Source organism: Heptranchias perlo, chromosome 23, assembly GCF_035084215.1.
Source record: "Heptranchias perlo isolate sHepPer1 chromosome 23, sHepPer1.hap1, whole genome shotgun sequence".
Classification (NCBI taxonomy): Eukaryota; Metazoa; Chordata; class Chondrichthyes; order Hexanchiformes; family Hexanchidae; genus Heptranchias; species Heptranchias perlo.
In genome coordinates, this window is record NC_090347.1 from 26,406,034 (window position 1) to 26,981,341 (window position 575,308).

Consider the following 575,308-nt stretch of genomic DNA (forward strand, 5'->3'; position numbering starts at 1 on the left):
AGTTGGAGAAAGAAGTCCTTCAGTGATGTAAGAATGGTACTTGGGAGATTCTTCAGATACTTCTCATCCCTAGAACAACTTCTTATAGATTATACTATTTTATTTTAACATTCTTCATACATATATATAGTTTAGAGAGGGGGAAGTTCTCTAGGTTGAATCGAATTGATGTTTAACCTTGAAAGTATGAAGTGAAATGTGCATGTCGAAAATATTTTTACATTTGCAATCTCTGTTGATAAATTGCAGTTCTGTAACTGGTGCTTTTCATACATCTGTTCTTGCGCACAGGAAGCACTTAACTATTGAGAACCTACAAGGCTACCTCTGGTGTTCAGATGTTAAGTCCACAGTTTGTTTGATGCATCTCTATGCTGGATAGCTCAGTTATTGGAAGTTTTGGTTATACTGCTGGTTTCACTTCTTTAAAACAAGCTTCTTACTTAACAGTCCTGTGGGTTCCTGTAGTGGACCTTTTCTATAATCTGCTGATTGTAAAGATGCATTTCTGAAGTTTAACAATTACCCTACGAGTAATAGTCTGCTGACTCAATTGAATGTAGTCTCATAACTCTATCAAACTCTTCGAAATGGTGCATATTCCAAATGGACTACGACTTTACACGCTAAAGTAATGAACACATTTAGTTATAATTAAATGGTACACAATGTGTAATGGGTCAATTAACCTTCATTTGAGTGAATATAGAAATTTCTGTTGTATAATGAAGGAAATTTTGTCTTTGTAAAGGCTTCATTACAGCCTTGGTCCAAACATGGACAAAAGAGCTGCATTCCAGAGGTGAGGTGAGAGTGACTGCCCTTGACGTCAAGGCAGCATTTGACTGAGTGTGGCACTAAGGAGCCCTCGTAAAATTGAAGTCAATGGGAATCAGGGCAAACTCTCCAGTGGCTGGAATCATAGCTAGCACAAAGGAAGATGGTAGTGGTTGTTGGAGGCCAATCATCTCAGCCCCAGGACATTGCTGCAGGAGTTCCTCAGGGCAGTGTCCTTGGCCCAACCATCTTAAGGTCAGAAATGGGGATGTTCGCTGTTTGCACGGTGTTCAGTTCCATTCACACCCCCTCAGATAATGAAGCAGTCTGTGCCCGCATGCAGCAAGACCTGGACAACATCCAGGCTTGGGCTCATAAGTGGCAAGTAACATTTGTGCCAGGTAATGACCACCACCAACAAGAGAGAATCTAACCACCTCCCCTTGACATTCAATGGCATTACCATCACTGAATCGCCCACCAACAACATCCTGGGGGTCACCATTGACCAGAAACTTAACTTGCCCAGCCATATAAATACTGTGGCTACAAGAGCAGGTCAGAGGCTGGGTATTGTGCAGCGAGTGAGTCACCTCCTGACTCCCCAAAGCCTTTCCACCATCTACAAGGCACAAGTCAGGAGTGTGATGGAATACTCTCCACTTGCCTGGATGAGTGCAGCTCCAACAACACTCAAGAAGCTCCACCCCATCCACCACCCTAAACATTCACTCCCTTCACCACTAGCGCACAGGATGTACTGTAGCAACTCGCCAAGGCTTCTTCGACAGCACCTCCCAAACCCGCAACCTCTACCACCTAGAAGGACAAGAGCAGCAGGCATATGGGAACAACACCACCTGCACGTTCCCCTCCACGTCACACACCATCCCAACTTGGAAATATATCACCGTTCCTTCATTGTCGCTGGGTCAAAATCCTGGAACTCCCTTCCTAACAGCACTGTGGGAGAACCTTCACCACACAGACTGCAGCAGTTCAAGAAGGCGGCTCACCACCACCTTCTCAAGGGCAATTAGGGATGGGCAATAAATGCTGGCCTCGCCAGCGACGCCCACATCCCATGAACGAATTTTTAAAAATGTTTGGTCTGTTTTCATCTTTTCCAACTCAAACAGGGCCTTTTTGAAAGACCTTTTATGTCTCATAGCTGGTGCTCTTTCATGGTAGTTGTTGGGAACATTATTTCAGTGAGTTCTTTGATGTCCTCTTTACCACTTCCTATCAACAGATAAAATATAACTTTCCAATCAACATAAAATATTACCATGACAATCAAATAATAATTTATACGTAAGCAAAATTGGCAGATGAGAAATAGATGGATGGAATGAATATACATATACTAGAAGAAGAAATGGACAACTTTGCAATCATTAAACTTCAACAAATCATTTCTTTCACATCACAGTACACTGCTGCTAATTAAAGCAAAGAACATACCTATTTGATCTTCATCAACAGTATAATCTTTAATTATAAGTGAAATAACTAATTTAACACTGGATTAAAAATAAGGAATGTATCAGTCCCGTCCGCCCCGCCAAAAAATCAATCTACTTTATTCCATATACCACTCTAATGAGTAATCATTCTATAATATTTTGTTGACCCTATGTAATAACCCTTTCCATCGTTTAAATTGATCATCAAAGGTTTGAAAGTTATATCTGTACTAATGTTAAGAAATTGAAACAGACACTTAAACATATCAGGCATTTCTTTGAAAATAGATGATACTGTCTGTTCTTGTTGGAGCTGTAATCATATGTACTCCTTGTCAAATGTTTTTGTGAACACCGTAAAGTTCTGTAAACTCAACGGAAGTTTGTGCATGTGTTGCTATAACATCGATAATAAATCAAATTTGTTTTTTTATGTATTTGTAATTGCCTAATGAAATTCAGTAGTAGCATTATTTTGATGCACTTGATACAAGTAAGCTAATGTGATACAGCACAACCTAATGAAAAAATAAATGGGCATTCCTGCCTTCTTTATCATGTAGGCTATGATGCCCATTTATCTTTTCATCTTGGAGGACTATTTGCTCCTCCACAGAAGTATATATGTAAGGTATGAAATGCCTCTGGTGACGGTGACTTCAGTGTCCTTCCTCCAACACACACTGATGTTTTCTTTAGGTTGACTTTCAAGAACATCATGTAATAAGATGGGGTGGTGTAGTAGATGAGATGCAAGCTTTTCTACATTCGGTTCAAACCCAACCCAGATTAGCTTTTCTGGCGGCTGCCTGGAAGGTTCTTCAGTTCTGAATGGTGATGGGTTCACAGCACAAAACTGCCCTTATTTGACACCACTTTGGCAATTTTACTCGAGACGCCACAGATTGGCTGGTCTGCATGATGGCAAAATGTCACACTGGTATTTTAAGTGGTTTTCTAAGATTAGGGCTTGGGTACATAATTGGGCAGAATAAAGAAAGCTTTATTCCACAACATACTATGCCACATCTGACCCAGGACTAATTACTGCTGCCAGTGGATGCCTGGAATGGGCTGTTCTACTTTCCTTAGTGTTAATATCACAGGACATGTGAGTATGTGTACTCATACTCAGCTGCAAAGATGTGAATTTAGCATAGGTAGGACATCTTAAAATGTACATGCCACCTTAATGTCAGAGATGATTGAGTGCCAGGCTTACTTGTCACTAACTACTTAAGCCATTATCCTAATATCTGACACATCACTTTGCCAAAGCTCTGTACATGAGGCTGACTCACCTAAGTACACAGACAACAAAGGATGACAAAAGGGAATACAAAAAGGTTAGGAAAGAAGTTTTTAAAAAAAACAATTAAGGCGGCAATACGAAACTAAGAAATTAAATTATTAAGGAATATAAAGAAATAAAGTATTCTATAGAATACTTTACTATTTATAAATAACAAAAGAAAAATCAGGATAGGGATTGGGCCATTAAGGGATACAGATGATAATCTCACAGGTAATGACAGTGAATTGGCAGAAATATTAAATAATTACTTTGCCTCAGCATTTACCAGCGACACTAACCTGGTGGGCATGATATTAGAAGAAGAGATCAAAAAAGATACAAGGACATTTAAGATAGAAAAGGGGGAGATAATTGATAAACTAACCAAAGTTAGGATAAAACCTCTGGTCCAGATAGATTGCATCCATGCATATTAAAGGAAGTTAGGGAAGAGATAGCAGAGGTACTTTTACATAGATATTAAACATTCATTAGAAATGGGAATAGTGTTAGAGAACTGGCAGACAGTTAATGTGATACATATAGTTAAAAAGGGAGCTGGAGCCAGGCCAGGGAACTATAGAACAATTAGTTTAACATCAGTGGTAGGAAAGATAATGGAATCCTTACTCAAAGATGTAATAGAAAAACATCCAGAGAATGAAAATATAATAAATAGCATGGATTTCAAAAGGGAAGGTCATGCTTGACCAACCTTATTGAATTATTTGAAGAAGTAACAAAGGTTAGACAAGGGAAATGCAGTAGATGTAATATATTTGGATTTTCAAAAGGCCTTCAATAAAGGTATGGCATTATAGACACATGACTAAGGTCAAAGCATGTGGAGTCGGGAACAAGTAGCAGAATGGAAAGCAGGTTGCCTACAAAACAGAAAACAGAGTGTAGGGGTTAAAGGTTGTTACTCAGACTGGCTAAAGGTTCTGTGCTGGGTCCACAAGGATCTGTGCTGGGTCCACTGTTGTTCACCATTTACATAAACGATTTGGACTCAGGAATCGGAAGTGCAATTACAAAATTTGTGGACAACACCAAATTGGGGGGTATAGTTAATATCAAGGAGGACTGCGACAAATTACAGGAAGATATTAATAAACTTGCAGAAAGGGTGTGTAATTGGCAAATGAATTTCAATATAGAAGTGTGAGGTATATTTTGGTAGGAAGAATAAGGGGTCCACGTACTGCTTGGATAATAAGAGTCTAAATGGGGTAGAGGAGCAGAGGGATCTGGGGGCGCAGATACACAAATCACTAAAAGTAGTGACACAGGTTAATAAGGCCATAAAAAAGCAAACAAAGCTTTGGGGTACATTTCTAGAGGGATAGAATTGAAAAATAGACAAGTCATGATGAACTTGTATAGAGCCTTGGAGTAGTTAAGGCGACTAGCATAGATACATTTAAAGGGTAGCTAGATAAACATGAAGGAGAAAGGAATAGAAGGATATGCTGATAGGATTAGATGAAGTTGGGAGGAAGCATAAACATCAGCATGGACCTGTTGGGCCGAATGGCCTGTTTCTGTGCAGTACATTCTATGTAACCTTCCAGGGCTGAGATTGTTTTTTGATTCAAGTAGGAACAATATAAATCACCAGTAACCATGTGATAATGGTAATATCATTATGATTGACTTGCAACTGTCTGTTAAAATAATTAACAAAAGGACATGGAATATTAATATTTTACAGTAAAGTGTACAAGTAGATTCATACACCACAAAAGGAAGCCATTCTAACCACCTCCTCTTGACAGTCAACAGCATTACCATCACCGGATTTCCCACCGTCAACATCCTGGGGGTCACCATTGACCAGAAACTGAACTGGACCAGCCACATAAATACTGTGGCTACAAGAGCAGGACAGAGGCTTGGTATTCTGTGGCGAGTGACTCACCTCCTGACTCCCCAAAGCCTTTCCACCATCTACAAGGCACAAGTCAGGAGTGTGATGGAATACTTTCCGCTTGCTTGGATGAGTGCAGCTCCAACAACACTCAAGAAGCTCGACTCCATCCAGGACAAAGCAGCCCGCTTGATTAGTACCCGATCCACCACCCTAAACATTCACTCCCTTCACCACTGACGCACAGTGGCTGCAGTGTGTACCATCTACAGGATGCACTGCAGCAACTCGCCAAGGCTTCTTCGACAGCACCTCCCAAACCCGCGACTTCTACCACCTAGAAGGACAAGGGCAGCAGGCATATGGGAACAATACCACCTGCACGTTCCCCTCCAAGTCACACACCATCCCGACTTGGAAATATATCACCATTCCTTCATTGTCACTGGGTCAAAATCCTGGAACTCCCTACCTAATAGCACTGTGGGAGAACCTTCACCACACGGACTGCAGAGGTTCAAGAAGGCGGCTTCTCAAGGGAAATTAGGGATGGGCAATAAATTATGGCCTTGCCAGCGACGCCCACATCACATGAACGAATAAAAAAAATTCACCCCATCGTGCCTGTGCCGGCTCTTGGTAAGAGCTATCCAATTAGTCCTACTCCCCAGCTCTTTCCCCATAGCCCTGCAAATTTTTCCTTTTGAAGTATACATCCAATTCTCTTCTGAAAGTTACCGTTGAATCTGCTTTCACTACCTTTTCAGGTAATGCATTCCAGATCACAACAACTTGCTGCATTAAAAAATTCTCATCTACCATAATGGTTTTGTTTTACCATGCACCCTTTTAACCTTACATGGTGATATACATTGCATCATTCTGTTTGAGAATGGTTTTAAATAGAACCCATTTGTCCTCAGTATCATTTTGTCCCTGGTCTCCACTCTTTGCAAACTCCAGCTCATTCAGAGCTCTCTGGTCCAAGTTTTCTTTTGCACAAATACCTCACTCCGATCACCCCATCCTCACCAAGTTGCCAAAAGCTTCATCTGAACAAATCTTAAACAAGAGCCTTGTCTTCCAAGGAGGGCTAAATGGCCAACAATGAGATGCACCCAAATCATTAATCAGGTTTTAGATTTGAGCAGTAGATGGGGATAAATTATTTTATAGGCCATAAAACATTAGTAATTATCCAACTACAGTGGGTTGGGGGGGTCCTTTTAGCACTCATTAATAATATTTAATTAAGTTTATAAGGTGTCAAAATATGGAACATATATGCTGGGTCAGACTGGCCACATGAGTAATTGGTAGATTTGCCAAGTGCCCCGATGAATGGTTCCATAGTGCTGTATTATCAGCACACTCTCCCCGCCTCCCCCCCCCCCCCCCCCACAAATTTCCATAAGAATCCCAAAGAATCCTGTGCCCTTCTAGGGAGCCAGTCCCTGCTTTTATAAATTGGTATTAATTATACAATGGTATTCATCATGCTGAAGTCACTTATCTTTGCAGCTGGTGAATGCTTCTGATGGCAGAATATGTAAATCTTTTATGAGAGCTGAATCTATGGTTCAAACGAATTGAATTATAAAACATTGGAAGCAACCGCACAGAACCAAATACACTGTGAGACCGCTGAACATATTTTAAAGGGCTCAAGGGTGAGTGAGATAGAATATGTAAAAAGGAAGGCATAAAGATGAGAAACAAGACTTTATTGAATGCAATAAAGGAAAATAATTATTCCGACTTTCCACCACCCCACTCCCCTCCCCTCTCCTTTGAATGGGCGCAGCTCCAGAGTGGTTATTAACACACAGGAGGCAGGTCCTCTGGCGAGAAGTTGTGCCAGTATGGTGGTGGTGAACAAGTAAAAGGGGTGACGGGCTGGTTGACCATTTAGTAAAAATAATTTCTCGCCTTTAAGGTTTGCTTTTATATGACATGGCCTGACAAGGGCTGTGCTCTGAGTGCTCGCACAGGCCGCTCTTCAAGTTTTGACCTGATGCTCCTTCTGCCAGCTTCTGAATGCTGGATGTCAAGGCTTAACTGGCACCTCTGTGTCCAGCGTTCAAACACTGCAAATGGCAGAAAACACAGCAGAAACCACATTTCTTTAGCACGCGCCCACTCGTGGATAGGCAAACAATCCCAACTAGTTTCGTCACCAGGAAGCAGTGGGGAGCAGGGATGCAGCAGAATGCATCCCCAAGTTGCTTTCCACCTCTAGATGCATAGGAACAGGAATAGGCCATTCAGGCCTTTGAGCCTTTGCTGCCATTCAGTTAGATCATGGCTGATCTGTATCTTAACTCCATCTACCTGCCTTGGTTCTGTAACCCTTAATACCCTTGCCTAACAAAAATCTATCAATCCCAGTTTTGATTTTTTCAATTGACCTAGTCTCAACAGCTTTTTGGGGAGAGAGTTCCAGATTTCCATTACTCTTTGTGTGAAGAAATGATTCCTGAATGGCCTAGCTCTAATTTTAAGGTTATGCCCTCTTGTTCTAGACTCCACCAGAGGAAATAGTTTCTCTCTACCCCATCAACTCCTTTAATCATCCTAAACACCCCAATTAGATCACCCTTGATCTTCTATACAGGAGGGAATACAAGCCTAGTCTATGCAACGTGTCCTCATAATTTAATCCTTTTAGCGCAGGTATCATTCACCTCTACACATCCAGATCCGCTAAAAAAAAAATCAGTGGGTGGAGGTGGGAAGCCTAGACTATTGATGTGGAGAAATGTTAATAGGAATTAACTATAACATACTCACCGGGAATTTCTTTGGGGATTTGCTCAGTCGCCGTAACTTCAGCAGTCAACGGAAACCCCGTTTATGTGGTTTATCCAGAGTTTCTGCAGATCTTCAGGCGAAGTTACGGTGGTCAGTCAGGAGACCATCTGAGGAAATTTCCGACGACAATGTTTAATCTTCATTAGGCTCCATAAATGAAAAGTGGGTATCCTCACTGTGCCTGCAGTTATATGCTGCCACCTAAATATGCGCATTCGCTTGCCTCAAAACAATAAAAGAGATTAAACGACATCCCTGGGCTGAGTGGGAAAAATGGGTACTTGTCACTGAAGAGTTGTGGAGTGGTGTGGAAAAGAAGAGGCCAGCAGTGGGGGACTAATAAAATTCACTTTTGTTAAACCTGACTGATGGCATTTACCCCTAAAGCTAACACATAAAGCACAATGATGAATTGAGGTGTAACAGTTGTATCATGATGTTGATTATGCTGATCTATCATTTGTAATCCCATTGCTTTCTCTTTCTTTCTTTGCACTCATAGCATTATACTTTTACCTTACTTTGCAATGTAGCCTATGTGTATTGTCAAAATTAATCAAAAGTGAATAAAGCCTTATGGTTATTGTATGATTCTATAAACGGTTCCAGTAGAGGATGGTTCCAATCCATCAACCTCTGGGCTGTATATTTATGCTTATACTGCTGCACAGTGCTCCAGTCTGAATAATTAGTTTCCCTTTACTGCATTCAACAAAGTCCTGTATCTCATCTTCATACCTTCCTTTTTAAATATTCCATTTCACTCACCCTTGAGTCCTTTAAAATCTGTTCAGCGGTCTCACAGTGCACTTGGTTTTGTGCGGTTGCTTCCAATGTTTTACAATTCAATTCGTTTGAACCATAGATCCAGCTCTCATAAAAGAATTGCATATTCTGCCTTCAATTAACACTATTCGCCGATAAAATAACAATGCACGCCGTTTTTTTAAAAAAGAAAGTGGGAACTGCATGAACAGTGGAGAAACAGAACAAGGTTCCACCGAGATTTGAACTCGGATCGCTGGATTCAGAGTCCAGAGTGCTAACCATTACACCATGGAACCTCCACTGTTTGAAATATACATGCACTGCTTCTTCCTTAGATCACTAATACATTTATCACGTCCCCAATGTAAGTTTATAAGGTAGTAATTTTTATTCATGTGGTTTTATTCATTAAGTGTAGAACGTTGTGCAAACGTTTTCTACTACAATACAACCGCACAGGTTCCATTCAGATTTGAATGTAGACTTTTGAAGGTAAAGTGCTAACTGGAACAGCAGAAAAAGAGACCCGCTTAAATGTTTGTCTCGAAGATTAAATAAATTATTTTGAAATGAAATTATCTGATATAGTTTTTGGTTCTAAGTGTGTTTATTCTTATAGGAATTCCTGAGAATATTTCCTGGTTTGACCTTTCAGCGTTTTAGAAACACTTCCATAATACTCGTAGGTTTTTGAATGGCTTTCTGCAACTTAATTTTCTTTGATGATTATCCCAATTGAGGCCAACACAGTAAAACATTCAATTCATACCCATGGCCGGTAAAAGCAACTTTAATTGCGGAATCACGGATACGCACTGTAATGTAAATATGCTTCCGGCTGCAGCACTTATTTGTGAGACAACTCATTGTTTTGTTTTATTTACGCATGCACAAGTATTGGAATGTAGCCTTCAGGTTGCTCTGCCCGCATCAAGTATTATGCTTAAAAGTTAGAAAAAACAGGTTTTGCTTATTTATCGAATGCTTTAGTTGGAATTAAACTTTTGCGACATGAGCTTCAATGTAACTGGTGCTGGTACTGGGATTTCCTGCTTGATCCTCTCACAGATCATCCAACAATGCGCAGGTCACCAGCTGAATTCGCGCCCGTCAGTGCGCATGTCATTGTCGGAGTTCCCTCCCCGCCAGCGCGCATGTGCGCGGTCTCTTAGCAACTGCTCGTACACAAACAGCGGGCGACCGGTTGGCGCTGAGGGGCTCGCGCTCGAGTTCACGCGACTCTCCTCCAACCGACAGCCATGGCCGAGCACACCGGGGACATCTCTCAACTCCAGCTCGAATCCATCATTGGATTCAACGGTAAGAGGCACGAACTGCTGGCTGGAGCAGGAAGCCGGACAGGGTTGTGTGGCGGCCGCGGAATGCGCTCCGGTCGCCATGGTTACACCGTGGAGTGAATGTGCCCTGCTTCCGACAACCGCAGCGGCGAGAAAAGTCTCCCCCCCCGCCGGCAAAACCCACTGCACAGCATTCGCCTCCCCCATCACACGCTGCACAACTGGTCCGGGGAAACCACAAACTGCCGAGGGCAGCCGGCAACCCCTGCGTTATCCCGTGGGCTGCAATACTCAGATGGGGAACGTGCTTTCTCCTGCACAGCTCGGCTCCCCACCCCAAAAATTGTTAGTTTTTTGAAACTCTGGTTGCGTCTCAAAACATTTTTATAAACCCCTCTGCAGCCAGTAAGTTTATAAAGGGACCCAGTAGGACCAGCAGTCTGCCCGAGCACTTTTAAAAACTTAATTGTACACTAAACTATGCAACCTGTCATCATCATAATTTAACCCTTTTAGCCCCAATATCATTCTGCTGCACCCCTTCCAAGGCCAATATATCCTTCCTGAGGTGCGGTGCCCAGAACTGAACGTAGTACTCCATATGGGGTCTAACCAGAGCTTTGTATAACTGGAACATAACTTCCACCTTTTGCATTCCAGCCCCCTTGAGAGAAAAGCCAACATTCTATTAACTTTTAAAATTATATTTTTATACCTTTTTTTGTGATTTCTGCACTTGGACCCCCAAATCTCTCTGCTCCTCCACAGTTCCTAGCTTCTCACCATTTAGAAAATACTCTGATCTATCTTTCTTGGGTCCAAAGTGGATGACCTCACACTCGCCCACATTGAACTCCATCTGCCACAGTTTTGCCCACTCACTTAATCTATCAATGTCACTTTGCAACTTTCTGCTTCCATCTGCACTATTTGCTGTGTCACCTAGCTTGATGTCATCAGCCAACTTGGATAGATAGATAGAGATAGAAATAGATATATAAGTTGTTTATAAATATAATGAAAAGCTGAGGCCCAGTACAGATCCTTGGGGGTTACCGCTGGTCAAGCTCTTTCTGTGAGCGCCGGGAGCACCTGACCACAGAATTAACCCTTATGCCTGACCTGTATTTCAGATCAGTCCAGGATGTTGAAAGACATTTCAGGTTCTGTTTCCAGAACAACAACAAAATCTGGCAATGGTTAAAATCTTTCCATTACATTTAAATATATTATTATGAGAACGAAATTGTGCAATAGTATTTCTCCAGTAAGATTTATAGCATTGTCAATTTTATTGCCAATTAAGATGTGCACTTATTGTGCCTGTTTTAAAAAAAGATCTAATTCAATCTCCATTGGCTTTAAAGTTATTGTACAACAAACAGAGAGCAAAGTTACAACACCATACAACAAAATAGACTTGTTAACAAAATTAAAGCCCATAGGATTAAAGAGATAGTGGCATCGTGGATAAAAAATTGGCTTGGGTACAGAAAGCAGAGGGTAGTGGTGAATGGTTGTTTTTCAGACTGGAGGGAAGTATACAGCAATGTTCCCCAGGGGTCAGTATTAGGACCACTGCTCTTTTTGATATATATATTACTGACCTGGACTTGGGTATAATTTCAAAGTTTGCAGATGATATGAAACTCAGAAATGTAGTAAACAATGTGGAGGATAGTAACAGACTTCAGGAGGACATAGACAGACTGGTGAAATGGGCTACTCCTGTTCCTAAGGATCAGTAACCAGAGGACACAGATTTAAGGTGATCCGCAAAAGAGCCAGAGGCAACATTATTTTTATGATGTGGGGATGCCGGTGATGGACTGGGGTGGACAAATGTAAGGAATCTTACAACACCAGGTTATAGTCCTGGTGTTGTAAGATTCCTAACATTTTTTTATGCAGCGAGTTGTAATGATCTGGAATGCACTGCTTGAAAGGGTGGTGGAAGTCAGTTCAGCAGTAACTTTTAAAAGGGAATTGGATAAATACTTGAAGGGAAAACGATTCACAGGGCTATGGGGAAAGAGCAGGAGAATGGGACTAAATGGATAGCGCTTTCAAAGAGCTGGCATAGGCACGATGGGCCGAATGGCCACCTCCCGTGCTGTACCTACTATGATACAAAGTGCAATTTATCCTGTCAGTTTCAAATGTTAAACAACTGTGTAATATCCCGTGATCCACCGCCCCCCCCCCACAACAACAGTAGAGAGAATAAGATAATCGAACAGAAAATGCTGGAAATACTTAGCAAGTCAGGCAGCATCTGTGGAGAAAGAAACAGAGTTAACGTTTCAGGTCGATGACCTTTCATCAGAACTGGACGAAGTTGAAGATTTAACAATTTTTAAGCAAGTACAGAGCCAGATAAAGAGGGGGAGGAAGGTGAGGGGGAAAGGACAAAAGGGAAGGTCTGATCGGATGGAGGGCAAGAGTGATTAAACGAGAAAAGGGATGATGGTGCAATGCAAGGAGGATGGTATTGGGACAGGTAAAGAAACAAAAGATGGGTCTGGAGAAGCTGCAAATGACAACAGCAGAACCATTGCCAGCACGTGCTGTCCGAAGAAATGGGTGCGGTGATTATGATCTGAAGTTATCGAAATCAAGGTTTTAAAGTGCCTAATCGAACAATGAGATGCTGTTCCATTGAGCTTCATTGGAACAGTGTGAGAGGCAGAGAACAGAGAGGTCAGAGTGGGAGTGGGAGGGAGAATTAAAGTGGAAAGCTACCGAAAGGTCAGGGTCACACTTGCCGACTGAATGGAGGTGTTCAGCAAAGCAATCACCCAATCTGTGTTTGGTCTCCTCAATGTAGAGGTGACTGCATCGTGAGCAGCGAATACCGTATGCTAAATTGAAAGAAGTACAAGTAAATTGCTGTTTCACCAGGAAGGAGTGTTTGGGGCTCTGGACAGTGGGAAGGGAGGAGGTGAAAGGGCTGGTGTTGCATTTCCTCCACTTGCACAGGAAGGTGAGCGGGAGTTGGGGTGATGGAAGAGTGAATCGGGGTCTCACAGTTGGAACAGTCCCTTCAGAATGCTGAAAGGGATGGGGAAGATACGTTTGGAATTGGCATCATACTGGAGGTGGCGGAAATGGCGGAGGATGATCCGTTGAATGTGGAGGCTGGTGGAGTGAAAAGTGAGGACAAGTGGGACCCCATCATGGTTCTGGGAGGGAGGGAAGGAGTGAGGGCAGGTGCTGGAAATGGGATGGACATAGTCGAGGGCCCTGTCAACTACAGTGGAGGGGAATCCTCGGTTGAGGAAAAAGGAAGACATATCGGAAGGTGGCATCGTTGGAACAAATGCGACGGAGAAGGAGAAACTAGGGGAATGGAATAGAGTCCTTACAGGAAGCAGGGTGGAAGAAAGTGTAATCAAGGTAGCTGTGGGAGTTGGTGGGCTTATAGGAGATATTGATTGACAGCCTATTCCCAGAAATGGAGATAGAAAAGTTGAGGAAGGGAAGGAAAAAGTCTGAGATGGACCATATGAAGGCAAGGGAAGGGTGGAAATTGGAAGCAAAGTTAATTAAATTTTCCAGTTCAGGGCGAGAGCAGGAAACGACACCGATATAGAAATTAATGTACTGGACAAAGAGGTGAGGGAGGAGACCGAAGTCGGTTTGGAACAAAGAATGTTCCACGAATCCTACAAAAAGGTAGGCATCGCTTGGACCCATATGGGTTCTGCTGACTGGTCACTTGGGCAAGGTAACACAGGGAGTCAGGCATCCGTTGAACCATATCCCAGCAAAGGGTCAACATCTTCAGGATAGAGGGACAAGGGGATAAATCTGTCTGAAAAAAGATGAACAGGTATAATATTAGACATTAACAAATTTAAAATGCTTTCCTCTGCCTGGCCAACTGGAATTGGTGACTCACCTTGTGATGAATCATGGATGTAATACTGTATCTACTGCTTTTTAGAATCATAGAATGATACAGCACAGGAGGAGGTAATTCAGCCCATCATGCCTGTGGCAGCTCTTTAAAAGAACTATCCAATTAGTTCCTTTCCCCATAGCCCTGCAGTTGTTCCCCTTCAAGTATTTATCCAATTACCTTTTGAAAGTTATTATTGCTTCCATCACCCTCTCAGGCAGTGCATTCCAGATCATAACAACTCGCTGCAAAAAATAAATTCTCCTCATCTCGCCTCTGGTTCTTTTGCTCATTACTTCAAATCAGTGTCCTCCAGTTACCAACCCTCCTGCCACTGGAAACAGTTTCTGCTTATTTACTCTTATCAAAACCCTTCATGATTTTTAACACCTGTTAAATCTCCCCTAACCTTCTCTACTCTGAGGAGAACAACCCCAGCTTCTCTGGTCTCTGCATGTAACTGAACTCCTGCATCCCTGGTACCATTCTAGCAAATCTCCTCTGCACCCTTATTTCTTTTCTTGCAGTCATCTTTTATTAACATGCTGTAAAAAATTAAATATTTAGTTTTTCTTTCATTTTTGCTTACCGTCATGCCACTTCAGGTCTTTTATTGGGTGTTGATGTTTCTATAAAGCTGATAATTTATAATAGTACAGATTTATTGAGAAATATTTAGACCCAGCATATATTAGCATTCTGTATTCTGCATACAGTGTTCTGTAGTGGAACTATACAAGATCAGTGACAATCCAACTGTCTGTATAATCACGTGGATAAGTCATTGCACAATGGTTGAAGTATTCAACGTTTTGAGAGCAAAATACAACATTTCGTTAAATACCGGGATTCTTAAATTCTGGTGCAGATTGTTCTCTGAAACTGTATTTCTGTGTTTACAGGCAAAGTGCCTTTTGGCTTCACCGTGCATCCTGATTGTGAAAATAGCATTTACCCTCTGGGATGTACAACTGTCATACAAAATCTGAACAGTAGCAAACAGGCCTTCCTGGAAAGCCATACTAACAATATCTCCTTTATTGCGGTCAGTAAGAGTGGGAAATACGTTGCTACGGGGCAGGTCACTTATATGGGTTTCAAGGTAAGAAAATTGTATCCTTTTGCAGACTTTTACCCTAAGAAAATGCAGTACAGTGGTGCATGGAGAATTCAGAATATTAAGAACTTGAAATAAATGTTTTTCTCTTTACTAGACACCATTGTATAAATGAACTAGTATTTAAACTATGTGCAGGGCAGTAATGTAAAGGGGATTTGTGTGTAGAGGTTACCAAGTCTGTCAAGGCCCAGAATAAAAAGTAAACTATCCTTCCCCCCTACACACAATGATTTCTGTGGTCATCAAACAATAAAAGTTAACATCTATCATTGGAGATATTCAGGAAGGGAGAAGAAAGGACAGCAATCTCAAAACTACAGAATATTTCTTAGTCTTCAGTAATTTCAGCACAATCAAAAATATTATCTCGTACTTTTGGTTTTGCCACACAAAGGCTAAAATAGGGAGCAAGAATGATTAAATGTATTGCACTAGAAATGTCCCTCTGCGGTGGTGGAAAAGTGTTAACATTGAGATTTTTGTATTCACTGACTCCAACTCTTGGATAAATGTCATTGGCAGAGATCTGCACTCTGTTGATTGGGGAAAGGTGCATTGTATGGGGGGACTGAAAGAAAGTACATCAAATAAAGCTAATTGTAAAGTCCAAACATGATCAGTTAATGTATGATCATTATTGCTTAATCAGCTTTACTATTTTTATTTAGAAACAAAAAACTGCTCTTGTCAAAGGCTACACATAGTGTACACAGTTTAATCCACAAGTGCAAATTGCCTCAAAACTTGTGAAGTAAAGTAATCAAGAGGAGTTTGTGAAAGCCTTATTCATTCGGGAGTTAACTCTATATTCAGTGTTCCACATAGTGTGTTCGATTTACACCACAGGCAATATTGTTGATTATTAAACAAAGACTATCCCACCATTTTTAATTATTCGGTGTAAAGGATAAATAGCACCTAACTGATGTGTCCATTCATGCTTACATTTTGGCTGCTGCTCCGGACACAAGCCCATTACTTCTATCTCCCTTTTTTTCTATCTCTTGGCCCTTCTTGGACCTTTCTCTCCTCCCCTTCCTGTCACCCAACATGCCACCACGTTTTCTCCCCTCTTGGAAACTTTGTCCCCCAATCCCTACACTAATCTATTACTACTCCTCTACCTTCTTACTCTCCTGCCAGGCTTGAATCCCCCTTGGATAAGACCACAGCAATGCTTTGTGTTTCTCTTGTCATTCTCTGAAGGGCTCTTCGAGGCCCCCATTATTTCCTCCTTATGAGCAGCAACCCCAACTGTTCCATACTTCTCTCTCACCAATTGCTGCACCCAGTGTGCCTATGAGGGGAAAAACTTGCCAACCACCTTCCCGTCCCACTTACCCCAATCATCACTGTGCCCTTGGACTCTGTTAATGGATCAACAATCGCTGCCCCCTCTGCATTTCCCTCCAGAATGCCCGTTCACTCGTGAACAAGGCCCTTGACATCCATGACCTTATTGCGAATGATTACATTGACATCCCAGCTTTGACTAAAACTTGACTCATGGGTGGCAATACCTTGCCCCTGAGTGAAGCCACTCTGTCTAGTTATATTTTCCACCACCTGTCCCGCCCAAACTACGATAGTTTGATAGTTACGATATCACCAAATCACACCTTGGTCTCTCTCCTCCTACTCCACTGGTACTTTCCCCTTCTTTGAGCATCTCATTTTGATCCACCCCACCCCTTTAAAATTCTCATTGTCTACCACTCCCCAAGCCTCACCCCAAGTTTCTCACTGAGATATCCTCCCTCCTTTGCTCTATCAGCCTCTGCACTGAGCGACGACTCATCCTCAGTGATTTAAATCTTCATCTCAGCTCTCCTTGTCCTCTCTCCTCTGAATTCACTAACCTCCTGTCCTCTCTAAACTTGTCCCTGCATATAAACTCTTCGGCTACCCCCTCAACCTTGCCATCTAGCGTGGCCTCTCTACACCCAATGTCTCCATCACAGACAAGGTCATCTCCGACGGTTTCCTTGTATCTCTCATAACCCACATCCCCCCACTCCCTTCCAACCCATCATCCTTCTGTATCTGTTCTTAGAAAAAAAAACTCTTTCCCTCCGCGCCCCCTCCTCAAATCACTGACAACTACACTTTTTAAAACCCAACTGCCTCGCCTTTGGTCCCTCATTCACCACAATGCTTATGCAGCCATTGATCTGATTAACCATTCCCTTATGTCCACCAATGATGCCTTTGTCCCCAGAAAAACCTTTACTCTCTCCCATCCCGGTCAATCCCCCTGGTTTAACCCCCATCTTTGCCCATCATGTCCAAGCGACACAGACTTCAGCATATCTGGCACACAACTGATTTAGCATTCCATCACCAGATATGACTGGATCATATAAAGTGCTATTGGGCCACACTCTCCTCTGCAAAAACCAGATGCTACTCCAGGATCCATACCGGGAGCGAAGATAACCCTGTCTTTTTTTCACGATCAGCTGAACCCTTAAACCCCTCTTCCCTGCCCCCTCTACTATCACCCTCATCTCCAACAAGGTGCGAGGAGCTCATGGACTTCTTCTGTCACTAAGATTGAGAGCATCTGTTCAGCTGCGTCTGCTGCTTCCCCACCTTCCCTTGCCCACCACGCCAAACTCCCAATCCCCCCTGCCCTAACCCTGAAGCCGTGTCTTTCTCTAGTTTCTTTCATATCTCTCATGCCCTTTCCGAGCTCATTTTGTCAATGAGACCCTGCTCCCTTGACCCAATTTCCACCGAACTGCTGACCGTCCTTCTTGGTCCCCTGCTAGCTGATGTTAAAAATGAGAAGGATAGGTCATGTCCCTCTTGCTTTCAAACTGCCTTCATCACCCCCATCTTCAAAAAACCCACCCTTGCAAACTAAGCTTGTCTTTAAATTAACACTGGAATAACCTCTAATGGTTGCAGAATTTTTTTTAATTCCCAATAGGAATGATTACTTTTGATTTTCAGTCCTCTCAAGTATGGATTTTGTGACCATCTGAAGTAATCATAAAAGAGAAAATGTGGAAGATCCACCATACAAAGGTATATTGTAATTGGTAGGATTCCGTGTGATCTGGACTGAAAGCTAGGCATTGTGTGTCTTTTCAGGCTGATATCCTCATCTATGACTATATTGAGAAAGCAATTCATGCACGGATGATTCTTCACCAAGCCAAAGTTGAAGCACTGGCATTTTCCCCAAATGATCTCTATTTGGTATCCATTGGAGGTCAGGATGACGGCAGGTAACATGCTAAGAATAAAATGAAACATAGCTTTAGAAATTGCCAAAATATGCCCTTTAATATACAGTGCTTTAGAAAAGGTGCAAATGTAACAAAACAAATGTTAATTTGTTTCATCTTAAAGTTGGTTGAATAAATTGAAAGAGAGCCTTGATTTGTTATTGATTAACATAGTAAAATCTTAGAAATCAATGTGGGAATTTGCCAAATACCAAAATAATTTGTTCTTAAAATGATTAATTTAACACTAGTAATGGTTTATTTAATTACCTTTGCATTCAGCTTTTTGACAAATTACATGATGTGGAGATATGCGATTTGAGAACCTTTCACTCATTCACCTGACGAAGGGGATAATCTCCGAAAGCTTGTGATTCTAAAATAAAATTGTTGGACTATAACCTGGTGTTGTAAGATTCCTTACATTTGACAAATTACAGGTAGAGAAAGTACATTACAATAATACTATTTCAAAATGCATGCATCCACTTCTATTTTTAAATCTAAAAAAACTACCTAAGAAAAGCAAACAACTATCAGAAACCAATACAAAACACCTTTGCTGATGGTTCAGCTCATTACAGCAGTGAGCAGCTGACCATACAGACTGGGACAGTTGGTTTCCAGCCTGTGCTGAGTCAGGTGATCTCAGCTGTAGCAGCAGCCACACTATAATGGTCCTCATTGTCCACTGGTTGGGAAGAGGAAAAATTGCTCAGAGTTCCTGCTTCTGATTGCTGCTGTTGGAGAAATACCCTAAGAATTGCTTTAAATGTTTCTTCAAAATGGAGTCAGTGTTCAAATTGAATGCTAGGAAACATAAAGGCTAATCCTAATTATATAAAGTCAAAACATTCCTTACCAGGGACAGAAGACAAGACAAGTAATCAGGACCACAAGCCTGGAAATGGCTAGTTAAAGGGGACGGAAAGATCCCCTGCATTAACTGGACCTGTGTGAGACCCCTTATGAGTAAAGACCCGAGAAGCTATGGAGTAAATGTGCAACCTGGCACTCCAGGTGCTTATGCTTCTTTGATTTGGAGGTCGTCAGAGGTACCAACAGGGCTATATAAGGCAATTGACACCAAAAGGTCTGAACTCTTCTAACACATGTTACTAAGATAGATCAATAGAATTAAGGACCTTTATTTTTTTATTCCTTCATGGGATGTGGCCGTCGTTTTATTTGGAAATTAAGGATAGTTAAGATTATTAAGGATATTTAAGATGGTGTTTTTGACACTAAAGTCTTCAGACCCCAGTTCTTAGTTTAGTTCAAGTTCTTTTAGTAGTTCTTGTATTAGTTTTGTAGTAGAAGGAATTCTTTGTCTAGTATATGTAGAAAGGTATCTCTGTAAAATCAGTGCATCACCAACAGAAGAAGAGAAAGATTACAAAAGTTAGGATTGCACAGCTATGCCATCTAGGTACAGGCAGATATAAATGTGTTATTAAATGATCAAGGCAGGTTTGATTTAAGCCAGCTAGTCCAGATATATCTACCAACACAGAAGATGAATTTACCCAAAATCAGCCGATCCAGGAGCAATAGCAGCTCAACATATGGAGGTTCATCACTGTTGTGTCAAAAAGCTAACACCATCCACCCAAGAAAGGCAAGGCATCCACGCCAGCTCATAAGGACAAGGTCATATAAATCTTGGAAATATTGCTAACTACAAGCATATAGACTACAAGCATATAGACCTCCTCAGGAGACTAACACGGGACGCAACCAACAGAGAACCCTTTGTCGTCCAGTACTTCCCCGGAGCGGAGAAACTACGCCATGTTCTCCGCAGCCTTCAACATGTCATCAATGAGGACAAACACCTCGCCATGGCCATCCCCACACCTCCACTACTCGCCTTTAAACAGCCACCCAACCTCAAACAGACCATCGTTCGCAGCAAATTACCTAGCTTTCAAGAGAACAGCGTCCACGACACCACACAACCCTGCCACGGTAACCTCTGCAAGACATGCCAGATCATCGACACAGATACCACCATCACACGAGAGGACACCACCCACCAGGTGCATGGTTCATACTCCTGTGACTCGGCCAACGTTGTCTACCTCATACGTTGCAGGAAAGGATGCCCCAGAGCATGGTACATTGGCGAGACCATGCAGACGCTGCGACAACGGATGAACGGACACCGCGCAACAATCGCCAAACAGGAGGGTTCCCTCCCAGTCGGGGAACACTTCAGCAGTCATGGACATTCATCCACCGACCTTCGGGTAAGCGTACTCCAAGGCAGCCTTCGAGACACACGACAACGCAAAATCGTCGAGCAGAAATTGATAGCCAAGTTCCGCACCCATGAGGACGGCCTCAACCGGGATCTTGGGTTCATGTCACGCTACACGTTACCCCACCAGCGAACAAATGTTATCTGTTTTTAATATAACGGGTCAGTTGCTGTCTTTTCTATGTTTCTACCTCTCTATCTCTGTTTTTTTTTTGTTTGTTGTTTTTTTTGGTGATTTGTATATTCTGAGACCTGGCAGGTAACACCTGTCTGTCTGCACACTGATTGCCTTGGCAACGGGCAGTTGAAAAAACTGTCTGTAATCACCAAGCATTGTTCTGTGAATTATAAATGCGATTTCATTTCGAGGATTTCATTTCCACAACATTCACCTGAGGAAGGAGGTAGCCTCCGAAAGCTTGTGAATTTAAAATAAAATTGCTGGACTATAACTTGGTGTTGTAAAATTGTTTACAATTGTCAACCCCAGTCCATCACTGGCATCTCCACATCATGTTAATTTATCAGCTATCTAAGAAGTTTAATCCTTAATTAATCTCACCAAATTATATCAATCTCGGGCACTGATCCCAGTGGTAAATTTATAATCAGTCAGCAGTTAATACTTAATTGCTGTGACATAATTGACGTGGTCTTGTAACCTCTTAATTACTAATTATTTGCTTACTCAACGTTTAAGTTTAAGTGCTGCTCACTATGATTCTAAGATTGAGAAACAATTGTTAGTTCATGAATTTTTTATCTGATTTCTTCTTTGGTAATTGGCAAGAAAGGGTTAATGAATTCACTCAGTAGTTTGTGCAGATCCTCATGGGAGGTTGGTAGTGTAAATACTAATACAATCCAAATCGGCTGATGTAAAATAGTTTGATGAACCATAATTGGGCATCATTAACTCCTAGGCATAAACTAGGCAATAAACCCTGATGGTTTCTTTGACGAAAAGTTGAAGTGAAGGGGTTAACGATGCGTCTGGTGCCCTTGATTAATATTCTTGTCAGGGTATCAGTCCCAGTGTTCTTGTACTGCCCAGCAATCTCTGTTGAAGAGTATGTGTGTTGATGTTGGATGAGTGTTCAAAACAAGTTTCCAGAAGTGAAAGAACAATCACTATGTCACCCAGTCCCCCATTCTTTCTATTTTAAACTGTTCAAAAGGCTGGATTTTTATTATGTTTTTATCTCTGTCAGACTTCGCGATGATTATGAAACTATGAAACACATTAATCTTTTGCTTTGTCATTTTTACAGTGTTGTCATTTGGAATATTGCAACAAAGGCATCCATCTGTGGCAGTCCTGCTACAGTTCCTACTGCAGGAAATGCACTAACTGTAAAATTCGCGAACCACATGGATGATACCTTCATTACGGGAGGAACGTAAGTTAGAAAAGGAGATTGAGATTTCCTTGATCCAGCTTATACTGAAATGACTTGGAAATTTATGCCAGTTTCTACATCAATTTTGCTGATGGTAGCTCAGACTGAGCTTTATTGAGAATCTTCTTAGCATAGTCCAGAATGTAAAAAGCAGCTTAAAACAACTGAAATCAGTGTAGACAATTGAGGAATCCACATAACATACGCCATCTTCCTTCTTTAAGACCCTCTTTGACTTACTGATGAAATGAAAATTAAGGTTTAAAGCCACAAAACCATCATTTATGCACGTTAAGCGCAGCATATTTAAGAAAATACAATTGAGGAAGCTTTTCTGCTGTCCTAAAAAAAACTTTCAAAAATATAGAAAATACAGTGCAGATCATAGTAAGGAGAAATAAAAACAAATCGCTAAAAAACACCAGAAATCGTGACATCGGGTCCAGGTATCCTAAAACTTTGGGTTTAAATTTGGGCGTAAATGCAGGAAACTTGCATGCTTTAGTCATTTGCAGGGGGTGGAACTATTATAATCAGCTGAGTAGGGTTTCAGCAGACATAACTTGGGAAGAAATGATTGAGGAAATTCACGTGTAGCGATATTTTAGTGTAAGTCACTTCAGCATGTATTTCCTCAGGTAAAAAACAATGCACCTCCACTCTTGTGCTGTAATTAAGCTGAAACCTTCCAGGAAATTCTGGGCCAGTATATTGGTGAGAGGGTTTGCAGCTGAAACATCAAGAAAAGCATGAAAAGGAGGAAATTGTATGAGCTGATATTCTTCTAGTGTAATTTGTTTCCTTTCTGTAGTGGCACACTACGTCTCTGGCTCCTGGATTTACCCAACCGAAAGATTCGTCCTACTGAATGTCAAACTGGACAATTGAAAAGAATAATCAACTGTCTTGAAGTGAGTTGCACTTTTTAGTGCTCAGTTCCTCCCAAGTACAGCTAAAGTACAAGGATAACATCTTGATGGAGTACTATTTCACATTTGTATTTGCGGCACTTGAAGACTACAAGAATAGTTTGGAACAGGAAACGCCATTAGGCCCAATAAGCCCATCCCTTTTTGATAGATCAACACATACCCTCTTCTCAACAATGGGGAAAATTTGCACAGCCAACTTGCAGAACTGACCTGTTCCCATATTGCCTGTGAGTTATTAGGCTGGGCTCTCAAAGTATCTTGCATTTCACGCTGAAATGTTCTGCATCTCCTACACACACACACAATGGAGTATAATTGCTTAAACTAGCAGTGTCTATTGTTAGATGTCCACCAACATCTAAATACATGTTCCTGTGACCTTAAGAGATGAGGTTGAGATTTTGTCCCATTGCAAGTTTTTGGACTACGTAGCAGATGGGTTTGTATATCATAGGCTTTTCCCCTTTCATTTACTGGGAGACACAATAGCAGTTTTAGTAGAGTGATTCAGGTAAGACAAAGAGAATTCAAATTGGACCCAAGACAAGTGCCACAAAATATTCTTCACTGGACAATTGGTTCCAGTCGGATGAATTGAATGAAAAAACAGCAAGTTGAATCAGCTTTAATTTTTTAGTTCCTTAGCTGTTCAGTCAGAGTTTAAGATACTGGTTCAGCCATTGGCTGTTCAAAATGGACTTGAGGTACAGATCAGCCATGAACTAATAGAATGGAGGAGCAGGCTCGAGGGGCTGAATGGCCTACTTCTGTACCTATGTTCCTAAAACTTCCAAAAATCATTGCTGCAGCTCAAATATAGCCAGCATAGGGAATGTTCCAGTATCCAAGGCCTTTTGGCGAAGAGGCCATTGAACCTTATTTTATGTTAGAGGATGTTTTGTCTTAATCAGGTTTCAAGTTTTAAAGTACAGACCTGTAAAATGTTATGATTAAATTATGAATGAAGTATTTCCAAATGTCAGACTTTACTTTGAAAATACAGTTCTTGTTATAGTTTTAATTTAGTTGATTGTCTAAAATGTTGTCTACTTTTACCATAAATGTGCCATTTGCAAACAGCAGCTGATCTCATGGTTTATTCACTTCCCCACTGATAGGTAACAAAGGATGATAACTTCTTCTACTGTGGAACAACTACTGGCGATATTTTGATGATCAGCATGAAAACTGGACTTCTTAACAATTACGGGCCCATGAAGGAAAAATTCAGTTTGGTAAGTTGGGAGATTGATCGCTGATGTGTAGTACAGTTTATAGGGTACCAAGATGTCCATAGTGGCATCTCCAAGTAGTATTTTTTTTTACTCATTCATGGGATGTGGGCGTCGCTGGCAAGACCAGCATTTAATGCCCATCCCTAATTGCCCTTGAGAAGGTGGTGCTGAGCCGCCGCCTTGAAACGCTGCAGTCCGTGTGGTGAAGGTTCTCCCACGGTGCTGTTAGGTAGGGAGTTCCAGGATTTTGACCCAGCGACCAAGTCGGGATGGTGGTGTTGTTCCCATGTGCCTGCTGCCCTTGTCCTTCTAGTTGGTAGAGGTCGCAGGTTTGGGAGGTGCTGTCGAAGAAGCCTTGGCGAGTTGCTGCAGTGCATCCTGTAGATGGTACACACTGCAGCCACAGTGCGCTGGTGGTGAAGGGAGTAAATGTTTAGGGTGGTTGATGGGGTGCCAATCAAGTGGGCTGATTTGTCCTGGATGTTGTTGAGCTTCTTGAGTGTTGTTGGAGCTGCACTCATCCAAGCAAGTGGAGAGTATTCCATCACACTCCTGACATGTGCCTTGTAGATGGTGGAAAGGGTTTGGGGAGTCAGGAGGTGAGTCACTCGCCGCAGAATACCCAGCCTCTGACCTGCTCTTGTAGCCACAGTATTTATGTGGCTGGTCCAGTTAAGTTTCTGGTCAATGGTGACCCCCAGGATGTTGATGGTGGGGGATTTGGCAATGGTAATGCCGTTGAATGTCAAGGAGAGGTGGTTAGACTCTCTCTTGTTGGAGATGGTCATTGCCTGGCACTTGCCAGGCGTGAATGTTACTTGCCACTTATCGGCCCAAGCCTGGATGTTGTCCAGGTCTTGCTGCATGCGGGCAAGGACTGCTTCATTATCTGAGGGGTTGTGAATGGAACTGAACACTGTGCAATCATTGGCGAATATCCCCGTTTCTGACCTTCCGATGAAGCAGCTGAAGATGGTTGGGCCTAGGACACTTCCCTGAGGAACTCCTGCAACAATGTCCTGGGGCTGAGATGATTGGCCTCCAACAACCACTACCATCTTCCTTTGTGCTAAGTATGATTCCAGCCACTGGAGAGTTTCCCCCCGATTCCCATTGATTTCAATTTTACTAGGGCTCCTTGGTGCCACACTTGATCAAATGCTACCTTGATGTCAAGGGCAGTCACTCTTACCTCGCCTCTGGAATTCAGCTCTTTTGTCCATGTTTGGACCAAGGTTGTAATGAGATCTGGAGCTGAGCGGTCCTGGCGGAACCCAAACTGAGCATCGGTGAGCAGGTTATTGTTGAATAAGTGCTGCTTGATAACATTGTCGACGACACCTTTCGTCACTTTGTTGATGATTGAGAGTAGACTGATGGGGCGATAATAGGCCGGAATTGATTTGTCCTGCTATTTGGACAGGACATACCTGGGCAATTTTCCACATTGTCGGGTAGATGCCAGTGTTGTAGCTGTACTGGAACAGTATTGCATTAAGTGAAGCAATATGGATAAGAGGCATGTAGATAATAGAAATGTGAATTGGTAATGTCTGTGTACTGATAGAACAACTGTCTTATCACTAATTAGTGTTCAAAAGAGTCCTATCTTAGCTGAATGTTTACTTATCAGTCTAATTAATGGTTGCCACAACAGGCCTCCGTATTTTATGAAGTACTTTTTACTGGGATAACTTATTAAGGGGATGATATATATAATAAAGACGAGTCAATCTCCTGTGACATTGTACATGGAGAGTCAAGATGAAGTCTTGTCTTTCTTGACCAGCACGTTTCCAATCCAACGAGGAAGGAGGCATTGCTGGACTTGGTTCTGGAGAATGAGGCGGGCCAAGTGGAGCAAGTGTCAGTGGGGAACATATAGGGAACAGCGATCATAGTATCATAATGTTTAGAATAGCTATAGAAAAGTACATGGACCACTCTAAAGTAAAAATACTCAATTGGAGGAGGATCAATTTCAGTGGGATGAGGACAGATCTGGCCCAGGTAAATTGGAATCAAAGATTGGCAGGCAAAACTGGAATTGAACAGTGGGCGGCCTTTAAGGAGATGTTTAGGTACATGCTAGTACATTCCCACGAGGGAGAAAGGTAGGGCAATTAAAGCCAGAGCTCCCTGGATGACAAAATAGGTAAGAGAGTAAGATGAAGCATAAAAAAGGGGCATATGACAGATGTCAGGTTGATAAGACAAGTGAGAACCAGGCTGAATATAGAAAGTTCAGAGGGGAAGTGAAAAAGGAAATAAGAGGGGCAAAGAGAGAGCCTGAGAATAGACTGTGGCAAACATAAAAGGAAATCCCAAAGTCTTTTTCGGCATGTAGATAGTAAACTGGTTGTTAGAGGAGCGGTGGGTTGATCAGGGACCAAAAAGGAGATCTACTCATGGAGGCAGTAGGCATGGCCGAGGTACTAAATGAGTACCTTGCATCTATCTTTACCAAGGAACAAGTTGCTGCCAGAGTCTCAGCAAAGGAAGATGTAGTTGAGATACTGGATGGGCTAAAAATTGATTAAGAGGAGGTACTAGAAAGGCTGGCTGTACTTAAAGTAGATAAGTCACCCGGTCCGGATGGGTTGCATCCTTGGTAGCTGAGGGAAGTGAGGGTGGAAATTGCGGAGGTACTGGCCATAATCTTTTAATCATCCTTAGATCCCGGGGGTGGTGGCAGAGGACTGGAGAATTGCAAATGTTACACCCTTGTTCAAAAAAGGGTGTAAGGATAAACCCAGAAACTGTAGGCCAGTCAGTTTAACATCAGTGGTTACACTTTTAAAAATGATAATCCGGGACAGAATTAGCAGTCACTTGAACAAGTGTGGATTGATTCGGGAAAGCCGGCATGGATTTGTTAAAGGAAAATCATGTTTAACTAACTTGATAGAGTTCTTTGATGAGGTAACAGAGGGTCGATGAGGGCAATGCGGTTGATGTGGTGTGTATGTACTTCGAAAAGGCGTTTGATAAGGTGCTGCATAATAGGCTTGTCATCAAGATTGCAGCCCATGGAATAAAGGGGGCAGTAGCAGCATGAATACAAAATTGGCTAAGCAACAGGAAACAGAGAGTCATGGTGACCGGTTGTTTTTCAGATTGGAGGGTAGTGTACAGTGGTGTTCCCTAGCGGTCAGTATGAGGACCACTGCTTTTCTTGATATATATTAATGACTTGGAGTTGGGAAAATAGGGCACAATTTCCAAATTTGCAGATGACACAAAACTTGGAAGTGTAGTGAACAGTGAGGAGGATAAGTGAGGCGGCAAGAGGATATAGACAAGCTGGTGGAATGGGCGGATACGTGGCAGATGAAATTTAACACAAAAATATGCGAAGTGATACATTTTGGTAGGAAGAACGAGGAGAGGCAATATAAACTAGAGGGGAACAGGAACAGTGAGATCTGGGGGTATAGGTGCACAAATCATTGAAAGTGGCAGGGCAGGTTGACAAAGCGATTTTTAAAAAGCATACAGGATCCTGGGCTTTATAAATTGAGGCATAGAGTACAAAAGCAAGGAAGTCATGATGAACCTTTATAAAACACTGGTTCGACCACAACTGGAGTATTGCATCCAGTTCTGTGCACCGCACTTTAGGAAAGATGTGAAGGCCTTAGAGTGCGGAAAAGATTTACTTGAATGACTCCAAGGATGAGGGACTTTAGTTATGTGGATAGACTGGAGAAGCTGGGGTTGTTCTTCTTGGAACAGAGAAGTTTGAGAGGAGATTTGATACCGGTATTTAAAATCATTTCGGGTCTAGACAGAATAGATAGAGAGAAACTGTTCCCATTGGCGGAAGGGTCAAGAACCAGCGAATGTAGATTTAAGGTGATTGGCAAAAGAACCAAAGATGACATGAGGAAAAACTTTTTTATACAGCGAATGGTTCGGATCTGGAATGCATTGCCTGAGGGGGTGGTGGAGGCAGATTCAATCGTGGCTTTCAAAAGGGAACTGGCTAAGTACTTGAAAGGAAAAAATTTGCAGGGCTACATGGATAGGGTGGGGGAGTGGGACTAGCTGGATTGCTCTTGCATAGAGCCGACACCAGCTCGATGGGCCGAACGGCCTCCTTACGTGCTGTAACCTTTCAATGATTCTATGATTCCATTCAGGTGAACAGGGGTTAGTGGGTGAGAGATAATTGAACCAGAGCATGGAGACATAATTCAATCCCAATTTTAAAATCACCAGTTCTGTCCTTATTTTAATGTATTTCCATTATGAATTACTCTGTCCACATTATAATGGAAACTACCTATGTAAACTTGCCACGTTGTAATTACTCCCTCCTGCCAATGGCAGTGCTGCACTGCCTCCATTGGTGGGAGGGTGTAATTATAATTTTACACAGACAGTATCCATTCTAAATGTGGGCATAGGAATTTATAATGGAAACATTGACAGGAAATGTGCACAGGTCTAGATTTTCCTCAAAATGAGCTGCATCACTGTTGCTCCTTTTTAAAAAAAATAAAATAAAAATGGAGCCTACTGGTAGCTTGCAGAGGGAGTAACAGTTGGGTTTCCTGGGTCTGCTCACTTGCATTCCCACTGGTGCAGTCATTGGTGTAAAACAGATGTAAGCATCTGAATTACCTGGAAACCTCTGTACATCCTTTAAAAAGACAGTTCAGCCTGCACTCTTCAGCAGCAGACTGCGGGATAAGCAGGTAAGAGAGGAACAGTGCTTGACTTGCTCATTTCACTCTCCGGTGACTTCACTGCATGTCTTAGCAATATCTTCATTATACTTGTACAAGATTATGACTATGAAGACATCATCTGGACTTGGAGGGCAGCAGGGCATGGCACCAAGCCAGAGAAGAACGCAGAACTTCACTGATTCAGACCTCCAAGCCTTCTGAGAGGAAATTAGAGGCAGGAGGCACAGGCTGCGGGGTGTGAGTGCCACCAAGCCACTCAAAAATATAACTTGTGTTGCCTGGAGGGAGATGGCACTGACATGTCTACCAATTCCCTCATCCCCAAGACTGCTGAACTGTGCTGCAAAAAGTTCATTGAGCTCACCAGGGCTGGCAAGGGAACACACTGAGCACTTTTTCCTTTTTTTCATTGGCCTGGGCACGAGCCCACTTTTTACTATCTTAAAGCAACACTTGCACAACTAACCCTTCACACTCCTCTCTGATTAAGGGTGGCTCTAACTCGGCATCTTGCACTATGGCTACCCAGCTTCCCTTACAGTAATTACTTACATGCACAACCCGAAAACCCTTTCCTCCACTTTAGCAGCCTCATACCCGACATCACTTATTTCACTTCTCCCACGCCACTTGCAACACATTGCTTAACTGCAAGCCTTACCCTCAGTTATTCTATCTTCTTGCAAGACAAATTGGTACACAATGCCCACCAAAGGTGACAATTGACTTGAGTCTACAGCTGTTCTTTGTGGCAACATTATGGAAACATTCTCTTCCTTGCAGGAATTCCAATGGACCAAGTGGGAGCTTCATTGGAATCTGCAGCAGATCCCCAGCTGAGAAGTGGCTCAGGATCTCTCAGAAGCACAGATTGCAGATCCAGAGGCAGTGGGGGACAGAAAAGAGCACATCATGATTCACAACTCATAGACTGTGGTGGCCGCTGTGGCTTTCAGGATCTGATATCTGTCATTAGACCAGCTATTCCGCTGACCAGTAGGATCCAAGGCCCAATGGAATGACCATTGCCTGACACTGTCGTCTCTCAGGAAAGCAGTACGTGTCAGATCTCTGGTCTTCCCCGCCCCACCCCCCCCAACCTTAGCATACCATGCCAGTGAAACAAGACTAGGTGGCCAAGAAGCAAACTCCAGAGATGCAACCAGTGACGCTTCCCTGCCAGGATCAAGCTGCCATGAGATGAGGACCGCCTCAGTCCCTAAGCTTTTTGTAGAGCATAAGCAGGCAATCACCACCTGCAATCCTGACCCTCAGGTGGTACCTGGTAGAAGCACGAGAATAGGTTTTTTAAAAAAAACAACCAGTGTAGGTACCCAGGAGAAGCACAGTGTTAAGAAAGAATACGTTGATTATGTGCACTTCAGAATTCACTATAGTAAAATAGAACGAGTACCGACATTATTGATGGAGGTAAGAGTCATATAGGAAAGGGTACACTCTTGTGGTGCTGATGTCTTCACTCGTGATAATAGAAGAAAGAAAGAACTTGCATTTATCTACCCCCTTTCAGGACATCTCAAAGCACTTTACAGACAATTAAGTACTTTTGAAATGTAGTCACTGTTATAATGTAGGAAATGGGGCAGCCAATTTGTGCACAGCAAGGTCCGACAAATAGCATTGAATCTGTTTTTTGGTGTTGGTTGAAAGATACATGTTGGCTAAGAAACTGTGAGAACTCCCCTGTTCTTATTCAACTAGAGCCATGTGTAGTCTTCAAGTGAAGAAGAGTTAGAGGCTGAAGGTTCTTTGGACTAAGAATTGCAAGCATAATTCAGTTCCATACACTCTGTCCTTTTTAAAATATATTTTTATTATAAATTCCTATGTCCACATTTATAATGGAAATTGCCTATATAAACTTGCCACACTGTAATCATAACTTCTCACCAGGAAGTCCATGCATATGTAAGATTTTTAATATATTATAGATATACAGCAGCCATTATTTTAGCTGTATAAGCTGGGTTGTTAAAATGATTATTAAATTATAATCTCATTAGATGGGTTTGATTGGTAGATATACAGTGACTGAAGAAGAGACTTGGCAGCCACAAAATAGAATCTCTTAAAGTTCTTCTCGTGTGATTTTTAAAAAAAATCCAAGCGAGCAATGCATCACAAATAGTTAAAGCAAACCAAGCATGCTATTTATATTAGATCAAATAGCCAAGTCTATTTGTGGAGTTTATAGGCACAAAATGAGAACAAACTGCACCAGGATTCCTTCTTCTGATGTCAAACAACCAAATTCTTTTCAGAACGTTTGCTTCACATAATTTAGATTTATTTTTGTGAGCACGCTATAAAATGCATTACCGCTGCTAGGCTGATTCAGAGTGGCAATAACTATGGTTTGGTATGAGATCCATTCAGTGGCCACAAAAATATTATGATTTAGTTGGTGGAGGTTCTAATGCCACATTAATGGATATTTTTCTGTTTCATTGCACAAAATTTCAACAATGCCATGAAATTGGGAGAGATTGAAATACGGCACATGGTTACAGAAGTACAAATCTCTTCAGCTCTGTAAATTGTGACATTAAGAATTTTTTAAAAAAGAAATTCATAGAAAAAAATTTGATTTATATTTTTTAAAAATTGGAAGATAATTTGAATCATCATCTGGGGCCCAAAATTCCTTGTTAATTATATACTCGTGAACTTGCTGTTTTCACTAATCATGAATCACTAATAAAAACTCAGGACCACACGAATTTGAACATACAATTCCAGTGAAAAGGTATTAGTTAGAAGTAATAAACAAATAAAAACCAGTCACAACACTTCTCAATTAGTCAATAAGCCACTTAATCTCTAGAAATCTCATGACTTCATTAACATGTTGTGGAGTGTTCAATTGCAGGAGAGCATGTCTGACTGCTAGCTGACATGGTAATTAGTTACCTCTCATCAGGTACTGTCCACCTCGCTTTCAAAACTGCTGTCATCACCCCCCTCCTCAAAAAAAAAACAGCTTCCACTACTCTTCTTGCAAACTTCAGCCCCATCTCCATCCTCCCTTGTCTCCAAGTCCGTGAACATGTTGTCAACTTCCAAACCCCTGTCCACGTTTCATACAACTCCATGTTTGAATCTCTCCGATCAGGTTTCCAACCCTTCAAAGAAGAGTTACAAATAAGCAGAAAATGAGGCATTTGTGAGATTACATCACCCAGGTCGTGAAAACATTTTGCACGATTAAAAAGTGAGAAGAAGTGAAGAAATAATTGTTGGACTTAAGGAAAAGTACCATGGCAAGGACTAAACGCTAATGTGAATTAACAGTACAGAAAAATGAGCAGTTAATGGGCAAATTTACTTTTAAGAAATATTTACCCAACGGGCTGTACTGATGGAGAGAAATGTTAACAAAAAATTAGCAAGCTGTTCCAAGTTAAAATGGCAGAGTTATGCAAATTAAATTAGACATAGGAACATAGGAATATCGGAACAGGAGTAGGCCATTCAGCCCCTTGTGCCTGCTCCGCCATTTGATAAGATCATGGCTGATCTAAGATCTAACTCCATATACCTGCCTTTGGCCCATATCCCTTAATACCTTTGATTGCCAAAAAGCTATCTATCTCAGATTTAAATTTAGCAATTGAGCTAGTATCAATTGCCGTTTGCGGAAGAGAGTTCCAAACTTCTACCACCCTTTGTGTGTAGAAATGTTTTCTAATCTCACTCCTGAAAGGTCTGGCTCGAAATTTTAGACTGTGCCCTCTACTCCTAGAATCCCCAACCAGCAGAAATAGTTTCTCTCTATCCACCCTACGCTGCACTCCCTCCAAGGCCAATATGTCCTTCCGAAGGTACGGTGCCCAGAACTGCTCACAGTACTCCAGGTGCGGTCTAACCAGGGTTTTGTATAGCTGCAGCATAACTTCTGCCCCCTTGTACACTAGTCCTCAAGATATAAAGGCCAGCATTCCATTAGCCTTATTGATTATTTTCTGCACCTGTTCATGACACTTCAATGATCTATGTACCTGAACCCTTTGTTCAGGATGTCCCTTTGGACATCCACTGTTTTTAAATTTTTACCATTTAGAAAGTACCCTGTTCTATCCTTTTTTGATCCCAAGTGGATGACCTCACATTTGCCGACACTGAATTCTATTTGCCACAGTTTTGCCCATTCACCTAATCTATCAATATCCCTTTGTAATTTTATGTTTTCATCTACACTGCTTACAATGCCACCAATCTTTGTGTCATTGGCAAACTTAGATATGAGACTTTCTACGCCTTCATCTAAGTCGTTAATAAATATTGTGAATAATTGAGGCCCCAAGACAGATCCCTGCGGGACTCCACTAGTCACATCCTGCCAATGTGAGTACCTACCCATTATCCCTACTCTCTGTCGCCTTTCACTCAGCCAACTTCCTAACCAAATCCATACTTTTCCCTCCATCCCACGGGCTTCTATCTTAGCTAACAGCCTCTTATGTGGGACTTTATCAAATGCCTTCTGGAAGTCCATATAAATAACATCCATTGACATTCCTCTGTCCACTACTTTCGTCATCTCTTCAAAAAATTCAATCAGGTTTGTCAGGCACGACCTACCTTTCACAAATCCATGCTGGCTCTCTCTGATTAACTGAAAATTCTCGAGGTGTTCAGTCACCCTATCCTTAATTACAGACTCCAGCATTTTCCCCACAACAGATGTTAGGCTAACTAGTCAATAATTCCCTGGTTTCCCTCGCTCTCCTTTCTTAAAAAGTGGAGTGACATGTGCAATTTTCCAATCTAGAAGGACAGTTCCTGAATCTAGAGAACTTTGAAAGATTATAGTTAGGGCATCTGCAATGTGCTCACCTACTTCCTTTAAAACCCTGGGATGGAAACCATCAGGTCCTGAGGATCTGTCACTTTTTGGTGCTATTATTTTCTTCATTACTGTTGTTTTACTTATGTTAATTTTGTTGAGTCCCTGTCCCCGATTCAATATTAGTTTTCTTGGGATTTCCGGCATGCCATAATGGGTGAGACAATCTTCTATGATATACTCCTGTTTCAATCCCTACTGTTTTTATATTTAAAGCATATTGGAGGGTATAAAGGTGGTGGGCCTCCACAGCAAAAACCTCAAGCACTATCTAAGGGGGATATAATTAAATTATTCAGCAGAGAGAGTTTGGAAGGCATGGAGTCTTCGGTGATTGATGTAGAGGGTACTATAATTATTTAGATGCTCTATGATTTGCTCTGTATGTTACATAAATATTGCACGTGTGTAATGCAGCATGTAGTGACAGTGCAGCACCCATATGAGATGTGCATTTTACTCATAATAAACCATCCATTTTCTTCATACAGCAAGATCACCATCATCTTTCAGCAGAACTAGAGCAGTCACAATCACCATGCCACCAACCAGCCACACCCACACTTGTACCAAGCAACACAGATGCACACATTACATAAGATGAATCACATGATGCTGGGATGGATTCTGTGGAGTAAGATTTTTTTCTACCCATTCACAGTCAATGGGTGAAAATTTAGCCCACCAGGGTGAAACACAGAGCACCAATGAAGATAGAATATCAGTGGAAATAGATCAGAAAGGGCCAACTGATGCGGGGCAGAGGTTCCCATCCTGAATACCTCTCCTGAGTTGCATGAAAATAAAGACTTTTGTGGGCATCCTTTAAAATGGAGGCTAGTATATCAGCAGGAGTGTATTGAGTTGTCACATAGCTTCTTGTATATGACAGTGGGAGCTGGTCTAAATCGAGTGGAAGTGTCCAACACCCAGAGGCACATGCACATAGAATGATGTGATAGACTGCAGTCCACACAACCTATCATTAGGTAGGTAGTAACACCAATAGTTTCAGCCAGTATGCACATCATCGGCACAGGAGGATCATCTTTCTGGAATGCTTTCAGTGCTGCTATTCTGCTCAGACTCTATTGACATGGACAAATATTAGGCAAAATTTTGATTCTTGATGTAAGTATTTTATAATTTTGTTGTCACTCAGTTTTGAAACGCAGGCTCCTTTTATCTGTCCACAGAGGTATTGGTACAGGGTTGGGACCTATTTGCTTCAGATAAGGGACAGTGTGTGTATGGAGGAATTTAGAAAAAGGAGGGGAATAGCCAAAAGTGAGAGTCTTGAAAAAAATAGATAGCAAGGTAAGAAGAACGAAAGGACTTGTATTTATATAGTGCCTTTAACAATCTCAGGACGTCCCAAAGTGCTTTGCAGCCAATGAAGTACTCTTGAAGTGTAGTCACTGTTGTGATGTAGGAAACAGAATGATTGTAGATGTTGTATGAGCATTAATCTTGTAATTTTCCACACTGCAATGTTAGTATTTGCTGTACCAGTATCATTACTGAAGTGAAATGGGAATTTGAATGTTTCATCTCACATGTCATCTACAGGGAGTGACTGCAATAGTAGAACTGAAATCAGGGGACCTCCTTGTTGGATCAGGAGATGGTGTTGTAGCTCTGTGCAAAGTACAAAACTTCAAGACAATCAAGTACGTTTGAATATATATGTGTCTCTTTCTTAACCTTGTGTATTAACAACTTACTACTTGTAATGACTTAAACAATGTTTCGTAAAGGAATTGCAAAATTGTTAAAAATAGCATTCAGTACAGCAGCATTTTACAGTGAAAATAGCACTACTTCCATTTTTAAAAACAGTAACCAACAATTTATTGTTCAGTTTGAAATAGCTTGATAATGCATTGTTGAGCTGAATTACATTTCTCTTTCTAATGTACCTTGGACACTAGTAATTATTCACTCTTTTTTGGAAACAGAATACAGAGCTGAGAGGAAAGGCTGAATAGGCTGGGGCTCTTTTCTCTAGAAAAAAGAAGGCTGAGGGGGGTGACCTGATAGAGGTCTTCAAGATAATGAAAGGGTTTGATAGGGTAGACGTAAAGAAAATGTTTCCACTTGTTGGGGGGAGTCCAAAACTAGAGGTCATAAATATAAAATAGTTGCTAATAAATCCAATAGGGAATTCAGGAAAACTTCTATACCCAAAGACTGGTAAGAATGTGGAATGCGCCACCACAGGGAGTAGTTGAGGCAAATAGCAGAGATGCATTTAAGGGGAAGCTAGATAATCACATGAGGGAGAAAGGAATAGAAGGGCATCCTGATAGAGTGAGATGAAGTTGGGAGGGAGGAGGCTCGTGTGGAATCTCAACACAGTCACAGACCAGTTGGGCCAAATGGCCTGTTTCTGTGCTGTAGTTTTGATGTAACTCGATGTAATCCTAAATGTAGGTTTCCTTTCCCACAACCCACCACCAACACTATCACCAATTGCATTATAGGCAAGGGAGAGGCAACCTGCCCCTAGGTTTTTGACAGCACCACTCTATAATTAGTTTTTGGAGTTACGTAAGAATGGCCCAGGTGACTCGCCTTCTATTCTTTGTGGTCCATGAGATGTGGATTGGGCACCTCTGAGCTAACCCACATGGTTTTTGTGGTCGGGGTTCAGATTAGCTTTTCATCTCCTTAATGTATTCCTCCTTTATTTCCTACGGAGTCGGGAGCATCTTTGTTTTTAAGAATGTGTATAATCAGACATTATTAGGAAAAGGCTAAAACAAGTATTTCAATGAAACTGGGCTGTTGTACTCAAGCAGCATGCACTCCTTAGAGCTGAGCAGGTTAAGAGGAGATTTGGTAGAAGTGTTGAAAATCATGAGTGGTTTTGATAGAGTAAATAAGGATAAATTGTTTCCAGTGGCAGAAGGGTCAGTAACCAGAGGACACAGTTTTAAGGCGATTGGCAAAAGAACCAGAGGCGACATGAGGAAAAAAGTTTTTACGCAGCGAGTTGTTGTGATTTGAAATGCACTGCCTGAAAGGGTGGTGGAAGCGGATTCAGTAGTAACTTTCAAAAGGGAATTGGATAAATACTTGAAGGGGAAAAATTTAATCCGCTGTGGGGAAAGAACAGGGGAATGGGGCTAATTGGATAGCCCTAAATAAGAGCTGGCACAGACAGGATGGGCCAAATGGCCTCCTTCTTGTATTATTCTTCTGCTGTATCATTCTATGATGTACACAGTTAATTGCTGAGCCCAGATTATTGCAATGAACTCCAGTGTGTATTGAATGTAAAATCTTGCAGCCATCCTGATAATTTTACAGCTCTGATTTTACCAGGCTCCGTTGGCAGTGCCAGCATTGGTTGCCAAATTGGGTGCATGGCCCTGTGTGTCTGATGTGCTGTGTGCCACATTTTAAGGCAAAGAAATGGCCCACTTCAAACCTACAAATATTATCATTAAAAAATCTTACATCAAATTTCATGTTGTTCGTGCCAGTTCCTCCCATAGAGCAGCTGCGCCATTTAAAACAAGCACATCGTTGTTTGGCTGGCCTGTTGCAGTAAGCTTTATAAATTTTGAATGCTGATTACAAAGTTTAATTTTTTACTACTTAAAACTTAGTTCATTCTGCCTTTTAGTCACTTCACTAATTCCTGTTGTTATGTAGGGCAGATTTTTTTTCCCATTGTATGACTTTCAGTAACCTTTTTTTCCCCTATAGTAGCCTTTCTCGCAGGTGCAATTTCATTTTTTGAGAGGAGGTTTCAATAGTGCTACATGATTTATGTAAGGAAGATTACTTCACAAGGTTACAAGAAAGACAGGTGTGATTACAGCTCGAGCATTATGTACGCACCTATACTTACCCATGACCAAGTTGCAGACTCAGGTAATCCTACCTGGACGTTTCAGAAGAGATAATGACTTTACTAGAGACACTGTGCAAGGGAGGCCACCATCGAGCTATGTATCTCTCCCAGGATCAGAGATGGCTCTTTCCGTGGCTTTTAAGATCGCCACTGGGTTAAGCTTTATGCATGCTATCTTGGGGATATGTTCCAAATCTGACAGTCCGTTGTCCATGGGTAGATCAAGCAAGTTACTGACGACAAGTTCGCAAGAAGCAAAACATGTTTATCACTTATCCTATGGAAGAGAGGCATTGGCTCAACAGTGTACAGAAGTTTTATTAGGTAGCAGGATTCCGAAGAATGCAGGGCACCATGGATGGCACCCATTTAGCCACCTGTACTCCTTACATCTATTATGTAAATGAACAGAAATACTTTCCATTCCATTAATGTCCACATGTTGGACCACAGCATATTTATTAGTTAACTAAATATCCAATATCCTTTAAGTGCCAATCTCCTGGTAGCATCCGTGATGCTATCATTAGGTGGCTGTCCACCTTGCACAGATTATTTGAAGGTCCAGATTGATGGGACAGATGGCTGCTAGAATATCAGTGCTACTGTCTTCAGCAGTGTTTGTTGACTTCTCTGGTATAGACAGAACAGCAGTTGAGTTGAAATACAACAAGGCACATACCTTAACCAGAATTACTACTATGCGCACTTTGCTATGGACAAGCACAGGTTGTGGTTTTTGGATCATTCAGATTGGGTCCTGCTGTAGACCCCACCAAATAGCTCCAAAATCATTATCATCTCTTGCATGTTGCATAACTACTTTACAACGTAGTCATGCAGCAGGACAAGAGGCTGCCATTGCCAGAAGAGGATGAGGCAGAGAATGAAGAAATGGAGTTGGCATATTTTCATCCAGGAAGGTTGCCAGCAGCCTTTCCTCAAACCTGGTCAGCTGCTTGAGATTGGGAGGTTTCCCTCCAGTGTGGTTTCTTTCCAGTGTGCTTGTTCCCCGCAATGATTATCTTTGCTTTCCCCAAAAGTGCACACAATGTATCAGATGTTAGAATTTGAAAAGGCAATTGGACAGTCTCTGGCCATCCTACATTCTTCTTGTGTTAGTCCATTATTACGCGGCACGCATAGTTTCTGGTGGCACTATTGGTTTGTGTGACAGTGGAAACGACTTCAGTGCCACACAAAACGTACACCTTGCAGCTATATTGCCATGAACACATATATGAAAAAGGCATAAAGTTATCATCACCTTTCACATGCTGTCTCCTGAGGGTGTACAGACTGTCATGCAAGCTATTCACCAATAGAATGGTCTGTCAATATTTGGGTGCATTTATCTTAGCACTCTTGCTGACAACTGAAAATTTCTTGCACATTTACAAGAGAATCCATAACTCGCTCAGTTGCCATCATCCAGGCAGCTTGTACCTCTGCTTTAATAGGACATATTATTCAGATCCAATGATGGCCACCTTCATCTGCTACACCTTCTGCAGCAGAACCATCAACATATTTTCATTAAAAGGGGGGGTTCTCCTCTCATTTCTGCTCCCAGAAATTCTTTGCAGCTCAGGGTGGCGCCTGCAGGGGACACATCTTGGGAAATCATGAGTGCACAGCCTATGATTTTCCATCCATTAATTTAAAGATGTTCTTAACATTTGATTAACATTTTAGGGACTGTATTGTTACTTTTATTCCTGTTCTATAGAGTTGTTTTTAAAACACGTCTCACTTTAGTTACAAATGTCTCCATTATATTACAATTTTAAACCTTTTTTGAATGGATGCAAAGTTTTTAAGTTACGTCGCAAATTAAGTTTCTTTTTCACCTCTCATTGAAATATTTCTAATATGCTTCTATTTCAACAGAATTGCCATATTTGGCTATCACCGATGGAGTAACCTCAATTTATATTAGATACTAACGAAACTGGATGAAGCTATTTGTAGTACCTTCTACAGCATATTTCATTTTGTTTAACAATGTCTAATCAGCTCAGTACATAATTGTAATTTGTGCATTTAACCAACTATTAAGATCACAGTGGGAGAATCTTTGTTTTCATTCCAGAAAAGTGCAGGTGGATGGTGGTGTTACTTCAATCAGTCTTCGCGGTCAAGGACACCAGTTCTTTATTGGCACCAATACTTCCCAGATGTATCGATTTAACTACACTGAGTTCAAAGAGGAGCTGATCACTACATGTCACTGTGACTCCATCCTTGATATAGCATTTCCCTGGTAAGTTTGTGGAATTTATAGCATTCACGGACTATTATACACTCTATTATCCATCTACGTTGCTGAACAAAAAAGGTTTTTAAAACATTTTATTTTCAAAAATCTTCTAATGGCAAACAAGATTTGAATACATCAAGGGTTCATCAATTGCTTATTCAACATTGCTGAATTTTAAAGATCTTTAAATAAAAATTTTGATGGAGGGAGACATGCAGTGGCAGAGACCCAGACCTCAGAGGAAACTCTAAAACTCCGTGATAACTTGAGAATTGACAGGAGTACAGATCGGGGGATGATTTTCCTCTGCAGGTGCAAGTCATGTTTAAAAGGTTATCAATGGACTCTAATCCTGACTGAATGATATTGTGCTAATAGCAGTCAAATTTTCTGGGTCAGCTCATTTGTATCATATTCACAGATCCAAGTGCAGATCAGAGCAAGTGTAAAGAACACACTGGATGTGGGAGAGGATAATTGCATGCAAGTGAAATTTAAAGGGATTGGAACAATAAAGGGGCATGTCACAATGACAAAATTCTGAAAGCCTTCAGAAAGAAAGAATAGGCATTTCAACCCATCAGCTGACTTTTCCAAAGCTGAAGGGGCAGAGGATTAAGAAGTGACAGACAAAACTGAAGAGATAGGAAGCCCCACATGCAGGCTTAATACTGCAGCTGACTTGTTCTGTCGCTGTGTCAGCCCTATGGTCCTACATTTGCAGCGGATGACCTTGCAGCATATGGCACAGCTCTGCATCAGGTTCTCTGCTGACTCGGACTTTGTAAAGCTACTTCCCCACAGTCATTGCCAGGTCGGTGCAACAATGCCTGAAAATGTGGTTAGTGGCAACTTGATGGTGTGGCTAATCAGGCTTTGTTGGCTGAGGATTGAATTAGCATGTCTTCTTTCATGCAGTACCATGTAAAGCATGACAGGTTGTGATTGGAGGTGTTCTGAAGAATCACAGTCACAACATTTCATTGGTACCGCATCCAGAATAATGGTTCGTCAAGATTACTGCCACAACTTTGCTGCAGGAGTTCCTCAGGGCAGTGTCCTAGTCCCAACTATCTTCAGCTGCTTCATCAATGACCTTCCCTCCATCATAAGGTCAGAAATGGGGATGTTCGTGATGATTGCTCAGTGTTCAGTTCCATTCACAACCCCTCAAATAATGAAGCAGTCCGTGCCCACATGCAGCAAGACCTGGACAACATCCAGTTTTGGGCTCATAAGTGGCAAGTAACATTCGCGCCAGACAAGTGCCAGGCAATGACCATCTCCAACAAGAGAGAGTCTAACCACCTCTCCTTGACATTCAACGGCATTACCATTGCCGAATCCCCCATCAACATCCTGGGGGTCACCACTGACCAGAAACTTAACTGGACCAGCCATGTAAATACTGTGGCTACAAGAGCAGGTCAGAGGCTGGGTATTCTGCGGCGAGTGACTCACCTCCTGACTCCCCAAAGCCTTTCCACCATCAACAAGGCACAAGTCAGGAGTGTGATGGAATACTCTCCACTTGCCTGGATGAGTGCAGCTCCAACAACACTCAAGAAGCTCGACACCATCCAGGACAAAGCAGCCCGCTTGATTGGCACCCCATCCATCACCCTAAACATTCACTCCCTTCACCACCGGCGCACCGTGGCTGCAGTGTGTACCATCTACAGGATGCACTGCAGCAACTCGCCAAGGCTTCTTCGACAGCACCTCCCAAACCCGCGACCTCTACCACCTAGAAGGACAAGTGCAGCAGGTACATGGGAACAACACCACCTGCACGTTCCCCTCCAAGTCACATACCATCCCGACTTGGAAGTATATCGCCGTTCCTTCATCGTTGCTGGGTCTAAATCCTGGAACTCCTTTCTTAACACAATTGTGGGAGAACCTTCACCACACGGACTGCAGCGTTTCAAGAAGGCAGCTCACCACCACCTTCTCAAGGGCAATTAGGGATGGGCAATAAATGCCAGCCTCACCAGCGACGCCCACATCCCATGAACGAATAAAAAAAAACTTACCTTGAAAGTTAGAACCACAGCATGCACTAACCCTCTGCCAAAGAAGACAGGTCATCACTGTCTGCCAGTGCGGGGCTGCAAGTAGCAGTAGGTGGGCACAGAGCACCTCTCGTGCTTCTCAACCTGCCTGGCATTTCTTCTCTCCAGAAGTTCACATCGGGAATTCTCATGGGGAAAGGCATTGTTTTCAGTAATGGATCTGGGGACAAAAAAATATTAAAGCAATTGACTCAATGGCTCAAGTCAACCATTTGCCAGGAGAAAAGGCACACAAAAAAAAGGAAATGTTGACCAGAAATAACCTCCAAACTGCAAAAGAATTATAGGTGCTGCTCGGCAGCTAACAACCCTGGACGCCCACTTAAATTGGGCGTTGTTGAGCTGAATTACATTTCTCTTTCTAATGTACCTTGGACACTAGTAATTATTCACTCTTTTTTGGAAACAGAATCCAGAACTGAGAGGAAAGGCTGAAAAGGCTGGGGCTCTTTCCTCTAGAAAAGAAAAGGCTGAGGGGTGACCTGATAGAAGTCTTTAAGATAATGATAGGGTTTGATAGGGTAGACATAGAGAAAAGGTTTCCACTTGTGGGGGGAGTCCAAAGCTAGAGGTCATAAATAGTCGCTAACAAATCCAATGGGGAATTCAGGAGAAACTTTGTTACCCAAAGAATGGTAAGAATGTGGAACGCGCTACCACAAGGAGTAGTTGAGGCAAATAACATAGATGTATTTGAGGGGAAGCTGGAGAAGCACATGAAGGAGAAAAGAATAGAAGAGTATCCTGATAGGGTTAGATGAAGTAGGGAGGGAGGAGGCTCTTGTGGAGCATAAATACCAGCATAGACCAGTTGGGCTGAATGGCCTGTTTCTGTGCTGTAGTTTCGATGTAACTCGATGTAACCATGATTCTTTGCAACTGAGTTTGAAGAGAAGTCTTGAAGAAAGACTTCTTTAATTATTATCTTTTTGTTCCAAATATAGTGGAACCTCAGACCTGTTTGGTACGTGCTCTAAGGGTGAAATAAGAATCTGGCATACCCCAACCAATAAAGAGCTTCTGCGAATCTCTGTGCCAAACATGACCTGCAATGCCATTGAATTTATGCATGATGGGAAGAGCATTATCAGTGGTAGGCAATGGAATTTATTCTAATTGTTAAAATCACTAGAATTTCAACCTCCTAGATTTGATGCATTTTCCGTTCACTTTCTGAGTTTTTTCCAATATGAAATTTCTATAGCTTGGAATGATGGGAAGATTCGTGCTTTTACACCAGAGACTGGCAAGTTAATGTATACAATCAATAATGCTCATCATGATGGTGTCACAGCAATTGGTGCCACTAGTGACTGCAAGAAAATAATCAGTGGAGGTGGTGAAGGACAGGTATGTACAAAACAATAGTCTAATATATGCCTGGAAAAAAGCCTTTACTATTGGGTGGTATGGCATGTGTTGCTGAATAGCACAATAGAGATATGCTGTCATAATCATAAGATATTGAGTTCCAATCATAGTGGTACTATATGGTGACATTGAATTGCTGCTATTAGGTGGTATTGGTGGACTTCTGAAAGCTATCTGCCCTCTACATTTGGGTATATGTGTGGTACAGAATAAATAAGCATGAAACTTAGAATCATAGAATCTTACAGTACAGAAGGAGGCCATTCGGCCCATAGTGCCTGTGTTGGCTCTTTGAAAGAACTATCCAATTGGTCCCACTCCCCTGCTCTTTCCCGTAGCCCTGCAATTTTTTCATTTTCGAGAATATACCCATTTCTTTTTTGAAAGTTACTATTGGATCTGCTTCCCTATCCCTTTCAGGCAGTGAATTCTTCCAGATCATAACAACTCGCTGCGTTAAAAAAAATTTATTCTCCTCATCTCCCCTCTTGTTCTTTGGCCAGTTATCTTAAATCTGTGTCATCTGGTTACCGACCCTCCTGCCAGTCGAAACAATTTCTCCTTACTTACTCAATCAAAACCCATCATAATTTTGAATACCTCTATTAAATCTCCCCTTAACCTATTCTGTTCTAAAGAGAACAATCCCAGTTTCTCGAGTCTCTTCTTATAGACTGAAGTCCCTCATCACTGATACCATTCTAGTAAATCTCCTCTGGACCCTCTCCAAGGCCTTGACATTCTTCCTGAGGTGTGGTGCCTTTAGGACTCCAATGCTCCAGCTCAGGCCCTTCCAGTGATGTAAAGCAGCTGCTTAGTATTTGTTGAACAACCGCTGGGTGAGACTCCAAATTGGAGAAGGGAAGTTGTGCACTGCAGCAGTGTAAATTCCGAGCAAAACTGTCAGAAATAGCAGTTGCAGAGCCTGCGCCCCCACAGTGCAGCTCTGTTGTACCAAAATGTACTTAGCGCAGTTTGGAGGAAGTTGCAAGCTGCCCTGCAACATCTACTTCCATTTTGCGTGGGTGTTATTCTTTCCATGCAGTCACCCAGCAGAATTCCTGGAGGGCAGCATTATGATGTCGCACCCACACATTTGCGTGCCGTTTAAATGGACCTGCCTGTTTCAGATGGGAGCTGCCTGCCTCTGCCCAATAGATGCACATCAAGCAGAAATGGGGTGGAAACTCCATTCCTATTTCCTTGCCCTCACACTCCAAAATCTAGTGCCCATGGAAAGTTGGGCAGAAAAAAAAACTGGCCTCTACATGTCTTTATATGTTAATGGAACTAAATAATTACAGCTCCAAAACTCACTCTTGACAGTTTTGGTATTTGGGGCTGAGATTTTTCATGAATATTCCGAAGCCCCCACCCTCTCCTATTAAGGCGTTTATGATGACAGCCAGTTACACTAGGAAGAAAAAAAACAAAACATCATTGACATTATCAAGAGGTGACTATCCACTTGTAATAATAATATAGAATTAAAACTGGAGGGAGAAAATAACATTAATTGTTTGAAACAAAATCATTATTCTTATACTTACTGTACAAACAGAATGCATTTTGGGAATCAGTAGTGTAATATTTTTCAATTGGTGAGAAAAATGCTTACAACTTTCCTGTGACTTGATTTATTGGAATGCTGCTGTTATACTACAAATTTTGCACTGAATTTACTCTTGTGTTGGTGTAGATCCGACACTATATTGGTAAAATAGCTGAACCAATTCCTCTAGAATCATTATCTGTTGCATACCTGTTAGACCTTCCATAAACAGGAGTCTGACTCTGCACTAATGTTGTAGTAGCTCTAATATAAAAGTTGATCAATTAAGTTACTTGTGTGATTCCAACATTCCTTAAGTTGGTAGATTTGTGCTGGTAACTGTGTTGAACATGTGTGCCTCTGGTTGAAGCAGGTGGCTATGAATAAGGTATTGTTGTTTACGTTATTTCTCTTGCCGTCGCTGGCACTATGACTGTCAGAACATCAGTTATTAACAGCAATAGCAGCTGTTGTCATGGTGGTACCCCAGTACTCCCAAGTTGCAGCCTTTTATTTCTTTACATGTAGTGTTCTGCAGGCCCCAAGATCTGCACTCTGTATTCCTCTGCATTTCAAAGATGTAATATCTATTTCCGCTGCATCCCTCTGGTGTAGATTCTGTCTCCCCATCTCCATGGTAGACCTTGTATTCTGCTGCCCTCAAGGTTTGTATTCCATTGTCTGCCCCATCACCTAAAGTTTAACCACTGTATTCCATCATCCTCCTGTATCTTCGTATTCTGCTGCCACCAAGATGCAGCCTCTGTGTTCTATTGTCTACATCCCCAAAGTTGTTGCCATTTTATTCTATTGTTTACAGCCCCAAAGGTGTTGCCTCTGTATTCCATTCTTAAAATCATCCCACAAGAAGCAGCCTCTGTTCCATTATCTACAACCCTCAAGGTGCAGCTTCTCTCTTATATTGTACCTCTTCCTAAATATGTAGGGATCGATTTTAGGATGGCCGAGCAGGTGCGCTCGTGACGGTGGCAGGGGGGGCTCCTAAAATTCAGGATTCCTGGGGCGGGTCCAGAGCCCGGTTCCAACCTGCCCAATGACGCACTTACGGACACAATTAAAGCCGGCGGGATCCCACTTAAAGCAATTAATTTGATAGTTCAGGTTGTTTGCAGACCTGGTTGGGGGGATATTTTAGGAGGGGTGGGATTTTCATCTAAACTGAGCGTGTTTCTCGTTCTGGGGGAAACACTCCCAGTTGAAACAGACGTGTTGCAGCCACCAGCCTGTGGGATCTGCAAAGGTCTATTTGACAGGTTGGAGGGGAGACCTTCACTCATTGCAGGAGGCCACTCTGTCACTTTGGACAAAGTTTGACCTGCACCACCCTCCTCCTAACACTAAAATTCACAAACATGGAACCTCAACGCCAGTGTGCAGACACATATACCTCCCTTACGGACCCCCTCAAACGTACATCTTCCGGATGGGGGCCACCATAGCTGCAGTCATGACCTCCTCGGAGGACGAACAGCATCACCCAGCCTCGCCGTCCACCTCAGACATGTGGAACTCCACAACAGAGTGCTGTGACACATCCACCTGCACAGCAGGAGGGAGGGCGACCACAGAGAGAGATGCGTCACAGAAGGCACTGCCCTCGCCACAGGGTCTACAGACCGAGGCTCAGCTTCCTGGACCTCTCTGAGGAGCAGTGCATACGGAGGCTCAGAGTCAGTCGCCAGGTAGTCGCGGACATCTGCAGCCTCCTTAACGACGAGCTGCTCCCGGATGGACCGAGCAGCATCTTCTCACCTGTCGCTGTCAGTCACCACTGCCCTCAACTTCTTTGCCTCCAGATCTTTCCAGGGTGCCACCGGGGACATCACCGGTGTCTTTGTCATCTGCACACAAGTGCATAAGGCAGATCACCGACGGCTTATTCTGCAGGGCCTCGCATTATATCAACTCCCCCGTGGATGACCTCAGCCAGACGGAGAGGGCAGTGGGATTCCACACTGTGGCTGGCTTCCCATGGGTGCAGGGTGTAATCGATTGCACCCATATAGCAATACGAGCACCTCCACATGAGCCAGGACTGTTAATCAACAGGAAGAGCTATCACTCCATGAACACTCAGCTCATCTGTGACCACCGCAAGAGATTCCTTCATGTGTGCGCCAGATACCCTAGCAGCTGCCATGATTCCTTCATCCTCAGGGAGTCCAACATCCCTCTCCTCTTCCACACACCCAACACCTGCAAGGGCTGGCTCCTCGGGGACAAGGGATATCCCCTGCACACATGGCTTATGACACCTCTGAGGAACCCTACCACTGAGCCACAGCGTCGATATAACGACAGTCACATCGCTACCAGGTTTACAATTGAGAAGGCTATCGGGCATTATAGTCGTCTGTTGTGCCCTGCACAACATAGCACGACAGAGAGGGGTTCTGCTGGAGGAGGCCCCATCCACATCTGCCACCCATATTGAGGAGGAGGAGGAGGAGGAGGAGGAGCAGGAGCAACCCATGGGCAGAACAGCGGCTCACCTGGCTGCTTGTGAGGCCAGGGAGTCACTGATATGTGAATGGTTCTCCTAATATCAGACTGTGTGAAGAATCCAGTCCTCATCACCTGGACAGAGGAGTGGCCACACCAGCCCCCTCCCCCGCCTCCTGCACAAAACAGTGGTGCAACTACACCTACACTCACTGTAGAATGACCCAATGGATGGCATCAAGTGTGCATGCTCATGGTGAACCTCATGAAAGGGACTTATTGCACAAGCCAGTCAAGAATGGGCAAGACGTGGCAGTAGTGGTGATAATAAGATTTATTGTGAATGTGAAAGAAAACAAATATAAATAAAAAACATGACAAATCATCAAACACCCTTGTGCTCACAAAACCTTTGGCTTCCTACTACTGCTACGTGGTCCTTCGCCTGTGGCTGGAGCAGAGGTAGTGGCAGGTTGCTCTTGTTCATGCCCTGACCGATTAGATGCTTTACGCGGACGCCGTCAGGGGTGAGGACCCCTCCAAAGACTGCTCCACCTGCACCTGTGCAGGGGCAGACTCGACCACCTGGAGAGGAGGCAGCATTGCGGGTACTGTTTGAGAGGGGGGCAACGGGTGAGACGTGCAAGCGCTTTGAGTGGCGTCCCCACTTCCATGTCCCCTTTTGACATCATCCCTCTCCTGGGCCAGAAGTCATCTCTTCTCCTATCAAGGCAAAACACAGAGAGGCGTGATTGAGTGCTGGTTGCATAGTGACCCGCAGCATGCATTGGTGTGGGTGGGGGTGACCGTGAGGGAGATGCATGGGAGGGTGCGTATGAGACATAGCCATGAGATTGTATGAGGATTGGGTTGAGTGATAGTGTTTGAATGGGAACTGGGGCGGTGAGTAAGTGCAGGCAAGGTGAGGATGATGGTTGAGTGGATGTGAGGAGCGATGCGAGAGCGTTGTGGTGGCAGTGCAGAAGGAGTTGTGTGGTGGTGGAGGTGATGTGGAAGACGGAGTGTGGGAGAATGCGTAAGTATACTCATTTTGGCTGACCTGGTTAGGTCATTAAAGCGGTTCCTGCACTGGACCCAGGTTCGGGAGATGTTACTGCTGCTGACCTCCTCTGCCACCTCGAGCCAGATCTTCTTGGTGGCAGAGGCAGGCCACTTCCTCCCGTCCGCTGGGAAAAACATTTCCCTCCTCGTCCTGACCCCATCGAGCAGCACCTGGAGTGAGGAGTCTGAGAACCTTGGAGCAGTCTTGCTTCTGGGCTGCTCCATGCTGCCAATTTGGTTGTTTGCTGCAGGAGGAGCATTGGAAGACTGCCCCCTTAAATAGGGCTGTTCCTGCTGACAGCCTGTGATGCGGGTGCGCAGTGCGCCCACTGTGCAGGTCTGGAACGGGAAACCCGGAAGCACGTGTAAGTACCTTCAATTAGGCTGCGATCGCATGTGGAGCACCCCGATTTCACTGGGCGCGTTACCCATGAGCCCAGTCGACCACCCCCCCCCCCCCCCCCCCCCCGCTGCTAACCCGCCTCCCTCCTAATATCGGGCCCATAGTCACTGCTTTCCATGGTGTAAATGCATTTGATCATACTTGTGTTTATTAGTGTTGTTTGCTACTAGCAGTTTCAAACCTATGACACCCTATTTAATCGATCATATATTTCCCTTGTACTGTACTGATTAACTTATTCTGATTAACCATTTTAATTACCCATTTCAAAACAATCTTTACATTCCAGGTGCGGGTATGGGAGATTGGTTCAAAAAGCCATAGGTTGGTGGAAGCTCTGAAGGAGCATTCATCAACTGTGTCATGCATTAAAGTTAAGAAAAATGACCAAGAATGCGTTTCAGCAAGTTTTGATGGTACTTGTATCATTTGGGATATTATGTAAGTAATTATGCTTGGAAATCTACTTTCATTATGAAATGTATGTGACTCTCTACAATGCTATTAGTCGTTCCCAATGTACACATAACTGTGACACATGTTCTAACCCAAATGTAAATTGCCACTGCAATGTCCACATTCAATCTAGTGCAATATTTACAATTTCTGGTCCTGGTCTCATCTGGTCAATAGGCCACAACTTGACATGGTAGTTTCCTCTTTAAGTCATTGTTGTGTACAGCAACAGTAATTTCAAGGCTGTAAAGAATCAAATAATTAGTTCCACTTTTTTGGGCTTTGTTTCTTGCATGTTATTAGGTACGGGCCTTAAAAAAATAGAAACGCTATCACATTTTCAATTTGAATAATTATATGATTGTGACCGTTGTGTGTTCCTACCCTTCTAAAATGTGTCTCCAATTTCTAATACAACATTTCATAAAGTGACAGCTCAGTGTCATACACTGCACCCAACTGAGAGTCTTGCATTCATCGAATGCTGTTGTCTAGATATTATGATTTTGAAAGGCTCTCGATTGACTCCAAATTAAAGGCTCTGACTTCTCTTGGGATATGATTTCATGAGTTCCAGCAATCGTGCCATTTTTTATGTTTGAGCCTTGATTGTTGGGAGATTATTTTCTCATGAAGGGTGTCATAAGTGGAGCCAATTATGTTTTCCAATCACATCCACACATGCACCTGCCAGCAATTCTCATGAGATCGTAATAAGGTGTGGGAATTCTGGGTAATATATCCCCTTTCGAGCCAGAAACACTTGCAGCACCTCAACTGCTACCTTGGCTCAAATCAGCTAATTTGGCACAGACCAGAAATTGAGGCTGGGATCTTCTGGTTTATATGGCTTACTACCACACCAGGCAAAGCTTTTACTTACTAGGCTAGGTGTGTCCAAAGGATGGCCCATGAACCTTGAAGCCCAGGCAGCTCAGTCCTCTTTGCACGTACAATTTTACCTGTCTGAATTTCATTGACCTAGAAGATTAGAAAAGGTTGTTGTCTTATTGGTGGATAAATCCTAAATCAGAATACCAGATCCGGTAGAATCAGAGATTTGAGAGATGTGTAAATTAACTGAAGCGTTAATTTGAGTTTTATATGTGGTTAGGCGCCATGGCACGCACATCAATGGCCCATGAGGATACTTGCAGTAGGCCATCAGAGCAGCTTCTTCATTTGTATCTTCAATAATAAAATAGGAACGAAGGCCTCGATATTAGCAGGAGGGTGGGAAAGGTGTGAGGGAGCCCGGTAGTGGGTGACTGGGCAAGGCTGGGGAATCGGCAGGGCCTCATTTTAATAACTCTTTGCTGACTCCTGCCCAATACCGGGCCTGGCCGGCGGGCAGAAGTAGAAATGAAGCGGCAGGACGTTGCAGCCGGGGACCGTGGGATCTCTTACATGCACCTGAGAGAGCAAACAGGCCTTGGTTTAATGTCTCATCTGAAAGACAACTTCCAATATTGCACCACTCCGTCAGTGCAGTACTAAAATGTCAACTAAGATTTTATGCTGAAATCCCTGGACTGGAACTTGACCCCTCACCCTTCTAACTCAAAGGCGAGTGTGCTAGCATTGAGCCAAGCTGACACAATTCCCTTTGTTCCATGTGAAAAATAAAAGTAACTCTTGCAATTTCTCTGGATCCTTCTTTCCACCCCTCTTCTACCCTGATGGTAAAGAAAAGGGAAAACAGATCTTTTTGTGTCACTTTTCTCCCCTGAATCTAACCTTCACTATCTTGTCAAAGGACCTCCCATTATTAGTGAATCATTTTTTTGTGGTTCCGTAAATAATTTTATTGCCCCTTTGGAATTATCATTTTTAATTTATGTGGCAAATGCACTTGGGAATTTATGTTCACATTCGTTTACCAGCAGATGGTGGTGTTGGCTTTATAATGTGAATTGCGAATAGTTTGGTGTTTTGTAGTTTTGTACTAGTAGGAGTATAATGCCCTCTTGTAAATTTGAATTCTTCAAAAATTTCTTTGGTTCTCATCATGATTTCATTGGTAAACTCATGTCCCAGCATGGAACTGAATTATGCACATGAGTAACATTGCCAAATTCAATCCTTAGTCTGTGCTTCATTTCTAGATTTCAGCTGGAGCAGCAGCAGGAGTACTGTAATTGGCCTCCCTTATAGCTCCCTGGGCTATAGCGGCAAAGGTATATAGCCAAGATTCCTACTAATTATCATAATTCAGGGACTCCATATTGGAAAGCTTGTGCGGAGATCATGCAAGGACAAGATAATGTTCAAAGTGTGCTTCTCATGGCCAAACAGCCTGCTGACACTCAATGCCTAGGCTCAGTGTGGTTAGTGGCCATGAGCTGTACCCCAGTAGTAGTAAGCATCTTCAGGAAAAGAACAAAGAAATTGAGGGTTGGGGGGGCAGAGAGTTTTTTTGTTCATTCCTGACTGAATTTTAAACCCAGCCTTGGCACTGGAATACTACTGAATTTACTACTAACCTTTAAACTACATGTTTCTTATTTCTTAGACGCTATGCAAGAAATCAAATGATTTTGGCAAACACCCTTTTTAAGTGTGTCTGTTACCATCCTGATGAATACCAAATAATCACCAGTGGAAAAGACAGGAAGGTAAGAAGAATTGTACATGGGGACCTGTTTATTGCTTTTAGTGGAAACATTTATTGTTTTGCCAATAATCAAATTGACCATTTCAATGAAGACTAAGGACATTTTTATACACATGCAACACAATCCAGTTGTATTAAACAAACAACCTATTTTTGAAACAGTAATTTTTTCAGTGGATTTCACTAAAGAAATCCTCCAGTTCATCGGTATAAACAACAAGGTATTTAACCATTGAGCTATTGAAATGTCAGCATCTCTGGGCTAGGTAGGCTTGTACATTTTCAGCATATGCTGGAATAAACATTAATATTACAGCAATAACATTATTCAAATGTCTGGGGTAGCTTTATTATATCAAATTTAAGCCACAAAACTTCAATACCTAATTGTATTTTTTCTCACCAATTTTCTTCCTTCCCTCCCTCTGCTGAAGATAATGATTTCTTGCTCAGAAATGGTTCCATGAGAGCCATTTGCCTCCAACACCTCAACAGGCTTGACAATGAGCGTCAGCAGCCTATTCAACTAAGAGGGTATTGCAGACATATCTTACCTTGCCCTTACCTAGCAACCACACACAGGAACTTTCAGCAGTGGTAATAAGGAGCAAGAACTAAGAGTTGCTACTACTGCCCTAGCTGAGATCAAATAACTCTGTAGAAACTAGTGATCAAGGCTAAAACCTTCCTGGTCAGTATGGCCCAGCTATTTACTGGATAAATCTGCTGACTTAAACCATTTTTTAAAAATTAGGACTCATATTTTTAATTTTTTTGCGTGTTCCATCCCTTTATATTTTGGTTGACGTTATGATGTGTTCATTCATAACTTTGTTTGATATAAGGTACTGTACATGACGATTGCAAAATTTTGAGGTACTGTACATGACAATTACAAAATGCTGTTAATATGCTGGCAACTCACTGGTACATCATCCAACAGCCACTTTGAGGGAGATAATTTGGGCAAGGTTGTGTAGTATACCTTGCAAAGTATACTTTACCCTAATCACAAAATTAAACACACAGCCCTGAAATTTCCTAGAACATTTCAGCATAACTATGGTATTAGAGCAGAGTTGCGCCGTTTATTCCCGCAAAAAATCACGCATAACTTATTAATGTCAGTTTTAGCTGATATTCTGCTAAACTGAATTTCCTCGATCATTTGCGGTGCTTCTGAAATACATCCACCAAAATTCTCAGCCGCTCATTAACATAGCTCCGCCCCAATACCAAAGACCAGCTCACACGAGCTTCCTGCATTTACGCAAATAATATTTTTTTAATAGATTTACATCCAAAAACTGTGGTATATAGGTTCCTGATATTGGTGTAGTTCAGCAATTGGACTATTTTGGGGAGGACTAGTAGAGTGACCCTGGGCTAATCCAGTGCCACCGGGAAAAAAAAATCGCTAGACATGCACCTCTAGGAGTTACCGCTAATATGCAAATACATAAATGGTCCACCCAAATTATGCTATCTTTTATGCTGATTTTTACATTCTGGCATAGTCACATGAGCTTCTTAGGAGATGTTGGCTAGATTGGCGTGAATTTTGGCGTAATTTCAGCGTACATGCGATCCAGGAAATTGTAGCCCTGTGACTTTGCAGACCATTTGGCATTACCAGTCAGTACTATTATCTGAAATTTAACACACAGCCTAGAAATCAACAGAAATACAAATAAACAAATGAGTTTTAGCTAGTTGTGGTCTCTGTAATTGTGTGATCTTCAAAAAGATGATTACTTTACTGCTTTTATTCTTAACATATTTTGATCTTAATGTGATTGATGGCTGTGACTAAATACTATTGAACTGTTGTCTCTATTTATACATTTATTACTGGTAGCCTGGAGTTGTGTTTAATAAGAATTCAGACTGAGAATTGTGCTGCGATGTTTTGTGGAATAATAATCATTGAAACAAATTAATTGAGTGCATCGAATCACTTTGAACTGAATTGACTTAGAGGAAAGTATAAAATCCTATCACAACCTCATACCATCTAAATGCATTTTGTTATTTAGACTGCAAACAACAGAATGTGAAATCTATGAGGAAAAACTGTTCAATTCGAAACATTTCACGCAAATTTTAATTAAATATATATAAAAATCAGTGTTTGGGAGTGAGTCATAAGATTAATATAATAGGATTCAGATGATATCTTAAAATAGGTCAGCAAAGCTTGAGAGACTTACTAATACAATCTGAACCCTGAGAACCTTAATATTCGTTCTCTACCACCTGCTTTTTTAATGAAGTATATTATGTTCTTACATCGAGTTACATTGAAACCACAGCACAGAAACAGGCCATTCGGCCCAACAGGTTTGTGCCGACGTTTATGCTCCATACAAGCCATCTCCCTCCCTACTTCATCCAACCCTATCAGCATACCCTTCCATTCATTTCTCCCTCATGTGCTTATCTAGCTTCCCTTTAAATGTGTCTAGGCTGTTTGCTTCAACTACTCCTTATGGTAGCATGCTCCACATTCTTACCACTCTTTTTGGGTAAAGGAGTTTCTCCTGAACTCCCTATTGGATTTATTAGTGACTATTTTATATGTATGATCTCTAGTTTTGGACTCTCCCACAAGTGGAAACATTTTCTCTATGTCTACCCTATCAAATCCTTTCATTATCTTATTGACCTCTGTCACGTCAACCCTCAGCCTTCTCTTTTCTAAAAAAAGAGAGCCCCAGCCTGTACAGCCTTTCCTGATAAGTATATCCTCTCAGTTCTGGTATCATCCTTGTGAATCTTTTTTGCACCCTCTCCAATGTCTCTATATCCTTTCTATAGTATGGAGACCAGAACTATGCACAGTACTCCAAGTGTGGTCTAACCAAGGTTCTATACAAGTTTAATATAATGTCTCGGCTTTTCAATTTTATCTCTTTAGAAATGAACCCCAATGCTTGGTTTGCCTTTTTTATGGCCTTATTAACCTGCATTGCTACTTTTAATGATTTGTGCATCTGTACCCCTAGATCCCTTTGCTCCTATATCCCATTCAGACTTTTATTATTCAAGCAGTATGTGGCCTCCTTATTTTTCATACCAAAATGCACCACCTCACATTTATCTGCACTGAAATTCATTTGCCAATTACACGCCCATTCTGCAAATTTATTAACGTCCTCTTACACTTCCTCCTTTGTATTAACTACACCCCCAATTTGGTGTCATCCACAAATTTTGAAATTGTACATCCGATTCCCAAATCCTAATCATTAATGTAAATTGTGCACAACAGTGGTCCCAGCACCGATCCCTGTGGAACACCACTTCCCACCTTTTGCCAGTCTGAGTAGCTACCTTCAACCCATATTCTCCGTTTTCTGTCTTGTAGCCAACTTGCTATCCATTCTGCTACATGTCCCCTGACTCCACGTGCTCTCATCTCAGACATGAGTCTACAATGCGGTCCCTTATTGAAGGTCTTTTAAAAATCCAAATATATTACATCTACTGCATTACCCTTGTCTACTCTTTCTGTTACTTCTTCAAAGAATTCAGTGAAGTTGGTCAGGCATGACTTTATCCTTTGACATCCGTGTTGACTATCCTTTATTATATTTTCGCTCTCGAGATGTTTTTCTTTTGCAACTTTGAGTAAAGATTCCATTATCTTTCCTAACACTGAAGTTAAGCTAATTGGTTTATAGATCCCTGGACTTGTTCGATCTCCCTTTTTAAATATGGGAATAACATTCGCTGTCCACAGACCTCTAGCGCTATTCCCTTTCCAAATGGATTTTTATATATATGTAATAGTGCCTCTACTATCTCCTCCCTAACTTCTTTTAATATTCACAGATACAATCCATCTGGACCGGGACTTTATCCTCTCTAAGTTTGATCAATTTATCAATCATCTTCCCCCTTTCTATCATAAATGCTTTTATATCTTTTTTGATCTCTTCTGATGTCCTGCGCACCAGGTTAGTCTCCCAGGTAAATAATGAAGCAAAGTAACTATTCAATATTACTGCCATTTCACTGTCATTACCTGTGCATCCCTTGGTGGCCTAATCCTTATCCTGATTTTTATTTTGTTATTAATGTGTCTGCAGAATACTTTACTATTTCATTTATAGTCCTTGATAATTTAATTTCGTAGTTCCTCTTTGCATTCCTAGTTGTTTTTTACATCTTTCCTGACCTCTTCGTATACCCTTTTGTCATCCTCTCCTTTATTGTCTATGTACTTAGAGTATGATTTTTTTCTTTAGTTTCAATTTTACCCTTATCGCTTATTCATCCACGGTGTTTCATAGTTGGCTGGTTTGTTCTTGCTTTTTAGAGGAATATAGTACTCCTGAACTCTATTGATCACCGTTTTAAATATTTCCCACTGCTGTTCTATCTTTGTCATTTTTGTTTTGCGTTTACCTTCCCTAGTTCCACTCTCATCCCTTCAAAATGAGCTTTTTTCCAATCTATTACTTTGGTCTTTGACAAAGACATAAGTAAGATAATCATTATTTAAACCTTATTATGTTATGATCGCTATTGCCTAGGTGTTCTCCAACGCTTACTTCTCTTATCTGCTCTGGATCATTTCCAATTACTAGATTAAGTGTTTCTTACTATAATGAAACATTGGGCCGGAAATTGTTCTGAGTGACGAACACACATTGCCCGCCACTGGTAAGTAACTAACTCACCCACAAACCTTTTGTCGGCTTCTGGGCGCCAACTTGCTTTAATTGAGAGCTGCAAAAAGTGCAACATCCTTTCCCGGTCTTCTCTGAGCTGTGAGAGGAGGAAAGGATCTCCACGTTCCCTCCACCAATCAGCTTGAAGCAAGCCACGCTGTGAAAACCAGAAAGTGAATCTCATTTACAAACCGTGCAGGGTAAGAACCAGGAAATGTTAGATAAGATTAGTAAATATACTACAAAATCAGATAGACAGGGAAATAAAGAGAGGGTGAGATTAAAAGACATAAAAGGGACAGAAAGAAAAAATAAAAAAAATAAAAAATTTTAATTTTTAATTTAAATTTCCAAAAACTAGATCAAAATCGGGAGAAGTGAGACTCGACACTTTTAAAATTTAATTTTCAACGCCAGAGAGATTGCTTGGCAGTCATTAATACTTACCATGCCGTTAAAAATTAGTTTAGACCTGATGTAATTCAGTGTACCTTTTTTCTGGCGAGATTAGATTGTTTCCAGCTGGGCAGAGCAAGTTCACGCTGGTGCATTGATTCCTGCCTGCAATATCACTATAGCCTGAAGCTATCAGATCAGCGGGGAATCAGGAAGAGCAAATTCCAGATTTCTGCATTTGACTGCGCATGTGTAGTCACTACAACTTGCTCTTCCATTTGCCCATTAATAACGGTGAGCACTGATAGGCTTACCGCTATTTTATGAGCAATTTCTGCCCAGTGTTAGTGATAGTTAAAAATAGTGTTGAAATTATTTTCACTAAAGTTTGAGAAGCTATTGGAATGTTATGAATGTAAAATGATATGGATCCATAATTTACAATGGAGTATCTGTCAATCTAAAAGAAAGACTTGCATTTATATAGTGCTTTTCACGACCTTCAAGAAGTCCCAAAGCACTTTACAGCCAATGAAGTATTTTTGAAGTGCAGTCACTGTTGTAATGTAGGAAACGCGGTAGCCAATTTGTGCACAGCAAGCTTCCACAAACAGCAATGTGATAATGACCAGATAATCTGTTTTTAGTGATGTTGGTTGAGGGATAAATATTGGCCAGGACACCGGGGATAACTCCCCTGCTCTTCTTCGAAATAGTGCCATGGGACCGTCTACATCCGCCTGATAGGGCAGATGGGGCCTTGGTTAAAGTCTCATCCGAAAGGCGGCACCTCCAACAATGCAGTACTTCCTTTGTACTGCATTGGAGTGATCTATCGATCTTATGGTGCCCTAGGCACTCATCTCCATTCTTTTGGCTAGCTGCTGCACCACCTCCAGTTTCTCAGATGAGTTTTGGCAGTCTCAACCCAGTTTCTGTTGGATGTGGGCCCACAGGACAGAGAGGCAAAAATACACAGTTTCTTACGAATTTTGACATTGCACTGCACGGGTGGACATTCTTAATTTTGTTGGAGTAAAATCCTGAAGTTTTGGAGCAAAATGATTATATATCGGCCTGGAATTTGCTGCCATTCAGCCTTTTTTTTTTCCCCAAATGAACGTAAACATTTGTCTAATTTCACTGAAAGATCTACAGGGAATGTGAAGTTTATGTAACAATTTGAGATTAACTGAGAGAGTACTGGACCATCTATTGAAATCCAATTTGGCATTGAGCAGTAAGGGGAGAAGTTTAAGTACAATAGTTCCTTCAAACTGCTAATACCCTCCTTATGAGTGCAACTTTAATAGAAAGTCATGGTAAAAAACATGAAAACAGGTCCAAAGCAGGAAAAGTGTCTCATACTTTCCCTAATTTATATTCTATTTCAAAAGAAGGCCAATCGTGGCTGCTAGTTGTAGCAGAGAGGAAATTGGTGGCAATAATTCACTCTCCTGTAACACATTCTCTTCTGCTGACTAAACTCACTGCTTCTCCCACTTGGCATTGGCTTAATTTTATCTTTATCTGCTGCCCCTAATCACATTTACCTATTTACCTTAGTGGGCACATTTACCTCACAAAACACACTTTCCCATGTCCACATTTGCTTCTTCTCTCCTGGTTGGATTGCATGCTGTTAACAATGCTGCTCAAACCCATATCAATTACTGCCCCACAAAGTTGACTGCTCCTTGCTTGTTGTTGGACTGGTTTTACCTGTTTAAATTCTGTGGTTCTTGAGGCTTGGAGGTTGTTTTCTGTGTTGCTATTGGTGGATTTAGGATTTATTCTCCAAAAACAGCTCAACCCTCTAGCCTCAAGAACCAAGGAATTTTTTTTTATTCGTTCATGGGATGTGGGTGTCGCTGGCGAGGCCAGCATTTATTGCCCATCCCTAATTGCCCTTGAGAAGGTGGTGGTGAGCCGCCTTCTTGAACCGCTGCAGTCTGTGTGGTGAAGGTTCTCCCACAGTGCTGTTCGGTAGGGAGTTCCAGGATTTTGACCCAGCGACAATGAAGGAACAGCGATATATTTCCAAGTCGGGATGGTGTGTGACTTGGAGGGGAACGTGCAGGTGGTGGTGTTCCCATGTGCTTGCTGCCCTTGTCCTTCTAGGTGTTAGAGGTCGCGGGTTTGGGAGGTGCTGTCGAAGAAGCCTTGGCGAGTTGCTGCAGTGCATTCTGTGAATGGTACACACTGCAGCCACAGTGCGCCAGTGGTGAAGGGAGTGAATGTTTAGGGTGGTGGATGGGGTACCAATCAAGCGGGCTGCATGTTCCTGGATGGTGTCGAACTTCTTGAGTGTTGTTGGAGCTGCACTCATCCAGGCAAGTGGAGAGTATTCCATCACACTCCTGACTTGTGCCTTGTAGATGGTGGAAAGCCTTTGGGGAGTCAGGAGGTGAGTCACTCGCTGCAGAATACCCAGCCTGCTCTTGTAGCCACATTATTTATATGGCTGGTCCAGTTAAGTTTCTGGTCAATGGTGACCCCCAGGATGTTGATTGTGGAAGATTCGGCAATGGTAATGCCGTTGAATGTCAAGGGGAGGTTGTTAGACCCTCTCTTGTTGGAGATGGTCATTGTCTGGCACTTGAATTCAAGCAAATAAAACCAGATCAGCAACAAGTAAGCAGCAGCCGCCAACATTATGGGGGGGGGGGGAAATGCATATTTGCGACAGGATCCCCACCCCTGAATTGACAGTCTTGCCTAGAAAGATGGCTGGTGTGGGAAATGACAATGTTGCACTAATGAAGTGGGTACCATTCTACTTTTGGGGCAAATTTCTGGTCACCGAGATACAAGAGAAACAGTCAAGTCCTGGAGGTAACCTGAAGAACAGCCATAAAACTGATTCATATTGTCAGATGGAATTATGAGAAAAGACTGTCAAAACTTGAAAGAAAGCAACAGAGTGGAATATTGTAGAGATATGTAAGATGGTAAATGGTATAAAAGAGATAATTTTGGAACACTACTTCAAACTAAACCATGATAGTAGGACAAGGGGGCAAGGTTCAAGCTAGGAAAAGGGAAATTGGGGACTGATAGCAGGAAGTTCTTTTCACAAAGAGTGACCAACTCCCAGGTAGGATTAGGTGACAAAAACCCTGGAATAACTTAAGAACCAGCTAAGTGCTCTAATGGAGGCATTATAGGTTCTTCCCGGAAGAATGACTTCGCATGAACCAAATGGGATAGAAATTGGTATGCATTGCACCCGTTTTTGGATGTAAATCGGCTGCAAAGCATACCAATTTAGCAGTGGGGCAGCCTGCACCTAATCTGCGTAGGCGTTGTCCCGTTGCCGAACTCGTGGGGTCCATGATTAGACGTCTTGGGCGAACGCGTAGGCACCTTGAATATGTAAATTAGGGACCTTACACCTGTAAAGAATTCCTTTCACAAATTGGTCATCTCAAGAGCATACACACAAGCCAGAGTATGTTACAAGTGATTGACACAATGAACAGTTTAGGCGATGTCATTACCAGAACAATAAAACAGTTTATCCATTTTATCTAATGTGTTACGAACACAAGATGGGGAAACAAGGAAAGGCCATTTGATCTATTGAGCCCACTCCTTTGAATAGATAACATCTGGTTTACATTTCCCAACTTATTTCATCTCTCAAATAAAGCTTCCAAAAATGTAACATTCTGTAAGATTTCTCCCTGATCTTTGAAGAAAACTGGGTAAAAATTCCAGGATATTAGTCTGACATTATAGTCCACACTATTCAACCCTCAATTGTTGTATTCCATAGATGATAGCTCCAAGCGTCTCAGCAACATAGAGACCATAGTGTCCCACGAGTAATTGATCATCTATTTCTTTAATTTTCCTTATAGCTTTCAATCCTGTTTTTAAATAAATTGATCAGTGTGGCATTAACTAATTTCGACAGGAGTCTGTTACACTTATCTGCTACTCTATGGAGGGAAAAAACTCGTTCTTTAGTTCTGTGCTCAGTTTAGAAGAAGAAAGAACTTGAATTTACATAGCTCCCTATTATTTTTACCTTTTCTTAGCTTTGCCTTTGAAGTTTTATCACATTGCATCTTCCATTACTATCATTCCAGCTAGCAGGTTTTATCGTGTGGCTTTCATTCATTAGATAGCAAGAGGTGGTACCTGCACTTTGTGATATTGGACAAGGATGATTATAGGGGAAACTGACAGGAAGGCAGGTTTTTAGTGAAAAATAATATGTTTTGTGGAAAAATACCATTCCTGTATATATGTGAGGAATTATTTCCAGTTTAAAGCAAAATTATGTTGAATTAATGGCTAGTCTATATTTTTTTTTTAAGTGTGTTTTTATTTCAATAGTATAAGTATTACATCATTGCCACTTATTTCAGATTGGGTATTGGGAAGTGTATGATGGATTAGCTATCAGAGACCTGGATGGCTCCTTGTCTGGTTCTGTTAATGGAATGGACATCACGCCAAATGGTGACTTCTTTGTTACTGGTAAGAAAAATCCTAAACTAAGGCTTGGCTGGAAATCTTCTTCAATGAAATAATTATCTACAGTTATTGTGAGCATGGCATAATCCAATAAAGGGGTTCAGAAGGTTTCATAAATTCCTAGATTACTGCCTTCAAATTTCTCTGGGGTATCTACTTTTAAAATAATGTGCATGCTGGTAATTTGAGGAGTTAGTTTTGCTCTGTTCTGGGTCTGCTTTTTACTGGCTGCAGTGATTGCCAAAGCATACCATGCCATTGATATATTTTGACTTTCAGACTGAAATGTTAATAATTGTGAAATAAATTTTCAGTGATCGCATCCAAATTATTTCTTGATAAACTAGCAGTAATAACATCAAAATGCAATCCTACAACACGCTCATCTTTATACATCAGTGACAGGGAATGCAATGACCTTTGTACTGCATGCACAAAAACAAATTCAAAACTCAATAAATACCTCTATAAAATTAAAACTTCACATTATTGAGAAAAAAAACCCTACCGATACCAGGATGTATTTCAAGACATTGATCTAATCTCAGTGTTGAGGGTATAAATTGTTAATGCTTCATGGCCATAGACATCCTCTCTGTTGATTCACTTTATTGCTTTGGATTTGCTTCAACATATCCATTCTTCTCTATATCTTTTGTTTATTTTACTCAAAAGCTACTTAACTTCTTTACTAATCTTTTTTGTTATATTGAACAAATTGCATTTTGGACTGCAATAGAGCTGTTTATCAACCTGTGTGGCATATATGTGATATCAGTAGCAACAGCAGAAACTCAGATAAGGGATGTGGCTGATTATCTTCCCTAAAGGACATTAGTAAACCAGCTGGGTTTTTACAACAATTCAACAGCTTTTGTCATCAAAATAAGGTACATATTCTCCTTTCCCCCCTTTTTAAAAAAATACTTCCCATAAAAAATACTTATATTCTCATGTTGGAATGCAAGCTCTGTGTAGAACATCATTGCCTGCTTGCAAACTTCTGCCATTATATGCCAGCCTGAATTGGCTTAACTACCAGTTTTTATTTTTATCTTACTTTCATGCTCATCTTCCTCTGGGGAAAGTATTTTGCCTCTCCCATTGCTTTCACGTAACACCAGCTGAGATTAGGAACTGCTGTGTGGGGAATCACAGCTGTGCACTTAGGCTCCCTGGTGCACTGCAGCGCACTGTTCCACCAAACTGTCTTTGTAATCTTTTAAAATATGAATAGTTTTTTTTATACAGGGTTAGCTAAAATATTAATATTTATATGCTTAATTTTGGAAGTATTATAAGCTAATTAAAATGTATTTTTAAGTTCACTGTACAGACCAGACAACATAACTCATTTTATAGCTTTATGTCTAAAGTACTGTATATTAGACCAAATAATGTAATTGTTATGCTATGTATTCAGTTAGTAAATTAATTTTGCTATGGGTTCTGCATTTGAATATTTTTGGAGCAAACTGAGGAATCCTCTCTATTGATGGTGGTTGCATCTGGGCAGTTTCCGTAAACTGCAATGCAATAGGGGCCTCTCTCACTATCTCATTCCCCTTCCCCTATTGCTCTCAATGTTGGTTTAAATGCATCTGCATGACTTGGTTCCTTGGTTAGCAATAACCCTAGTCTCTTTTATTGGTTAGCAATATTGAAAATCCATACATTCAAAAATAAAGAATCAGGACTGCATCCAAAAAAGAAATCACTAAATAACACAATCTTACTGAAATCTAATCCAGTAATTCTATATCGATATCTACAAAATTAGGACAACTTCTAACTTTTTGTTCAAATTATATTGTGTTATAAAAAAACTAATCTGCACAAATAGACACTTGATATTCTTTCTTTTTAAAGTATCCATTTGCTCACCCTTCTTTCATTCTCTGTGTAGAACATCATTGCCTGGTTGAAAGAATAGACATGACCTGTACCCAGGTCTGTACCTACATGCTTTGCCACCTGTTTTGATGGGTGCAAAAGAGCAGCCAAGATGACTCACCATTTTCCATTTTTAGCTTCCTCCTTGTTTGAAGGCAGTTAATCTTTGCTCTGCAAGCTCCCTGATGGCATGGATGAAACTTGAAACTCACCATCTGGGGAATTCCAAACATCAGCCCACAGCTTGTTACTCAGTGACACAGCAATTTGGGGCTTCTTTTTAATTATTTCCTGATCTAATTATTGCATTAATGGCCTTCTGTTGAAAGAGTATCACACTAAACAGACCACAAAGGCCGACAATAGGAAAACTTAGGTGCTGCAGGATAAATAAACAATTATATTTATTGATGCTCCAGCGTATTCCTCTAAGTTGTACTAGTCTGAATCTGCTGATATTCTGTGTGCTTTGTAAATCGTTACCACAGTATACTGTATGTATGTAATTTTTCTACATAATATTTTACATCTCGTACTGATTATATGCTTAAATCTCATTGTGTTTTAAATCAGGAGGTGAGGATAAATTGATTAAATTGTGGGGATACAATGAAGGTGAGGTTACTCATATTGGAATAGGTCACAGTGGAACCATCAACCGTATTAAGATCTCTCCCACTATGGAACACATAATCAGTGTTAGTTCAGATGGAGCCATTCTGCGATGGAAATATCCTTATACAAACTAATGCACAGCACAGTTTGACATCGGACATTATTGCTTCAGAATGCCATCTTTGACTTTTTTTCAAGTTTCAGACATTCAGTGATACATTTTCATGAAATGTCTGCTTTGGATTTCAGGGAAATGCACCTTTCATAATGTCCTTCCTGTTGGTACTTTTCTCAAATACTCCCTTTAGAAATTAATGAAAACCCTGTGCCTTTATTACTTAAAATTCAACTTAAGTAATTTTGGGAAAAATCCTCTCCCCCAAAGATGTAATTTGTAAATGACTTGAAGGTTAAATACATTAAACAATTTTTCTGGACAAACAGGAGAATAATTAACATACCCACTTTAACTTTTGATTGTATACTACTGTAAAAACTGTATTCCGTGCAGTTATGCTTATCTTTTTAGTAGCATCTTTTGCAGCTGTCTATTTCATTGTGCTTATGATATTGAATGATCCATGATTTTTTAATTACATTGTAACTTATAGAAGAAATAAAATATAATTTGACATCATTGCATCTGGTATCTTTAAAGAATAAAGTTTTTTTTTAAATGAATTATAAACTTGTGGGAAAGGTTTCCTCTGTGCAATAAAATCCTAAACCAGTTTTACAAAATGGGTTTATGATTTTCTTACACATAGTGCACAAAGTAAATGTATCCTTACAGTTATTGCTTTCTTGCAGTCTTATAGAGCAAAGATTGGAAGAAAATAGTTAATAAACTAATTTTTTTAATGGAGCATTAGACTGTATTGATCTGTGACCAAAAGATCTCAATTACCGTTGGCTAAAGTGATTTTGTTCATTATATCGCAATAATTGAGCTATCTTCTCAAATTGAATGGGAAAGCTACATGATTCAGGATGGACGAGTTGCTCAACACCCAAAAAACAGAATGGCAAAATGAAAAAATGGAATAAACCTGCAAATCATCAGCTCTAGGAAATGCAACCCACATATGGCCTGAACTTGGGAACTTTTAGTAAAACTGTCACTTTGCCAATAACTGCCATGGTAAATTTTGGCATGCATTTGATCAATACAGGACCCCTATACCAGGTCCCAACATCAATTACTGAATGTCCTCAAAAGGTACCTTAACTTTTACTTCCTTCACGAAGCAAGTTGTATTTTATTTTTTCAACGTGCTCACGGTTGATTTAGCATATGGGGGAAACTTTAGAGTTCTCATGTCTGTTTCATCTCTGCCAAGTACTGCCTGAAGATTTAAGTAAGTATTGCCAGAAGTTGTCTGACTTTCTAGAGTTTTGCCACTGAAAGAAACTTCCTTAAAGAACCTCGGAAATTTTAGGCTCATTTGCCTTTTATTATTTTCATGGTGAGGTACGTAAATGATTTTAAAACTCATGTATTTACTTGATTTTATATGTTTCAGTATGTACTGATATAGGAACGATTCAATCAAGGAAACGTCTCTTAGCTGTATTAAAAGTACATCTTTAACTTTTTGATTAAGAGATTTTGATCTGTCAAATTCAAGGTCAATTCACTTTTGATGTGCATGCCCATAAAGTGTTTCAATTCCTTTGCACACTTTGAGAAAGGTTTATTTCTTTAATGTCTGGTAAGGTATAAGTGAGGCATGATATCCATCCTTGGCTAACTTCAATGAGTATCCCAAAGCTTTGTAATAATTCACAGGATGTGTGTCACTACACAAGAAACAGTAGAAGCCTATTGTCTGCATCACATTTTTATTCACTGAATTCAATTTAGCTGTCCAAAGGTAATGCAGAAGAGTGATATTTAATAACACATACGACCATGAAAAAAATTGTATTAAAAGAACTACAGAATATAGTGGGATACCTAAATTTTGATTGTCAGATGCGTAGACTCTGCTGGGCTTTTTTTGTACAGGAGGCATATCCTTGTTATAAGCAAGATTGCTGTTGGACATGTTGCAGAGTTAAGGGTTAATGATCAAACTAATCTGTATAACTACAACTGGTCATGAACAAAACAGGCTTTCTAAGATAAACAGTAAGCCAAAATGGAACAGGGAGAAGAAAGGATGGATTATATGGCCTACTTTGTAGGTCTGATAAAGATCTACAAGGAATGCTTGTGCAAAGGGATAGTGACTGGGACGACATCAGCCATGGGTGATTAATGTATAGCTTTATGGACTAGTGTAATAAACGTAAGTAGAGGGATCAATTAAACATGGTGTAGAGTGGATGTTTAGCTAAATAAGCTGTCAATAAACTGTTCTTGAAAGAATCCAAGAACAGATAACTAATGAAGTCTTATCTGTAAAATATACCTTTTGAAGTCGGCAAACTGAGGTGTATAAGAGGAGGCTTTTCCAGAGTTAGTTGGGAGAGCTTGAAAGAGAGAGGAATCCAAAGCTACTCCTGCATACAGTATAGATTGATCACCTGTACTGTATATGAATGAAGTCTGTTCCGTATATTCCACTGTCGAGTGTCTCGTGTATACTCTAAGAATGTTGTGGTGAACCTTAGAAGGAAGGAGGTCAATCGTTACCACTCTACTTCAATTATTGCTGAGAAGGGATTTAATTTAGCAATGTGGCTAATATTCATGCAATACTTTAATGGGGTATCAGTGTAGCTTACAATTCAATGACTAGATGCATCATTTCACAAATGTAACAAGGAACTGTGGTTCCAGAGCTTCCTTATGCAAAAGGTGGAAAGACGATATATCCATATCGTGGTCAGGAATATTCTGGACATTTGCTTAGTGAACAAATATATACAATCCGATCTGTGGCTGAAATCATTAATTAACAAGCCTGGTAGGACACACACATTGGGATTCTAATGAGGAAAGCTTGTTCCTGGCATGGAAAGTCAATTACTGTTGTAGTCTGTTTCCAGTGGGAACGTTTCAATTCTTTGGTTCGAACAGCTGATACCTAACCTCAAGTAGTTTGGGAATGCTGTAAGAGCTAACATGTTCCTTTATGTAGTTTATATACACATATATATTTTATAAAAAGCTCTGGCATTTGATTCGAGAGCAATTCCAAGGAAAATACAAGCAGTAGGCTGCCTGCATTGTGCAATTCAGGATAGATAATTGGCTTTGTTTTTCTGATTCAATATTTAACTAAGTTTTGAGTTACAGTATAGCAATCAGATTGCAAGCCATTCCATTGCCTGGTGAGCTGCTTACAGAGCAAGTGTCAGCCCTTCACAAAAAGAAACTAAGCTATTGTAGCTTGATTTTGCACGTAGCAGATAATGAATATCATGCCTGCAAAGTTAAAATCTTAACAAAAACTGATGGGCACTGATATTTACGGGGAGGGAGCAGGGCGCGTGTCTGCGGCCAGGAAACTGGGAAGGCGGAGGTCCAGCTGACTTTAATGGCAAGACCTCATTAGCATTTCTTTTTTACTCCATTTCCCGCCTGGCAGCCAGCTAGATTGAAGGCTGGCCGGCTGCCGGGCGGGAAAGCCTGCTGTAGAAGGCCATAGCTGGGGACCGCAAGGGACGAGCCCCGGCAATCAGAGAAGATCAGGGGTTGGTGGGGCGGCTCGGAGCGCGGCAATAAGGAGGGAGAGATTGCAGGGAAGGAGAAATCGTGGCAGAAGGTTTGCTTGAGGGGCCGGGGGGAAGCACTTCTGCTCAGTCCACAAGCAATGCTGGAAAAGCACTTAGCTGCTAGATTTGGCAGTTCCCACCTCCCTTCAGGTGCTGGGATTCCTGACCCCTGGGAAAGCCGGTCCACAGCCATTAAATTCAAATGGCTCCCAAAATCTGAGGAACAGAGCCTCATTTAAATATTATAATCTAATAAATATTAAATGTTATAAACCCGCTTCTCCAGTGCGAGTTTCTCGGATGTCCCCAAACCTGCCGCTGTTAAAATATTAGGGGCATTCGAGGCGGGTTGGTGTTGGATTTCACATAATTACCAATTTAACCCCCCCATACCCCGACCCTCTCCGCCTGTCATGGAAGAGGGGGTTAAAATTCCCCACGTGGTATACTGATGTTGAGGTTTGGAGACCAAATGCCTGGAATGATATCCAATATTTTGTGTTCAAACAAGCAGGACGTAGTTTATACAAGGTTAGTAAAGTACACCCTTATCTGGTCAGACCTCTACGTAGTCAATGGTCATGTGTAACAAATTGTCGAGTAAATTTTGTGAGGTGAGGTTCACAGCACAGAGTCTCACTCAATGGGAATGCCCATTAAACATACTAAAGTTAACATAAGCAGGTAAACAGTATTGGAAAAAATAATGGCACTAAAGACTGACATCCCCAGGTTTCCACCCCAGGATTTTAAAGGAAGTAAGTGAGGAAATTGCAGAAGCTTTAGCCATAATTTTCCAAAGTACTCTCAATTCAGGAATTGTCCCTTTAGATTGGAAAATTGCAAATGTAACTCCATTATTTAAAAAAGAGGAGAGAGAGAAACCAGGAAATCGTAGACCTGTTGGTCTAATACCTGTTGTGGGGAAGTTATTGGAGTCTATAATTAAGGATAGAGTGACTGAGCACTTTGAGAGATTTGAGCTAATTGGAGACAGCCAACATGGATTTGTGAAGGGTAGGTCATGTCTAATGAACGTAATTGATTTTTTTGAGGAAGTAACTAAAGTAGTAGACAGGGGAATGTTTATGGATATAGTTTATATGGACTTCCAGAAAGCATTCGATAAGGTTCCACATAAGAGACTCTTAGTTAAAACTAAAGCAAATGGAATTGAAGGCAAATTAATGACCTGGTTAGGAGATTGGTTAGGTGGTAAAAGACAGTGTGTTGGGACAAAGGGTACGTACTTAAATTGGAAGGAAGTGACTAGTGGTGTCCCAGAAGGATCTGCGCTGGGGCCTCAACTATCCACTATATTTAATAACGACTTGGAATCACAATAGAGAACCCTGTATCCAAATTTGACAATGACACAGATAGTGGCATAGTAAATAGTGTAGATGGTAGCATAAAGTTACAAAGACATTGATGGATTAAGTGAGTCGGCAAATCTGTGGCAGATGGATTTCAACATAGGTAAGTGTAAGGTCATTCTTTTTGGACCAAATAAGAATAGATCGGAGTATTTTTTAAATGGTGAAAAGCTAGGAACAGTGGAGGTCCAAAGAGATTTCGGGGTCCGTGTGCACAGATCACTAAAATATAGTGGTCAGGTACAAAAAATAATCAAAATGGCTAATGGAATGTTAGACTTTATATCGAAAGGGCTAGAATACGAAGGGGAGAAAGTTTTGCTGCATCTATACAAAGCCCTGGTTAGCCCACATTTGGAGTATTGTGTACAGTTCTTGGCACCACACCTTAGAATATATTGACCTAGGAGGGAGTGTAGCACAGATTCACCAGAATGTTACCAGGGCTCCAAGGGTTAGATTATGAGGTGAGATAACATAAACTAGGCTTGCATTCCCTGGAATATAGAAGGTTAAGGAGTGATTTGATTGAGGTTTTTAGGATTTTGAAAGGAATTGATAGGATAGATGGAGACAAACTTTTTCCAATGGTGGGGGAATTTAGGACAAGGGGACATAACCTTAAAATCAGAGCCAGGCGATTCAGAAGAGAAGTCAGGAAACACTTCATCATGCAAAGCGTGGTAGAAGTGTGAGACTCTCCCACAAAAAGCAGTAGATGCTAGCTCAATTCATAATTTTAAATCTGAGATTGATAGATTTTTGCTAGTCACGGGTATTAAGTGATGTGGAGCCAAGGCGGGTGGATAGAATTAGGATTCAGATGAGCCATGATCTCATTGAATGGTCTACTCCTGTTCCTATGTTCCTAGATCAGCATACCCAATTCATGGTGCTCCCTATTTCTGGTGATTAATTTTAATTCACGGACCCCTTGCAAAGCCATAAATCTTCTGACAATACCAGGACATCAATCCAAGGATATCAAAATCTGTCTTGGTCATGAGAGGCAGAGTTATAAACCATTTAGCTCTCTTTGCCGCTTATCTATATTTATTCAGAAATCACAGTGGATATGTAATTGGATATCAGTGTGACAAAAATGAAGCATTTTAGTCTCAGATTTAGCATGGAATTGGCTTCTTTAATTCTGTCATGGTACATAAGTGGTTGAAAACCAGCTTCACTCAGAGAAAAATAATTGTAGCATTGCGTTCATTATATCTTTTTATAAAATAATCAAAATAAATCAGGATTTTGGGGTTGTTTTCTTTGGAACAGAAGAGGCTGAGGGGAGATTTAATTGAGGTGCATAAAATTACGAAGGGCCTATTTCCCTCAGCAGAGAGGTCAATAACCAGGGGGCATAGATTTAAAGTAATTGGTAGAAGGATTAGAGGGGAATTGAGGAGAATTTTTTTCACCCAGACGGTGGTGGGGGTCTGGAACTCACTGCCTGAAAGGGTAGTAGAGGCAGAAACCCTCATCGCATTTAAAAAGTACTTGGATATGCACTTGAAATGCCGTAAATTTCTATGATTCTATGATTTTTTTTCCCTTGCAGAAAAAACTGCCCAGTCTGATCTCACCGACTGTTCTCCTGTGCATGTTTTAATTGCATAGTTAAAGCTGGCTGGAAATTGCTTTCAAAGTAATGGTAAGCCCAACTGCGCTCACTATTATTAGTGGTGAAATCGAAGAGCAAGTTCCGGCGACCACACACGCGCAGTCAAATGCATAAATCCAGAACTTGCGCTTCCTGGTTTTCCAGCGATCTGACAGCTTTGCCTTAAAGGGATATCGCTGGCTGCAATCAATAGAATCAATGGACCAGAGCCAACTTGCTCTCCTGTTCAGCTGGAAACTAACTAATATCGCCACAAAACACGTATGCTCAGTTTTTTTTAACTCTAAATTAAGTTTTAACAGCATGGTAAGTCTTAATGACTGCCAAACAACTCTCTTGCATAAAATTTAACTTTCAAAAATGTGGAGTCTCATCATCTGATTTTAATAGTTTTTGGACTTTTTTTACTTTTTCCTTCTGTCTCTTTTATCTCAGTTATGTAATCTTATCCTCTCTTTATTTTGCTTCCTCTATGTCATTTTATAATACCATATCGGGCACATTCGGGTTTTTAGTCTGTGCTGTTTGTAAATGAACTGCACTTCCTGATTCTCACAGCGTGACTTGTTTCAAGATGTTCGGTTGAGGGGCCTTAGTGATCCTTTCATCGCTCACACAGCCCAGGAAAGAACGCTGATGTTATTTGAACTCGCAGTTCAAGGAAGTTGCCGTCAAAAAGAACGCAGTAACTTTGTGGGTGAATTGAAATCTAATAAGCGGGGACCACTGCGGTTCGCTGCTCGGAGCAATTTACAGGCCATTAAATTTTTGTAATTTTGAAAAACATTTTTAGAAATGAATGCATCTTTTTTTCAGAAAAGACATTATGGCAAAAATTGCTGGAAAAATATGTTTACATATACTTGTGTTGAGTGAGTTTACATTTGGTCTTTTCCTGTGACTGTTTGATCCTGCCTACCTGCAGAGGGCAATAGATACAGTGAATAGAAAGGAGACTATCCAAGTTATAAACTTTAAATCCAATTGATTTAATCTGTAACAAAAGATTTGGTCTTGGGTCTCCTTAGTCAGCAGCCTCCTTAGCCTCGTCAGGACAGGACCAGTCCTGACCCTTAGAACTGTGCACTTGCATCGTATGATACATCAACTCCCTCGTCGACATGCAGAAAAGAGGAATCCCTCCCAAATTAGAATCTGAGTAGGATGATGGAGAATAGGAAGAAAGCATTAATGACACCAGTTCTGTATCTGACCCCTAAAAAATTTCACCTAATGAGCTAAATGACTAAGTGGTCTCTCATTTGAACATATGCACTCAAATCCCTTGCGAATCAGGATAAGGCCTATGATGAGACTTCAGAAAGGAAAAATGGGGAGAAAAATGAAATAACAAATAAAAATAGAGAACACTATCAATGATTAACACATATGCCTGATTAAGGAAACTGTGCCCAAAAGGGGACTGTATGACGCAGTGGGTTACTATGCCAACTTTTTACCTCTGAGATAAGGAGTTGGAGTCCAGCCCTAACTGATGGAATGAAAGTTTCCTCTGTGTGCTGGCTGTAAAAGTGTTATATAAAATTAAGTTTTCACAGTATCAACCCAGTTTCTAGCCCGCAACACAATGTACAATACCACTCAGATCACGAGTAGGAAAGGCTGTTGTGTACCTGGGACAGAGTAGAGGGAGTGTCACTCTGCATTTACTCTATCATACACTCGACCTAAGAATGTTTGATGCTGACACTAGACACTTAAAATGGGAGTGTTCTATTTTCCATTGTCAACATCCATCTCCCTGATGAGCATAAGAGTAAATAAACTGTCCTGAGACTCTGTTTTTTCATATTTTCAAAATCTAAGATCCCTTTGAAAAAAATTCAAGGACACTTCCTGTGAGGTACTCCCTTGGGGCAGTTACCTATTATACTTAGAGTATATCTAATTAATGATAAAAAATGTAATTATGCCTTTTTATGTGCTCTAGTTATTATCTTTGAAATGAAGGATGCATTCCACAAACTTTGTTTTTCACTCACCTGTTTGTAGGTCAGTCTAAAGGATTTGCTGTGTGACTGTTGAAAGGTTTACACCTTCAGTGTCATAACCTGTCTTTTCTACTGACAGATGTTGACTGGCCTGCTGTACATATGCAGCATTTTCTATTTTTATTTCTCACTGCTGATAGTTATGCAGTGACCTCTGCTGGAAGTGGGCATATGTGGATGCTGGGTGAGGACATGATCAAGCTCAGAGGCGATGTCCTCCACAGTCAGGTCGCCAGCTGACACTCACTGATGAGGTTCACTCATGAATAATGGGCCCTTGGCCAAGGTTCAGAGAGCAAGTGGCACAATGCCTGCACAAGAGGAGAGGAGGACAGAAAATAATAGAAAAAAGAAATATAACTGGTACAGATTTATATCCAATTTACTTTACACTAAGGTGTTCAGTGACCAACATGATTCCTGCTTTGAATTTCTTAAAGACACACATGCTGTGTGGTTATCCCAGTTGCATTTCTTACCTTACTCTTCACATTAAGTTTAACCTTCATTTGAAGGATGATGACTACAGCATCTAAAATTGAATAATCCAATTCTTTCTACTAAAGTACATGCGATCACAATCGGAGGTGACGCTAGCAGCAATAATAAAGGAGGGTGCTTTTCTTCTGTGGCAAATATGTTCAATCTTATATTATATATAATGTATGTTGTCAAGTACATTCCCCAGTTTTAACTAGTAGTTTTCTTGTGTCTCCAAATGACGAGAATAATGACAAACATGTTTTTTGCTAATTATGTACGAGTTATGTGGAATAATCTGTGGCATGCCTTTCTTCAAATTGAATAGGTTTTCATTACTACTCAAGTCCTAAAAATGATTAGTTAATGAGTGCAAAACTGAATTATCAGCAGATACAGTCATTACCCAAAGGTGCTTTAATGATCTTGTCATCTGAATTGTGTATGTTAATTCAACTTCCTCATACTGTCAGACTCAGGAACTTCTCTGTGAGTTTCTTTGATAGGACTATAACTCACCATTTAAATAAAAGCATTTGGGAAAAAAGGGGAAATAAAAGATACATTTGAACAAAAAACAACCATATATTTTGTCATGAAACAATATTAAAGATAAGACTACCTCTCTTTAGCTGATGTATAGTCATAAACTTTCAAAACCATAGAAGATTCTTCTGATTGTGCAGTACAAAAATTAATCATATGATTTTCATCCCTAAATGTGTTATAAATTTCGCAAAAATATACAAAATATATTGCTTGACTTTAAGGCAAAACTATATCACAAGCCTGTGTACAATTATTTGAAACTCATTCAGTGGGGTGAGTTTTCCCACTTGTAGTATTTAAGATGGAAATGGACATTGACAAAGAGCTTCTGTAATTCAGTGCAGCATAATAATCACTGGATCAGAGGGTGTGAGTTTCTGTGCTCAAAGGAGAGCTTACATTCCAAAGACTTGATGTAGAGATGCCAGTGATGGACTGGGGTGGACAAATGTCAGGAGTCGTACAACACCAGGTTATAGTCCAACAGCTTTATTTGAAATCACAAGCTTTCGGAGCTTTGCTCCTTCGTCAGGTGAGTGAAGGGTTCCATAAAGGCACAGCATATATAGTCAGAGAACAATGCCTGGTGATTACAGATAATCTTTCTAACTGCCCTTTATCACACCTCGGCAGAGAGATAATCACAGCAATCAAAGGAGTGGATGGTGTTCAGACAGGTTAGTCAGGAAAACATTACATCCAAGAATACTGAATACACAAGGGGTCAAATCACAAAGACAGAGAGAGAGAGAGAGAGAGAATGACCAGCTGTATTAAAAACACATAACTTTTTTTCGCTGGTGGGGTTACATGTAGGGTGACATGAACCCAAGATCCCGGTTGAGGCCGTCCTCATGGGTGCGGAACTTGGCTATCAATTTCTGCTCGATGATTTTGCGTTGTCGTGTGTCTCGAAGGCCGCCTTGGAGAACGCTTACCCGAAGATCAGAGGCTGAATGTCCTTGACTGCTGAACTGTTCCCCGACTGGGAGGGAACCCTCCTGTCTGGCGATTGTTGTGCGGTGTCTGCATGGTCTCGCCGATGTACCATGCTCCAGGGCATCCTTTCCTGCAACGTATGAGGTAGACAACGTTGGCCGAGTCACAGGAGTATGAACCATGTACCTGGTGGGTGGTGTCCTCTCGTGTGATGGTGGTATCTGTGTCGATGATCTGGCATGTCTTGCAGAGGTTGCCGTGGCAGGGTTGTGTGGTGTCGTGGACGCTGTTCTCCTGAAAGCTGGGTAATTTGCTGCGAACGATGGTCTGTTTGAGGTTAGGTGGCTGTTTGAAGGCCCTAGCGAGGTGTTCGTCGTCATTCATGACGTGTTGAAGGCTGCGGAGAACATGGCGTAGTTTCTCCGCTCCCGCTCCGGGGAAGTACTGGACGACGAAGGGTACTCTGTTGGTTGTGTCCCGTGTTTGTCTTCTGAGGAGGTCTATGCGATTTCTCGCTGTGGCCTGTTGGAACTGTCGATCGACGAGTCGAGCGTCATATCCCGTTCTTACGAGGGCGTCTTTCAGCGTCTGTAGGTGTCCATCGCGTTCCTCCTCGTCTGAGCAGATCCTGTGTATTCGCAGGGCCTGTCCATAGGGGATGGCCTCTTTGACGTGGTTAGGGTGGAAGCTGGAGAAGTGGAGCATCGTGAGGTTGTCCGTGGGCTTGCGGTAGAGTGAGGTGCTGAGGTCTTTGATGGAGATTCGTATGTCCAAGAGTGAAACCGATTCTGAGGAGTAGACCATGGTGAGTTTGATGGTGGGATGGAACTTGTTGATGTTATCGTGTAGTCTCTTCAGTGATTCTTCGCCGTGGGTCCATAGGAAGAAAATGTCGTCGATGTATCTGGTGTATAGCGTTGGTTGGAGGTCCTGTGCAGTGAAGAAGTCGTGCTCGAACTTGTGCATGAAAATGTTGGCGTATTGGGGTGTGAATTTGGTCCCCATGGCTGTTCCGTGTGTTTGGGTAAAGAACTGGTTGTCGAAGGTACCCACCAGGTACATGGTTCATACTCCTGTGACTCGGCCAACGTTGTCTACCTCATACGTTGCAGGAAAGGATGCCCCGGAGCATCGGCGAGACCATGCAGACACTGCGACAACGGATGAACGGACACCGCACAACAATCGCCAGACAGGAGGGTTCCCTCCCAGTCGGGGAACACTTCAGCAGTCAAGGACATTCAGCCTCCGATCTTCGGGTAAGCGTTCTCCAAGGCGGCCTTCGAGACACATGACAACGCAAAATCGTCGAGCAGAAATTGATAGCCAAGTTCCGCACCCATGAGGACGGCCTCAACCGGGATCTTGGGTTCATGTCACGCTACATGTAACCCCACCAGCGAAAAAAAGTTATCTGTTTTTAATACAGCTGGTCATTCTCTCTCTCTCTCTCTGTCTTTCTGGTTTCTCTCTCTCTCTGTCTTTGTGATTTGACCCCTTGTCTATTCAGTATTCTTGGATGTAATGTTTCCCTGACTAACTTGTCTGAACACCATCCACTCCTTTGATTGCTGTGATTATCTCTCTGCCGAGGTGTGATAAAGGGCAGTTAGAAAGATTATCTGTAATCACCAGGCATTGTTCTCTGACTATATATCCTGTGCCTTTATGGAACCCTTCACTCACCTGACGAAGGAGCAAAGCTCCGAAAGCTTGTGATTTCAAATAAAGCTGTTGGACTATAACCTGGTGTTGTACGACTCCTTACATATTCCAAAGACTGACTGCAATGATGGTAATACATACCTTTCACTGGAAAGGCATGGCGAGAGACCCCTTTATCCAAATCATTTCCATATCGGCTAGTTCAAGCTAATGATTTGTCAATTCCAAGAACTACCTTCTTATAACCACTAGTATATGCAGCAAAAAAAGAAAAGTTCAGTGGCACAATTTTATAAACTGCTGTGACAAACATTTCATTCTGCATTAAATACACTTTACTGTTTTTAGTAAATGGCATAGTTCAACAGTCACATTATTTCACTATTTACATTTCACCCATTCTAACCTTTTCTATCATCATCTCTTCTATGTCCCTTCTAATTTTCTGTGTGTTTATCATTCCATTTATCTTCTTTCATCATTTAATTGTGGTATTACCCATGCCATTTAGCTATGGGAAAGCCACTATCTATACCTTAAAATTTATAAAGCACTCGGCCATCTTCTGTGGCATTGCACACGGAGTCAAATTTAAGTGCAACATTTAGGTCAAGCAAGGTTGGGGGGTAGGGAGATAATTGGACACCAAGGGAGGGCATGGGGGTAGAGGAGGGGAGATGGAGAGAAGACAATGGGAAGAGAAGGAGAGTGACCTCAACTGGATTTTCCTCTCAACTGAAGGGTTAGGATCATAGGATGTAGGAACATAGGAACAGGAGTAGGCTATTTAGCCCCTCGAACCTGCTTTGCCATTTAGTGAGATCATGGCTGATCTGTGACCTAACTCCATATCCCTTAATACCTTTGGTCAACAAAAATTTATCAATCTCAGATTTTAAATTAACAAATGAGCTAGCATCAGCTGCCATCTGTAGAAGAGAGTTCCAAACTTCTACCGCCCTTTGTGTGTAGAAGTGTTTCCTAACTTCAATCCTGAAAGTCCTAATTTTTAGGCTAAGTCTCCTAGTCTTAGACTCCCCAACCAGCGGAAATAGTTTCTCTCTATCCACCCTATCAGTTCCCCTTAATATCTTGAAAACTTTGATCAAATCAACCCTTAATTTTCTTAATTCCAGGGAATACAACCCTAGTTTGTGTAATCTCTCCTTGTAATTTAACCCTTGGAGTCCAGGTATCATTCTAGTAAAGCTACGTTGCACTACCTCCAAGGTAAATATATCTTTCCTAAGGTGCGCTGCCCAGAACCAAACACAGTACTCCAGGTGTGATCTCACCAGGGCTTTGTATAGCTGTAGCATAACTTCTACCCCCTTGTATTCTGGTCCTCTAGATGTAAAGGCCAGCATTCCATTAGCCTTTTTGATTATTTTCTGTACCTGTCCATGATATTTTAATGATCTATGTTCATGGACCCGTAAGCCCCTTTGGACCACAACCGTTTTGAGCTTTTCACTATTTAGGAAGTACTCTGATCTATCCTTTTTAGTCCAAAGTGGATGACCTTACACTTGCCTACATTGAAATCCATTTGCCACAGTTTTGCCCATTCACTTAATCTATTAATATCTCTCTGTAATTTTATGCTTCCATCTACACTGCTTACAATGCTGCCTATCTTTGCGTCAGCTGCAAACTTGGATATGTGGCTCTCTATCCCGTCATGTATGTTGTTAATAAATATAATGAATAGTTGTGGCCCCGACACAGATCCCTGTGAGACACCACTCGTCACATCCTGCCAATTTGAGTACCTGCCCATTATTCCTACTCTCTGCCTTCTGCCACTCAGCCTATTTCCTAACCAGGTCAATAATTTGCCCTCAATTCCATGAGCTTCAACTTTAGTTAACAGTCTCTTATGGGGACTTTATTGAATGCCTTCTGGAAGTCCATATAAACTGCATCCATAGACACTCCCTTATCCACTACTTTAGTCACCTCTTCAAAAAAAAATTCATTCATGTTCATCACGCATGACCTACCCTTTACAAATCCATGCTGGCTCTCTCTGATCAGCTGAAAATTTTCAATCACTCTATCCTTAATTATAGACTGTTGTAATTTCCTGACAAGAGATGTTAGGCTAACTGGTCTATAATTCCATGGTTTCCCTCTCTCACCTTTCTTAAATAGTGGAGTGATATGTGCAATTTTCCAATCTAACGGAATGGTTCATGAATCGAGAGAACTCTGGAAGATTATAGTTTGGGCATTGGCAACGTTCTCACCTAGTTCCTTTAAAGCACTGGGATGGAAACCATCTGGCCCTGGGGATTTGTCATTCTTTAGTGCCATTATTTTCTTCATCACTGTTAATTTGCTTACCTTAATTATGGTGAGTCCCCATCCCTGATTCAAAATTAGTTCCCTTGGGGTGTTCGGCATGCTCATCCTCTACTATGGTTAACTGGTTAACTTTCCTGCATGGCTACAGTTTTTGGTCAGTTAGTGGGGGTGGGGAGGGGGGGAGGGTATTATGCATTGCTTTTTTTTGCTTCTGGGGAGCACAGTGGGAAGAACATCCAGGCTATTTTTCTTGGATTTGCTGGGGTGGGTGGAGGGGAGTTTAGTTGTCCAAGGTCTCACTTGGCTTGTAGTGGCGGAGGCGGGGGGAGGAAACAAAATCAAAGGGAGAGATTTGTTGATCATTGATGGTGCGGAGTGAAAGGGGGTTTTAATAAGGACAGGTCTGATTTTGCTGGTAAGGGAGGGATACTATGAATGGGAAAAAGGCTGAGGTGTGATTGATCAACAGTAACTACTATACCAACGGTGAGGAGATTCAGTATAATGCAATACAGCCAAGGACATTCTCATTGGGCTTACTGGCAACACAAACAATTGCTAGCCATGAGTTCAATATATGTACATCTTCAGTGGGCACAAACACACTAAGAGGAAGTGTTCTTAAGAATTAAGACCAGGAGATTAATAATGATCATGTGATACAAGCAGTAACCTACTTTAGGAACTGGTGAATATCGGTACACATGGGATCAGCAACAGGGCAATTTTAAGTCTAGAGACGGTGCATTGCGGCTTTACAATGCACTGGTCAGACCACACTTAGTATATTGCATTTGGTTTTGGTTATCATGCTACACTAAGACGTACTTACATTGGGAAAGGCATAGAAAATGGCAACAAAACCAATCCTAAGTCTAAAGCAGATGAGCAGTGAAGAAAGATCATAGAAGCTTAAGATTTACGGTCTGGAAGGACTTCTAACATTTATTTCTGGCCATTAATTCTGCTTGGGTTATCTCTGCTTAGGGAAGGAATCTTACTCATATCTTCCCTTGTGAATACTTGGAGGAAGTAATCATTCAGAACATTAACCTCTGTTTCAGCTCCCTTTGCATCTTTTATGGTCTCTTGTCTGTCACTGTTCCCACTGTTGATGCTGAAAGAATTTCTTTCTTTATGCTTTGCATCCTCCAGATACTTTTTCCAGATCTCTCTCTTCCCCCTATGATCACACTTTTAACATGTTTCTGTGTATTCCTTTATTCATCCCAATGGACCCCTTCCCCTTTTTTTCCCGAAGGGTTTATAGAGTTTGTTTTTCCTCCTTATTTCCTTCTGATTCAATTGTTAATCCATTTAGGATCACGCTTGTTTATTGTTAGTTTTATCTTTGTTATATCAAAGACTTCTAACCAGATAGTAGTTCATTCTGTAACTTTATACCTCCAGCAGGATCAACTTCCTTTACCACCCAGGTGTACCTGATATATAGGGAAACACCATTTCATATTCTGTCCACTGTATATTTTCTGTATACTCTATATGTTGTATTTGTTTCCATTCTCTGAAAACAGCCAGATTTCTGATATTCCTCCCACACCTCTACTGCCTCAAAAGCCTTTTCTTTCTAGCTCCTCTATTTCTAATGTTCATGGCTCTCCACGTTATTGTCGACTTGCTTTCTTTCTTGTCCTTCACTGTCTGCTTGTTACTGATCTTTGGGTCATGTATGTTTCTGTCAGTTTCTGTGTCCATACCCACCTGTTAACTACCTTCCACTCTACAATCATCTGGGCTTCAAGTTCCTCCCTGCCCTCTTTCCCCAACTTAAATGATTTAAATAAGTTTAAATGATTCTTGATAGCTGCATCAATGTTTGTCACAAATCTCATTGTTCCTACTTTGTTTAAGTGCAGTTCTTTTTTGTTCTGAAAATATCCCCAGATTTTTCTGTCAAAATTACGGTGAGGCTAATGGCACTCACTGTTACTTAAGTGCAAATGGTATAGCAACTTCAGGCGAGGGGCAGGTGCATGATCAAATGCCAATATCTAAAAGTTGCTGTTTCAAGTTGCACCGCTCTACTGTTTGCTTCCCGAAAACGGCATCTTGCTATCCACCTCACCATTGGAATACATTGAATGTCGTGACGCTGCTGTATTTATGCACGAGATACGAACTAAACCTGCGACAGAAAGTTACTAAGTCTTGTCATTACAAATGCAAATACCCTTTTAAAGATGTGATAACTGTTAATTACTGCCAATCAACCTCTCTGGCACTGAAAATTAACTATTAAAAGTGTGGAGTCTCATTCCTTTCGGTATTGATTGTTGGAGAGTTTAGAAATGTCAAATTTAAAAAATGTTAATTTTTTTTACTTTCCCTTTCTGTCTTTTTTTCCCTCTCTCTCCTAATCCAATCTTTCTTTCCTTCTCTTTTATTTCTGTTTCTGTACCTGATTTGACATTGAATTCACCCACTCTAATTTATACTTCCTTCTCTGTCATTCCTTTGTTTATTTCACAATCCTTCAATTTGATTTGTTAAAGAGATACACAGTTGCTTGCCCTGTTCACTCAGGTCCCAGATACCCAGTTTCCCTTGCTGCATTATCAGCTTGCAGTATCTGCAACTTGCCACGCGAAAAATTTAAAAACCTAAACGTGCAAGGGCAAGTCTAACTAATGGCATACGCCGTTAGATGTCCTGCTGCAGCAAAATCTGAGCCACTAAAGGAGTAGTCCCATTTTCACATCAGAATGTCAGCCATTCATTTATTCCCAATTTTCTTACTGAACTCTCCTCCTTTGCCAAATGCCAAAAGTATATTCGAGAATATTATGTTTCATCTCCTATTTTTGAGTTTTGACGCTATCCTCACTTATGTGACTTTTAAGGCCTTTATCCTACATGGACTGCTATCATTGACTCACTTCCTAATCCACCCCTAATTTTTAATAGGAACAACTAATTTACTCAAAGAATTGTAAATATTTGAAATGATGTGCCACAGGGTAGTAGAGGCAATAACTACGTGGTTATTCAAGATACAGTTGAATGCTGTGATGTGAGAGTAGTATATGAGAGGGCTGAGCTTTGGCAGGCTGAATGAACTTTTCTCATCCCTGACTTTTCTTATATTCTGCTTCCAATTTGACACTTTAAGAGGCATTTAATAGACTGCCCTCATTTTCTTCACAACTAGATTTACTATCCACACGTTCATTGACAACATAAATAAATAAAGAGAAACTCTGCCTACTAGGATCTGTGAGTTCTGCATATGACAATGTTCTCATGTGAAAATAATCACAATCTAGACATAAAGCTGTGTTTAGCATTCCTACCTTATTTCTTCAGGTAGTAGGCATATATGTTTTTCTCTGACAAATTCCAAATTCTCAAAGAAGCACTGCATTTATTTCCAATGGCCCATGATACAATAATATTTCAATCCCTATTGCACTTAGAAGCAACTCAAATCACAGAGAACGATTAAAGCTATATAACCGTCTCTCCATGTGGAACAGTTGTGTTCTTGGTTCACAAAATAACTATAAATTGAAATTATATTTATTTCAAATGATGGTTTTATTATTTTCTACAACGATAGCTGGACAGATTCAATCAGACATCATAGTAAAATAAGCAAAGGGTCAGTACATAGACATAACAGCAATTGACTGTGATACCAGACCAAAGATAAGCAAATAACAAAAGGGTATTTATTCCATTTAAAATATGGCAATAGATCCCCTATGGTACATCAGTGAATACAGTATAATATTGTATTGTAAAAATTACGTTGATAGAGAGTTGCCAATCTTCTGATGGCTCTGTAGATAAATGCAACACATGGTGTGATGCTGAAGCTACACATATCGTGAAGGTTCCAGGCATAATCCTTGGTCTATACTGAGTTAGTTGAGCTCAGCTGGGAAAGTGACGTGGCTGTTACAATTGGTCTCTGTATCCCCAGACTATGCAGCAGATATATTCCCACTGTATCACCTATGCTGAAAAGTGCATGTATGGATATCAGGTAAAGATTGAATTAAGCTTCCGTGTGATTACTTACTATGTTAAGATAACATGCTGGCACTCACGATCTAGGCTCGTGTGTGAAGAATGGTCACTTGGGTGAGGTACTGCAGAGCTTCCTCCACCTGTACCCCAGTAAGAGAGGGTAATAAAAAAGGGGTCAGTGTTGGTTCCTTAAATTGTTATGCTAGAAAATTGAATGCGCTGGTAATTATCTGGAACATATGTTGATGTTAGTGGTGATGCAATTTCAATATATCATCAATCACATGTTACCTAGTAAATATTCAAAATTCTTCCCAATGAATACAATTAATTACAAGTACTTCACTTGTGTTGCAGCACAAAAACTAAAATTGGAATGCATGTTCTCCCCTTAGCAGCCAAGAGGCAAAGTTAAGCCATTAGCATCTGTTCTGGCCACACTTTCCTACCTGTAAAATTCCCCAAACAGACAACAATGCACCTTTTAAAGAGAAATTATATTTCAGAATTTATAGTCTTTATTGTTGATGTTTTGTTATGTGGATCCCAGAAAATTGGGGAGAAAGAAGGGAAGAATTCCCTTGTAAGCCATGGTAATCATATATTCCTATTGAAGAATAATGAATCTTCAAGATGTGTCAAATTTAAGAAAGTCAATCATATGGGGTTGTAACTCTCCCCACAGGTTCAGGTTCACATCAATCCTGGTTATTGAAGCACAGAGCCAAGAAGTCCCCAAACCATTCAGCACCAACTTGTTTATTTTATTCGATATTCAGCGCAAGTTGAAGATTAAACATTTATCCACAGGAAGAGATTGCTACTGTTCAAATGGCAGAATTTACATGGGTGGACATTTCTTTTTCTCACTTTTGAAGCCACAAAGATGAAAGAAAGAGAATTTGCACACAACCTAAAAATATCACCAAAGTGGATAACAATTTCCTTCATTTTTACTTGTTAATCTTTGCTCTGGGAAGAAGTATTCGCACACATTTAAGAAAAATGTGTGGTTGTGTAACTTTACCTCTGAATATAACCCGTAAAGGATATGTCACTTGTTGAATATGAGCAAACATTTCGGGCTTGAGACATAGAAACAATCCTTGATGTATTGAGAATCCAACTTACTCCCAAGTTGAAACATCTGCCACAGATGAAAGTCTGAACATAGTTCAACAAATTTTGCCAAAGCTGGCTTTGCATATTAGTGGCAGGTCCTAGTAGGGCCCAACACACTGCAGCATCAGTAACCCATGTTCAGGATGCTCACTCTTAAATAAAGCCAATTTATTGTGTGAGGAATTGTACATATGAACCCATGTCATGCCACTCTGAGATGGTGCTTTAATAGATCAAGATGCTGCACTTCCCAAACAGTCTAAATATAGTCTTTTTAATAAAAGTATTTATTAGAAAGAAAAACTGTATATTTAATTTAAAAGTCTACATTGGATTTGGAAAAAAATTATGCAAGATTTTATGAAGGCTGCATTTTATACATTACAATTATTGCATGTGTGATATGCAATTTAAAATAGGAAATTAGGATCTCTAAATATTAGTGTATGAATGATTAATGAGTTCACATGAAATTCCTTTGTCAGCTATATTAATGGAGGCATTAATGGCAGGAGGATGGGAACTTGAGAGGAGATTCAGAAGGGAGATTAACAAAGCTGGAAGTGGAAGGCAGAAAAGTAGTAAGTGAAATTGGAAGGCAGCGGAAACAAAGGCCAGCAGCAAATAAGGTCAAAATAGGAAAAAAATGTTAAAAATGTAATATTAAAGGCACTTTATCTGAATGCACGCAGCATTCACAACAAGGTAAATTGATGGCACAAATAGAAGTAAATGGGTATGATCTAATTGTCATTACGAAGACGTGGCAGCAGGGTGACCAAGGCTGGGAACTGAATATTCAAGGATATTTGACATTTAAGAAGGACAGGCAAAAAGGAAAAGGAGGTGGGGTAGCGCTGTTAATAAAGGATGAGATCAGTTCAACAGTGAGGAAGGATCTTGGCTCAGAAGATCAGGATGTAGAATCAGTTTGGGTGGAGCTAAGAAACAGCAAGGGGCAGAAAACATTGGTGGTAGTTGTTTATAGGCCACCAAATAGTGGTAATGTAGGGCATGATATAAAGCAGGAAATTAGAAGTGCATGTAACAAGGGTCATACAGTAATCATGGGGGACTTTAATCTACATATAGATTGGGCAAACCAAATTAGCATTAATACTGTGCAGGATGAACTCTTGGAATGTATACGGGATGGTTTTCTAGATCAGTATGTTGAGGAACCAACTAGGGAACAGGCTATTTTAGATCTAGTATTGTACAATGAGAAAGGGTTAATTAATAATCTTGTTGTAAAGAAGCCCTTAGGGAAGAGTGACCATAATATCATAGAATTCTTCGTTAAGTTTGAAAGTGATGTAGTTCTATCCGAAACTAGGGTCTTAAATCTAAACAAAGGAAACTACGAAGGTATGAGGCGCAAGTTGGCTGTGGTTGATTGGAGAACTACATTAAAAGGTACAATGGTAGACAGGCAATGGCTAGCATTTAAAGAATCAATACATAATTTGCAACAAATATATATTCCTTTAAGGCACAAAAACCCAACAGGAAAAGTGGTTCAACCGTGGCTAACAAGAGAAATTAAAGATAGTATTAAATCAAAGAAAGAGGCATATAAAGTTGCCAGAAAAAAACAGTAAGCCTGAGGATTGGGTGCATTTTAGAATTCAGCAAGGAAGGACAAAGAAATTGATGAAGAAAGGGAAAATAGAATATGAGAGTAAACTAGCGAGAAACATAAAAACGGACTGTAAAAGCTTCGATAGGTATGTAAAAAGGAAAAGACTGTCGAAAGCAAATGTGGGTCCTTTACAGACAGAAACGGGAGCATTTATAATGGGGAATAAGGAAATTGCAGAGAAATTAAACAAATACTTTGGGCCCGATATTAGGAGGGAGGCGGGTTGGCAGCGGGGGGTCGACTGGGCGCGTGCTTCCGGGTTTCCTGTTGCAGACCTGCGCAGCGGGCGCACTGCGCACCTGCATCACAGGCTGTCAGCAGGGGGAGCCCGATTTAAAGGGGCAGTCCTCCAATGCTTCTCCTGCAGCAAAGAGCCAATTTTGGAGCATGGAGCAGGCCAGAGGCAAGGCTGCTCCAAGGTTCTCTGACTCCTCACTCCAGATGCTGCTCGATGGGGTGAAGAGGAGGAGGGAAATTCTGTTCCCATCTGATGGAAGGAGGCGGCCTCCTTCTGCCACCAAGAAGGCCTGGCTCGAGGTGGCAGAGTAGGTCAGCAGCAGCAGCAATGTCGCCCGAACCTGGGTCCAGTGCAGGAAGCGCTTTAATGAGCTAACCAGGTCAGCCAAAGTGAGTATACTTACGCATTCTCCCACACTCCATCTTCCACATCACCTCCACCACCACACAACTCCTTCTGCACTGCCACCACAACGCTCCTCACATCCACTCAACCATCATCCTCACCTTGCCTGCACATACTCACCGCCCCAGTTCCCATTCGAACACTACCACGCAACCCAATCCTCATACAATCTCATGGCTATGTCTCACACGCACCCTCCCATGCATCTTCCTCATGGTCATCCCCACCCACACCAATGCATGCAGCGGTTTACTATGCAACCATCACTCAATCATGCCTCTCTGTGTTTTGCCTTGATAGGAGAAGAGATGCCAGAATGCCCGGGAGAGGGCAAGGACCGGAGGGGGCCCGCCACACCAGGTGGTCCTAACGCACACGAAGCAGCAGGCAATGGAAATAAGCTGCACGCTGGAGTGCCTGTCTGTGGCGGACGCCGAGACTGGGAGCACACAAGTGGCTGGTGACAGAAATCTATCACTCAGCACTTATGATAGCAAATGATCTTAACATCACTTGGCATCTGCAGCACCTCAACATCTGTCCACGTGCTTAATATTGCTTTCTGTTCTCTTGCAGGGCCATTTGCGACCGCTGTGACGGCGGAGGGCGATCCCTCAGAGGACCTGCCGGCCTCTGAGGGAGCATCGTCACATTTGAGCCAGCCGTCCACCAGCGCAGATACACACACCTCGGTGGGTTCCTGTCCTCAGTTAGTTGGGCTTGCACATGGTGAGTTACCACGCACGTGTGAGCACGAGCAGACCCTGGTGGCAGGGGCAACCGTGGAGAGTCCGCGTCGGTGGGAGCACTCTTCTCCAGGCTCTGCTCAGCTGGACCCAGATGCTGAATCCTGGGGGCCAGCCGTGAAAAGGAGAGTCATTGAGGGCCAGCAGCACATTGCCGAGGTACTGGAACAGTTGCCACGCGCACAATCCGCAATCGCGCAGAGGATGGAGGAGTCCAACTCCTGCATGAGTGGAATACTGTCACAGGGACGTGAAGGCATCTCTGAGATAGTGTCACGGGTAGGTGCGGGAATGTCTGCGATGGAGGAAAGGCTAGTCTCCATCGAGCTTCAAGCACGGCTCAACAATGAGTCCATTCAGGCCCTGATAACGGCCGTTCGGATTCAGGGTGAGCAACATTCTGCCACCTTAAACAGGCTGACAGATACATTACAACTGGCCTTCAAAGGCTTCACACAACTCCTCCAAACTGTCATCCAGCAGGGTGGAAAGAGTGATGTGGGCCTGGCCCAGGAGAGGGTTGATGGCGAAAGGGGACATGGAAGTGGGGATGCCACTCAACGCGCTCCCACGTCTCACCCGTTGCTCCCCTCTCAACCAGTACCCGCAATGCTGCCTCCTCTCCAGGTGGCCGAGTCTGCCCGTGTATAGGTGCAGGTGGAGCAGTCTTTGGAGGGGCCCTCATGGGCACCGAAACCCAGAGGGCGATCGTGCAAAGCATCTCATCGGTCAGGGCATGGACAAGAGCAACCTGCCAATACCTCTGCTGAAGCCACAGGGGTAGCACCACGTCAGGGTTCCCGTAAATGTAAGGTGAAGATTTTGGGAGAACAAAGGGGGATGTACAGGGGTGTATGACAGAATGTCATGTTTTTCATTTAGTTTTGTTTGTTTTGCCAAGCATGTTAAAATTTGTTATCACCACTACTGCCACGTCTTTGCAAATCTTGTCTGGTTTGTGCAATAATGCCCTTTCCTGAGGATCACATGAAGACCCACAACTGATGCCACCCATTGTGTCACTGCAGAGTGGGTGTAGGTGTATTTGCAGGGCTCTTTTGTGCTGACGACTGAGAGATGCCGGCGATGTCCCTGGTGGCACCCTGGAACGATCCGGAGGAGAAGTTGTTGAGGGCAGTGGTGACTTTGACAGCGACAGGTAAGAAGATGGTGCTCGGGCCGGCCGGGAGCAGCTTGGCATGACAGAGGCTGCAGATGTCCACGACTACATGTCGAGCGACTCTGAGCCTCCATGTGCACTGCTCCTCAGAGAGGTCCAGGAAGCTGAGCCTCGATCTGTAGACCCTGTGGCAAGGGTAGTGCCTTCTGCGACGCATCTCACTCTGCAGTTGCCCTCCCTCCTGCTGTCCAGGTGGATGTGTCACAGCACTGTGTTGTGGAGCTCCACGTGTCAGTGGTGGACGGCGAGGCTGGTGATGCTGTTCGTCCTCCGATGAGGTCATGACTGCAGCTATGGCGGCCCCCATCCGTAAGATGTACGTTTGAGGGGGTCCGCAAGGTAGGTTAATGTGTCTGCACACCGAGGTTGAGGTTCCAAGTTTGTGAATTTTTGTGTTAGGAGGAGGGTGGTGCAGGCCAAACTTTGTCCAAAGTGACAGAATGGCCTCCTGCAATGAGTGAGGCTCTCCCCCCTCCACCTGTCAAATGGACCTTTGCAGTTCCCACAGGCTGGTGGCTGCAACACGTCTGCTTCAACTGGGAGTGTTTCCCCCAGTACGGGAAACACACTCAGTTGAGATGAATTGGGATTTAATTGGGATCCCGCCGGCTTTAATTGCCGGTGGGAGTCCCGCATGTGGGGGCTGCGTGCGCATCTAAGCGTGTCATTGGGGAACCCGGAAGTGGGCGGGTTGGAGCCGGGCTCCGGACCCGCCCCGGGATTACCCAATTTTAGCAGCCTCCGCCCCCCCCCCCCCCCGCCACAAACACACTCGCTCAGCCATCTGAAAATCGACCCCTTTGTGTCTGTCTTCATGGAAGAAGACACAAAAAACCTCCCAGAAATAGGAGAGAACCAAAGGTCTAGCGAGAATGAGGAACTGAAAGAAATTAGTATTAGTAAAAAAAAAAATAGTACTAGAGAAATTAATGGGACGAAAAGTCGATAAATCCCAAGGACCTGATGATCTACATCCCATGGTTTTGAAAGAGGTGGCTGTCGAGATAGTGGATGCATTGGTTGTCATCTTCCAAAATTCTATAGATTCTGGAACGGTTCCTGCAGATTGGAGGGTAACAAATGTAACCCCACTATTTAAGAAAGGAGGGACAGAGAAAACAGGGAACTACAAACCTGTAGCCTGACATAAGTACTCAGGAAATACTAGAATCTATTATAAAGGATGTGAAAACAGGACACTTCGAAAATAATAATAGGATTTGGCAGAGTCAACATGGATTTATGAAAGGGAAATCATGTTTGATAAACCTATTTGAGTTCTTTGAGGATGTAACTAGTAGAATAGATAAGGGGGAACCAGTGGATGTGGTGTATTTGGATTTTCAGAAGGCTTTCGATAAGGTCCCACACAGGAGGTTGGTGAACAAAGTTAGAGCAATGTAATTGGGGGTAATATACTGGTTGAGAATTGGTTAACAGACAGAAAACAGAGAGTCGGAATAAATGGGTCTTTTTCAGACTGGCAGACTGTGACTATTGGGGTACCACAGGGATTGGTGCTTGGGCCCCAGCTAGTCACAATCCATATCAATGATTTAGATGAGGGGACCAAAGATATTATTTCCAAGTTTGCTGATGACACAAAACTAGATGGGAATGTGAGTTGTGAGGAGGATGCAAAGAGGCTTCAAGGAGATATAGACAGGCTAAGTGAGTGGGCAAGAACATGGCAGATGGAATATAATGTGGAAAAATGTGAAGTTATCCACTTTGGTAGGAAAAACAAATGCAGAGTATTTTTTAAATGGTGAGAGATTGGGAAATGTTGATGTTGAAAGGGACCTGGGTGTCCTTTTACATGAGTCACTGAAAGCTAACATGCAGTGCAGCAAGCAATTAGGAAGGCAAATGGCATGTTGGCTTTTATTTCAAGAGGATTCGAGTACAGGAGTAAAGATGTCTTACTGCAATTATATAGGGCCTTGGTGAGACCGCACCTGGAGTATTCTGTACAATTTTGGTCTCCTTACCTAAGAAAGGATATATTTACCTTTGAGGGAGTGCAACGAAGGTTCACCAGACTGATTCCTGGGATGGCGGGATTGTCCTCTGAGGAGGGATTGAGTAGACTAGGCCTGTATTCTCTACAGTTTAGAAGAATGAGAGGTGATCTCATTGAAACATACAAAATTCTTACAGAGCTCGACAGGGTAGATGCAAGGAGGATGTTTCCCCTGGCTGGGGAGTCTAGAACCAGGGGTCACAGTCTCAGAATAAGGGGTAGGACTGAGATGAGGAGAAATTTCTTCACTCAGAGGGTGGTGAATCTTTGGAATTCTCTACCCCACAGGGCTGTGGAGGCTCAGTCATTGAGTACATTCAAAACAGAGATCGATAGATTTCTAGATATTAAAGGCATCAAGGGATATGGGGATGGTGCAGGAAAATGGCACTGAGGTAGACGATCAGCCATGATCTTGTTGAATGGCGGAGCAGGCTCGAGGGACCGGATGGCCTACTCCTGCTCCAGTTTCTTATGTTCTTACGTTCTTATGCATTAACCCATTTATTTTAAATGGGTTAGTGTCTCTGTTAAAATGGCGGAGAAAGGAATTTCGTAAGAACTCGTCAACAACTATAACAACTTACATTAATTTCACACCTTTAATGTAGCAAAACGCCCCTATGTACTTCACAAGAAGAGGGGATCGGATACTGAGCAGGAATTGAGGGAAGTGTTGGAGGAGGTGACTCAATGCAAGGTCAAAGAAGTCGGTTTTGAGGAAGATTTAAGTGTTTGCATGCTAATATTTGAAGAGCCTAGCTTAAGGCATTTGAGTGATATTATTAATACTTACTACCAGTAGTATTACCATATATTTTTCCTCCTTTTCATATATGTAAAAGGTGTCGATATATTTGGCAGCAACAGCAGCTGGGGCTATTCATGTGCTATTTGTCTGAATAATTGAAAACTTGCACACAAAGTAACAATAAAAACACAACACACCACATCCTTCAAATGATGCCAGCAGCAAAACTGTGATTAATATACATGCACATTGTCTTCTGGGATGTTTGTGTGAAATAGGAAATGGATGGCAGGTGTTCTGATGCATTTCCCACCTGGTATAACCGACTGGTTTGCCTTGTGTTTCCAAACAGTTCCAGCGTTATTAACGTAGATGACATGCCATTTACTTCATCAAGTAAATCAAACCTTGGGCATGTCCGGAGCAAGAGTGTACAGAAAGCAATTACAAGAATGGAAAAACTCCTGAAAGCTGTTTGTTTCCAGAGAGAGAGAGAGAAAGAGAAATTCTTAGGAGATTTCTTCTGCGTACGAACAACAGATTTACGCTTTTGGTACACATAGCATTGAAGGAAATATTCTCTCCTTTGTCTTTGTAGTTCTCGCTTTCACTAAGGTGAGTGATGGGATGAAAGAGGGTTTTATACCTGAGCAAGATGACAAGTAACTTGCTTGTTTTCAATTTCTAAGACTTTTAGTATCTCCACAAAGAACTACAGCTTTGTGATATTTCTTGTGCTTAGCTCCCTGACTAGCTTAGGGCAGTGCCTACAAACTAGCCCAATTATCATTGCAGTGATCACCACAAGTGTGCGTGCAGACTGCAGCACAATCCTGAACTCAATTCTTTGCTCACTAACTTTGTTGCACTCTTGTTATGATAACGTCCATGGGAGGTGGCAGCAGGAGCTGCCAAACCTTCCTAATCTCAGAATTCACCACATTTGTTTTATTATAAAATATGTTCCAATTGTTCCTTGGGGCCTCCTCAGTCCCAGTGGAACTGAATGTTTTGCTTTTGATATCTTTTCAGTTTCTCCCAGCAAACTCTTTGAAACAGAAGCTACTTCTTACCGACTTTGTAACCAGCTTTTGGGATGAGGTTTTCAAGAGAAAATGTTGTTAATCACTTCAACAAAGTGACCCTCTTCTCCTATTGTTTTGTTGATAGATCCTGATCAGAGAAGCTTCTTGAAAGAGTTTGGGTAAGCTAGAGTTCATTTTGTCTTCCCCAAATATCTATTGAAATAGAGTTTATTCAAAAAGGGAATTACTGTACACAAATGCTCACCACAGCCATAATTAAAAGAAAATGCCAGCACCACTGGCAGCCACCTTACACTCTATTTGACCAAGGCCAAAGTTGTAACGGTGGCATAAACTGTGGTAATGATCAACTGCTTTGTTTCAAATTATTGCAGTCACAAGAAAAATAAAGTGTCACTGATTAATTAAGCTCTTATCTGTTTCTTAGTAACTGCTCTTAGTAACAATGGCATTGAAAGACCTGCTTTATTTCGTTAATTTGGAATGAGACTTACTTATTTAAAAATGTAACCTATTTTGATATATCTCACTCTGAAAAATAGCCTAGCTCTGTTTGTTCAAATGGGTCTGCAATCTGTCTCACTCTTTTTGATCATAAATCTTACTCCTAATGTTCCACAATGTTGACAGCTCTGCTGTGAGTCCATAAGCAACAAAAAGGTGCATGCCTGTGCTTGACTTTTAATTAAAAGTAATCTGATTCATGACTCACTCTGATAAAAGATTATAGATGTGGGATTTTCAAACTAAATGCCATTCAAACTGAAATGATTTGTTTCTGAATGTTTTGCATTGCTGCACATAATTTGTATGAATTCTAAAAGAAGTGATGCAGATGTTGCCTTGTTTTAGCTTATTTTGGAGAGGAGAAGGTGAATCGAATGGTACCACCACCTGACAAATAACATTTGAAGAGCAGCACACAAACCAGACAGCTTAAAAAGTACATCAAGCCTACTGGAGATACTGCAAAAGAAAAGCCAAACTTCCATTCAATGCAGAAAGAGACAGACCTGAGGAAAAATATCAGGTCTTGGGATGTAGGGGTAGACCAAAATAACAAGGGAGGCGAAGTGCATAGTAAAGAGTTGGCCCCAGAGATGGCAAAATCCAAAATGTTTGAAGGTGGTCTGCCTTGCTATCATACCATTGGATGAGAGGTAACTGCTGGATATTTTATTTTAAAAAGAATATGTATTCAAATGAATTATCATAAAGGGAGATACCTGTACACTTAACTGGTATCTCTTATCCTTTGCTACTGCTTTAAGACAGATAGTTGGAGACAGCCTGCAAGCAGACATTTAATGTAGAACACACACACATGAATAATAATAGTGCACTGTGAGCAGCAGTGATGAGGTATAATATTCTGCCCCCAGTGACAACAGGAATGAGGAATGTTGCACATAGTCCACACTTCCAATTTAATTAGGTAAACAACATGTCTACTTCTACCTAGTCTCTAATCACCATTTCTAAAACAGGATAACAAGGGATAACTGAGAAATGCTGGCAAATGTTCCGCTATCTCCTATTACAATATTTAAGATTCTTGGACTTTGCAGTTGTACTTCTTCCTTCAAATACAAATTCTCTGGGTCAGTCATTTCATGTCAGATTTAAAGCGCTTTCATGATAGGATATTAAGAGCTTAAAGCACATGTGTCTTATGCATAGTGTGAGACTTGGAAGAAATAAACTCCAAGGAAAGATACTGGAAGTAATATGAGAGGAATCATAATTATTCAGATGGATGTTGGTGTAATGATGACTAACTGTGGTACTGATACATTAAATCTCAATTGAAATGATCTATTTTTTGATGAGCTCATTTATCACTGAAGAACCCAATGAGGTAAGTATCAGCTGCCCTGGAGGTGAGTAAGTGGTTTGTTGTTAAGTGGCTACAGGAAGTAATGTTGTATGCAAGTTAAAGAGACTTTTACTGCCTCTGCACTTCAATTCAAGTCAAGTAGGCTTTTCATTGAAAAAATATTTTAACTCCATTTATGTTGGAGTAGCATACCCCAATCACAAAAACATGCCTATTAGAACAGGATGCACTTGAACATAAGTGTATGGGGGTTAAATTTGATAACCCCTGAATCCAGGCGTAGGGGTCATGGTGCGTGATTAACCCGCGCCCAGTCTTGCGATGCAAGCATCATGTGAGATTCGTGCTGCCTGGCCATTTACCTGATATCTGCAAGCTGCCAGGCTTAGCTGTGCTGTTGAGGGCTGCCCACCAGCAGAGGGCCTCCGATATCGCGAGTGGCTAGCACTCTTATTTGCCTCTTATTTGCAAGATATATCATATGGGTCTGCATGGAGTCTGAATGGAGATCAGACATCACACATGTAAAACACAGATGCAGGTCCTGTCCTTATTTTTATAAACTGTTGAGTTACGTTAAAACATTGAATAAAGGTTGCGTATTACTAAATCCCACATCCTCCAATCTGCTTGCCAGACCTCACCAATCTGCCGATCAGAGTTTGTACCAATCTGAGAGAGCATGCACCAAGGTTCTCTGCTGATGCACTAGAGGCCTTGGTGCAAGAGATGGACAGAAGGAGGGGCATCCTTTCTCTGCAGGGGGCATGAGGCCCTCCAGCCAATTGCTCAAGAGGCAGTGGGGAGGCAGTAGAGGACGAGGTCAATGCCAGGCGCATAGCGCCACGAACATGGATGCAGTGCAGGGAGAAGTGCGATGCTTTGACAGGAGTGGTCAAGGTGAGTGTGGTCAACTGTCAAGTGGCATCTCCTATCAAATGCATCACTAGCCGCATCCACTGCTCCACGCACTACACCCCCCCATCACCCACATACCAACAAACTCATTCAATCAGTACTAGATGCTTCCTGTTGCCCTCACACATTATCACTGTTGCAAGCCGCACACCCACAACTCACAGGTCACACACACTAGTAGCTATTCAACCATGATAGGCACATCACCCAAACATCCTGCAGGACACTCACCGACACACATCCTGCTTTCTTGCAGGAGAAGGTGGCACGTAACAGGAGGCAGAAAGTGGCAGTGGCTCCATGGAACTTGAACCTGCTGTCCTCTCTCAGGATGACAGCATTCCAGTCCAACCACTGCCACTCCTCCAGTACCCTTGCTGTTGCCTGTCAGCTAGCCAGCCCAATCCCTGTAGAGTATTGAAACTTTATTATCGGAAGATAGGAACAGGAGTGGTCCATTTAGCCCCTCGAGCCTGTTCTGCCATTCAATGAGATCATGGTTGATCTGTGACCAAACTCCATATGCCTGCCTTAGCCCCATATCCCTTAATACCTTTCGTTAACAAAAATCTATCAATTTCAGATTTAAAATTAACAATTGAGCTAGCATCAACTGCAGAAGAGCGTTCCAAACTTCTACCACCCTTTGCTTGTAGAAGCGTTTCCTAACTTCACTCCTGTAAGTCCTGGCTGTAATTTTTAGGCTACGTCCCCTAGCCCAGTATTCAAGTATAGGTGACCTCCTAAAACAGGCACAAATGCATCAGCAGCCAGAAGCAATAATCCAGCAACTAACCTGTAAATCCTGCATGATCCCTTTAAATAGCGCTGGTGGGGGGTCCTCCATGCTGTTTACGACCTGTTCAGCTGTGCGAGGTTAAGACAGTGCGTTAGCTGGAGGGTTGATCTAACGCATATTCTCCTTACTTACGGCGTTCATTATCTGCAAGTGCGCAAACGCCTTTACCAAGATAGCGCCTATAAAACGGGCGGTAGGTGGCCCAATTTATAGCCCAGAGTAGCTAAAAATGAAATATTTCCACAAAAGCAACCCTAGTAAATTGCAAACACCTGGCACAAACCAATGGCCTTGAAATAATGCTGTTCAATACTCGTGGAGAAATTCTTATTTCTCCATCTATACACATCTGTCTAAATTTCTCTTTCTGCTACTTTAGCAGAGACGTTAACCCATTTAAGATAATAGGTAAACGCCTCTGCTAAAATAGCAGAGAGAGGAATTTCAAATTAATGCACTAAGCATTTGTCTACTAGTATTCCATGTATAATTTCAGGATCAATGTGCATACATTGTTGGATCCAATAAAGTAAGACACGGATATTTTGGCAGTCTAGTGTTAAATTAAAATGTATATTATTAAAACACCTTTGTGGAACAACAGCTACTGTAAATATGTTTTAGCTCAAATCAATTGTCCTGATTATAATGAAAGCTACATTGTATACGACAATATTAATAGTGTTGCTGTGGATGTATATTGCAATATGAAGGAAAACGATTATTTTAGAATTATTAATGGTTACCAGCACCTACATTTATGATTCTTGCCTATTGTTTTGCAAATTCCAATGAATGTTACTGGGCTCCACAACACTGCTCAGGATTTGATACTGGTGACCTATTGTTGTGGCATCATTTTAGGGGATGGTTAAGTTAGGTTTTATAGTGTGAGCCTTTTTGTCGTTTCCCCGCTGACTTACGCATCATGTCATATGAGGTCTGTTAAGAAGTTATGACTGATGAATGTTGGTGTGATTCAAGGGCTGTGGTACCAATCGCTAAGTTAAAAGTCAGTGTGAACCTTAGCTTATCTAAGCTCTGAGTTGACACTGATTTACTTCACACATATTTTAACTGGCGACTTTGCATCAGTCATCACTCCAGTGGACAATGCTCAGTTGCCATCAATGCAATGTACAGTTGACACTAAAGTTATAAATGTCAAGTTATAGTCCAGCAATTTTATTTTAAATTCACAAGCTTTCGGAGGCTACCTCCTTCCTCAGGTGAACGATGGGAGGTAGCCTCCGAAAGCTTGTGAATTTAAAATAAAATTGCTGGACTATAACTTGGTGTTGTAAAATTGTTTACAATTGTCAACCCCAGTCCATCACCGGCATCTCCACATTATAAATGTCAACATGGATACAATTGTAATCCTGGAAAGAATAAGGGGTTCCAAATCAGATTAGGCTGCTGGTCCAGACAGCATTCACTTAAGGATGCTCAAAGAAATGGGAGCTGTGCTAAATGAAACCCCATGCTTATATATTTAACAGCTCTCTAGAATCAGGTTTGTTCCAAAGGACTGGGCGAAGGCTAATGTACTACTATTTGAAAGGAGCATCACATCAGAACCAGAAAACACCTGCTGAGCGTTTTCCAGCATTTTCTGTTTTTATTTCAGGAAATTATCGGCCCATTAGCTTGACTTCAGTTATAGTCGAGTTGCTCAAAGGGATCATTAGAGGTATTCTGAATGACCACCTGAACAGAGAAAGGGTTACTAGTCTGGCTTCTGGAAAAGAAGTTCATGTCTCACCAGCCTGGTTGAATTTTTTGAGGTGTTTACTAGGTTGGTGGATGAAGCTAGCCCGGATAACAGTATTCTTGGATTTTCAAAAAGCTTCAAAAAATCTTTTGACAAGATGCCATATAATAAGCTAATTTATGGGACAGATTCCTGTAGGATTGGAGGGTGAATCTTAGGATGGATAAGGCAAAAGGTAGTGGTTCTGCTTGCAAGTTGATTTCTAGTAGAGACCCACAGGGAGCAACATTAAGACAGTAGGTCTTCATTATCAATATTAGTTATCTGGATTAAAGCATTGGGAGAACTGCCTGCAAGTTTACAGATGACATAAAGATTTCTGTTGGTGTTAGAACCTTGGATGATAAAAAAGGATGAGGTGACTGAAGAGTGCAAATTGAGGAAGGGTTTAGCTGCAACAGTGGGATAAAAGTATATTGTGGAATTGTTCTTGAAGTTTGAAGATTGTTTCTTTTGTAAGTGCTTCACAAGGACTGTGCAGGTGGGCATCTTCAAAAAAGGCTGTTGAGGTCAGACAGTTTTTGTTAAATCAATCTTTCTCATTTATATCACTCCAATTAACTTACTTTCTAAATAGGCAAATGGTGACGCCTTTAATTGTATTTTTTTCTAGGAGAAGCAAAGGTTAGTGATTTTAATTCACATATTTAGGTGATCCTGAATTTTATTCTTCATTAGAATGGTAATTTAGGATAAAGGTTGTATTTACTTTTTAGGGATGTAAACTGGTAGTTTGAGTATGGTTCGTTATTCTCCTTCTTCTGCCCGGAGGGAATATAGCGGTCGGGCTCCAGAGAAGCCAAAGAAATAATTTGTAAGTCAGTCTTTTATTGTCCAATAGAACATGTAGAAATCATCCTCATAAACATCTTACCTCACATGCATGTAGAATAAATTTCATGTAACATAAAATCTGGTACATAACTTATACCTCGATATCAAACCTGAAAGTGAGACATGTGATGTTTTTCTGGCCAGCTATCCAACATAAAACTGGATGTGATACTTACAGTGTGATCAATATGCCAGATTTTATGGTATATAATCTATCAAAAATAGATTGATTGGTTCCTACTTCCTGTATTAGCAGTTGACAGTTTGTCATATAGCTGTAAGTAGGGGCACATTAATTGCTGCATAATTGCATATCTTATTTTATCTAAATTAATAAACATCAAATTATTTCTAATTTACTGATGCTATATCATAAATACACTGCTTTTAAATCATGATTTTTTTGAGGTTGGAGGGAATCATACAGCCTGAAATTTAAGTTTGAGTTTCAGATACAATTAAAAATGCGCTTTGTTCCCTGTGGGAAATTCAATTTATGTTATTTACCTCTCTGCCCTCAATTAATCACCTCTATCTATTTTTAAAGGTTGGTGAAGAAATACCCTCTGAGGTTAAACTATATAACATATAGTTTCCTTCCTCGAAGGCTTGCCATTTTTACCTGTTCCTGCATTAAATTTCTGGATACTGATACTGAATCAGTGTTCGATTAAATCTACTGATCTTGAGTTTAAAGTCACAGCTCTCCAGTCAAAGAAAAATCATTTTCATTTTTGTCTCCTCTCTCTCTCAGCCTGTTCTGTTGATATTAAGTATCTGTAATGACAATTTAGGATAAATTTATACATCTAGTTCTGTGGCACAGTCCAACATGGAACTGTGCTAGAGATCACACAAATGCGAAACAGAAGTACAACCTGAACCTGTAATGAAGAGCATCATTTAAAGGTCAGTTAATTATTCCTGTTATATCAACTAAAGTACCACTATTACCAAACTCATAAGTTTTCTCAAACTGGGAAAAATTATAGGGCTCAAACTAGAGATGTACAAACTGAGAGATACACTATTCTAATTGTTATTAGAACAAACCTATTCTTTATTTGTGTTCTGAAGTTCAGGATAAGTATACTGAATTTGCATTACATCCGAAAGGACTGGAGCCTTGAGCTGCAGTCCTTAAAGTAAGAACGTCTGCAAATTAGTCCTTTTTATGTTCAGAACAGGTCTGATTTATCAGTTGCTTTTTTGGAAAAGGTGGTGATATAAAAAAAAGGTTCAAAAAGATAAGTTTCCATGGAGAAAATGAAGCTGTAGAAGAGGATGGTGGGAAGAAATTGCAGATCTTTTAATATTGTCTTGGAAACAGTGAACAGAAAAGTGTGTGGTACTCTCGACATTGGATGGAAACCTGTAAAGACCATCTGATGTTCAGATCTCACACTGATTGGTTGACAATCTGCATTCCAGAATGGTTGTGTGACCCAAATATTTAGAAATTGTTCTACGCTGGATACATATTTGTCTCATTAGAACTCTTGTGATCTCTGACTGAGGTGTGTAGATCCTTGAATCAATCTGTGAATGTCAAGTATTCCTGCATTCCATATGCTGTTTTCGGTGGGATTTTTGGTTCTTATAATTGAATTTAGATCCAGTTATTAAAACCCATTTGAATTTAAATTGATAAATTTATTGGTATTCTGACTTGGAAAATTTCCACACTAAAAATAGTAGGTCTGTTTTTCAGATGTATATAATAATAATTATTCATTGAAACGTATAAAATTCTGACAGGGGGAGACAGACTGGATGCAAGGAGGATGTTTCCCCTGGCTGGGGGGTCTAGAATGAGGGGGTCACAGTCTCAGGATACGGGGGAGGACATTTAGGACTGAGATGAGCAGAAATTTCTTCACTCAGAGGGTGGTGAACCTGTGGAATTCTCTACCGCAGAAGGCCGTGGAGGCCAAGTCACTGAATATATTTAAGGAGATAGATAGATTTCTAGACACAGAAGGCATCAAGGGGTATGGGGAGAGAGTGGGAATATGGTATTGAGATAGCGGATCAGCCATGATCATATTGAATGGCGGAGCAGGATCGAAGGGCCGAATGGCCTACTCCTGCTCCTATTTTCTATGTTTCTATGTCTCTTCGCCTTATAGCAATAAAGAAGTGGAAAATACATAGATATTATCAAATATATTATGATTTGTGATCCCTCCCATTGCTATGCTGTTTATCATGGGGTTTAACAGTGATCTTGTATGCAGTCTAAAATTGGACGAGATTCAAATTTTACAGCATTAATTGCTGCAGCAATGTTTTTCCCACTGAACATGTTATGTGAAGTTGAAGCATCAGTTAATCAGCAGATCAAACAGATGCCAAAGCCTGGGTTCAAGGATAGAGTTGAAGAAAATTCCTCAGCAGTTTGACCTGTTCTCACCCTTCCATCCACTTGACTATTATACCCCTGTGTCTACTGATTAACTCTTGCAGAGGACGTTTTTTTTCGCTTGTACAATCTCTTGTACAATATCTTGTACTGTGGAATAACAATAAAATTCAAACTCAGCTTCCTCACTTTACAGTCAAGTTTGTTAAATTTGTTTATAATTGTGTTAATATCAAATGGTTTTGAATGTACATGGTTTGTGAAACTATGCAAGATAAGATCCTGTTTTACGTCTCGTTTGTCCTAAGATATTTGACATAATGTCAGCTGATCAGTTGAACTTACACAGCCAGACCTAGAGGACCAACTCCATTAATACTTCTCAGTATCCTTGTGGTAGTATTTTTTTGAACATGCATGAACACTGATGCACATTGCCTGTATGTGTACTCATGGCCAATTTAAACAGTTTTGATAATGGCGTCCAGGAAAGTTTTTAGCCAGTACAGAAGACGTGATATATGGCGCAATTGTGACAAGGGAACCTGTTAGATAGCAAGGGGTGAATTCTTGTTGCATGTATACCGCATGCAACATAATGTTTCTGAATTGGGGCACCAATTTGATTCCTGCCGCTGAGTTGGGTTAAATTTGAAGTAAAGCTGAATTTAAAAGGTGGAATTTGGGTGATTCATCACGCCAAATGGACATCTGGATTTCAGGATGCAGTTGAGTTCTTTGCAACACTGCAAATGGGACTTTGATTAACACAAATGGAAATTTACAAGTTTTATTTCAGAAATACCAAAAATAAAGATCGGGGATCATGTAAAGTATTTTTCCAACAGTTCTCATTTTGTCAATCCTCTGCAGAGCAGCGCAGTGTAATTCGAGTATTCGTGTTAAAAACGGGAGGGTTAAACATATTTGAAAAATAATCTGAAAAATTGAGCAGTGCACTAAGACACTCGTATTCCGTGCTATCCGAGTTTACAACTAAACCTGTTCAGCGACCATGCTGAGAGAGGCGGGGAATGCCAGAGCACGTCGCTGAGTGACAGCCGAGGCGCGGCTTGTCTCCCTCTCCTTAGACCACCAGCAGCAGCAGCATTTCCCGTGTTAAAAAAAAGGGCTCTTGTGCCGAACTGAAGTGGATATTGCAGGGCGAGGGGGGCGGAGCGACACAAGCACCTCCACCAAACAGCTCCACTCATTCAAATGATCGTTAGCGACAACATGGAGTCAGGTAACAACACACCTAGTCTGCACTCAAAATAAAGGGACTCGGACTTCAGCAATCAATTGCAACTCCCTTTTGGAACAAAACAAAACCCACCCTGATTTATTTTCCAGGATATATATAGATAGATTATATATATATACACACACACACATACATACATATGGAATCGGGCGAGTGTCTGAAAGCTCCCGAACCACTTCCTGGACCTGGATGTTAGCAGGAGATCCAGTGGGGTCTGTTCAGGTGATGGAGCCGCAGTAAAAGCCGCGGACAAGAGATGGACGGCGCGGCGGAAGAGAAGCTCGGCAAACCCACCTTAAAGACTAAGATGCCCAAGGGGAAGCAGAGGAAATCCTTCTCCGGCAAACTGTTCAGGAGGAGGTCGCTGAGGTCGGTCGGCAGTTTCGTGAGGGGGGTCTTCAAAACTTTGTTTACTTTGGCTCCTTTTGGAGACGCGGTGAACGCCGAGGAAGAGGAGAAGGAGGAAGAGGAGGAGGAGGACGATGGGGGCTTTCGGGACGGACCCGTTACCCTCGCCACTTCGGTCGAAGGGGGGATCGAGGGTCAAGAGGAGCCCGGCGGCAGCAAGAACCTGCCCCGGCCGCAGTCCCAGCCCGGCTTGGTGCGGGACAGGGTCTCCTGGTGCTACGGGGAGAAAACCCCCGGCGTCCTGGGCTTGAAAAACCACGGCAACACCTGCTTCATGAACGCCGTGGTGCAGTGCCTGAGCAACACCGAGCTGTTCGCCGAGTACCTGGGCTTGGAGCAGTACCGCTCCGAGCTGAAGCAGGTGAGAGCCAACGGTACGCTCCGCAGCAAAGAGCCGCCGTCCCAGTCCAGGGCAGAAGTTACCGAACAGTTGGCGTCGCTGGTCCGGGCGCTGTGGACACTTGAGTACACGCCTGTGCTGTCAGTGCAGTTCAAGGTATGAGCTCTCGCCAGGCAACCTGGCCACTTGGAAAGTGTTTGAGAACAACGTTGTTAAACTCACAGGGTGCTTGGAGCACTAACGTTGAACGGGGTGCCCCGATTTTAAACACAATCGACCCAGCGAAGTGCCCTAAATCACTTTTTTTTTGCAATGACAAAAGTGCTAAACTGAACATTTTGTTTTAATTTAAATCCAAATATTATTAAGCATAAGTCTACCAGTTTAAAAACAACGGGTGAAGTTGCAAAGAGATTCGGTTTTGATGGAAACATGTCAAATAATCGCCAAAAAGTTAAAAATCTGACAGTGCAGAAACAGCAGAAATATTTGTACCTAACGTGTCATCCAAACAGCTATTGAAACCGATAGTTGCTTGCTGTTGGCCGATCATGGAAGGTTTGGCTCTTGAGCAGAGATTTTAATCTGTTTCGATAATCTCCAACCAACACTTGGCTAACTTTCAGGGCACTGCTTTAATATCTGTTATTACTCAGTGGCTAATAATCATGCTTGAATTTTTAAAACTATACTGCAAACTTCCTTTTATTCTCCAAAATTGTCACCAGCACAATGACTGCATCCTCATTTTTTAAATTGTTTTTTCACCTCCCTACAAGTTCAAATTTGCACAATTTGCAGGTTATTTTTGCAGCTCGCTTCATTGAAGGCAATGCTGCAAGTTTGAAAAGTTACATTGATTTCGCCTCTGGTGGAGTTACGAATTGAAAGTGCAACTATTCCTGTTTTGACATAAGTAATTTGCAAAGTGGATGTGGGAAATTCAAAAGGAGTGGTTTTGAGGAAAACGTTACCATACAGTCACTGATAATGAGAATGAATAGAGATCAGAGGTTTGCTTTAAATGGGGTTGTTGATTGCTTCCTGTAGGTAATTGTGTCAATTAAACATCTTTTGAGATATTCACACTCTATGCAGACCTCCATGCAATTGTTAATGCTGCAGTTACCAGTCTCGGAGCAGTCCCTGCAATGGTTCTGCATCTGAATTTTCAGTTACAAGAGCTCTGCTCACCAGCTTCTGGTTTAACTTTAATATTAGGAGAGTGCCAACGCCTCCTAACATAAAAAATGAAATACAATGGACTTCCTCGTAACTTTCAAACTTGGTTTTTGCACTGGGCTGCAGTTATATTGCCGTGGGTGTGAAACTGCATTGTGGAAGTAGTCTAGCACCTCTTGGCCAATGTGAATTGCATGCACATGTACCTTGTGAAATTTAACTGACCTGTTAATTTCTATTGCATATTTACTGAGGTTTTTGTTTTCTGCTCTATTTCATGAATCTGGTAGCAAGTTTCTCCAGCAAGAAAACACATTAATGAATTTCCAGACCTCCTTAGTTATTTTACAAAAAAAAATAAAGACTGGTGTATGGCTCAGTCATCTAAAGATGAGTAGTGTTTAAGAGCAACAACAAGTTTGTTTTTAGATTTGCTTCAGTTTTCTCATTGAAATGTACAATTGTTAAATTTAAATGTGAGATAGATAGCTTTTTGGCAACCAAAGGCAGGTGTATATGGAGTTAGATCACAGATCAGCCATGATCTTATCAAATGGCAGAGCAGGCTCAAAGGGCTGAATGGCCTACTCCTGTTCCTATATTCCTATGTACCCACTCTTCAGATATTGCATGCTTAAGGCTTTGGGAAAAGTTAAAAGCAATAACAGTGATGAAGTTTGATGGACTTCAGGAGGCTATCAGTTATAGAATCATAGGTTACAGCATGAAAGGAGGCCATTCAGCCCATCGAGACTATGCTGGTTCTGTGCAAGAGCAATCCAGCTAGTCCCACTCTCCTGCCCTATCCCTGTAGCCTTGCAATTTTTTTCCTTTCAAGTGCTTAGCAGTTCCCTTTTGAAGGCCATGATGGAATCTGTCTCCACCACCCCCTCAGGCAGTGCATTATAGATTCTAACCACTCGCTGTATAAAAAAAAAATCCTAGTCACCTTTGGTTCTTCTGCGAATCACCTTAAATCTGTGTCCTCTGGTTCTTGACCCTTCTGACAAAGGGAACAGTTTCTCTCTCTCTACTCTGTCCAGACCCTTCATAATTTTGAATACGTCTGTCAAATCTCCTCTCAACCTTCTCTGTTCCAAGGAGAACAACCCCAGCTTCTCCACTCGATCCACGTAACTGAAGTTCCTCATTCCTGGAATTATTCGAGTAAATCTTTCCTGCACCCTCTCGAAGGCCTTCACATCTTTCCTGAAATGCGGTGCCCAGAACTGAACACAATACTGCAGCTGTGGCCGAACCAATGTTTTATAAAGGTTCATCATGACTTCCTTGCTTTTGTACTCTATGCCTCTATCTATAAAGCCCAGGATTCCAGTATGCTTTTTTAACTGCTTTCTCAAACTGTCATGCCACTTTCATCAATTTGTGTACATATACCCCCAGATCTCTCTGTTCCTGTACCCCTTTTAGAATTGTGCCCTCTAGTTTATATTGCCTCTCCTTATTCTTCCTACCAAAATGTATCAGCTTGCATTTTTCTGCATTAAATTTCATCTATCACGTGTCCGCCCATGCCACCAGCCTGCCTATATCCTCTTGAAGTCTATCGCTATCCTCCTCACTGTAAGGAATCTTACAACACCAGGTTATAGTCCAACAGTTTTATTTGAAAATCATAAGCTTTCGGAGGCTTTCTCCTTCGTCAGGTGAGTGTGGATCGAAGGAGAAAGCCTCCGAAAGCTTGTGATTTTCAAATAAAACTGTTGGACTATAACCTGGTGTTGTAAGATTCCTTCCATTTGTCCACCCCAGTCCATCACCGGCATCTCCACATCATATGCTCCTCACTGTTCACTATCCTTCCAAGTTTTGTGTCATCTGCAGATTTTGAAATTGTGCCCTGTACACCCAAGTCCAAGTCATTAATATATATCAAGAAAAGCAGTTGTCCTAGTACCGACCCCTGGGGAACACCACTGTACACCTCCCTCCAGTTTGAAAAACAACTGTTTACCACGACTGTCTGCCTCCTGTTACTTAGCCAATTCTGTATCCATGCTGCTACTGCCCCTTTTATTCCATGTGCTTTAATCTTGATGGCAAGCCTATAATGCAGCACTTTATCAAATGCCTTTTGAAAGTCCATATTGCCCTCATCTACCCTCGCTGTTACCTCATCAAAAAACTCTATCCAATTAGTTAAACACAATTTGCCTTTAACAAATCTGTGCTGGATTTGTTCGCAATGAAATTTTTGAGAAGACGATTCCGTCATTTTATTTTTTTATATCTTGGTTTAAAAAAACCTGTATTTATATAAGGCCTTTCACATTAAAACATCTTGAAACAAATTCACAAATGAATCAGTATTTTGTAAGTGTAGTGTTTGTTATGGAGACAAATATGGTAATGATTCTATGCCAGCAACACCCATAAACAGCGCGTCTTTTGTTTCGAGACTTGCCTCATTATCACCTCCTTTTGCCTTGTACCATCATCACTTTTGTCATTTAATCACTCCTGCCCTTCTCCCTTTTGTTTTTATCCTTACCCCTTTTCCCTGGCTCTCTATACTAGGAACATAGGAACAGGAGTGGGCCATTTAGCCCCTTGAGCCTGTTCCACCATTCAATGAGATTATGGCTGATCTGTGATCTAACTCCATATACCTGCTTTAGCCCCATATCCCTAAATTTTTGGTTAACAAAAATCTATCAATCTCAGATTTAAAATTAACAATTGAGTTAGCATCAACTGCTGTTTGCAGAACAGAGTTCCAAACTTCTAACACGCTTTGTGTATAGAAGTGTTTCCTAACTTCACTCCTGAAAGTCCTGGCTCTAATTTTTAGGTTATGTCTCCTCGTCTTAGATTCCCCAACCAGCGGAAATAGTGTATCTCTTTCTAGCTTATCAGTTCCCCTTAATATCTTGAAAACCTCGATCAACTCAACACTTAATCTTCTAAATTCCAGGGAATAAACCCTAGTTTGTGTAATCTATCCTTGTAATTTAACCCTTGGAGTCCAGGTATCATTCTAGTAAATCTACGCTGCACTCCCTCCAAGGCCAATATATCCTTCCTAAGGTGCGGTGCCCAGAACTGAACACAGTACTCCAGGTGTGATCTAACCAGGGCTTTGTATAGCTGTAGCATAACTTCTACCCCCTTGTATTCTGGTCCCCTAGATATAAAGGCCATATTCCATTAGCCTTTTTGATTATTTTCCGTACCTGTCCATGATATTTTAATTGATGTACATGGACTCCTAAGATTCTTTGGGCCTCTACTGTTTCGAGCTTGTCACCATTTAGAAAGCATTCTAATCTATCCTTTTTAGGTCCAAAATGGATGACCTAACACTTGCCTTCATTGAAACCCATTTGCCACAGTTTTGCCTATTCACTTAATCTCTGTAATTTCATACTTCCGTCTACACTGCTTACAACACTGCCTAGCTTTGCAGACTATCTGCAAACTTGGATATGTGGTTCTCTATCCCCTCATGTAAGTTGATAATAAATACAGTGAATAGTTGAGCCCCAACACAGATCCCTGTGGGACACCACCAGTCACATCCTGCTAATTTGAGTACTTGCCCATTATCCCTACTCTTTGTCTTCTGCTGCTCAGCCAGTTTCCTAACCAGGTCAATAATTTGCCCTCAATTCCATGAGCTTCAACTTTAGCTAACAGTCTCTTATGAGGGACTTTATCGATTGCTTAAAAGCTGTTCATCTCGAACATTTTCCTGTTCTAATGAGAGGTCATCAGCTCTGTTTCTCTCTCCACCGATACTGCCTGACCTGTTGAGTGTTTCCCACATTTTCTCTTTTTATTTCAGATTTCCAGCATCCTCAATATTTTGCTTTTACTTTTTGCTGATGTTGGTTGAAGGAGGAATGTTGGCTCGGACACCCTATTCTTCTTTGGCCAGTGTCATGGAATCTTTTACAAATATTTGAACCATCAGAACATGCAAACTGGTACCTTGGTTTAATATCTCATCTGAAGGACAGATATGTCCTAAATAGAACTGTGCCCTTGATTCTACTGCCAGCGTATATTATAGCAAAAGAAATTCCACATAGATAAGCAGAATCTATTACGTTCTTGTTGGTCACCAACTTGCTTTTCAGTAGTAATGCAACTCAATTATGCAGACAAACACATGTCAGTGGAACTTCGCCCATCGAAAAGCATCTGCGCACAGCAGCTGCCAAAGAATTCGTTTTCTGTCACCGCAGATATTGGATGCAGTGAATTTAAAGAAGTATTTATTTATTTATATCTACTTGAATGTCTTCAATGCCTTTGTTATTATGGTCATAATGCAGTTACTACTGGTGTTGCTTCATGTTCAGTGTCGAGTGCAGTACAGACAACTAGTTGTCCATTCCTTGCACTGCTTGGGAGGTATGGATCTTAGCAAGGTGCATGTGTCCTAACATCCCCTCTGTAAAAAAGCAGGCCCACTAAAACCTCTACCCTAACTGAACACATAAGGAACATTCAGGTTGTTGGACCTTCTCCCTCTACCTGTTAGCTCCTTAACAGCTTTATGTGTGGTAAACCTACAGCCTAAACCCCTTTCCCACCAAGCCAAACCTGCTCCTTACCATAGCCCTGAACCTGTGTCCTTCTCTAATTTCTCTCCTATCTCCTCTCATGCTCTATCCAAGCTCATCTTGTCCATGTGACCAACATCCTGCTTCCATGACCCCATTCCCACTAAACTGGTGACCACCATCTTGCCTTCCTGGCCCCCATGCTTGCTGACATTGTAAATGGTTCCCACTCCACAGGTTCTGCCCCTCTCCCTTTCACAACAGTCATCATCACCTCCTCAATCAGGTTTCCAATCCTGCCACAGCTACAAAATGGCCCTAACCAAAGTCACAAATGATATCCTCTGTGAATATGACCTATTATCTGTCCTTGTCCTCCTTGACCTCTCTGCTGCCTTTGATACAGTTGATCATACCTTCCTACCTGACTTGAATATGTTCTGTTAAAAGGCTTTTCCTGGGATCATCAAATATCTGTTGCACTCCTTGTCCTCTTGTTCAGTGCAAGTTTGGCCTTCAAGCATGAAAGCAGTATGAACGAACAATGGAGGCTGATGTGCAGTCTAATATTACATTCATCATTTGTCTGTGGGAAGATTGCATTATTTGAGATCTTCAACAAAGGTCACTGAAAATGAACACTCATAAGTGTCCTTCATATTACCTTTGGTTTTTGCTCTTACCTTACCCTTTGTGTCCTTTTCAAGTCATAGAACTTCTAGTTTTCCTACCAGATGCTCCTCATGGCCAATCTTCAGGTTGATTTGGTTGGCAATCTGCTGCTGTGCTCTTTGAATTTGGTGCAAGCTTGTGGCCCCTCAGCCCAAGAGGTTCAACGCATCTTCCCAGAACACTCTTGATCAGGATCTCAATGTCCTGGTCATGAAGCAGTCTTTCTAACTTTTGTTTTCATAGAGCTGAATCAATTTGCCATTTATGCTGGTAAAGAGATAATGTAGATAAGAAAAGTGTGGCCATGTATCATGAGAAGCCATTTTCCTTTCATTTCTGGAATCAAATTTGGATTGCAGGGAAATTTCAGGAGCAAAATGGCATGTACCCACCACCATGATTTGGGTTCACTGTTTTCCATAAAATTAAAGGCGCTTGGCATTTTATTCAGGCAAAGCAAAATGTACTCCTTTGTTATTATACTGAAAAAATGGCAATTAGGTAATACTGTTGTAAAACAACTTATTATAAATTTAGTAATATGACATGTATGAGAGTTCATAATGCCGATTGTGTTTTAGAACTGTTTTCAATGAAAAGTTGCAAATTTTTTTTGTTAAAATGCAGTTTATTACATTTTTTTTAACTAAACAAATTAATTATGCTGGTTAGTTACTGGGAAACAGAAAATGTTGGAAACACATGGCAAATCCAGCCGCGTCCAAAAGAAAAGAGATAGTCAACGTTTCTCACAAGTTCCTTCATCAACATTCTTTGGATGCTGGCAGAACTGTGCATTTCCAAAGCTTCCTGTTATTATTTCAGATATCCAGCATTCACTATTTTGCTTTTCATCTCCACTGGGAGACAGGGTTACTAGGGTAGTTCATCTAATGTATATTATTTCTGCTGCACAAGTGATTTCTGGACTGTCGGCTGACTAACTCCAAGGGCTTCAATGACTCTGACTTTTCACCTTTTGAAACACTGTGGACCTGTCTTGTTTTAATAAAGAATGTTTGTTTTATTTCAGAACATAGTAGCAAAATATGGGTCCCAATTTCGTGGGAATTCTCAGCACGACGCACTTGAGTTCCTTCTGTGGTTACTGAACAGAGTTCATGAAGACCTCAATTGTTCACCCAACAAAAAGTCGAAGCCTTCCATTAAGGTGAGTTAACACAGCCTGCTTGGTTCTTTTATTACCCATGTCTCCTCTTACAAGCTACACAGTGTCTTATTGAGAAGGACACAATGGACAATTGCAAATGCAGAAATGAGAAGTAGTCTGGTTGAACTGTTAAAAATATTCCCCAAAAACAGTTGATCAAATGTTCTGGACACATGTTCTTCCTGTAACATTTATATCTTACATATTAATTTAGTAGAGAAATTTTAAACAACATGAGGCTTTAAATATTTTACTATTTGCTAAGTAAGGATAATTCCAGGAATATAACTAACCTATTCAAAACTTTATGGGTGTAATTAACTTTACACAATAGTCAGGTAAAACAGTGTATTATAATTATTGTTGCAGAAAAAATATATATTAGCTATGAATGATAGTTCTTTTGGTGTGAAGCTGTGCATAGTCATTATGTTGTATGAGCTTATGGCTTCTGCTAGACTTAAAGAACTGTATTGTAACTGTTTTGATGGCTTTTGCAAGTATTTTGTAGAGTATGGTTATAAACATTGTCATAGGTTATAAATGTTAATAGCAAAGAAGGTTTCGTTTGTAATCCCTCATTAATAAAAACCCATTCTGTTATTGCATCTAAATTTTCTTTTGGACATTATGTAAAAATTCTGTATTTTTCTTCCAATATCCAATCTTGAAATAATGCCAATTTGAAATCTCTTACTTGTGGCATAAAGTAGTCACCAATTGAGCATTTTATTCCTAATTTTTCATAACTACCATATTCAGTGAGCTGTGAAATCATAGCAGACTTAATGAATAACTGCAATATTGAGCACAGTGTGGTGGCACAGTTTGTTTACACACCAATACGTGGTGCCATGGAGGGTGCAACATGGGCTTACTCACAGTTCTCCTGCACATCTACCTCAGACACCCTTACTTACAAATTACACTTTGTGACTAGCTAACTCATTTGCATGAAATTCCTTTGTTTGCTGTTTTAACAGAGGTGTGGGTTGATCCATTTATTGAAATATTCACACAGCATAACTGCAAGGTCCCTGTGCGGATGAAGCAAAGTAATTAAGCCAGGAGAAGATGCTCTTTAGTATCTCTGCTTCTCAAAGTGAAGGCTTTTGGGGGGATAAAATCATGGTGGGGATCTAAAGATTTCCTCAAGTGTCTATAGAGTGTTTGTTTATTATTTACCGGAAGATGTCTGTGGGTAAGTGCCTGTCAGTGATGGTACTTAGTTTCCCCATAAATACTAGAAGAAAACTATTGAATATCTGCTGATTACTCTAACCAGTCCGAATGTCTCAAAAGTCAGGAACCAAGAGAGCATGATTGTTGTGCTTTATGATATAGGAAAATGGTAGGAAATGACCGTTTTATAGTTTGCACATGAGAAGTATTCCATAATCTCCATCTTTCATTAGTTCGACCTTGCATTCTTTCACACATGTATTTGAATCCTGTAAGGACATTTAACAATTATTGATGAGGACTTATTCTCCTTGTGGGACAGAGCATCAAGTTTAGATTTAACATTTTATTTGTCCTTTATTAAGAATGTTGATTTATGAGAAGAAAACTAACATTTCTGATATGCTAGTATATTTCAAAATGCTCTTATTGTATTAGGCAATTCTTTTTCTGTTCACATTTTAGTTTGTTAGACGATTTCATAGTTTGTATCCAGCTAGATTTTACATTTATTATCTGCTCATCCTTGTGTTTTGGCTGAGTAATCTAATTGGAGACTATGATTGATATTTCTTGGCAAATTACAGATTGTTCGCCAGTGTTTTAAAAAAAAATTATGAAGCAAATCACAAGGCGTAGCATCTACTTATGTCAAATATGTGGCGTGTGCAGTATCTGTACACATGCTCTGTACCTAAGAATTGTTTACCAATTTCAGCTGAAAGTGTACCTTCTGCGGTAGGTTTCAGTCCATCCACCTGTTGGGACACTCGATTTCTGCATTCATCAGCGTTTATTTTGTGCTTAAGAATTCATTTTTAAAGTTTTTTTTTGAATGCCCCTTGTTAGCACAATTGTGAAGATGAATATCGCACCTTCCAAACATCTATTCCCTGATGAATTGCTTTTCTGGCAATCCTTGCACTAATTATACTGCAACGCTTTCAAATTGTTGTGGTCGGGTAAAACTTCCACAATCGTACATGCAATTTTGTTTAATTTGAGAATAGGGTTCATCAAATCACATTTAACTCGTGTGGATAAAGAACCCACTTTATATCAAAAAACACTTTTGTGTGATTTGGTAGCAAAATTTGTCTTTCAACCAGTTTTAGAAACTTGTTTTTTTTAAAAAGAGAAATAAGGCAATTGTAACCTTGTTGTCTACAATATTAGATCACCATTTCTGTCACCCATTGTGAGAGTGGAGAGACTTGAGTCATGGAATAGAAGATTAAATTTAATAGACACATGCAAATAGTGCACATTGGAGGTGAAAATGGGCAGCAGATGTACTCAATGAATGGTGCTGAAATAACTAAGGATGGCATTGAAAAAGACCTAGAAGTTTTAGTAGACTTGGCGCTCAAGATATCCAACCAATGCAAAGCAGCAAGCATCAAAACCATTAGAATGTTGAACCGTAGCCAAATCAGAAGAATACTAGTCAGAGAAAATTGTGATCAAGCTGTACAGGACTGTGTTCAGCCCACACCTTGAGCACTGTGTCCAATTCTGGTCACCAAGGCACAAGGCACATTCAAGCATTGGAGGCAATGTTAAGAAAAGCCACAAGGCTGATCCCTATTCTTAAGGTCTGACTTATGAGGAAAGACTGGTGAAACTCATATAGAAATTGTAAATTGTATAGAAAAGGTAAAAATGGAAAATTACTTCAAATTAAATTGAGAGCAGGACAAGGGGGTAGAGGTTCAAACTAGTAAAAGGTAAATTTAAGATTGATATCAGGAAGTTGCTCTTCACACAGTGGGGTAGATTTTGACCTCGTGCAACCGTATAAAATTGGTGATAGCGAATCAGTCGCCGGTTTTACATCTCTCCAGACTAAATCAGGAGAGATATAAAAGGGGCTGCCAATTCACCATCATCCGTTGTACACAATTGTACAAAGTCAGAACCTACCACAATGAGTGAGAACATGTGGATTCCCAGATAGAATAGTGGAGACGAAAGCCCTGGAATCATTGAAGAATCAACTGGATGTTGGAATGAGCATGAGTTTAGGGTCATTTTGGATGGATGAACTGAGAAGGGCTGATTGGCCTTCCTCATCCATAATTACCTTGTGATCTTGTGACTTCATTGCAAATGACATGGTGCTGCACCATGACTGGCCAACAGGAGATTAATTTTGCAAGCTGGCTAGTCTTCATATATTCCTTTTGTTTTCCCTTCCTGTTCTGCCCCCAGCTTCTGGGAGCCAAGATGAAATGTTCCATCCAAAGTGGCATGGTTGAGGCCTGGTGAACGAGGGTGAATCCAAGCTGCATTAACAGTCTGGACTGCAATTTAAAAGACCTCCCTTTTTCCTTTCTGAATTAAATGCAATGCTCTGCAATAAGAACTACCAGACAATCTTGAAAGTTTAAGGACAAACTGCTATATTGGAATCGCTGATATGAATGGTTGAACACGGTACAAATATTTGGAAATGTTTTTGTAGCTACAGTATCATACATATTTTGATATTCTGGAGTGTTTAATTGAAGCACAGCTTTATAAAATAATGTTACAATTTTTTTAAAAACTGCTGCTTTAAAAGACATTTATTAAATGGGATTTTTTTTTGGTTACTTGGGGGTCAACATTTAACTGAGCCACACAGACCAGAGGGTCCGAGGTTTGATTTCCAATCTGCATGGAGTTAGCTGATCTCTGCTTAGATGGCAGTAACAGTGCTACAATGGCTGCAATGTAGTGCTAGTGGGTGGGGGAAATCACCCAGGATTCCTACTCCTGATTAATAAACAGTGATGTTGCTTGTAAGTGTACATATGTTGATTTCTGGTGAGGATAGGATCTGGCTTGGATGTGCTGTTCCCCACAGTCGAATAGCTTGCCAGCACTCCCTATCTAGCCCCACTTGTGCAGGCCGGCTACTTGGAAATGGTGTGAGTACCTGCAGTTCACACTTTCTAGGGAGAAAGGAGCAAAAATGGCAAAGGAAATTTAATTTTGCCTAAGTTCGACTGAAATGATGCAACACTGTCTCCCCTTTTATTTCCTGTTTTCTTGAAGACACTGACTTTTACTGGGAGAGGACTCCAGTACCTCACCCACCTGGCCATTTTTCAGTGAGTGCTGGCAGGCTGTTTGACGACTGTCAAAGTAGCTTCATGACTTGGCCATCGAGATTCTTGAGATCAGTACACATACTTGTTAATACTGATTGCTTAAAAGTAATGGCTTGATAAAGGAAACCTAGGCGGTGTTCATGTCACAAGGTTTCATGTACATATGAAGTGGATGTTTTTCTTTAAAACTTTCTCAATGAAGGAACCATAATAATATGCGCTATATCATAAGTCATTGCATTGCAAAGAAAATTTTAAAGGGGATTGACTGTGTGATGTGACTTTTTTTATTCATTTACAGGGTGTGAGTGTCGCTGGCAAGGCCAGCATTTATTGCCCATCCCTAATTGCGCTTGAGAAGGTGGTGGTGAGCCACCTTCTTGAACTGCTGCAGTCCGTGTGGTGAAGGTTCTTCCACAGTGCTGTTAGGTAGGGAGTTCCAGGATTTTGACCCAGCGACGATGAAGAGAGGGTGTGTGACTTGGAGGGGAACGTGCAGGTGGTGTTGTTTCCATGTGTCTGCTGCCCTTGTCCTTCTAGGTGGTAGTGATCGTGGGTTTGGGAGGTGCTGTTGAAGAAGCCTTGGCAAGTCGCTGCAGTGCATCCTGTGGATGGTACACACTGTAGCCACAGTGCGCAGGTGGTGAAGGGAGTGAATGTTTAGGGTGGTGGATGGGGTACCAATCAAGCGGGCTGCTTTGTCCTGGATGGTGTCGAGCTTCTTGAGTGTTGTTGGAGCTGCACTCATCCAGGCAAGTGGAGAGTATTCCATCACACTCCTGACTTATGCCTTGTAGATGGTGGAAAGGCTTTGGGGAGTAGGAGGTGAGTCACTTGGCGCAGAATACCCAGCCTCTGACCTGCTCTTGTAGCCACAGTATTTATGTGGCTGGTCTGGTTAAGTTTCTGGTCAATGGTGACCCCCAGGATTTTGATGGTGGGGGATTTGGCGATGGTAATGCTGTTGAACATCAAGGGGAGGTGGTTAGACTCTCTGTTGTTGGAGATGGTCATTGCCTGGCACTTGTCTGGCGTGAATGTTACTTGCCACTTATCAGCCGAAGCCTGGATGTTGTCCAAGTCTTACTGCATGTGGGCACGGACTGCTTCATTATCAGAGGGGTTGTGAATGGAACTGAACACTGTGCAATCATCAGCGAACAACCCTATTTCTGACCTTATGATGGAGGGAAGGTCATCGATGAAGCAGCTGAAGATGTTTGGTCCTAGGACAGTGCCTTGAGAAACTCCTCCAGCAATGTTGGAGGCCAATCATCTCAGCCCCAGGACAACGACTACCATCTTCCTTTGTGCTAGGTATGACTTCAGCCACTGGAGAGTTTTCCCCCTGATTCCCATTGACTTCAATTTTACTAGGGCCACACTCGGTCAAATGCTGCCTTGATGTCAAGGGCAGTCACTCTCAACTCACCTCTGGAATTCAGCTCTTTTGTCCACGTTTGGACCAAGGCTGTAATGAGGTCTGAAGCCGAGTGGCCCTGGCGGAACCCAAACTGAGCTTCGATGAGCAGGTTATTGGTGAGTAAGTGCTGCTTGATACCACTGTCGACGACACCTTCCATCACTTTGCTGATGATTGAGAGGAGACTGATGGGGCGGTAATTGTCCGGATTGGATTTGTCCTGTTTTTTGTGGACAGGACCTACCTGGGCAATGTTCCACATTGTCGGGTAGATGCCAGTGTTGTAGCTGTACTGGAGCAGCTTGGCTAGAGGCGCGGCTATTTTTGGAGCACTGCAGTTGGGATGTTGTCGAGGTCCATAGCCTTTGCTGTATCCAGTGCACTCAGCCATTTCTTGAAATCACGTGGAGCGATTCGAATTGGCTGAAGACTGGCTTCTGTGATGGTGGGGATATCGGGAGGAAGCCGATAATGTTAATGCAGAAAGAAAAAGTAGCAACGTAAAGATTTATTATCCCAGTAAATCCAAGCTGGTGTTTTGGCAGGTTATGTGCTCTCGCAGATTCAAAACTAATGTCTTCCCCATTCACAGCTTTGGTCTCTGGAGATGGAGATCAAGAAGGCGGCTCACCACCACCTTCTCAAGGGCAATGAGGGATGGGCAATAAATGCTGGCCTTACCAGCGACGCCCACATCCCATGAAAGAATAATAAAAGAAAACATGCTTCCTCTAAGGGTTATTGAGAATTGAATGGGTTATTCACACTCCATTTCCTGTATTTATTTAATGCCTAACACCTGGTTATAGAGCAGCATTGGCAGAGCCTTGGGAACAGGTTTCCCATCTTCCACTTTAGTCATCATATAGTATGTACCACATTGAAGAGTCTCCAAACTAAATTACTAAGAAATCCACATAATCAGTTTGCTTGATAGATAATGTGCACTAGTAAGAGTGAAGGCTTAACAACCCCAAGTGTGTGCAGGACCAGTGCTGGAGATTCTGGAATTGTTGAGTGGCTTTGCTGCATGTTAATGGTTGGAACACATGTGTTGGAAGTTCATTCTTTTTGCTTCCGTAAGCAGGTGTTACTGATGCTTGTGATCTTTGATTACATAAGTACTGAGTACATGAGAAAATGGGCTTCCTGAAGGACTGGTAGCTTGGATGTTGGACAGGCCAGGTTACAACTCTTGTCAACAACGTCCAGTTGTTAACGATGACCTACTGAAAGAAAAAAAGAGCTCTGTGTGGTTAGTATAACAAATGCTGTGAATCTCCCTATATTACTGATCTTATAAGATATAATAAATAGAGGCATGGCAGGGCACCTCAGACCCATCGAATGCACATCCTGTGCCATGTGGGAACTCCAGGACACTTCCCGTGTTCTGGACAACCACAGACGCAGGAAGTGTCGTCAGCTGGAGAAGCTCAAGCTCCAGGTTTTGGAGCTTGAGAAGCAGCTGGCGTCACTGCAGTGCATTCGCGAGGCTGCGAGCTATGTGGATAGCACGTTTCAGGAGGTGGTCACCCCGCAGTTTAAGCAAGTGTGGGCAGAGAGGGACTGGGTGACCGCCAGACAGACAAGGAGGACCAGGCAGGTAGTGCAGGAGTCCTCTGAGGGCATCTCACTCTCAAACCAGAATACTGGTGAGGGAGAGGGTTCCCCTGGGGAGTGCAGCCAGTCCCAAGACCAGTGCACCTTGGATGGCTCAGCTGTACAGGAGACGAGGATAAAGGTCAGGAGAGCGATAGTGATAGGGGATTCTGTAGTTAGGGGAACAGACCGGCGTTTCTGCGGCCAAAGATGTGATTCCAGGATGGTGTGTTGCCTCCCCGGTGCCAGGGTCAAGGATGTCAGTAAGTGGCTGTAGAACATTTTGAAGGGGGAGGGTGAACAGCCAGAGGTCGTGGTCCATATCAGTACCAATGACATAGGTAGAAAGAGGGATGAGGTCCTGCAGGCAGATTTTAAGGAGATAGGAAAGAGATTAATAAGTAGGACCTCAAAGGATTGCTCCCGGTGCCATGCGCTTGTGAGTATAGAAATAGAAGGACAGAGCAGATGACTGTGTGGCTGAAGAGATGGTGCAGAAGGGAGGGCTTTGGATTCCTGGGATATTAGGACCAGTTCTGGGGAAGTGGGACCTGTACAGGCCGGATGGTTTGCATCTCAACGGAGCTGGGACCAATGACCTCGCAGGGAGGTTTGCTAGTACTGTCAGGGTGGGGGGGTGGGGTGCTGAAATTTAAACTAATTTGGCAGGGGAATGGGCACCAGGATGTAGCATTGGAAAGGGAAAACAAGGTGCACAAGGGATTGGGAGAGAAAGATAGCACTAGAATAAGCAATAGTACGGTATTAGGTGGGGTCAGACCAAGAGAGAATACAAGAAAGTCTAAGATCGGTTTACAGTGCATGTGTGTAAACGCACAAAGTGTGGTAAATAATGTTGGAGAGCTGCAGGAGCAATTAGGCACATGGGAATATGATGTCGCGGCGATAATGGAAACCTGGCTCAAAGAAGGTCAGGATTGGGGGTACTAAATATTCCTGGATACAAGGTGTTCAGGAAAGATAAAGAAGGAAAGAAAGGAGGAGGGTGGCAATATTGATTAAGGAGAATATTGCAGTGCTGGAGAGAAAGGATGTCCTCGAGGGGTCAAGGACAGAATCTATTTGGTTAGAGTTAAGAAACAAAAGAGGCGCCATTACACTACTGGGTGTATTCAATAGGTCACCAACTAATGGGAAGGATGTCGAGGAGTAAATTTGCAGGGAAATTAGAGAGGTGCAAAAGCCATAGAGTAGTGATAATGGGGGACTTCAACTCTCCTAACATAGACTGGGATAGTAATAATATAAGGGGCAAAGAAGGGGAGGAATTTTTGAAGTGTATTCAGGAGAACTTTCTTGACCAGTACATTTCTAGCCCAATGAGGAAGGAGGCATTGCTGGACTTGGTTCTGGGGAATGAGGCGGGCCAAGTGGAGCAAGTGTCAGTGGGGGAACATTTAGGGAGCAGTGATCATAGTATCGTAAGGATTAGAATAGTTAAGGAAAAGGACATGGACCACTCTAAAGTAAAAATACTCAATTGGAGGAGGGCCAATTTCAGTGAGATGAGAACAGATCTGGCCGGGGTAAATTGGAATCAAAGACTGGCAGGCAAAACTGTAATTGAACAATGGGCGTCCTTTAAGCAGGAGATGGTTTGGGTACAGTCGAGGTATATTTCCATGACGGAGAAAGGTAGGACAACTAAAGCCAGAGCTCCCTGGATGATAAAAGCGATAGAGAATAAGATGAAGCAGAAAAAAAATATCAGATTGATAACACAAGTGAGAACCAGGCTGAATATAGAAAGTTCATAGGGGAAGCGAAAAAGGAAATAAGAGGGGCGAAGAGACAGTATGAGAATAGACTGGCAGCCAACAGAAAAGGGAATCCAAAAGTCGTCTTTAGGCATATAAATGGGTAGTAAGGGGAGGGGTCTGGACTGGAGAATTACAAATGTTACACTCTTGCTCAAAAAGGGGTGTAAGGATAAACTAGCAACTACAGTTTAACCTCAATGGTGGGGAAACTTTCAGAAACGATAATCTGGGACAGAATTAGCAGTCACTTGGACAAGTGTGGATTGATTAGGGAAAGCCAGCATGGATTTGTTAAAGGAAAATCGTGTTTAACTAACTTGATCGAATTTTTTGATGAAGAACAGAGAGGGCCGATGAGGGCAATGCAGTTAATGTGTATGTAGACTTTCAAAAAGTTTTTGATGAAGTTGGCATAATAGGCTTGTTATCAAGATTGAAGCCCATGTTGTAAAGGGACAGAAGCAGCATGGATACAGAATTGGCTAAGTAACAGGAAACAGCGAGCCGTGGTAAACGGCTATTTTTCGGACTGGAGGGAGGTGTGCAGTGGTATTCCCCAGGAGTCGGTATTAGGACCACTGCTTTTCTTAATATATATTAATGACTTTAGACTTGGGTGTACAAGGCACAATTTCCAAATTTGCAGATGACACAAAACTTGAAAGTGTAGTGAACAGTGAGGAGGATAGCGATAGACTTCAAGAGGATATAGACAGACTGGTGACATGGGCGAACACATGGCAGATGAAATTTACGCAGAAAAATGCGAAGTGATACACTTCGGTAGGAAGAATGAGGGAACAATTCTAAAAGGGGTACAGGAACAGAGCGATGTGGGGTTATATGTGCACAAATCATTGAAGGTGGTAGGGCAGATTGAGAAAGCAGTTAAAAAAGCATACTGCGATCTTGGGCTTTATAAATAGAGGCATAGAGTACAAAAGCAAGGAAGTCATAATGAACCTTGATTAAACACTGGTTCGGCAACAACTGCAGTATTGTGTCCCATTCTGGGCACCGCACCATAGGAAAGATGTAATGACCTTAGAGAGGGTGCAGAAAAGATTTACTAGAATAATTTCAGGGATGAGGGACTTTAGTTACATGGATAGACTGGAGAAGCTGGAGTTGTTCTCCTTGGAACAGAAAAGGTTGAGAGGAGATTTGATAGAGGTATTCAAAATCATGAAGGGCCTAGACAGAGTAGATAGAGAGAAACTGTTCCCATTGGCGGAAGGGTCAAGAACCAGAGGACGTAGATTTAAGGTGATTGGCAAAAGAACCAAAGGTGACATAAGAAAAAACATTTTTGCACAGTGAGTAGTAGGATCTGGAATGCACCACCAGAGTAGGTGGAGAATGCAGATTCAATCATGGCTTTCAAAAGGGAACTGGCTAAGTACTTGAAGGGAAAAATTTTGCAAGGCTATGGCGACAGCGGGGGGAGTGGAGTCTGCAATGACTCTATGGGCCGAATGGCCTCCTTCCGTGCTGTAACCTTTCTATGATCCTATATTTGAAGGGGCTATCTGAGAAGAATTATGTTCCAATAGCAAGAAAATGTTCCAAAGGAGGGAACAGCTGACAAATAAATAGAGGACAGATTTATGGGGCTCGAATTTAGCAGGCCTGCGGGTTCCCAGCGGGTGGTCCTCCGGGAGCGTGGTCAACACGCTCGGCGAAATTAGTGGGTTGCCCACGCGATCGTAGCAGGCAACCCACTAATAGGAATCAATTACCTGCTCCTCCGGGGTCCACGGTGCTGGCCTGCGCGTCGGTCGGGCTGCGCATGCGCAGTACGATCTGTCAGCTGGAGGCTCTCTAGTTAACGGGGCAGTCCTCCACTGACAGATGCTGCAACCAATGGGACAAATTGCAGCATGCAGCAGGGGGAAGGCTGCTCCCAGTTTAATGATGCCTCACCCCAGCTATCATCAGATGGGGTGAGGAGGAGGGGGAGGACACAGATCTTGCCCCCGGCGGGCGGGAGTAAGCAGTCTGCCTCTGCCACCAAGAAGGCCTGGCTCGAGGTGGCAGAGGGGGTCACCTGCGCCACCAACATATCGCCCACCTGCATACAGTGCAGGAGGTGCTGCAATGACCGCAGTAGGTCAGCCGCAGTGAGAACACGAAGTCTTTCCCCTACACTCCGTCTGCCACAACACTGCCCCCACCCCACATCTCCTTCGGCACCGCCAACACTATTCTGTCACATCACCCTTCATACCCACTCACACCCCATCCTCATCTTACCTCCACCTACTCACCTCGCCAGTACTCACCCTGCCACTAACACGCAACCCAATCCTCATACAATCTCATGGCTCCATCCCATACTCACCCTCTCGTGCATCTCCCTCACGGCCAGCCTCACTCAACCTGTCACCACCTGTGCTGCAGCCACAGGGCATGCATCACATATGTGCAGTAGGCAGCGTAAGGCAAACGTGTCGTGAGCATGAAGGGGGTGCACAAGGGTGTCTGAGGGTTTGTCATGGGTGTTACCCATATTGAATTTCAGAGCAACAAACAGCACACATTATATTGACACCACCACTGCCATGTCTCCGCGAATCCTGTCCGTTGTGTCCAATAATGCCCGCTCCTGGGTATCACTATGAGGACCCACCACTGATGCCACCCATCGTGTTACTGCAGAGTAGGTGCAGGTGTATTTGCAGGGCTCGTCCGCGCAGACGACTGAGAGACATCGGCGGTGTAGCCGGCTGCACCCTGGAAGGATGCGGAGGAGAAGGTGTGGAGGGCAGTGGTGACTTTGCCAGCGACAGGTAAGCAGTTGGTGCTGGGGCCAGCCAGGAGCAGCTCGGCATGAAAGAGGCTGCAGATCTCCACGACTACATGTCGAGCGAATCTGCGCCTCCCTCTGCACTGCTGCTCGGAGAGGTCCGGGGAGCTGCGCCTCGGTCTGTGGACCCTGTGGCGAGGGTAGTGCCCTCTGCGACGCGTCTCTCTCTGCGGTAGCCCTCCCTCCTGCTGTGCAGGTGGGCGTGCAACAACACCGTGTTGGGGGGATCCACGTCTTTGCGGCGGACGGCGTGGACTGCGAGGCTGCTGGTGCTGGTCATGCTCTTCGTCCTCCGAGGGTCTCCACACACCACCCAACTGGCAGGTGTTGGTCTGAGGGGTTGTGCAGGGTAGCTGTGTGGTTCCTCGGACTGGGGCTGCGGTTTCGTGTCGGTCTGTCCTCTGGCTTGGCGGGGGGTGGTGGAGGGCAGGGGTTGCCCTATGTGACGCGGTGGCCTCCTGCGTGGGTGAGGGCTCTCCCCCGTGGAGCGCACCTTGGCACCTGCCACAGGCTGCTGGCTGCAACACGCCTGGTTGGAGGGAGACTGTTTTCCCCCAGTGTGGGAAACTCACTGCCTTGAACCGAAAATCCCACACTTCCTCTTTTGACAGCTGCTTCAGCTCATTAACTGACCACAACGAGCAAGGTAAGTACACTCAAGTGGAACCCCGCTGGCTTTAATTGCCTGCGGGATTCCCACCAGCGGGGCTTGCGCGCGCAGCCCCGCACGTCAGCGCGGTACCCGGAAGTGGCCGGGATTTCGTCGCGATCCGGTCACGTGACCGGATATCGGGATTTTCGGGGCCACCCCGCTGGGAACCCGCCGGAAACACGATCCTAAAATCGAGCCCATGATTTTTTTTTCTCTTCCTCACCCTTCCCATCTTATTTCTGGAACTCTTATTTCCTTTGTCTTCCCCCCCCTCCCCCCAAACCCCCCTCCCGAAAACAAAATAAACTCAGCAGAGAAGCTTCTGTTTAAAACTAGTTTCTGTTTAAAACTAACTTTTCATATTTTAATCAAGGGAAAAAAAAACTTTGATCTCCCTTTAAATCGTCTTAGCCTCACAATATCTGTCTGTTAAAATGAAAACCGAGACTTGATTTGTATACTTCTGACAGAAAGGGATAATCTTAGCCAGCTGAGTTCATTCTTGCAACATCTAGTATTTAATGCTTGGCAACCGACTTCAATAGTTGACTGATGTATTGGATTCATCCTTTTGCTGGAGCATGCTTTGATACACCTAGCTCGTTGCACTTATCACTGTCGCAAAATGCTTTGCTAATTACTCTATAACAGCTGGTCACTGAATCTGCTGAGAAGTATTGAAACCTACGTAGGATGAATCCTCACACTTATTTTATTCTTATCAAGTACCCAGGATAGATAAGGTGTTGCACTCCTTAAAGTGTATACCAAAGACTCTGGTGGGTTACATAATGTTTCCCACTGCACAATGTTTTACTATTTATTACATTACTTATTTCTCGGTCAGTTTGGTTCACCTTGCCTCCCTTCAGACAAAGCCCTGATGGGAAACACTTACTTTTCAAGTTGCTACATAACTGTAGTTAGTGGTGCCCAGAGAAAACCTAAGTCCGAGTCTGATTCTGGGATAGGATCTTGGGCTGAGCTGAGGCTGGAGCTCGAGCCCCCGTGGCATTAGTGCTGATTTGAGTAAAACTTTGGGAGTGCAAAACTGAGGCAGTGTGGATTTTCTTCGTTGTACTTGCTTTATACCAAATGTTCTGCCTGCTTCTCCACACCTGCAAAATGATTTGTCTGCCTCTTTCTGTGTCTGCTTGCTGGGGCTCAGTCCCTAGTTTTCTCAGCCACCTTCCCTAGGCTGTGGCTTCCTCTGCCGTACTGTTCAAGCTCCAGCATGAGAGAGGTCTATCCCACGGGCCTTTGTTTTGCTTGGGGTAGACATGTTGTTGGTACTTGTTGTCCAGTGACTCATTTACAGCCAGTAAAATGAGCCAATTCAAATTTCCCATGCTCTAGTGAGCCACCCAATCACTTACTATAGCTCCCTGAGGATGGAAAATTTGATTGAACTGGCCACAAAGGACAAATGGGGGACTGGCTAGCAAATTTTGGCAAGAGTTTGCACCAACCCAAGTTAGTGTGTATGGGCTGTGGTGTTGGTAATAGGAGATCCTAGGCCTGTAGCTGTTGCTGGCAGTGCTGAGCCAAGTGTTAGGATATAAAGGGCTGGGCAGGCCCACTTGGAACCCAGTCTGAGGTGAGCTGAGGATGCAAGTAACGGGGAGATCTGAGGTATGTGAATATATAGCTGGCTCAGGTCTTGAGACAGACAGTGAAAGGCACCATTTATTCTTATTTATTCCATTTGTGGCATGTGTGTATGCCCCAGCACTTCTCAAGGAATAGCTAAAGAGATGGAATGGGTATATTGCCTGCTGCATCTTATGTTTTTCCGATTATTTTATCAGTGACCAGGAATTTGCCATCTACTTGCAAACTTTGCATAGGAAGATTTTCTTTCTGGCAATATTGATAAAGAATATTTAGCTTCCTAATTACAATTTCTACAACCATCTATCTGATCCCTACTCTCTGAATTATTTTTATGTCTCTCTATGAGGGCAATGTCAAGGCTATAATTCCCCAATAGCTTGTCCTGCCACCATCCCAATGTCCTGTAATTGGAACCTGATGAATTAACTTGGTTTGCATGATGATGCACTTGACATCTGACCCCAAATCATACAGGATTCAAGTGTGATTTATTGTAATAACTATTTTATACAAATATTGAAAAATAGTATAAAGCCCTCTAGGTTCAAAAGTTAAGTTTCTCAATTAAAATTTGAGCAATGCACAGCACTCACAAAAATTCTCTTTCCCTTTCTCCACTGCACCTGACAATGATAATAGAATGATCTGAAAAGGGAAAAGATAAAAAGGGATAAATTGAAAATAGGCACATGGAGACATCACTGTGAATGCAAATGTTCAGGAGTTAATGAGTTACTTTGAATAGACTATCAAACATTGGAATGGACAAAAATCCACTAAATGCAATTCACTAATAGTTTGAAAAGTAAAACTAGATCACATGAACTACAAAAAAATCATAAATAATGCAGGGCACTGGTGCCTCGTCATCTAAATTATGTTCACAAATGTATCTGTTTGCATTGAACTAAATGTGTTTGTCAAATAATTTAAATTAATTGACTTATATTTAGGTGAGACTTATTGACATTTTAAGGTCGTGAAAGATTTGGTCCAATCCACACTGAAGCATAACGAGTGTTTATAATAGACCCATAAGGCTGAATTTTAGGAAATGGTCCTTGCCAAGAAGGAGGGGGCCTTTAGATTTGGTTGTATGTCTAACTACACTGTCAAATGTAAGCAAAAATTTTGCGTATAAATCTTACACTTTCACTGACCTATGTCGAGTGCAACGTATTTGATACTTTGCAGCATCTGGAGTTGTACTGTATATCAGAAATACAAAGCTCACCACTGAAAACTCCATAAAAATTCTATTTAACAAAAAATGCTGGAGCAAATAAAATCTGTCAGCAATGCATTTTTAGTTTTGTTTGTTTCTGCTGCAATGCAGTGCATGAATATATAGTTTTACATGCCAATATTCAGAATGTATCCAGTGCTTCAATAAAGCATTTTCAGTCATTGAACTAGCAAACGCATAGATGCCATCATTTATGCAGGAAGTTTTTGATGAAGTTTACCATTTGAAATCTAAAATGAGCAAGTTATCAGGGCTACCAGTTTTATGTTTGTAGATAGGCGGAGCATTTCTTAATTTAAATTAATTTTCTCTTGTGCCCTCAATTTCAATACAAGTCAAAGATCCAGCAGCAGGAAAATACTTCTGAAATAATTGCAAATCAAAACGACTGTTTGAAATGCATGCAGCCATTTTGCAATACATGTTAAGGACACTTCACACGTTTGCAAAAAAACACTTTTAAATGACATTGCCAGTTTTAAATAGGGTTTTATGATAATCCACATTATCGTAGCTTCACTCGCCCATGAAAAACACCTATTTTTAAAAGTATATTAAAAACAGAATCACAACTAATGTACCTTCAAACTGCTACAACTTTACTATTGAGTTCAGAACAAAATGTTAATGTACTCACCATAGAAACAGAGAGCTATCAATCCTTGTCTGGAAAACCTTCCGCAGGCCCCTCCCTGCAAGTCGAAAAGATTGCTTTTTATTCAGTCACAATGACTGTGTCCATGTATTTATCAGTAAATATTTTTTCCAAAATGTGTGTGTTTGTGTAGATATATATTTTAAAAAATCTTTGTGTAGTTATGCAGAATTATTTATTCTAATGGCAGTTTTGTTACTTAATGTGTAAAATGTGATCTGTAGGCAAGTTGGTTTTGAGCACAGGGATAATTCAGGGCCAAGACAGGTTTGTAACTGATGCTTGACTAATTGCTGTTTGAGTTTGTAATGGATAGGTCTGTAATGGTGACTTTACAGGTGAGGAAGCTGTTGATAAGAGTAGGTGGGAGACGTTATCGGCACAACTCCAAGGGGAAACATGGATGGATAAAGTGGAATGACTTGGAGATTCCACTTACCCAACCCCTGTTTCTTATTGTGACTAGTCTGAAGCATGGGTGAGCAGAAAACTCCTAAGGTCTGGGCGTGACATACATAATGCCGTGACATTGCACAAGGCAAGAATAGGGCACTAATTGTACCTTGATTTCTACACACCCTTCCTGGTATACATAGAGTTTCACTTTCACAAAATGCGGTCTATTAATTCAAAGTTGTTTTTGCTTGGAAAAAATTCAACTGTAGGCATTAAGCAATTTTAATAAGACTGTACAGGAGGCCTTTTTTTAAACACAATTTCAATTCAAATGAACAGGTAATGCGAATTAAGCAACTTCAAATTAAGGGGAGTAGACTGTTTCTGGGTATCAAGAATTGTACTAAATATATATTCAGAAAGAAATGCACGATAGTATACAAGTGTGGTGTCTGCACTTGCAACTGTAGCAGGCCAAAAGGGAAAAGTTTAGAACCTCTGTTTTGGTCACAAAGTTGCCTTTGAATGGGATTCATCAGGAAGTTAAGAAAGAAAGAACTTGCATTTAAAGAACATTTTTCACGACCTCTGGACATACCAAAATGCTTAACAGTCAATTAAGTATTTTGAAGTGTAATCACTGATGCAATGCAGGGAAAGATGGCAGATAATTTGCACGCAGCAAGGTTCCGCAAACAGTAATGAGATCATGAAATAATCCTGCTTTTAGTGGTTTTAGTTGAGAGATAAATGTTGGTCAAGATGCCGGGAGAACTGTCCTGCTGTTCAACGACTGTCATGAGATCCTTTACATCCAACTGAGAGGGCAGACAGGACCTCAGTTTAACATCTCATCCGAAAGATGGCACCTTTGACAGTGCAGCAATCATTCAGTCCTGTACTGAAATGTCAGTGCCCAAGTCTCTGAAGTGGGACTTGAACCCATGACTTTGAGGCAAGAGTGCTATAACTGAGTCAAAGCTAACACCTAATAGGAGAGAAGTCATCCCAAGAAGCACATCTGAAGATGGATTCGTGAAATCAATCACTGGGAATTTCCTTGGAGGTTCTCTCGATCGGCCGCTGTAACTTTGGTGGAAACCCTGGATAAACTGCATAAACGGGGTTTCTATTGATTGACCCCTAAAATTACAGTGGATCGGAAGAACTCCCAAGGAAGTTCCCGGCGAATGGTTTGACACTTTTTTTTACATTAACAACTGGAGACTATACATTAGGGATTGGTGGTTTATGGAAAATAGACGCCATGTATTGTCAGCAACACAACTGGGCACTTGTGACAGGTTTATTTTCTATAAGCTACCAGCTCCTGATGTTTCTATATACAATAGGGACAATTGATCTATGTAGTAATGTTTCACATGTATGGATATAATTTTTACGTCTCTGTTCATAGATGGTGAGGTCACCTTCCATTTCATTCGTGATGTGAATGGTGTGTTTTTTTTTAAAACATGTACCATTTCATTTTGTAAAATGTTGCTTGTTAAGGAGAGGGGCATCAACACTAGGAAATGGAACACTTTTTCCCACTACCAGGTCATGGACAACAAGCTGAAATCCAAGCTAAAACTCCATTTGCTTTCTACAATATTATGCCTTAAATTTAACCTCAAAAGAGCACCCTGTACTCCTTCAAAATTATTTTTTTTCTCCATTTCCCACACCAGCCTCATGCCTGTCTGATGTCTGTTGCCCCATTTGTATTGGTTCCTAGAGTTGGTATGGGATTATTTGGATTTTTGTCCTTGATCGAACCTAAGCAATTCTGCAGTCCAGAAGTTATTGCAGGGCTGGGAGAATCTGCAGTCTGCATTATTTATACTGTCAGTTGTAAACCAGAGCACACTAGAAATTGGAAACATTCCAGTTTACAAATAAACAGGGCTTGAGAGAGTGCCTGTTAGTCTTGCACTGAGTGCAGAGCCACACCCATTAGGAACTGGATTGAGACTGCCCAACCTTACTTTACATTACAGCTGGCAATGAAAAGAGACTTTCATCCATTGAATTTGAGGTGGTTTCAAACCTAGCCCCAGAAGTGAAGAGACAGTGTAATAACCCACCAGCTGCTCTCACCCATGTCAATTTTGGACTTTAAGCAACTTTTAAAATTTTTAAAAAATCTTGATCAGAATTTGTCATAGTCTGTCTTCTCATTACGTAAGTGTTTAATACTTGTATTTCAGTATTATTAGTTAATCTTGCATTTTAAAACACTTAAATCTTCTTTAACCAAACAAAGCTACGATGCCTTGTTTCTTTCATTAGTCCAGTACATTGCGAATCACATAATGGCATTTAAGGCATTCACTATTCATGTTTGTTAATGCACAGTACACCAGTGTTCCTTCAGAATATACTGTTTCTTCGCATATATTAGTCTTGCACCTAGTATACCTCTGTCACACTTCAAAGTGTCACATTCGGAAGTTTGGTTCCCATATCATTCATAAAAAAAATAACAGGCTCTCTATCTGTTCAGTTGTAGCTTATCAATTAATAAGTAGCTCTAAAAAAAATAGAAAGTAAGCCATTAATTTCCAGTTGTCTTCTTCTGACCTATAGCCAGGAATCCATAAGTGGCTGCCCATCTACAAACTTCTTCAGAAACAGCAATTGGCCTTTAATGTAGGATATTCCTGTTTACAGTAATTGGACTTTGTGGCCTTAAAGGGACACATTACACCTTAGCAGCAGAATAATACCGTGTACATGGTAGAACATTCCTGTCATTCTCAAACAGCACATCATCTTAATTAACTGATTAATGCGATGGGAGACCCGCATGTGTGTGCATGTCACTGCATTTTAAAAGAATCAAAATTTAACTTTAAAAAAGCAATAGAACTACTGGGGTTATCTGTCATGTGATCAGATGCTTTGAGTCTGATGCTTGGTAAAGGCTGTGTTGGAGATGTAATCGTAGATATTTAAAATCTCTGAATATGCAGAGTCGAAGTTGGTCTGGCTTACTTTAGGACGAATTGTATAATTAATACTTTCAATATGTACTTCCATTTTCTCTTTTTTTAAAATGGAATTTTAAAAAAAAATTAGAAATCAATGTTAAGAACCAAAGCCTCATGGTAATCAAGATGGTTGATTTTATCTTTCTGTCAATTCTCTAAGATCCAGGTGGCTTGTTTCTGGAGCTCTGGAATTTCAAACGATGTTTAAATGTTTTTTTGAACTCCAGTTCTGTTGGCCCTGGTGTTGGCTTCAAATTTAAAATTCATTTTTTATTTATCCTACTTTTTGGGCTTGTTTGGTTTTCTACTGGTGACTCTGCCAAATGGAAAGTGAAGCGGATCAAATGGCTCATGTTGAATTTTCCATAAATAAGTGGTCTTGACCTGAATGTTTGAGTATCGGAGGTTTTATTGCAATGAAATGCCTCAACAATTATGTGCAAATTCCAGACTGCTTTCAAAAGCAAATTTACAAATGCTATAAAAACTATGTTGTAGAATAATAGCAATAGGGTCTGTTTGAAGGAAATGCTTGAACACCTAAATGGGTAAGGTGTGTTCTTTTATGAAATCTTAACAAATATTTTGCTGACCAGAATTTGATTTTTTTTCCCCCTAAATTTAATTTTAATTTCAAGTACTGGAAAAAATTGCTTTACAGAAAACTAAGCTGAATACATTTGAAAATTGATTGTAGAATCAGCTTCCATGAAGTAGCTGGTCGAAAGATTTTTCCCTTGGAGTGATCTGCCCATGAACTGATTTGTCACTAAATTGCTTGAGTAACTGGAAAATGCATTGATAGTTTTAATCTTGAGCTGCATTGCCCCACTGCGTTGTTTTGACACATAAGTGGGAGGTAAAGACGCATACTTTGCTTTTTTATAGTATCGTAGATTGGTACCATGTTATGTATGCAATGGCTGGGCTGATCTAAGCTCTTCATCCTAACTGCAGTCATAGCTGGTCTTTGCTCCCTTGATGATCTTATCCTTTTCTTTACCCCAATTCATTGCCGGCCCTTCTGATGAGCCAGTGGCAGACTTTCTATTTCATGGTTACTAAATAAGTGAAAATCTCTTTCTATTTAATAGCATTCTAAATGTTCTTTCTTGGTGTATTCAGGATCACAATCTTCAATTCAGTCTGTTTATAATTGGGAACACTGATTTATGGTGACTGCAGGAGTAAGTTAACTTCTTACTACTTGGCATTTTCCAGGATTTTTACAGTTGTATTCTGTGATTCTATCCATTTTTCCATGAAAACCACAAATCAGTGACCTTGAGCATAGAAGACACACAGGGTTTGATGTTGGCACTTTGGCTGTTTTAAATTTTGTTTGATTGCATTTCCTGATTTAAACCATAGAAGAGAAAAGATAAATCTCTGGGGAGAAAGGAAATATATTTTATTCGGTTAGCTTGCAGAGGAAAAAAGTGGGACCTTCACTCCTTTCACCTGGAGCATTGCGCACTTACTGTTCCAACACAAACCCTATCCTGTGTAATTTTTCTTTTTTTTCCACTCCTGCTGCATAACGAACCAAGCAGCCCACAGAACATTGTACCCCCACAGAAGATTGAAATTTTACATGATGCATACTCAAGGGCAGAGAAATGCAGTGTAATTACAAGGCCTCAGCCACCATGATGCTTGTGCTAACACCATGAATGGCTAATGTCTGGCCCAGTGTTGGGCTTCCAGCAGAGTGTATTGAAGTACAGCTGTAAAATATTGTGTGCAACTTAAAGGCACTAAATAAAAATGCACAGAAGTTGATTGTTAGGAGCTGAATTAGAGCACAAGAAGTCTGGTTTCAATTGGAGTATGGCACACTAAAGTCGAAGTAAATGCTTGATTCCATGCTTGTCTCCCAGACAAGGAAGGATTCGATTGGGACATCACAAGAATCTTAATCTCTCTCTCGGTCAAATCTTCTCCGTTTATCTCTGGCTGCAGGGCCCCATCAGTGCTACAATATCAGCAGAGGCCAAATTATCATGGAGACACACTGAGAATTGCAATACCAAAAGCAAAACAACCAAAAACACCACTGAGAAGTTGTGACGTTTGTGGCCTAACAATTTTCATTAATAACTCAAAGATAACTCCTACCATGAGAAATTTGGACAATATAATTGTTGCACTATTGAGAGAAAAATATTCCTTCAGATACCTCAAAAACCACGAGCTCGGTATTTATGAAGCTTGGAGCTGTAATGGATAACTATTGTGACTTTGATCAAATATGCATATGTAAATTAGCTCCAGTGTAAAAATCGACTTTCCCAAGAGCAACTTGGACAGTATATGTACAAGGCTGTGACTGAGTTTTAGGACTATCTTGTAATATATTGACAAAACATACCTTCAATCTCAAAATATCCTAGCTTATTAAAACAATGAGTTTAAAGCTCATTCCATTCTAAGTAAAGTACGGCAGTATCATTATATTTGTATTGGTAGCTTGTTAATGATCAGTCATTCATGAGTTCACTTGAGGAGAGTCTGAGAGCAGAGCTATTTTTTTTATACATTTCAGCAACCAGCTCAAGAGCAGTGCTGACAGAGGCCTCTGATCAAATTATCTGGTTAAGGTAGCCTGGCAAGACCTAAAAATGAAGTGGAAAAAACAGGTAGCCAACCAGGCAGTAAGCTTTAGAAGCATAGTGATACAGCCAGTAGTTTGAAAGTGAAAATTGCATACAGTGTTTTTGTCAACACTTTTGAATAAGAAGTACAAAGCAAATCCCACAAATCGGCAGCCCATTCTGCGCTACTGGCATTGACCAATTTATCCCCTTCGTGCTTATTCTGGGAAGGAGTTTGTGACCAATACCATAGTAGCATAAAAACCTAATATGGCTCCAATTAAAATGTATCGTTAACCACTAGAAGTCAGGTTGGGGGAAAATAAAACTATTTTAGCCTTGGTCTTGAAATTCTTCTTTCACAGGTTCAATAGGGATGCACAATTAAATTTTGATGGTGTCAACAAGGTTGAAGGAGAGTCCATCTCAGTCATGTTCCACATTATAACAATGTTGCTGAGTCATCATTCAGCAAAGTAGCAAACCGCACTAGAATGATAGAACTTGCATTTATATTGCAGCTTTCATGTCCTCAGGATCTCTCAAAGCACATTTTTAAAAAATCGTTCATGAGATGTGGGCGTCGCTGGCGAGGCCAGCATTTATTGCCCATCCCTAATTGCCCTTGAGAAGCAAGGAAACACTTTTAATGTGTAGTTATTGTTGTAATGTAGGTAGACATGGCAGCCAATTTGCGCACAGCAAGGTCGTACAAATAGCAGAGAGATAAATGACCAGATAATCAGTTTTAATGGTATTTTTGAGGGAAAAATGTTGGCGAGGAAATCTACTCTTCTTTAAATGGTGCCATGGGATCTTTTACATTCACCTGCACAGGCAGATGGGGCCTTGGTTTAATGTCTCACTTGAAAAGCAGGACCTCTGACAGTGCAGTATTTCCTCAGACACAGTGGGCTCGATTTTAGGGTCGGGTTACCTGCGGGTTTCCAGCGGGGGGGCCCCGAAAATCCCGATCTCCGATCACGTGACCGGATTCGGACGAAATCCCGGCCACTTCCGGGTACCGCGCTGACGTGCGGGGCTGCGCGCGCAAGCCCCGCTGGTGGGAATCCCGCAGGCAATTAAAGCCAGCGGGGTTCCACTTGAGTGTACTTAACTTGCTCGTTGTGGTCAGTTAATGAGCTGAAGCAGCTGTCAAAAGAGGAAGTGTGGGATTTTACGTTCAAAGCAGTCAGTTTCCCACACTGGGGGAAACAGGACCCTTCAAACCAGGCGTGTTGCAGCCAGCAGCCTGTGGCAGGTGCCAAGGTGCGCTCCACGGCGGAGAGCCCTCACCCACGCAGGAGGCCACCGCGTCACATAGGGCAACCCCTGACCTCCACCAACCCCCGCCAAGCCAGAGGACAGACCGACACGAAACCGCAGCCCCAGTCCGAGGACCCACCCACCCACCCTGCACAACCCCTCACACCAACACCTGCCAGATGGGTGGTGCATTGACATCGTCGGAGGACGAACAGGATGACCAGCCCCAGCAGCCTCGCAGTCCACGCCGTCCGCCTCGGAGAGGTGGGGCCCCCCAACACGGTGCTGCGGCACACCCACCTGCACAGCAGGAGGGAGGGCAACCGCAGAGAGAGATGCGTCGCAGGAGGCACTACCCTCCGCACAGGGTGTACAGAGCGAGGCTCAGCTTCATGGACCTCTCCGAGGAGCAGTGCATACGGAGGCTCAGAGTCAATCGCCAGGTAGTCGCCGACATCTGCAGCCTCCTTAACGACGAGCTGCTCCCTGATGGACCAAGCAGCATCTTCTTACCTGTCGCCGTCAAAGTCACCACTGCCCTCAACTTCTTCGCATCCGGTTCCTTCCAGGGTGCCACCGGGGACATCACCGGGGTCTGTCAGTCCTCTGCACACAAGTGCATAAGGCAGGTCACCGATGGGTTGTTCCGCAGGGCCTCCCACTACATCAACTTCGCCATGGACGAGCGCAGCCAGATGGAGAGGGCGGTTGGATTCCATGCCATGGCTGGCTTCCCACGGGTGCAGGGTGTAATCGACTGCACCCACATCGCAATACGGGCACCTCCGCATGAGCCAGGGCTGTTCATCAACAGGAAGGGGTATCACTCCATGAACGCCCAGCTCATCTGTGACCACTGCCAGAGATTCCTACACGTGTGCGCCAGATACCCCGGCAGCTGCCACGATGCCTTCGTCCTCAGGGAGTCCGCTGTCCCGCCCATCCTGCAGGCACCCAACGCCGGCAACGGCTGGCTCCTCGGCGACAAGGGGTATCCCCTCCACACGTGGCTCATGACACCTCTGAGGAACCCCATCACCGAGCCGGAGCGTCGGTACAATGACAGCCACACTGCTACCAGGTCTACAATTGAGCAGACCATAGGGCTTCTCAAGATGCGCTTCAGGTGCCTTGATCGTTCTGGGGGAGCGCTCCAATACACACCATTCAGAGTGGGATGAATCATAGTTGTCTGCTGTGCCCTGCACAACATGGCCCAACAGAGAGGGGTGCCGCTGGAGGAGGCCCCATCCAACCCGCCACCCACATTGAGGAAGGCGCGGAGGAGGAGGTGGCGGAGGAGGAGGTGGCGGAGGAGGTGGCGGAGGAGGAGGAGGTGGCGGAGGAGGAGGAGGTGGCGGAGGAGGAGGAGGTGGCGGAGGAGGAGGAGGTGGCGGAGGAGGAGGAGGTGGCGGAGGAGGAGGAGGTGGCGGAGGAGGAGGAGGTGGCGGAGGAGGAGGAGGTGGCGGAGGAGGAGGAGGTGGCGGAGGAGGAGGAGGCGGCGGAGGAGGAGGAGGAGGCGGCGGAGGAGGAGGAGGAGGCGGCGGAGGAGGAGGAGGAGGCGGCGGAGGAGGAGGCGGCGGAGGAGGAGGAGGCGGAGGAGGAGGACGCGCCCGAGGATGTTGGACGACCCATGCGCCGAGCCGCGACTCACCGGGATGGTCGCCGGGCCAGGGACGCACTCATACGTCAACGGTTCTCCTAGAGTCAGACACTGCGATGCACTCGTATCTCCTCACCTGCACATGCGAGCGGCCATACCAGCCCCCTCCACTGAAGAGTGCTGCCAGTAATCCTGCACCCACAGCAGTGTGCCCAATGGGTGGCAGGAGGTGTTCGCCGTCATGATGGCCTCCACGGAACGCAACTATTGCACAAGCCGTGGAAGAATGGACGAGAGGTGGCAGGAGTGGTGAGAATAGACTATTTAATATCTGGAATGTGACATCATTTAAGAAACAAAGTACAAAATAATAAACACCCTGGTGTATTCCCTTTGTGATTATAAGGCCTTTGGAATTCTTCTCCGGGAACCCCTACGTGGTGCTACCCCTGTGGCTCCAGCAGAGGTAGTGGCAGGTTGCTCGTCTTCTTGACCGGGTAGATGCTTTTGGCGGACGGCCCCTGGGTTTCGGTGCCCGTGAGGGCACCTCCACAGACTGCTCCTCCTGCACCGGGGCAGGGGCAGACTCGGCCACCTGGAGAGGAGGCACCATTGCGGGTACTGGTTGAGAGGTGGGCGACGGGTGGGACGTGGGGACGCCTTGAGAGGAGTCCCCGCTTCCATGTCCCCGGTCACCATCATCCCTCTCTTGGCCTCGGCCCACATCACCCCTTCCACCCTGCTGGACGGCAGTTTGGATGGCATGTGTGAGGCCTTGCAAGGCCACCCCTAGTGTATCCCTCAGCCTGTTGGTGGCGTCGGAATGTTGCTCACCCTGAATCCGTACAGACGTTGTGAGGGCCTGCAAGGACTCGAAGTGGAGCTGTGCGTGACGCTCGAGGGAGGCCAGCCTGTCCTCCACCGCAGACAGTCCCTCACCTACCCGCGACACTGTGTCGCCGGTACCCTCCTGTGCCTGCGCCACCAATGCCCACATGCAGGAGGTGGACTCCTCCATCGCCTGCGCTATTGTGGACAATGCGCGCGGCACCTCTGCCAGCACCTCAGCAATTAGCTGGTGGCCCTCGACGACTCTCCTTTTCTCTGGTGGCCCCCTGGGTTCAGCATCTGGGTCCGGCTGAGCAGAGCCTGGAGATGAGTGCTCCCTCCGTCGCGGACCCTCCGCGGCTGCCCCTGCCACCAGGGTCTGCTCATGCTCACTCGTGCGCAGTGACTCACCAAGTGCTACCCCAACTAGTTGGCGAGGGGGACCCACCGAGGTGCGTGTCTCTGCGCTGGTGGATGGTTGGCTCTGATGTGACGATGCACCCTCAGAGACCGCCATGTCCTCTGAGGAATCGCCCTCCACGCTCGCTTGACGCAAAGACGGACCTGCAAGAGAACAGAGGGCACTTTGAGGCATGTGGACCAACTTGACAGTGCGCCTGATGGCAGATGATGATACGGTCACTCGCGATCATGGGTGTTGAGTGTCAGCTTTCCCTTACCGGCCATTTCGGCAGCGACACACTCGCCATCGGCCACCGACAGGCAATGTCGCGTGCGGGCGAGGTCGAGCGCCTCCACCTCTGCGTCGGTGAGCTCCACCACTTGCGGCGGGCCACCTCCGGTGCGTGCCCTTTCGCGGTTGTTCTTGCTCCTCTTCTTCTGTGAAGGCAAAACACAGATGTGTGAGTGGGTGCGTCTTGCATCGTGAGACGCATCGAGCATCGGTGTGGTTGGGTTGAGCGTGGCGCGGAACGGATGGGAGGAAGCGTGGGCCACGTGCCCATCCCATTGCATGGGGATTGGGGTGTGTGGTAGTGTTCGGGTGGGGTCAGGGACGGTGGGTACTTGCGTGCACGGCGAGGATGGTGAATGAGTGGCTGTGAGGATTGCTGATGGAGCGCAGTGGTGGCTGTGCAGGAGGGGGTTGTGATCTGCTTGGCGTGATGGTGGGGACGGGATGTGGGAGGGTGCGTTGGTGTACTCACCTTGCCAGACCTAGTCAGGTCATTGAAGCGCTTGCGGCACTGCTCCCAAGTCCTTGGGGTGTTGCCCCTGCTGCTCACCTCCGCCGCCACCTCTGCCCATGCCTTCCTGGTAGCGGCGGCAGGGAACTTGCGCCCATCCTCAGGGAAGAGTGTTTCCCTCCTCCTCCTCACGCCCTCCAGCATCAGCTGCAGTGCCAGATCTGAAAAACGGGGCGCAGCCTTTCCCCTTTGTTGAGCCATTCTCCCAGACCTCTTGCTTGCAGCAGGAGGGGCTTTGGGAGACTGCCCCTTTAACTGGAGCTCCTACATCGCGTCGACGGTACTGCGCATGCGCAGCCGGCCGGCACGCAGCTGGGGAGCGCAGAACCCGGAAGCAGGGCTTAATGGGTCCAATTATCCCGCGATCGCGTGGGGGACGCACACAATTACCCGTCCGCGTTTTCCACGCTCCCGGAGGACCACCCGCTGGGAACCCGCAGGCCTGCTAAATTCGAGCCCAGTAAGTCACTTCTGCTAGAAAATTATGGCCATCAATTGAAATTTATGAGACCCAGGGGCTTTGACTATGAGATGTGTTTCAATGATACTTCTAACTGCTTTTGGAAGTATGGCTGTACTTGGATTTCCAATCATGGCTTCACAACAGCAATAACTTAGTTTGGTATTAATTTGAACTGGGGAGTCTTGCCAATGAAGGGTTAACACTATTAGAACTTACAGAAACTTTAGGTTTACCAAATTAACCTGATGGTACAGAATAAGTACAATGGGACTGTCATGTAATGTTAATTGAGCCTGTACTTAATAAGTCACATAACATGATCCTTACAGTGCCACCGATGGAATATTGTGGCACTCACTATTTTAATACACATTATGTATTAGATTTAATTGTAAATTGGACATAAGGAATGAGCATCTATTTTGAGGAGGGAGAGGCATTGTGGGTAGCCAATGTTAAGCAATGTCTTATTCATTCACCTAGCTTTGAAAACACTGGAATGAACATCAGCCTCCCCACCATGGTGGGGTTCAAAACAGTTCGTATACAGGACCAAGGAAATCCCTAATCTCCCCCTCACCAGCAACCTACTGCTTATTGAAACCTAGCTTGGCATCCCTAATCATCATTTTTTGGTTTATTTGGTCTTTCCTTCGTATTCTTTTCAGTGACCTGCAGTGTGGGCCTTGGAAGGAAAGTGACTGCTGTAAATTGAAAACCTGCAAATGATTTTTCTATTTCTGTGCACTTAAGAGAATATTTCTTATCAACTATTCACTTGAGTAGAGTCAACTGTACCATCTTTCAAAGACTGTTGGTATCCAGCCATGAACCTAGCAAATTATTAGCAAGACTACATCCAGTTTGGCTCCTCTGTGAGCATCGGCCAGCTGGTTCCGTTGCTATTTACTGCAGTAATTAGAGTGGTAAGGGTACAGGGTTAAGCCCACTGATAGTTTTCCTGAGGTTCCTCTGCCTTGAATAGAATGTTGATGTTCCAATTACATTCCAACTAAAATCAGCCTTTTATTTGGTATGTAGTGGGCTTACTTGAATGTCATATTTATGAAAAGAGATAAAAGGGAGTGGGAATGGTTCGAATAGATGTGTGTCACAAACATTGCTGATGCATTCTCATAGTGTGTGCTAATATTTCTTCTTAAAAGACGTGGTTAGAAGTGATTCAGATATGTGGAGTCCTGGAAATAAATGATGTGATTCTGTAGTTAAATGCAAAGCAAGTAACAGTGATAAAATGTGAATCATATTAAGCATAAAATGTTGAGGAAAGCTGTGAAGTAGTACACCAATAAATACTGAATGCTGTATTTCCTGATGTAGTTGGATCATTTCCTGGAATGATAGCCAAGATGATAGGAATTCAGCAGGCTTCTCTCCGAGTCATTGCTGTACTTTCATGAAGTGATGGTGTGGGGAAAGTTTGCCCTTGGCTCTGGATTTTTTTTGCAGTTTGAACTCCCACTCCCTAGTTTTCACCAAGAAATGTTACTCTCATTGCAGAAATTTGTTTGGGATTGAGTGCAGTGAATACAATGAATGCACCACTTTGTATTTTTTAACTTGTCTGCAACTTATTCAAAGGGCAATGTAGGATTTCAGATTTATGGACCAAATCAAGACAGCGAGAGAGGCGGGAACAAATTGTTTAAACAGTGTTGGTTTTTGAGGTGGTGTGCTGGTCCCCCCAATGCACTCGATGGTTGAGGGGTGGGCACTGGGCCATTGGAGAGAAATGCTAGATATAAAGCTTATGCTTTTCCAGGTAGAATTCAGTGAGCCAAGCTCTTCCTATTGTCCTGGGGATGACTTTTGTGGGAACATAGGTCTGAGAGCAAACTGCCTGGTTTTTCTATTCACAAAGTATTAATGGTTCCAATTACAGTTCATTTACAGTCCTGTCTGCATCAACTTTGCACCGTTTGCTTCAGGCAATCTAAGGCCTAATTGTTGGTAGCTGCTGTTGACCTAAGGAGTCCAGCATGTAGAATAGGGGAAGGAAACTATAGTGACGTATCACAGTTACACTTTTGACAGCTGTCGCCTGGAAATGTATAGCACGCACACAAGGCAAATTTCAGTGTCACACCTGGGGTGAAGTTTATGCTGTATATTGATTACCTATTTATACAATACGCATAGCTGGAGGGGCAACTTGCCATGCATTTTTAAAATTCTCTATTCTCTCTATTTTAAGCTTTTATTTGCAATGACAAAAGAAGCAGAGGCCCAGGTAACTGCTAGGCAAATCACCACAGGAGATTATGAACAGTCACGGCAGTGTGGATCATGTTTTGTGACTTTACCAGCCCCAATGCCTCCGTTCCCCACCCCCCACCCCCCACCCCCCCCCCCCCCCCCCTTTGCCTGCATTCCTGCTTTTTAGCTTTTTTCTCTTACTAATGTGTTCTCCTCCTTTCCCCTATGCTCCTTCACTAACTGCTCACTCTGTGCTGGGATCCAGTTCCATAGGCACTGGTTGCCCTCCTCCCTTGAAAGCACAATATATAAATACTTGCATTTATACAGCACCTTATCTCCAGAAGTACTTCATGTCATGAATTATAATCAACAATGAATAGTCGGCAAATTTCTCATGCTTCTGAATTCTCCTTGGTCTTGGGTCATCCTCCCCTTTGGATTTATGTGATCTGAAGACACTTTGGAAGTTCTTCATTCAGGTTGTTTATAGTCATGAGCAGGAGTTGAACTTTTGTCAGATTCAGCTCCTGTTGCTGCTGTTACTTGAGTTATAGGTTGTGCTGCCTTTTTTTCAACTTCTGAGAAATGTACTTATTTAGTTTGTTTCATTTATTTCATTTATATGAAGTATATACAATGCATATTTGGTAATGGAAAAGCTTTTCATAATATATTAGTTGATCTCCTGTGATGTTGCACACAGGGAATCAAGACCAAGTATGGTATTCAGGTCAAGCAGGGTTAGACGTGGGAGGGGAGGGGGGGGAAGAGGATGGGAAAGACAAGTGGGAAGATGACATGGAGAGGGGCTAGGAGAGGGGGACAGGGATGGGGGAAGAATGGAGAGGAATCGAGTGGAAAACTGCCCCCTGGGGGAAGTGCTGGGTAGGATTGATTGAGATGTGCCTTGGGTTGGGGATTTATGTCTCAAAGGGAATGTGGTTCAAGGGGATGGTAATTACCTCAGTGGGGAGGGGTTGCGGCCTGAAAGAGGTGTCAGTGAGGGGGTAAGACAGTATGAATAGTGAGCATGGGAGATTGATGGAGCCACAGAACGGGGCACCATCATGTAAATTGACGAATATGTGGCAAGGTGAGTAAAACTGCAGCTGCTGAGACAAGTGACAGCAAGAAACACTAGCACAATTGGAAGATTTAAAGAGTAATTCAGCAGCCAATATGTGTCTTTTCTCAATGGGTTAGTGGAGGCTGTCTACCATGTGTCAATATTTTGAGTGGTTGTGAAGAAGTCAGTGCGGACAGCATTCCCCTCTCACAAACAGCTCTTTGAAGAATGCAATCAGTGTATTTGCATTTCCAGTGTGAGGATGAATATTTGAATCATTGAGCATGCTATGGGAATGAATGCTTTCCAGAAATTACTGTCAACCACAGCGCACAAAGATGAGGAGGAATGCACAGGGGCCATTATTTAATGAGCTATTGAGGGTGCAAAATTTTCCAGGTCAGTACAGTGAGGTTGTCACAAAACATTTTTCAAGCCGCACTGTACTTAATTGGTCACATAAGATACCCTCACAGTGCCATCTAAAGGTGTAGAACCATTAGATTGTTGTAACCACTCACCATTTTAATTGTATGCAGATATTGAGATGAATATCATTATACTTGTAAAATAGTACGAGTGTCAGGTTGGCTGAGTTGGTAGCACTCTTGCCTCTGAGTTGGAAAGTTGTGGTTTCAAGCCCCATTCCAGGACTTGAGTTCACAATCTAGGCTGGCATTGCAGTGAGTGAGTATTCGACTGTTACAGGTGTTGTCTTTCAGCTAAAGCTAGCCCCTATCTAAGTGATCCAGGTGGTTCAAGTGACTGTTAACTATCACACCTCTCATTCTTGATCACTTTTTTCTCTTCCATTTTTTTTCTGTTGCATTCCTAGGACTCTACCAACACAGTTACTATTGAGGAAGAGCAGGATGTTCTGCTGTTGCTGTGGTCAAATTTCCTCCCTCAAAAAGCACATCCAAAAGCAGATTATCTGGTCATCCCATTGCTGTTTGCTTAGTGCAAAATGCCATGATTGCCAATATAACAGCCGCTGAGCTAGTAATCCATTTGTGATATTTCTAAGGCACATCATTTTTCAACTCGAGTTTCGTTTCTCTCCCACCTCCTTTTTTGATCATTTTTTTTTCTTCCTCCTTGCTTTTGTTGTTGGGTTCCCAGCTGGGAGAGGGTACACAACCTGCTCCCAGCACTCTGGCGAAACAGTTACTCAGCCAATGGAAATTGTACAAGAGTCATTCATAACTCAACAATTCTATCCCATTAAATTACATTTATTTAATTGCGTTTGAGACTTGCCGTCACCTGGTGCCTTTCTTCTCTCCACTCTGCCAGTGCGACAGCTGGGATTGAACTTGCTGTTGTACAAACCCCATGTTCTGTTATACTCTAGTGGAGCTCTTTGTCCACTACCTTCAACTAAGTACATTTAATGGGGGGGGTGGGGGGGGCTTCCTTATTCTGTATTACGCTTCTAAAATAACTTGTGTGAGGCAGCCCATGAACAGACAATTTGTGTCAAATTGAATGCTGCTTCAGTTACATCATGCAGTTCAGTTCTAGTAGCCTCATGAATGGGGAGTGCTGGCCACCACCCTCTGCCCCTATGAATGAGATTACTGGAGGGGAAATTCACGATGTTCATGAAAGGTGCCCAGTAGAAGGCGGTGGGAAACAAAATTCTACACAAAATGTCTGTTCCGAGGCTCGCTCTGTCTTAAAGCAGAAATTACAGATGAAAGGAGGACGAAAGAAGCCAGCGAGTATAAATGCAACAGAATATTTATTATTCTGCATCAATTCCGATAGCTGCAGCTCCCATTGAGAAGTATAGTCCAGACTCCAACACAGTGCACACAAACTAGAACTTGGAGTTGCATTTCAACCCTGATTCATATTTAGCATTTCATGCGTGTCATGTTCTAAGTATATATTTTCTGCATCACTGGGACTATTTTATCACCAGATTGCATCAAAGCAGGACTTGCTGTCACATTGACACTTGTTGAAACACATGGAAATTCATACCTATTTACTTTTCATTTTTTTGTCCATTTTGCAAATAATTGTTTTACTATGCAAAAAAATGGTAATTTTCATCCAATTAAATCAACAAGCCCCAGACTATGATCATTAGGTAATAAATTTGCATGATGTTCACTTAAGGAATTAATGGCAGCTATTTGTTTAAAAGGGGGCGGGGGATATTTCTCTGTGAATATTAATTTTCCTGATAAATGAAGAGGCGCTGGAAACTAAGTATTGCAAATATTTTGTGTAGTAAATGGAAGTTAGTTGGAAGCTGGACTTTACTTTTTAACAAGTACTTGAAATTTTGCCCACTTTCAATTGATCAAACCACATCTCACAAGCTGTCTAATAAGTAGAAATGCCTTTAGCAGAATGCAACACTTGCTTTGAATGGACAATAAATATAGATCCGACATCACAATTTCCGAGACACATCCGAAAAGATCTGTCGTGGTGGACTTTGCTTTTACTGAATTGAATAGCCTTGAATTCTTTAGGAGCATGTCTGACTCTGTATTTAGGAAGTTAGCCAGGCGTCTGACTGCTTACCTTTTTGTAAGGCTGCTCTCGAGCTTACATTAAGGCCATAGCTTTTTGTTTTAACATTTCTGGTTTCCCTCAAGGTTTTATTGCTAGTTTTAGTGGCCATTCAGACGAAGGAGCAGAGGCTAAATTCATCAACTAGTAGGGTGGGTATGTGAATAGGTCTTAAAAAAAAAAAGTTTGCTTTTGGGGAGAAAAACAAAATTATTTCTTTTCATTTGGGGAGAGATATTTTACTCCTCTACCACGCACCACCCAGGATGCCTGCTCCCAAACATGTGACCATTCTCATCCTCCCTCCCCCGCCCCCTTGTGGCATTCCTCCTCCCCCTATCTCCCGGCCCATTTGCGGGAGGCACTCTCTCTATTCTCTCCTCCAAGTTCTCCTGGTTTCACTTCTTATCTGTTCGGCTGTGCAATGTGGGACTGATGGTTAGGATTTCCATTTTTCTCTTGATCTTGCATCTCTTATTTTACTTTATTTTTAATAATTCAAAAATGAATGCACCAAATTCACTACAAACAAACTACTGCTAAAAATAAATGCCTAATCCAAAGAAAATGAAAAGAATGATAAACATTGGACCTCAGAAATCAGATAGCTGAATTGGACTCACTCCCAGGATATTTATTGCGGTGTGTTTTTGTTTTGTTTGAGTTTTATTTGGGATGTAGGGTATTCAGTTTTGTTCATGTTGGTGGTGACCATGGTGATGGAAGTGGTCATCATTCTCCTTGTTTTATATATGATGGCACTGTGTGAAGATGAACGATTGTGAAGTATTTACTGCAAAGACATCCAGAAATAATTAGCAGATTTTGTCTTAACTGAAAAACCATTATGTGCTGCCAATTCAGATGTTGTGGAATATTGATGACAACACGAGCTTGCATTTATATAGCGCCTTTAACATCGTAAAACGTATTCATTTTATTTTTCTGCATGTTAAACTTGTACAAGATAAAGGAGTGGCTTTAATGGGATCTTGTTAATCGTTGTCTGTAGACCATAATTATTATGTTAAGATTCTCTCAATGTGTAAATGATGACAATTCAGTACAATTCATCACAGCCTTTATGGATTGTTTTCAATATCAGGCAATCCATCTTTAACAACAAGGTTTTTGGATTTGTCCATCCAGCTTTGTCTATACTCGTGGGTTTCTTGACCGGAGGTGGGGGGGGGGGGAGGGGGAGTGAAATTTGGAGGCCACATAAGGAGCAAACCAATCGAGAGTTACTGAATGGTGCGTTTTCAGCAAGTTTTTTTTGTAAACAGTTAAGAAAAAAAAATCAAATGTATTCGAGTCAATGGTTATGTATTTCTTTGGGTGGGAAGGGAGGAAGTGACGATAATATTGTTGAGCTGCAATCTTCTGAACAAAGCCCTTCTATATTTGATGCTTCTGTAGTTTGGGTCACAGAAGAATCATGTCTGTATGCCAACTCCCTGTGTTTGTTATTAAATCGCCTCATTTTCAAGGGTCTATAATTCTGTCATCAGGATACGCGAGCCAGTTTTAGCAGTGTAAATACAAAGGACCAGTACATGGTTATTACTCTTCTGTGACCCAAACTATATCAATGCCTGAACTACACATTGACTGAGTTGAAAATGAGTGGTAAAGTTGATTGTGGGAAAAATGAACAGGAAGGAAAATGTAGAGAACAAATGAAGAATGCAACTAAATGAAAAAGAATACTGCTGATTTTTCCCCTCTTACAAGAAGCAGTGTTTTTTTCCCCTTCTAAACCTACATTCAATAACATCAATTAGTGCGATTGACAACTGAACAAAAATAAATGAGTCAGCTCATTTGGAACATTTAATTACTCTTCATTATTGCTGATCATTTTCTTTTTACAGCTGCACATTATATTCTGCTTTGAATAGTTTGAATTTTATTGTTGCATCTCCATTACTCAATTGCAATGGAATGCCTGAAGTTTTTAGAATAAACGTTCACATTTATTTTTTAAAAATGTTTTAACCCTTTATAAGCAGAGGTGCCTGATTTCACTCTCCTTGGTATCTGTGCAAAGCTAACGCTGTAAATCTTCTGCACTTGCATTGATTGGATGTGTTTGGTCTGTATCGTGTTACTTTTGGTCTGCTATACAAGATTCCTAATGGGCAACCTGAAACTACCCCATTGTGTCTATGTATTAATTCTAGAGCCCTCAGTTATCTGTTATCTGGAATTCTCTACTGAAGTTCTCTGCCTTGTTGGAACTCCAAGTCTCCTTAAAACCATACACCTATCTCCTCAGCCAAGCCTTCAATCACCTTTGCTCACTCATTTTCAGTGTTTGTGCCCTTCTCCTTTTGTGAAGCAACTGGAGATAATGAAGCTACATTAAAGGTGCAGTATAAATGCAAGTTGTTCTTGTCATTGTCATCATCCACCAGTTCAGATACCACAGAATGAGAGTCCATTTCCATATGGTCTGCAGCATCCTGACTTACTTTGTGTGGTCTACTTCTTCTCCAAAGTCTCTTCAGTTCTTCATACTGTGGTTCAATACTGACATACCATACATAGTCTTAATTTTGTATGGGTACTTAGTTATGTTTTCATTTCTTACGTTGGAATCAATTAAGAGCTAGTTTTATGCTTTATTTGGAATCTGTAATCCTACTCCAACTTCAACAAAATTAATTACGCATCTGAATTTCTCACCCAACTCGAGACTCATTCTCTGTTAAAGAGTGGGAAAACCTGATCTGTTTTAGGCTTCTTGTCATCGTGCCTGTTCAACTGACTGCTTGAATCTGCATGAGATGCTCTACGTTGATCATCCCATTCTATCTCCAGTTTTATTCCTTCTTCCCTGGTGATAAGTGTCCAACCTGTGTTTTGGTTCTTTCCCCCGAAAAGCTCATATAAAATCAAGAATCGCTGTGCAGGGAATAATGGACCCGAGCCCACCTGTATGCTCTCATCTGATACATTGGAGCAATGCCTTTTTCACCATTTGGTCAAGCAGCTACAGCCGCAATTGGGATGAGAGCATCAAATTAAATCAGTTAACACCGTCGCAATCCTGATAAAGTATGTGGTTCGGAATTACTAGGCCAGAGTAATGTCTCCAACCTCAGGACCATACAGAAGAACAGACTTTGCTAATTAACCTCCACATTGGCGTAGGCAGACTGATTAGGTCAATCAGTGACACAGTGGAGCTTATGAAAAGATGCCTTCAGGAGGGAAGGGGTTAAACTTGAGTCAGGTGCAGCTCTTGACAAACTGCAGAAAGCACGTAAGGTCTGTGTAAATCTGAGCTAGGGATTACTGTAGGCAAATAGAGGATAATCCATGTTTAAGAAATGTTCATGTGAACCTTAGAGGCAGAAATGCCAAAATATTAGCAAGAACTATTTGTAACTGAGACTGGGCCAGAATAGTGACAACTTTTACTAATTACTGAGGAGGAAAAAAACAACACATGTATTATGTAAGGAAAATAGAAAGTGTAGCTGGGTTCATAAATATGTAGACATAGGTTTGTAAACATTTATGATGCATGAAATGCTCCCGGGTATTAATGTTATTGGCATGCTTCAACATTGCTTTTGAAATATTGTATTTTATAGGGGATTAAGAGATCAAAGCTTGCAATACTTCAAAAAACTGTAGAGATCTCCAAATCCAATGACAAGTAACATCAACTGAAAATGATTTCATTTTTATTTATGAAGGGGTCTGTATTACAAAAACAGATTGGATACGGACTGGATGATGATGGGCCGCGCTGCCTGGTGTCAGGTGATGATGGGCCGCGCTGCCTGGTGTCAGGTGATGATGGGCCGCGCTGCCTGGTGTCAGGTGATGATGGGCCGCGCTGCCTGGTGTCAGGTGATGATGGGCCGCGCTGCCTGGTGTCAGGTGATGATGGGCCGCGCTGCCTGGTGTCAGGTGATGATGGGCCGTGCTGCCTGGTGTCAGGTGATGATGGGCCGTGCTGCCTGGTGTCAGGTGATGATGGGCCGCGCTGCCTGGTGTAAGGCGATGATGGGCCGCGCTGCCTGGTGTCAGGCGATGATGGGCCGCGCTGCCTGGTGTAAGGCGATGATGGGCCGCGCTGCCTGGTGTCAGGCGATGATGGGCCGCGCTGCCTGGTGTCAGGCGATGATGGGCCGCGCTGCCTGGTGTCAGGTGATGATGGGCCGCGCTGCCTGGTGTCAGGTGATGATGGGCCGCGCTGCCTGGTGTCAGGTGATGATGGGCTGTGCTGCCTGGTGTCAGGTGATGATGGGCCGTGCTGCCTGGTGCCGTGCGAAGGTGGGGGCTGCACTGCTTGGTGCCACTTCCACCACCTCTTCGTGCCTTGCTGTGAGGCTCCGACAGCGCCGCCTTCTTTTCCTGCTCTTTTCATTGCCTTTGGCAACTGAATCTTACCGCCACTGGGACCACATGGGTCACATGTTGCAGGCGCAACCAGAGTTTGGTAACTGAACCCCCAATTCCAGTGACTGCCTGCTGTGCATTGCAATGAACGCAATCAGCAGACAGCGCTGTATTGATTTGTGGTGAGCTGTGTTCACGGGGCCCTGACAGGGTCCCAGTGTGTTTGTGTGATTAGTATACACGTCACAGATACTGCTGCAGGCAGTTTTATTCTTAATTAAAATTATTTTAGTGATTAATCTGAGCTACTTTTAACATCGGTTACATCTAGAAAAGCAGAAATATCTGCAAAATATTATAGGTAGAAAATGTTAAGACTGTAAATTAAAAGTAAAATATGAATTGAAGAATTCTAACCGAAATCTGCCAGGATTATTATGAAAGTGATCTAGTTTCACTTTTTTCCCAATGCCATCCCCCCTGCTGTGATTCTTTCTAGTGTGTGTGTGTGTGTACAAATGTCACTTTAAATTTTACAGTGTAAGCTTTTCTAGTGAGGAAGTAAAATACAACTCTTTACACTAGTTGGAAAAGCACAGGGCCAAAGGAAATTTCAGTATCTGTCCAAAATGGAATATGGGATATCAATTCAAAGTTAATCATTGCCAGGTAAGTAAAGGTGTGTCTCCTTAGATAGAGTTACTAATCTGGAAAATAAAGATTGGTTTGGGTGCTTGGGGCAAGAGGACAGGTGGAGATTGGGCTTGAGTCTTTGTTTAGAAGTAGAAGTTAAATGTCTGGCTGAGTACACAGCTTGTGTGTTTGTTTTCCAAATGCCACATCCCTGATTGATTCGCGGCTAGTTTGGAAATTCCCTCACTGCCTTTGCACTCAATTTTTGATTTCCTGTGCAGGCATTTGCAGCATATGCGTCACACTGAGAACAGCTGCACTATGGCCAGCCTGTCTGTTCTGTCTCATTTCTAACTTCTGCATTTATCCTTTGTACAACCATGGAATGTGCCTTTACAGTGTTAGTGAATAAAAGCAAATTTTGTATATTCTAGAAATTATACTTCACTTTGTGATACAGCAATTACACTAGTTTAATACAGGTGTGCATATTGGAAAAACTTTATTCACTTTGAGACTGATGTCGCATTTCTGTGATAGTCTTTTTAAACTTTCACTGGGCGGATTAACACTTGACTAATCAGATTTTTTAAAGTTATCTCCTGACTGACCTAAAGGAAGGGGATCAATGTGTCTTTTACCACAATATACCAGTAGTTTAAAAATCTTTCTGTATAGGCGTCAACTTGCAATACTGACACACTCCTAAGAATATTCTGCAAATTTTGATACAATCTTCCTGGGGACCACCTGTCCTATGCAAATGCTGGAAATCTAAAACACAAATGCTGAAAATACACAGCAGGTCCATCAGTACCTAATAAAGAATAAGGCAGGTTAAGGTTTTAGGTGTAACCACTTGTCAGAACAGTTTGAAGGGCTGGAACATTAACCTGTCTTCTCTTTTACAAATGCTGAGAGACCTGCTGTGTATTTCCACCATTTCTGTTTTTGTTCCAAAAGATGCTGTCAGCTGCACAAAGGAAAACTGCTATCATTGTAGAAGATATTTTTTTATTTGTGGATGGGGGTGTTGTTGTTACCTTCACCGTCTGTGCGATAATCTGGCTGAGTGGATCACTCGCCTATTGTAGAACCCACCCTATTTTCATCCCATTAAAATCAGTGGAATGAAAATAGAGTGCATTCTACAGCAGGCAAGTCGTTTGCCAGATTCCTACGCAGGCGACGAAGGTGAAAATCATCCCCAAGTGTCACCCATAGCTCAGTGGTAGCACTTTCGCCTGTGAGTCAGAAGATTGTAGATTCAAGCCCCACTTCGGAGACTTGAGCACATAATCTAGGCCGGCACTTCAGTGCAATACTGAGAGGGTGATGCAATGTCTGATGTGCCACCTTTTCAATAAGATATTAAACTGAGGCCCCTGCCTGCTTTCTCATGTGAACACAAAAGATGGCATGGCACTACTCTGAGAAAAGCAAGGGAGTTCTCTTGGTGTCCTGGCCAACATTATCTCATTGCTATTTGTAGGATCTTGCTGCGTCCAAATTGGCTGCCATGTTTACCTACACTTCAAAACTATGTCATTGACTGTGAAGCATTTTGGGACGTCCTGAGAATGTGAAAGAAGCATGAGAAATGCAAGTTCTTTTCCTTTTCTTTTTTCCTTTTCTTTCCTTTCTTTCTTCCTTCCTTTCCTCTTTCCTTCTCAATGTGCAAGTAAACCAATAAACATGGAAATGTAATCATAGAATGGTTTCAGGAGGCCATTCGGCTTGTCGAGTCCGTGCTGGCTCTCTGCAAGAGCAATCCAGCTAGTCCCACTCCCCCGCCCTATCTCCATAGCCCTGCAATTTTTTTCCCTTCAAGTACTTATCCAATTCCCTTTTGAAGGCCACAATTAAATCTGCCTCCACCACCCCCTCGGGCAGTGCATTCCAGATCCTAACCACTCGCTGTAATCAAAAAAAAAAAGTTTTTCCTCATGTCACTTTATGTTCTTTTGCCAGTCACCTTAAATCCATGTCCTCTGGTTCTTGCCCCTTCCACCAATGGGAACAGTGCCTCTCTATCGATTCTGTCTCGATGTTTCATGATTTTGAATACCTCTATCAAATCTCCTCTCAACCTTCTCTATTCCGAGGAGAACAACTCCAGCTTCTCCAGTCTATCCACGTAACTAAAATCCCTCATCCCTCATCCCTGGAACCATTCTAGTAAATCTCTTCTGCACCCTCTCTAGGGCCTTCACATCCTTCCCAAAGTGCGATGCCCAGAGCTGGACACAATATTCCAGTTGTGGCCAAAGCAGTGATTTATAAATGATAGACAGAAATCGGATGAACCGGCAGATCCCCTCTTGGACCTCCAAGAAATCCTTTTGCAGTATTGTATACAATAAACTGATGCGAACTCCAAAAAAAAAGTATTGCCTGTCAGAGGTCTGTTCCAAAACAAAAAAAGTAGTGACTGCAGTCATGAAAAATGGAGCTGCACACAATGTGAGTTGTGTACCTTTCATATAAACAGAAAAGTAATTGTGCCGACATTAGTCGTTGTTTATCTTTTATGTGATTCCTTTGTCATCACCTGACAAATTTACAATTTGCTATATTGAGTGCACAATTCCACAACAAATGCCTGGTAACAAGGGAGACTTAATTGTTCTTACTAACTTTAAAAACCGTTTTTGTTCTTGGTATTTGAATGCCACCCAATCAGTTCATATATTCTGATAGCCCTGCAGTTAGAGCTGTTGGCTTTACTTGGCTGACACTGCAGCATGCTCATCAGTGACGAGCCCATTTGTTCAGCCCGTAGGAGCCGATTACTGCATCAGTGCACTAGCTCCAGTAGATACTGCAATATTATCAGCTGTTAATATTCAAATTGATCATTTTGAAGATTAAAAAAAATATAAATTTGAAACACTACTTTAAACTAAACCGTGAGAGTAGTACAAAGGAATATAGGTTCAAACTAGTGAAAGGCAAATTTAGGACACTTTTCACAAAGTGTTTCTTCACACATAGTCATCAACCCATGTTATGGGAAGTGGAAGCAGAACCTCTTGAATCATTTCAGAAATGTTTGAGCATAGTGATGGGGAAGGAAGAATTGTACGGCCTTTTTGGATGGATGACTTAAATAGGCTAAATGGCTTTCCTCACCTGTACTGATCATATGATCATGTACCAGAAAATTCAGTGGTTATGTTCATTTAAATTAGTTGAAGTATGAAAATAATAATGTTAGACCTTTATCAAATAGAAACATTTCACATAATGAACTACATTTGGAGTGCATTTGACTTTTTTGTATAGGCAAACATAGCAGCTTTCTGATGATCGTTGAGCTCGTACACCAATCTGCACAGTTTCTGTAGACTGCTCCCTTAACAGAACTGTTTTTAAAAAGTTAACCCAGTGCAAAATAGTTCTTAAAATTTTTGCTAAACAGAATCACAGATGTCTTGCTCTCGGAACTGACTGGCAGGAGTTTCTGAGCCTGATGATATGAGGGAGTTGAAATAACATCACTGGAGAGTCAATAATTTACAGCGGGTCAGGAATTTGTTATTTTAAAGCCAGTTTATATTGAGAGCCACACAGAGGTTTGTCCCTCCTGTTCGTGGAATTGTCCCATTTTATACCGTGGGGTAATTTCACTAACTAGAGGGAGAAAATGTGGCTGTGGAGTGGCTCCCAAACTGTCTGCATCCTCGTTTCTGTCCCCTCCAGCCCCTTCCTTCAGGTAATCTCAACCATAGCAACTTTGTAAAGTGCCACCGCTCATTGTTCAAACAAGAAATAAAGCACTTCCTTCCCCCTCACATTAAAAAAAACATATTTCTGCAGATAGATTTACACTGTATGCTGATGCTTTTGTGCTTTTTTATTAAAAAATAGCTACTTTGTCATGATTGTGTTGGAGAAGAATTGTCATGCTTATTGAGGTCATGGTAGAATACAGAATAACTTGAGTATGAGTGGGTTACACACTACATGAAGATACAGACGTTGAAGGTCCCATACCGTTCTACAGTTCTTCATGTTTAGGCACTTTTTTCAGGACCACTGTCTTATTAGGAGGCTGAAATCACACTAGTGAGGAGAGGAGAGGAAAGGAAGGGAAGAAGAGGTGAGCGGTCTCAATCGGCACCCAGCATCTAGCCTGGGGGAGATGAGGAGTTTCCTTCGTGGCATTCAGAGGTCAACCTAGTTTCTTTTTTTTTCCCCATGCACTTCTATTGCTCATTATTTAAACCATAGAACCATAGAAAAGATACAGCACAGAAGGGGGCCATTAGGCCCATTGTGTCCGTGCCGGCTCGAAGGACAACCAAGTGCCCATTCTAATCCCACCTTCCAGCACCCGGTCCGTAGCCCTGCAGCTTACAGCACTTTAGGTACAGGTCCAGGTACTTTTTAAAAGAGTTGAGGGTCCCTGCCTCTACAACCCATTCGGACAGCGAGTTCCATATACCCACCACCCTCTGGGTAAAAATGTCTTTCCTCATGTCCCCTCTAATCCTTCCGCCAATCAGCTTAAATGTATGTCCTCTAGTTCTTGAACTCTCCGCTAGGGGAAACAGGTATTTCCTGTTTCCTGTATCTGGGCCCCTCATAATTTTGTACACCTCAATCAAGTCTCCCCTCAGCCTCCTCTGCTCCAAGGAAAAGAACCCCAGCCTATCCAATCTCTCCTCGTAGCTGCAATTTTCAAGCCCTGGCAACATTCTTGTAAATCTTCTCTGCATTCTCTCCAGAGCAATTATGTCCTTCCTGTAATGTGTTGACCAGAACTGCACACAATACTCCAGCTGTGGCCTCAGCAGCATTTTATACAGTTCCGTCATTACATCCCTGCTTTTGTATTCTATACCTCGGCTAATAATGGAGAGCATTCTGCATGCCTTCTTCACAACCTTATCTACCTGTACAGCCACCTTCAGGGACCTGTGCACATGCACTCCAAGATCTCTCACTTCCTCTACCCCTCTCAATATATTCCCGTTTACTGCCTATTCCCTTTTACTGTTTGCCCTCCCTAAGTGCATTACCTCACACTTCTCCGGGTTGAACTCCATTTGCCACTTTTCCGCCCACTCCACCAACCCATTGATATCTTCTTGGAGTCGACAGCTAAACAAGATTTAAACCTTTTATACTGGTGCTTGTTTAGGCCACATTCCAGTGTATCAGTATCTGTGAGCTGGTTCCCAGCATTTACACGACTAAATCCAACATTCATCCCAGTAGAGAAATATAATCCCAGTTTTTTGTGATTCTACAATTCTGCCACAGGGATAAGAAAGCCAGATTTAGTAGTGTAAATGTCAAAAAGTGGTGTACAAATGTTAGTGTCTGAGTCTGACCTATAAAAATGGATTGAGAAGAATGATGCACAAGATAGCACCTGATGGAACTGCTTAAACAGCGGCTAGCACTGGCTAGGATTTGTTTCTTTTAAATTCTCTACATTGAGATGCTGGCACTAACATGTGAATGAGTCATGAGTGTTTGTATATGTGTGCGTGCACGTGCATCGATTTGCTTGCTTTTAGTTGAGGGTGCAGCTCCCATTGGCCATCAGCTTGCTTGCACTGCCTGACTTCTACAAACCCATGTGTCAGGCACCAGGGTCTATTGTGTTTTATATTATACAGTTTGGATACATACACTTTTAAATGAAATCTTAACTAGGCCAGTGCCCTGGAGTTTTTATTATCGGCTTCAGCTGGTGATTTTTTTAAGTAGAAGCTATTGATTTTGCAGCTTGGAAACAGAGTTGGGCTGTCTGGCTTCACAACCCAGTAGCCGCTTTGAATTCTGCTAATCAAGTTATGGTTCCTTTCAAAACAGTGGATGTTTTATTTTGGGAATTCCTGTAAGGTGTCAAAGGCATTCAAGCTGGTAGATGTGAGCTAATTGTTGATGATTGTTGTCCCACTAGTGGCTGATGCCATTGAAGCCGAACGTTTTTTTAATAAAAGTTCATCTGGTGCCCTTTGAGTCTTTTGAAATCTCATTTGATTGACAGCTGTAGACTCTGAGGCCTCCTAACAGAGATAAATAATGCAGTCTCTGCTCAGTTTGGCAGTTGATGTGTTTCAACCATTTAGCTCCATGTTGTAGGCATAAGTTAGATCTCCACGAGGATTAGAGCTCACCTACAGCTTATAACCTCTGTTAAAGAAGTCCGATGAAAGGACACTAATCCCCAAGTGATTTGTCCTGGTGAACTCAGGAAGCAGATTAAGGTACATTTGAAAGTAAAATAATGTTTGGTATTTATTCTTGCTTCTGTATAATTTTATGTCTTACAATGAATTCAAATTAGTAGTTTAGCCTAAGCTACATAAATTGCCAAACCTGTGTTCATCCACTACTTCAAAGAGATCATCAGTGTATGGTGGTATCACATACTATTTGGTGTACCTGGCTCAGTGGTAAAAGAGTCCATTCATCTTGTGGCCTTCTATCCCAGATATTTTGTGCATAAGGTCAAGTTTAATTCATAGGAAGAGTCATAGGTTCATTTATGGAAACTGATTTTTACGAATTTAAAAAGTAGTCTGAATTGTGACAGATAATTCGTCTATTGTGCTATCAGCAACTACCGCTTGAACAAAAATCTAAAAAGAATAGTTAGAGGAAAAACAAATGAATAAAAAAACAAAAAAAGTTAGTTAATTATTTTTAACTAACTTGATTTATTAAGCATTTCATCTTTTAAAAAGTATGTTCTGTAGCATTTCAATTCAGAAGATGTATAACGTAAAACTACATTTTTATGTTTCCACTTTATGGTGAGTCCTTTGTTATAGGACAACATTTAGCTGGGATTATATCACCAGGCAGCAGCACCAAGGTGTTCAGATGTTGTGATCTGGAAGAGTAACGTACAAGTGGTTAATCAGTATCGTCCAAACCTCGAGAGATGTGTTGTCTTTAAACGCATTTTAAGGGATTTGCTAATGTTAAAATATATGCCATTTTTTATGAAGGTCAAAGGCGAGAGGTTCTCTGGTGTTTTTTTTTAATTGTTAGAAAATGCTCATGAGTGTGTCATACCGATGGGACATAGTACAATGTTATACCTTGGCCATACATTAGCAAATAAACCATATGTTTTGTGATTCATTTTATTTGCTCACCAGATAATTACAATCTTAGCAATATGTATAATATTTATTAAGTACAGTTTTACTCACTAACAATTTTAAGGTTTGCTTTGACAACTCACCAGTTCAAGTGCAAATATTGACACTATGTAGCAAAAATAATTGTGATCAGAATATTATGGCACAGGGTCTTGGGTCACAGTATTGTTATATTCAATAGGTTGGCTGCTGAATTTCAATCTTGTCTCATGCACTGTCTGCCTCAATTTATAACCAGTAATAGAAAATGAAAACACAGCTCTGTTGCTGAATTGTAAATGACTCTATCTGCCATTTACAGTGTCTACATTTCAGAGTGAAATATAGAACTGATTTTCAATTAATATTTATATATTAAAGTGTTCTTTAGTCATGGTGCAAACATTTTTTCCTCAGTAACTTCATTTTATAGTTGTTTGGGGCTGTAAATTATTTTGCCCAACTCATTGCTTGCAGAATTTTCAAAATGACAGTCCAAGAGTTTGTCTTATCCTTAGAAGAACTCTCATTTGAAAAGACTTTTCTTCCATGATGTAAGAGCGGTACAATATACTTTTTTGGCTCATATATTACACATAAAGTTCTTTCCCTCTCTTGGCAGGAGGAACAAGTATTTTCACAATCCTTCTATACACAGTCATCGATTTTACTTAATGAAGTGACACGTCACCTGTGTTAATAATTTTGGAACTGCTTATAATCGCAAGGCAAACAAGTAGATCAAAGCTGCTGGGAATTGCTTAAAAATGAATTCCATTTCCCATTTTACACACTTCCCAGATCACTAGGTGTATATTAATCACAGTTTTACTTCTGGGACCATCCGAAAGATATGGGGCTCGATTTTCGCACCCCCGAGCGGGTGCGTTCGTGGCGGGGTGAGGGGGGGCTGCGAAAATCGGGGATTCCCGGGGCAGGTCCGGAGCATGGCGGGGTGCCACTTGAAGTAATTAACCAGGTAATTCAGGTCGGTTACAAACCTGATTGACCTGATATTTTACGGGGTTGGGGGGGTGGTGGGATTTTCAGATCAACTGGGACTGTTTCCCGTACTGGGAGAAACATTCCCAGTTGAAATGGACGTGTTGCAGCCATCAGCCTGTGGCAGCTGCAAAGGTCCATTTGACAGGTTTGGGTGGGGGAGACCCTCACTCATTGCAGGAAGCCACTCTGTCACTTTGGACAAAGTTTGGCCTCCACCACCCTGCTCCTAACAATAAAATTCACAAACTTGCACACTTACCCCGGTGTCCAGACACATGTACCTACCTTGTGGACCCCCACAAATGTATATCTTCTGGATGGGGGCCGCCGTAGCTGCAGTCATGACCTCCTCAGAAGACGAACAGCCTCACTGGCCACGCCGTCCACCTCAGACACGTGGAGCTCCACAGCACAGTGCTGTGACACATCCACCTGCACAGCAGGAGGGAGGGCAACCGCAGAGAGAGATGCGTCGCAGAGGGCACTACCCTCGCCACAGGGTCCACAGACCGAGGCTCAGCTTCCTGGACCTCTCTGAGCAGCAGTGCACACTGAGCCTCTGCAGCCTCCTTCATGCCGAGTTGCTCCCGGCTGGCCCGAGCACCATCTTCTTACCTGTCGCTGTCAAAGTCACCACTGCCCTCAACAACTTCTCCTCCGCATCCCTCCAGGGTGCCACCGGGGACATCGCCGATGTCTCTCAGTCGTCTGCACAAAAGAGCCTTGCAAATACACCTACACCCACTCTGCAGTGACACAATGGGTGGCATCAGTTGTGTGTCTTCATGGTGATCCTCAGGAAAGGGCATTATTGCACAAACCAGACAAGATTCGCAAAGACGTGGCAGTAGTGGTGCCATTATAATATGTAATGTGAGTTGGTCAGAAATTAAATATAAGTAAAAACCATGACAAACCCTCAAACACCCTTGTGCATCCCCTTCATGCTCACGACACATTTGCCTTACGCTTCCTACTGCACATATGTGATGCATGCCCTGTGGCTGCAGCACAGGTAGTGGCAGGTTGAGTGAGGCTGACCATGAAAGAGATGCATGAGAGGGTGAGTATGAGATAGAGCCATGAGATTGTATGAGGATTGGGTTGAGTGGTAGTGGTGGGATGAGGATAAGCTTTGAGTGGAGATGAGGAGTGATGTGATAGAGTAGTGTTGGCAGTGCAGAAGGAGATGTGATGTGGCAGATGGAGTATAGGGGAATGAGTAAGTGTACTCATTTCGGCTGATCTACTTAGGTCATTGCAGCGCCTCCTGCACTGTATGCAGGTGCGCGATATGTTGGTGGTGCAGGTGACCTCCTCTGCCACCTCGAGCCGGGCCTTCTTGGTGGCAGAGGCAGGCCACTTCCTCCCGCCCGCTGGGGGGGGGGGGGGGGGGGGGGGAAGATTTCTGTCCTGCCCCTCCTCCTCACCCCATCCAATAAGACCTGGAGTGAGGCATCATTAAACCTGAGAGCAGCCTTCCCCCTGGGCTGCGGCATGCTGTAATTTTTCCTATTTTCTGCAGCATCAGTCAGTGGAGGACTGCCCCTTTAAATAGGGCTCCTCCAGCTGACAACCTATGCTGCGCATGCGCAGTCCGCCCGCTGCGCAGCTTTCCAGCGCGAAACCCGGAAGCAAAGGTAAGTACCTTCAATCAAGCTGCAATTGGGTGCGGAGCACCTCGATTTCACTGGGCGCGTTACCCACGCGCCTAGTCGACCCCCTGCTGCCAACCCGCTGCGCTCCCAATATCGGGCCCGTGGTTCGTATGTATTGCCTTATATAAGAATTGTACTCAACCATGGACCTCCTCTACTGCAAGTTTTGAATTTTTTGTTTCCTTTGCAAAGTTGAAGTGATTTGCAGCATGTCCTTCAGTAAGATTGAGGATTAATACATTGGTGTTCTTCTAAATAAGCTGTGGCTTATGGGTGTTTTATGGGTGGGCAGAGCAGTCTGGAACACCTGCACTGTAGAACCACAGTGAAAGCACTCAGGTGAAGGTTGGCTTTAGTTTGCTGTAGTTTGAACTTTCTCCCGACTGGTTTTTATCACTGTTTTAAAATATGAAATCCAAATCCAGCATGCCTTATCAACACAATGATGTCGTGTACATTGCAGGCGAGACATCCCTGAAGACAATTGGTTCTTTTAAGACTGTCTGTTTTGACACTAAATTCCCATTGATAGTTATTTATGCTCAGGGCCACTGTGGATGATACCTTAATAAATCAAATTCTGTTTTTAATACATGGAATTCTGGAATTTTTTCCTGGTGTCTCGGGATTGGATCCTGCAAATTCATCAGTTTATAATTAGTCCCACTGGTTTATAGTGAATGAATAGGTCAAATTCTATATTTGCTGTGAGTTTACCGGAACTTTGCAGAATTTTAAACAGTATTTGGAGGATAGCTGTTATTTTTTCATAAAGTACAGATCCACGGACTTGTCTGTCGTATTCATATACAGTTGTAGCAGCCTTTCATCACTTTTTAAAAAAAATATGCAATGGGGGAACATGAGTTTGTTCCTTTCTCCAGAGGTGGAATGGTTCGATGTGTTGAGGCATTGTAACTAGAAGTCTGACCAAGTGCTGACAGAATTCATTATAAGTGAAGTGGGCACATCGTGTTGACTGGGTGTACTGGGAAGAAACCTGTGACCCCTCCATCCTGATGTGAACGCTCTTCTACGCTGCTGGGTCGTTTATCTATTTTAAAACCATTTTATTCTTGACATTTTTGGCCCAGTTATTCCTTTTCTCATTTGTACCAGTTTGCTTCAATGTCTTAACCTTTTGGAAAAGCAGTTTGTGGGGCGGGGGGTCCTCAATAGTTCTGTTGCCAGCAAGCAGTCCAAGTCTGTAGAGAAGGGTGGAGGTAGTGAATCACTCCAATCATCTGAAAACTGATGACATAACTGATGAGCACAATTAGTCACTCCTGTGTAATGAGAAACTTCTCTCCTCCTTCCATCTTCCCCACACACACACACACACACACACACACACACACACACACACACGTGCTGACTTGTGGTGGGGCATTATTCCTTGGATGCTGGCTACTTTTCAGTACCTCACCCAAGCGGCTATTCTTCATATTTGTGCCCAGACTATTCGACTACAGGAGCCTACTGTACAATCAAGCCTGATCTTGGTCTTGGTTGATGCCCACATGTGCACTTTCAGCAGGTATCACTGGATAGTGATCAACGGTGGGAATGCAGTCTGTGTTTGTTTTCATTTCGTCTCCCTCTGAGGCTGTTGAGGCACGGAGGTTGACCTGTTTGAGCAACGTGGGACCTTGCTGATCTCTACTGTTGAGTTCCATGCTGGGGTGAACGAAAAGCCTAATTCTTTGGGATTTTTCACCAATTTTCTCTTCTCTTCTGATGACGTGGACTACTTGCTGGTGTATGCTACTAAGTACGTGGTCCTTGCCCAAGCAGCCGCCATTCATGCGTGAGCCTTGGCCATGTGCGTCAGTGTCATATTCCAACATGGGGCATCACTAGATGAGCTCTATTGCATCCTTGTCCAACATCCAAACACGTGCACTTCCAGTTACGGTCAGATTCAGCCTGTTTATGTTTTTTGACCAATGCTGAATAAATGCTAGCCATTTCTCAGTGGGTGGAGGAGAAAGAAACAAGAAGCCTCAGGCTGTTCATGCAAGCACTAATTCCATTGCACCAGACCATCAGATGGGGGGGGAAGCCAAAGGAGGGAAATAATTTTCTTGTAAGTGCCGTGAGATGTTTTACGATATGGCTGTTGCAAGTTGTTTTAAAAAGGTTCTTCACTGTCCAAATGCAGGCTGGTAGTGCATCTGCGTAATGGTGTTTCATAAAAATAATTTTCAGTAACAATAGCAGTAGGTTGTGCACCAAACTCCAAACCCCCAAAATTCAGCAATGAGGCCTGTAAAGTCCAGGCAGCTCAATTCTATCTGTACTTTTATCCATTTGTAATTCGCTGGGTTGTCCTTTTTTGTTGGAATGGAGGTTTTGAAAGGGCTGCTCTTGGTGTTGGTGAATAAATCCTAAATAGGAACACCAAGATCTGTTTAGTATCAACAGCTTGAGGTTCTTTCAAATGAATGGGGACAGAGACTTAAACTTTAGAAATGGCCCCTGAGGTGCGTGGTATGCACTATGGGGTCGAAAATGCTTGGACACTCCTGCCTTACTTAGCAAGTTATCTCAGCAACAATTGTTTCCAGTGGCAATCTCTGTTAATTTAATGTCGTGCATCACTGGTTAGCAAGATCTCACCTGTGAAACTATATTATCTCCATTATACTTCAATAATTCTGTACTTCCGCAGTTTGTTAAAAGCTGAAGTTGTGTCTGAGAGGAGATGCAATTCAATACACAAATAATTTGACAAGCAAGTTCCTGGTAGTGTTAACTGATGGTTCACTTAAATTTTGGACTGAGTGACTCCAGGAATCTCCTATACCCCTTTTAATTTTAAAATTCATTAATGTCTTTGCACTAAGGGGAAAAAAAATCATTAAATGCCATTTAAGAATTATTTTGGTGTAATTTATAGTTACTGTATGTAAGAAATTCTATTGAAAAAAAGTTGATAGTGAATGTGATTGTTTGGCTGCATCAGGGTCAATTATCCAGCCAGTTACTGGAGTGTGATAGATGCACACTGACCTCGACACTGCCTATAGGCTCTGAAAAAAAATAAAGCTTTGTTTTTGATTAGTCTCTTTGAAAATCATTAAACTTGAAGAGTGTTCCAAGAACAGGTTCAGAAATTCTTTTTCTTTGTTTAGTTCCTTTACAGAATTTTAAGATGTGACCCAGCATTCTAGCTGAATGTCAAAGCAGTTCTACAGCTCTTATGTGTGCACATAAGCCACTTATTCAAGATGCAGGCTGCACAGTTATTCAGAATTTATTTCAAATGAGGGGTGCCCGAAGTGGCTTTAATGCACAAAAACCTTGTGTGTTCCAGTGGCGTAGGCAGGATTTTTTTTTCTATGTGGGGGGTTGAATAAGAGCTTGTCAGACCAAACTAAATGACTTCAAAATGTCTATTTTTCAAATCGGAATTTCACCACAAGGTTCAAATAGAATCATTATTACTTCCATTAATCTAATAATTTAAATAAAGCAAATGAAAAGAAGAAACAGTCTTGTAGGAGAAACTTCAATAACTACAAAGTCCAAGCATTGGTTATATGTCGCTAGTTTATCAATAACTTTGCTACTATTCGCTGCGGTACAGCGCAAGCCTATCTGATCAGATTTCACTGCTCAAATTGCTGAACTGACTCGCTCTGGTAGAACATCCATTTTTTCTGTGTAAGTGATCGAAGGCATATTCTTTCGAAAGAAGGAGTGGTCTGATTTTTAAAAATTCTAGAATTTGGGGTTGTGTTTGAACCCCCCCTGAAACCAGCCCCCTCTCCCTCCCACCCCCTGCCCTGGGCAGGCCAAGTGTTGAGCTTGTAGAAACCCAGGCAGTATTGATGCGCATTGAGGATTGAGAAGAAATGCATGATAATGAATGCAACTGGAAACCCATCATTAGGTCCCAAAGGGTTTGGATTTTAATTCCTTTCAACCATCTTACAGTGACCTCAGCCATTCCACTAACATTCAACTGTAACGGACACCAAAGATGAGAAATCAGAGTGAATGTGACAAAGGGACATTTCCTTGGCATAGAAATGGTTTTCATTTTATTTTATTCATAAAACAAAGTGTAACTGTGACTCGGCCCACCTCTCCTCACCATTATAATGATTTCGAAGACTGGATGGCACAAATTCATCTTCGGCGACAGAGCAAACTGGGCGAGAGTCCGATTTTCTTTCCATCAATAGAAACATAAATTGGGCAGAGTGTAAAACAGGCTGCTGATTAACTATTGCCCATTTTGCGCTATCACCAAGATGAATTTCTACCCCAATGTGTCAAAGACTGATATTTCATCTGCAGGCTCAACTCTTGGCCAGGCTGATGAGACTAAATTAACTTCTGTAAGGGTCCTACATGAAATAGGCAAGGAAAAAGTGTTTGATTTTCATGTTAGCAAAGCAGTTATCACGTTCAGTAAGAGATGGGTCTGATGGCTTCTTCACATTGTTATTGCTGCAAAATAAGCCAAAAGTAGCACATTCTTTTCTGTGGCTTGATATGATTTTGTTGACCTAGGGATACTGTATACCCATGCTTGCAATACTGTAGGAAGAGACCTGAGCATGGAGTATTGAAAGATTATTGCGGAATTTTTTCGGAGCTGCTCCTCGAGTTTCTGCCACACTTCCTGCAAAGTTATGGCAGCTCTGATGAAAGCCTGGGCCCTGGTGTTGCAGCACATTGGCCTTCTTGTACATTAGGTCCATGGTTTACACATGTGAATTTTTTTCTCCTTTTGCTCCCCTGATTTTGTCCCAGTAGAGCTGGGAGGGATAAAAATAGAAAGCTGTCCTCCCATCTCTGAGGGGGAAGATTTCCACCGTTTACAGTGAAGCTAGAATACTGTTTGTAACCAACATACTTTTCTAAATAATGAACGGCGAAAATCTCCCCACCACCCCCGCCGATGTTAGTGGCCAGTTACAGAATAGGAAGGCAGAGATGTGGAACAAGTAATGTTCCTGCCCTTGTGAATGGGAAATGGGGCATGACATGGAGGAGGGAGGGACCTAAAAGAGTGGAAAAACATTGTAATACAATGAAATATTAGTTGGATTTTCAGCTGAATGCTTTGAAGTTTAAAAACACAGTCTATTCATAGTTCAAATTAAGCAACTTTGAATTATCTGTTCACTGGAATTTTTTCAAGCAAATAAATGGCTTTTGTGGTGTTTTGATTAAGTTGCTTAATTCAAATTACTGGATATTTTTGAATTTTTTTTCCAGCAAAAAAGTACTTCAAATTAATAGCATATGGATTATGTCAGTGAATTTAGTGATCTGTTTTATAAGTTTTGATCTGAACAGTTGATGAATCTTTTTACTTTGAAATTAATGGTCTCTCTATTGTATTGATTGAGTTGATGTTTATTCGGCAGAGTGCATGTGATTGTATGTTTAACAATTCTCATTTGTGTCTAATTGTGATTTGATTATCATCTCCTTCAACACCTGATTCTAATGCAAACAATATCACAATGAATCCAATAGTGGCAAACAAACGAAGATATAAAAGGAACCTTATTGGGTAAATAATTGCCTTTCAAAAGGATAAATGACATCAAATATCTTTGTAGCTATTATTTTGGTATTTTTGTTTTAAAGCTCAGCGTCATTGAAAACACTAAAATGTTGTCCCAAAGTTAAAAACAGAATCGTTAATGCACTTTTTAAAGAAACCATTTTTTATTAATTTTCTATTCAAAACTTTTTTTTAAAGAACGACAAAACAAAAAATTGTTTTGACAGTGATTTTTTCGTGTGATCAGCTCATAACTGCCTAACTCCACATGCCGGAGTTTTTTTTTTGAACTTGGCTTTACTTGCATACATGACCGTAAACAATGCAGAAAGATGGATTGGTAAAAATACATAGTTCCTATAGTCACTGTGCTCACTGCTTTTTGATCATGACTTTTTAATTTGGGGAAAAACAAGTTAATTGGTCAACACGACAGAGACACTCCGTGTTATCTGACTGACTATTTTCTAATTCATCACAGCAGTATCAGCCTTGGAATAGTTTTAATGGGTCTATTGATAATCCGAGTTGGCTGTTGAAGTGATGCTATTCAGATTACAGCCAGTACTGTTGGTGGGAAGTTGGACCACTCCCCTTGTTCCAAATTACTGTGGAAATTAATTTTATTTCTCCTTGCACCACATGCCCTCCCCTGGCTGAAAGAATGAGCTGAAGAATTGCTCCGAATGCTTTGCCAGTCATATAATCATAGACTCACACAGCACAGAAGGAGGCCATTTGGCCCAACGTGCATGCACCTCTCTTTGGAAGAGCTATCCAATTAGTCCTACTTCCCTGCTCTTTCCCCATAGCCCTGCAAATTTTTCCTTTTCAAGTATATATCCAATTCCCTCAAAGTTACTATCTGCTTTTTCAGTTAGTGCATTCCAGATCATAACTCGCTGCGTTTAAAAAAAAAAATTCTCCTCATCTCCCCACTGGTTCTTTTTTGCCAATTATCTTAAATATCTGTCAGTGGAAACAGTTTCCCCTTATTTCCTCATCTCAAAACCCCTCCTAATTTTGAACACCTCTATTAAATCGCCCTTTAACCTTCTCTGCTCAAAGCAGATTAATCCCAGCTTCTCCAGTCTGGCCACATAAATTAAGTCCCTCGTTCCTGGTATCATTCTGGTAAATCTCCTCTGCACCCTCTCCAAGACTCCATACACAGCAGCCCAGATTAAATGGCACTGTTTCAACATTACTCATACTTATGATTTCTGTAACAATTTATTGATTGTTTTGCACTTATTTTATATGTATAATTCAAAGGATAGAAATGAGAAAATGCGTCTTTTTCTTTCTCTCTATCTTTTCATTCTCTCTATCTTGGTTTGCTCTCTATTTTTTCATGCTCTCTATCTTTTCTCATTCTCTTTTTCTCTTTGTCTCCTTTTTCCATCTCTCTTCGTCTCTTCTATCCCCACGAATGATGACATTAAATAACATTGGAAAATAAATATAATGAAATTGTGAGTGTTGGCAATGCAGCTGGTTTTATTTTCTCCCTCCCCATTCGGAAACACCTCGGACTCGATATTAGGAGGGAGGCGGGTTGGCAGCGGGGGGTCAACTGGGCGCGTGGATGATGATCGCAGCCTAATTGAAGGCACTTACCTTTGCTTCCGGGTTTTGCGCTGGAAAGCTGCGCAGCGGGCGGACTGCGCACCCGCATCATAGGCTGTCAGCTGGAGGAGCCCTATTTAAAGGGGCAGTCCTCCACTGACTGATGCTGCAGAAAAGAGCCAAAATTACAGCATGGAGCAGCCCAGGGGGAAGGCTGCTCCCATGTTTAATGATGCCTCACTCCAGGTCCTACTGGATGGGGTGAGGAGGAGGGGGGAGGACAGAGATCTTCCAGAGATCTTCCCCCCGCCAGACGGGAGGAAGTGGCCTGCCTCTGCCACCACGAAGGCCTGGCTCGAGGTGGCAGAGGAGGTCACCAGCACCGCCAAAATATCACTCACCTGCACACAGTGCAGGAGGTGCTTCAATGACCAAAGTAGGTCAGCCGAAGTGAGTACACTTACTCATTCTCCTACACTCCGTCTGCCACATCACTGCCCCCACCCCACATCTCCTTCTGCACTGCCAACACTACACTATCACATCACTCCTCACACCCACTCAAAGCTCATCCTCATTTTACCTGCACTTACTCACCTCGCCAGTACTCATCCCACCACTACCACTCAACCCAATCCTCATACAATCTCATGGCTCTATCTCATACTCCCCCTCTGTTGCATCTCTTTCACGGTCAGCCTCACCCAACCTGCCACTACCTGTGCTGCAGCCACAGGGCATGCATCACATATGTGCAGTAGGAAGCATAAGGCAATCATGTCGTGAGTATGATGGGGATGCGCAAGGGTGTTTGAGGGTTTGTCATGCTTTTTACTTATATTTAATTTCTGATCAACTCACATTACATATTATATTGTCACCACTCCTGCCACGTCTTTACAAATCCTGTCTGGTTTGTGCAATAATGCCCTTTCCTAAGGATCACCATGAAGACCCACACCTGATGCCACCCATTGTGTCACTGCAGAGTGGGTGTAGGTGTATTTGTAGGGCTCTTTTGTGCAGACGACTGAGAGACGCCGGCGATGTCCCCGGTGGCACCCTGGAAGGATGCGGAGGAGAAGTTGTTGAGGGCAGTGATGACTTTGACAGCGACAGGTAAGAAGATGGTGCTCGGGTCAGCCGGGAGCAGCTTGGCATGAAGGAGGCTGCGGATGTCCACGACTACATGTCGAGTGACTCTGAGCCTCCGTGTGCACTGCTGCTCAGAGAGGTCCAGGAAGCTGCGCCTCGGTCTGTGGACCCTGTGGCGAGGGTAGTGCCTTCTGCGACGCATCTCTCTCTGTGGTTGCCCTCCCTCCTGCTGTGCAGGTGGATGTGTCACAGCACTGTGTTGTGGCGCTCTATGTGTCAGAGGTGGACGGCCTGGTCGGCGAGGCTGGTGATGCTGTTCGTCCTCCGAGGAGGTCATGACTGCAGCTATGGTGGTCCCCATCTGGAAGATGTACATTTGAGGGGGTCCGCAAGGTAGGTAAATGTGTCTGCACACCAGGGTAAGTGTGCAAGTTTGTGAATTTTAGTGTTAGGAGGAGGGTGGTGCAGGTCAAACTTTGTCCAAAGTGACAGAGTGGCCTCCTGCAATGAGTGAGGGTCTCCACCCCCCCCCCCCCCTCCCCTCCCCATTTGTCAAATGGACCTTTGCAGCTGTCACAGGCTGGTGGCTGCAACACGTCCATTTCAACTGGGAGTGTTTCCCCCAATACAGGAAACACTCTCAGTTTAGATGAAAATCCCACCCCTCCTACAAATCAGGTCTGCTAACGACCTGAAGTATCCAATTAATTGATTGAAGTGGGATCCTGCCGACTTTAATTGCCGACGGGAGTCCTACATGCGGGGGCCGCGCGCGCATCTAAGCGCATCATTGGGGAACCCGGAAGTGGGCGGGTTGGAGCCGGGCTCCGGACCTGCCCCGCGAATCCCCAATTTTCGGAGCCCCCCCTCCAGCAACGCACCCGCTCGGACGTCCGAAAATCGAGCCCCTGATCTCTCTCCTTGATGCAGTTCCACAACGAAATGAGAATGTTTGTGTGGAGAATCATGGACATGCTACAGCCATGTCCATTTCCCACTGTGCTCATCTCTTTGACTTGTTGGTGAACTATTCATCTCAGATTTTCATTTTATTCAAAAATGTAACCTGTGCAATGAGAGTGTTCTCCCAACCTCGCGTCCTTCTGTAACCTCAAAATCAGGAAGGATTTGACTTTTTAATATATAAACTAAATTATTTACCACTCTATGCAACTGATCAGAGGTGTTCAGGCTGTAATGAGGCATTGACATTGTAACCATATGAACAGGTTTAAAAATCTATCTCTGGAGCAGAGTGTTTTCTTACAATAAATGACCTTGTTGCCGGGCCCTTTATAAAATGTTAGCAATTGTTGTTTACCTTATGTTGGGAGTGGTGGTGTACAAGGTCCAAGCCTTAAAGTGATCTTCTCTGTTTGATGTAATGTTAAAAGACTTATGCTGCACGGTATATCATCAGAGAGGCCTCTTTAATCCTCATCTAATCTTGTACCAGCATGTGAAGAAGATCAGCACACAAGAAAAAAATAGACCATTATGCTCAATTAGATGTCTGGTAATGATTATTCTGTGTTCTAGAATCCTTGAACTTCTGATAAATTGTATTGATTTTGCTTAATGGCCTCTCTTTAGCGCCACAGTAACAGTGTAAAACATGAATATGCCGAACACAATAGGGGGAAGTTTCTGCTAGTTTTGCACACAGATTCCAGCGTAATCTGGGGGGAATTGGGCTAACCAGCTCTGGAATTCCCTCCTTAAAGCTCTCTGCCTCTCTATCTCTCTCTCTCTCTCTCTCTTTTAAGATGTCCTTAAAACCTATCTTTTTGATTGAGCTTTTGGTAACCTGTCCTAATATCGCCTTATGTGGCTCGGTTTCAAATTTTGTTTGATAACACTCCTGTGTAGCCCCTTGGGACATTTCATGATGTTAAAGGCATTCTATGAATGCAAGTTGTTATTACATATTAAATGTGCACAAAAACAATTTCACCTCTCTGGAGTTCTTGTGATGTCTATTTCAGCAAAAATATCTGTTTCCTTTAGGGGTGAGGCTTGATGCTCAGAAACATTTGCTGAATAAATCTATTGTTGTACCTGAAATAAAATTTCCATTACCTCTTTCTCTGAAAGTGTTTTTTTTCGACCAGTCTGCTACAAAACTCTTGTAAAAACTAGATGGATATTCATTTCAAAAGAATAGTTGTCATAACAGCAGTTGTATAATATAAGTAGGAACAGGTCTGATGTGTAATTGGAAGTGACTGTTAACATGTTTTCTGGTGCTGTTTGCTGCTAACCCAATAGTCCAGTGTATTCATGATTTTCCTGAAGCACCTTACACAGTTGGATTGCAGTAAGTTTATGAACTAATGGGGCATGATCTTTTCCCCTTTTCCTCCCCAAAAGATGTCATAAGCAGGACTCCTGTTTGACAATGACTGAATAAGTCAAATGCTATTTTTAATGATAAGGAATTCCAATTATATTGCCACCATTTTGGGATTACATTAGTATTTTTTTCAAGAGAATGGAATTCAAAACCTTTCTTATATTATACAATGGGACTGCTATTTCTCTTAATTGGAACCACTGGTTTACAGTGACTGATTTGGCCCATTTTTGTTCTTGTTACATGGCATGCCACAAATCTTGTAGGAATTTTGGGAATCACATTTTGCAATTCTGTCCATGTTTCCGTTAAAACTGAAAACTAATGGCCTTGGTGCACGCTCCTTGTGCCACACAGTTATTTTACAAGGAAGACTCTCACACTTGGCACGCTATTATGAAACTACAATTTGAAAGTGGCAGCAGAAGAATTTAAGTTTGAAATGGGGATTTTTTTTCACAATGTGAGCTGAATGGGGAAAAGGGTTAGAGAAAATGTAAGGATAAAAGGAAGATTAAAAATTATGCTTAACATTGCTGATTTAGGGGCCATGTAAAATGATTGTGTTAAACCTGAAAGGATATTGTAATGATAGCTATTATGTTCTGTCTCTTGAGAAAAGGAAGTATTAGGCATTAAAAATGTTTGAACCTCTTTGAACCACATCAGCTGCCAGCTTGTAGAGTCGATGTAAGAAAATCAGGCTGAAGGTGCTGACAGCTTGAAGCCCACTTCATAGGCCTCCTGGGTATTTCTATCTTTTGTCACTGTCGTGTAGTGAAAAATTGACTCCTTTTTCATTTACTGGAAGCAATAACACTGAATGATGAAACCAATTCAAATATCTGCTGGAGATCTGGGAAGACAAAGATTTGTAAGATTAGGGGGGAAAAAAATGCTCGAATATGTCAGAAAATTATCTGAATGTTTTATTTAACTTAATTTATGGGATTAGATCCAAGACATATTTGTAAATTTCAAATTGAATGAATGAAGGTTTTGGAAATTTACACACTGATATAACAATTAGAAAATCACTGGTTCATTTTTTTTTGTGACATAACTTCCCTCTTTCTTCCCCTCCTCTCCCCTCAAAAGTCTTGGTGCTGCCAGGACAGCTGCAACTCGGTTGGTTCTGATTTCCCTTTTCCTCTGGGAAAGGGCTGAGTGGGGTGGGAGGGAGGGGTTGGGAGGAGAGTAGGCATTGACCACAGTGATGTGACTGAGGTTACAAACTCAGTGAAGCAGACGAGGGAAATAATGAAGAATGTGAAAATGTTTCACCCCATCAAGTCCACTTTTTCCGCAGACAATACACACTCAACATAGTTCCATGCCACCTATTTAACTTGCTGAGTGGAAGTTCTGCATAAACATTTGCTAATCCCGAAAGCTGGTTACGCAGAACTGCAGAATGTTAATTAACACTCGCATTTCCATTCCAATCTCTTCCCAATTTGAAGCTGTTTAATTCAAATAATGCAACAATTCAAAACTTTGTTTAGTGTTAAATTCCTACTTTTGCCCTGGTGTTTAATTTAAATTATTGGATAATTCAATTGTTTTAACAAACAAAGAAGCAACATTGAAATATCAGAAGTGGTGGACTGTGTTCAATCCTAGTCCACTGTGTCCACAGACAACAGTCCCCCAGCACAGGACCCTGTGGAGTATTTATACTTGGTCTGTACCTTTCAGGGCAACACAGTGACGGATACAAATGTGACGGGGGGTAAGCACTTACCATGAGCAGTGCCAATGGACATCTTCGAGAAGTATATTTAAAGTCTTGCATAGACACACACTTTGTGTAACTGTCACGCTTTCTGTGACACTTTTGCTGTCATACTTGTCAGCCTTTATTGGTAACACCCCAAAGTTTATAAAAAAGCATATCTTCTGACTTAATATGAGCAACACCACAGGAGATCTGCTTGCAGTGAAGAATTTCCCTTGAAATCAGTTCCCTTCTTCATACTGAAAACTTCAATTAGATCATCTCTAAGTCTCCTCTTTGTCAAAGAAAACAAACCCAATTTCTGTAACATTTTATCTTGACAGCTGGAATCATCTTTGTTGCATGCCTCCGTGCACTCATCAGTTCCTATGATTAGGTGACCAGAAAGGCAAATAGTTACAAATGCAGAATGAAGATTTTTATTGAAACAGTAACAATATCAGGAGATGCGATACCACTCAGTTGTGACTAGTAAACTGGATTTGAAGGTTTGTGATTTGTTAATGTTGTAGAATGATGCTTTGAAGCTCAGTGACTCCTTCAGGGTTGACTTGCATTTTATGATCTATTTTGACCTTTTTGTTTAATTTCCCTTCCCATCTGGAATTAGAGCTGCCTCACACACAACATTAAAACATCCCCAATGTAGAAATAATTGAGACAAGAATGTAATTATAATAATTTTATTAATTTTGGCATGGGATTCAAGTCAAAGTGGCCATTTTCAAAGAATTTGCCTTTGAAGACTGCAGAACTACTTCAGCATCAGAATCACAAATAGAAAGAAGGGTCAGATTTTCCTCTTTTTTTATTTCTCCAAAAATGATAGAAATAGCCATTTTGATTGTATTTTTCAAACTGCAAATGAAATTATTGGAACTTGAAATATTAAAATATGCAGTTCCTGAGAGTGCAGTTGCATTGCTTGTTTTTTGTTACAATTGTGATAACAGGCCGGAATTTACTGTAGCCTATGAACAAATGGCACTCGCTGTTCGTTAGACTTGCCCTTGCCCATTTAATTCCCATAAGCTTTTGCACAGTAAGTTGCTGTAAGTGGGAGATGGAATCGGCGTGGCACTCTGTACAGGGCGTCTAGGATCTGTGTGAACAGGGCAAGCAACTGTGTATCTCCTTAACCGATTGAGGATTGAACAGCGCAGGGTCTGAACCCGGAACTGTAAGTTACAATAGTGAATTCAAGGTCAAATCAGGCACAGAAAGTGAAATAAAGAGAGGGAAAGAAAGATTGGATTAAGCGAGAGAGAAAAAAGAAACAAAGAAAAAGTAAAAAGAAATTAATTAAAACTTTTTTTCTAAATCTCCAACAATAATTAAAAGCTGAAGGAATGAGACTCCACACTTGTGAAAGTTAATTTTTAGTGCCAGAGAAGTTGTTTAGCAGTAATTTAGACTTATCATGCCATTAAAAAGGGTACTCCGATTGAAATGGACAAACCCTAACTTTCTGTGGTGAGTTTAATTCATATCTACTATGCAAGTACAGGAACTTCACACCGTTTATGTATTTGAATAGTGAGTCAGACAACGAGATTCCGTTTTCGTGAAGCTAATGGCAGAGCGGCGCTTCTCTGACAGCAACTTCCGGATTTTCGCGTTTAACCTTGCATCTGCTCTTCACCTGAAGTTGCTGTGCGATTTGCACATAAATAATGGTGAGCGTCATTAGCCTCACCGTTATTTTGACTGTAAATTCTGGTCCAGTGATCTTTAACACTTCTCAAGTTGCTAACAAGCTATTTAATCATTACAAATGTCAAAATGTTTTAATCTACTTGTGGAACTCACAACATTTGTGGAGAACGGCTCAATAACAATTGCGGAAAGCCTGATTTAATGAACAGGGCTGGAGATACCAGTAAACTCAATACTGAAGAAATGTAAGCAGATTTTTGGTGAGAGGAAGATAGCTTAAAACATAGCTGTATATTAAAAGAGTGAATGTAACTGTCAACTGCTTGGAGGACTTGGCTGGAGGTCTGTAAGAATTTGCGCAACTGGAAGAGTGCAAAGATAAGGCATGACTATTACTGTAAAATAGCAGCATAAGTTATATATTGACATGAAGGAAATCATTTTATTCATGTTTAGTTCACAACCATCATGTTTGATGTTGCACTTCAATTGAATAACTTTTTTTCAAGAAGTAATTGGGGAGAAAAGGGAACGAAATCTAGTCTCTTCCTGCATAGATAAAATATCAAGGAAGAAGCACAGGGGAGAGGCACCAAGCACTGATGAGGGTTCATGACAGCCAGCTGGTTTGGGGCAGAAGTCCAGCATACAGTGCTGAAGGATATAGGCTTTACTGGGGATGCTCTACACCACAAGTTGTTACTGTAAAGGAGTCACATTGAACAGCCACTTGTTTCCTTATTAACGGTATCAAAAGGTGGTTTGGTTAGGGTGATCCAATTGCTGTTGCATTGTGTTCTCCCATTCAATACATGACAACATTAGTGAAAATATTAATTAAATACAAGCCATAAGCACTACTTAAGCATTCCACAAATGTTCACATTGTTGCATAGATGAACTCATGATTGACTTCAACTCATTTGAATGGGTAGAGTAACCACAAGGGAGTCATTCTGGGACCTCATAGATGTCCACTATTTTAAGTGCACACAGATCAGTGGGCATTGTGAGCAGGTGCTGTCTAGCATGGACTATGCATGGAGTAGCACAGGAACAACTGGTTGGCATTGATGTCAGCCGCAAGTCTATGCCAAGGCATAGCCCTGCACAAATACTATGAACCCACAGTAAATCTTTTAATGAGATCCCTGGCAGTGATTCAGGTGCATGAGGGTTTGTCACCACTCTGTTGCAGTTGACTAGTTCAGTGTGCAGCTATTAGTGTGTTGCTACTTCAAATAGAGGGGCACTTAGTTGGACACATGGACAATCAACATGGAGTAGTACTTGCTGTGAGAGACTTTTAGAGCGATTCTTTATCCGTGTTGTAAAAAGAAAATGCTTAAACACCATCTAGATACAAGTATTTTTCTGTGGGAGGCTTCCTGGACTAGCCAGTTACCCGAAGAGAAGCCATTATATATACTCACAAATTAATTGCCTCAAAAATTCCTTCCTGTCTTTGAAAGAGTAAAACTTATATAGACTCCTATCAAACACTCTAAAATTGCTTTCAGGACAAAGCTATCAAAAGCAGTTAATCCACCAGAATGACAGGCAGGCAGACAGACAGTACCTTTTCTCATCGTAATTTGAGAATTCTGAAAAAAGAAGTTGACTGTTGAAAGCAAACAAAGCCTCTTTGTTGGAAATGAAGAGGAAGGGAGGAGGAAGGAATGTTATGGAATAGGTGGTCTCTGGCCACTTACCACAAGCCCTTGGGGATGTGAGTGGAGATTGGAGTCGTGGATGGAGGGTTGAGTGAGTGACAGGGTCAGGGGAGAGGAGGAAATACGGGTTGAGCAGATAGTTTAGAAGTGTGGATGAGAGTGAGGGGGTGGTCAGAGAGATTAAAGGAAAGCAAAGGGAGCAGAGGATGGGAAGGGAGCTGCTGAGATTTGGAGGCACATTTTTCCACAATCCTTAACAGAAAATGCAGCCTACAGCTCCCTGTGGCTCCTTTCCCTGCCTCAGTGCCTTGCACCATGCCACTCACTACCTCCTACCTGAAAGGAAAAATAAAAAAACAGTGAGTCAAAAGGAAGAGTTAGGGAAATGGAAGCTGAACGAGAGAGAAGCAACAACATAAAGACAATAGGGACAGGTAAACGAGGGACTTTATTCCACAACGTACTGTGCGCATGATAGAACCATTAATATCAAATATAAATATTTAAAACAACCTGGAATTTCTAAAATTTTGCTTGCTCTGTCGTTGACATCTTCCTCTACACTTTATTGCACTCTTTGTCTTGGACGCTACTGAAGCATTTTTTTTTACAATAAACTGTTTTGCGGTAAAGCTGCAAACAAAGCCTTTGTCCTGGATGCCACTTACCCCATCCACCTACAATAAAGCTTCTAGTTTGAATATTCTGAATGAATGAAGTGTTTCACTACTGTTCATGAATGGCAGTAAATTCCAATCATTTTGTCAAAGAGTGCATTTTAGGCATCAATTTACCAGGTTTAAATTCAGAAATCTGCTGCTCATTCAAATGAGGTTAGTTTTCCATGTATGGCTAAAGGAAGGGTAGAAATGAAGAGCGTTTGGGGTTTAATGTTAATGCAGTGTGACATAAGTAGCCTGGGTTAAATTGTGTTCATTCTTCTGCTTCAGAAACTTTGGAAGTAAGCTTGTCACTACTTTCAAAGGACTGATTTGAAGATTTTGCCCCTTTCTGTTCACGTTGCTTGCTAAGCCTGGTAAGTCAAGGGGTACTGACCCAGAACCTGGTGTAGGAGTATAGCATTCCCTTTGAAGCAGAGACTGATACCAGCAGAGCATCAGAGACACTGGATTCTTTGTGTTCAGCTTATTAAGAACTTTGGTGAAGAATGAAGTGCATGGTGAAGCATTTACTGAGCAAAACTGTAATCATGGTGATGCAAATTTTAATTGGAAACTTTTTAATTCAGTAAATTACAGGTTCAATCATTCAAACGGTGATCAGGTAATGATGACTCCTATGTAGTTAGTTTTTCATTTACCTTAATTATGATTTGCAACAGGAAGTAAAAAAAACACATTTCAGAACTGTTTAAAGCTACAGAAACAGCAGGAAAAAGCCAGCTAACTGTTGTGTTTACAAGAATGGAGAAAAACCATTTGGCTCCGAAAGTCTGCAGTTTCTCCACATATCCTTCCCGCTATTATGTTTTTTTTACAGTCACATCCTGTTGATGGAATTGTTCTCAATGGCAAATGGGAACAGGAGAGCTTGAGCACCTACTCTCGGGTTTCAATAATGGATGTTGATCTGCCTTATTACACTTTGCTCCACTCCCTCACAATAAGTCTACAACAGCTGGCTTTGAGGAGAAGGTAGAAAAACATCCTGATTTTAAACTCTACCAGCTTGAAGCAGCGAGCACTGTTTCAGATATTTGCAAGACTGCTAGACTACAAGACAATAGCCAAAAACCCACAGATACATCTTAGATTTTTGCAGTTCCTCAAGTAGGAGACAACACACAAAGACAGCAGCACACATGAAGGCCAGCTCAAAATAATATTTGGATTGTGCCACACCTCACGCTTGGTCAACAAATTCTACTCCACCTTGTGGAACTAATGTTGGAGGGGGCTGCAGCCATGGGGGTACGTTGCTGCACACATTCTGATGCTGCCCCCTCATTCAGCCATTCTGAACAATAATCTGGAAAGCCACAGAGTATATGACAGGCCTTCATAAGCTTTACAGAACCAAGTTTATGCTTGCAGGACTTACCTACAACATGCCTGCCGTTTTCCACACTCTGGCAGTGGGAGGGTTTCCATGGAGCTGATGTGCTCACCTTGTGTTCATTTGAAGAATGTCACTTCTAGTTGCAAGATGATGCGTCTCCCACTATAATCGATCACTACGCTCCTCACAACAAACATGGGTAAATGACCTGGGGAACACATGCTAGTCTGAAAAGGCAAAATATGGACCCTGCCTGGAACTCCGGAAATACCAGGCAGTCTGGTACCTGTTTCTGGAAGTCCACAGCAACTCGGGCACCTTCCACACAAACCTAAAAGCTAGAAGGAAACTACAAACAGGAACCTCCCCCCCCCCCCCCACCACCCCCAACGCCCATACTCCACAAAGGACAATGCCCTCAGCCCACAAAGCCAATCGTTATATTTGTAATGCCTTTTATCACCTTCTGACTTAGCCAAACCCAAGTGCCCTGTCCCCCAAACAGATTAAGAAGAAAATCCTGACTTTTGTCAGAAAGTGGGTTTGTCTGTTGTTGCACAACAATTTTACAGAACAGAAATGTGGATCAGAGGGATTTCATGGCATTAGGCTGTGGCTTCCCTTGTGGAATTTCACAACTCAGTCTTCGAAAGATACATGGAGGAACAGGTGACCAGTCTTCCTTCCAGAAATCAATAATTCTTGATTTAAATGAGTACAAAGTTTCTTGACAGTGAAGTAAATACAATATAGTTAACAAAAAGCCTGTTGATGTTGCTGTGTTTGATGAAGAAAATTCAGCATTGCAAAGGCAGTGCTTCAATCATGGATTTCAGTCAACTTATTTTTCTGCTTTGGTGATTTACACCTTTGTTTATGTTTCCTCCCTGTATCTTTGTGAGTCTTCATTTTAACACAACAATCTATAAGCTTTTGCAATCGAAGCTTAGTGTCACCTAATCTTGTACCCTACATAGTGGACCATTCAGTGATGTAGTATTTAGCAGATAGATATTTTGTTCCTATAATAGTATCGTTTGTCATCCGCAGAGCCACTGGAAAATTGTGGCACCAGTTGTGGGGGTTTTCCCTCAATTTTTGCAGAGAAGTTACTGGCTTTGGAGGATATATATTGGTGTTGCCTCACTAAATCTAATAAATTGTTTCAAAGTTGTTTCATTGAATATTAAATTGTTTTAAAGTTATCTATTAATGCCTCGCTTCCCAGTTCATGGAGTCATTGGAGGTGAAATTTGTCCTGGGCAGTAGCACAAAAACAGGCAGTAGAGAATTGTCAGCCTGTTTTATATTACATCCAATTAATCAGGCAGAGTGTAAAATGGGCTGCTGTTTCGCTTTGCCCGTTTCATTATCGCCCAGGACAAATTTCACCCCTATTTTTCCCCTTTGCCGCAGTTCATGATGGCACTTTTCTCGTTCCTTCCCTTCTCTGCAGTTCATGCTGGCTTTGTTCTCCTTCCATCCCTTTCCCCCTCTCCCACAGCTCACAGTGATCACGTTCAACTCTGCTTTCCCCTTCCCCCAGTTCATTGGTACTTGTCTTCCCTGATTTACCCTTCACCGTTGCCCGGGTCCTACCTAATGCTGCTGCTGCTGTTCAGGAGAATCAAACTTGGCTGTGAGCTGGGATTGTTGATCTCACAAAACTACCACAAGATCAGGATTTCTAGCTCACACCTTACATGAGAATTTGATTACCCAGAGGATGAGCAGCAGGGAGCAGAGTAGGATAATTTATATTGGGGGGGTGGGGGGTGATGATTTATACTGGGCTGTAGCTTCTTGGTAGTGCATGTGTATGTGCTGAGAAATGCTGGGAAAAATACTTGATTAAGCACAAGACACACCTGCAGCTTATCACTACAGTATTAAAACAAATTTTAAGAACATTGACAGTTATATTTTTGCTTTTATTTTGTTGGATTTTGACACATTCAAGTTAGTCAGCACTCTTTTTTTTTTAAAAAAAAGATATTTTGGCTGTATACATTTTCTTCCATCCTTGTAAAAAATGTGGATGGACTCTTTGGCTTCATATCTTCCTACACAATTCATAATGTCCAAAAGATTAAATCAATTTAAGATGAAAATGGTGGTGATTGTGAAAACTGACTCTTAACATCACACATATATTGGATAGCACGATATGGCAATCTTGCGTGTATTAACTGTCAAAGATCATTGCATTACCATTGTGGTTTTTGATTCAGTTTCTGTGTTACAGTGGGCCTTTGAATACATCTTGTTATGCTATTACTGTCAACAATTTAATAGATCTTAAATTAGGTTAGGGAACTAAGAGATCATATAAGTGTAATAAATACCCATTGCATGGTCCCCCAACTGCTGTAATGTGCTGGGTGAAATTCACATTTCCAGCTCCATTTATTTGTTGAGAACTGAAAACTAAACATCAAAAAGTGGAATAGAAGGTTTCCCAGTCTTCGTGCTGGATTCCTTACTAAATGAAAAAAAATTAAGAACAATCCTTCAAACTGGAGTGACCAGTGGAAGTGTTCCAAAATGCTTTCCTCCTCAAAATATGTTTTTAGGCTTTTGTGAATTCGTGAACCAGCTGAATTCAGTCTGAAGCAGTTCAGTGCCTCAGAAATACTTGCCAATTACTTCTCTGGTGCCCTCTACTAAATAGCCCTGGTAACCAAATAAGGTGGTTCTTCTGTTCCTCCTGCTATTTTTTTTGTTGCCGTGACTAACTATAGAAAATAAAAAGAGGGCGACAGAAATTCGCTCAGTATCCACCAATTCCAGCCTTGAATCTGCGTGATCATTCGCGACATTCCTTAATAGACAGTCGGTAATGAACCATTTTTATACTTATTTCAGGCAAACCTTCTGTTCATTTGGTAAAAGGTGTTCAGTTCTCAACAAGTCAGTGGTGCTAGAACTGTGATTGTAGTATGAAACATTCTGAGAACGAAAGTTAAACTTAAAAGATTGAAAAAAGAATTTGTATTTATATAGTGGGGATGTCGTAAAGCACCTCACAATCAAATTACTTTTGCAGTCCATTCATTGCTATTATGTAGGTAATTGCGACAACCATAGTCACTGGAGGCTTTACTGAGATGCTCCCATTAGAAGTCAGGGCCCCTCACAATACCGCACAGTTTGAGGCTGGGATGTCTTCAGCATTACAGCCAACCACAACCTCGCCTGCCCTGGTCTCATTTCCTACTGCAAATTGCAGAGATGCCCTTTGTGGAGACTTCTACACATGCTTTTTTTGATTGCAAGAGAGACAATTATATTTGGTTTGGTTCCAAAGGTTACCTTCTTGTTTCTTTACCTTTCTTCAAAAAGAAATTATCTTTGCTCCCAGTGGCCTTGTCTTAGTGTGCATTGTGGGGTATTCCTGTATGCACATAATTGAGAACACAGTAGGAAGGGTATGGAAACCATTTAATTGACTCTAAACTTTTCGCAATGTGTATATAGATCTGGTTATACAGGGAAACCCAAGGGAAACCTGTAAGGTTCAGGAAACATTTGGCCATGATAGGAGTACTGATGTTGCTGTATGTCAACTTGGGATGGGAAGAGTTCAGGAATTTTCTGAATGATGAGCCAGAATATTTGAAGCTGTTGACTTCTTGACCAGAATATGCTGAAAATGTAGCTCTGTTTCAAAAAAGAACTCTTTGATTTGAATGTTTTTTTTTAAAAAAGTACTCCGACCTGCCAATTTACTTGTGGGAGGGTGAGGGCAATAATTTGTGGCGGTCTAGAATGAAATTGGGGAGGTAGGAGAAAAAGAATATTTCTCTGTGATCTTTCATCGTTTGTACATTATGGATTTGGTATTTATATGCAAGGGAAGGGGCAGAGAATGGTGTTTTGATGAGTATGCATCGAAACTTTGTTGAGAGGCAAATACGTTTCTATTTCTGGAGAAGTTGAGCTCTGTGGATATTTCTACACCTCTATTACCAGGACTGGGACTTGATCTCGCAAATGCCCGTGTTTGAGGGGCAGTCAAAAATTAAGTGTTCACTTAGTAATCTCTGCCAAGTGATTTTCAGTAAATTGGTAGTACCAGTGTATTTGAATATTAATGTAAAACAAATCCTTAGCTTTGGAACTCTCCTTGAGATTTAATGCAATGTTTTTACAATAGGGAGAAATGGAAAAAAATTCTTTTATTTAGGACTTGATGATCTAAATATAGCTTTGTGTATGCTGGGTTTCATTATCGGAAGCTGTCACGGAAATAGTTGTAGAAAAGATAACCTTTAAAATGTGAAGAGCTGGAAAATGCACTGTTTTCCATAACAATAACAGAAAATCCAAGTAGTCAGCTAGTGACATTTATCATACAGTCTACTCCATTCACTGTAAGTCACAATAGACCACTGGGGTGCTGATGACATTCGAATTGTTTCTTTAAAGGCATGAATATTTGCTTGCCAGACAATAACTGCTTTCATGAGCTCTTGTGTGGTTTTGTAAATACAAACTGGTAAACCTGTCCCAGCATAGTGCAACTCCAGGAAACTCACTTTTTTTGGCCCAGTGATTTAAAATTTTAAAATTCTCATCCTTGTTTTCAAATCCTTCCATGGCCTTGCCCCTCTGTTCTCTGTAACCTCCTCCAGTCCTACAACCCTCCGAGATCTCTGCGCTCCTCCAGTTCTTGCCTCTTGCGCATCCCCGAGGCAGCCATGCCTTCAGCTGCCTCGGTCCTAAGTTCTGGAATTACCTCCTTAAACCTCTCTACTTCTCTACCTCTCTCTTCTCCTCTAAGATGCTCCTTAAACCTAACTCTTTGACCAAGCTTTTGGTCACCTGTCTTAATATCTCCTTATGTGGCTCAGTGTCAAATTCTGTTTGATAACACTACTGCAAAGTGCCTTGGGACGTTTTACTATGTAAAAGCGCTATATAAATACTTTTTGTTGTTGATGCAGAAAACTGTGTGTTGACGTGAGGCAATTGTGAGGTTTACTCCCTTAATACTCCTATGTAGGGCCCATTTTACACTGGTAGTTCGGTTGCGGGAGAGCAACGCCTAACAGGAGAGGAATATGAGACCTGGGAACAGATGTAAATCCAGCCAAGTGCAGCACGTGTCGCCTCCTGTGTCATTGTAATTTTATGTCGTAGGACAAGATGGGTTGAGCTTGCTTAATGCTCCACTACCATGGTACTGTGGAGGCTATTATGCTTATATTTACCAGTGCCAATGGCAGTGCAAGATTCAGGCATTAAGAATTAGTGGTTCTGGATAATGTAAAAGTGTTTTTTAACTGTTAACGAGGCTGATTAAGTCTTCGCTGGGATCGTTCCCAAGGGGATGTATTGGATCATCATTCTGGCAATTCCAAAAACCTGTTGGACACGTACTTTCTTCACCTTCTGTATTATCTGAAAAACCACACAATGGCCACATCCATATTGTGCTGGTGCTTCTGGCTCCAGATCTGATGCTACCGGCAGCAACACTGAAGATAAGCGTGGTGGATTTGTTCAGTCTGGTGACCGGGAAGAGCCAATAAAAAGGATGTCTCACTGACTGATGACCTCTGTGAATCTGGCAAGTTTGGTATTGCTGCTAGCTCCTTGAGACCAGCAGGTTCAAAACTGACTGCACTTGTGCAATATAAAAGCACAAATAAATTTTCTTGATTTTAGACAAAACAGTATAGAGCCGTAGTTCTTGTCTCAGTTGTGCTGTGCACTCCTGATAGCTTGATCAAGATGAGTGACGTGTATTTGAACCAATTTTTTCAAAATTAAAATATGGTCAATCGCAGAAGCATAACTAGCAACACGCTGTCTCTGAATTTTTAAACATATCTGAGCTCTAACAAATTGATCCTTGACGATTTTGATGATTTACAAGGTGTCCAAGTTAATCTTGTGTGCGTTATATGGTATCATTTTTGCTACTATTGTTTCGTAGCCATCATAAGGAATAACATGAACAATTGTTCATATTGTCATCTGAATATAGAGTCTCCTGTCAAGGCACTACTCATTCTGAATAAACTAATCTAGGACAACATCATTACTAACAATTTAAAAATTAAATTGCATCACCAGGCAAATACTGCAATTTTCCTTTTTCTGAGTCAATGTGTGTATAACCTGATGATTTAATACTTTAAAACTCACAAATACAATTTTAATGAGGAGCCAAAGATAATGGAAATTCAGCAGTTACTTGAAATAACTCACCTGATGTTTTTCTAAGAGAATCTTTTGAGGGGATATGGGTAGGATTTGTATTCCATAATGGTAGAGAATAAAAAGAGTGCCAAGAGCCACATTGCTGTGCCTGTACCATTTTTGCATCAAGTACGGTTTTCTGGCAGGCATTTACTTCCGGCCTAAAATAGTCTTGTCAGGAATGAAATATAGCTTCATTTATATATTTATATAATGCATTGAAAAGAAACCTAGTCTGGTTAGTTCTGTCTGGTTAGGCCAAGATTGAGCTCACTGCTCCCATCACCCATTTGAAGTGGACCTAAGGGAAGCTGCATGAATGATGAGACTCTTGAAGGGACCCAGGCTCTTCAGCATTTGTTAATTGTTCTGTTTTCCAGTGCATTTTTAGTATAGTTTCTTTCTCTCATAACAGTAATTGCACTTCCAAAAATTGATTCATTGAACGTAAAGTGCTACGGGACATCTTGAGGATGTGATGAGGTGTTACATAAATGCAAGTTCATTCTTTCTTACAGGCTTCTGTTAATTTATGATTGGCATTTTTTGAAGAATTTTTTTCTTCCTCAACTGTATGTTTATGTGGAAACAAATGTAGCTGAATATTGTCTGTTAATTCACTGGAAAACTGACTGCATTTGAAATACTTGTAAGATTGCAGAACAGGAAGAAGTGAAAATTGAAGAACATGAAAGAGTTCTTACAATACAAACTTTCATGAGATACTCCGTGAGATACAAGGCATTGAAATGAAGACTCTCTGATGATCAGCAAGTCAAGCTCAAATTAGAAATGAAGTTTGGTTTTGAAGTATCCCAACTGCAGTATTTCATGGTTGAAGTGGTACAAGGTGAAAAAAGATACCCACTGGAACTAGACTGCCTAAATCTGCCATTTATGCTGTCAGCCCTGGCATTCCTACCTGGCAATGACTGAGGACAGCTGCCTCCACAGGCTGCATGCCAGCAGGGCACCAGTTGCAGATTTGTGCCACCTGCTCCAAAGACACTTGCAACCAATTTGCACCATTGGGCCAGTGACATATTTTTCTTGCTAGGTATGTAGCACCGCTGTCCTCTGGCGAGGCTTGCGAGGGGAGGATGCTTGGAGTGCCAAACCAGGCAACCCTGCTCATACCCACCGAATGCAGCAGCACTTGCACTTCACCAGCAATCAAACTGGGGATTTGGGTGCTGCACCGTTCCGTCTCTTGCAGACAAACTCCGTTTCCTGCCTCAACATTTATTTTTCCAACTGCTGGCATTTATTAGGCTTTCTTGTGTTCCAGATAACCTTTGAAAAGGCAATTTACCTTTTTAAATGGCCACACTCCTTTAATGTTGCATGTATTTTTCTGTCCTGCACTTTTGGGAGCTTCTAGATCCAAGCCAATATTAGTGTGGAGCTCATCATGAATATTCAATTAGGACCAATCTGGGAGATCTGCCCATAGATACCAGTGAGCCTGGCCCTCGCTGTGTAGTTGCTTTGCTGCTTTCTCTGAGAATTTGCTTTCTGTTCTCCTCACTTTCCCTATTTCCTCTTCCTTGGGCCTCCAGTCCTGGTATTTTTGCTTTTCTCCTTAATTATACCGAGAACCATGATCAGGGCTTTGTATGATAGGGCATCTCCAATCAGTCCAAAACCTCCAGGAAACCTGGGTCTATGAGGATCTCGTATTTGCAAGAAAATATTTGAAGTATCTGTTGATCAAACACAATGACAGATGGACTAATTGATTCCAGGGGGAATGCATTCCATGGAAGTATGTGGGATCACAGTTAGAGGTGTTTCCAGATACTATCTAAATACAGCCATACCAGTTTGTCGATGTAAGGCGAAGATCAATATGAGATATTTTGCTAAGGACTCCAATCCATGAATGATCTTCAATGTAAATATATTTTTAACAATTGTCTTTAACAATGTTTTTCGTTCTTTCAGCCTTGTATTGGTGGTGAAAATTCTGCAGGGAGTCACCAAAGCCCACAGCAGGTTGGAATTCAGAGTTTTGTCCAAGAACTTTTTCAAGCACAGTACAGGTAACTGCGATGAGCAACATTTTAAGTGCAGCACTAATTTAATCTTCGACTCCACAGGGAGATGTAAAAAGAATAATTTGAAGATTTAGTTTTTTGTACTTCCACTAAACATAATGGGCTCAATTTTCAATGTAAAAAATGGGTGGGTTGGGGGCGGGGCATTGAAAATTGCCACTATTTCAGACCCGCCTCCAACCCGCCCATTCCCGGTTTTCACCGGGGCGGGACGAGGGGCAGGAGACCAACCTGCTCCCAGGAGTCGGGTCGAGCCTTAAAACCTTTCAAGGAGGCTTCAGGCCTCCTTTTATCTCCAATTCCCGATTTCAATCATGGGGGGGCCGGGATTCCCGGGCCTTCTGTTTGACACCTCGTGTAAGAAGGTGAGAAGGCCCGAGACTAACAGGTAGGTGCCTAGAGGCACAGCTTGTGGGCCTGGAAGAGCAGGAGTGCTTCCCCCAGGCCTGACCAGTCTACCTGCACTGACCACCCCCCCTCCCCCAAAGCGATCGCAGGCACCAGACCCCCGATCGTGGACCCTCCCCCCCCCCAACACCGATCGGCGACCACAGATCGCGACTCCCCTCCCACGGATCACGGATGCGGACACCCCCAACCCCTCAACGATCGCTGATTCCCGATCCCACCCCCCATGACTCGCAACCCCCATGCCCACCCATCCATTCAATCAAAGGCTTACCTGCAGACTTTCCTGAAAACGTCCTCTCCCTAGCTGATCTCACATCTGACTGAGACCAGCCTGTCAATAAGGCGGGTCAGTCGGACGTGAAACTGACAAAAAAGATAAGATGTCCTCTCGTCAAAATCGTAAGGATGTCCAGGACACCCGTACTAATGGGTTTCCCGACCTCAATTTGACCCCCTGCCCCCTTCCTGGCTCCATTTTAAAATTGAGCCCAATGAGTAGCTTATCATTAGCTTTTTTTTGTTGTTGGAAATAGGCATGCTGGAATCCATACACAGTGCGATGGGTACTGACCTATCTCAGTAACTTGAATGGAAAGGAACATTTCCCGTTTCTATAACAATTATAGTTTTCTTTCCTGCATGGACACCAAGTAGGTTTTCATCCCTGCTAAGCCACTCCATTGATGTATCTGATGGGAGTCTGATGCCTCTTGCATTCTGAAGCAGTTTGATAATAAATAGATGCTACAATTTCAGATGAGCTTGAACTCAAATTTGGAGCCACAGGGCCTGGGGAATGCTTGTCGAGTGGGGGCACCCCCAGCCAGTTAGAGAAGTTTCCCAGGATCTTGTATCTCAGGAGCCGTTCTTGGCTTGGTTTGAAGTCACAGCCCTTGCTGTTTCCTATGGAGCCGCTCTGCTGTGCTCTCCATTCATGATGTTACCGGTGTGGGTAATTAGGGTTGTTTCCAGACATGTCTTAGCGTGACTGTGATTTTACTCAATAGAATGGGTTAATACTTTGAACATTCCTTCCCTTTTAGTGCCGCTTCAGATTATCAACCACTTGCTGAGGGACAATGCTTAAGTAGATTGGGTTCCTTTTAAATAGAGGTGTGGGGAACTGCGTGCTTCAGTGAATATCCGCTTAATTGTTAGTGCACGTATTAAAGAATACCCTCATAATCAGCAAAGTAAAACGATGTTCTGAACAATATTTCATGTTTATTGAGTACATGGAGAAAGGATTTCCTCTCTTCATTATTTAATGCAATCAGAAATACACAATAAACAGAGGAAATCTCCCCTTCTGCCCCCCGCCCTCCAGGAGATCACGATGTATTGGTCACAATATCCTCTTAGTGCTCTTACCGCAGAAGATTACAGCTGTGGTTTAACATGAATTTGGAAATGCGGCTCAGTGACTTCTAAATCATTTTATTTTAATTTTTGCAGGCAATAAAATATTTTACCCACAGTTAATCCTGTTAATCTTGTAGCCAAATCAGAGACACAATGGAAACTCGTAGGTCAACATTCTTTTTGGGACTAGTTTTTAAGAGGGAGGAAGAGAGGCAACAATGTGTTGCTTGTTTGTAGTTGTGCTGGAAGCCTCCTTTTGTTTTGGTTGCCTGACACACTCCAAGCATCCCTCTAAGTAAAGCCTGGGTAATTAAGCCTTCCAACAAAACAGGAAGGTTTACTGTATTAGGAAATAGTGTATTTGCTTTAGGGAAAACTTTAAGTCTACCTCATGCTTAACAGGTCTATTGGAACATAAATATCTGTTGAAAATGAAGACCTGTATTATATTGGTAATCATATCAGATTACATTCCTGTGAAGCACTTTGAGATGTTTTACTACATTAAAGGCGCTATATAAATGCAAGTTGTTGTTGTTATATCAACATCTGCCCCAGAAAGTAATGGACAAAGTAGTACTTCAGCACAGTGGTTGAAATCAATAATTAAATACTTGCGTTCTAGAGAAAATCCAACTCTTTAATCTGTTTGTCTTGTATGTCTTGAGAGCTTAGTTCTTGAAAATGCTTCAAATATAATTGAACTTAAGGTTTGTGTATGTATTGATTTTTGCACCATTTTACCATTGAGAGCAACATTTAAATATAGTGCCATTTTCTTCCTCCCTGTGTTCCTCTTTGCTCTCCCTCCCCCCTCACCCTCTGCCATCTATTCCCAACAAATCCCTGAGGTAGGTCTGCCTAAATGCTAGGCTTGTGCCAGTAGAACTGCACAGTTCAGCAGCAAGATGTACTTGAGATGTGGCCTGACTTACCCTTCATAATTTTCTAATCCCTCTCACCAGGGAACTGTTGCATTTTCATTTCTTGCCTTCCGTCCATGTCGGTCCTGCCAAGATCAGGAATTTGTCTTGTGGGAAACCATTAACATCACCTTGTGTCATACAGGAGTGAGAAGTAATGTTATTGTTCGAGTTGTGTTAACTACATCGGGATAGGTAGGATTGGAACCTGGAGAGGACAGCCTCAATAAGATGAACCGTGGAGGAGGATGGAATGATTGACCTAATCAAACACCACAGAGAAGTGGCTTCACTCCTCACACCTGCACGATTACCTCTAGAGTAAATCAAGGTACCATCCTAGGCGTCCAGTGTTTCCTTTTTGTACAATATCCCTTAGATACACCATCCATAGGTCAGTTTCTACACGTGTGCTGATAGCACTTAGCTCTGCCTCTCCTCCACCACACTCCACCACACTCCACTCTCAACCATCTCTGTGCTGTCAAATTGCTTGTCTAATATCATTGAGGCCAATGAGGGATAATATGCTCCAGTTGTAGCTCATTGAAAAATTGAGGAATATATCCTCCCTGGAAGGAGACCTTGTTAGTAATCTCCTCCAGCATTTCTGGAGGGCGGGGTGGGCTACTAAAGCTCAAATAACTCAGTTGGCCCAATACAAATTGTTCCCATTCGGTTTATCTTTTTAAAAAGAAATGAACCGAGAAATGAAAACAAACAAAATTATACTGAGAACACACCCCTTTTAAAACAAAAATGCGTAAGATAGCAGTTTAAACAAATCAGTAGTTTCAACCTATTGGCTTAAGTTGAAGCAATTTCCTTCTTTATCACACAGTTCTTGATATAAAAATATGGTTTAGAATTAGAAGACATGTACCAATTATTTTTACATTGCACATAAGATCATTTTTTATTGCTGTTTCCATATGAAATACAAAAACCCTCAGTCTGTGAACGAAACCAAAGCAAAAACACTCTAACTAGTGATCTGTTTACCTACCAGATGAAGTAGAACCAAATATAATTTTGTTAAATCACATTCTCAAATGAGTCAAGCTCTGCTTTACAAAAAAAATCCTGCAGTCCTCCAAAACGAATATTCCTATCTTTTAAAGATAAAATGTTGACTGGCAACACACAGTGAATAAACTTTAATCTGAAATGAATGGAATTTTGTTCTGCAGTTGAATGATAATTACGGCTCTTGATTTTCCCCCTCCCCTCATTTCACAATAGTAATTAAAAACTTAAGCATATCAGACCATTTATCTGGAACAATAATTCTGAAGATTTTTTTTTAGGAACTGAATCCTAATCATAAGCCAAAGGTTTAGAAGAATTATTTAGAAGAAGGAAGACTCCATTCCTAAACAGCCTGATTGAGAAGCCTATTTTTCTGGACGTAGTAGCAGCAATAATCTGCTGTTGTGCAACAATTACACAAGAGGACATGAATTATTCTAACATCTATTTATAATATTCCGTGTCTTATACTTGGCATATGGATGACTCTCTTGAAGTGAAGAGAATCCATTTTTTTAAAAGAAAGAAAAGAGCATGGTTGATCCCCAGTAAATGCAAACATTCTTAGTGAATGTAACGGGCACACAACTGGTGACTGGAATCTTAATCCCAGTCTACAGCACTTTTCTTCCAGACCTCCAGAGGGATTAATAAAGTCTGATTATATGTACAAGACTGCTGGATCTGATAAGCCTAATTTCACATTCTCCATTTAATTATTTTGCCCTTCTGTTTCAGTTTACACAGCCTAAAATTTTAGTGTGCCAGTTAATTGTTAAATAAATTAAAGAAGATAAAATTTAAGGGGGAAGGGGTGCAGGAAAAGGTCATTTGTCCCAAAGGCACCTGTCTTTTTTGCAGATCAGCTCCACCTTCTCCCTATATTCCTCAATCCCGTCTCGCTGCAGAAACGCATCCGTTTCTCTCATTTATAATATTTGCTTCGGTGGCTCTTCCCAGTAAGTTATTCCACAACTCCAGCACCCTTTGGATGAAAACATTCCACTTGATTTCCTCCTTACTCCTAACTCCCTAAAGTTTAAAAAGCCTTTTTATGTATTATAACAAGCAGCATGACATTGTCCAGTGCAGTGGTTTTCAAACCTTTCTGTGCGTGGGACCCTCTGTAAACACTGAAACACTCTCCTAACCTAACTTCTAAAAGACTGTCAGGAGCCCCAAGGAAAACATCGAAGAAAACATTTATTAGCAGCCAACAAATGACAACAGAACAATTCAGCGATATGATGATGGATAAACAGAGATCTGATGGCTCAGAGGAACCCCTGGAATCCCCTTCTGGGCCTCTGGCAGCCCCTTGTAGATCCCAGTTTGAAAAATTATGATCTAGCAGTAGACAGTAGCCTTCAAGATTTTAAAACTCAGGCATGGTGTTGCTTAATGACTAATTGCTGATTTATCGCCTCGTCTGGTTTTTTTTCCAACCACGATGGTGTCCTGCACAATGGGCCTTGGCCTTTCACCTAGGTTCACACTGGGGGAAAAAATACTGCTGACAATCTCTGCAAAGCATTAAGTGGTTGCTCTCAATGTATGGAAACCATTCTCATTGAAGCTTGTTTAACCCATGTAATCAGAGATAAAAAGGAATTGGGAATAGGTACTGAGAGGTAGATAGTGGAGTGTCATGTTTCCTTTTTGCAGGCTGGTAACACTAACCTAATGAAATGCAGGCTTATTTGTTTAAGATAACCTCCTTTAGGGCTTGATCCTTTCTATCGGGTCAATTTATCAATATTGAAGGTTAAGATTTTGTTTAAAGATTCAGTTTGCTGCACCCATGAAGATAACCAACATGCTGTGGCTGACTACTCTGACGCTGTTATGTATTTAGGGTTTGGTGGAGTGTCAGTGAAAAATAGGTCTTCCCTGTAGTCAGTCTTAGTGAATCTGCTGGTTTTACTCTGGGGTTATTGCTACTACCACATTAAACCAATTGGAAAAATAGTTTCAAGCTAAAAATGCAGAGAAGTAATTATTACCTGACCAAGCTCTTTACCCCCCAGCCCCCCATTGCCTCTTGTGAAATGCCGTGTGACATTTCGTTATCGTAAAGACCTATGCAATTGTGAGGCCTTTTTTGTTATTTGTCCATGGGATGTGGGCGTCACTGGCAAGGCCGGCATTTATTGCCCACCCCTAATTGCCCTTGAGAAGGTGGTGGTGAGTCGCCGCCTTGAACCGCTGCAGTCCGTGTGGTCACGGTTCTCCCACAGTGCTGTTAGGTAGGGAGTTCCAGGATTTTGACCCAGTGACGATGAAGGAACGGCGATATATTTGCAAGTTGGGATGGTGTGTGACTTGGAGGGGAACGTGCAGGTGGTGTTATTCCCATGTGCCTGATGTCCTTGTCCTTCTAGGTGGTAGAGGTCGCGGGTTTAGGAGGTGCTGTCGAAGAAGCCTTGGCGAGTTGCTGTAGTGCGTCCTGTGGATGGTACACACTGCAGCCACTGTGCGCCTGTGGTGGAGGGAGTGAATGATTAGGGTGGTGGATGGGGTGCCAATCAAATAGGCTGCTTTGTCCTGGATGGTATCGAGCTTCTTGAGTGTTGTTGGAGCTGCACTTATCCAGGCAAGTGGAGAGTTTTCCATCACACTCCTGACTTGTGCCTTGTAGATGGTGGAAAGGCTTTGGGGGGTCAGGAGGTGAGTCACTCGCCGCAGAATACCCAGCCTCTGACCTGCTCTTGCAGCCACAGTATTTATGTGGCTGGTCCAGTTAAGTTTCTGGTCAATGGTGACCCCCAGGATGTTGATGGTAGGGGATTCGGCGATGGTAATGCCGTTGAATGTCAAGGGGAGGTGGTTAGATTCTCTCTGGTTGGAGATGGTCATTGCCTGGCACTTGTCGATGTACATTGTGTATCCAGTTTTGTAAAAGTAAATACTTTTTTTCCTTTGGGTTTTATCCTCTTCCTTTTCTTCCCCGTTTTGTCTTCTCCCCTCCTCTTCTGAAGATGCGTACTGCTTGCACTCCTGCTCCTTCTGGCCCCACAAAAAATAAAAGTAAAATATAAAATTCAGCCGTTTTCTGAGTGGCCTCCAGTGGTCCCTTTTTTATGTTCGAAGGACTGCTGGGTAGGCTACTCAACTTTGTACAAATGGATGGTGTGTGTCCATTCGGACCTATATACGTCATAGGACCTCGATTTTGTATATTACAAGCCCATGCTCCGGTCACTCATCTCTGGATCCTATCCAAGATCACGGCACTCAGACAGCCAGCGAAAACTGGGCGGTAACTAACCCAATGCCATTTTCAGGCCACTGCCACCCCATTTATGCCAGGCAGTGGCATTTAAAATCAACTGTTTTGTAACTTCAGATGCTTTTACATTTGGTGCTTCTGTAATTTGGATTGTGAAAGTGCAGCTTCGTGATCTGGCTCCCTGTGTTCGCCTTGCTGAAAGCGCCTCTCTTATCCTGATGGCAGAGTCATCATTTCCACACAGCTTGAACTATAGAAGTGCCAAATGTGAAAGTGTCTTTAGCTGTGAGTTGCAGTGTCCATAGTCGTTAGATTTTTGCCAAATAACTGAATTAAAAGCCATCTTTTCCAAGTGCCTTCATCAATGAAATACCATGGCCATGTCTGAATAGTCTCATATGGCACTTCAGGTAGTATTGCATTTTATTGGTTCTCACTCCAGCTACAATGTTACAGATCCACACTAATGTCCTGCATTATATTGTGGATTGCCTTTGTGTACCTTTTATTCCATTTTATACTGACAGATGTCAAATCCAGCCTCTGACTGATTGTGTGAACTCTGAATGTATCCAGGATAAAGTAGATCTATCTCTGGGGTATGTTTCATCCTAATTCTGAAGTAACAGATTGATCACCACCTCTCCAGCTCTTCCCAAAGCTGAGCTGCAGCTTCCTGTCTGTTCTATTTACTGTAGAAGAAGAAAAGTTGAATTTGCTCGCAACATTTCACAAGGGCTGTGCAGACCATGCACTCAAAATCCATGTCCTTATATCTGTGGTGCTATGCTAGCTGAGTTTGTTTCTTTCTCTGGACTAGCAGTCCAGTTGCCTGGTGTAGCATCCGAATCGCTGACCCAGCTAAGATTGGCTATCTTGGCGCAGACCAGATCTCCCTGGTCCGTGTGACTCAGTCGCACACTAGAATTAAGCCATCAATGGGAACTGACGCTCATTTTTTTTTTAACTCTGTCAATTTTTGTCTTGATTACGCTTCTGTGAAATGCCTGGGGATGTTTTTCTATGTTTGAGGTGCTATATAAATGAAAGTTATTGTATACTGCCGAAAGCTGCATTATAAATAGGGCAGCTCTACTGCATCTGTGATACGTGCCAGTCAGAGGCAAGTTGCGGTTCCAGCCTGTGAGGATTGCTTCACTCACTGCAAGAATGCCTCTGCTTCAAAAGTGTGAAGCTCAGGCATGTAGAACAGGAAGGACTGTGATTCGATCCCTGACTTGTGCTGAATTATTTGATCTCAGTTGGAGTAGCAGTTGGGACACTACAACTGGCATCATTGTACCTGGGCTAGAGGGCGGGAAAATCATCCAGGGTCGCCCTTCCTGATTTTTTATTTTTTTAAATATATATATATATATATATATATATATATTTTAAAAATAATGCTGGCCCCAATTGCCTAGTTTTACGCATGAAGAATGACCGTTTGGGCCAAGAACTGGGAGTACCAGTCGCCTGAGGAACCATATCTCAACATGAATCTTTTGGGGAAGTTAGAAAAGAATTACTCTCTACAGTTACATTCCCCTCTAAGATGCTTGCTTAAATTGGGGAGTCTTGTTCCCTAACAAGTTCCACAAACTCCGTTCCCTAGCCACCGACTCCATCCATCTACCTGGCCACTGTCTGAGGCTGATCCTATTTGACGGTGAGATGAGCTTCCGACCACATATCCACTCCATCGCTAAGACTGCCTACTTTCGCCCTTCTATGCCCCCGCCTCAGCTCATCTGCTGCTGAAACCCTCAACCATGCCTTTGTTGCCTCTAGACTTGACTATTCCAATGCTCTCCTGGCTGGCCTCCCATCTTCCACCCTCTAAACTTGAGCTCATCCAAAGCTCTGCTGCCCGTGTCCTAACTTGCACAGAGTCCCGTTTACCATCACCCCTGTGCTCGCTGACCTACATTGGCTCCTGGTCCGGGAACGCCTCAATTTTAAAATTGTCATTCTTGTTTTCAAATCACTCAATGGCTTAGCCTCTCCCTATGTCTGTAACCTCCTCCAACCCTCCAAGATCTCTGCGTTCCTTCAATTCTTGCCTCTTGTGCATCCCCGACTTTAATCGCTCCACCATTAGTGGCTGTGCCTTCAGCTGCCTGGGCCATAAGCTCAAGAATTCCCTCCCTAAACCTCTCCACTCTCTACCTCTCTCTCTTCCTTCAAGATGCCCCTTAACCTACCTCTTTGACTAAGCTTTTGGTCACCTGTTCTAATATTTCCTTATGTGGCTCGGTGTCATATTTCGTTTGATAACGCTCCTGTGAAGTGCCTTGGGACATTTTACTACATTAAAGATGCTATATAAATGCAAGTTGTTGTTGTCACCTGTTGACTTGGAAATTGAAATGGTGCCTAATATTCTGATCTTCCTTTGTTTCTGTCCGTTTCTATCTTTTAAAATTATGTTCTGATGGTTTCATTGAAGGGCAATGAGGAAATCATTATTAAACTTGATGGTGTGGAACTGAATTAACATCAGCGATACAGTTATTGACATGAATGCTTCAGTGGTCCTGTCGTTTCAAGTTTGTATGCTAATTCAGATCACTTGTAATCATGGCCTCTGGAATTCCTCAAAGAAATTGGTTTCCCTTGGTAATGGCATCACCGCTCATTCACATTGAAGTGTACAAAAGAAGAAAAAAAAATGTCGATGCCAATAATATTACTCGTATTTGGTGTTTTTTTTAATCTTGGGGGATTCTGATAAATACCCTCTTAAAAAAAAATCCCTGCCACCATTTTGATGGGGGCAGGCTGGCTGCCGTGGCCCATGGGACCGGAGTGGAACAGGCAATCAGTGATCAAGAAATCAGGTAGAGCTTGCTCTCACCAGATCTCTGCCCATTCCACGCCACTCCTGATCTTCTGGTTAGCCTTTATGGCAGCCCTTAATTGCTCCTGCAGAAAAGATCTGATTTTCTGAAGTTATCCCTGGGAATATGCACTCAGTTTGCTTATATGAAATAGGCGATGAGGAGATCAGGCACATTCTGGGCTGATAGGAAGTCTGTGTTTAAAGGGGGATGAACTACATTTTTATTTCAAACATGGAGTTTGTGACAGCTGAATTTACAGTGTCTATTTTTTTGATTTTGTGGCTCGTGTCCTTGAATTTTGGCAGCAAGAAATTTTGTTGCTACATTTAAAATCTGAATATGGGAATTCCAAAGGGTATTTCTCTCTTTGGTGTCATTTGAAGGAGGAAGAAAATAATGGAAGGGAGCATGCATTACACCAGACTTTTAACTGCCCTTTTGTGCTTTATGCATGCTGCCATGTCTAAAGGCCCAGACTTACCTGAGAATACCTGAGAAAATTGTCTTTGCAGGGTCCACTTCACCAGGGAGGCTGGTGACAGAGTTGTCCTACTCTTTGAATCTGACATGCAGATAACCTCCAGCACAGGGACAGCATTATTGATGGCAGTCAAGATCACCACAGCCCCAAACTTTTATACTGCGTGCTCAATTCAAGCTGCCATTGGGGACACCAGCAATGTCAGTCAATCTGCAGCAGGTCACCTGATGCATTATTCACCAAGTCAAACAACTTCCGTCATTTTCCCCCTGTATACCAAGCAGCAAAACGAGAGGACTTTGTGATATTTTTTGCATTATAGGTTCCCCAGAATCCAAGACTTTATTGATAGCATCTGTGTGGCAGTCCAGCCCACTACTCAATTCCTACTACTTTCGTGAACATAACTACTCCATTCATGTATAGAAATACAAGGGTAATGTCAGTGCATATCCCTTTGCCAGGCAGCCCATCTGCTGACAAGAGCAAAGCAGGACACTAACTATCAGCCACAATATATCTATGCTGAAACACTTTTGAAGGCAACAACAGCAATCACAGATTAAACTTTCAGCTAGGTGCCATTACTGCCCAGTGCATTAACAAGCAGAGTGAAGAGCTCCCCTATGGGGAGGGTGCCCTGGGGCCATCCTTTGCCTGACTTCTGACAGAAGCACCTCCAAAGTAGCATCTGAAAATGGAAGTGTTCTGCATCATTGGCTAGCCAGTCGAGCTTTCTGCCCTGCAACAATCAAGCAGCCCTTTCAAATAGCAGCTGTATCTTATGTCCTGACCCCCGCTTTAAATGAGCTTCTGCTGGCAGGCAGAAACTTATTGTGAATATATAATGAGGCTGACCTCAGGATCCTTCGAACGGTGAGCACTAAGCTGTCTGCTGTCCGATCTTGCCACTTCAATGCCACGATTAGATAATTTGCCATGATAACTTTCAGGATCAAAAAAGGACCTATGGCCGAACAAGCCTGTCCCTTTGTGACAGATCAGGATTACCTTTCCTCCTTTCCTGCTTTATCACCATATTCCTCAAACTCTTTTCTCTCCAGAAACTCATCCAGTCATGTCCTGAACTCACTTACACTGTCCATTTCAATGTTCTTCCTGGTAATGTATTCCACAACACTGATTTTAGGATCCTGGTAAAATAGGGTCTTTCAAACCCAGTTGCATTTGCATTCGTAGTGTAGAGGGTGGGCTCGGTGAAATCTTGCAATATACGCCCTAGCCCCCATTTTGAACAGACTCCAGGTAGGGGAGAAGTTTGCCCACAGAGGATGGTGGGCTCTATTTTGGTGCTGAAGGCTACCCTTCAATAAAAGTACATGTGCAAGCTGCATGGAGGGAGGTTACCAACCAAGTCATTGCAGTCACCCAGCACCCTCATACATGGCAGCAACCGAAGAATAAGTGTGTCATTATCAGAAACCAGGTGAAGGTGAGCGTGTTCCTCACTTTTGCACACGTTTCTTATGGAGCCCTTCAAGGTTGGTGCAAACCTAATTTGGGAACTGCAGTACCCTGTGGGAGGTACCATTTCAAGCATTTGTGCACAGCCATTGTCCTTTTGCACATGCTTTTCATTGTGCCTAAGCTACATGACACTTTTTTTGATACTGGAGATGGCAGCTGAGGAACAGTTAGCAGCTTTACAGGCGACTTGAGTCAAGTGCTTCTCTGCTGTACAGGGGTTTCTCAGTAGAGTCAACTCAGCAGCTATGGATGCAAAGATATCCATGTTCTCCCAAAAGACGTCCACCCAGTGTTTTTTTTTCTCCTTCATATGGTGTCGGCACTGCAGACTGACAAACAGTGAAGTTATCCTGGCTGCTTCTTGGATAGTGACGAGCTAAAACCCCAACACCTGCAATTTTTGGCCTTTCACAAACTTCGCTTCCTTATCTCAATTATGTTTTTTTTTATTCGTTCACGGGATGTGGGCGTCGCTAGCGAAGCCAGCATTTATTGCCCATCCCTAATTGCCCTCGAGAAGGTGGTGGTGAGCCGCCTTCTTGAACCGCTGCAGTCCGTGTGGTAACGGTTCTCCCACAGTGCTGTTAGGAAGGGAGTTCCAGGATTTTGACCCAGCGACAATGAAGGAACGGCGATATATTTCCAAGTCGGGATGGTGTGTGACTTGGAGGGGAACGTGCAGGTGGTGTTGTTCCCATGTGCCTGCTGCTCTTGTCCTTCTCGGTGGTAGAGGTCGCGGGTTTGGGAGGTGCTGTCGACGAAGCCTTGGCGAGTTGCTGCAGTGCATCCTGTGGATGGTACACACTGCAGCCACAGTGCGCCGGTGGTGAAGGGAGTGAATGTTTAGGGTGGTGGATGGGGTGCCAATCAAGCGGGCTGCTTTATCTTGGATGGTGTCGAGCTTCTTGAGTGTTGTTGAAGCTGCACTCATCCAAGCAAGTGGAGAGTATTCCATCACACTCCTGACTTGTGCCTTGTAGATGGTGGAAAGGCTTTGTGGAGTCAGGAGGTGAGTCACTCGCCGCAGAATACCCAGCCTCTGACCTGATCTCGTAGCCACAGTATTTATATGGCTGGTCCATTTAAGTTTCTGGTCAATGGTGACCCCCAGGATGTTGATGGTGGGGGATTCGGCGATGGTAATGCCGTTGAATGTCAAGGGGAGGTGGTTAGACTCTCTCTTGTTGGAGATGGTCATTGCCTGGCACTTATCTGGCGTGAATGTTACTTGCCACTAATGAGCCCAAGCCTGGATGTTGTCCAGGTCTTGCTGCATGCGGGCTCGGACTGCTTCATTTTTTGAGGGGTTGCGAATGGAACTGAACGCTGTGCAGTCATCAGCGAACATCCCCATTTCTGACCTTATGATGGAGGGAAGGTCATTGATGAAGCAGCTGAAGATGGTTGGGCCTACGACACTAGTACGTTCAGAACCACCAAAGGAATACACATCCTCACCTCTTTGTAAGGTTAAATGTAAGGAGTCGCACAACACCAGGTTATAGTCCAACAGCTTTATTTGAAATCACAAGCTTTCGGAGCTTTGCTCCTTCGTCAGGTGAAGTGAAGAGTTGCATAAAGGCTCAGCATATATAGTCAGAGAACAATGCCTGGTGTAATGTCAAAGCCAGAGGTAACAGAATAATGGTGGGGAACGGAAACCCAAAATGCAAAAATAGCTGACTACTCAGCAAAATCAATTAGTACATAGAGCAAATTGCAGCCAAGGGTACAAAAATAATCCTATAAAAATTTGAAAACTTACTGTCACACTTTGGGATTCTTCAGTCACTTTTTTTGGAACAGACTTGGGCATGAACTATATTAAATGTAATTTTTTTTTGCGAAAGCTTTCTTGGAATGGGTTATCTTCCCGGGACAGCCACATGCTGAGCTATGGATCGGTCGGCAGACAAATAGCATTTATTATGCGAGACAGGAAGTTCTCTTAGAGACCCAAACAATGGACAATCCATTAGCCATGTCCAATTATTCAAAAAGACACTTTGCACCTTGGTGTAGGAAACCTTTTGGGGCTCTGAGAAATTGGCTGTGAAAGGAATGAACTGCTGCCCCAGGCAGTAGGACAAGATACAGAAAGATTGTGCTTTGGTTGTTGGGTTAGAGGACCCACCGGAGTGGGCTAACACTCGTGTTTTTTTTTGTTGTGTGATCGTACGTGAACAAAAGTTATACTGATTGTACCAAGTATCTCTCATCATATTAATGTTCCTTACATTTTGCTTACTGTGAAATGAAGTAGCTGACAAATCAAACTCTTGCTTAGTGTTAGCTCGGCCTGCCTTTGGAGAGATTGAAAGAATATACGTGTAAGGCACTGTGATCTGGTCCAGTACAGAAAGGAATTTCATTGTTACACTCCCAGGTCCCATTACCACACTAGTAGATATACGGCAGTGGGAGCCAACTTTTCAAAGAAGCAGGCAACCAAACTGCTTAAGAGAAAGGTGACCCCACTGAATTTGTGGAAGTCACAAATTCCTAATATTTACCTTCATGTTTTTTAAGGTCGTTGCTTCAGTCGGTGAGCTCCCCAGGACTGAGTGCCTGGTTGTTATGAGTGAGGTGTGCACTGTGGGTGGAGCCTTGCCCAACGTGTAAAGTTTGCTGGTCCAGAATTTCAGATTGCATTGATATACTCTCATGACGCACATGCCAGAAGTGTGACCTCTTTAGTTCAACCAAAATCGTACTTATAAAAATTAGGTACCTTGAGAGTTAGGCACGCAACTTTTTGAACTTCACCTGCTTCATGTGGAAAAGGTTTTTCTTGACGACCCTTCTTATCTCTAACTTCCTAAAATTTTACTTGAATAAACTAACGAATAGATGAAAAATAGCCAGTGAGTGGTGGCAGGTCAAGTGATTGATGAGAACATTGTGAAGTTCAGTGGAATGCTGGACATGTGACATTGACACATTATGATGTCGACAGCCTGCTGCCAATTATCCCATCTTACTGGGATGAGTTTGGTTGTTTTTGGTGGTGGGGATGATGCGGAAGAGAGGGTGGTTGGTCTAAACACTAAGTGATAAAGGGGATGGAAAATCCTCTGATAACAAAAAAAATCCAGGAGAATACCCGAGCTCCTCTGTAATTAACAACCCATTAACAAAATTGCATTCTCAGAAATTGCATGTCTTGAAGCTGCATGTTCTTGTGATGTCATTATCAGACCATTAATTACAAAGAAAAACAGACATTCTCTCCTTGTTAAGAGAATTTCACCCCGAAGTGCTTTCCCGTGCTGCTGATGGTGCAGTTATGCTACACAGCAGAGTTTATGAAGTACAGTTGGTGACAAACTAGAAAATATGTCCGAGCTCAAAATGTGCTCTTTATTGCTCAGCCATCTTAACTACTTGAAGCTGTCAATCATAAAAACACTTTCTGTTTGAAGGAAACAGTTGGAGAACCTCCTGTATTTGGTTATGGACACAAAATTACATCTGTACATCTCAAAATGTTGAGCAAAACTCCAAAATATTTGCAGTCCTTGCAGTGTTTATATTGAAAGGAATTTTGGAGGTATTGATGAGGAATGATGTGTACTTGCCCAACATCAGTCCTCTGCATTTCTGTGTGTTTTTTACAAGACTGCATGGGCCTGTGTCCAAAGCCATTCATACCGTTGGAATTCATGAAGATTGGACAAAGGGAGAGTGATGGCAAAGAGACCTCTCTTGTGCTAATACCTAACCTTGTTTGGTCTGTGAATAGGTTTGCCAGAGACTGGTTCAGAAACTAGCCTGGGCTCATTGAGTCATGATACAGTATGATGCCATGATGCCATTGTACATAGATGGTGAACTAGGAGATTTGACGCCGAGCCACTCCTTTGTGTCAGCAGCCTTGTTTCATTATGCTATTTATGTTCAGTGCGTTTATCAGGTCAAGATGAGAGGTCATGACTGGTATTGTGAGGTATAATTGTGGCTCGGTATTGTGAGGTATTAATGGAGTTAGGGGCTGGGTACTGTGAGGTAGAATTGGGGTTTGCAGCTGGGAGCTGTGAGTGTAATTGGAGTTCACGATTGGGTACTGTGAGTGTAATTGGAGTTAGGGGCTGGCTGCTGTGAGATGTAATTGGGGTCACTGGCTGGGTGCCTTGATTTTAAAATTCTCATCCTTGTTTTCAAATCCCTCCATTGCCTCGCCCCTCCCTATCTCTCCAACCTCCTCCAGCCCCGCAACCCTCCAAGATCTCTTTGTTCCTCCAATTCTGGCCTCTTGCATATCCCTGATTTTCTTGGCTCCACCGTTGGCGGCCGTGCCTTCAGCTGCCTAGGCCCGAAGTCCTGGAATTCCCTCGGTAAGCCTCTTCATCTCTCGACTTCTCCCTCCTCCTTTAGGACACTGTTTAAACCTATCTTGTTGACCGAACTGTCCTAACATCTTATCAAATCTGTGTCAAATTTTGTTTGATAATCGCTCCTGTGAAGTGCCTTGGGACGTTTTACTACGTTAAAGGCGTTACATAAATGCATGTTATTGTTGTCAGAGGTGCTGCCTTTTGGATGAGATGTTAAACTGAAGCCCCTTCTGCCATCTTGGGTGGTTGTGAAAATTCTCATTACACTTTTCAAAGAAGAGCAGGTGAGTTCTTTTGGTGTCCTGGTCAACATTTATCCCTTAGCCAACATCAGTAAAGTGGATTGCCAGGCCAATTATCTCATTGCTGTTTGTGGGATCTTGCTGTGTGATAACTGGCCATTGTGTTTCCTTAAATTACAACAGCGACTAACTACACTTCAAAAGTACTTCATTTACTGTGAAGCACTTTGAGAGGTCTTGAGTTCGTAAAGGCACTACATAAATATTTCTTTCTTTACTGTTTACTGATGGATTGTATTGAACAAATTGGTCTGTATGCATGAATTATTACATCCCTTCCCCACCAAGGTATATTTTTATATTACCTTAAAGCACTTGTATATATTGCATAAGTAGTTTACTGGTAGATATTAAGGGTATAATATTCATACCTGAAGTAATTGGAGTTGATTTATTTGGGTTGAGGTAATTTTGTAACTCATTATAAGGGCGGTACTGTAGTAGGCAAGTTTACTTTAAAGGAACACAGTATTAGTGTATTCTTTTGATGGGTGTAACAATGATTGTATTGTTTAGCTGGCTTGAGAACACATGAGCATGTGCAGTTGCTCTAGGAACCAGTGCAATTTTGAATCATCACAGTTCAATTTAACTTCATGCAAATGGAAATACCTTCCACAATCTAAATACACTTCATTTGATCAATTTTCCAAGTGGCATATATGAGACCGAAGCCAGTTAAATACTTAGCTCCTGCTTTTCATGAACATACTTGCATTCTTTCTGCAGTACAGGAATAGAGTTAGAATCAGGGCTACAGTTTTAGTGACTGAATAGTCAAATTCTGTTGTTGTTACATGGTATACCGGCATTCTGAAGTTTTTGCAGAAGTTTGGAAGTCACATTCTGCAATTTTGTCCATTTCCCTTGAAAACTGCTTATCAGTTACAATTATTGACAATTTTAAATTCAGTTATTTTACCATAGATTACAATTTTTTTCCTTGCTCTCTCAACCGATCTAAGGATGCTGTACCTTGTTGCACATTCAAAAAGAGAATGAGGTAACCTGTTTCCTCAACCATGCCAACAGGGAGGTGAATTAAATTACTCGGGCTTCAACTTCTTCCTCCTTTTACCTGGTTTGTTGACTGGCTGAGATTAAAATCTCACCATGGGAACAAACATTCATCCTGCCACTCGGTGATGCAGCATGTTGGCGCAATAAGGAGCTGCAGCAGCAGGTTGCCTATGTTCAGGGAAATAATTTTGTGTAATTAGTTCAAAATGAAGTGCAGAAACTCTGGAAAAACTAAGATCTGAGCAAAATGAATACAGCACTACTGAAGATAATTGATGGGAGCTGAGCCACTTCCTGGAGTTGAGCAATGCTGCTTTGGTATATTTAAATGGATACCTTTCATTAGCATGAAGTCAGCTTTATTGCTATAAGATTCAGTGCAGGAATTACACTTTTATGCAGGTTTCAATGATCTAAAAGCGGGTGGGGCGGAACAGTTTTTTTATTCATTCGCGGGATTTTTTTTATTCGTTCATGGGATGTGGGCGTCGCTGGCAAGGCCAGCATTTATTGCCCATCCCTAATTGCCCTTGAGAAGGTGGTGGTGAGCCGCCTTCTTGAACCGCTGCAGTCTGTGTGGTGAAGGTTCTCCCACAGTGCTATTAGGTAGGGCGTTCCAGGATTTTGACACAGCAACGATGAAGGAATGGCGATATATTTCCAAGTCGGGATGGTGTGTGACTTGAAGGGGAACGTGCAGGTGGTATTGTTCCCATGTGCCTGCTGCCCTTGTCCTTCTAGGTGGTAGAGGTCGCGGGTTTGGGAGGTGCTGTCGAAGAAGCCTTGGCGAGTTGCTGTAGTGTGTCCTGTGGATGGTACACACTGCAGCCACTGTGCGCCTGTGGTGAAGGGAGTGAATGTTTAGGGTGGTGGATGGGGTGCCAGTCAAGTGGGCTGCATTGTCCTGGATAATGTTGAGCTTCTTGAGTGTTTTTGGAGCTGCACTCATCCAGGCAAGTTGAGAGTATTCCATCACACTCCTGACTTGTGCCTTGTAGATGGTGGAAAGGCTTTGGGGAGTCAGGAGGTGAGTCACTCACCGCAGAATACCCAGCCTCTGACCTGCTCTTGTAGCCACAGTATTTATGTGGCTGGTCCAGTTAAGTTTCTGGTCAATGGTGACCCCCAGGATGTTGATGGTGGGGGATTCGGCAATGGTAATGTCGTTGAATGTCAACGGGAGGTGGTTAGACTCTCTCTTGTTGGAGATGGTCATTGCCTGGCACTTGTTTGGCGTGAATGTTACTTGCCACTTATCAGCCTAAGCCTGGATGTTGCCTGGGTCATGCTACATGCGGACACGGACTGCTTCATTATGTGAGGAGTTGCAAATGGAACTGTACACTGTGCAGTCATCAGCGAACATCCCCACTTCTGACCTTAGGATGGAGGGATGGTCATTGATGAAGCAGCTGAAGATGGTTGGGCCTAGGACGCTGCCCTGACGAACTCCTGCAGCGAGGTCCTGGTGTTGAGATGATTGGCCTCCAACAACCACTACCATCTTCCTTTGTGCTAGGTATGACTCCAGTCACTGGAAAGTTTTCCCCCTGATTCCCATTGACTTCAATTTTACTAGGGCTCCTTGATGCCACACTCGGTCAAATGCTGCCTTGATGTCAAGGGCAGTCACTCTCACTCTTAACAATGTGAACAATGATACGTCAGTCAGCTATCTGGTATTAAAGTGATTGGGGCGACTATTAACTGGCGAGATCTGGGAAGAAGTGTTTCCCGTATTTCAGACATTGGGTCAAGACTTAAAAAATAAATAAAACCTTTTTAAAAAAAAAATAAAAGATTGGGTTTCTCTGATTATTATGACAAACAAAAATTCTATAGCTGATTAAACACCTTTTGTAAATTACTGTGCAAGAACGCAAAATTAGATGGCCTGTGATTCTCCTGTTATATGTAGAGAATATTCAATGCTTGTACAGCTGCTGTAACCTTTAACAGATAGAAAATGGGCTTCACTAGTGCATGTTTTGGGAGACAGTCAAACTAGTAGAATTTTAAGACAAGTATCAAACTCGTAGAATTTTAAAACAAGTAATTCAAGTTGGTGTCATGAGAGTAAAGATGTACAGTGGGTGTGAAACCATATTTACTGGAAAGTTTTCTGAAATGGAACAGCAGTAACAACTTGTATTTACTTTGCACCATTAATGTAAAAAAAAAGTTCCTTAGTACTTCAGATGCAAATTAGAAAAATGGATGCTGAGCCAAAGAAGTAGATATTCGGACAGGTTACCAAGAGATAGGTTTTAAGGAGGGTCTTAAATGAGGAGAGAGAGGTGGAGAGGCAGAGAGGTTTAGGATGGCAATTCTCGAGTGTGGGGCCTAGGCAAGTGAAGGCATGTCTACCAATAGTAAGGCAAATGGAGTGGGGCAATGCAGAAGAGGAAAGAGTCAGAGTAATGGAGAGTTTAAAGGAGGTGGGTTGTAGGACTGTAGGAGGTAACAGAGATGGGGATGGGTAAGGCCATGAACGGATTTAAACCCAAGGATGAAAATTCTATATTTGAGGCATTGGGTGACCAGGAGCAAGGACAGGAGTGATGAGTGAATAGAACTTGGTGCAGTATAGCTTATGGGCAACTGATATTGGATGAGCTAAAGTTTATGGAGGGCCAGCCAAGAGTTGTGGATAAGGGTTTCAGCAGCAGGTAGGCTGAGTTAGGGGCAGAGGTGGGCATTGTTACGGAGGTGGAAGCAAGCAGATTTTGTCATGTTGACAGCTGTTATTTGGGAAATGTAGACGGCTGACTTCCATTGTTTGGCAATTTCAGAGCCCATAGCTTGACAGGATACATTTGATTTGAATATCCCCTCACAACAGAGAACACAGAAATCATACAATCCTTTTTAAACCAGAACCTGTTAATATTGGTGCTGAGGCCAATTACCTGCACTACATTCTTGAAAGGTTCTGAGACTCAAAGCTGAAGCTCTCCATCACCCAGAATAAGCAGCAGACCTATAAATGTAACAATTGTGATAAATTATCCGACTGGAATGATAGGCCCCAGATATTCCTCTATATTTTACTGTGTGTCAATCATTTTTTTTACATTGTAGGCTGCAAGAGGGGAAAGTAATCTTTTTCCTCACTTCTTGCAGGCACTGACTCATCCTGGGGTTTGATTCCTTGACATCCACAGGTCTCTGGCACTCCCCCTAGTAACCATTCTTTGTGTGTGTCTAGACAGTGTCAGTGGATTGTTTGACAGAATTCGGTTGAAGCCAACATCCACACCCATGCACTTCCCAGCTGCAGTCATTGGATAGTGAGAGTGATCAGGAGCAGCTTCCAAAACCATTTTTTGTTCTTTTTACCTCTCTCTATTTGAATGTAGCACCCAGGAGTGTGCAACTGAGCTATAGAGGTCAGAAAGGCCATAAGTCTCTGCTGTGTTTGCTTACCTCAATGGATGAGAGTTTGAGAGTGATTGCAAGGGAAAAAGTACCTTTTGTGTTTGATCATCGACTGCATATAAGGTGATGTCGTTATGGTGGAGAAGATTGAGCAATGGCCAGTTATGGAATGAGTTAGACATACTGGTGCCTCGATATTAAAATTCTCTTCCTTATTTTCAAATCCCTCCATGGCCCAGCCCCTCAATCTCTGTAACTTCCTCCAGCCCTACAACCCTCAGATCTCTACGCTCCTCCAATACTGGCTTTTTGCGCACCCTGATTTTCATTGCTCCGCCGTTGGCGGCCGTGTCTTCAGCTGCCTAGGCCTTAAGCTCTGGAATTCCCTCCCTAAACCTCTCCACCTCTCTACCTCTCCTCCTTTAAAACGCTTTTTAAAACCTACCTCTTTGACCAAGCTTTTGGTCACCTATCCTAATATCTCCTTATGTGGCTCAGTCTCAAATTGTGTTTGAAATGCTCCTGTGAAGTGCCTTGGGATGTTTTACTACATTAAAGGCACCGTATAAATGCAAGTTGTTGCTGTGGTCTTGTGCTTGGTGCATTGTTTAAATTTGCAGAGCAACAACACTGTTACAATACAAACCTTACTAAGCAAAGGTGTCGCTCTGCATTTCAGTCAAGTCACCACTGTAAAACCATAACTGGATATAGCACTTTATAAATATGTATAGATCATGCAGTGTACCAGTACCTAATAAAAAAATAATAAAAATTGGAATTGCTGTGCTGTTCCTTTCCTATAAATTTCACACATTGTAACTCTTCTTAAGGTGAAGGCATTTCACATCAGTTCTTTTTTTACTTTTGCAAATTATTGTTGTACCGTGGATACTGATGCATTCTGTGTGCAAAATGAAACCTGCTGATAGGAATGTGCATTATAAAACTTCAGGTTTCCAAATTCCACAGTGGGCCCCACTTAATAACTAGAGATCTTGTGCATGTGACCTAATGAGACATGTATTGCAGTTTGCCCTCACAAAGTGAGTTGGATCAACATAAAAGTTTGCCAACTAGTCTCTTATGAAAATGGTTCCTCTTTATTTGGGGGTCAATTTTGGGGGGCAATTGCGGGTGCGTTGGGGGCGGGAAGGCTCCGAAAATTGCGGAAATCCCATTCGGGTTCGGAAGCCGGCTCCAACCCGCCAACTTCCAAGTTTCCCAAAGACCCACCTGTGTGCGCGCGGGCGACCCGGAAACGGAAGTCATCGCCGGCGGGATGTCAGTTTAAGAGCCAAATGCACCTCATTGAGGTATTTAAGGCATGTTACCTGTGACAGAGTAAGTGATTAGAACGATTTTTAACTTACCTGGGAGGCTTGCCCACTGCTTCTGATTCACACCTGGGGAAGGGCCGGATCAGGGAAACAGAAACTAAATAAATTAAATAAAAAACCATAGACGATGTCCCACTCTTCACCCCTCCGATGTCCCACTCTTCACCCCTCCGATGTCCCACTCTTCACCCCTCCGATGTCCCACTCTTCACCCCTCCGATGTCCCACTCTTCACCCCTCCGATGTCCCACTCTTCACCCCTCCGATGTCCCACTCTTCACCCCTCCGATGTCCCACTCTTCACCCCTCCGATGTCCCACTCTTCACCCCTCCGATGTCCCACTCTTCACCCCTCCGATGTCCCACTCTTCACCCCTCCGATGTCCCACTCTTCACCCCTCCGATGTCCCACTCTTCACCCCTCCGATGTCCCACTCTTCACCCCTCCGATGTCCCACTCGTCACCCCTCCGATGTCCCACTCGTCACCCCTCCGATGTCCCACTCGTCACCCCTCCGATGTCCCACTCGTCACCCCTCCGATGTCCCACTCGTCACCCCTCCGATGTCCCACTCGTCACCCCTCCGATGTCCCACTCGTCACCCCTCCGATGTCCCACTCGTCACCCCTCCGATGTCCCACTCGTCACCCCTCCGATGTCCCACTCGTCACCCCTCCGATGTCCCACTCGTCACCCCTCCGATGTCCCACTCGTCACCCCTCCGATGTCCCACTCGTCACCCCTCCGATGTCCCACTCGTCACCCCTCCGATGTCCCACTCGTCACCCCTCCGATGTCCCACTCGTCACCCCTCCGATGTCCCACTCGTCACCCCTCCGATGTCTTCCCAATCTTTCCCTCCCCCCCCCCCCCCCCCACTGATCTCCACCCCCCCCCCCCCCAACCGGTCTTCCATTCCAGCGCTGGATGATGTCTCACTCTCTAACTTTCTCCCCCCCCCCACCGTCGTGTTGCAGCCCCTGACAGCAGTCAGCTTGTCAATCAGGCTGGCTGCCAGGCATGAAATCCGGAGAGGACATTAATCATCAGCAATCAACATGCGATTGCGTCGGAAACGGTAAGTTTTGTTCAGGTGGGTTTCCCACGCACACCTTCGACCCCCCCACCCCGCCCCTGCTGCCAACCCGCCACCGTTGCAAAATCGACCCCTTGGACTGGAAAACTCCAGGCAAGTCTGTTTTAAATTGAAATGCAATCTGCTCTCTTTTTCATGTCTTGCTGCCCTGAGGATCTCCAAATTAATCTGGGATAATGGAAAATATGCAAACACAAAAATAGGATGACAACCAATATTAAAATTGACAAGGTTGTCATGGATTTAGCACCTGTGGTCGTGTCACAGGCTCATCTCTTGCAACTGTAACCATTAATATTCATAGTCAGTGTTCTTGCAACATAGGAACAGGAATAGGCCATTCAGCCCCTCGAGCCTGTTCCGCCCGGTGTGGTTAAGTTTTGCTGTCAGTCAGTCATGGGTTTTTGACAGCAGAATTTTGCCAGCCTCCTGCAAAATGGCCAAAACTATTGATGTTTATCAAGTGGGCTTATGCAGTTAAACTTTTTATTTCAGGTGTCTTACTGTGATAATGCAAGCTATTGCATTCCAGACATTTACATGCAATATACTGAATCCAATAAAATAGTACATTAATGTGGGACCCAGTGCACGGGAATATGGAATGACAGAATCATGTTTCATTGTAAGTGAAAAGGTGTGGGGCAATTGGAAAATACAAGCTAGAAGTGCATTCTGTGTCACATTCACACAGTAGTGAAGAGTACATAGGAAAATGCAATATGGTGCAGTCTCCCTCTCCCTCCTCTCCCCCTCTCTGTCACCCCAAACATAATTTTTCAACTACTTTATTCCTTGCATAGGGTCTCTCAGTGACAAATAGCCACCTCTAACTAAAGGCAGGCTCTCCATCCCCACTGACAGTAATTGATGGGCATGAGCAAAATAGACTTTTTTTAAATAGAAATTAACTCTGCTTGGAAAATTTCATATGTTTGTGATCCAATATGTAGCTCATCGTATGGGTAATTTCTCGAGTCCTATTCATCCAAATGTGTCCATGTAGTTATCCACTGTACCGCCTAGTTTCTGGAGCACATCTGTAATCTGCGTTGCTGAGGTATACTATTTGATTGTTTACAAAGAACCAGTGATTTTAGAGCTGTTCAGTTCTTACTTTCATGTTACCTGTGAAAGTACTGTCCTAAGTGGATCCACTTTATAAACCTCTAAACAGCAGCTGTTACATCAACTAGCACTCGAGGTAAAGAAGGAGCACTTGCTGTAATTTCTGAAAGTGTAGAGTCCAGGGTTCATGACTGTTGTCACATTTACTTACACTTCAATTTACACATCAACAAGTTCACTTTTAGGTCACAGTAGATGAGCCATTCACTGTTCCTTATGAAATGGTTCAAAATTAGAGATAGTGATTGCTTGCCCAATTCTGATTTTTATGTTTCTCTGTACAGTTTGACCTTTTGATACGATGAACACCCTCCATTTTTTTGAGCCATTGGTTCCATTCAAGTAGACCGTAAAATACCACATGGAGAGGATCTGACTGCACGTTTGACATGTAGCTCTTTGATTTGTCTCTGTCAAATCCTTCAAAGTGTGACCACATTTCAATGCTTGTCAAACCAACTTCTCAGTAATGCATATCTTCTACCTCTTGAAAATATGCCTACTTATTCACAGTCAGACGGAAAAGCTTAAATTGCTTTGCCCAAGGTGTTGAGCATTCGAGGGAGCGTTCCGAGAACTTGCGTGCGAAAACAAACGATTGCTCCAGAATAAAAAGGTACTTCTACAATGCTAGGAATTAGAATCAGTTATACCAGTTCGTCTGCCAATGCTCCATGGGACAATGGTTGTCTACTCTGCCACATCACCTCCAGAGATTATAAACCTCTGCCTCATCACTAGAGAACACTGATGTACAGTTGACAGGAGATGAAATCATAGAAGTTTACAGCACAGAAGTAGGCCATTTGGACCATTGGCCCCGATATTAGAGTGGAGGCAGCAGGGGGGCGGGGGGGGGGGGCGGTGATTGGACGCATGGTAACCCGCCCAATAAAAAATGTCCATTTTCCACACGATCGCGATTCAATTGGTGCCACTTAACGCAATTTCCGGGTTTGTTGTCCGAAAGCTGCGCAGCGGGTGGACGATGCACACCCGCATCACAGGCTGTCAGCTGGAGGAGCTCTATTTAAAGGGGCATTCCTCCAATGGCTTTCCTTGGAGCAAACACCCACAGACCACAATGGAGCAGCACAGGGGCAAGGCTGCTCCAAGATTCAACAATGCCTCACCCCAGGTGCTACTGGATGGGGTGAAGAGGAGTAGGGATCTGTTTATCCATCAGACAGGAAGAAGTGGCCTGCCTCTGCCACCAAGAAGGCCTCGTAGAGGAGGTCACCAGCAGCACCAACATATCCCGCACCTGGATCCTGTGCAGGAAGTGCTTCATTGACCTAACTAGGTCTGCCAAAGTGAGTACACATTGATGCTCCTACATTCCGTCTTCCACATCACCGCTCCCACCCCCCAACTCGTTCTGCACTGCCAACACTACTCTACCCCATCACTCCTTACACCCACTTAAGGCCAATCCTCATACAATGTGATGGCTCTGTCTCACACACACCCTCTGATACATCTCTTTCACAGTCAACAACACCCAAACCAATGCATTAATCGGTTGGCCACTTCACCATCACTCACTCACATGTCAGTACTTTCTCTCCTTATAGCAGAAGAGAGCTCAGAATGCACGGGAGAGGGCGAGGACCGGAGGGGGGCCACAACAAATCTTCATCCTCAGACGCGGAGCAGGAGGCGCTGGAGCTCAGCCGAACCCTCAAGTGCCTGTCTGTCAGGGACGCTGAGACTGGCACCCAACAAATGTCTGGTGACATAACTTTAACATTCATCACACACAATATGAATTGATTTTAACATGCCGTGCCATTTTCAGCACCTCAGTATGCTCATCGCAACATGACGCATCTGTGATCAAGCTTAATATTGCCTTCTGTTCTCTTACAGGCCTCCAGAAATCACTGTGATGGCAGAGGGCGATTTCTCAGAGGACCTGCCGGCCTCTGAGGGTGCGTCGTCACATCTGAGTGAGCCATCCACCAGCACAGATGCTCACACCTCAGTGGGTCCAACTCCTCAGTTAGTTGGGTTGGCACCTGGTGAGTTACCACACATGTGAGCACAGGCAGACACTGATGGCACGGGCAGCTCTGGAGAGTCGGCGTCGGTGGGAGCACTCCTGTCCAGGCTCTGCTCAGCTGGATGCAGATGCTGAACCCTGGGTTTAAAAGGAGAATGATCGAGGGACAGTAGCACATTTGCGAGGTGCTGGAACATGGTGGCACAGGTACGGGAGGGAATCTCTGAGATAGTGTCATAGGTAAGTGTGGGAATGTCTGTGATGGAGAGAAGGCTAGCCTCCATTGAGCTTCAAGCACTGCTCACAAATGAGTCCATTCAGGCCTGACAACGGCCGTTCGGACTCAGTGAACAACATTCTGCCGCCTTAACAGGCAGGCAGATACACTACCACTGGTCTTACAAGGCTTCACACATGTCCTCCAAACTGTCGTCTAGCAGAGTGGTGGGAGTTATTGTGGGCCTGGCCCAGGGGAGGGATGATGGCGAAAGGGGACATGGAAATGGGGACGCCACTCAAAGCTCTCCCACGTTTCACTCTTTGCCCCCCTCTCAACCAGTACCTGCAATGCCGCCTCCTCTCTAGGTGGCAGAGTCTGCCCCTGCACAGGTGAAGGTGAAGCTGTCTTTGGAGGGGCTCTCTCTGGGTCCAAAATCCAGAGGGTGTAGGCCGAAAGCATCTAAGCTGTCAGGGCATGAACAAGAGCAACTTGCCACTACCTCTGCTGCAGCCACAGGGGAAGCACCACATCGAAGTAGTCAGAAGAGAAAGGCGAAGGTTTTGTAAGCACCATGGGTATGCACAAGTGTGTTTGATGGTTGGTCATGTTTTTTATTTATATTCGCTTTTTATTAAACTCACATTAAATATTATTATTGTCACCACTACTCCCACATCTTGGCCATTCTTGACTGGCTTTTTTGATAGGGCCCTTTCATGAGGTTCACCATGAACGGCAACACTTGATGCAACCCACTGGGTCACTGCACCTGAAGCGCATCTTGAGCAGCCCTATAGAATACTTAATTGTGGACCTGGTAGCGATGTGGCTGTCGTTATATCGACGTTGTTGCTTGGTGATGGGGTTCCTCAGGGGTGTCATGAGCCACGTGTGCAGGGGTATCCCTTGTTCCCGAGGAGCCAGCCCTTGCGGGTGTTCGGTGCGTGGAAGAGGGGTGGGATGTTGGATTCCCGGAGGATGAAGGAATCGTGGCAGCTGCCAGGGAATCTGGCGCATAAATGAAGGAATCTTTTGTGGTGGTCACAAACGAGCTGAGTGCTGATGAAGTGATAGACCTTCCTGTTGATGAACAGACCGTGCTCGTGTGGAGGTGCTCGTATTGCTATATGGCTGCAATCGATTGCACCCTGCACCCGTGGGAAGCCAAGCACAGGGTGGAATCCCACTGCCCTCTGCGTCTGGCTGAGGTCATCCATGGGGAAGTTGACATAGTGCGAGGCCCTGCAAAACAAGCCGTCGGTGACCTGCCTTATGCACTTGTGGGCAGACGACTGAGAGACCCCGGCGATGTCCCCAGTGGCACCCTGGAAGGATCCGGAGGCGAAGAAGTTGAGGGCAGTGGTGACTTTGACAGCGACAGGTAAGGAGATGCTGCTCGGCCCAGCCGGGAGCAGCTCGGCATGAAAGGGCAGCAGGCACATGGGAACAACACCACCTGCACGTTCCCCTCCAAGTCGCACACCATCCCGACTTGGAAATATATCGCCGTTCCTTCAGCGTCGTTGGGTCAAAATCCTGGAACTCCCTTCCTAACAGCACTGTGGCAGAACCTTCACCACACGGACTGCAGAGGTTCAAGAAGGCGGCTCACCACCACCTTCTCAAGGGCAATTAGGGATGGGCAATAAATGCCGGCCTTGCCAGCAACGCCCACCTCCCATGAACGAATAACAAAAAAGACTGCAGATGTCTGCGGCTACCTGGCGACTGACTCTGAGCCTCCATATGCACTGCTCCTCAGAGAGGTCCGGGAAGCTGAGCCTCGGTCTATAGACCCTGTTGCGAGGGTAGTGCCTCCTGTGACGTTGCTCTCTCTGTTGTTGCCCTCTGTGCTCTTGTGCAGGTGCCTGTGGCGCAGCACTGTGGAGCTCCAAGTGGCGGAGGTGGACGCCGTTCCTGGCGAGGCAGGTGATGTTGCTCGTCCTTGGATGTAGTGGTGAATGCAGCCAAGGCATCCCCCCATCCTGACGGTGTGAGTTTGAGGTGGTCCGCAAAGTAGTTAAATATGTTTGAACAGAAGAATTTTGAGTGGAAAGTAAGAATTTTCAGTGAAACCACAAAGATCTCGCAGCCAAACCTTTGTCTGAACGAACTGAGTGCCCTGCTGCAATAAATGACCTTTTCTCCCCATCTGTCAAAGAAGCATTTGAATGTGCAACTGGCTGTGAGCTGAAACACGTCTGTTGCAACATGGAGTGTTTCCCACAGCTCGGGATGCTTCAAAATCACACCCCTGCCTCAATGTGGAGAAAATTAAGTAGTTCAACTATCTCAACAACTGTATCAAGTATCATCCCGCCGGCTTTAATTGCCAGTGGGACTTCCGCATTCCGGAGGCGCCCGCGCATCCAGACGCGTCAGTGGGGAACCCAGAAATCAGCAGGTTGGAACCGGGTTCCGAACCCGTTCGGGATTTCCCTGATTTTCGGAGTCCCCTGTCCCCACTGCACCCGCAATTTTCTGGGAAAATTGAGCCCATTATGTCTGTGCCAGCTCTTTACTGGAATAACCCAAAGTTACTCTGACTGCCCTGCTCTTAGCCCTATAGCATCGTCTGCTTCATTGGTTTCAGATTGTAGTGTGGGACTTTATAATAAAAACAGTATAGGACCTTATAATAAAAACAAAATTGGATTGTGAATCCCACAGTTTGGATAGTTTGGGTTTGGAAGCCTTTTTATATTTCTCACCAATGTAGGAAAAGATTTTTTTTGCATAAAGGAATGCCAAAGCCTGTCACTTTGGCAATTGGCAGACAGGTGTTTTTTGTCTTAACTCCTGTCCTGATTCTGCTGAATTTCCAGTTAGCAGAGACCAGATGCCTCCCGACAGAGAGGGAAAATTGGAAGACACCTGATCGCTGGGCTTCTCTTCAATGCCTGCAAACAGCTGGCTGAAGAGTGGTATTTGAAGATCCGAGGGAGTTGAATGCCAGTCCAGTTTCTTGGCTGCAACATGGGGTGGCAAAAAAGGAATCTGCGGATTGAAATTGGATCTTGTTGCACCTGTTTTGCTGCTCCTGTTCCCCCTGGCTCCACAGAAATTGAAATTTCTTTTTTAAACTAACTTTTTGGTCACTGGCTGGGCAGCATCCACATCCTGAAAACCTAAGCGGAGCAAGCCTGAGGCTTATGCATGGGGACCAATGGCTGGTTTAGGCGGTCACCCTGGATGACTAAAAAATGGGCCAATCGAATTTCGGGTCGGACGTTTTTCAGGCAACCTTGGGGTGCGGAGTATTGCACCCCGAAATTGTTCCTTTTTGCAACCATTTTACAGCTGTAGAACACTCTCAATGTGGACCAATTTCTGCCTCAATAAGGCTGGTGAACAACCAGGACATGCCAAACGTCACTCTTCAATGGTAATGATGATCTGGAGCCAGAGATTTACAAGCCTTAGCTCGTTGACCTCTTGTTAGCAAAAGAATTACCTGTTCAGACCACTTCCTCATAGGGAGTGGCTGAAGGGGACAGGCCAACACTCCATCTGAATAACTATATTCTAACCCTAGACTATGAGCAACCCCATGAAAGGTCTGGTGATTTTTAAAAAAATTGTGAGACCATACAATATAAAGGATGTAACTTCACAGTGAGAGTAATATAGAAATCCAATTGCATGGTTCTGCTGACATCCTTTAAATCACTCAAGTATTGCTCTTGTGGTTTATGATGTCATCTGAACTTCTGATCGAATTATTCTAAAGTAACTCGGCACCTATTTAGGATTATTTTGTAGGTTGATATTACAGTATACAGTGTCTTTTTGAAATATAAATATAAAAAAGTTTCAATTAGGACACCCTTTTCCTTTCATGGAGTTTAATGAAATTCCTACTGCTGCTGCTTGTGTGACTGGCACCAATTTCAACACAATTGCACCCACTCCAGTTCATGATTCTTTATGACTACTGCATCATATTGTACACTCCAATGAGCTGGAGAACAGTGAAGCATTCAGAATACCTCTCGCAACCTGCAAGAGGAGTTCATCAAAGGGCAGGCTGTTTTATTATGTCAATCTGAGTGTGCAGTTCTTTTAAGAAGAAAAGTGATGTGTGTGAATTGTCCAGAAATCCTCCCAGGAACACGATGACTGTGCATCCCCAGTGGTCAGCGTCAATTTTATATTCACGTATGTGCACACTGATAAACATAGACACACAAATATCCATATATTAGGCAAGAATCTCATTTCGCACCATTTTTTAAATGAATAACTCACCTCTATCACCTCCTTTCGCAGAAAGGTGGTACAATTTATTTCAGTTAAAAAGGGTGCAGTTACTGAGTTAGGAATTACTTGATGTGAAAATATAATGGTAGGTCAAAGACAAAAATATCTTGTTCTTTAAATATAAAACTAAAGGTTGAGCACCAGTTACATTTATTTTTGAAGAGTTTATTGCCCTCTAATTGCCTGCAGCTTTTTTACCTCCATCTTGAGCCACACATCTTCCAGGGCCAAATAGGCAATCTGTACCCAGACCTCCACTAAAATAGACCTTGCACAAGCATCAGCAAAAAAAACGGCTTGTATCTCCGTCAAAACACAAGTTCCCCTACTCCTACCCTTACCCCAGTCACAGTCAAATGACTTCCAAGTCAAAGCATTTCTAGTTACTAATATAAAAATGGACAAAAATAATATATAATGGCTGCTGTTTATGATGGTAGTGGTTGTTGGCGGCCAATCATCTCAGCCCCAGGACATTGCTGCAGGAGTTCCTCAAGTGTCCGAGCCTGCATGCAGCAAGACCTGGACAACATCCAGGCTTGGGCTCATAAGTGGCAAGAAACATTCGCGCCAGACAATGACCATCTCCAACGAGAGAGAGTCGAACCACCTCCCCTTGACATTCAACGGCATTACCATCGCCGAATCCCCCACCATCAACATCCTGTGGGTCACCATTGACCAGAAACTTAACTGGACCAGCCACATAAATACTGTGGCTACAAGAGCAGGTCAGAGTCTGGGTATTCTGCGGTGAGTGACTCACCTCCTGACTCCCCAAAGCCTTTCCACCATCTGCAAGGCACAAGTCAGGAGTGTGATGGAATACTCTCCACTTGCCTGGATGAGTGCAGCACCAACAACACTCAAGAAGCTCGACACCATCCAGGACAAAGCAGTCCGCTTGATTGGCACCTCATCCACCACCCTAAACATTCACTCCCTTCACCACCGGCGCACAGAGGCTGCAGTGTGTACCATCCACAGGATGCACTGCAGCAACTCACCAAGGGTTCTTCGACAGCACCTCCCAAACCTGCGACCTTTACCACCTAGAAGGACATGAGCAGCAGGTACATGGGAACAACGTCCCCTGCACGTCACACACCATCCCGACTTGGAAATATATCGCCATTCCTTCATCGTTGCTGGGTCAAAATCCTGGAACTCCCTTCCCAACAGAGAACCTTCACCACACGGACTGCAGCAGTTCAAGAAGGTGGCTCACCACCACCTTCTCAAGGGCAATTAGGGATGGGCAATAAATGCCAGCCTCGCCAGCGACGCCCACATCCCATGAACGAATTTAAAAAAATATGGGTTCCTGAATTCTGAGGCTGTCATCTACTTCCTGTTTCATCAACAACAACTTGCATTTATACAGCGCCTTTAATGTAGTGAAACGTCCCATGGCGCTTCACAGGAGTGTTATCAAACAGAATTTGACACTGAGCCACATAAGGAGATATTAGGACAGGTCAAAGAGGTAGGTTTTAAGGGGCGTCTTAAAGGAGGAGAGAGAGCCGGAGAGGCCTAGGGAGGGAATTCCAGAGCTTAGGGCCTAGGCAGCTGAAGGGATGGCCGCCAATGGTGGAGCAAAGAATACTGGGGATGAGCAAGAGGCCAGAATTGGAGGAGTGCAGAGATTTCGTGGGAATGTAGGGCATGGCGAAAGTTGCAGAGATCGGGAGGGGCGAGGCTGGCCTGAGTGATGTTATACTTGAGGATAAAGAACCTTCATCCTTTATGTGAAGCAAGTGAATAACATAGAATCTAGGTACTGTGCCATGATAATTTATTGATACATTGCAATAGTGTGGCATTATTGCATTGTACAAATGGTAACAAGGTTACATAGATGTTGCAATTATTCTGTTGCAGTTCAGCTCCCTGTTGGGAAATGGGTTTAGTTTGCCAAATGTATTCCAATTGTTGTTTCATTTTCAACTTGCTGGAGGTAAGGGTATTTTGTGACGAGTAAACAGTACCTTTCTCCCATTATTGACAAGTCTTTGACATGTTGTATTTACATGGTTAAAGTACCAAAATGTTTGTTGTCTTTGTAAAAAAAAAATTGCATACAGGTTTTCCAACTGTTAGATTTTGTCACTTAAGCAATATTCAGCAATGCTATCTCCTCACACAAGTGGTGTATGTTGGAGAGAAGATTTCCTCTGTGCACTATGTGTAAAGAAATTATAACCCTTTCTTATAAAGAACAGATACACAGTTTTGCTACACATAGCACACAGATAAAATTTTCTCCTTTGACCAGCACTTCAAAATGCATCGTGAAAAGTGTACCCTAATGACCAGTGTTAGTATACATGTGATGACTTCTACCAAATTAGTACTTTCACATTTCCTTCAAATAATAAACTCCATTTGAAAACTCATGTTCAAGGCTGATTAGCCAGCAAAATTAATATATTGTACATAGGAACAGGAGTAGGCCATTCAGCCCCTCGTGCCTGCTCCGCCATTTGATAAGATCATGGCTGATCTGTGATCTAACTCCATATACCTGCCTTTGGCCCATATCCCTTAATACCTTTGGTTGCCAAAAAGCTATCTATCTCAGATTTAAATTTAACAATTGAGATAGCATCAATTGCCGTTTGCGGAAGAGAGTTCCAAACTTCTACCACCCTTTGTGTGTAGAAATGTTTTCTAATCTCGCTCCTGAAAGGTCTGGCTCTAATTTTTAGACTATGTCCCCTACTCCTAGAATCCCCAACCAGCAGAAATAGTTTCTCTCTATCCACCCTATCTGTTCCTTACCTCTTTAGTTGTCCATGGCTGTTTTTTTTGGCAAGTAGAGTTCTTGCCCCTCGGGTATAAACCGATTCTGTATTACGTTAAATGTTTCTTTAAACATTTCCCACTGATCGTCAGTCGTTTTGCCCAGTTTACTGTGGACAGTCTCTGTCTCATCCCATTGAAGTCGGCCTTACCCAAGTCTAGAATCTTCACAGCTGATTCACTTTTTTTTCCTTTCAAACACTACGTTGAACTCGATCATGTTATGATCGCTATTGGATAGATGATCCATCACGTTGCATTGTACACAGTTCTCTCAACGTGATGCTTTGAATTTTCCATTTTAATGTTTTTGTTGAAAAAGTCCATTATTTGGCATATTTCATTTAACATAAACATCACTAAGCTATTCGTCTTAATAATTGATAGTACAACCCTTGTGAGATTAAAATATTGCAGATATAACATTTGATTATGTGGCATCTAAGACAGCATTTAAACAGTCACCTTTACATTAGAATGGTGCCAGGATTCAGGTCCTGATCTGAATCCTCAATACATGAAAGAACGAATTTGCATTTATATGGTGCTTTAACACTTTTCTCTTTGCCCCAAAGTGCTTCATATATAACAAATTACTTTTATATGCAGTGAATGTTATTATGTAAAAGAAAAGAAAGACTTGCATTTATGTAGCACCTTTCACGACCTCAGGACGTCCTAAAGCATTTTTAAAAAAATTCGTTCATGGGATGTGGGCGTCGCTGGCAAGGCCGGCATTTATTGCCCATCCCTAATTGCCCTTGAGAAGGTGGTGGTGAGCCACCTTCTTGAACTGCTGCAGTCCATGTGGTGAAGGTTCTCTGTTAGGAAGGGAGTTCCAGGATTTTGACCCAGCGATGATGAAGGAATGGCGATATATTTCCAAGTCGGGATGGTGTGTGACTTGGAGGGGAACGTGCAGGTGCTGTTGTTCCCATGTACCTGCTGCTCTTGTCCTTCTAGGTGGTAAAGGTCGCAGGTTTGGGAGGTGCTGTCGAAGAACCCTTGGTGAGTTGCTGCAGTGCATCCTGTGGATGGTACACACTGCAGCCACAGTGCGCCGGTGGTGAAGGGAGTGAATGTTTAGGGTGGTGGATGGGGTGCCAATCAAGCGGGCTGCTTTGTCCTGGATGGTGTCGAGCTTCTTGAGTGTTGTTGGAGCTGCACTCATCCAGGCAAGTGGAGAGTATTCCATCACACTCCTGACTTGTGCCTTGCAGATGGTGGAAAGGCTTTGGGGAGTCAGGAGGTGAATATCCAGCCTCTGACCTGCTCTTGTAGCCACAGTATTTATGTGGCTGGTCCATTTAAGTTTCTGGTCAATGGTGACCTCCAGGATGTTGATGGTGGGGGATTCGGCGATGGTAATGCCGTTGAATGTCAAGGGGAGGTGGTTAGACTCTAACCACCTCCCCTTGACATTCAACGGCATTACCATCGCCGAAGTTACAACCACTTAAGCACTTTTGAAGTATAGTCAGTGTTGCAGTTTAGGAAAAGCAGGTGAATGTAACAGCCACTTTGCACACTGCAAGATCCCACAAACAATAAGCTGGTTTAGTTGCATTGGTTCAGGGAAAAATGTTGGAAAAAACTCCCTGCTCTTCCTTGAATAGTGCCTTGGGCTCTTTAAAGTTTACTTGAACAGGTGTTTAATGACTCGTTTCAAGAAAGGCATATTTAACTATGAAGCTTTCCCTCAGTACTGCATTGGCGTAGCATAGAATCATAGAAAGGTTACAGCACGGAAGGAGGCCATTCGGCCCGCGCTGGCTCTATGCAAGAGCAATCCAGTTAATCCCATTCCCCCGCCCAATCCCCGTAGCCCTGCAAATATTTTCCTTTCAAGTACTTATCCAGCTCCCTTTTGAAGGCCATGATTAAATCTGCCTTCACCACCCCCTCGGGCAGTGCATTCCAGATCCTAACCACTCGCTGTGTAAAAAAAGTTTTTCCTCATGTCACCTTTGGTTCTTTTGACAATCACCTTAAATCTATGTCCTCTGGTTCTTGACCCTTCCGCCAATGGGAACAGTTTCTCTCTATCTACTCTGTCTAGACCCTTCATGATTTTCAATACCTCTAACAAATCTCCTCGCAATCGTCTCTGTTCCAAGGAGAACAACTCCAGCTTCTCCAGTCTATTCACATAACTAAGGTCCCTTATCCCTGGAATCTTTCTAGTAAATCTCTTCTGCACCCTCTCTAAGGCCTTCACATCTTTCCTATAGTGCAGTGCCCAGAACTGGACAAAATACTCTCGTTGTGGTCGAACCAGTGTTTTATAAAGGTTCATCATGACTTCCATACTTTTGTACTCTATGCCTCTATTTATAAAGCCGAGGATCCCGTTTGCTTTTTTAACCACTTTCTCAACCTGCCCTGCCACCTTCAACGATTTGTGCACATATACGCCCAGATATCTCTGTTCCTGTACCCCTTTTAGAATTGTTCCCTCTAGTTTATATTGCCTGTCCCCGTTCTTCCATCCGAAATGTATCACTTCGCATTTATCTGCGTTAAATTTCATCTGCCACGTGAACGCCCATGCCACCAGCCTGCCTGTATCCTCTTGAAATCTATCGCTGCCCTTCCAAGTTTTGTTTCATCTGCAAAGTTTGAAATTGTGCCCTGTACACCCAAGTCCAAGTCAATAATATATATCAAGAAAAGCAATGGTCCCCCCACCGACCTCTGGGGAACACCACTGTGCACCTCCCTCCAGTCCGAAAAACCATTACCATCACCATTACTCACCATTACCATCACTTAGCCAATTCTGTATCCATGTTGCTACTGCCCCCTTTATTCCATGGGCCGCAATCTTGATGATGAGCCTACCGTGCGGCACTTTATCAAACGCCTTTTGAAAGTCCGTATACACCACATCAACTGCATTGTCCTCATCTACCCTCTCTGTTACCTCATCAAAAAACTCGATCAAGTTAGTTAAACACGATTTGCCTTTAACAAATCCGTGCTGACTTTCCCTAATCAATCCACACTCGCCCAAATGACTGTGAATTCTATCCCCGATTATCGTTTCCAAAAGTTTCCCCACCAATGAGGTTAAATTGACTGGTCTGTAGTAGCCGGGTTTATCCTTACACCCTTTTTTGAACAAGGGTGTAACAATTGCAATTCTCCAGTCCTCAGGCACCAACCCCGTATCTAAGGAAGAGTGGAAGATTATGGCCAGTACCTCCGCAATTTCCACCCTTACTTCCCTCAGCAACCTAGGATGCATCCCATCCGGACCGGGTGACTTATCAACTTTAAGTAGCCTGCCTTTCAAGTACCTCTTCTTTATCAATTTTTAGCCCATCCAGTATCTCAACTATATCTTCCTTTACTGAGAGTCTGGCAGCATCTTCTTCCTTGGTAAAGACAGATGCAAAGCACTCATTTAGTACCTCGGCCATTCCCTCTGCCTCCATGAGTAGATCTCCTTTATGGTCCCTAATCAGCCCCACCCCTCCTCTTACTGTCCATTTACTGTTTACATGCCTGTAGAAGACTTTTGGATTCCCTTTTAAGTTGGCTGCCAGTCTATTTTCTTACTCTCTCTTTGCCCCCCTTATTTCCTTTTTCACTTCTTCTCTGAATTTTCTATGTTCTGCCTGGTTCTCACTTGTGGTATCATCCTGACATCTGTCATTCGCCCCCTTTTTCCATTTCATCTTACTCAATATCTCTATTGTCATACAGGGAGCTCTGGATTTAGTTGCCCTACCTTTCTGCCTTGTGGAAATAAACCTCGACTGTACCCAAACCATCTCCACTTTAAAGGCCGCCCATTGTTCAATTACAGTTTTGCCTGCCAATCTTTGATTCCAATTTACCCGGGCCAGATCTGTTCTCATCCCTTTGAAACCATGGGCTCAGTGTCCTGGAGTGGGATTTAAAACCTACAATCTTCTGGCTTAGAGGTGAGAATGCTACCAGCTAAGCCAAGCTCACATGACTAAAGCCAAATAGTCTGAGACCAGGAGGTTATTTAACACTACTTTGGTTTGACACCATCTGAAGTATAACTCCAGGTGAGTGTGAAGCCAGGCTTGCAAAGTGCTCAGACATTCTCATAGATTAAAATATTTTTTTAAAAAGATGACACTTAGAAAAGTTGTATGTTAGAGATGGACAAGAAGCTCTAAGCGAGCTTTATTAAGCTGTCTTTTGTGCACTTTATAAATTTACTGTTAAATTTTTTTTATGTTATCGAAAAATGGACACTGCCACATGCACTTGCTTCACCTAAAAGTGTAGCTATTGGGGGTGAAGAGCTCTGGGCCTCTGTGTATGCACTCTGCACAGAGCTCTCTTTTAGCATGCATAGTGCTAGCTGCAGCCCACATTGTAACTCTGATCTTGCTGCCTGTGCTGAATTCCCTTGTAATTACCAGTAGTTACGGTAGAACTGCAGCCCAAGTGAGTTCTGATGGGTTGTTTCTTCATTGCTTCCTCGTTAACATTTTTTGGCAGGGGGACTTGAGTAAGAGAAAAGGTTGGGTTAGGATCTATGGCCTTTTTAACCAGCCTACCGTGCGGCACTTTTACAATTTTACAACACCAAGTTATAGTCCAGCAATTTTATTTTAAATTCACAAGCTTTCGGAGGCTTCCTCCTTCCTCAGGTGAACGTTTGTTGGAAACGTTTAACCAGGGCAGCACTGCTTAATGAGTTATATGTGTCAACCATTCATGTTTTACATGAACAGTGTTTTGCACCCATAGTTCACACGTCCATGTCTGCAGCATTAAACTTCCCATTTAAACTGTGGTTCTGTTGCTGTGGTCTCGCTCTGCTGTTACCTCCTATTGGAGGCTTTGCCCAGGGATCAAACTGTGCTGCACGCTGAAGGATGGAGACTCAATTTATTTTCCCCAATTGGACTGGATTTTTATCTGGTTTTTCGGCTCTCCCAGGAGATCACATAGTTTCGGTTGTGGTGGAGAGTGTATAATATTGTGATGCACAAGGTATCACAATTATGTGTGACAGGCTGGATGTGCCAGAGAGTCTTTTCCGGTCCTGTTCGTAAAGTAAAAAAGTTACTTTGAACTGAAATGGCCTTTCTGTTTGTGTTAATTACAAAATAAAATATTATTGACACATGAGGCTGTGGGTGAAGGGTGGGAATTCCTAATCTTGTGATAGTTTGAGAGATCAGGAATTCCCATGTGTCGCCAAGTTGGATCCTGGACAAAGCAACAGGTATGACTCTGGAGTCATGGTAAAGGTCACATTGTGGGAAGAAGAGTGTCTCTGTAAACTTGGGAAGGAGTGGAAGAGATTGCCTCCACGAATTACAGAGAGACCGCCACTGCGAACGGGGGCAGGAGGGTGAGAAGATCGATCCCATGTCTCTGCAGTTGCCACAGTGACAAAGTAATAGATTTAGTGAGTACAAATAGATATTAACAAAAGCCCATAATTTCTCCAAGAAATGCGGGAAAATCCCCAAAATTGTTGCTGCATCCTCTGTTGAATTAGTGCTGAAATGTTGGGTGTATTTGCAGCTTAAGTTATAACAAGCTCATGCCCAACTGTACAGATAAACTACATATTGTAGGGTTTATATTCAGGGTTGTTTTTGAGTCATCAGCTTTTTGCAGAAGGTGTCACTTTTTTCAAGCTGTTGGATTGTTAGGTTGGCATGTACAATAAGTAGTTATTCAACAAATAAGAATGCATGTTTTACTATCTACCTGGCAAATCCATGCCAGTGCAAAGAGTTTCATTTTTACCGGCAAATACAATATTTGACCATACAGTTTTTATAAATGCAGCTTGCTTTTTAAATACTTTTAATATGTGAGTGTAATATGAAACAACAACTATCCATTTCTTTAAAAAAATTATCATTGAGTAATTCTCTCTTCCTGCTCTGCTTTTCTGAAAGCATTTTGCTTGCTTTGTGTTTAGATTACATTAAAATGACAGTCTGTCTTTTATTTTGACTGGAGAGTCAGCTGATTGTTTAAAAAAAATCGCAGGTAATTCACTGTATATATGTTTACATGATTTAGATTTGACTGAGATCTCCTTCTTGTGCTTTGAATTTCTGACTGGATTTCTTACACAAGTATATCTGGCACTGTTTGACAGGATCCTCTCCCCATTGGTTTGTGCTGTGTCAACTGCTTTTTAAAATCTGTAATCACTTTTACAGGTACCAGCAATCCTCAATGCCTTGGAGACCATCAGTATCTTGAAATGATGCATACTAGTAGGAGACTGTGTATGTTCATGAATTTGAGAATGTGGGAAGGTGCAATTGTTCAACTTCAGTAAAGCAGATTGGACATGGCTGTGAATCATTTGGTGTGTGCTTTCTTTCCCCTTTTTTGTTTTTCAAATTTTAAGTTATATTACAGCAGATAAAAGAGGGGAAAACTTAAAAAAAACACAATTGAAGAAAAACATCACATTACTCACAATAGAACACTAATAAAGCTCTAGCAAAATTAAATTCCTAACAGTCAAACATCGCAAGGGGGATTAAACGAATCAATGTTAACTTTGAAAGACCGCATGAGTTAATGATGCATTTACACTGGAAGTTGAGTGTTGATGCAAGGCTGTTTCGACTTTAAATGTCCCCTCAAATGTCAAGGGCCAAACTGATTCTGAAGTGAAGTGGTGTGAGGCTGCCTCTGCTCTCTCCACTTCACTCTGGTGTCAGGTCAGCCCTGACTCCAGAGTTGGACCTTAACTGCAGCATCTCTGTGAAGTGACACCACTTCTCATCAGTGCTATCATTATAATATGAATACCACTCTTAGATGAGAGGTGATGGTGAGAATCTTCACAAGGTCTAAGCCACAAACAATAAGAGGTTTATTCAGGACCAATGTTGACCAGACTAGTTGGGACACAGATGGAATTTACAATAGGAAAGGACCTGGGCATGATTACCAGGGTTCTGAATGTTCAGTCCAGCAAGAAAGGATGAGTATTTACATAGAGTTACATAAAATGTACTGCACAGAAACAGGCCATTCAGCCCAACAAGTCCATGCCCGTGTTTATGCTCCACAGGAGCCTCCTCCCTCCTTTGTCCATATAATCCCATCAGCATGTCCTTCTGTTCCTTTCTCCTCCATGCTAGTCATTGCAGCTCCTCCTTGTGGTAGCGAGTTCCACATTCTAACCAATCTCTGGGTAAAGAAGTTTCTTCTGAGTTCCCTATTTGACAGAGAAAAGTGGATACCATGTCCATAAGAAGATAAACATCAGAGAAAAATGGACAAACAATGATATGAAGATGGAAAAACAGATGCAGTTGGGGCAGGCCTTTCCTCAGACCTCCCTCTCCCCCAGTACAATGGTGAAAATAGAAGAGGAGGAACACAGATCCCTGCAGAACCTCACCACTACTAAGTGCAGACCCAAGGGTCACTGAGAATGCAGGAGTTTCTCAATCCACTCTTCCCTTGTGCACAATAATTCAAAAATTACATAGACATTGGTACATAGAAACAGGACCATTGGCCCAACCAGTTCGTGTTGATGTTTATTCTCCACACAAGCGATAGTCCCTAATCCCATGTGCCTACTCTGTTCTCATATCCCTTTAATCCTTTTTCCCTTTGGTCTCTGGGGACCCCGTGTGAATAAATTCAGGTTGAAATGGTCATAGGTAACACAATCCTCTTTGAATTGCATGTTGCATAAATGCTGAGCAAAATTGCAAAGTAACATGCATCACTAACAACAAGAGTTAAATTAATTGCCTCATTCTGGAATCCAGTGGGACATTCACAGGAAGACACAATGCAGTGGACTTGGTGCAATGGCAATATCGTGATGGACTTGACTCCCTGTGGTAACAATATTTAGTATCATTGAACTGAGAAACAAATCCAGAAGATGTCTGCTGACTCATCTGCATTCTTGCAAATATAATCAGATCTGTAACTGATCGTGTAGTAGGTATGATGGAGAATTTTCACTTATCCCTCCCCTAGGTAATTGCTGGTTGATGGTCAAGTTGCTGAAGACCAAATAATATTCTATTCCTAATCCGAAATTCTATCATCAACATCTGTCGTCCTTCTTTCTGAAATGAGACGAGTTCACCATGTGCATCGAAATCTATACTCAGAAGAGCCGTGAAATCAACTCGTCTTCCTCAACCAAACCAATCAAAAAGGGCTCAGACCTGGAAACCAAACACATGGCTTCTGTCTTGAAAAGGAAATGGTGGATATGGAAATATTTTAAAGCCAACACCATTAGGAGAATACTTACCTTGTCAGAAAGCAAATGATCAGATTGAGTTATTCTCCAGCAATTGGGAGAGCCATGAACGACCCAAATCATGGCAAATGCTGGAAACCCCAACAACAAGGAAGCATTTACTGGGCTGTCCCACAAACAGACAGACCAAGCAGAATATGAAAATGGAAGGATATGTTTCACCATATTTGCCACTCTGCAAGCAAAATAGGCAGTCCCTTCGTCGAGTTAGATCGAGTCTACAGCACAGAAACACGCCTCCTCCCTCCCTTCTTCATCTAACCCTAACAGCATACCCCTCATGTACTTATTTAGCTTCCCTTTAAATGCATCGATGCTATTTGCCTCAACTACTCCTTATGGTGGCGCATTCCACATTCTTACCACTCTGGGTAAAGGAGTTTCTCCTGAATTCCCTATTGGATTTATTAGCGACTATTTTATATTTATGACCTATAGTTTTGGACTCCCCCACAAATAGAAACTTTTTTCTACGTCTACCCTGTCAAACCCTTTCATTATCTTAAAGACCTCTATCAGGTCACCCGTCAGCCTTCTCTTTTCTAGAGGCCCCTTCAACACAGTGGGGTCTAATGAACCTTCCAGGTCCCTCAAAAAATAAAGGCAAATGTGAAATAGAAACAAATGGGTTGACACTGCCCATGAAATTCTAGAAATCAGGGCAGCTGCAAAGTCCAAAAATAATCCAGGTTGTTGAGGAAAACCATCGTACCCTGATCCGTTGGTCATTGCTTTGACCCATGGATGTCTATCACTCCATGTGAACTATAGAATTTCTGATCCTTCTCCAAAAACATGGGATGAGGAATAAGGGCAGTGAACATCTGAAAGAAATAGAGTAAAATAGGGAAAAGTAGTTCGCTTTAAAATACTGACTGGACAAAAGGGAAGGGGGGCTGATGATATGTCCTTACAACTCACCCAGGTGTTGGGCGGGGGGAAGTGCAGTTATCATGGTATGAATACCTCTGCTCAGGAGAAATCTTTGTCCCGAAACATCAAAAACTTGAGTCAGTCCAGTGATGAGACAAAGATACTGACTGGACAAAAGGGAAGGGGGGCTGACGATATGCAGCAGCTAAGTGTATCCAGGCCAATGGACCCTTGCTTGACGAGAATCATGCTAAACATACTCCATACAGACAGGGAAGAGAGAGCTTGGGGCTAGAAATATGAAAAAGAACATTTACTTTCTCTTATTTTTGCATGGCTTCTCCTTGCATATCCTTCACCTTCAGCAGGTTGAGATCAGTGATATTGGGTGTACTAGTTAAACTCAGAATCTTTCTGTATGTCTGAAAGTGCTATTGGTAGAGCAGAGGTACGTGATTCTAATCGTGCTGCTGTATGATCTGCTTTTAAAGATGTGTTTTTGATTGGAGCCAGTATAGTTGTAGACAGTTCTGAGAGTCAGGGGCTTTATAATTAGCAACTACAGCGATTAGTGGAATTACTATTATGCAAATTTGACGCAGGTGGGACAGGAGTAGGTGGTATATTAAGTGACATTTTCATTTTAATAGCTCAGAATAATTGCTTCTAGAGTACAGGCAAGTATAATCTTAATTTGCCGGATGTAGTGGTTTAATTAAATACTACATTTTAAGCTCTCACTTAATTGTTCACCTTTGATCATCTGACTTACTGTGAGCAACGCCACAAGAGACATCCCAGTTTCAGAACGGAGTATAGCCTAATCTCATTATTTATATCAACTTAAAATCAATTTGTGCTGGCTATTTTAAATACAGATTTCTTTCTCATTTACACAGGTCAAGTTCAGTAAAGCATTCAGAAAATATACAGGCACTAAGAAATAGTGGCAGGCGAATTTTCTGGACAGTAGTTCCAATGTAATCTATCTGGTTGGGGCTTATGTTGTGCAAACGTATACCTACAATGTCAGTGCAGGGGTAATATCTGAGAATAATTACAAGATCCCAAACTCTTTTTGGAGTTTGGATCTCTACATCCCCACTGTGTTGAAATCAATTGCCATTGTATCATCCCCTGCTCTAACCCATTCTTTGCCAGGTCATGTGTGGCCCTTTTCCTTCCTCCTAAAGTCTTTGAAAATGTATTTACTTCAGACTTAAGTATTTCAGGCAAGCTATGCAAAATATTGTTCTTGGCTTACAGATGGTTTTGTATTCCAATAACTAGGCATTTTCATGGTTCAGTTTGAGTTTTCTGGCCTTAATTTTAACTCCCCCTGCCTGGTTTCCCACATAAGATGATAATGGAGTGGGGAACGTAGCCACTCCATTCCCTCCCCGATTTGACCGAGGCAAGTTTTCCTACATTACACAGTGATTACATGGCAAAAGTACTTAATTGGCTGTAAAGTGCTTTGAGGTGTCCTGAGGTCGTGAAAGATGCTACAGAAATGCAAGTCTTTCTTTTTAAATTGCAGGCAGCAAGGCCACCTGCCCCAAGCCGGCGGGGTCCTCTTCAAATGTGCAGATTGGGCTCCAATGACGTGATCAGGGCCCGATCTGCGATTTTAACCTGTGGCCTGAGAAGAGGAGCAGTGGTGGTTTACCTGCCAGGCCAAACCCGCCGGGAACAGCAGCCAGAGCCGCGCCCAGTAAGGGAAGTTTTAAATGTTTTTAAGTTTGTTTGTAGGCCAGTTGGAGCAGAAGTGCTCCACCAGACCCCACAAGGAGACCTTGGACCTCCCTTGCTCTGGGAATATCCCTCTCTGAACCAGGAATTCTCCCCTCCCCCCTCAACTAGGATTCTTATTTTAAGGGGTGGGATCTTTACGTTGTTCAGTTGAAGTACGATTTGCGATGCTGCTTCAGAACAGAAGAAAGTATTAAAATGTGAGAGAGCAGGATTGAGGGGTTTGAATAAGAGACCAAGTGCCAGGGCTATAAGCTGTAAGATGATGATGACATCTTGCATTTATATAGCGCCTTTAACATAGGGAAATGTCCCAAGGTGCTTCACAGTCAAACCACTCGTATCTGCCTACCAAATTATTTGCTTGACTGTTTAAACCCTACATTGAGCCATTTGTTTGGCACTTGTCTTTTTTTCAATTTATTGAAGTATTGTATTTTTGTTCCTTTCCAAACAATTCTATGAATCCAAAGCTTCTTGATTGAAAACATTTGTTTCATTTTTGCCTCCAAAAACTGCAGAGCTTATTCTTGATTTAAAAAAAAATGAATTCAGGAGAAAATAAAACCTGAAAATCAGGAAGCCAGCCCATCATTTATTTACATTTTGAGTTGCTTTTTATTGATCTTTCTAATTCCGATTACAGGAGCCCAATGTCAATAAGATGGCTCCCAGGGTTTCTGTTGTTAAATCCAGTTTTTATTGACCGGCAGGCAGACTTGGAGACCAAAGTTGATTTATAAGTCTGTCGCTGGTCTATGGATAATGGATTTAACAGCATTTACATCGGGGACAGCTCATGGTCACTGGGGTCCCAGAATCCAAATTTTAAAAATATCAATATAAAAGGCCCTTTGCTCTCTCAAACTCTTTCATTGAATAGATTCAGTTTGCAGGTTTGTGTAAACTACCTCTTACTGAATCTCTGATTCTAGGGCAAAAATTCCCAGTTCTCTATAGTCCACTGTTCCCTTTTTACCTATCTGCTGCATTATACAGTAATTTGTTCTTGGCCTGGGAGCGCCATAATCTACATCTTTTTAATGTGTAGAGTTTGAAGAGATGATCTTTTGAATTAAGTTTTTTATGTTCAGGATGACAATGACTCCTACTCTGTTGCTCTGTGGGTTTTATGGTGTTGCTTCAGTTTGGACTGGTTCTACAGCTAATCTTTCTATTCAGCAAAAGTTGCCCAACAAGGGTGCTGCATTATGGTTGATAGTTCTGAGGATGTTTACAACAACAACTTACATTTATATAGCACCTTTAATGCAATAAAACATCCCAAGGAGCTTCACAGAAGCATAATCAGACAAAAATTGACACCAAACCAAAGAAGGAGATATTAGGACAGGTGACTAAAAGCTTGGTCAAAGTGGTAGGCTTTAAGGGGCATCTTAAAGGAGGAGAGAGAGGTGAAGAGAGGTTTATGGAAGCAATTATAGAACTTAGGATCTAGACTGCTGAAGGTACGGCTGCCAATGGTGGTGCGAAGGAAGTGGGGGATACACAAGGGGCCAAAGTTGGAGGAATGCAGAGCTTTCGGAGGGTTGTAGGACTGGAGGAGGTTACGGAGGGGAGGGGCGAGGCCACGGAGGGATTTGAACATGAGGATGAGGTTTTTAAAATCGAGGTGTTGGCGGACCGGGAGCCAATATAGGTCAGTGAGCACGGGGTGAGGTGAAAAGGACATAGTGCGAGTTAGGATATGGGTAGCAGAGTTTTGGATGAGCTCAAGTTTACCTTTATGTACTTGAATTACTGCTTCTGTCTTTGCAGCTATGTCATCAATTTGAAGAGCCTTGATAATTTTTGCGTGGTGGCCAACTGTCATTGTCTTCTGATTAATTCTTCTAATGTGTGTATCAATATGAAGATCCCAGTGTCACCACACTATATTTGGATAAGATTTCTGATCTTAAATTTGCCTGTTGGATTAACTTGGAAAGAATCGAATGGTAGGAACCATGAAATCCTCCCTATCCAGATAGAATTTAGGGGATGGACACAAACGAAAGGCTGAGTTTGGATTTCTAACTTGGCAAGAAGGATATTTTTTACCTACGCTGTTTTTCTGCCTCTTAAGTTACTATTGGTAACATAGTATATTCAGAGAGGGAGCTTCACCACACATCATAGAAAGGTTACAGCACAGAAGGAGGCCATTCGGCCCATTGAGTCCACGCTGGAGAATAGCCTGTTATAGCCTTGAACTGAGAATAGCCAATTATGACAATTTGCGTAGCAACAGGAAGTACACAGTGTTGGCCGAGCAACTTTCCCCACTTGAAACTGATATTCCATCCAACTGATTGAGACACACACAAAGCAAACTCAGACCATTTGCCTTCCTTTCTCACTGATCCTCTCCTGTATTCTTAAATAGGGCTATTCATTTATTCTAGAACATAACCAATGCATCGATTTCCCGTGTGGTACCACGGGACTTGCTGGGGCTAACATTCAAGATCAGACCAAATCAGTCCTTCCTTCCACTCCAAGTGACAGAAGTAGCATGTCAGTGGTTTGAATTGTTTTACTATCCGAGGATTAAAAATGAAACTCTGTTCAAACCGTTTGCACTTTTCTACTTTCAGCTTCCTGACATATGCCCTCCTTTCCTACTGAAGGCAGCATTGCATCAGCCTTTCCATGGTTCATACCCCAGATATATGGCTTTTGTATGAGAATACAAGATAAGTCAAAGATGATTTTTGAAGCTCATCCCTCCAGTACCCAAACACTCCCATTGTAGGATCCAGCTGCATTTTTGTCTCTGCTATCTTGCCTGACAGATTATTCCAAATATTTAACACTCTTTCAATAAAGTTCATCCTAATACCTTTATATAAATGTACCTTTCACCATTTTTAATTTATGTCCTCAGTCCTCCTTTTCTGGATTACTTCTCAGTAATATTCTGGGCTTACCTTGCAGAAAGAAAGAAGGAACGTGCATTTATATAGCACCTTTCACAACCTCAGGAGATCCCAAAGTGCTTTACAACCAATTAAGTACTTTTGAAGGGTAGTCACTGTTGTAATGCAGGAAGCACGGCAGCCAATTTGTGCACAACAAGGTCCCATAAACAGCAATGAAATAAATGATCAGTTAATCTGTTTTAGTTGTTGGTTGTGGGATAAATAGCCAGGATACTGGGAGAACTCCCCTGTTCTTCTGCCGGATCTGAGAGGGCAGATGGGGCCTCAGCTTAAGATCTCATCTGAAAGACGGCACCACCAACAGTGCAGCACTCCATCAGTACTGCGCTGAAGTGCCAACCTAGATTATGCGCTCAAGTCTCTGGAGTGGGACATAAGCCCACAACTTTTTGGCTAAAAGGTGAGAGTGCTACCACTGAGCCACAGCTGACACCTTATTCATGCCATTTAACATTTCATATACCTCGATAATGTCCACCCTTAAATGTGAATCCATACTAAACCCATAAATACATTTATATCTTTTTTATGTTATCGTGACCTGAGTTAAACACAGCACTTCAAGTGGAGTCTTAGCATGACTTCGAGAGAACTGTACTCTACTGTTCTAGCTTTATACCCCAGCAGTATGAGAGGGGACCTAATTATAAGCTCAACTCCATAGCTCCACACTCATTTTACCTTTGGGAACTGAGTTTGAATCCAGCCCAAACTGATCAAATAAAAGTCTTTTCTCTGTGTCAGAGTGAAGGCCCATGATCACAAATGTTTAGGTACTCTCATCCCTGTTCTTGGTAGATTTGGGCCCAAGCCACTAAAGTGTCCAAAGTTTGGCAAACATTGACACCAAATTAACACTCACACAGGCCTAGAAATTAGTTTTGGCCAGTTTTCAGGCACCAAATAGGCGCAGGGTATGATCGTTACACCCGAAGGTGGAGGTTGAGAATGGTGAGAAATTGGTCTTTGGGCCTTATCTAAATATTCGTGGCGAGCAACCAGTGCCTGTCCCCTCTACATCTGACTGCACCGGCTCACCCGACTGGAGAAGCAAATTTTGTACCTCCTGCCGCGCCGGGTGAGAGGGGGACCGATCATGGGCCAGTAGCGGCTCTCAGGAGGGTTGTGGATCTGGGACAGGCTCCTGATCCTCCAGGCTCCATGGGAACATTTTTAAAAGCATTTTAAAAAGATTTACCTTTCCTTGGCGGCCGTTGCTTCGGCCATAGTGGCTGCTGAAGAATCTTGAGTGGGGCAGGTCTAATGCTTGCTCCACTCATCGCAGATCAGTTTAGCAGAGGGGGGACTGAAATATGCATTCAGAAATGGCCCGATCCAATTTCGTTGGACGTTTTTCAGGCATTCTTGGGACGCAGGTCCTAAAATTGGGCTTTGTTGCTCCTGTTTCACACCTGTAAAACAGGTGCAAAGAGGTCCAGTTTATACCCCAGAGATCCCATAAGGGTGCCTGGTGTTGGAAGTGGGAAAAAATTGCACTGGTACACTGTTGGGTGTTCTTAATGTGGACTATAAGACATGTTGTTGGGTGAGCTTTACTTTGCATCTTAGGGTGTTGGCACTGAGTGCCAAAAGTCCACAAGTGTTCTACTCCCTAGCACTAATTACCCTTGTATCTTGAGTGTAAAAACAATAAAAAAGGTCACTTATGTGACATATAATAACTCAGCATTAACTCTGTCATATCTCAGAAAAACCAAGCCCTTGAAATTACAATGTGGGATAATTGCATCTCAGCTCTCTCCATATTTTAGTGTAAGTGCTAATCCATTTAACATAAATGAGATAACACCTCTGCTAAAATAAGAGAGTGGAGTTTCAGACGAACGTATTAAGTGTTAGTATATCGTTACCTCACAGTGTAATTTTAAGACAAAATTATTGGTTGCCACTTTGCTATATATTTGTGAAACTAAATACTCCTTGCAACTACATCAATTGGTTGATGTAAAATTGAAAGCAACTGAAGTCTGCATTTGTGACATGAGCTGATTCCTTTTCATGCACAACAAGGCCAGTTATAACTCTGATATTTGTAATAATCCCAGATGTCTGACCTTTATACTTATGTGGTCATGATAATGGTGTGAGCCAGTACAACTTTACTTTCCCTTGTAATTATATTTTCAGCTCTTCCTGACTTCCATCTCCTATCTGAGAGCAACAATCCATCTTTCCTGACAGGTGACCTCCCTAATTACCAGATAGCAGCTGACAAATTTCCTTTCATTATATTTTTGCCGTGCAACAAGTATCAAACATTAAAGGTGCAAAAATGCAGATGTTCAGGTTAGCTGGGTTCGTTGAACAAGTAGCAATCCATATTTGAACTAGTCATTTGAAGGTCCTAAATAACTGTAAAGTACAAGTGTAGACTGCCTTTGTTAATTAATGTCAAATACGTTAATTTGAGTAAGAAAGACGACAGCTCGACCACAACTGCATAGACTGCACACTTGCAGAGAGGGTCAATCGCCCAATTCCTTTGCTTCAGATGTACCAAGAGCATTTTTTCATGAATGACTTTTGGTTGAGCATCAGGAATTTTGTAGCAAAAAAAGTGTCACAATGTCATCAAATCAAACAAACTGGGAAAGAAAAAACACAGCATGGTCTCTTTGGGGGTGGAAAGGAAAACAGCCGGGCACAGCAAAGCAGAGCAATGTTCTGCATTGTGCTGCAGGGCCGACAATACTTGCAGTCAATGCAGGATACCTCTTCAGTGAAACCTACACAAGACCTGCACCAACAAAAGCTAGGAGAAATTTGAATGAATTGGCAATAAGTTACAACATCATAAAGACCTGTTTCAAATAGTTCTCCAAGCCAGCTTGAGGAAAAAACATGACTATTGGCAGCACACCAGTTTGGCCATACCAGTCAGATTGAAATGAAAAAAAATACATTTGAGCCCTGGCCTGTTGTTTTAAAATGCAGTCTTATAATGTGTATATAAATAACTTTATGCTTAATCAGATGGAAGAGAGTCTGTTCAGTTGCATACCTAGATTCATCCATTCTCCTCATTCCAGAGGTATTCTGGAGCACTTGTCTAAAATTTTATGATTCTACAATGTAATCAATCATCTCAGTGTTTTTCTTAAATTGTACCTCTGACTTTGCCTTGTCCACTGTGATGCCTCAGTCTCCAAGGACAGGATTGTTCCAAATAAACCTGTCAGTTAAATAAGAAGAGTTGTATCGATGAGTTGGCACTTGTCCAAATTGTTTCTGTACTGAGGCTTGCAAATGTGGAAAGGAAATCAGGAGCTTCACTTTAAAATTTTCACTTTAAAATTTCAACACTTTTTTAAATTAAGATTGCTTCCATGAACCTCTTAGCTCAGGATTAGATAATGAATTGTACAAATTTGAAAGAGAGGTGTGAGTTGACGCAGTTCAGATATATTGATCCGGGACAACGGGTATCAAATTTCGCTTTGTGTTTTCTTCGGGGATACTGTTGGGGTAAAAGAATATTTAATGGCCAGTTATAACTTCTGACTCCAGTCTCTGCATCAATCTGTAGAACTTATATATGCATATATATATATATGCAATTGGTCTTTCGAAAGAATGAGGAGTTAATAACACACAGAAGCACTGATTCACAGTACTGCAGCAGTGGATAAATGGAGGCTTAATCCTCTGTCACTGTGGTATGAAGGTGCCAAGTGGTACCAGGTGCTTCCCCACAATGAGCTGAACAATGGGAGGAAGAGCGGCCCCAGGCTGCACTCATTCTTTATCTGATGGACAAATTTAAGGAGTCGCACAAGACCAGGGTATAGTCCAACAGCTTTATTTGAAATCACAAGCTTTCGGAGCTTTGCTCCTTCGTCAGGTGAGTGAAGGGTTGCATAAAGGCACAGCATATATAGTTAGAGAACAATGCCTGATGATTACAGATAATCTTTCTAACTGCCCTTTATCACACCTCGGCAGAGAGATAATCACAGCAATCAAAGGAGTGAATGGTGTTCAGACAAGTTAGTCAGGGAAAAATTACATCCAAGAATACTGAATACACAAGGGGTCAAATCACAAAGACAGATAGAGAGAGAGAATGACCAGTTGTATTAAAAACAGATAACTTTTTTTCGCTGGTGGGGTTACATGTAACGTGACATGAACCCAAGATCCCGGTTGAGGCCGTCCTCATGGGTGCGGAACTTGGCTATCAATTTCTGCTCGACGATTTTGCGTTGTCGTGTGTCTCGAAGGCCGCCTTGGAGAACGCTTACCCGAAGATCGGAGGCTGAATGTCCTTGACTGTTGAAGTGTTCCCCAACTGGGAGGGAACCCTCCTGTCTGGCAATTGTTGCGCGGTGTCCGTTCATCCGTTGTCGCAGTGTCTGCATGGTCTCGCCAATGTACCATGCTCCGGGGCATCCTTTCCTGCAACGTATGAGGTAGACAACGTTGGCCGAGTCACAGGAGTATGAACCATGTACCTGGTGGGTGGTATCCTCTCGTGTGATGGTGGTACCTGTGTCGATGATCTGGCATGTCTTGCAGAGGTTGCCGTGGCAGGGTTGTGTGGTGTCGTGGACGCTGTTCTCCTGAAAGCTGGGTAATTTGTTGCGAACTATGGTCTGTTTGAGGTTAGGTGGCTGTTTGAAGGTGAGTAGTGGAGGCGTGGGGATGGCCTTAGCGAGGTGTTCGTCGTCATCGATGACATGTTGAAGGCTGCGAAGAACATGGCGTAGTTTCTCCGCTCCGGGGAAGTACTGGACGACGAAGGGTACTCTGTTGGTTGTGTCCCGTGTTTGTCTTCTGAGGGGGTCTATGCGATTTTTCGCTGTGGCCCGTCGGAACTATCGATCTACGAGTCGAGCGTCATATCCCGTTCTTACGAGGGCGTCTTTCAGCGTCTGTAGGTGTCCATCGCGTTCCTCCTCTTCTGAGCAGATCCTGTGTATTCGCAGGGCCTGTCCATAGGGGATGGTCTCTTTGACGTGGTTAGGGTGGAAGCTGGAGAAGTGGAGCATCGTGAGGTTGTCCGTGGGCTTGCGGTAGAGTGAGGTGCTGAGGTGCCCGTCTTTGATGGAGATTCGTGTGTCCAAGAATGAAACCGATTCTGAGGAGTAGTCCATGGTGAGTTTGATGGTGGGATGGAACTTGTTGATGTTATCGTGTAGTCTCTTCAGTGATTCTTCGCCGTGGGTCCATAGGAAGAAAATGTCGTCGATGTATATGGTGTATAGTGTTGGTTGGAGGTCCTGTGCAGTGAAGAAGTCCTGCTCGAACTTGTGCATGAAAATGTTGGCGTATTGGGGTGTGAATTTGGTCCCCATGGCTGTTCCGTGTGTTTGGGTAAAGGACTGGTTGTCGAAGGTGAAGACATTATGATCCAGGATGAAGCAGATGAGTTGTAGGATGGCGTCTGGAGATTGGCTGTTGTTGGTGTTGAGTACTGAGGCTGTCGCAGCGATGCCGTCATCGTGGGGGATACTGGTGTAGAGTGCCGAGACGTCGAGGGCATCCTGAAACCCATCGTACAGGGAACCCCCAGCTTCTGTCGCGACACTACAGACTTCCTACAAAAACTCAGCACCCACGGACCAGTTGAACCAGGAACACTTCTCACCACGATGGATGTCGGAGCGGAGAAACTACGCCATGTTCTTCGCAGCCTTCAACATGTCATCGATGACGACGAGCACCTCGCTAAGGCCATCCCCACGCCTCCACTACTCACCTTCAAACAGCCACCTAACCTCAAACAGACCATAGTTCTCAGCAAATTACCCAGCTTTCAGGAGAACAGTGTCCACGACACCACACAACCCTGCCACGGCAACCTCTGCAAGACATGCCAGATTATCAACACGGATACCACCATCACACGAGAGGACACCACCCACCAGGTACATGGTTCATACTCCTGTGACTCGGCCAATGTTGTCTACCTCATACGTTGCAGGAAAGGATGCCCCGGAGCATGGTACATCGGCGAGACCACGCAGACACTGCGACAACGGATGAACGGACACCGCACAACAATCGCCAGACAGGAGGGTTCCGCTACATGTAACCCCACCAGCAAAAAAAAGTTATCTGTTTTTAATACAACTGTTCATTTTCTCTCTCTCTCTCTGTCTTTGTGATTTGACCCCTTGTGTATTCAGTATTCTTGGATGTAATGTTTCCCTGACTAACTTGTCTGAACACCATTCACTCCTTTGATTGCTGTGATCATCTCTCTGCCGAGGTGTGATAAAGGGCAGTTAGAAAGATTATCTGTAATCACCAGGCATTGTTCTCTGACTATATATGCTGTGCCTTTATGCAACTCCTCCTCACTTCACATGACGAAGGAGTAAAGCTCCGAAAGCTTGTGATTTCAAATAAAGCTGTTGGACTATAACCTGATGTTGTGCGACTCCTTACAAGAATTTTATACATTTCGTTGAGATCACCTCTCATTCTTCTAAACTCCAGAGAATATAGGCCCATTCTACTCAATCTCTTCTCATAGGACTTAGATTTGTTTTATGGTGTGGTTGAGGAAGGAATGTTGGCCAGGACACCAGCTGAACTCACTGTTCTTTCAAACAGCCATGGGATCTCTAACATCCACCTGAACAGGCAGACAGGATCTTGGTTTAACATCTTACCCAAAGCACATGACCTCCAACAATGCAGCACTCACTCAACAGTTGCAGATCAGTGGAGCGAACTATAACCAATACGTTCCAGAATAGAATTATCCTTCGTTTAGCATATAAAACACCTGCACAATGACTAATGGTTGCTGGAAAGATATGATTTCTCCTCGTATCCACCGCAGCAGAAGTTGCAATTAAATAAAACCCACAACACAAGGATTTATTTTTAGACATTTACTTTAGCCCGACTGTGTGGCAGATTTGCCATACCTTTTTGGCCTCAGTGGAAGTTGGATTAATCTTCCAGAGCGTCATATCTATGTTGTCAAACTGTCTATGCAGTTACGTACATTTGGCAAGGGGCAATGTTACTGACCACGCACACTAACGTTTGCAGGAAGGAACCAAATGTGTTTACTGTTGCATGTTAATTCTCTCCGATTTACTTCCCTACCCTTCTCCTCTGCTACAGATGTTGGCCTCTTGATAAGGTATGGTTCCACAGATGTCAATCACACCCCAGTACCTTGTTCAAGTCGTCATATTTGTGCATAAACCTTAATGATGAGTAGCAGGCTATTTCACCATTGGAACATTGTCGTTGAGCTTGATTCTATCCTCACTCAATGTCTGCACGTGTCCTTCCAACAGGGTGTTACTGGATAGTGATCAAAAAGTGGCAACCTTGACTAGTGTTGTCCTCTCTTAACCAGGGATGTCAATTGTCGTGCTTTACCGCTGCCCCAGGTAAAATATAATTAAGGTATAAGAAACTGTGGGTTTCAAAGAGAAACAGGCTATTTATCGATTTCTGGAAATATATTTAAGACAACTGTTTGAACAAATAAGATTGCTTGGTTTATTTTTAGCTGTTCATTAATAATATGTGTTGAGAACGGGTAAAGATGTACATCAGGTAACAATGTATGAAGGCTTTGATTTTGACCTGTCTTTTAAGATTCCACTTGTAGTCATTTCTTGGTCAGTGTTTATGTCATAAGGCATGCTAAAATAGCCTTGCTTTTTAGTATTCAAGATGTTCCTCAGTCTTGTGTGAAGAAGTTAAAAAGCTAATGAAAAGATTAAGTGGAGATAGTTTAGTAATGAGACTTGCTTGTTGGATAAAAGCTATCAATCAAAAAGAATGTCTTGAAATCTAAACTGTTGGCAAATTTTAATTCTCATTCCCAATTTAGCATTTTTGTCAAAATACCTATTTCTAGTACGGTAGGTGTAATTAGATTAAGGGCTGTCCTGAATATGAGGCTCTGTATGCAATTGCTGGATTTGCTGACGCACTATAAAACCCATAATAGCTTCAGTGAATTATGACACATAAATGTTGTTTCTCTCTGACAGATATAAGATTTTGTTTATAATAAGGTCATTGATCTTTTACTTATCAGTGCTCAAAAATTGGTTCAAATTAGACATAAACAGAAGGAAAACCTAATCTAGTTTGTTTATTTGTCTTTGGACCTTGACATACCTTTGTACTTGAATTATGATAACGATCATGTTGCATAAGATACAGTATTCAATATATTTAAATGGCACAAAAGTGTATGCCTTCTTTCAATGTCTTCAAATAAACCAACTGTAGTAATGCAGTATCACATCAAAGTGCAACCCATTTTCTAACCCACATGAGTGTATTATAACTCATCCGCTGTATCCTATGACAAAGAAAAATGAATGTAGCACTAAATCAGCTTTTTCTATCTGGAAATGGTATTGTTAGGTACATGGAAAGTCAGTTAAAGTACTCCTGAAAAGATAAGATACAGTCCAGACATGAATTACATAATTACAATTATCTGACGATGTTGGGTTCATCTTGAAAACCTGTTAAATGATTCATGTTATGTGGAACAGGCGTGCTTGATGTAACATATTTCAGGATTTTGAACTGCTAGACTGCAATATCTTTGGCAAAAAAGGTAACTGTTAGCACACAAGGTATATTAAATTGTAAAAATGTTTAATAATAGAATTGTCTACTGAATGCCTGTTGGTGTAAAATGAGAAGAACAAGTATGTGTGCATATACGCATACACAATTGTCTCACTTGTTACATATGCAAATTTATGTGTCATTTTTAATTATATATATTTTAAAAAATTAGTCATTTCCTGCTGATTTCAGAGAAACTTTGCAAGTAATAGAAAATGCCCTCATATTGACCTCATGATGTGTCTGATAGCAAGTGACTTCCACTTGACCTCAGGATATCCTAATTTACAGCAATAAGACCTTTTGTTCTTAATAGACAGGCTAGGTTACATGCAGCTTTCCTTCAGCAGCTGAATAATGGCAACAGCGAGATTGGCAGCTTCGGCTGTAAATGTAGTCGTGTACCACGCTGATCTTGCCGTTGATGAGCTCCTCCGTATTTTCCTGCATTTGGAAACTGTTCTGTAAGAAACCGTAAGAAATCCATGCCTAGATTGACTTTTTATAATGTACTTTGCTCGATAAATGTAAAATTGAATTTAAAATTGTAAGTCTGGTGAACGAAGTGTATTTTTTGAGACCAAACAAGTTTTCCTGGTTGGGCAAATTTGGTCAGGTGCCTAACTTGGGTTTCAAATGTTAACAACTAGCAGTCTTACTGCTTTCAAATGCAAGCCAGTCCACAAACCCCTGAAATATTTTATAAATATTATAAATTACTGCAGTTCTCCTTGGACATAGCACTGTCAAATTGTGCTTTTTCAGGTGTAACAATATTTTTAACTTGGTTACCAAATCTAATGTACTTTCCACTGTCTCTCAGTTTTGAAATAGTCACCAAGGTTTTTTTGCAGTTGTGTAGTTGAAGGGATTAAACAGCATTTGGCACCTTGTTAAATCTGTTTTAGTGGAAGAACTACAAATGAATGGGACATAAAGAAAGACGCAGGCTGAGCTGTTCTAAACAATGAGCCAGAAATCGCGCAGAGCTTACCACAGCTTCTGCAAATTAAATTAACGAATATACGTACTCCGAGCACTGTGGCGTCGAATTGCATGATTTTGAACTTTAAAAAAATTGTGCACTATCAACCCAGCCTCTGAGCAGTGTGTGTTGATGTGCATGGAACAGTCTGTGAGAGTAGAAGACACGCCCACAAAATCTGTCATGAAGAGAAGTCATGCCCACAAGCAGGCAAGCAGACTTCATTCATTTAAAGTTCATATTTTGTATGTCATTGTAAATAAAAATGTTGAATTTTTTTAATAAAAAGCCAAAGAAATAATTGAATTAAAGAGACAGAAGGGAAAAGTTTAAAATTAAAATGAGCAAAAACTATTAAAATAAGGAGTAATATGAGACTCCACATTTTTAAAAGTTAATTTTTAGTTGTTTGGCAGTCATTAAGACTAACCGCGCTTTTAAAACTTAGTTTAGACCTGGTATTTTTAAGTGAACCTGTTTGCCGTAATTAGTTACTTTCCAGCTGGGCAGATAAGCAAATTGGTGCTTTTTCAGTGATTTCAATGATTGCAGCGTGCGATGGCCCTTTAATTTGAAACTGTCAAATCAGTGGCGAACCAACAGCAGCAAGTTCACGATGACTATTTCCGCATTTTAACGGGCATGTGCAAACATGTGAACTTGGCCCAATAATTCAGCACCTCAAGAATCCTTGGACACTGCCTGGTGGCTAAAGTGGTGCTAATAAAAGAGGTTTGGTATTAAAAATGTTACACCTTCAGGGGAAATAAAATCGGTTGATAATCTCGCTGCCATGTGCCCAAATTTCAGTATCAGTTAATGAAATTCAATGAATGAATGAACACTACAATTGATTAATGATTAAACTGCATTAGGATTCAACAGAACATTTCAATGCCTTGGTAAATCTGCTATTCTCTGGGAAGCCTGTCATTCAGTGTGCTAGTGATCAATCCGAATGAAAGAATTGATGCACTTTAGCCATATTGGCAGTTCACATATTGTTTGCTAGTCTGTGAAGTGTTTGTTACTCAGTCAGCTTTTGATCCGCAACATTAAATTTCAATAAACTAACATGTTGGGTCATTCATTCAACAATTATTGTCCTATTCTGCATCACATCTGCCTCAGAAAGAAAGCAAGACTCCACTAAGGAGAAGTGGGTGGCTGTTGAGTGTATTAGAAAGAGAGAGAGGTGATTCACAGTTTACACTGACCTCAGGGTATCTGAAGGGAAGATTTGCATTTTTACAGCACCTTTCATGACCTCAGGATGCTGCAAAGCACTTTACAGCCGACCAAGTACATTTGAAGTGTAGTAGTTGTTGTAATGTTGGAAACATGGCAACCGATTAGTGCACAGCAAACTCCCACAAAAAGCAACGTGATTATGAGCAGATAATTTTTTAAGTAATGTTGGTTGAGGGATAAGCATTGGCTGAACTCTCGAAATTGGGCAGAAAGATTTACCAGAAAACGTCTGGACTGTGTTGTAAATGTATCAAGCAGGGGACAGCATGCAGAAGTGCATAAGGTGCTGTGTGTCTGGATTGTGTAACAGGGAGCTGTCAATGTTCTGATGAGCAGGGCATTAAGTAAAACCACAGACTGAACTGATCCATACAATGATTCTAAGTCCCAGGACAGAGCAGAAGAAGCTTTTTTTACACAGAGGCCTGTAAGGTGGTGGATTGCAGTACTGGAGTTAGTGATTGAAGCTGATACCATGTCAATGTTTTAAGGATAGGTTAGATAGGTGGTTGAAGGAAAAATGAATAAAGGGATATGAGAATATGACAGGCACATGAAATTGGGGCTGCTGCTCGTATGGAGGATAAACATCACTGCGGACTGGTTAGGCCAAACAGCCTGTTTCCGTGCTGTAAATTTGATGTAGGAATTCCTGGATTCGTTGTGGTGCCTGCCTGCGCTGCTGGTATTGAGATTTGGCATTGAAGGTGATTACTCTTTCAAGGGAGATGAAATCATTTATTGATGGTCTTGCCTCAGCAGCATGCGTGCAGAGGAGAAATACAGTGGGGATCAGGTTTACAACATAGTTGAAACTGCCCTTGCATGCAGTTTAATAGTGACCTACGGTTGTAACAGGAGAGCGCCAACAGGAAACCACAAAGCTTGGGGATTTAAACAGAACAAGAAGTGAACTTTCCTTAAGGGCCTTTTACATTGGTGTACTTTCAAATCGTATCCCAGGAACCTGGCGCAGCTGGCTCCAGCATTTATGCTGTTAAATCCAGTTTCGTAGTATCATAGTAGATTCAGCACAAGAGGAGGCCGTTTAGTGCATCGTGCCTGTGCCTGCTCTTTGAAAGAGCTATCCAATTAGTCCCATTCCCCTGCTCGTTCTCCATAACCCTTTAATATTTTTCCCTTCCAAGTATTTATCCAATTCCCTTTTGAAGTTCCTGTTGAATCTGCTTCCACCACCCTTTCAGGCAGTGCATCCGAGATCATTACAACTCACTGTGTAAAAAAATGTTTCCCCGTGTCGCCTTTGGCTCTTTTGCCGATCACCTTAAATGTGTGTCCTCTGGTTACCGACCCTTCTGCCACTGGAAACGGTTTCTCCTTCTTTACTGTGTCAAAACTGTTTATGATTTTGAACACCTCTAACAAATCTCCCCATAACCACCTCTGTTCTAAGGAGAACAAATCCGGCTTCTCCAGTCTCTCCACATAACTGAAGTCCCTCACCCCTGGTCCCATTCTAGTCAGTCTCTTCTGCACCCTCTCTAAGGCCTTGACGTCCTATGATTTCAATTGTCACATTTTGTCAGCAGTTTACTGAAACTAGATTTAACAGCAGAAATACGAGGAGCTGGCTCTCACAAACTGGGGTCCTGGAATACTTAAAAGAAGACCAACATAAAGGTGGATTTAGGGTGCTGTTGAGTGCAGGAGGTTTGACATCCCCTCATTGCCATCCTTTCATTGTTGTGTGAACCTGCACAATTTACCTTATTTGACTGCCTCATGATGATGATTAGTGTGAAAGGACAACCCTGAACCAACAGTCCAAGTTATGCCCATAGTGATATTCAGCAGAGCCATTCTGACTGGATATATATAAAGTTAGCCCAGTGCTCTGAATCTGCACCTCACACTTGCTTGAAAATTACATTGAGCACCATTTTTCATCTGTAACCGTTCTAGTAGATAGAAACAGGATAGAAAATGTGTGGACAGAGATTGAGGTGATCTGATCAGTGAACCAGGGCAACATCAGTTATGATGACGGGAACATTTACAGCTATGCGCTCAGGACATTCAACTTTATGAACACTGTAATTTTACAAAGGGATATGTTACTTGGCAGACTCTTCAATTTGACACCAACAATTTATGTTTCAGATTTACCTTAATTATTCCATTTTGAGTATGAACTAATAATTATTTTTCTACTGGACAGCTTTGTTGTTTTGAAATGCCAATTGAATTTGCACTGAGTAACACTAAAATAGGTTTTAAATTGAATGTTTTTAATTGATTGTTTTTTATAGTGGTGATTACAAAAACAGAAATTAAAGCTTACTGCAGTGAAAATTGCTTTTCATAATACTGTTTTCTATCATTATTTGCCTCCTAATGAATTTCTGATGTTCAAAACCTTTTCCCTATGCATGTCTTTGTAATCTACCGTAATAGAACCAGTTTGTAGCCTTGCAATTTTCTAGTTTAATGAGTAATTTGAATTTAACATAAAAACACATTATACAGTTTTCAAACCCAAACTAATATTATGCTTATATTTTCAATTGCAAACCAGATTGCTTCACAAGCAACCCAAACTATCCAATTCTGTAATTGATGTTAAAAACGCTACTTAGTTGCCAGGAAGTGAGCTAATGTGTATTCCTTCAGATCTCTGTTGGCCAATTATATGTTCACGCATTGTGGTGGACGTTTTTTACTCAATTGCAGTGCCATGACTTGCAGTTGACTTGCAGGTCTTGTGCAATTGATGGCATGGGAAAATGTAAATTTGCCACAATGTTGGCAGCATGGCCTCCTGATTTAATGCTGGTACTTTGACTTGTAAATGCACTGACCTGGGTCAGCACACATCACTATGCTTATGCGGTGACACAGAACAATCACCAATTGTTTATGTTCTATTTTTATTTACCTTTCCTCCTCCATTCTTTTCTTATTGGCCAGCATCAGATTCTCACATTACATGTGTGCAGTGCATGGCCAGCACAAGGGAGTTGTGCACATGCAGAACTGTAGATTTTCATTTTTGGAATGCAGTTCTGACTAAAGAATCCAGTTGTAGTAAATCTGCTAGCTGCTTATTTTTTCCAACATTGATATACATTTCACCTTGATTCTATCGTTGAAGCTCTTGTTTTACTGTGTATTATGATTGAAGCTCTGTTAGCCTGTGTTTTATTATTGCCTATCAGTACAGTAGATTTCATTTCATTTTCTATTTTGGAGAAATGTTTTAGTGCTGGTATTATAATGACTTCCTGCTTAATGCAGTGTCTTTTCAGAACACTACAAAGAAATAGTGTTATGCCAGTAAAGATTATGTGAACCGCTTTGTGTGAATCATGACTCAACCAGATTTTTCCTGAATTACTCAATCCAGAATTACCTATAAAGTGGCATGTGTCACTAGTTGTGCCGAGCCTTAATGTGTAATTATAATGTCACTGCACCCACTGCGGCTGTAAGAAAACCATACGGTGGACTGGTTTCTACAGCACCAGATCCAGACCTTCCAACCTGAGGAAAACTCTCAAAGCTCAGCCAGTTGCTGAAGGCATGACATGGAACCAAGATTCCTGGGGATTCAGGGGCTCCTTTAAATCCTCAGAAGCTCGCAAACAAAATAAACCAGAAAATGGAATGATAAGCTAAGCGTAGGTGCATTAAAAATGTGAGCATTGTTTAGAAATTAGGGTGAGTACATAGGTTTGTGGATCCACTGTTTGCACCTCTTGAGCCTACAGCTTGCCCAATGGATAGGGCAGGTCTGTAAAGACTGGCGACCAACAAACTGCTTCAAGGGTTTGTACGAAGCACTTCAGAAAATCACCAACAATACCTCGCATTTATAAAGAGCCTTTAATGTATCCCAAGGCACTTCATAGGGGTGAATCAAAATGGATGCCGAGCCAAAGAAACAGATATTAGGAAGTCTGTTGGAGAGGTACTTTCTTATTTTACAGACACCTTCTACGTATATTAGTCAAAGAAGTCCGATATCTTCTACCAGAACTTGAACTAGAACGAAACTAAGGACTAATAACTGAGAAAGGTAGTGTCAAAAACTCAATTTACGTATCTTTAATTTCCATGGAAACTTACTCAATCTGAGAGACAAATGTGTTAGAAGAGTTCAACCCATTTGGTGTTAATCATCTCACACAATCATGTTTGTAGTCCTGATGAATTAGAACCATACAGCAGAGAAGGTGGCCATTCAGCCCATCCTGTCTGTGCTGGGTCTTTGAAAGAGCTATCCAATTAGTCTTACTCCTCTGCTCATTCCCCATATCCCTGCAAATTTCTTCTTTTCAGGTATATATCTTCACTTCCAAATCAATGAAGCACAAGTCCCAGGTCCCTCATTTACCCCCTAGCTTCTCAGGCTTTTGCTCACAAAGAGTTTCACCAGGTTTACTTAGCATTAACCATTTCCGTTCCCAGAATTCAGTCTGACTACTGACTCCATTTTCAGGACACAATTAAGTAAGTTCTTAGGGCATTATCCTACAAGGGGGTGGGGGAGAGGGGTTTAAGGAGACTTGATCATGGAGAAAAGAAGCTGGGGATTATCTATGCACTTCAAGAAGATCCTGGAATTGTAGATGGCAGAGAAGAGTGAGGCCAGATAGTGCTTGATGTGGTTCAGCAAGATCTGGTGATGGATGGCTGAACCGATTGTGTGCCAGATGCGTTTAAGTCTGCGTCTCTTGGACTTGGAGTGAAAATGAGGGCCATACTGGGGGACAGGCAACAAAGGCAGAGGCGAGGGAGCAGTTGATCAAATCAGACAGCTGCAAGAATATCATGGCGAGGAAGGCCAATGGCTAGGCAGTTGGGAGTTTGAAAGTGCAGTTGCAAGTGACTCCAAAGAAACATGGTTGCCTCCATCTCTGACAACAACCTAGGTTTTGTTCAAAGTGTGGTTAGAAGTGGTACGACCACCTTATTTACATTTGAGCTGCAGAGCACCAAGGTAAATGCACCATTAGTGCTGTATTTGTTAATTCATATAATTGACAGGTATGCATTAATCAGAATGGTACAATTATCATTCTGCAAGTGTGATTTTCAAGAGGTGTAACCTTCCAGGTTATTTACAACTTGAACATTTGCTTGTCGTTAATTGTTTGTTTTTGTTTCCCTCCATTAGGTCATCTTTAACTTGCCCTCACTGCCTTAAACAAAGCAACACATTTGATCCCTTCTTGTGTATCTCCTTGCCCATCCCCCTTCGCCAGACCAGGTAAGTTTATCTGCAAACAAGAAATGCACTTTCGGTTTGTTCATTTTTATAAACATTTGTGTATGAAGTGGGAGAGATAAGCAATACCTACATAATTCTGCATATTTTAAATTCAGTAAATGGCCCATTGTATTTTTCATATTGACCTATCCTCTAATTGCAGTCTGTATAAACATGCCATGTTGACTGTTGTTGGCAAGATGTTACCATACTTGTTTGATGTGGTATAAAATGTTGCAATCGCTGTTACTTGAAGCAGTTTTATAATATAACAGGACCATTGATGCTGTGCAAACTACCTCATTTACATTGCAGGGTGAATTTCATAGTTTGGAGCAACTGACAAACATTGTAGATTAGTAATTTTGTACAAGTGCAGTTATTTGAAGGTTGAGCTTTACAATTTTGCTTCTGGCCACTAAATCTTCCCTGTTGGCTAGGAAGGAAAGAACTTGCATTTATATATCACCTTTTACATCCCTTCAATGTCCCCTGGTGCCTCACAGTCAATGAATTACTTTTGAAATGTAATTACTGTTCTTGTGTAGGCAAAGACACCAACTAATTTGTACACAGCAAGATTCGACAACAGTAATGAGATGAATGGCTTGTTTCTCTGTTTTGATGGTATTGGTTGAGGCATGGCCAGTGCACTGGGAGAACACCCTACTCTTCAACAAAAGTGCAATGGGCGCTTTCACATGAACGGGCAGATAAGGTCTCCCTTTAATCTCTCATCAGTAAGACAGCACCCCCAGCAATGCAGGATTCCTTCAGCACCGTCAGCCTTCAGATTATGCCTGCAATGACTTTCAATGAGTTTGAACTGAAAACCTTCTGACCCATCGGCAAGAGTGCTACCAATGAGCCAAGCTGGTATAGGATTGCATAGGGCAGTGATCAGGAAACCGCGCTGCTAACCTCCAATGGTGGGCTTAGCTGGCACGTGCCTAGAAAATAATGGTAACTGCTCCGACAAATGGCAGCATTTATGTTTTCTGCTGGTGGACTTTATGCCTCTGGATGTACCACTATAAAGCAGATCTTAAGGTTGGTTTCAGTGCCTTCAAAAGTAGTAGTGCTGCTTCATTCATATTACAGTACCCACTTGCTGAAATTGATCCTTGAATAAAATATAGGTTCAATCAATTCAGTGCCTTTTTTTGTTAGGCCCGTAGTCCAGGTTGAAGAAACACAAAACTGCCAGGCAATATAGAACTAATCAGGGAAAGGAAGATAGTCTATTTCTCAGCATGGAACTAATTTTCATCAAACGCACCAGCTGAGGAAGATTCTGCACAACTTCGTAAGACTATCACAAAACTTTCTTCACACCCAAGCAGTCCTCTTCTAGCTAATAACCTAAAGCTTAAACATCAGCAGCATTGCTGCACCAAGTATTGCTGAACTCCCTTGGGTTAAGGGCACAGGTATCATGATATTCCTCAAAGGAATTTTGATGGTACATTTGTTCAGACCTGTGTCTATTAAGACAAGATTCTCTGATGTAAAGGTTCTTAGCCTACTTAGATTATACAACTGGTTCCTTCGGAAGTGGTGTGAGGTTAATTTAGCAACAACAGACAACAGTGCACGTGCACCCACAGAGCTGTTTACCTTTGGCACCCAGGCACCTGAGGTCCTTCAGAAAATCCCTTCTCGAGGACGGTTTTGATGCCTCAATTGGCATGATGGCATATTGTTTATTTTACAGGGTTGCCTCTGAAGATACCGAGACCATCTTGAAGGGGTGTTTCTTACTGGCACCTCTGTAAAGTAAATAAGGTATCAAATGTTTGTGATTGAACTTGTTGGTTTACACTATAGAGCTCTGGTTGGCTTGGTGGTCTCAACTACTGTAATAGGAGTTTTATATTGCAGACTTCATGTGGCTTGTCATACCAGACTGGGGATTTAATTCCATTCTTCACAGATTTCTGTATTTTTATGTCCAGGTATTGTCATGTTATCTCAGTTTTCTTTCTCAGGATGACCACTTTCCTGCTGTAGTTTCATTGTAACAAGTAGGTGAGCTTGAAGCTCTGATGGAGTCTTTGAATGGAGCAATTCTTAAGCCCTGTTGTAAAATGATGCCTAAGATTATTTTTGGAATTTCATTATTTCTGGAGATTATACAGACTTACTTGTTCCTAGTACAAAACCCCTCTGTAGGCAAATATGTTTCAAGACCAGTCATACTATGCTGGTGGGACTCAGGATCTACATAATTATTTGCTTATTTTAGTGGTGAAACTTTAGGTATTCAATCTCGAAGCAATGCATTGCTGCATTAGTTGTGGAATATATTCTTTTCTGCTATAAACTAGCTATTCAGGAATCATCAGGTAAAGTAAAAGCTCCTTATTTAAAACCTTGACTTAACATCAAAGGTGTGGCCTCAAATTCCATCTGCAAAGGAGCATTTAAGTGTTTACTTCACATCGTTGTTTAGATCTGTATTTTAAGAATGGTGCATTGTCTTCATATCTGCCTTCAAAGCTGGACTTGGGGTTAAATCATAGAATTAGCCACCTCCATCTTCTAGTACTATTGTGTCTAATCCCAGTGTATGTGGAGTATAAATGAATAAGAAAGAAGGTTAGATTGCTCTTCATCAGCATGACCTCCTTTATTCTTTCTTTAAAATGTTCCTCATAGATAGTACCTTCCTTCCCCACTGTGCTTCTCTGATTTGGAGTGCATGCACCTTGCTAGTTCTAAAATAATTCCTTGGATGTGCTGCCTCAGTCTACTCTGCAACTACCTCTATCAAAAAGGATTGAAGTGGAATGGCGGTACCTGGTTATTATTCAGCTCTGAAATATATTGAAACATATTGTCGCTCCAGTGAGGCTACAGCAAGCAAAGCTGTTAGAGGGCCCCATGACTTTCACCAATTTTTAATGCATGGATTCTCTAGATGTGGAGCATAAGTTGCAAGGAATTAATATAAAGAACTAATCTGAAGGTAGATAATATTTTTTGCCTCAAATTTTGACTGTAGGGCATATTCTGTTTTCAGTTCAATTCAATTTTGTACAGAAAAATTGAGGTAATTCAAAAGCAGTTCAGTAGAGACTAGAAGAAGAAATAGCTCAACTTGGGTTGACTATAGAATTAGATGCAAGCTTGTTTGGGGTGGGGGAGGGGGGCGGGGGAAGGGGGGAGGAGGAATTGGCCTTTCCAGATTGCCAGTGTAAAAGGGCAAAATTAATTTGTGTCTGTGGCTGGCAATAATTAGTTCTAAATGTGAAGTAATTAGCTGTGATAATGAAATGGATGCAATCACTCGAAACATAGGTCAAGATTTGTCACTTTTTCCTCTGAAACATATTCTATAAACAGTTATTATTGTGATAGTCTCAGCAGTCTTGAGATGCAAGTTTTCAGTTAAATAGAATTAGGGAAAAGAATTCATAAAATGTTAAATCTTGCTCCAAGTATATGCAGATGCACAAATGAAAAGGAATGCATTATAGTTTATACAAATGAGGTCTTGAGCATTCTGAGATATGAATTTGCATTCTGAGTAGACATTTCAAATAATTCAAACATTGAATGTGCATGGCCCAGGCCTCCTCTCTGTTTTGTAAAATCAATTGTAGTTGGCCCTTTTGAAATAAATGAAATTGTGAGAGTGAGGGAGATGTTGAATTTCTTCAACTGTACTATGTTGACAAGCTATTTAAAGCAGTCAAAATTTTATTTTGATATTTTGACTGCATACAAAGAGGGAAAGCAAGTATTCCATCAGGCTTTTCTCTTTAACAATCATGCATAAAAATTCAAATTTGGAGTTTATCCCTCCCTTTGCCGTATCACAGGTTGCAGAGCCTTCAGCCACTGTGGCCTTGCACTGCACAACTCTCTTCCTAAGTTTTCTTGCCTTTATAGCTCTCGCCCCACTTTGGAAAAATGTCCTCAAAGCATACCTTAGTGATTGTGCCTTTGGCCGCTTTCCCAACTTCTTTTATACTTCTTGCTCATTGTCACTGCCTTTCCCTCCCTCTACCCTCCATAAAGAGCCATGGGTCATTTATTACGTCAAACACATTAGAGGTATGTAACGTGTTGTAAGCAAAAACAAAGGTTTCTTCACTTAATAGAACCGCATGATATCAACTTTACACAAAATATATTCAATTCCTTTCTATAACTCTACATATGTGTGATACATATTAATTTTGAGTAGTTTAAAATATAAAAAATATACTGAAAATGTTGAATATACTTTACTGTACATTTTGAAGAACTTTAGAATTCAAACATTTAGTTGATCTATTTTTCAGTTGTAAGGAACATCTTACTGAACAGAATGATTATACTTGGCTGTAGTTTGAAATTGTACTTGGCAAGTTTTCAAAATAGTTGTTATTCCTTCATTTTGTATGATGCGATTAAAATGAGTCTTCCTTTGATTCAACTATCTCTTAACTGCCTAACCTATCTGCTTGAACATGACTTAAGATGTAATCAATTGGAGGGGAGGGAGATTTGGTTATAGTGCTTGGGAAGGATAAGTTACAATGTGTGTCAAAAAATCTGTTCAAAGGACAGATGTCACAAATGATTTTCTGTACTGGTATTGGATTGATGATGACCCATAGTATGTTGAGGTCAGCCATTCAAAAATGCACCTAAAAGGGAGCAATTGACCTTTTTAATGGATTTATAGAACACAGACAGCGAACAGACCCAAATCTGATGATACAAATGAAGTCAGCATGTTAGATTCTTCCAACCCCACAATTTTTAACGTGCCAGTTTTGTAATAGTATCTAGTGCAATATTCTCCTCTCGTGAAAAAGTAGATACAAGTAAAGCACAGTGTAATGCTGGTAGAAAGTGCGAACAGGTGATAAGTTGAAACAGTGACTGCAAATAGATTTATTAGTAGACTTTAATTGATGAGAAAATGCAGACCACCCATCTTTGCTTCCTGGTTCCTATGCTAGCTAACATTGGATATGGTTCCCTCTCATCAGGTACTGGCCCCCTCCCTTTTAAAACCATCATCACCACCACCTCCTCAAAAGGTTCGTGCTCATCGCCTCTGTCCTTGCAAACTACCACCCATCTCCAACCTTTTCTCTCCAAAGTCCTTGAACATGTTGTCGCCTCCCAAATTGGTGCCCACCTTTCCCGCATCTCCGCGTTTGAATCTCCCCAATTAGATTTCCGCCCCTGCCTCAACACTGAAACGGCTTCAAGTTAGAAATGTCATCCAATGTGACCGTGACCATGGCGCACGATCTCTCCTCATCCTACTCTACCCCTCTGCTCCTTGGAGATGGTCGACTACACTTCCTCCAATATCTCTCCTCCATTGTCCAGCTTAATGGGACTGTCCTTGGTTCAACTCTTACCTATACAATCAAAGTCAGAGCATCTCCAGCAATATTTCATTTACCTGCTCGCCCACCTCTGCCCCTTCCTCAACCCATCTGCTGCTGAACCCCTTATCCATGTTTTTGTCACCTCAGTTTTGTCACCTCTCACCACTTGATTATTCCAATGCTGTCCTAGCTGGCCTCCCACCCTCCATCCTTCATAAACCTCAGCTCATCCGAAGCTCTTCAGCCCGTATCCAAATCCCATTTACTCATCGCCCCTGTGCTCACTGATCTACATTGACTCCTGGGGCCCGATTTTAGCACCCGCTACCGGGTGTGTTCTCGGCGGGGGGCCCCCCGAAAATCCCAAAATCCAGGTGCGGGACCGGATCGCGCCTCGATCCCGCCCACTTCCGGGTTCCCCGATGACGCGCCGGCGTGCGCGCGCAGCCCCCGCTGGTGGGAATCCCGCAGGCAATTAAAGCCAACGGGATGCCACTTGAGAGTATTTACTTTGCTTGTTCAGGTCATTAACTGACCTGATTAAGGGACTGTGTGTGATTTTGGATAAACATGGGACTGTTTCCCGTACTGGGGGAAACACTCCCAGTTGAAATGGACGTGTTGCAGCTGTCAGCCTGTGGCAGCTGCAAAGGTCAATCTGACAGGTTGGGTGGAAGACCCTCACCCATTGCAGGAGGCCGCTCTGTCACTTTGGACAAAGTTTGGCCTCCACCACCCTCCTCCTGACGGTCGAAGTCACCAACATGCACACTTACCCCGGGGTCCGGAGACATGTACCTACTTTGCGGACCCCCTCAGATGTACATCTTGCGGATGGGGGCTGCCGTAGCTGCAGTCATGACCTCCTCGGAGGGCGAACAGCATCACCAGCCTCACCAGCCTCGCCATCCACGCCGTCCACCTCTGACACGTGGAGCTCCACAACAGAGTGCTGTGACACATCCACCTGTACAGCAGGAGGGAGGGCTACCACAGAGAGAGATGCGTCGCAGAGGGCACTACCCTTGCCACACGTTCCACAGACCGAGGCTCAGCCTCCTGGACCTCTCTGAGCAGCAGTGCACACGGAGGCTCAGAGTCAGTCGACATGTAGCTGTGGACATCTGCAGCCTCTTTCATGCCGAGCTGCTCCTGGCTGGCCCGTGCACCATCTTCCTACCTGTCGCTGTCAAAGTCACCACTGCCCTCCCGAACTTCTGCTCCACAGCCTTCCAGGTTGCAACCGGGGACATCGCCGATGTCTCTCAGTCGTCTGCGCAGAAGAGCCCTGCAAATACACCTACACCCACTCTGCAGTGACACACTGGGTGGCATCAGTGGTGGGTCCTCATAGGGATACCCAGGAGCGGGCATTATTGCACAAACCGGACAGGATTCGCGAAGACATGGCAGTAATGGTGCCAATATAATGTGTGATGTGAGTTGTTCTGAAATTCAATATAAGTAACAACCATCACAAACCCTCCGACACCCTTGTGCATCCTCTTCATGCTCACGACACGTTTGCCTTACGCTGCCTACTGCACATATGTGATGCATGCCCTGTGGCTGCAGCACTGGTGGTGGCAGGTTGAGTGAGGCTGGCCGTGAGGGAGATGCACGAGAGGGTGAGTATGGGATAGAGCCATGAGATTGTATGAGGATTGGGTTGCGTGGTAGTGGCGGGGAGAGTACTCGCGAGGTGAGTAGGTGCAGGTAAGATGAGGATGACGTTTGAGTGGGTATGAGGGGTGATGTGACAGAGTAGTGTTGGCAGTGCAGAAGGAGATGTGGGGTGGGGGCAGTGTTGTGGCAGACGAAGTGTAGGGGAAAGACTACGTGTTCTCACTGTGGCTGACCTACTGAGGTCATTGGAGCACCTCCTGCACTGTATGCAGGTGGGCGATATGTTGGTGGCGCTGGTGACCTCCTCTGCCACCTTGAGCCAGGCCTTCTTGGTGGCAGAGGCAGGCCGCTTCCTCCCACCCGCCGGGTGGAAGATCTCTGTCCTCCCCCTCCTCCTCACCCCATCAAATGATACCTGGGGTGAGGCATCATTAAACTGGGAGCAGCCTTCCCCCTGGGCTGCTCCATGCTGTAATTTTTGCTCATTGTGGCAGCATCTGTCAGTGGAGGACTGCCCCTTTCAATAGAGCGCCTCCAGCTGACAGATCGTACTGCGCATGCGCAACCCGCCCGACGCGCAGACCAGCAGCGGGGAACCCAGAGGAGCAGGTAAGTGGATCCAATTAGTGGATTGCCTGCTACGATTGCGCGGGAAACCCACTAATTTCACCGCGCCCGCTGGCCCACCCGCCGAGAACGCGCACCCCTGGTAAAATCGGGCCCCTGGTCTCTAACACCTCAAATTTAACATTTTCACCCTCATGTTTAGATCCTTTCATGGCCTCATCCTTCTCTATCTCTGTAACCTTCTCCAGCCTTACAATTCTTTGACAGCTCTGTGTTCTTCCAATTCTCTGAGAGCTCTGCTTTCTGGCAACTCTGGTCTCTTATTTTTATTTTTTTTTTTTTTTATTCGTTCACGGGATGTGGGCGTTGCTGGCAAGGCCGGCATTTATTGCCCATCCCTAATTGCCCTTGAGAAGGTGGTGGTGAGCCGCCTTCTTGAACCGCTGCAGTCCGTGTGGTGACGGTTCTCCCACAGTGCTGTTAGGAAGGGAGTTCCAGGATTTTGACCCAGCGACAATGAAGGAACGGCGATATATTTCCAAGTCGGGATGGTGTGTGACTTGGAGGGGAACGTGCAGGTGGTGTTGTTCCCATGCGCCTGCTGCCCTTGTCCTTCTAGGTGGTAGAGGTCGCGGGTTTGGGAGGTGCTGTCGAAGAAGCCTTGGCGAGTTGCTGCAGTGCATCCTGTGGATGGTGCACACTGCAGCCACAGTGCGCCGGTGGTGAAGGGAGTGAATGTTTAGGGTGGTGGATGGGGTGCCAATCAAGCGGGCTGCTTTATCTTGGATGGTGTCGAGCTTCTTGAGTGTTGTTGGAGCTGCACTCATCCAGGCAAGTGGAGAGTATTCCATCACACTCCTGACTTGTGCCTTGTAGATGGTGGAAAGGCTTTGGGGAGTCAGGAGGTGAGTCACTCGCCACAGAATACCCAGCCTCTGACCTGCTCTTGTAGCCACAGTATTTATATGGCTGGTCCAGTTAAGTTTCTGGTCAATGGTGACCCCCAGGATGTTGATGGTGGGGGATTCGGCGATGGTAATGCCGTTGAATGTCAAGGGGAGGTGGTTAGAATCTCTCTTGTTGGAGATGGTCATTGCCTGGCACTTATCTGGCGCGAATGTTACTTGCCACTTATCAGCCCAAGCCTGGATGTTGTCCAGGTCTTGCTGCATGCGGGCTCGGACTGCTTCATTATCTGAGGGGTTGCGAATGGAACTGAACACTGTGCAGTCATCAGCGAACATCCCCATTTCTGACCTTATGATGGAGGGAAGGTCATTGATGAAGCAGCTGAAGATGGTTGGGCCTAGGACACTGTCCTGAGGAACTCCTGCAGCAATGCCCTGTGGCTGAGATGCTTGGCCTCCAACAACCACTACCATCTTCCTTTGTGCTAGGTATGACTCCAGCCACTGGAGAGTTTTCCCCCTGATTCCCATTGACTTCAATTTTACTAGGGCTCCTTGGTGCCACACTCGGTCAAATGCTGCCTTGATGTCAAGGGCAGTCACTCTCACCTCACCTCTGGAATTCAGCTCTTTTGTCCATGTTTGGACCAAGGCTGTAATGAGGTCTGGAGCCGAGTGGTCCTGGCGGAACCCAAACTGAGCATCGGTGAGCATATGGATTCCCCCACTCCCTTTGCCACTCCATTGGTGGCCATGCCTTCAGCCATCTAGGCTTGATGCTCTGGAATTCCCTCCTTGAACCTTTCTGCCTCTCCACCCATCTCCTCTTTTGACCCTCCTTAAAACCCATCTCTTCCATCAAGCTTTTAGTCACCTCTCCTAATATCTCCTTCTTTGGCTCGTGTCTAATATTGTCTGATTTCGCTTCTGAAAAGTGCTTTGGGATGTTTAAAGGCACTATATAAATGCAAGTTGTGGTTAACTGGCTGCATATGTTGGCTATTATGGCAGCTTCTGAAATTCTTAGCACCATTGTACATGTACAAGAACATATATTCTTTTATGTACAGTGATGCCAGAGCTTTAAAGGACGTCTGGCATGACCAGTGGATGTGGACAGTATAATCTGATTAATTTCTAGTCGGTATAAATAGCTATGTTTAGGTTTGTCATGACATGCGTAGATTAAGTTGCTCCACTGATGACTAAGTGTTTAAGGGCACTCCTGGTGTGGGACTGAGCCAGATAGACAAAAAGTCCAATGGTGGATTCCTGGTCTGTGTTGAGTTAGCTGATCGCTGTTAAAATTGGCCTCAGTGCCTCTGGACTCAGTAGGGGAAAAATCAGCCAGGCCCCTGCTCCGGGAATTGCTATACATTGGTCCTTGCTGGAAAATATATGCATCTCTAAATTTCAGAAAGAAGATACAGAACCGATTGTGGTTTACTCTTTCCTTTATGTAATAAATACCACTCACTGCAGATTGAATTGTGTGGTACAGTCTGTCTTCAGTTTGGAATAGAACAATTTTCAAACTGATTCATTAAACGTTAATTTGTTTCACTCCTGCTTTATTTCTGCATACATTTTTTATAAAGAATTCAACAGACGGCAATGCATTTCAATGCAGGGACACATCGGGGAGTTTGTTAGACTTTAATAAACTTCTCTAACGTTATTGTATTCGGGAATTGAGATGAGCTTCTCAAAGCATCATTGGCTGAGAACTCATTGTTAGCTGTGTGGTGGCCTACAATGTCCTGGTTCAAAGCTCTTTGAATGGTCATGTTACTTTAGAACCTTAAAAGCTGAAAGAAGTAAAACTGTAATTAGAGACAGCTTCATGATGCATGGTCATGAGCTGCAAATGTCTGAGGTGGACTACTTCGGTTCAGTGTATTCAGCTCAATCCAGACCATTGAAAGCTGCAGAATTCTTAATTTTCTGAGTTGCCTCCTATTTTTCCACTGTCTCCTATTTTACTGTCATTGAATTTTCAAAGGGCAGCCACACAACAATTTCACTGCAGCATTCTGAAGTGTAATTTTTATGTTTCAGAATAAAATGTTTTCTTAGTATTGTGGTGTTGTGTGGCCAGTACTTGTGTGATTAATTGCGTGAAGTGATTTTTCGAATAGAAATGTCTGCCAGTGAGATTGCTCCATTTAAAGGAAGAGCTTCTTCCTTGTGATTGTGGCACTTCTATGTAAAGAGTTATTGTTTCAGTCATCCAGTTACTTTTTTTTCCCCACGGTTTAAATGTTAAGCCGAGTTACTACAATACCAGATGAGTGGAAATGTATCACTGTGCAATAATTAAAACTGTTGATGAGTTGTGTGGATTTAGAACAGCTGACAAAAAAATTGAATGTTCTTGAATTCTCTCCCAAAACCTCTCTCCCTCTCTCTCCTCCTTTAAGACACTCCTTAAAACCTACCTCTTTGACCAAGCTTCCCTGTCCTAATATCTCCTTATGTGAATCGGTGTCAAATTTTGTCAGATATCGCTCCTGTGAAGCGCCTTGGGATGTTTTACTACATTAAAGGCGCTATATAAATGCAAGCTGTTGTTGTTGCTATGCCACAAGTGCAGCCAGGACATTTCAGGATCGGGCTGCAACCCTTTTGCCAAGTCCAAAGCAGAACATAGTTGACCAGGTGACTCGGGCAGATCACGCTATGGGCAGGGTACATGGTGAGATTGTAGCTTGAGTTGTAAGGCCTGTTTTCCCGGGATGTCTGTGCCTGAACACAGCTGGTCGACTGCGTTGGAAGTGTCCGCCACCGAGGGATCTCAGTGCGCTTGTATTTCTGGAGCAGCCTCATTTACAATTGGTGGGCGTGCACTGGGTGTGTTTGCCAACCAGCCAGTGCGAACACGCCCACAGAACAGAGGAAGTAGAAGTGCAGCAGCAGGTTTTAAAGCCTGAGGCTGTTTTAAAGGGATAGTTGAAGATAACAAACTGTTCCCTGCTCAATTCCAAAGCGCTAATCCATATAGCTATAAGTTGAATAGAACGTTTTAAATTTTCGCCTCAATTTTAAGTTGAAGCAGGAATTTGCACCCCTCCTCTGATGGCCGCAGTGCCATGTTTTTTATGGACGACCCTACTCCTGACCTGCGAACAGCAAAATGCAGGAAGCCTGGTCGCTGGCAGTAGTGACATCAAATTGTAGAATCATACACCACAGAAGAAGGCCATTCGGCCCATCGTACCTCTTTGAAAAAACTATCCAATTCGTCCCACCCCTCTGCTCTTTCCACATTGCCCTGCAAATTTCTCCTTTTCAATTATATATCCAATTCCCTTTTGAAAGTTATCATTGGAATCTGCTTCCACCACATTTTCAGGTAGCACGTTCCAGATCCCGACAACTTGGCTGCGTTAAAAAAAATTGTCCTCATTTTCCCCAATTCAATGATCCTGTTTTAAATGCAGAGTCGACAGAAATGTTCGGTTCAGGCATAAGCATGCACAGAAAAGTTGCAGGCCTACAAGAAATTGCGGTGCAGCGCTGGAAAGTCACAGAACTGGTGTTCTGACTTAGCGTACAGTTTTCCTGTTATTCACAGGCCATAAAAAAAATGCACATCTTCTATGCACAACCCAGAAAAATCGCCCTCTAGTGCTTCTTTGCTGTTGTTGAAAATTCACAGAAATACTTCAAAAACGAAACTAACAACTTGACACAAGACACAGAACAGAATAGCAAAAACACATCCACTTTTATAAAATGGACTCTTAAGGCTAAATTTACCACTTCCGTGCTCCTGGTGCGGAGCCTTGCACACATCCGCAAATCGATGTGCGACAGGTCAATAAGTGCAGGCAAGGTTCCATGTTGTCCAGTTGATATTTGAGAAATTTCTGCCCAGATTTCTCCAGTTAGAAGATTGTTTTTTTTTGGGGGGGTGGGGGGTGAGTGAGGGGGGAACCTATGTGGGTAGGGGGCGGGGTATAGTTACAGCTTTTCCCGACAGGAGCCTTCTGGCTGGAATTCAGCCTGCTTGGCAGCATATTTAGAAAGCAAGCAAGCGGTAAAATTGATGGTGGCTGCAGAGAAGTCTACAGATCACACTCCATCTTGACAGTAGTATCTTGGAATGCTGATGAGCAGCTTGGGAGGGCCGAAAATGGAATGAAGAGAGATTTAGAAGAGAAAAAAATTCCACAACCACAGTGGGTCAATATAGAGGTGAAAGTTATCCTATCTGTGCTCTCCATACTGCATATGCATCAGCTGTTTGGAATGTGAAAGGAATGTTATCAGGACATACGTCAACCATTCCATCACTCAGACCCGTTTGCAAAGCCCTTTCAATTGATTCACTGCACTGTTTTTGACACTGAAATGATAAAGTTTTTTTAAAAATTTGAATACGCCATGGCTGAGGAAATTCTTTTGGTAGACATCTCCATGTTTGGCAGTTTAAGAATAAAAGTGCTTTTACTTTGTGGCATAAAGACATTCAGCTGGAACCCTTATAAAATACAAATTCTTTATTGGTGGTGTTTTTAACACAAACCTGTTAAGCAAGTTCTTCTTTTCTACAGTCTGCCCTTCTGCCCTGAGCTTTTCATTGTGGTTTGGCCCTGACAAAGAGCTCATAAAGATTGACCTGCATTGGTGACAATGCCAACAAATCCAGTGTTCAGTTCTTCTTTAACTAAAGTGACCTATTCATAAACTCTGAGGGCAAACTCTTCCCCTTGAGAAGTAAACTGGACTGGGATATTTGTATGGTGTGATCTGATGTGAAGTTTGTTCAATTATTTTTAGCTTCCTTATCTCCTGACATTTAAAGGTAATGTGTTTCCCACAAAGGATGTTCTTAAATATAGACTCCTTGTTCTGAATACCTGTAATTCCAGTTTATGTGCAACAATTAATGTTCAAAGCAAGTTGATCCACATATCATTTCTTGTGCAAAATGCACCTGCCCAAAAATGTTTATTTCTTTTCCCACGATTATACAATATCACCTGCAGACATAATGAGTCTGCCTATTAAGCTTAATTTGAAATGTTGTCAGTTATGGCTGACTGATCTTGTAAAATGGTTGCTGTTAATTTTATGGACTAGTTCTTTTATGGGGATGAGGGGGCGGACATATGAGGAGAGGTTGAGTAGATTGGGACTCTACTCATTGGAGTTCAGAAGAATGAGAGGCGATCTTATTGAAACATATAAGATTGTGAAGGGGCTTGATCGGGTGGATGCGGTAAGGATGTTCCCAAGGATGGGTGAAACTAGAACGAGGGGGCATAATCTTAGAATAAGGGGCTGCTCTTTCAAAACTGAGATGAGGAGAAACTTCTTCACTCAGAGGGTGGTAGGTCTGTGGAATTTGCTGCCCCAGGAAGCTGTGGAAGCTACATCATTAAATAAATTTAAAACAGAAATAGACAGTTTCCTAGAAGTAAAGGGAATTAGGGGTTATGGGGAGCGGGCAGGAAATTGGACATGATTTTAGATTTGAGGTTAGGACCAGATCAGCCATGATCTTATTGAATGGCGGAGCAGGCTCGAGGGGCCGATTGGCCTACTCCTGCTCCTATTTCTTATGTTCTTATGTTCTTATGTTTATCTCCCTCATTGTGGAGTGGAATGTAAAACCACATATACTGAAGTAGGTGCAATTGCAGAGAGGGCACATGCTCTCTACCAACCTTCAAGGTTTTGAGAGACCAATTGGTTCAATTCAATTTTATTTTAGAATTTGTTTAAAGAAAATCCATATACTAATGATTGATTTGGACAGCAATTGCATTATCAGGACTCAATAAATATATGTTACTTGATTGGCAGTGCAACTGCACATACTTCAAAATTGATTAGCAGTTGATCGGTTTTGTTTGGCAATTCCTCAAGTCTGATTTTATCTGCATTAGGTGGACATTGCAAATCTCACAGCTTGAAACTACAAATTGTGTTGAAGTGCAACAGTTTTTATAAAGCAACTTGCTGTGCTAAACCAGTTATCTGGGGCCCTGAAATTTTATAAAATAAAATTGTGGAGTGTTACAGTGTACTGCAGCTTTCTTTAAAGTGATTTATTTTGAGAAACCAGTCATCTTAAACAAACAGACACAAGTTGAAACAGGAAAACTGGCAAAAGTTTAACAATTAATAGTTGAGGTATATAAATATTTTTAAAATTTAACATTTGGAAGTTTTTTTTTTACAAAGAACAATTGTACACTGGTTTTCTCATTGTTATAGTAGTGATTATATATTCTTAATACAGTATGTACAGGAGGGTGCATTGATAGAATATTTGTGCATATTTGTATAACAATTTTACACAGACGTTATAACATGGAAACAGTCCGTGTTGGTGTTATCCTCCACAAAAATAGTCCTAATAATCTCCTGTGTATGCCCTGTTTCCATTATCCCTTTATCTCCTTTCCTTCTACCAGCTATCTAATCTATTATTAAGTGTCTCTGCTACAATCATTAACTCCAGTAGTGCATTCCACAGCCGCACAACTCTTTTGGAAGAAAAAGAAATGTTTATCCTGCTCTCTGTACTAAATCTCTTACATTTAATCTTATATCTGTGTTCCCTCATTCTCGATCCTTCAACCACGGAAACAGCCTATTTCTATTTATTCTGTCCCATCCCATCATAATTTTGAACATTTCTATGAAATCACTTCATAATCTCCTCCTGTTCTAACAAAAATAGCCCCAATTTTGCAAGTCTTTTTTTGTATATGTTTTTCCTCATATCAGGCAGCATTCTAGTGGATCTCTGCTGTACCCTCTCTGTTGCCTCAACATCTTTCCTATAGCATGAAGCCCGAAACTGTGCCCAGGACTCCAAATGTGGTCTTACGAAGACTTGTATAAATTCATCATTACATCTTGGCTTCTAATATTCTATACCTCTTGCCATAAGCCCAGTGTTCTATTAGCTTTTTATTTTGGTCTTATCCAATCGAGGTGCTGATCTTTGTGTCCTGTGACTCTGAACCCCCCCCAAATCCTTCCGCTGTTACGCATCACAAACCCTCCCCCGTTCAAAATATAATTACAGCCCCCAACATTTAGAACATTCATGTTTAAAATGGGCAGTCGCTTATATCGGCCAAAAATGCAATAACCATTAGCTATTTGCATTAACGTTCACCATCTTATCATTATCCCTTTGCAGCTTCCATTGGTCCTCAAAATTATTTACTACGCTTAATGTCTTAGTAGCATCTGCAAATTTGGATGCCCTATATCCAAATCATTGATGTAAACTTAAACAGACTTTCGGTCTAGGGTAAACACGGATTGAGGGCAGCACAGCCGAGCAGGGTGCACAAGGACTAACTCACCTATTTCTGTGGTGGTTTTAGATTGGGTTGCGCTTTCTGTGTAGCTGCGGACCAATGGTGGCATGCTGTCATTGGCATCAATGAATTCCTCCCTCTGCAGGCATGTGTGTCAGGTTTGTGAAGGGGACCTGCTGCATAGACCCAAAACTGGGACCTTGTCAAGTTTTCTCTCATTGTAACAGCCCAATGTGTCATCCATCAGTGCATTAATTATTTTCCCTAATAATGTGCTGAGCATTAAGTAATTTCTTTCCTTTTTTTTACCAAATTTCTCCCTCCTCTTTAATGCTTTGATTCCTTGCTGAGGTATAATTCCATGGGGACTATTTACCCAAGTGGCCATTCCTAATATACACACCCAGATAATAAGCGCCAGTAGACTGTTTAACCATGGGGAGCATCAGAACAGAGTCCAATCTTGTTTCCACCTGACATCTATATCCACATATTTGCAGCAGAGATCACTGAACAGCAGTCAAGAGTAGCAGCCCTGTCCAATTTTGTTCCTACGCCAGGGTACCAAAGCCCATTGTAGTACTTAACCCCAGCTGAGATCAGCTAACTCAGCACAGGCTGGGAACTAAACCTGAGACCTTTCTCATTTATAAAACTCAAACCCTATACGGCCCCTCAAACCTTCCTCTCCATTCAATAAGATCATGGCTGATCTTCGACCTCAACTCCACTTTCCCACCTGATCCCCATATCCCTTGATTCCCCTAGAGTCCAAAAATCTGTATTGATGAGGTTTATATGATTATTTGTAGACTGTACTTTAGAGTGAAGATTTCCAATACATGACTTAGGATAAGGTCTGGAATGCAGGCTCCCATTATTTGGTTATTTTCTATTAGTATGCTAATATTTATATTTTTTCTTTCTCCTGTTCAGTATTTTGAGTTTTTCAGGTCTGGAGGATTGAAAAAATTGCTCTCGTTTGTGGATATAGACCAATGAGGGAGTAGGCCTTTTTCACCAATCAGATAGCAGCCTTTTCCCACCTGTCAATACGCAGTCATCACAAAGCCTCCAGGCCCCTGGAAGTTCAACCTGCTGCAATTTATGAGACAAAACAGCACACCCATCAGACTGTTACAAATTTCAGAGTAGTGATATTAAAAGAATGTGAAAAGGGCAACAAACCTTGGGCCATCATCAGCAAACTCCCAATGTTACTAGCCAGCCAGAAGAGACAGCAACTTCAGAGAGCGCAAGGTAGAAAAGATCGTAGAGGCAGCAAAGCCAAGTGGAAAGGATTCAGTGTGGTGGCAGCAGAGCGGGTCAGATAGGGTGGTCGGGACTGCAGTGGAGCAGACCAGGTCAAGAAGAGGACAGCACCAGTTTAACCTGGGTTAAAAGAGCTGTGTGTGTTTGTGTGTGTGTTTGTGTTTGTGTGTGTGTGTGTGAGATCTTTAATGTTGGGAGGGGGTTCCTTTTTAGTGTATGGAGGGTTTGAGTTTTAATGTGTAGGGGTTTCAAATTTAGCGGGTATCTACCTGATTTTTAGAGAATGGGGGTTTTATTGTTGGTGTGGGGATTTTTCCTGTGCATTAACCCTACAGGTTTTAGTGTGAAGTAGCTTTGACTTCATATCAACACTAAACGCATGGAGTGTAATTGTCGTATGAAGGCCAGAACTGACTTTGAATTTAAGTGGAATGAGATTCCCTCCTCCGAGGAGCCTCACTCTACTTTACTGTGGTGTCAGGTTGGGCTCTGATGGATTCAGATTCCACTGCAGTCTTCGTGTGAAGAGAAGCTGCTTTGCAAAAACACTGCAGTCATGGTGTAAATACACCTTCAGTGAATGGGGATCTGGTTTTTAGTGTTTGTGCTGGGGTTCAATTTTAGTGTTTGGACATCCTGATTTTTTTTGCCAATAAGGAACAGTACGCATGGGGTTGGATTTTAACCCGAACCACCAGCTCCTCCAGCCCCTGCAAGGAAAAGTGCGCCTCCCCTGTCCTGGGCACTTTCTCCGCCCCCCCCCCATTCTATTATGTTTGGAATAATTTAGATCCATTCTCAGACAAATATGGACATGCTTATTAGAAAAGAAAATGATTATATTGGAAATACCATATACTCTTCATCCTACCTGACCCAAAAGCAATTTAATTGGGAGTAGCTCATTCACTGGTTGTGGTAATTGGATCTGACCCCAAAATTTTGGGCACTCCTGATTGAGGGTAAGAATTCTTTTACATTTTCTCCCCCACCCCCCACCCCATGCCCCCACTCCCCAATGAAGAATAACGTTGCTCTTAATGGCTCTGCTGTCTCCAGCAGATAGACATCTGAAGAGGATGAATGAGCTCCAGTGATGCTGCCTTCAGATATAACCAGCGAGTATATCTGCAGGTGACAGTAGAATTCAGTATTATTCCTGTTTGTATGTGTTGGGAACTGCAGGGCATAAACTCACTCAGTAACTATGCCCAATTTGCATGAATTGAAGAATGGAAATTGCCTTAATGGGACATAGCATTGCCAGTGCTACACATCCACTCTTGGGAAAAAATGTCAATCAACCTCTGGGCACAGAGATTTTGAAAAATTGGTTTCATAGCAAGAGGGTTAGAAAAGGAAAAAGGCCTTGGACGATATAAGTTGGCAGGTTGTAATTAGTGGGGTGTCGCACGGATCAGTGCTTGGGCCTCAGCTATTTATAATCTATATTAATGACATGGATGAAGGGACTGAGTGTTATGTATCCATGTTTGCTGACAATACAAAGCTCGGTGGGGAAGTAAGCTGTGAGGAGAACATGAGTCTGCAAAAGGATATTGATAGTTTAAGTGAGTGGGCAAGAAGGTGGCAGATGGAGTATAATGTGGGGAAATGTGAGGTTATTCACTTTGGTAGGAAAAATAGAAAAACAGAATATTTTTTAAATGGTGAGAAACTATTAAAAGTTGATGTTCAGAGGGATTTGGGTGTCCTTGTACACGAAACACAGAAAGTTAACATGCAGGTACAGCAAGCAATTAGGAAGGCAAATGGTATGTTGGCCTTTATTGCAAGGGGGGTTGGAGTACAAGAATAAGGAAGTCTTGCTACAATTGTACAGGGCTTTAGTGAGACCACACCTGGAGTACTGTGTATAGTTTTGTTTCCTTACCTAAGGACGGATATACTTGCCTTAGAGGCGGTGCAACAAAGGTTCACTGGATTGATTCCTGGGATGAGAGGGTTGTCCCATGGGGAGAGATTGAGTAGAATGGGCCTATACTCTTTGGAATTCAGAAGAATGAGAGGTGATCTCATTGAAACATATAAGATTCTAAGAGGGCTTGACAGGGTAGATGCTGAGAGGATGTTTCCCCTGGCTGGAGAGTCGAGAACTGGGGGACATAGTCATAGGATAAGGGGTTGGACATTTAGGACTGAGGTGAGGAGGAATTTCTTCACTCGGAGGGTCGTGATTATTTGGAATTCTCTATCCTATAGGGCTGTGGGCGCTCAGTCGTTGAGTGTACTCAAGGCTGAAATAAATAGATTTTTGGACTCTAAGGGGATCAAGGGATATGGAGATCAGGCCAGAAATTGGAGTTGAGGGCAAAGTTCAGCCATGATCTTATTGAATGGCGAAGCAAGCTGGAGGGGCCGTATGGTCTACTCTTACTGTTATTTCTTCCGTTCTTCTAAAGAATGGGAGAAGACATTTTAGATTGGAAGTAGCTTCCCCTTCAAATGTTATCCTTCAAATGGGACAAACAACACAAAAACCTGCCATTTATACGTTGGTATTAGCTGTAAAGGTCATTTTAATGACTTGCTGTCAGGTAGACTTTCAATGGAAAAGAACATTTCTCAGGATTTTATTGACAAAATAACCTTCCTGAAATCTCAGGATGAAAATCGATTTGCAAATGTGCTGCAGTGCTGTGTACTGTGTTTGATTTAGTTTACTGCTCCACCTCTTATGTCATTCAGATATGTGTATGTCAAAAAATTTTATATCAAATAATAATGCATTTTCATGCAAGACTTTGCTCTTTTTTTTGACAATATTTAGATTGAGCGTGTCAAAATGAAGCTGAAAATGCCAAACTTGTATGTATAATTGCAGCCACTGGGACAGATTTTTCAATCAGGAATGGTTTGATTCACAAAACATGAGTGAACAGAAAAAGATGATGCTGATTGAGCACAACGTGGTTTATTTTTAGTCTAAATGCTACCAGTTCTTGTGATGGATGTTACATTTATTGTCTTACAAGAGATTTAACATTCAATGTAGGAATAGATTCAAAGGAATCCTCCAGGGAAGCTTCAAAAATGATATTTTTCAGCTTCTTACAATTAACTGTAAGATGGTGAGTTGAAACACGTAATGTAAATGTGCTGCAGTAACTTTTTTTTGGGGTGGATTGGTCTGTTGTCCCATTCCTGTGCTAACAGTTGGAAAATTATGGTGCAGTAAAATGTTGCACAAAGATGTGGAAGTGCTTGATACAAAAGTCCAGTCCTCCCCAACTTCATTCCCCAGCTGTGCACTCAGTGACACTTCAAATTTGTGAGACTGTGTTGTCTTCCTGATGGGCAGTACTTTCCTGCTGTAGAAGGGCAATGTAGTCTTGTAATAAAACGCCACTCCACGTTGAAGCTGGAACTGCTTCACTTGGTGTGTCTGATCCATTGGACATCACTTTGGGGCTGCATGGAGCTCCAAAAATGAATGTAGGAGTGGGATCATGTCTGCAGCCATCTTGCTGAATAGGAAGACTGTTAAACTTTGAAAAGATAAATATACATTTCACAAATTCATGAATCTTGCAGTTTCTAAGAGAAAGCTAAGCTTCTATCCGGGAGCGTTCAATTCACAGCAGAGTGGAATTTAAAAACATACAGTTTTCCAAGGTGGTTAATTTTTGGCTGAATGTAGAAAGCTTTTTTTAAAAACTGTTCTGGGTAAGCCCAGGATGAGGAATGAAGAGTAACTTATTTAACACACAAGTTCTGGTCCATAACTGCCCCAAGAGAAAACCAAGTAACTTCATTAGTAACAAAATACTTGAAGGCCCATTTTACCTTGTATTCAAATCCTCGTTGTAATGTTGGATTTGGGAGATGTCCAAATATTATACCATGTTATAATGATGATGGAATGAACAATCCATTTCATGACTTTGAATAAATGCATATATTACAATGATAACTGGTTTTAAAATTGTTAACACTCCTGTTTGTTATGCGTTTATTTGCTTTTTTAAAATTTAACCTCGTAGCATTACCTTTCTTCCCTGTTTGATTTTCCACCAATTGGTGGTATGTTTAATTGTTGCCACCAGACTAAGGGAGCGATTTTAACCCTATCCGCTCTGCAGACAGCTGGGCAGTTAAACTTGCCCAGGTTACTTACCCACCCAAGAGCTGACTGGCTGCAAATCATAGAATCTTACAACATGGAAGGAGGCCATTCGATCAATCGTGCCAATGCTGGCTCTTTGAAAGAGCTATCCAATTAGTCCCACTAAGCCAGCAGGGTCCGACTGCAATTTTAATTTGGCGACTTGAGCGGGAAGCCGCAGTGAGTTTCCCGCCAGGCCAACCCAGTGACGTAGAGGACCGGGGCCAGAAAAGGTCCAAAAATGTAAGTTTTTCAACCTATTTAAAGCTTTTCTCTGGATCCCACAAGGAAAGCTTCGGCCTCATCTGCTGCAGATTTGCCCCTCCCAATTGCAAGATCCATACAGGGTAGCCCCAACAGCTGATCCCGCCAGTTACCTGGTCTCTGCACCTTCCCACCAACTTACCGCCCGGAACCAATGGGGAGTTGGCCAGCGGGATTTGAATGAGGCCCGGGAATTAAAATACCCCAGACCTAATTTCTGGAGTAGCAGTTGAGTTTCTAACTCACACTGCTCCTCACCCGCCCAAAACTGACCTGGAGTTAAATTTGTGCATCTGTCAATGCATAGCTTTCTCCTTCCTGGCTAGTGTCTTAGAATTTGATATCTTTAACTGTATTCCTGGTCTGGTTTTCTTTGCTGTTAGTCAATTTGTCTCTGTCTTTCTTGCCACCGGTATCACTGTGCAAGCATTTAGTGAGGACATCTGGAATAAACTGGCCTGGAATTTTATTCTGAGCAGGGAGAGGGAGGAGCATTTCTGGATGGGAAACCCGGAAGAATGAGTTAGAGTTAGGGCGCCAGATTGATTGGCTTGCTGCCTGTCGGACGGGAAAGCAGCTGGTGAGCGGATACCAGGTAAGTCTGACATCGGGGTGGGGGAGGGCGGATATTGGGGACATCGGGGCGGAGGGCACGGAGACATCGGCGGAGGGTGGAACATCGTGGAAGGGGGGTTGGACATCGTGGGGATGGGGAGATCAGCCAATCGGTGTGTCGGATCGCAGCAGGTAGGCTTGTTGGGTCTGGAGGAAACACTCCTGCTCCCTGCTCCTCCTGGCCCACAAGCAGTACAATAAAAGCACTTACCTGATCAGGGCTTTCTTGCCTCCTCTTATGTGGCGAGAATCAGAAGGCCTGGGGATCCCGACCCCAAGAAGTTAAAAATAAAAAAGCTATTAAAATGGAGGTCCGTAGCCTCCTTAAAAGATTTTAGTGACCGACCCGCCCCGAGAGCAGACCCGCCTCCGTTAAAACCAGAAGTGGGCGGATTGGAGGCAAGTCCAGCACGTGAGTGCAAAAGACAAGGCCGCCTCCCGATATCCCACCCATCACAGAAGCCAGTCTTCAGCTAATTCGATTCACTCCACGTGATATCAAGAAACGGCTGAGTGCACTGGATACAGCAAAGGCTATGGGCCCCGACAACATCCCGGCTGTAGTGCTGAAGACTTGTGCTCCAGAACCAGCAGTGCCTCTAGCCAAGCTGTTCCAGTATAGCTACAACACTGGCATCTACCCGACAATATGGAAAATTGCCCAGGTATGTCCTGTCCACATAAAGCAGGACAAATCCAATCCGGCCAATTTACCGCCCCATCAGTCTACTCTCGATCATCAGCAAAGTGATGGAAGGTGTCGTCGACAGCGTTATCAAGCGGCACTTACTCACCAATAACCTGCTCGCCGATGCTCAGTTTGGGTTCCGCCAGGAACACTCGGCTCCAGACCTCATTACAGCCTTGGTCCAAACATGGACAAAAGAGTTGAATTCCAGAGGTGAGGTGAGAGTGATTGCCCTTGACATCAAGGCAGCATTTGACCGAGCGTGGCACCAAGGAGCCCTCGTAAAATTGAAGTCAATGTGAATCAGGGGGAAAACTCTCCAGTGGCTGGAGTCATACCTAGCACAAAGGAAGATGGTAGTGGTTGTTGGTGGCCAATCATCTCAGCCCCAGGACATTGCTGCAGGAATTCCTCAGGGCAGTGTCCTCGGCCCAACGATCTTCAGCTGCTTCATCAATGACCTTCCCTCCATCATAAGGTCAGAAATGGGGATGTTCGCTGATGATTGCACAGTGTTCAGTTCCATTCGCAACCCCTCAAATAGTGAAGCAGTCCGAGCCCGCATGCAGCAAGACCTGGACAACTTCCAGGCTTGGGCTCAAAAGTGGCAAGTAACATTCGTGTCAGAAAAGTGCCAGGCAATGACCATCTCCAACAAGAGAGAGTCTAACCACCTCCCCTTGACATTCAACGGCATTACCATCGCTGAATCCCCCACCATCAACATCCTGGGGGTCGCCATTGACCAGAAACTTAACTGGACCTGCCATATAAATACTGTGGCCACAAGAGCAGGCCAGAGGCTGGGTATTGTGCGTCGAGTGACTCACTTCCTGACTCCCCAAAGCCTTTCCACCATCTGCAAGGCACAAGTCTGGAGTGTGATGGAAGACTCTCCTCTTGCCTGGATGAGTGCAGCTCCAACAACACTCAAGAAGCTCGACACCATCCAGGACAAAGCAGCCCACTTGATTGGCACCCGGTCCACCACCCTAAACATTCACTCCCTTCACCACTGGCGCACAGTGGCTGCAGTGTGTACCATCCGCAGGATGCATTGCAGCAACTCGCTAAGGCTTCTTCAACAGCACCTCCCAAACCCGCGACCTCTACCACCTAGAAGGACAAGAGCAGCAGGTACATGGGAACACCACCACCTGCACGTTCCCCTCCAAGTCTCACACCATCCCGACTTGGAAATATATCGCCGTTCTTTCATCGTCGCTGGGTCAAAATTCTGGAACTCCCTTCCTAACAGCACTATGGGAGAACCATCACCACACGGACTGCAGCGGTTCAAGAAGGCGGCTCACCATCACCTTCTCAAGAGCAATTAGGGATGGGCAATAAATGCCGGCCTCGCCAGCGACGCCCACATCCCATGAACGAATAAAAAAAAAGTTGGCGTTAGGTTTTACATTTTTACCTTCCCAGCTGCTCCCAACCCACCCATCTTTGGTGATTAAAATTACCCCCAATGTATCTGATGTCATTAGCATGGTGCGATCAAATAGGCCAAAGTATTTTAATCATATCTGTCCAGTGTTTCCAAAAGATTTGAGTGTAATGTATTGTCCTCAGAAGTCAGGGATGGGAAGGGTTTTTTTGGGGAAGAACAGTCCACGGGGGCATTGTGATTGTTGAAAATGATTTTTGTGCTAGGATTTGCCAAGAAATTAGATCAATCTAAAATTATTTAGAATAAAAGAAATTTAATTGAACTCCATGACAAGTGGAAATGTTTTGAAGAGATCAAAATTAAATGTACTTGGAAACCAAACACATATTTATATATTAATCAAGCAAAGAATTTTGCTAATATTTGGGGAATTGACAGTAAGAACCTTTTGGAACTTATAAAGCTAATTACAATTTTAATATCTTTAATTTAACTACTGTAATGGGATGTGTAGTTAACTTAAAATGGTATTGAGATTTCAGAAAAAAAACGCAATAGGTTGCTTCGAGAATTTGTGTTCACTTCGGGAAATACCTCCAGACACCGTACCTTTGTAAGGCTCCAGGAGACAATATTCGACCTGTCTTTACTTTTCAGATGTTGGACTAACCTGCTGTCCTGCATTTTCAGTACTTGCTTTCAAAAGTAGTTGCGATTTCTGGTCAGTGGAGTTAAACGATAAGTGATAATACCTTTGTATTTTATTATTTTACTGTTAAGTTCAGGTCATCAACAGGCTCATTGCAATCAATTTTGAATGAAGCGGTATAAACATTACATTTCAGGGGAAGGATGACAGTATGCTTTTTTATTTTTGTACGAGTTAGGCAGGGCTGACAACTCAACAAATTGCAAGTATGTCTTCAAGGCATTCCTTGGAGTGTAATAAAAAGCCTTGAACCTATACTCTCAACAGTTATGTCAGGTGCCCAGTACAATTCTCACGGTTTGCTTCAGATTATTTCTGTGGCAGATTCCTTGGAACCATGTATTAGTGTTAATGTTTGTGTGAGAAAAACTTGAGCACTCTTGTACACCAGGTACCAGACTCTGAAATACTTGCTGTAACTCTTAGTGCCTGGAGGCCGCGACTTCAACTGTATTAGTTCCACACAACATTCTTATATGTCAGAGTTGAGCTGGAAGTAAGCAGGCACCTCGGGACGGTGCTCCACTGTGGCATTTCCAAATGAGCTAATAAGCTTGAATAAAATCCCTTCCCTTAATGTTGCCTGACCTATATATGTTTTTTTCCACATTACTTGTGTGACTAGGTGATACATTCCACATACTGCTGAGGTTTTAAATTTGCCCAGCTTTCAGATGGAGATTTCAATATTTTGGACTTAAAAATTAAACGACCATGTTTGTCAAGTACACCAAAGGTGCTTTTATGTCATAGCGGTTTAGCTGATAGGAAAAGTATGCAATTTCCTCTGTTCAGTACAAGCACCCAGACATTCAGCTAACCAACGAAAATGTGAGTCTACCAGTGTGCTGTCAGGTTAAGGAAGCCACTTCTAGTAAAATAAATATGGAGAACGTGTCCCCACATTTGCACTCTTATTCGGAAATTAAGAAGGGTCATTTTCCAACTTTGTGCTCCCAAAGTGCGACATCTGATTTCTCGGCCATTTAAATGAATGGTCAGTAAATTGTGAGCGAGTGCACGTTCAACTTTCTGATGTGTGCCCCCAGTGGGCAAGGTTGCCCCACTGGGACGGTGAAGTTGGAAAATTACCCCTCGGGTCTCTGTGCTGTACAGTAGGGCTCAGCACCTGCCCAAAGAATGAACAGGACCAGTGGAAAATGGCCAATGTAATAGCTTCTCAAGAGTACTTCACTATTAGGTGATTTGTCACAATTTGATGGAGAGCAAAAAGGTACCCACAGAAGAGCACTGGCAATCATATGGACCAGACATGCTGTGGGCGAACTGCAGTCGTCTGATATGTGCAAGTTACCAGCAGCTGTGATCCTGTGTACTTCCAACTGTGCTGTCTCTGATGTAATTGTTCTTGTGAGATCTAATTTTTCAGCTCCCAGCGCACATCCACAATGGATCTATTAATGAGGAGGAGAGTGAGCAGGTTCTTTCAAGCTGACTTGATACATCTTTAAGGAAAATGGTTTTCAGAAACTGGGTACTTTGATCGGTACTTTGATGAAACTGAGACTGCTGCTACTTGTCTGGGGCAAAGTAGATTCAACCTCTGCTTTCTAAAGGAGCTCTAGTTTGATAGAACAAGAATTGCTACTTAATCCTTTTTGAACACAACACTGCAAATTTAGCTCAAATGACCTTCTCTAAACAGAACAGCTTTTGTTTAAAGATACAGCATCATAAAAATGTATATCTAATCTACGCAAAGAATTCCAATTGACCATACCACTCCCTTTCAGTCCCACAGTATAGAATTCCTCATTCAAGCATTAAATGTTGTTATAATCCATTTTGTTTACTGATTATTCCACTAAATATAGCCAAGCTTCACCTAAAGTCAGCAATACATTTTAGAAATGTAATCACACCAGTAAAATGTAAGTTTTTCATTGGATTGAATGGCTGAAATAATTCAAATGGGTTGTGGTACAAAGAATTGACAATTGATGACCATTTATGCACAGTTTATAGAAATCAGGGTGTAGGTATAGCCTGAATTCAAGATTACACTTCCGTAGCAAACTAGCCATGATATTAAGTTTCTACTATTTTTCTATTTCAAGCTTGAAACTCTCCATGCTGGATATAAAATGGTTTGGGTTCTGTTTGAGAAGAAACTCTGCCATCGGTGCTGATGAATATCTCAACACCTCGTGGAGAATTTTCAATTGCCGGCCGTCCGTTTCCCGCCTGATAAAAGGGCGACCAGCAGATGACCTTGGGACACCCATTTTCCCACCTGATTCCATTTTCAGGCAGCCCTTCAAATGCCCAACACTCCCACTCAAAACAGGTTGGAGGCAGTTTAAATATGGAAATTGTGGCCCCAAGCCAGTTAGAATCATAGAAGTTTACAACATGGAAACAGGCCCTTCGGCCCAACATGTCCATGTCGCCCAGTTTATACCACTAAGCTAGTCCCAATTGCCTGCACTTGGCCCATATCCCTCTATACCCATCTTACCCATGTAACTGTCCAAATGCTTTTTAAAAGACAAAATTGTACCCGCCTCTACTACTGCCTCTGGCAGCTCGTTCCAGACACTCACCACCCTTTGAGTGAAAAAATTGCCCCTCTGGACCCTTTTGTATCTCTCCCCTCTCACCTTAAATCTATGCCCCCTCGTAGGATCCATTTGTAATTTTCATGGAGAAATGGGTGAAATGCTCGTCCTAGTTTCTCCAGGCGTTGTGCGGCCTAACCAGCGGTCCTCAAAGACCTCTTCTTGCACCCCCGCCCACCCTGGGATCTGCTCTTCCCTTCCCAGCACGCCCTACCCGCCGGCCCGCTTTGTTCAGAAGCCAGGCAGAGTTTCCATCGCAGCAAACTGGCGAGAGCCTGCAGCTTGTTGGTAAAATTGAAATAAGGCCCGAACCTGAAACTAAATCGGTCCTCCCGACTGTGGCCTTGGGCACGCCAAAGATATCGCGCCTGTTGTGGGCCGACTTGAAAGTCTCTCCCCTTTTCTTTGATGCAACATGGACATTCCTCTGACAGGTTACTTAAAGTTTAGAGGAAATGTTGCCCTTTGAATACCAAGAATAATCACCAAGAAAATCAGCCCACCCTGCTCATTAATATTAAAGCAGTTAAGGCTGGAAATGTACACCTGATTACAGGTCCCACCTGAAACATCTTTCTCTTTGAGATGCTAACTTACCTGCTGAGCACTTTCAGCATTCACTGTTTTATTTTAGTTGTATAGTATTTACATTTTTTTATGATCTACACAATTTATTAGCACCTTTGTTGCTGTGCGTTTTCACAGGCCATATGTTGGTACTCTGCTGCTGTTGTATTTTTCATTATGTGCTAAATCCATGTTGAAATAGAAATGCTTTATTTGGCTATTAACCCCTGATATGCTCAGTTAGAATGTTCATTCCTTTAGTCTGAGGGCAGGTTGCTGTCTGCTTAAACATTACATGGTATATTAAACATCACATGGTATATTAAACATTACAGGATATATTTTCTTCTTTTTTTTCTTAAGTTTGCATTGATAAACAATATTTTGTGGTTGTATCGAATGGCTTTCCAATCAAGATAGCAGGTGCTTCCAGATTCCGTTCTGGTAGTTTCATCCTGCATAACTTTGCTAACTGCGTACGGTCAGCATGCATTGGAAATGTTGCTTATTTTTACACTTCTAAAGCAGCCAACAAACTGCTTAACTAGTAAAATGACAAATGTTTAGTCAATATACTTGTGGAGAGTACAAAAAGTTTTCTGAATTGCTGGCTAAAATGTTGCCTAAATTAGATATGTGCCATTCCCAATCTGATCCCCACTGCCTGACACCCAATGAATCTGAGGTGGATCAGGCACTTTATGCAATTATTGTTCCAGCCCAAAATGCCTACCACTTGCATAGGAAAGTGTATCATTTACAAACTACTGCAGCGAACGTACACACTGAAAATCAGCTGGGTAGGTGTTGGAAATATGTTATTATTAATGCTACCAAGGGTTGTTAATCCTTCTTAATCACTTCCACGATGATTCGGGCCTGAGTGTGACCTAACATGCATACTTTGTTATTGTCACAAGAACAACGTTCTAATGCAGTTATACCAAACAACAAGTATTTATATAACAACATTCTAATACAGTTATATCAAACAAACAAGTATCGTACATGCTGCTCTATCCCTAGGAGATGTCAGGCTGATTAGACCTGGTTCGTAGGACATGTGGACTTCCGCTGTCCCGAGAAGATCCTAACTTTTAGTGGGACAATGCCCCAGTTCTTATATCTTTCTGAAGCATATTTGCATCTAGTAGCTTAATGACATTAGCCCCATGATGTCATCTGCCCTGGACGTCATCCCCCCCAGAGTGCCCATTGTTCGAGACATTTTTCGGATATGAATTCTATGGTGTTATCTGTTTGTCAGACACCTTTTCTATGGAGTTAACTGTTGTCAGTTCTATCTAGCTTATGGGGAGGGACCTTATCTTTCTGTTTAGGCATGGCCCTGCATGTCCTGTTTTTGCTCCACAATCATAATTTGGATTGTTCGGATGCAGACATTTAAGATGTCTCATCCTATGTATGTCAATCATGAAGGTCAACTAATTATCTGAACGAAGCTCCTGCAATTAACATAACAGGATTAGTTTATGTCAATGTCCTGAGCCTTTGATTATGTTGTGGGACTCCTGTTATCTGTTTCTGACAATTGGTCTTCAATGTGTCTCTTTCACGCTTCTATTGTCACTGCAATCTTCCCAATCACTTTGCCTGATGTCAGACTTAATGTTTGTAAACAATTTTACAACACCAAGTTATAGTCCAGCAATTTTATTTTAAATTCACAAGCTTTCGGAGGCTTCCCCCTTCCTCAGGTGAACGATGTGAAATGAAGTCCTCGAAATGAAATCGCATTTATAATTCACAGAACAATGCTTGGTGAGTACAGACAGTTTTTTCAACTGCCCGTTGCCAAGGCAATCAGTGTGCAGACAGACAGGTGTTACCTGCCAGGTCTCACAGAATATACAAATCACCAAAAAAAAAAAAAAAAAACCAACAAACAAAAAAAAACAGAGATAGAGAGGTAGAAACATAGAAAAGACAGCAACTGACCCGTTATATTAAAAACAGATAACATTTGTTCGCTGGTGGGGTAACGTGTAGCGTGACATGAACCCAAGATCCCGGTTGAGGCCGTCCTCATGGGTGCGGAACTTGGCTATCAATTTCTGCTCGACGATTTTGCGTTGTCGTGTGTCTCGAAGGCCGCCTTGGAGAACGCTTACCCGAAGGTCGGTGGATGAATGTCCATGACTGCTGAAGTGTTCCCCGACTGGGAGGGAACCCTCCTGTTTGGCGATTGTTGCGCGGTGTCCGTTCATCCGTTGTCGCAGCGTCTGCATGGTCTCGCCAATGTACCATGCTCTGGGGCATCCTTTCCTGCAACGTATGAGGTAGACAACGTTGGCCGAGTCACAGGAGTATGAACCATGCACCTGGTGGGTGGTGTCCTCTCGTGTGATGGTGGTATCTGTGTCGATGATCTGGCATGTCTTGCAGAGGTTACCGTGGCAGGGTTGTGTGGTGTCGTGGACGCTGTTCTCTTGAAAGCTAGGTAATTTGCTGCGAACGATGGTCTGTTTGAGGTTGGGTGGCTGTTTAAAGGCGAGTAGTGGAGGTGTGGGGATGGCCATAGCGAGGTGTTTGTCCTCATTGATGACATGTTGAAGGCTGCGGAGAACATGGCGTAGTTTCTCCGCTCCGGGGAAGTACTGGACGACAAAGGGTACTCTGTTGGTTGCATCCCGTGTTAGTCTCCTGAGGAGGTCTATGCGATTTTTTGCTGTGGCCCGTCGGAACTGTCGATCGATGAGTCGAGCGTCATATCCCGTTCTTACTAGGGCGTCTTTCAGCGTCTGTAGGTGTCCATCGCGTTCCTCCTCGTCTGAGCAGACCCTGTGTATTCGCAGGGCCTGTCCATAGGGGATGGCCTCTTTGACGTGGTTAGGGTGGAAGCTGGAAAAGTGGAGCATCGTGAGGTTGTCCGTGGGCTTGCGGTAGAGTGAGGTGCTGAGGTGCCCGTCTTTGATGGAGATTCGTGTGTCCAAGAAAGAAACTGATTCTGAGGAGTAGTCCATGGTGAGCTTGATGGTGGGATGGAACTTGTTGATGTTATCGTGTAGTCTCTTTAGTGATTCCTTGCCGTGGGTCCATAGAAAGAAAATATCGTCGATGTATCTGGTGTATAGTGTTGGTTGGAGGTCTTGTGCAGTGAAGAAGTCCTGCTCGAACTTGTGCATGAAAATGTTGGCGTATTGGGGTGCGAATTTGGTCCCCATGGCTGTTCCGTGTGTTTGGGTAAAGAACTGGTTATCGAAGGTGAAGACATTGTGATCCAGGATGAAACGGATGAGTTGTAGGATGGCGTCTGGAGATTGGCTGTTGTTGGTGTTGAGTATTGATGCTGTCGCAGCGATGCCGTCATCGTGGGGGATACTGGTGTAGAGTGCCGAGACGTCCATCGTGGTGAGAAGTGTTCCTGGTTCAACTGGTCCGTGGGTACTGAGTTTTTGTAGGAAGTCTGTAGTGTCGCGACAGAAGCTGGGGGTTCCCTGTACGATGGGTTTCAGGATGCCCTCGATGTATCCAGAGAGGTTCTCACACAGGGTTCCGTTGCCTGATACGATAGGACGTCCGGGTGTGTTGGCTTTGTGTATCTTTGGGAGGCAGTAGAAGTCTCCCACGCGGGGAGTACGTGGGATGAGAGTGCGTAGGATGTTTTGAAGGTCTGGATCGAAGGTCTTGATCAGTTTGTTGAGCTGGTGGGTGTGTTCTTTGGTCGGGTCTGCGGGTAACCGTCTGTAGTGTTCCTGGTTGTCCAGTTGTCGGTATGCTTCTTTGCAATAGTCCGTTCTGTTCTGTATGACAATGGCTCCTCCTTTGTCCGCTGGTTTGATGACGATGTTGCGGTTGGTCTTGAGAGCGTTGATGGCGTTGCGTTGTGCTCGGGTGACATTCTGGACTGTCTTCTGAGTGCGGCTGATGAATCTGGCTGATGAATAAATGCGATTTCATTTCGAGGACTTCATTTCACATCGTTCACCTGAGGAAGGGGGAAGCCTCCGAAAGCTTGTGAATTTAAAATAAAATTGCTGGACTATAACTTGGTGTTGTAAAATTGTTTACAATTGTCAACCCCAGTCCATCACCGGCATCTCCACATCAAGACTTAATGTTGTCAGACCTAACTGCCTCTGCAATATCAATGTTATCACTTCCTGTGGAATGTTGGTTCCCTTTGTCTTACCTGACGAAGGAGGAAGCCTCCGAAAGCTTGTGAATTTAAAATAAAATTGCTGGACTATAACTTGGTGTTGTAAAATTGTTTACAATTGTCAACCCCAGTCCATCACCGGCATCTCCACATCTTGTCTTACAGACACACGGTCTGCACTTCCCACAGCATTGCTTTTTAGCCAAGTGCCTGAAGCTTTGCATGATGGGATACATGATTATGATTTGATCTAGAAATTGTATTTCTTACAGTGGGCAAATATTATCTTCCACAATATATGCTTTAAAGTAAACAAATAAAGTTGTGTACTTTGATAGTTAATGTCATAATATAAAAAATAATCAAGAAGGCTAATGGAATGTTGGCCTTTATCTCAAGGCGGTTGGAATACAAGAGTGAGGAAGTGATGTTTCAGTTGTACAGAGCCTTGGTCAGACCTCATCAAGAGTATATAATCATGGAATGAAATTGCACAGAAGGGGGCCATTCAGCCCATTGTGTGTGTCCTGGCTCTTTGAAAGAGCTATCCAATTAGTCCCATTCCCCTGCCCTTTCCCCATAGCCCTGCAAATTTTTCCCCTTCAAGTATTTATCCAATTCCCGTTTGAAAGTTATCATTGAATCTGCTTCCACCACGCATATCAAAATTTCTCCTCATCTCGCCTCTGGTTCTTTTGCTGCTGCATTCAATTTTGGACAACGAACCTCTGGAAGAATGATTGTCCTTGGAGGAGGCGCAGTACATATGCATCAGAATACTACCAGGCTTAAAGGGTTAAATTATGAAGACCGGTTGTATAAATTTGGTTTGCATTCCCTTGAGCTTAGAAGGTTGAGGGGTGATCTAATCAAGGTGTTTAAAATGATAAAGGGACTCGATAGGGTAGATACAGAAAAAGTACTTCCTCTGGTGGGGGAATCCAGAACAAGGGGGCATAAACTGAAAGTTAGAGCTCGGCCATTTAGGAGCGAAATCAGTAAGTAATTTTTCACACAAAGGGTAGTGGAAATCTGGAACTCTCTCCCACAAAAGACCTCTTGCCACTGGGTCAATTAAAATTTTCAAGACTGAGATTGAGCACTGCAATACAAAGGCAGGAAATGGAGTTGAGGTGCACATCAATCATGATCTAATTGAATTGTGGGAAAGGCTTGAGGGGCTGAATGGCCAATTCTTGTTTCTATGTATATAGCTATACACACTTAATTTGTGTCCTTGTCTTTCATTCAGCTCGTGGGAATGATTTAATTTATTTTGTTAATAGCTTTGTAAAGTTGTTTCACTTATCAAATATCTCTCCTCACCAAATTAAGAGTGGCTGATGAAGATATGAGTGTTGATTTGATAATGTTTTGAATTAAATACTCAAAGACTGAAATAAATGAATCTTGAGAATCAAATAAATGTTGATATTTAATCAATAATTTGATACATAACTTCAAGGCTGCAGTTCTTAATTTGGGGAGCACTACCATATATAGCAAATGAAACAACTTTGTAACATTATGAATTAACTGGACAATGAAATGATGAAGCCACAGCTCAGGCCTATATAGCTATAATATTACATGAGATTAATTATTACAGGACACTTTTTGGGTTATCAAAATATATTGTGGAGGCTAGCAAGATGATGCTAATTGCTCACTCAGTTTGTTTTCAGTGTGTGCACTCATTGCAGTAGCTTCATAATTATACATTTTCCTATGATGAGTATGGTCATTTTGGCTGGAATGGTAATTACAAACTTGGAGCACCTCAGATTCAGTCGGGACTGAATTGGAACCAGTTGGATCAAGCAAGTGTCGATGAGTTCAGAAATGGCAGCAGGATCATCCCCCACAGCCCCCCTTAAATCCCCTACACTGCTCGTGGCAGTATTCTGGTGATGCAAGGAAACGTTGCCTTTCCTTTCATCAACACAGGGTTGCAAGAGCATTTTCATTTATATTGCATCCGAAGATATTCTGCATGATTTTCTATCCATTAAACATGGCCTTCCCAAGCATTAACCATCCCTTAATGTGGTTTATTCCCACCTTTTTGTTAATTGAATGGGAGCAATGTTTCCAATGCACAGAGTAGCACTGCTAACACATGTTTAGCCAGTTTGTGATATTTGTGTTTTCATTACACATTACTCCAAAGGAAACTATTCCCCCTTGTTCTTCATGTTCATGCTTTTGCTTATATACAGGATATGAGAAGGCGCTATATAAATGCAAGTTCTTTCTTTCTTCACTGACTGAGTGTGAATAATGAACAATATGCTGTGCACAAACGAGGGAGTGTTTAACTACACCAGTGATAGTTTTAGCACTTGATTTTCTCTTTATCTATTGTGGTAGCTATTGTTTTAGCCTAGTTATTTTGTTGCCAAAACTATTGTTCTTGTTTTTGACTGTGGGTATGTCAAAGGAGGTAACCAGTACGTTGTGGGAAGAGTGCCCTGTATTGTGATCCCATTGTATTTATCGGTTCCTGCTGGATGCTATAAATTGCTTGCTTCTTTGTATCACAAGTCTTTTGTGTATAATTGTCTCTGAAGAGTTTTCAGTCACTTCTTCCAGGAACTATTCATTTCTAATTAAGTTGTAAATTTATATTTTATTAATTGAATTCTAAAGCTTTTTGAAAAATTAGAGACTCATTTAGTAACTTGTATAGTTGTGGTTTTTTTGCAATTTTGTGAGGCCGGGAACTGTTGAACAACTCATCATTTATCGCAATGATCTATTCTCTAAAGGTTGTAGTCTGTAATTTGAAATTGAACTGGCTTTAATCGTATATAAAGGGCTCCTTGTGTCTACCTGCACCAGTTCTGCGAAAGGATCACATCCGAAACATGAACCGATCTTTCCCATTCAAACACTGATTGATGTGCTCTATATTTCCAGATATCCAGCATTCACAGCTTTACTTTTTATAACTGAGTTCCATTTGTATAAGGATTGTAGTAGAAACATAAGTTTTTTATTATAGTGATTGTCAAAAAATCACTATATCTGTAAAATATTTATCAAAAGATAATTGAGCAATTAGTGCATTTCTGGTATTTGCAGTGGTAGTGGGCTTATGCTATAAGCAGGGAAAAGATTGAGATAAAGGAACAAGATGTTAGTTTGGACAAAAACAACCAAGGGAAAAGGAGTAGCATTAAAAAAAGAACAAAATGAAGATAAAGTGGATGTATTGCAATGCTCAGAGTGTGGAAAACAAACTGGGGGGAATTAGAAGAAATTAGGGTTAACAGAAAGATTTAATGGCACTAATATTCTGTAAACTGAGCAGAAATGTAAAATGAACATAGCAGGTTATCATTTTTTTCGGAGGGACAGAATAGGTGGTCTCTGGGACCACGCCTGGTGCCTGGAGCTCGCTGATAGTATCCAATTGAGGCCCACAGATCAGTTTGCCATGGTCCTGCCACCGGCCTCACTTGGCGGGTGTGCTGCACTGGGACTGTGTGCTTTATTAGTATATTCAAGGGGCCTAATGTCTGTTTTAGGTAGCCACCAGGGACACCTCTACAGTGCCCAAACCGATATGGCATCGGAGGTGTTTCCAATGTTGTTCGGATGTGGGAGGTTAGTCCCCTAAATTGGACTTCTCTGCACTGTAATTTCTCTAATGTAATTTGAGAAGATGTTTGGAAATTTCTAATCTGAATTAACAGGATAGCAATGGAGGATATTGGGGAAAGCCGGAATGCATTCTACTGTGGTCCAGAACTTTTTAGGTGATTTGGTAACCTGTCACTGTATTGAAGAAATGAAAGGAGTACGTATGTTAATTCTGGGAGGGGAAATAGTTTGAGATCAGGTCACAGTGCAGTCATGAATACCACAGCAGACCGTTGGGAAACACAGGCCTCCTGTTTGCCAGGTAGCTAAATCTATCCATTCAAAACTTCTGTAGATTTAATGATTATTATGGGACTAAAATTATTGCAGTGTAACCAACAATCCATGGTGATTCCAACACATTGACAGGTGGTGCTTTTCTCAACAGTTCATTCTGAACAATTTCAGAAGTTTCATCCCCTTTTATGGGCACTGGGCATCATTTTCCAGCATAGCGTGTGGAATCTATTTCAGGCCTCTGCTGAAATTGCTCTTGTGTTGGCCACTGGAGATGTTTGAGAACAACCCAGGGTGACTTGCCTCTTCCCTCCCCATCTCCTGGTAAGTGCCTGGCTTCCCAATTTGAGAATGCCTGATGAAAACATAATTGGTATTGGAAATCAATCCTCTGGTGAACCAACGTTCCTCCATCTTCACTGCATATCACTTTGGTACAAAGATGAGCCACCTTGACGTGTGTTTCTCAAAAGAAAGGCAATCGAATTTAATGCAAAGAAATTGCATTTTCGAAGTGATTTGAAATAAAATTGGTTGACTTGATACCATTTTCAATCTGTCCCTTTTCAGATTGGAACAAAATTCAGAAAATGGTCCAGTTATGTCCCATATCAGTGAACATTTATTTTTCCACTGCCAGTTTTCCACTTCTACTTCTCCTGAAGGGGTTAACTCCTCCTTGGCTATATTTCCATGGGCACTGGGCTCCCTTTGGTGCTCGAAGTATTCAATATTCATCTGTGATCATTGGCAGACTGCTCGACTGCGGAAGGTGTGGCAGTCGAGAGCAGTGTCCATACATGTACACTTTCAGCAAGGGCCACTAGATGGTGGGCAAAACGCTGGCTGTTTTTTGCCTCCCTACTTGGGGGCATTGAGTCCAACTGTAGTGTCCCCATCTTCACTTCAGCCAACTAAACACAAACCGGGGAATGAACCTGGGACGTATCTGGTCTGTATTGTTCAGCTTGACCAGCTGGGCCACGGACGAGCCCTCAGCTAACATTTCTAAAGCATCTCCGGTTGCAGTTTTGAGCGTATTTTCAAGCATGAAAAGTATATTGTTTCATAGTCTGTGAATTGTTCATCTCCTTTTGTTTAACAGTAGCCTGGACAGATGTTACTACATTCTTTTTAAAAAGTCTATTAATCCCAGTCATGGGCGGAGCAATTGTAAGACTTGATTCCAAATTGAGCGTAGTTTTATGGAAACTCAAAAATAAACCAATTAAAGTTTTAATTTCACAGTTGAAGGAAAAAATCTACATTTTCATGCAAGTTAGGCAGTTTTTTTTATTTTCTCCATGCATGGAAGTTATAAGATCTTGTTTGTCTCCTTGGCTCTCAAGTGTAAGTATGTTCAGTACAATTTAATATAAATATTTGATGTGGAAAAAAGCCATTATGACAAATTATCCAGTCAGTTTTATTCTTGGATCTTTCTTGTTTATTATACTTCTGCTTGTCAGCTGCTGCTGTTAGTTTAGGAGAGTGTGGACAGCTGATGAATTGTGTGTACTGTAGTTGAAATTTGAGAATATTAATAAAGGAAGTGGCTTTAGCTAGAAAATTCAAGGAAGAACCAAATAGTTTGCTCAATTAATCACACAGAAAGATCCATTCTAGTTATTAGTGTTTTTCCAGCTTATCCATAGTTCCACTTGGGCTGAGATAGAAGGGGTCGAGAGAGGTGGTGGTGAGGTAGAGCTGGATGTCGATAGAGTACATCATAGTATCAGAGTATGATACAGCACAGAAGGAGGCCATTCGGCCCATCATGCCTGTGGCGGCTCTTTGGTAGAGCTGTCCAATTAGTCCCATTCCCTGCACTTTCCCCATAGTCTAGTAATTTTTTTCTCTTCAAGTATTTATCCAACTCTCTTTTGAAAGTCATTATTGAATTTGCTTCCACCATGCGTTCAGGCAATGCATTCCGGATCATAACAAGTCGCTGCGGAAAAAAATGTTTCCTCCTGTCGCCTCTGGTTCTTTTGTCAATCACCTTAAATCTGTGTCCTTTGTTTACTGAATCTTCTGCCATTGGAAACAGTTTCTCCTTATTTATTCTATCAAAACCCTTCATGATTTTGAACACCATGATAAAATCTCCCCTTAACCTTCTCTGCTCTAACGAGAACAACCTCAGCTTCTCCAGTCTCTCCACACAACTGAAGTCCCTCACCCCAGTACCATTCTAATAAATCTCGTCTGTACCCTTTCTAAGGCCTTGACATCCTTCCTAAAGTGTGGTGCCCAGAATTGAATACAATACTCCAGCTGAGGCCTAACCAGTGTTTTATAAAGGGTTAGCATAACTTCCTTGATTTTATACTCTGTCTCTATTAATAAAGCCCAGGAGCCCACATGCTTTTTTAACAGCCTCCTCAACTTGTCCTGCCACCTTCAAAGATTTGTGTATGTGCACCTCCAGGTCTTTCTGTTCCTGCACCACCTTTAAAATTGTACCAATTAGTTTATATTGCCTCTCCTCATTCTTCCTACCAAAATGTATCACTTCACACTTCTCTGCATTAAATTTCATCTGCCATGTGTCTGCACATTTCACCAGTCTATGTCCTCCTGAAGTTTGTTACTAGTTCCACATTGTTTACTACATTTCTGAGTTTTGTGTCATCTGCAAACTTTGAAATAATACCCTGTATACCCAAGTCCAGGTCATTAATATATATCAAAAATATATATCATTAATATATATCAAAAATATATATCATTAATATATATCAAAATATCGACACCTGGGGACCACCACTGTATACTTCCCTCCAGTTTGAAAAACAATGTTCACCACTACTCTCTGCTTTCTGTCCCTTAGCCAATTTTCTATCCATGCTGCCACTGTCCCTTTACTCCTATGAGCTTTAATTTTGCTTACAGGTCTATTATGTGTTACCTTATCAAATGCCTTTTGAAAGTCCATATACAAAACATCTACCCTCATTAACCCTCTCCGTTACCTCATCAAAGAACTCAATCAAGTTAGTCAAACACGATTTTCCTTTAATAAATCCATGCTGACTTTCATTTATTAGCCCATACTTTTCCAAGTGCCAATTTATTTTGTCCCAGATTATTGTCTCTAAAAGATTCCCCATCACCGAAGTTAGGCTGACTGGCTTGTAACTGCCGGGTTTATCCCTGTCCCTCTTTGTGAACAAGGGAACCTGACATTGGCCTGGAGTTTCTGCTAGGGATGCATTCGGGGGAAAATGTGCTCAAAATGCACTGGACACTGCGTCGGTTGTGCCGAGGTGAAGTTAAGCCCAAGTTTCCGCTCGTACACATTGGCATAAGCCTGAACGTAAAACCTCTCGTGAATCAGTGCAATCAACTGGCTTGAAAGGATATTGGAGAGGGAGGGGGAGGATCCAGTCATTATGAGTCAGAGTCAGTCAGAGTCAGAGTCAGAGTTATACAGCACGGATAGAGGCCCTTCGGCCCATCGTGTCCGCGCCGGCCATCAAGCCCTGTCTACTCTAATCCCATTTTCCAGCATTTGGTCCGTAGCCTTGTATGCTATGGCATTTCAAGTGCTCATCCAAATGCTTCTTGAATGTTGTGAGGGTTCCTGCCTCCACAACCCTTTCAGGCAGTGAGTTCCAGACTCCAACCACCCTCTGGGTGAAAAAGTTCTTTCTCAAATCCCCTCTAAACCTCCCGCCTTTTACCTTGAATCTATGTCCCCTTGTTATAGAACCCTCAACAAAGGGAAAAAGCTCCTTAGTATCCATCCTATCTGTGCCCCTCAAAATTTTGTACACCTCAATCATGTCCCCCCTCAGCCTCCTCTGCTCCAAGGAAAACAAACCCAATCTTCCCAGTCTCTCTTCATAGCTGAAACGCTCCAGCCCTGGTAACATCCTGGTGAATCTCCTCTGCACCCCCTCCAAAGCGATCACATCCTTCCTGTAGTGTGGCGACCAGAACTGCACACAGTACTCCAGCTGTGGCCTAACCAGTGTTTTATACAGCTCCATCATAACCTCCTTGCTCTTATATTCTATGCCTCGGCTAATAAAGGCAAGTATCCCATATGCCTTCTTTACCACCTTATCTACCTGTTCCGCCGCCTTCAGGGATCTGTGAACTTGCACAGCAAGATCCCTCTGACCCTCTGTCTTGCCTAGGGTCCTCCCATTCATTGTGTATTCCCTTTCCTTGTTAGTCCCTCCAAAGTGCATCACCTCGCACTTTTCCGGGTTAAATTCCATTTGCCACTGTTCCGCCCATCTGACCAACCCATCTATATCGTCCTGCAGACTGAGGCTATCCTCCTCGCTATTTACCACCCTACCAATTTTTGTATCATCAGCGAACTTACTGATCATACCTTTTACATTCATATCCAAGTCATTAATGTAGACCACAAACAGCAAGGGACCCAGCACCGATCCCTGTGGTACCCCACTGGCCACAGGCTTCCAGTCACAAAAACAACCTTCGACCATCACCCTCTGCCTTCTGCCACTTAGCCAGTTTTGTATCCAAAGTGCCAAGGCACCCTGGATTCCATGGGCTCGTACCTTCTTGACCAGTCTCCTGTGCGGGACTTTATCGAAGGCCTTACTGAAATCCATGTATACCACATCCACTGCGTTACCCTCATCCACACGCCTAGTCACCCCCTCAAAAAATTCAATCAAATTAGTCAGACATGATCTTCCCTTGACAAAGCCATGTTGACTATCCCTGATTAATCCTTGCTTCTCCAAGTGGAGACTAATTTTGTCCTTCAGAATTTTTTCCAATAATTTTCCTACCACTGATGTTAGGCTCACTGGCCTGTAGTTCCCCGGTTTTTCCCTACTCCCCTTCTTAAATAATGGTACTACATTAGCGGTTCTCCAGTCCTCTGGCACATCCCCTGTGGCCAGAGAGGTTCTGAATATATGTGTCAGAGCCCCCGTCCATGTTGGGACCAACAACATGGGAAAGAGTAGGCGAGAGGTCCTGTTTAGAGTGTATCAGGAGCTAGGAGCTAATTTAAAGAAACAGGACCTCAAGGGTTATAATCTCTGGATTATTACTCAAGCCATGTGCAAATTGGAGTAGGATAAGCAAATTAGGGAGGTGAACACATGGCTGAAGGAGTGGTGTGGGAAAGAGGGGATCCATTTCATGGGACACTGGCACCAATACTGGGACAGGAAGGAACTCTACCATTGGGATGGGCTCCACCTGAACTAAACTGGGACCAGAGTCGAAGCAGAAAGGCTGCATAGAGTGCTCACAAGGACTTTAAACTGGTATATGGTGGGGGAGGGCTCAGGTGGAAAAGGTAGTATAAATAATAATTCTAAAACAAATGAAAAGGAAGAGAGTAGAGTAATAGTCAGAAATTATGCTTTCAGTACTACAGGTAAAGGGAAAACTAAAAGATGTAAAGTAATTAAATCAGGAGAAAGAAAGAAGAAATGTGTGAGAAAAATAACATTAGAGCAGAAGGACAGGTTAGGGTATGTGGCCCAAATAAGTGTTCTTTATACAAACGCATGGAATATAAGGAAGAAATTGAATGAATTGCAGGCGCAAATTCAACTTAGAGGGTACGATATGATAGCCATTACTGAGACATGGCTGCAAGATGGTCAGGACTGGGAACTGAATATACCAGGTTATAATGTGTAGTCCAGCAATTTTATTTTAAATTCACAAGCTTTCGGAGGCTTCCTCCTTCGTCAGGTGAACGATTTTTTTTTTTCACATCGTTCACCTGACGAAGGAGGAAGCCTCCGAAAGCTTGTGAATTTAAAATAAAATTGCTGGACTATAACTTGGTGTTGTAAAATTGTTTACAATTGTCAACCCCAGTCCATCACCGGCATCTCCACATCAGGTTATAAGGTCTACAAGAAGGATAGGGAAATTGGAAGAGGGGAAGGAGTAGCCTTAGTGATAGAGGATGAAATTACTTCAATGATAAGAGAGGATATAGCGAGGGGTAAGCAGGCAGTGGAGACTTCATGGATAAAATTAAGAAATAGAAAAGGATTTAAGACTGTAGTGGGAGTTGTGTATAGGTCCCTTGGGAGCATCTGTGAAGTGGCAGAATTTATAAATGCAGTGCGTGAACATTTATCTAATAGCGATCATAACATGTTCGAGTTCAATGTTGTGTTTGAAAGGGAGAAACCCGTATCAGCAACTAAGATTCTAAATTTAGGTAAGGCCGACTTGAACAGGATGAGACAGAGACTGTCCACAGTAAACTGGGCAAATTTGTTAATGGGTAAAATGACAGAAGATCAGTGGGAGATGTACAAAAAAGAATTTAAGGTGATACAGAACCAGTTTACACCCCTATGGGGCAAGAAATCTACTTGCCAAAAAAAACGGCCATGAATGACAAAAGAGGTAAGGGACAACATAAAACTAAAAGAGAAAGCATACAAAAATGCAAAAAATAGCACAGATCCTGGTGACTGGGAGAGATACCAGCAAAGGGTGACAAAACAGATAGTAAGAGCGACAAAAAGGGAGTGTGAAAAGAAATTTGCAAGGGATATCAAAATCAACAAAAAAACTTTTTACAATTATATTAAGAAAAAGATGGTTAAGAGAAGTGTGGGTCCCTTAAAAACTGATAACGGTGATATTGTAAATGAAAATAAGGAAATGACGGACATTTTAAATAATTACTTCATGTCAGTATTTACAGTAGAGGAAGAGGATAGCATGCCGGACACCTCAAGGAAATTAATTTTGAATCAGGGACGGGGACTCATCATAATTAACAGTAATGAAGAAAATAATGGCACTAAAGAGTGACAAATCCCCAGGATCACATGGTTTCTATCCCAGGGCTTTAAAGGAACTGGTGAGAACATTGCAAGTGCCCTAACTATAATCTTCCAAAGTTCTCTCGATTCAGGAACTGTTCCTTTAGATTGGAAAATCACACATTTCACTCTGCTATTTAAGAAAGGAGAGAGAGGAAAACCAGGGAATTATAGACCAGTTAGCCTAACATTTGTTGTTGGGAAATTACTGGTGTCTATAATTAAGGATAGATTGACTGAACACTGTGAAATTTTTCAGCTGATCAGAGAGAGCCGGCATGGATTTGTAAAGGGTAGGTCATGCCTGACAAACCTGGTTGAATTTTTTTGAAGCGGTGACTAAAGTAGCGGACAGGGGGATGTGTATGGATGTTGTTTATCTGGACTTCTAGAAGGCATTCAATAAAGTCCCTCATAAGAGACTGTTAGCTAAAGTTGAAGCTCATAGAATTGAGGGCAAATTATTGAGCTGGTTAGGAAATTGTGTGAGCAGCAAGGGACAGAGAGTAGGGAGAATGGGCAGGTACTCAAATTGGCAGGATGGGACTAGTGAAGTCTCGCAGGGATCTGTGTTGGGGCCACAATTATTCACTGTACTTATTAACGACTTAGATTACAGGATAGAGAGCCACATATCCAAGTTTGCCGATGACAGAAAGCTAGGCAGCATTGTAAGCAGTGTAAATGGAAACATAAAATTACAGAGAGATATTAATAGATTAAGTGAATGAGCAAAACTGTGGCAAATGAATTTCAGTGCAAGAAAGTGTGAGGTCATCCACTTTGGACCTAAAAAGGATAGATCGGAGTACTTTCTAAATGGTGACAAGCTTGAAACAGTAGAGGTCCAAAGAGACTTGGGGTTCGTATACATCGATCATTAAAATGTTATGGACAGGTACAGAAAATAATCAAAAAGGCTAATGGAATGCTAGCCTTTATATCTAGAGGACTAGAATATGAGGGGGCAGACGTTATGCTGCAGCTATACAAAGCCCTGGATAGACCATGCCTGGAGTACTGTGTTCAGTTCTGGGCACCACACCTTAGGAAGGATATATTGGCCTTGGAGAGAGTGCAGCTGGAATGCATTTCTAGAATGATACCTGGACTCAAAGGGTTAAATTACGAGGCGAGATTACACAAACTAGGTTTGTATTCCCTGGAATTTAGAAGATTAAGGGGTGATTTGATCGAAGTTTTCAAGATATTAAGGGGAACTGATAGGGTAAATAGAGAGAAACTATTTTCGCTGCTTGGGGAATCTAGGACTAGGGGACATAGCCTAAAAATTAGAGCCAGGACTTCGAGGAGCGAAGTTAGGAAACACTTCTACACGCAAAGGGTGGTAGAAGTTTGGAACTCTCTTCTGCAAGGGGCAGTTGATGCTAGACCAATTGTTAATTTTAAATCTGAGATTGATAGATTTTTGTTAGCACCATATCCTTTGATACCTTTGGTTAAGGCAGATATACGGAGTTAGGTCATAGATCAGCCATGATCTCATTGAATGGCGGAACAGGGGCTAAATGGCCTGCTCCTGTTTCTATGTTATCAATCGTAATTGATTATTGACTGGAACTTGGCCAATGGGACCTCAGGATGACTGAATTAAACTAATATAAACTGAAAATTTGTTTAAATAATTGTTGCAGCTGAACAAACAGGCCAATGAGTGGTTTCAATTGACTGCTGGTCATAAGGTCTTATGTACCAAGGGCAGATCAACTGATTGAATTTGAACCAATTTAAACTGAACTTAAAGTAATTTAAAGTAGTTGTAGCATCAGTATGAGAAACAGACCTTTGAGGCTTCAATTGACTGCTGGTTGCTGCAGGTCATTAACGATGGATTAATGTGACCACAGATACCTGTGCGCCCGAGAATCTGAGTGCAATGTGATGAACACCCCCGAACGGGCGCAATGGGCAAAAACACGCCATGCTGACCTGGGGGCGTGTCCAGTTTTGTGGGCGGGGCCTGCTTCGGGCGAATTGACTTTTGAACCACCGTGAAAGATCGCGGAAACTCGAGCGTAAAGAGGTTACGGGCGTAACTCACTTACATTTTAAATTCTGTGATCTTTTGTGTTACTTCAGTCGATTCCGCCCAAATTACGCTGATATCTGGGCGGAAACTCCAGGTCGTTATGTTTTCAGATGATTGCCGTCAAGGGGCAGCATGCAGATGAGAAATAGGAGGGGGCCAAGTATCCTTGGGGGACTCCAGAGGTAACAATGCGGGAGCAGTTCAGACTGTAGAAGACTTTCAGATGGAAGGACCGCTACTTGTTGTAGAAATTTCAGAGCTCTTTTTAAAACCGTAAAAATGCGTAACACCAAGCCCACCAACTTTTAGCAGTCTCTGTATGTACCAATAATTGCTCTTGTATCAATGTGTCCGTACATGTTTACATACAGTTTCTTTGGCTGATCCCTGCTCTGTGATATTGTGCATCATAAAAATGCTTTTTTATTAAACTCGTTTCTAATTAGTTGTATGTTATTAATGGCAAAATTAGACTTTGGAACACAGTCTTTTTATTGTTTGGAACTTAGTTTGAACCCATGGCAAACTGAAATGAAAATTTCCTGTACCAACATTTTACTCCTGTCCCTTTCTCCTCTTCAGAAGGCAATGACTCTTTGGTCTGCTTGCTGTCCAGTACTTTGCTTAAATGGTCATTCTTAATGTGTCAACCCAGACAGTGAGTTTCAGAAGACTATCCTAGTGCAGCCAAGCCTGATCCTGTCAGCACCTGATGTCCACACATATCTCTTGACAGTAAGCATAAATGGGAGCTTTGGATGATTTTCCCCTCCCTAATCCAAGGACAATGAGGCAATTGTAGTGCCCTACCTCACTTTAGCTGAGAGCAGCAAACTCAGCCCAGATTGGGGATCAGGCCAGGGACATTTCTGATCAGTGTGGCTCAATTACTCACAGGGGAGCTTGCCTGGTGGCAGTTAAGTGATCTAAGTGAAATGTGGACATTGCCAAAAAATTCTCAATGAACCTGAGTCTACTGCATAAAACTACCTCTAGTACAGCAGAAATAAGGCAAACCTCAGGATGGCTGGACTCGAATGTCCCCTAATGCACTGAGGGCTGCTCTTCTCAAATTGTGGTTGAGGCTCCACTGTTTGGCTGTTTAGAAAGGAGTATTATCTTTAATTTGACTTATGCTAAAACTGACTGAGTTTTTGATGAAGATACCTCCTCCTACTTGGTGGAAAACATTCTGCTGTCTCTTTCATCCTAACTCTGTGTTTTTGTTCCTCTGCTTGTGCTGCCATAAAATTCAGTACAAATAGAAAGTAGCAGAACACAAAGAGTAGTGAAGCATATAATGAAAATTGCAAAAATGGACAAAGCCTTCTAATAAGCAAGACAATAAATTTTTGATCTTAAAATGTTGAAGTAGCTGTTGTGGTTAATTAGAAACTGAAATATTGAATTTTGAGCCTACTGGTGTGCAGCAATACTATCTCATCATCTGCAAGTATTTAGAGTTTGGAATTTAAAGCAAGTTGTTTTTAGCATTGCTTCTACGTTGAGTACAGTTCCAGGGTGGTGGAGCCTGGTGGATTGAGAAGGGTTAGTCTTCTACTTCTGGGTTTATTTCAAATAAGTTTGCCCCCTCGCCCAACAATCACCACAGTTCCTCTGAGAATGGAGAATTTGAATCTTCTGATTTGACTGGAAACCTGGACAAGCAGGCTACTATCTTGCAAGTTCCGTCAAGAACCCTGGAACGACCAAGCCAAAAGCTATTGGTATGAGCTCAGTATCGAAACTTAAGAGCCGGCGGCCCGCTTGTCTGCCTTAGTCAGTGGATGAGGTGGCTGCCCAGAGCCTGGGAAATTTGAATCTACTGATTTAACTGCAAATAAGGCAAGTGGATCATGCAGCAAGTCTGGCAAGGAACCATCTCTGCTGAGACAAAGGCTATCGTGGCAGGTTCATTGCTGGAACTTGCCTGTTTGTTTGCTTTCACAGTTAAATCAGTGATTCAAACTTCACACACCCTAGGGAGCTCCATCAGTCATTGTGACTCCTTGGAGTACAGGAAATTCAAATCTTCCAATTTTAATGCATGTGTGTACATTGGCGCTGAATCAGATCTGCCTGCCGGGGTGTTAAGTGTTGCTACAAATGTATATTGTATATTGTGCATATGCGCAGTTCACCTCATTTCTGCTCCCCCAATGTTTTGTGTCTCAGGATGCAACTGTAATCGTGAATGAAATTACTAAGACAGGATAGATTCTTCTAAACAACCAAAGAAAGCCAAAACCTGAACATCTTTATTCCAGTGCTTGCTATAAGTGTTTATAAGAGATACTACTGTGTTGCCCGATTGAAAACAATGGGAGTGCAAGAAGCAGCTTTAGGAAAGCTGAATTTTGTCCTATAATTATTGCACTCCTGCATTCACAACATGTACAAAATTCCAAAAGCTTCTCGCAGAACTTCTATGTGACCAGTTGCTGCTAGGACAGAAATAAGGTACATTTCAAATCACTTCGTGGAACTTCGAACTGAAACTACTTCTATACAAAATGTTCAAAATCTATACGTAACTTTCAATATTTATAAAGTACCAATTTCCCGCTTTCACATATGATGTTTTAACTCTTTCTCTTTTCAAGCCCCAAACTATCATCAACACTGATTTGTTGCACCTCTGAAATATCTCCTCACTTGCTTCACCCCCACTGTTGCGGAAACTGTTATCCAAGCTGTCACTTTTCAAACGTCCTCTTTGTTGGCCTCTTGAGTTCCATTATATATAAACTCCAACTCATCCAGAACTCTGTCACCCACATCCTATTCCACAAATTCCAATTCACCTATCACTTGATTCTTGCCTACCTCCATAGGCTCCCTGTCCCTATTTTAAGATCTTAATTCTTGTCTTCAAATCCCTTCATGCCTTGCTCCTTCCTACCTGTGCAACCTCCTCCAGCCCCACAATCCTGCCCACACCCTCCACATTTCCAACACTGGTCTATGGCATGTGTCCACCGCCCCCCCACCCCCCCCCACCCCCCCCCCGCCTGCCTTCATCCAATCTATCACAGGAGTGCAATAATTAGCCCTGCACTCTAGAATTCCCTTCCTAAATCTCTTCAATTCATTGCATCTCACTGTCAAAAATCTTATTAAAACCTATCTCTTTGATTGTGCTTTCAGTCACCTGCCCAAGTGGCCTGCCAGCTTGGGATGTTACACTACATCAAAAGCACTATATTGTACAAGCTACTGTACATTGCTGTATGCAACTTCTGGATATCGGCAAGAAAGGTTAATGTGTAATTGCTGACAATGTTTATTTGCATGTGAGTTACCTTGCTTCAAGAGACTCAAATAGCTGCTTCAGGACCACAGCTTTAAATGTAGCCAAAGTAAATTAGAGTATAACTGACCTAATTATCAACACAGCAAATAATTTCATAATTTAACAGTTTAAAAAACACAGGGTGGTCTGTACAGGCTTTAAATCTGGTTGAATTTCCATATCTGGATGCTTTTAAATTGTGTGTATATACAGATTTTTTTAAGGGTTGCGTCTTTCACGTATCAAGTGGCACCAGTTGTATGTTAATAAAACCATGTTAAACTCAAAATATGCACTAGGTGTGTTCCAAAGAAAGTTGCTGTCTCTGATATGCTGTTTTCTAAATTCATTCTGGGGATGTCGGTGCTGTCGGCAAGGCCAGCAATTATTGCCCAAACTTACTTGCCTGAGAAGGTGATGGGCCAACTGAGTACTTGCCATTTCACTTCATGGGGCAGCTAAGAGTCAACTATGTTGGAGAGGGACTAGAGTCACATGTAGGCAAGAGCAGGTAGGGACAGTTGGTTTCCTTCTCTAAAGGAAATTAATGAACCAGTTGAGTATTTATGACAATCTTAAAGCTTCATGGACACTTTTACAAATACCAGCTTTTTATTTCCAGATTTTTAAAAATCTGAATTCAAATTTTCAAACAGCCCTGCTGCAATTTAAACTCAAGTTCACTAAATTTTTTGGCCCAGACCTTTGGATTGCTAGTCCAGTAACAACCACTACACTCCTGTACTCCGAAGTAGGTTGCAGAAAAATTTAGAGTATTCTGCCCTGGGTCCCAAACTACCGAAAGTAATTAAAAATGAAACCTTTTGTAGCCTCAGCCCCATCAGGACCAGTACTTTGAAAAGAGAACTATCTCCAGACACAACACTTTCTCCCGAAGCTTCTGGAGCCTAATTTTTTTTTGCTCAAAAACCAAGATGAAGGACCAAGGCCCCAAGGCTGAAGAGGGTAAAAGAAAGCATGAGGTAAATCAGTAATTAATGCTTAAGTGACACCAAGCTTCAGTTTTGGAAGCCTGGAGATTGTAGGAGAATGGGAAAACTGAAGGAGGTGAGGAGTGCTACAATTTTGAGGTTCTGAGAAAAAATGAGTTAGAGTAGGAAACTACATTATAGATCATAGATTTTAACACAAGGATGTAAAGAGGAGGAAGAATATGCAGGACAGCATATTAATAATTTTAAAGTAATAAGAAGGGAAAGTTTGGACATTCCAAAGTGTCAATGGAGAGAAATATTGGGGTAAATTTTTATCTTCACCACCTGGGCTGTAATCTGGCTGAGTGGATTGCTTGCCCCTTATAGAACCCATCTGATTTTCATTCCATTAATTTCAATCAATGATTATAAATGGGAGGGTAATCCTTTCTGCCAGATCTCCATGCAGGCAGCAAATATGCAAACGTACCCCACTAGAATGATTGAGATGGAGAGAGAGAGAGGGGCTTGCTCATCAGGTGGGAGTATCCTCTCTTGATGTGTGAGAGAAGTGCTAGAAGAGCCTCATTAGATTTGAAAGCAATATTCAAGTCTTCATGAATATTGATGTCAAATCTAACATGGTTCTTCTGGACTTGGGTTTTGTAGAGGTTTAGGAGTTGGGGAAAAAGAAGTGTTTGGTATGAAAGAGGAAACCTCATTTCTTGGAGGTAGTTTTAGCAATAGAGAAGATGGCAAGATTGTAAAATAATCTATGCGATGAAGATGGAAGACCTCATCTCAAAACATGATATTACAACCACAGGTACCACTCTGCTGCCTCCCACACTTTTAAATAACTGATTTAAAAATTATATTTAGAAGCTTTGGTTGAAACGATTGGCTTTAAAAATGGCAACCTGGATAAAGAAAAATAAGTGGCTCCCTCTGTGTTCTTGGTATGAAGGCTTTCTACTCCCATTGAATGATCATGGCTTATATGGTAATTTTTTCTAAGTGGAGCTAAAATCTATATTTTCAAGTGAGTAATTGCACTTTACAATATAAAAATCCCCACTGGAACCAACAGTTCAAATAAACGGAGAAAAGCAGAGGGTATTCATTGGTTTAAGTGTGCTTTTTACACTATGTCAGTGGAATTCTGTAACTATGCAGCCTAAGATCTTGGCAGTTTTTCCTGCTACATATTTCCCACCTGCAATGATAGGGCAGTCATTTTCTTCAATCTGATGGGAGGCTTGCTTTCAGCATTATATAGATCTAATCACAAAATTCAGTTTGCATTTTTGTAAGGGTCACCTTTGAGAGGACGGAACTGTAGTTATTGATCTGATCCAGGTCTGCTTTTGATACCACATGTTCAGTTTAGATTTAGCATTTTGTGATAAAATCAGAAATGATCTGTAGCCTAATGACAGGGTGATATCTAAGTTCCAGAAATCCTAATAATTTGCATTGATAGATTGATAAGGATTGATAGCGGGTATAGTGGAACAAGAATGCTAGACTTCGGAAGAGCAGGTGCTAAAGATCTATGAAAGGAGCAATGGGAAAAATTCAAAGAAAGTGATCACCAGGGAACACTGAAGAAAGTTAGTGTTCATCTACATGACAATAGCAAATGCATTTCAGAGTAACGCATTCTACATTAAATACTTTCTGAAAGATGTGATAAGGTGTTAAATAAATGCAAGGCTTTCTTGTATACTGCTCAGAGGCAAATGGCTAATGTATTTAGATTGGAGAGACAGCTGAATAGAGATAAAGAAAAGCATAAGCAAAAGAGGTTTTAACAATGTAGGGAGGGGTACAGGAATGGATTAGGTTGAATATAAAAGGCAGCTAACAGGAGGAGGAGGTTCCATGAATATCCCCATCCTCAATGATGGTGGAAGCCAGCATGTGAGTGCAAAAGACAAGGCTGAAGTGTTCACAACCATCTTCAGCCAGAAGTGCCGAGTGGATGATCCATCTCTGCCTCCTCCTGAGGTCCCCACCATCACAGATGCTAGTCTTCAGCCAATTTGATTCACTCCACATGTCGTCTAGAAACAGCTGAGTGCATTGGACGCAGCAAAGGCTATGGGCCCTTACAATATCTCAGCTGTAGTGCTGAAGACTTGTGCTCCAGAATTAGCCACGCCCTGAGCTATGCTGTTCCAGTGCAACTACAACACTGGCATCTACCCGACAATGTGGAAAATTGCCCAGGTATGTCCTGTCCACAAAAAGCTGGACAAATCCAACCCAGCAAATTACAGCCCCATCAGCCTCCTCTCAATCATCAGCAAAGTGATGGAAGGAGTCGTCAACATTGCTATCAAGCAGTACATACTCACCAATAACCTGCTCACCATTTCTCAGTTTCAGTTCTGCCAGAACCACTCGGCTTCATACCTCATTGTAGCCTTGGTCCAAACATGGATACAAGAGATGAGTTCCAGAGGTGAGTTGAGAGTGACTGCCCTTGACATCAGGCAGCATTTGACCGAGTGTGGCATCAAGGAGCCCTAGTAAAATTGAAGTCAATGGGGATCAAAGGGAAAACTCTCCAGTGGCTGCAGTCATACCTGACAAAAAGGAAGATGGTTGTGGTTGTTGGAGGCCAATGATCTCAGCCCCAGGACATCACTGCAGGAGTTCCTCAGGGCAGCATCCTAGGCCCAATTATCATTAGCTGCTTCATCAATGACCTTCCCTCCGTCATAAGGTCAGACGTCGGGCTGTTTGCTGATGATCTCACAGTATTCAGCTCCATTCTCAATTGCTCAGATAATGAAGCAGTCCATGCCTGCATATAGATAGAACTGGACAACATCCAGGCTTGGGCTGATGTGTGGCACGAATGTTAGATGCCACTTAAGAGTCAGACAATGACCATCTCCAACAAGAGAGAACACAAACACCTCCCCTTGACATTCAATGCACTACCATTGTCAAGTCCCCCACTGTCAACATCCTGGAGGGGTGTCACCATTGACTGGAAACTGAACTGGACCAGCCACATAAATGCCGTGGCTACTAGAGCAGTTCAGAGGCAATGTCTTCTGCGCCAAGTGGCTCCTGACTCCCCAAAGCCGAGTGGCTCCTGACTCCCCAAAGCCAAGTGGCTCCAGACTCCCCAAAGCCTCTCTACCACCTACAAGACACAAGTCAGGAGTGTAGTGGAGTACTTTCCACTTGCCTGGATGGGTGCAGCTGCAACAACTCAAGAAGCTCAACACTATCCAGGACAAAGCAATCCATTTGATCGGCATCCATCCACCAGCTTAAACATCCACTCCCTCCACCATTGGCTTACCATAGCTGCAGTGTGTACTATTTACAGGATGCACTGCAGCAACTTGCCAAGGCTTCCTAGGCAGCATCTCCCAAACCCATGGCCTCCACCACCAAGAAGGAAAAAGGCAGCAGGCGCATTGGAACACCACCACCTCCACGTCAAACCATCCTGGCTTGAACATATTGCTTCATTGTCGCTGGGTCGACATCCTGGAACTCCCTACCTAACAGCATTGTGGGAGCACCTTCACCATGCAGACTGCAGCGGTTCAAGAAGGCGGCTCATCACCACCTTCTCAAGGGCAATTAGGGATGGGCAATAAATGCCGGTCTTGCCTCCGATGCCCACATCCCGAGAATAAATAAGTTTTGTAAAAAGCTGAAGTTTACTAATAATTTAAAATGAAGGGAGGACATTGTAAAAGCAACTTTAAAGAGGGGTTAACACACTACGGGCATTAACCTTTATTTTTGTTTGTACGATACTTTTCTTTTAAATTGGCACGGTGTTCAGTGATTAAATGAATTAGGTCATTACATTATGTGTTTGCAAACAAATGGAAAAAGGTTTGTCAAATACAGTACTGTTTATGAAAACCATGCCTTTTAAATGAATTTTTTTCATTAAGTTAAAGTGCTTCACAAATGAGGGGGGGATGAGGTGTAAAAATGTAATCAGTGACAGATTGATTATCAAGTCTACCATAACTAATTATTTTTTTAAAATAAAAACTGCTTTGTGAAGCTTGATTTTGTAATAGATAGCAAGACTGGCTCAATGGAATGTTGCTGTGCCATCTACCATGAGGAGGTGATGGTACCTGCCAAGCAGACTATTCGAGGAAACAAGCTTACTAAAATACTTCTGAGAAGGTCCTAACCCTCCCCCTTAACATGTTTCACAAATTCCAATTCTGGGCATTGTATGACTGATACAGATATAATTCAATGCCTGGGGAGGGAGTGGGGGGTGGAATCAGTGACTTGCAAACCAAAGCAACAATTAACAACTTGACAATCAGAACTCCTAGTCTGAGAGAGCATGTTTAGAACATGGTCACTGAATGGGTTAAGAGGAGCAGGTCGGCACATCTGGTTGTGTTCATTACCAGCAGAAGGTTAGGGAACAGGTTTGCTTTTCATAGGTGTGGCTGGGTTTTTAATTGGATTTTTTAACTTCAGTCTTCACAAAGGAGGATTTTGGGATCATTCTTGGTCTCACACACCAGATGGCTGAAGCATTCAGGAAGTGTGCAGGGTTAGAAGACATCATTAAAAATCTGGATGCACTGAGAGTAAATAAGGCCTGTAGGTTTGATGCCGCTGAACCTTGATTTGCTTCAGGAAGCAAAACTGGAAGTAAGAGAGGCCCTGGGCAAAGTCTTCTGTAGCCTGTTGTGAATATGAGAAAAAAAACAGGGATTGAAAGGCTACTAATTGTGTTTACATTTTTAAGAAGGTTGGGCGGGTGGGGGGGGTGGAAAGAGTCTTGAGCCACTGAGTGCAATCTGATGAATCTGTGCTGCACTTTGGAATGCATTTATTTTGCTTTTAATCTCCAAAGCCAAATTTTAAGCTTGAATTGCTTTAACACCTCCTTTCAGAAAGCTGTGCTCACCTGAGCTATCCCAGTACGCTGGATGGAACCCACCTGGATCTGAGTTGGATGATCTTAGATTTGGAAATAATACAGAGCTCATTCCTGCAGTCAGCCTGACATTATTGATATTTACCTGAGGAAGGAGGAAGCCTCCGAAAGCTTGTGAATTTAAAATAAAATTGCTGGACTATAACTTGGTGTTGTAAAATTGTTTACAATTATTGATAAAAGTACTGCAGCACATTGTAGGAGACACAATTTGGATCCGTCCAGCTGAAAGTGGTGTTAATGAATAAATTGCAGTTAAATTTGTGAGGGGGTGGCATGCATACAGACGGACCTCTCAAGTCTAAAACCTGTTTGTTTTAAAACATATAACCTATTTTCATGTATATCACTCTTAAAAAATAAAAATAAAAATGACTCCATAGCCCTGAAATTGTGCAGCCTTTAGGTCATGGCACTGATGTAAATTTTGAGGTCAACTATTTTAAATAGGCATGCAGGCTAAGTAAATGCTCACCTGCAACAACTTAGGCGTACTGAGAGGAGATACTGAGTTGTTGTTTTGTAACATTAAAAAAAATAAAGGATAGGGGTTGATATGTGTATATTTCAAATGTATGAAATCTATTTTCATCATTTGCCGCAGTATATGCTTTAGGTGTACTCCTTGCACTCCTTGCAAACTTATGACGAGACATTTATAAATGAAGAGTAAGCCTTAGCAATAAGAGAAGCTGTTGGTCCAATATCGTGTCCGACAGAAAATAATTGTTTCTAGTATAAAGTACACTATATCCATTTGCAGTATTTTTAATAGACTCCGTTTTAAAAAACGGAGACACAAACACATCGGCATAGTGTCGTACGTAAATTGTTAGGCCGTAGAATTTATTCTTCCATTATTTTTCATTGTAGTTTAATTTAAGGGGACTTTAAATTATCTGCCAATTTCCATTTATCTGCCCGCAGATTCCCCTCCATTATGGCGGATAATCGAGGTTCCACTGTAGATCATATTACAGGCTAGAGTTCACAATTAATCCTGCCCTCTAATCAGACAAATTCTCGATTAAATTCCTCACCATTTTACTGGATAATAAAACAAGCCATTTTTCTGATTTTTTTTTTAAATTGCTGGAAGCAATAAATGGGAGAAATGGATTGGTTCTGCAGTGCAATGTGGAAGTAAATGGTTACACTTAGCTCGGGATGACTTGAATTGTGTTGCTTTGTGTGACTTTTAGATACACTTCAGGCCCTCGCCTTCACTTGATGCTTGGTCAGACAAAATGAGTGAGCTTTTTCTTATTAGAAAATATTGCAAGAAGGAAGGTAAATAGATATATAACCCTAGTGTACAATTAAAATATACCAATTCTTTTCCTCTTGCATTGAATTCTTGATCAAAGTATAAAATGTCCCCCTGGTCTTGTGGTGCTTTTACTCACATTATGATTCATCCAGTGACAGATATTACCTGGAGATGACGCAACAGCACATTATAGAACTCTGATCAATTTTTATGTAGTTTTTGTGTAATTTATTTTTTCATGTATTTCTCATAGAGTTTTGCTGATCTAATGATTTAAGGAAAACATCAATTAATGCTATATCTTAAATTCTGTGCTCATTTTTGATTATTAATTTATAAAACATAAAATAAAATGGTGTTCCCTTTCCCATTGTTGGTCAATTTTTCATCCAGCTTCCATTGGATGGAAAATCGAGTTTTGGGCAGAAACCCTTCTCTTATGATTGATTTTCTGCTGATTGGATGTCCTGCCTTATGTTCAGAACTGTTTTCCACATAAATGTCTAAAAGCACTTGCTTGTCCACATGTTGAGCAGCAAATCCAGTCAAATTCAAACACGTCGGGGTGGAAGTTGGACCTTGTTGCGCCCATTTTATGTGTGTAAAACAGGTGCAACGAGGCCCAATTTCAGGGACCAACGTCCTGCGCCCCAAGAACGCCTGAAAAACATCGGATACAAAATTAGATTGGACCATTTTTCTGCGTCCCCGGTGGCCACCTAAAACAGGCATTAGGTCCCTTACATATGTAAATGAGAGGCCTTTTGCCTGTTTTAGGTCCCCTTACACAAATCGGGCATCAATGTGAGGGTAGGGCATTGAATTTGCGCCACTCAGGATCGGCACTTCAAGAATTGCTGCGGCCACCAACTAAAGGTAATTTTCTTAATTCTTATTTTTACGAAAACCTTCTTGTGGAGCCAAGAGGAGCAGGAATACTCCCTCGACTCCATGGTGGTAGTGATTTCCCACCCCCTGTTGCACGTTCCAATCCCCCTCCTAGGACTTAGCTTCGGAACACTGATGGCAAGGCAAGAGGCCTGACGCTTGTGCTCTTCAAATGCACGAGCTCTCTATGGAGGGGCAACAGGCAGCTCACGTATAAAATGTTAAGCAGGCCGGAAGTCCAATTTTAGGTCGGCCTCGGGCCTTTCGCTTGCGGTGCAGAGTCTGGGCCCCAAAACTTGCCCGGATAAAGCTGTACCCCATGGTTTTCCAATCCAACGAACGTTTTCTTATACTGGTGAAATTTAGCTGTCTAGAAACTTGGTTTTAATTGCATGCAGTCAAAGAAAAAATAAGTTTGTTTTTGGAAATCTAACATGAAGGATGTAAATTAATGCAAGTCTGAAAAGTGTTTGATCATTATCGTAAATTTGACTGAAAATGTTTAATTAGGAAAATCACTTAAATACAAACATATCCCTCCTTACAGATCTGATTTAAAACAAAATAATTAGGAGCCGTCTGGGAATGGTGCAATGTACCACTACTGTTACCTTATTATATTAACATAAAAGACCACTCTATGTGACAAAACATTCCTCAAACCCCTTTTATATTCAAAATTGTTTCTAGTTGAAAATAGACTGATGATATTTTTGTTAAACTTGGCAAGAAATCTGAAAATCAACCACCACTTCATTGCAATGAATATTATTGCAATGAATATTATAAAATGTAGATTCATGGAAGAAATATCATACAGCAGAATGGTTTTGCCACTTACAAAAAAAAATAATCAACACTGTTGAGTCAGAGTCACTGGAAATCATCATGTTTTACAACCTTCTTTCATTCTACAGTCATATTTTTGTTTGTGGGGAACCACTGTCCTTTCTAATGTTGCCTTTTGGTTTCTTGCTTAAAAAGCACCCAGGGTTATTTCTGCATTTGTGACAGTCCTTACAGGAATAAATGTAACCTTTAATGCTATATTAACTCATTTCCAAGCTATTGTCTTCAGTTGTTGTAATTTATTTGTTCCATTGAAACAATTGTGCTATTTCAGAACTTATTTGTAGAATTATAGAGCTGCATTTTAACACTTGGGGCATAATTTTAGCCCGGGGTGGGGGGATGGAATTCCAGTCGGGAAACCCGGAAGTACGGGTTTCCCGGAAGTCCTTACGATTTTGACGTAAGGATGTCATTTTTTTCTTTTTTGCTGGTTTCCCGCCCGACAGGCCAGCCTGATTGACAGTTGGATGGGAGAAGAGCCAGGAAGAGGACGTGAAAAGATGAGTGTTTGATGGCGGGGTGGCTGTCAGGTGCGGGGTGGGGTCAGTCTCGGGGATTGGGGGGGGGGAATCGGGAGTCAATCATCGGGGGAGGGGGGATTGCGATCGTGGAGGGGGAGGGGTCACTGAAGGTCGGCTTGTTGGGGCTGGGGGAAGCACTCCAACTCCTCCGGGCCCACAAGCTGTGCTATAAAGGCACTTACCTGCAATTTCGGGTCTTCTTGCCTCCTCTCAGCCTGTCAATGTGGCTGCCTGGCGCGTGGGAAACCCGGAAGCACAAATACTTACCTTCAATTGAGTTGCGATCACAGAATGCGACGCACTCACTTAACTTCTTGTTCCCCACACCTATATCTACCCATGGGCTGGGTTCCCGGCTCCGAGCTAAAATCGTACCTATTGTGTCAGAAAATTGGCCTTATCACATTAACAGACACAAAAGGTAAAGAAGGTTTTTCATTGTTTCAAAGACACGACTGTTGGATGGCTTCTCTCGTGCCAGCTGCCAAATTGCATCTGAATGAGAAAACCTGTCACTAATGCAGTGAGGGTTAAAATTGTCAATCATCTGGGGGCCTTGAAGGGGAACCTCTTATTTTTCTAGCCCTGAACAATGTTGGTTCATATGGCGTTCAGCACTCCAAGTAATCCTCGGTATGGTTTGTATGGGCCTGAGCACTTCATGTGGTCTCCATTATATTTGGCTTGGGGCTGAGTGGTGCCTTCTGCTTTATTTAGTGCCTGCTGAGGGTTCTATCTATCTATTGGATTGGGACAGAACACTCTTCCTTGATTCCAATATGGTTGGTAGGGGGCTGAGCTTTGCATGTGGTGTACAGAACTACTGGTATGAAGCTAAGCCCACATGTGATCTGTGGTCTCCTGTGTAGCTCAGCCTCATCGTGGTCTCCAGTATAGCTGAGCTGCTAATATCTGACTGAATCACTACGTCATTTCTTGTACGGTTGTTGTGGGGTTGAGTGCTCCACGTTGTCTTCTCTATTGTTTGTATGTGGTTGCGTCACATCTTCATTGCAGTTGGTATGAGCCTGAACACAGCATGTAGTCTCCAATATAAGGACAAATTCTTGCATTTATATTGTAGCTTTAACATAGAATACTGCACAAAAGAGATAAAACAGATGCTGAGAATTAGTAATCGAGGAGCTGGGGAGTGATTGATGCCATGATTGAAGAGAAAGGTTTTAAGGAGGCACTTTTGAAGAACCAGTGATATCTCCTGGTGTCCTGCCTCACATTCTTCTCTTCATTAACATCAAAACAGATCAACATCTCATTTTCTGTTCAGGAGACCTTGAGATATATAAATTGGCTAGATTGTTTGCATATGTAACAACAGTGCCTACACTTGAAAAGTAATTCATTGGTTGTGAAATGCTTTGGGAATTCCTGAGGACTTGATAAAACACCGTATAAATTCAGATTCTTTCTCTTTCTAATTTACATGAATTGTTTTCATTATGGGGAGATAAGATGGTGGTAAAGTAGGCAGAAATAAATGAGAGATGGAAATGATGGCAGTGACGGGGAGATAGGCGGGGCAATGAGGTGGAGAGGTATATGGATGGCAATAAAGAAGAGAGGGAAGGGTCAGAAACTGGCAGTGGTGTTTTGGGGTGGGGAAAGAAGGAGCATACCAAAATTAACTGAGGGAGAGTGGGGAGAAAAAAGGAGGAATTTTAACTCTCCATGATTGGTGGGAAAGGAGCGGGGGAGCAGTTAAAATGGCTCCATTTCCGACACCATTCCTGCCAATTCCCCATTTTAACACCACTGGTTTTGGTGGCAAATGAGACTCCCATTAGATCCTAAGGTAAGTTTTTAAAAAAAAACTCTCCTTAGTGGGGCCAGGTGGAGAGGAAAGTTTGTTCCTCTGCTGCACCGGGCTCCCCCCCACCCCCGTCTTCCCAGTCTCAAGACCCTCACAACACCCATCCTCCTGGACTTACCTTGCTGCCGGCTTCATCTGTCATCCAATATATATTCTGTCTGAATTTAGTTCCATTAACGGGCAACTGATGCGATACTTCCCATTCTGTGTTCCTGCCCAAGTCGAATTTCACCCCCATCATTTTTAATGTAAAGATTCAACATTTTGCAGAGGAGCATACCCCCAGATCCCCCTCCTTAATAATTGCACCATCAATGCTGTACCTTCAACATTTGGATTTTCCTCTTCAGATTTTGATATACTTTTGTATTTTCCTTCAATACAAGTCTGAAACTATTGGCCAAGGTTAGCTAGTTTTCTAGGTTGGCATGTATGGAGAAAGTAAACACATTTAAATCCATTAGAGATCTTCAGATGCCCAAACATGATTTATGATGGGCTTACAATTAAGTTAAAAATGAACCAATTGATTTATTTTTTGAAACCATTTAAATCCTTCAATCTTCCACACACGGGGCCCCATATTGGACAATTCATTTAAATCTCTTGAGTACTCAGTCTTTGATTACTCTCATGGACATGATGATAGTAGCCTTGCGATTGGGAACAGAGGAATCTGATCGATTGGTTCTTTGCTCAAACCTGATTCCATATTGTAAATTCAAATGACCTAATGTCTGTCTGATGGATAATTTTTTAATGGTGCAGCCATTAATGATGCAGTTAGATGTCTGTGAATGTCATAAACTCTAAATTGAAGGAAACGGATTTGTTTATGAGGTTAACCAGGACATTTATAACAGTGGTATCACCGGCTCTAACGTTTAGGATTCCGCTTATATACGTGAAAATATGTGCATAAGATTTGCTGTGCAGTCAAGATTCTAACAAATATTTAAAGATATGACCCAGGTTGCAGTGAGATATGATCAATATCTCTGTAACTGAGGTATCTTGCAAGCAGTAAAAGCCTAAGCTTTTTGATCATAGTGGTGGCTGTAACCCATTCATATGTTGAGAATGCAATTATAAAACTAGATTGGCCAACATTTTTAAAATGCTTACTGAAAATTTAAAGAATACAAATTTGAAACTACAATTGGCAAGGGCTTAGGTGCAGCATACTTCAGAATAAATGCTCATTTCTGTTTTTTTAGACCTCATTAAGACAAACAACTGAAAATTAAAATATATATGTGTGGGGATTGCTCTCGGTTTTTGTTTGTTCCCCTGCTGGCCTACCCTTCTGTCTGTCCAATTCAGTACTCAAACTTTCAATAACTGCCCCCACTTCCTGCTGCCAGTAGTCTTAAGAATTGCTGATAGATTGTTATTATTTTGTAACTTCCATCACTGGTATATATTGAGGATTTGGGAATGATTATAGGTGCTGAGAATGTATCACATAATTACAGCTTTTTTGTAAAGCATGAACAACTTAGCTGAAAACTCTATACCATGTATAACAGTACTCTGACCACATTAATAATGCTTAAGGCTGGGTATAATGTATTGTAGGTATTTAATTGTTCTGAAATGTTTCCAAAATGGCTTGTGGGGAAAAATTCATGCAGCAGAAAAAAAAATGCCTCAAACTTCCCCAATGTATTTTTCAGTTTTAAGCTATTCTTTCAATAATGCACCCAAAATGTGCGGTGACACCACACACGAATGCATGGCTGCATGTGTTGTACTTGTTTTTACTGGCACTTTGCCACACCTTTTTTTGCTAAAAGGCATTGTAGTACAACTTTAAATAAAATATTTTAGGATGTGTTTTATTTTCTTTCCAGTTTTTATCATTTAACGTAACATTAGACAATAATGAGGAAAAGTGTAGAGCTAACTTTGGTGAGAATGCAAGCAGAGGCTTGATTGCTTATTCTGAAAAGAGACAGCTGCTTTCTTTGTTCTGCTTTCAGCTCAAACACACAATTTATTACAGCACCAACTTTTGCTTGTTGCTTTCAGTAAACCTGAGTAAAATATCCATGATTGTAAATTAGCACAGTTGGAGCTCACATAGAAATACATAGAAGTTACAGCATGGAAACAGGCAACTCAGCCCAACCAGTCCATGTCAGTGTTTACCTTCCACATGAGCAAATAGTTCTAATCACCCACCCTGTTCCCGTATCCATTCAATCCCTTTTCCATCATCCAATCTAAATTTGAATGTTGGCATTCTGTCTCAACCAATAACCCTGGAAGTGAATTCCACATCCTCACAATTCTCTGTGTGATGAAATTTCTCCTGCCCTCTGTTCTAAATCTCTTACATTTAATCTTGGATCTATAGCCTCTCGTTCTTGACTCTTCAACAACTGGAAACCTTCTACTTCTATCGACCCTGCCCCATCCTTTCATAATTTTGAACATTTCTATTCTATCGCCCAGTAATCTACGGTTCTGAAGACCCAATTTTTAAAGTCTCTCTTCGTTTTTGCATTTCCTCATACCAGGCAGCATTCTAGTGAATCTGCGTTGTATTCTCTCTAAAGCCTCAATATCCTTCCTATAGTGTGAATCCCAATATTGCACACAGTACTCTAACTGCGGTCTTATTAAGGTTTTATATAGGCTCCCGTTACATTTTGGCTTTTATATTCTATACTTCTTGAGATAAAACCTAGAATTCTGTTAGCTTTTTTCAGCACCGTATCGACCTGAGGTGCTGCTTATAATGCTCTGTGAACCTATATCCCCAAGTTCCTCTGCTCTTTCACAGTACCAAGCCTACTTTGTCATGGGTAGATGTTTCTAGCGATTAGATGGTGCAGTGTTTGAACGCAGTGCTTTTTCCTTTCAAAATATGTAACCTTTTCTGTCGGCTATTTTGAATTGTATCTCGATGCTTTTTAGCCGTCTGTGACCTCTGAAAGTCTACTTTCTTTGTAAATGATCACCTCCCCAAACAGTGTCTCTTTTACGTGTCTTAGTTTTCTTGCTGTTAAAATTCCATTTCAGTCATGTCGTGTTTTTTTTCCACTTTGAGTGAGTGATTTGTGTTTGTAGTACACTTTAAAATGTTTTTAAGTGCTTTGGGATAAGTTTTTCATATTAGACATTGTTAGGGCTTCTCTGGTCTACAAATATAGATTGACAATTACCAGATACAGAATGCAAATTAGCATTGTACCTCTGTCTCTTGCTAGAATTTGTATATAGGGTTGCTAACCCTTCAGGATTGTTCGGGAGTCTCCAGGAATTTATTTATGAGCAACCCAGGAGAAAAATCAAAGGGGTGTTAAAAACAATAGTTTGCTTTTTGTTTTCTTTGATCACTTTTGTTTATTGGTTATAGCAATATTGGAGATGGGAAATAGGCTGTTCGACTGGGGGTGATGAAACCTCCAGGAATGCATCCAACCACAATTGGCAACCTTATTTGTACAGCATCTGCCAGTCTTACAGTAGACCTATACTATGTAGATGATCAGAAAGGAGTAGAGGCTTCTTATTTCCAATTTCAGAGAGTGTGACTCCATGGATCCTAAAGATAAGAGAGCAAAGGATCTCGGATGTTGAGTGATATTGCAAGATATCCAAGCTAAAAGGGGCTGAATGGTAGTCTTTGTCCCAGAGTTGGGAGGAATCTTGCCTCATTACTCTCTTGCATGTGATCTGCAGTGCTTGATGTTACTGGGTGGAGTGAAAGCCGAACCTATCAAATTCTTCTTAGCACTCATCTCAGTGAAACAATGCTAGAAAACTCTGTTGTATTTGCAATTAGCTCACTGCATATATTATGTCTGTTTATTTTTAGGGCCTTGAATGTAACCTTGGTTTTCCAGTCTAAGAATCAAAGGTACTTAAGGATAGGCTTGGCAGTCCCTCTCCTTGGAACTATTGCTGCACTTCGAAAGATGGTGGCAGAGGAAGGCAAAATGACACCAGATCAGGTACAGATAAAATCTGAGCATAATATAATTAATGAATTGTGTTTTTTCTTATTAATCTTAACTGTTTTATTATCTTTCAGTAAATAGGAATGCTCATTCACAATCTTAATTACTAAATCCCACATTTAAAAATCTTACTTTGACACATATGCCAATTGCAAATCATTTGAGCTTAGAGCTGTGATTTTGTTGCAATCATTACGTCGTTCAACAAGTGATGTTTATTTATCATCACAGCAAAACTGAAAAAGAGTGGTGTATTTGCACACTGATGTTTAATGTCACTGAGCCGTGGGAACCTGGTTCTGGCTCCCTGCTGCCCTGTTCACAGTTTCAGCCATGTCGTTGTAGAAAAGTGGAGAAGAGAAGTGCCTCCATGCACCAAAGGACAAATGTCAACGGGAGAGGATAGTTCTCTCAGCTGGTCTTGCAGAATTCTCAGTGACTGGCTCAGATCAGTGTTGTCAGAGGCCTGGGAGTGAGTTACGAGTTCACTTGGCTGCAGCTGATGGACATCCATGATGGGGAGTGGAAAAAAGGGACAATCTTCTTTGAATCCAGCTCAAAGAAGAGGATCTCTATCCTGTTTGAGCAAAGTCTAACCTAAATTCAGACAATAAAGTGATCCCTTTGGGTTGATTTGCAAAGGGACCTCGTCATCGATCCCCACTGTTCAGAAACTTATCCATTACAAAATGGCATATTCCTTCCCCCACAAATTCAAAAATTCTATTCACTGGTTAAAAACTGTTCTTTAAACTAATCTGAATTATCAGTAACCTTGTGAACTCCGCTTCTTTATTATCTTTCCAGGTAATTTTAACGGAGATTTACGCAAATGGATTTGAACGTTCCTTCTCAGATGAGGAAGACTTGAATATAATTGGTGAAGGCGACTATGTTTATGCATTTCAAGCTCCATTTGTCCGAGGCAGCTGCGGTGGCCCTACTCGACTGTCAGGTGTGTGACGTTTTCAGATTTGATCAACTGTGAATACGCTTCTGGTTTCTGTTTTGATTTATCTTTAATATATCCTGTTGCAAGTAGGTCACAATTTTATACACACACACACACACACACACACCTCTTTGTTTTCACAAATGTCCATCTTCCTGACTACCGTCCCCCACTGGGAAAGACGACCAGAAGGGGGTAGATGTTTTAAATGGCATCTGGCTCTAGTGCTGCTTCATAAGCTGTATTTACACAGAGACTCCGTTTAGTTTGGGTCAAGATGATCTTTACTAAATTTGAGCGTGCAGTGTTCCAGCACGGCTCTGTCCTCTGCCCGCGGCTGCACTTGGCATCGAGTGTTTTTGGCAGCTGAGTACAAACCCAAAGTCCAGAGCTGGGAATTTGTATTCTTAGCAACGATAACTCGCTGTCATTTACACCCGACGTAATGCTGCAAATGAACAGTAAGTGGAAAATGGTCTGATGTGGTGTAAGTGAGTCTATTGGAGGGGCAGAAGTAGCTGATTCTATATTGTGGTTTGGCATGCGTTTGATCTTCTCAGTGCAAACATCGATTGCAGTCTCCATTTCCATTGGGAATCCACAATTAGTGCTGCCGACTATTCACTATTTTGGGGCATTACTAATAAATAAGCAGTTTTACAGTTCATGTATAGATTGATGAAGACGTGATTTAGCCTAAATGTTCCTCGGAACCTTCCCCACCGCCAATGTATCTCAGAAAATTGTGGGATGCCTCTTCACCAGCATGCACTCATTAAATTACCCGAGTTATTTTGCCGTATTTCGTATTAATGTGCGATTCTGCTACGCACTGTGAAAGAACTGACAGTAAATGCAGGCTTTCTGTCGTACTTCGAAGTGTGTGCTTGCAGCAGTGATACCCGCTGACTCTGCACTCCAGCAGTGACAGTGCTCAGTCTTTTCTAAGCCCAACATCTGTTGGGCAATGCAGTGTAAACAAAAAGTGCCACAGTCTTAAATTTGAAGGTGCTTGCATTCAAAATTCATAAAGGGCACGCTGCTTGTATCTGGAAGTCCAATTTATTCAGGAGCTTCTTGTTGAATGATTGTGGGCGTGCAGTCAGGAGGATACAGTGTATGCTGCGTGGAATAATCTTGTGGATAATTATATAAGGAGAGACTGGAAACACTTGAGCTTTCAAGCGTTGAAAGAAGTGACTGACCTTACAGAGGTATGTGAGATAATAAGTTGCATGGAAAAGGCAGATCTGTAAAATTATTTCAAACTGAATTGAAAGTAAGTCTAGAGGATGTAGATTCAGATTTAGGACTGATGTCATACAAAGGGTGGTCAACACATGGAAAAAACTTCAGGTAAAATAGGGGAGGCAAAAACCCTGGAATTATTCATGAAACAGTTGGATACCATGGTGACTGTAGGGTCTTTCTAAGTGGATGATCAAGCCTTTAATAGCACTAGTTGTTGTGTAAATTAAAGGGAACAAAAATTGAAATTATGATATAATGACCACTGGACGTCTCAAATACAGAATGCTTTTTAAAGTTTGACTTAAAAGCACATTCCTTTGTCCATCTGTCTCTATTACTGTGTCTCCATTAGTTACTAAATGAGTACTTTGCATCTGTCTTTACCAAGGAAGAAGATGCTGCCAAAGTCACAGTAAATGAAGAGGTAATTGAGATACTGGATGGGCTAAAAATTGATAAAGAGACGGTACTAGAAAGGCTAGCTGTACTTAAAGTAGATAAGTCACCTGGTTTGGATGGGATGCATCCTAGGTTGCTGAGGGAAGTAAGGGTGGAAATTGCAGAGGTACTGGCCATAATCTTCCAATCATCCTTAGATATGGGGGGTGGTGCCAGAGGACTGGAGAATTGCAAAGTTGCATCATTGTTCAAAAAAGGATGTAAGGATAAACCCATCAACTATAGGCCAGTCAGTTTAACCTCGGTAATGGAGAAACTTTTAGAAACGATAATCAGGGACAAAATTGAGAGTCATTTGGACAAGTGTGGATTATTAAGGCAAATCATGTTTAACCAACTTGATTGAGTTTTTTGATGAGGTAACAGAGGGCAATACGGTTGATGTGGTGTATATGGACTTCCAAAAGGCGTTTGATAAAGTGCCGCATAATGGGCTTGTCATCAATGTTGACGCCCATGGAATAAAAGGGGCAGTAGCAGCATGGATATGAAATTGGCTAAGTAATAGGAAACAGAGAGTAGTGGTGAACGGTTGTTTTTCAGACTGGAGGGAGGTGTACAGTGGTGTTCCCCAGGGGTCGGTACTAGTACCATTGCTTTTTTTGATATATATTAATGACTTGGACTTGGGTGTACAGGGCACAATTTCAAAATTTGCAGATGACACAAAACTTGGAAGGATAGTGAACAGGGAGGAGGATAGTGATAGATTTCAAGAGGACAAAGACAGGCTGGTGGCATGGGCGGACACGTGGCAGATGAAATTTAACGCACTAAAGTGTGAAGTGATACATTTTGGTTGGAAGAATGAGGAGAGGCAGTATAAACTAGAGGGCACAATTTTAAAAGGGGCGTAGGAACAGAGAGACCTGGGGGTATATATGCACAAATCGTTGAAGTAGGCAGGTCAGGTTGAGAAAGGGGTTAAGAAAGCATACGGGATCCTGGGCTTTATAAATAGAGGCATAAGAGTACAAAAGGAAGGAGGTTATGTTGAACCTTAAAGAAAAAACATGTTCAGCTACAACTGGAGTATTATGTCCATTTTTGGGCACCGCACTTTAGGAAGGATGTGAAGGCCTTAGAGAGAGTGCAGAAGAGATTTACTAGAATGTTTCCAAGGATGAGGGACATTAGTTACTTGGATAGACTGGAGAAGCTGGGGTTGTTCTCCTTGGAGCAGAGAAGGTTGAGAGGAGATTTGATAAAGGTATTCAAAATGATGAGGGGGTCTAGACAGAGTAGATAGAGAGAAACTGTTCCCATTGGTGGAAGGGTCAAGAACCAGAGGACATAGATTTAAGGTGATTGGCAAAAGAACCAAAGGCGACATGAGAAAAAACTTTTTTACACAGCAGGTGGTTATGATCTGGAATGCACTGCCTGAGGGGATGGTGAAGGTAGATTCAATGGTGGCTTTCAAAAGGGAATTGGATAAGTACTTGAAAGGAAAACATTTGCAAGGCTACAGGGATAGGGTGGGGTAGTGGGACTAGCTGGATTGCTTTTGCACGGACTCGACGGGCCAAATGACCTCCTTCCATGCTGTAACCATTCTATGATTCTTGTTGAAAATAAATTGCTTAATTTAATAAATGCTGTATGCACCCAATGTAATTTCTTGTGCCATATTTCAGGTAGCAATTGGGGGCCATGTGATTTGGCTCCTGCTTTCCATTATAAATGTTACTGTTTCAAGCTACATAATGTCAAGGAAATCTACCATTTTGCTGGGCTTTCAAAACTCAGAACCAAAAGAAGTAACTTTGACTTCACATTCCTGCCACTGTGATGGCGAAAAAAATATTTGCGGTTGCCAAAAGTATGGCCATTGCCGTACACACTTTGAGGTTTTCCATTTCTGTCACAATTGAAGCAATTCTTGAATCAATTTTTGAAGCGTTTTGTGATTCTGTGGCTCTCCTATATAACTTTATAAAACTATCTCAGAGAAGCCATGGTGCTGCTAAGTGCTCCAAAATATGTAACAATTGCAGTACAAGTGAGAGTTGGAGGTCTTGGGGGGTGGCAACAGGCAGGTTAGTGTTTGCCATGTTTTTTTGAATACCTTTTTTTTCATGTGCTGCATTATAGTGCTGCACAGTGTTCAGTTCCATTCGCAACCACTCAGATAATGAAGCAGTCCGAGCCGGCATGCAGCAAGACCTGGACAACATTCAGGCTTGGGCTCATAAGTGGCAAGTAACATTCGCGCCAGACAAGTGCCAGGCAATGACCATCTCCAACAAGAGAGAGTCTAACCACCTCCCCTTGACATTCAACGGCATTACCATCGCCGAATCCCCCACCATCAACATCCTGGGGGTCACCATTGATCAGAAACTTAACTGGACCAGCCATATAAATACTGTGGCTACAAGAGCAGGTCAGAGGCTGGGTATTCTATGGCGAGTGACTCGCCTCCTGACTCCCCAAAGCCTTTCCACCATCTACAAGGCACAAGTCAGGAGTGTGATGGAATACTCTCCAATTGCCTGGATGAGTGCAGCTCCAACAACACTCAAGAAGCTCGACACCATCCAGGACAAAGTAGCCCGCTTGATTGGCACCCCGTCCACCACCCTAAACATTTACTCCCTTCACCACCAGCGCACAGTGACTGCAGTGTGTAACATCCACAGGATGCACTGCAGCAACTCACCAAGGCTTCTTCGACAGCATCTCTCAAACCCGCGACCTCTACCACCTAGAAGGACAAGAGCAGCAGGTACATGGGAACACCACCACCTGCACGTTCCCCTCCAAGTCACACACCATCCCGACTTGGAAATATATCGCCGTTCCTTCATCGTCGCTGAGTCAAAATCCTGCAACTCCCTTCCTAACAGCACTGTGGGAGAACCTTCACCACACGGACTGCAGCGGTTCAAGAAGGCAGCTCACCACCACCTTCTCAAGGGCAATTAGGGATGGGCAATAAATGCCGGCCTCGTCAGCGACACCCACATCCCATGAACGAATGTAAAAAAAACAGGGCTTCTAGAATTCTATGATACCAGAAGACCAAAATCTGCAGCAAGCCCAACCAAATTCTGCAGTCAGAGAATGTAGGTTCTTCAGATTCATATAACTTCTGTGGCACATATATAACCATATATAGAGTGGTCTGAACACATAAATGACTTAAGAAAAATGTTACAGCAGCAATTCTTTATTGAAAAACAATCAGTTGTTAACCTGACCATTCTTACAATCGCATATTGCTGTCTTAAGAATGGAATAGCAATTTTTATTTTAAAATTTGAGCGTAGAAATGGCTGTTGCTGATGTTAGAGGATGAACACTTAATGGGGTAGATGTTGATTGGGATGACAGGTTTCAGGCAGCTGGCCCTTGAAGTGTGTCTGCTGGCTGCCTGTTTTGAGGCCGGGCCTACTTAGCATCGGGCTGGTGGGCTGCGGTGGAGAATGAGTGCCTCGAGGCAGCCTGCTGGCTCTGGACCACTGCAATATCAGGCCGGAAGACGATAGGTCCTGGGGGTGGGGGGAGGAGTTGGTGTGACAGCAGCCCAGGCTGTCTTTTTATGGAGCCTGCAGGAGCACTCCTGCTTCTCCCAGCCCCACAAAAATAAATCAAAACTTACCCTCTGGGCTCCCCTTTGGCTGGACTGCCAGCTGATACTGGAACCAATTGTGATTCCCAGGCTTAAGTGATTTTTCAAGAGCATATTTTGTTCAGTCCATATTTGTTGTTGAACCACCCTAATTCCCATGAATAGTCATTAATGGGTTCATTTAGAACTGAGATGATTTTCGCAGCAGAAAGAAGAAATTGCAGCTGTTTTTCATTATTGATGTGATCCAGTGGAGTTCAAACCTATATTTCAACTTGTTCAGATATTAACTATGTAAATTATCAAAGGATATGGAGAAAAGACGGGTAAGTGGAGTTGAGGTACAGATTAGCCATGATCTAATAGAATGGCAGAACAGGCTCAAGGCGGTGAATGACCTACTCCTGTTCTTATGTTCCAGATATGATATTTGCCTGCAGTCGCAATAACATTTTCATACATTTCACAGTTCATTATGTTGCTAAGATACCAATTTGTTTAAACTCTTATGTCATGCTATCTCCTACTGTTGGTTTAAAATACATCAAATTAATCTTGGGTGGATCCTAATATGAAACTGGATGGTGCCGTGTTACAGCACATTAGCGATTTAGGTCACTGTACCAAAAATTCACCATAAAATTAGCTGCCGTGCTCACCTAATTCCTTGCTACCATGCAAAAACGCCTACCGTATGCATTTTGGAAGCAGGGAGCACTGCCAGAGTGTGCACAAACCCCGTTTTTGTGCCATTTCTGGTATAGAAGATAATTGTGCACTGTGCACAGTTAGAAAGCCTGACCCTCGAGGTTTCACAGGGATACGGGTTGATGGAAGGGAGTGATAGAGTGACTGTTGTGCCAAATCATCAACCCTTTTTTTGAAGAATATGCGTACTGCTTTCAAACTTCAAATAAACCGGAAGCTTCCATAGGTAATGGAGCAAAACAGAATACCCTGAGACTTTATTTCACTCTGAGACTTAGTTCAAAGCAAAAAACAGCTATGAAGTAGAAACAAAACTCCATTGCAGAACAAATGATACGCCGCATGGGTAGTTCAAAATTTAAATATAAAAGAACATATTTTGAAAGCAGATATTTGAAATTCTAATCACTTTCATTTTATCCAGCTGACTTTCTAAAGCCTGATATTCTTTTCCTGAGTGTTCAACATAAGGGATACAAATTCATCCCAAATGATATATGCTCGAAATGGCACACTGCCACCGACTGCCAGCAACATCACATAGATCACAAATCTGCTGTTGGCTCATGTCTCTGTTGAAAATGAAGCCAGACTGTGGGAGGTTAGGGTTATTGCATTCTTGGGTTGATCATAAGGCGTTTTCATCCTTCCTTTCTTTATTCCAATCTCGTAAAGTGACCTCAGTACACTGCTCTCCTCAGTTTAAATTTGTCTTTGCATTCCAGTCTCCCGAGTTCATCTCGACTCTCCTGTGAAGTATGGGAGACCAGATTGCAGGGGAGCATCGGACTTGTGGAACTGACTCCCGGGGGTAAATTTTAACCTCCAAGAATGGGTGGGTTGGGGGTGGGTGGGAAGTAAAAAATCCTCCCTTTTCAGAGCGGGACCGCATCCTGGCTCCAACACGCCTACTTCTGGGTTTAACCCAGGCAGGTTTGTCTGCGTGTGGAGAGCAGACACCAGGAAGTCCCACCCCCGCTTAAAGCTGGCAGGCTGATACTTAAAAGGGCAATGTACCTCATTGAGGTACTTAATATTTTGTGTATTGGAATAATAAAATAAATGTAACCTTACCTGTTTGGGTTTCCCATCGCTTCCCATTCACACCAGGTGAAAGCAGACGGGATGGGCTGGATCCATGAGATGAGTATCTTTATCACACTGCTTGTAGACTCGGAGGAGCAGGATTGCTTCATCCAGGCTCAACAAGCTAACCTGGCCGACAGGATCCTCGCGATCGGCCGACCCCCTCCGCCCCTGATGGTGGACCCCCACCTACTTCCGCCCAACCTCCAGCGTCCTCTGATCTTCTTCCTGCTCCCCTCGCGATCTTCTTCCCAGTCCCCGAACCGAACCCTCCTTCCCTCCGATCCCTGGCTGCAGCCTGTTGCAGAAGGCCTTCCTGCCCGCCCGCCAGCCAGCCTGTCAATCAGGCCGGCTGCTGGACGCGAAACCCAGAAGTGCAATTGATTGGCCTCACGACCCGCCCACTTACCTTCCGGGTTTCGCACCTGGAAATCTTCCCCCGCGTTCCCTTCCCAGCTCGCAGTTAAAATTCATCCCCTATGCTTAGCTTGCACCAACATGGACATTTGATCTGACGTCAGATTTGACATTCTTGCATTCTCGTGGGCTTACAATGCCAATTCTTCATTGATTGGGTTAATATGAGGGAGCACATCTGACAGAGGGACAACTGCCCATCTATCATTGGCTACTCACCTTCAACGTAAAAGCACCTATAGATTCTGAAAAAGCCCGATTTTAACCCTGCAGACATCTGGGCCATGTTGCGCACAGGTTTAATTATAATTTAGCTCTAATTATTCACAATATGTAGATTAAAAAAATAAAATTATATGCTGAAGTACAAGTACAATAAGTCCTTTTATTGGTGTTTATTTGGATCACCTGCAGTTAAACTGGGTTCCTAAATTGAAATGGGGGTCCACCTAACTGTAGCCTACTGGGCAAGTTTAGACTTTCATGGCTCAAGATATTTATTGCAAATTATTTAAAAATTCTTAATGGTAGCTGAGACTGTTGTAGATTGCCCCTGTATTTTTTCTTTTTCTTTCATTTATTTTAATTTACTAATTGAGCCTTTCTGCAAAATCAAAATGCTTACGATGATTGTATGTGGCTGTCTTGTTTGGAGGCAATTTTAAACTCCATTATCTTATTGGTTGGTATTTTTTGATGATCCATTTGATCTATTGATAGTTAAGAACTATGTTGTTTCTGTAGTTGAATGTATCCACAATTTTATAAGAAATGTTTGTTTTTTTCAAATATTTAGGGAATCTGCACCAAATGCAGGAAAGTGTTAAGTCACCTGGACAGGTTTCCTGTTTATTGCCCACTTCTTTGATTTTGCAGCTTTTTGATTGATTGCAGAACTTTTTTTGTGAGAAGCCTGAAAAATACATGAAAACCTATCCTGCCCATTGTTTCGAGTTGCCAAAAATAGATCTTTTAAGAGTTAAAGGGAAAGAAGTGCAGAAATGAGAAAAAAAAACCTCAAATAAAATTGAATGCAAGCTGGTTTTCATACTTGACTTTGCATAATTTATGTTTACTTTTATCTTGATATGATGCAGCAAAGGAGCAGGCAACAACAATGCAAAGCAAAAAAAAAATACATTGTATAGTGTGCTGGCAATTCCTCTAGTTGTGGATGATGTGGAGATGCCGGTGATGGACTGGGGTGGACAAATGTCAGGAATCTTACAACACCAGGTTATTGTCCAACAGTTTTATTTGAAAATCACAAGCTTTCGGAGATTATCTCCTTCGTCAGGTGAGTGAGTGAATGAGAGGTTCTCAAATCACATATCTTATATTAGGCTGGGACACCATCACACCAATCAAAGGTGTCGTTGGTGTTCAGACAAGTTGGCTACGGAAAACAGTAGATCCCAGTATACTGAATACACAATGGGTCAAATTACACAGACAAAGAGAGAAAGAGACCCGAAAGGCAGAGAGAGAGAGAGAGAGAGAGAGAATGCCCAGTTGTATTAAAAACAGCTAACTTTTTTTTCCTGCTGGTGGGGTTACGTGTAGCGTGACATGAACCCAAGATCTCGGTTGAGGCCGTCTTCATGGGTGCGGAACTTGGCTATCAATTTCTGCTCGACGATTTTACGTTGTCGTGTGTCTCGAAGGCCGCCTTGGAGAACGCTTACCCGAAGATCGGTGGCTGAATGTCCTTGACTGCTGAAGTGTTCCCCGACTGGGAGGGAAACCTCCTGTCTGGCGATTGTTGCGTGGTGTCCGTTCATCCATTGTCGCAGTGTCTGCATGGTCTCACCAATGTACCATGCTCCGGGGCATCCTTTCCTGCAACGTATGAGGTAGACAGCATTGGCCGAGTCACAGGAGTATGAACCACGTACCTGGTGGGTGGTGTCCTCTCGTGTGATGGTGGTATCTGTGTCGATGATCTGGCATGTCTTGCAGAGGTTGCCGTGGCAGGGTTGTGTGGTGTCATGGACGCTGTTCTCCTGAAAGCTGGGTAATTTGCTGCGAACGATGGTTTGTTTGAGGTTGGGTGGCTGTTTGAAGGCGAGTAGTGGAGGCATGGGGATGGCCTTAGCGAGGTGTTCGTCGTCATCGATGACATGTTGAAGGCTGCGGAGAACATGGCGTAGTTTCTCCGCTCCGGGGAAGTACTGGACGACGAAGGGTACTCTGTTGGTTGCGTCCCGTGTTAGTCTTCTGAGGAGGTCTATGCGATTCTTCACAAGACACAGGGAACCCCCAGCTTCTGTCGCGACACTACAGACTTCCCACAAAAACTCAGCACCCACGGACCAGTTGAACCAGGAATACTTCTCACCACGATGGACGTCTCGGCACTCTACACCAGTATCCCCCACGATGACGGCATCGCTGCAACAGCCTCAGTACTCAACACCAACAACAGCCAATCTCCAGACATCATCCTACAACTCATCCGCTTCATCCTGGATCACAATGTCTTCACCTTCGACAAACAGTTCTTTAGCCAAACACACAGAACAGCCATGGGGACCAAATTCGCACCCCAATACGCCAACATTTTCATGCACAAGTTCGAGCACAACTTCTTCACTGCACAGGACCTCCAACCAACGCTATACACCAGATACATTATAGTAGTACATGTACATTGTTTTTGGTGAAGAACAAGTGCCTGCTCTCTACTGCTGTGTTGCCTTTTTTATTCCTGCAGTTTGAGTGCAAAAAGTCAAAATGTCCATTGCAAGTTAAATGCTGCAGGACTGGGGAGGGACAATGCTGAGGGAAGATAAAGAATGCCCATCCAAAATGGTGCTCAAGTAAGTTTTCACGAACTTGCTAAGTCCAGTTACTTCCCCCATTGGTGAGGTTGAGTGTGGGCCAGAAAAACAGATTTAAAAAAAATTGGGCCACACACTCAAAAAAAAAAACCCCAAAAACGTTTGCCACCTGGTTTAAATTAAAAGAACTGGATGCCGCATTGGAAAATCAGACACTCCAGCAGTAAAATAGCCATGGGTTAACCCTAATAGGTGATCTTAAATCAGGTTCCATTTTATTAACTGAATAGTTTGAGAGCAACTGTATTTAAGATGAATTCCTCTGGCAAATTAGAATTGATCTTAAGCAGGCTCCACTATATCCTTATCAGCTCACTGGGAATGTTGGACTGAAGGAAATTTACTGGTATTGCTTTTAAAAACAAATAATTTTGAATAAGCCTCCTAGAAGGTAAGACTTGTTATTGTAACTGTTTCAATTTGACACTGGCTTTCAAATGCTTAAACACTGATAGGATATTATGACATATACCTTTTTTTAATCCTTTTCTGAAATGAATCAGTGAATACAATTCTAGCTTTTTGCTAACTAAGGGAATGAAAGTATTTTGAAATAGTCCTTCACTGCTGACAGCTTTGTTAGATAGATATGTGAGACGCGGAGGTGCTGGAGAATACATATGTATCATCTTGAAGATAGGGTTGCACTCTCTTGCTCTCTCTCTCTCTGCAGTGCTGTCTTTAATTAGCCTTAGCCAGTAACATTTGCTCACAAACACTAATTTTGATTGAAACTAGTTATCAAAACACCAGGTGCAAAGTTTTTTTTGAGCATTATAGAAATAGCACCTGAGCTGTGATCCGCAGAGGAGCTGATCATTTGGGTTACTGGCTTCACCGACTCAAATTCAAGTCATGTATTGCTCAAATTGTAAATCTAGCATACAATTTTTCTCGGCTGTGCTAGAACACTGATACATTGTCCCTTTCCTCTGCAAGATGACAAAAAGACACTGATATATACTCCCCATGAGAACATCAGGGATTACATGCATACTTATCACTGGGCGAACATGGAACAGGTACCCATGATGAAACTGCCGGGAGTTGAATTACTGATCTCTCACTGACCACGAGAGATGAGATACCTTATCTCCCGAACCTATACTCCTCCACTTACCCACATAAAAGTTTTAAAATGACTACCTTTAGCTAAATAATGTTTAATCCTATGACAAAGCACATGTACAGGTGTAAGCTTTAGCTAAGACGGGAAATAGTTCTGCCAATGAAGTTGCATTGTGCTGTGAACACTAATAGAGGGTTTGAGAGAGAATCTGAATTACAATGATGCTGAGTATGGGTAGAAACCTTAACATTGCATTAAGGTTGTATAACATGACAGACATGACAGTGCCTTATAATGGAGTACCCGCTTCACTTGCATAAAGATTAGCATTGTTTATTGGGAGTTTTACATTATATAAAGGGACCTGGGAGAATGGGATACAAACAGAAACCAGTGACTACATACACTGTTCTCCTTGATTTATTTTTCACCCCAAATAAAAGCTAGAGGCCCATGATTCCCAGTTAAAAGGGAAGGACTCCATCTCCATACTTTAAGCTTTAACTACAGACCCAAAAGTAAATTGGGAGATGCAGAAAATTGTACATCTCCAAAATCATCAGGTTCAGAGGGTGGGTTACTTATTTTGAAAAGTAACAGTGTGTCTGCGATTGACAGCACTGTATTGTAAAGCCACCTTCTGCTGCTCTAAACGTTACCAGTTTGTACCATGGCTCGTATTAATAGAATTACATCGAATTTACAGCACAGAATCAGGCCACTCAGCCTGGTCTATGCTGGTGTTTATGCTCCACATGAGCCTCCTCCCACCCTACTTCATCTAACCCTATCAGCATATCCTTCTACTCCTTTCTCCCTCATGTACTTTCCTACCTTTCCCTTAAATCTTGCTATTTGCCTCAACTACTCCATGTAATAGCAAGTTCCACATCCTAACCACTCTCTAGGTAGAGAAGTTTCTCCTGTATTCCTTATTGGATTTATTAATGGCTATCTTATATTTATGACCCCTAGTTTTGGACTCCCCCACAAGTGGAAACATCTTCTCTACATCTACCCTATCAAACCCTTTCATAATCTTAAAAATCTCTCTATCAGGTCACCCTCAGTCTTCCGTTTTCTTGAGAAAAGAACCCCAGCCTGTTCAATCTTTCCTGATAGTTATAACCTCTCAGTTCTGGTATCATAGTTGTAAATCTTTTCTGCACCTTCACCAGTGCCTCTATATCCTCTTTATAAAATGGAGACCAGAACTGTGCATGGTACTCCAAGTGTGGTCTAACCAAGGTTCTATACAAGTTTAACATAACTTTTCTGCTTTTCAATTCTATTCCTCTAGAAATGACCTCTAATACAGTCATCAATTATATACTTTGAGTGATATACTTGTGCCCCTATTGAATAGTCACTGGTTATAAAGCATTTTCATGTTATTACATTTTTTTGTGTGCAACTGACCTATTCTGCCCTCAGAAATGTAGTGTGAACAAATGGTACTAAAACATATGTGAAAGTAACCTGGAAAGACTGCAAAACCAAACCACACTGACTCTCTCCTTTTGAGCTACTGTAACACATTTTAATATACAAACTTGACATATTGTCACAGAGGGGGTTACAAAGCAGTAACACTACATACCCAGCAGGGTCTACATCCACCTCCATAAACAGCATCACTGACAGACAAGGTCATTTACTGATACCAAATGCATGATTCAAGAATTTACTTAGAAACAGCACAGCGATCTCTTCAAAAAATGAAATGCTGATGATATATTCTGCCACAGTTGAAACTCACTAATACATACATTTTGATTAAGAATTCAAGTTTTAACCATTTTTTTGTATCACTTCATGGTATCACATCTTCTCCGCTGGTGTGACAAATACGTTTTTGCAAGTTTGGTATTTGATTAATTAAAATATTTTATTTACTCCTTGGGCTACCAGAATCCAGGGATTTATGTTATGATGCAATTTTTGGGACCATCTGCTCGACTATGAATATTGACTTGTCACCTAAATGGCTTCAAAATATTCTCTCAATATTAATCCAACTCTATAAATAATATCATGTCAGCTGACACTGGGCTGCTTTAAACAAATAGGCAAGCTGAGAGCGATCCATATGTTCTCTGGTTGCTTCTTTGAAAATAATGTGATTGAAGCCATAAGATTTGTCTTGGCTTCTGTTAGCATTCTAACAAATATTGTGCTGGGAAAAAAAATGTAAAAAGAAAAGCAAATGGTCTCTTGTGGGTGTTTTTTAAAATAACAAAAGTGCTATTCAGTAGCGTAGAGGCATTTCTAGCTTTAATCCATCGCTGCACTTGTGGATGCTTCTCACTAGCTGTGTGCACTGCTCTATATCATTGGCAAGGTGCAAAGTAAATTTCCACAGAACCTTCTAATCAGTCACTTGTTGAAACACATACGAGCCTTTTGGAACTTCCAAATGATTGCATAGCATTGATTTCCACTTAACATACAAAGGGATGAAATTCTTCTGTGCCTCGGAGCGGATATATGGTACTAAGCCACTATTTAATGTGTAGTAACTTTGGGAAGGAGGAGCAGGAAGGAAGCTTTCTTCTGGTCACTGTGTATTAACAACATTGTCACTGGAACAGGAAGATTTCTGTGTTCAAACTTTGCAGTGAAATTGTAAAAATATTCTAAAAGCTTGCCAAAAATTTTGTCAGAGGAAACCTTGCAAGTATGTTTATGATCTCACTGATACATAGAACCCAAAGGAAATCTTCCCCATGGTGCATTTGTATTAATGGTGCAATAACATTTTTATTGACACCCCCAAAATTAAGGCACAAACCTATGTGTTGACAGGTTTTTGGTTTGTTACACAGCAATACAAGACAATGTGCTAATGCTGTTTTTCCAGTCCATTTTCCATTAATAACACCTGCTATAAAGATGAGTTTAAGAAAGCAGAGAGAGTTGTCAGAAGTCCATTATGGATTGGAGCAGAAGAGATTGTGGCAGTATTGGTACAGAAACCTAATTGTGCTTGACATGCTGCTCAAGTTAGAGGCTTGGGAGCAGCAGTAGCACAGGAGGAGACAGGACATCCAAGGCCATCGGAAGAGGATACCATTACATACCACTATCCAAGACAACATGTATACCCAGACAGCAGAGCTACATTGACCTTACAAAAGAGCAATGTGTGAGCAGGCTACATTGCACTGAAGAAATAAAGAACTTGCATTTATATAGCACCTTTCACATCCTCAGGATATCCCAGTGCATTTGACATCCAGTGAATAACTTTTGAATTGTTGTCACTGTTATGTAGGCAAATGTGGCAGTCAATTTGGGTGTAGACTTTTGGAGTACACTGGGAGTGCCTTACAATGCACCCCACAGAGAGCTGTCAGAATGGTAATGATATGCTGCATGCTATGCACATGCCCGTTACTGGGTAAGAGTTAATAAAAAAAAACAAGCACTTGAACATGAGGAGGATGATGACTGGAAACTGGCAGAAGCAGACCAACCATGGTAGGAAGCAGCATTGATTAACTATACAAAGGTACTCAATAAATTCACCAGCACCTGTAGCTTACATTGATTCACATACATGGAAGCCTCTATATGTGGCAGGCTGCCTTTATCACAGTCTTCATTTCTTATCTTGGTATTTTTCTTCAAGTCAGACACCTTTTAGATATTCCTTCAGCTTCTGTGATTGTGTAAACCCTCCCCACCATATTCCTGGCTGCCATGAAGGCTTCCCACATCTGCTTGATGTTTAGTTAGTCTGCGTATAGCAACACCACTATTCCCGGCCAGAACAGAGATGATGGGGTAATTCCCCCGGCAATCACACCAGTAAATGACTGGGATTGATTTTACGCACATAATTCGTAGGTAACTAAACTCCACTCGCTGCATTTTGCTGGAGAAATCACCCTGCTTTTATTTGGAGACTTTGCTGCAGTTTCAGTCATGAGTTCTGTTTGCTGTAGTTCATAGTGACTCTTTTTAAATAGACTGTTTTCTGTAGTGCGCTGTTTAAACAGACACTGTTTGCTGTAAGATAGACTGTTTGCTGTGAGTCCTGCCATGGTTCCCACCTGCCAACAACTCATTGACAAACACAGTGCAACTTATTGGCTGACACGGTGGTGTCAATAGATACTCTGATTTAGTTATTAGTAAGTTGTTCTTCCACATCTTAAAGAGCAGTTCCCCTTGCTCTCACGCTGCCAACTATGATCTTAAGTAATTTATGGTTTCTGCTGTCTGTGTTCCTCCATTGCTGTTTATCCTGGTTAAGTGGCTGTTTAGCTGGTTAAGCAACATTCTTGCAGGTGATTTTGGATTGGTCACTTGTTTGCACATTACGTTTAGCACATACAAATGCACTGAGTAAAACGTGTGTTCCAGTGAATGTGATTTTTTTTTAAAAATGAGCAAAACAAGATAACTCCCAATTAACATGCTTTCTGTGTGCTCAAAGGAGCTTCCTGCTCTGTATTTCTACAAATTCATTACCAACCTCACAGTTTTTTGTTTGTGAAGAAGTATTCATTAAAGTCTGCTGAAAATGTTGAGTTAAGGGGGTCAAATATTTTAAAATAAAATGGTTATTCCTGAGTGCAACCGCGTAATAAATCCTGGCTCTATTTGGGTGCATGGAGGAGAGAATTTCTAAGACATGAGGGTGGCTTTTCGACCAGAAGGATCATTTCTTGCAGCGGGTTTTGGGCATGCACAAAATTGGGGGTCCAGTGATCTTGTCTTGTCTCTGCAGGAAACCTGCCTCAGGATTTTATAGTCGTGTTTTAGGCATGTGTAATTTGCTCCCACACATTTAATGGTTGGACTCAGTGGGCCATCCAAGCAATGGTTTCCCAGCAATCGTGCAATCTACTGATAATTCAACCTTGTTTTTTGCACTGAAATATTTGACCAATAATTCAAATTAAGCATATTAGTAAAACAGCAAAGTGGCAATTTGGCTATAAAAATTCAAATTTATCAGATCGTTTGAATTAAGTGACTAAATTAAGAATAGCCTATATCCCATGCCAAGTTATGGGCTGGATAAACTATTCCCTCGCTTACCAGTCACTCTGATGACACGTTGTTCTCTGCCAATTCAAATGCTTTTCTTTTACTCCATCTTGTGACATCACTATTCCTTTTCCTCCATCTCAAATTTGCATAGAGCCTCCAAGTGTTGTTGTTGTCACCTGTTGGCATCTAGCTGGTTCAGAATTGGGCAAGTGGTCAATCACAGAGACTTTGGTTCCATTTGCAGGTACGATCACCTGAATAAGGTCTTATCTAGGAGCGCTAGCCAGGTAGTGCGTATGTTTTAAAATTAGGATTTGAGTGCAGGAAGCTGGAAGAAAAGTTTATTTTTCTTATATTTTTGTCCTCTTTCTCTTCTCTCCTGAAAGTGATGCTTTTTCAGGTGCTGGGAACTCTCCAATACTTAGCCCAAGTTGCCATTCTCTTTGTTTGAATCACTTCAACAAACTGTTTAAATGTATAAGCTTGGCATATTGTCACCGAGAAAGTTACAAGGCAGTTACTCTGATTACCCAGCAGGCTCATCATCCACCTTGTAGGCTGTGTTACTGATGGACAAGGTCATTTATTCACATCAGGTGAGTGCCAAACCTTCCACCGCCCCCACCCCCTGACATTGGCAGCGTGAGACCTGGGTGGTCTTACCTCCCTGCCCTCACCTGCATGTTGCCAGTCAGCAGCCCACCTGAAACGGGTGCAAAGCATCAGCTGGCCAACGGGCGGGAGCAGAATTTCTGGTCGCAGGACACTGCCAGCCAGCACCAAAGGAACGGTTGTCGGCAACAAGCTAAGTCACGGGGACGGGTGATTTCAGGAGGGTCTCGCAGGAGTGAAAGGAGGGGGCGGGGAGCCCGAGGCAGAGGAGGCCTAAACTTTTCTTGTGGGGCCTGAAGGAGCACTCCTGCTCCTCCTGGCCGCACAAGGATAGTAAAATAAAACTTACTTGTTTGGTCCTCTTCCCGCTGTCTTCACCTGGCAGGAAATCCACTCAAGACAGAGTTAAAATTGCAGTCGTGGTCCAATGACATAATCGGACACCAATCTACATATTTAAAGAAGGACCTGATCGGCTTCATTTGGGTGTTCTTGCCGCCTACGAAGCGCGGTTTAAAATAGAAGACAGCGGGATCGATGTGCGATGTCGGCGAGTAAGTCACTCTACCGATTTTAGCTGCACGGCCATCCAGTTCCTGCAGAGTGGTAAGGGTTAAAGTTGTCCCTTATATGTAATACACAGAAAATATTTTTTAGTTATCACAGACTAAATCCCCGTAATCTTTCAGTGATGATGATTAAGTTTTCATCCTTCATTATGCATAAATTGAACTGAACAACCTATCAATCTCAACCATGACATCATCAGTTGGGGTGGATACAGAAGTCATAGGTCAGACTTAATTTAGATTAGAGTATATTTGGTGAATTTATGTTAATATGTATTCAATGAATTTATGTTTAGTGAAAATTATGACAATGAGGATCATCTCATTTTGTGCTTCACACAATAAACTGTTGAAACTTTCTGGTCATTTATGATGGTATCTGATCCATTCAAAGTCATATGTCCACAAATTGAGGCTTAATATTTGGTTTTGTGATTTGGTTGCTCTTGAACTTGCAAAGATTTTTCATTGTCCTCCAGTCTGGTTCAAGACAGCGATCTGCTTTTTATGTTTGAAAATGATAATGAGTTTTCATGTTTTTTGATTGATCATAGCAGCAGATTTGAACTTGGGAGTTCCCTGAAACTCATCTCAAATGTGTTCAGTCCTCAAATAACACTGAGCTTAGCAATGTAGTAGTCATAGAGTTGCTTTTGTGCTTTATTGTTTTCAGGTTCCAAAATAATCCACCATCAGTTGTTAAAGAAATAACTATTAAGTTCTTAAGGGATAACATTCAGGCAACATTTAGCAGCTCAACTGCTTACGACCTCTATCTTGCAGACTGACTTACTTCTCCCGTTTGATCCTAGCCACGTGTTATTAAATGAGATATTGGGCCAGATTTTGCTGTCAAAATAATGGTGAGGTTAATAGTGCTCGCTGTTATTTATGAGTAAATGGTACAGCCAAAATGGTAGATGGATGGTTAAATGCCAGTATCCAAAAGTTGCTGTCCGAGTTGCACCGTCCTGCCGTTAACTTCGCGAAAAGGGCATTTTACTGTCTGCCTCACTGTTGACATGCGTTGAATGTCATGAAGTTGCTGTATTTGTGTGGTAGATATGAACTAAACCCACCACAGAAAGTTAAGCCATGTCATTACAAGCGTAAGTACCCTTTTAACGAAGTGATAATTGTTAATTACTGCCAATCAACATCTGGCACTAAAAATTATCTTACAGGTGTGGAGTTTCATTCCTTCAGGTATTAATTGTTGGAGATTTTTAAAATGTCATTTAAAAAAAAAAATTTTTACTTTTCCTTTCTGTTTTTTTTCTCTCTCTCATAATCCAATCTTTCTTTCCCTCTCTTTCTGTACCTCATTTGACATTGAATTCACCCACTCTAATTTACACTTCCTTCTCATTTCTTCAGCTGTGTATTTCTCAGTCTTTCAATCTGATTGTTTGAGGAGATACCCTTTCACTTGTCGTGTTCACTCAGGTCCCAGATGCCCTGTTTCCCTCGCTGCGACATTATCAGCTCACATCTTCGGCAACTTAGTGAGGGAAAAAATGTTTTGAGCTGAAGGGTGCAAAGGCAAGTCCAACTAACATCAGATGCCCTGCTACAGGAAAATCTGGCCCATTACTTACTGGTGTTGAAGGGATACAGCTAAATTTCTTCTTATTTTGTTGACTTTCTTCCATTTCAATTTCTACCTTTTTTAGCTTCTAAAATTCACTTTGTAGCCTCCAAGCTGCTGCAATGGATAAGAAAGTGGAAGCCATGCTTTGAAAATTTACATCACATAGTCATTCTAAAATTGCTAAAATTATTATACATAAATTGATACTATTTGAAGCTAATAAATAGAAATGCATCAAATATTCTTGAATTTCGCATGCCAGAAAGTATGGTTGATCTTTCCCGTGGTTACTTTATAACCCTTCCCGTAGTTAGTTTCTATCCCTGCAAAGCAGTTTTGGTTGGCATACTATGGATTCTGTATATGCACCAGCTAAAGAATGCTGGAATGTTTTTTTACAAGTTTAATTTGAAAAGCAATGAATGCATAAGCACAAAGTTGGCACATGTACAGTGATCTTTGTTGTAAAAATGAAAGCTTTTTCCATTACAAAACTGGTTCTTTCAGCTAGTTGCCATGCAATAGCCAGAGGAAACCACAGATAAGACTGTTGCACATGTGTAGGAATCACCCATTGAAGGGAGTGGGGGAGATGGCTGCTCTGTTTTTTCTCCCATGTTCATGCTCCAAGAGCTTCCTGTAGAGTAAAGAGGCAGTTTTCAAAGCCAGCAACTGCAAGGACATCAGGTTCAAAATCAAATATGATGCTAAATTTAAAACAAAAAAAGATTCTAGGTTCCAGTTGATCACTTGGACATGTCACATTACTGATCATAGAACCATAGAATGGTTACAGCACAGAAGGAGACCATTCTGCTCATCGAGCCCATGCTGACTCTTTGTAAGAGCAATCCAGTTAGTCCCATTCCTCCGCTCTTTCCCCGTAGCCCTGCAACTTTTTTCCCTTCAAGTATTTATCCAATTCCTTTTTGAAAGCCATGATTGAATCTGCTTCCACCGCCCTTTCAGGCAGCACATTCCGGATCATAACTACTCGCTGCGTAAGAAAGTTTTTCCTCCTGTCGCCTTTGGTTTTTTTGCCAATCACCTTAAATCTGTGTCCTCTGGTTCTTGACTCTTCCGCCAATGGGAACAGTTTCTCTTTATTTATTTGATCTTAACCCATCATGACTTTGAACATTTCTATCAAATCTCCTCTTAACCTTCTCTGATCTAAGGAAAATAACTTCAGCTTCTCCGGTCCGTCCATGTAACTGAAATCCCTCATCCCTGGAACCGTTCTAGTAAATCTTTTTTTCACCTTCTCTAAGGCCTTCACATCATAGAATCATAGAATCATAGAAGTTTACAACATGGAAACAGGCCCTTCGGCCCAACATGTCCATGTCGCCCAGTTTATACCACTAAGCTAGTCCCAATTGCCTGCACTTGGCCCATATCCATCTATACCCATCTTACCCATGTAACTGTCCAAATGCTTTTTAAAAGACAAAATTGTACCCGCCTCTACTACTGCCTCTGGCAGCTCGTTCCAGACACTCACCACCCTTTGAGTGAAAAAATTGCCCCTCTGGACCCTTTTGTATCTCTCCCCTCTCACTTTAAATCTATGCCCCCTCGTTATAGACTCCCCTACCTTTGGGAAAAGATTTTGACTATCTACCTTATCTATGCCCCTCATTATTTTATAGACTTCTATAAGATCACCCCTAAACCTCCTACTCTCCAGGGAAAAAATTCTCAGTTTATCCAACCTCTCCCTATAAGTCGAACCATCAAGTCCCGGTAGCATCCTAGTAAATCTTTTCTGCACTCTTTCTAGTTTAATAATATCCTTTCTATAATAGGGTGACCAGAACTGTGCACAGTATTCCAAGTGTGGCCTTACTAATGTCTTGTACAACTTCAACAAGACATCCCAACTCCTGTATTCAATGTTCTGACCAATGAAACCAAGCATGCCGAATGCCTTCTTCACCACCCTACCCACCTGTGACTCCACTTTCAAGGAGCTATGAACCTGTACTCCTAGATCTCTTTGTTCTATAACTCTCCCCAACGCCCTACCATTAACGGAGTAGGTCCTGGCCCGATTCGATCTACCAAAATGCATCACCTCACATTTATCTAAATTAAACTCCATCTGCCATTCATCGGCCCACTGGCCCAATTTATCAAGATCCCGTTGCAATCCTAGATAACCTTCTTCACTGTCCACAATGCCACCAATCTTGGTGTCATCTGCAAACTTAATAACCATGCCTCCTAAATTCTCATCCAAATCATTAATATAAATAACAAATAACAGCGGACCCAGCACCGATCCCTGAGGCACACCGCTGGTCACAGGCCTCCAGTCCGAAAAACAACCCTCCACAACCACCCTCTGTTTCCTGTCGTCAATCCAATTTTGTATCCAATTGGCTCCCTCACCTTGGATCCCGTGAGATTTAACCTTATGTAACAACCTACCATGCGGTACCTTGTCAAAGGCTTTGCTAAAGTCCATGTAGACCACGTCTACTGCACAGCCCTCATCTATCTTCTTGGTTACCCCTTCAAAAAACTCAATCAAATTCGTGAGACATGATTTTCCACTCACAAAACCATGCTGACTGTTCCTAATCAGTCCCTGCCTCTCCAAATGCCTGTAGATCCTGTCTCTCAGAATACCCTCTAACAACTTACCCACGACAGATGTCAGGCTCACCGGTCTGTCGTTCCTTCTTAAAGTGTGGTACCCAGGATTGGACACAATACTCCAGCTGCGGCCGAACCAGTGTTTTATAAAGGTTCAACATAACGTCCTTGCTTTTGTACTTTATGCCTCTATTTTTAAAGCCCAGGATTCCATATGCTTTTTTAACTGCTTTCCCAACCAGTCCTGCCACCTTCAAAAATTTGTGCACATATACCCCCAGGTCTCTCTCTTCCTGCACCCCCTTTAGAATTGTACCATTTAGTTTAAATTGCCTTTCCTCGATCATCCTGCCAAAATGTATCATTTCACACTTCTCTGTGTTAATTTTCATCTGCCATGTGTCTGCCCATTTCACCAGCCTTTCTGTGTCATCTTGAAGACTATTACTATCCTCCTCACTCTTTACTGCACTTCCAAGTTTTGTGCAATCTGCAAATTTTGAAATTGTGCCCTGTACACCCAAGTCATTAATATATATCAAAAAAAGCAGTGGGCCCAATACCAACCCATTGGGAACACCTCTGTATACCTTCCTCCAGTCCGAAAAATAACAGTTCACTGCTACTCTCTGTTTCCTGTCACTTTGCCACTTTCGTATCCATGTTGCCACTGCCCCTTGTATTCCATGGGCTTCAGTTTTGCTGACAAGCCTATTATGTGGCACTTCTTCAAAAACCTTTTGAAAGTCCATATACGCAAAATCAACCGCATTGCCCTCATCAACTCTTTCTGTTACCTCATCAAAAAACTCAATCAAGTTAGTTAAACATGATTTGCTTTTAACAAATCCATGCTGGCTTTCCTTTATTAATCCACACTTGTCCAAGTGACTATTAATTTTGTCCTGGATTATCGTTTCTAAAAGCTTCCCCATCACCGAGGTTAAACTGACTGGCCTGTAGTTCCGGGTTTTCCCTACACCCTTTTTTTGAACAAGGGTGTAACATTTGCAATTCTCCAGCCCTCTGGCACCATCCCCATATCTAAGGAGGATTGGAAGATTATAGCCAGCACCTCTGCAATTTTCACCCTTACTTCCCTCAGCAACCTAGGATGCATCCCATCTGGACCGGATGACTTATCTACTTTAAGTACATCCAGCCTTTCCTGTACCTCTTTACCAATTTTTAGCCCATCCAGTATCTGTACTACCTCCTTTAACTGTGACTTTGGTAGCATCTTCTTTCTTGGTAAAGACAGATGCAAATAGTCACTTAGTACCTCAGCCATGCCCTCTGCCTCCATGCGTAGATCTCCTTTTTGGTCCCTAATTGACCCCACCCCTCCTCTTACTATCCATTTACTATTTATGTGACTATGGAAGACTATTGAAATCCCCTTTTAATTTATCTGCCAGTCTATTGTCATACTCTCTCTTTGCTCCTCTTATTCCCTTTTTCACTTCTCCTCTATGCTTTCTATATTCAGCCTGGTTCTCACTTGTATTATCAACCTGACATATGTCATACGCCCCCTTTTTCTGCTTCATCTTATTCTCTCTTTTATCATCATCCTGTGAGCTCTGGCTTTGTTTCCGCTACCTTTCCCCCTCATGGGAATGTACCTAGACTGTAACCAAACCATCTCCTCTTTAAAGGCCGCCCATTGTTCAATTACAGTTTTGACGGCCAATCTTTGATTCCAATTTACCTGGGCCAGCTCCATTTTCAACCCACTGAAATTGGCCCTCCTCCAATTAAGTATTTTTACTCCAGATTGCTCCTCTTGTCCTTTTCCATAACTAAACCTTATGATACTATGATCACTGTTCCCTACATGTTCCCCCATTGACACTTGCTCCACTTATCCCACTTCATTCCATGAACAAGTGGATAAATTCTACCTGAGTAGCAGTCACACATCCCTAGTCTGAATTGTTTCCAAATGTTAATCTAAAGCTTTGTTTGCACTGGATCATTTGTATTCAGTTGAAATTTAGTTGATCCAAACTGAACCTCCCTCAGTCTCCATTTAATGTGCTGGATGTCACTGCGTTGCCAACACACAGTTCATGCGCTGTTGATTTCCTTGGCAACTGTCTGATTCGAACCACCTTGATCGGGTTTTAAAGTTGGTTTAGAAGGTCATAATTTTTCCCTTTTTGAATTTTGTTCAAAGTGAATTGCTGCACTCCATTTATGCTGGCTATTTTAGAATGACTATATGATGTAAATTCACAAGATATGTATAGTTCCAATGCATGGCTTCCACTTTCTTACCCATTGCACCAGCAACATGGAAGCTCTGAAGTGAATTTATAAAAGCAAAAGGGTAGAAACTGAAATGAAAGAAAGTTAACAAAACGAGAAGAAATAGTTTCACTATTATAGAGGGGGAGGAACAGGCTTTGAGAGGATTAAAAGATTAACTGAGACCCGGGACTAGCCACACACCAGTGCACTCATGGAGATAATGACCAGGCCATTCACATATGCATTCAGTGATAACAACTTTAACCATAGTCCCATGTGCAGTTTTGGATTATTTTAGTTACGGGACTTTCAGATATCACAGGGAAGTAGTTTAAAATTTGCACAAACAGGGCCAAGTCCTGTCTGGGGATTCCAGCCCTTTCCAGTTTGGGAGCAATGTGCTGCATCTAGTCTTTGAATAGTAATGATTTTCCATGTGAATAATCACTAGTCATGAAACAGTCAGCTACTTCTTTAATTAACAAAATGGCACCACAGTTGGAATATTCCCCCATTATTTCAGGCTGAATTTAAATTTTGATTTTAAACAAAAGATTTTTTCTTTGCAAAAGGTTCAAAATTTGGTCAGAAACTGGGAGGCCATGTAGTTTTGATCTAATTCCTTGATCATAGTGGTGAAAGCAGGCCAGATTCATTCCAAAACCCACCTCAGTTGCTACAAACTGCCAGTGTAATTAGTAAGTAAATTTCTGTTGGTGTAAACAAAACTTACTTTAGGGTGTGGACCTCACACTAGTGCCAATTGAAACCAATATAAACTGGCAGCAGTACACATGAATCTGAATTCGAAATACAGTGTTAATATACCACTGTTATTAGTAAAAATGAAATAGTACCATACATGCTCATAAGCTACATGGTTTAGCCTTGGCTCAGTGGAAGCACTCTCAACTCTGAGTCAGAAGGTTATGATTTCAAGTCCCACTCCAGAGATTTGAACACAGAATTTCGGCTGACACTTCAGTGTAGTACTGAGGGAGTGCTGCACTGTTGGAGGCGCCATCGTTCAAATGAGACGTTAAACTGACGTTGTGTCTGCCCGCTCAGGTGGATGTAAAAGGTTCCACAGTACTATTCAAAGAAGAGCAGGGGAGTTCTCCCAGTGGGTGAAGGGTGCAATTGTAGTGGGACAAGTTTACATGGACATCTTCCATTATAAACATTGACATAGGAACTTACAATGGAAATATGAAAAGAAGGACAATGTATGACTTTAAAATATGCCTTGATTTAATTAATCCTGCTTCACCATCTCATGTGCAATGCCATGGGAAATTGACTAGTAATACATTAAAATCCATTGGTGAGTTACAATATTCCACTCTCGGTGGCACTGTGAGGTAACATTGTGACAGCCTGAGAGGTAATGTTATGTGACTCCCTAACTACTAGCTACTATTTGTTTAGATCGTAACAGAAAAAGAGTAACAGGTTACCAGTTAAGGTAAATCGCTCTCTCTCTCTACTCGTAGAAATCATTATCTTAAGATTTTTATAACATTGAAGTGCTTGTGATTTCAAAATTTGGGACCTCCTTCAAGAGATTTGAAGAAATCGGGGCCTATCTATCATTTAAGCATTCAGGATTTGCTCAGGATGATACAGTTCAAGAATTCTGAAGAGTGTGACAGTCATGATGTACAATTTTCAGTAATGTTTACAAAAAAGTGGGTCTGCCTGAAAGCTGTCAAATTGGGGCCTTTAGTTTGATTGTAGTCAGGGCCTTTGTATTTCCAAAGGAAAATCAGGGCTTATTTGTTAAAAATCAGGCTATCCTGCATTGGGAATGAATCTGACCTTTTTAAACTGATGAAAATATAGCACTCCCCTGCCCCCACCAAGGCTCTTTGGATCTCCTCCCACAGACCCACTCTACTGAGGCACTTTTCCAACCTCTTCCCTGACCATATTCCCCCATTCACTTCCCCTCATAACTTCTTCTCCCCTCCCGTCCCCTCCTTTCCACTCATCCCGCCCTAAACCTCTCTCCTCTCCTTCCTTCCCCTCTCCCCCCTCACCCCCATTCCTCTACCTTGGTCCAATTAACCCCCACCTTCTAACCCTGCTTGAACTGAAGACAGCACTTGTTCTTGAATCTCTGCGTGCAACACAATGGGTAACCGAAGAGAACCTTTTTTTAAAAATAAACTTTTTTTTAAGTGACTGTATCTGCCAGTATAGGTAAGTGCTGAATTTCAGTGCAAATTAGAGAGGTAAGGTCCTTTAACCCAGAATATATAATACAAAATTGAACAGTTTTATATAGAAATGAATAATAAATGGTTTTGGATTTCTGTGAGAATGACTTGAATTGAAAAAAAAACAGGTTCCGCTGTTAACAGCTTCTCAGCTGCCAGGTTATTGCACCTCAGTAAACAAAATCTATCAATGCTGATTTGAGTATGTTAGTAGGAATTCCGATTGTATTTTTGAATCAATAAAATCTTACCTTGTGAAACTAAATTTTTGTACAAAAGTTGCACAAAAGTGTTTATATGTTAAGACAAGTTAATACTTACTGAAATGTCTGCTTTCCCCATAATAACCGTAGACAAAATGAGTCAAGGTTCATTATCTTTGCCTTTCTTCATTTTTCCCCCACTCGTTGTATTTTTCTTTGGAAGGGTTTGTTGCCCTCGAATTATTAATTTTATTAAATATTTTCCCCCTTTCCTTCCTCCTCTCTCTTTGGTCTCAAGAGGCCTTGGATATGTTAGCTGTCTTGAGATGTATGAGAGGGGCCAATGACTATCTCTCCCCTCAACTTATTTCCTTCTCTCTTTTGTTTGCTGCGTGATGCCCTCTTTATAGTAACATAACTGAGATACAAAACTCAATTGAATAGGGGATTGAACTTGCGAAAGACCAATCAATGACACTGTGTTGGTGCTATAATGCGCTGAGCCATCTCATTCCTCCTTGTTCACGTTATTCTGTATATTGCATTCACAAATATAATTTTATATACTCAGCAAATTATGTTCACCAGATGTAAGGCTGGTGGTTTGTGCAGATGAACATCAATATTTTAACCATCTGCAGATTTGTGTAACCGTCTTTGTAAATGGCTTCTAATGCTGATGTAAGCCCTGAAATTCTCTGAGTCACCATATTTCTTCTGACAGCTGAACTCTTTTGCTGTTATCTTCAAAAATGTAATTGGGCTATTCAAAGGATTTGTACTGAGATTCCAATACAGAGCTATCATTTCAGTTAAAATGTTAAGCTCAGCTAAAACCGTTCAATCAATTTAACAGGGTCTATTTTGCCACTGGATTGTACTTTTATAGTTTAAAAAAGATCAGTAGTATGTGTTCCAAGTCTATTCAGAGGGGCAAAATTCCACTTCAAGCCTATTTTACATTGTGTTAATTGGGGCGTAGGTTATCTAATTCGAATTCGATAAAAGAAACAAAAACAAAATAACGTCTGTCTGATGCTTTCTACTTTTTGCCTCTATGGTTCAAACACATCCCTTCACCATGCAGATATACCCTCATTAATTCGGCCAGTGTTGCTACTATGATGTCTGCTCTTAATTGCTACTGCTGCTATAATTGCCTCTCGTGAAATTAAAGCTTTAATTCTTTCTCATATTTATCACAAACACCAACATAAAGAACAGACTACTGTTCTGCATCAGCTACCTTGAGGCACATTTTCATGCCAGTTCTTTATTTAATGTGCAAGTTATCTATCTAATGGTTATCCAGAGCGATTGGGGTCGATTTTGACTTTTGACTCATTTAAATTTGGCAGGTGAGCTGTGGGGTGCCAAGCAGGCATCTCGATGCAGCTCGCCAGATTGAGGCCTCAGGATTAGTACGGGGCAGCCTCCAACAAGGTAAAGTTACGTGAGGAGGGAACGCAATCGCGGAGAGTGGTGGTCCCGGGACAGCAGCGGCCCAGATTATTTTTGTGGGCCTGGGAGGAGCACTCCTGCTCCTCCGATGACCCACAAAAATAATTCAATAATTAAACCACACTGCAGGCTCCGACCAGTTCTGACCTAAAATGGCAATCGGGTCCTATTTACGTCATAGTACCATGACTTCCATATTAATAGGGGCCTCTCACCTGAAACATGCATGTACTTTGGACACCTGACAGTAGGCCCTTTTTGAAATGGAGCTGGCCTGATTGCCAGTGTTAACAGGGCGTTTAAGCTACCGACCCCATTTTGAGGTAATTAACGCCAGGCGAAGGTAGTGAAAATCAACCCAATTGACACAGACAAATAGAAAGGGCCAAATTGAGAAAATGCCAACGGTAAAAGTATCATTAAAAGTAATTTACACAAACAACTATGTTGAACAAAAATTTAACAAGTGCAGAGCTTTAAGGGTCAAAATTCTAACTATTGTGTTACTAGCATGGCTGTCTCCTTTCTGACAAGTTAACAACTTCACTTAAGTCATCACTGAATTTGTATGCGATTGCAAGAGATGTTTCAGCGGTATTGATGGATACAGAGTGCCTCAATGAGAGGAAAGGCCCTATAGTGCATGCTGTGTAAAAGTTGGCACTGGTTGCCATATACTGTGTCATTTAGTTTGGAGATTTACGGCAGGTGTACTTAATTAATATAGCTGCTGTAGCTATCAGAGATGCTGGCCAAATGAATATTTGCATCACTAACGTTGCTGTTTGGCTGCTAGGTATAGGCTTTGATGATGATATGAGCATAACATTTACCCAGATTAAAGCACCTGAGTACAAGAACTCTTAAATAGGCTTGAATGATTTGTCACCCAGTGAAAATTTACAAGTATTCTTTAGGACATTCAGACAATAGGTGGAATCTGGTGTGTTTCTGGAGAAGAATCCCAAGGTTTCTTCATTTTAAAAGGTGTAGTCTTATGTTTGAGCACTGAATGAGAGACAAACTTAGTATTGCAGAGAAGGAATTTATTTCAAGTGTTCTCTTGCACTGTATTTCAACGAGCAGTAGAGCAATTAAACAGAACGCCTGTTAGCATATAGTACCTGAAATGTAATTTAAAGTTCCAATTTCTCGGAAGTAGTGAAGAAGCTGAAACCTTTTTAACAAAAATATTTTTATTGCCATCTATGATGTAGATACTGAAGTTTTCCCAGCAGAGGCCCATTGCAGGAATTGTGTTCCCAAACCATTGGTCTCTATGTTCGGAAACTAACCACTCTGCTTTAAAAAAAAGCTTTGCACAACCAACTAAAAGCCACCAGCATGTGTTTTTTGCCAGAAAAAGCTCAATAAATTTGATGAACCATTTACAAGATCACAAGAGAATTACAGATGAGGACAGCAGGCATAATATCCCTGTTTGATATGTTTGAAACAATTTGATTAGTATTCAGAATTCTTACATGCACTTAGTGCAATTGTGTTGTGATCTCAAAGCACCCCCATGGATGGTGAGATGTAGGTTTGATCCTCTATTATGTCAAGTCGTCAATTTAAGTTGTGCTACTGTGGAGAAGGACTGAACAAATGGTCAGGAACTTCCTTTGTGGGAGGTGGACGGGAAGGAAAATCAGACAGACAATAGACTCTGGGCTACACTCCCACAGTTCCTGGTGGCCAGTGCAGAAAACAAATACTGGATGTCTAGGAGCCACCCTTTTAGCTATAAATTGGTGTATAACTCAAGAACCCAAGACATACAAAGTAGATCCACATTGAAAGTTGGGTTCATTGAGACAGATCATCAAAGTAAATCTCTAACCAGAATTAAACTTTCTTAAAGCTTGTCAAATACTGTTTTAAATGCCAAATATCAGTTTCTCTTCAGCTGTATCATTGGGTTTATGTTGCACACCCTGGGCTTTCTGCATGGTTCACTGATAGAACAAATCAAATCTCCACCGTGCACCCAGCTTAATCTATTCCAATGACAATGTCATAAATTGCTTCATGTGAAAAGAGAGGAGCAATAACATTTTAATAACATTCAGATATAGATTCAGAGTTCTGTGTCAATGGTTTTAATAAAAGACCTATTATCTGGGGAATTAAAAAAAAAGGTCTGATTAGATCAGAGATTTACTTCTGCATTACAGCTTGAAAATAAATTTGTACTTTGGTGTTTGTTACAATGAAATGTAATTCAGAGTTAATGTGACCTACTAGGCTTGATTGTAAAGTTTGTAAGAATGGCAGTTTAAATAATTATAGTATGTGGACTGGTCATGTTACCTAAACTGATTAGGTTAGGAATGAGTGTTTGCTTGTTGTAAACTTGTAACCTGGGTAACAGAGTTAACAGTTTTTTTGTAGACTGTGAGCCCATGTGTGCTATCTGCTCAGCTGCTAGATGTTGGTAACTAGAGTTCCCACGGTTGCTAAGGGAAATGAGCTGTCTATGTCGCCTGAATGACAATAACTACATGCATCCTAAGACAAGCATTCGAGTCAGGGTGCCCAGGATGCTATAGGCCAGGCAGTTAAAAGTCTACTGTTCAATTCGGCAACAATTCAAATGCTTTGTTCTGCATATAAAAAAATGTGGTTGGACAATAAAATGGTACAGAGGCATGCAGCACGAGTCAGCACTACTGATGGAGAGGGCTGTATCTGTGTCAACTGTGCCAGGTAACTTTCACATTTTATTTTTTGTGGGGAGGGTGGGTACACAAATTCTACAGATTACATACTGATGTGGCGAATTCGACAGATCCCAGGGGCTGCAATTATCATTTTCACAGTTCTGTATGAATAAACTGAAGCCTGAATTATACAGAGGGAATGCATAATGCAATGTTTCAACATTGACCATTCAGCTTGTAAAACAGGATTCAAATCTAGCCCATAGAGATGTATCATGAGTTTGGGACTCTCTGCCTATTTTTAGGTATGATGTGGAGATGCTGGTGATGGACTGGGGTTGACAAATGTAAGGAATCTTACAACACCAGGTTATAGTCCAACTGTTTTATTTGAAAATCACAAGCTTTCGGAGGCTTTCTCCTTCGTCAGGTGAAATGTGGGATTCCTTGACCGTTACCGCATTTATAGTCAGAGAACAATACCTGGTGATTACAGATAATCTTTTCAACTGCCCGTTGTCAAGGCAATCAAAGTGTTCAGACAGAGAGATGTTACCTACAGGACCACCGAATATACAAACGGCCAGAACAAAAGACAGACAGAGAGAGAGAAACATCTGAAAGGAAGAGAAAGACAGAGAATGACCCGTTGTATTAAAAACAGATAACGTTTTTTCGCTGGTGGGGTTACGTGTAGCGTGACATGAACAACAGATAACTTTTTTTTGCTGGTGGGGTTACGTGTAGCGTGACATTCGGTAGATATGTCCTCAACACAAAACTGCTTTCACAATTAGTACTAAGCTGTATGGTGCTTGCTTCACCTCCAATCAAATATAAATTTAAATAAAAAGTTCTATTCTGTTATATTGTGTTGTAGATTCTATGTGAAAGCAGATGTATTTTCCTTTAGCTATGAAAGTAGTCCATTTCTTAGAGTGGAACTGGCAATGTTTTTCCAAGATTTCCAAGTTTTCTTTAAATATTAACTCAGGACATGGAATTTAAATAAAAAGTAGTACATTCAGTTATATCCTGATATCATAAAGCAGAGATATGTAAAATGTATTCTGTGTGGGTTTGATTTCTGAGTGATTCTAACATGAACACTTTCAGAAACTTTCCATTTATTACTGCTTCATTCTAGATTCAAATCTTAGGGTTCACAGATTTCTTGAAGACCATTCCTTAATTATAAAAAAGGCTCCTAAACATTAATTACTCCATGACTAATTCTCATGAATAATTCAGCAATATGATCCTCAAGTACTTGTGACAAAATGAAGCCTGGCACTTCACGCCCTACGCTACTGTTTTGAGTACAGTAGTCTGCAGTTGATGGTGTGCATTGCATCATCATGCTGTTGCTACTGAAGTGCTGAGCTCACTGAGGGTGATGTTTCAGCTGCTCTGTCATTGCCTGTTTGTATCAGGGTACAGAAAGAGGCTCTGTAAATGGGGCATTCATGAATTAGGAATGAGCTGGGCTAAGGTATTTTTTTATAAAGAACTAAAGCGAATGTAGATGTTCATTTAAGGCCTCCAAGGCCTGTGGAATACGCTAGAGGATTTAATATTTTCATATTTGCCAATGTACTCTTTAAGGCTCCTGGCATCAATTCAGAATTATGATCCACACCATCCTGTCCTGTGGTTTTTGTATCAATGCAGGTGCTTGATATAATCTTACTGCACACATTTGTGCAAGTGCTGTGAGTTCGTCATCTGCTACGAAGATGCTGCTTGAAGCATCTGTCTTAAATATCAGCTCTTCTCACTCTGTCTTCAGACACACCATTTTTTTTCCTAAGGAACTGGTATAATTGCTGCTGTGTGTTGCCTGCTCTTGTATACTTTTCTCTTTGGTTTGACGTGCAGCAAAATATCAATTTTTTTTGTGCAGCTGCACACGTGCTTTCCCATGACCTATCATCATGTGCGACAACTTTTCTGCCTTACCCACTAGTAGATGAAGCCAATATGACTCACTGATTGTTTGTGAGTGATTAGGAATTGCCATGTCCCAATGCTGCCAAGGTTTATAAGTGAAGGACAATGCTGCATTGACTTGCACAAGAATTGGTGGTGATCTTGGCAGGAGTTGGTTGTGTTTATTTTTGGATTGGCAGTGTCTGTAAACGAGCTACTTATATGGATTACAGCCCTGGTATCGATTGCCACAGAGCAGGTTTGGATGTCAGCATCCATTCAGGTCATTGTTTTCCTGCAGGTTTGATTTTGCACACTCAATTTTATTTCTAGTTTCTTTTGCTGCAAAGTCATTGTGATGGGTATTTAGGTCACTCGTATTGTGACAGAGCAGGAGGAAGGAAGTGGTCTGAAATGGTAATTGATACTTAAAAGGCTGGATCCTCCCTAGTCACAGACCTGGAAGAGGAAGAAAACCAACTCTGTTTCACCTGAAGTATGTGACTGTTTCTTTAACTTTCAACAGTAAATGGCAGTTTAGAGCCAAACTGTAGCATTTCTGAGGTAGAGCTGTAGGCAATGGATACTATTCTGTACCACCAAGCTCTTCTTAATTTTCCTGTTTGTGGCCCCCAAGCCACATTAATAGGTTAGTTCTCCCCTCCTCTCACCCCTCGCCCTATCCATAGCAGGGAATGCTGAAAAAATTCTGAAGCAGCGTTGATGAAGGAGGAAGATAAGAATATCTTAGATTGATCTGCACGCCACGAGAGATTTAAAAAAGGCTGCTAATGCTGGGAATCTGAAATAAAAGCAGCAAAAGCTGAAATTACCAAGCAGGCTTGTGAAGAGAAAAGATGGCGTAAGATTTTGTAGACCCATCATTAGTATTAAAAATTGGGGGCTAAACAATGGACAGATCCTGATTGACCAGCTGTTTACTTTCAGTAATTTCCATTTTCCCTGTATGTCACTGGATCGCATGGAGACTCCAGCATTATATAGCAGTGATACAACAATAATATCTCACCTAATGGTGTTTTTACTTTACCTTAATAAATTGTTCCCACTGTGGGAGAGTGATCAATGTGTTGGGTGCATCTCCGGCAAAATGCGCTAACGAGTGCAAACGTGCCATACTGGCTCCCTGCGTTTAGTTCACTGGAACAGATGGCCTTAATCTGACAGCAGATTTGTAGACCCTTGAAAATACCATTGGTTCCTTGCAGGTCCTGCGGTTTGTACTTCGAAGTTGGCTGCACCCTTCCAAAGTAAAAATGCCTGAGTGTCTGCAGTTAATTGACCAATACACACAAATGCTCACTACTTGAGAGCAGTGTGTTGGTATTGTTGTAGAGATATGGTAATGGTATTTATTAATGGACTTACTGAAAGAAAATTCTCTTAATCCTGTGAGAGCTATGGTGGCATTTTGGCTGCAGTCAGCCGTAGACATATAGGGGGAGAAATTGGTCCCCATTGCACCTGTGTTTTGCGTGAAAAACTAGCATGAGGGGACCAATTTCCGCAGCTGATCTTCCCTGGTAGTGTGCCAGCTGCCAGATTGGAAGCCGGTGACTTCCAAGTGTAAAGGGCGCACACCTGAAACAGGCATTAGGCCCCTTGAATATGCTAATCAAGGTCTGAGCACCTGTTTTAGAAATCCGCTCCAAAATTCGGCATAAACTGGGTGGAGCATGCGCCGAAGATACTCTGCCCCCTTTTTCCAGGCCTACAACAGCCTAACCAGCAGTTTTTAAAGGGACCGCTGGATGTTGGCAACCAAGAGGTAAGAAACTATTTTTATACACACATTTATGTGGAGCCACAAGGAACAGGAATGCTCCTCCTGGCTCTGCAACAATATTGCAGGCGTGCTACATTTATGTTCATCTTCTCCCTCCCAGGACTTAATCTGCGGGCGGAATTTTCCACAGCTCTGACCGGCAAGGTGCATTGTGACACCCGATTGATGTCTGCAGCTCACTACTTTTATGGAGATGAGGCCTGAGGCCCAGTTTGCAACGAGCCAGGGGCCAAAGTCTTCGGGCGCGCACCACCCACTTCGCACTGGTTTCCGGCACTGCATCAATTTCTCCCCCATAATATTGAGGATTCACTTAGTATTGGCCACTTGTTTTTAAAAAAACACTCTCATCCTTTCTTCTTACACATGATTCAGATTGTCAACATCAGAAATTTTAATAAGGGGCATCTCCTGTGTATGCAAAATTCATTAATGACACACATCAGTCCTGAAAGAGAAGAACACAGGCTGATGGTAAAAGCATTTCATTGTTCTGATCCTGGTATTCATGGATAGTCAGTTATATACCCTAGAGATCTTATACAGGCACCAAATCTTTCAAACATCTGTGGGGTGAATTTCCTTGTGGCTTCTCTAGCTGCGTTACTGTAGCTATGGCAGAAACCCCATTTGTGCACATTAACGGAGTATAATGCATGTCATTGCAAGGCAGTCTATACAGAGTTAGCTACTGTCTCTTCCCTGCTTTAACAAATTGTATGTCAATTGGATCCCTCACCTTTTGCATAAAAGCAGTGACAGGAATCCATATCACTCACTCCATGCTGTATTTCCTCTTTCTGTGCTCAATAAGCGCCATCAAATATTTCTATGTAGACTATCACAGAGCTTCCAGGCAACGTTATCAAAGACCTTTACAGCTAATTGTAGTTTCTTATTTTTTCCATTGTTGGAACATTCTTATGTAATAAGGACTGTTAATTAAATTCAAATTGTTAAAATGACTCAGTGATGAACAGAAAACAAGTAATGGTTGCTCTTCTGGAAGACATTCAGGAATTCATTGTACAGCTAATTTATTATATTTCACAGTTCAAAAACAGCCTCCTCCCTACCAGCACATTATCCACTCACTGTTCCAGAGCTGATTTCCAAATTACAGTTACATAATCCTTCTTAATAAGATCAAATAAAGAGCACTTGTATTCATTCTCACTTTCCAATTGTTTCATGACAGTGTTTCTGTTATATTTATTGCTTTGTTCTATTAAACTGTTTTTCAACTAATTTTCTTTCCCCCCCCACCCTCCTTCTGAGGGCATGATTACTGGCTATTCAACCACTTTGGTTGGGTGGGGGGAGGGTGTATATATCGCAGCTGAACCTGAGCCTAAACCTGACATTTAGTGTCCACACACAAACACACTTCCTGTGGGGTTTTGGGTTGGCAATCCCCTAACTAAAGGGCTACGGAACTTGTAGTCCACGCTCCTCTGCCCTAGCTGAGATCGGCTAACTCTGCACAGACTGCGTATCAAACCTGGGATCATCCTGGTCTATATGCCTCAGCTACTCACATTCTAAAACCCACTAAACTATTGAGGGAGCTTTTGATTTTTTTCTAAGATGTTATGCTGATAGAGAACTGCTACATGACCATATCCTATGATTTGACAGATATTTTCACTGCTTACCCCCTGTCAGGAGATGCTAATAGAACAAAAGTTAAACTAACTTACACGAAACCCTCATAGCCAACATTTGGCAGATTTGAGGCTCGTCACTGTACCTGTTAGTATTCAGTAAGAAGCAATTACATAAATTACATGAGTGAAAGTTTTGGGGGGGAAGAGAGTTGAAAAATGTATGCAACAAAGGAAAAGAAAGAGATAATAGGAAGATCATGTGTTCCAGAAGGAAAAAAGAAAGTGATTGAAAAGAGAGGAAATGAGAATGAAAAGCAGGCTTTTTTTGTCTATAAATGATAATTAGACTGAAGCAGTTTTATCCACTCAGCTGGAAAGAGAATGTGAATGGTAGGGGGGACGTGGGCTGGTATGATGCAATGTACTGCGATCAAAAATATTCAAACTCTGGCAATGAAATCTGAAATTTGAAAATGGCAAAAAAATAGCATAACCTGTCAATCACATCCAAGCATTAAATGGCCTCGCACATGTCACTGAGTAGCGTTGAGGATTTGTTTGTGAGACTACATGGAAAGACTGTGCTATATCATTTTGTAAGTTGTTTTTGTGCACTTGGTGACGTCTTTTGGTGCCAAGTGTCGCCGGAGTTTCCATCCGTGTAATCGTTATTTCAGTAACATGAGCATTTCCTCTCTCCTAAATACCCATTTGTTTATTTTGCAAGTAACCAGGAGATTAAGCACAAGGCGCTTTTTTGGTTCTCTAAAAGCCAAAATAATTTTTCTAACATTTTGAACGGATGAAAATGGTCGCAAGGCTAAATAGTTTCACCGTTGATTGAAAAACAGCACTTTTAGGAAAGAATTCTTACATCAACATTGTCTGTTGATGTTTCCACTGCCAAAATTTATTAATGAGATAATGGCAAAAGAAGCTAGAGCCAAGCACTTCTGTTATTATTAAAACAATTGCCTGAGGATTGTAAATGATCTTTGATGTACAGCACACAATACAGAAAATTGTCCGCAGTTTGTGATCTCCAATATTAGTCTAATAAAACTTTCTACAACTTAGCAGACCATGGCCTGATGTTTTTTTTTGTATTACCTGCTTTGTATTTCCTGCAAAGTCCCAATGTTATGATCAACACTGAAAATATTGCAACTTGTCTTTTGTATGTCTAGAGTTTAATATATTAACCAAACTGAAAAATATAAATTAGGAAAAAATGTAATCAATGATCTGACTAAACTATTTAATTCTTGGTTTACCAAAAATGAACAGCAATAGAGAATTGTATCATAACACTAACTAATTTTCTGAACACTACACCTGCGAAGATAAAATGATTATCAGAGTTGACATCTCAAATACTTTGTTTTCAGAGTTATGACAGCAAATGATTGAACCATCAAAGTGAATCAATGCGAATACCATTCAGGTTATGCTTTCATTAAATCCCCTCTGAACTGTGTTCTTTTGACTTATTAGCTTCTTGTCCTTCATTGCTGTCTTTCTGTTTCTAAAATGGTCTGCTGCTGTTACTGAGTCTGTATATTTATTTGTAATGTCAAAAACTATCCTACTTCATACCTAAACATCAAAGCAATTTAAAGGAACCTGGCTTAGCTCAAATCTCTGTTGCAGAGTTTGGGCTTTGCTCTTAACCTTAACTTAAAAATGTTTAGACATTCAGAATATTATTGATGGCTTCCTGTACTGCCAAAAAGTCTGCACACCTGCTTGTATCCGAACAATGGTTAGATGGTTCCATTTTGCCAACCTGCTAATTTTAACTTTGGTCTATAGCTTATTAAAAGCTGCCCTCTACTGGCCATCCTTGAGATGTTTTTCAAAGGAAGCACTTCCTTATAAGGAAATGCTTTGGTTCTTGACCTGGGGATGGTCAAGCCATTTGTTTTCCTGGAGGCCTTTCAGGATCAAACATTTATGAACAAAAGAAAGGCCAGTCTATTTGGCTCTTATTATGGCTATGTCTTCTCTCGCATTCAACTATCTGTTTTACTTGGGTCTGTATTTTAGACACAGAAATTTTTTAAGAATCCCTAATAATTACTTTTTTAAACCCTATTCGATCCTGTTGGATTTATTCCTACTTTTCCTGCAGCATGAATTTATGAAGAAAGAATAACTGCTTCACTATTAACCTGTTATTTGGACAATGAAAAATCCCCATAATCTTATAGGGTAGTGGGCTCAAGTTCCAACCAAAATAAACTGCATTGTCTGCTGGGCCATAGTCCATTTCTCTGCCACTTCTGGATCTTATAGTGACCTCCAACTTTGCCACCATTTTTCTGCCCTGTGACCAGTTCTGCACACCTCCTGGTTCTTTATCCCACATGAATACCTCCAGCAGTGCGTCCTCTGATACTCTTCCTTTCAGATAGCTTCTGGACTCACTTGCCCTCCACACCTGTCTCCGAATGTGGACATCAGTTCATCGATAATCCAAGCTGACTCCACCCTATACATCAACTTTATTCCACCATGGGACCTCTGACTTCAAGCGTGGACTCCCTTCTATTGTCACCTCTCAATCCCCTGTTTATTACCAGGAAATATCTGTCCCAATCTTGCTATATAACCATGCCTGCATATTTTGAGTTTCCCTGTGTCCGTTTGTGTGCACGTTTTGGCTACCACTCCGGACCCTAGCCCATTGCTTCTATTTCCCATTCTTTCAACTTTGTTCTTCACCCCTCCTAGGCCCCTCTTTCCTGTCATCATGCCTCCTTTCATTTCTCCTCTCTCGAGTACTCTGCCCCCCCCCCCCCAAATCCCTACCCCAACCCGATAGCATTCCTCGACCTTCCTACTCTCCTGCTGCTGTCCCAGGCTTGACTCCTTCTTAGATAAGTCTACAGCTTCCCTCTGCGACTCTCTTGGCATCCCCCAAAGGGCCCATCAAAGCACTCATCGCTGCCTCCTTATGAGCAGCAACCCCAACTGCCCTATCCTACACTCTCACTGACTTTCCCGCCCAGCTGGAGGCTAATCTTGCCAATCTCCTTCCCGTCCCACTCACCCTTCCCAGCGCTGACCCAGTGGACTCTGCCACCGAATCAGCTATCACCGTCCCTCTCCGCATCTCCATCCAGAATGTCCGTTCACTTGTGAACAAGGCCCTTGCCATCCATGAGCTTATTGTGAATGATTGCATCGACATCATGGTCTTGACGGAAACCTGGCTGACGGGAGATGATACCTTTCCCAATTGATAAAGTCTCCCCGCCTGGCTATATCTTCCACCACTTGCCCCGCCCAGACTGCCACGGTAGTGTTGCGGCCCTTATCACCAAATCACACTTTGGTCTGTGCCCCTACTCCTCTGGTACCTTCTCTTCCTTTGAACATCTCACCTTGTTTCACCTCTCACCTCTCCTTTAAAATCCTCGTTCTCTACCACCCACAAAGCACCACGCCAAGTTTCTCACCGAGATATCTTCACTGCTTTCCTCCCTCAGCCTCTGCACCGAGCAACTTCTCATCCTCGGTGATTTCAACCTCCATCTCAATTCATCATGCTCTCTCTCCTCTGAGTTCGCTGAACTCCTGTCCTCCCTTAATCTCTCCCTCCATATAAATTCCCCTATGCATATTCATAGCCCTTCACCTTGCAATCTCACGTGGCCTTTCTACTCCCATCGTGTCAATCACGGACAAGACCATCTCTGATCACTTCCTTGTATCCCTTTCCACCCACATCCCCCTTCCAACCCCATTTCCTTCTGTGTCCGCCCCTGGAAGAAAAACTCCCCCAAGTCACTTACAACTGCACTTTCAAATTCCCAACTGTCTAGCCTTTGGCCTTCCATTCACCATGACATTTCTGCATCTGCTCTATGACACCCTCACCGCCACACTAGATGCCCTTGTCCTCATTAAAACCATTACACTCTCTCACCTTGGTCATTCCCCCTGGTATGGTCCTCATCTCCACTCCCTTAAGTCCAAGGAACACGGACTTGAACGTTTATGACGGACAACTGGTTTAGCCATTCATCGCCAGATCTGGCTGGATCACATAAAGTGCTATTGGGTCCTGCTCTCTTCTGCCAAAATTGCTCACTATTTCAGGATCATCCTGGAATGCAAAGATAACCCCCAGCTTCTCTTCTCCATCACAAACTGTCTTCTCAAACCCCTCTCCCCTGCCTCCTCCACCCTTGAACAAGTGCGAGGAGCTCGTGGACTTCTTTGTCACTAAGATTGAGACCATCCGTTCAGCTGCCTCCCTCCCTTCGTCTAGCCCACCAAGCCAAACTTCCCCTAAGGTTTCCCCCTCCCGTAGCCCTTAACTCACACTTTCTCTGGTTTCTCTTCTATCTCCCCTCATGCCCTCTCCGAGCTCATCTTGACCGTGAGAGCCACCTCCTGCTCCCGCGACCCTATTCCCACCAAATAGCTGACTGTCCAACTTCCCTTCCTGGCCCCCATGTTAGCTGAGATTGTTAACGGTTCCCTCTCCTCAGGACTGTCCCACTTCCCTTCAAATCTACCGTCATCAACCCCTGCAAAAAAAAAAACCCACCCTTGACCCCTCTGTCCTTGCAAACTACCGCCCCATCTCCAACCTCCCTTTCCTCTCCAGAGTCCTTGAATATGTTGTCGCCCCCAAATCCATGCCCCTCTTTCCTGTAACTCTATGTTTGAATCCCTCCAATCAGATATCCATCCCTGCCATAGCACTGAAATGGCGCTTATCAAGGTCACAAACTATGCCTCCCCATCCTTCTCGACCTGCCTGCAGCCTTTGACACGGTTGGCCACACTAACCTCCTCCAACAGCTCTTATCCATCTGGGTGTGACTGCGCTCAGCTGGTTCCATTCTTATCTATCCAGTCGTAGCTAGAGAATCACGTGCAATAGCTTTTCTTCCCACTCCCGCACCGTTACCTCTGGAGTTCCTTGGCCCCCTCCTATTTCTCATCTACATGCTGCCCTTTGGCATCATCTGAAAACACAACATCGGATTCCACATGTAAGCTGACAACACCCAGCTCCACCCCAGCTCCACCTCACCACCACCTCTCTCGACCCCTCCACTATCTTAAATTTGTCACACTGCTTGCCTCACATCCAGTACTGGATAAGCAAAAATTTCCTCCAACTAAATATTGTGAACCCGAAGCCATTGTCTTTGGTCCCCGCCGCAAACTCCGTTCCCTAGCCACCAACTCCATCCCTCTCCCTGGCCACTGTCTGAGGCTGAACCAGACCGTTCGCAACCTTGGAATCCTATTTTACCCAGAGATGAGCTTCCGACCACATATCCACTCCATCACCAAGACCGCCTACTTCTACCTCCGTAACATAGCCCGTTTCCGCCCTGCCTCAGCTCATCTAGTGCTGAAACCCTCATCTGGACTCAACTATTCCAATTCTCCCCTGGCTGGCCTCCAATCTTCCGCCCTCCATAAACTTGGGCTCATCCAAAACTCAGCTGCCCATATCCTAACTCGCAGCAAGTCCCATTCACCCATCACCCCTGTGCTCACTGACCTACGTTTGGTCCCTGTCCGGAAATGTCTCAATTTTAAAATTCTCATTTTTATTTTCAAATCCCTCCTTGGCCTCGCCCCTCCCTATCACTGCAACCTCCTCCAGCCTTACAACCCTCTGAGATCTCTGCGCTCCTCCAATTCTTGCCTCTTGCACATCCCCGATTTTAATCACTCCACCATTGGCAACCTTGCCTTCAGACATCGCTGCCTCTCTACCTCTCCTCCTTTTAAGACGCTCCTTAAAACCTACCTCTTCGACAAAACTTTTGGTCACCTGTCCTAATATCTCCTTATGTGGCTCGGTGTCAAATTTTGTTTGATAATCGCTCCTGTGACGTGCCTTAGGATATTTTACTACATTGAAGGCATTATATAAATGCAAGTTGTTATTGTCTTGTAAACCAACCAGGTGTGAGTCACATTCATATTGAAGTAAACACCTATTAGGGCCAGCAAGTTTTTAGATGGAGCATACATAAATAAGGAGAATTGATTCAGTAAATTTCACCCTGGTGTTTTCTATATGGACAATGGACTTCAACTTTGATAGGCATCAAAAAAAGCAGGTACAGCAATTCCATTAAATTAAGTGCACAAATTGTAAATTTATACCGAATTAAAGCAAAATTCAAAAAAGCAGGTGTGCAATCAAATAAGAGAGTTTAAGGATCAGAATGCCCTGTCAGATAATTTTGGTCTAATATAACCACTGTAGGAATGGGTTTCCACTTGTCATTAGCCATGGTGTAAGTTTCTGATCACACACAGGCTGTCAGGGAGAGACTGAGTGAAGGTGAGGCACAGCCCTGGAGGAATGAAGGGAACATTCATTCCTCTTGACTTGACAGTTAGCTTCTCTGACGTACATTTTGCTATTCACTAGAAAAATGGTGCATGGTGATTGCAAGATATGGGATAATACATTTTTAATAGTTGCAAATTACAAATAAAAAGTTCAAGTAGCAGGACTAATTCTGGATTTTCTTATTGATCATTATATAATTTTTTTAATATTTTGGAAAACTTATAGAGAAAGTCATCATTGAGGGATATGGGCTTCTGGTCCGCCAAACAAACATTTGAAATGGCTACTGTGACTTGTCTATTTGAGTTTTTTCCTTTCAGTGATATTTGTGACACCTCTTTGTAAGTATGCTATAGCACCAATTGTGTGAGACTCTGATCCCAGCAGGGAGCCTTACTAGACGGGTGCTCATTTTAAGAATCGGCAAGGAAGACTGTGTGCCCGATTTCATGGGAAATATTTTGAATACGGTGCTGCCATCAAGTGTGGGCCTCAAATAATATGCAAATACATGGTGATAGGTTCCTGTCCCCACTCTGGAAATAAAATTCACAAGAGCATCATGAATCCTTATCAACTCAAATACAGTAATAGTCTATAAATATATATATTTGATCCTTTGATATATTATAACTGTTATCCATCTCCATTCACCTAAACACACATGAGTAAAAACAAAGGAGATGGTCACAGGCTGGTCAATTTGAATCTCCGTTCCAATTTGGCAACACGCTTTTCAGTTCACTTTCCGCTTTGAGAATTAATTCTCCTATTAAATCACAGTTAAGTAAAATCTTAGGTGTCTCATTGAGTGGGCTGAGGCCTTGAATTGAAGAATACATTGAGTACCTAATTGGATCGTTGTGGAATCAGTCCCAGCGCTGCAATTGGCCATTACAGTGTTGTAAACCTCTTCAGCTCTTTATATGTTGATTTTAGAATGGTAATTGAGATTCGACCCACTGATGATGCAGCCAGCTGCCATTCTGAGTTCAAACTCTGTGTGAACATTATTTTGCGGAGCATATAGAGCTGAGAGTGACTTCATTTTTTTTAATTGATAGTAATTCATTTTTACTCTGAGTGGTGATGTGTATCAGAAGCAAAGGCACTAGAGAATGAGTAAGTGTGGGTGTATTTTTTAAATTTCATGCTAATCATTGTTCTGGTGCTGTGCTTCACCTTGTGCTAAATGAGCACTGGCCTATTAAACCTTCCATTATACACATGGCTTCCCCATCATTATTCCTTAAATAGCAGGACTAATTCTGGATTTTCTTGTTGATCATTATATTTTTTTATATATATTTTGGATAACCTGGTGGTAGCATCAAGGTCCACAATCGAGAAGATCACCAAGGTTGGAGAGAAGAGGGAATAAATCGAGATTATGTGGTGCTCAGCTTGAGTTTTACAAGTTGCAGCAGGTAGGAGAATAGACATCTACAGTTTCGGGATCGTGGACACACACGCACACTTCACTCTCCCCTCCCCCCGCACCACACGCACACTTCCCTCTCCCCTCCCCCCGCACCACACGCACACTTCCCTCTCCCCTCCCCCCGCACCACACGCACACTTCCCTCTCCCCTCCCCCCGCACCACACGCACACTTCCCTCTCCCCTCCCCCCGCACCACACGCACACTTCCCTCTCCCCTCCCCCCGCACCACACGCACACTTCCCTCTCCCCTCCCCCCGCACCACACGCACACTTCCCTCTCCCCTCCCCCCCCGCCCACACGCACACTTCACTCCCCCCTCCCCCCCCGCCCACACGCACACTTCACTCCCCCCTCCCCCCCCGCCCACACGCACACTTCACTCCCCCCTCCCCCCCCGCCCACACGCACACTTCCCTCTCCCCTCCCCCCCCGCCCACACGCACACTTCACTCCCCCCTCCCCCCCCCGCCCACACGCACACTTCCCTCTCCCCTCCCCCCCCGCCCACACGCACACTTCACTCCCCCCTCCCCCCCCCCCCCACACGCACACTTCACTCTCCCCTCCCCCCGCACCACACGCACACTTCTCCCCCCCCCCTTCCCCCACACGCACACTTCTCCTCCCCCCCCCACACGCACACTTCTCCCCCCCCCCTTCCCCCACACGCACACTTCTCTCTCCCCCGACACGCACACTTCCCTCTCCCCTCCCCCCGCCCACACGCACACTTCTCCTCCCCCCCCCACACGCACACTTCTCCCCCCCCCCTTCCCCCACACGCACACTTCTCTCTCCCCCGACACGCACACTTCCCTCTCCCCTCCCCCCGCCCACACGCACACTTCTCCTCCCCCCCCCACACGCACACTTCTCCCCCCCCCCTTCCCCCACACGCACACTTCACTCTCCCCTCCCCCCGCCCACACGCACACTTCTCCCCCCCCCCTTCCCCCACACGCACACTTCTCTCTCCCCCGACACGCACACTTCCCTCTCCCCTCCCCCCGCACCACACGCACACTTCCCTCTCCCCCCCACACGCACACTTCCCTCTCCCCCCCACACGCACACTTCCCTCTCCCCCCCACACGCACACTTCCCTCTCCCCCCCACACGCACACTTCCCTCTCCCCCCCACACGCACACTTCCCTCTCCCCCCCACACGCACACTTCCCTCTCCCCCCCACACGCACACTTCACTCCACCCCCCCACACGCACACTTCACTCCACCCCCCCACACGCACACTTCACTCCACCCCCCCACACGCACACTTCACTCCACCCCCCCACACGCACACTTCACTCCCCCCCCCCCCCACCAACACGCACACTTCTCTTTCCCCCCCCCCCAACACGCACACTTCTCTCCCCCCCCCCCCCCAACACGCAGACTTCACTCCCCCCCCGCCCCCCCCCCACACACACACTTCACTCTTCCCCCCCCCCAACACGCACAATTCTCTCCCCCCCCCCCCCCCCCCACATGCACACTTCTCTCCCCGCCCCCCACACTCCTCTCCCCCCCACACTTCTCTTCCCCCCCCCCAACACGCACACTTATCGCCCCCACCCCCCACACGCACACTTCTCTCCCCCACCCCCCCCAACACGCAGACTTCACTCCCCCCCCGCCCCCCGCCAACACGCAGACTTCACTCCCCCCCCCCCCCCCCCCCAACGCACACTTCTCTCCTCCACCCCCACACTTCTCTTCCCCCCCCCAACACGCACACTTCTCTCCCCCCCCCCCAACACGCACACTTCTCTCCCCCCCCCCCCAACACGCACACTTCTCTCCCCCCCCCCCCCAACACGCACACTTCTCTCCCCCCCCCCCCCAACACGCACACTTCACTCTTCCCCCCCCCCAACACGCACACTTCTCTCCCCCCCCCCCCCCAACACGCACACTTCTCTCCCCCCCCCCCAACACGCACACTTCTCTCCCCCCCCCCCCAACACGCACACTTCTCTTCCCCCCCCCCCCCCAACACGCACACTTCTCTCCCCCCCCCCCCCAACACGCACACTTCTCTCCCCCCCCCCCAACACGCACACTTCTCTCCCCCCCCCCCCCAACACGCACACTTCTCTTCCCCCCCCCCCCCCAACACGCACACTTCTCTCCCCCCCCTCCCCCCAACACGCACACTTCACTCTTCCCCCCCCCCCAACACGCACACTTCATTTCCCCCCCCCCACACGCACACTTCTCTCCCCACCCCCACACTTCTCTCCCCCCCCCCCCCCCCACGCACACTTCTCCCCCCCACACGCACTTCTCCCCCCCTCCCCCCCCCCCCCCCCCCCCCCACCACACGCACACTTCTCTCACCCCCCTCCCCCTGCGCACCCGCACTTGAGAGGATGTCGCCCATTGCAGCCAATAATCCATAGAACCATTGGATGCAACTTTAGGAATATTCTCAGATTTGTTACATAATGAACACTTTTCTTTAACCTTTTTAAGAGTGTAGTTTGTGTGTGAGAGCTGATAGTTTCCTTGTGATTTCATCAGCAAATAAGTCAAGATGGTTACTCCCTGCTGTGACTGAGACATCAGTGAGCTTATGAAAGGTGGATTGCCTGCCATATATCCATGCTTGGTTTGTTTTATGACTCCATCAGATTGTGTTGGAAAGTGGGCGAATGGCTGTTCAAGAAGAGCAGGTGTCTATTTATATTTGGAGTCTTGAATAAAGAAAATGTTATTGTGGAACTGGAGTTATGTAGAGATCTGTGAATCATACTTCATTACTATTAATAAAGTAAAACACCAATAACATTTTTAATCACGCAATATAAATTTCGCGCTTTTAATTGCAATGAATAGAATTACATATGATTCGGAAAAAGTAAAATTCTGACATTTAATTGAGAAGTCTTGCACTGTCAATTTTTGTCTGAAGCACCTTGGGACATTTTACTACGTTAAAGGCACTATGTAAATGCAAGTTTTTGTTGTGGAAGAGAGAAGCCGGAGGATATTATGGTGTTGTCTGGGACTCGGAGAACATTGTGTATTACAATGTACGTTATGGTCTCAGGCCAAGAGTTTTTTCTACTCTTTCATTATCTTACTTTGTAGGTGTTCTTTTATTGACGAGCTTTCTGTTTTGAGGTATGAGTTGCTCAGCTGGTCCATTACGTGAATTTGAGCTGTGCTCCCCTGCCCTTGTGTGGGGCTGAACACCGAAGCAATAACACTCTCTTGAATGGGGCTTCTCTGCTCATTGCGGAAAAACAGTTTTTAAGAAAGACTAAAATATGTGTGTGCAAGCAGCAGTGGATTGTGCATTTGCTACTGTTTTAGATAAAGTTCATAAACTATTTTCTTCCTCTCTGGTGACTTCCTTAATAACCTGGAAGCTGTGTACAGGCAAGCAGCAGCAAAAACTGCATCACTACCTGTACAGAATGGAGAATATTGGCCACTCTAGGCAGGAGTAATATTTGTTTGACGCTTCTGTTTAACTGTAGGCCGAGGTGGTGCTGCTAGGTGGAAACTTGCCTTCCATGTTACTGCTTTTATATTGTAAATTTGCTGCAGACTTCAGCAGTGTTGGTGGCAAACTTCTACTATAAATGGACATTAGTGACTATCAGAAGCCTACTCATCCAAGAACGGAATGCCTCGAGCTAGTAGTTAGGTTGACCAGACATCGTTGTTGATGTGTCAGCTCCAGCTGTTACATGTATTAGAGTGAGCACAGTAGTGAATGCACAAACTTCATGTTTTTTCCCAGGTCTAACTGGAAAATGGCACCCCTAGTGTAATGCTACCAATCTGGTGCCAAGATTACACTGATACCAGCATAAATCTAGCATCAGAATGATCTTATAACAGTAGGAGAGTATACCCACTCTGATATAAGAAAGGGAAAAAACAGCAAGTCTTCAAGCAGTAACAGATGAGTGGCTTTGTATGCTCCAGGCTTACGAGCTGAAATGGAACAGCAGCACTCAGAGGGTTTGTGCAGCATTGTAGCATAAAACATATTAAAGTGTGTTTCAAGGTATATCGTACAGAATCATTTTGCGTACCTTGGAGCAGTAAACTATTTTACTAGTATTTTGCAGAGTTTGAAAATCGAAAATGTAAACAGCCTTGAGTCATAAGAAGTATAGTAACAGGGTCACTGAGCTACTGAACACCCCCTCCCACCCCCCCGATTAAAACTTTGAGAAACTTTTAATTGAATAATCTATGAACCTTTCTGGAGTTGGCCGGATTCTTCACTTACCTAGATTTGTGCACTGAAAGGGTTGAGCAAACTATTGAACTCTTCAAAGTCGAATCATCTTTCATTTACATAGTAGACTGTTCCTTTGGCGCTATAAATTTGAAACCTGCTTTAATAGCCTCCAGCAAATGTAACTTTCAACTTCATTTGCAAGGAACTGGCTTTTATAAGTAGAATTCTGCCATCTCATAAAAGGGAATTCTGTAAACAGCTAAATTTTTCTTTGTATTTTTCCCATAAATCTATCTAACACAGAATCAGCCATTTTAGTACAGAAATGATATGTGCTGTTAGAACATAAGAAATAGGAGCAGGAGTAGTCCATACGGCCTCTCGAGCCTGCTCCCCCATTCAATCAGATTATGGTTGATCTTCAACCTCAACTGCATTTTCCTACCTGTTTCCCATATACCTTGATTCCCCTCGAGTTCAAAAATCTATCTATCCCAGCCTTAAATACACTCAATGACTCAGCATCTACAGCCCTCTGGGGTAGAAAATTCCAAAGATTCACAACCCTCTGAGTGAGCAAATGCCTCCTCATCTCAGTCTTAAATGGCTGACCCCCTATCCTGAGACTATGCCCTCTAGTTCTAGACTCTCCAGCCAGGAGAAACAACCTCTCAGCCTCTACCCTGTCAAGCCCCCTCAGAATCTTATGCTTCAATGATCTCCTCTCATTCTTCTAAACTCCAGAGAGTACAGGCCTAATCTAATTAACTTCTCATAGGACAAACCTTTCATCCCAGGAATTAATCTAGTGCATTGCACCGCCTCTAAGGCAACTATATCCTTCCTTAGGTAAGGAGACTAAAACTGTACGCAGTACTCCAGGTGAGGTCTCACCAAAGCCCTGTACAATTGTAGTAAGGTTGGTGATATTACTGGACAAACTCTTAGCATGTTCCTTTGAAAGTCCTCTTTGCTGATTTAAAGGAATGGCCCATTTCTTCAGCACTTTGGGTAATAATTCAAAAAGGGAAACCATGCACAAGTAAACTTAGGATGAGACAAATGAAGTGAATACATGATTCTCTCCAATTGAGCCATCCTCCCAAATCACTATTTGCACTCTGAGCAAGATGCTATTGCTCAGAAGCGTCGACTTGTAAACCGTGCTTTCTCTTGCACTAAATAAAACTCTCATTACCGCAACCATTTTGGTATTGTTTCCTTCTGAATGTTCTACACACCAGAAACGGTCTTAGACATGTTTTCAGATCACAAAGGATCAGTCCAGCAAGATAGAATGAATATTTGGGCCAGGCAGATTAACGCAATGGGGTCAAAAATCCTCGACCCTATGGCGTATCGCTGGTCGATGTGGGACGTAAGAGGCTCAGCATAAGTCCGAAATTCCCAGTGTTCACAGTTGGCCCTTGCATCTGCTTTTTGGCTGGACATATTCCGGGGGTGCATATTCTATTTCTGACTTTCACATAAGCACTGTTCTGGTTGCAATTAACCCTTCTTGTCCCATATTATTGTTTGCTTATTTTCCAAACATTTTTTTCTCCTTCAAGCATTGGTCCTGAAAATAGTCAGCCTTGCTGTGCTGACATAGCTGAAGCAGAGCTGTTACCAATGACCTCTACTCCTGACCGTGCTGCAGTATCCCGGGACAGGGTGGGGCCTAGTAATTAGGAAGAGTTTATCATACTGTCTGCGGCAGTATGGGTGCATCTTGCGCACCAACCGGGCTGCTGGGGATCAGGAAAAGTCATGTTGGCAAGCCCCTCACTGGACAACCAGCACCCACCAGCTCATGACATTTTAAAGTCTCTGCCCAATCAGCCCCCTTTTGTATCGGAGTTGATGTTACTCATGGTGCTGCCATTCTTATGGGAATCCAGGCCAGGACTCACAGGTGGGCACCACTTTCACTGCTGGGGTGAAGGAAATTCCTGGTATGGGAATTCCCTCTCTCATCCCACCCCCATGGTGGCCATGTTTTGGGGTGATGGAAATTCTGTCTGCCCCAGGTCCTTGTGAAAATTGGTAGGCTGCAGGCTTCTGGGTAAAGACCTGGCTTGTCCGGTTTTTGCCTGAATTTTGGGTATGAATTTTACGTCCCACCTCCACCAGCGACACACTGTAGGGTCAAGGATTTTCGACCCCATTGTGTGCCCCAAATATTAATTCTTTCTCATTGGATCGATTCTTTGCAATCTGAAAACATGTCCAAGACCTTTTCTGGTGTGTAAGACATTCAGAAGGAAACTATACGGTTGTGGTAATGAGAGTTTGATTTAGTTTGATTTAGTTTGATTTAGTACAAGACAAAGCTCAGTTAACAAGTCAGATTGCTAACAGTCTTACCACATAAGGCAATAGACACAACAAAAACTGTATTACCCGCTGCTCTCGGTAGAGACACAACCCTGCCTTTTCCTGGTGTTCTTCCTTCGACTCTCTGCTATGAGTTCCATCTTCCTCCCAGTTTATATCCTATTTCCCTTCCTGCTGTATAGTTCGATCACCCTGTGGTCCAAGTTCTGTTGCTCCATTATCAAGTCTTTCTTGTATTGTTCACTTTACTTCGCATTCGAACCCACTTAATATGCAAAGTCTCCTTTGGATTGTGTAGAGATTATAATCTCACCATCTGCCCTTACTCCCCTTGATCAATAGCCATCATGCGGTGATCAATGTCAACAACCCAAACATTGAGATCAAATGGCTCTCTTATCAGTACCTCACACAACAGGAAACTGAATGATCATATTGTATCACCCAAAACTCACTAACCCCATGATTGAATTCTTCCATTACCACCCTGCTTGCTTTAAGCTAATACTTTAAAAATGTCATTCGACCATTCCCTGCTTCCTTACACAGATTAGCGTTGTAGGTTCTAATCTCGTCCTGAATATGACCTCTTATAAGCTGCTTATATTGCAGATTCTTAGTTTTAATGTGCATGTCTTTAATGTTGAGAAATGTTTAATAAAGTTATGATAATAATTGGGGTCTTTCCGATCTAGCCTATCTCTGTCCACAAGTGTATATTTTATAAGTTAGCTGTTTACACTGCTTGTAGTATTTTGCAGGCTTTTGAATTGTAACACTCCTCTGTCTTATTGAGTACTATGTACAATGAAGTAATTGCTTTGAAGCAACTTATACCTTTTTGATTTTGTCTGACTGACATTGTTGAGCAGATATTCCATGTCAGCATTCTCACGTGCCATGACAAGCAACCCTGAAGTGAATACAACAATGGAAATAGAGTTTGCTTTCATTTCTGGGATTCTTAACTTCCATGACGTAATGTCTGTATTGGTCATAGACACCTGGTGACATTGTGAATTGATATTCCAGCGTTTCATCCTCCATATGCCATGTTGACTGCTCTATAATGGAAGGAAATTGGTCAACAAAGGGTAAGAGCTTGGGGCCTTAAAGGGACGTACAAAGTTACATATAGCTGCACTTAAGCAGAATATTACATTGCATAACCTTTCTGTCCTGATGGAACCACATATTCTTCAACCTACTGAAACTTGTGGGTATTTTTTATACAGGCTAATTGATAAAGAAACTACACATGCTGCAAGTTGTGGAGCTTGGATATTTTACTTCATGCTTCTGTTGCACTCACTCTACAACTGTTCTTCTTGGTTATGTATTTAAGCAAAACCTATAGATTACTGACCTAAATCTAGAGGGGATGCAATGGGCCAAAAATATCCCTGAAGCAACATTACCAATATGGCATTGCAGACAGTTTAATTGAAACCAAAATGACTTACACAGCAATAGCACAATAAGAATTTTACTTTGAGAATTTCTACATCATGCTCTCTTATCTGAAGGTCATCTGCAATTTGTGAATTTTTAAGTGTTACACACGTTTAAAAGTTTAAATGTATTTGATGAGAAGCTACCTGTCGCAAATTAAAGCTAATATAGTGAGCAAAATTGCTGAAGTACACTCTTAGATTTAAAACCAAACTTTAAAAAAATAACAAACAGAAAGAAATAACTTGCATTAATATAGTGCCTTTCATGTCCTCAGACATCCCTAATTGCTTCACTTTTGGTCATCTGTCCTAATACCTCCTTATGTGGCTCAGTGTGAAATTTTGTTTGATAACACACCTGTGAAGTGCCTTGGGATGTTTTACTATGTTAAAGGCGCTATATAAATGCAAGTAGTTGTTGTTTAAAGTGTAGGCACTGTTGTAATGTAGGGGACACATGGCAGCCAACTTGTGCACATCTCTTGCAGAAAACATCTCTTGTGGTTTAAACTGTCAGCATAACCCTTGAATTCACATTACTGTCCTGCAGTTTATTTGGAAATGTTCCATAGCCTCCATGCAGTCAACTTGTGCCAATGGGTAGCTAATAGGATCGATAATACACTGTAGTTTCATCAGAATATATTTAACCTGTCAGGTTCACTGTTGTGAAAAAAATCCAATACTTTAAAATGTGATTATAGCATCAAGTCGGAGGAATTTCCCAAGTACATGTTTTAAATTGATGTGTCAAATGAAATCTCTTGTTGTTAAAGCATGTTTGAGGTGCTTAGTTGGAGTGATGGTTTTGACTGGTTAAGTAGCACAGAAAGCCAAACAAATAGCAAATCTGCCATTTAATCACTATTATTTAGTAAAACTAGTTGATCACCCATGGCTTTGCTCATAGAGAAAAATAAATAAAATGTACCTCTCGTTCTGTAAATGCCTCTCTGCTTATCTCCCATTTTCTCATTCTTTCTATCCCAAACTGATTTCCTGCTTGTCTTTTGTTCTTTCTGTCCCTCTCTTTCTCTTTGTATGCCTTTTTGTTTCTCATCGCCATCTCTATTTGCTGTGCTTGTCTGTGACACTTTTGGGTGAAATTGGTCTTGGGCGATAGTGAATCGACAGCCCATTTGATAACCTCTCCGATTTTCTTTTCCATTGCCTTCAAGAGAAGGAGGGAAATGCAGCAGCCAATTTGTGCACAGTAAGGTCCCACAAACAGCAGTGAATTAAATGACCAGATAATCTGTTTTTGGTGCTGTTAGTTCAGGGATAACTGTTGGCCAGAACACTGGGACAGCTCCCCTGTTGTTCTTTGAATAGTTCCTTGGGATCCTATATGTCCACCTAAAGAGGTTAGGTGGAACTTCGGTTTAACACGTGACAGAAAAAAGATGACACTGTGATCTGTGTGATGAACATCAGCTCCATTTGTCAATTCATCAAATATTTTTGTCATATAATTTAGTCAGCTGAAGTTGTAGCTGGACCATTGTATTGTGAGTTCAAAATGGAGCTCTGTTAATTGCTTCTGGAGAAATGTCTTTTACCTTTGTTTTGGGACAAAGTGTTAGACAATATTTGATGTTGCCTAGAGAATGGTTGCTAGCTCGAGGGGAAGTGTCTCACCTATGTTTGCCTATAAACCTATTTATTGCCTATAAACAAAACCTAATCAGGTCAAGGTCAGCTGGTTAGTACATCCAGATTGCAAAATGTTAATGTGGGCAAACTTACCTTTTGAGAAGAAACTGAGCTTGTTGATCGTGATTGCAACAACCATTAAAGACCTTTAATGGTATGTTAGGAATTTCAAAAAGTTTTGTTTCAGGCCTGACCCAGTGAATGTCTCCAAACAGTGATGGGGCTGTTATCCACAAACTAGGTGATAGAAATAATATAATCAATGATCTGTTGAGAAAGAACTGGGGTCGACTTTCAAAGAAGCCGTCCTCAATTTCAAAGAAGGGTATATCTAGGCAGCAGCTCTGAATGTTTGGTTTACTTGGGTCCAACTGCATTTCTATGCTTTGGGAGTGAGCAGAACTTTGTGGGCAGAGATGTGCACTAATGTAAAATATTATCAAAGGAGTCAGTTTTAATATTCTGTAAAAAGAACACCAAAACACTAGAATGTTTTGTTATTTCCGATCAGGAAATAAGTAGTGTGTAAGTTCAACATTCTGCTGCATTCATTTTATTTCTTGTGATAAATTTAATTTATAGTTTCTAGTCTGAAATATATCGTGTGACAGCGTGGTGTTTTCTGGCTATCAAAGATATCAGAACTGCACTATTGGTGTCCCATGCATTAATCCACTGTGAAGTATCTCAACTAAAGCTATTGTTATTCCAGTGGCATACTAACCCATTCACTTCACGCAGCAGGATCTGAGTTTGGAGAAAGCCCAAATTGTAACAGTCTGGTCTATATTTACAGGGTTGTGGGATCTGGAAGGTAGTTGGTTTCGGAACTAATTGATTGACTGGATGATATCCGTTTAGTTTGAAATTCTGGAATCAGATTGGTTGAAATGATGTTCGTCTCTGCCTCTGTTCTTTCCAATCTGATTGGACAAAGGGACTCAATAATATTACGATCTTACATTTAAATTACAAAGCTTTTAATAATGGACCTAACTGGTACTTTTCCTTCGCTGTCCTTATTTCCATTTTACTCGGGTTTATCCTCTCCCCACTCCCACACACACACCATTGTCTGTCTGAGAGGGCAGGTGGAGCTGCTCCCCAAGTTCACCCAGTGCTGCTTTTAAGTCAGTCGCCAGGAGTTATCAGAGAGCAGCTCGTGTGATGTGTGATCTTCCTGATCTTGGGGCTCTTTCACAACCTCTCACTGATGGTCCAGCTGAGATAAGGAGGTTTGCTTATGTGGAGTTGTTGGGCAAATTACAACCATCACTCCATGATACAACAAGTTAAAGCACTAATATATTGTATCACTGGAAGCTCAAGTTACTTATAGCTTGAATCAATCTTCATAACTTTCATTTGCTGATTGCTAACTATATAAAAAAAAATTCATAACCACATACTTAACTCATGCATAGACAAGCCTGCACATCAGTGAGTAAAAGCAGGGGCACAGCCATTACTTTTTTTGGTATTATAATTTAGTACTCGACAGTGTACCGAACTGCAGATGACTAAATTCAGAGTGTGATTGGAAAATAATCACATTTTTCATTCCATCCAAAGATTTATATCCCTTTATAATAAGAGGTAGATTCAATCATTTTTTGAAGAAAATGAAAACTCAAAACCTTGCCATTCTAATTTTCAATCACAGAATGAAGATGTTTTGTTCTTGGCAAACGAGCACTGATGTATTTGTGATAGATTTCTCTTTTTAGATATTAATTCCTTCCTCAATAATGAGATGCCATCCTTAATTTAAATCCTTTCACATATATAGCATACCAATTTAAGGTAAATATCCATATTGGACTGATAATTTAAAACAATACTGTCTACCGCCAACCATCGCCCCCACCCCCAATTCCCTCATTTCCCCCGTCCCCTTGCCGCCACCTTTCCAGTTAGTTCCTGATTCTTCGTCTGAAAGGGCAGGTCTTTCTGCATCATTATCTTCTCTATAGCTGGGGGTCATTTCTGCTGTACAACCTGCCAATAGTAAAGTAGCACACTTCCCAGCAACGTGCTTTTATCCAGACAAGTGCTTGATGCTTTTTGAAGTTTTTAAGATCCCATCATTTTTCTGCCTTTTTTCTAGGCAATTGTCTGATGCATTCCCCCAAGTGACCATTATTCTTATCTTTAATTAATAGTGGGGTAGATTCTGACTTTATGCGACAGTATAAAACGAGTGATAGCGAATCAGCAGCCCGTTTTATAACTCTTCCGATTTTTATTTCGATAAACTTCAATAGAATTGATTTATCGGGTAGTTTCTATAATGGGCAGCCAATCCGCAAAGCCAGATTTACACAGAGTGACAATTTGGAAATCTACCTTCCTGCCCTGTTTTTATTTCAGTTGCCAACATTCGTTGTGGTTTTTAGCTGTATATATTTTTACGGGATCAATGAACAGGGTGGAAGTTAGTCCATTTTTCACACAATTTTCTTCTTGGCAGTTGTGTCATTTAGATGCTACAAACATATTAAAATTTGGCTTGATTATGTTAAGGTCATTCCTCTGACTTGGACTCATGTACATCCCCCCTCCATTTTCCTCCTGTGCCTTCACCTACCTAGGTCTCAAGCTCTGGAAGTTCTGCCCTAATCCTTTCCACCTCCACATCTTCTTTAAGACCTTAAAATCCTCTTTGACCAAGCTTCTGATCACCCTTTCTAATATGTCCTTCTTTGGCTCAGCATCCAATTTTATTCCCTTATCCCACTGTGACGCGCCTTGGGACTTTTTTTCTATATTAAAGGTGCTATGACAAATGCAAGTAGCAGTGAGTTATGGATGTGGGATGCTACTTGTAGCACAACGTAACAATAGCTGCACCATGCCCACAGAATTGCAAACAACATGGGAGTAAGTCCTGTCAGTGTTGTGTACTGACTCTCTCGGGTTTCCTATTCATTTTTTTCCTCGGAAAAGTCTTCAATATGATTTCTTTTTTAGGTTGAATATTTGAAATGGGGAAAGCAGGCTGAAAACTATACAGGAAAATGGTGCAGTGCAAGAGATCTGGTGCATTTACCTATTTCACTAAACGAATGGATTACTAACAAGACTCCACTGGAGAACCTTAAATTCTGATTATTTTAGAAAACATCGAGGGTGTACTTTCATACGAACATACGAATTAAGAGCAGGAGCAGGCAATTCGGCTCATTGAGCCTGCTCTGCCATTTGATAAGATCATGGCTGATCTGATTGTGACCTCAACCCTACTTTTCCGTCTACCTACTATAACCTTTGACTCCCTTGTTAACCAGGAATCTATCTAACTCAGCGTTAAAATTATTTAATGACCCTGCCTCTACCGCTCTCTGGGGAAGGGAGTTCCACAGACTCATGATCCTCTGAGAAAAAAAATTTCTCCTCATCTCCGTCTTAAATGGGAGACCCCTTACTTTTAACCTGTGGCTCCTAGTTCTAGTCTCTCGCACAAGGGGAAACATCCTCTCAGCATCTACCCCTTCTAGTCCCCTCAGGACCTTTTATATGTTTCAATAAGATCACCTCTCATTCCTCATCAACTCCAGTGTATACAGGCCCAACTTGTCCAACTTTCCTTATAAGATAACCCCCTCTCCCAGGAATCAGTCGAGTGAACCTTCTCTGAACCGCCTCCAAAGCAATTATGTCCTTTCTTAAATAAGGAGACTAAAACTGCACACAGTATTCTAGATGTGGTCTCACCAATGCCCTGTACAAGTGTAGCAAAACATCTCTACTTTTATATCCCATTCCCCTGGCAATAAATGACAACATTCCGTTTGCCTTCCTAATCACTTGCTGTACCTGCATACTAACATTTTGTGATTCATGTACCCAGGACAGCCAGATCCCTCTGTACCTCAGAGTTCTGTAATCTCTCTCCATTGAAAATATATACTGCTTTTCCATTCCTCCTGCCAAAGTGAACAAGTTCACATTTTCCCACATATTCTACAAAACAAATAGCCCAGCATTCTCGCACAAGCATCCTTTTAGCTCCTGCATTTTATCATTTCTAAACTCCCAGCTTTATTTGGACAGTGTTTTAAATATCTTACATTTTTGATGCTCTTCTTTTCACTGCACCGAAATGTGCAATCAGATCAGCTGTAGGTTTCCAAAGAGTACACCAAGGAGAGGAATTACCAGAATCTGCCCTGCAAAATGGATGATAATTGCAGCAATTTGCTCAATTATTCAAGCCCCAAATTTGTTAATGTGTGACCCTGCCGTTTTAAAAATTTGTCTGTCGTTCACCAGTGAACTTGCAACTCCTGTCAAAAATATGAACACAGGGTCTCTATTTGTTTTCTGATTGATTAGTGCCAACCACATGGTACTATCAGTCACCAAAAGCTGTAAGGAAGTTAAACTAATTGTAAACATTTAAAAGTTAAGGTGCTCCTAGCAAGCAGCCACACGACAGTCTGAGCGGCCTCATCCTGCAGAAGTCTGGACCTGGATTTAAGAGCAGGGCCATTCTTCTGATTAATGGAAATTCGATTAATAAGGAATCACAGGTGTCAGCCTTTGAGGCCTGATGGATTCATTCTTTAAATTATGTCTGTGGGCAACAGCACTGGCTGTAACTGATTCTACTTAAAAAGTAAACCCATGATGTTAAGTACCTTAAAGAATACACTTCTGGTGCAACTTTTTATTTGGGAGGCAGCCAACGTGTGGGATCATGTGTTGTGCTGTAATTGAGATGTAAATGTCAATCAAAACTTTTACAAGCTCTGAGCGGCATTGCAATGTTCAGTCTACTCTCAATCATCAGCAAAGTGATGGAAGGTGTCGTCGACAGTGCTATCAAGCGGCACTTACACATCATTGTGCTATCAAGCGGCACTTGCTCACCAATAACCTGCTCACCGATGCTCAGTTTGGGTTCCGCCAGGACCACTCGGCTCCAGACCTCATTTCAGCCTTGGTCCAAACATGGACAAAAGAGCTGAATTCTAGAGGTGGGGTGAGAATGACTGCCCTTGACATCAAGGCAGCATTTGACCGAGTGTGACACCAAGGAGCCCTAGTAAAATTGAAGTCAATGGGAATCAGGGGGAAAACTCTCCAGTAGCTGGAGTTATACCTAGCACAAAGGAAGATGGTAGTGGTTGTTGGAGGCCAATCATCTCAGCCCCGGGACATTACTGCACGAGTTCCTCAGGGCAGTGTCCTCGGCCCAACCATCTTCAGCTGCTTCATCAATGACTTCCCCTCCATCATAAGGTCAGAAAAGGGGATGTTCGCTGATGATTGCACAGTGTTCAGTTCCATTCGCAACCACTCAGATAATGAAGCAGTCCGTGCCCTCATGCAGCAAGACCTGGACAACATCCAGGCTTGGGCTCATAAGTGGCAAGTAACATTTGCGCCAGACAAGTGCCAGGCAATGATCATCTCCAACAAGAGAGAGTCTAACTACCTACCCTTGTCATTCAACGGCATTACCGTCGCCGAATTCCCCACCATCAACATCCTGGGGGGTCACCATTGACCAGAAACTTAACTGGACCAGCCACATAAATACTGAAGCTACAAGAGCAGGTCAAAGGCTGGGTATTCTGTGGCGAGTGACTCACCTCCTGACTCGCCAAAGCCTTTCCACCATCTACAAGTCACAAGTCAGGACTGTGATGGAATACTCTCCACTTGCCTGGATGAGTGCAGCTCCAATAACACTCAACAAGCTCGTCACCATCCAGCACAAAGCAGCCTGCTTGATTGGCACCCCATCCACCACACTAAACATTCCCTCCCTTCACCACCGGCGCACTGTGACTGCAGTGTGTACCATCCACAGGATGCACTGCAGCAACTCGCCATGGCTTCTTCGACAGCACATCCCAAATCCGCGACCTCTACCACCGAGAAGGACATGAGCAGCAGGCACATGGGAACAACACCACCTGCATGTTCCCCTCCAAGTCACACACCATCCTTACTTGGAAATATATTTCCATTCCTTCATCGTCGCTGGGTCAAAATCCTGGAACTCCCTACCTAACAGCACTGTGGGAGAACCTTCACCACACGGACTGCAGCAGTTCAAGAAGGCGGCTCACCACCACCTTCTCAAGGGCAATTAGGGATGGGCAATTCAACGCCCACATCCCATGAACGAATAAAAAAAAAGGTGCTGTAAGTGGTGGCATTTATCTTGTCTGCAGTTCTCTTGAGATTGCTTAAGTTGGTAGTTACGTTGTGCACGTTTTGGTGAAGACCAAGGTTAGTTAAAAGTCAATACCAGCATTTACAATGTTGACAGTTTGCAAATAGTGCTGTAAATGAGTAATTTGGCTCTTTTTCAGAAATTATAGCAATGCAATTGCTCAGATTTTCAGATAATACCAAACTAGGAGGGGCAGCGCAATCAAAGGGGACAGTCCAAAAACTGCAGAATGAGTTAAACAAGAAATGTAAGTGGATCGAATAATGGCAGATGAAATTTAATGCAGACCAGTGTAAAATGTTACGCATAGGAAGGAAAAATGGGTGAAGCATGAAAGGAGTTGAAATAGCTAAGGATGAAGTTGAAAGAGACCTAGGAGTCTTAATAGACACATTGATTAATATGTTCAACCAATGCAGAGCAGCAATCAACAAAGCCAATGGAATACAGCAGAATACAAGGCAGAGGAAGCAATACCCAAACTGTACTGCACCCTAGTCAAACCATATCATGAGTGTATTGTGTCCCTTTCTGGTCACTGAGAATCAAAGGAGTCGTTCAAGTGCTGGAGGCAATGTAGAGCTAAGTCATGAAGCTGATCCCTAGGGGCCGATTTTCAGATGGCGGAGTGGGTGCGTAGGGAGTGGGGGTGGGGGGGGTGCTCCGAAAATTATAGAAATCCGGAGCGGGTTCGGAGCCGGCTCCAACCCGCTGACTTCCGGGTTCCCCGGTGACGTGTTCGGGTGCACGCGCGCCTCCAAAATGCGGGAGTCCCACCGGCAATTGAAGCCGGCAGGATGATAATTTCCATAGTTTGACTGATAGTTAAAGTACTTGAAATATTGATTGAGTAGAAATTTTGGCAGGAGTGCAATTTTGAAGGATCCTCAGCGTGTTTCCTGTGCTGTGGGAAACACTCCCTGTTGCAACAGATGTGTTTCAGTCAGTAGCCAGTGGGAGATGCAAATGATTATTTGACAGGTGGGAAGAAAACATCATTTATTGCAGCAGGGCGCTCTGTCACTTCAGACAAAGTTTTGGCTGCAAGACCTTTGTATTTCCACTCAAAATTCTTACTTTCCACCCAAAACTCTGCTGTGCAAACATATTTACCTATTTTGCGGACCCCCTCAAACTTACACCGTCAGGATGGGGGATGCCATGGCTGCATTCACCCTTCATCCAAGGACGAGCAACATCAACAGCCTCGCCAGGCACGGTGTCCACCTCCGCCACGTGGAGCTCCACAACACAGTGCTGGAACAAAAGCACCTGCATAAGAGCACGGAGGACAACAACAGAGAGAGCAACGTCGCAGGAGGCACTACCCTCGCCACAGGGTCTACGGACCGAGGCTCAGCTTCCTGGATCTCTCTGAGGAGCAGTGCATTCGGAGGCTTAGAGTTAGTCACCAGGTCGTCGCAGACATCTGCAGCCTCCTTCATGCCGAGCTGCTCCCGGCTGGGCCGAGCAGCATCTCCTTAGCTCTCGCTGTCAAAGTCACCACTGCCCTCAACTTCTTCACTTCTGGATCATTCCAGGGTGCCACTGGGGACATCGCAGGGATCTCTCGGTTGTCTGCACACAAGTGCATAAGGCAGGTGGCCGATGGCTTGTTTTGCAGGGTCTCGCACTACGTCAACTTCCGCATGGACGACCTCAGCCAGACGGAGAGGGCAGTGGGATTCCACACTGTGGCTGGCTTCCCATGGGTGCAGGGTGTAATCGATTGCACCCATATAGCAATACGAGCACCTCCACATGAGCCAGGATTGTTCATCAGCAGGAATGGCTATCACTCCATCAACACTCAGCTCATTTGTGACCACCGCAGGAGATTCCTTCACAAATGCGTCAGATACCCTGGCAGCTGCCAGGATTCCTTCATCCTCCCGGAGTCCAACATCCCACCCCTCTTCCACGCACCGAACACTCGCAAGGGCTGGCTCCTCGGGGACAAGGGTTACCCACTGCACACGTGGCTCATGTCACCTCTGAGGAACCCCATCACCGAGCAACAGCGTTGATATAACGTCAGCCATATCGCTGCCAGGTCCACAATTGAGCATGCTATAGTGATGCTCAAGATGCACTTCAGGTGCCTTGATGGTTCTGGGGGAGCGCTTCAATATTCACCAGACAGAGTGGGACGCATTATAGTCATGCGTTGTGCCCTGCACAACATGGCACAATAGAGAGGGATGCTGCTTGAGGAGGTCCCACCCACATCTGCCACCCACATTGGGGAGGAGGAGGAGCAACCCATGGGCAGAACAGCGGCTCACATGTCCGATTGTGAGGCCAGGGAGTCACTGATAGGTGAACGATTCTCCTAACGTCAGACAGTGTGAAGAGACCAGTCTTCACCACCTGGATAGAGCAGCGGCCACACCAGCACCCCCTCCCTCCCTCCCTGCACAAAACAGTCCTGCAATTACATGTACACCCTCTGTAGAGTGACCCAGTATCTGCACTGGTGGATGGCTCACTCAAATGTGACGGTGCACCCTCAGAGGCCGGCAGATCTTCTGAGGAATCGCCCTCCGCAGTCACAGTGGTCACTGAAGGCCCTGTAAGAGAACAGAAGGCAATATTCAGCATGGTCACAGATGTTGATGTGCTGAAGATGGCAAGGCATGTTAATATCAATTGCTATTGTGTGTGCTGAATGTTAAAGTTCTGTCACCAGATGTTTGTCGGGTGCCAGTCTCGGCATCCATGATGGACAGGGTGCGGCTCAGCTCCAGTGCCTCCTGCTCCGCGTCTGTGAGGACGACTACCTGTTGCAGCCCCCCTCCGGTCCTCACCCTCTCCCGTGCATTCTGTGCTCTCTTCTCCGATAAGGGAAGAAAGTACAGATGCGTGAGTGAGTGATGGTGACGTGGCCAACCAATGAATGCATTGGTTTGGGTGCGGCTGACCGTGAAAGAGATGCATCAGAGGGTGAGTATGAGACAGAGCCATAATGTTGTATGAGGATTGGGTTGAGTGGTAGTGGTGGGGTGAGTAATGGGGAGGTGAGGAAGTGCAGGTAAGTTGAGGATGAGTTTTGAGTGGGTGTGAGTAGTGTTGATGATGCAGAATGAGTTGGGGCTTGGGGGTGGTGATGTGGAAGACGGAGTGTAGGAGAATGAGTAAGTGTACTCATTTTGGCTGACCTAGTTAGGTCATTGAAGTGCTTCCTGCACTGGATCCAGGAGTGGGAGATGTTGCTGCTGCTGGTGACCTCCTCTGCCACCTCGAGCCAGGCCTTCTTGGTGGCAGAGGCAGGCTACGTCCTCCCGTCCACCAGGTAGAAGACATCCCTCCTCCTCCTCACCCCATCCAGTAACACCTGGAGTGAGGCATCACTAAATCTGGGAGCAGCCTTGCCCCTGTGCTGCTCCATTGTGCTATTTGGGTTTTTGCTCCAGGAGCAGCCATTGGAGGACTGCCCCTTTAAATAGAGTTCCTCCAGCTGACAGCCTGTGATGTGGCTGCGCAGTCCGCCCGCTGCGCAGCTTTCCGACAGCGAACCCGGAAGCCACGTTAAGTGGCTCCAATTTACCCGCAATCGCTTGAGGAACGGACAGATTTTATTGGATGGGTTACCCACGCACCCAATCGCACCCCCGCTATGAACTCTGCTGGAGATACTTCAAAGCTGTCGGCCTTATAAGATGATGCAGCCGTGTTCTGGTAGCGCCCAGTACGTTAATATCGGGGCCCTAGTGTCAGAGGTTTGAGTTATGAGGAAAGACTGGAGAAACTTGGCTTTTTCAGCCTGGACAGAAGACATCTGACTGGTGATCTAATGGAGATATATGATCGTGAATGATTTAGAGAAAGGTAACCTGGAATATTACTTTAAGTTAAACTGTGGGAGTAAGACAAGAGATCGAGGTTCAAGCTGGTAAAAATGTAATTTTAAGATTGATATCAGGAAGTTCTTCTTCAAATGAAGAGTGGTCAATATCTGGACTTGTGCACAGAATGGTGGAGATGAAAATTCATTTAAGAAAGAATTTGATGCAGCAATGTGGGCAGTGTGGGGTCATTCTGAGTGGATGAATTAAGTGGGCTGATGGGCCTTCCTCGTCCATAAGTATTGTGAAAAATAGTATAAGTTTTTCAAAAATATTTTTACTGTTTTTAAGCAAAGAAAATAAATTTGGTGCTACAATGATCGCAGGAATTTTCTTTTACTTTCATTTTTTGGTAATTGAAATGAAATCTGATGTTTACACCAAGAATCTTAAATTCTTTGTCTTATTGCAACACAGGGCGTTACCAGAACACGGCTGCATCTTCTTATAAGGCTGACAGCTTTGAAGTATCTCCAGCAGAGTTCATTCAACATGGTGCTGCTGGCAAAGTGCTTCTTCTCATCTGCAACTCAGCAGGAACAGGGCAGCAAGCTGTCAGGTAACTAGCATTTTACTTTACTGAATCTGGGAATGAAATTCTTTTCTTCGCTTATATCAGTCAAAAAGTGTTGACAAGTAAAAAGTGGTATTTAATCACTTCAAATTTGCCCCTACATTTTTGCTAAAATTAATAATGACAGGAATTTCACCCTCTCCGTACTTACATTCATGAATCTTTAGAGCTCTTGAACTTTTCCTGGAATAAAACCCCTAGCGTGCCACATTGTGAGGGATTTGCAATTCTTACCCATCTACTCAGCTGACTGTCAAGCTAAGTGTGGTCCAGAGCAAACGGCCTTGAATGCTATCAACAATAGCAACAACTTGAATTTATATAGTGTCTTTAATGCAGTAAAACATCCTAGGGCGCTTCACAGGAACATTATCAAACAAAATTTGACGCAAAGCCACATAAGGAGATAGTAGGACAGGTGACAGGTGGGCTTTAAGGAGCATCTTAAAGGAGGAGAGAGAGGTGGAGAGGTTTAGGGAGGGAATTCCAGAGCTTAGGGCCTAGGCAGCTGAAGGCATGGCTGCTAATGGTGGAGCCATTAAAATTGGGGATCTGGAGGAGGGCTGGGGGAGGTTACAGAGATAGGGAGGGGTGAGGCCATGTCGAGATTTGAAAACAAGGATGAGAATTTTAAAATCGAGGCCTCCCTGGATAGGGAACCAATGTTGGATTTCAGACATCGTTGAAGAACGTGGGATGATTGTGGCATTTTGTCCATTGTCACATTTATCTTTAAACAATTAAATGCATAAAAAACTGTGGTGGTTGTCAAAAGGTTATTATTTTTGATACTAACGAAGAAATGCTGTATTTAAAGTTGATACAATGGAAAAGGTTCCCTGAAAATCTGGGCAAATTAATGATGGGTAATGAGATGGTTATATGCAACTTCACTACTGCTGCATTGCATCTGTTGAATATTTTGTCTTCATCCATCTACTGGTGGAGATGAAGATGAGGCGTTCTTTCATGTTGTGATGGAAGTGCACACAGTAACACCTACACACAGTGCTACCCGGTCAATAGACACTGGTGGTTTCTCATTATTTCCATCCATTTTTAATGTTCAGTTTTCAAACTTCTGTCACAGGAAATGGGACACAGCCAGACATATACATCATAGACTTGGAGAGATTGCAGATACTGTGGATGGAACCTCCGAGGCCCGGCACCAGTGGCAGGGCCTTGCAAGCAGTGGGCGACTTACCAGAAAACTGCAAATGCATTGCCAACGATTTTCCACTGATTAATGTTAACGGAGAGAAAATCAGAGGCAAAAAACCCATGATTTTTTAATAAATCACGTAGTGGTACAACAATTGTAAACAATTTTACAACACCAAGTTATAGTCCAACAAATTTATTTTAAATTCCACAAGCTTTCGGAGGCTTCCTCCTTCCTCAGGTGAACGGTATGGAAATGACATTTTCGAATCCTTCGCATTTGAAAATCACAGAACAATACCTGATGATTACTGCCCGTTGCCAAGGCAATCACAGTGAGCAGACAGAAAGGTGTCACCTAAAAGGCCACCGAATATACAAACCCCCAAAAAAAAAGAGAGAGAGAAGGAAGACAGTCAATGACCCGTTATATTAAAAACAGATAACATTTGTTCGCTGGTGGGGTTACGTGTCGTGTGACATGAACCCAAGATCCCGGTTGAGGCCGTCCTCATGGGTGCGGAACTTGGCTATCAATTTCTGCTCGACGATTTTGCATTGTCGTGTGTCTCGAAGGCCGCCTTGGAGTATGCTTACCCGAAGGTCGGTGGCTGAATGTCCTTGACTGCTGAAGTGTTCCCCGACAGGGAGAGAACCCTCCTGTTTGGCGATTGTTGCGCGGTGTCCGTTCATCCGTTGTCGCAGCGTCTGCATGGTCTCGCCAATGTACCATGCTCTGGGGCATCCTTTCCTGCAACGTATGAGGTAGAGAAGGTTGGCCGAGTCACAGGAGTATGAACCGTGCACCTGGTGGGTGGTGTCCTCTCGTGTGATGGTGGTATCTGTGTCGATGATCTGGCATGTCTTGCAGAGGTTACAGTGGCAGGGTTGTGTGGTGTCGTGGACGCTGTTCTCCTGAAAGCTGGGTAATTTGCTGCGAACGATGGTTTGTTTGAGGTTGGGTGGCTGTTTAAAGGCGAGTAGTGGAGGTGTGGGGATGGCCATAGCGAGGTGTTCATCATCATTGATGACATGTTGAAGGCTGCGGAGAACATGGCGTAGTTTCTCCGCTCTGGGGAAGTACTGGACGACGAAGGGTACTCTGTTGGTTGCGTCCCGTGTTAGTCTTCTGAGGAGGTCTACGCGATTTTTCGCTGTGGCCCGTCGGAACTGTCGATCGATGAGTCGAGCATCATATCCCGTTCTTACTTGGGCGTCTTTCAGCGTCTGTAGGTGTCCATCGCATTCCTCCTCGTCTGAGCAGACCCTGTGTATTCGCATGGCCTGTCCATAGGGGATGGCCTCTTTGACGTGGTTAGGGTGGAAGCTGGAAAAGTGGAGCATCGTGAGGTTGTCCGTGGGCTTGCGGTAGAGTGAGGTGCTGAGGTGCCCGTCTTTGATGGAGATTCGTGTGTCCAAGAAAGAAACTGATTCTGAGGAGTAGTCCATGGTGAGCTTGATGGTGGGATGGAACTTAGAGTCATAGAGTTATACAGCACGGATAGAGGCCCTTCGGCTCATCGTGTCCGCGCCGGCCATCAAGCCCTGTCTACTCTAATCCCATATTCCAGCATTTGGTCCGTAGCCTTGTATGCTATGGCATTTCAAGTGCTCATCCAAATGCTTCTTGAATGTTGTGAGGGTTCCTGCCTCCACAACCCTTTCAGGCAGTGAGTTCCAGACTCCAACCACCCTCTGGGTGAAAAAGTTCTTTCTCAAATCCTCTCTAAACCTCCCGCCTTTTACCTTGAATCTATGTCCCCTTGTTATAGAACCCTCAACGAAGGGAAAAAGCTCCTTAGTATCCATCCTATCTGTGCCCCTCATAATTTTGTACACCTCAATCATGTCCCCCCTCAGCCTCCTCTGCTCCAAGGAAAACAAACCCAATCTTCCCAGTCTCTCTTCATAGCTGAAGCGCTCCAGCCCTGGTAACATCCTGGTGAATCTCCTCTGCACCCTCTCCAAAGCGATCACATCCTTCCTGTAGTGTGGCGACCAGAACTGCACACAGTACTCCAGCTGTGGCCTAACCAGTGTTCTATACGGCTCCATCATAACCTCCTTGCTCTTATATTCTATGCCTCGGCTAATAAAGGCAAGTATCCCATATGCCTTCTTTACCACCTTATCTACCTGTTCCGCCGCCTTCAGGGATCTGTGAACTTGCACACCAAGATCCCTCTGACCCTCTGTCTTGCCTAGGGTCCTCCCATTCATTGTGTATTCCCTTGCCTTGTTAGTCCCTCCAAAGTGCATCACCTCGCACTTTTCCGGGTTAAATTCCATTTGCCACTGTTCCGCCCATCTGACCAACCCATCTATATCGTCCTGCAGACTGAGGCTATCCTCCTCGCTATTTACCACCCTACCAATTTTTGTATCATCAGCGAACTTACTGATCATACCTTTTACATTCATATCCAAGTCATTAATGTAGACCACAAACAGCAAGGGACCCAGCACCGATCCCTGTGGTACCCCACTGGCCACAGGCTTCCAGTCACAAAAACAACCTTCGACCATCACCCTCTGCCTTCTGCCACTAAGCCAGTTTTGTATCCAAAGTGCCAAGGCACCCTGGATTCCATGGGCTCGTACCTTCTTGACCAGTCTCCTGTGCGGGACTTTATCGAAGGCCTTACTGAAATCCATGTATACCACATCCACTGCGTTACCCTCATCCACACGCCTAGTCACCCCCTCAAAAAATTCAATCAAATTAGTCAGACATGATCTTCCCTTGACAAAGCCATGTTGACTATCCCTGATTAATCCTTGCTTCTCCAAGTGGAGACTAATTTTGTCCTTCAGAATTTTTTCCAATATTTTTCCTACCACTGATGTTAGGCTCACTGGCCTGTAGTTCCCCGGTTTTTCCCTACTCCCCTTCTTGAATAATGGTACTACATTAGCGGTTCTCCAGTCCTCTGGCACATCCCCTGCGGCCAGAGAGGTTCTGAATATATGTGTTAGAGCCCCCGCAATCTCCTCCTTTGCCTCACACAGTAGCCTGGGATACATTTCGTCCGGGCCTGGGGATTTATCCATTTTTAGGCCTGCTAAAACCGCCAATACCTCCTCCCGCTCGATGTTAATATGTTCGGGTATATCACAGTCCCCCTGCCGTATTTCTATGTCTACATCGTCCTTCTCCATAGTGAAAACAGATGCAAAAAATTCATTTGGAATCCCTCCTACATCTGCCGGCTCCACACACAGATTGCCATTTTTGTCCCTAATGGGCCCTATTTTTTCCCTAGTCATCCTCTTACCCTTAATATACTTATAAAACATCTTAGGATTTTCCTTTATTTTGCTCGCCAGTGTTATTTCATGGCCCCTCCTTGATCTCCTAATTTCTTTTTTAAGTATCCCCCTGCACTTTTTGTACTCCTCTAGGGCTTCCTCTGTCTTTAGCCTTTTGTATCTGCCAAAAGCCCTCCTTTTTTTCCTAATCCATTCTCGTATATCCCCTGACATCCAAGGTTCCCTGGAGTTCTTGGAACCACCCTTGACCTTTACGGGAACATGTTGCCATTGTATGGTCTCAATCTCCCTTCTGAAAGACTCCCATTGCTCCGATGCGGATTTTCCTACAAGCAGCTGATCCCAGTCCATTTTGGCCAGATCCTGCCTTATCCTATTAAAATCGGCCTTCCCCCAATTTAGAACCTTTATTTCCGGCCCCTCCCTGTCCTTTTCCATGACCTCCTTAAATCTCATCGAATTATGGTCACTGTCACCAAAGTGCTCACCTACTAGCACTTCTTCCACTTGGCCGGCCACATTCCCTAGAATTAGGTCCAGTACCGCCCCCTCTCTTGTAGGACTTTCTACATGCTGGCTCAAAAAGCTCTCCTGGATGCACGTTAAGAATTTTGTACCCTCTACGCCTTTTACACTCTGAGTATCCCAGTTAATATTGGGGAAGTTGAAATCCCCCACTATTATTACCCTATTATTTGCACAATTTTCTGAGATTTGCCTACATATCTGTTCCTCTATCTCCCCCTGACTGTTTGGGGGCCTATAGTACACTCCCATCAAAGTGCTTGCCCCCTTTTTGTTTTTAAGCTCCACCCATATGGCCTCATTAGAGGAACCTGCTAATATATCATCCCTCCTTATGGCAGTAATTGATTCTTTAATTAATATTGAGACCCCCCCTCCTCTTATACCTCCCCCTCTGTCACGCCTGAAGATTCTGTACCCTGGAATATTGAGCTGCCAGTCTTGCCCCTCCCTCAACCATGTCTCTGTGACAGCAACAATATCATACTCCCATGTGTTTATCAACACCTTCAGTTCATCCCCCTTATTCGCAAGACTCCTTGCATTAAAATAGATGCCATCCAACCTTGCCCTTACATATTTGCCCTGTCTTCCAAGCTGACTTGTTTTTTTCTCTATATTTGGCTGCACATCACCCCCTATTATAGCTCCACTCTGTATCCCATCCCCCTGCCAAGTTAGTTTAAACCCCCCCAAACAGTGCTAGCAAACCTCCCCGCAAGGATATTTGTCCCGCTCTGGTTCAGGTGCAACCCGTCCGACTTGTACAAGTCCCACCTTCCCCAGAAGCAGGCCCGGTGATCCAGGAAACTGAAACCCTCCCTCCTGCACCAACTCTTTAGCCACGCATTCATCTGTTCTATCCTCCTATTTCTATACTCACTAGCCCTACTCACTTGTTGATGTTATCGTGTAGTCTCTTTAGTGATTCCTCACCGTGGGTCCATAGGAAGAAAATGTCGTCTATGTATCTGGTGTATAGTGTTGGTTGGAGGTCCTGTGCAGTGAAGAAGTCCTGCTCGAACTTGTGCATGAAAATGTTGGCGTATTGGGGTGCGAATTTGGTCCCCATGGCTGTTCCGTGTGTTTGGGTAAAGAACTGGTTATTGAAGGTGAAGACATTGTGATCCAGGATGAAGCAGATGAGTTGTAGGATGGCGTCTGGAGATTGGCTGTTGTTGGTGTTGAGTATTGATGCTGTCGCAGCGATGCCGTCATCGTGGGGGATACTGGTGTAGAGTGCCGAGACGTCCATCGTGGTGAGAAGTGTTCCTGGTTCAACAGGTCCGTGGGTACTGAGTTTTTGTAGAAAGTCTGTAGTGTCGCGACAGAAGCTGGGGGTTCCCTGCATGATGGGTTTCAGGATGCCCTCGATGTATCCAGAGAGGTTCTCACACAGGGTTCCGTTGCCTGATACGATAGGACGTCTGGGTGTGTTGGCTTTGTGTATCTTTGGGAGGCAGTAGAAGTCTCCCACGCGGGGAGTACGTGGGATGAGAGTGCGTAGGATGTTTTGAAGGTCTGGATCGCAGGTCTTGATCAGTTTGTTGAGCTGATGGGTGTGTTCTTTGGTCGGGTCTGTGGGTAACCGTCTGTAGTGTTCCTGGTTGTCCAGTTGTCGGTATGCTTCTTTGCAATAGTCCGTTCTGTTCTGTATGACGATGGCTCCTCCTTTGTCCGCTGGTTTGATGACGATGTTGCGGTTGGTCTTGAGAGCTTTGATGGCGTTGCGTTGTGCTCGGGTGACATTCTGGACTGTCTTCCGAGTGCGGCTGATGAATCTGGTATAGATACAACGACGTAGTGGTACAAGGCCTGGCATAGTACGACGACGTAGTGGTACGAGGCCTTGGATAGTTCCGCTTTATACCTTTTTTAAATAAGGAAAATTAAATAAATATAAACTTGGGACTTACAAATATACCTACAAACATAGGGAAATGACGGGCAGGAAAGACCAGCTGGTCCATCAAGCCTGTCCCAAACTCGTGATGGCTTCAGTGTCAAGACTAACTTGTGTGATTAAAAATACACCTTCATTTATTGGTGTAATACTGCATTGATACGATGAAATGACCAGACCAGAGTAACCAAGCCACTTGTGAGGTGTACAAAAATCCAATGAAGCTGCTGGGAATTGCCAGCTTTTAATAAAAATAAGCGGGGCAGTTTTAAAAATCAAAGTCATTCTCCCTGTGATCATTTTGTTAAAGTAAAAAAGGTTTACCATTTGCACTCCCTGTTGTTGACCAATACTGATGGTCTTGTACAAAGGCCAATATATCATGGAATACAAAGATCATTGATCTTAATTAAAAATGGACCTTTTATGAACTAATGAAACTGTGGCCCTGCACCAACAGCAGACTGTTGTTAATTGTAATTATGTGTATATATATATAATTTCTTTATGTATAACATAAAAATAAGGACAAAAATAGCTTCTTCATGGACAATGTGGACATTTTGCAGGGAAGCCATTTTAAGGACTGTGCACAATAGGAATGGATGCTGGGAATACTCAATGAGGTATCCCTTTCTCCTATATTTTGTAGCTTTGTTTACGGTTTTGAAAAAAGAAGAAAGGTGTTTTCTTCTACTTTGACCGGAACAAGAGTCATTTTTCTTTTCACTGTAGCAATTATTGTTTTACTGTAACCAGGCAAAACAACCCAAGTCCAAGATTAGAAAGCCTTTTAATGGGTTTTATTGGTACAACCAAGCTGGTCAGGGACAATCATAGAATGGTTACAGCACAGAAGGAGGCCATTCGGCCCATCGAGCCTGCACCAACTCTCCAAGGGCACTCCAACTAGTCCCACTCCCCTGCTCTTTCCCTGTAGCCTTGCAAATTTTTCTCCTTCAGGTACCTATCTAATTCCTTTTTGAAAGCCACAATTGACCCTGCTTCCACACCACCCTTTTAGGCAGTGCATTCCAGATCCTAACCACTCACTGCGTAAAATAAGTTTTTCCTCATATCGCCTTTGGTTCTTTTGCCAACCACCTTAAACCTATGTCCTCTGGTTCTTGACCATTCCGCTAATGGGAACAGTTTTTCTTTATTTACTTTGTCTGGACTCTTTATGATTTTGAACACCTCTATCAAATCTCCCCTCAACCTTCTCTCTGGAGGACAACTCCAGCTTTTCCAGTCTATCCACGCAACTGAGGTCCCTCATCCCTGGAACCATTCTAGTAAATCTTTTCTGCACCTTGTCTAAGGCCTTCACATCCTTCCTGAAGTGCGGTGCCCAGAATTGGACACAATACTCCAGTTGTGGCCGAATCAGTGTTTTACAAAAGTTCAACATAACATCCTCGCTTTTGTACTCTATGCCTCTATTTATAAAGCCCAGGATCCTGTATGTTTTCTTAACCACTTTCTCAACCTGTCCTGCCACCTTCAATGACCTGTGTGCATGTACCCCCCAGGTCTCTCTGTTTCTGCACCCCCTTTACAGTTGTACTCTTTGGTTTATACTGCCTCTCCTCATTCTTCCTACCAAAATGTATCACCTCACACTTTGCAATGGGCAAGTGCACACAGTGGAGACCTACCTGAATTTACACCAGACCGCACTTTCAATGTTGTCATATGTAAGGAATCTTACAACACCAGGTTATAGTCCAACAAATTTATTTTAAAATCACAAGCTTTCGGAGATTATCCCCTTCGTCAGATGAATGTTGTCATAGTGTTAGCTCCATGAAAAATATACCATGCCATTAGTTGTAGCTGTAAACTTTTCATTACTGGGTTTGACAGGAGGGAAAAGACATTTGTCTGCTGTACGGAGCATAGTCCTTGGGGGAATGTGCGCTGTCGTTAAAATGTTGGTCAATATCTGCTTTAAGCAGTTCTTCCAGCTCAATGTGGCATTGTAAGACAAATGAACAGGTATTTGAATGCTGCATTCAGACCAGACCCTGCAATTCACTTGTGTTGTTTAGTCTGCTCTGCTACATTTTATAATATTATTGTACTGTTGTTCTGGGCATTTCCTGTTACAAACATTGTTGTCAGCAAATTTATCTTCATCCCCTTAAATAAATTACTTCAAAATGTATGTTCTTTCCCTGCAAATTGGCATGATATAGCATTGTAGCATTTCAGTCATGCAATCTGTTCTAAAAAAGACTTTGCTGCTTAAAATGTATCAAATTGTAATTTGAATATGTTTTCCCTTCGCTTGTCCGGCCAAATAGTTGCAGATAAATGTGGATTCAGGTTTCACGAGTGCAACCACTTACAAGAGGTGTTTTAGATTAAACATCGGATATAAGAAGACGTGCACTTCAACCACAAGAATTGCACTCGTTCTCTTAAAGGATTTTAATATTTTATCTTGTGCTGAAAGAAAGCTACCTCAAGTGCTCGTGTTAGATGCAATGTCAAACTCCTCTTTTAGTGGAATGTCACATTTGATAATGCCATGACCTTGGAAACTGAGTTTCACACAAAACAGGCTGGAGTTGTTTTGCTGTAAAACAGTAATCTAGACATTAAGAAGTTATCTGGGTCTCTGTCAGCCATCTGGATAAACTGCTTAAATGAGATTAAATCAGTAAAATATCAGGCACTTTAAGACCACACCAAATCTCTTCTTCCCTTGAACTTGCTGGCTGATTTGCATATTAATAACAGCGTGTGCCATGAACTCACCATTATTTTTCCAGGAAGATTTGCCCATTGTTTTCAGATACATGAAGCATTTAAAATTGTATATTCTGTGTCTCTCGTGGCAAAAAATAGACACTGCAACAAATTAACCACTACATTCCTGTTCCACTCACATGTTTCAATGCAGGGCCTGAACACATACCTTTTTGGGGTTTTTTAGGCCTTGACACATGTATCAGAAACCTGAAGTGACTGCTGATTTATAGTATATTTTTCAAAACTAAACCTTTGATAATGTAAAAGTTCCAACTGCTATTAATGCCAGGAGAGAGAAGTGAAAACCATCAAAAACAGCTAGTAGAGTGACCCTAGGAATTTTTTAAATAGGGAAGTAATACTTCTCAAGTTTGTGTAATCTGTATTCCTTTTTAAAATATGTTTAAGGTTACTGGTGTGTTCAGAATGAGAGAAAGGACAGAGGTCTGGGAAGCCATTGAGTTAAGTGGGAAAGAAGCCAGAGAATGAGCCATAGGAACAAGGTCGATTTGAGAGGGAATCAAATCGTCATGAATATTGTTTTGGCAGGAAGTGAATTGATAGTAACTTGTGCCAGATGTTGCCAAAATCTTTGGAGAGTATCAAGGCTGTGATGGATATTTCACCAAAATGTTCAAGAACAAGAGTTTCAGACACGTGTAACTTAAACAACAAAATCACCAGTGGAACAACCATGCCTAAAGCCATGCTGGTGATCATGTATTAGGCCAGAACTTTCAAGGTGAGGATTAATTTGAAAATGAATAGCTTATCTCTGGAAACTATATGTTGCCCAGTGCACACCAGTGAAGCACCCATGAAGTCTACCTCACCGCTTGGCCAAAGCCCTCTTGGCCTGGCAATACTCAATTTGTAATGTAAACAAAGCCACGTGCGATCCTTAATATACATACTTCCAGGTGTTTTGTGGCCAATGATGTACCATATCCAAGCCAGTGTGCAGACCATGCTAAGTCTTATCAATATTTCAAGAGAATAAACACTGCTGATAACAGAATGCGATTTCCTCTCATTTTCTTTGGCAATAAACCCCCAAAAATTACTCAAACTTTAGAGATTAAAAGAAATGCCAGAAATACTGGAAATATTTTCTCAATGTTATGTTTTTTTTCTATCCATTTGGAACTTACTGCAAGGTTTATGGTGTTTAACTGAAAAGATTTAATTGCTCATAAATTATTTGGTGTGCCTATCCCATGTAGGCCCCAGCTTTGATTCTCAATCTATGCTGATAAGGCTAATCTTAGCCAGGGGAAAGGTACACATGCCACAGTTGGCCTTAGTGCACTTGGGCTTAAGAGGGGTACAATCAACCATGGTGCCTGCTGCTGATTGCTAGCCAATCTTGCCTGTGTGGATATCAGACGAGCATAGGACTGAACTCAGCTGTGATGCCCAACAATTGAATAGCCTGTTGGCACTTACTATCTAAGCTCACCATTTGGGCAAATGCCAGAGGGTGCCTGGCACTTGAACCACACCCCAGCTTCAAAGGGAGAAAACCGCAGGGGAGAAAAACGAGGGGAGAGAAAAGTCTCACCAGGAAGAGGATGGCAGGCGGACACACCAAGGAAACTAATTTTGAATCAGGAACGGGGACTCACAATAATTAACGTTAACAAATTAACACTAAAGAGTGACAGATCCCCAGGACCAGATGGTTTCCATCCCACGGTTTTGAAGGAAATGGTGAGAACATTGTAGCTGCCCTAACTATAATCTTCCAAAGTTCTCTCGATTCAGGAAGTGTTCCTTTAGTTTGGAAAATTGCACATGGCAAATTTAAAAGGTGAGAGAGGGAAATCAGGGAATTATAGACCAGTTAGCCTAACATCTGTTGTCAGGAAATTACTAGAGTCTTACCTCGGTGGTGGGAAAACTATTAGAATCAATACTGAGAGGTAGGATAAACTGTCACTTGGAAAGGCATGGTTTAATCAGGGATAGTCAGCATGGATTTGTTCAGGGAAGGTCATGCCTTACAAATCTGATTGAATTCTTTGAGGAAGTGACAAGGAGGATTGATGAGGGTAGTGCAGTGGATGATGTCTACATGGATTTTAGTAAGGCATTTGACAAGGTCCCACATGGCAGACTGGTCAGAAAGGTAAAAGCCCCTGGGATACAGGGAAATGTGGCGAATTGGATCCAAAATTGGCTCAGTAACAGGAAACAAAGGGTAAAAGTCGATGGATGTCTTTGCAAATGGAAATCCATTTCCAGTGGTGTGCCACAGGGCTCAGTGTTGGGTCCCTTGCTGTTTGTGGTATATATTAATGATTTGGACTTGAACGTAGGGGGCATGATCGGCAAATTTGCAGACGACACAAAAATTGGCCGTGCAGTTGATAGTGAAGAGGATAGCTGTAGACTTCAAGAAGATATCAATGGGTTGGTGGAGTGGACGGAAAAGTGGCAAATGGAGTTCAACCCGGAGAATTGTGAGGTAATGCACTTCGGGAGGGCAAACAGTGAAAGGGTTTACGCAGTAAACGGGAATCTGTTGAAAGGGTTAGAGGAAGTGAGAGATCTTGGAGTGCATGTGCACAGGTCCCTGAAGGTGGCAGTACAGGTAGATAAGGTTGTGAAGAAGGCATACGGAATGCTCTCCGTTATTAGCCAAGGTATAGAATGCAAAAGCAGGGATGTAATGATGGAACTGTATAAAACGCTGGTAAGGCCACAGCTGGAGTATTGTGCGCAGTTCTGGTCAGCACATTACAGGAAGAACATAATTGCTCTGGAGAGAGTGCAGAGAAGATTTACAAGAATGTTGCCAGGGCTTGAAAATTGCAGCTACGAGGAGAGATTGGATCGGCTGGGGTTGTTTTCCTTGGAGCAGAGGAGGCTGAGGGGAGACTTGATTGAGGTGTACAAAATTATGAGGGGCCCAGATAGAGTAGACAGGGAGTACCTGTTTCCCCTAGCGGAGAGTTCAAGAACTAGAGGACATAGATTTAAGCTGATTGGCGGAAGGATTAGAGGGGACATGAGGAAAAACTTTTTTACCCAGAGGGTGGTGGATGTATGGAACTCACTGCCCGAATTGTTGGTCGAGGCAGGGACCCTCAACTCTTTTAAAAAGTACCTGGACCTGCACCTCAAGTGCTGTAAGCTGCAGGGCTACAGACCAGGTGCTGGAAGGTGGGATTAGATTGGGCACCTGGTTGTTCTTCGAGCCGGCGTGGACACAATGGGCCTAATGGCCCCCTTCTGTGCTGTATCTTTTCTATGGTTCTAATTAAGGATAGAGTGACTGAACATCTTAAATTTTCACCTCATCAGAGAGAGCCAGCATGAATTTGTAAAGGGTAGGTCATGCCTGATGAACCTGATTGAATTGTTTGAAGAGGTGACTAAAGTAATGCACAGGGGATTGTCTATGGATGTTGTTTATATGGCCTTCCAGAAGGCATTTGATGAAAGTCCCTCATAAAAGTCTTTTAGCTAAAGTTGAAGCTCATGGAATTGAGGGCAAATTATTGACCTGGTTAAGAAATTGGCTGATCAGCAGGAGACAGAGTAGGGATAAAGGACAGGTATTCAAATTGGCAGGATGTGACGAGTGGTGTCCCACAGGGATCTGTGTTGGGGCCTCAACTATTCACTGTATTTATTAATGACTTCGATGATGGGATAGAGAGCCACATATCCAAATTTGCCGATGACACAAAGATAGGCAGCATTGTAAGCAGTGTAGATGGAAGCATAAAATTAGAGAGATATTAATAGATTAAGTGAATGGGCAAAACTGGCAAATGGATTTCAATGTAGGTCAGTGTGAGGTCATCCACTTTGGACCTAAAAAGGATAGATCAGAGTACTTTCTAAATGGTGAAAAGCTCGAAACAGTGGAGGTCCAAAGAGACAGTTGATGCTCGCTCACTTGTAAACTTTAAATCTGAGATTGATGGATTTTTGTTAACCAAACATATTAAGGGATATAGGGCTAAGGCGGGTATATGGGGTTAGGACACAGATCAGCCATGATCTCATTGAATGGTGGAACAGGCTCGAGGGGCTCAATGGCCTATTCCTGTTCCGATGTATACCAGTGCCTGTGAAGGGTGCTTTTTTAATCACTATTTTTTTTGTTCTCTGAAGAGTGTGTGATTTGTCATTGCGCATTGGGTAAAGTTTTGCTGGCAGTAATGAGAGGCTGTTGTAGCCATTTCAGAAGGCCTGTGACAAATGCTTGCTGCAGGCAAGCAGAAGTAACTTGTTACATCAGGAGCCAAGGCACAGAAGTCTCTGTTAAGATAATACTGGGTCATTTTATGTGCATTAGCTTTGAAGATTGAGATGAAAACAAATCTTCGAAATGATATTTCTTTGTTGTAACAAAGGAAATCTATAACAATTTTTATTTTAATGGCAATGAATAAATTCTGTTTTTTTTATGCACTCTACTTGCAAGAAACCCTTTGCAGGTTGGTGATGGAACCTGGAGATAGTGCTCTCTCAGTTGTGCCACTGAGCTTCGTATTATTTCGATAAAAGGACCTGGAGTTTTTTTTTAAGTATGGAGAATCTTAAGTGCCTTTATTTCATTGTAAACACTGCTGAGTAGGATATATGAATGGCATTAGACAAATTTAATATAGAAACATGAGTAACTGATTTTCATTTGGGAAACAGTGATCATAATATCATTAGGTTTACAATAGTTATGAAAAAGGACAAGAAACAATCAAGTGTGAAAATACTTAACTGGAGGAGAGCAAATTTCAGTGAGTTAAAAAGGGATCTTGCCCAGGTGGATTGGAATCAAAAATAGATAGGCAAAACATGAATTAAACAACGGGCCGCCTTCAAGGAGAAGATAGTTTGGGTACAGTATAGACACATTCCCACGAGGGGAAAAGAAAGGGCATCCAAAGCTAGAGCTCCCTAGTTGACTATGGAGATTATAGTGAAACAGAAAAAGGAGGCTTATGACAAATGTAAGGTTCATAATACAGTAGAGAACCAGGCTGAAAACAAAGTACAAAGGAGATCTAGGAAGCCTTTCCACCAGCTACAAGGCTCAAGTCAGGAGTGTGATGGAATTCTCTCCACTTGCCTGGATGAGTGCAGCTCCAACAACACTCAAGAAGCTCGATACCATCCAGGACAAAGCAATCCGCTTGATTGGCACCCCATCCACCACCCTAAACATTCACTCCCTTCACCACCATGGTTGCAGTGTGTACTATCTACAAGATGCACTGCAGCAACTCGCCAAGGCTTCATCGACAGCACCTCCCAAACCCGCGACCTCTGCCACCTAAAAGGTCAGGCAGTAGGCACATGGGAACACCACTACCTGCACGTTCCCCTCCACGTCACACATCATCATGACTTGGAAACTTGGAAATATATCCCCGTTCCTTCATCGTTGCTGGGTCAAAATCCTGGCACTGTGGGAGTACCTTCACCACACGGACTGCAGAAGGCGGCTCACCACCATCTTCTTGAGGGCAATTAGGGATGGGTAATAAATGCTGGCTTTGCCAGTGACGCCCACACCCCATGGATGAATAAAAAAAAAAGAAATAAGAGGGCCAAAGAGAGGGTATGCGAATAGATTAGCGGCCAACATAAAAGGGAATCCAAAAGTCTTTTATAAATATATAAACGGTAAAAGAGTAGTCAAAGGAAAGGTGGAACAAATTAACGACAAAAAAGGAGATCTTCTTATGGAGGCAGAGGGCATAGCTGAGGTACTAAATGAATACTTCGCATCTGTATTCACTGGAGAAGAGGATACTGCCAGTGTCGCAGTAAAGGAGGAGGTAGTAGTGATATTGGATAGGATAAAAATAGATAAAGAGGAGGTACTAAAAAGATTGGCAGTACTCAAAGTAGAAAAGATGGGACACTGAGGGAAGTAAGGGTGGAAATTGCGGTGGCTCTGGCGACAATCATCCAATCCTCTTTAGATATGGGGATGGTGCCAGAGGACTGGAGGGCAGCAAATGTTACACCCCTGTTCAAAAAAGGGGAGAGTGATAAACCCAACAATTACAGCCTAACATCAGTGGTGGGGAAACTTTTAGAGACATTAATCTGGGTCAAAATTAATTGGCACTTGGAAAAGTATGGGCTAATAAATGAAAGTCAGCACGGATTTGTTGAAGGAAAATTGTGTTTGACTAACTTGATTGAGTTCTTTGATGAAGTAGTGGATAGGATTGATGAGGGTAGTGTGGTTGATGTGTCTATGGACTTTCAAAAGGCATTTGATAAAGTACCATATAATAGACTTATTAGCAAAATTAAAGCCCATGGGATTAAAGGAGAGTGGCAGCGTGGATACAAAATTTGCTAAGGGACAGAAAGCAGAGAGTAGTGGTGAATGGTTGTTTGTCAGACTGGAGGGAAGTATACAGTGGTGTTCCCCAGGGGTCAGTATTAGGACAACTGCTCTTTTTGTTTTATATTAATGACCTGGACTTGGGTATAGAGGGCATAATTTCAAAATTTGTAGATGACACAAAAACTCAGAAATGTAGTAAACAATGTGGAGGATAGTAACAAACTTCAGGAGGACATTGACAGACCGGTGAAATGGGCAGACACATGGCAGATAAAATTTAACCCAGAGAAGTGTGAAGTGATACATTTTGTTCAGAAGAATGAGGAGAGGCAACATACACTAAATGGTATAATTTTAAAGGGAGTTCAGGAACACAGAAACCTGGGGGTATATGTACAAAAATCTTTGAAGATGGCAAAACAAGTTGAGAAGGCTGTTAAAAATCATATGGGATGCTGGGCTTTATTAATAAAGGTATAGAGTACAAAAGCATGGAAATTGTGCTAAATCTTTATAAAACACTGGTTAGGCTCAGCTGGAGTATTGTGTTCAATTCTGGGCACCACACTTTAGGAAAGATGTCAAGGCCTTAGAGAAGGTGCAGAAGAGATTTACTAGAATGGTACCAAAATGAGAAACTTCATAGAGAGACTGGAGAAGCTGGGGTTGTTCTCCTTAGTACAGAGAAGGCCAAGAGGAGATTTGTAAAGGTGTTCAAAATCCTGAAGGGTTTTGATAGAGTAAATGAGTAACTGTTTCCAGTGGCAGAAGGGTTGGTAACCAGAGGACACAGATTTAAGGAGCTCGACAAAAGAGCCAGAGGCGACATGAGGAAACATTTTTTTACACAGCGAGTATTTATGATCCAGAACGCACTGTCTGAATGGGTAGAGGAAGCAGAGTCAATCGTAACTTTCAAAAGGGAATTGGATAAATGGGACTAATTGGATAACTGTTTCAAAGAGCCAGCATAGGCACGATGGGCCGAATAGCCTCCACCTCCTTCGATACATGCGCCCTAATTAGCGGTCCTTGGAGGGACCGCTGGAAACAGCCACCAAAAAGGTATGGTTGTTGAAAAATCCATACCTGAATGTGGAGCCGGGAGGTGCAGGAGTGTTATTCCCTGCTCCCACTCAGCCCCCTGCTGATCGCTTCCCCCTCCCTCTCCCCGGCCGCTTCCCCCTCCCTCTCCCCGATCGCTTCCCCCTCCCTCTCCCCGGCCACTTCCCCCTCCCTCTCCCCGATCGCTTCCCCCTCCCTCTCTCCGGCCGCTTCCCCCTCCCTCTCCCCGATCGCTTCCCCCTCCCTCTCCCCGGCCGCTTCCCCCTCCCTCTCCCCGGCCGCTTCCCCCTCCCTCTCCCCAGCCGCTTCCCCCTCCCTCTCCCCGATCGCTTCCCCCTCCCTCTCCCCGGCCGCTTCCCCCTCCCTCTCCCCGATCGCTTCCCTCTCCCTCTCCCCGATCGCTTCCCCCTCCCTCTCCCCGATCGCTTCCCCCTCCCTCTCCCCCCGGCCGCTTCCCCCTTCCTCTCCCCTATCACTTCCCCCTCCCTCTCCCCGGCCGCTTCCTCCTCCCTCTCCCCGGCCGCTTCCTCCTCCCTCTCCCCGATCGCTTCCCCCTCCCTCTCTCCGGCCGCTTCCCCCTCCCTCTCCCCGGCCGCTTCCCCCTCCCTCTCCCCGGCCGCTTCCCCCTCCCTCTCCCCGGCCGCTTCCCCCTCCCTCTCCCCGGCCGCATCCCCCTCCGTCTCTCCGGCCGCTTCCCCCTCCCTCTCCCAAGGATCGCTGCTGGTGACAGGCCTAAAATCCAACATCAATTCACCGACAAGCTGCTTGGAGATGCCCAGCATGCATCCGCAGCTCACCAGTCTCATTTAAATGATGCCCGAGGCCCAATATCAGGTGTGCCTTGGGCCTACCCATTCAGGCGCAGGCTGGCATAAACCAATTTCTAGGCCCATATGTCCAGTTAGTTGCATCCAGCAATTTAAATTCATGTCTGGAAACAGACTGATATGATAATTTGCACGGATGATATTGAGTTTCCTATCATTAGAATGCACTCAGCTTGTATCATTGTGTGTGATGCTCAAAAGGCATGTCCATATTGAAGACAATTGGACAGTTTCAATGGGAATGCAGAGATCCCATGAAATTATGTTGTAGTTTTAAAGGTTAAATTATCTGGAACATATCACAATAGAATGGCCAAATTGCCTTACACTCACTGTACTTGATACCAGAAAATAGATATGGGGATGAGCATCTTTTAGATGGCTCACATTATCCCCCAGGCTGAATGTGTTGGCAGGTTACCTATCATCAAGAAAAATACCGATGGGACTTACTGTCCATTCTTGTGATTTTTAAAGAATTTCCTATACCTGGAGAGTGCCCAGCTTTTGCTCAGTATCTGTTCCAATGCTGATGCCAAGATTAAGAACTTTGCACATTGGGAATTGTGACTACAAATTACGAATGATCAGGAATTGTGGTCATAGGTTTTGTTTCCTCAATTGTTGGCAGAGCACACTGGTATACAGCAAGCAGGGCAACTGGAGTGTCTTACCATAGTTAAAAATATTTTTAACACTTTAGCATTGTAACGAGTCACCAGGAGCATTTTTTGTAATGCCAGATCCACACTTAGCCTAACAAATTTGTCTTGAATGGAATTTAAGTTGAGAATAAATGACTATTCCCACCCGATGGTCCAGTTTATCGTCGTATCAGCTGCTTTTAGTATTGATATTCACACATCATTGTTTGTTTAATCTGAGGAAGTAGGTCCAAGAGAAATAGCTGGTGATACAACTTTCTGCTCCGACTCATTTTTAAATCCACAAATCATTTTGTGAACACTAGAATGAATGATCCTTATCCCTCTTTCAATTTTCCCTTGGCTCCCTTTCTCCTGAAGTGATGACTCATGTTTGGGTACAGTCCCATAGGTATCAGCAGACCTCTTTTGCTTCAGTACCTCACTAAAATAGCCATTCGTTATCCAAGTCTGGACATGAACTGTCAGTAGGCTTATTAACAGTGTGGTGTGCCAAACTTATGTCCAATCCTATCCTCTTCTGATATCCACACAAGGCATGCTTTCCAGCAAGGATCACCGGATAGCAATTAGGATCAGGAATCCTGGATGAATTACCTCCGCATGTCCCATGGGAAATGAGGCCAACTTTCTTCCAAATGTCTTCTTGGCTGAGATCAGCTAACTCAGTAGAGAGCAGGCAACAAACCCAATGCTGCCAGTATTTGTGATTTACTCACAAATCCCACAATTTGCACACATTTTTAAGTGCTTTGCTTCACACTGGAAATGTAAATGTTGCTTTCTGTTTGTTTAACCTTCTTGCATGAAAACAGAGCATTACAATTATGTGTTTAAGTCTCTGTCGCGAGGCTTGAACCAACTGTTCAGCCCTTTGATATCCTTAAGTATGGTATTGGATACCTGAAAAATTGGAAGAGTAACTGTAAATGGAGTCCATTTGGAATAATAGAGCAATGCTATAATCTGTGTTATGAGTGGTATTTATTTTAAATTGTATTTATTTTGTTTCCACCAACTTTAGAACATATGCATATGGCGATTTGGATGTATACTTCATACATTTCATGTGTTGTCGTTTTCAGCATACAAACTATATCCTACCATTAGTATTAGTATTCGCTCATGTTTTCTTATTGCACATTATGGTCATGGGACATTTACTGTCGCACATATCTCCCTATAATGTGCAAAGTGCTAAGTCCCCCAGGTTCAAGTTATAATGGGAGAGTCCAATCATAATTGTATATTTAAAACAGTGATAAAATTGTACGGCCTTAACTGAACAGAATTTTTTCTTATTGGGAGGCATCCAACGACCTCAACTCCAGCATGGTTCATCAGAGCATGCCACCAGCTCCTATAGTTTACAGATTTCACATAATGATACAATATTTCACTGTATATCTTGTAGCTGTAAAACATTTGCATTCCCCTGAGGTATGTATATTACTTTAATCTTGCTGTCAGCTACACATGTTTATTCAAGACTTGTAATCATGTGATACGCATACAAGAATTACTCTGAGGTTGCTCTCAATCTGTCACATTGCAATATATCTGCATTGAGACAATTTTTTTTATATCCCTTTGCTAAATGATACTTTCAGAGCTGTCATATGAAGATGGTCATTAGTGATAAGATGTGGCTATTTTTATTCCATTACCCATTTACCTCTGGCCTATTATTTAATAATAATAAAAAATCCATCTCTCGGGAAAATTCTCACTTGTCTATTTTTCAGAGCTGTGCATGAATTAATAATTGCTCCAGCCCCCTACTTTGAATAATTGAAGTACTTGGTGAATTAATTCTTTAGCATTTTGAACTTCTTGAAAATACATTTGTATTCCACTTTTTGAAAATGTAATATTTTGGAAATGCACAACACAGAAAGTCAAGCAATGATGATGGCAATTAATACAGTGCATGTCAACGAGGGGGGTGGAATTCCTCCTGTTGATAATCTTAGTGCAAAAAACTGCCTTTATTTTCTGCAGCTCCAAACGCTGTATCTGCTGAAGTTTGTCTTATTAAAGCATACGGGGTCCTGGGCTTTATAAATAGGGGCATAGAGTACAAAAGTAAGGAAGTCATGATGAACCTTTATAAAACACTGGTTTGGCCACAGCTGGAGTATTGTGTCCAGTTCTGGGTACCGCACTTTAGGAAAGATGTGAAGGCCTTGGGGAGGGTGCAGAAGAGATTTACTAGAATGATTCCAGAGATGAGGGACTTTAGTTACATGGATAGACTGGAGAAGCTGGGATTGTTCTCCTTGGAACAGAGAAGGTTGCATGGAAATTTGATAGAGGTATTCAAAATCATGCAGGGTCTAGTCAGAGTAGATAGAGAAAAACTGTTCCCATTGGCGGAAGGGTCAAGAATCAGAGGGCATAGATTTAAGGTGATTGGCAAAAGAACCAAAGGTAACATGAAGAAAATCTTTTTTACACAGCGAGTGGTTAGGATCTGGAATGCACTGCCTGAGGGGGTGGCGGAGGCAGATTCAGTCATGGCCTTCAGAAGGAAACTGGATAAGTACTTGAAAGTAAAAAATTTGCAGGGCTACGCGGATAGGGTGGGGGAGTGGGACTAGCTGGATTGCTCTTGCATAGAGCTGGCGCGGACTCGATGGGCCGAATGGCCTCCTTCCATGCTGTAACCTTTCTACGATTCTATCCCTCTAGGTTACAGCTGTAGAGAGGTTGGGGGAATTGTTTGGTGCAGTGGGGTAGACCCTGGCCTTTCATCTCTGAGAACTTGGTTCAAATATAGCCCAGATGGATGGGACGAATGTCTTCTCTGTCTGCCGGCTGGAAGGTCCTCTGTGAAATGAGTTTGGGCAGTCTCGATCGAATATCTGGTAGGTCGAAAGCACAAAACTGCCATGAATCCATCGCTAATTGACATTAAATTAGTAATCTCATTCAGAGTCTACAAGATGGTTGGTACGGAAATATCACACTGATGAGGTGGGATGCTGTCTTCTGAGCTTAAGACCGAGGCAAGTTGCTGATGTCGAGTACATCAACCTAGAAATTTTATGTGGCACATAAACAATTTTTGTGTCTGTAGACTTATGTTGAAACTTTGTAATTGGCTCAGTGCAGCTTCATGTCTGAGTTTTTTTTTAAGAGGTAGATATGCACTGCACTTAGCAGTCTGAGACTGAAAACTGCAGCTCGGGTTTTAACCAGGCAGTATCCTGTTTAAGCTGCCTGTGTTAAAACTTGAGTTCTGCTGCCCAGAAAGTATACTTCCATGCATGCGCTGAGCCCCTTGTTACCCCGATATTTGTCTCACACTCAGCACCAAAAATCACTTTTATAAATGAGCCCCTGCCTCTTAAGAACTAGAGTCTGGCTTTCTATCCACAATATCTGGTAATGTAACATTGCCCACTGGTCAAACACAAACCTAGCTATTGGAATGAACTCACTGAATTGACACAAGTCCTTTATTTTTTTCCCCGTCTTCAGGAGAATAAACACTATCAGCCCATGTGACTTAGGCTATAAATTACAGTTTATTAAAAGTAACAATTTAACAATAGCAGAAAATCAATTCAGCAGATTTCACTTGATTACAGATTTTTTTTAAACTTGTCCCCCCTCAGGTGGAAAATGAAAGATGCCGCACTTCGTTAACTCTCTTAGTAACATTAGACCTGGACCAACATCTGTAACATAACTTAAAAATGAGGTTCCGTCTACCAACATGGAGTCTCCAGACTCGATTTTGGTGAGCTCAGAACTACTTGAGCTGGGAACGTGCTTCCTGAGATATACCTCTCATGCTCTTTGAAGTTCAAAAGTGGCATACAGAAAATCAAAAGATGTAGTTGACAAGGCTTAACAAAATTCAAATTATGGTCTCTTGAACTCCACGCACCCCTAAAGTTGTGTTGCAGATGCACCTTCATTGTTTCAGCTTTGCTGCTGTTTCTCTGGTTTTCTCTGAGATGCAGCTGTCATGACAGTTCTCTACTTGAATCTCCACAGCCAACCCAACAACGATACAAAAACCAAGAGCTAAATCCTAACTGAGCTATGTAATGCCTACCGATAGATGAATTGCTCACTACTTGAACCTCCTGTTCTATAACCTCAGCCTTCTCTACCTCAAGATTACCAGCTCTGTGATGGCCCTTTGCCTTTGCCTGCTGCTCACTCCCTGTCCTGCCTTTGCTCTGCCCTTCCACTCATCATTGGACTTTCAAGTCCACCACAATTTGCCTGGCCTCATCCTTGGCTGCTGGACAACACTGTGGGCGATGCACTCGGAGGCTTTTGTCCTGGTTTCAGTACTGTTTGAATGTTAATATCTTGCTTTTAGTTTTCTTTCTCCCAAACTGCTGTGTCAGGTCTGTGCTGTAGTGTTCAACTTTATTTTCATAATCGTTGATTTCTTGCCCCTTCCCATAGTGGAAAATTACTCTTGTATGAGTTTCCCCAAACCAGAAGTGATAAAAAACCGACTCCGGAGAGATCAAGTCTGAATGAAGCTGGAGTTAGTTGCATAACATTCTTGAATGTAAAAGAACTCTGGCTATCAATGCTTCTTTATGTTCAGTACAAGCCTCTTTACAAAATTGAAGAAAATCAGCAAGAAAATATAAGTTGAAAACATTAAACGTGGTGCTTGACATGAAGTCAATTAAGGTTTTTTGAAAGTACCAATATTTCAAAGCGAAAGCTGCAGGGGAAAGGAATACCCAATAAACTAGCTCTTTCGAACTAGTGCTTTGTAACTTATTGGGTCACTTAAGGTTCAGAATTACATTCTGTGAGTGTATATATTCACCTGCCTTTGCATGCAGTACCTCAGAGCTAAGGTTTGTTTGAATGGCCAATGTACAGTGTGTAGAATTTGAAAAATATGAGTGCAACCAGCTTAAAACCATGCTTCTGAAAGCAGGATTTTTATATTGTGTGTGTGTGTGTGGTGTTAAGTCTTTCCATGAACTCTAACTTGTAACTGCAATAAGGTAATAGCTTTCAATAATAGGAATGTTGGAAATCATCAGTGACTCTGACTAGCTGTAAGTAAACAGTCTTTTCTCATTTCTTTGACTGAATAAAATTCCCTCAAGTTTAATAAGTAGTTTCTTCTGAACAGTCCTTCGCTGATTTTTAAACAGAGGTATAATGGATACTTTATGGGCGTCTATAAAAGCTCAAGTGCAACTCCTCTGAATGGAATAGGTTTAACAAATGCAAGAATTTGCACTGTGTTCAAGCTGTAACTAAACAGCAGTGTCTGGTCCTTTTGAGCTTTTAATTGCTTTTTATTGTAATTTGTGTTCATGAATCATTAAACAGCCCAACAATACTTGGTGAAGGAAAGAAAGAACTTGCATTACATGGCGCCTTTCAGGCCTTACAGGATATCCCAAAGCACATCACAACCAATGATGTATCTTGAAGTGTAGTTACTGTTGTAGGCAACGGCATCCGTCAACTACAATAGATAACCAGATAATCTGGTTTTTGTCATGTTGGTTGCAGGATAAATGTTAGCCAGGGCACCGGGAGAATTTTCATGCTCTTCTTCAAATAGTGCCATGGGATTTTTTTTTATTCGTTCATGGGATGTGGGCGTCGCTGGCGACGACAGCATTTATTGCCCATCCCTAATTGCCCTTGAGAAGGTGGTGGTGAGCCGCCTTCTTGAACCGCTGCAGTCCGTGTGGTGAAGGTTCTCCCACAGTGCTGTTAGGAAGGGAGTTCCAGGATTTTGACCCAGCGACGATGAAGGAACGGCGATATATTGCCAAGTCGGGATGGTGTGTGACTTGGAGGGGAATGTGCAGGTGGTGGTGTTCCCATGTTCCTGCTGTCCTTGTTCTTCTAGGTGGCAGAGGTCGCGGGTTTGGGATGTGCTGTCGAAGAAGCCTTGGCGAATTGCTGCAGTGCATCCTGTGAATGGTACACACTGCAGCCACTGTGCGCCGGTGGTGAAGGGAGTGAATGTTTAGGGTGGTGGATGAGGTGCCAATGAAGCGGGCTGCTTTGTCCTGGATGGTGTCGAGCTTGTTGAGTGTTATTGGAGCTGCACTCATCCAGGCAAGTGGAGAGTATTCCATCACACTCCTGATTTGTGCCTTGTTGATGTTGGAAAGGCTTTGGGGAGTCAGGAGGTGAGTCACTCGCCGCAGAGTACTCAGCCTCTGACCTGCTCTTGTAGCCACAGTATTTATATGGCTGGTCCAGTTAAGTTTCTGGTCAATGATGACCCCCAGGATGTTGATTGTAGGGGATTCTGCGATGGTAATGCGTTGAATGTCAAGGGGAGGTGGTTAGACTCTCTGTTGTAGGAGATGGTCATTGCCTGGCACTTGTCTGACGCGAATGTTACTTGCCACTTATCAGCCTAAGCCTGGATGTTGTCCAAGTCTTGCTGCATGCTGGCACAGACTGCTTCATTATCTGAGGGTTTGCGAATGGAACTGAACACTGTGCAATCATCAGCGAACATCCCCATTTCTGACCTTATGATGGAGGGGAGGTCATTGATGAAGCAGCTGAAGATGGTTGGGCCTAGGACACTGCCCTGAGAAACTCCTGCAGCAATGTCCTGGGGCTGAGATGATTGGCCTCCAACAACCACTACCATCTTCCTTTGTGCTAGGTATGACTCCAGCCACTGGAGAGTTTTCCCCCTGATTCACATTGACTTCAATTTTACTAGGGCTCCTTGGTGCCACACTCGGTCAAATGCAGACTTGATGTCAAGGGCAATCACTCTCACCTCACCTCTGGAATTCAACTCTTTGTCCATGTTTGGGCCAAGGCTGTAATGAGGTCTGGAGCTGAGTGGTCCTGGCAGAACCCAAACTGAGCATCGGTGAGCAGGTTATTGGTGAGTGAGTGCCGCTTGATAGCACTGTCAACGACACCTTCCATCGCTTTGCTGATGATTGAGAGTCAGCTGATGGGGCGGTAATTGGCCGGATTGGATTTGTCCTGCTTTTTGTGGACAGGACATACCTGGGCAATGTTCCACATTGTCGGGTAGATGCCAGTGTTGTAGTTGTACTGGAACAGTTTGGCTAGAGGCGTGGCTAGTTCTGGAGCACAAGTCTTCAGCACTACAGCCGGGATGTTATCGGGGCCCATAGCCTTTGCTGAATCCAGTGCGCTCAGCCATTTCTTGATATCACGTGGAGTGAATCGAACTGGCTGAAGACTGGCTTCTGTGATGGTGGGGATATCAGGAGGAGGCCGACATGGAACATCCACTTGATCAGGCCAAGGGGGCCTCAGTTTAATGTCTAATTTAAAAGATAACACACCGGACAATGCAGCATTCCCTCCTTATTGCACTAAAGTTTCAGCCCAGATTATGTGCTCAGAGTCTTCAGAGTGGGGCTTGAACCCATGACCTTCTGACTCAAAGATGTGAGTCCTACCACTGCATAGAATCCAATTTGTTTTATATGTGGAACTTCTGTAATCTTAAATTATCCACAATTACAATTCAAAGCCTTGGCACACTCATATCTTCAAAGGGCTTCACACATAAAAGCAATAAAACACCTCAGCTACATGAGATGTTGTCACTTAATGACATCCAGGATAGGCTCCAACCTCAGCACGTCTGTCATTGTGCACATGCTCCTTCAGTGACGACATATTAAGACTACTCCTCTGCTTGCTCAACAAGGTGGCATCTATTAAATGGTTGGAAATAGATGGCACCCAATTAAATAGGCAATAGGCAGTGTGACTCCACATTCCCATTATGCATTCTCATTGTGCCAGGCTCCTTGCCAAGAATGTGATACAAACTGGAAGTGGGCTCAGAACTTAGTAGGACCTTGACTGCCTTGGAGCAGGCCACCCTGGACAACTATGTCTAAAAGAGCTTTGAGGGAATAAGAAAAGTTGAAGACGCCGGCCTCCGCCAAGTAGTGAGCCAGCACTTTTCAGTTCTTATATTTTGCTCCCACTTCTCACTCCCACACAGGCTTACACCAAGGAAGGATATACTTGCCTTAGAGGCGGTGCAACGAAGGTTCACTGGATTGATTCCTGGGATGAGAGGGTTGTCCTGTGAGGTGAGATTGAGTAGAATGGGGCTATACTCTCTGGAGTTTAGAAGAATGAGAGGTGATCTCATTGAAACGTATAAGCTTCTTAGAGGGCGTGACAGGGTGGATGCTGAGAGGCTGATTCCCCTGGCTGGAGAGTCTAGAACTAGGGGACATAGTCTCAGGATAAGGGGTGGGACATTTAGGACTGAGATGAGGAGAAATTTCTTCACTGAAAGGGTTGTGAATCTTTGGAATTCTCTACCCCAGAGGGCTGTGGATGCTCAGTCGTTGAGTATATTCAAGAATGAGATCGATAGATTTTTGGGCTCTAAGGGAATCAAAGGATAAGGGGATTGGGCAGGAAAGTGGAGTTGAGGTTGAAGATCAGCCTTGATCTTATTGAATGGCAGAGCAGGCTCGAGGGGAAGTATGGCCTACTCCTGCTCCTATTTCTTATGTTCTTATTGATAACAATGGTTACTCCACAGCTTTAAGCCTGAATGACACACAAGTAAATCAGAGGCTTGGTACTGTTGTACCAGTCTGAGTTATTGGCATGTCGATTGGACTTTACCCAAGATTGAATGGTCTTTTTGCCCTCATTGAAGCAAGTAAGTAATAACTCATGTGACTTGTCAAGCATGTTGCCAGATATTTGAGGGGGCTACCACAAATCATTGATGAAGTATAGAGGTCCTGGTACATGTTTTTAACAGATTCGTAGACACTTTTCTCAGTCTGAATATTTTGCGCATTCATTTCAATCCACAGAACCCCACCCACCCCCTTCCACTCCCTACTCCGAATGCCTTTTTGTATGTTGCAATCTTGGAGATATTTTATATACAGATGGTTGCATGTGAGTCACAAATCAGAAATTCTGATCCGTACCAATGGCCAGAATTGGTTTGTGAAAGCCTGCAGAACTGCAGGATTAAATTATGACCTTAAATTCTTTCTCAGCTGTTTGTTCCTTATATTGTAGTCTGTGGTTTAAAACAAATGGAATGCTATTAGTATAGCAGGGCAGGTGTGTGATAATAGAACATAGACAACGGGTGAAGAAGGTTCTCATCACATCGGATGCCCTAATGGCTCAACGGTCGAGTGCACTACATACCTTTGTACTGAGCTGTCTTGACCAGGAGGGTCTCAAGTTTAATCACAGGACTGTGTTGAATTAGGTCACCTCAGCCAGGGCAATGTTAAGAGTCTCTAAAATTGGCCTGAAGTGTGCCTACTGTGGGAAGGAAGGACTCAGTTTGGAGTCCCACTCCTGATTCCTGTGCAGCGAATGAGTACCCCTTTTGAAAAGTGCATGTGTGTGGACTTGGGTGAGGATAGATTAGGCTCAGCTATGCTTTCACCTCTTTCCTGCCCATTACAGTTAAATAACTCATCAATACTATCTCATGTGAAAAATGACCACTTACGCAAGGTACAGTCGGGATGCTGATGCCTGTGGAACCATACCTCAGCACGGGTCACTGCCTCCAGGAGAAGGCAAAAGAAATGTAGAGAAAATTGGATGATGATATCATGAGATAGACCTTGTCATACCAGTTATTGTTTGGCTATGGATTGCCAGGAAATGTGGAATATTTATATTAAAGTGCACTATGCATTCGGTTCTTCAAGGTGTTGTCAGTGCAGGTTTTTATTTTACTGTGCTTACAGTTTAGAACGTGATAAAATACGCTACTGTGTGCCAACATTGATTGCAACATCTGCTGTCGTTAGAATGCAGTGTTGTTGCTGACTAGTTGTGATTACTGTGTTGGTGGTAGCAGGACCCATCTGAATGATGTGTATTTATAGCACTGGGCCGTTTGCCAGTACTGAGTGACAGTGAGCTAGTCTGTAAGGTTGGTAGTGTTTTGAAACTGGCACCAATGTTCAAACCTACAGAAACAAACAGGTGCCAGATGGATTGCATGTTGTTTTGATTATCTGTTCCTCAGACTGCAGTGTTGTGGACCAATACCCTGCCAAGAACCTTATCTATCACTATGTTCTGTCGTCATGATGTGGAGATGCCGGTGATGGACTGGGGTGGATAAATGTAAGGAATCTTACAACACCAGGTTATAGTCCAACAATTTTATTTTAAAATCACAAGCTTTCGGAGATTATCCCCTTCGTCACTCACCTGACGAAGGGGATAATCTCCGAAAGCTTGTGATTTTAAAATAAAATTGTTGGACTATAACCTGGTGTTGTAAGATTCCTTACATATGTTCTGTAGTGCTGGCGATATTTGTCACAGAATTGTCTGCTAGGTAATCTTATGGCCATGCAAAAATCCATTCAGGAGTCGAGAAGGATTTTAGCACTGACTAAAATCAGTTATACAAATAACGTTTTGAATTAACAAATGTGCATAAGCATGGAGTCGGTCTTTAATCTATAAACTGAGAACACCCAGCTCAATCTCTCCACTGCCACCACCCATGACTCCATGATCAGCTGTATGCTGTCAAATTGTTTGCCTACATCAAGTTGTGGATGAGCCAAAACTTACTCCAATTCAATATCAGCAAGATGAAGCCATTCAAATTCCAGCTGCTGACAAAACCTTTGAACCCTTGTCCCTCATTCTAACCCTCTTTCAGCTACTTGCTCAGGTGGACCCAGACAGTTCACAACCTAGGTGTTGTGTTCAATCCTGAGCTGAGCTTCAAACCTTGTATCTGATCCAACACCGACTATCTTCTTCCACCTCTCTAACATCCAGCTTTACCTCACCTCAACTGCTGCTGAGACACTTATCCACATTTTTGTTAACTCCAGACCCATTTTTTCCCAAGCTTCCCTCTTTACAACTTGTCCAAAACTGTTGACACTTGCATTGCACATCACTCCTGCTGATCTCCATTGGCACCCTGTCCCTCAAAGCACTGAATTCAGAACTCTTCTCTTCATTTTTAAATGACTTTCCCCACCCCTTCACCCTGCAATCTCCTCCAATTCTACATCCCAGTTCATACCAGTCAATCCTTTTGGTTCAGGGTTCCCGTCATGCCCCCCCTCTTTCCCCACCCCCACACCACCGTCAGTGGCAGAGCTTTCAAGCACCTCAGCCTACTCTGTGGAACTCCTTTTGCTCAACCTTTCCACCTTGTATCTGCTATCTCTGCCTTTAAAAGCCACCACAAAACCTATTTTTGTGACCACACTTTCGGTCACCTCTCCTTACTCTTCCATTGCTGCATTGTGTCTCGTTCTCATCTGTGAAACTTCTTGGGATCCTGTACCACATTAAAAGTGCTGCACAAAATTAAGCTGTTATAAATCCATGATCAGAAGTGAAAGGCCAGAATTGAATCCACTCAGTCCTACAGGGTTGTTTTTCAATGTCTTTTTGAGATGCAAAACTGCATTTTGTAATTCAGAGATCTTTAGTGAAGCATAAAGAAAAATATCTTGAGGTAATTTTATCAATAAAACTTTCTCAGTTCTAATACAAGTCATGCTATTCAAATTACTGATTTATCACTCGATTGGGAAGTTTGCCCCACACACAGCACCAAATGACATTTATTATCAGTGATGACTTCCAGTGATTTGTCGAGGTTTCAGTACCCCTTTTAATTAACAAAAAATTCCTTCACAAAACTTACAAACTGTAAGAATAATTCAGCCATTTATGCTTTGGTATTCTGTAGAAAATGCACTCAACTTGACACTCTCCATCTGAAGAACATATTATGATGTGAATTGTCACTCCATGAAAAAATTTACCAACCCCTAATTGAATTGCGTTTAACTGCCAAAAAAAATTCTCTCTTACAACAGCAAAACCCGCTGTGGTTGTACTGTTGCTTGAATAGAGTTGAAAAAGATATAATCCATTTGGCGCAGCTTGATGCAACTGTATAACCCAATCAATTCCTATCAGTCAACCAGCATTTTAACTGAATAATGTTTTGTTGATCTTCTTAGGTTTGGTCCACCGTTTTTGGTAAGGGAAGATCGATCTTTGACCTGGGATCAGTTGCAGCACTGCATCCTGAACAAAATGTGCTATCTGATGAGAAATGAGACCCATTCACAGGTCAGTAGAGTTGAACGTAAATTAGGAAACACAGAGCTTCTGAAGTCATTCAGTCAAAAAGACTAACAAAAATAGATAGAGAATAAGTCCAGACTAAGCTGGTAGTATTCCATTCAAGTAACACAACAGTGGCACTTTCTGGTATTGAGCTTACAAAGTTCCCAGATCAGAATTGTATTTCCCACCTGATATAAAGATCAGAACACTGTCATGGTGGTCTTCACAGATCGACTGAACTTTACAGCATTTAAACATAAAAATAGCCTAATATAAATTATATATACGAAACTTGGATTGAGTGTCAACCTTTTCCATGCGGTGCATTATTTCTCTATATATGTGTGTGTGTGTGTGTGGTGTGTGTGTGTGTGTGTGGTGTGTGTGTGTGGTGTGTGGTGTGTGTGTGTGTGTGTGTGTAAAAAAATATATACACACAGTGATGATACCTTTCAAAAATTCATCTCTCTCAGCCTAACATTTTATGTGCTACAGTTCTTTGTTAATTGCCATCATGCTGCAGCATCCATTTCTGCATTTTACTGTTAAGAACTTTTTAAATTAAAATTTCCATTGGTATTTTCAACCACTCTGTATTCCACAATGTACACACCAGCCAACTTGCCTCTTCACTGAGTTCCCCAAAGACCATATGACTGCATCAGCAGCTTTGTACCTCAGAAAGGGCAGCTATGCTGTGTGATGGGAAGTCCTTGCAGAATAACGACATTGTCTTGCCTCAATAAATTAAAAAAAACACTTAGTTGAACCATCAAACATGTGATATGAGCAAGAAGCACAAATTCTGGTTATGGAGAAATAAACCACCAGTGAATTCGATCTGCACTACTTACAAACCAAACTCACTAAGTTATGTCTGAAGTCATTTCACGGTTTAGATTTACATCAACCATCAAGTTATGTTGAGTATTTTCTGTATAACATAAAAGATTCAAGTAGGTGAAGGGCTGATGCACACTCATGGAGTTTAGATGACACTCACAAACAATTCAAGGTTATCTTTCACAGCATAGATTGTTTTAACTGCCTAACTGTATTACAGACTTGTAGCTCATTCGAACCAGTGGTTCCACAGGGATTAGAGTAGACAGGGCTGATGGCCGGCGCGGACACGATGGGCCGAAGGGCCTCTATCCGTGCTGTATAACTCTATGACTCTATGACTCTATGTGGGTGTAGATAGGGAGAGGGTTTATACACCATATCCAGCAAACAGACACTGTAGTTACGTGGATTTCTCAATTGTTTTTTTGTGAAGACTCTTAAGCATGGCAATGGGTTTCTGTGCATGGCCAATTCCCCTGCCCAAAAAAAAATGTGTGAAGTCTAATGAGGCTATAAGTATTAATACCAGGAAAAGAAGTTGAGTATTCTCAGAGGCTACTTGCCAAATTGGTGCTTATCAGTTTAGAGCAGACATGATTTAAAATATTCAGCGTGAAACTTTCTATCAAGCATGTTTACTACAACTTGCATTAAGATGACACGTGCTGTGCTATTGTCTGAAGGAAAGCCAGTTCAGCCTATTTTTGAATATTTGACTGCTGCAGAACATAATTTGGATTCATTACAGTCTGCCAAAAAATAAAAGCAATCAATATCTACAAGAATCCCTTGGAATACAAGACCGTACTTGGTCAATGCTTTATTATTACCGATATAAATCTTTAATTCCAACCAACTTTGTGAAGAGAATGCAACAATCGTTGTGTTTCTGCACCTATTACTGCAGCTATGCCTCCTATCTTACATCTGTACATAAACTGTCGAACTATTAACCGCTTCCTTACTTGAATGGCATAGTTCCTTATGCCAGCACTTGGATGGAAAATAGGGTGTTTATTTATTATGTGCCAAGACATCTGTTCACATGCTCCACAAGTAGGCCTTGAAGCTACATAATGTGCATTTAGACACCAATAACTAATGAGACGATGGCTGTAGCCTATCCCTCGGCTCTGCCATAAATTGAACCCTTAAGGTTTGACATCTGGGAAAGGGCAAAGTTCTTGCAGCTTTCATCAACAAAATACAGTTTTCCACCAGCTTCTAATAACTTTTCTGAGAGTTTCTCACTGTGGCTGAGGTAGATGTATACCAGCAACAGGATTACAGGTATGCTGAATGAAATGTCTGGATTTCAGTCTGGGCTCCCTCCTTCATATAATACTCATCTATGGCTCATCAAGTGGGCCTTACAAAACTACAGAATTATCACTTGGTTCTTCCTCAGTGCTGATGGAGAAATCATGGAATCGTACAGCACAGAAGGAGGCCATTCTGCCCATCGTGCCTGTGCCGGCTCTTTGAAAGAGCTATCCAATTAGTCCCCCAACCCTGCTCTTCCCTGTAGCCCTGCAAATCTTTCTTTTTTATGTATATATCTACTTCCCTTTTGAAAGTTACTGCTTCCACCACCCTTTCAGGCAGTGCATTCCAGATCATAACAACTCGCTGAGTAAAAACATTTCTTCTCATTTCCCCCCTGGCTTCTTTGCCAATTATCTTAAATCTGTGACCTCTGGTTACCAACCCTCCTGCCAGTTGAAACAGTTTCTGTCCATCAAAACCCCTTATAATTTTGAACACCTCTATTACATCTCCCCTTAACCCACCTTGCTCTAAGGTGTAATAAATTGGATGGCCAGGTGTTTTTTTTTATTCGTTCATGGGATGTGGGCGTCGCTGGCGAGGCCGGCATTTGTTGCCCATCCCTAATTGCCCTTGAGAAGGTGGTGGTGAGCCGCCTTCTTGAACCGCTGCAGTCCGTGTGGTGAAGGTTCTCCCACAGTGCTGTTAGGAAGGGAATTCCAGGATTTTGACCCAGCGACGATGAAGGAACGGCGATATATTTCCAAGTCGGCATGGTGTGTGATTTGGAGGGGAACTTGCAGGTGGTGTTGTTCCCATGTGCCTGCTGCCCTTGTCCTTCTCGGTGGTAGAGCTCGCAGGTTTGGGAGGTGCTGGCGAAGAATCCTTGGCGAGTTGCTGCAGCCACAGTGCGCCAGTGGTGAAGGGAGTGAATGTTTAGGGTGGTGGATGCGATGCCAATCAAGCGGGCTGCTTTGTCCTGGATGGTGTCGAGCTTCTTGAGTGTTGTTGGAGCTGCACTCATCCAGGCAAGTGGAAAGTATTCCATCACACTCCTGACTTATGCCTTGTAGATGGTGGAAAGGGTTTGGGGAGTCAGGAGGTGAGTCTCTCGCCGCAGAATACCCGGCCTTTGACCTGCTCTTGTAGCCACAGTATTTATATAGCTGGTCCAGTTAAGTTTCTGGTCAATGGTGATCCCCAGGATGTTGATAGTGGGGGATTCGGCGATGGTAATGCCGTTGAATGTCAAGGGGAGGTGGTTAGACTCTCTCTTGTTGGAGATGGTCATTGCCTGGCACTTGTCTGACGCGAATGTTACTTGCCACTTATCGGCCCAAGCCTGGATGTTGTCCAGGTCTTGCTGCATGCGGGCTCGGATTGCTTCATTATTTGAGGGGTTGCGAATAGAACTGAACACTGTGCAATCATCAGCAAACATCCCCATTTCTGACCTTATGATGGAGGGAAAGCCATTGATGAAGCAGCTGAAGATGGTTGGGCCTAGGACACTGCCCTGAGGAACTCCTGCAGCAATGCCCTGGAGCTGAGATGATTGGCCTCCAACAACCACTACCATCTTCCTTTGTGCTAGGTATAACTCCAGCCACTGGAGAGTTTTCCCCCTGATTCCCATTGACTTCAATTTTACTAGGGCTCCTTGGTGCCACACTTGGTCAAATGCTGCCTTGATGTCAAGGGCAGTGACTCTCACGTCACCTCTGGAATTCAGCTCTTTTGTCCATGTTTGGACCAAGGCTGTAATGAGGTCTGGAGCCGAGTGGTCCTGGCAGAACCCAAACTGAGCATCGGTGAGCAGGTTATTGGTGAGTAAGTGCCGCTTGATAGCACTGTCGATGACACCTTCCATCACTTTGCTGATGATTGAGAGTAGACTGATGGGGCGATAATTGGCCGGATTGGATTTGTCCTGCTTTTTGTGAACAGGACATACCTGGGCAATTTTCCACATTGTCAGTGTTGTAGCTGTACTGGAACAGCTTCGCTGGAGGCACAGCTAGTTCTGGAGCACAAGACTTCAGCACTACAGCTGGGATGTTGTCAGGGCCCATAGCCTTTGCTGTATCCAGTGCACTCAGCCATTTCTTGATATCACGTGGAGTGAATCGAATTGGCTGAAGACTGGCTTCTGTGATGGTGAGGATATCGGGAGGAGGCCGAGATGGATCATCCACTCGGCACTTCTGGCTGAAGATGGTTGCAAATGCTTCAGCCTTGTCTTTTGCACTCACGTGCTCGACTCCGCCATCGTTGAGGATGGGGATGTTTGTAGAGCCGCCTCCTCCCGTTAGTTGTTTAATTGACAACCGCCATTCACGACTGGATGTGGCAGGACTGAAGGATAGAATACTAGAGCCTGGTCTTCTGTTGCTTCCAAGCCTTTATTCACAGAGCTGAACATTACTCCGCCCTCCCCCCCCCACCCTAGATAATCTCTCATATAAATGGATACAAGAGTCTCCAATTGATACTCACCATCTGAATACAATTAACACCAATTGATATAACTCATATGAATGCAATTAACATAAGGGGAACAATCCCAGCTTCTCTAGTCTCTCCACGCAACTGAATTCCCTCGTCCCTGGTACCATTCTGGTAAATTTCCTCTGCACCCTCTCCAAGGCCCAGAATTGGACACAATACTCCAACTGAGATTTAACCAGTGATTATGAGAACTAGTCAATATTCAGTGGGTCAAAAGGTACTAGTGATCATGCAGTGATTTAATTGTATATCAATCATCCTTGTGTAATGACTTCTACGCTGCAGGTGACTATACAAGTGAAACAACAGTAAGGTGGGGATAGGAGTATTGGCACTGCAGATAGTGCCAGCTGGTTTCTTAATAAGAGAGACTCTTGATGCAATCTGGATCCCTGCAATAGTAACAATGGGTCTCATTTCACCAAAGGATCAGTTGCTTCCTCCACATGCTGACTACTGATGCTTATCCCTCGTTTTGTCAAGATGGAAAGCAGCTGCTGTGGTCTTGGATGGATTTGCTTTCTCCATCTTATTTGATCACTAACAAATCTGCCATTAGCAGTTCGCTCAGCTGCCACCTGTGGGGATATCAGTAGTATAAAGGTTAGAAAGCTTTGGTGCAACAAACAAGGCCTGTGATTAAACCATCTTCCACATTGTAAGTCAAATATTGCAAGGAAAAGACCAATAGGACATATGGGCATGGCGGGGACAGTTACCCAGATAACAGTCTTGTATTCAAATGCCCATAACATAACAAGTGTGTTGGAAGCACAAATTCAACTTATTGGGTATGATTTAGTAGCCGTTACAGAGTCATGGCCACAACCTGAGAATGATTGGGAGCTAAATGTTCCAGCCTATTCTCAACAGAACCCTGAAATATTATAAATATTTCTCGGGCCTCTGCTATTTCTCCCCCCATTTCCCTCAAAATCCTTGGATGTACACAGTCAGGTCATGGCACTTTGTCCTGCTTCTGCAGAACTAACTCCTCTGCTGCTTTCTTTCTATTTATAATATCTCTCCTCTCGCTTTTAACAAGTTCAGGATTTATCTCCTCCCAAGTATCTTTCTCTTTCATAAACTCTGAAGCCAACAGTCAAGTATTTCCACCAATTTCCATACATCCTATACTGACTCGTTACCCTCTCTATTCAGGGGTATCACCACTTAACAATTCTCCTTTTACTGATACATTTGTAGAATACTGTTTTTAATATTTTTTGAGATTCTTTGCTCATACTTCCAACTTGTTTACCTGACGATCCGGATTCTTTCCCCTCAGTCTGGTTCAGTAAAAACTGAAGTCGAATACATTTTAAAGTTCAACACAACTTTAATAGCAGGGTTCTTAGTCTGCAGCATTGATTTGGACTCCTGATAGAGTCCCTCTATGCTGGCAGAGCAAGAACAAGAAACATACAGAAATCCACACGTTTTTATACAGATGAATAGGGTTGGAACATACTTAACGAGGGTCAACACCAATCATAAGCCGGGCATAGGTTGCCATGCGAGGTTACATTATTTCCGGCCAATCATAAATCGTCCATGTGCTGATCATGCTGCTGTTAGACATCAAAGGGGATACTTCCTCACCTTCCAACTTGGAATGTTCTTCCCTGTCCCTTCTGTTCCTTATCTCCCAACCTGGAATGTCTTTCAACTTTGGCTAAGCTCGTTACCTATATTGATCTGCCATAAACATGGAGACATTCAGACCAGTCCTTGAATCACATCAAAGACTCTACATTGCTAAGACCATGCAAACCTGCTGACTACGCAAACATATGGCCCAGCAGGAGGCCAGGCCACCTGTACCAATCTCAGTTACTAACTAATTAACCCTTTCTAACCATTTTGCATTCTGCTTCTTTGCCACGTAGGCATCTTAATATTTTACCGAAAACTGACCACGTAGGGATTCTCATACCCTATCCCTTCTTTACTTTCTTGTATTCTGTCTTTTTTTTAAATCATTCCTATGGGCCTATATGCTCTCTTCTTCACTTTTAGTTTGTCTCTAACCTCTTTAGAGTGCTGTACAAGTGGAAAATATTGTCGTGATTTGAGGAAGTTTTCAGGGCCTAAAAATAATATTCCATTCACCATATGGAATAACTGTAGTTTCGAATGTATGCAGATGATTGTACATGTGATGGTGGCTGCTAAAGAACAAAGCATATAGTGGGTCCACTGGATGAATTCAATACCCTTACACCAGTGGCAGCCAGGCTGCAATATATATCTGCCTGCAGCATTAGCAACACCATAGATTTAACCTGCATGATGCTGTACCAAACTTTATAAAGTGACTTGGTAGTAATTGGCATACATTTAAAATGCTATTTTGTGGGAAGCAACAAAAAAAAATCCTGTCTTGACAGCAAAACCATTTGGAAAGCTTAAGCACATTGAAAATATCTCAGGGAGTTGACCCTAGAGCAGAAAACAACCGCTTGCAGTGACTGCCTGGACTATTATGCATTGCAGGAGGGAATTCAGACTCTAAATCACATTCTGCTTGCATGTAAACTTGTACATCTGATTTCTTACTAATGACTGTGTTTGAAGTTGGTTGATGCGGCTGTTAAAGAAACAAAGTTTACAAACTTTTATTCTGTATTACATCCTGTGATTTAGAGTTGGCTGCTGCAGGTTATTTTATGTGACATCGATCAATTTATGAACTTCTCTGCAGTATTGTGCAAAATCTACAGCATTTCAGACAGCACAAACAACTCCATTTGTCTTTTTTAAAGTGCATGTTCTGCATTACACATTAGTGTCTTGTGCGCCATAATTCTGCTGCAAAACAGAATATTTAAATGCCGCTTCCACCCACACCTGGGCCCAAAATTTGCTCTGAGCAGCGAACGAACAGCGCCTGCTGCTCTTTAGATTTAAACTTGCCCTTAAACGATCCACAGGCATCAATGCGGGAACTTCCTCTTATGGTGAGCTGCAAAACGTACAGCGTCCAGTCCCGGACATCTGTGAGCTGTATGAGCGGGGAAAGGATCACTCTGTCCCCTCAACCATTCAGATTGAAGCATCCTTGACAAGCTGCGCAGAGTCAATGTAAAATCAGTTAGAGAAAGCCAAATAAAGAGAGGGTAAGAAATACTGAATTAAAACACAGAGGTAAAAGAGACAGAAATTAAAGCACTTTTTAAAAAATCTCCAAGAATTAAAATCAGAAGGAATGAGACTCCACATTTTTAAAATTTAATTTTTAGTGCCAGAGAGGTTGTTTGGCAATCTTTAAGACTTACAACGCAGGTAAAAGTTAGTTTAGACCTAAAAAAACAGTATCCCTTTTTCTGTGCAGATTAGTTTGTTTCCAGCTGGGCAGTGCAGCAACTTGGCCCTGGTCCATTCATTTCACCGGCGAGCTGTCCTTCCCGTGCAGCTTTCAAATGAGCAGGGAATCCCTTAGAGCAGCTTCCGGATTTGCGCATTTGAATGCGCATGCGTGCTCGCCGGAAGTTGCTCTTCCATTTGCCCTTAAATAACGGTGAGCGCTGTTCGGCTCTGCATTATTTTTGGAGCAGATTCCGGGCTAATGGAAAGAACAGTCCAGTCAAGTTCCACCACTACCACCTTCTCAAGGACAACTAGGGATGGGCAATAAAATGCCAGCCTTGCCAGCAACGCTCACATCCCAAGAATGAATTTTTTAAAAAGTTAATAGCCAAACTTATAAATTCCACTTTATTAGAAATATATACAGAACTAATGTGCTTTGAATAGAAGCCTATTCTTAATATTTGTGTTTTTTTAAAGAAAAGCATATCTGAAGTGAAAAGAATATTCTGGCAATGCACATTATGTGAATCAATGCCGGAAAGAGAGAGATTGGTTAACATTGTGATTATAAAAGAGTTAATACACCAGCACAGCTGTCTTGGGTATTTCATTCCTTTACTGTAGAAGTATCCAAACGAAGGTTAATTAAAATCTGTAGACCTTTCATTATTTCCAGAAGCTGATGTACAGTCTAAATTGGCAGACAATATAGGAATTCGAGGAGCAGATAGAAAAAGCAATCTAACATTGCTGATAACGTTACTGCCAGTTCATTTCAAAGATTGTATAATCTCTGACTGTGTAATTAAGTACAGGTAGATTGAAGTCAAAAAGAATTTAGATTGATAGCCACGTCAAGGATTGACATTGCTATGAACAGATATAAACAGATAAAACGTTGCTGTGCTCAATGAGTGAAACCCTTTTGACAGGTTCTGTATGAGGATTGTTTCTGAGTAGCAGGAAATGGAATGCACTGTGGAACACTCAGTCCATGAAGAAAAGTCAAAATCTGTCAAACTTTACCTTGCACATACTTGCTGCATTCTGGTTTGAGATTTCTTTGGCACTTTGATTTGCAATGAATAAGAGCTAGCTCCCATTTCTTTTTCCATCTCAGATTTTTTCCCTGACCCTGTCTCTCCTAAACACTTTGACTTACACTCGGGTATGATTACACAGGTGTTTTTCCCAATTGGCCTTTCTTCATGTATGAACTTGAAGAATGACCATCAGCAGATTGTTCTGATATCACAGGGACCATCACAGCTCAACCTGATCCTATTCTCACCTAACAGCCACATACTCATATTTTGCTAGCAAGCATTGCTGAATAGAGATCAGGAGTGTAGGAACCTTTGCTGATTCTCTCCTCTCTCTCTCTCTCTCTAGTCTAACGTGAAATGGGGCACATTATTCACTTGAGGTGAAAATCTCTGATCCTTTGTTCAATGTGCTTTATTGCCGCCTAGTCCTCTAAGTAATGTCATTTAAGACTAGTTTAAAAAGAGTCCACCTAAACACCCCTAAAAACACACCATTCCTGCTGCAGCATCACAAGCCAAAGTTTCAGTAGAACAATCCAGAAGGTACAATAGGAAAAGTTTGTGCAGTTTGTTTTAAAAGTAAGTTACGGTTTAAAGTTTTCTCCGAACTAAGAAGCACTCCCATCCCTGTAGAGATACAGTTCCCAAATTGTACAGGTGCATTAATTGACACAAACAATCCATCATGTGTATTCAGCATTCTACAACTGTTTGAAACAGAACTTGCCACAGGCATACCTGACACTGGAGTTATTTTAATCACTGACAGTGAACTGATGGTGCTCAAATTCCCAAGTAAATCTCGTAGCAATATTTCCTCAGGCAATCTTTTTTAAAATAAAAAAAAGTTCTTTAAAGAAATATATATTTTCAGCTTTATTTAAAAAGTTTTTTTTTTCGCAGGGTGGGGTGAGGGGCGGGGGGCTTGAATGGTGCAGTGGAATAGACACTTCTATGATCTGAATTCAAATCCAGTGTCTACCAGCTGTGAAGGTCTTACAGGAAATGAGTTTGAGAGTCTCAATCCACTTTATTATGGGCTTGGTATTAAACTATCCTTAATTCAACATTAAATCGGCATTTTCACACTGAGGCTACAGGATCGCTGGTGATGGAAATGAAAAACTGACACACAGCATGTACATTTTATTTAAGGTATCAGATTTATTATAAGCATGCGACTTGCAAATCTTGCAGTTTGCCTCTTAAGCAAATCTCATGGTTTCACAAAAATCATAATACATTTTCCAATGTGTAAATTAGCGTAAAAAGTCAACATGGGCATGATTAAAGAGTGCACCGCCTGAGGAAGGGGAAAGCCCCCGAAAGCTTGTGGGATTAAAAATAAAATCATTGGACTATAACTTGGTGTTGTAAAATTGTTTACAATGATTAAAGAGAGTCACTGTATAAATCTTTTTTTGAATCAGAACTTTGGACATCTGTTCCGAATACGGGTGGTTGGAGGACTGACAACCAACTGTTACCTCTCCTCTCAAGACATTAGACCTCTCTACCAGCCAGCAGTTGACAGGTGAGAATTGCTGTTTGTCACACAGTGCTTCTGTCAAACCAGTTTAATGTCTAGTTTCCCAAAGGAGCATTCTTTAAAAGAAGTTCATGGAGCTTCGATTTGTCCTTTAAACCTCTGAGTTCACTTGTTCTTTCCTCCCATTTATTTCTTGTTTTACCTGCTGCTTCACATGATATATAAAATCTACCTGATTAATCATCAAGCAGACGACATCATGTACACATTCCCTGGACTACCAAACAGGGTTGTAACAATATACACTTTAATGAATACTATCAAAGTTAAGAGGAATGGAAAATCCTGTCTCGTTTGCTGTAAGGTTTTGCAATGTAGGATTGTATTTTTTTGTGTGTTTTTTTAATTTGGATTAAAAATTTTCTTTCCACGTTAGCTGCTTTTCTCTTCTCTCCTGATATCTGGTAAATCCTCTCAATGGGGATTAAGTATTAAATGGATGGATCTGTTTTAGCCCCAAGTCCTGCCACCTTCACCAGTGATTCATGGAGATGTCAGGAGAATTTGTTTACCTTAATGGCACAAAGACCAACTTACTCCCCTCTTGTGTTGAAGACAGCCCTCTGATACCTTGCCCAAGTGGTCCTTCTTCGTGTTGTTGACCGGAGGTCACCGGTTACGGTTACCTTCTGCAGCCCCTAGCCAACAGTGTGTAAGGGTAGGCGGTGAGTGTTGCCAAGCTATTCATGCATGGAGTGTCTCGCATTTGAATCTGATTCTGTTTCCACCCAGCATCACCATATGCATACTTTGGTTGCCAATCAAGAGTGTGAATCCTTGCTGAATTCTCAGTTATGAATTCCGGTATAATTGACCAAATTAGCACCCAAACTTCAGTTAAGCTAACCCAGCACAGACTAGGAAACAAATCTGCAACCTTCTGGTCTGTATCACTTAGTACTAAACAAGGTAGTACCTTTCCCTCATTGGAGAGAAAGGAACAACACTTAAATAAATTTTGAAATTATTTTGGGAGTCTGCTCTTCCCATTTCTGTAAATGTGGCAACATCATCATCTAAAACAAACTCAGTATGGCTCATTAAGTGAAGGGGAAATACTCATGGCATCATTTGCACCAAGAATCATAATGATACAGCAGAGAAGGAGGCCATTTGGCCCATCATGCCTGTGCCGGCTCTTTGAAAGAGCTATCCAATTAGTCCCACTCCCCTGCTCTTTCCCCATAGCCTTGCAAATTTTTCCCCTTCAAGTATTTATCCAATTCCCTTTTGAAAATTACTATTGAATCTGCTTCCGCCGCCCTTTCAGGCAGCGCATTCTAGACCATAGCAACTCGCTGCATAAAAATGTTTTTCCTCATGTCGCCTCTGGTTCTTTTGCCAATTACCTCAAATCTGTGTCCTGTGGTTACTGACAAACAGTTTCTCCTTATTTACTCAATCAAGACTGTTAATGGTTTTGAACTCCTCTGTCAAATCTCCCCTTAACCTCCTCTCCTCTAAGGAGAACAACCCCAGTTTCTCTAGTCTCTCCATGTAACTGAAGTCTTTCATCCCTGGTACCATTCCAGTAAATTTCCTCTGCACCCCCTCCAAGGCCTGACATCCTTCTGAAAGTGTGGTCCCCAGAATTGGCCACAATACTCCAGCTGGGACCTAGCCAGTGTTTTATAAAGGTTTAGCATAACTTCCTTGCTTTTGTACTCTATGGGGGTGATCTTAAACCCCAAAAACGGGTGGGCTGGGGGTGGGTGGGAGTTGAAAATAGTTGTTTTTTTGGGTCGTGACCGCAACCTGGCTTTATTTCCGGGTTTAACGTCGGCGCATAAGAGTACAGGCTTCCCACTGGGAATGCTGAGTCCAAAAATTTTGCGTTTGCAACCCAAAAAACAACTATTTTCAACTCACCCATTTTTGGGGGTTTAAAATCGCCCAATATGTCTCTATTTAAAAAGCCAAGGATCTCATATGCCTTTTTAACAGCCTTCTCAATTTGTGTATGTAAACCCCCAGGTCTCTCTGTTCCTGCACCCACTTTAAAATACCATTTTGTTTATATTGCCTGCATGTGATTACACTGTTATCACACTGTTACAGGGACAGGAATTTGTCAAATGTAAAATATATAACCGCATTTTAGACAAGGTTACATTACTGACTGAGATACGTTGTTACAGTTGCTGCGGCTCCAGTTTTTAGCCAATCTATTTTTTGAGCAAGCTGTCTTTTTTTTTATTTCAGAAGTCTGTTATTCTATCCGCTTTTTGCCCACTTGTTCTCTGGTTTTCAGTGGATTTTTTTCACCCCGAGTTAATACTAAAATATTAAGACATACTGGAAATATTTCTGAAGCTGCAAAATCAATGGTGCCTCAAAGTGAATTTCAATATCACCACCATGGAGAAATGGAGCAGCTGATCATGGAAGTTAACAAGTCTGCAGTGTCTAAACCAAAAGCTAGCAAACAGGCAGAAAGCAGGGAATTCTGTGTGGGAGAAATACCAGATTGAAAGAAATCTCAATATTACATAGTAGTTGAAATAATTTGTCTGAATACATTTTTTGAAAAGGTTTTTCACCCTAAGCCATGGCTCGAGGGGCCATATGGCCTACACCTGTTCCCGATTCTTATGCCCTCATCTTTTGGACTTGGCAAAAAACAGCAATCCTATATGTTGTTGGTAATTTACGTCTCACTATTGGATTATGTTTTGGAAAGAAAGACACCATTAAATAAGACAGCATTGGCTGTATTGATAAAACCCAATAGAAAGACCACACTCAACTCCAAACAGTGCAGCAAAGAGAACTGAAGGTGTCTAAATGGATTTCTCGGTACTGATCTTTTTATCGGTTAGACAAAGTCAGTTTAAAAGCCTTGCAGTTTGAAGTGATGCTGGGTCTCTGCCTGAAGTATGTTATCAATAGCAATTTAATTACTTTCTGAATCAGTCAGTGTCTGTTTTTCACATTTCTCTTCCTGTATTTGGAACACCATTCAGCTCCTATTTCATCTCCTTGTTTTGCTAATGCCAGTCTTATCTACCTTTCCTAACTATCCAAGCCTCCGTGTTATTTACTGTCACATTCAGAACTGCTGTCAGGTTCATGTGCTTCAGTCCCCCAGTTTGCTGTATTATCTAATTACTGTTTTCCAGAGTTTTGTTCCCCCCCCCCCCCCCACTCCCCCCTCCCTCTTCCATTTACTTCTACCTCCTGTTTCAGTCTTAAGAATTCTTGGATCTGATAGTGTTCTCTGCAGGATATGAGAGAAAATGTTTACTGCTGGAAAGAAAAAAAACTAGCACCCTAATCCTTCCAAATTGTAACATATTTTCATAAAGCTAAACATAGGCTTCAGTTGAACAAGATGACTCTGAGTAATTACCGATATAACCATCATGCTTTATCAAATCTGACAGCTAATGGGTCCTTTATTTGAACTCAGTGCACAAAGGTTCGAAGTTCTGATTCAGCTCATGAAGTGTAATTCATTGAGAATGTGAAATCGAGGTAATTTTACCTAATTACATTGCAAACCTGTAATCATGATTTTAGAGCCTTGGATAATATCTTGGATTTTGTTTCAAGTCATTTTCTTTTCCACCACCTCATCATGAGCTTGTATCACATAAAGCATTGACAAGCTTATGATTGCTGCATCTTTCACATTTTTTCATTAAAAATTACAAATGGTAGGGGTCTCCAGGAGCTGAATGAGAGTAGCATAGGTTGACAAATCTATTCCTCCAATGACACACTCTTCCTTGAGGAAAGTCTCTTGTCCCTGCTTTCTGGATCCTGACATTCCACCTTCTTTACTTGCATCTAATATTTCACTATAATTAGCACAGGACAGGAATTTCAGCCTCTGCGTGAGAGAGCTCAATGAACAGCACTACAGATAGTCAATAACCCAGGGTGTTGCAGTAATGCTTTATCCAATACCCATACTGTCTGGTTCAGTAACTTGGTTCATCTAGTAATCCCTGTGTTGAGAAAAAAAATATTTTTTTAAAATGTGTAATTCATTGCCATTTATTTGGCTTTAGATCAGATTATGGATTCTTTGACTCATTGGTCACACATATAGGCTCCATGTTTAAAGGCATTTTCGCATTACTAGAGTGTAGCTGATGATGTATGCTTCCATAGCCGTGGGTTGCAATTGAGATTCTCAAGGACCCAATCTTCATTGGTCCAGTGACAACAGAGACCCACTTTTTCCTGAGTTTTGTGAACTGCTGTTGGATTTACTGTTTCTGTTCTGGGCTACTAAACACACAGAGCAAGTTTAGTCTGTCTGATAAATCATAACAGGCAGAGCTTTCAACTTCGCTGGGGGCGTAAAACGGGTGATATCGAATCGGCTGCCTGTTGTACACCCCACCCAATTTGCCTTACCATTGAAGGATATATTGGTCTTGGAGGGGGTGCAGCGCAGATTCACCAGAATGATACCGGGACCAAAAGGATTAAATTATGAGGACAGGTTGCATAGACTAAGCTTGTATACCCTTGAGTATAGAAGATAAAAGGGTGATCTAATTGAGGTGTTTCAGACGATAAAAGGGTTTGATAGGGTAGATAGAGAGAAACTATTTCCTCTGGTTGGGGAGTCCAGAACAATGGGGCATTATCTTAAAATTAGAGCTAGGCCATTTAGGGGTGAAATCAGGAAGCATTTCTTCACACAAAGGGTAGTGGAAATCTAGAATTCACTCCCCCACAAAGCTGTTGAGGCAAGGTCAATTGAAAATTTCAAAACTGAGATTGATAGATTTTTGTTAGGCAAGGGTATTAAGGGATATTGGACCAAGATGGAATTAAGATACAGATCAGTCATGATCTAATTGAATGGTGAAACAAGCACGAGGGGCTGAATGTTCCCATGTTCCTGTTCCTGAATGTTTCTGTTCCAATTTTTCTTCCTATGTTCCTACCCTCTGCAGTGTCTTTCCTATCTGTTTCTCTCACAGACTTTATTCGATGTCAAAATTGAATTTGTTTTTTTAAAAGTATCAAATTAGAATGAAACCATCAGTCTGCCTTGCCCTTTATCGGTGTCTCGCTTGTGCTCCAACCCTTTGTCTCATAGATGTTAAAAATTAGAATCATCGATGTGCACAATTAGTATTGATCTTTCCTCGCTGTCAGGCGAAAATAATTAGTTGGCTTCAAAATTCAACTGGTGTTTTTAAAAAAAAATTGAAGTAACTTTTCCTGGAGGAAGCTGGGTGTAGTGGATCGGCCATTCGAATGGGCGTCCCATCTACCACCTCAAGTTTTCCGCCTTGCGGTGATAGTTACAATTTGCCCCAATCTCTCTTTCTCATATCTCTCTCTCTCTCACCCCAGTCAGTCTCCCTCTCTCTTAACTTCTCTCCCTTTGTCTTATCTCTCTATCTCTTTCTCCCATCCTTAATGTAATACACTTTTTAAAGTTAATGGAACACAAAGCAAAAAGACAAAAAAAAAGTACGGCTGGCTGATGCTGATGCATCCTGGGAAGTTAGGTACATTTCCCATGCTAAGGCTGCACAATCCAAATTTTGGATCACATAAATTTCAGTTATTAAGAAAAAAAATTGTATCATTTCAACTCAGAGTCATAGCTCTGAGCAAAATTAACAAGTCCAACCCCAGGCAGTTTAGGCGATTTATGGGAATCTAGTGGCCAGATGGTGCAATCTCAGGGTAATATACTCTAACTATAAAATGGCAGCTATTGTGGGTCACAAGTGTAACGATACCTTTAACATGGAAAATACCTGTCATAGTACCACCTGTAGGAGTAGTAGATACTGCAAGTACTCATAATGAGTTTTCAATTTAGCGTTTGCCCCACATACCGAATTTATTATATATTCCAATATTTTATAATTTCAGAGACTTGAGCAAAAAATCTAGGCTGACACTTCAGTGCAGTACTGAGGGAGTGCTGCACTGTCGGAGGTGCCGTCTTTCAGATGAGACGTTAAACCAAGACCCTGTCTGCCCTCTCAGATGGACATAAAAGATCCCATGATATTATTCGAGAAAGATCAGAGAGTTCTTCCTGTGTCCTGGCCAATATTTATCCCTCACTCAACATCACTAGAACAGATTATCTGGTCATTATCACGTTGCTGTTTGTGGGACCTTGCTGTGCGTGAATTGGCTGCCACTTATTTTACAACAGTGACTGAACTTCAAAAGTACTTAATTGGCTATAAAGACCTTGGGAAATCCTGAGATCATGACAGGTGCCATATAAATGCAAGTCTTTCTTTCATGTAGCAGCATTTTGAAAAGTGTAATGCAAGTTAAATAAGTTTTAAATTTGTGTTGTTATCTTTTCTTGCCCGTTTTAAAATGTGCGTTAAGTATACAGAGCTTTTTAAAATGAAGGACATGTGGGTTCACTGTGCCAAACTAAGCTTTATGAATCCCACAATGAATCAGGAATCATTCTTATATTTCTACCACAATAAAAGTGACTCAAGTTTGATATATGTGAATGAATTATACTCAGATGGGTCACATAGGTTAGAACCTCAATCAGTGGCAGCTATGTTGTAGTTGCTTTCAATGGTTAGGCAGTAAGTTTTATGTAACACTTATACTGAGTTTTCTGCCACTCAGTTTCTTTACAAATCACATTAGCACCATCTACTGGCAGAAGGCCAGATATGTAACCATTATTGCATTTGAAGTAAACAAACCATTTTTCACACTTTTCATACCACGGTGGGTAAATGTGGCAAAAGGGAGTGTAAAACTTGCCACATAGATAATAAAGGGCTTAATCCTCTCTAGGGTTCCTCAGAGAGGGTTTATCAATTGTCGCCTCTATTACAGATTTGCTGCCTAAATTCCGTTCACACCCTTCCCATTGTTGCATGATGGGATCGAGGCTACCTTGGCAACAAAATGTAACCTTTGATCTACTTGTGAATTTTTATTTTCGATTTGTTGTTGTTTTTTCCTTTGTATTACGAGGAAAAGTCATCTTTTTGTTCAATCGTTGTTTTCTATCTCTTCATAGCATTTTCTTCTGAAGCCTCTAAGCATCAGGAAATGACATGCAGCTAATAACTACATTTTAATTCACTGATGGCTCAGCGAGTTTATCGAGTGAAGCGCTAAGCTATACAGAGCACGAAGATCCCAGGTTCATTCCTGGGGAGTTAGCTGATCTCTGGTGAGATGGCAGCAGGGTGCTACAATTAAACAGGGGGAAATTTGCTCGGATTCATGGTCTTTATCACTTTCCAATGAGTGTTAGAAGTCTGTGTGTCTGAACATTGGGTGAGGACAGGATCAAGTTTGGCTAATCGTCTCATTCATTTATCAAAAGAACTTGCATCTATGTAGCACTTTATTACATCCACAGGATATCCCACTTTACAACCAATGGACTACTTATGTAGTCCCTATTGTTTTTGTAGACAAATGTGGCACACAGCATCTTCCCGTAAACAGCGAATGAATGACCAGATCATTTGTTTTTGGTTGTGTTGTATGAGGGAGGACACGGTCAGAGCTTCCTGCTCTTTCAATCTTTTTCATCCACTTCTTGCCTCATCTTTTACACACATCTAGTGCTTATCATGAGGTCATAGCCTCGTGTCTTCAATTTACATACAAATGGCAATAATCTATCTGCTATTCCTTTCATCAAATTTCCCCTCAATCTTCTCCATTCGAATAACACCTAATTTTTCAAGGAATCTGGGGCAGTTGGCAGTGGAAAATTGCTTAGGGGACCCACTTCTCTGCATCCTCCACCTTGCTCTACATTCTCCCCGACTGGTGGGGAGAATGTTCTGTTAAACTGATTTTTAAAATGAGATCTATTGGGGAGGAGTTCTTGATATTGGCATTGATTTGAGGCTGGGTAAATGCACCTTGTACTGTAGGAAGGAGACCATTTGAGTTTGAAAATCTTTGTATGAGAGAGTTGAGTAGTTTTGAGATATATAACTCTTGTATTTGATTTAAAGCAAATTAAAGAAGGTGTCTTGTCATCCGTACACCGTGTAAAGTCAAACCATTTTTGTTAAAAATGTGGACAGAGAAGTTTCATACCAATATATTCACTTATTAGTTACTAATATCGTAAACACAATTTCACCACCTGTGTTTCATTTTCTGACCATTTCTAATGATTCTTGTGGGAGATAGTTTACATCGTTGTTCCTTTGCTACTTGAAATAATAATTCTCCTCCAGTGTCATTTTCAAGTGCAAGCACTTGAGAAATGGACATGGAAGTGGAATTAAGATCACAATCATCTGAAAAGATAATTGTCTGTGAACTGAAAATTCACTAACAAAGTGAGCTCTGCACTTAATTTAACAGACTGAGTGATACTGGTGTATATTTGTCAGCCTTTCCCACAGTAATCTTATATTGTTGATCTTACATTGCTAACTGGACACAGCCACTCTGGTTATTTGATTTTGATCGATTCAATTGCTGGAGACAAATTTGGCCTCTCCATGGAGAAGGAATGTAAACTTGAGTTTGCTAGTAACAATTTAATCTAACTTAAATACAAATGTAGTTCCTCTGAAACTATCAAGCTGAGGAAAATTCAACATGGCCAATTAGATTTCCTGATTGTTCTTCTCCCCACCACCAAATTATGTTGACTGAGATTAGTGTCATTGTTATTGACCTGCTGTTTGCTCTAGCCCGTTATGAATCCATTGTTCAATTTATTTATTGTGCATTTTGGAAACCTTCGCTTTATACAATGTCTTGTTTCTGTACATATAATTGTACCTCAGCCTTGAAGTTTCAACTCATTGTGGTGCACACTTCATCAAAATGCATACTTGTTTTCTAACTGTGATCAGTTCTGTCTGTTGATGTCAACCAACCTTTTATCTGCTGAAGGCAGCCAGAGAACTATTATTACTATCAAAGAGCACATTTACTTGTATGTATAGTTCAAGGTTTCCTACCTACTGGTTGAGATTTTTCAAGTGGCTTGAGGGGAATGTGTGGTGAAACTAAAATAAGTATTTTTTTAATCCGTAACCAGACAGTCGTTATTTTTAAGGGTTTGATTTTATTTTTCAACAGGCCAGGAGCAGCCTACTTTCTACCACTTCCTTATGCAATAACAGCTGCAAGCATGCCCAAAACATTGTTGTTCTGCACGAAAGGGGCTGTAGGAGGCATGCCCCAGTTATATTTTTCTTAAATTCTCAGATGTAGGCAGACACTTGCATAGATTATCCAAGGCTGCATTTATCCTATAATTGTTGTGTTGTGCACAACCTCGCTGGCCTGTTTGACACTGAGCTGGGCTTCAAATGCCACTTCCTTGTCACCACCAAGACCATCTGTTTCTACCTCCACAGCATTGCTGGCCTCTGCCACTACTTTGTTCACATTGCAACTGGTATTTTTATCAATGCCTTCATCACCTCCAGACTCTCTTACTCCGGTACTCTCTTTGCCAGCTTCCGAGTTCTTCCATATAAATTGCAAATTATCTGAAATTCCACCATCCTCCTCCTATCCCACGTTAAGTCTCATTCTCCAAATTCCCTTGTGCTTGCGAACCTTCACTGGCCCCCTATCTACCTGCATATCAACTTCAAAATCCTTGACCTCATCGACACTCCATACCTCTGCAACCTCGTTCAGCTCTATGTTCCTGTATCCACCCTCTGCTCTTCAGATTCTGACTTCCTTTAAATTCCCCTTTCTCTTCATTCCTCTTTTTGGTGCAGAGTCCTCAGCCATTTCACGCCTACATTCCGCAACGCTCTCCTTTGGCCCCTCTGTCTTGTTATCTCTCTGCCTCCCTTCAGAAATCTCCTCAAAATTTACCTCTGACTCACTTTAGGTTACTCCCCCTAATCCTTCTTCCATTACCCTGCCTCCAGTTATCCTGCCTTTTTGAAGTGCTCAGGGACATTTTATTACATTAAAGGCCCCATTTATGTGGAAGTATAATCTGTTTCTGTTGTTGAAGTGAAACTACTTTGCACTGGTGCAACATTTGTCATGTAAATTTAGAGTCAGGGCCTGACTTGGAGGAAAGATTCTCCCTGTGCTCATTCCCTTTGACAATAGAGTCAGGTCAGGTCCTGACCAGTTCATATCAGCACTGCACTATATCCACACTATAGTATGAATCCAGTTAAAATCGGCCACCATGTCTCTTGGGACAGTGCAATTTAGACAAGACCAATAATTTGTTTTGCAAGGTTCAAAAGCAAACCATTATCTTAGCAGGGAATAGCTAACTGGATAGTCCTACACAGCTGTTGTCTTGGAAGGAAGAAGCCCTGATCATCCCTCAGTCGGGTTTTAGTTGACAGCAATAACAAGGCTGCTACATCACACATTAAACGATTATTACGGTCACTATCAAACTGCAGAGCACCACACCTTTGACAGGTTGAGCTTGATTGCTAATGTTGGGGTGCTTATGCATTTGCCGCTCTCTCCTATATTTGTACTACTTTGGTGTCTGCTGCTGCTTTTAATGGAAGGGACATGCGTGAAACTTTTGCTGAGTGATTCTAACATGTACTTGTCATTTTTAGGGCATTACGTTCCTGTGGTGCAGGTGGGCCCCCACATATAAAGCTTGTTTTGGAATGGGATCAAAGGACTAAAGATAGGTGAGTCAGGAAATGCAGACACTCAAGGTGGATAAGTATTTGACTTTCATCTGCAGGAACGTATTGTTAAAATCTGCTCAACATGTGCTGTAATGTAAAATGAGCAGTGGGGCATGCTATCACTGGAAGTGAGCATCCTGATGGATTATGAATATGAAGGAACGGGAACCCCATCAAGCAAATTGATACAGCATACAAGATAAAAGTAAGGATGGCTAAGTTCTTTGCAGTTAATGAAATCCATAAGTGCAGAGTGTAGGGCCAATAGATCTAATTGCATTTGTACAAATTCAGGCCTGACGCATATATCCACTCAGGTTGCGTGGTGTCAGCAGCTCCCCTACGCAGTCTGGACTCCCAATGTCCTGTATATATTAGTGCAGGAAACGGCAGTGTAAAATGAAACTTCCTTGAATTCTGGGCCAGATCTCTTTGTCTTGTGCACATGTAATCTCTTTGAATGCGGACCAAGTTAACACTGGCTGAGATGACGTTGGGTTCAGTTCATAAGCTGCTTTATCCTGCAGTAGGCAATACGTACAGACCAGTGAGTATGATGAGAGACACATAGTACAATCAGTGTAACTACTATTCACATGCTATTACAAAAATAACTAAAGAACGTGCATACACTAGCCCACTTTGGAAAGGCCCTTTACTTAACACAAAAGCACAAACTCTTCCTGACCAGAGCACAGGTTCTCCCTTTGCAGCCTGTCGCTGCCAAACCTTTAGGTGTCGCAGAGAATCCCGAGCTGTGACACATACACATTAAAGTAATCTGACCTACATTCGTATGATATAGATATCACAAAAACTTTGTTAATTTGATATATATTGGTTGTGGGGGAGGGGGGAGATTTACAGGGATAGAACTTGTTCTGCAAGGTTAGAAAAGTTAAACCAGGAGGGATTGTGGCTTTTTATGTGGGAGAAAACATGATACCTACGACAGAGAAGTCTGAATTGGGCTCATACGTAATGGAAACTCTGAATTGAGGTAAGCGATATTAAGAGGGAAAAAAACTACTCTGTTAAATGCCACCAGGTCAAGAAGATAAGCCAAATGTGGTACGTTATACTCAAATAAGGGGAGTGTGTTAAGAGATCAAATGTTATAACAGCACCTTGCATTTATATTGTGTTTTTAATGCAGTAAAATGTCCCAAGACACTTCACAGGAATGTAATCAGAATGATGGGAAACAGGAATAAATTAGGGGATCAATAATGGAGTATATGGACCTGGCACTGGACTGTTAAATGTCTCAAATGGTTAAGGAACCTACACTGCGAGTGCGGATACTAGGACCAGGATTTTCTGCTCTGTGGAATCCCAGCACATCTTTGAAATGGCAGGAGCTTTGCCTGCCACATGACCACTGCCTCTGGGGAGATCCGGGTAGCAGGCTGACAAGTGACAGATGTCATTTAATGTGGTCAAATGCAAGGTGAAGGGACTGGGCAAAGGGAATAAGCAATGAGAATATATGAATGATGGTAGGCCGCAGGACACAACATAGGAAAGGGATCTGGATATACTGGATCTGAGGATAGCTTATTGAAACCATCAGTACAACTTGCAACATTAAACAAGGCCAGCAAGATCTTTTGGTGTATGGTCACTGTGATAGAATGTAAATCCCAGGAAGCAATAATCAGCTTGTATTAGACATTTCTTTGGCCCAACCTGAAGTACCACATACATTTCTGGTCACTGTACTACAATGGAGTCATCCTAATTTACAGTGAAGATCAATTAAATCGATATTGGGGATTAGGGTATCTGAGCTATGAGGAAAGACAAACTAAGCTACGAATGTTCACATCGGAGAAAAGGGAGCTCAGGGGAGCACATATTGAGGTTTTTTAAAATTATAAGGGGTGTGGTACTGAACCCTCATAAATTGTTTGACATCAAACTCTAACCATGAATTCAAGCTCAGAATAGGGATGGTGGATAGACAGTTTTGATTTAAGTACTTCAAACAGAGGATGGCGAATGCATGAAACAGGCAGACGACGGGGCTGATAGCCTCAGCAAACTTAAGCGTGAACTACATTTTTGGCAAAAGAAACGATTGAGAGATATAAGTGATAGAGTTGAATGTGGTAACTTTCTAAGTTTAGGACTGGCCAGTTGGACTGCAGCGGCTTTCCAGTGCTGTATGTTCCTATGCACCCCTGTTTCCATTTGTAAAGAGCAATAGGGCTTCATTACCGTGTGTAACCACAGTGGAATCTTTTTGTTTTTCAGCTTATTTGGAAGTATTCAAGAAGAAGTTGTCCAGGACGCAGAGAGTGTTCGGTCTCAGCAGCAGGCACATCAGCAGGCGCACAGCTGTACATTGGCCGAGTGCTTTGAATTGTATACAAAGGAGGAACAGGTAAGATGGGAAGTTAGACTGTCCATCAAATATAGCACAGTGCACCCATTACTGGTCAAAGAAAAAGTTTGTGCACATCATATGAGTTCTGCTGCATACTTTAAAAATTATCAATGGAAGCTGATCTCTCTGCAATGTAAAAAATCTCAAGAACACCCAGGTTGGTGGTTATTTCTGAAGCACGTGTCTAACATAATTGGGATTAATCTGACAAATCCAGTGTTGAAGCCAAGTCTTTATTTTACGTAGAATTACACAGAATGTACAGCACAGAAACAGGCCATTCGGCCCAGCAGGTCCATGCCAGTGTTTATGCTCCACATGAGCCTCTTCCCTTCCTACTTCAACTAACCCTATCAGCATATCCTTCTATTCCTTTCTCCCTCATGTTTATCTAGCTTCCCCTTAAATGTACCGATGCTAGTCGCCTCAACTACTCCTTGTGGCAGCAAGTTCCACATCCTAACCACTCTCTGGGTAAAGAAGTTTCTCCTGAATTCCCTATTGGATTGATTAGCGACTATCTTATATTTATGGCCCCTAGTTCTGGTCTCCCCTGCAAGTGGAAACATCTTCTCCACATCTACCCTATCAAACCCTTTCATGATCTTAAAGACCTATATCAGCTCACCCCTCAGTCTTCTATTTTCTAGAGTAAAAAGCCCCAGCCTGCTCAATCTTTCCTGAGAGGTATAACCTCGCTGTTCTGGTACCATCCTAGTAAATCTTTTTTGCAACTTCTCCAGTGCCTCTATATCCTTTTTATAATATGGATACCAAAACTGTTGACAGCACTCCAAATGTGGCCTAACCAAGGTTAGAATCATAGAATGTTTACAGCACAGAAGGAAGCCATTCGGCATGTGCCGGCTCTTTGTAAGAGCAATCCAGTTAGTCCTATTCCCCCACTCTTTCCCCGCAGCCCTGCAAATATTTTCCCCTCAAGTATTTATTCAATTCCTTTTTGAAAGCCATGATAGAATCTGCTTCCACCACCCTTTCAGGCAGCGCATTCCAGATCATAACTATATACAAGGTTCTGTACAAATTTAATATAACTTCTCTGCTTTTCAATTCTATCCCTCTAGAAATGAACCCCAGTGCTTGGTTTGCTTATTCTATGGCCTTATTAACCTGCAGTGCTACTTTTAGTGATTTGTGTATCTGTACACCTCAGATCCCTCTGCTCCTTGTTCTGAATTGGATAGCCAGGTGGTGAAGAATAGAGTACTAGAGCCTGGTTTTCAGTTGCTTCCAAGTCTTTATTCACACAGCTCAACATTACACACCCTCCTATAAATGGATACAAGAGGCCCCCAAATTGATACCCACCACCTGAATATAATTTAACACTAATTGATATGTCACATAGATACACTTAACATTCCTCTACCCCATTTAGACTCTTATTATCCGAGCAGTACGTGGCCCTCTTATTCTTCCTACCAAAATATAATATCTCACAGTTATCTATATTGAAATTCATTTGCCAATTACACGGCCATTCTGTAAATTTATTAATATCTTCCTGCATTTTGTCGCAGTCCTCCCCAGAATTAACTATACTCCCCAATTTGGTGTCGTCCGCAAATTTTGAAATTGTACTTCCGATTCCTGAGTCCAAATCGTTGATGTAAATGGTGATCAACAGTGGTCCCTGCACCAATCCTTGGGGAACACCACTTCCGACCCTTTGCCTGTCAGAGTAACTATCTTTAATCCCTACTCTTGTTTTCTGTTTTGTAGCCAGCTTGCTATCCATTCTGCTACTTGTCCCTTGACTCCACATGCTCTGACCTTAGTCATGAGTCTACTATGTGGAACCTTATCGAAAGATTTTTTTTTCATAAAATATACTTTATTCATAAAATTTGCAGCAATACATACAATAAAGTCGTCATATCACATTCCAAACGTACACAATACAGATTATACAATTTGCAGGTTACATCAAGTGCAGTTCAATGAACACATTGTACATAATTACAGTTCATGACACTCTAGGGTGCCTCATTGCATTACACTCAATACAGATTATTGATTACAGATTCATTACAGGTACATTACAGATTCATTACAGGTACATTACATCAATTTGAATTTTACATTCTGTCTGGGGAGGTTTTCCCTGATTGCAGCCCCTCGGTATACAATGGCGGGAAGGCTCTAAACAGTTGCCTACATCAACTGCATTACCCTTGTCTATCCTTTTTGTTACTTCTTCAAAGAATTCAATAAGGTTGGTCAAGCATGACCTTCCCTTTTGAAATCCGTGCTGACTATTCTTTATTATATTTTCGGTTTCTAGATGTTTTTCTATTGCATCTTTGAGTAAGGATTTCATTATTTTTCCTATCACCGATGTTATGCTAATTGGTCTGTGGTTCCCTGGACTAGTTCCACCTCCCTTTTTAAATATAGGAATCACATTAGCTGTTCACCAGTCCTCTGGCACTATTACCTTTTCTAATTAATTTATATATATAATAGTGCCCCTGGTACCTCTTCCCTAACTTCTTTCAATATGCATGGATGCAATCCATCTGGACCAGGGGTTTTATCCTCTCTAAGTTTGGTTAGTTTATCAATTATCTCCCCCCTTTCTATCTTAAATGTCTTTTTTAATCTCTTCTTCTAATGTCATGCCTACCATGCTGGTCTCCCTGGTAAATACTGAGGCAAAGTAATTATTTAATATTTCTGCCTTTTCACTGTCATTACCTGTAAGTTTAACGTGTATCCCTTTGTGGCCCCATCCTTATCCTGATTTTTTCTTTTGTTATTTATGTTTCTGTAGAATACTTTACCAATTATTTTTATATTCCTTGATAATTTAATTTTGTAGTTTCTCTTTGCCTTCCTTATTTTTTTTAAACTTCTTTCTTAACCTTTTCATATTCTCTTTTGTCATCCTCTCCTTTGATGGACTTAGTTTATTCCTTTTTCTTTAGTTTCAATTTTGCCCTTATTTCCTTATTCATCCATGGTGTATCATTACTGACTAGTTTGTTCTTGCTTTCCCCTGGGCTGTATTTCTCCTGGACTCTCTTGGTCACCAGTAAATTTTTCCAGTTTATTTTCCCTGGTTCCATTCTCAACACCTGAAAATCAGCTTTTTTCCAATTTATTACTTTGGTCTTTGTCTTACTTATGTCTTTCTTAATCTTTATCTTAAACCTTATTATGCTGTGATCGCTATTGCCTACTTATTTCTCCCATATTTTTCAAACTCCTCTCATACCATCAACCATTCCCGATTAAGAGGTTGAGTAAGTGACTTGCTATCAGGTCTCTGCCAAGCACATGCTGCAATCAGTCCCCAGGAGGTACGCGAGAGCTGCTTGCCCTTCCCCTGATGTATGAGATTTATATTTTCTTTGTCCTTTTGGATTGCCACTCACCTTCCAGCAGTCCAGCTGAAATCGCATTTTACCAAGTGGTGAATTACTGGTCATGAATTATTGGTTGTAAATTTGTGGCATGGCATGATGTTATGCCAGCGCACGCATTGTAATCTATTGTAGTGCGAAGAGGACATACAATAAACATGATCTCTCATTTTCTGTTGCAAGCTATACCTCCAGTGTTCGAAAAGATTTAGAATGTTGATGTGATTCACTTGTTTCTCTACAGTTAGCTCCTGATGATGCCTGGCGATGCTCACACTGTAAAAATCTCCAGCAGGGGATGGTCAAACTTAATCTATGGACTTTGCCTGACATTCTTATAATTCACCTGAAGCGATTTCGACAGGTTTGTGTGAGAAAATAGCTCTGTGATTTATTTAAACCTTTTCTTTTACTTTACAATGCCTTTGGTATGAGTTGGCTGTCTTTGGGAGCTGCATAAAAAGTGTGTTATGATCATTGTTGTAGAGAGGCTATTTAATATGGTTTTTATATTGTGAAGGATGAGCAGCTGTTGGTAGGTATAATCATTTCACACCCACACAGGAAGCACAAGTAATTACACAGCCTCTACTGAAGTTACAATGAATTCTCAAAATAAACATTACAGGGTTGGGTGTACGTTTTGGACGCAATCAGGAATTTGCACCTAAAATGCGCTTGAAATTGTGCTGGTTAGGTTGCACCTCAAGCTTCCGTTAAAATTCATTTGCATAATCACAAACGTAAAATCTTCCATGAGCTAGCGCAATCGGGCAGCGTAAGAGAACATAATCGTTTTTTTTTTCCTTCCATTAAAGAGTATTCCTTGATGTATTTAAGAGTGGTAACCTGGTGCAGTTTATCACCAAAAATTAGCATTTTTAATAATGTGGAGATGCCGGTGATGGACTGGGGTTGACAATTGTAAACAATTTTACAACACCAAGTTATAGTCCAGCAATTTTATTTGAAATTCACAAGCTTTCGGAGGCTTCCTCCTTCCTCAGGTGAATTCACTATAACTTGGTGTTGTAAAATTGTTTCCATTTTTAATAAGGGTGAGCAGTCCCCTACCTGTGAGTAACCTGATTTAAAATAACTGAAAATTACTTAAGAAAACTATACTGAACTATTTAATAGTTTCATTGGTGTACATTAGTCAATTTCTTAGCAAATTAAATATTTCTTGATATGAAAAAACTTGAAAAACGTGCCCGTGCGCCGAAGAAAATGAATGCAATTTGAAGAGCCTTCTCGAACCAGCGCAATCGGTGGATACTCGCAATTTTGATCTGGGGTGTGGTCAGTTTTGTGGGCGAGGCCTGATGCAGGCCAATTGAATCTTGAACCAGCATAAAAGATCACGGAAAATACGAACGTTAATGGTTTTGGGCATAACTCACCTGCGTTTAAAATTCCCCGATATTTTGCACTGGTTCAGCTGATTGCGCTGATATAACTAGCAGAAACGCGACCCCTATAATTTTATAAGGTTGTGGAGTTCATAATGTTTAATTGTATGTGGAGCTGTTGACTTGTGATTCTGTTGATTTTGCATTAGTGTTGTAATTCATGGAATTCACCACCTGTGAATTATGAGCATTAAAACAATATTGCAAATCAATAAACTATTAACAAAATTATGCTGGCAACTCTTTATTTTCAGGGATTTTAGTATAATGTTAACTAAACCGTAGCAAGTTAATGTCATGTAACATTTCAATTTTTCAGGTGGGAGAGAGAAGAACCAAGCTTTCTACTCTGGTAAAATTTCCATTAATTGGCCTCGATATGACACCTCATGTCGTGAAGCGAACTCAAAGTGCCAAGAACTTTTTAACCCACTGGTCACCATGGCGGCGACCACGTGCTGCTTCTGGGAGTAATCACGAAAACTTTGTGTATGACCTATATGCTGTGTGCAATCACCATGGGAGCATGCAGGGAGGCCACTATACAGGTAGGTCATATAATGTAAGTTAGTTATAGACTCAGCAGTATCCCTGTATCCTCACATACAGTCAGCATTATTGCATTCCACCCACCCATAATGCAAGTAATTCAATTGTTTGTCTATATCCATATATATCTATTAATTTATTAAAAACAGTACATCAGCATGCACAGATGTTACTGAATACGTCACACTGACACAGAACAATTTTAAAATCTTGTGTTTCTCAGCTGGTGGCTGAAACAGGCAAGTACATTTCAATTTTCAATCTCCCTGACCAAGAAATAATTAAGCTCCTAAATGGCCTGTCCCTCTGTTTATCAACAGTAAGATTTTGTGGCCTTAAAGGGACAAGGTTCTCCCTTCTGCATTACACTTCTGTCCTTATAAACCAGCATATCATCCAACTTACTGTCAGCAACACCATCAGAAACCCATTAATAACGTCTAGCAGCATTTCGTCCATGCAAATTTTTGTTCCTGGCCTTTTTCATAAAAGTATTTTGAAAAAGGCCAGGTACGATGATCATTTGCAATGCGCAGAGACACAGAAGATATGTTATTCACACATGTCAGAATGACAGTGCCTTCTAACTGTCTTCTATAAATACACTTAAAACAAAGAACGTGTCAGTGCTGGGTGCCTGAAACTAATGAGCACTTTTGAATCTGCAAAGTTCCATGACCAAACAACAATTAAGCACTAATTGACCCTGTGGGTGTGTTTTTTACTTAACAACAGTTATACTTTGTGGCCTTTTGGCACAGCTCCACTTTAACAGCAAGCAAATTTTGATGTAGCAGAGCATCTAATGGCATCTGCCGTTAGTTAGACTTGCCCTTGCACATTTAGGTTTTAAAATTTTTTGCGTGGCATGTTGCTGAAAGTGCGAGCTGATAACATCGCAGTGAAAGAAATAGGGCATCTGGGACCTGAGTGAACAGGGCAAGTAACTGTGTATCTCCTTAACCAATCAGATTGATGGATTGTGAGATTGACAGCACAAGGACTGAGGAGGAAGTGTAAATTAGAGTGAGTGAATTCAATGTCAAATCAGGTACAGAAAGAGAAATAAAAAGAGGGAAAGAAAGATTGGATTAAGAGAGAGATAAAAAAGACAGAAAGGAAAAGTAAAAAAAAAATTAATTGAAAACTTCATATTTTTAAAATCTCCAACAACAATTAAAACCTTGAGACGTCACACTTGTAATAGTTAAATTTCAGTGCCAGAGAGGTTGGCAGTAATTAACACTTATCACATCATTAAAAAGGTACTTAGACTGGAATGGACAAGACTTAACGTTCTGTGGCGAGTTTAGGTCGTATCTACTGAGCAAATACAGGAACTTCACACTGTTCAGTGCATTTCAATGGTGACAGCGAGATGCAGTTTTTGTGAAGCTAATGATGGAGTGGCACATCTCGGACAGCAAATTTTGGATATCCACATTGAACCACGCATCGGCCCTTCGCCTGAAGTTGCTGTAGCATTTGCGCATAAATAGCATGAACGCCATTAGCCTCACAGTTATTTTGACAGCAAAATCTGGGCCAATATCTTGTGCATTACATGGTATAATACTCTTGTTCTTGTAAAGTAGCATATCATCTGATTTTCTGCGAGCAACTTGATTGGAAATCTGCTTGTGTGTGTTTATAACATATTGAAACTCTTATGTAGAGCGCACACTTCCTGCAAGCATCAAACTTACTTTGAATCACGTTTCAGCCATCACACACTATCACACTTCAGACATCGCATTTCAGCATATCGCTGGACACATAGTGAGCAATGCCTTGAGATCTTCAAATGTGTGTGTCAATTTCTTACACTTCCAATGACACACATTCTTACTTCCTTTGTCACCGTTTTTACGACAATTGTGACACTTGGTAATACTTGAAGTCACACCTGCTTCCATTACTTTTAATTGGTCGTGCTATCACGTCTATTAAAATGACCATTTTACTTGCCTGTAATTACCTTTCAGTGCTGCTCCCACCACTGGAGCCACTATTGCAACTCCAAAATCCTGTCCCTAAAACTCAGTTTCTCAGTTATGTCTACAGTCAGCTTGGCAGCTGCGCATTAATTAAATAAGTAGAGTCTAGAGACACAATTTGGGCTTTAGTTAGCACATTTATTCAATAAAAAGTGCAGCTTCAATTTGTGAACTATGGCTTCTGGGGCAGCAGGATAGCTGGCAATTAATTAAATGCGAGCAGATCTCCCATGATATTGCTCGTGATCGGTTGGAAGCTTTCTAAGAACCCAAGGTACTATGCCAAGTCTGATTAACAGGAACATTGACTTATCCGCATTGGAGGCAGCCCTCGAACTGTAAAGAGGGCCCAGAGTCTGTCAGTAAAAAGAATGGGGTCACAGCATCTAGTGATATTTAGAAGAATATCTCAAGGTTCCCGCAGCGCTGGAGGGAGGTTCGAGAAACACTGGGAAAGGTCCTGGGATCTTCCAGAGAGGGATTTAGGGCATTGGGAAGAGAGGCCTCGGCATCATTAGGATGGTTCTGGGGATTGGGTAGTACTGGGAATGCAGTGCAGTGGGTTTGTGAGCACTGCGAGGGGGGGTCCCAGAATCTGGGAGCGGAAAGGAAATTTGGGGGCAGGAGTCCTGAGATCCACTCGGACTGAGGAAGGGGTTTTTGAACATCATGGGAGAGGGATCGGGGGGAGGAGGGGGAGAGAATCCGGTACTGGAGGGGGGTTGCCAGGATCCGGCAGTATTAGCAGCATAGGGTCTAGCAGCCTTGTGGGAGGGGGAACTCAGGAAAATGGGACCCAAACTGCTGTTGGCCCTTTCAAACCATTAGGGCCTAACCCTGCTCTATTCCCTCAAAATTTGTTCATGCCCACCATTGTGTGAAATACATTTGGTAAAGAAGGAAATATACAAATTAGTTTAAACTTCATTCTTCTATATCTTGCTCCTTACTATAACACATAGGACTGGCTACCTATTTGATATTGCAGGAATGCACTGGTTGTGAAAGAAATTATAGTTAGTATTACTTCTACACAAAACATTGCACTTTATACTCTAACCATGAAGGAAACACAAGACAAAATACTAATGTTTAAAGCTTTGTTTGTACAAACTTAGCTAAAACAGGGAGATGTAACATGGCTTCTGTGCCTTAGTTTATGTACTAAAGTTCAGATAAATACAGGCTTGTATTACACCTGTGCATTTTTGCTAGTTTGATATTGTAGCTGGCAGTGATGGGCTAACCTCAGTGAAACCACCTCTGTGACTGAATATAAGTTGTTTTAATGACATCTGCTGACTTCTGCATTAAATTGTATGAAATCAAGATGGAGAGATGTGCTTGTAACAGTGTAATTTGCTAGGATATATAAAATTTACTTCTACATTCATCATTCTGTTAGTCTATTTAAAATAGTGTGTTAGACACAAAAGGGGATAAAGAATTTCAGCCAACAGCAACCTCTTTTCATATTAACAGGACATTTTTATTATGAACTACTGTTGGAGATTTTCATTCAGTCATAAATTGTGCCCAGCTAATAATAAATTACGGCCTCTTTCTTTTTACTGTAGCGGTCAAGAAGTTTGCTTGCTCTTTGTCCAAATTTGTCAGAGGTGGCCCTCGCTTTATTATAATGTGCTCTTTGTTTTCAGATAATTTAGAATTGTGAACTTTGAAATTTCCTCAATTGATTTAAAATTGTTCGGTTTGCTGGTATCGCTTATTGAAGTTCTAAATACTTCATTTCTGATCCTAATCTGGTTGTCCTCACCCGTTTCATCTTTGCTTTATGTGAAGCCATTGAAATAAGCCTTCCTGCTGCACTGCACCCCATAAAGTGATTGAGTCTATTTTCTCTGATTGTTGCTTGAATGCTTTCAGCCATATCAGTCAGTTTCAGCTCAAGTAATTAGTTATTCAGCTGCTTTTCCTTATGTAGAAGCTGTTCACAGTAGAATGGGGACAGTAGTGATTGAACCAAAACCACTGGATATTAATTAGGGAATTAATCTGAGCAGTGATCACACAATGGCACTGTCCTTTTACCTCTGGGCTGTGGGTTTGCATCAGTGTAGGGTGATGAAGCCTCGTCTCTCTTGTACTGGGAGAATCCCAACTGCAGTGGGATGTGATGGATTCAAATGAAAAATATCAAACATGAGAAGGTCACAATAGAGCTTGGAAGTTCGAGGTCGAAGAGCTTTATTGTGTATATCATGTTTCTGATCTTTCATTTAAGAAGGACATTTTTTTCATGAAAATGACTGGGTCCCTTTTTACTGCACTAGGTGAAGTGATCTATTGATTCCACAAGAAATCCCATGGATTTGAGCATTTACTATGTCATAGCTCAATCTGCTGCTTAAGCGCACAATTTTGCATAAGAGTGATCCAGTTAAAGCAAATTGAAACATAAGACAAAATAGTTCCTTAAACATTTCATAAAATTCAAAATCTTCAGCTGATGCAAAGCTAATGGTAGAGTTATAATAAAAACAGGAAATTACCTTATCAGATTACTTGTGGAGGAAACTGTTGTTTACATGCTGCCCGATTAGATCTACATTCGACAAACCACACCTCTTTAACTGTTTCTTTCTATATAACATATTGTAGCATTGAACCTGCTCATCTTTTATCAATTCTTAACCAGGTTTTGTTTTAACTGCATCCAGCACTAATGAGAAAGGGAGGAACCATCAGTTGGCGATTACGGTAAAAGACAGATGAATGGATTTTTTACTCGTACACAAAAGGAGGCAATAATACAATGCACAGTAACTTGTTCATAGTGGTCCCACCATGACACCCTCTGTGACGGACCGTGGTGCACTTTCCCTTCTTCTCCCCCTTGATCTCTCTGCAGCTGTTGACACAGTCGGCCACACCATCCTCCAGCAATGGCACTGGAGTCCCTAAAGATCTGTCCTTGGCCCCCTCCTCTTCCTCACCTACATGCTGCCCATTGGTGACATCATCCGAAGACGTTTGACATTTTTCATTTGAATCCATCACATCCCACTGCAGTTGGGATTCTCCCAGTACAAGAGAGACGAGGCTCCATCACCCTCCACTCATGCAAACCCAGAGCCCAGAGGTAAAAGGACAGTGCCCAACACATTGTGTGATCACTGCTCAGATTAATTCCCTAATTAATATCCAGTGGTTTTGGTTCAATCACTACTGTCCCCATTCTGCTGGGAACAGTTTCTACATGAGCAAAAGCAGCTGAATAACTAATTACTGGAGTTGAAACTGACTGTTGCTTGATTACTTTCAGCTAAATCAATCAGAGAAAATAGACTCAATCACTTTATAAGGTGCAATGCAGCAGGAAGGCTTATTTTATCAAGAATTGGGTCAGCTTCTATATGTACGTTGAAGACACCCAGCTCTACCTCTCTACCACCTCTCTTAATTCATCCAGTCTTGGATGAACCATAGTTTGCTCTGAACTGCATGTCTACAAAATACATGGAATGACGCAAGAGACCTGGTGACAAAATCTAACTTGTAAATAGAATCATAGAATGGTTACAGCACAAAAGGAGGCCATTCGGCCCATCAAGCCCGTGCCGGCTCTTTGTAAGAGCAATCCAGTAAGTCCCGTTCCCCCACCCTTTCCCCGTAGTCCTGCAAATTTTTCCTATTCAAGTATTTATCCAACCTTTTTGAAAGCCATGATTGAATTTGCTTCCACTGCCCTTTCCGGCAGTGCATTTCCGATTATTACTACTCGCTACATAAAAAAGCTTTTCCTCATGTCGCCTTTGGTTCTTTTGCCAATCACCTTAAATCGATATCCTCTGGTTCTCGACCCTTCCGCCAATGGGAACAGTTTCTCTTTATTTACTTTATCTGAACCCTTCATGATTTTGAACACTTCTATCGCATCTCCTCTTAATCTTCTCTGCTCTAAGAAGAAGAATAACCCCAGATTCTCCAGTCTATCCACGTAACTGAAGTCCCTCATCCCTGGAACCATTCTAGTAAATCTTTTCTGCACCCTTTGTAAGGCCTTCACATCCTTTCTAAAGTGCGGTGCTCAGAATTGGACACAATACACCAGCTGTGGCCGAACTGGAGTTTTACATAGATTCAACATAACTTCCTTGCTTTTGTACTCTATGCCTCTATTTATAAAGCCCAGGATCCCATATGCTTTTTTGAACCGCTTTCTCAACCTGTCCTGTCACCTTCAAAGATTTGTGCAAGTACACCCCCAGTTCTCTCTGTTCCTGCACCCCCTTTAGAATTGTACCATTTAGTTTATATTACCTCTCCTCATTCTTCCTGCCAAAATATATTACTTAATACTTCTCTGCATTAAATTTCATCTGCCATGTGTCTGCCCATTCCACCAGCCTGTCTCACCACCACCTTCTCGAGGGCAATTAGGGATGGGCAATAAATGCCGGTCTTGCCAGCGACGCCCACATCCCGTGAACGAATAAAAACATTTTTTTTAAATGTCCTCTTGAAGTCTATCATCCTCACTGTTTACGACACTTCCAAGTTTTGTGTCGTCTGCAAATTTTGAAATTGTGCCCTGTGTAATCAAGTCAAGTCATTAATATATATCAAAAAACAACAGCGGTCCTAGTACCGACACCTGGGGAACACCACTGTACACCTCCCTCCAGTCCGAAAAACAACCGTTCACTACTACTCTCTGTTTCCTGCCACTTAGCCAATTTCATATCCATGCTGCCACTCCCTTTTATTCCATGGGCTTCAATTTTGCTGAGAAGCCTATTATGTGGCACTTTATCAACCGCCTTTTGAAAGTCCACAAACACAACATGAACCGCATTGCCCTCATCAACCCTCTCTGTTACCTCATCAAAAAACTCAATCAAGTTAGTTAAACACGATTTGCCTTTAACAAATCCGTGCTGGCTTTCCTTTATTAATCCACACTTGTCCAGTGACTATTAATTTTGTCCTGGATTATCGTTTCTAAAAGTTTCCCCACCACCGAGGTTAAACTGACTGGATTTATCCTTACACCCTTTTTTGAACAAGTGTGTAACATTTGCAATTCTCCAGTCCTCTGGCACCACCCCCATAATCTAAGGATGATTGGAAGATTATAGCCAGCACCTCTGCAATTTCTACCCTTACTTCCCTCAGCAACCTAGGATGCATCCCATCCGGACCGGGTGACTTATCTACTTCAAGTACAGCCAGCCTTTCTAGTATCTTCTCTTGATCAATTTTTAGCCCATCCAGTATCTCAACTACCTTCTCTTTTACTGTGACTTTGGCAGCATCTTCCTTGGTATAGACAGATACTCATTTACTACTTCAGCCATGCCCTTTGCCTCACAAATATATCAGTGTTTCTGGTAGCACCATTGGTTCCAGTAGTGGTGGCTTCCTCTGGGTTTTTAGACTTTCTGAGCATGTGAAAGGTAACCTTGAATGCTCCTCACAGACAGGCCTTGCAAACGGGGAAGAATTTGATTAAGAAGCCATTGTGAGGCTTTTACAGAGAGATGTGAGGACAATGGGGAGATAATGGCCTTTCCTGAGTCACAAGCTTACAACTGACACCAAATTGTTTTTTTACGGAAACTTGACTGCAGGACAAAAGCAAGCTGACATCAATTTCGACGGTTGACTTAAATCATACTTTGTGGCCGATAAAATGTAAATTTTACAAACGATAGAAAAAGAGAATTCCTTATGAAGTGATGCTTTAGGTATCTAAGGATATGTTCTGAGGTAGTAACATACAAAGGAAGAACTTGCATTTATATAGCAACTTTCACAGACTCAGGACATCCCAAAGTGCTTTACAAGCAATGAATTAGTTTTGAAGTATAGTCACTATTGTAATATAGGAAAATGTGGCAGCCAATTTGCACGCAGAAATGTCCCACAAACAACAGTGAGATAAATGGTCAGATAGTCAGTTTTTGGTGATGTTGGTTGAGGGGTAAATATTGACCATGACAATGGGGGATCTCCCCCTGCTCTTCTTTGAATCGTGCCATGGGATCGCCATTCCAGGACAGATGAGGCCTTATTGTCTCGTTTGAAAGACAGCACCTCTCAACAGTGCAGTATTCCCTCATTTCACACTGATTATGTGCTCAAATCTCTGGAGTGGAGCTTGTACCCATGACCTTCTGATTCAGAGGAGAGAGTCCTACCACTGAGCCAAGATTGACACCATATTAAGAGATTCAGATGACTGTACAGCTCAACTATTTATTTACATTGAAACACACTTCTACATATATGTTCTGTATAATATATCGATTATTGATAGGATTTAGTGGATGATTCATGTCTGGGGAAGAAATTCTAGGTATGGTGAGAATCAGTGAGTGTGATGCTGAGTGATAAACTTGTCTGGACATCACGGGCTCGATATTAGGAGGGAGGCGGGTTGGCTGTGGGGGGTCGACTGGGCGCGTGGGTAACACGCCCAGTGAATTCGGGGTGCTCCGCACGCGATCGCAGCCTAATTGAAGGCACTTACCTTGGCTTCTGGGTTTTGCGCTAGAAAGCTGCGCAGCGGGCGGACTACGCAGCCGCATCATAGGCTGTCAGCTGGAGGAGCCCTATTTAAAGGGGCAGTCCTCCACTGACTGATGCTGCAGAAAGGAGCCAAAATTACAGCATGGAGCAGCCCAGGGGGAAGGCTGCTCCCAGGTTTAATGATGCCTCACTCCAGGTCCTACTGGATGGGGTGAGGAGGAGGGGGGAGGACAGAGATCTTCTCCCCGGCGGACGGGAGGAAGTGGCCTGCCTCTGCCACCACGAAGGCCTGGCTCGAGGTGACAGAGGAGGTCACCTGCACCACCAACATATCACGCATCTGCATACAGTGCAGGAGGCGCTTCAATGACCTAAGTAGGTCAGCCGAAGTGAGTACATTTACTCATTCCCCTACACTCCGTCTGCCACATCACCGCCCCCACCCCACATCTCCTTCTGCACTGCCAACACTACTCTATCACATCACTCCTCACACCCACTCAAAGCTCATCCTCATCTTACCTGCACTTACTCATCTCGCCAGTACTCATCCCACCACTACCAATCAACCCAATCCTCATACAATCTCATGGCTCCATCTCATACTCACCCTCTCATACATCTCTTTCACGGTCAGCCTCACCCAACCTGCCACTACCTGTGCTGCAGCCACAGGGCATGCATCACATATGTGTAGTGGGAAGCATAAGGCAAACGTGTCGTGAGCACGAAGGGGATGCACAAGGGTGTTTGAGGGTTGTCATGGTTTTTACTTATATTTGATTTCTGATCAATTCACATTACATATTATATTGTCACCACTCCTGCCACGTCTTTGCAAATCTTGTCTGGTTTGTGCAATACTGCCCTTTCCTGAGGATCACAATGAAGACCCACACCTGATGCCACCCATTGTGTCACTGCAGAGTGGGTGTAGGTGTATTTGCAGGGCTCTTTTGTGCAGACGACTGAGCGATGTCGGCGATGTCCCCGGTGGCACCCTGGAAGGCTACGGAGGAGAAGTTGTTGAGGGCAGTGGTGACGTTGACAGCGACAGGTAAGAAGATGGTGCTCGGGCCAGCCAGGAGCAGCTTGGCATGAAGGAGGCTGCAGATGTCCACGACTACATGTCGAGTGACTCTGAGCCTCGGTCTGTGGACCCTGTGGCGAGGGTAGTGCCTTCTGCGCACATCTCTCTCTGCGGTTGCCCTCCCTCCTGCTGTACAGGTGGATGTGTCACAGCACTGTGTTGTGCAGCTCCACGTGTCAGAGGTGGACAGCGTGGCCGGCGAGGCTGGTGATGCTGTTCGTCCTCCGAGGAGGTCATGACTGCAGCTACGGCGACCCCCATCCGGAAGATGTACATTTGAGGGGGCCCGCAAGGTAGGTAAATATGTCTGCACACCGGGATAAGTGCAAGTTTGTGAATTTTATTGTTAGGAGGAGGGTGGTGGAGGCCAAACTTTGTCCAAAGTGACAAAGTGCAATGAGTGAGGGTCTCCCCCCCACCCCCCACCCTCACCTGTCAAATGGACCGATGCAGCTGCCACAGGCTGATGGCTGCAACACGTCCATTTCAACTGGGAGTGTTTCCCCCAGTACGGGAAACAGTCTCAGTTGAGTTGAAAATCCCACCCCTCCTAAAATATCCGACAAATCAGGTCTGCAAACGACCTGAACTATCTACTTAATTGGATTAAGTGGGATCCCGCCAGCTTTAATTGCCGGTGGGAGTCCCGCATGTGGGGGCTGCGCGCGCATCTAAGCACGTCAGTGGGGAACCCGGTAGTGGGCAGGTTGGAGCCGGGCTCCGGACTCGCCCCGGGGATCCCCGATTTTCAGAGCCCCCCCCGCCATGAACCCGCCGGCTCGGACGTCCGAAAATCGAGCCCCATGTGACTCAAGCTTTGGTAATACTGCTACCTTGTGGTTCAAAGTGAAGCAAAATTGGTGGTGTTTCAATACACAGTGCCATGGACTGGTAGGATGTGGTGAGTTGCCAATCTTAGTGAAGCAGTCAAAGGGTGGTGCAGGCCAGAGACCATCCCACAAGATGAGTGGGGAAATTGGTGAATGAAGTAGCATTGGTCGAGCTCATTTGTCTGTGCTCTCAAGCAAAAGTGGGTTGTGTGGGGAAACTTAAGAGTGGTATTAGGAAAAAGCAAGCTCTCAATAAATTCTAAAAATAAAGTTATACAGCTCAAAAATACTCTGCAAAAGATTTAAAGTTTCAAAAAGTGCTAAATATCTAGCTAGGCTTTCACGTGCATGTCCATAAGTATTTAAGCTAAACGGTGTCACTGTTCTGTCGGAGTGATAGGGATTGGGTGATGGACTCCACAGGAGCTCCAACTGTTTCATTCATTTCTGTTAGTCATCAGCTACACATTCATTAGTTCTGTGACCACAAACGTCCTTACTTGCAATATAAATAATTGAAAGAACTCAGAACACATTCATTAGAAAATATTTATCAACAAGCCTATATTGTAACTGGGATATTGGGGAAGTAAATGGAGAAATGCTGCTATTTTGTTCTAGCTTATTGATTTTACTCTCTGTGTTTGTCAGCATACTGCAGAAACTCTGTGGATGGGCAGTGGTATGGTTATGATGACAGTAATGCAGAATTGATTCCAGAAGAAGAGATCTGCACTCGTGGTGCCTACATACTCTTTTATCAAAAGAGGAACGCCATTCCACCCTGGTCGGCCAACAGCTCTGTGGCAGGTATGTAGAATTTGAGAATTGCAGTTTGTTACTGTGGTGATATGTGGCTCAGTGACCAGCCCTTTTCTGGTCAAAGACAGTTAGTATACAGTACATAAAAAAGGTAGACTCCTGCTAGGAAATTGAGCATAAATGACAAAGAGCAGTGGTTTACTGACAAGCAAACAAGTGATGTCAAAATTCAACATAGAAGCCTGAGGATAAGGAATTTATTCTAGGTATATTTGGTTGTAGTTTTGTACAGGCCCGATGCCATCAAGTGATGGAGCTGTATTTACCATTAGGAGCTAGTTTATTTTCACTGCTGAGAGAGGACAGGAGACTGAGAAATGAAATGAGAGACCAGGGCTCATTGAAGCTGACCTTAAAGATCCACAGTATGGGAGACTAGCAATGGGAGAGAAATGGTAATGAGAAATTGAACCCGGGAGAAGAGCTGAATGAAAAAGGAGTCATCACGGAGGGGAAAGGTGGACTTCTCAAGATATTGATAGGAGAGGCAAGGAAGTAAATGAGAACAAACCAACAACAAGACTTGAGCGTGAAGTACAGTATGGACAACATACAAATGCTGCTGTTGTGAGGATGAATGAGATTGAAATGGTCAGGTCAATGTTTACACAAGACTTAAAAAGGCTGTTGTCTGCAGCAGTCTCTTTTGAAGCATGCAAAAAGGAAATCAACTGATTTGTAATTTAGCAGCAAATGGAGGTTTAGTGTCAGGATGGAAGAGAGATGCAAATGGTCTGAGCATGTTGTCGTCATGGATCGAAATGATGGTGTGCCAGATGGACATTGTGCCCCTTCCCTACTCTTTCCTTTCCACTTTACTGATGACTCCGTGCTCTTGTAATGAAAACCTGCTTCTGATATAATGTGGGAGTGACTTTGAAATTCATGTAGGAGATTTTTCACCCTCTGCAAAAAATAGATCCTATAAAATGAGGCTTCTAATATAATGATTGGTGTGTGTGTCCAGTCAACATCTAAAAGTACTTTTTTTTAACTCAGAAAAGAAGTCATCTGGCCTTTTGCTCTTCTTTACACACTGGTGCATTAAAAACAAGATGTTCCAGAATTGACATGAAAGTACACTGTGACACCTTTCAGTGCTTTTGAGGTTATCAATAAATAACTAAAAATTCTAAAATTAAAATTCATCCAATTAGCTCTTTCTTAATAAAGGAAATATGGGTTTGTCTGCTGATGAGTAACAATTGGAGTCTTTCGGAAACCTACTTAAGAATTCTGCAGAAGTATTGTACGCGACTGATATTTATAAAGGAAGGAGGAAGTTTTCACCATCATCACCTGAGCTGTAATCTGGCAGAGTTGAGCACGCGCCCATTGTAGAACACAACTAATTTTCATCCCTTTGATTTCAATGAGCTGAAAATCAGGCAGTTTTTACAATGGGCGAGGGATGTGCTCCACCAGATTACCACCCAGGCAGTGAAGGAGAAATGATACCCGCAATATCCTTCATGCAAGATGTGAATAAGATGCAATGTATAATTTAAATATATTTATGCATGGTGTAAAATGTGACACTTCTCTTCTATGAAATGTTAATTTGGCGGTTTTGGTGTTTCATAGTAATTTGTGTTTTATAACAATAGGTACATTTGCATCCGAATGTGTGCGCAGCTGTGTTATACATCCTCGGCAATGGCTTCTCTTCTTTTCCCACATGGTCACCTCCAAAGTCTCCCAAGAATCTATCTTCAGCCCCTTCCTCTTCTCTATCTACATATGGCCCCTCAACGATATCATCTGCAGGCACTGGGTCACCTTCCATAAGTATGCTGATAATACCCAGCTCTCCCTTTCCACCACTTCTCTTGACCTTTTTATAGCCTTCATGCTGTCAGATTCCTTGTCCAACATCAAGTCCAAGATGAGTTTGAACTTCCTTCAGTTAAGCATTGAGAAGACAAATGCTACTGTCTTTGTCCCCCACCAGAAACTCTGCTCCCTTTCCACTGACTCTATCCATCTCCTCAGCTACTGTCTCAGGTTGAACCAGAAAATTCACTAGAATGTGTACATGTTTTGTTATATCAAAATCCCATTTTCACATATACCCATGATAAATATGGGATATTTTTGTCTGCAATCTATTTTTCTTCTCTCTTTCTACTGCATTTCTTAGCATAGAAACAGCTTCTCTAAAGAAAGATACATCCCCAAAATGGCTTCAGTGACTGCATACTAGCAAATTGGCTTTTATTCTTTTAACTATGTGTGAAGTAAAGAAGCCAGTCAAGCCAATACCATTTACTACTAACAGACTTTTTTCCCCAAGCACCTCTGTGAAGGATCTCGAGGCATTTTTCTACATTAAAGATACTATATTAGTTCAATTGTTGTATGCATCTGGAAAGACAATCATTCAATGCATCCTAGAAACAATTAACATCTATCAAATAGGTTAATTAGCCAAGACATCTTCTGATCAGGATAGCCCTAGCACAAATGGTATCTATTTAACGCCCATGTATATGCATTATGGAGCTTGTTCAAGTGAACTGCCTCAGTATCACAGATTAACTCCTCAAGGACAAGACTATATTTGAATGCATTTTATGAGTATCAGGATCAGAAATCAGAACTGCAACAGACAAGAAGGCAATCCATGGCTCTGTGGATAAGATACCCAAGTAATTCCGAGAAAGACTGGAACAGGTACAGATCAGACAACTATTCCCTCCCCAAGAAATGTCTACACCTTATTTGAAAGATCTGCTAAGAAAGCTATTCTAGGGTACCCAGCTGACTAGTTTGTCTGTTTAACCCTTTCATGAACTGGTTCAAAGCTGCTTTGTTACTTAAACAGACTTCTGTTTGGTAAGTTTAATCTGTTATAAGAGTGTCCATCGTGACCGATGAAGCGATGTGGATATGTAGTGGAATTCCCACCATATAATCCAGAGAACAACCAAAGGCTTTATTTTTCATCTAGGGCATGCTATCCCAAATTAATTTGTGAACAAGGTCTCGCTTCAGTTCATAGGCAGCACAGGTTGCCTACGGAAGCTGGCGCAAGATAAAGTATCTCGAAAAGCCCAAATTGTAACAGTATCTTAATTGCAATTAAGAGTACCAGTTAAAACAAATATTGATCAAGAATGTCTGCAGCCGTAATAGTGGAGCCCTGGAGCCCAAACAAATGTCCAATTTTTCTCACCTGACACTTGGAATTGTTCTAGACTCTAGGGGAAGTTGCCATTTTCGGGGTGCGGGGGGTGTTCCACATGTCCCAGTGGCCCTTTTGGCCCATACTGGTAAGTGCTCACACTGCGGCATCATTGATGCTGTTAATGGAGACCTTTTAGCATGTAAACATCTTTCTCTTCTCAGTCCGCCTTTGCGGATGATTTGAAGCTGTTTTCTTGCATTTTACTAGAATGACTACATTCAGCCTAACCACAAGTAAAGCACGGTAATGTTATGATTGTTTTAAGATCTTAAATCCTGAAAACAGCTCTATTTTTTGTAAGAGGGGAGGGAGTTTCAGAAGCTGGTTATTGTAAGAATTACTTCTGAAATAAAAACAGTGGTATGTGGTCGTTGTTCATAGTTTTCATGTTTAACCAACTCTAACTGAACTGTTATGTACAAAAAGTACTTAGTGAAAAGTGGTGATGCAAATATTTAAGAAAAATTCAACTGTTCATTTGATCTTTCAATCTGCATTTTACTGAATACCTAAATCCTGGTGCAGTAATACAGTTCTTAGCATTTGCTTCAAATAAAGTTACCTGTTTCCATTTTCCTTTTAATAAAAAAAAACAAAGAAATTACTGAAGCACAATGTAAATGTTGTATAACATAAGCTAACAATATTTTCAAAGTGCCCTTATATTGATGATGAATTTTGAAATGGAAACTATTAGTGAATTTTGCACTAATTGTAATTTATTGCAAAACGCTGAACGATTAACTTCTATTTGTCATCCTGAAACTTGATCATTGGTACAGATAAAGTCGCCAGTTAGGGATCATTTGAATATAACTCTTGCCTTCATTAGCCTGTCTTTTGGCATTTGAGAAAAAAACAGGCAACTGTTTTTACACATTTTTAGCCAAGATAAGGGAAACTTTTTTTTACACTATTTTACATAACAGTCGAACAAACAGTGCTCAGTTGGAGATTCATAGGTTTCAAGTCCCAGAGCAACCTGCTTTAGCTGGGTGTCTGATTAGTTCCTGACAGGGAACTAAACGGAGAGGCCCTTAATGAATTGGTAAGAAATAGTCCTGGATTGCTTGCTGTGCTGTGCTGTATTTTTCTATTTTGTCGCTGAGGCACATCAGCAAATTGAACCATTCTCTCCCTCATCAACAAAAGGTGATGATCAGAATAAAATAGAAGTACTGGATGAATTGCTTTTCAATCCCAAAAATAACTGAATCATCGATTTTGTTGGAGCTGTTCTGATCGTGAATTATTTTGAGAGTGATTAGCTGAATACTTCTCTGAATATAATTTAATTGATGTGCTGGTAGATGCCGTATTTTTTATCGCAGTCATGCACCATGGCAACAGAATGGAACACCAACCTTGGCCTATATGATGATCAAGTTGGTGTAACTGGATTGGGGAGGTCAAGGTGTAAAACTGTGATGTACATTATGTTGATACTTATGATCAATTCAGTTTCTCCCATCTGCAGCAACTAATGGATTTTTAATTTTGGGAAGAGTGTTGGCCCAAGTAGTTTGGAAAAGTAGTAACAACAAATTGCAGTTGACCTGATATTGGCACGCAACTGAGCTAATTGTTCAGTTCAAACAATGCCCCGTCAAAATATAATCATCAACTTTGTAATTCACAAAGTTGGCTTGTGTGGTGACAGACATGAAATATTTTAATGACCATTGAGGTCTATTATAATCCAATGAACATGGAGATTTTATAGAGATATTTTTTCTCATGCAGGATCTACGAGCTCATCAATCTCTGATCATTGGCTTAACCGGCTTACTGGAGACAGCAAACGAGGGAGCTTGGTATCCCGAGGGTCCACAAATTGCACATCCGTCCCTTCATCTCCGGACTCTCCTGTCTTCCCTGATAATCCGATAAGGGATAAAAATGGTATGGCTTGTTCAAAAAGATTAACCTTTGGTCATTACTGGTGCCATATCGACTCGAGTTCTCTTATAAAGATATGTTCCGGTTAACGTGAAATGTTCTGAAACCAACTGTGTACATAAAGAGTTTAGTCTCCGACAGTATGGTTTCCATGGCTATATATTTGTTACAATCATCAAGGCCTATGAATGTTAGCTCACGATTATGATTGTCAATCTGTTTTGTCTATTTCCTAAAAAGCTTTGAAAAACTGCATCAATGGGCTCGAATTTTGGACGTCCGAGCCAGCGGCTCCGAAAATCGGGGATTCCCGGGGCGGGTCCGGAACCCGGCTCCAACTTGCCCACTTCCAGGTTCCCCAGTGACGCGCTTAGATGCGCGCGCAGCCCCCGCATGCGGAACTGCCAGCGGGATCCCACTTAAACCAATTAATTAGATAGTTCAAATCGTTTGCAGACCTGATTTGTCGGATATTTTAGCAGGGGTGGGATTTTCAACTCAACTGAGCGTGTTTCCCGTACTGGGGGAAACACTCCCAGTTGAAATGGACGTGTTGCAGCCACCAGCTGCAAAGGTCCATTTGACAGGTGGGGGTGGGGGAGACCCTCACTCATTGCAGGAAGCCACTCTGTCACTTTGAACAAAGTTTGGCCTCCACCACCCTCCTCCTAACAATAAAATTCACCAACTTGCACACTTACCCCGGTGTGCAGACACATGTACCTACCTTGCGGATCGCCTCAAACATACATCTTCCGGATGGGGGCGGCCTCAGCTGCAGTCATGACCTCCTCGGAGGGCGAACAACATCACGAGCCTCGCCGGCCATGCCATCCATCTCTGACATGTGGAGCTCCACAAGACAGTGCTGTGACACATCCACCTGCACAGCAGGAGGGAGGGCAACCGCAGAGAGAGATGCTTCGCAGAGGGCACTACCCTCGCCACAGGGTCCACAGACCGAGGCTCAGCTTCCTGGACCTCTCTGAGCAGCAGTGCACACGGAGGCTTAGAGTCACTCGACATGTAGTCGTGGACATCTGCAGTCTCCTTCATGCCGAGCTGCTCCCAGCTGGCCTGAGCACCATCTTCTTACCTGTCGCTGTCAAAGTCACCACTGCCCTCAACAACTTCTCCTCCGCATCCTTCCAGGGGACATCGCCGACATCTCTCGGTCGTCTGCACAAAAGAGCCCTGCAAATACACCTACACCCACTCTGCAGTGACACAAAGGGTGGCATCAGGTGTGGGTCTTCATGGTGATCCTCAGGAAAGAGCATTATTGCACAAACCAGACAAGATTTGCAAAGACGTGGCAGTAGTGATGATAACAATTTTTAATGATTTTTTGCAAAACAAAGGGAAATAAATCAAAAGCATGACATTTCATCTTTCACCCTTGTGCATCCCCTTTGTGCTCACAAATCCTTCGCCTTAAGTTTACGGGAACCCCTACGTGGTGCTTCCCCTGTGGCTTGAGCAGAGGTAGTGACAGGTTGCTCTTGTCCATGCCCTGACCGATGAGATACTTTGCGCAGACGCCCTCTGGGTTTCGATGCCCGTGAGGGCCCCTCCAAAGACTGCTCCACCTGCACCTGTGCAGGGGCAGACTCGGCGACCTGGAGAGGGGGCAGCATTGCGGTACAGGTTGTGAGGGGGGCAATGGGTGAGACGTGGGAGCGCTTTGAGTGGCGCCCCACTTCAATGTCCCCTTTCACCATCATCCCTCTCCTGGCACAGGCCCACATCACTCCTTCCACCCTGCTGGACGACAGTTTGGAGGACTTGTGTGAAGCCTTTGAAGGCCAGTTGTAAGGTATCTGTCCGCCTGTTTAAAGCGGCAGAATGTTGCTCACCCTGAACCCGAACAGCCATTGTCAGGGCCTGAATGGACTCATTGTTGAGCCATGCTTGATGCTCGATGGAGGCTAGCCTTTCCTCCATCGCAGACATTCCCGCACCTATCCGTGACACTATCTCAGAGATGCCTTCACGTCCCTGTGACAGTATTCCACGCATGCAGGAGTTGGACTCCTCCATCCTCTGCGCAATTGTGGAGAGTGCGTGTGGCAACTGTTCCAGTACCTCGGCAATGTGCTGCTGGCTCTCGATGACTCTCCTTTTCATGGCTGGCCCCCAGGGTTTAGCATCTGGTTCCAGCTTAGCAAATCCTGGAGGAGAGTGCTCCCACCGATGCAGACTATCCACGGCTGCCCCTGCCACCAGGGTCTGCTCGTGCTCACATGTGCATGGTGACTCACCGTATGCAAGCCCAACTAAGTGAGGACGGGGACCCACCGAGGTGTATGTATCTGCCCTGGTGGATGGATGGCTCAGATGTGAAGATGGACCCTCAGAGGCCAGCAGGTCCTCTGAGGAATCGCCCTCCACAGTCACAGCAGTCGCAGATGGCCCTGCAAGAGAACAGAAAGCAATATTAAGCATGTGGACAGATGTTGAGGTGCTGCAGGTGCCAAGTGATGCTAAGATCATTCGCTATCATGAGTGCTGAGTGTTAGATTTCTGTCACCAGTCGCTTGTGCACTCCCAGTCTCGGCGTCCATCATGGACAGGCTTATTTTGAGTGCCTGCTGCTCCGCATCTGTTAATGCCACCTGGTGTGGCGGGCCCCCTCCGGTCCTTGCCCTCCCCCGGGCATTCTGGCATCTCTTCTCCTATCAAGGCAAAATACAGAGGCGTGATTGAGTGATGGTTGCATGGTGACCCACTGCATGCATTGGTGTGGATGGGGTTGAGCATGAGGGAGATGCATGGGAGGGTGCGTGTGAGACATAGCCATGAGATTGTATGAGGATTGGGTTGCGTGGTAGTGTTCGAATGGGAACTGGGGCGGTGAGTACGTGCAGGCAAGGTGAGGATGATGGTTGAGTGGATGTGAAGAGTGATGCGAGAGCATTGTGGTGGCAGTGCAGAAGGAGTTGTGTGGTGGTGGAGGTGATGTGGAAGATGGAGTGTGCGAGAATGCGTAAGTATACTCACTTTGGCTGATCTGGTTAGATCATTAAATCTCTTCCTGCACTGCACCCAGGTTCTGGACACATTAGGTGACCTCTTCGGCCACCTCCAGCCAGGCCTTCTTGGTGGTGGAGGGAGGACACTTCCTCCCATCCGATGGGAAAAAAATTTCCCTCCTCCTCACCCCATCGAGCAGCACCTGGAGTGAGGAGTCAGAGAACCTTGGAGCAGCCTTGCCTCTGGCCTGCTCCATGCTCCGAAATTGGTTGTTTGCTGCAGGAGGAGCTATGGAGGACTGCGCCTTTAAATAGGGCTCCTCCGGCTGACAGCCTGTGATGCGGGTGTGCAGTGTGCCCGCTACGCAGCTTTCCAGCGCGGAAGCCAAGGTAAGTGGCTTCAATTAGGCTGCGATCGCGTGCGGAGCACTCCGAATTCACTGGGCACTTTACCCACGTGCCAGTCGACCCCCCCACTGCCAACCCGCCTCCCTCCTAAAATCGACCCCCATGCCTTAATTACAGCACATTATTAATTTTCACTGTGCAAATGTAACGGGGGTGAAGCAGAGAAGCAGGAAGAGAAAATTAAGTGGGGCAAGCATTGTCTAAAAGTGTAACACTCCCATTTATGAAACTTAATACAAATTGGACCTGTTTGCATTAGACAATTATAATTCTTGCAAAAAACAGTTTTGAATGGAGGGGGCAGTCTTTCTCAGCTCTTTTATATTACTGAGCGCTCAGTAACTGGCGCACTTTCTGGTGTGCTGAACCTGAAACAGTTATCCTGCAAAGTAGACTCAGAAACTACAGGGAACTGAGCATGCATGAGATTTTCACTTGTGGAATTTCTTCAAAGTTTTGGTCACGCTCAAAAAAGCATAACAGAATCGCAGTTTCGGCCAAAAGCAATGAGCAAAATCCCATTTCAAGAGGGTTTCACCACCTCATACAACATGGACAGCAAGTTGTTTATATTGTAAGGTTGTCACCCATGATGTTCTTTCTATCAGAGGTAACCGTGTGGGTATAAAGGGAGAAATGAAAGTTGATGGGTACACGCATTCTGCTAAAGATAGAACAAATCATTGACACATACTAATTTACACCTTACACATGTAAATTATGCCAGCTAGAAAATTAACTCTCAATTAATTGAAAAACAATGGCTGGTAACTTCCCAACCAGCAATGGCATGAATTGAAGTTTAATCCTGGGCAATAGCAGTAAAGCAACAGGTTTGTAATTTGCCCCTGTGTTTGAGTCTAGGCACTAAGAAGCTACCAGCAGGTCTCAAGGAAGGAGATGGGCCAATTGACGCGATGCTTCTTTGGCAATGTCATTGACCCTCTACTCATATTGTCCTTTTTTGTGTTGGAGCTATCAGGGAGAAGGTTAGTGGGAAGGTTATCTCATCACTGCCACATGCATGCATAATCACAGCCTGTGTCATGTTCTCAGAAAAACAGGACACCAGTTATGCTAGCAGAAGACTTTTTTTTAAAAAAAGCAATGAAAGATAAAGGCCCTGAAATAATGCAATGTGGGATACTACTATGCAAATGTTTAATGTGTTTGTCTGAAATTCCTCTCTCCACTATTTTTTGCAAAGTCTGGGGGAAGGCTCTTCACCTCCACTCAACATGACTGAATTGATAGCTCAGTAGTTTGCAGGTTTTGCAAACATGAACTCAAGACTCACTATTTCACCTTTGCACATTGGTGCTCCAGATTTCAGTGCTGTCTTTCTTAATAATGTAATCTTTGCATAACTATACATTTGTGGTGGTAAAGAAATATAAAATTCAAGTGCTAGATTTTGATGACATTCAATTGGAGAAAGAAAATGATTAAAATGCTGTAGAAAGCCCTGTAATTGATGATCTGTTCATCTTCCTAGGTGGTTTTGCAATACGACCATTTGTGCGTGGTATTCAAGGAAGAAGTATTAGTATGAAGGGTTCAGCTGTACCGGCTGTGCCTAAAGATACTACTCTAAAAAATGCAACACTACGTTGGTCACTGGGAGCCAAGGACAGACCAAAATCAATGCCTGGTGCCCTGGTTGAGTATTTGGAATCTGGTCGCAGGCCCAGGTGCACAAAAGAGTCCATTGTGCCAATAATGACGGGCACCACAGACCCTGACACTGTGCCATCAAAGGATAAATCAAAGCAGCCTAATTCAGATTGTCACATTGACTGTGCAAAGCAGGCAGGAAAAGGATCTACTTTAGACCAAAGCATAACTTCCGCTGGAAACAGGAATGGAGACGCTTCCGTTGAGAGAATGCATGATTCTTCGAACAGCTTTTGTAGCAGCCATAACAAAGAAAATTCCACAGATGAAAAAACAAGTACACTGAAGAGAAATGGAAAACAAAGAGGCTCTGGTACGTTGCAGAGAAAGTCATCTAAAATGGCAACTGACAAATCTGATGGGGTAAAAGGTGCATCAATCTTCAAAGCAGAAGAATCTTTACAACCAAGAGATGACAGAACAAGTAAGAGCACCAGTGGACATAGTATTGGTTCTGTGAACAGCTTGGCTCTAAGTGACACTTTGAAGAGAAGAAAAGGACACCATAGTGGCAAGACTCTTGAAAAGTCTCTATCCTTGAGGAGTACGGATCTTGAACCAATGTCCTCACTAAGTCTTCGAGAAACTGATAAAGGTAGTAAAGCAGAAGAAACAAAGCTAAATGAGAGAAAGTTTTCATTTTTGAAAACAAACTTTTTGAAGAAGGAATCTAAAAGGCAAAGTGAATTGGACAGTTATCGGACTTCAGAAAATGTCAATCTATCATCAAGGATATCGCTCTCCAATGGAGCTTTGAATGGTAAGCACAGGTTAGACTTTGTAAGTGAGAGCAAGGCAAGACTAGGAGTGAATGGAACCAAAAGCTCTGCCAAATACAGGGAGGAATTAAATAATGGCAGAATAAGCATATCAGGAGAAGAAATTAGACGATCACAGAGCTCATCCAACATAGCGCTCAAGGATGACTTGACTTTGAAGAGAACAACTTCACTTCAGAAGAATGGACCAGTCTCTCAGCAGGCCAGAAACCTAAATGTGGAAAGATATGGTACATTGCAGAGGATGAGATACAGCTCTTCCTCACTGGGAAGGAAAAAACCTGTGCCTGAATCAAGTTTTTAAAGGTATTACAACTGTAGATGGATTGAACACAATGAAGTAATTGTAGTTTTATAATTAGCTGCACTTTTTTTCTGTTACTTGTTTTGCATTCTTCAATTAATAGCCAATATTTGTAAATAACATTTGAGATTTTACAGATATCTAAGGACAAACATCAGATATATAGATTTGCTAACTTTGTGTGCTATAAGAACTCATATCTTTCCCTTTAAAATAATTGGCTCATTTTAATCAGTATGCAATAAGATTTTAACGTAGGTGAAGACTTAAAATGACATTAAAAGCCTATATTCGTCTCATATTAACGAATTTTAATCATTGCTTTGTTTATAAAAGAATACTTTTGTAAAAAAAAAGGAAATTTGTATTGCAGATAAGTTTTAAAGGTGTAACCAAAAATGTTAATATTTATAGGAAACACTGTACAATGTCTTTTTTTTGTCGCCTGAAATCGAATGTCAGCTGTTAACATTTATGTAAGGGAAAATGGCACAAGCTTTCATATTGATTAAAAACACTTTCAGAATACCCTACAATTATTGTAAAATGCCTGTTTTGTTCAGGAAATGGAGCTAACGAGCTGAATTGGTCAGGTTGACACCACTTTTTGTTCTCCCCAGGTTAGCTCTCCTCTTTTCCTGATGCTAGTGGCTAATGTTGGGACACAGTTCCATGAAGCTGGCTTGTCTTCTGGTGCCTTGTTAAAGTGGCCATTCTTCTTGCCTGAGTCTGGACAAGCTATTCGACTCTAGAGGCATCACAGTGAAGTTTGATCTTGTCCTCACCCAATGTCCGTGCACCTGCAACTTCCAGCAGGAGTCACTAGATAGGAATAAGGAGTGGGGAATTCTGGCTGAGGCAGAGTCCAAATATTTCTACTTTTTTATTTAAATTATAGCAAGGCTAAAAGATATTTGTTCTTTTTATCATGCTTTTCTATAAACGCACATCTTGCAATAAATATTACATGTCGTTTAGTCTGGAAACATATGATGTGCCAATGTGATGCTTTTCTGCCTGTCAGACAGATCAGGAGTGTACAGTGGGAAACCCTTCCTATTTCCAGTGCAAGAGCTCATTGATAACCTTCAGGTCTCCTGTGACAGTCACTTCATGCATTGGGTTTACTAATGGTGCATATAGGCTGCTCATGGAAGCTGCGTTTTGTGCTGGCCACAAATAAAGAATGTTGAGAGATAGCATGAATTGTCATGATTGGGGGCAGCAGAAGTGGAATAAACATCACCTGAGACCAAAGCAAGCTGCTCAAAGTTTAATTAAAATAAATTACCTTATGTGGACAACAGGAAAAAATGAGGGCAAGAGCTCAGAAGATGGGCACTGAGATGCCAGTAGAGAAAAGTCAGCACCATCATGAAATTGAAGTGTGCAGACTGATGATGGAGAGGGAAAAAGAACTGCACGGATTCAAGAAGGGAAAAGAATGGCTCGAGCATGGAAAGATTCAGAGGACGCACAAAAAGAAAGAAAAGGATCATCAACACAGATATAACGATGAAGAAAAAGTGTCTCCCCGGCACTTGTCATACACTTGATCTGACAGAAAGATTTATTGACCACAAAATTGAGGAGTAGGGGTCCAGTTGATCCAACCTTAATACAAATTTGTATTCAGGTTAGATTTGGTAAAATGCAATAAATTCTAACAACTATAAGTGGGTCAAGGAAATATAGTCAGAGAGGCAAGTGTGATTACTTTGAGGCAAATGCTCCATGCATCTTCACGTGTCGATTTGAGGAATAATGTAAAAATGTACAACAAGCTATTTTGCTGCATATAACTTGATTCCCGAAGCGAGAGACATACATTTAAAATGTAACAGAAGGACTGTAGTTCTACAGAAAACTGCTGATGGACAAGATGTTGAAATTGTGGTTAAGGAAAATATCATGTCTGATAAATATTTAAATTAATGTTAGATCATTTTCTGGAAGTGGTTTCTGAAGATTTATGGTTAAGGATGACTCAAAATCAAGAGTCCAGTCTTTGAACAAAGCATTCATTTTACAGTATCTTGAGTACTGGAGAGCTGAGAAATGATTGAGCAGGCAGGTGTCCCACACTGACTGACTCACCAGCCCAGTTGATCTGTTACACCCTGGGGGCCTGTGTATGTCCAGCCAAGCAGATCACAGAAGAGCAATGCAAAAGAAATTAAATGTTATCGATATAATAAGTTGAGACACAAAACAGAGAAATGCTGGTCTGAAAGAGAGCCTGGGACACAGTCAGAGAGATCAGCTGCTGCAGTGAAGCATGAAACTGCTGGATGTATCGTGGCCCAAATTCAGGGCAGTGCTGCTATGTGGCATGTAGCTGGCAGGTGTATAGTGGCCTCCAGTGCAAGAAAATTAGCCCCATACTGAAGCTCAATAAAAGTAAACAAGTACCCAACAGAAGACTTGCAGGAGACACAGCACCTGGTCTCATACTGGTATATCCATGTCTGATGGGAAGTGGGCATCGCTGGCAAGGCCAGCATTTATTAACCCTTCTCTACTTGCCCTGAGAAAGTTTGCGATAACTGAGTGGCTTGCTAGGCAACTTCAGAGGGCTGTTAAGAATCAACCGCATTGGCATGCGACTGCAGTCACATATACACCAGACCTAGTGATCCAGTTGGGTTTTTACAATGATCTGACAATCTCATGGTTACTTTTACTGATGCCAGTTTTTAATTTCCAGATTTTTTTAAACTGAATTCAAATTCTCAAACTGCCATGGTGGGATTTGAATTCACATTGTCTGAATTACTAGTCCAGTAACATAATCACTACACTATTGTACCTGACCTACAACAGCATATAAAGATCAGGATTGCCCGCATTCATGGTGGTGTTTTTTTTATTCGTTCATGGGATGTGGGCGTCACTGGCGAGGCCAGCATTTATTGCCCATCCCTAATTGCACTTAAGAAGGTGGTGGTGAGCCACCTTCTTGAACCGCTGCAGTCCATGTGGTGAAGGTTCTCCCACAGTACTGTTAGGTAGGGAGTTCCAGGATTTTGACCCAGCGACGATGAAGGAACAGGGATATATTTCCAAGTTGGGATGGTGTGTGACTTGGAGGGGAACGTGCAGGTGGTGTTGTTCCCATGTGCCTGCTGCCCTTGTCCTTGTAGGTGGTAGAGGTCGCGGGTTTGGGAGGTGCTGTCGAAGAAGCCTTGGCGAGTTGCTGCAGTGCATCCTGTGGATGGTACACACTGCAGCCATGGTGCGCCGGTGGTGAAGGGAGTGAATGTTTAGGGTGGTGGATGGGGTGCCAATCAAGCGGACTGCTTTGTCCTGGAGGACAAATTGTGAGGCCATTAGATATACCCATAGTCAAAATGTGGGTAGAGTCGTCAACTTGGATTAGTGTAATGGCAGTAAGAGTTTCAGTATCTCTGCTGGTTGGTGTTTTGTTGGGTAACAAGTAAAATTATGAAGTTCTAACCGATTCAATGAATAAGGAGAAAACCATGGCTGAAAGAAAGAGCCAATCTTATACAAAATCAGTGTTGTTGTCTGTATATGCCGACAGTGATGTGCAGCAGCAGAGACTTCACGAACCAGTCATTTTACTTCGGGTTAAATTTTAAATGTGGGCTCGCCTATGGATGATGCCTATGAAGTAAGCACAAATAAAGAGTCTTGGGAGAAGCCTGAATTGTAGCATTGGTGATGATCGCATTTTCAAATATTCGGTTCTCATCAAATCTAACGAGTAAATTCCTTTCATCACCCTTCAGAAGTTGATCTGCTGTGAGCTGCATTTTTGTCTGTTTTGTCTGTAGACACTTGTCATATCAATACCTCTCAAAGGCTTTGTTGGATTTTGGACAAATATGAGGAATGGCTTCAACTAACTGACTGTTCAGACATTTTCAGCTTTGGCTCAGGGGACACTTTTGACTCAAAGAAGCAGCAAAGAATCTTGGTAGTCAATTTAAGATTTTGCCTCCAGCTAATCTGGCTTTTTACACCTTTTGTATTTTCTCCTGTCAAGAAGGATGCAGGATGTTGGTACTCATGAGTGTACATTTTTACACTGCTTGCACTTAGCATGCTTTAGACAGAGTATTAAGCAACTGGATATGGTAGCCTAGTGGGCATGGTACTGATATAGTAATCCAGAGGTTCTGCGGTCAGATCCCACCTTGGCATGTATGAAATTGAATTTGATAAATCTGGTTATTTTTGGGCTAGCACCAGAACATAACCATGAAATCTGGATTGTTGCAAAATCTCAGCAGATTTTCAGTGGAGACTCATCTCTTCATTTTCTGTCTGGTTAAAAGACCCGTAGAAGTTTAGAGATCTAATTAAGTCTGATGGAAGAGTTTGAATGTTTACAGTTATTCTCACATCAATAGTATCAATGCCTAAGTTCATGCTTCCTGGTGATCTAATTGGTCCAATGACTCCAAATCGCCCCTCACTGATCATTGCTTCCTAGTAATACCTTCCCATTGGTCAGTGCTAATGTTGTTCTTGTCATCCAGCAGCTATCCCTTGCCTTTTCACTCAAAGCTTGACGACTGGTCTCGCAGTCAGCTCATCCAGACTTCAAAGCAGGTCTCAGCCTCAGCCACAAGTTGAACCCTGCCCCTGGACCTGCCATACCTACCTAGCCAGAATCTGGGGCCTCAGCTGTGCCTTGTACCCTCCGTACGGACCTGTCATACCTCCAACCAACACAAGGTATGACCTCAGCTCGAGGCTAGACTCCAGCCTGCACCCTCCATGTCGAACAAATTTACCGCCTCGTCGTAACCCAAGCTTCAGCCCTGGCCTGCTCCCTCCACCTTGACTCACAACATCCATATCTGACCCAGGCCATGTCCCATCTCTAAGCCGTGGTCTGACATCTCTTTCCATCGTCTGGACAGCTCACCTTAGTTGTGTCCCTGGCCTCTAGCTGGGATATCAGCTAGTTCTTCTTTAAACCGCCTCAGTTCTCCATGATTACAAGATCAATGTAATGTTTTTGACCTATTTGTGCTGGAAAGAGTTCCGAACTCTGATTTCTACTGAAATTAATGGAATTCAAGTATCTGTTTCACCTAATGACTGAATGTTGCCTCCAGCAAGCATTTTAAACCAGGAGAGTTATTGTTTGTTATTCTTCAGTGCTGCAGTGAAGCTGAATGGAGAAAGTAATAAGTAGGTGGCTCTTATTGACAGAGCACTGGATTCGCAACCCAGAGGGGTGTAAGCTTCAATCCCAAGATCTCACATTTGAATTCCCATATTTAGTGTGTTTCACTATTTCACAGTCAGAATGTAGGAGAGAAAGCTAAATCTTGCCAAACCAATTTCCTCTCTACCTCTCTCCCCCCTCCCCACCCCCTCCTCTTGCAGATTATACCTTCTGTTAGAGATATATTGACCAAACTGAAGGGAAGGTGTGTTGCAGAAGGAAACAGTGGGGGAGAGAAGAGAGAGAAGTCAGGAAAATATTGTAAAAGCCTTCCTTGCTATTATATCCAATAAAAGCATTCTTTCCAGTATTGTGACCTGAATTTTAGTGAGGACTGAATCCTGTTACCTTTTGAGAGCTTTTATAATCAAATGCAATATGATGGGCTGGTGGTCTCCTTGTTGTCTGTAGTTTTGAAGTATAATGATTCTGACAGTCACAATTCAGTCTCCAATAGAAATCAGTCCACAGCCACAAAAAGTTCTTCAATTTACTGACTGGTGCCATTTGGATGGAAGAGCCCAGCATAGCAACCAACCTGTGGTGTACTTAATCTGGGAGTATTTGGTGCTATTTTTTGGTTAAAAGATTAGAGCAATTTTCACTCTTGCAATACAGTCACTTCCAGGCGCATGTACAGACATAATAAAATGTTCAAATTTTTGTTCATTTGCCTAGCTTGTATAACAGCCATCCTACATTTAATGTTCCTAAGTAAAAGACAATTACAATTAAAATAACATTCAGACTGTCATTAACTCTTCAAAACTGAAGCTTCCTGGAGGACTATGCTACAAGTAAATTAGTGGATACAAAATGTGCACAGGAAATTCATGTCTAGACAAATACCTACCATTTGAAAGTTCAATTTGAGGTAAACCAGAAGTGAATATGAATATATTAAAGCTCTGTTGCAGAGCAATGCCAGTTTATGTCTGGTAGATGTAATCTTTGGAACTAGAATCTACCTTAACCTACTCAACACTGTATATGAAGCCTTGTATTTAAAGATATTAAATTGACAATTCTATTGAAATGTATATTTATATATGCATTCATTTTAAAGTGCAGTAAAATTGATTATTAACATTCATTGTCTTTAACTTTGCCAGTTCATAAAAGTAAAACTAATCCACTGCATTTTTGAACAGATTTTGGGACCAGGGATGAAAGTCTTCAGTTACGTGGAGGGACTAAAGAATCTGGGGTTGTTCTCCTTAGAGCAGAGACGGTTAAGAGGAGATTTGATAGAGGTGTTCAAAATCATGAAGGGTTTTGATAGAGTAAATAAGGAGAAACTGTTTCCAGTAGCAGAAGGGTCAGTAACCAAAGGACACAGATTTAATGTAATTGGCAAAAGAACCAAAGGTGACATGAGGAAAAAAATTTTATGCAGCGAGTTGTTATGACCTGGAATGCACTGCCTGAAACAGTGGTGGAAGTGGATTCATTAATATCTTTCATAAGGGAATTGGATAAATACATGAAGGAGAAAAATTTGCAGGGCTCTGGGGAAAGCAGGGGAGTGGAACTAATTGGTTAGCTCTTTCAAAGAGCCAGCCCAGGCACGATGGGCCAAATGGCTTCCTGTGCTGTATTATTCTGTGATTTACCAAGTGCCTTATTTTTGTGGAATACACACCGCGAACTGAATTTTTGATGTATAATAATTTTTGTTAAGGAGGCAAACATGGTGGCCAATTTGCACACAGTAAGGGCCCACAGCAAATGTGATAAATAAATGTGTTCAACCAAGTCCAAAGAATTCTACATGTCAGTGCATAGTTTCCAGGGAGTGCCCATGATGCTCATTGTTGCTATTCAGGCTGAAGCAGTGCAAGGTTCAGAACCTCCGATTGAGGACATTTTTCCCTTGAGGCCTCTGGAATAGGCTTGTGGCCTACTCCAATTCTTACATCACTTCACAGTTAATTGGACTTTTTTTCATGAACCACTCCATTTTACCAATGTTTATCTGAAAACTTTGCGGCTATAAGAGATCTGTTGTGTCTTTATTTCAGTAATGGTAAATGTGTAATGTATATTTAACCTGATGTGCCACTGTGCTTTCTTGTTGTGTTATATGTACCAGTACTATAGTCTTTCTAAGTGATGTACTATTGGAAGGAATAGATGCAGAGTTCTCCTGACTACCCGTTTGTGATTTCAGTGGCTGCTTACCTCAGCAAAGACAGTCTTGTCTAAGTGTCAGAAATGGTCTGTCCTTTTCTGACTGGGCTAGCCTGTATGTTGTGGGAAGCCTATTTTGTCACTTGCCTAGAAACAACAAAGAACCAGTGGAGACATACAACTGTTCCTGTGCTTCTACGCACATGATGCTGCTGGAGCCTGAGTCTTTACAATGACTGTTGTATTCCCAGTGTGTTACCAAAGATTTTGAAATCAACTTTAAAGTGTCTTGGACAGTGGACATCAACAATTTGATTGCATAAATGCTCTAATTGTGCTTGCTGTCTGTGTGCTTGAGGCCTCTGAAGGATGCCACTGGTGCTGGATACTGCTCAATAACAGTCAGTAGAGCAGAGAACCCTTTCTGCATAACATCACACCTATCTGGGTTGCAACTGCAGTGAACCCAGTTTGCAAAATATTCTACAAGGAGCCAAATAATTAGTGTACTGTTTGTGCTCATGAAGTATCTTCTATTTCATAGCTGATCCTGTGCAGTCAGAATCACAATGTGACTCAACATGGGCAGTGGCCATGCTATGCTTCCACTCAGTAACAGCTTACCCTTCTTCAGCCCCTGCCTCTGCCCATTTTACACCCATGAGAAATAACTCACCATCTGCTTCCTTTTCTATACGAGTCTAACCTCTGGTGTCTATTTGTCTGAAGTGGTGCTTGCTTTTAAGGTTTGATGATGTAAAGTTGTGTTGGAAGGTTTGTTGTTGAGAGGGACCAGCTTGCTGTTCCTGGGGTCCTGCTATATTAACAATAATAAGAAAAGGACACATATTAAACACAGGTGCATATTCAGATATGTTGGTGTGCTAACAATACACACACATATTTTGGGGCACCACAGTTGATGCTTTACACCTGCTTAAACATATTTGCACAGATAAGGTGTGCGATTATAACTGTACAAACCAGGAGCATTCTCCTCTCCTTCAGCTTGGATGCCCCCCACAGCCTATGACCTCCATGATGGCCTCCTCAAAAAAAAAGTATGAGCCGTTTATATTGTTGCGTCCTGCTGCTGATTTGGTCTTGGTGCTCTCTGATAAAAGCAGCTTATTTTCTTCAAGAACAATATGCATTGAATAAGTGGATATATTACTGTGTGTTTCAGGCAGCAGCAGCTTTATGGCTTAATGCTTACCTGGATGTAAGGTACCTCAGTTACTGAATACTTGAGAGTTGACTGGGGCATTGGAATGGTCAGTTATATGTGTCTTCAATCTTCTACTTGGTTATCCATTTTTGGCCTACTGTACTAGTTGTCAACACTCTTAATTGCTTACCATTGTGCTGCAATTCCAGCAGTTTACTGGATCAATCCAGGATATGTATACTCAAATCAACACCTGCAAAAAATTTGATAGGCATAAATGTTTCCAATGCATACGACAGGGTGTGTTTTTTCACGGACATCCTCATCACTCATCTTGGCATTTTTCTTGCAGTCAGACACTTTTCTTCAGACATGCCTCCAGATGCTCAAGGTAATTGATAATGGGTTCTTATGCTGGTTTTACCCTCTTATTGATGGGTTGTCTCTCCGCACTGTAGAACACTTTTTCGAGCTCTCATATCATCCAATACGAGATGTAGATCTTCAATCTGTAAATCTGGGTTGAGCATCTCTCCCCGCTCCCCCCCCCCACCCCGCCCCCCGCTTTCACCCACTCTGTATCTGGATTGCTGCACAGTGCACTATGTGTACTACGTAATTGGTTGATTAGCTAGTTGACCAGTGTTCTTGTACGTACTTTTAGCACATAGATCTTTGCACATCTGAACTTCAGGAAAATATACAGAATAAAGTTGTGTGTTCCTAACAGTACACCAAAAAAGGCAAATAATTTAACACCCATTTAAAACACTGTCTATACACTGAGGAATTTAGCCCCCAGCTGTCCATATTATAGCAAAAAGCAAACATGTACATATGACTTCCATCTCTATCTTGTGAGAGATTGGGTAAAATGATGGGGTGATGATAATTCTATGAGCTGAACAAACCTGAGAAGATTTGACACAGAGTTAGGCCAAAGCACCCCTACAGCATGAGGATCTATTGGCTGTGAGTGTTCAGCAACCAAGGAATGCAGTTCATGGATTCTTCTTGCTGTGATCAAAACCACCAGAAAATCTGTCTTGCTCAGTCAGGAGGGATACATACTGTTTTTGGGCCATTCTGAAGAGCTTTTCCATCTTAGAACATGAGCAGGAGTAGGCCATCCAGCCCCTCGAGCCTGCTCCGCCATTCAACAAGATCATGGCTGATCCTCAACACCATTTTCCTGCACCATCTCCTTATCCCTCGATCTCTGTTTTGAATGTACTCAATGACTGAGCCTCCACAGCCCTCTGGAGTAGAGAATTCCAAAGATTCACCACCCTCTGAGTGAAGAAATTTCTCCTCATCTCAGTCCTAAATGACCTACCCCTTATTCTGAGACTGTGACTCCTGGTTCTAGACTCCCCAGCCAGGGGAAACATCCTTCTTGCATCCGCCCTGTCGAGCCCTGTAAGAATTTTGTATGTTTCAATGAGATCGCCTCTCATTTTTCTCAACTCTAGAGAATACAGACGTAGTCTACTCAATCTCTCCTCATAGGACAATCCCGCCATCCCAGGAATCAGTCTGGTGAGCCTTCGTTGCACTCCTTCTTTGGCAAGTATATCTTTTCTTAGGTAAGGAGACCAAAATTGTACAAGCTACTCCAGGTGAATGAGAAGATGGTCTGTTTCTTTGATTTGCCTTCTCACCAATAATTCCATTTATGTAGAATTTTCCTATGCTGCAGCTTTACTAAATGTTTGCATACTTCCTTTTAATCCTGATTTCCCTCCCCAATCCATCCATTTGAATGACTGCAAAGATTCTATGCAGATTCTGGATACAAGAAAGAAAGATTTATGTAATTACATTGTGACCACCAATCATTCAACTTGGACATGGTGACCAGTCAATGATATGAGTGCACTGGACATTGACATCCAGTTGAAGGTACTTGTGTAGTCTTTACATGTGTAGTCTTGTTATAACAAGCTTTTTGTTGTCACTCTGTTCAGATTTAGATATGGATATGAGCACATTTTATTAAGACAACTAGATTCCACAGTATTCAAAACAAGGTAAAATAAAAGTGCAGTCTTAGACTCTTAGTAACAACTATATCAAACTACTCAGTGTATTTTTGCAGCATCTTAAATCAAAAATATTGTTCTTGTGGTGATACACTCGGTGGTGTGCTCATGCTAAATAATCTATACTGACAAATGTTCACTTTTTTAAAGAAACAAAAATGTTATAACAACAATTCAATTATATTTTATTAATATTTGTAATGCTGATTCATAGCTCGTTATTTTGGAATTAGAGTCATTCTATAAATCATGTATGAAGCTATAGGCAATCTTTTTTGCTTGTTGCTTCCTTAGTAAAATCTCCCCAAGTATTTATGTGCTGCCAGCAATAAACAAGATCAAAATCATGAAATATTTCTCCTTGTTATAATTAACTTTGACTACATCTTGTTATGCCATCTAATTAAATCAAATAATGCCACCTACTCTGATAGTCACCCAGCAAAAAGCCTTTCAGTTTTGGGCTTCCGTTGATAGTTTAGATGTGGAACCAGCAACTGATTCCAGCATTATAGAGTCTGAAGCTCATTTGATAATTTGTCCATTTTAAAGACTCATATCATTACCTAGGGGGGATAATCCTAAAGCAATCATTAAACTCCCTTTTAATGGCAATAGTTTTTTTTTAATGTTTGCTCAATCAGAGGTTTGTCCCTCAATGCAAATTGTCTTGGATCAGGTTTCTGCACATTTCTTAGCTGATGTACTGCTGCATTGGTAGATTTAAATGTGTTGAAGAGGCAGTCTCAGCATCAGTTCTCATTTTGAAAATCTAGCAGTTTCAAAGAACTAAGTTGAACTGTAGCACCATTCACTTCTTACTCTTTGTTGATTTGGTTCCTCATAATATCAAGCTCTTAGCTCCTACCAGCTAGTTCCTCAGTGTGGATGCTGTCACCCAATGTTTAAGCAAGAAATCAGAAATACTAAGAAAAACAAAGCAATGCCAGTCACAATTTTTTGTAATTGATTTTTAAAAGTGATCCTGATTCTAAAACTCATTCAAATAGAAACACAGTTGTTTTCACATGTATCTTATGGAGTCTCTGTGACCTTCTACAATTGGTGACTCACTTTACATAAATGAGATGATTGGGGACGTTTTTTATAACTTTCCCCCCCGTTGAAACAGTTGTACACCCTTCTGTCACCAGCTCCAGAACCTAACATGAATTTTTTGGTCAATAGAATTCTGGGTGCAGAATTCTGGCTATATTTCTGTCCCTTCTGCCCACAGAATTAGTTCTTAACTGATTTATTTTAATTTGCTTTTCTCTCCTTTTATATCCTATATTTGTCCTAAATAAGTACTTTTTATCTATAGGCTTATTTTAATAGTATTTTACAACAATAATTCCATATTGATGTCTTGCTGTTAGAATTTATGGTTTTCCTTCATTAATTTTAATCGCCTCTGCTTCAATCTGGAAATGCTGATCACTCAATGCAAACAACAGATTCATTCCTATTTACATTTATTCGAAATTGTAAATGGTGCTTAAAGCAAAGTTATAAATTAGAAGGCAATCATATGTTAGGAAAATCTATTGAAGTCTATACCTTTACCTACACTCGCTCAAGACGACAGGCTGATATTAGTTCTCGAGCTCTTGTGGGACATTGCTGTCAAGCAGGATAAGTGCATATACATTAATAATATCTGTTAGGATGCACAGACTCTTTTTCTTGTCCAGAGATGTTCTTACTAAAAGACTCCAAATGTAGTGAATCAACCACAGGTTGATTGTTTCATTTTTCTTTAGATTCCATTTGTACCTGCTTTTCTTTGTTCTTCTAATGGGGAGGTGGGGGGTGCTCTCATGCTCGACTGCAGCTCCTGCAACCCCTTGGTACTTCAACAAGGTGACCATTCTTCATGAGTGTGTCTAGACAATGAGTATTAGCAGGACATTCAATTATAGGGTTGGTGCAATCAAGCCCGATCCTGTGCTCACCTGACATGCATACAATAAGCACTTTCCAGAAAGATTGTTGGGAAGCAAATATGGCTCATTTTTTCTTCTTCTTTTGTGCCCAGTGGGACTAGGTGGTAATTCGGTTGAGATCCGTATAAGAAGGGCCTAATTTGGGATCTTTGCCAATCTCAGTCATTCAAATTAGTCTTAGAGCCCCTAATAGAATCATAGAAAATTTACGGCACAGAAGGAGGCCATTCAGCCCATCGTGTCTGCGCCGGCTGAGAAACGAGCCACCCAACCTAATCTCACGTTCCCGCATTTGGTCTGTAGCCCTCCAGGTCACGGCTCTTCAGGTGCACAGCCAGGTATTTGTTTAATGAATTGAGGGTTTCTGCCTCTACTGCCCTCTCAGGCAGTGAGTTCCAGACCCCCACCACCCTCTGGGTGAAAAGAAATTTCCTCATTTCCACTCTAATCCTTCTACCAATCACTTTAAATCTATGTCCCCTGAGGGAAATAGGTCCTTCCTATCCACTCTATCCAGGCCCCTTATAATTTTGTATACCGCAATCAAATCACCCCTCAGCCTGCTATGTTACAAGGAAAACAACCCCAGCCTATCCAATCTGTCATCATAGCTAAAATTCTCCAGTCCCGGCAACATCCTCGTAAATCTCCTCTGCACCCTCTCTAGTGCAATTACATCTTTCCTGTAATGTGGTGACCAGAACTGTGTGCAGTACTCAAGCTGTGGCCTAACTAGTGTTTTATACAGTTCCAGCATAACATCCCTGTTTTTATATTCTATGCCTCGGCTAATAAAGGAAAGCATTCCATATGTCGTCTTAACCACCTTATTTACCTGTCCTTCTACCTTCAGGGATCTGTGGACATGGCACTCCAAGGTCCCTCACTTCCTCTACACCGCTCAGTATCCTTCCATTTATTGTGTATTGCCTTGCCTTGTTTGCTCTCCCCAAATGCATTACCTCACACTTCTCCGGATTGAACTCCATTTGCCACTTTTCTGCCCATCTGACCAGTCCATTGATATCTTCCTGCAGTCTACAGCTTTCATCCTCATTATCAACCACACGGACTATCTTTGTGTCATCCACAAATTTCTTAATCATGCCCCCTACGTTTAAGTCCAAATCATTAATGTAAACCACAAAAAGCAAAGGACCTAGTACCGAGCCCTGCGGCACCCCACTGGAAACAACCTTCCAGTCACAAAAACACCCGTCGACCATTACCCTTTGCTTCCTGTCACTGAGCTAATTTTGGATCCAATTTGTCACTTTCCCTTGGATCCCATGGGCCTTTACTTTTTTGACCAATCTTCCATGTGGGACCTTGTCAGAAGGTGTTTTTATTAAAGTTTTTTCTTCCTAACAAAGGGAAAAACAAAAGCAGGAACTTTGCACAAGATATTGGGTAAGGCTCCTGAGTTCTTATTTTTGAAGTTCCATCTCCTCCAGTCAAAAAAACTGAAGACGATTATTTGGGGAAGTGCCCTAAAACGATTTGGAAAGGGGTGCTACTTGAGTTTGAGAGACAGTTTGTCCATAATAGATAATGATCTTTCAGCGATAAGAACTACTGCATGTATAGGTGAATAATTCCTTTGTGAACTTTTTTGTTGCTTAATGATTTTCAATAAAGTTTAAAGATAGAACATTCACATCAGGGAATCAAACCTCCCTCTTTTAGTTTCAACATATCGTTTAAATCTGAAGAACTGAGGGATTCAATAACCGCCACCTCCCTCCCACCAACCAATGACAATTCGAGATATCGCAAACAGTAATTTTGAGGCTAACAGCTTCTATCCCTCGAAAGATCACATGCTGTTTGAGCTTCACGTAGGCCAAGATATTTAATCAAATTTAATTACAATTAAATAATTCAGAGAAGCCAAGATATTAAGCAAATACAACAAAGTACCAGATGATGTTTTCATGCATACAGCATGCAGTATCCATCAAAGTGTTTTTCCTTCTGTAGAAAATAGTCCCCAAGTGTCTATTGACACAAGCAGTCCAATAAGCTCTGTACGATCGGTTTTTAACCTCAGCGTGTTTCATGTGGTAAAATTGTTTATTGCAGTTTTCAAATGGTTAGCAGCAATGTCAGAACTGCGCTGAACAGTTACAAAGACTCATTTGAATTGTCTGCTTTCACACGGTTCCTTGTTTTTTAATTCTTACTATTTCCGCTTCTATAAATTGGGTCCATTCAGGAAATTAAACCCCTCTAGCCTATTATCTCAAGGGTCGGGCATGCTGTTTCCTGAAATAACTGTCTACAGATATAGATATAAATTGAAATTACATGATATATATCTGAAATTGTTTAAGTATTGCACATGCTTATCTTTCTGTTTGAATGGTGCAATGACTTTGTGTTCCACAAATTCAATGTGAACAGTATTTGAAAGAAAGTTCTCATCAGCACGTTATCTTTCATTGGTGGTTACTCCAAGATACAGCGGCATACCAGAAGAAATCTGGACTCTTGAAGAGCTCCTAAAGCCAGCTGCAGTTTTTCCCATCAATACTTATACAATCGAACAATCTTGACATGTTTTTTCTCACAATAGTTCTTTTAAAGTAGTTTTGGAAAGAAAAAAACAATTCAGAATGTATCTTTCATTTGTGCTTATTTTATTCCTTGTGCCTCAAGATCAAGGAAAGCCTACTGTAACAGAAATAAGACATTCTCTTCGTAGACTTGTATACTTACATATATAGCCCCAATTATGCGGATCCTGGCAAAATTGGGGCTGTGCATACACATACCATAGAGGGCAGGTGGTGCCAAATTTGGCTATGAATGTCAATAGGCCACAGGCGCAGGAAAAATAGAGACAGAAAATGCAGTTCTTAAAGGCTATGACTCACCATAAGAATGAAAGTTGTGGCGGTAGGAGAAAAATAGACTAATTGTTCACAATGGCACAGTGGACATATGTGGGCAACACTGCTCCCTTAAATGCTGATGAGTTGATGGTTCTGCTGCAGGAGGTGCATTAAAGGAGGGTGGCCCCTTATTTGGGGCTGAAGGCCACTCACTGGCAAAGCACACGTGCCAGCTGCAGAGAGCGATGTTGCCAACTAAGTCAGTGCAGTCACCCAGGTCCCTGGAAACTGGTTGCAAATAAGGAAAAAGTATACTGATATCAGAAGCATGATGAAGGTGAGTTTACTGCTCACTTTTGCAGACATTTCTTGCTTGGCTTATCATGCATGGCAAAACCTAATTTAGGAACTCCTGTATGCTGTGGAAGGTACCATTTGAAGCATTATGCACAAGCATTGCTCTTTTGCTCACACTGTTTCATTGTGCCTTATTTGCATGACACACTTTTGTTGAAGGTAGAAGTGGTGTTCGAGGAACAGCACATAGATGCCATGGATATACAGCCAACTCTTTTCTCTTAGAGCCATCTTTTAAACATTGTGGGCACCGTGGAATGCCCCACAGTTAAGATACCATGGCTGTTTGGTTAATGGACACTGACATGCATGATGTTTCTGTAGTAAGGTACCACCTGAACAGTAACCATTGCAAAACCTTTCTCTTCATGAAGGCTAAGTGGTTGATATGAAGAGCCCTGTTGTCCATGTGGGTAAAATGAGGGAACCCTGAAACCCGGAGACTAATGAGTGTCCTGTTGAGCTGATGCCTCCTTTCCATAGGAAAAGTGATGAAGGTGTTGCCCCTTGCAAATAAACTGCTTGTTACTGTGTAGACTGCCTGACGTAGCAAATGTCTCCTGACTTGAAAGAATGTAGCAGCACAAAAGCTTCATGCTGTGGTAATCTGAAGGTTGAATAATGTTTCTGATCTAAATGTTATAAGAAACATAAGAAATAGGAACAGGAGTAGACCATATGGCACCCTCGAGCCTGCTCCGCCATTCATTAAGATCGTGGCTGATCTTTGACTTTAACTCCACTTTCCTGTCTGAGATGTTGCATCAATGACTTATTATGTACAAGTCATTGGTGCAACACATAACACAGATCATCAGCTTAGCTCATTTCTTCCTGTTCCTTTCTCCTTCTGTGACTTATATTTAATTTATCGCAGGAAAATATTTAGGTAGATTGGTGTCAGTTTTATTGATAATAAATGTTACCTGCTTATAATTATCTTTGAACCAGCAAAAACTTATTAATAACAGCAAAAAGCAACCTGTAGCTTGCTCTGCTCTGCCCCTACTTTTGAAGTTGTCCATGACATTTTATTTAAAATCTATTCTGTTAATTTGCACACCGTTTTACAACATCCACAGCTCTTTTTTTATTCATTTTGATAATGTTACCCCTCTTCATGGTCCTCTGCCCATGTGCCACTTCCACCATTGAGAGAGCAGGTCTATACCAATGCTCCTTTTAACTACCAGGAGATGCAGAATTTAACCAGGATGATTGTGCCCTTGACTTTGCTTCTCTTGGGAACACGCTTAAGCAAAAGCATCCTAGATGAAATTGGGACCTGCTATGTTGATACCCTCCACCCTACTGGATGCCTTTATCTATGTCCATGTTGCCATGTTAACAAAATCTTTTCCAGAAATGCCATGAACAGATCAAAACTTTAAGCAAATTGAGAAAATGGTTACATTTTAGAAAGGGTTCTTTCCTCTTAATAGTGAAATTCCAAATTATCTTTCAAAATTATATGAATAGATTTCAGCAATACCTGCTTAACTTTAAATGCTGTCTGATGCAAATTTGCAACCAAAATAGATCTTTAATGTTTTCTAGAAGGCATATTTTATGAGGGGGGGAAAAGATGCAATTACATTTTTAAAAGATATTAACACACTTCAAACATGCTAATGAAAAGTATAAATTTGTAATCAGTACAGCAATAAAAAAATGAAATGATTTTGAGGAATATAAATAAAATTGTTGCCCATTTCAGTCAGTTTTAATGTAAAAATGAAAGCCTGAGTATCAGGGAAATATTTAAAGGTTTTGCAGTGGTTGTAACATGAAAATGGAATCAATACAGCATGCCAACCGCAAGCACATTTGTTGGTCTAAGTTGAACCCACGTGGTACATTTGTCAATTTCTGGGTGTTGTGGGGTGTTACACTTGTGATAAAGAAGCTTGGCAGCCCAGATATTGAGAACGGCTCTTGTGCTTTCCAGCAGCCAGGGATTACCAACTGCTGCCTGCGATTTGTAGCCAATGCCAAAATACTGCTGCAGCTGAAAGGGGACTTGGATGGATTAGGGATGGTAGAAATGGACCCATCTAATATTGCATCAAGAATGATATACAGAATATACTTGCTAAATGTCTAGTATCTATAATTTTATCACCATATTTCAACAGAGTAAATGTAAGGTATGCTATAAGGCAGAATAATTGTATTTGGAGATGGGGAGATAACAAAGTAGAACAATTGAGAGTGCCAGAAGATATTTGCACTGTCTAAACTCTAGCTTTATGCACAATCTTATGTTGAGTGCACTGGATACAACAAAGTCTACGGGCCCCTGCAACATCCTGGCTGTAGTGTTGAAGACTTGTGCTCCAGAACTAGCCAAACTGTTCCAGTACAGCTACAACTCTGGCATCTACCTGACAATGTGGAAATTTGCCCACGTATGTCCTGTCCACAAAAAGCAGGACAAATCCAATCCGGCCAATTACCGCCCCATCAGTCTACTCTCAATCATCAGCAAAGTGATGGAAGGTGTCGTCGACAGTGCTATCAAGCGGCACTTACTCACCAATAACCTGCTCACCGATGCTGAGTTTGGGTTCCACCAGGACCACCTGGCTCCAGACCTCATTACAGCCTTGGTCCAAACATGGACAAAAGAGCTGAATTCCAGAGGTGAGGTGAGAGTAACTGCCCTTGACATCAAGGCAGCATTTGACCGAGTGTGGCACCAAGAAGCCCTAGTGAAATTGAAGTCAATGGGAATCAGGGGGAAAACTCTCCAGCGGCTGGAGTTATACCTAGCACAAAGGAAGATGGTAGTGGTTGTTGGAGGCCAATCATCTCAGCCCCAGGACATTGCTGCAGGAGTTCCTCAGGGCAGCGTCCTAGGCCATCTTCAGCTGCTTCATCAATGACCTTCCCTCCATCATAAGGTCAGAAATGGGGATGTTCGCTGATGATTGCACAGTGTTTAGTTCCATTCGCAGCCCCTCAGATAATGAAGCAGTCGGTGCCCGCATGCGGCAAGACCTGGACACCATCCAGGCTTGGGCTCATAAGTGGCAGGTAACATTCACGCCAGACAAGTGCCAGGCAATGACCATCTCCAACAAGAGAGAATCTAACCACCTCCCCTTGACATTCAATGGCATTACCATCGCCGAATCCCCCACTATCAACATCCTGGGGGTCACCACTGACCAGAAACTTAACTGGACCAGCCACATAAATACTGTAGCTACAAGAGCAGGTCAGTGGCTGGCGAGTGACTCACCTCCTGACTCCCCAAAGCCTTTCCACCATCTACAAGGCACAATTCTGGAGTGTGATGGAATACTCTCCACTTGCCTGGATGAGTGCAGCTCCAACAACACTCAAGAAGCTTGAAATACCACCCTAAACATTCACTCCCTCCACCACCGCGCACAGTGGCTGCAGTGTGTACCATCCACAGGATGCACTGCAGCAACTCGCCAAGGCTTCTTCAACAGCACCTCCCAAACCCACAACCTCTACCACCTAGAAGGACAAGGGCAGCAGGCACATGGGAACAACACCACCTGCACACACCCCTCCAAGTCACACACCATCCCGACTTGGAAATATATGACTGTTCCTTCATCGTCACTGGGTCAAAATCCTGGAACTCCCTACCTAACAGCACTGTGGGAGAACCTTCACCACACGGACTGCAGCGGTTCAGGAAGGTGGCTCACCACCACCTCTCAAGGGTAATTTGGGATGGGCAATAAATGCTGGCCATGCCAGCAAGGCTGACATCCTCTGAACGAATTTTTAAAAAACATTGCACTTGGAGTAGTCTGAATGGGGTTTTAGATTGAAATACACTGAACAGAAAATTACTCTGATCATTGCACATTTAACACAAAAGGCTTCAACAGAAATAAGGGAGATTATTTTTAGAAAAATTGTATATGTTAGCTAGTTTACAACTGACTAATTCTGTGGATTGTTACTATCACTTATCAGAACAAACTTACAAACCACGATTATCAAATTCATAATTGTAAACAATTTTACAACACCAAGTTATAGTCCAGCAATTTTATTTTAAATTCACAAGCTTTCGGAGACTTCCTCCTTCCTCAGGTAAATGTTCAGGAGCTCCTTGAAGCCTACGCATTTATACATATAGAACAATACATGGTGTTTACAGACTGCCCCTGCAACTGCCCGTTGCCAAGGCAATCACCGTGTTCAGACAGAGAGGTGTCACCTGCAGAACCCCCGAATACACATTCAACAAAAAAACAAACAGGGAAAAAAAACAGAGAAAAAAAACAGAGAGAGGCAGAAACATCCGGAAGGCAGAGAGAGCCAGCAAATGACCCATTATATTAAAAACAGATAACATTTGTTCGCTGGTGGGGTAACGTGTAGCGTGACATGAACCCAAGATCCCGGTTGAGGCCGTCCTCATGGGTGCGGAACTTGGCTATCAATTTCTGCTCGACGATTTTGCGTTGTCGTGTGTCTCGAAGGCCGCCTTGGAGTACGCTTACCCGAAGGTCGGTGGATGAATGTCCATGACTGCTGAAGTGTTCCCCGACTGGGAGGGAACCCTCCTGTTTGGCGATTGTTGCGCGGTGTCCATTCATCCGTTGTCGCAGCGTCTGCATGGTCTCGCCAATGTACCATGCTCTGGGGCATCCTTTCCTGCAACGTATGAGGTAGACAACGTTGGCCGAGTCACAGGAGTATGAACCATGCACCTGGTGGGTGGTGTCCTCTCGTGTGATGGTGGTATCTGTGTCGATGATCTGGCATGTCTTGCAGAGGTTACCGTGGCAGGGTTGTGTGGCGTCGTGGACGCTGTTCTCTTGAAAGCTGTAAACAATTTTACAACACCAAGTTATAGTCCAGCAATTTTATTTTAAATTCACAAGCTTTCGGAGACTTCCTCCTTCCTCAGGTAAATGTTTCAGGAGCTCCTTGAAGCCTACGCATTTATACATATAGAACAATACATGGTGTTTACAGACTGCCCCTGCAACTGCCCGTTGCCAAGCTAGGTAATTTGCTGCGAACGATGGTCTGTTTGAGGTTGGGTGGCTGTTTAAAGGCGAGTAGTGGAGGTGTGGGGATGGCCATAGCGAGGTGTTTGTCCTCATTGATGACATGTTGAAGGCTGGCTCTCTCTGCCTTCCGGATGTTTCTGCCTCTCTCTGTTTTTTTTCTCTGTTTTTTTTCCCTGTTTGTTTTTTTGTTGAATGTGTATTCGGGGGTTCTGCAGGTGACACCTCTCTGTCTGAACACGGTGATTGCCTTGGCAACGGGCAGTTGCAGGGGCAGTCTGTAAACACCATGTATTGTTCTATATGTATAAATGCGTAGGCTTCAAGGAGCTCCTGAACATTTACCTGAGGAAGGAGGAAGTCTCCGAAAGCTTGTGAATTTAAAATAAAATTGCTGGACTATAACTTGGTGTTGTAAAATTGTTTACAATTGTCAACCCCAGTCCATCACCGGCATCTCCACATCATCAAATTCATATTTAGAGCTCCCCTTTTTATAGTTTGAAAATCGTGTCTCCATTAAAGGCCTGGTTGAATAAACGATTCATCATAACCTTTTTTTGGATGTGATGTTGAGGTACTTTCAAAGTATAATAAAAAATTAAGTTTGATTTCACCAAATCTTTAATCATCTGCACTCCACAGCAATATGCAAACTAAAGCATTCTTCGCAAAAATGGATTCACACCAGATAAAAATCATATATAAAGCTAATATAATGTGATTGGATTAGGACTGTAAACTCCGGTTCTCTTCCCCCATTGGTTACCAATCTCCACCCTCTGCTTCCTGTGCATGAGGCTATACATGTTTTCAGTTCCTGTTTGTTTTAACTGCGTACGTTTCAGACAAACTTACAAAGTGTGGAATTCAAATTGGACCAGCATCTTTTTTATTCAATACTTTCTTAATCAAGGATGTGGTTAAACTCCAGTCCATTGGGTCTGTCCAAGTGTGTGAAACTGCACTGCAGCCAAAAAAAGAATTAGAGGAAACTGAGCGGGTGGGAATGGGAAATCTCCTGGTGTCTTTAAAGCTTCAGGTAAGTTTGACATTTTGCTTTTTTTCAGTTTCTTGTCACTGCAAACCATTCAAATATAGAATAATGACAAATTGCAGGGGCTTTTTGCATAAATGTATTTGACTAACTGCATTCTGATGCAATAAATAAGTCTTCCTATTAAAATAGTGTAGTGCTAAGCTGCGTGATTAACTATAAAAGCACTGTCTAAACGCATCTCTGAAATGAATCTTTCTGAAAAGTGCAATTGAATGTTAAAAGACTTTGCACAATGAGCACTGTAGTATTTCAGGGTAGCCTAAATTTAAACCTTAACATATTAACGTTTTTTTTATGTAACACCTTGAAGCGTCATTTTAGATTTGCAACACCAAGCAATATAAAATCGGCTCAGACAACACATAATGAGAGGAAAAGTGGTGTGTTGGGTTAGCACACTGTACTTTCACCACCAAGACTGGAAAATTTTAATCCAGTCCAGTCTGAAGGAATGAGAATATCATCTCTCTGCCCACAATTGTTCCAAGTGGTCCAGTTAATTAAGACAGTCTCATACAAAATCTTATAGGACGTCGGGGGCGGGGCTGGAAACTGCTCTGGTTTTTTTTTAATGCAGTTATGCCGCCCCTATGCCTAGTGCCTATACCCCATGAATTCATAGCACACAACTGCCTATAATTCAGCACTAAATGGCACAAAGAACTTGGCAGCCTCAAAAAGAGAGGATAAAGCTTGCATTATAAAAGGTACATAGTGGTCCATTAGAGGGTGCTCTTCCTAGATATACATGGAGGCACATAATTTGAGCAGAGCAGAGAAGTGTTAACTTTCTTTCCAACATATACTGTACCTAGCAGGAATTAGTTGATCTTAACTAACATTGCCTTCAAAAAGTGTTGAGGGCATGAGGAGGCAGAATCCATTTTCCTCACTGGCATCCCTCATCTTGTGAACAATCAAATTACCAAAAAAAAACAGAACTTGAGAACAATGCTTAAGTCCTACACAAATACAAACAAACTAATTGAATTATATTTTTACGCTTGGATGGAAAGTGCTGCTGTTATACTCGAAAGCAAAATAGGAAAGTTCTATTTTATTTGCTGGGCTAAATAGTTCTGTTTTCAGTTGTAATTGACTTGGAAAAGTATTTTGTAAAAAAAAGGTAATGACTATAGGCAGGATAATTTGCAACCTGATGATGGATTGCAGCAATATTTCAATACCATGATTCCAATATACCATCCCTACTTTTGGGATGGGAAAATTATTCTCAGTTTATAATATTTATCACTACAGAAATGTATTTTATAGACTTTTTATGAAAGAAAAGATGCGTGGAGATTGAAAGCTGAAATTAATCATTACTTGAATGATTGAAATGTCTCTGTTCAACTGTGTAGAGACTGAATCTGGAGATAATTTGGAAAGGCTATTGAGGATTATTCCCCTTGTGGCCAACTGAGTACCATATCTGTGACCCTTCAGATGTTAGTTGAGAGGGAGTCTTTTTGATGAATTGTGTGTAGATGAAGCTAAATTACACAATAGATTTAGATCAAGAAATAAAAAAAGAAGTCGGAGGGGCTGTTGAAGACAATGTCCAATGGACAAATTTGATTATGCATAGCATAAGTTGCAATTATGTTATGATGCTGGATCTGCCAGTTAGATAATTATCATATACAATATGCACCCCCATAGTAAGAAAGTACTAATGAAAGCAATGGCATGGATGCCAACAAGAAGTCTTCAAGAAGTGTACTTATTGTTATGCAGGTGACCAGGGACAATTTGCATTGCCTTGTTTTGTTTCTAATGCCTCCACTGATGTGCACTGCAGTTGTTAAGGACATGCTGGTTTAGCACATGATTTTCTACAGTTTATGAATAGAGATGAAGCAACTGCTTTAAGTTGAAAAAAAATCAATGTGCTGTTGGATGTTGATATAGGGAACAAAAACAGTTCCATGAAAATCATTCATAATACATACTATCTTATGGATTTAACAGTATAGACATAGACTTTTAAAGTCCTGCCGGGGACATTCTGTGTGTAAGATAATACTGTAGGAGAATAAAAGTAGCTAGCCTATACTAAAAAAATGCCCAGTGCACAAAAGGTCAAATAGAAGAATAGAATATAAAAAAACACAAGAACTGCCAGTTCCACTGATAAGAGATCTCTGTTGATCAGGGAATTGATGTCATTCATTGAGGCGGTCAGTCTGTACAAAGCAATTGTCAGCAATAAATGTCCTGTCCAAGGTAATTGTCAAATCAAAGTCGTCAAAATATGTCCCTGCCTGGCAATTGACTTTCTATTGTATAGATGCAAATGGTATCATTCGAGACCACATGCTTGCCCGGGAAAGTATAAGATAAGAAGTTTTGACCAGCTCTGTTTTATCAAACAAAGGAAACAAAGATAATCCCGTTATCTGTTGAATTACTTGAAGGGCCTTTGACCATGTTACTTAATAAACAACAAACAAAGATCAATTAAGTACAGAAAATTCACAACTAATTGAGCCAAATAAAGAAACAGCAATCTTTGTAAGATACAAGCTGTTTAAAGCCAAATTGTGCAAAGACACTCAGATGAATTTCAGCAAATGCAAGAGTGGGCGTATCCAACAAAAATATAACGAAAGATATAAATCAAAAAGCACAGAAGATCTAAACACAGCAGAGAACAAGATCTACCGTGCTGTGCTGCTGTCCAGGAGACTTGGAACCGGGTAACACCAACCTTGTATTCCATTGTTGTCGCTTAAATACTGTGTGTATTGATGATTCTGCTGATGTTATAATAAGGCCTTGTTATACCCACTTGCGACTGCCAAGCGAATTATTGGAAGGGTAACCTAGGGCTGAGTGCCCACAAAAAGGGGACCCTATCTCAACATGTGGCACCAATGCTAGCATCTTTGATGGAAGTTCAAACTGGTGCCATTCATAGAATCATGGAAAGTTACGGCACAGAAGGAGGCCATTCGACCCATCATGTCCATTCAGGCTCCAGGCTCCACCATCTCCTCTGCCTTCAATCACAACACAGATCTCCTATTAAAAGCAAAATACTGCAGATGCTGGAAATCTGAAATAAAAACAGCAAGACAGGCAGCATCTGTGGAGAAAGAAACAGTGTTAACATTTCAGACGTATATTCGGCTCACCTACAAATCAGTGGGAATGATGAGCTGCAGCTCCACGGAAGTGGCAATGGCACAGTCTGAGTAGCTGCCCTATCTCATGATAACAGCATGCCTGCTCCCCTGCCAGTGCATGACATGATGCCAGGAAGCTAGCTGGGCCAGGCTGCCTGGCAGCAGCTGAGATGCTGCAGTCTGTAGCCATGCCCTCTCAGGTAACCGACCACGAGCATCATCAGAGCCCTAATATAAGCATCAGCAGCCTTCCATCTCCCATGCTGAAGCTACTGGGGGAACAACCTCAGGAATGGTAGAATTAGGACAAAGAGACATTTAAAGTCAAGTTGGAGTCAATGGAAATAAAAATCGAGAGCGATGTGAAATGGGCTGCCAATTCGCTATCACCCGTTTTACACTATTGCACAAAGTCAAAATTACCCCCATGTCCTTTGCATTTGATGATGTTGTCTGCAGACTGTTCCTGTAGTAGCTGTGGATTCAGCAAAGTCAGGTGGCCTGTATATAAATGATGGTCAGTGGAATGGACGTTCTTCATTGGAGGGTAGATGGACTCGTTCTGGAGGAAACCATGGCCAGTGAGCTTTTGGCTGCAGGCTGATGCTGCTGCGTCTTGCGATCATCAGTTTTCTCCTCATGCGGTGGATGGTCGTCTTCATCTGTGGCCAACACTAGCTCTCCCCACTGTGTAGGACAAAGTTGTTGCAAGATTTGGCACACCACCACTATCTCCAACACTCTGGCAGGACTGTACTGAAGGAGCCCCCTTGACCGCTCCAAGCAGTGGAATCGGTGTTTCGGTACTCCTATGGACTACTTGATGAGTACTTGGGTTGAACAATGACTGACGCAAGTTTTGGTAGGATTCTGAGCAGGATCATCAGCCATGTCTACAGAGGATATCCAATGTCTCCAAGCAGCCAGCCTGTGACGTGTCGCTCCTCATCAAAAAGGAAAATGCAAAAGGTGGAGACATCATGGGCTCTCGCTGGCATGAACCACTGCCAATGGTCACAGAACAGCTGGACATTAAGGGAATGAAACTCCTTGCGGTTCACAAAGATGCAAATCCCACGGCCCTTTGCTGCTGGCTCCTGAGGTCTGTGGAGAACACAATAAAATCATTACCCTTGGAAAATAGGGCATCTGGGACCTGCTTGATGCAGGCATGCACTGCATCCTGATTGTTACAGATTTCTCCAGCTTCAGCCTGAAATGACTCTAGAAATTCAGGGCTGTGGTGACCTGAACTACCACATGAAAAGCAGTGACAGCTGTGGCACTGGGCTGCAGGTCCTGCTGAAAAACGCTGCAATATTGCAGATTTGTGATGGCATCTCGTGAGAATTTCAATCTTCTCCTCCACTGTTCCTCACTGAGGTTCAGGCCTGTAGACCCTATGAGCAGGGTAAGACTTCCTGCAAGCAGCCCTCCTCCTTCCTGTCATCCTCCTAGGGCTTGGAAGCTGCAGGTATCATGGGTATCGATGCAGTAGCTGTCTGGGCCTCTATGTTACGTGACACATCAATAGTTATTTGAATAGGTGTCTGAGTGACTTTATCCTGAAAGATAGTTCCATCATATGTGCAAGCTCTTGCATTTCCCCTGTTGCTGGACATTCCTCCAGCATCAGTGTGGTAATGGACTGAGGTTGTTGAATCCCTGATGTATTTGGTTCCTCAACAAGGAGAATCCAGACAAAACAGATTTGTAGATTGGAGCCCAAGGTCTTTCGAGCCTCAACCAAAGCATCCATAGAATCATAGAAGTTACAACATGGAAACAGGCCCTTCGGCCCAACATGTCCATGTCGCCCAGTTTATACCACTAAGCTAGTCCCAATTTCCTGCACTTGGCCCATATCCCTCTATACCCATCTTACCCATGTAACTGTCCAAATGCTTTTTAAAAGACAAAATTGTACCCGCCTCTACTACTGCCTCTGGCAGCTCGTTCCAGACACTCACCACCCTTTGAGTGAAAAAATTGCCCCTCTGGACCCTTTTGTATCTCTCCCCTCTCACCTTAAATCTATGCCCCCTCGTTATAGACTCCCCTACCTTTGGGAAAAGATTTTGACTATCGACCTTATCTATGCCCCTCATTATTTTATAGACTTCGATAAGATCACCCCTTAACCTCCTGCTCTCCAGGGAAAAAAGTCCCAGTCTGTCTAACCTCTCCCTGTAAGTCAAACCATCAAGTCCCGGTAGCATCCTAGTAAATCTTTTCTGCACTCTTTCTCGTTTAATAATATCCTTTCTATAATAGGGTGACCAGAACTGTACACAGTATTCCAAGTGTGGCCTTACTAATGTCTTGTACAACTTCATCAAGACATCCCAACTCCTGTATTCAATGTTCTGACCAATGAAACCAAGCATGCCGAATGCCTTCTTCACCACCCTATCCACCTGTGACTCCACTTTCAAGGAGCTATGAACCTGTACTCCTGGATCTCTTTGTTCCATAACTCTCCCCAACGCCCTACCATTAACGGAGTAGGTCCTGGCCCGATTCGATCTACCAAAATGCATCACCTCACATTTATCTAAATTAAACTCCATCTGCCATTCATCGGCCCACTGGCCCAATTTATCAAGATCCCGTTGCAATCCTAGATAACCTTCTTCACTGTCCACAATGCTACCAATCTTGGTGTCATCTGCAAACTTACTAACCATGCCTCCTAAATTCTCATCCAAATCATTAATATAAATAACAAATAACAGCGGACCCAGCACCGATCCCTGAGGCACACCGCTGGACACAGGCCTCCAGTTTGAAAAACAACCCCCTACAACCACCCTCTGTCTTCTGTCGTCAAGCCAATTTTGTATCCAATTGGCTACCTCACCTTGGATCCCATGAGATTTAACCTTATGTAACAACCTACCATGCGGTACCTTGTCAAAGGCTTTGCTGAAGTCCATGTAGACCACGTCTACTGCACAGCCCTCATCTATCTTCTTGGTTACCCCTTCAAAAAACTCAATCAAATTCGTGAGACATGATTTTCCTCTCACAAAACCATGCTGACTGTTCCTAATTAGTCCCTGCCTCTCCAAATGTCTGTAGATCCTGTCCCTCAGAATACCCTCTAACAACTTACCCACTACAGATGTCAGGCTCACCGGTCTGTAGTTCCCAGGCTTTTCCCTGCCGCCCTTCTTAAACAAAGGCACAACATTTGCTACCCTCCAATCTTCAGGCACCTCACCTGTAGCGGTGGATGATACAAATATCTCTGCTAGGGGACCCGCAATTTCCTCCCTAACCTCCCATAACGTCCTGGGATACATTTCATCAGGTCCTGGAGATTTATCTACCTTGATGCGCGTTAAGACTTCCAGCACCTCCCTCTCTGTAATATGTACACTCCTCAAGACATCACTATTTATTTCCCCAAGTTCCCTAACATCCATGCCTTTCTCAACTGTAAATACCGATGTGAAATATTCATTCAGGATCTCACCCATCTCTTGTGGTTCTGCACATAGATGACTTTGTTGATCCTTAAGAGGCCCTACTCTCTACCTAGTTACTCTTTTGCCCTTTATGTATTTGTAGAAGCTCTTTGGATTCTCCTTTGCCTTATCTGCCAAAGCAATCTCATGTCCACTTTTTGCCCTCCTGATTTCTCTCTTAACTCTACTCCGGCAATCTCTATACTCTTCAAGGGATCCACTTGATCCCAGCTGCCTATGCATGTCATATGCCTCCTTCTTCTTTTTGACTAGGGCCTCAATCTCCCATGATGAGATTTATTCTTGATCTTAGGACCTTGGCTAAGGGAGGCTCTGCTGCAATGGGCTCTGAAGTGACCATACTCTCCATGCTGGTCTGCAAGCTTGATCAGATAGTCACGCACAGATGTGAGTTGTGGATGCCTTCGTAAAAGCCCCAAAGTGTACAAGTTGCTTGGCACACTATCAAATGACTGCTGGAACTGCTGATGCTGAACCACCAAACTGTGTTTGTAGGCAGACGTTGTGAGGTTCAAATCCTCTGCCTCAAGCTGGCCTCCCAGATGGGAAAGAAATATCCTGGGCTACGCAAAGTTTTCAAGATAAGTGTGTTCACACTTCACGCAATTTAACAGTATAATCTTACAAGGCCTCTTAGTACCATTTGACTGTAAGCTTGGTGCAGTATCTCAGAGGGAGAATGCAGAGGATATTGGCTACTGTTTACCTAATTTCCAAATTCATAGTCTTTTTCAGCAAGTTACATTTCCTTCAGTTTCGCCTGAACTTGCTCTTCCTCATTTGTGCTCTGTGATTCAACCAGTGGTCCTTCTTGCACCTCAATAACTAAACCCCTGGAATCGATGTGTGTGTGTGCTGGTGTTTGCCACTGTAGGAGAGAGGTACAGCAAGTTTCATAGTAAAGTCCTTGGGTACATCACATTATGTAACAGGAAGAGCCTGTGACTGAGGCACTTTCTTAACATTGCATCCTTGGGAAATCATATTGTCAGCAATGATTGAACTTGCAATATTTGTATATTCTGTATTTTTATGTCCTTTTGATATGTATGTTCAAAATTTGCATCAAGTGATCAGTTGCACTAATGTAACTTCTTCCCCACAACTATCCTCTCAGTGAATTCCCAATATGAGTGTCTGAAGATGTCAGAGGGGCGACTCTTGCATAACTCAAGATCACTAATTGGCGTGGAGGCAGAGCTGGAATTGGGACCAAAGATCAGCTGTTACCTGTGATATAAAAGTGTTATTTACTGAATTGGGGCAAAAATACCAGATGTTGTCATCTATGGTTTAGTTGTGATATGTATCTGTCAATATTTCTGCAAAGTTAGCTTCTGCAGTTTGTGTTGGATGATCAATTGAGGTTTACTTGATGGCAGTTTTGAGTAAGAAACTACACAATACAAAAAAAGTGCACAGTTCTTAGAATGTAATAGATCCTTGAAAAAGGAAGTCACTTCATAACTTCCTCTTGGAACAAGAGTCACTTCCTCTTTACAACAGGCAGGAGTACTCAGTAGGCTCTTCAGTGTACAAATGCAGAAGTTGGTTTGCATGGAAAATTAAGATCATAACAACTTGAGGTCATGATTCATCTTGTTGTCTTACATTAACAAGCTGTGTTTGTATAAATCATGCTCTGGATCATGCGTTTTCTCATATTGCTGTAGCCAGGAGAGATGGCCACTTTGGTTAATCATCTTGTAGAAGACAACAAAGCTTCGCTTTATATCACGCCTTTAACATAGAAAAAGGTCCCAGGGCACTTCACAGAAGGTGTCATTTGGAGGATTTGGTCAACGAGGGTTTTAAGGAGGGTCTTAAAGGAGGAGAGGGAAATGGAAGGGTTACGGAGGGAATTCCAGAGCATGGAGCCTAGGCGGTTGAAAGCACGGCTACCAAAGGTGGGACAAAGGGAGGGAGAGATGCATAGGCCAGAATCAGAGCAATGGAGAGTTTGGGGTCGGGGGAGGAGATTGGGCATTTGTAGGGCTGAAGGAGATTACAGATATAAGGTGGGCAAGGCCATAAAGGGATTTAAACATGAGGATGAGAATTTTAAATTGGGATCGTTGGAGGACTGAAAGCCAATGTAGGTCAGCGACAACAGGGGTGAAGGGTGAGTGGAACTTGATGTGGGATAGGATATGGGCAGAAGTGTTTGGGATAAGCTGAAGTTTACTGAGCATGGTGGATGAGAGACCATCCTGAAGAGCATTGGAATAGTCGAGTCTGGAGGTGATAAAGACATGCACAGAAGCAGTAGAGGAGCCGAGAAAGGTGAGCGGGAGGTAAAGCTGGGTGTCATCGGCATACGTATGAAAGTTGAATGTAGATGAGGAAGAGCAGGTGACCAAGAACTCCTTGGGGGACTCCAGAGGTAACGTTGTGGGAACAGGAAGAGAAGCCATTGCTGGAAATGATCTGGCTATGATTGGTAGGTAAGAGTGGAGCCTAGCAAGGGCAATCCCACTGAGTTGGACAATGAAGGAAAGGCATTGGAGGAGGATGGTCCATGTCAAAGATCGAGGAGGATGAGGGGGGAAACTGCACTACATTCACAGTTGCAGAGGATGTCATTTGTGACTTTGATTACTGCCGTTTAAGTGCATTGGCAGGGGTGGAAACCCAATTGGAGCGATTCAAACATGGAGTTACAGGAAAGATGGACTTAGATTTGGGAGGTGATAACATGTTCAAGGACTTTGGAGGAAATTGGGAGGTGCAAGATGGGGCCTTGGTTTTCAAGAACAGAGGGATTGAGGGTGGGTTTTATGAGGAAGCAGGCGATGACGACTGTTTTAAAAGGGAAGGAAATGGCAGCTGAGGAAAGGAAACAATTTACAATATCAGCGAGCATGGCGACTATATGGGAAAGTTGGGTGGGAATGGGGTCAAGGGAGCAGGAAATTAGTCTTCTGGACAAAATCATATCAGAGAAGGCATGAGGGGCGATGGAGCAGAAAGTAGAGAAGGACTGGTACGGAGGGAAGTCTGGGGGGAGGGTTTGGCTTGGTGGGGAAGCGGAAGGGGTGAAAGCAGCAGAGGCAGTTGAACGGATGGTCTCAAACTTAGTGACAAAGGAGTTTATTAGCTCCAAGCAATTGTTATTGGAGATGAGAGTGGAGGGGGCAGGGGAAAGAGGGTTCAGGAGATGGTTGGATGTAGAGAAACGAAGCCAGGAGTTAATTTAGCTCTACAGGATGATTCTGGTGGTGTTGGAGGTTTTAGCAGAAGAAAATGAGGCCTGATAATGCTTGATATGATCCAACCAGATTTGGTGATGGATAGCTTTGTATAAGATAAGTTTAAGTCTGTGCCCCTTGGACTTGAGGGAACGACGATGGGGCCACACCAGGAGCAATGATCAGGATGGGAGAGAGCAAAGGTTTTATTGGGCACCAAGGCATCAAAGATGGAGGTGATGAAGTGATTGAGCAGATTGACAGAAGTGTCGTGGAAGATGGAAGACTAAAGGTTAGGCAGTTGGGAGTTTGAAAGTGACTTGGGGGAGAGTTTTTCAGGGGCGGACACTGAAGGAAGTGGGGTTGAAAGGAGTTTTATGGGGATGTGGGTACTGAAGGATACAAGTAAATGATTAGAGATAGCCTCATCTGTGTAAGAGACAATGGGAATAGGAGGCCATGTGAGATGGCAAGATGGAGGGGATGGCCATGAATATGGGTGGGAGAGTTTAAATGGAGGGAGAGGTTAAGGAAGGAATTCCATCCCGACTGCACTACCCGAGGATTTACTGGGGCTTCCTTGATGTATGTTAAAGGTTCTGCACCTATAGTAGGCACCAAGCCAATGTTAGTTTTCAAATGGAGTGGGAGGGAGCATTACTGGCCTTCTACCTTAGTTTTCTTGGTGGGCATTCATTGGGTATGCCAGTCAAGGGGCACCTGAAGAAACCTGGCCAAGGTTTGGGACCCTGCAAACCGAACAGTCTCCAGGGATATTGGGGCAAGCTGAAGACTGAAAACCCAATAACTGTACAACAAGCCTTCTATGTTTTGAACGTCCTCACCCTTGCCGCCACCCCCTCGCACCCCCCTCCCCCAGGATGTTCTTTTCTGCATCTGCACTCCTGTGTCCTGCATGACTTTCAAGCACGAGTCCCAGTCGGGGCAGGCCTGAGCTGGCAGTGCACCCAGGTCATCCAAATGGCCTGGGACAGAAAAATCACAGGATCCTCTTTGATATCTCAGCATATCAGGTGTACTGCACATGTTGGATGCCCACAGGGGATAAATTTACCCTTGCTTCTCTGTTTGCTTGTCTTTTAAATTTCCAAAATATCCTGATTTTTGCTTCGGCTTTGTCTTTTTGTTCTAACGCTTGCAATATGACATCACAGTGTGTAAGCACCCAGTCACTGATCCTCTTCAGACAATATCAATTACATCAAAATCTAATTTTTGGGATACACTACAATTCCATCCAAGCGTCCTGTTCCACTTTTTCATCTCTTTAGTAAATTGATGAAAAATATGTTTTTTTTAATCTGTTACTTATCTCCTCTCCTATATCATTCTTGACACTTTGTTGCTGCAGACTATTCAAAATAACACTCTATTCTTGCATGTGAGGTGGAGGGTACTGGAGAGTTGATGTGGGTTAAAAGCCTAGAAATCCAACAGTTAATTATTATAATTATGGATGGCAAAACTTGAGCAGTTTGTTATGGTATATTCACAGGTTTGCACTGTGGGAGAACCTTCACCGAACGGACTGCAGCGGTTCAGGAAGGCGGCTCACCACCACCTTCTCAAGGGCAATTAAGGATGGGCAATAAATGCCAGCCTCGCCAGCGACGCCCGCATCCAATGAACGAATTTTTAAAAAAGGTTTATCATCGATGCAAAGTTGAAGCAAATCTTGCATTGACATTGGGTGTCAAAACCTGAACTTACTCCAAAAGGAAGCAGAGTGAGATGACTTCCTCCAGGAGTGTCACTCCACTTCATTCTAATATTAGGTCAAGCTCTGCTCTGGATTCATGCTGCATTTACTCTATAGCTGTAACAATCTCATCAATGCTCCAGTTATAATGTGAATGCACTTTTAGCCAGTTGAACTCCAGTGGTTGAAGAACAGCCTGTAATCTTCTGCCATTCACCCAGGCTTTCTTTTTATGTCATATGGATTTTCTTTTGTGGAATTTTATCAGTGCTGCAGTAATAACATGAGACCTTACAGAATATTGGGTCATAATGCAAATTATACAGGACCTTGCCCCACATTGCGTTCTTTCAGACAGTAAACTATGAAGCAAATTGCTCTAATACAGTATGGGCAGTTTAGTTTGTCAAAATTGAATCAACTTACAGTGCTGTTACAGCAAACATTTTACAGGCTCCGGTTGTTGCAGGATAGGTTGGTGTTAGAATGTAGAACCCTGTCTGAAAGCTTTTTTATTGATTATAATCTTATTACCTGATTATATGTTTTAGTTGTATGACCTAGAACACATTGACTAAGCATCAAGATAAATGTTTACACATCTTTAAAAAAAAATGGAATATTTTATCGTCAGTGCAATGTTCCTGAGGACTTTCTTAAAATAGATTAAAGCATAAGTCTTGAAATTTAGGATGAGCACTTTGAATGCTCATACACAATCAGAATTTTCACTCCATTAACTCAAATTGTGAAATACAAATCTTGTTGAGCATGGTTTGAATTGTGGAATTGTCGCTCCATTCTGGTTAACCTTCTGCTCAGAGAAAATTGCCTGCCCTGATATCATTCTGGTGAATCTTCCCTGTACCCATTCCATGACACATATATCCGTCCTGAGGTGCGGTTCCCAAAACTGAACACAGTACTCCAGATGGGGCCTGACCAAGGCTCTGTACAACCCCCAAATCCATTTGCTCCTCCACAGTTCCTAGTCTCTCACCATTAAGAAAATATTCTAATTTGTCTTTCTTGGATCCAAAATGGATGACCTCACACTTCCCCTCAGTGTACTCCACCTGTCACAGTTTTGCCCAGTCACTTGTTCTGAACCTTTGTAACTTCCTGCTTCTATCTACACAACTTACTGTGCCTCCTGACTTAGTGCCATCTGCAAACTTGAACATACAACTCTCCAATGATCTCCCAACCAATTAACAACCCATGTATTTTTTTATTTGTTCATGGGATGTGGGCATCGCTGGTGAGGCCGGCATTTATTGCCCATCCCTAATTGCCCTTGAGAAGGTGGTGATGAGCCGCCTTCTTGAACCGCTGCAGTCCGTGTGGTGAAGGTTCTCCCACAGTGCTGTTAGGAAGGGAGTTCCAGGATTTTGACCCAGTGTCGATGAAGGAACGGCGACATATTTCCAAGTCGGGATGGTGTGTGACTTGGAGGGGAACGTGCAGGTGGTGTTGTTCCCATGTGCCTGCTGCCCTTGTCCTTCTAGGTGGTAGAGGTCGCGAGTTTGGGAGGTGCTGTCGAAGAAGCCTTGGCAAGTTGCTTCAGTGCATCCTGTGGATGGTACACACTGCAGCCACAGTGCGCCAGTGGTGAAGGGAGTGAATGTTTAGGGTGGCAGATGGGGTGCCAGTCAAGCGGGCTGCTTTGTCCTGGATGGTGTCGAGCTTGTTGAGTGTTGTTGGAGCTGCACTCATCCAGGCAAGTGGAGAGTATTCCATCACTTTGCTGACTTGTGCCTTGTAGATGGTGGAAAGGCTTTGGAGAGTCAGGAGGTGAGTCACTCGCCACAGAATACCCAGCCTCTGACCTGCTCTTGTAGCTACAGTATGTGTGTATATATATATATATGGCTGTCACAAGGTTGCCTCCAATTCTGTGCACTTTTATTTTTACTAATAATCTCTATTACCATTTTCTTACTTATATTAAATCCAAAGACCTGTTTTTAAGGTTGTGCTAGCCAGCAGAGAGACTAAGCTAGTTTTCAACCGATAACATGTGTCACAGCATAAGGAAGAACTTGTATTTTTTACAGTGCCTTTCATGACCTCGGGACATACCAAAGTACTTTACAGCCAATTATGTACTATGAAGTGTTATACCGTAGGGAAAGTGAGCTTCTGTTATAAAGTATCTATAGAGAGAGAGAGTGAATACTGTCTTTGCTATTTTATGTGTCAGGAGTGTTGTGGTGTATGATTCACTGTTTTATACTGTATATTGCTTGTTTATTTAAATAGATCCATCTGTTGGTTTGGAACCTCGGTTTCTGTCTGAAGGAGTGTAAATTCAGTCTGAAGTAGTGTAAATTCAGTCTGCCTTTTGAAGAGAGGAGAATCGCATGGTGGCATATTATATGTTCCATCAGTCGATGTGCACAATAAGGGTTCTCTGTTCCGATCCCTGGGTCTTGCTATCATTTACCTAGACATTGGGCATAAAAGGTGCACTTCTGATCATAAGGGACATGAGGTCTAATTGCAGGAGTGGCTGGTGATGATGAATGTAATAAAATATCTAATGTAAAAACCCCAAAACATGATAATAACCAAAATGTTTTATTCATATAAATGCACTGCATTATAAAACTGTATTAATCCCTGTTGAGTTTCTCACTCATTGGGAAATCTTTCATAATTCACTTATTTGTGATATGATGAGATGCATGTTGGTCTTTCCCCATTGTGTATATTATAATGGCCCAGAATTTGCTGTAGCAGGGCAACGAACTGCTTCCGCCTTTAGTTAGATTTGACCATGCCTGTTTAATCTTGATATTTTGCACTGCAAGTTGCTGGAAGTGGGAGATGTCAATGGCACAGTGGGCATTTGGGATCTGAGTGAACAGGGCAAGCAGCTGTGTATCTACTTAACCAGTCAGATTGAAGGATTTTGACATGAACAGCACAAGTACTGAGAAGGAAGTGTAAGTTAGAACTCAATGCCAATTCAGTTACAGAAAGAGAAATAGAGAGGGAAAGAAAAATTGGATTAAGAGAGAAAGGAAAAGTTTTTTTTAAAAAGTTTAACTTTTAAAAAAAAATCCCTAACAATTAAAACCTGAAGGAATGAGACTCCACACTGATGATAGTTAATTTTCAGTGCCGGAGAGGTTGACTGACAGTAATTAACACTTACCACGTTGTTAAAACGGTACTTAGACGTGAAATGACTTGACTTAACTTTCTATGGTGAGTTTAGTTTGTAATTACTGTGCAAATACAGCAACTTCACGCCGTTGGTGAGGCAGACAACAAGATGCCATTTTCACGAATCTAACGGAGAGCGGCACATCCCGGACAGCAACTTTTGGATTTCCGCGTTTGACTGCGCATCTGCCCTTGTCTGAAGTTGCTGTAGCATTTGGGCATTAATAATGGCGAGCGCCTTTAGCAACACTGTTATTTTGACAGCAAATTCTGGGCCATTATGTACAAAGGTCTTGTACTGGTCTTTTTTGTTATTTAGAAACCGAAGTAACTGAACTAAAACCCATAGTTCAGGACCACTGTCACAGCTGAAAACAAATAGAATTCTCTAATTCTGTCCTCGCTGCCCTCTTCTGCTATATCCCTGAGAAACTCCGGTAAATCCAGTGCCTCTTTTTCACAAAATAGTGCTGATGTCTGTACACAATCATTTGCCAAGTTCCACTGGTCTCTTGTCCCTCAGTGCATCAACTTGAAGATCATCACCTTTACCTTCAAATACTTCCACAGTATAGCGTCACCCTATCTGAGTGAGCACCTCCAGCTGTATGTTCCAGCCCATGCCCTCCATTCCTCCGATACTAGATTACTGCTTATTCCTCCTTCTCTCGGCTCCACCATCAGTATCCACTCCTTCAATCGCAGTATCTGTGCATTATTAAACTCAATCCCAGAACCACTTCATCGTGTTACCACCCTTTCCCCTTCAAAGCCTTTTAAAAACCTCTTTTGACCCAGCTTTTGACCCATCCCCCGTCAACATTTCCCATCTCTTGCTCTGAATCCTCTTTACCCTCTTGCAAAGTATTCAGAGACCTTTTATATGAGATACTAGGAAAATGCAAGTTGTTGTTGAAAAGGTGGAAACAAAGAGATCAGGAAGTAACTATTGGGTCTAGCATCATAATCCTTAAAAGCCCATCAGCCTTCCTGTATCATGATGCGAAGCAATACCACAATATTTGTTAGTATATTAGTGCCACTGGACACAATATGGGAATATACAACTTTCAACAGCAAAGCTAAAAAGTGAAAGCTCACTAAAGGAAAAATTAAAATTATAATTGTACATAAGAATTTTTAAAAAGGCAACTTGGTGTGTATTCAGGGCTAAAGCACACTTTTGAAGCGTAAGTGCCAATCATTAACCACTGTAGTTTTGCTGTTTGCTATTTTCTTAAACACCCATAGTTAGCATTGTTATTAACACCAAGACCACATGGAGGAAATAGACTTCTGTCGTTTTGAGGAAATTAGTACATATCCTCCAAACACAGGACAAACCAATATGTCATGACTGTGGTAATGGTAAGCAGCATCTGTCAGTGAGTCACCTGATTGCCAAACAGTGTTGTTTGGGACAGCCTTTTACATATGCCTGTTTAGCTCTCTCCCTTACTTGGAATCATTTCAATATCCAGGGAAAATCCAAAATACAGTGGACAACTTGGATTCAAACCAATGGCTCACTTCGGGCATCAGGGTTTATACATTTAGTATAAGAAATATGACCCAGCCTGGTCCTTGAAATGTGGTTCACTAGTTGTGGGAAAATGCATGGAGAGCACAAGTAGAATATAGAAGCTTTAACATGGAGTAGAGTCAATATCTATTCTCTTATAGAAGTGAAGATGGTCACAGATTGAAAGCTTGGCTGAGTTATGAAAGTCTTCCTCTACATGTGAAACTCATACAGCAGGGATTAAATGTGAACCAGGTGCAGTCAAGGTCAGCTGTTCCTGAGTTTAGCTGAGATCAGATGATGTGCAAAGATTAGCAATGTCAGCACAATTATTGTCTACTCCTGTTAATTCGAAGTACCTTTTGTGCTAAAAAAAATCAAATTATCCAGTAACTTCAATTAATTGACTTCAAATTAATAGGAGTACACAGTGGTTGGTTGATAGATAATTAAAATGTCGATGAATTGTTGTTCTGTAACAAAGGCTGGCAGAGATGAAGGCTTCTATGGGTAAGCTGAAGGTTTATTATTACCATAGAAGCCTTTCTAAGGCCATGCAAAAGTTCCGACGAGAGGTCTTCGACCTGAAACGTCAACTCTGTTTCTTTCTCCACAAATGCTGCCTCACTTGCTGAGCTCCTCCAGCCTTTTAGGTTTTTATTTCAGATTTCCAGCATCTGCAGTATTTTGCTTTTGATCCATAAATTTAGTCATTTTTGCTAAGGAATCATCACAGAAACTATCTATGATGCTAAAGAGGGAGCATCCCCATCAGGCCCCTTTGAAAAATCAACTAATTGTGATTGTTGTTAACTTCCTTTTCAGTTGATTTTTGAATATTTTTCAATTAAAAAGTTGATGTTATTGACACCATCTGTACTTGAAGGATTTATTGAGCCTGACTATGAGGGAGCTGAATCATCACCAGTGAAGATATAGTATACGCACAGTGATAAGTCAATATCAACTCCCAGGCTCAGTAACCATTCCAGGCCAGAGTCCCTAACAATATCGACATTTGGTGTTTAAATAGAAGTATTGTTAAAATTGACTTAAAGGATAGAACAAATAAAAGGGTTGTGGCACTAATTAAATTCTTTACAAATATTTGATGGTGAGAGTCACGTTTTGCTGTTCTGACTGAGGAAAAGTGATTTCATCAAGGTCTCTAATAGTGTTGTAAGAATAGCCCACACTATATGTCTCTTTATTGTCTCTTACATTATGACTGAATGAAGTTCAGATCCAAACTTACAATTGTGTTAAAATGCATAATTCAAGAATTTGAAATCTACACTTTGTAATTTACTGTATTGATTCCAAGTCTCACTGATGCTAGGCTCCCCAAAAAGAGTGTTAAAGCTGGGACAAATATCCTGGTCTCTTTCTCAACCGTGCAAATCAAGCTTTATTGATAGCTTGAGTGATGTGATGAGACTTTCTTATGGTCTTTTTACCATGATTGCAGAGCTTGGTCCACTTATTTTAGTTTGCAAGACTTCAACAAACTATGCGTAGAAAAGCAAATCTCAACTGAGTGCAACTGCCTGTGTTTTTTAAAATCTATGTTTCTTTATTTCATTAGTAAGGGCGATAATTAACCTTTCATCATATACTTATTATATATTTGTAACTGGTGACCTGACTTATGTCCATTGTTGCAACTGTTGCAAGTTGGGGCAGGTATATACATAGCAATGTAAGTACATTATTGCAAAAAGGATTAATTATTTAATGGCTAGTGTGGGTTTCTTATGACTTTTCACCTCCTCCCATTATATGCCAACCATGATCAAACAACCTCTACATACTGAAAAGGAAGGGAAGTATGGGCTGGAAATGTCTCAGCGAGTGCTATTATAACCCCCCACATCTCAATCTCCAACTATTGAACAGCAGAACTGTATGATGCAAGTTAGCCAAGTCCAACAATTTCAGTCTTCCTTCCCAGAGATGGAGCAATTCATTTTTGTACGTGTTCCTTTTAACTGGCTGATCCAAGTACAAAATGACGAAACTAACTCTGTTGAGGCAAATGATGAAGTTCACCCTTGTAATGTTCTGGTTGGACATTGTGTGCTCGATGCCATGACATCATATACTAGCTGCCTCTGCAACACATGACTTCCTGACTTTAGTAGCATTACTTGAGATTATAAAATTGAGGAAATGTCACCCTTTCCTCACAAAGAAAAGACTCCTTAAAGGGTTCTAAAAATGAGAAAGACATATTGAAAAACTGAGACAATACTGCAGTGGGAAATGAGCTTTACAAATTCAAAATCTGGCTTGTAAGTATTTTTGAGACTGTCTGCTATTGACCACGATTATTATTATTCTATAATCTCTAACTTGAATGGGCAGCGCTTCTTTCTCCAACCAGCTAGACAGTAATGGAGTCCATATATTCTTTTCTTTCTTTTAAGGAGATGATATAAAATGCAGCATACCTCCTGTACAGAGGATCGCATCCATCATGCCCTGGAGAGATGTTTACATGGATTGGATCGAACTGTTTCCTCTAATTGGAAGGGTGAGCCACTTTGTTGCAAAACATACACTTGTATAGTTCATTTACGCATTCAAATTTCAAATTCATTGTCCATACTCTTTCAATGTGGACGTTCAGATCAGATAGGATAGTTTGGTATGACTTTTGCCAGTTGCGATTGAGATTAACATTTTTTTTTCTGAAATGGGAACATTGTAACTTGTGAAACTGGTGTATTTGAAAAATCAAAAGTCAGTTCATGGACCACCAAGAAGCATGAACACTTCCTCCACTGAACTTCTCCAAATCACAGACATGTACTGCCCTCTGGGGTACTGCTGATCTAAAATAGCAAATAATAAGGACAAGGTGCAAGCCTGATCTTTATAACAGAAATCTGCCGAACAGATGCAATCTTTGCCACAATACATCAGACCCTGGAGTTGCTGCACGGAAATGATTTCATTGTTGTTCATATTGAAACTCACTGATATATCACATTTAGAAACACAGCAAAATACTGTGTAACATCCTGAAATTTTTTCACATCCCTTTCTGAAGTTGACAGTGTAGGAAACATGAAGTCATTCATAAAAAAGTACTGAGGTGGCTTTTTCAAAATATATCTGATATGTGGACATTATGATGAAAGCTGGTGTAAGTCTTTAAAGATGGAGTAACTCCTTTCATTAAGTATAAAAATCCACAATTTACAAGCAAATTAAGGCATTTTCTAGTTGGGCCATGTATTTAATTAATTCTAGTTTATGATCACCAAAGAAAATTCTAGTTTATTCTTATACCAACAATATGAAGAATGGGTAACTAGTCTGAAAGATGCAGAAGACTTGCAATACTTCAAAACTTGTGGGAAACATAGCCCTATATTTTGACATAATCCCAATTTTCCCTGGTGCTGGTGGTAAAGAGAATCAATTTTAATGGTGTTGCCCATCCACCCATATTGTTATTGAGCATCATCTTATCAACTCAATAATTTAAGAAGCTTGTTGAATTTTACTCTGCCATTTAAGTGCATTTTTCTTCTCCCAGTTTTGAAATATTTACATTCTTTTAAGTTGGATGAATCATACCTGAGATTCTTGAGATTTTAGTCTGAATGTCCTTGGAGTCCAGTATTCCCACAGCAAGATATTTTCTGGTGATTCTGAAGTGTGAAATTTAACTCCAAGAACAATATTATAGAATTATAAAAGAAATATAGTCAGAACTCATAGTCAGAACTAATAATTGGAGTCACAGATGCTACAGGAATTTTTCTTGTTATTGGAATCCTCGTCCTTCCTGGTTTTGTGACACTTTGGGAAACAAACAGACTTTTCCATATTTGAAAACCTTAAAAATACCTGCCCCCCAGGCAGTGGGGTTTCACCTGGATCCCATGATACACTTAGGCTAGCAAAACTAGAAGAGAAAAATATGTATTCAATTGGGAGCAAAGACATATATCTGTTGCAGTTTAGAAAACAGTATGACTGCCTGTGTTTTATTTTTGCACCACATTACATGTGTGTGTTTCGGCTACGACAATCAAGAACCTTGTAGAAATGTAAAATAATATCTGGTGTAGGGCAAAGATATCCAAGTGCACAGTTACTTATTTTGCACCCTTTACTCAACATAATAACAAGACACACGACATGCCCCATTCTTTTAAGTTGGCGTAAAGGCATTTTTAAATAGGAGAAATGTCACTTTGCCACATAACCACTGGGAAATGCAGATTAAAAATGAATCTCTTGGAGTTTTTGTGATATTATTCACTTCAGCTGCTCATTATTGTTGTGAGACTGAGTCAAGGTTTTGTCAATATAAGTTATGGTGGGGTTTCTCTAAGCTCACAATGCCAATTTGCTATTTAATGCAGTGCTTATTAACTCAGACAATAGATCAAATTGAAGAAAAGTATCAATAAAACAATGTGAATTAAAAAATATTTTCCATTTGGTCTTGTGCCAATGCTACCAAAAATACTGGGCAATCAAAGGTTACTACTGTGTCATATTTGTTTTATCATTGGGTCAGGAGGAATTGTTCGCTGATTCACTTGGGTTGTCTTCTGTCGGTGTAAAAGGAGACTACGGCCAGTCACTCATAAAGAATGAAGAAAGAACTTGCACTTATAGCATCTTTCACTATCTCAGGACATCCCAAAGCCGTTTACAACCAGCGAAGAATTTTTGAATTGTAGTCACTGTTGTAATGTAGGAAACACGGCAGACAATTTGTGCCCAGCAAAATGACCAGATCATCTATTTTAGGTGTTCGTCAAGGGTTAAGTGTTGGGCAGAACACTGAGAGACCTCCCCTGCTCTTTTTCGAGTAGTACCGCAGGATCTTTTATGCCCACCTGAGAGGGCAACTTTGGTTTAACATCTCACCCAAAAGTCAGTCCAACACTTCCTCTGAAGTGCCAGACTAGATTAGGTGCTCAAGTCCCTGAAGTGGGGCTTGAACCCACAAACTTCTGACTTGGAGGTGAGAGTGCTATCACTGAGCCATGGCTGACTTAAAGCAAGTCTTTCTAATTTGAATTTTCAAATTCAGGTTATGTGCTGGATGTAGCTTATCTGCTGCTGAAACCCTCGTCCGTGCCTTTGTTATTTCTAGACTCGACTATTCCAATGCTCTCCTGGCCGGTCTCCCACCTTCCACCCTCCATAAACTTGTGCTCATCCAAAGCTCTGTTGCCCGTATCCTACCTCGCACCAAGTTCCATTCATCCATCACCCCTGTGTTTGTTGACCCACCTTGGCTCCCGATCCGATTATGCCTCCATTTTAAAATTCTCATCCTTGTTTTCAAATCGTTCCATGGCCTTGCCCCTCGTTATTTCCATAATCTCCTCCAGCCCTATAATCTGCTGAGATCTCTGCACTGCTCCAATTCTGGCCTCTTGCGCATCCCTGATTTTCAGCACTCCACCATTGGCAGCCGTGCCTTCAGCTGCCTAGGCCCGATGCACTGAAATTCCCTCCCTAAACCTCTCCACCTCTATAGCTCTCTCTCCTCCTTTAAGACGCTCCTTAAAACCAACCTCTTTGACCGAACTTTTGTTCACCTGTACTAATATCTCCTTATGTGGCTCGATGTCAAACTTTGTTTGATTACGCTCCTGTGAAGCACCTTGGGACGTTTTACTACTCTAAAGGCGCTATATAATCAAGTTGTTGTTGTAGTTTGGTAAAGAAAAAGCATTTGATTGGCCCATGAACATATTAGAATCCTGTATATATTTAATATATTTTCAACATTTTATTATTTTAAACATGCAAACAAATGTAAGTTATTGTTGCTAATAATCACTGAATAGAGCATTTACCAAGTCTCCACCTTTTTTCATTGGTAAATGGGCTAATATATTCTTCTTTAAACTCCTGTTTAAGAGAATTTTAATCCGTTGTAAATTAGTATTTGCCATATTAAATTTCATATGTGTTTAACATTTATAATCTATCTAGACTATTACATCACTCCCTTCTCAAGTTTTACAACCTCACAAATGTAAATAAAATCCTTTAAATAGCTTATTGGTCATCCATACAGTACTACATAGTAAGTGGAAATAACATCAGTGCTCAATTCCAGTCAGTAAATCTGTGTTCCTTTCCATAATAATATTTTGAAATATCATATTTCACAATGCCATAAAATATACTCACTGCCCTTTCAAAGCATTATATTTGTCTCAATGACTTAAATTTTGGCGTGCTTTCTCTAAAGATGAAGAAACCCACACTTCAGCCCATTTTGCAATAATAGATTTCCAAATAATGATATTTACCTGATTTTCTTCTCAACACATATTAACTAGGCTTTAAGCGACCTTCCCAATATTACCTACTTTTGGGATGAAAATCTTTCTACAATATTGACATTGAATTTTCTTCTACTTTACAACCAATTGTACCACCAGTCACCAGACTCCAATGCCAGGTATATCATGAGCCAGGCGGAGTTCAACTTCAATTGAGTTTGGCAGTTTAGCGCAAATGAACTCTCAACCCTTGTTGACTCTGAACAAAAGAACCACACATACATTGTTCAAATTTACTCATTCAAACCCTAGAGCACCAACACTTTGACACCAAGGGTGGCAGGAGAGAAATGTGTAAACAACTTTACCTGACAATGATGTGGAAAAGCCAGTGATGGACTGGGGTGGACAAATGTAACGAATGTAAGGTGAGTGAGTGAGTGAAAGGTTCTCAAATCGCATATCTTATATTAGGCTGGGACACGATCACACCAATCAAAGGTGTCGTTGGTGTTCAGACAGGTTAATACAACTGGACATTGTCTCTCTCTCTGCCTTTCGGGTCTCTCTCTCTCTCTGGCTTTGTAATCTGACCCATTGTGTATTCAGTATACTGAGATGTACTGTTTTCTGTGGCTAACCTGTCTGAACACCAACGACACCTTAGGCTGGGACACGATCACACCAATCAAATATAAGTTATGCGATTTGAGAACCTTTCACTCACTCACTCACCTGACGAAGGAGATAATCTCCAAAAGCTTGTGATTTTCAAATAAAACTGTTGGACTATAACCTGGTGTTGTAAGATTCCTTACATTTACCTGACAGTGTAAGTCATTAAGCTTCAGTCTTACTTCAGTTTGAGCAAGTTTAAACAAATGCAATTTGAAGGTTTTACCGTTGGTTAGTGTTTAACAAATTCAAGACCTCAAGTACCAGCTTTCTCTGACAATGTATTGTTCTCATTGCCAATTCCTTCCCCGGTGACCTGGAATTGAATTGCTATGACAACATTTTTCATTCAGATCTAACCGGCATTAGAATTTATGAATTGGAATGTTCCGAATATCAGGTTCCTTTAATCTTGATCAAATAATTGTGATGTGAGAACTTAGTTTGTGGTTAAATCTTTCTGTATGAGGTGCTGTTGGAAACTGCACTCAGCGGGAGCACTGGAGTTTGAGCTTTTCTTCAGGTAGATTAATGTGATTAAGACTTGGCATTTTCCATCATGGGCATTTCGTCCATCGTGTGCGTATTAGGGATGAGTGAGGCCTGGATTTGATAGCTTGGTATAATGGCAATCAAATATGCTGCAGCACATAAATTTCCATTGATAAAAATCTTCATCTGTTTCCCCATATGCTGAGGTTTTGGTCTTCGTTGTGCCTTCGGGGATAAGGAAGAAGGAAAGACCTTGCATTTTTATGGTGCCTTTTACAACCTCAGGATTTCACAGTCAATTAAGTACTTTTGAATGTACTGTTGTGTTGTAGGAAACCGCAGCAGCTAATTTGCACACAGCGAGGTCCCACAAATAGAAATGAGATAATTTGTTTCAGTGATGTGGGTTGCGGGATAAACATTGACCAGACCACCAGGAGAATTACCCTGCTTTTCTTCGACTAGTACCATGGGATCTTTAATGCCCACCTGAGAGGGAAGACCAGGCTTTGGCTTAACGCCTCATCCAAAAGACAGCTCTTCCGACAATGCTGCCCTCCCTCAATACTACGCTGAAGTTTCAGCTTAGGTTGTGTGCTTAAGTACTTAGAGTGGGACTTGAGCTCGCGATCTTCTGACTCAGAGCTGAGAGTACTACCATGAACCAGGGCTGACACCTTAGTAGATAGCCAGCAATGAGTGCACATTTCGATATGAGAAGATTAGGAAATTTGCAGGGAAAATCATGCATATTTCCAAATGGATATTTAAAACCGAGTCGGTGGAAGCCTGAGAATATCAGAGGAGAAGAGAAGATAACTGAATAGGCAGGCATTTACCCTCATATCCAACAGAAAAAAGATTAATGTTTGAATTAATATTTATACTGGCTAGACTGTAGTGGATAGATGAATAATGAAAGAGGTTTGCATTTGTAATTGGTGAGTATGAGGTAGTGAACACAGCCATGGCTTCAGTGTAAATAAATGGACACATTTCACATCAACATTTTTAAAATGTAACTTATTCAATTATCTGATAGCCTATTCTGCAGGCAAGGGGATGGGAGCCATCTGATCACAGAGGCCTCAGCCAGTAAACTTGAAACCAAAAGGCATGTAAGGCTTAGGTTGACGCACTCTGGTTTTCCTTCACCCTGCTATAGGGGAAATACCTGGCCTCTGCTTCCCACCAACCCCCAGAGAGCGCGGCAAAATTAGGAATTCACCATGTAAAAAAATCATGAATGCAAACCTATCTCCTACCACAGCATTGCACAAGCTGAATGGATTGTTGTGCCAGTCAAAATTGTAGTATCAACAAAAAGGCAAGATCAACCGGAGACATACTTAAACACTAATAACAGGTATACACTTAAATAAAATGGACTGTCCAAAAAATCAAAAACCAGGAAATGCTGGAAAAGAACAGCAGGTCAGTCAGCAGCTGAAAGAGAAAGAAGAGTAGGAATTCTGTCCTTGTTCATCTCTGATACCTAGTTCCAATAAAGGGTACCACCCAAAACACTGCTGTCTTTCTCTTTTAAATTCAACCTGTTTCCAGAATTTACTGCTCAGATTTCCATTATTTGGATTTTTTCCATTTTATCTGGACTGGATCATAGAAGCTTGTTCTATTGTTTATGTTCAAGTTGTAAGCGTACAGGGGGAAAAAATGGTTTATTTCTGTGCTGAGATACTATACGAATGTGATTTGACTAAACACACCCTGTTATAGTTTGGATACTTGCACCACCTGTTTCATTCGTGTAATTCATCCATTGTTCTTTGTGTGCCTTGTAATGGGCCCACATAGGAACTGTGAGGAAATAAAAATAAAACTTCTGCATAATTTGATAACAGGCTAATACTATTTAAATGCTGTATTAATTGGAAAATACAGCTGAACAAAGAACATTGTTTCATCAGAAGGAAGTATGTATTCTCAAATGAGATAATGGTGTTTGTGTTGGAAACATGAATTGAGATGTGTTTGCTAATTGAGCTAGAACTGAAAGTTTTGTGTCACTTGTGAAACACGGATGGGTGAGAAGTGTTTAATGCTTTGCTTCCATACACTAATTTAAATTTTTGGCCTCATAAGATGCAGTCATTTCTAAGGAAAAGCATTACAAGGGTTTAGGTACTTGTCTAAACAAAAAGATTTTTGATATAAAAATGACGTGTGCTTTTCACGTTAATTACAAATCAGTAAATAAGGCGAGTTGGTGTTGAAAGAAAATGGAGATGTGGTATGACTGAGCCTAGCCTTTTCCTCTATCAGCATAGATTTTTGCTCCATGTGGCCCAGTAGCTTCAGCAGAAATGCTTTAAAGCCTTAACCTTAGAAGGTGCCTGAGGCCAAATAAAACGTAGAAGCCATCATTTAGTGTTAGGTGGAGTTTTTGCACCAGTGAAGCTCTCCATCTGGGAGGAAGGGCAGTTGAAAGGGATAGAGGGATGGAGAAGTAGAGCGAAAATCAGACGACGACCCCTTCTCCAGTCGCCAAAGAAGTAGGGATGGTTTGTACCATTAGGTTGATTTCCTGAAAATGCAGCATCAGCTGGTTGTGGCAGGGGACATATTTCAGATTTTTCTTTTTACAAATTTAGCTGGTGTGGGCTGAGTTTATCACCTTCAGTTATCTTCTCGAAGACCTGTTGATCTTACAATTCATCCAGCTAAAAAGTGCCCAACTTTTAACCATTGGGTGAAGAATTGTTATATGGAAGGCTGAAATCCCAGAGCTATCATTGTGCAGTTCTTAATGCTGGAATTCTGTAAACTAAAAGAACTGTAAGGTCAACTTTAATCCATAAGAGTCAACCACTTGTCCTGCCTCAGATCAGGGGTAATAATTTTGGTTCTTGTCATCAGGCTTCACTCCAATTCCACCATAACCATTGTGAGGAGAAAAGCAAAAACCAATGCAGTTAATATTTAAACAGATATTAGATTTGATTAATTTTGCTGCCAGCTTTGAAAATTACCCAGTTTGGCACTGAGCCAGCTCCGTAGAAACCTATGATTCCCCCATCATAGCAGTCAACTGCTCCTTGAATGACTTCTGAGCTTTTGCCTCTACTACACTGCCTGGAAGACCATTCCAGGCATTGATCAATTTTTGCATTAAGAGGTGCTTCCTGACATCAGTCCTGAACTTGCCTTTTACCAGTTTGTATCTGTGCTCCCTGGTTCTTTAGTTATGGATTAACTTGAAATTGTGCACAGGATTAAGCTTTTCTAATCCACTTAGTATCTTAAATACTTCTATGAAGTCCCTTCTAATTTGCTTCCTTTCAAGAATGAAGAGTCCGAATTTTTCCAACTTTTATTCATAACTCAGTTGTCTGACAGCCTCCTGATCCTTCTCTGCACCATTTTCAGGACTTGATTGTTTCTCTTGTACCTCAATAATCAGAGCCAAATGCAGTATTCAAGGTGTGATCTGACCAGGGCACTATACAACACGATGGTCTCAAGACGTATTGAGGGTTAAATTGGTTAACCCACGAAAACGGTTGCCTGCTGTTTTAAACAATTGCTGCGTGGAGCCAGCTCTACCTGCGCTGCTGTTTGGCTGCACGCATCAGCAGGGGACCCTAATATTGCGAGTGGCTCGCACTTCCTAAAGGCAGCCTGCACCTTTTAAAGTGGAGGCGCACTGTGGCTACAAGAAGTTGTGGGAGTCGTTTGAGAAGTGATTCCTGATACTTTGAAGAATGACATTTTATTTGTTCATGGGATATGGGCGCCTCTGGCGAGGCCAGCATTTATTGCCCATCCCAAAATTGCCCTTGAGAAGGTGGTGGTGAGCCGCCTTCTTGAACCTCTGCAGTCCTTGTGGTGAGGGTTCTCCCACAGTGCTGTTAGGTAGGGAGTTCCAGGATTTTGACCCAGCGACGATGAAGGAACGACGATATATTTCCAAGTTGGGGTGATGCATGACTTGGAGGGGAACGTGCAGGTGGTGTTGTTCCCATGTGCCTGCTGCCCTTGTCCTTGTAGATGGTAGAGGTCGCGGGTTTGGGAGGTGCTGTTGAAGAAGCCTTGGCAAGTTGCTGCAGTGCATCCTGTGAATGGTACACACTGCAGCCACGGTGTGCCGGTGGTGAAGGGAGTGAATGTTTAGGGTGGTGGATGGGGTGCCAATCAAGTGGGCTGCTTTGTTCTGGATGGTGTCAAGCTTCGTAAGTGTTGTTGGAGCTGCACTCATCCAGGCAAGTGGAGAGTATTCCATCAAACTCCTGACTTGTGCCTTGTAGATGGTGGAAAGGCTTTTGGGAGTCAGGAGGTGAGTCACTCGCTGCAGAATACCCAGCTTCTGACCTCCTCTTGTAGCCAAAGTATTTATGTGGCTGGTCCAGTTAAGTTTCTGGTCAATGGTGACCCTGAGGATGTTGATGGTAATGCCATTGAATGACAAGGGGAGGTGGTCAGACTCTCTCTTGTTGGAGATGGTCATTGTCTGACATGACTGTTACTTGCCACTTATCAGCCCAGTCCTGGATGTTATCCAGGTCTTGATGCATGCGGGCACGGACTGCTTCATTATCTGAGGTATTGTGAATGGAACTGAACACTGTGCAATCATCAGCGAACATCCCCATTTCTGACCTTATGATGGAGGGAAAGTCGTTGATGAAGCAGCTTGAGGTAGTTGGGCCTAGGACACTGCCCTGAGGAGCTCCTGCAGCAATGTCCTCGGGCTGAGATGATTGGCCTCCAACAACCACTACCATCTTCCATTGTGCTAGGTTTGACTCCAGCCACAGGAGAATTTCCCCCCTGATTCCCATTGAGTTCAATTTTACTCGGGCTCCTTGGTACCACACTCGGTCAAATGCTGCCTTGATGTCAAGGACAGTCACTCACCTCACCTCTGGGATTCAGCTCTTTTGTCCATGTTTGGACCAAGGCTGTAATGAGGTCTGGAGCCGAGTGGTCCTGAGCATCGGTGAGCAGGTTATTGGTGAGTACGTGCCACTTGATAGCACAGTCGACGACACCTTCCATCGCTTTGCTGATGATTGAGAGTAGACTGATGGGGCGGTAATTGGCCGGATTGGATTTGTCCTGCTTTTTGTGGACAGGACATACCTGGGCCATTTTTCACATTGTCGGGTGGATGCCAGTATTGTGGGTCTACTGGAACAGTTTGGCTAGAGGCCCGGCTAGTTCTGGAGCACAAGTTTTCAGCACGACAGCTGGGATGTTGTTGGGGCCCATAGCCTTTGTTGTATCCAGTGCACTCAGCCGTTTCTTGATATCCCATGGAGTGAATCAAATTGGCTGAAGACTGGCTTCTGCGATGGTGGAGATAGCGGGTGGAAGCCGAGATGGCTCATCCACTCGGCACTTCTGGCTGAAGATGGTTGCAAATGCTTCAGCCTTGTCTTTTGTACACACGTGATGGACACTGCCATCATTGAGGATGGGGATGTTGACAGAGCCTCCTCCTCCCATTAGTTGTTTAATTGTCCACCACCACTCATGACTGGATGTGGCAGGACTGCAGAGCTTTGATCTGATCCATTGGTTGTGGAATCCCTTAGCCCCGTCTATAGCATGTTGCTTCCGCTGTTTAGCATGCATGTAATCCTGAGTTGTAGCTTCACCAGGTTGACACCTCATTTTTAGGTACGCCTGGTGCTGCTCCTGGCATGCTCTTCTACACTCCTTGTTGAATCAGGATTGATCCCCTGGCTTGTTGGTAATGGTAGAGTGAGGAATATGCCGGGCCATGAGGTTATAGGTTGTGCTGGAATACAATTCTGCTGCTGCTCATGGCCCACAGCGTCTCATGGATGGCCAGTTTTGAGCTGCTAGTTCTTTTCTGAATCTATCCCATTTAGCATGGTGGTAGCGCCACACAACACACTGGATGGTGTCCTCTGTGTGAAGACGGGACTTCATCTCCACAAGGACTGTGCAGTGATCACTCCTACCAGTACAGTCATGGACAGATGCATCTGCGACAGGTAGATTGGTGAGGATGAGGTCAAGTAGGTTTTTCCCTCGTGTTGGTTCGCTCACCATCTGCCGAAGGCCCAGTCTGACAGCTATGTCCTTCAGGACTCGGCCAGCTCGATCAATAGTGGTGCTACCGAGCCACTCTTGGTGATGGACATTGAAGTCCGCCACCCAGAGTACATTCTGTGCCTTTGCTACCCTCAATGCTTGCTCCAAATGGTGCTCAACATGGAGGAGGACTGATTCACCAGCTGATGGCTGGCGGTAGGTGGTAATGAGCAGGAGGTTTCCTTGCCCATGTTTGACCTGATGCCATGAGATTTCATGGGGTCATACCCAGGGATGGTGATGGAAAAGTCTGGGACGTTGGCTGAAAGCTATGATTCTGTGAGTATGGCTATGTTGGGCTGTTGCTTGACTAGTCTGTGGGATAGCTATCCCAATTTTGGCACAAGTCCCCAGATGTTAGTGAGGAGGACTTTGCAGGGTCGACTGGACTTGGTTTGCCTTTGTTGTGTCCAGTGCCTCGTGGTCCGCCCGGTTTTATACTTATTATGACTTTTTGTAGCGAGATTGATACGGTACCCAGACTGTGCCTGCGAGAGAGTGTGTACCAAGGTTCTCTGATGATGCACGATAGGCCTTGGTGCAAGAGGTGGAGAGAAGAAGGGGCGTCCTATATTCTCGGGCAAGAGGCCCTCCAGAAATATGCTCAAGAGGCAGTGGGAGGAAGTAGCAGATGAGGTAAATGCCAGGAGCATAGTACCAAGAACATGGATACAGGAAGAAAGTCAATGAATTAACATGAGTTGTCAAGGTGAGTGAGCTCAAGTTTCAAGTGGCATGTCCTACCATTTGCACCACTAGCCTCATCCACTGTTCAATGCACTACACCCCCCCCCCCCCCCCCCCCCATCACCCACCTCTGGATAATCTCTTTCAATCAGTACTCAACTATTTAAATCAGATGCACAATCTCACCTCACACATTACCACTGTTGCAAGCTGTACACCCACAACTCACAGGTCACGCACACTGGCAGCCACGTCACTCAAACATCTTTCAGGACACGCTGACACACTTCTCGCAGGAGAAGGTGGTGCATGACAGTAGACAGCAAGAAAGAACTGGAGGAGGACAAGTGTGCCTACATGTCTTACCTCCCTAGGAGGAGACAATGCTGGCCATCATTGGAAGGTCCATCGCTGAGGCTGTGGTCACTGGCAATGCTGGAGGTCCCATTTGTCCCTCATCCCACAATCTTTTCTGACTCACGTGCTGCAGATGGTGTAAGCACGCACTTCTTACTTTCTCCTCTCCCCTCACCACAACTCAACCCGTGTCCCTTTACCATTTTGGATGCGCAAGAACTGGAACCTGCCCAGTCAGAGGAGGCAGAGGCAGGCTACAGTGATGATGACACACCATCACTCGATTTTACACTCGCAGCCACCAGCTCAGATACTGACACTACGCGTACTTCAGAGGTTAGAATAGAGGAGAGATCTGCATGTGGTAAGATACCAGGCACAAGCATGCAAGAGCCAGGACGGGGCGGAAAGGATACTGCAAGTGCCAGCTCGCCAGAGGGCAAGTCTGCACACTAGTTCTGCTGCAGAGGAGTCGGATGATGACTGTGATGGGCCAGGCTACAGAAGAAGGCTGATGGGCGTATACCACCAAATGTTTGGTGCACTGGAAAGCCTGTCAGAAAGCCTGCACACAATGTCAAGGAGCATGGGGGAGTCCAGCTCCAACTTGACACAGGGCTTTGCGCAGAGCTTGTAGCCCATCCTTTCCCACATGGAACAGGTGGTCACCTCCATCAGCGCACCTGTGGAACCCACCATGATGTCGCCTCAGATGACCGATGTCACAGCTCACATTGCAGCACAAGCATCTGCCATCAAAGGTCTGACTGCTGCCTTGGAAACTCAGACTGCTACTATCGTGGCTCTGGGCACCACTGTTGAAAGGGGCTTCCAGGGCATCACAGCAGTCCAGCAATCTGTTCTCCAGCAGATCACCAGGATTGCTGAGGTGCTGCCCCTGAAGAGTGGCAATGGTGCCATGGAAGACCAACCTGCTGTCCTCTCTCAGGATGACAGCATTCCAGCTCCCACCCCTGCCACTCCGCCAGTGCCCTTGCTGTTGCCTGCCTGTCAGCCAGCCAGGCCAGACTGCTGCAGCCCAGGCCGAGATAGCGCAGTTTGAAGCCGGGCCCACCTGGCCCAGAGCTGCTCGAGGTCGTCCTCCAAGGCCACCTGCGCTGTCCTTAATTGAAGGTCAACAGCCTTCCACCACCCATGCTCCAGCCACACGGGACGCACCTCGTAAGAGCACTAGGAAAGATAAAGGCACAGGAACAACAGGCACTAAGGGAATGCACAAGGGTGAATAGTATCAGTTTGTTTGCATAATTTCATATGTTAATTTATAAATGTGGATCTGGATTTGCATTTGGTGGTGGTTTTTATTTCTGCGATGACCTGAAGGAGGAAACAATGTGTAATCATAAGGAGGACGATTTGATGGTCATGTAAGAGAGGAAAAGTAAGGAGTGTGGGACTGTTGGTGAATGGGGAGGTGTCGTTGAGGTTACTGGTATCACTTATTAATAATTTGATCATGCAGAGCCCCAGCAAAAAGGGCCTGATTACCTTGTAGCCTCCCTGCCTCTTCCTCCACTTCCTGCTGCACTTCCTCCTCCTTCTCTACTTACTCCTCCGCATCTTCCTCCTCCTCCTCTGCCACTTCTTCTTGATCAGGTTATTGCCTGATAGGTGGTGGCAAGGGCTTTTACCCCATAATGGCCAGGTTGTGCAGCTTACAATGACAAATCTTGATACCTGCTCAGCTGAGTACTGCAGGGCTCTTCCAGAGCGGTCCAGGCAACGGCAGTATTGCTTGAGGTTGCCTATGATGTTCCGTGTGACAAGGCTACAATGGCTGTCATTGTAGGCCTGCTGTGCATGTGTGCGTGTGTTCCTCAACGGAGTCATGAGCCATTTCATGAGGGGATAGCCCTTGTCACCCAGTAGCCAGCCTTTGACTTGCCATGCTGGTAGAAATATAGGTGGAACAGAGGACTGCCGCAGGATGAAGGAATCATGACTGCTGCCGGGTGGCGGGCATTGACCTGCATGGTGTGCTGCATGTGGTCGCACACCAGCTACACATTGAGGGAATGGAATCCCTTTCTGTTGATGAATATGGCTGTAGATGTGGAGCACGCATGGCAATATGCATGCAGTCAATGATAGCCTGCGCCATGGGGAAGCCTGCAATGCAAGCAAACCCTAATGCTCGCTCCTCCTGCTTGTCTCTGGCAAGAGGGAATGAGGTGAATCTGTTTCTCGTTGCATATAGAGCCTCTGTGATCTCCCTTATACAGCAGTGCACTGCAAACTGCGAGATATTGCTTACATCTCCAGCATCAGCCTGAAAGGAGCCAGAACCCTAAAAATTAAGAGTCAAGGTCACCTTAACAGCCGCAGGCAATGCTGTCCTTGCCCTACTTTGAGGCTGCAGTTGTGGCTGCAGCAGTTGACATATTTCAGTCACGACCTCTTTAGTGAACCACAGACGTCTGATGCACTGGTTGTCGCTGAAGTTGAGGGAAGGGAATTGGTCCCTGAAGACCATCCTTGTATATGGATTCCTGTTGTGTGTCCTGGTCCTTCTCCTCCCTCTTCGAGCAGCTTGTCCTACTCTTCATGGCCACTCTTCATTCTCCCAGTCATATTCAATTCCCAGAGGAAGCCCTAGTAGGCCACCCATGTCTGGAAGCAACTTTCTTCAGCACACTGTTTTAAATGCCACAAAAAGTACAGTAAGACCAGCCAGACCACTCTCGATAGAATATTGAAACTTTAGCCAAGTATAGGAAACGTCCAAAAATACATGCAATTGTACCAGCAGCCAGGAGAAATAATCCAGCAACTAACCTGTAAGTACTTCATGATCCCTTTGAATAGCGCAGGTGGGGGTCCTCTATGCCATTTAAGTCCTGTTCAGCTATGTGAGGTTGAGACAGGGCATTGGCTGGAGTGTGGCGTTCCAAGATTTGCTTCAGATCAGCGTTGCACACTGATTTACGACATCATCTCCCTACTCTGCAAGCTGCCGGCGGTTGTTCGGTGCGCGTGCGCAAACACCTTTAGCAAGGTGGCGTCCTGCGCACTTCCCATCGGAAGTGTGCATACACATCCCGGACGCCGTTTTCGGGATTTAGGTGTTCATGTCGCAGCTACAAATTGGGTGTTAAAACGACCCAATTTCACCTCCGTTGTCTACTGATTTGGTAGTATCGCTCAGCATTCTGTTTGCTTTTTAATTGCTGCTGTGAAATGGCTGAACGTGGTCAGGATTCAATCCACTAACACTCCAGTTCTCTTTTAGCCTATCCCCCAGGTTGTTTAGCATCATTCACTGAGAATGTCTTCCATTTTTTTCTTCCTTTTCTTTGATTGAGTTTACTGATGCCAGAGAAGGTATACATGTCAGCCCCTAAAGTAGAGATCACATTTTGAATGATGCCATTTATAAATGATGGTATAAACAATATTGGCAAACTATCATTAAAGTCAGTCAAAATAAAGATACCAGTATGAAAATTTCATTAATAAAAAATCCTCTTGCATGTAAATTAAACTAACCATAGCTTTACAGTCAACTACATTAATATGAACTCTTCTTGAGTTGATATATTCCAGATAATGAATAATATTTTGTATTATGCTAAGTATTCAGTGAACATGCATTCACCATATCCTGATTAAACCACAGTGGTGGTGAGTAAAAGATGGAAGGTTTGATAAGTGGATGAGATCTACACACTTCTGCAAGTAACATTCAACTGATAAGTATATTATTTATCATTCGTGAAGAAAAGCCATGTTTGCCAAATGTTATATGCACTGTTTACACAAGATGCTATTTCAATGTGAGCATCCTCTCCACTTCTGAGAACACAAATGGCCCTGCAGTATCTCTCACTATCTCCATCTTCATCTCCTCCCCCATACAACACATGAATGAAAATGTGCCTGTGCCCACAGAATGTGCTAAAATCATATATAAATTTGTATTAGATAGCAAGAAAATCTTCCGGAAGATGTCAGTGGTGGGGAAACTTTTAGAGACAATAATCCGGGACAAAATAAATTAGAACTTGGAAAAGTATGGGCTAATAAATGAAAGTCAGTGTGGAATTGTTACAGGAAAATCATATTTGACTAACTTGATTGAGTTCTTTGATGAAGTAACGGAGAGGGTTGATGAGGGCAGTGCGGTTGCTGTTGTGTATATGGACTTTCAAAAAGCATGTAATAAAGTACCACATAATAGACTTGTTAGGAAAATTAAAGCCCATGGACAGGGTCAGTGGCAGCGTGGATACAAAATTGACTAGGGGACAGAAAGCAGAGTAGTGATGAAAGGTTGTTATTCAGACGGGAGGGAAGTATATAGTAGTGTTCCCCAGGGGTCAGTATTAAAGCCCAAGGCTTCTTTTGATATATATTAATGTCCTGGATTTGGGAATAGAGGGTATAATTTAAAGTTTGCAGATGACACGAAACTCGGAAATGTAATTAGCAATGTGGAGGATAGTAACAGACTTCAGGAGAACATAAACAAATTGGTGAAATGGGCAGACACATGGCAGATGAAATTTAATGCAGAGAAGTGTAAAGTGATGCATTTTGGTAGGAAGAATGAGGAGAGGCAATATATACAAAAATGGTACAATTTTAAAGGGCATGCAGGAACAGGTGGCAGGACAAGTTGAGAAAGCTCTTTTCAAAAGCATATGGGATCCTGGGCTTTATTAATAGAGGCATAGAGTACAAAAGCAAGGAAGTTATGCTAAACCTTTATAACGCACTGGTTTGGCCTCAGCTGGATTATTGTGTTCAATTCTGGGCACCATGCTTTAGGAGGGATGTCAAAGCCTTAGAAGACATTTATTAGAATTGTGTCAGGGATGAGTGGCTTGAGTTATGTGGAGAGACTGGAGAAGCTGGGATTCTCCTCAGAACAGAGAAGGATAAGGGAAGATTTGATAGAGGTGTTCAAAGTCATGAATAGTTTTGACAGAGTAAATAAGGAGAAAGTGTTTCCAGTGGCAGACAGGTCGGAAACCAAAGGACACAGATTTAAGGTGATCAGCAAAAGACCCAGAGGCGACATGAGGAAACTTTTTTTTACGTAGCGAGTTGTAATGGTCTGGAATGCACTACCTGAAAGGGCGGTGGAAGCAGATTCAATAGTAACTTTCAAATACTTGAAGGGAAGAAAATTACAGGGCTATGGGAAAGAGCAGGGGAATGGGAGTAATTGGATAGCTCTTTCAAAAAGCCGGCACAGGCACGATGGGCCGAATGGCCTCCTGTACTGTACCTTCCATAATACTATGAACACTATTTCTTTGGTTTATTTGCAAAAGTATTTGATTTCCATGCAAAATGAATGTTGTTAAGATGGATTATAATGACAATAATAGCACTTAATCCAATTCTAAAGAGGTACCATTTTAAATCTATGATTGATTCAACCTATACACTACTCCCTTTTTAAAATCTTTTAAATCTAGTCAGATAACTAGTTTGGTTCAAATTTTTTCTTATTATCAGAATAGCATACATTTTAGGTACCTGTCTTGGCTCAGTGGTAGCACTTTTGTCTCTTGAGTCAGAAGGTTGTGGATTCAAGTCCCACTCGAGACTTGAGCACATAATCTAGGTTTACACTTCAGTGTAGTACGGAGGGAGTGTTGCACTGTTGGAGATACTGTCTTTCGGATGAGACGTTAAACCAAGCCACCGTCTGCCCCCTCAGGTGGACGTAAAAGATCCCATGGCACTATTTGAAGAAGAGCTGGGGAGTTCTCCGTGTCCTGGCGAATATTTATCCCTCAACCAACATTGCTGGAACAAATTATTGAGTCAGTATCGCATTGCCGTTTGTGATTTCTTGCATTGCACAAATGCGTTTTCCTACATTACAACAGTGACGACACTTCAAAAGTACTTCATTGGCTGTAAGGTGCTTTGCGACATCCTGAGGTTGTGAAAAAAACGATATAAATGCAAGTTCTTTCTTTTCATACAGTAATTTGGGTACTAGAATGTATTGTTATAAAGATTAAATCAGACAGTTTCTTTCCTTATTTATATTCCTTCAGCCAGTCCACTTTTGTAGATTAGGTACTTCACTGGGAAAAGTCCCTGCCTCTGAGTATGATGCCCAAAGGGAAGTGACCAGCACAATGACATCTTTCACTTCAATGTGGAAAAAAACAAAACTGCTTTCCAAAGGACAGATCTGTAAATTTAGCTCGAACCTTACAGTAACAGATTCTGTAAATAGTGCCTTGACTGTATGTAAGACAGTCCTGAGACTGCATTAATTACTCAGCGATATAATGATTGCTTAGCATTTGCACATCTGTGTGGAAAATGGGAACTAGGCCGAAGTCTAACAAATTTCAACGGAGTGATATTTAAAAATAATCAAATTTTATTAATTCTGCACAGCATTGCACAGAGTCACTGCTTTCACTTATTTTGCCATGACAAAAATGCAGAGGATGAATCTATTCTGAACTCTTTTTCCGAACAATCCAAAAGCAGGAGTTTCCCCAACTTCCATTAATCATTCTGAAAGATTAAGCATTACATGAAATTCTGATTAACTTTCAAGTTCTTTTATTGTTTCATGTCTCTTTCTGTTGATTTTGTTAAATAATTTTATTTGAGCAGTGAGTGCTGAGCTCTCCTGATATTAAGTTGGTAATTGCGCTAATCAAAGTGGGACTGTGCCGTATGACTTGCACGCTCCGAGACTCTATCTCTGTTATACATGGAGTTAGCTGATCTCAGTCAGCGGAGCATTGGAGGCACTACAATTGGCCGAAGTTGGCATGGTTTCAAGCAGCCATGGTTTCTCTCCTGGTTGCTATCCAGTGACCGTCGCTGGGAAAGGCTACATTTAGATATTGGGTGGACAGGATCGAGTTTGGTGGTCATGCACCTCTTTGTCCAGCTTTACACATTGAGGAAGAAGAGACTTGCATTTATACAGCGCCTTTCACGACCTCAGGATGTCCCAAAGTGCTTTTGATGTGTAGTCACTGTTACAATATAAGAACATGGCAGCCAATTTGCTCACAGCAAGGTCCCACAAACAGCAATGTGATAATGACGAAATAATCTGTTTTAGTGATGTTGATTGAGGGATAAACATTGGCCAGGACACCAGGGAGAACTCCCCTACTCCTCTTCAAAATAGTGCCGTGGGATGTTTTACATCCACCTGAGAGGGCAGATGGGGCCTGAGTTTATCCGAAAGACAGCACCTCCGAAAGTGCAGCATTCTCTCAGTGCTGGATCGAAGTGTCAGCCTAGATTATGTGCTGAAGTCTCTGGAGTGAGATTTGAACCCACAATCTTCTGACTCAGAGGCGAGAGTGCTACCAACTGAACCATAGCTGACAATGGAAATGAAAATTGAAGTAAATGGAAATGCAAATCGGGCAGGGTGTAGAAGGGGCAACCGATCCACTGCCACCCATTTCCCATCTCACGGGAACAGTTACAACATACCCCACTATATAAATATAAGAAGCTATTGTTATTGTTTTGCCAACCAAACCTGGTTTTCTTTTTCAGCTGGGCTCTGTGTTAACTGTTGGAGCCTGGAAGAACTTGTAAGCAGAGATCCCCACAGCTTCTTAATCCTCATTGAGAAGATATTGCTCAAAACCCAGGAGGTAAGGGTGAAAATGCAACCTTTCTCAGCAAGTTTTAGGGACACTTTCTACTGTATGAAATTGGAAGGTTTGGCATGTGAAATTTATAATGCATTTTTTAAGTCAAAAAACAATGGTGTTCTAAACTAAACCAACTAATCACATCAAATATGTCGGTGACACCCACAGATATGCAATCTTCTATAGGCAACATTACAAGTTTGGGTCACATGCAATATTTTACAGGAGATTTTCATAGCCAGAAGCATTGTTAGACATGCTGGTGTGGGGGAATTTTGGTCAGAACACCAAGGTTAATCTGCGCTTTATGATGAGTATTCTGGAATATTTATCATCTAACACAACAGACAAAGAATACCTCAGTATGATGCATTATGTGAATGTACTTCTGCAACTCACCAAACAGAAAGCTAAATAAAGAGAGGATAAGATTAAAAGACTGAGATAAAAGAGACAGAAGGAAAGAGTAAAAAAAAATTCACACTTTTTAATTTAAAGTATTTTTAAAATGTCCAAAAACTATTAAAATCAGGAGTAATGAAACTCCTCATTTTTAAAAGTTAATTTTTAGTGCCAAAGAGGTTGTTTGGCATTCATTAAGGCTTACCATGCTGTTAAAACTTAATTTAGACTTAAAAAACTGAGTGTACCTGTTTTGAGGCGATATTAGTTCGTTTCCAGCTGAGCAGGAGAGCAAGTTGGCGCTGGTGCATTGATTCTATTGATTGCAGCCGGCGATATCGCTTGAAGGCGAAGCTGTCAGATCGCCAGTGAACCAGGAAGAGCAAGTTCTGGATTTCCGTGTTTGACTGAGCGTGTGCAGCCGCCGGAACTTGCTCTTCGATTTCACCACTAATAACAATGAATGCTGTTGGGCTCACTGTTATTTTGAAAGCAATTTCTGGCCCAATACCACGAGAGCCAAAGGACAGACAATTATCAAATTGTCATTCATATACTCTGTGCAAAAACATTTTGTAATCCTTTATACCACAAGATCGCATTCTGTTTAGGTCACGACGATCCAGACTAATTGTGATTTCCTATCATTGAGACACTATAGCCCGATTCGGTCTACATCAGTCTATCTCGTGCATTGAGTATTTACTCACTGAAAAATAAAATGTTCATCGTGAATTCCCTGCTTTGAAAAATAGCTGAAACTAGCAACTTGAAGGTAGATATTTTTTACTTAGAAGTGTGACTGGATTAAATAAGCTTGCTCAATTTGCACTGGAATTTATACTTTGTTTAGGATTCAGAGTTTGGTTTGAGTTCAGTTCACATTCCTGATCCATTCAAATCCAAACCAAGGCTAAGAAATGATACAATTTATTGTATTTTTTATAGTGATTAAAATACAAAAGTACACTGTTTTTCAGGTGCTGTAGTTTCCAATGTGTGAAATTTAAAACAAAGCCTGACTGTATGCTGACTGTTTGAGCAAGTTATAGGACAGATATCCTGCACGTAAAGCAATGGGCTTTTATCTTAAAATGCAAACTAGTTGCAAATTTGCAGCTCTGATATAAACATCACTTTGAAAGCACAAATGTGCCTCTCTTTTAGATTAGTGTGAAGATTCTTGGTAAAGATCTCACCACAGAATGTTTACTTTCTATGGTGCATGTTTTGTAGTCTGAGGTCATACCACAACAGGTGAAGCATTACATTTTCCAAGTGCCTGTCAATTTTCATCTGTGGGTCCCTTCTCTGGATTAACTGAGTTATACAGATGAGAGTAATCAGAGCATGGATTACTCTACAAGATATTGGCAATAAAATTGGGTGCGATTTTCTGTCTATTCAGGAATGGTGCTCACAGTCCATCTAAGTGAATGAGTGATGTGAAATACAGGATGGGCGATATCTCTTGTGTAAACCACATATTTGTTTGCTCAGCATTTACTACACAGCAAAAAGTCACCAAACTACTACGAAGTCTTCAATTCCTGGTCTCTGCTGAAGTAGCTGATTTCAGCTAGGGCAATGTTCAGAGTGTTGAAAGGCTGGAGCTCTTTTCCCTAGAAAAGAGAAGGTTGAGGGGTGACCTAATAGAGGTCTTTAAAATTTTGAAGGGGTTTGATAGGGTAGACATAGAAAAAATGGTTTTGCTTGTGGGGGAATCTGAAACTAGGGGTCATAAATATAAGGTAGTCACTAATAAATCCAATAAGGAATTCTGGAGAAACTACTTTACCCATAGACTGGTTAGAATGTGGAACTTGCTACTATGGAGTAGTTGAAGTAGATAGCATAGATGCATTTAAGGGGAAGCTAGATAAGTACGTGAGGGAGAAAGGAATAGAAGGGTATGCCGATAAGGTTAGATGAAGAAGGGTGGGAGGAAGCTCATGTGGAGCATAAACACCGACATAAACCAGATGGGCCAAATGGCCTGTTTCTGTGCTGAACATTCTATGTAGTTCTATGTTAAGAGATTCTCCCTACAGCTGCTGACTGACCTGCTGAGTGTTCCAGCATTTTCAGTTTTTGTTTGTAGAGTTGTTACTGGTTTTAGTACCTTAGCAGAAAAAAATAATCGTCACTTGTTCTCAGTGACCCCTGCTAGAAAACAATGATGGTGTGGATATTTGGGAGGAGGACACCACTATGCTGGGCTGTGATACTGCCCAAGATGGAATAGCCACTCGTCTCTCACACAAACTACTTGGGTGAGATATCAGAGAGTTGTGTAATCGGTAAAGTTATACCCTAGCATGAATTTCTGCCCCCAGAGCAAGGGTTGAGAAAGTCTTGAGTGTAACCAAAAATGATGACCAATTCATCCAGTTTAAGGAATAATAAGGATAAAAACTCTTAATTTTTCAATCTGATTTTTACAGTTTTATATTGATGTTAAAATTGTACTTTACATAAAATTACAGCACAGAAATAGGCCATTCAGCCCAACTGGTCTATGCTGGTGTTTGCCTTCCCCCTGCGCCTCTATCATTGGTCCATTTGATCTTGATCATGAAGGCTGCATGAGTGAGGCCCCATGATTTAAAAAGTATATATCTTTGCCCCTGGCGGGTTTGTATAGAGCTGAGTCGGGTGCTGACCTTTGGGAAATTTTCCACTGTTCATTATTGTTGTAAAATCCTGAGTGTATTCTTTACAATGAATCAAGGAAGTTCCCCTCCCATTATGTGGTGAATCGCACGCATAAACCTGCATCCTGCCAGTATGAGGCACCGTATGTCAAAGCACCGACACACGACACCCTATTTTGGTACTTTATATTTCTAAAAAAAAATGTATAATTTCCTTTGCACAACTGAAGCAAAAAATAAATGCCAAGTTACCTAACCGATGTCATCCTGGTGTGAAGGATTGACAATAAATTTATCTGCAAGTGTTATGTATCCATTTGTTTCTGTAATATTGTATGAAGAAATGATAAATCACTTTTGAGGATAACACGGTGTCTTACATTTGTGAATTATGTTTTGCAGGTGCAGGAGATGTGTCAGTATGACTTATTGGTGCCACTGGCTCTAATGTTTTATTCTGCTGCTCTGCGAGTAAGTACTAAAGATATGTATCATATGTAATAGAAAGACCCAGTTGTTCAGACAGTGTAATTTGTGTAGTGGTACTCCATAGCATTTAGGTTGCAGGAGTGATTTATAAAAGAATTGTAATTCATCCATGGCATGTGTGATAATTAACTTTTCCTTAGCTCCTTAATAGGAAAATGTTCACACGCATCAGTTTTCACTAGTGTGTGTTTCTACGTGTATAAAAGCAAGAAACTTGTGCTAAAACATTATAAATCACTGGTTAGACCTCATCTAGAGTATTGTGTCCAATTCTGGGCACCACAATTTAGGAAGGATGTGAAGGCATTGGAGAGGATACAGAGGAGTCCTCCTTTTTATTTAAATCCCTCTGTGGCCTCATCTATTCCATTCTCTGTAACCTCCTCCAGCCCGACCACTCCGTTGCTCCTTGAACTTTCCGTTCCACTGACTCTGGCCCTTTGTGCATCCTCCCCTCCCTTCGCTCCATCATTGGTGGCTATGGTTTCAGCCACTTAGGTCCCATTTTCTGGAATTCCCTCCCTAAACTGTCTGTCACTCTCCTATATAAGACCCTTCGAAAAACCCACCTATTTGACCGAGCCTTTGGTCACCCTTCCTTCTTTGCTTCAAAGTCCGTTTTCTCTTCATGCCAGTGTGAAGTGCCTTGGTATGCTTTTCTACATGAAAGTGCTATATAAATGCAAGAAGTAGTTGTTGTTATTGTCTAACAAGAACAACAGCTGAAGAATGCTGTCCCATAGTCATTCTTGAATATCTCCGAGTGGGCAGTTGCTGAGTGATATTGGAAGAGGCGTAAGAATAAATCATTTGATTTTTTTTTAACATTGTTATAAGATGTTCTGGAAATTAAGAGATTTTTCTTATTACATGTAGCTCCTTTAAAGCGTTTACAGTCTTTGCAAATTTATTTAATCTGCTCTGTGGTGGTTTGCAGACTCCATATTTTCCTCCAGAGTGTAACCTACTCAAAAATGCGTACAACATCTATCACAGTCTTCTAACGTGGCCTGTACCTTATTGTAACATTTGCAAGGACCTTCTAACATTTATCCAAGATGAAATGAAGGCACCAGGTAAGAATAGTTTACCATCAAACCATAGCCCTGTAATAATAGTCATCAAAGAGTATATTTTTTAAAAAGCATCATACCTGCCAATGTTTCTTAAAAAAAGAACAAAAATATTTAATTTACAAATCTTAATTAATCACATTAGTCTATATATTAGTTTAGCATATGATACTATTTTCATGTTTTATGTGGAACAGTTTAATTGTGCAAAAGTCTATATGATAATGAAGAAACAACAACAGGATGTTTTCTTGGGTTTGGCCTAGAAATCTCCTTATATTTCCTGAACTGTGTCAACTCTGAAATGGCTCAATAATTAAGACACCATGAGGTCAGGAGCTCTTTATTTCTGTTTTGGGTCCCCTCATATAACATCCATTTACCTGGAAAATGGCAAGTGTCTTTGTGTTAATCCACAACCTAAACCCACCACAAGTGATCTTTGAAGATCAAACCAAGAGTCTTCTCATGTTTATTAGAACTTGTTATTTATACAAATTGGTTCACTTCTTCTCATGACTTCGATATCCTCTTTTAGGTATTTATATGAGCTCATTTAAATGTCTATGTATATCAATTCAGAAGTCTGTGGTCTTACGACATGAATTTTGAATGTGTTCTCAAAAAAAATACAAATCATCCTGTGTAAATATAGTAAATGCTTGTGGTTATTTTTAAAAAATGTATGTTATATGCCCTCACTGCTTATGTGGCTTAACCAAACAAAGTTGCATCAATTATTTTTTAGTTATCGCCAATTTCTTCAACAGTTGGATTGTTTTTATTTTATTATTAAAAAATTGAAATGAGTAAAAGGCATTCAGCCTTTCACATCTTCCAATAGACCATGTACCATGTTCAATTTGCATTGTCACAGACTCAAACCCATATTGAATTCCCCTAAGTGAATAACCACAGCTAAAACTTCCAAGAAGTCAAACTTGAGTGAAATTTCTCCCTCACCACTAAATATAATTAAGCAAAAACTGCAGGTTTTCAGTTTAACTCCACAATCTCCAAACTCAACTGGTTGCCATCAACTCATCACATTTGCATGATCTCAGTAGAATTGGTACTTCAGTGTTCTACAAAGGATTTGCTCTTGTCTGTCCATACGTATCCTTCGAGCTTCTAACCAGATATTGGCCAAGTCCTTTTTATTGTTTTTGATCAGTCGTGGAGCGGGGGGTGGTGCAAAATTCTCCTAATCTCTAATGGTCCTTCACACTTACCCGTTTTATACTTATATCCCCATGTTCTATGATCAGTTTCAATCAAATAAGTTCTAACTAAATTAACTAAGGTAGATTCTCTTCTCTGGTTGCCCAGTTGGTGCCCAACAGACACAGAGCACCTCGGGTATGTTGTTTTTTTTAATTCATTCATGGGGTCTGGGCATCGCTGGCGAGGCCGGCATATATTGCCCATCCCTAATTCCTCTTGAGAAGGTGGTGGTGAGCCGCCTTCTTGAACCGCTGCAGTCCGTGTATTGAAGGTTCTCCCACAGTGCTGTTAGGTAGGGAGTTCCAGGATTTTGACCCAGCGACGATGAAGGAACGGCGATATATTTCCAAGTCGGGATGGTGTGTGACTTGGAGGGGAACGTGCAGGTGGTGGTGTTCCCATGTGCCTGCTGCTCTTGTCCTTCCAGGTGGTAGAGGTCGCGGGTTTGGGAGGTGCTGTCGAAGAAGCCTTGGCGAGTTGCAGTGCATCCTGTGAATGGTACACACTGCAGCCACAGTGCGCCGGTGGTGAAGGGAGTGAATGTTTAGGGTGGTGGATGGGGTGCCAATCAAGCGGGCTGCTTTGTCCTGGATGGTGTCGAGCTTCTTGAGTGTTGTTGGAGCTGCACTTATCCAAGCAAGTGGAGAGTATTCCATCACACTCCTGACTTGTGCCTTGTAGATGGTGGAAAGCTTTGGGGAGTCAGGAGGTGAGTCACTCGCCGCAGAATACCCAGCCTCTTCCCTGCTCTTGTAGCCACAGTATTTATATGGCTAGTCCAGTTAAGTTTCTGGTCAATGGTGACCCCCAGGATGTTGTTGATGGGGGATTCGGCGATGGTAATGCCGTTGAATGTCAAGGGTAGGTGGTTAGACTCTCTTGTTGGAGATGGTCATTGCCTGGCGCTTGTCTGGCGCAAATGTTACTTGCCACTTATCAGCCCAAGCCTAGATGTTGTCCAGGTCTTGCTGCATGAGGGCTCGGACTGCTTCATTATTTGAGGGGTTGCGAATGGAACTGAACACTGTGCAATCATCAGCGAACATCCCCATTTCTGACCTTATGATGGAGGGAAGGTCATTGATGAAGCAGCTGAAGATGGTTGGGCCGAGGACACTGTCCTGAGGAACTCCTGCAGCAATGCCCTGGGGCTGAGATGATTGGCCTCCAACAACCATTACCATCTTCCTTTGTGCTAGGTATGACTCCAGCCACTGGAGAGTTTTCCCCCTGATTCCCATTGATGGACATTGAAGTCCCCCACCCAGAGTACATGTGCTTAAGAGGAAGAGGGTGCACACAGTTTTCTTCGCCCAGGTCATTTGTATGACCTACGGAACTCCACGCACAGACCTATCTCTCGGCTGGGCCTTGTGCCTGAAAATCAGGTGCACCTTTGCGCACGGAATCTGGGCCTTCTGGATGCTCCTTGCTTATCAGCTGTTACACCTCCTGCAAATTCAAGTTAACCTAGTTTTACTACTGCTAATAGACCTCTAAGTGGTCACGTCTTCCAAGGGGCCTGGTCAGTGGACAAGGCTTTGTTGTTCTGTTTTGATGTTGGTAACAGGTAGTCTAGACTTATCCTATTCCATCTCCTTAGAGTTGATGCAGTGGTTCCAGTTTTCACCATTCTTCATTAATATACAATTTTCATGTCTTCAGACTTCGCATATGTCCTACCACTGATGTGAACAATGCAAATAAATAGATTATGATTATGAGGAGGACAAAATACATAGTTTATTCCACAAGTTTTTACATAGTTTATTCCCCCCAATACAGTGCTGATGAATCACCTCAGGTCTTGTCACTTTTGAGTTAGCAAGTTAAATAAACTGGTTGAAACAACAACTGAATTTCACCGAGGGCATCAACTGCCCTGTATATCCTTAAGTTTTGAATTCTGGATCCCTTAGAAGCTTCATCAGAATCCATTTTAACATACTTCATTGAGTAGCTGTAAACATATTGCAACCTGAATTGTACCTGCACCTAACTACGATGTAGTCCAAAAAGCTGAGTCCCATTCTTCACTATGTAGCTGTTTTATAGAATAGAGTAATTTAAGACACCTAATTTAAATATTAAAAATGGGAAGCAGAAGTGAAAATTTCCCAGCAATAAAAATCTGAGTATGTCGGCAATCTTTGTCAATGGACAAACAATAATGTACTTTTTGGGGGAGTTCGGAGTCTTTTTTTACTATTTTGAATATTTCCTCCAAATGAAAATTTACTTCTGTTTTGTCCTTTTCACCCTTTGGGTAACTTCATGGCCTACTTAGTTCAAAATACACTCCAATGATGTTGTGCTTGGTCTTGACATTTATGGAACTCTTGATCCGATTGAGATCATTGAAATGTTATCTGAGGAATGTAATGTGTCAGGTTCAGTAATGTAGGTTGTAGTGTTAAATTGAAATGCAGGAGTATTTTGCTTGATTATCTTCAGAGTTAGGGAGAAGTTTCACAAAAGCTTATGTTCTTGAAATATTCATGGAATCTTACAGCACAGAAGGAGGCCATTCGGCCCATGGTGCCTGTGCTGGCTCTTTGAAAGAGCTATCCAATTGGTTCCACTCCCTTGCTCTTTCCCCAATGTCCTGTAAATTTTTCCTTTTCAAATGCATAATCAATTCCCTTTTGAAAGTTACTATTGCATCTGCTTCCACCACCCTTTCAGGCAGTGCATTCCAGATCATAACAACTTGCTGCTTAGAAAAAATTCTCCTCATCTGCCCCCTGATTCTTTTGCCAATTATCTAAAATCTGTGCCCTCTGGTTATCGACCCTCCTGCCAGCGGAAACAGTTTCTCCCTCTCTACTCTATCAAAACCTATTTTAATTTTGAACACGTCTATTAAATCTCCCCTTAACCTTCTTTGCTCTGAGGAGAACAATCCCAGCTTCTCCACACAACTGAAGTCCCTCAGTTTCCTGCTGTTTGTGAACTCCTTTGAGATTGAATAAAGTGAAGAGTCCATGATGGTGCAGATTGTACATCTTCAGTTGGAAGATGCAGGTTTAATGAGTCTGATGACTATTACTTGTTCTGTATTCTGCACTGTTTTTTCCTTTTTGCACAATTTCTTCTCTCCTGGAGCTATTGACGCCTTGTTGGAGTAGTTTTGCAGACACTGGTCACCCTCCAGCACCTTGCCCAAATATCTTTTTTTAATGTGTACTCCTTGACAGTAAGTATTGAGAAACTATTCAACTGCAGAGGGCATCACAACTATCCCCGATTTGGCCACAACCTGACATCCATAGACATATACTTGCAACAGGACCCACTGGATAACCATCAGGAGAGGAAACCCTGAATGAGTTTTCTTCCTGACCCCTGCTCCCAGAGGTGCTGAGTCCAAATTTAATTCTCCTACTATTACTTTGGTTGAGATGAGCTAACTCAATGTAGACTGAGAGTTTGAACCTTAGACATTGCCAATCTATAAGGTTTAGATACTCACCACATAAAGTCATTGAGCTATTGGACCTTGTACTTTTAAAACATTCAAATATTCACCTCAGGTCAGGCCAAAAGCTGGGTATTCTGCGCCGAGTGACTCACCTCCTGACTCCCCAAAGCCATTCCACCATCTACAAGGCACAAGTCAGGAGTGTGATGGAATACTCTTCACTTGCCTGGATGAGTGCAGCTCCAACAACACTCAAGAAGCTCGACACCATCCAGGACAAAGCAGCCCACTTGATTGGCACCCCATCCACCACCCTAAACATTCACTCCCTTCACCACTGGCGCACCGTGGCTGCAGTGTGTACCATCCACAGGATGCACTGCAGCAACTCGCCAAGGCTTCTTCGACAGCACCTCCCAAACCCGCGACCTCTACCACCTGGAAGGACAAGAGCAGCAGGCACATGGGAACAACACCACCTGCACGTTCCCCTCCAAGTCACACACCATCCTGACTTGGAAATATATCGCCGTTCCTTCATCGTCGCTGGGTCAAAATCCTGGAACTCCCTACCTAACAGCACTATGGGAGTACCGTCACCACACGGACTGCAGCGGTTCAAGAAGGCGGCTCACCACCACCTTCTCGAGGGCAATTAGGGATGGGCAATAAATGCCAGCGACGCCCACATGCCATGAACGAATAATAAAAAAATAAATATTCACCTGGATTATTCGTTGAAACTGTATTGTGTACAGCTGACCTTTTTTGTTAACAAGATTGAAGATTAGGTTACGATGACCAGTTCTTTGTAAATGGCTTCTTTTTGAGATCAATAAACATCAGTGACATTGATGTTATTTGAAATTTGGAAAATCTCAATCAGCATTTGAAACAAATGAGGAACCTCCGAGTGATGGTCCCGTGAGGTTTTACACATGTCCCAATTTACATGTAACTAAGGTGCATACCACATGTAGCTGACTGTCCATTTTCACTCTTACATTAAGAAACATTACAATTGCTCTCCAGAGAAACCATGTAAACCTGCAAATGGTAATTGATCACAGATCGGAGTCCAAATGAGAGAATTTCAGGTTGTCACAGATACATTGGCCAATTTTAAATTATTTTTCATTTCCGGGTTACTTTGGCAATCATCCATGTTAATTACATTGTTTTTTATGTTTTCATTTGTGTAATTTTATTGATGAATATATTTCAAATACACCACATTGGATTACTGATTTAAAGTCCTGCTGAAATAAGCATTCCAACCAAGAATTGATGGCTTGAAAATCAGAAATTTTGATTAAAATTGATAACCATTTATCAGTATCAAAGATCTTGTTGAAAAATGAGTCATCTGCAATAAAATGGTCCTTTGGGATATTTTGAAGGTTCCAATCATAAAAATAATTCCTCTATGATATCCCACCTATTAAAAATTCCACAAACCCATTTTTAAAGTTGACATGTTCATCAAACACACTGATGCTTAAAACAGGATATTATTCCTGGAAATTTCTACCTTTCAAGTCGTGAATTCTTGACCATAATTTCCCATTTAAGTGATGACATTTGATGAAAGACTCCAGGCTGAGGCATCTATACAGTTGTACAAGAAGTGTGTTCCTGCAAAATTGACATTATCTGTGTACTGTACTGATAAACAAGTTAAAAATGAATGGTGAGGCTTGAGGTTTGTGTTTTTTAACAGCAAAACCCAACCTTGCTGTTGTTAAAATTTTTACAATTTTTTCTAGTTATGAAGAAGTCTTCATAACACATTGATCATTTCAGACTGAAACTGCTTCATGGACTCATGTTCTGGAGTTCTCATTTTGATACTGTTTCCTTTGGTCTAATCATTGCATGCACTTACAGGGGAAATCCAATTCAGTCAAACGATGCATTTCTGGTTGAATGACCATTGACTCAGTTATCATACCTAATGTAGGCTTGGTGGCAAGGCTTCTAATGTAATGAAACACGTTTGATTTAGTTTAATAAAATCCAAAGGGGCCATTTCAAAATTCTGTGGAAGTTTCAGAAATGTGCTTGAGATATTTAATTTGGACATATTATGGGGGTTCTAAGTAAAGGAAGCTATAAAGAGATTAGCTGTTATTTTTCACGGTTCAGTAAGAATTGGTCTCCCAGAATTTATACTTCAAATTATTAAATTATTCTTTTTAAAACAATGTAATTTTCTTTCCAATTGTTCACAGGAGTAATTGGCCTTGTAAATGTGACTCATATTAAAAGGTTGTGTTTCACCTTTTAGGAATCTCGTTCCAGAGGTTGGTGAGAGCAGAACAAGGATTAACAACCAAAAGTCTTCAAAACAAAACAATGTAAGGATCAAATAAATTGAGAAGTACTCTCAATAATGTGTTACCATTTCACCCAAAGTGGATCAAACTGACTAAATTACTACTTATTCTCAGCTTTAACAATTGAGAGTAGTATTGAGGTAGAAAGATGAAGCTGTTTACTGGACTGGTTTGTAACAATGGCCAAAGCAGGGCCTCTCCACACCAACAGCAAAGCTGCTGCAGCTGCATTTCACCATTTTGTATCATTGCAAAAATATATATGGAATTCTGGTACGGATGTTCACACATCACCTCTCTTGCCGAATATATTACTTACTGAATATAGTGGGATTTCCTACCTGTGTGCCAAAATTGTGATTTAAAAATTCCTGGGGGTAGTGCAAATATTGGTTTATGAGTGGATCGGAATGATAACAAATCACTTTCCCACTAGTATTGCATTGTATTTAGAAAGAAAGAAGGAAGAAACTGAATTTTTATAATACCTTAGGATGTCTCTCAAAATTGGATCAAAGCACTTCACATACAATCACTGGTAATGAAATGCAATCATTGTTGATATGTAGATGAATGTGACTGTCGTTTTGTACACAGCAATATAGTGAATGACCAGTTCACCTGTTTTTGACGTTACAAGTTAAGTCAGGATTGTTGGCCAGGACACTGGGAGATCTCCATTTTTCTTTTTAACATCACCTGATCCATTGGAACAGGCAGACAGTTTGGTTTAACAACTCATCCAAAGGACAGCAAAGTTCTTTACTGAGCATGCATTTTGGCATTTTATTTGATACATTTAGAGAACAATCTACAAAGTGAGGTGTTAAATGTCCATTTAATTAATAACTGTCCCTGAAATTGCTCGGGTCACGATACTGTTGGCCGTTCCTTTATGGCGTCCAATGGTATTCTTCAACACTGACCCTGTTGGAATTTTCTTAGGGAATAAAAAAGATGAACGGAAGTTCTACCCCTTACAGGTCCCCTTACAGGGGACTCCTACAGACAGCATTGGCACTTCCCTGGGGGATTGGTTCCTGTTACAATGAGAGACCGTGGAACTCTTGCAGGTTTTCAGGGCCAATATGTATTTAATTGGAAACTCTGCTCAATTCTGTCACCTACTGGTCATATGTTGAATTTTTTTTTTGTTGGCTATAAAACTAAATCTATGTATAAGTTGCACCTCCATACATATTAGAAAGAGGAAAATATATCCCTATATGGCCTCATAGCAGATAAATAAACCATTGCAGCCTATGAGGCTTTAACCGAAAAATGAATTTTTCCATTGGATTTTAAAGTAGCTTCAATTATTCAGCACTGATTTTAATTCAAGAAGCCATTTTCTATTTTTACCAAATAATGCATTTTTTTTTGTATCAAAATAAATTATATTTCCTACTGAAGCTCTACATTGACAGGTAATTCAGGTGCATGAGAGAGAGTTAAGGAATAAGGCCAGTTAAATAATTAGCATGTTTCGTTCCAATGTTAATTGTATTCTTACGAGGACAAGTTTGTTCTTTTGCTCTTCAAGCAGAAGACTATCAGTGCTACAGAATGAAGCATTTACCCATCTCAGGCACTCAGTTCTCCTGCCCAAATTAATTACATGCAACAGTTTACAGCCAGCAGAGAGTGAATAGTCTAAGTTGGATTTGAAGCAGTATTTCAGGGGTGAAATGACAGCATGCTTAACCCAATGTGGCTCCCAGCCTACAGACAGGAGGTCTGAATTTTTTATTACCTTCTCCCATAAAAAAGCATCTGGTGAAATTAGATTTATTGCCACTAATGAAGCAAACTTGCCTGATTTTGTTCTTCAAACGCCAGATTGTAGAAACAATTGAATTTACATCTGTAAGTAAAAATATATCTACCAATATGCCTTTTACTTAAACTGTTTTTGTCCTTGATAAAGGCCGCAAGGCTGTTGGTTCCAAAGCATAATAGCTTTATTAAGAAGTTATAACAAGTAACAGATTTCAAAATACAAGGGTACAATCAAGTATGCTGGTTAGATTGATACAACCTGACTTATTGTTCACATAACCGCAGACCCCAGAGTGCACCACCAAAGGCCTGATCTTCATGGGCAGACCTGCTGTGCCCTGAGAACATTCTGGTTCGTTACCCAAAAGCACCTCACTTGTATATGTTTTAAAGACAATAAGCTCTGTTTGTCTGTATAAGCTTCCCATCAATCATCCTCTCTGTCTGGAAAGGGGCGGGGGTGGTGGCTATCAGACCCGACTCCCTACCTCCCAACATTTGACATACCAACACTCCTTTCTGATTCCCACCGTCATTATCTCTACACCAAGCATAATAAACCTTCTAATAACTCCCTTGTACATTCCTCCGGTGATACTACCACTTCCCTACTGAGTAGTGGCCTCTAGGAGGCATCTTCAAGGAAATCACAGCCAGGATACGGGTGACTCCCTTTCACTATTTCTCAGACAAGGCCATTAAGATGGCCCAGGTGCTAATTGATCAAAAGGGGCTTTCTCTCTCACAAGGTCATAGAAAGCTTGTTTTGCTAAAGACAGCAAGCCCTTTGTTCACAGCTAACGAATATGTATTTTACTTTAATATGAGGTTTATAATAATATAGAAAGCTTGTTTAGTGCTTTTCTTACAACATCCATGACCTTACACGTGTGTTTCTTTGCTTTTTCTCCCTCTTCCAGAACAGTACTTTTGCTTAATTCCTCTGAAGTATCAAGTGAGTTTATATCAGTTGCCGAAAGGATCAGCAGCAACAAACCGTCCATGGAAACCTCTTACATCACTCTGGTTAAGCACATGTATCAGGCAGTTTTTGGTGCCAAGTACAATTTGAATGACATTCAAAATGCCCTTGAGGTAAAGGACCTCTCGGTTAATACTAGTGAATGTGTGATGATTCGGTTATGAATTTATGGTGATTTAAAAAATATTAAAACCCTTGAGGACAACAGCAGAATTTCTGTGTCTAATATTTTATTTCCCCCAAATAATATAATCATAATGTCTCAATTACTACAGTATTCAGTCAGAAGTAGGTTTCTTTTAATGTCAAAACCAAAAAGAATGTAGAAATAATAAATCAAATCAAAAGACTTGATACATAAAAATGGCCAGACATACCATTTATGAATCAACCTGTGTAAGTCCTTTACTGGTTGAATATTTACTGTGTTTCATCTTAATAAAGTAAAGACATACTATAATACCTGAAACAAAAGTCACTCATTTCTATAGGCCACAAATCTGGGGGTGCAGTTTTTGCCTTGGTGCAGTTGAGGGTCTGGCTGTTTAGGGATCACAAGTACCTTACTGACAAATTGGACAGAAAATCTGTATAAGTTTTAAAGAAAATAAATAAATTGCTTATATAAAGCACCTTTTACATCCTCAAGACATTCCAAAGTGCTTCACAGCTAATTACTATTTTGAAGTGTAATCACTCTTTGGCAACATGGAAGCCAATTTTCACACAGCAGGATCCCACAAACAGCAATGAGATAAATGACCAGTTGTAATGTTTTGGTAATGTTGGTTGAGGGATAAACATTGGCCAGGACACCAGGAGAACTTTTCTCCTTTTTGAATAATGCCATAGGATCTTTTACATCTGCAGATGATTAATTTTATTATATTATTAAATTATTGTAAATTCTATGGCTGCTTAAAATTACTGTTAATAATTAAAATTCTACATTAACCTGTTTTGCTTTTCTTTAGTCCAAAACTGCAGAAGACCTCTTGGACGTTTTCTCAAACTGTTCTGACGTTATGGAGTTTGCAGCCACCATGAAGGAAGCTGCCAAAGCTAGAGAATATTTAGTGAGCAAATTAGAGGAGATAAAAGAAAGTTTCGGGCTCCTCCCAAAAACAGGTATTGTATGTTGCACAGCTACCAGGAGTTATTTGCGTTTGATGCTTCCAAACCTATTTGAAATATGGATCAAAAGAAAAACTGTGACTGCCAAAAATGTGAAAGAAAAACAAAAGGCTGGAATCACAGATAAAGTCTGTCAGCATCTGAAAAGAGAATAAGTTCTGACAAAAGAGCCTACGATTTTCTGATTGCCATTATTTTACCACCTGCATTAATCTGTTTAAAATAAATAGGTTAACAACACTGATCAGAAAATCTAGGCTCGGGTCAAACATTAAACTGTCTTTTTCCTTTCAGGTGCTGATGGATCTGTAGTGTACTTCCAGCATTCTCTGTTATTTCCAACAGACATACTTTGCATATAATTTTCCCATGTTTGTGTAAATACTCATCAGATCTGTGCTGATTAATCACTGATAATGGAAGCAATTACAAGGCTGTGAAATTGATAAGTTCAGATGATTTGATTTATAAAAAACAAAGTTTGAGAACTTTTTAACCATCATTTGAATCACCTGAATTAGATTGCAGCTTCCAATTCCTTTAATACATTTCTTTCTTTTTCATTTTTCTGCTGCTCCTCACTTCCTAGTCTAATTGTTTCCTGCTATTGCTATCACCAATTATATGTTGATATTTTAGTATTGGTGAAATAAAAATAACTTCCTTTTAGTTATTTACAGAGACCTTTCCTCTAGTGGATTTCTCTGCTAACCCTGCAGCTAATGAGGTTCACACAAGTGCGTTGTTAGGACATGATTTTAGCTTGGAAAAATTGGTGGGTTGGGGGCAGGGGGGTAGTAACAATTGCAAAAATCTAAAACCTGCCTCTAACCCATTTCTGGTTTTCATGGAGGTGGGATGAAGGGCGGGTGACCAAACCGCTCTCAGGAGGTGGGTCAGGCGTAAAAGCTTTTAAAGAGGCTGTGAGCCTCCGTTTTCAAAGCTTTTTTGATTTTAGCCCCTGCCTCCCGCGACAAGGTCCGACTGCCCCCCCCGAATCGCGGTCCGACCGCCTCTTCCCCCCCCCCCCCCCCCCGCCCCGAATCGCGGTCCGACCACCCCCCCCCCCCGAATCGCGGTCCGACCCCCCCCCTCCCCGAATCGAGGTCCGACCGCCTCTTCCCCCCCCCCCCCCCCCCCCCCCGAATCGAGGTCCGACCGCCACCCCGATGATGGACCCCCCCCCACGGATGACTGACCCCCCGCCACCCCATTTTTCTTCCTGCCAAAATGTATCACATCGCACTTCTCTCCATTCTCTGCCATGTGTCTGCTCATTTCACCAGCCTGTCTATGTCCTCTTGTAGACTATTCCTATCCTCCTCACTGTTTACTATACTTCCAAGTTTTGTGTCATCTGCAAATTTTGAAATTGTGCCCTTAACACCCAAGTCCAAGTCATTAATATACATCAAGAAAAGCAACGGTCCTAGTACCGACCCCTGGGGAACACCACTGTACACCTCCCTCCAGTCCGAAAAACAACCGTTCACCATTACATAATCACTCGGCTGATTGTACAGTTCTACGATCAACAGCCCTCACCCAAGTTGAAGAGCCCTGCATTGGCCATGAATCGAGCCCTGATCTCCCACGTATCAGGCGAGAATTCTACACTTGAACCACCAAAGCTCACACTTGGGAGGGAAAGACAGAATTCCCACACTTGATCACGGTCCAATTCTGGAAAGTACTCATGTGTCCAACAGGCGAGGACAGGGTCACGCTCGGCTGTGATGCCCCACCAGTTGAATAATTTGCTAACACTCCACTGCCTAAATTCAGTCAAGAAGAATTGCCACTTGGGTTGGGTAGGGGAGGACACCTGGCTGCTGTGGAAGCATAGTCCACCAAGAATCTGCACCTTCAGGAGAGAAGTGTAGTGTAGCTTTCTTGCTTAAAAAGCTGAATGATCGTTTACTGCAACTCCAGGAGGTTGTAAAAAGGAAAGTTGATTCTTTTTAATTGTAGATTGAATATTAATTAAGTGTCATCATGCTGTGATACACACATTTGAATGTTGTTCATTGTGTTCGGTATCTTGAACTGGAGCATTCGTCAGTTTAAAATAAATGTGTTAACTGCTCCATTAAAAGAGATGAAGGATTGCATCATTTGATCTTGTGTTTGTCTTGTCTCTTGAGTCTGAGATACAGTTATATTTAGGATACAATGTTATTGCAATACACTGAGATATTTTTCTTCTTGACGTAGGGCATTGAGGTCACCTTGATTTGTCTGACTAACAAAAAATGCCACTCTACAGCAAACTCATCTCCTCACTTATTCTCGGTGGATTTGATAAGCTAGCCTTTCTTGCATTCAGCAATAGCAAGCAGGAATGACACCTGCATGAACAAATGTATTGTATTATTTGAAAGTCTCATCTCTTCAAAACAAAATTAAGACCTTAAAATTACTCTGTGGTGCATTAGCATATGGAAGTTTATGGTCATAAAAAAATTCCTTCATCTCTTTTAATGGAGCAGTTCGCACATTTATTTTAAACTGATGAATATGGACAAATTCATAGCCCCTGCCAACGCTACTCTTTGATCAGCCTCTAGGGGGTGCTGAAGTGCCGTGCTGCTGAGATTCCCACCATTCTGCAGCTGGGAAGCAGTCTCTGCTCCGCCTGAAGAGTTCAAAACTAGTTTCAGTAGGGTAGAAATTGGACAGCGCCTAAAACCGAGTGTTTCTCGTGGCGCACAGCGAAGGAGCGCCAGAATGGAGAGGTCCAAGGACCGTCCTAAATTGGTCTTCCAGCCTCCTCATCATAATTCCGGCTAACTGCGGGCGGTAACCAGGTGTCATGACACAGCTCGCCATTCGGGCGGCCTAACCAATTTTGGCTGGCGCCACGGCCCAGATGTAAGTCCGGGGGATGGAGAGGAGATCATCAGGAGATTATTGTGCCCGTCTTATGCCTGTAAAACGGGCGCAACGAAGTCGAATTTATGTCCCAATGAAACCAAAAACACTGAGATTATGATTCCTTACAGTCTGCATTACTGCACCTCTTATAGTGAGACAATAACTTCAGGCAGGTTTTCATCTGTGAAAATCACTTGGGCCAAGATTGGAATTAACAGAAGTCATTTTATTTGTAACCTTTAAGAGTTGTTAGAGGAGACATTTTTGTCCTCTGCTGGGCTAAATTTTAAGTCCCAATCCTGGGGAGAAAGGCCATGTACCTGCCTCTAATAGATATTGGGCCCAATTTTTTTAGCCCCACATCACCAGCAAGGCCTCACTCACAGCGAGTGATTTACAGGGAAACCACGGGCGCTTGGTCTCCTTAAAACATACCCCTTTGATCAAGCTTTTAGACACCCCTCCTTATATCTTGTTTTTTGGCTCGGTGTCAATTTTTCTCTGATTGTGTGTCTGTGAAGAGCCTTGGGATGTTTTCCTACGTTAAAGGCACTATATAATGTTGTTATTGTTGATTTTCCGTCCATTGACATTAGTGGATAGGCAATTACAGGCCGTGCACCCACGAGGCTCAATAGCATGTGAGGTCCCACCAGCGGTGTGGGGACTCGGGAAGTTCCTCCTATCGATTCTATTTTGCTTCCAGTGTTAAAGTGGCATTGCCTTTATGAAAAAAGTGTTTGGCAAATGTTTATTGTTTGGAACATGAATTACTTAACTACTTACCATTTAATTGTCACTTTTCATTATATTAAATCAAATGTTTAATATCTGCTTATCTTCAATAGCCCTGAACGTGATGGTTAAGCTACATACAATTCCATTGCCAGTTGCCAATTGCTATAGCTACCATTGGGACAAGGATAATTTTGGTAAGCACACAGCAAAGTAATAGTATTCAAGCCATTCCCTATATTACAGAGTCATCAGGGTAGCTGTAAGACTGGAACTAGCAGAACAAAATCGATTTAGTGCAAACAATTGTAACATCCTGGAAATCTATGTTAGCATGTGGCTGTTTGTGTCATTGTATTAGCACTGAATTAATCCTAGATTTGTTGAAAATACTTTATTCACATTGTCTAAAAATATAATTGGATTTTGAAAGAATGTGATTCTTAAATAAATTTAAAACAGAAATCGACAGTTTCCTAGAAGTAAAGGGAATTAGGGGTTACGGGGAGCGGGCAGGAAATTGGACATGAATTTAGATTTGTGGTTAGGATCAGATCAGCCATGATCTTATTGAATGGCGGAGCAGGCTCGAGGGGCCGATTGGCCTACTCCTGCTCCTATTTCTTATGTTCTTATGATTCATAATTAGTTTAATAATGAATTAAAATTTTTCATACAATTCAAATCATGAAAATTGCAATCAATACTCCTAGACTTTTGGGATGAAAACCAATTCATATTTGGCAGAGAAATCTTTAAAATGTGGGACTTTTCTTTGATTATGGTTATTAACTTCTCGCTGAGCCGTTGTTAGCTACTCATGCTGAACTGGCTGCACTTAGATTGAATCGAGGCGACCTCCTAGTTGATTTTTCAATGTAGAATTATCAAACTATGTTTCTATCAAATTTCTGGATACTGCTTTATCACTCTCTCTTAGTTTGCCATGAATTTCTACAATTGTAAAGCTATTCGACTGCAGTAGATGCATTAGAATCAGCACAACCAAAAAGGGCACAAATGAATTATATGGAACTGAAAAGCCATGAAGAATTCTGTTCAATAACCTAGTGATGAAGCACTTGCTCCAAGTCAGTGACTGATAATCCACTACAAAGCTATTTGAGATTTTGAAAAATAGCCTGAATAAGTACAACAATCTAATACAGAACTGTACAAGCTTATTTCAAATTATTGCGATAACAATCTTGAATCAGATAAAATTACATCTGCCGTGATATAATCTGATATTATTTTATTTTAGATGTTTTACATGAGGTTCTCCTGAAAGAGTGTGAGATTCCTGATACTGCATTACTTTCTTTGAACAACAAAGATAATGAGGAGGAGGAGGAGGATGCAATTGGAAACGAGCGAGATTCTGTGATATCAACAATATCTGTAACGTCTAAAGACGTCATGAAATCATTTGTCTCAAATCTCTCAGACTATATGGACAGTGGTTATGTAGAAGATGGAGATGAAAGTTCATCTGAGACAACAGGGACGTCAGATCAGAAAGAGGAAAAACACAATACGGTAGGAAAGAATTTGACAAAAAAAATATCTAACTTCTTCAAAGCCAGGAATAACCTTATGCACAAAGCGGACCCAAAATACAATTTAAACAAATCCCTCTCAAATCTAAGTAAGGGCAGCTATACCTCGTTGTCAAGTACCTTACCTCTTCGTCGAGCAGAAAGCTTAGGCTGCACTGAAGTGAAATGTAAGCTTCCGATGAAGTCCAGGCGCTCAAACTCGCTGCCACAGCATGCAACCTACAATCATCGCTTCGAACGACATTTACTACAGAACACGTGCTTCAAACGGAGACCTTACCTCAGCTTTGAGGATGAATGTAAAGCCATGACACTGCGAGTTGTTGTATTTGGTACTGACAGAATTCTAGGAAAAGTCGCAAGAGCCTACAGCAATCTCAGGTAAAAGATGCTCATAGCACTTAGTCTGTCGTTAGTTTTTGGAAAGCTATAAGAAGTAGGCATCTTATTCAGAATTAAAGCTAAACATTTAACAGTCAATTTATGTCTCTAATCTAATTCTGGGCTACTGATAAATCCACAGTCCACAGCAGTAGAACTCAGCTGGTTTATAAATGTCAACTTAATCCTGAGATTAGATCAGGGATGTAGCTAGTATTCTGAAGTTCGTCAATTACCATTTGCGACATTGTCGTCCACTCCCTCTCAACGTGGCCAGCCCGATATTAAAGGGGGTCAAAGACTCGAGTGCAGACACCAACCATGTAGACATCACTAAGTCCCACTTCCTATCCACTGGATCATTGAACAAAATGGCAATAAATGTGCCACGTTTCAAATCCCTGTTCACCATCATTAAGATGATGGTGAAATAAAGTAGTAACCATGGATTATATTACAGTCCAGAAACCAGTCCCTATTAACTACTGTTACTTAACAAGGACACTTTATTCTTGCTTGTGCATATTGGGAATTCAGGCCCAGAGCTCTCCCACCGATTTTATGTTTGTTAATTGTAATGGATGGAAAATCATGCAGGATAAACGACCTCAGTGCCCAGATTCCCAGTATCCACTGCTGCCAGAAAGGCTAAATCTTAACATTTACTGCTTCTTATCCACTTTTACTTTATTCTGTTTCTGGCCAGTTTTCCCACTGTCTATTGATGTCGATGAGTTCCGTGACCTTGATGCATGATGATGCTCACATAAGGAGATTAATAATTGTGACATCACTATTGCTAGTTTAACAGGAAATAATTTGTAGGGAAATGGAGAAGCATAGATTTATTGCACAGTATATATTTTATGATAATCTTGTACATCTTGTTCCTCATAGCCCGCAAATATTTATTAGATAAATGATGGCTTCTCTAATATGTGCATTAGGGAGTACATTGTGTAACTCATACAGTGTATTATCATCGCTTAGAAATTGTGGATGGTATCATACCACAAAGATTGTAAACCATAAAATATCAATAATCAATGTATTTGTGTTGCCATTGCAACTGCTATCTAATCCAGAATTAGAGTTGATTCCTTGGATTTTCCTGTATGGTTACGCACCTTCTAATCCATGAAAAGATCCCTACTCCACCCACCGTGGTATTACTGAGTGTTGAGAATGTGTTGGTTTATAATGGTAGAGGAAAATACTTTCACATTCATATACTGTAATCTGAAAATATATTGCTTCAAATTGATTGTACTGATTCATAATCCATTCTCCTTCAGGGCAGTATGCTCCTCCAAGGTTATCAATGTCTAGTAACAGGCTTGGAGCAGACAATCTATTTTGCCTCATCTTGTGGTGCATGAGTGATACATATTTAATTACTCATTTTTTTCCTTGCCATTCAGAATGTGCTTTCCTACATGTATAATTCAATATGAGAAATTCTGGAATTCTGTTATCCTTAATTTTGTCTGTATAACTCTGATTAATAAATTTATAAATACAGTTCCTAAAATTCAGTCTTGAGCGCGTGATACACCAAGCCCCTTCTTATAGAAATGAAGGCAAGTACAAAACAAATAGTAAAATCAATATTCTGTAGTTTAATTCTCCAAAGTAAAAGAGCTGAAGTATTCTCATAGAATCATTGAATGGTTACAGCACAGAAGGAGGCCATTCAGCCCATTGAGCCCATGCTGGCTCTTTGTAGGATCAATCCAGTTAGCCCCATTCCCCAGCAGCCCTGAAAATTTTTTCCCTTCAAGTATTTATCCAATTCCTTTTTGAAAGCCACGATTGAATCTGCTTCCTCCACCCGTTCAGGCAGAGCATTCCAGATCATAACTAATCGCTGCATCAAAAAGTTTTTCCTCATGTCACCGATGGTTCTTTTGCCAATCACCTTAAATCTGTGTCCTTTGGTTCTCAACCCTTCCGCCAATGGGAGCAGTTTCTCCATATTTACTTTATCTAAACTCTTCATGGTTTTGAACACCTCTATCAAATCTCCTTTTAACCTTCTCTGCTCCAAGGAGAACAACCCCAGCTTCTCCAGTCAATCCACATAACTAAAGGCCCTCATCCCTGGAACTATTCGAATAAATCTTTTTGATTTTATTAATAATGAAAGAAACAATGGCTTGGCGTTGAGATGATATCTCATGCAAGGATGTGCCCTTTTAAAATTCTGTGCATAATCAAGGACAGACAATTAGCGTATGACTAATGAACATTCCATTGGAAATTCATCCTTAAGGAAAAATTACAAAGTAATTACAAAAAGGTCTACAATGTTCTGCATAGCCAAAGTGCTCTGTCCATCATTACATTTATCTCTTAAGCAGTCAGCAAAGGTGCTTGGCCTGTTCTGAGAATTCCAGCCAAGGCATATACAAGTTCTGTTGCCAGCATACTCAGCTGCCCTGTGCAGGAGCCAACCACAATGGTAAGATCAGCGACCCCAGTTTAAGTTGCCCTGCTTCAAAAGACCTTAAAGGTTTTGCCTCCGTTAAACATTTGGTAGGTTATATGTTCTGTGTCAGATTCATTACTGAACGGCTAGTTAGGCAGAAAAGCTTGAGTATAAACTCATTATTTTTTTCTATTTCTTGTAACTTATTCAGAATTATGAGGTAAATTGATTTAGGTTGTTTAGTCTCGTTGCGTCATGCAATCCCCTTTTCCCTTGAACAGTCCTGTTTTCCTAGAATTTCCCATGTTTTTACCTCAGATGGACTGTATTCAATGACAGTGAAGTGCTACATTGATGCTTATAAGATAATTACATAGAATTAAATAGTTTCCATGTAATTATCTTATAAGCATCAATGTAGCACTTCAATGTGGAAAAGAATCTTGCTGCCTCAATAGTAAACGTATTCCCAGAACATTTAAATGTTGAGATTTAGCATGTTCTTATCGAAGTAAAAACAAGATGGCTTTAATATATCTGGGGCGATGGGAATCTCCAAGAATAAAACCCTGCTTTACCATAACAAGCATGGTTGTTGAACAGTCACCAACTAAACTAGACAAGATATTATGGCCACTCTTTACAAATTAGGTGGATAATACCTAAGAAGATTGTTTTCTTCTTTCAGATTTCAAGAAAGTAAATGTCCCTTTCTGACAAGATACTTCAGGATGCAGTTTTTTTATATTCCTCTGAAAAGAAATTCACTAAGCAGTCCTGTACAGTTTACAAACTCCCCCACAGACAACCAGCACAGACCATCTACACAACTGGTAATGCTTTGTTTTTTTTCCCCATACAATTACAAGTAATTAGAAGTTTGATTTTAGAGTTACTATTGTCCAGTATTTCAATTGCTTTCACTATAATCATGGCATTGCATATGTTTTATTCAATACTTCTTTCCATTTTTATATCACCAGGTGTGGTTTCATTGCATTTAGTGATGAAGTAAAGGTGACAATATAATAAATGCCTCTCTCACATCCTGAGGTCGTGAATTGTACTATATAAATACAAGTCTTTTCTTTTTATAACATACTTCAGACAGGCAAAGACTAAGGGGTAGAGTTTCTGCTTTGGGTGCAGTTGGGGAATTGCGTCCAAAATGTGCTTGAAATTGCGCTGGTTTGGTTGGCCATTAAGTTTCTGCTAAAATTAATTTGCACAATCACAAATGTAAAATCTTCCATGAATCAGTGCAATCGGGTGGCGTAATTGAATGTAATTGTTTCTTTTTTCTCCATTAAAAAGTATTCCTTGATGTATCTAAGAGTGGCAACCTGGTGCGGTTTTATTAATACAGCTGAAAATGGGTTTATCAGCAAAAATAAGCAATTTTAATAAGCTCTCCACCTGAAAATTACTTGAAAAAATGATACTGCACCATTTAATAGTTTAATTGGTATACAGTAGCCAGTTTCTTAGTAAATTAGATCTTTTTTGATTGAGAACTTTTAAAACATGCCTACTAGTGCCTGTGCGCCAAAGAAAATGAACACAATTTGAAGAGCCTCCCTGAACCAGTGCAATCGACAGAATCTCGCAATTTCAACCTGGGGGCGTGGCCAGTTTTGTGGGCTGATTCCAACAAATTGAATCTTGAACCAGTGTAAAAGATCGAAAACATGAGCGCAAGTGGTTATGGGCCTAACTCACATTTAAAATTCCCTGATCTTTTGCGCTGGTTCGGCGGATCCTTCCGAATTGCGCTGATATAACTAGTGGAAACAAGTGGAAATTCGAAGCCTATGTGTCTATCTATCCTGCCTATCCAATGTTTCTTCCTGTAAGGTCTCTCTATCTTTTATCAAATTTAATAGCCGTGAATTATTTCACATGCCAGGTGATTGCCTATTTTCTTTTTGAAACCCTTTAAAATTTCCTCGAGCACTTGCACTGATGGTTTAATCCAGATGTTTCTTGCACTTTTGTTTCCATTCTGTCTGAATTGCCTATTTATTTTAAGTTTTCATTGTCTTGAATCTATGCCCCAGCTTTGGAATTCTCCACTTGGCAGTAAAACTTATCGAACCCCTTCAAATCTTAAAAATTTCTATCAAGCTGTTCGCTTCATTGCCTCAAAAGAGGAAAATTCAAGGGTACACGATCATTCTGAATCCTCTAGGTTCTAGTATTAATCTTGCAGCTCTCAGCTAAATCCTGTTCAATAATGTGATATCCTTTTTGAAGTATGGAGACCAAAATTGGATGCAGATATGGTTTTACCAAGGCCACATACAATTTAGAAATGATCTCATTCAATGAATATGTTATATTATTTGTTCTGCAGCCCAACATTTGGTTTACATTCTTTGTTACCCTGGAAAATTTAGCTGATGGTGTTAGTTACCTGTCAGCCATGCTAACAGTTGGGAGTAAATGAATGGAAGTTAAGTATCCATCATTTTCTCTCTCATACACACTCGCACATACACTCCCTCTTACACACACACACTCACTCTGAGGGGAAAATTTGAATCAAAGCAACCAACTATGGTGAACATTTATAGAGGCCTCATAGTAAAATGGCAATGAGCTGCAATCTTTCTATAGTCACCAGTATTCCAATGCAGTTACAGTTTGGCCATCAAAGTAATTCTTCCTGTCAGGGGTTAATTTTATTAAGATTTAAGCTTTAGAGAAAAGAGAACTTTTTGCAATGGGTCAATTTGATTTATTTGGAATAATGACAGTTTTGAAAGAGATTAAAATATGTCTATCAACTTGTCAATCTCCAGTGGCAATTCACACAGTAAGTCAAGATCAATTGTAGCCTTCAGTGGAAGCAGGGATAGAGGGTGTGGAATAATTGGACCAGGGTATGGGATGTAATTAAGTTCCCAATTTAAAGTAATATAGTCTATCCTTGTTCATATATAATACACAGATTTCATATAATTATTTTTAAAAATTAGTTTTATTCCTGATGTTGACTTTTATATGAGTTTGATAGTGCAACCTAAAAATGACTTCTTGCTATGGTCCTGTCTAAGAGGAAAATAAGAGCACTGCATTTCTTACCTTAGAATGTATTTGTTTGATTGTAAGTGTTTGCTTGAGTTGTCCTTTCTCTGTAGACCTCTTTGTAATTGCATAGTAGGGTTGGGGTTGGGAAGACACTTAAAATTGTTGAAAAATTCAGGTCAGAGTTGGATTTGATATTGGTGGGATCGGGGAGGCCCAAGCAATAGACCTGCTGGTCTTCCCAGAGACAGAGCGGAAGCAGATAGTGTGGAAAGATTTAAGGGAGAATTGGATAGTTATATTAGGGAGTGGGTGTATGACAGGTATTTGTTTTTGGGACCGGCGAGATGAACTCAGCACTTGCTAAGCAGGCGTAAAACTGGTGACCTATTACAGAAACTCCCGATTTTTCCTTCCATTGAAATCAACGGAAAGGAAAATGGGATGGTTTTGATAACGCAAACAATCCACAATGCCAGTTTAATTTCGGATTGACATTGAAAATCTATCCCATTGTCTTTCCTACCTTCCTAACTGTGCAAACTATGTGGGTGTTACTTTTCATCCTGTCCAAAGTCATTGTATTTATTGCCACAAAACCTCACTGAAAGTTGGCCAGGCCAGGTCATGGGACAAACTTCTGCCCAAGCAGATATTATGCTTGTGTTGCAAACATTTGACTATTTTGTTGCATTTTATTTTTCTAATTGAAGTTGAATAAATTATATGGGTAGATGCAATTAGTAATGCAATAATGTCATTGCAATAATGTCACCGATAACTTGAATTGCACACACCATTATTGTCAGAAAAAGGAATGGGTGAGGGGCCCGCAGAAAGGTGTAATGGGTTTGCAAGTCACCAGGAAAGCTCTCGCACACATCCTGTGACTGGTACCATCAGGGGCTTAAGGCCTGCCCATCTGAGCCAGCAATGGGACAGGCAATCTAAAGGGACAGCTGAAAAATTCATTTAAAATAGGGAGAATAGTTTTTTTTCCTGAATGTATATGTGATTTCCCAGCATAATATGAAATTCAGCTGTTTGTTTTTGCTTGATTTGCAAGTCTCATAGTATCAGCAGTTCTGGATATTTTTGACATAAAGAATAATTTGTTAAAAATGAAATGTGCTTCTTAAATAAGTTTTAATGCTCACTAGCTCAACGAGAGATTGTTATTACTTTAGGATTTCAGCTCAATTGGGTTAACAGACAAAGATAGTACCAGTAACATCGCTCGATATATTGGTATGTTGGATTCCTGGTATGAACGAAATATCCTAGACTTACTGACCTTACCAATGACTCTACTTTGTCAGGTAAGTGTGAACAGTCTGGGTTGGTGCACTCAGCATCATAATTGCTTGTTGTATTATTTTCAGGTTTTATTTGTTTCTTTTTTTCTCTCTCACTCTCTTCTTTTGGATCTGCCTTCCCATAGAATGAGTCCTCCTCCAGTCAAAAGAGGGCAACCTCCTTGCATATATTTTCTCAAGAGCTACACGTTACTTTGTAGTATTGTTCACTGTTCTTCAACTATTCCTGTTCATACCTGGAGAATGTGGCAATTAACGAAAGATTGAGGAAAGAGTCTGTCTGCAGTGACATGGCAATAGTTCACAAAATAAACATGATGTCAATCCAAGTTAATAAATTCCAGGAAGCTACTACTTCACAGTAATCTTGCTGCCTTGCCTTAGTTCTCTTTTTTTAAAGCCGTACATTTTTTTTCCGGTTCCTTTCTCCAGGTCCTGAGTTCACATTGATTGTGACTTTTTGCCTTGCTTGGGATTTGTCCTCTGACACCAAAAGTATCATTATGTTTATCCATTACAGTTCACAAGTCTGGTTACTAAGTCTGGCTTTTCTTGGTAGTTGCGTCACTATCTTTGAAAAAAAATGTACGCTCTGCACTTGCATTAATGAACTCTTCAACATTTATACTAGTTAAATAGCTTGTTTGCTGCTGGGGAACCGTTAAAGGATAATTATTGCAGGTTGTAATTCGCTGTGTTTGTTTTTTAGTCCTGTTTTCAAGATTGCGTTACAATAGAGTGTGAAACTGTGTGTTCCTGCCATGTGAAAGTATTTAAGCCATTTTTCAAAAAGAACGCAATATATAGACCATTGTTTATAAACCTTAACAAAATCCTGCTTAATTCCAGGCCCCAACTTCCTGCTCACTCTCAACTTAGGCTACAACCCTGGCCCATCGCTCATTCTCAACCTCCAACCCCAGCCCATTGCTCTCTCTGAACCCTAGAGCACAGTATCCACTTTCTCTCTCATGCGTGTTGCAGCAGCATCCGGGCACACCAGGACTGGCCCAGGCAGCAACTCCACACCAATGCAAAAGTGACTGGAAGACAACCTGAATGGGGTTTAGGTACATCCCAGCCCCTGGCCTTAGCCTGCTGCCCTCTCTCAACCCCAGTTCCAGCCCAATCCCCTATTCCCTCCCCAGTACTTGCACCACTTCCTTCTGATCTGAGGGCCCTGCCTCAACCCCTTTCTCTCCCAGTCCGAGCACCTAGCCCACCATTGCCTCCTTTGTATTCAGGGAGAGACCAGATCATTTCTGCATTTATCAGAGGTTGGTGTACCAAGTCTGGCTCCAAGTCTTTATGGGAAGGAAATGAGACTGTGAGAGACGTAAAGAAATAAAAAGATAGATACAGAGAGAAATACAGAAATACAAGGGTTGATTCCGCTATCCTGCACTCCCAGTAGGAAACTACGCTCACAGGTTAGAGAATCTGGGCAACAATGTTGCAGCACGAGCTCTGACTTAGAAACACAGTTACAGGCAGAGAGAGACACCATTTTTTTTTTAAATGAACAACGCCACAAGAGATCAGTTAGTGACTTCTAATAAAATTATAAATAATTCAGAAAATATTGTTAAAACAGTATATCTTATGCATCTCACTGCTACCATGTAGAAGTCTTCTAGTTAGTTATCTGTTTATTTGCAGGAGCCTTCCAAGCCTGAGAATGACCCTGTTGAAAGGATGCAAGAGAAGCTTCCCATCCTGGGTGACCTGATTCTTTATTATTGTCGGAATGCTGCCCGTCCAGTGCTAATCCAGCTTTACCAAGCAGAGGCATGTCTGTATTTCTGGGCTCATAATAGTTAATGTCACTAAGTTAGTAGGACAATGAATCAGAGATCAAAATATGACCATTGTGTGACTTTTTTTGGAGGCATTTAAATGGAAACAAAAAAGCACAGCTAGCTTAATCAATTTATTTGCATTACTCTTTTTATATTTTTCCTCAGTGATTTACTTGTATTCTCTTTGTCTTCTTTGAGGATCTTCATGTTTTTGTGTAGTGCAAATTGATTTTTCCCATCAAATAGCCTTTCCTATTGGGAGTTCCTGGGGAGATTGCACCAAGCAACTTCTGTAGCATTTCTTGAATTGCTTGCATGTGCCATTGTGAGAGTCTCTAGAGTGGTGCTTTATTTTCCTTTTTAATATGAATAATCAAGGGATTCATTTGTGGATAAAAAGAACATTGCATTAAAAGTTGTTACAGTTGTGTTGTTATTATGGTCCTAGACTCGCAACCCAGAAGTCCTGAGTTCAAATCCCACCATCAGGAAAATGGACCTGCCACCCCTACCAACTCTGGCCTAAAAGTAACTCTGGTTCACACTATGTGGTTGATTCTTAATGCTCACTGTAAAGTGACCTGGCAAACCATTCAGTTATGCAAACATTGCTATGAATCGAAGATCCACCACCACTTTCACAACTTAACTCGGGATGGGCAATAAATGAAGCCTTGCCAGTGCACCCACATGCCAAAAACAATTTTTTTTAAAAAATCAATGTAATTAATGATTGGGGTGTATCCGTCAATCCCTTGATTCCATTCCTGTTCTAGTCAGTCTGTGTAGAGCACAGCATTCATAATCCAGCAATGTCAGGATCATTGGTTCAGTGGTAGCACTCTCACCCCTGAGTCAGAAGGTCATGAGTTTAAGCCCAACTCTAGAGATTTGAGCACATAATCTAAACTGACACTTCAGTGCAGTACCTCAACTAGCACCACCAAGAACAGATTATCTGGTTGTTTATCGCACTGCTGTTTGTGGGACCTTGCTGTGTGCAAATTGACTGCTGCATTTCCCTATATTGCAATATTGACTACACTTCAAAAAGTACTTCCTTGGCTGTGAAGTGCTTTGGGGTGTCCTGAGGTTGTGAAAGGTGCTAGATAATACAAGTTCTTCTTCTAAGCACGAGCGGAACTCCAAACTGGCCTTAAAGTCTTAAACTCGCTTACAGCAATTGATTCTCCACACAATCCATATTCAAACAGTCCAATGATTCTGCATTGTTCAAAATCCTTCATCACTGCATTTGTCCATCTCACCCTTAGCTATCCTCTTGATTACTTTCCATCGATGCTCATCTGTTGTAACAAGCACTCGTAACCTTACCCATAGCTAACCCCAAACATGGTCAAACCATGCAGCTGCCTTTGTCAGTTGCTAGACACAGTCCTGTATTAGTGAAGTTATTTCTCGCTGTGGAGAGAATTGAGGCTTGTGGTTATGCAACTTATGCGGGATATCTCAAAGGTCTGGAACAGCATTTCTACCCATATTAGTGAGAAAGTTTCCAGACAGTGAAGCAGGTCATCACCTACCGTCACTTAGTATATTCTGATCATAGTTTTGATCTTGATGTCTTTCCTACAGAAAATTATGTCCTTTACCAAGTTAAGTGATGCAGCTGCTGAACGGATATGAAAGCTCACTTCTTTACTTCCTTTATTCTTCTTGTAGGGTGGGTTCCCCAGATAAATGAACTCATGGTCAGATGTAACTTCCCCATCTTACATCTGATAAATGACTGGTCACTTTATTTTAGTTCATGACCGTGACAGAAACTTTGTTTCAGCAGTCTGTACGGTCATGCCAAAATAAGTAGCTGTTCAATTAGTCCACAATGTTACTCAACGGAGCCTCTAATTAAGATATATAATATAGAATCATAGAATGATACAGCACTGAAGGAGGCCATTTGGCCCATCGTGCCTGTGCCATCTCTTTGGTAGAGCTATCCAATTAGTCTCACTCACCTCTTTCTCCATAGCCCTGCAATTTTTTTTCCCTTCAAGTATTTATCTCGCTAAATTTAAATTAAATCAATAACTCTTTGTACTACCACCATTGTTGTTCCTTGTTCCTTTTGCATGGCATGACAGAGAGTGTATAAGACATTTATTGAGTTTCTATGCACAAAACATGGAAATAATTAGGATGAATTACACTTAAAGAGGACAGTAGATGGTGAGTTAGTGTGTGATCACGAAAAGCTGAAGCAATTTCTAAGCACTAGCAGAACTCCAAACTGGCCTTAAAGTCTTAAACTTGCTTACAGCAATTGATTCTTGTTTATAACATATACTCAATAGTTCAATTTTTAAAGTTTTTCTTCCACATTTTTTTACTTTTATGTGGTCGAGGCAGCATGGGCAGGAGTGAAAGGGCAATAAGATTGATATGGCCATAACCTGAAGTAAATCACATTACCTGACAGGTACTACAGTATTAGGAGTTGGTTTTTAGCAGTAAATGTAGAATAAGTAAACAGTTTAGAAGACATTATATCCATCTTATTCTTAAGAAAATACAACAAACTGTAAGCTACTGGGGTTGTACCGAGATAGTTATGTTCGTTTCCGCATTCTTTTGACAGTTAACCTTGGCGGGAGGTGAGAAGAGATCTGAAGTCTTTGTTTATTCACTCGAACTGGGACAATCTGCTGCTACAAGAGCAATTAAAGCTTCAGGTATGCTTTCTTTTATGTGAATCCAAAAGAATTATCTTCCATATCTTTGCAATAGGGTTGACGTGGTGCTACTCTGGAAGATGTATGTATCCAACTAACGTTTTTTTGACACATTAACCAAGGAGGAGTTGTCGCAACTTTCAGCCAACTCAAGAGTTTGAACAGACAGGGAATGTCTAACCTCAAAATCTGTCATGGTGACCATGGCAGTGTACACACTCTGCTGCGGGATGCACTTTTGCAATTTTTTTTTAAAAGTCAAAGGTAACTTCTTGGATAAATACCAATGCAAATAGTTGTCCAGCCATGTGCCCCTTTAATATTTGTGAATTTTAAAAAAGCACATTTTTGGGTAGATGTGTGTTTGGAAACGTAGAATAAGTTCAATCTCTTTTGAGCTGCACTGATGCAAATATTTAAGTTAATGCAACACTCACACTGCATTCTAACCAGAATTTGGTTCGAAATTAAGTCTGAGTCAATTTACTGAAACATGCTTGCCTTTGTTTAGAAGGGAGGATGTGTTGAAACAGGAGATCTGTAGTAAAGATGGGTGTAACTGTAGATGCTACAGATACTCAATGGAGCAGCCTATTTACATGAATAAATCATGAAGTAACACCACATGTTTGCACCAACCTAGTTCCGGAAGGTGATCCATTACTGTCGCTCCCTGAATGTTTCCAAACTAGCCCTACAGTGGTCCAAGATCACAATATCAGGAGAACGAAACATCAGATAAATTTACTACCTGAATTGTATTGTAACTAAAGGCTGAAGAGTAACTAAACAGGTTTGCCTCACGTGAGACTCAGAAACTTGTATTTAATTTTGTTCTTGTTTATTCTCAAACAATGTAGGCCCCGGGAGTAAAAGGCTTGGCATTGATGGTGACAGAGAAGCGGTACCATTAGCACTGCAGATTGCCTACTGCAAGGTATGATGAGATATATATTCTGTACTGGTACAATACTTGCATAATGCTGCTGTGAGTGATTTGGTGTTACCATTTTAATAAATGTTTATTGTTCTATATGCAATCAGCTTTGTATGAGTCACTATCCACAAGAATGGTGAGGTTTACAACTTGATATTAATTACTGATTGCATCTGGTGTTGCTAATTTATTTTATCTTATAGTTTTTATAAAAACTAAGACAAAAATATAAAAATCACCTTAATAATGTTGCAGTCGGGATGGTATCTGTTGCAATCTCAATGTGACATCCACAATATAGATTTCAGAACAAGTAGTTCCAGAAACACAGCAACTGGAATAGGGAGAGGGAACGGAGTTAGGGGAGTTCACTGAAAGTTTGGTTGAACATAGATTTAGGGGAATGATTCGGCAACGTGGAGGCTTTAGGAAAGAGAATTCCAGACTGTTGGGATGAGAGGCCACTTTAGGATGTGACTCCGCACATGGCCAGTTGAGTTCCTGATCCTGACCGTACTGTTGGTGGGAAGTTTTAACTAGAAGGGAGGGAAGATTGAGGAGAAGTGTTCTTATATATATTGATAAGTTTTAAAATCTATTAAGAACCATTTCAATTCAAATAAGTTTTTAGCTGTAAATCTCTCAATGATCTAAAGAGGAATTGCCTCTATGGTTAAATTGTTCCTGTTTTCATGCAGTTCATTGCACGCTGAGTCTTTGCCTGCAGTGCTCAGCTCCTGTTCAGCACAAAGCTAACTGTTTGAATAACTGATTTCATCATCAGTCTGTAGAGTACTGATGGAGGCAATTCAAAACTGTAAAAACGAAGCCAGTTTAAAACCAAACAAAGAAAGTCTAGCTGGAATCTCACTTCTGGAGTGCAAATTGACAAATATATATTATCCGCTTCTGACCACCAAAAGTAGAAAAAAACACAACATAATACGGAACTTACAACCTAAAAACATCATACACTATTTATAAAGGACAGTTAAGGTACAAATTACATGTTGGTTTCAAACTAATCTCTGAAACTCCCTTCTCGACAGCAGCAAAACTACTGTCAGCCTTGGCTCAGTGGTAGCACTCTCGCCTCTGAGTCCCACTACAGACACTAGAGCATATAATCCAGGCTGATACTCCAGTGCAGTACTGAGGAAGTGCTGCACTGTCAGAGGTTCCATCTTTCAGATGAGACATTAAATCGAGGCCCCGTCTGCTCCCTCAGGTGGACATAACAGATCTCATGGCACTATTTCGAAGGAGAGCAGGGGAGTTCTCCCCGGTGTCCTGGCTAATATTTATCCCTCAACCAACATCGCTAAAAACAGATTACCTGGTCATTATCACATTGCTGTTTGTGGGAGCTTGCTTTGGAATTTGGCTGCTGCCATTTCTACATTATAACAGTGACTACACCACCAAAAAGAAAACAGTAGTTCTTCAGCTGTAAAGCACTTTGGGATGCCCTGAGGTCGTGATAGGTACTATATAAATGCAAGTTCTTCCTTCTTTGTTTTATTGTAAACAATTTTACAACACCAAGTTATAGTCCAGCAATTTTATTTTAAATTCACAAGCTTTCGGAGGCTACCTCCTTCCTCAGGTGAACGATGTGGAAAATCGTTCCACATCGTTCACCTGAGGAAGGAGGTAGCCTCCGAAAGCTTGTGAATTTAAAATAAAATTGCTGGACTATAACTTGGTGTTGTAAAATTGTTTACAATTGTCAACTCCAGTCCATCACCGGCATCTCCACTTCTTTGTTTTACTAATTAGAGCAGCTCTATTGGTCAGGAATGCTGTCCGACGACTCTGTAATTGGGTTATGATGTGCATTCCAGAGAAAGTCACATCCTCATAATCACCTTTAAATTTGCAGAGAATCTAGCTGAAAAAAGTTATTCTTTAACATCATCTGCAGTCCCACCCTTTTTTGTTAATTAACTGCATGGTGACTTAAGTCACATGCTACAGTTAACAGTTCTTTTATAATATTGATATGGTATTAAACAAGAAAACTACAACTCAAATTCTCCATTTAAATTCACATTGAGTGTAAAGAAAAATAAATCAGTAACATGTCACCTTACTTTCTAATAGTCATTTCTTTTGTTTTCCATTAGGCAACAGTCAGCAGAAGAAGCCAGTGGAACAATGTGGAAAAAAACTGCACATCTGTAAATCTCAGCAAGGCCTGTAAGAAATACGATGAGCTAGGTAATATTTCTCATAGTGACCAAATTACTTTGATTAGATCAAAAATCTGAGCTTGTATATGTAGATGCTAGAGGTTGCCATTTTATGTTTCTGTAAATAGCAGTTCTCAGTTTACCATGAAATTTGTTTCATCCCATGCTTGATTATTACCAAATAGTTTGTAAGGTACAACACATATAGATTGCATACAGAGAGGCTAAACTTTTTTTTCCATTGCCAAAAGTATGTTTCATAAAATGGCTGTCAAATAACATGCTGGTGACTTGCAACACTTCACAAACTTGAGCTGCAAAACACCAACATGTCATCCAACAGCCATTTTAAGAAATATAATTTGGGTGAAGCAGAAAAATGGTGGTAGCCCCTTTATATGCAATTTACGTGCGGTGCCAATTACATTATAGACAGATGAAGGACAGCCTTAGTTGATGTATGAGGTGCATGATCAAAATTAGATTAATCAGCTCACTCAAAAGGCTGTGTCATACTATGCCAAAAAACACAAGGACCCAAGATCAATTCTTGGTCTGTGCTGAGTTAGATTATCTCAGTAGGGGGGTGCATTTGGGTCACAACAATTGGCTTTAGTGCCTCTGGGGTAGGATGTTATTTGACAGCCACTTCACGCAGGTTACTTATTCCCAATCATTGTCCCATAATCTCTGCTGGAAAGTGCACGAGAGTGAACATCAGGATTGGGCTCATTTCAAGGCCTGCAATGGTCACATAGCCTAATGACACTTACCATACATATTCAACAGATTAAGAATGGTGATTTAAACAAAGCACTGGAAGGTTGTTGGAACTGACCCCAGCAATAGTCAGTAACTTGAGAATAGGAGGAATGAAAAGGAGGGAAAATTTGAAAAAAAAAGTTTTTGAAACAGATAACCTGCATCTACTACTTCTCATGATCAACATGACATTGAGCAAGAGTTAAAGAATAGAAGCATATTGTGAATGTTTTTGAAGAAGTATTTCTCCACCTATTTGAAAATCTGCAAAAAGAGGTGGGAAGCTGGAACTGATGGCTAAAAGTAGACTGACTCCCAACAATTCAAATGTTTATTGTGATTCTTTCTGTTGTTGCTTACATTCTTGCATTAGTAGCAGTGTTATAATAGTTTTTTGATCATGAGAATGTGTGCAATTCAAAGACTTAGTACTGTCATTGTATTTTAGGAACTTATACAAGATAATCAATGTGTTTTTAAACATGACTCTCGATCTTCTGACTGCATTTTTTGCAAGGATAATAATTTTCTTTAAAAATAACTTCTCATTTTCCTTAGAATCCAATACAGAATATCTTCATCTTTCAATGACTGAGGTGGTAAAGCGACAGAACTCTAAATCCAAGAAAAGTTATAATCAGGTAAACACAGACTTGTTGTGAGGTTAAGAACTCAAGGCAGATGCTTTACAGAGCACTAATTGATCAGGAAGGGATGGCTGCTTTCGTGGGTAATAAAAGTAATGCAGAAATATCCAGAGGCATTTTTACTTGATGCTTTCACTGCCCTTTTACATTGTAAGGAGTGATTTTCCAACTTTGTGCTCCTGTTGGGGAGCTGCACCCTCTGGGAGAACAAATCAGAAAATTATGTGCAGTGTGTGCCCAAATTTCCAAAATGTGGTCCCAGTGAGCAAGGCTCCCAGACAGAAACACAAAGTTGTAAAATGACCCCTTTTAAAGTCATGTCTATCGTGAGATTAATGAAAACTTCATAAAATGTCCAGTACATGATAGAGATGACTGTCAAATCTATTTGAAACTCCATGATGGTGCAAGCTTAACTGTTTTAGGTTATTGGCAAAGACTGAAGTAGTGTGGGTTTAGTTGCATCTGTCCCTTTTAAAAAGTTGCTTGCATCCACACGTCGTGTCATTTTTTTTTGGTGCTCAGCTATATGTTTGCACCTGATGTGTTGCAATTTGCTGTCTGCGATTGAAGCCACAGCCAGAAATGTGTGCTTTTGTTTTTAATGTTCATTCCCCTGGTACTGAAATCGCTTAACTTGATGAGCAAAAAATGTAACTGCTCCCCCAAAAATGTATGCAATAATTATTTTCTTTATTGATCTGGGAGTCTGCTGATAGGTATGGGCTCACGATTCTTGGCAGGTGTACAGTTGATTTAATGCCTCTTATTGTTGGTGATGTAGTGGTGGGTATATTACTGGTCTTTGAAGGTCCAGAGGTCAGGGAAAAGTGTTTCTCCTCCCAGTTAGGCTTGGGTTTTGCTTTTTTGCTTTGGTTTTCACAATCATTCTTGAACTTCACAAGCAACCATATTTTAAGAGTCCAAAGCTGAATCTTTGAAAAATTGAATACCTTATCCCCCTTACACATGTCTCCATCAACAACAAACATTTTAAGATTTCACAAAAATAAACTTTATGAAGTTCCTCTAATAGTACAATGATTGCATTGTGGGAAAATATTAAAAAGGAAGGGTTTCTTCTGGAACTGGCAGTGACAGGAGACTGGGTGCAACCAGAACTTAGAATAATGTCCTTTCACTTCTGTAATAGGAGTCCCGACTGATAGAATGTAAGTCTCAGCTTTCAATTAACTGTGAGGCTTCTATGTGAATGGGTTTGACATAGGACCTAAATCCTTTTGAGCATGGCTCCGCAGGGAATAGAAAACCTACAGCCAATCTGCCAAGAGCTAGATTTGAACCCAGGTCCCATAGGTGAAAAGACAGAGTGCCACCCATATGCCTACATTAGACTTATCCTTCTCTCCAATTTTTGCAGCCTCCTCCTTTCCTGATAATGTTGACTCTATCAGTGAAGTACAGTTCCATGGCTGGTAGTCATCCTCTGGTCCAAGTGGCCATTATTCGTGTGTGATACTTGACAATGAGTGCCACAGGCTATCTGACCGCAAAAGATGTCACAACTGAGCCCAATCCTGTCCTCAACCAATATTTCTACATGCGCATCCAATAGGGGTTGTTGTGTAGCAATCAGGAGCAGGAACTCTGGCTGATATTCCCTTCCTTAACACAGGGTTATCCTACTGCTGCCTTAACTGACATCAACTAACTCAGCACAGACAAGGGACATAGAGCAATGGTGGTTCATGATATTTATGGCTCACAGACAAAAGCATTCCTTCTGACCTATTGGATCAAGTACTTTACACTTTTAAATGACCAGGATTCAAGTTTGCCTTTGCTGAGTCAATGCAAACTATAGTATAGAAAAGGAAAGGAAATGAAGTATGAGCAGAACTTCTGATAGTGAGTGCATCTTCCACAGAATGTTCAACTAGTCACTATACTGTGGGCATTATTTGATGGAAATCCTTTTCTGTTATTTTAGCAAATAAGTGTAACCCAAATCAAGATCGACAAGGTACAGATAATAGGGGTTAATAATACCACATTTGCTGTTTGTCTGGACCAGGATGAGCAAAAAGTTCTTCAGAGCGTAACCAGGTAGGAGAATTATTTCATCTTTTTCACCCATTTGTCATTTTTTTTCAACTTAATTTTAATATAAAAGAAAGTAAAATGCAAAAACCATAGTCTTCCTGCATCACATTTCTCAGAAACATCTTCAAGTATTTTAAATGCAATTAATTATATTTAGCAGTGTAGTTACTGTTATGTAGGCAAATGCACCAGCCATTTTATATGCAGCAAGAGCCCACAAACACAGTGAGATGAGTGACTAGTTAATCTGTTTTTTGTGGTGTTGGATGAGGAAGTAGTTTTGACCAGAATACTGAAGAGAACTCTTCTGCAAATGTGCCATAGGATTTCTAACAGCCTTCTGAAACTCAGCTTAACATCTCATCCAGAGGACAGCATCTCCAACAATGCAGCACTCCCTCAGTACTAGAGTGTCAGCCTAATTTTAAGTGCTCAATTGCTGCAGTAAGACTTGAATCCATAGCTTTCTGATTCAGAGGCAAGAGTACCATCCAGTGAGCCATGATCATTATCAGCCTGTATGATAGTGTGGCTGTGGAATTTACAAAGGTAGCTGTTCCTCCCTATTCCACAAACTCTTACTGCCTGTAACTCCCTCATGTTATATCTGCTAACCGTACTATTTTGTGTAGCTAAATAAACACTTCCTTGTTGGTCACTATCAGTAAGTTATGCTTTGTTTTGCATATGAGTGTTCTTACGTAGATGAAGGATGACACAGTAAATAAACTTGATGGGATCTGTACTTACTCGGGCAAAGTATAAGAAACCATAATGTGTCTTTTGATACAGTGCACTGCCAGTTAAATGAATGTCAGAAACCAGATTGTTTAATTAATCCAAACATGCAAATGCATATTTCTGGATTTCAAGGTACTTGACCAGTGCAGTAATGTGCTTCTTTTGCGGCTGTGCTTTGTTGGCATCATTGTAAATATCCTGATCCTTTGGCATGAAAATGTACTTCAAATCATCAGAATTGAAGCAGGGTGGTGACTACTACTTGCTTTAAATGTGCAATATTTAATACCAGTTTGGATTCTGAATATGGTCTGGTCCATTTAGTTCAGCTAAGTGACAGAACAAGTTATAACTTAATGTGGAATAAAGACACACTGGTGTCTGTTTTGACTTGAATCCCCTGGTGTTAACAGGGTGGTAAGGGCCCGCTGGGCGCCCGAAGCACCTGCCTATTTCAAGCAATGTGCAAATCGGGGTCCGAGGATTTCCATTTCTATTTTAGGTTGACAATGGTCAGAGCGTGGGCCTAGATCCCCAGTTATAAGAAGCAGTTATAAGTCACGCTGAAAATACCTGAAAATCCTGGTTAAGGATGAGTGGACATGGTCAACTTTTCATCATCATCCAGGGTCATAGTGAGAAGCATTTTCATCAATGTTTTCTCTTCACTCCAATTCCCACAAAACTGCGAATGCTGCTATCTTAAGGAAATGATCTGCACCTTTGCCTACTTGAATTTTATTTATTGGGCTAAAAATTTTCCCATCACATCATGAGATGCAAAATTGCTGCAAAACTAGCATTTTTTGGTTATTTCTGGATTTGAAGCAAAATAATCAGATTCTGTTTCCTATTAACTCCCCTCAAATGGGCAAATACAATTTGAAAAAGTCACCAATCTTCCATAAGTAACCAATGAGAAATATTTCTGACATTTAAATGACAGAATGGCTCTAGCTGCAAATGTAAAGATTTTTTCGATTGAAGTATAGTAACTGGGGAATTGGATGTTACAGTGGGTTAACACACTGCCCTTTAATTCCAGCCCAAACGGATGGAATGCAAATTTCCTCTGTCTGCTGGCTTTAAGGGTCCTCCATAAGAATGGGCAATTTCAAGTAATTCCTGGTGAGTGTGGGCACAGAACTGGCCCTAATTTTACACTAATTGGCAATCTCACTCAGAGATGCCATAAAGTTGACTGACTAAATGGAAAATGTCATACAGGTCCAAAAAGCAGTTGTGAAGTTGGAGCCAAGACATATTTTTGGGGTAGAGAGAGCTTTATTCTGCATTTATCTCCTGCTGTAACTAACTGGGGAGTGCTTAATACTGACATTAAGTGCCTGAAATTGGAAGTTGTTTCCATTTCTCATCCCTCATCCAAATGAGCACAAAAATTCACTGAAACATAAAAGAAAAATGAAGTGACAAGAGAATCTAGAGTCACAATTTTATTCAGTCGGGGTCAGATGGTGTTTGTAGTGGGCCTAGAACTGTACTGATTGTGGCTGTGCAAACTATAATTCAAATCACGGTTTTTTAAGCAAGATTGCAATTGTTACTTCAGTCTTTTCACAAAATACCTGCTTAATATAATATACATGTGTTTGAATTTTGAAACATGCTCTGGTCTCTTAATTAGGTTAACTGAGCAGACACTGCATCAATGAGGAAATAAAGAGGGACAATTGTACAATTCAAAGTACATTCATACATAAGCATCTTCAAAACTGAGATATATGAAGTGAAACATTGCAGAAAGAATACAGTATAACTGTATTACATCCTACATATCTCATAGAGACCAAAATGCGTGGCATATTAGCTTAAAATAGGTCATCAACAGCCATCTCGTGCTGCCTAAACCGGTTTATACAAAACTGTTCTGCTTTTTCCAATTTGGATCCATTAATATAAAATGAATTGATATTTAACTTGTTTTGTCTTGTTTAGATGTGAGGTGTCTGTGTGTTACAAGCCTGAGGATAGGGTGCCTCAGAAATTGAAGAAACACACCTCTTTTCAGATGCAGCAGCAATCATCAAAGTTCTATTCACTCCTCTGTCTTCCAATTGTAACCTTCAGCGGAGCATTGCCGTAGCAACAGCAGACAACACATTGTCCCTACCGCACTACTGGATGAAAATACTATTGCACCAAAACAATGGACCTGATTTTGTATTATTTGTGCGGGCACTAATAGATTTACTATTGTATAAATGTAATTTTACAGTGGAGCTTAAAAAAGACCTCAGATGAAGTAGCTAGGGTGTGCCAATTTAAATTGTGATCCAAATAGTAGAAACAGTGGTTGTTTTATAGCCATTGTTAATAAGTCTGCTAGGGAGGGGAGAGACCAAATGGTCCTTAGACAGCTGGTGACTATTAGTTCCTGTAACTGTTTCAGAAAATGGAAGCTTCATTGTCTTGGTATGGCAGAAGCTACCTTATGCCTTGACTTAAATATTCATGTGGTGCAAATATAAAATTCTTGGTGGAAAGCAGGATGATGCATCCTATTTGTGTACTGATGCATTGCACAATATCATAAGGTGCCAATTCTGGTCTGCAATTCCTTACTTAGGCATCATACAGAAATTCCAAGCCTTTGGGAGAGGAATGGTAACAATGAAGGGCATGCCATCCTGTACCATTCTTATGCAACTCATTGCATATGATTGCACAATTGCCTGGAATAGATGCCTGCCCATTTGATTAAGGAATGGTATGTGGTATATGCAGGAAGGAACTAAAAGAAAATACATAACTTTTTTTTAAGGAAGGGAATAAAAAATGTTAAAACTAGTTCTCCAGTGTAGAGAGTGTCTTTCAGTACTGTGCAAATCACACATGTAAAACAGAGCCCAATATTCTAATTCAGTGCAAATAATCCCATTGATGTATTGTAATAAATTTCCTTAATGTATAGAAAAAGGAGTTGACTCGAGGTAAACAGACACCTGGTGTAGAATTCCATCGTACTGGTTCCTTTTCCACTGAATACAATAACTGATTCAGTCATAACATTTAAATGAATAATCCTGCAGATAATTTATCCTGTGCATCCTCATAAACTCCTGTGAAAGATATTAATGGGGGTAGATCTTGACTTTGTGCGATAGTGTAAAACGGGTGATAGCAAATTGGCAGTTTTACAGCTCTCCTGATTTTTACTTCCATTGTAGTCCCAATGAATTTGTCCAATAAATTAATTTGATTTCAATTCAGGTACAATGATTTAAATGAGCTGCAGAGTAAGTAATACTGGTTGGTCTTTTGAAGATAAAACCAGCCCACTGAAATGCTGATTTGAGTTTAAAATGTTTTGGGAAACTAATAAAGCCTTTACCAGGATTCAAGTGTGCTGGGCTAGTAAAACTGACCAGTATTATATCATAACGCTCCTATTGCTTAGATGGTGCTTATTTGCATGTTTCTGGTATGAGTGTGTCCCTGTTACTTACTCATGATGGGTCAAAATTATTTCAATTTCCTTTACTCATTTGTAAAATGCAAAAAAGTTATGTTTTGTTTTAAATTTCAAGAAAACTGTGAATTAAGACATTGGGGAAGATTTCTTCTGTGTAGCAAAATCAGGAATTAATTCTTTATACACACAGCACACAGAGGAAAATTTCTCTCATTGTCTCTGTGGCTTTGCACATTTCTTTCATTCTAGTTTGTAATCATTTGCACATTACAGCAAATGGGTACTTTGGAAGCTATTATGTTATTATGGTGCATGTTTTGAAAATGAATTTTGATCCAGCACTCTGTTAAAAACAATCTTTGTGTTTTGTACATTTGGCCGGAGCTTGATTGAAAAGTAACTGGCTTCTGCAAGACTTACTACAATAAGACTATGGATGATTGTTCTCTGCGCAAATGCGATCTGAATGCATTCATGGCTGAAATTCCTGACTACGGTATAGGAATCTGACTCCTTTTGAATTGATCAAACTGGTCTAATGTTTATAAACCAAATATTGGCAACAATTCATCTGACAGTTTGAAATTATAACTCCTGTCTTCTCAGAGATGATGTAAAATGTGCAATAACTGTATTTCTATTCAGAATTCTTCTCTTGTTTTCCTCAATGGCAGCCACTGTATACTAATAGTTTCAGAAAGTGCACTGGCAGTTTATTCTTTCCCTCATAGTAGGGCTGTTACCTAAAACTTTACAGGATTCAGACTAATTGCATTGTGTCTTTAAGGTACTGGATTGCACACTAAACTGTATATATTTGTATAGCTAAGGTACATTGTAACAGTGGAATATACATCTCATTGGCATTGATTTAACGATAAAGCTTTTGACAGTTTAAATGGACTTTGCAGTGTGTTTGATTGCCTTTGTTAAGACTCAAGATGGAAACTCTGTCTGTTCCTGAGTAAAAGAGATCATGTCACCAAGCCTCTATTCATAAAAATTCTGATGTGCTGAAGCCTCTTAACTATTATGTGCAAGCTGTGACAGTGCAATGAGCAGCTATTTTGCTGTACATCTCTTCATTTTATTGCTTGAATTAGTTTCTGCTTTGACACCATAGTAAGTGGATTCATCATATAATGTAATTGTTAGTGTGGTGTACAAATGTGCAAATGTAGTTTCTTGTCTACATGATAATTCTCAAAACATTGGCTCAGTCATTTGGAGAGGGAAAAGTAAGATTCAATCAAAATAGTTCTCCATATTAGAGAGTCAGCCTAAATCACAAAACCATAGGATTCATCCTGGGCATATCACCTTCTGGGAGTGGGAAATGAAATCATGAGTGATACAAGCTGGGGGGGTCCTAAACCTGGGGAGAAAAATCAACAAAAGGTAAGCAAAAAACATTGATATAAATACTGCAATTGTATGCTTCAGCTGTACACAATAATCCACTGTTCCATGAGCACTAGAATGCAAATTTGAATGCACAATACAACCTTTTCAAAACACCAACTCAAAATTACTGTGTCATAGAAAGTATCCATCAGGGAAGGAGAGATCCAGTTTCATATTTGAAAAAACAAACTGTCCAGTCTTTCATACTTTGCTAAGAGGGAATTTTAATGAAGATATCATTCTCTTCCTGATCCTAGTCTGGGTATCAGTGTGAGAAATGAAGCACAGAGCTGGCAAATCACCTCTGGCTGCTTTCATGCATTTCCTAGTGGTTGGTTCAACAATAGTGTAAGCAGGAAGACTAGCCTCTGAAATGTGTTGCGTATTTAGCTAATTTTACATTTCATCCTTCTGCAGTTTAGTGACTAGTCCAAATTTACCTGTTCGTTTCCATCATAGAAACCTTATTTCAAACTGCTGTCTGCTTGGGCAGTGAAGAAATCAAAATGTGTTGAATTCCAAATCTGGACAGACTAGTTTGGAAACTGCCATGATCACACAGCTTCTGCTTACACATACAGGTAATAGAGGCTGAAAATCTGCAGCTCTCCTGGCACACCCCTGCATTAACATCAGTGGCGGAAGTGCTGCAACTTAGGCCTTGACCTGGATATACCTGGTCTCGACCGTTCCCGGGATTTCCTATGGCTTACGTAGGAACCCAATTACCATTTTAGCATAGAGCTGGTTGGAGCGTGCGGAGTGCACTCTCCGACCCGTTTCACTGGCTATAGAGCCAAAGACGTCCTGAAAAAGACTGCCCCTCTGGGCCCCACAACAATAAATCTGGGCTTTTGCCACCGTGGGCTCCCCTCCTCCACAACCACCTGATATTGTGTCAGCCTGAATCTGGCAACCCACAGCTTGCCAATTCTATTTAAATGAGGCCCTGGCCTCAAAATGGCTCCGGCCTCTTGGTTGTGGGAACAGGTAGGCTAGTGGCCCCCTTCACCAGTCGGCCATCCAAAAGTTAAAATCGACCCCCACATGTTCCAGGTAGTTTCATGGGATGTTACATACAATAAGCTTACTTCATCACTTGTATGTTAATAGGCGTATATACCACCTCAGGCAGCTGCAATTAATCCTAAAAATTGATTGATACGGATAAACTGAATACTTCTCCAAATACTGTCAACAGCACATGGCAAATGACTGAGTCCATATAATTGCTTGTAAGGGAGTAGGTTACTTCAAAAGTTTTTAGAAAAATGCAAGACCAAGTTAGAAGATTTGTAAATTTACGTAGCTTAGCATTGAGCATAGCTTCCAGTCATTTGAGTTCACAAAGCAAAGGTATGGAGATGACAACAACAACTTGCATTTATATCATGCCTTTAACTTAGTCAAACGTCCTGAGGCGCTTCACGTGAGCGTAATCAGACAAAAGTTGACTCCGAGCCAAGGAAGGAGATATCAGCACAGGTGACTAAAAGCTTGGTTCAACATCTAGGTTTTAAGGAGCTTCTTAATGGAGGAGAGGTGGAGAGACAGGGAGGTTTAGGGAATGAATTCCAGAGCTTAGGGCCCAGATGGCTGAAGTTACGGCTGCTAACAGTAGGGCGATGCACAAGAGACGAGAGTTGGTGGAATGCAGAGTTCTTGGTGGGGGGGTGGGGCGGTTGTAGAGCTAGAGGAGATTACGGAGATAGGGAGGGACAAGGCCATGGAGGGATTTAAACGCAAGGATGAGAACTTTAATATCGAGGCATTGATGGACCAGGAGCCAATGTAGGTCAGCGAGCATAGGGGTGATGGGTGAACAGAACTTGGTGCGAGTTAAGATACGGGCAGCAGAGTTTTGGACGTTGTCAAGATTATGGAGGGTGGAATATGGGGGCCAGCCAGGAGAGCATGAGAGACAATGGACCTATTATCTTTCAGTTCATCATCTGTGCAAACTGCAGAATACTAGGGCTATGAAAGTTCAAGATGTCTCAGTGTTGTAAGGTTAGAAAAGTATTGATTGGCTTTTTCTAAGTGCAATTGGATGATGAGAAAACGTGGCCTAGATATTCCTGGGGCCCTGCTCCACCAGCGGGGTAAATGCAATGGATTAAAAGCTCTACCCACCCTCTCCAAGGCCAGGGGCAATGTCTCAAATTCCGCGAACAGATTGATTTGCATAGCTAGGGTCGGCCACTGGCTTCTGCAAAGAGGTATAGAGGTATCTTTGTATCAATGGCAGCCACCAAGGTTCAGAGGAGGGCCACAAGGTTGATACCCAGTTTAAGGATCATTCATTACCAGGACAGCCATGAGAGCTGGGGCTTTTTACTTTGAAAAAGTGTAAACTTCGAGGAGATATCATTGCGTTCTTTAAAATAATGAAAGGATTACACCTGGTCCAAGTGGATAGATTAGAGAGGATCATTGGACATAAATACAAGCAACAAAAGGATTCAAGTAGGTTAGATGCTAGAAGGTATAGTACTTCTTTCCATAGAGAGTCATCGACCTCTGGAATAAGTTGCCAGCAAATGCAGTGTGGATTCAAAAGGGTGCAGGACAAGTTCTTGTGAGTGTCAAACATCTCTTAATACAGAAGGTAGGTGAGTTATTGGGTGTGGTGTCACCCAGTCACTGTGACCTCTTGGAGCTTTTGTCATTGCTTATGGGAATCAGAGGAGAATTTCCAAGAGTTTTTCCTGGATTGGCCTAAAGTTTTTTTTCTCCTCGACCAATTAAAGGATAGAGAAAGACACAAAGTGAAGGAAGCAGAAGGAAATAGGGGGAATTAAAGTCAAATAGAGTCATAGAGTTATACAGCACGGATAGAGGCCCTTCGGCCCATCGTGTCCGCGCCGGCCATCAAGCCCTGTCTACTCTAATCCCATATTCCAGCATTTGGTCCGTAGCCTTGTATGCTATGGCATTTCAAGTGCTCATCCAAATGCTTCTTGAATGTTGTGAGGGTTCCTGCCTCCACAACCCTTTCAGGCAGTGAGTTCCAAACTCCAACCACCCTCTGGGTGAAAAAGTTCTTTCTCAAATCCCCTCTAAACCTCCCGCCTTTTACCTTGAATCTATGTCCCCTTGTTATAGAACCCTTGAATTAGGTACAGAAAGAGAAACAAAGAGAGGGAAAGAACGATTGGATTAAGAGAGAGAAAAAAGAGGCAGAAAGGATAAGTAAGGAAAAAAAATTAAAATTTAAAAAACCTCAAGGAACAATTTACTACCTGCAAGTTTGAGACTCCATAGTTTCAGTTGTTCCCTTTCTGGGGCTCCGAGGTTGAGTGGCAGAGCAGGAACATAAATCTCATCATTAATAGGTCCTTACGACATCAAACTCCAGCCCTAAGTGGCTATGGCAAGATTTATTCGCATTGACAGTGCAAATGCAGCAATTTCTTGACACTCATGGGGAGGTTAACGGCAAGCCTACATTTTTACGAGGCTACAGAAAGATGCCATTCAGCATATTTTGCTTGTTCCCCTATCCTCATACTCCTTTAAATTTTTCCTTCTCAAATATTTCTCCAATTCAATTTTAAAAGCTATTGCAGATTCTACACCTAGCACTGTTTCCAATGAGGCATTCCATGTCCTAACAACCCCCCCCCCACCCTACTGTGTACAAAAAAAAATCCTAATGTCGTCTTCTGCTCTTTTGCTGATGAGGCTCCTAACAGAATATTTAATTGTTTTTACAGTATACATGGCCAAAAATGTAGCACCAAAATGAAAATCTCATGTGTTTTTGGTATAGCATTTGTATGAGAAAAAAGTACCATTTGTCCAGCTACTTCACCTATTTGAACTATTGCCTCCCTTATAACGACAGCTTGCCTGCAATTGAACATAATTGATGATTATACAATGTACCCAGTGAACATCAGTCAATACTGAGATACTTGTCACAACTTACCAGATGTAAATGCATTTTTCCTTTTACCCAGTGAACACCGTAATTTAATTTTGAAGCACAATAAGGTGTTTCAGACTCGAGAATTATTTTAACCATGAATAAGATCTCAAGCTAGATGTGGATGGGGGAGGTCCATTCAGCCCAATCTTGCTCATCCCTCTAGAAAACCCCTACACTCCCCCTCATCACAACATCCAAATGTTTATTTAATGATTTTCCCCTCAACTGCCCTACCCCAAAGTCCAATCCATGTTTTGCTCAGTCTTTGTGCAGAGACCTTCCTGACATTAGTCTTAAATGTGCCATTTTTCCCGTTTGAACCTATGATCCTTTGTTTTTACACAGCTGTGGTTTAATTCCAGATTTACCTTTTCTTTACTGTTTATACGTTTATGAATCTGATCTCAGTCGCTTCCTTGGCGAGGCTGAAAAGGTTTTTCAAATTTTTTTTTCACACAACTGTGGTGTCTGATGCTAGAATCTTCTCTCCATTGCTTCCAGAACTTTTGTCTCACCCAAAACTGGACACTATGTTAAAGGTGCAGTCTGACCAGTACAGTTTCTAATCAAAAGTATGAGATAAGGAAATATTTTCAAACTGTAGCTATTTGCTTGTTGGTTGCCAGTCTTGTGGGGAGAGGCATCAATTTTGAAACCCTAAAGGGAGGATCAAAATTCTCATGGTTTTACCAGAGAACCACACTGAACATTGTACTCACATCACAGAGTTGAGTAAGTTTTGAGTTTTGTTTGGTGGCTATTACAGTTGAATAATGGGTGTGAATTTGGATTTGCAAGTACAGTACCTCAATTGTGGACATTTTGAAATCGAAAGCTAACCCTTCACCTCTGGGTTCGAATTACAAAGGAAGAACTTGTTTGAGGTTTTGAACAGAATTCAGGTAAGTCCTATTTATGTTTTTGTTGCAAGTTGCCATGGGACAACCCAATAGTTCAATAGTGTAAGAGTGCATGCAGGATTTCATAGGATTACTTTACATTGAACTCAGTGCCAAATATCTGACTTTACTGTGTTCATTTTACATATTCAGAGGCATTGACTGTGGAACCTTGGGCTACCTTCTTTAACCAAGAAAAATTAGATTGGAATTTCCACATATAGAAAGGAATTCAAAAAACCCTCAAAAACCATCTACATATTTGCAATATATTTGAAATTCATCTATTTATGTGTTTTAAAATCATTTTATGAATTCTACATTTCTGATTAGGGCTCATGATAGGAATAACTTATTGGACCCTCACAGAAAAGCTTTACAGAACCTGTTCTCACGTTTTCATTCGCAATAGAATTATCGAATTTTACAACACAGTCATAGCACACGTCCTGGGTCTCGGAAAGAGCAGTCCACTTAGTCCCATTTCCTTGCCTTTTCTCCATACCCTTTTCAATTTTTCTTTTTCAAATGTTTATCCACTTTCCTTTTAAAAGCTATTATGGATTCTGCTTCCACCATTGCGTCTAGCAAGGCTCTACACGTCCGAAGAACCCCAACATAAAAATCTCTACCTTTGGTCTTTTGGTGATGATCTTAAATTTATTCCCTATTGCTACTGACTCACTGATCAGTTTGAGATCAGTTTGAAAGCTGTAGTATTGGTTCCAGCCAGGCAGAATCTCGTTTAGAAATTCCAATGGGCAGACTGAATTCAATCCAATTTTTGGTGATACTGCCTCATGGATACAGTGTCAGTCAGATATGTTTATACCACAACTTTAGTAACACTGTAGTGTACTTTCCTTTTTGCTGCGAACTAAAGTTCCAGTCTAATTCCTAAGTCCAACTCTTACACTGCTTCTTTTACGAGTTTTTTTGAGTGTCACACTGCAAATCATGCCTGAGAAAGAGGCATGTGCACTTACACAGAACTCCTTTCCAAGTGGTTAAAAGTTTAAATGCTTACTGAGTGCTGGCAGGAGCACCTGCTTTCTCCGAACACAAGATACACAAGATAAGGGCTCATGGGGTTGGGGGTAATATATTGGCATAGATAGAGGATTGGTTAACAGACAGAAAACAGAGAATGGGGATAAACGGGTCATTTTCAGGTTGGCAGGCTGTAACTAGTGGGGTGCCACAAGGATCAGTGCTTGGGCCTCAGCTATTTACAATCTATATTAATGACATAGACGAAGGGACCAAGTGTAATGTATCCAAGTTTGCTGATGATACAAAACTAGGTGGGAAAGTAAGCTGTGAGGAGGACACAAAGAATCTGCAAAGGGATTTAGACAGGTGAAGAGAGTGGGCAAGAAGGTGGCAGATGGAGTATAATGTGGGGAAGTGTGAGGTTATCCACTTTGGTAGGAAGAATAGAAAAACAGAATATTTTTTAATTGGTGAGAAACTATTAAATGCTGGTGATCAGAGAGATCTGCATGACCTCGTACAAGAAACATAGAAAGTTAGCATGTAGGTTCAGCAAGCAATTAGGAAGGAAAATGGCATGTTGGCCTTTATTGTAAGGGGGTTGGAATACAAGAGTGAGGAACTCTTGCTCCAATTGTACAGGGTTTTGGTGAGACCACACCTGGAGTACTGTGCACAGTTTTGGTCTCCTTATCTAAGGAAGGATATACTTGCCTTAGAGACAGTCCAACGAAGGTTCACTAGATTGATTCCTGGGATGAAAGGATTGTCTTTTGAGAAGAGAATGAGTAAAATGGGCCTATATTCTCTGGGGTTTAGAAGAAAGAGAGGTGATCTCATAGAAACATGTAAGATTCTGAGGGGGCTTTCCAGGGTAGATGCTGAGAGGTTGTTTCCCATGGCTGGAGAGTCTAGAACTAGGGCGCATAGTCTCAGGATAAGGGGTCGGCCAATTAGATAGAGATGAGGAGGAATTTCTCACTCAGGTTTGTGAATCTTTGGAATTCTCTACCCCAGAGGGCTGTGGATGCTGAGTCATTGAATATATTCAAGGCTGAGATAGATAGATTTTTGGACTCTAGGGAAATCAAGGGATATGGGAATTGGGCAGGAAGGTGGAGTTGAGGTCGAAGATCAGCCATGATCTTATTGAATGGCGGAGCAGGCTCGAGGGGCCATATGGCCTACTCCTGCTCCTAATTCTTACGTTCTTATGTTCTTATAACATCCAATTCAACTCAGCTAGATGCCATATGGCGTCAAACCCAGATGTGTGAGACTCCCTCCCCCATTGGGGTTCACTCCACTTCTCTTTGGAGTAGATATACACCCTGCTGAGAATTTATCAACGAGGCAGAACCACCTGGAATTGGACTGAAGTCAGTCTGCAAGATGGAATTTCTAAGCACTGGCTGACTTGCTGTATGTAAATATGTTTTAAAGATTAATAAATCAATTCAATCATGGATTTCAATGAACCAGGAAACAAATTCAGCATTAAAATATGGTGAAAACATCGATCACATGACCTTTCATAATGAACTTTCATCTATGAACTTTAGTATAGCACAAAAGTGGTACTTCAACAAAAAGATCTGACATTTTTAATCTTTCTTTCTGGCTGAAGTAGCAAGATACATCTATAATGCTATTGGTTTGTTTTAAGTTGTGTTCTCAGAGATAACAGTGAAGTAATCGTCTGTTACTCTTAACTTATTGGGTAATATCGAGCCAATCTTTGCATGCAATAGTCTTCCTGTATTATTAATGTAAAAGGCATCTCTGTCAAACACTTGGGCAATGTATCAATGTATAAGACAAAGGAAACAGCTAAGCTTAGAGATTGCAGTTGCTCATGCTACACCTGGCAAAGGAACATAGAAACTGGAGTAGGCCATTCAGCCCTTCGAGCATGTTTCGACATTCAATCAGATCAATGCTGATCTGTACCTCAACTCCATTTGCCCACCTTTGTTTCATATCCCTTGACACCTTTACCTCAAAAAAAAATGATCGATCTCAGTCTTGAAAATTTCAATTGACAAAGCATCCACAGCCTTTTGGGGGAATGAATTCCAGATTTGTACTACCCTTTAAAAAAAGCATAGGATCTACTAGCGGCAACAGTATAAAAGGAACGGTGGCAGAGAGAGGCAGCTGATAAAAAGCGTGGGAACCCACAGCGGCAACAGTATAAAAGGGGCGGGAGCAAAGAGAGAGGGACAGCTGCTAGACAAACTGAGGGTAAAACTCAAAAAATGACATCATAAGCAGCGCAGAGTGAGGAGCAGCGGTGCCTGAGGAATTAGAGCGAAGTGCTTAATTTATCTTAAGTATTAAGAGGATAATATCCCTTAGGTAAACATATCGATCTAAATATTGGGTATACACAAATATTTAATAAATAAATAATCAGAGTCGTTGAGCTGGAGTGCGAGTTAAAGACACTCTGGCACATAAGGGAGGGGGAGGAATTTCTGGATTGTTTACTCCAGAGTACAGTCACACCTCAGGGGAAAGCACAGGTGCAGGAAGGGGAGAGTGTGACTGTCAATCAGTAAGGTAGGGGGAACCTAGGGGAGGTAGAGAATAGGTTCTGCAGACACTGGTCCTATCCAACAGGTACAAGGTCCGTGCTACCTGTGAGGATAAGGATGAAGGATGCAGGGAGGATGGCCAGAATGCTAACCATGGCACTGTGGAGCAGAAGGTAGTCCAAAGGGAGGAGGAGTGAAAGCATAATGTCGTAGTTGTAGGGAATTTGAACATTAGGGGGATAGATAGCATCCTTTATGTTGAGAGTCCCAAATGATATGTTGCCTACCTGATGCCAAGGTAAGGGGCATCTTGAAGTGACTGGAAAGGTTTCTGGGAAGGGAGAGGGAAGATCCAGTTGCAGTGGTCCATGTTGGGACCAACAACATAGGAAAGACTAGGCAGGAGGTTCTGGAAAGGCGGTATTGGGAGTTAGGAGCTAAATTAAAATGCAGGACCTCAAGGATGGTAATCTCAGGATTATTACCTGAGCCACATGCAAATTGGCATTGGGACAAACAGATCAGGAAGGTGAACACGTGACTAAAGGAATAGTGTGGGAAGGAGGGTTCCATTTCATGGTCTGGGGCCAAGGTCCTCATGGAAAAGAGAAATAGGCTGGTAAAAAGGACTTTAAACTAATAAATGGGTGGGGGGTGCTTTGTCAAAACAATAGTAAAAATGATAGTTTAAAGATTTTTTTAAAAAGGGATAACAGTAGAGTTCAGGTCACAAACAGTGAAATAGGTACTCCGGGTGAAGGGAATACTAAAATAACTAAAGTAGTTACAGCAGGAGTGACAAATAAGAAACTTGTTAAATGGTGTGAGAAAGACAGCATCAAGGCAGAAGGACAGGTTAGGGTCTCTTGCCCAAATAAGAGTTTTATATACCAACACAAGGAGTATAAGAAATAAATTGAGTGAATTAGAGGCTCAAGTACAGCTTAGAGGGTATGACATGGTGAACATTACTGAGACGTGGCTGCAAGCTGGTCATGATTGGGAATTAAATATTCCAGATTTTAAGGTCTTTAGAAAGAATAAGGAAACTGGAAGAGGAGAATCGGTAGCCTTATTGATTAAAGATACCATTATAGCATCAGTAAGAGAGGATATAGGTAAGGGAAAACAATCTGCGAACTCTATGGCTAGAATTGAGGAATAAGAGAGGATTTAAGACTGTAACGGGAGTTGTCTACAGGCATCCTGATAGCAACAATGAAGTGGCAGAATGTGTTAATTCAGAGATTAGAGAGGCTTGTAGCAAAAGCAGTCGTTTTAATGGGAGACTTTAATTTTCATATAGATTGGGAAAAGCAGGGTAGCTCAAGTCAGAAAGGTAGTGAATTTCTTGAGTGCATTCAAGATAGTTTTCTGGACAATATGTTTAAGAACCAACAAGAGGGCAGGCCATACTAGATTTAGTAATGAGTAATGAGCCAGACTTAACTCAATGTTCCCTTACTGTTAGATTATTAACTAGCAGTGATCATAATATGATCGAATTCAATGTTAGGTTTTGAAAAGGAGAAACGTAACACAATGTTAATACCAATATTTTTCCATGAAGGTCTTCATGAGGGATTTGTTTTGAATGTATTTGAGATTGTTTCAAACTTGTTGACTCAAAATGTCCTTGGTTATGAGACGCCATGTATCCAAGTATTTTTGATGTTTATAAACATGGTGGCTGGGGATGCAATACTATCTTGTTAGGGAATATGAAGCATCAGCAGGTGGTATTTGGCCTACAGAGTAATTGATTGACCTGTGAACACCAAGGTTGTTTGGGATACAGATGATTTTACTGTGTGATTATAGGTATAAGAGCGTAACATGATTGTTCGAATATTCTCGGACACCTTGATATATCTTAACACAGGGTCATTCGGGTCTGATCACCCTGGGAGCCTTGTTCCTTTGTCAGGTTGTATTGTTTAACTTCTTACTTAGTGTGTTATAATTGTATTGTTGTATCTTGTATTGTGATAACATGAAACTAAAGAAAAGAGCATACAAAAGTGCAAAGAATAGTGCAGATCCAGGGGATTGGGAGAGATATAAAGAACAACAAAGGAAGACAAAAAAGATAGTAAGAGCTGCGAAAAGGAAATACGAAAAGAAACGTGTAAGGGATGTTAAGGTGAACACAAGTTTTTACAATTATATTAGAAGAAAAAGGGTAGTCAAGGGTAATGTGGGCCCTTTAAAAACAGATGCGGGTAATATTGGAAATGAAAATAAGGAAACGGCAGACTTGTTGAATAAATACTTTGTGTTAGTCTTCACAATAGAGGAAGAAGATAATATACCTGACATTCCAGGGAAACCAATAATGAATCAAGGACTGGAACTCACAAAAATTAAAGTAAGCAAGAAAACAGTATTAGAAAAAAAATGGTGCTGAAGACTGACAAATCCCAAGGACCTGATGGTTTCCACCCCAGGGTTTTAAAGGAAGGAGGTGAGGAAATTGCAGATGCTTTAGCCATAATCTTCCAAAGCTCTCTCAATTCAGGAATTGTCCCTTTTAGATTGGAAAATTGCAAATGTAACTCCATTATTTAAGAAAGTGAAAGAGAAAAATCAGGAAATTATAGACCTGTTAATCTAACATCTGTTGTGAGTAAGTTATTGGAATCTATAATTAAGGACAGCGTGACTGAGCACTTAGAGAGATTTGAGCTGATTATAGAGAGCCAACATGGATTTGTAAAGGATAGGTCATGTCTAACGGACCTAATTGAATTTTTTGAGTAAGTAACTATAGTAGTATATTGGGGAATGTCTATGGATGTAGTTTAAATGGACTTCCAGAGGGCATTGATTAAGGTTCTACATAAGAGACTGTTAGCTAAAATTAAAGCTCAAGGAATTGAAGGCAAATTATTAACCTGGTTAGGAGATTGGTTAGGTGGTAGAAAATAGAGAGTAGGGATAATGGGTATGTACTTGAATTGGAAGGAAGTGACTAGTGATGTCCCACAAAGATCTGTGCTGGGGCCTCAACTATTCACTATATTTGTTAATTACTTAAATAACATAATAGAGAGCCATTTATCCAAGTTTGCCAATGTCACATAGGTAGACTGCATAATAAACAGTGTAAAATTACAAAGAGACATTGATAGATTAAGTGAGTGGGCAAAACTGTGGCAGATGGATTTCAATGCAGCTTTTTGAGGTCATCCATTTTGGACCAAAAAAGGATAGATCCAAGTATTTTTTAAATGGTGAAAAGCTAAGAACAGTGGTGGTCCAAAGAGATTTAGGGGTCCGTGTACACAGATCACAAAAATGTAGTGGTCAGGAACAAAAAATAATCAAAAAGGCTAATGGAACATTCGCCTTTATATCTCAAGGGCTACAATATAAAGAGGAGGTAGTTTTGCTCGAGCTATACAAAGCCCTGGTTAACCCATATCTGGAGTACTGTGTACAGTTCTGTGCACCACACCTTAGAAAGGATATATTTGCCTTGGAAGGAGTGCAGCGCAGATTCACCAAAATGTTAGCAGGGCTCCAAGGGTTAAATTATGAGGAGAGATTACATAAACTAGGCTTGTATTCCCTAGAATATAGAAGTTTAAGGGGTGATTTGATTGAGGTTTTTAGGATTTTGAAAGGAATTTATAGGATAGATAGAGAGAAACGTTTTCAGCTGTTGGGGGAGCCTAGGGGACATAACCTTAAAATCAGAGCCAGGCCATTCAGGAGAGAAGTTAGGAAACACTTCTTCACGCAAAGGGTGGTAGAAGTGTGGAACTCTCTTCCACAGCAGTAGATGCTAACTCAATTAATAATTTTAAATCTGAGATCGATAGATTTTTGCTAGCCAAGGGTATTAAGGGATATGGAGCCAAGGTGGTGGATAGAGTTAGGATACAGATCAGCTATGATCTTATTGAATGGCGGAACAGGCTCGAGGGGTTGAATGGCCTACTCCTATTCCTATGTTTCTATGTTCTTCTGTTCCTTTGTGTGAAAAGTGCTTCCTGATTTCACTCCTAAATGCCCTGGCTTTAATTTTAAGATTGTGCACCCTTGTTCTGGATTCTCCCACCAGAGGAAACAGTTTCTCTAGCCTATCAAATCCCTTTATCATTTTAAACATCTCGATTAGATCAAATTCAACTTTCTAAACTCAAGGGAATGCAAGCCAAGTTTATGCAACCTGTCCTCATAATTAAATCCTTTAAGCCCTGGTATAATTCTGGTGCATCTGCACTGTTTCCCCATCCAATATATCATTCCTGAGGGGTGGTGCTCAAAACTGAACGCAGTGCTCCAAACGGGGTCTGACCAAGGCTCTGAACAACTGAAGCTTAATTTCCTCCCCTTTCTATTCTAGCCTCCTTGAGATAAAGACCTACATTCCATTAGCCTTTTTGATTACTCTTTATACCTGTGCACGAGCTTTCAGTGCTTTTTTACCAGGACACCCAAATCCCTTTGCTCCTCCACTGTCCCCAGTCTCACCATTAAGAACATAGATCAGGGTATTTTCTAAACGGTGAGAAGCTAGGAACTGTGGAGGAGCAGAGAGATTTAGGGGTCCAGGTACAGAAATCACTAAAAACTAGTGAACAGGTACAAAAGATAATTTATAAGGCTAATGGAATGTTAGCCTTTTTCTCAAGTGGGCTGTAATACAAAGGGGTGGAAGTTATGCTACAGTTGTATAAAGCTCTGGTTAGACTGCATCTGGAGCACTGGGTTCAGTTCTGGGCACCACACTTCAGGAAGGACATATTGGCCTTGGGGGATGTGCAGCACAGATTCAACAGAATTATGATACTGGGGCTAAAAGGATTAAAATACGAGGACAGGTTGCATAGACAAGGCATGTAGTT

The 575,308-nt window shown here is 42.1% G+C and overlaps 4 protein-coding genes, 1 long non-coding RNA gene and 1 other non-coding gene across 10 annotated transcripts in view; 4 read left to right on the plus strand and 2 right to left on the minus strand.

Annotated features, from left to right (window-relative positions):
• narf (nuclear prelamin A recognition factor) overlaps positions 1-2,676 on the plus strand; it is a 29,555-nt gene extending 26,879 nt beyond the window's left edge. For all 4 annotated transcript variants that reach the window (XM_068004234.1, XM_068004235.1, XM_068004237.1 and 1 more), the window contains one exon: positions 1-2,676. This exon is cut by the window's left edge and continues 563 nt beyond it. The gene's annotated coding sequence lies outside the window, so the exon portion shown is untranslated.
• Positions 2,677-9,210: 6,534 nt separating this feature from the next.
• On the minus strand, positions 9,211-9,282 carry trnaq-cug (transfer RNA glutamine (anticodon CUG)). Its single transcript has one exon. It is a non-coding gene; the product is annotated as a tRNA-Gln (tRNA).
• An 883-nt stretch (positions 9,283-10,165) lies between these two features.
• cfap52 (cilia and flagella associated protein 52) lies at positions 10,166-64,746 on the plus strand. Its single transcript, XM_068004515.1, has 14 exons — positions 10,166-10,306; positions 15,088-15,287; positions 18,402-18,538; positions 22,070-22,198; positions 23,010-23,109; positions 24,249-24,365; positions 35,496-35,596; positions 39,881-40,051; positions 43,068-43,216; positions 43,328-43,473; positions 49,264-49,415; positions 51,943-52,045; positions 61,493-61,604; positions 64,068-64,746. Exons 1-14 carry the CDS (start codon positions 10,246-10,248, stop codon positions 64,241-64,243), a joined length of 1,854 nt encoding a protein of 617 aa, XP_067860616.1. The 5' UTR covers positions 10,166-10,245; the 3' UTR covers positions 64,244-64,746.
• Positions 64,747-82,392: 17,646 nt separating this feature from the next.
• LOC137341201 (uncharacterized) lies at positions 82,393-102,401 on the minus strand. Of its 2 annotated transcripts, none has more exons than XR_010966981.1 (3): positions 101,953-102,401; positions 95,422-95,492; positions 82,393-82,707 (listed from the first exon to the last, which is right to left on the minus strand). It is a non-coding gene; the product is annotated as an uncharacterized lncRNA (long non-coding RNA). The 2 variants fall into 2 exon arrangements; XR_010966982.1 differs by lacking the exon at positions 82,393-82,707 and adding an exon at positions 82,806-82,857.
• On the plus strand, positions 101,630-457,983 carry usp43a (ubiquitin specific peptidase 43a). Its single transcript, XM_068004243.1, has 16 exons — positions 101,630-102,562; positions 109,823-109,960; positions 183,719-183,816; positions 247,267-247,359; positions 310,517-310,652; positions 311,466-311,613; positions 375,407-375,548; positions 406,040-406,151; positions 416,557-416,660; positions 427,187-427,264; positions 429,521-429,650; positions 433,284-433,403; positions 434,771-434,999; positions 446,064-446,222; positions 451,165-451,323; positions 456,196-457,983. Exons 1-16 carry the CDS (start codon positions 101,915-101,917, stop codon positions 457,455-457,457), a joined length of 3,756 nt encoding a protein of 1,251 aa, XP_067860344.1. The 5' UTR covers positions 101,630-101,914; the 3' UTR covers positions 457,458-457,983.
• Positions 457,984-478,995: 21,012 nt separating this feature from the next.
• pik3r5 (phosphoinositide-3-kinase, regulatory subunit 5) lies at positions 478,996-561,588 on the plus strand. Its single transcript, XM_068004244.1, has 19 exons — positions 478,996-479,185; positions 497,853-497,959; positions 517,509-517,609; positions 521,068-521,136; positions 522,092-522,230; positions 529,160-529,229; positions 531,908-532,082; positions 532,944-533,097; positions 536,826-536,909; positions 537,977-538,652; positions 541,769-541,913; positions 545,295-545,426; positions 547,083-547,211; positions 549,822-549,915; positions 550,776-550,852; positions 552,979-553,072; positions 554,365-554,447; positions 556,405-556,520; positions 559,215-561,588. The coding sequence occupies exons 2-19, from the start codon at positions 497,866-497,868 to the stop codon at positions 559,360-559,362; spliced, it is 2,580 nt and encodes an 859-aa protein (XP_067860345.1). The 5' UTR covers positions 478,996-479,185; positions 497,853-497,865; the 3' UTR covers positions 559,363-561,588.
• The last annotated feature ends 13,720 nt before the right edge of the window (positions 561,589-575,308 follow it).

Coding starts and splice junctions, on each gene's coding strand:
- cfap52 (XM_068004515.1), top strand. CDS start 10,246: ATGGCCGAGCACACCGGGGACATCTCTCAACTCCAGCTCGAATCCATC. Junction 23,110..24,248: donor GAATAATCAACTGTCTTGAA/GTGAGTTGCACT, acceptor CCCCACTGATAG/GTAACAAAGGATGATAACTT. Junction 35,597..39,880: donor CAAAACTTCAAGACAATCAA/GTACGTTTGAAT, acceptor TTTTCATTCCAG/AAAAGTGCAGGTGGATGGTG.
- usp43a (XM_068004243.1), top strand. CDS start 101,915: ATGGACGGCGCGGCGGAAGAGAAGCTCGGCAAACCCACCTTAAAGACT. Junction 311,614..375,406: donor TGGCCCTACTCGACTGTCAG/GTGTGTGACGTT, acceptor ATTGCAACACAG/GGCGTTACCAGAACACGGCT. Junction 435,000..446,063: donor GCAGGGAGGCCACTATACAG/GTAGGTCATATA, acceptor TGTGTTTGTCAG/CATACTGCAGAAACTCTGTG.
- pik3r5 (XM_068004244.1), top strand. CDS start 497,866: ATGCAGCATACCTCCTGTACAGAGGATCGCATCCATCATGCCCTGGAG. Junction 541,914..545,294: donor ACAGACCATCTACACAACTG/GTAATGCTTTGT, acceptor TTATTACTTTAG/GATTTCAGCTCAATTGGGTT. Junction 547,212..549,821: donor TCCAGCTTTACCAAGCAGAG/GCATGTCTGTAT, acceptor TTCTTTTGACAG/TTAACCTTGGCGGGAGGTGA.